The 499,422-nt window shown below is 42.2% G+C and overlaps 1 protein-coding gene across 2 annotated transcripts; it reads left to right on the top strand.

The window, feature by feature from the left end:
• Positions 1-163,939: 163,939 nt before the first annotated feature.
• On the top strand, positions 163,940-405,510 carry CALCR (calcitonin receptor). Of its 2 annotated transcripts, XM_005308549.5 has the most exons (14): positions 164,375-164,512; positions 261,156-261,284; positions 297,007-297,094; positions 308,505-308,658; positions 313,692-313,802; positions 323,890-324,002; positions 329,566-329,657; positions 340,244-340,370; positions 365,506-365,659; positions 371,416-371,476; positions 371,567-371,633; positions 376,176-376,394; positions 393,207-393,248; positions 403,420-405,510. In XM_005308549.5, exons 2-14 carry the CDS (start codon positions 261,244-261,246, stop codon positions 403,639-403,641), a joined length of 1,491 nt encoding a protein of 496 aa, XP_005308606.1. In that variant the 5' UTR covers positions 164,375-164,512; positions 261,156-261,243; the 3' UTR covers positions 403,642-405,510. The 2 variants fall into 2 exon arrangements, with proteins under 2 accessions (XP_005308607.1, XP_005308606.1); XM_005308550.5 differs by lacking the exon at positions 261,156-261,284 and having other exon boundaries at positions 163,940-164,512.
• Positions 405,511-499,422: the final 93,912 nt, after the last annotated feature.

Genomic DNA, 499,422 nt, shown 5'->3' with positions numbered 1-499,422 from the left:
ATGTTGGTTCGATCAAAACAACTCTATCCATCATTTTACCCTTTTGTCCCTGTCATTGGGATGGGTCGGCCTGTTCCATGTTACCTAGTGTATGTTTTGATATCTGGTGTCCAGTACCTTTTAGGTATGTCTCTTTTTGCCACATCAGCCCTTTTCTTGCCAGCTTCTGTGAGCAGGGCCTGCCTCTGGCTCACAGCTTAACTTTGCTTTATGTTAGCAAAGTCTTGACCATTACTTTAGTTCAGGCCTTAGGCCTCATACCAGGCCTCTGATACCAAGGTTTATATCTCAGGGCCTCCTCTTACTACACCATGCAGTGGGGCTTTGGCTTTCTATCCTGGGCCCCAGCAACTCTAATGCTGGCCCTGCTTAACGGAACCCCTGAAACCTGCTTGCAGCCCCCCAGGGGGCCCCGGACCCCTGGTTGAGAACCACTGCTCTAGTACAAAGAAGGCCTTTGTTCTCTCTGTCTTATTCAGTTTTTAACCCACAATTTATTTTCCTTAATAATTTCTCATGATGATCTTTATTAAAAACGTTGTAAAAGTTCAAAAATATTATATTAGCTGGTTCTCCTTCATCCACTGTTTTGCTGTAACACTCAGAGAATTCTAGTAGAATCTTGTAATAATGTGGAACATGTCCCAAGTGTAACAATTTCATCTTTTTCAGCTCTTATATAGAATTTTAAGTGTCAAAAGAAGAACATGCATAAGACTAAGTGTGTACATTTTCTTCAGAAATGGGCTCAATCCTGCACTGATTTCGCAAGCAAAGCTTCCATTTATTTCATTTTTGATTTCAATAGTAATTTCACCTGAGTAAGGAGCACAAGAAGAAGTCCTAAATTAGCAGTTTTTCCAGAATGAAATGGAGTATGTGTGAAATCCTTTCTATTGATTTCAGTTGGACTATGGTCATTTACACCAGCTGAGGATCTGGAAGAAATGCTCAGCATTTTCATGTAGATTACAGAGCAATAATTTGTTAGACATAAGGAACCAAATATTCTGTTGGTGCAAATGAGTGAAACATTATGGCATCAATGGAGCTGTGCTTATTTGCACTTGTAGAGCATTTGGTCCCAAAGTATGAAGCCAGGTGTAGTGCTGGCATCATGTATGTGTTATAGATACTTTTTGTCCCTAAATTCTTTATATTGGACTGAATTCAACTTTTAGTTATGCTAATGAAAGTCTGGAATAACTCCATTGTGGAGCTGTCAGTGGAGTTGTAACGGATTTACATTAGAGTAGCTGAAAGCAAAATTTGGCCCATTATCTTTCCAGAAAACTTTATTATGCATAAGTATTGCTAGTGATATTATCACAGATATATCTTAATGTATGCTGGAATGAATCTTTATTTTTCAATGCATTGTGGTCTTGTAAAGCAATGCTGTTAATCTGATAACTGAATTAATTCTTATTTTTTTAAATCACAGTATACCACTAATGAATAGCAATGACATGTTTAAAAATCATATATAAACAAAGAATGTAAATCATGCTTGTATAAGTGCTAGGTAACTGCTGTGAAAGTAAGCGGTGATTTCTAAATTAATGCAACACAAGTCAACATTCTGAATTACATGTCTGAACAAGTCGTAAAACGAGTGAGGTCAGACAAGTTTGAAAATAATTTTATGTGGTGTAAAGCATTGCTTCTAATGTGCATGAGTAAAGTATGTGAGTAAAATGAGTTCCTCTCATTGATTCCTTTTGATTAAACTATTTACCGGAAGGATTGATACTAATTTTAAGGGGACATTCATGGCAGTGACACCCTTCCAAATTAACTGTGATGGCTACTTTATTAGGCTCTATTATGGGTTTTGAATACCAACAGAAGTATAAAGTAGCCACTACCTTTTCTAACTCAATAAAACAGACTTTTTAAAACACAGGCCCAAAATTTGTACTGAGATGAACATATAAGAAAATAAGGGACAAATTATTCTCATGAAAAGGATCCCAATAAATGTCATGCAACAACTATGACCCATAGGGTAATTCTCCCACACTTAGGCATGGTGAATAGTGCCTATTAGACTCAATTAAACTTTTTGGGGAGGAAGGCACCATTCACTGGGAGTAAGGATGCAAAATATTTCCCATTATTGTCATATATCATTAAACATTTAAAGGCTTAATGTATAAAATGCCTTAATAAAACCCATAGTAAGAGGTAAAAGTATATGAACACTGTAAAAGCCACACAAACTGTTAAAAAAGTTGAGATTAAAGTGTGAAAATATCTCTCATTGTCAAACTAGACCCATGCCTTCCAGTGTCATTTTGTTCTTCACAAGGAAAATCTAACGTTTTACATATAAAATGAATGCTTTCTAATGGCATCAGTAAAAAGTTACTTCACATTTTTCTAAAAGTGGAAGGGAAATATTATGATATGGACAATATTAATAGGTAATTATTTGCCTCTATCACATGGGCATTGGATAACACTAGAGTACAAGAAGCCACAACCAGCTCCGATTGACAGTCAATGAAAATCAGTCCATTGATTTCAATGACAGCTGGATGAAGGCCAGGGTGCAGAAGTAACTTCCATTTGCATGGAGAAAAAAAAATCCTTTAAGCTTTGATATTCTTCATGTGCTGGCATGTCCTGATGTCTATCAGCTTTTTCTTAGCAAATCCTTTCTTCTGGGAAACAAACAAACAAAATAAATAAAAATGCATTAAATACTTTCCTAATTTTACTTTCCCACCTAACTATTGCCGTAGATGCCACATGGAAGATATTGGATCACTAGTGGGGGCAAGTGGCCTATGTAATCAGGAATGGAAGAGGAGCTGGTCTGTGAGTCAATAGGCCTGATTCTCCTCTTTATATTGGTATGGCTCCATTGACTTCAGAGGAGTCCCTCTTGACTTACATGGTGTATCTGAGAAAAGAATCAGATCCAATCTCCCTATTAAGATGAAGTCCATAATAAGAAAAAAAAATGGTTTCTGGTTTAACACAAAACAATTAATTTGATCACTGTTTGTCAGGGATAATTGTTCCCAGCCCAGCAAAATTGTGGTTTTAACATGATTTTTAAAATGGTCCAACATTAAATATTAGTGTTAACCAATTTATAGTGAGGGAAGAAAGTTTTTGATTCTAGTTATTTTTTCTGAAGTTAATTAGATAATTCTGATCATACCCTGAAGATATCAAAGGCTTATAGGATACCTAATAAAGTTGTCATTTCTGTGACATCAGTTAAATTAGGTTCATCTACCGTGATGCTTCCTGGGACTACCCAGGGGTGTGAGACACCTCGCTACCACCTGCCTTTAGGATAAGGAAGCCTTATCTGTGCCTATCAGGGTCAGCTCCCTAACTCCATTGTCCTTCTCTCTCTCTGCAGGTTAGCAATAGGCACATTCCAGTCCCTGAGCCCTCCTGGCATCGATCTTGAGCGTCCAGCCCCTGTTCTACTGGACACTCATAGTACTCAGATTCACTGTTCCCCAGCTTCCCAATTATACTTCAGATCTCTGCTTCACTTAACACACAGCACTGAGATAAGTTTGTAGTGAAAACAAGTAAAAGTTTATTTAAGTGATAGAGAATCGAGTGATAGCAAGTAGGAATATTGGAAACAAAGGGTTACATATAAAATACAATCAAAACATGCATTCTGGAGCCTAAACTTAATTAACAAGATACTATCATAGCTAATAAAGTATTGCTCCCCTGTGCTTTCCACTTCCAGCCAGGCAGGCTGCCATCCCTTTATAGTGACAAGACATGCAGCTAGCTTGTGTCCTAGGTGAAGGATGCTGCATGTTACCTGATATACGAGGTAATCCTTTGATCTTATTTATAAACAGGATGCCCCCTGCTGATTGTTTTTGTCCTGTTCATTTTCTCTTCTAGATTTTGAAATCTTACGTCTGGTTTCTGAGTTGATGTACAAATAGGCATGCCCAATACACACATGACCAGACCTGCCTAGAAGGAACCTGTCCAAGGCATATCACTTCCTGGTGACTTACCTTACCTTAGAACATCATTTTCAGTATGGATACATAACTTCCTAAATACTATCCTTTCATGCCATTTCACACTGATTAAGATGACCATTGGGCTGTGGGCTCTCAGCAGAGACATCACATGCTGTCCTTTGGTGAACTCTTATATATATATATCTGACCCAGGGGATCCCTGTAAAACTCCATGGACCCCCTATGCCCTCTGTCAGTTGGCACCAAGAGGTTGCAGGGTCACATCTATTTATCATGAATAGTGATTTTTATACCTTCCCTAGTTTGAGATTAATGAAGAAATTGTGAAAAAACATTATTTTTTATACAATTTAAAGAGTTAATATTTTGTCAGAACTATCTAAAGCCATCCAAGCCTCAGAAAAACATTGCTTCTGGTCTGGGCTAAAGTCACTTCATTTTTTTTTCAGCCTTTGCATTTTTCCTGCAAACTTGCTATTGGAGAATAATAATAGACTGTATCTTTTCTAGGATTAGGATGGTGATGTGCACTTGATTTCTCAAAGGGGCAATAAAGAAGCTGTTTCCAAACACTGTGGAAGTGGAGCTGATGTAGAATTATCAAACTTCTTAATGCTTTATTTTTAATGGGTACCTGTAGTTTTATTTGAAAAAGACTGAATTATACCTGTGAATGCAATATGGAGCACTTACCATATTTTAAGATTAAGCTTTATCTTTGTTAAGATCAGTATATTTGACTATTTGGAATAGATCCCTAAGGTTTCCTGAGGTCTTTGTTACTTTAAGCAAAGAGGTTTTGTGCAAGGGTATTTCACTTGGGCCCCGAGGGAAGGGCCACAGAGTGAGGCTCTGGCCCTCAGTGCAATACAGAAGCCTCAACGCCGCACTATACAGCTATTACACACACAAATTGCACTCTTTTGCTCTCGCAGCAGCTGCAGAACTTGAAATGTGTCAGGTTTTTCCTGAGAAGCTGGTGCTACTGAAGCATAATTTAGATGAGAGAGGCAACTCAAGTGACCCTCTTGCTTAAATTAAAAGAAAAAGAGTGCTATAGCTAAAACCAACAGAGCTGCCCAGGATTGAGTAAATGCAAAATGTCTTTGTGAATACTACAGGAAGATTAAGGGCCAAATTGTACCTAGCCTCTTCATAGGAGCACTGGGGCCATTCTCCATTGCATCCCCTGCACACAAGGACTAATCATAGTCCATGTATTTACCTCAGTTACTAAAGATCTGATTTTGCACCACACTGGTCAAAAGAAGCTTTGCCATTGACTTCAAAGATTTCAGGATCAGACCTCAAGCAGCTGGGGGGATAATGAAGCCAGGAAGCTATCCTCCTCCAAACAGACCAGTGGACTGGGCCTATTATGGAGGGGAGTGTGTGCTGTGCAGTCTAAAGGGTGAGCTCAGTTGTTGCATTCACAGGTGCTCTTGGAGACCTTGTGTACCGTTGAGGCACCTTTCTCCTGAGAGATCCCAGTAGGGCAATGCAGTTTAATGCCATGTGAGGGAAGCAAGAGATTGAGGGATGGGTTGTTACACTGGATGCTGTGTTACATTATTACTTTTTTCTTATATAGTGTTTTGTATGTGCTACTGTGTAGAATTAACTAGATCTTTTTACTGGTATAAACTGGGGTAACTCCTCTGAAGTCCAGGGACCTATATGCATTTACATCACCTGAGGATCTGACCCAGATGTGCAATAATTGTTTCAGCACCACACTACACACACTAAAGTGTAAAGGATATGTTGCACCAAACAGAACTAAGAAATTCAGATAATTACCCAGCCCTCTAAGATTGGCGCCTATAACCTTTTGACATGTCTTATTGTACTCAGCAGTAGGCTAACAGTCAATTAATTTTCATCCTGCACCCAATGAAGTAGAACACTGGCCACTTTGCATCCAAGGTGAAACAATAAATCACAACAGCATTGAAGCCTGCACACCAATGACGATGTAAAGGTTTTTGCAAGTGCTGAATGATTTTAATGACTCCTAGTCTATTGTATTGCATTGAAACAAAGCAGGTAAATAGGGAAATTATAAGCATTGGTACAAAATTAGAGAGATATCTAAACAAAGCTGCATGTTATTGATGGATTTTATTAATTGTGTTAATTTTTCTTTTTGAGAATTGCATGGGCTGGCTAAACTCTGAAAAATGGCTGGGATACAGCAATTCTAGGTTCATTGTCTCCCAAGTTTCCAGTGAATCAATCCTCAGTTTAGAAGTAAAATGGCTATTTTCCTAATTACCCACCTGCAATGGGTTGTCCACGCCACACAAACCCTACGTGGGTTAATATGGGCCAGGAAGGGCCAATTAACCTTCGACGCTGCACCTAGAGGGGAAGGCGGGTTTGGTAAGGCCTAATGGCAGATGAAGCTGGGCTGGCATAGGATTATAAAGCTAGGAAGTGAAGGTAGGAAAGGACTGCATGGAGGAGGTTGGCAGTTACTCCTGAGAAGGAAAGGGAGTTGGCCAGGGACAAGACAGAGGTCTAGGGGGAGAGTAAGCCCTGAGGTATTTCTCTGGACTAGGGAATTTGACAAGAGCTGAGAGGGGTGAAGTAACCACAGAGAACAGAGGATGTTCTGGCAAAACCAGAGAAGGCAAGGAGATAGAAAGTGGGGTAGGAAGAAACTTAGGGACACAGCAACAAGGTTTGTGACTAAAGACACCTACATTGCTAGTCATAGTGTCCCTGGGCTGGAAACTTGAGTAGTGGGTGGGCCTGGGTTCCTCTACCAGCCACTGGCAAATTAGCACAGAAACAGGAGTTGGAACAGAGGACTGCCTGAGATGTAATAGGGGTAGGGTGACCAGACAGCATGTGTGAAAAATCAGGATGGGGTGGGGGGTAATAGGTGCCTATATAAGAAAAAGACCCAAAAATCAGGACTGTGCCTATAAAATCAGAACATCTGGTCACCCTAAATAGGGGGGCTATAAAGTGATCTGGTTATAAGGCTGCCAAGTCATGAAGATAAAGCACTCCTGAGTCCTGGAGAGAAAGAGGGACCCTAGTAAGAGCAACTGAGGGAAGAGGGGGTCCAGACAGCGTGAAAGCTAATGACCAGGCCCAGCCACAAGGAGGTGCACCTGCAGTGAGTGAAACCCCTTTTCACCTCCCCACAAACTCAGCCTGCTCTCAGAGAGGCAAGCTGGGTTCTGCATCATCATGTTTACCAATAATAAAGATTCAGTGGTTTGATTCTGGTCCCTGTGCTTTCCACCACTGTCATTAGCGGTGGGCAGCCCAAAACTGCAGTTATGAGCTTGTTGAGGCCGGAGCTATGCCCTGCACATAGGAGAGTAAAAAACACCTAGAAGATTTAGGAGCCTCAGAGCCAGATTTTTTAAGGTATTTAGGCACCTAAATATGCACGTAGGCACCTAGTAGTTTTTTTCAAAACACCTAGGTGCCTAACTCCTATTCATTTCAAGGCAGATTTCCTAAGTGCCTAGTAGGTGCTTTTGGAAATTCCATCTGCATTGTTAGGTGCCTAAAAGGGCCATATTTGTAAAGGTACAAAGTCCCATTTTCAATAGAGACTTAGAAGGGCAAGTCCCTTTAACTTTGCTACAACAGTTTCTATGGCTACTATATTCTGTCTCTAGAGGTTGATGTTTCTGTACTGTGCTGCCCAAAGTATCTATATGGGAAATCAAAATACAATTTACAAATATAATAGAGCAGTGAATGGTTTGGAAAAATATATAAGCCCGCTCACAGTAGACTATTTGAGCTCATCAAACTAAAACTGAATGTCACAGGCTTAAGTCTGGTGGAAATGAAATTTTTATCATGGTGTTGCAACCTGATGTTTGTTTCTCAACATGGATGTTGTTGTGCCACCCCAGAGGACTTTGAACCCCAGAACCTTTCCCTGGAATGTGGATTGCAGGATAAAAACAATGGTACGGGGAAACGCCTCCTTTCCCCTGCAGCCATGGAGAATAAGATTGCCACTGTACAGGGCTTTTTGGCCAGCCATTTTGACATGTGTCTGGTTGTTTCTTGCCTCCTGCTCTCCGTCCCCAGAGCAAGGGCTCTGCTCTCTGTTGCAGTATGGGAGTTTATTAATTTCATGATACAGGACATTCCTGGGACTTACCAAATTTGGGGAGTAATTTATTTTTTTGGAGAAAAAAGACCAATTTTTCAAACTATAAACATTGGAAAGTTCAGATAAAATGTACCCAGATATGAACCACCTCTAGTTTTGATTTTTCAAACCAAAAACCTGACTACTGAGGTTTTACAAAATCAAAACCTTTTCATCTTTAATTTATTACATATCTATCTATAGGTATCTTTATTTATATCTATATATCAATATATACCTCTATATATCTCAAGTCAGAACCTCCTCTCTTGTTGTTGGCTCTATCCACAGTTTTAGACCATCGGTATTACTGTGCCTGCTAGTAATATTTATGTGTATTATCATAACATTTAGCCATGAACCAACACATTGTGCTGGGTGCAGTACAAACACACAACAACAAGACAATCCCTGCCCCAATGAGAGTGCAACCTAAGTATAAAATAAGAGAGAATAGATGGATACAGCCAGCCAGGAAAGTACACAGAAACAAGGAAACCATAGACTGGCAATGACTATTTCATCCTTTGTATTTCCTCTTTCTGCATTTTCTAGCAATGAAATACATAGAACAGGAAAAGAAAATATTCAGAATAGGTTGAGGAGCATTAAGAAACAACATCCACACACCCTATAATGCACATGTTACACCTTTCACAAGAAGATTTCTGACTTGCACAAATACACACATTAAAAATCTATGGGTGTGGGGGAAAAAACACCCTAAATTTTATTGGCAGACTGAATGTCTTAGATCAGGGGTTCTCAAACTGGGGGTCAGGACCCCTTAGGGGGTTGTGAGGTTATTACACGAGGGGTCGTGAGCTGTCAGCCTGTACCCCAAACCCACTTTGCCTCCAGTATTTATAATGGTGTTAAACATATACAAAAGTGCTTTTAATTTATAAGGGGTGGGAGTTCGCACTCAGAGGCTTGCTCTGAGAAAGGCTCACCAGTACAAAAGTTTGAGAACCACTCTTAGATTATATTGATAGGATACACAGTTTTTCATGTTCAGAAAACCAGGTCAGTAGTGAGCTAAAGTTCTTACTCTCTGAAGGCTATCAGATGGCCTGTGTGGACTGAGTGGGTGGTCTCAGTCCAGAACCTAGAGAACACATGTTTTCCCTTTAATAAACTCATAATTGCAACTGGCTCTAATTGGTATCTTTAATCACTGCTGGACAAGGACTGAATGTGCATGTAGTCTAAATTATCCTCTAATCCATAGAGCTATCAATGTAGTCCTCTTCATGAGCACTAAGATTCACTTAAGGATAGAAAACTGTGTGTGTGTGTTATAAACAGAAGAAGGTGGCAGACTGCGGTAGTGATGGAGACTGCCTGAGGCAGAGGGTGGATGAGATTGTCACGTCAATTAAAAAAGCTATAACATTGCAAGCATACACAAAACAATTTGAAGTAATAGTGTTGATTCTTTGAGCGTTCTGATCTGCAATTTCAGTTGCCTTTGCCATGCAGCTGAAAGGAAAACTTGAAAGACACATTGCCATTTCTGCTCACAACAATGCTCTTAATTTTAAATACTTTGAAAGGATCAACCAGGATGGAACGGCTGTTTTTAATTCCTTATTTTAAAATGTTTTGCTCTTGATTTAAAGACTTGTCTCTCTCACACCCCCCCTCCCCCCATGTCAGACATCATGCTGTCATACTGCTAAATCTCAGAGTTAGAGCCAAGATGAATGCATGGTATCTGTCAAGTTCTTTGTCAATGTACCCACTTTATGAATGACTTTCGTTAATGGAAGTAGTACAGATATTAAATTATCCCTCATGTCAGCCAGTAAGCAAGTTTTTCCTTGTACTGAGGCAGTTTGTATTATAACTGGGGATTATTTTTCAATTCTCTTGAAATATTCCATCCCCAAAAATGTGTTCCTTAAAGTCATCCCTGTTACGTGTAAGAAATCTCTAGAGAAAGCACATAATCATTGAGGGGTTAAATCTTCCCCTGGTCTGTAGGAGGAGAGAAAAGAGTGTAAACAACCGTTAATAAGTCAAGGAATGAGCAATGCACACAATGGGTGAAATTCACCTGTGGGGCACAAGGTTCTGTGCACCACTTCACACTCTGATAAAGACAGTGTGTGTCAGTGGGGGGCAGATCATAGGCAGAGCAGTCACATATAAATGCATGCACACCTCAGACATGCCATGTAAAGGGTCCCTGCACTGCTGCAAGGAATGTTAAGGGTACATCCAATATAATGGGACAGGGGGTTAATGTTTTTTATATCTGAGCTTTGCCAGACACTTTGGTGTATAAACTGGAATCTTTGGCAAATGAATAACTATTAGAAGCTTTCCAATTGATTCTGATGGGGTGTTACTTCTCCACTTCTTGATGCTGCAGTGCTTTTCTTTTCATTAAACTGGGTGGCATTTTGAAAAAGAAAAATGTGACCTGAGAATAATTCCTCTCAATAGAGTCACATAGAATTTCACTGGTGAGAAGGCAATTCTGTGACCTTTTTGCTTTAGTAAGCTGTAATTACAGCCCCTATTATTTTCTGTTAAAAAGCTTGAATTTTAGCTTGGGTGGGAATTAGTAGAGACTCATCCCAGAATGAAATGTTCTTCAATTCTGTTTCAAAAATCCATTTTAATCCTGACCAATGTGGCATGTATTGTTAAAGGTCAGAGGATAGATTCCATATTCATTGTTAAAAATCTTAGTTTCCTTTTCACATAAGAAATTAAAGTGTAATCCCAAAAGGACTTCCTTTCTGAAGTTTTGCCTTATTGTTAAGCCTGGTTCTGAGCACTCCCACCCCAGTTTTTGGAACCAAAGATGCAGATCCAGCTCTGAAGTAGGACTCAGCTAGTTAAGAGTGAACAGTGCAGTAAAATCTTGCAAAGCCTCACAGAGAATCTTAAGGCTGTTATCAGCAAACTGTTCCACATGGAAAGGGCTGAAGATATTTGACACTTGTCAGATGAGGGAACAGTCTAACTGTTTAAAACCAGACTGGACAAAGCACTAGGAAATACATGGCAGAAAACAACCCTGCAATGATTGGAGGATGATGTAAATAGCCTGTGGATGTATCTATCATAGTCATATGGCCCCATAGTACTATAGTATGTGACCATTTTTAATATGCTTATATTCACAACACCCCATGAGAGCTAGGGCAGTGTTTTTATCCCCATTTTACAGATGGGGAACAGAGGCACAAAGAGACTAAGTTACTTGTCCACAGTAGCACAGGAAGTCTGTGGTGGAGCAAGAATTTGAATCTGAGGCCTGGTCTACACTAGGAGGTTATGTCGAATTTAGCAGCGTTAAATCCAATTAACCCTGCACCCGTCCACACAACGAAGCTATTTAGTTTGACATAGAGGTCTCTTAAATTTGATTTCTGTACTCCTCCCCAACGAGGAGAGTAGCACTAAATTCGACATGGCCATGTCGAATTAGGTTAGGTGTGGATGGAAATCGACGCTAATAGCTCCGGGAGCTATCCCACAGTGCATCACTCTGTTGACGCTCTGGACAGCAGTCCGAGCTCAGATGCTCTGACCAGCCACACAGGAAAAGCCCCAGGAAAATTTGAATTCCTTTTCCTGTCTGGGCAGTTTGAATCTCATTTCCTGTTTGGACATCGTGGCGAGCTCAGCAGCACTGGCAATGATGCAGAGTTCTCCAGCAGAGGTGACCATGCAATCTCAGAATAGAAAGAGGGCCCCAGCATGGACTGATCGGGAAGTCTTGGATCTGATCGCTGTGTGGGGTGATGAGTCCGTGTTTTCGGAGCTGCGATCGAAAAGATGGAATGCAAAGATCTATGAGAAGATCTCAAAAGCCATGACAGAGAGAGGATACAGCCGGGATGCAACGCAGTGCCGCGTGAAAATCAAGGAGCTGAGACAAGAGTACCAGAAGACCAAAGAGTCAAACGGACGCTCCGGATCCCAGCCCCAGACATGCCGTTTCTACAAGGCACTGCATTCCATTCTAGGTGCGGCCGCCACCACTATCCCACCACTGACCGTGGACTCAGAGGATGGGATATTGTCGACAGCCGCTTCCTCGGAGATGTTAGCGGACGGGGAAGATGAGGAAGGTGATGAGGAGGACGAGGCAGTCGACAGCACTTACAACGCTGATTTCCCCGACAGCCAGGATCTCTTCATCACCCTCACAGAGATCCCCTACCAACCGTCTCCAGGCGTTAACCTGGACCCTGAATCAGGGGAAGGATCAGTCGGTAAGTGTTTTAAACATGTAAACATTTATTTTGAACAGAACAGGAATATTATCAATGGGTTTTTCATGATTAGTTTGCCCTAGGCGCTCTACTTTTTAGTCCTTGCCAGTGCAGCTATTGGAAAAGAAGGTCTATATGTCCGGGGATAGAGCTGAAATCCTCATGGGACATCTCCACGAAGCTCTCCTGGAGGTAATTGGAAAGCCTTTGCATGAGGTTCCTGGGGAGAGCGGCCTTATTGTGTCCTCCGTGGTAGGAAACTTTTCCGCGCCAGGCTATCATCAAGTACTCTGGGATCATTGCCTTGCAGAGCATGGCGGCATACGGCCCTGGTTTTTGCTGGCTTTCACGCAGCATGCGTTCTTTCTCGGTCTCAGAAATCCTCAGCAGAGTGATGTCGCTCATGGTGACCTGCTTAGAATTAGGGGAATGTTACTATTGGGACTGCTTGCCTGTTCCTTTACAGAACTGTCACCGGCAGTTTACAGGCACGCGGTGGAGGCGGGAGAGGGGCAGCATACAGGGATCTTTCCCGGGGACAGCCACGAGGGGGTGGGACAGGGGAAGAGTTCATGCTTGCCGGATTGCCGGCAGCAGGAACTGGCCAACGCTAGGAGCATTGCTTTGAATGTGAAAGGAGGGCACTGCTATAATTTAAGTTTTAAGCAGCCAAAAGTCTACGGCTTACCATGTCAGCCTGCTACCCGAATTCCGCTGTCCTGCCCCGCTTGTCTGATCTCCACTGAAAGACTCCAGGCACTGAATGCGAAGGCCGAAAATTCGACCTTGTCCTGAGTGCGCATGTGATAGGTGCTGTGCATGGTCTTGTTCACAGAGAAAGGTTTCAGAGTAGCAGCCGTGTTAGTCTGTATCCGCAAAAAGAAGAACAGGAGTACTTGTGGCAGGTGCCACAAGTACTCCTGTTCTTCTTTTCACAGAGAAAGACTATGTTCATTGTTCACAAAAAATTATCTTTGTGAGGAATTCACTCCCTTTTTCCCATCCCACAGCTGCGACTGTCTCCCGACCTACCCTGGCATCCCCCTCCCAGAGGCTGGCGCAGATTAGGTGGAGAAAGAAAAGGACACGGGACAACATGTTCTCAGAACTTATGGGCTGCTCCCGAGCCGAGGCGGCCCAGCAGACCCAGTGGAGGGAGAACATATTGCAATACCAGCGAGCACACAGCGAACGGGAGGAGAGGTGGCGGCAGGAACACCAGCAGGCGACTCAAACGCTGCTTGGACTAATGAGGGAGCAAACAGACATGCTCCGGCGCCTTGTGGATGTTCTGCAGGACCGGAGGCAGGAGGACAGAGCCCCACTGCAGTCTATCTCTAACCGCCCTCCCCCACCACAAAGTCCCATACCCCCCTCACCCAAAGTCCCAAGAAGGAGGTGCGGCAGGGGCCGTGAAAACTGTCACTCCACCCCTGCAGACTGCTCATGTACCAGAAGGTTCTCATTCCCAAAAATTTGATAAGTCCTTTCCTTCCCGCCTCACCCAAGCCCCCGTCCCAGTTTCATCCCCTAACTGTGTAGTTGCTAATAAAAGATACGTTTCTGTTAATTACTGTTTCCATCATGTTCTTTTAGGGGAGAGTGTGTTTGAAGGGGGGAAAGGGGGTTGGTAATTGGAGAGGACAGTCACCTTTACCAGGGTACAGACACGGGGGCAGGTTCAGCAGAAGGTCACACACACATTGCAGTCACTAGGCACCCTGGTCAGTCTGGGAGGTGGTTTTCATGTTCTGTGTGTGTGTGTGTGGGGGGGGGGGCATGTGACTTTGTGGCGGGGGAGGGCATTTAGAGATCTTACGCAGCGGTCCTTATCCTGGATCACAGAGCCACATAGCAGGGGATCTGTAACCGTCCCCACCCCCCACAAAGTCACATAGCCCCCACACGCAGAGTCCCGAAAAGGAGGGGTGGCAGACTCCGTTGAAACAACCAGTCCACCACTGCGGACCGCTCTAGGAGCAGGAGCCTGTCATTCCTCGAGTTTAGAAGCGTTCTTTCCATCACTACGCCCGCTCCCCACCACAGTCTGCGTCCCAGTTTCAACACTTTACCACAAAATCCGTAATAAAGAAAACGGTGTTCATTAACAAAGTTCCATTTACTTTATTTTTAAACCTGTGTTGGAAGGGGAGGGACGGGGTGAACAGGGTATGTAGCTGGAGAGGATAGTCAACATTAACTGGGTAAAGAAACGGGGGCAGGTTCAGCTTCTCTTTAAACAAACTTAATAGTCACAGGTTACCCTGCTCACTGAGGAACCTAGTTTTCAAAGCCTCCTGGATGCACAGCGCGTCCCGCTGGGCTCTTCTAATCGCACGGCTGTCTGGCTGGGCGTAATCAGCAGCCGGGCTATTCGCCTCAACCTCCCACCCTGCCAAAAAGGTCTCCCCCTTGCTCTCACAGAGATTGTGGAGCACACAGCAAGCTGCAATAACAATGGGGATATTGGTTTCGCTGAGATCAGAGCGAGTCAGTAAGCTTCTCCATCTCCCCTTGAGATGTCCAAGGGTGCACTTGCTCAGATGGTAGTTGAAGAGTTCTTTTTCAGTGTCCAGGGTGCCTGCATAGGGCTTCATGAGCCAGGGCCTTAGCGGGTAGGCTGGCTCCCCGAGGATCACTATAGGCATCTCCACATCCCCAACAGTTATTTTCTGGTCCGGGAAGTAAATACCTTCCTGCAGCCGTCTAAACAGACCAGAGTTCCTGAAAACACGAGCGTCATGAACCTTGCCCGGCCATCCGACGTTGATGTTTGTAAAACGTCCCCTATGGTCCACCAGTGCTTGCAGCACCATTGAAAAGTAGCCCCTTCGGTCAATGTACTGGCTGGCCTGGTGGTCCGGTCCCAGGATACGGATGTGAGTTCCATCTATAGCCCCACCGCAGTTTGGGAATCCCACCGCGGTGAAGCCATCTATGATGACCTGCAAGTTTCCAAGGGTCACTACCTTTGACAGCAGTAGCTCAATGATTGCGTTGGCTACTTGCATCACAACAACCCCCATGGTAGATTTGCCGACGCCAAAGTGGTTCGCGACTGACCGGTAGCTGTCTGGTGTTGCAAGCTTCCAGAGGGCTATGGCCACTCGCTTCTGGACAGTCAGGGCTGCTCGCATCTGGGTGTCCTTGCGCTTCAGGGCAGGGGACAGCAACTCACAAAGTTCCAAGGAAGTTCCCTTCCACATCCGAAAGTTTCACAGCCACTGTGATTCATCCCAGACCTGCAGCACTATGCGATCCCACCAGTCCGTGCTTGTTTCCCGGGCCCAGAATTGCCGTTCCACAGCATCAACATGACCCATTGCCACCATGATGTTCACGGCGCGGGGTCCTGTGCTTTGTGAGAGGTCTGTGCCACTCTCAGACTTCATGTCCTCACCGCGCTGCCGTAGCCTCCTTGCCCAATTTCTCAGCATCTGCCTCTGGAAAAGGTGGCTGATAAGGTGCGAGGTGTTGACAACGGCCATAACTGCAGCGATGGTCGCAGTGGGCTTCATGCTCACAGTGCTGTGGTGTCCGTGCTGTCACTCACCAGAAAAGTGCGTGAACTGATTGCCCGCCGGCACTTTCAGGGAGGGAGGGCGGGAGTGACGGTTGGATGACGACAGTTACCCAAAACCACCCTTGAAACATTTTTTTCCCCAGCAGGCATTGGGGGCTCGACCCAGAATTCCAATGGGCAGCGGGGACTGCGGGAACTGTGGGATAGCTGCCCACAGTGCACCGCTTCCAATGTCGACGCTTGCCCCGTTAGTGTGGACTCACAAAGTCGAATTACTGTCCTTAGTGTGGATACACATGTTTGACTTTGCAATATCGATTCCACATATTCGATTTAAGTAAAATCGAACTACTCTCGTAGTGTAGACATACCCTGAGTTTCTCAGATTCTAGGCTCAGATCCTAACCACTGGGCCATCCTCTCCTGGGGGAGCCCTGAGAACCCTTTTGTATGCTATGATGATTAATTTTATTTTACATACATTATGGCAGGCACTCTTCCTGTTTTGTATCAAAGCTCTAGGGTCTTTGTCAAAAGTCAAAAAGTCAAACAATTGCCTGAATTGTCAGTGGAATAGTTGGGATGATCAGATATTGTAATAGGCCCTAGCATAGGCCATACTGGGTAGGAGGCTACTTGCATGCTGCTTCTTCCCCATTAAAATAACTTCAGGGTCTGCCACAATCTACCCCTACAGGTCTTGGAAAGATTCATTCTTTTTTTTACTTTTCTAAGTAACCTCTGTTGTTGCAGAGATTTCCATGACACTTTGCAATGTTTTATCTGTCACTCATTGTATATGGCCAGCATTTTTTGTTTACCACCAGGCTCTTTGCTCAAGGCTGTACAATGCACACAAATGGAAACAGCCCTGGCCCTAAAGATCTTAGAATCTAAAAGGTAGTTGCACTGAACACAGGTCACACCGGGAAAGCCATTGTGTATAACTTAGCAGGGTTTTGTTTTTCTATGTTAAATAGCCTGGACACAATATATGAAAAGCAAAACTGAATATCTCTGTGAACGTTGTATTGTCAGGAGCAGTCATCTTACTCTGTAAGGAAGCTTCATTAATGTACTTATGTGCAGAGAGCCAGTCTCCTTTCGCACTTGTCTTTTTCACTCAAACACAAACTTGTTGAAAATATTTTTAGAAAATGTAGATGTTCATTTGCTTCCTAAGCCACATTTCTCCCAGAAGATAAAATGCATGCAGGTCTTTAAACAGCGGATTGTATTTTACTTATGTATGTGCTTTTGGTTTTGTGGTCTATTATTTTATGACCATCATAGACACCCTCCCACTGAAATGAAAAATGGGTTCCAAGTACTGACAAGAAGGCTAATACTGCAGCCCTTTCCATGCAAAATTCTTATTAAAGTCAATGGGAGTTTTAGTTGATGAAGGACTAATTTATTTAAGCATTGGAGGACTTGGCTTCAAGCCCTTTCTTAGCCAATCTGATTTTTCCATCTGCTTCAGCAGTTTAGGCTTCAGATATCTCCTACCGCAACCAAATATGACAACATCATTCATAAAAACATACCATCTTAGTCTCATTAGTCTACATCCTCTAAGTTCTTGGTTTGTACTGTTGTAACCCTGTTAACTTTTATGTTATTGCTTTTACTGTCAAAGTACATTAATATACTTCATTACTTAATTATTCCCCTCATAGAATCATAGAAGTGTAAGACTGGAAGGGACCTCAATAGGTCATCTAGCCCAGTCTCCTGCACGCAGGTCAGGACTAACCAATAACTAGACCATTCATGTTTTTTTGTAAAAATCAGACACAAGTTATCAACTTTAATTAAACCATGCAATGTGCTTTAAAACACACCCCTGCCATTAGAATTATAAGAGATGACAATTACAAGAGCTCTTTGGATTGTTCTCAAACTTTATTTTATTTGTTCATTTTTATTTTAGTGACTCAAATTATGTAAATGCATGGATTCTGAAACTTAACTTTACCACTTGGTAAACTGTTCTCTTTCAGTACAACTTTATAAAAAGCGTTGTAATGGCTCAGAAGCAGAAAATATGCACTTTCAGAAATAAATTCAGTTCAGATTTTCTCGGTTTTCTTTGTTCTAAATAACGTGAAACCCAGCTTTTTTGGTATAAATTTAATTTTTATTCCATTGACTTCTGGCAACTGACTAAGTTAAGGAAGTAACCCCTCCCCCCCCTTTATGCATTACTAGAAAATGGGTTTCAGTGATGCTGGATTGGGTTTGGCTAAACCAGTCACATGACTCTCTGGTAACCGGAACAACTGCACAGTGTGGAGTTCCAGTATGGAGCAGACCTTACCCCGTCGCTAAGATTGTTCTTCTTATTGCATCATTCCACGAATTGTGCAACATGGAGCAGGCACATCCCATCACTAGTATCATTTTGCTTATCATTGGAATGTTGTAAATCTGCTGCTCCTTGAAATTACGTGAGAATAACAGAAAAGCAGATTCTGCTCAGAAAGCTTGTTTTTTTCAAAAGGAAAAAAAATGAGTTAAATTCAATAACCCTCTCCTTTTTTTATTTTTTTTAAAGACTTTTCTCTTCACCCTCAGAGCCCAATCCTGCTGGGGGTTGAGTAACCTCTGTGAGGTACCGATCACCCTCAGCTCCCAATGGCTTTCCAATTTCCATATACTTACGCTTTATTTGGCCATTGTTGTAAAAAGGCCAGATTCTCAGCTGGTGCAGTTTGGCATAGCTCAGTTGAAGTAATTAGAGCTACACTGAATTGCATCAGCTGAAGATCTGGCCCAATGTCTTAGTGAAGCTATTAATCTTAACAAGGCTATTGAGTTAATTGCGTTCATTAATATATTAATTCCTAGTTAACAATTTGTTGATTTAGTAACATATTAAGGCAAGGAACTGGACAATCTGTTATAAACCATCTTGAACTCTCCCAAACTGGGTGGTTTAAATATTTGTAATTGTACTTGAGCTACTGTATCATGGACACAGTAAGTCTTTTTCTAAAATAGAATCTAAATTTGTGTTTTCCATGAAGTAGCCAGTCTGAGCAACTCCACCCTATATCTCAAATAAATGCCACAAGGATAGGCAGCAAACAGGATAGTTCTTCTCTCTCTCTCATGTTTGTTTCATGTGACATACACATAAATAGTGAGCCCTGCTGTAAGAAAGTAAGAGGCTCTTCTTAATCCCAGAGTAAATTGTACCAGGGGTCCTCTTGTCAGTTCTGATTTTATCCTGAAATAGTTCCCTGACAATGAAAAACCTCTGCCAGGTAACGGAATCAGTGGTAATAAGAATATATGGAGTCAACAAGAACACTGAGTGATCTCGGGGAATGTCGAGAGTGACATGCTTTTGGTTAATATCTCTTTAACTGGAGGCATTACTCTGAGCAGCCCAGATGGTAACGTGCAGCAGCTGTGTGTCTGTATAATTTATGACCTACCATGATTCATTCAATCTCCTTTTTACCTATAGCATTTAACTGGACTTTGCATAGTTATATTGAGCAGAGAAATATATGTCCAAAAAGGAGATAAACTGGTAAAAAAAAAAATCATTATTCTGAGTTGCAAAAAAAACAGAGATGGTTTGAGATGGGGCAGAGGCCCCACACTGGCAATGAGGGGATTAAGGAGACTGACAAGCTGTCCACTGGCCATGAGAGGGTTAAAGAAAGCTTGTGGACCCATTTGACCCCGCCCAGCTACAGCTGCAGCCAATGTCAGGTATGGAGAGGAGAGCTAAAACCAGTTTGGGGCTGATCAGGAAGGAGGACACAGTTCTGTTTCTCCAGGTGGGAGAGAAGCCAGGATGTAGCCCTCATATGGAACTTGCTTGCCAGCTGATCAGTCATCCTTGGAGGGCCGAAGCACCCTTACACTGGATCTCACAGAGGCAGAAATGTACCAGCAAAGAGCTGCAGCTGTGTGAATTGTGCCCTGAAGGGCTACAAGGGGTTGCTGCTGCAGTAACGTGGCTATATGCCTTTAAAAAAGTAGTGACTGGGAGGCATGATGGCAGCCTACAGCATTATCCTGTGGGAGGTCTATGTTTCAGTGCTATCTTCAGATTTCTGCTCACCAGGCTAATGAAGTTGAGGAACATTAAGATGATGATTCACATAGCCCTTGGAGAGAGGATACTAAGCATGTTACCACCACCTACCAGGCAATTAATGAAGCAATATGAATATCACACTTACAAAAAGCCCTTCATGTTCTGGCCTCCCAGTTGGAAAGCAAGTACTACAGTGGGAGTTTGGCTGGGTAGCAGTAAAAGCAGAAACACTTGAAATGAATATGAAGGGTTGAACTTTAACTAAGTTCAAATGCCTTAGCAGCCCTCACTTGTGAACATTGATTTACCAAAAGAAAAAAAAAATGTTTAGCCTACGCTATTAAGCTACTCATTCACTGATGCATATGTAACCGATGCTTCTGCCTCTGTTCCTTTTAAACAGTGGCTGTCAGGTTTGTGTGTGTATAGGTGTGCTGGCTGGTGGATTTATTTCCTGCAAGAGTGGGGGCAGTTGCCCACTGACTCCTGCTACTCTGGGACTAGCAGGTAAACAAAGGAAAAAGTTCATGAACACTTAGAGCATGTTCAGTAGGGTATCTCCAAGGGTGGGAGCCAGTTCCACTCCCAAGTATAAAGAAAAAAGGGTCCAAACTCTTCAGTTAGTTCAGAGGAAGACAGCAGAGGGGAAGTGAAGATCTCTGCCCTGAGAGCTGATGGTCACAAGCCTGCTTTTACTAATTGCAGCAAGAAGATAACCACAAGGAGAAACTCAGGACAGTGCCAAATTGGCGATGCATGTTTCAAATGCATACGATTTGTGGCCTGTGTACCTTTTGGTGCTGAAGAATTCTGTGTATCTGATACTATTTTTTTCTTGAGTGCATAGTATTTGCTGTATTGATGTAATGAAAATATTGCATTTAGATTTATGAGGAGTCTTAGTTAACCCTCAAATTGTCCTCTTATAAGCTTAAATATTTTTAAAGTCTGAATAGCCGTTACTACATTGTGGGGTCTTTATTCCAAATTGAAACAACTCAGGATATGGGCATCCATGACTATCCAGATTTACATACTATCTAATGGTGGTTATCCACAGGCAGTTCTGCTGTCAAAACTATTTCTGCCATACAAATGGAATGATAGTGGGTACTTCTGCAATCAAAGTTTAGTGGATTAGAAATACACAAGGGCCCAGATCCTCAGAGGTTTTAGTTGTCTAAATCCCACTGACATCAGAAGTAGTTAGGTGCCTAAATACATTTGAGCATCTGGTCCAAAGTATGTGTGTATTGTTTTTTATTCCGTATCCTAGGGACAAATTTGTGGACCTGAATTTGTACTCCATTCCCCCTATGAAGTCAGTGGATTTATACTGGTGCAAAAACATTCAGATAAAAGGAAGAATGAGGCTTTGTTCATACTTATGGCACATTTCAGATTCTGGTGCTTATTTTTTATTCTTTGGTGGTGTTGATGCACTACTCAGAAGGGCTCAATCTATAATGTTCCCTGGGTGCCTATATGAACCAGTACAGAACACCATCATTTCTTCTTCTGTCCCTGCCTTTCCTCCCACCTTTGTTGCTGCGTCTTGTACAAGTAAAGTCACAAAGCGAAGGCCCCAAGGTCATGTATCGCAGGAGAGCTTTCCAAAAGTGGCCACAGAGCTCTTACGAATTGGCTTTAAAAGTAAAGAAAAAAACATCACGTTTGATAATCAACTGCTTGTAAAAATGATTGAATGATTGTTCATCTTAAAGTAATTACTCTACATATAATTTGTTGGCACCATAATATTTTCTTCTAGACTGGATCTTAAATTGATTTGTCACAAAAGAACTATTTACTGACTGTAGTGTACGCTAAATCCATGGGGATGATTGATTTACCAGATAAAAGAAATAACTGATCTATGCATTCAGTCCTAAAGGCAAATGATAATGAATGTATCTAAAATTACCATCATTGTGGTGCCTAAAAAGCAAGATGAAGTTTCTCTGAGGCTGGCAAGGACTACAAAGCTGGCACCACAGGGAGAGGGAAACAATGGACATTTGGAAATATCCTGTCAGCATTTACCTACACACAAAGCATGTTTTCCAGCTTCTCCAAACCTTGCCTTAAATTCTCATAATTCTTGTAGAACTGCAAAGTCCCAGTATCAAAAGGCATGCAGAACTCTAGCTGGTGTCCTAAACTCTAGCCCTGTGTAAGAAGTAGTGCATAGCTACCACTCCACAAAGGCTATCCTTGCTCTCCATTCCTTTCTGTCCACTCCCTGTGTTATTTTGAACATGCTAGCTCAAACCTAGAACATGGTCACTTCCAGTTGCAATGTAGGTATACCCTAAGTGACTAGAGATTCAGAGAACAGAAATCTCACTGCTAAAACATCTGGTTGGTGTATGACAGGGGTTCTCAACTTTTTGCCATACTGGGACTCCCTTTTCCATGGCAGGACACTCCTTTAAACTCTCTCGTTCACTTGGGGCCCCACTCCAGTTAGCAATATGGGAGGGCTGGGTGATCAGGCTCTTGATTCCCTGATACCTCTGGGTCATGATCCTCAGTTTGAGGACCCATGTGACATATTTTGTTCATAAATGTTTAATGCTTAGAACAGTTTCTTTCTTTTTTTATTACTAACTACAGTAGAATCATAGAATATCAGGGTTGGAAGGGACCTCAGGAGGTCATCTAGTCCAACCCCCTGCTCAAAGCAGGACCAATCCCCAGACAGATTTTTGCCCCAGATCCCTAAATAGCCCCCTCAAGGATTAAACTCACAACCCTGGGTTTAGCAGGCCAATGCACAAACCACTGAGCTATCCCTCCCTCACTAGTAGAATCCCACTAATTTACACTAAGAACAACTGGGGATCCCAATGTGGCTTATCACATTTTGTGGACTATTCTGCTTGTGCTGAAGTCTCTTGTTGACTTTAAAGGGAACAGAGTTACTCTGCTTTCCTGGCCTAGAACAGCACACAGGACCCCCTTTCACCCCAGCACCAGGAAGAAAGAGCAACCTGCCTCCTTAGGGAGACAGGTGGTCACTCAAGTAGCCAGGACACAAATGATATTGGGCATTATAATACAGTTTCAAGACCTTGAATTACACCTCACCTGAGAGACTACAGAAAAATAATGAAGTCTTTCCTGTATTAGTGTAATATGTTTCCTATGGTTAACACTGCCAAGTAGTCAGGAAAGCACATTCTACATTAGTTGTAGCTATTAGGCAGTCTTCTGGATTAGCCCCATAAAGAGTACCTTACTATAATCCAGTCTAGAAGTCACATGGGTGTGGATAACTGAGGCAAACTCCACATCTGTGGAATTATTTCTTATTACTATATTATTTATATGCTTCTGTGGCTGTGTTCTCCCTCCCACCTTCATGTGAGTTGCTTTTGCAACCTCTCCTTTTTTCTTGTACTTTTGATAACAATTGCCTGCATGCAAATACAAATGGTCTAACAACTCCAAAGTATGTCCTGAAATATACATATCCAGATGATTTGTCTGAGTTCTTGTTTGTCTAGAAAATGTAACTTCCTGTCACTGAACCTCTTCCTTGCTTGTGCCATTGCTTTCTTTTTGCTTGATTTTTAAATTCAGGAGCCATCTGGAGCCAAGCAAACAGTCAGTATTATTACATCAGCAATTATATTATCTTTGGTAGTCAGAGGTGCTTACGTGTTAATAACTGCCTTGTTCGCACACATCTCCTTTCTATCTTCATTTAAATTTGGGCTCACTACATTTGATTCAATTATAGTTTCTAACTTTGTAGAACACAGAAAGTTTCGGGCAAATTGAACTAACGGCAGAGGGTGCTCAATAAATTATTTTATGATGGACTGACATGTTAGGTGATGAATCAGAAGGAAGTGGTCATATGGAGTCAAGGTGCCCAGAAAAATAGGATACTGGAAAGGGAAGAATGCTTTCATATCAAGGAGGGATGTAATGAAAGTGTCTGTTCTTCCCTTTGTGTCAAATCATACATACAGCGTGGCCAGTGCTAAAAGCATAGGCAATGACTTACTTGAGAATAAAGACACCTCAAAGCTACTGGGTCACACAACATAGTGATGCACAGCATGGGAATAATGGAATCAGACAGGAAGAAGTTTGGGTATAAATCCTGTTGTTTTTCAGGACCATGTTCAACTGCCAGATCATCTGAAGAGCTCTTCCAAAAAACTAAAGAGCAACACTTATGTCAGCAACAATTATTATGTAGAGTTCATAAAACACAACCAGCAGAGGGATGTATGCTAGCAAATGGGTGAATGATGAGAGAGAACAACACATTCAGAACTATAAATGGGGAGCTGCTGGCAGAGATGAAAGAAATATAGGCCTGCTTAGAAAGAGAGAAAAAGCACAGACATGCAAGAGCAAAAGAGGCAGTGGAATAAAATAATGCAGACTTAGCACAGAGAAATATTGGACATCAGAAACATGACATCACTTCACAAGACTTCAAAGTAGAAGTGGCTAAAAGATTTTCATCCGAAGAGTTTTCTGTCAGAAAATGTAGTCTGGCTGAAATTGAAACATGTTGCAAGAACATGTGGATTTTGATGAAACTTTCATTGGGAAACCCTCAAGGATTTTTTCTGACTTTCTCATTTTGATTTGGAACATCAAAACGTTTTGTTTAATGTTGAAACATTTCATTTTCATTTTGAATTTTCTATTACAACAATTTTAACATACTTAGTCTATTTAATGTTATATCTATATAGTTTATATTATTTCAATGTTATCAAAACAATTCAATATTATCAAAATGAAACATTTTGATGCTTCCATAAGAACATGGGACTGGACGGGCCCTCCTGGGTCATCGCTTCCAGTCCCCTACTATCACAGGCTACCAGTGGTCCACCATAGGCCACCAGTTGTAATTCTATTCATGACCTTATCAAGCTCCATCTTAAAAACATTTAGGTTTCTGAATCAACATTTTTCAGGCTGTCCGTGCTGCAGGCAGATCAACATTTTGACTTTTTGTTCAATTTGAAATGTATTTTTTTTTAAATGTCAGCATTTCCTGCAGAGTCAAAATTCCATTTTCCAACCAGCTCTGTTTAAAAGCAATAGGGATATCTATGCTCAACAACTAAATGACAATCATTTGAACTATTAGAGCAAATGGAGGTGGAGAATCAATTCTTTCATGAAAATCAGGATATAAGTCATGTGAAGAATAAGGAGTGGGACTTTCAAAGGGGCCTAAGAGTTCAGCACCCAATTCCCATGGGATTTCAGTGGGAATTGGGTGCCTAACTCCCTTACATTCCTTTGACCATCCCAGACAATATGACTAATGTAAAATCTGATCTAGGATGTAAAAGACAAAGGTATATTTTCTAGCAGGAGGCATAGACTATGAGTGAGCAATGCCACAGTCAAATTGTAAAGATTGAGATTTGTTTTAAATGGAGAGAGAGGATTTTACACATGAGATCAGATTGCTGACCAGTGAGTTAAATATGGTAGGAATAAGCTTGCAGGTAGCCTCTCAAATTAAATAGATAAAGCAAGAGAGCTCTAGAGTTCAAAAAGAAACCTGCTGGGCTTACAAAGAAATATTACAGAAATTGCCAATGCATATGCGCTTATAAGAGAGACCTTGATATCTGCAGCCATTCCATACAGTTCTTACCTTCCAGTCCTGCAGTAGCACCTTCAGTCCAAGAATAACCCACCATTTGGATAAAAAATTCATCCCTGGTGTTACTGCATAGACTTCAATAGAGTTTCAAAAAGGATCAATCCAGCCCCTGATGTTAGTAAAGGAATTTGGTGGTTGAGTCAAATTCAAATTAATTTTGACCCTCAGGATAAAGATGCCAGTATTGATTCTTGTTTCGCAGATTTGGAATGTTAGCATAGGGCCAGACCAACACCCCTTGACTTAATGGACTGAGGTGCAGGGGAATAGTGTTTCCAGATCTCAAGAAAGTGAGGTTGTCACAGTGCCTGTATTACCAACAGATTGCTGAATGGATTTTCACATTAAGCTAAGCGTCTTACATTTTAAGGCACTAAAGGCAGCTTTGTGAAAGGAGTACAGTTGCTTTACAGATCTTGGGACAAATTATTTTCTCATTTACATAGATGTAAAGCTGCAGTATCTCCACTGGACTCATTTGAATGCTTTACAGTGGGGTAACTGAGGGTAGAATCTGCCCCCCTATTTCTGCTTTGTTCCTTAGATTTGTGGTTGGAATATAGCAAGCTAATCTGAGCAGTGAAGACAAACATGCTTCTCAGGGCAAGAACCACAAAACTGAGACTTTAGATGTTGGACTTGTTCATAGACCATAGAAACCTGACGGAAACACCAAGATGAAATAACAGCAGATGCAAGGGAAGGTTGGGAAGGACTGAGCTCCAGGTGAGGTACATGCCTTTATCCACCAGACAAGTATAGCCACCATAAAGTGATGGAACTGCTACTTCAAAGAGAAATATCAAGCAAATTGTGTCTCGGATAGAAGGGAGTACCAGGATTTGAATCCAAATTGTGAAGCAACCAACCCCCATTTCTCTCTCTTCTCCAGGGCCTGTTTCATCCCCGCTTTCCTCACTCTTATCTCCTTCAGGACCCAGAGCTGTGGCTCCTTTTTTTCCTCACAACTTTTAGTGGCTTCATCTCCAGACGTGACTACAAGAAGTACTAATCAGCCAGTATTCGGTACAATGAAACAAACGGAACCTGACGGCATCGTGACCTGCTGAGTGCTGATGCAAAGGCCTACATATTTAAAAGTGATTAGAGAATTGCCCCAATTTTTGGGTGCCCAACTTGAGACTCTTGAAAGGGGCCTGATTTTCAGAAAGTGCTGAGCACACCCCTCTGCAAATCTGATCTCATTAATGTCTCTGAAAATTTAGGTCAAAATATCTATTCAATCCATGGTTGACTGGATACTGAGGCAGAATGCTATTTACTGAGCAGCCACATTTTCAATTTGATATACATCTTTAATCCTTAGCCCACAAAGGTAGAGGCAGATTTTATAAGGATTCCAGACAAAGTTATGATGGGCCACTGTTTGCATCCCTCGCTCCCTCTGTTGCTCACTCTCCCCCACCCTCATTCACTTTCACCAGGCTAGGGCAGAGGGTTGGGTTGTGGGAGGGAGTGAGGGATGTGGGATCTGGGAAGGAGTTTGGGTGCGGGCGCTAGGCTGGGGCAGGCGGTTGAGATGCAGGAGGGGGTCAAGGTGGGCATTTACCTCGAGCAGCTCCTGAAAGCGACTGGCACACTCCTCTGGCAGCGGCTCCTAGGTGGGGAGGCAGGAGATCTCTGTGTGCCACTGCCCACAGGCACCACCCCCACAGTTTCCATTGGCCGCAGTTCCCGGCCAATGGCAGCTGCGGAGTCGGCACTCGGGGCGGGGGCAGTGCATGGAGAACTCCTCCCCAGGGACCACAGGGATGTGCCCGCTGTTTCCGGGAGCGGCACAGAGCGAGGGCGGGCAGGAAGCCTGCCTTAGCCCCACTGTGCTGCTGGTGGCGGCGGTGTCCAGGGCCCCCCGGGCCATTTTAAATTGCCCGGGCCCCTGGGTAGTTGCCCCCTTTGTTGCCCCCTGTCGGCGGGCCTGCACAGAAGATTCACCTTCTGCTGCTAACTTGATGCATCATCTAGAGGATATCTTTTTATCTGTACAACAATGTGGGGGATCCGGGGGAAGTGTTTCCAAAGATCAAAATCACACCATGGTAGAAAATCAGCCCCAAATAATATCAAAGTGGAGATCAGGCATTTTGTTTTAAATATAGCAGGAAGTAGCAGGGACCCAGTAAGTCTGGAGCCTTGTATTTTTCTGGTGGTTCAAAGATTCCCGTAAAAGGATTATTGAAGTATTCCCCCAGGACAGGGTAATGCCTGAGTAGTGCAACTCTTATACCAGTCTTCCAGTGTAGGGGATGTGTCTAGGGAGAAGGTGTATGGCTGAATATGGAACTCTAGATGCCTACACATCACCTTGGTCCCCTTGGTTGGTTCAACTTATACCAGGAACCAGCCCACTTCACCATTCTGCCCATTCAACCTCCAACAGCTGTGTTTTTAAAACCATTTAAAACACATAAAAATCCAGATATTTGGTACTGCAATAAGTACCATAGCAGAGCACAGAGGAAACTGAAGCATAGAGCAGTTACATGTATCAGCCAGGGAGTGTGTGGCCAAGGAGAAATAGTGAAGAACTAGAACACATGTCTCCTGACTTTCTGTCCTGTACCTAACTCAGGAAGTTGTTAGTCTCCTCCTCCTCTCCCCTTCCCACCCGCAAACTGAAAATCAGAGAGATCGAGATCTAGCTGCAACACTTGCAATTGGGGTATCAGTCTCCAGTGTCAAATAATGATACAAGGAACAAGCCAACATTTGTTATATTAAAGTTTTAATATATCCTTGCAACAGACAGCTGCCAGTCTTTGCACTGTTTACTGCTGTTGATGACTCATGTTGTCTGTTAAGGCATCACATCGAAATAATCAAATCCAAACAGCCATGAAGTGCTATGACAGAGTTGCAGAGGTTTTCTATCTTTCCTCATTTCTTTGGCTTTTGTTTAAGCCTTCACACACATCTACTCTGCATTTTCAATGCCTGACAGAAAAATATTCTTGCAAGTGTCACTTCAAATAATCAACCAATTCATTAAAATTGACGTTAAAGGCTAAAACTTCATTTTAGGGAAAGAAGTTTTTTTTTAAAAAGCCAATACCTATAAGATTTAGTTTGATTCGTGATCAGAGTGGAAACGTTACTTTTATTGTATTAGGACTCTTATTTATAGAGAGCACCATTTTTAAAACTTGAGCCCCTAAAATTAGTCATCTGCAATCATCTTTAAACATCTAAATAAAAGTGGCCTGATTTTTCTGAGGTGTTGAGCATTTCTGGCTCCCACTGAAACAATGGGAGCTCAGCGCTTCTGATAATCAGGCCATGTATTTAGGTGCCTAAATTTGCACTTAGGAGTCTAATTTTAGACTCCCTATTTTGAAACTGTTGGTCAGAAGGGCCTGTGTGTGATTTACATTTCTGGCATTTACAACAAATACGGAAACAAAGTCTTTGTCATAAGGAACTTACAATCTCAGTGCCGTAAGAAATACTTCGGTTGAGGATGAAATCCTGGCTCTGTGGAAGGCAATGGCAAAATTCCCATTGATAGCAATAGGGACAGGATTTTACCCAAGTAAAGAGCTAGGTCCTGCACAGATGTGCAAGGCCTGGAAGGGCACCCTGCACTGAACCAGGCCAGAATCTCAGTGGGAAGTGCGGTGTTTGCTCCCTGCTAGCATCCTCATGGTGCTGTCTGTCTGCAAGGGGATAGGAAGGGGTAGGGTCAGAACAGAGCCTTGGCTGATCCTTACACTGGTCAGCAAAACTGGCCAGTCATTGAGTGCAGAGCACGCTGCAGCCTCTCCAACAATGATGAAGCCACCAGTCTGGTATGTGGCTACTGAGCCCTGAGTCAGCCAGAATTCCTCCTTGTGCTCCAGTTGCAACACAGCCCCTCTGTAACCCTCTCCCATTTTCCTGCAGCATCCCACAGGATCCTGAAGGAATCTTGCCCCAAGTTTGTCTCCCTTTTGTTCAAAGAGACCCAATGATGTGATCTTCTTCTAAGCTTGAGAACAGCTGAGTGCTGGGACATGGGGGAGGGGGAGAAGACCTGTGCAATAGGTGAGCCAATCAAAATATGAGTTTGCTTGTTGCCTCTGCCAAACCCCATGATTACATGCACAACTGACACATTTACGGTACATGACCAGCTATGTAATTTCTACTTGTAAACGTGGAGTCTAGTGGATCAGATGGGTGTACGGACAATTTGTGCTGCGCACCTGCTGTGAAATCTGAGTTTTCTTTTCAAGATTCTTAACCCAGGTCATACAAGAGAGTACCAACTTGTTTAAACAAGAATCTATTTTCAGCCTAGAGCTATACAGGCTTCCACAAAGAAGCGCCAAACTTCTAAGAAGGCTAGGTAAAGAATTTATGTCTATGCAGGGGAGCCAATCCAAATTCTTCCTATATCCTGCATACATAAAAAGCTAAAGAAAAATCCATTCCCTCTATACGCAACCCAAATCACAAATCCAAATATTCCCAAATTTTGCATGATTTTTCAAACTGAACCTGGATGAGTTGTGAATTTTGCAGATGTGTCCCGCCATTACAGTGGGCTATATTACAACCTCAGATTGACTCATCTGAGTGCTCACACTTCAGACATGGATGCAAATTTTGCAGTCCATGCTCATTCGTAATACATTCTGAGAAATCTCTAACACTACACAAAACAGTAACTTTTCATATTTTAGTTTCATGTCACTTTGAATCATTATTATCTTATTTTATTATAGTAATGTTCAGAGGGTTCATGTGAGAATAGACACCCATCATGGGGGTGCACTATACAGGCGCTGAAACTGAAATTGAGTGATTATGCATAAAACAATCAAAACCTATCAAAGTCCCTAGAGAGAGGATATTGGTTACTGTCTCTTATTTTGTCAAGCAGGCCTTGTTGGTGGGGAAGAAAGGGGTTAGTTTTATTGTTCAATTTTGAGTCAGAAATGATAGTCACTTTCCTGCTTTTGACAAAACAGACAGACACAGAAGGGAGAGAAGGGAGAGGATAGTAAAGATGGGGGAAATATGGCTTCTGTTGATGTTCTCAGGGTACCAGGCTTCTAGTCAGTTGCAAATGGATTCTTTGGGCTGGCAGGTCATCCATGATAGCTGCGGTTCTGGGCTCCTGGCTTCTCTCCCTGATTAGGGTTATCTCCTTCACTGGTCCTTCCCAGGCTGAGCAGAGCTTGATGGGCCATCTCATCATGCTGTGCTGGTGCCAGGCAGTGCAGCTGATTTCAGTAAAAGCCAAAAGAGAGTGATAGGACAGGAGTAAGATTGCAGAGGATAGAAAGGGATACACAAGGGAGGGGAAAAGAGAGCAGGATCTCCCGTGTCAAGCTGGGCTCAAACATCCCCATGGGTGAGGCAAGGTCTTGGTGTCATGATAAAAATCCTTCCACTGCAGCCACAGTAGTGGGAGCAGCCCCTTCTTCTTTCCCCATCATAGTCTCTGTTTAAGGGCCACCCATATAAGTGGTGGGCAGACTAGCCCATCCTCTCATTATTTTGTCCACCAATTAGGGCTAATTTTTGGTCCCACACTCCTTTTGTTTACCAGCTGTGCTCTTACTACAGTTCTTAGAACACCTCTTTGTTTGAATTAATACAGCCTTGCTGTTTCCTTTTTGCATCTTTTTAAAAAACAATCTTGTATCACAGGCCTTGGGATTAATTTATGAACCTTTATCCACTTGCCACCAGTTAAAAGCTCACAACTGGAGTAGATGTGCTAGCCCCCAATTATTACAACGGGTCTTACCAACTAAGTAGACAAGACAGACAAAAGGTGAAAGGGGGGAAAAGAGGCACAGAGGCACAGAGAATTGACTAGCTTGAAGTCACGCAGCAAATCAAGGGAAAAATTGAGAATAAAATCCAGGTCTTCTGAATCTCAGTCCAGATCCACTTTGCTGCCTCCGCAGGGCTTCTGCCTGAGTCTGCAGCCAGACTTCAGCAAAGGAAGGAGCAGTAGCCATTAAAGACATGGAGGAAGCCACTTGGTTCTGCCCTCATCACAAAAGTAGACCGTGCCTGGCTCCTCCTTGGTAAGGCTCTGAATCCTTTTGGGCTCCACTTCAGGGTGACCTGCCCCATCTGAGCCTTCCTCAGTACTCTCACAGGTTAAGGGTTCGGGAGTTCTCAGCAGGTTGAGCCAGTTTCCTATATTTGGGCTTGGAAGGGTGTATGTGGGTCGCTCAGGGTCACTGATTTGCTGGCTATGAGGGCTAGTTTGAGGACAGTTCTGGGCTAATTATGCTAGGTAGAACATTAGACGTACGGGACATCTCGCCTCCTCCTCTCCCCTCACATCCTTCTTTTATTTAACTGGTTCAATTGGATTAGCAAATGTGCAGACTAGGTTTAATCATAATTTTGTGTCTGTCTTATTCACCTTCTATGTCTGGGTTAAATAAAACCCAATCAAACAAAAACCCCACACCAACCAACTAGCGGCTCCTGTATTTGAGTTGCTTTGGCAGAAATGTGTATGCAATGGAAACCTGTAACATGTTTTGAAAATGAAACATCGATTCTTCTAAGCTTGGGGTCAGTCGGCTTTGCTAGCAGAACACTCTGGTGCACAGGCGCCTGTTGTGTGCTTTGAAAGGAGGGTCTCAGAATCTGAATCACAAAAGCCACTGTATTGTGCAAGAACCGTTCTCTGAACTTTTCAAACATTCAAGGTTCAAAAAGCTGTGCTGCTCAGATGCCGTGAGTAATATCCTCTCTGAAGTGATATGGGTAATTGCATTTAAGTGAACAGATACAGGAACCTTCGCAGATTAAGGCCTGTTCTACACAACAAAGTTAGGTTGAAAAATTTCATGCCCTGTGTGATGTAGTTAAACTGATTTAATCCCCGACACCACTAGGTCGATGGAAGAGTTCTTCCGTTGCCCTAGCTACCACCTCTTGGAGAGGTGTATTTACTAACATGACAGAAGAACCCCTTCTGTCACTGTGGTAAGTATCTACACCACAGTACTACAACGGCACAGTTGCGGTGCTGTTGCTGTGTCACTGTAGCATTTCTAGTATAGAAATACTCTTTGGGCTTGTCTACACTTCCAACATGGCAGGGATGCAGCTGCACCGGTGTAGCACTTCAGTGAAGATCCTACCTACTCCCATTGGCTTAGGTACTCCACCTCCCCAAGAGGCGTTAGCTAGGTCGATGAGAGAATTCTCCTGTTGACCTAGCACTGTCTACACCGGGAGTCAGGTCGGTGTAACTGCATCACTCAGGGGCATGGTGCATGGGCGAGCTAGGGAAGGAGCAAGCACACCTGAGAAACTTAAAGCAAGAAGATACACTTGTTACTGCCATATGTACAACAAAGAGCATGTAGCAAAGAATATTTGAAGAATGCTGACTGCAAAGAGCAAAAATAAAATACATAGGACCAAATCTTTGGAAGGCTGGGAAAATGGAGAACAAATACTTGCAAATGGGAGAATTTTGTGGAGATGGAGAGTGGCTGAGCCTTTGGCTGCATAGAATCCCATTTGATGAGGTTGGACTCCAGGGTTGTAATAGCAACTTGGCTAAGCATGGCTGGGGGAATGGGCATGCTATGCAACATGGCTCTCTCACACCTGCAGGGGAATGTGACCTCCTGCGAACTATCCTGAGGGGTTGTTTGAACCAGACACAAGTGATGTTTCCATGACAGCATGCTTCTGTCTGAGTTGGCTTAGCGTGGGGAAGGCCTCAACAATTAGCCTTTCTCTTTTTCTTGCCATCTCTCTTTCTATCACTTGACCCAAACAAATGCAGGGGTTGCTTATCTCCATAGTGTTCCTGAGAGTGCACACACTCTCGCTAGCTCTGCATTGGCCTTTTGATCCCACACACATGCCCACTTCACATGGGGCAAATTTTGACCTATAATGAGTAGGAAACTTACTGAGATCAAACTCACGGAATTTCTTGGCTCTGTTACAGATATTTTCCATTTCAGCTATTAGTGAAAGAACCATCCTTTACCTAACATAAGCCAGTCTCAAGCTATTATTTTTTCAACTGCAGAAAAGATGAGGAAAAACCAATTTTAGAAAGAGTAGGGAAGGGCAAGGATGAAGAATAACTAGGATTGGCATGATTAGTTTTTCTTTTTATAACTTCAGTGGATAATATCAATGTTTATTTTAAGCATTTTTTCAATTTTTAATTTAAATTTTCACAGTTGTGCAAAATGATGGGTTTTAAGCATTTATTTCAACTTTTATTGATTTAAATTTTCATAGTTGAAGGAAATTATGGGGGTGGGTCAGACAATGGGAGGGGTCAGACAGTAGATGTTGAGATTCAAAATGTTAAAGCTTTACAACTCTTAAAACACAAATTGTTAACATCACATATCAAAATATACAAAGTAAATAGATATAAATCAACCTCTGATAAGTTCTCAAGCAGAATTTTTCTTACTTTGCCTATCTCTAAATTTTGATTATTCTCAATGGAAATATATTTTTGTTGGTTTCTGGGTATACAATTTACCAAAGGTCATAGTGGATTCTCCATCACTGCCAATTTTTATATCTAGATTGGCTATTTAAAAAACAGATTTGTTCTGGTTGATACCGGAATTATTTGGGTGAAGTTTTATGGCCTGTGTGTTATACAGGAGGTCCGCCTACATGGTCCACAAAGGTGCTCAGAGCTTGTCTATGTGAACAATTAGTTCACAGCAAGCTGAGGCATGGATCTACCCTGAATAAATCTGCCGCACACTAGCTGTCTCCATGGTCCCCACTGAACATCTAGTTTGGGGCTAGCTGGAGTGGGAATCTACCTTCTGCTTGCTAGTTGCTGACTAACTGCCCATGTGGACCCTCTTGTTCATGCACTTTGATCTAGTCCTCTCTGAAATGGGACTAGATCAAAGCACATTACCAAACCGTTAATGCGCACCAGTGGGGTCCACATGGATAGCTAATATGCAGCAGGTTAGTGCATGGTAGAGCCATATCTCAGCTTACCACAAACTGACTTTATGTAGACAAGCCCTGAGTACCTTTGTGGACCTGGGCCTCAGAGTATGTTTACACTAAACACTAAGCCCGACTCTGGCTCAGGTTTGAACCCAAGTCGCTCTTCCGTCCACACACAAATCAATCTGATTTGGGTCAACAAGCACTTAGGACCCACGTCTTAGGACCCTGCTAGGGTGATGGTGTGATAATCAGGGTCCAGACATCTTATGGGAAGGATAAAAGGTTTAGAACTCAAAAAAGAGCAGTTGAAACAACTGATTGCATGCTGTATTGTTGTACTATGGGAGTATATCGAGTAAGGTCTGTAATGAAAGCTTGTAACATTCTAAACATAATAATCATTATGAGATAGGCATACAGGCTATGGTAATGAACGTAAGTATTTGTGTTTATAGAGCACTTTGCTCATAAACTTTGGTTCCACCTGACATCAGGACAGTGAGTGATCACACAGAAAAAGGCACCTCCCAAACCAGGTGTTTATACAAACCAGACTCAAGTAACGATCCATTGTACAGCCCATGAAAACACAATGATGGGTCAATAGAGTTAATAGAAAGAGATTGAGGGTATGGCTACACTTGCAGCTGTAAAGCGCTGTGAGTTAAACCTGTCTTCGTACAGCTGAGTAGGGAAATTGCAGCAGTCTGTCCACATTGGCAGCTGACAGCACACTGACGTGGCCACATTTGCGGCACTTGCAGCGGCATTGGGAGCGGTGCATTATGGGCAGCTATCCCACAGAGCACCTCTTCCCATTCTGGCGCTGTGGGTTGTGGGAAGGGGGCGGGGGGTGTGAGGCATTCTGGGTCCTGTCCCAACGCCCCGTGATGCATCGCTTTGCATCCCAGTAATCCCTGTGTTTCCATGCACATTTGGCGCCATTTGGCGCCATCTTTCAATGGTTTCTGTGCAGCGCAATCTGTGTTCCCTTTCAGTCTGCGGGAAATGGAGCCCGAACTGCTGAGGAGTATGCTGACGAGTCTCACCAGCACGTCACGTTTGGCAGTCGAGCTATTCCTTAAGATCCAAAATGACAGTGAGGAGTCCGACGATGATATCGAGGAGTCCGACGATGATATCGAGTCGCTTATTGCGTACGACATGAAGTTGCTTGTGGCATTCACGGACATGCTCAGCACCGTGGAACGCCACTTTTGGGCTCGGGAAACAAGCACTGAGTGGTGGGATCACATCGTCATGCAAGTCTGGGATGAAGAGCAGTGGCTGCAGAACTTTTGGATGAGAAAAGCCACTTTGTGAGGAGCTTGCCCCCACCCTGCGGCGCAAGGACACGAGATTGAGAGCTGCCCTGCTGGTGGAGAAGCAGGTGGCTATTGCAATCTGGAAGCTGGCAATTCCAGAAAGCTATCGATCGGTCACGAACCAGTTTGGAGTGGGAAATTCGACTGTTGGAATTGTGTTGATGCAAGTTTGCAGGGCCATTAATCGCATCCTGCTCAGAAGAACTGTGACTCCGGGTAACATGCACAACATTGTGGATGGGTTTGCACAAATGGGTTTCCCTAACTGTGGAGGGGCGATAGATGGGACGCATATTCCTATTCTGGCACCACCCCACCTAGCATCCGAATACATTAATCAGAAGGGGTATTTCTCTATGGTTCTCCAGGCGCTTGAGGATCACCGTGGGTGTTTCATTGACATTAACGCAGGCTGGCCCGGAAAGGTGCATGAAGCACGCATCTTTCGGAACACTGGCCTGTTCAGGAAGCTGCAGGCTGGGACTTTTTTCCCAGAGTGGAATATCACAGTAGGGGAAGTCGAAATGCCCATTGTGATCCTTGGAGACTCCGCTTACCCGTTAATGCCATGGCTCATGAAACCCTACACAGGGAGCCTTGACAGCAGCAAGGAATGGTTCAACTACAGGCTGAGCCAGTGTCGAATGACTGTGGAGTGTGTTTTTGGCCGTTTAAAGGGCCGTCGACAATCTCTGTATGGGAAGCTGGACTTGGCCGAAAACAGCATCCCCGTGGTTATATCCACGTGCTGTACCCTCCATAATATTTGTGAAGGGAAGGGTGAAGGATTCAGTCAGGCATGGACCTCCTAGGTTCAACACCTGGAGGCTGAATTTGCACAGCTAGAGAGCAGGGCTATTAGAGGGGCCCAGCACAGGGCTGCAAGGATTAGGGATGCCTTGAGGGAGCAATTTGAGGCTGAAAACTAGCAGTAATGTCTGGTGCCCTGCACGGGAGTGAAGTGCAGTAGTTCCAATGTTAGTAGGAATCTTTCCTGGGCTAAGGTATCTTTTACTTTATGCAATAATAAAGAATGTTTTCAAAGCCAAAAAATCCATTTATTGAAAAGAAACACAACCGCTTGGGAATCAGAAAGGGCAAGGGGGTGGGGTACAATCACAGATTTGCGTATGTCCTATCTGGAGTGCTGTGCAATGAGTGCCGCACTTCAGGATGGCTGCCTGTGTGCAGCAATGGTCCCCCCGCCCCTCGCGGCACAGTGGTGTGGACACGTTAGCCTGACTGGGACAAGGACCACGGTGGCTCTCCCAAGAAACCTGCACAAGCGCATTGCCCACGTTCTGGATGAGACTTTTGAAGAGATTACCAAGGCCGATTACCGTGATGTGATAGACCACATCGATGCGCTGTTCCGCATCTAGGCATGCATGCAGCCCTAACCCTCCTCTCCCAAAGAGCCCACACCGAAAAAATTCGTTCCCGAAAAAAAAAAGCAGCTTACCAGGAACCTGCTCTTCTGTTTGTCCTCCACCAAGTACCGGCTGCTGCGATTGGCTACCTTCCTCCTGGCTCGAGAAGAGCTCCTGGCTGCATGCATCTAGGGATTCCGGGGTGTCTCCCCCCACCCCAGCACCCTCACTCCCGCTTTCCTCCTCCTCTTCCTCCCCCTGCTCTGAAGTGTCCATGATGGTGCTCGGAGTGGAGGTGGGGTCACCCCCAAGTATCGTGTTCTGCTCTTTGTAGAATCGGCAGGTTGCGGGGAGAGCACCTGAGTGGCCGTTTGCCTCGCGGGCTTTGTGGTAGGCATTCCGCAATTCCTTCACTTTAATCCTGCACTGCAGTGCGTCCCGGTCATGGCCCCTTTCCATCATGGTCCTTGATATCTGCCCGAAGGTATCGTAATTCCTATGGCTGGAGCACGGCTGGGACTGGACAGATTCCTCCCCCCAAACACTGATGAGGTCCAGCAACTCGCCATTGCTCCATACTGGGGCTCGCTTGGTGAGTGGAGACATGGTCACCTGGAAAGATTCGCTGATAGCACTCCACACCTGGCTGAGCAAACAGGAAGGAGATTTTTAAAATTCTCGGGGAATATAAAGGGCGGGTCTGATGGTTGGTCACCTGAGGCCAGGGCAGTAGAGTTTGAACTGATGACCAGAGTGGCTAAAACAGGCATTGTGGGATACTGCTGAATAATTCTGGAGGCCAATCAGAGCGCATTGGGTGGCCACACTGGCGCCGCAGCACTGCAGCAGCAGTGCAATACTTGCTATTCTCTCGGGGAGGTGGAGTACCAGCAGCGCTGTAGCCGCGGAGATACTGCGCTGTACGTGCCTTGCCAGTGTGGACGGGGAGTGAGGTACTGCGCTGTGGGCGGCTTTATTGCGCTGTAACTTGCAAGTGTAGTCAAGGCCTGAGACAACTGGGGATTTCCTCACATTGAATATCTATAGTGACTGAAGACAAAAATAACTGCAACCCCTTTTCAAATGGAAGGGTTTGGAAGTGAAAGGCATCCAGAACTGGGGGACAGCCTCAAAGTGGGAAGTTGTCCCTCCTGTAGCTAGAGTGTACACTGGGGAATTGTTCAAAGGCAACAGGTAACTTGTATTAGAAAAGACAACAGGTAACTTGTATTAGAAAAGGGATTTTATCTAATATGGAAGTGTGAAGGCTGAGATTGCATCTTTATAGTTATTGTCTGTGTAACTTGTATGTGTTTGCTTCCTCTTACTTGTTCATCTTGGAATCAGTGCTTTTTCTACTAAAAAAACTTTTTATTTATTTTCATGCCTGTAACGATGCGGTTCTGGCGGGACCCAACTGAGAGTGCCAATTCAGGACAAATCGCTTAAAACAGGGCAGTTACAGCCCAAGTCTGGGGTTTTTCCACCTCTAAGGCAAATCAAACCAGCCAGACAAAGAGGACTTTGGTCTCACCCCACCAGCTAACCCACAAGTCACACAAGCAATTCCCTTAGACACTCCCGTTTCCCAGTATCACCACCAGTGCCACTTGTTATGGGAACAAATGGTTATGAAAATCAATACCCCAGTAAAAGAAAAAAGGTTCTCCTGATCCCAAAGGATCAAGCCCCCGACCCAGGTTAATATACAAATCAGATCTTACCCACAAATCACACTGTTTCCAATCCTTTAGAATCTAAAATCTAAAGGTTTATTCATAAAAGGAAAAAGATATAGATGAGAGCTAGAACTGGTTAAATGAAATCAATTACACACAGTAATGGCAAAGTTCTTGGTTCAGGCTTGTAGCAATGATGAAATAAACTGCAGGTTTAAAATCAAATCTCTGGAGTACATCCACAGCTGGGATGGGTCATCAGTCCTTTGTGTAGAGCTTCCATTCGTAGCAAAGTTCCTCCAGAGGTAAGAAGCAGGATTGAAGACAAGATGGAGGAGAGGCATCAGCCTTTTATAGTCATTTCCAGGTGTAAGAACACCTCTTTGTTCTTACTGTGGAAAATTACAGCAAAATGGAGTCTGGAGTCACATGGGCAAGTTCCTGCTTACTTTGCTGAGTTATAAGGCGTATCTGCCTTGTCTCCATGGGTCAATTGTATAGCTGATGGTCCTTAATGGGCCATCAAGCAGGCTAGGCAGAGCTAACACCAACTTGTCTGGGAAGTTTCCCAGAAGCATAGCATAAGTTTGAAATACAGACAGTATAGAGCCAATATTCATAACTTCAACTACAAAATTGATGCACACATATAGACAGCATAATTATAACCAGCAAACCATAACCTTGTCTTAGACACCTCATTTGACCCCCTTTATGCAAGATTTGGTGCCACTACAGGACTTTGATTGCAACCATGTTCTATATGGTCCCAGTTTAAATCAATAACGTGACAATGCCAATCAGGTCTCTGTTGTGCGGAGTGTGAGTGCCAAAGGGAATTGATAACTGGGGCTGGCGTCCCACCTTTGGGCTGACGAACCAGAGGGGAACGGTCCCAGGATCTGGTATTTAAGAACTCAGGAAGGATGGATTTGAGGAGGCTCAAGACTGGAAGGGCTGTTGGTGTCACCCTGCAAGGCTGGTGAGAGCCAGGGTGAGACCTTGTGCTTGTGGGCTGGCTCGTGGTGTCAGGGATCTGAGCCATAGCAGCACAGCATTTAGGCACACCAAAGCTACAGGGCAGGCAGTGACAGAATCCCTTACTGGTCTTGGTGAGCCCCAAAATGTCACAACTGGGCAGAGCCTGAGTCCTGCTGTGATTTGCATCCAAGCCCTGTCATTCTGCCATGCAGACACAGCTCAAGCTGCAGCCCCAAGTCAGAAGATCAGCATAGTGCAGTATGGCTCTGTTAGCTTGGCTGTGAAACCTGGGTCCAGCAACTGTAAGCTCAGATTTACAATGCAGTGTGGATGCTCAAGCGCAGGCTTGGAAACACTGAGCCCACAAGCCCAGGACCCACAGACCGGGGTTTACAATGCAGTGTCTGAACATCTGATGAAAAGCTTCTAATGGTCCTGGTTAGCTATAGCTATAGAATTCACAAAAGGTAGAAAAGGCAGAGGTCAGGTTTTTTTAAGGGTTAAAGGTCATATATACACAATACGAGTATCAGAAATGTTAGCACAAAATTCCTACCTGGCAACCTAAGAATGGGGGTTGTCAGCAAATGCCAAACACAAGTTGCCAATAGATCTACAATGACTGAATTACTGGAGTTATCTTTAGCGTTCAAATGTCACTTGTTTAACCTTGCCAGCAGCAGCAGCAGGGGTCAGACTGAATTGCAGTGATTTTTGTAGTTCCTTCACTTTTCCCGCTCATAAACTACAGCCTGCAGTGTTCTCACAGACTGAGTTTATCTTTACTAATGTGTTTCTAAGCTGGAGGTACCAACTAATTTCCATCTAGAACCAGGAAATACAAACGTGTGCAAAAACTTCCCAACACAATTCCAAGGGCCTAAGGTTTATTCTTTAAGTCCATGCTGAAAGCAAGCCTCAGGAGGCCAAAATGCAGATATATCCTGTCTACGAACAGGTGTTCTATTTCACTTTAAATCATGGGAGGCCCAGGCACATCTTAGCAGCCGTGGCAGCTTTAATACTTACAGCTGTTCAGAAAGCAGGCTCAGGCTATCCCAAAGCAACCTGTTATTGCCATACATTAGCTCAGCATGGACAAGGCACAGATATTTTTGGTGTGGGACAATAAATGATTTGGTTGTGTGATATATATTCAGTGAGTCTGCTTGCTTGTGAAATGTATTTATTCAGCCAAATATTATATATTCTTCATGGAGTTGGCATAAAAAAGCATTTGCACCCCATTACAATCTTTTCCCATAGAAATAAGTACACTAATATTTAGGAAAAGAGTTGATGTGTCTGTTTCTATGATAGTTTCATTTACACCTTGGAAGAAGACCGGAAGGAACCATTGTGATCATCTAGTATGACTTCCTGTGTATCACCGGTGAAAGAACTTCCCGCAAATGATTCTTGTTTGACCTAGAGCAGATTTTTTTTTTAAAAAGTTTCTATTTAGATTTTAAAATGGTCAGTGATGGAGAATCCACCATGACTCTTGGTAAATTGTATATACATAGTTAAAAGGTGGGAAAGAAGATACAATAATCACTAGTAGAACCATCACCTAAATTTGAAATGAACCTTTTTAGATGTTCGTAAAGTTTTTAAACTTTCTCCCATTAACTTTCTCCTGTCCTCAGTAGTTCTAAGTTTTTGCACATGTTTGTATTTCCTGGTTCTAGATGGAACTGGATGGAGAAATGCCAAATTAATGTTCTCAAGGACTGTTCTTCTGAAATTTATGGCCCATTCCACAGCAGGAAATACCAGATAACTTTCAAAAAAGCCCATGGTCACACAATTTCTGACCAAATAGTGTAGATCTATGAGATCTGGCTATTTCAGATAAACATCAAAACTTATGGGTGCTTAACATGAGGTGAACCGAATCTCATAATTTTATGAGGTTCCTCCATTACTAGAAACAAGGAGGCAGATGCTCACCTGGTGAAATTGGTCAGAGGCCCATTAACTTTACATTGAATTTACACCCTATTGAGTTTACACCATCTAAAGGTTTGTCCCCAATAGCTTTTGGCTTTGTGATTCCTATTCTTGTCTGGTACAGTAAACTCATAAATTCATTACACATAAATTACCCCCGAACTCTGCAGACTATAATCAATACCAGAACGAATAGTTTTAATATCTTTTTTGAGAGGCAAGGTTCTCTATAGAGGGCTTCAGCACATTTGTAAAGTGCATAATTTCTATATGGTTATACAGCTTGGAAGAACATAGAGTGCATGCAAATGAGCAGTGAGTATGGATTGTGCTAGCAAAATCTAAAAATTCACCAGTGCTGCAGAAAAAAACACTCCCATTATGTTCGGAGAAAAGGAGGTAATGCCTCATGTCATTCAATAGTGACTCCTCTGACAAATGAAAAAATACCATTGATATGCTCTATAAGGCATCTCAACAGGGACTATCATTTAGTATATGCCATGATGGCACTTAGCAAAATTGGGCCCCAAACATGGCTAGTCTCTATACATTACTTCAAATTACGTGTTAAATAGTCAGACTAAAACAATAATTCCATCCAGTCCCCAAGATTTCTGTTGATGGAACAATGGTGGCTGCAACACAACTATACAACAGAAAGATGAAAAGGCAGGAAAACAAAGGAATCCTTCAATGATCTAGCAGGGGTACAGAAGATTCCCCCTTTTCCCCAGTGGAGAAAATATGCATGCAAAAATAAATATTGTGCATGTTCCATTATTTAAAACTAATTACATTTTGCATACAGAAAAGTGCGACGGTGACTCTTACTAGTAAGATTTTAAAAAATCAAATGTTCTTGCTGAGCATTTAACTTTAAACAGTTCAGCCATTCACAAAACATATACTATCTCACAACCCAGAAATTAACATGTCAATTTTAGAAGACATGATTGCCAACTCTGGAGCCAGTTCTCATTTTTCTTGCAATAGCTACACTTGACTCAATATATATCTGTCTACTAATTCATCCCCATTCAGAGCAAAATGAGACGGAGAACTTAATCTTCCCCCACTGGATAAAAATCAGGTCAAATATGACAAAATATCAAGCTAACAACTTCATTGATTGGTGCCTTTCTTTATCTTTAAGTGCCTAGATACCTTTGACAATCTGTAAAATCAGCAGAGAATCCTGTGGCACCTTATAGATTAACAGATGTATTGGAGCATGAGCTCTCTTGGGTGAATACCCACTTCGTCGGATGAAGTGGGTATTCACCCACGAAAGCTCATGCTCCAATAGGTCTGTTAGTCTATAAGGTGCCACAGGACTCTTTGCTGCTTTTACAGATCCAGACTAACACGGCTACCCTTCTGATATTTGAAAATCTGGTCTTAGATGCCAAGAGTCATTTCTGAAAATGGGACTTTGACTCCAAAATCACTTAGGTGCCTTTGAAAATTTTTCCGGATGTCAGTACATCCAGCTTCATATTCCATATACTTTAGTCCTATGAAAAAAATTACTTCTTTTTGGCAGGAAGTCTGTGATCTTACCTTTCAATCCACAAACTTTCCTATCACATCATTGACCAAACTGTGCTTGGTAGGTCTATTAACCTATGGATGTTTGGACTTTTTTGTAGTTCCATCATGGTAGCAGTTAAAGCTTTCCTGGAGGTATTATATCTTCATGTGATGTCCCAGTGGACTTCAAGGAGTCTACTCCTCTTCTCCCTTTCCTGGCCATAGGAAACTGCAGGAGATGTACTTCCACAAATACATATTTTCTTTTTCTTTTCATCTCCTAAACAAAGGGTACATCTACACTACAGGGGGGAGTCGATTTAAGATACGCAAATTCAGCTACGTGAATAGCGTAGCTGAATTCGGCGTATCGCAGCCGACTTACCCCGTTGTGAGGACGGCGGCAAAATCGACTTCTGCGGCTTTCTGTCGGCGGCGCTTACTACCACCTCCGCTGGTGGAGTAAGAGCGCCGATTCGGGGATCGATTGTCGCGTCCCAACGGGACGCAATAAATCGATCCCTGAGAGGTCGATTTCTACCCGCCGATTCAGGCGGGTAGTATAGACCTAGCCAAAGACACCTTTATTCCAGTCTGTTTTAGAAATCCAACTTCTTGGAATTGGAGTCTGTTTTGCTTTTGAATGTATAAACATAGACACATGTTGAATCCTGGGGTTATGGAGGAGAAAGCATCTATTTTTTATCTTTATCCTTCTCCATGGTTCTGTGCCGCATGTGGATGATAAGGTGATAGAAATGACAGGGCAAAAGATTTGTATTTATGAGGTAGGGGAGAGATGGCACTTCAAGCATTTTATTAACTGTGAAAGCTGCTGTTAGCATATTGTCTGTCAATGCCTTCTGAGTGCCATGCAATAAACTCAGACTTGCAAAGTCTAGTGAGTGACTCAGGACATCTCATACCCAGAGGCCAAGGTTGACTTTTTGGTCCCAGCAGATTGTCAGATCCAATCACATGGGAGAAACAGAAACTGCAAAGCAACCTTACTGTGTGTCAAAAAGGGAAAACTCCAAACGCTTACTATATATAGTGCAGTGAGGCTTTTCACTAAACCACCAAGGTGGGTTGCTGGTTATATGATAAGCCATAATAGGACATCTAAATTTAAGCCTCTGAAATGGGAGCTTAAGATAAAGTGTTTAATGAACATTTTAACTGGATCTACAGTGGGGCATAGATTCTGTATTCAGGAACTGTTTTGATGACCTTGTATGCAATAGGTAACTGAAGTAATTGTGTGACTGAATCAGCATGGTGACTAATTAATCCATACAGTCCAAGGCCAGAAGGTACTGCTGAGGGAAAAATCTCCTACAACTGTGCACGAGGCTCAAACACACCTACAGTGTAATGGACATGTGCAACACATCTTGAAGGACAACATTGTGATCATCTAGTCTAACCTCCTGTATAACAGAGGCCATAAAACTTCTCCAAAATATTTCCTAGATCGTATCTCTTTCTTTCAGTTGGGCAATAAGCTGAAGGGCACGTATTTTTGTACCACAATCATACATATACAAAAGGAAAATATTTTTGTGTAACTTTCCTCTGCCAAGATTTGTAATGTCAGAGCTGTGTGAACTTTACAAAACTGAAATAATGGGGAACTTACCTGTTTGGGGTTTGAGACCAAACCTGAAATTTGGCCCAGTTTCATTTAAAATGTCACCAAGTTTGCAAGCGTCTTAAATACACCTGGCCAAAATTTGAGTGAACATAGGCAGAGTTTCCTGTGAATCTCTGGAAGAAATATATGTTTATTTTTCAAATAGGCAGCTCCAAATAGCTTTTTGAAATCAGGCAAAATTCAAGGGTTTTGGCTGACTTTTGCTTTGAGTTTTTAAACATCCAATTGAAGTAAAATTCAAGGAGCAAGTTCTTGGCTCTGCTATAGGCCCTTCGCACTACTCTGGTGGCACAATGTGGCAATAACACCAACTTAACTGCCCTTTTGAGGATTTCCCCTGTGAAGTGGGAATCTTTTAGTGGTGTATAGTGGCATAATGATTCTGCAACATGCCCTGATCCCACTCCCAAACATATGGGGCATGCTTGGAGAAAGGTGACATAGACACCTCTGGGCCATAGGCAGCCAGGAGAAATTTAGAGCAGCCCTGAGCTTGCTCTAACTGGCACCATAGGCTGAATTGGTCTCCAGCTGGTCCCAGGATTGGAGGAATGCAAAATTGGCATAAAGTCACCTTTCTCCCTGTTTATCCTGCATGGAGTATAACTTGGTCAGACTAAATATTCAGGCCCAAGAGGTTCAAACCCATGTAAAGTATAACAAACAACACTGATCACATAACCTGCAAGTTGAATTCACCAAGTTTTACAGAGTTCTAATAATTACTGTACAAGGATGCTTATTAAAATGTCCTTATTTGCATGTTTTATTAGTATTAATGATCCAGGTACTGGCCCAACAGGTGTTTACACAGTTATTTGATTTGCAAACACACTTTGGGTACTTGATTGTAAAAATTAGACATGCACAATAGTTTGTGAATGCAACTGCTTTTGTCTGTCTTTGATGCCCCTTATATTCAGACTTCTACAAAAATTCTTCCCCCCAAATTTTTGCTGACCTAGGGAGATTCATGCTGTAAGTTCCCCCCCCACTCCATGAGGCTACAAACTTATTTTTTTTGGCCCTCAGTGTAACCTGACATGTCACAGCCTACAGACATGAGTAGGGCATTTTCAGTGATTTCCTTTGTGTAGTGCATATTTTAAAACAAGAGTGGTCCTCAAACTGACCCCAGGCTATTCTTTACATCTGCGGTGGGCAAACTACGGCCCGCAGGCCAGATCTGGCCTCTCAGGACTTTGGATCCGGCCCACGAGATTGCCACCCCTGTGGCGCTGCGGGCCCCAAGCCGCTCCCAGAAGCGGCCAGCACCTTGTCCCTGCAGCCCCTGGTGGTGGTGGGGAGCAGAGGGCTCCATGCACTGCCCTTGCCTCCAGGCACTGCCCCCCACAGCTCCCATTGGCCAGGAACGGGGAACCCCGGCTTCAGAGGAGGTACCTGGAGGCGCGGCAAGGGCAGCGCACGGAATCCTCTGTCCCCCCCTCCCCCAGGGGCCGCAGGAATGTGGTACTAGCTGGTTCTGGGAGTGGCGCAGCATGGGGCCAGGGCAGTCTCAGAGCCTACCCTGGCCTGGGTGTGCACCGCTGCCACCCTGGAGCAGCTCCAGTTAAGCAGCACCGGACCGGATCCCAACCCCCTCCTGCATCCCGCACCCCAACTCCCTGCCCTGAGCCCCCTGCCACATCCCACACTCCTCCTGCACCCCAACCCCCTTCCCTGAGCCCCCTCATACATCCCGCACCCCTCCTCTGCCCCAGCCCCTTGTCCTGAGCCCCTTCCTGTACACCGCACCCCCTCCCACACCACGCACTCCCTCCAGCACCCCAACCCCCTGACCTGGCCCTGCATGCAATTTCCCCAGCCAGATGTGGCCCTTGGACCAAAAAGTTTGCCCACCCCTGCTTTATATAGAAACCTCTTCCAAACTTGAGAAGTTTATTACCCTTTGACTCCTGCTTTTCAACTAACTTTCTATCCGGCACCCTATTTTATTACTCATTCCATGATTCCTCAGACATTAATCTTTGACCTGGAACTTTGTTGAATGCTTTTTGAAAATCCACTGAAGTTTCCACATCTGTCAAGCCAGTGATATACCTACAAAGAACTCCAGCAGATTAGTTAAATCTATGTTGGCTACCTTTATTCAGTCAAGAGAAAAGATGGGAAATTCTTGGGAAGAAACTTGGTAGTAATATATATTGCTGTGAAAGGTTCAGCCACAAGCTACCCATATATGGGAAGCTACTGTACTTATATCAGTGTATATCAGAAATAAATGCAGTTGTACTGCACTATATTTGAATGCAATTAGAGTCTAATCTGTCAAGACAAACAGTGGGACACATGAAACATTTAGAGACAGCGTAGTTGCTGATCATTCACCCAATACCTCCCATGGATTCTACCCTGGAGCATCTCTTAAAATTAGCCCAATGCCCATGGTGTGCATTTACTGTGATACCCACAGGGCATGAGTCTCCACTGCCTTGCACCTTATGTTGTCTTTTTCACCTCTGTAAAGTGAGTGCAACCTGATCAGAATAGTAGCATTTTATATCCAATTTAGACAGGTGTAAACCAGAATCAGGTGCAGGAAGTCTACTTTAAAAAATAGGTAGAATCTATCATAGGGGTCAATCAGTGCATAGCTTCATTATACAAAATGACATTATTATAAGAATGCAATAAAAATGTTCAGCTAATTAAACAATGGAAGATTCTTCGGTGGAGGGGAGCAGTGGACGTGGAGAATACTAATATTTCTCCCTTTAGCTTTTGTCTTCCAGCCTGTGGTGAATTTTTAAGCCTCTGACTATAGGGATTCATAATGGAAATGCTGCTATGCCCCTAAGCACTGATGTGTAAATGGCACTGCTACGTTATTTTAGGATGCTGCACTTTAAACAGAAATGTGCCAACGAGTCTATTCCTTTGACATGCCAACTGTCAAACTGTCAAGAGTAATCACAACAGTCCATTAATGACAAAGCCCAATGGAAAATGCATACATCATTTTAGAAATCTTATGAATCAAATATAACACTGAAAACTAATTTTAAAATTATTGCATCATTCTTGTTTTAGTCCCCCAATGTATATTCAAATACTAATGTCAAAGAAAAATCTGTTCCTGCCTAGTGGGATAAAGGAGCAGAATTAGCTTTGAGGAGCTCAACAACTCAGAGCTGCCTTCGTCATGAATGAACTGCTGAGTTCTACAGGGCACATTTGATCCACAATCAAGTGCTTGTGACTTGGGAGTTGAATTTTTGAAGAAATGCAAAATGCCTGCACTTTTGTGTTAGGAGTAACAAGTCTTGTTCAAGGAGGTGATGTGTATCTTGTTCTGGGAAGATTTCCGGAGGTACTAGCAGGAGATAGTTGGGTCTTGGTTTAATTTTTTTCCAGAAAAAAATGCAGCTTGACTTTTGGGGTTTCCTTGGAACAATTGCTTCACTTTTTAATAATGATACAGGTCATGGAGGTCACACGACATTTTAATGAAAAGTTTAACAAGCCTTTTTCCTCGAGCAAGAGAGATTTGCTATCTCATTCCAGGTTTCTAAGGCAGGAGGATGAATCAGAGCTCCCAGGGACTTGAAACCACAGTGCAAGCAAGTTTGTCATAGAGATCACATTATTTTCACCTGTGAAATGCAAATTTCAGAAGTTGGCAGCAAATAACTTGGATTGTGACATCTGTGTCACGTCTCTTCAATGGACCTTTAAAAATAAAAATGCAAATTGATGTTTAAATTCAGTTGGTATCTTCTTTTTGTAATTAAATTTGGTCTTCTAGAGCAGTGATGTCCACCCCAGAGCCCTGACCAAATTCCAAACGGGAACAGACACATTCTGACTACATAAATTCTCCCTGTTTTAAATGGATAGAGTGCACTAAAATGTCGGGTATTATTGTCCTGCACTGTTCATAACAACATCAGTGGTCACTGCCACCTGTCTTTTCACAGGGGTATTAACCTTTTGTAAAAAATGGTTACCTACCTTTCCATTACTGTTGTTCTGCAAGATGTGTTGCACATGTCCATTCCACTGTAGATGTGTTTGAACCTTGTGCATAGTTGTAGGAGATTTTTCCTTTGGCAGTACCCATTGGGGCAACATGAATGCCCACTGGTGCCTCACAGCACTGCATGCAAGTATAAAGGGCAGTGCTGTCCCTGAATTCCTTCAGTTCCTTCTTGCTAGAAAGACTCCAATAGAGAAGGGAAGAAGGGCAGGTCATGGAATGGACATGTGCAGCGCATCTCAAAAAACAATAGTTATGGAAAGGAAGGCAACCATTTTTTCTTCTTTGAGTGATTGCACATGTCCGTTCCACTGTAGGTGACTCACAAGCAGTTCGAGCCAGAGGTGAGCTTGGAGTCTATTTGAACAGGGACTGTAGGACCAGCTGTCCAAATTCAGCATCAGCTCTAGACAGATAAGAGATGGCATAGCGAGAGGCAAATGTATGGACAGATGACCAGGTTGCCACCTTACAAGTGTCCAGAATGGGCACACAAGTGAGTCTATTCCTTTGACATGCCAACTGTCAAACTGTCAAGAGTAATCACAACAGTCCATTAATGACAAAGCCCAATGGAAAATGCATACATCATTTTAGAAATCTTATGAATCAAATATAACACTGAAAACTAATTTTAAAATTATTGCATCATTCTTGTTTTAGTCCCCCAATGTATATTCAAATACTAAACAGCCTGCGACCTGGTTGAGTGAGCTATCACTTTACGTGGAGATGTGATATCAGTCAATTGGTAGCATAACAAATACAGCCAGAAATCAGGAAGAGATCCTCTAGGTGGATACTGGGTGGCCCTTCACTCTGTCTGAAACCACAATGAAGAACTGAGACAAAGATCTGAATGCCTTAGTCCAAACCAGGTAAAAAGGCAAAGTTCTTCTAACATCTAGAGCATGGAGCTTTTCTTCCTATTTACTTGAATGAGGCTTTGAAAAGAATATAGGGGAATAAATTGCTCGATTAATGTGAAAAATGGAAACCACTTTAGTCAGATTGAAGGAAAATCTTGTCCTTAAAAAAATTTGTATAGGGAGGTTCTGATACTAAAGCTCACTGCTCTCTTAATCTCCCGGCCAAGGTTATAGCAACCACAAAAGCCATCTTCATAGACTGGTGTAACAGAGAACAAGTCATTAGTGGCTCAAAGGGGGAATCCATCAGCTTTGCTAGAACTAAATTTAAGCTCCATTGTAGAATTGGGCTATGTACCAGTGGGTATAATCCGTGCAAACCCTTTAGAAATCTGATGGACATTGCGCTTGAAAAAAATTGACCCCATATCCATGGGGGAGTGGAAAGCTGGGATTGCTACCAGATGGACTCTGATGGAATTAAGAGCTAACCCTTTTTGTTTCAGAAATGCATTAGGCGAGGTATATCTAGTAGGGATAAGGAGGTGCTGCTTCCATTGTATAAGGCGCTGGTGCGACCTCATTTGGAGTACTGTGTGCAGTTCTGGTCTCCCATGTTTAAAAAAGATGAACTCAAATTGGAACGGGTGCAGAGAAGGGCCACTAGGATGATCAGAGGAATGGAAAACCTGTCGTATGAAAGGAGACTAGAGGAGCTCGGGCTGTTTAGTCTGGCAAAACGAAGGCTGAGGGGGGATATGATTGCTCTCTTTAAATATATCAGAGGGATAAATACCAGGGAGGGAGAGGAATTATTCCAGCTTAGTACACTAATGTGGACACGAGAACGAATGGATATAAACTGGCAGTGGGGAAGTTTAGGCTTGAAATTAGACGAAGGTTTCTGACCGTCAGAGGGGTGAAATATTGGAACGGCCTTCCGAGGGAAACGGTGGGGGCGAGGGACCTGTCTGGTTTTAAGATTAAATTAGATAAGTTTATGGAGGGAATGGTTTAATGGTAAAACATATTAGCTGAGGAATACCGAGCAATAGCAGGTAAATAGTATAATGGCTAACAAGGGTCAGGCTGGAGACTCTTGCCTACATGCTCGGGGTCTTACTGATCGCCATATTTGGGATCGGGAAGGAATTTTCCTCCAGGGTAGATTGGCTGAGGCCCTGGAGGTTTTTCGCCTTCCTCCGCAGCATGGGGCAGGGATCGCTAGCAGGAGGGTTCTCTGCCAATTGAAGTCACCAAGACACAGGATTTGGGGACTTCATCAGCAGAGTCAAGGGAAGGGTAGGGACGGTTTTGTGGCCTGCAGCATGCAGGGGGTCAGACCAGATGATCATAATGGTCCCTTCTGACCTTAAAGTCTATGAGTCTATGAGTCTATGAGAATCTAAGATATGATAAATTGGATGAGTTGGGGAGGTGTTTTTTTGTATGGACCAAATGGAGAATCTCTTCCATTAAGCAAGATAAATAGACCTAGTTGAAGTCTTCCTACTTGTAACCTGGCCCTCGCTGGCCTAGGCCCCAAAAACACCCAGAGACCAACGGAGGTGCAGCACTGTGTCCTTTTATTATTTGTGTCCGTCCCCACCACCTACTATTTATAAGTATTTACAGAGACCAACACTCTTGGAGACTACTAGCTTCCCAGCCAGCAGGGATCTAGAGCCCACACTCCTCCCTTTCCTGTCTCCCCCTCTTTCCTGTCTCTTAGCCAGCTTTATAGGGCAGGGTGGCTACCCAGGTCTGCAGGTGGATCCTCTCTGGTAATTAGGGCGTGGCCCCTCAGCCAGCCCAACTAACCCTTTTTCCTCTGGAACAGGGCTAACAGGGACCTGGCTTGTTTCTCCTAGCCAGCACCCTGTTACACTACTATATAGCAGAACTGCCTGCACCCCCTTAGAGCAAACTCATTCTGAGGTTGTTGACCATGATGCATCCACACTGTCAGTGGGAGGGGCTGAAGGTTGGGATGAAGAAGGTGGCTGTGGTCCTGGGAGATCACATACACGTCTCTTGGGAATGACAGCAGAAGTCTGACTGGCAGGGCTAGAACATCCAAAGGAACATCCAAGGAGGCTCGCCTCCTGGCATAAACTTTATTGACTAGGTCCACCCCTTGTTTGCTTACATAGAACACAGCAGCTGTGTTGTCAGTGAGCACCAACTCATTCTGCCCCTTGATATGTGGAACGAATGCCATGCAAGCCAAATGAATGGCCTGAAACTTCCTGATATTTATATAGAGACTTAGATCCCGAGGAGACCAAAAGCTTTGAGTCTGAAGGAACCTAAGTAAGCTATCCCAACTAGATCCAATGAATCTGTGATTAGAGTGAGTGTCTGTCGTGGAGCGGCAAAGGAACTCCCTCAGAAACATTTGCAGGTTCTAGCCACCAGTACAGGGAGGGTAAGACCCTGAGTAAGTACTTGAACCACCAGGTCCATATGATGATGTGCCACTGAATACACTGAGGCTAGCCAGCCCAGTAGTTCTCTGAGATGCAGTCTGGCATGATGCATCATATATGTGCACACTGCCACGTGTCCTAAAAGTTTGAGGCAGTTTCAAACTATAGTGACAGGGTGTGCCTTCAGATGTAGAGCAATGACCCACATAGCTTGGAACCTCTACAAAGGCCAGAGTGTTCCTACTGGAGCAGGATCCAGGACAACCCAAATAAATTATATTCTTTGAACAGGAGTTCTCTGTATTTCTCTGTATTGATTAGGAGCCCCAATACATTGAAAGAGCTCTGTATAGTGGCTAAGCTGGAGAGTACCTGAAACCTCAACAGGCCTCTCCCTAGCCATTTGCCCAAGTAGCGGAACACCTGGACTCCTGATCTTCACAAGACTGCTGCTACTGCAGTCACACATTTCGTGAATGTGCAAGGGGCTGCTAACAGGCCAAAAGGCAGTACTGTGAATTGATAGTAGGATCCTTTGACCATGAATCTGAGAAATGTTCAGTGGCTCTGGTGAATTGCCATGTGCAAATAAGTGTCTTTTAAGTCAAGAGCAGCATACCAGTCCTCAGGATCTAAGGAAGGGATAATAGATGCTAGAGAGACCATCTGGAATTCTGTTTTCTTTAGGGACTTGTTTAGCTGCTTTAGATCTAAAATAGGCCTGAGCCCATCTTTGTCTTCAGGATTAGGAAGTATTGGGAATAAAATCCCTTCTCTCTGAATGACATGGGAACTTCCTGTCTGGCCCCCATGTGGAAGAGAGGCTGGATTTCCTGAAGTAGCATGCTCTCGTGAGAGTGGTTCCTCAAGAGGGATGAGGAAGTGGGGATAGAAATAAATTGAAGGATGTGTCCGAGTTCCAGTGTGCTTAGGATTCACTGATCCATGGTGATGGAGGACCAAGCATTTAGAAAGTGGGACAGGCGGTTGGCAAAAACTGATGTGGGGAAAAGTGGTACTCTGGGAAGTGGTAGCCTGCCCTCGACCAACAGGTCAAAATGATAGTTTAGAGGAACCACTTCACTAAATGCCCCACTCCCACTGTCTGGAATATATTTTCTGCCTAATCCAATCCCTAAGGTCCTGCAGTCAAACATCAGCCCCTGCTTCTGACAAGTGCACTCTATCGTCCCTAAAAAGCTCCAGCACACTGTACTCGATATCCCTGTGTGTGATTACTGAGCCACCTGCATCCAAGAAGACTCTGACAGCCTCCTGGTTCACATACTTCTGGTCCTGTCCATGCAGGCTGGCTCAATGGGTCCCTGCCAAAGTCACCTTGTGAACATTTCCCACCAAACCAATCTCGTGTTCAGCTGTGAATGTCTAATCCACCCGACATCCCTCTGAATCCTTACTCTCAAATTTACTCCAGTGCCATCCCAAGATGATTTTGCCAAGGTGAATAACCAAGACATTAGGTGGTTTTAGTTCACCCAACAACAAATACAAAAGAAGCATGAGCTGATTCCAAAACTTGCCCCTTCTGCTGAAACACTGAAGGCAGGTGGCCTCAGCCTTAAACTCAGCTGTGATCCACCTGCTGATCTGGCTTCCCACTGGGGTGCCCATAGCTTCAGACATTCTCCGACGCCTCCTGCAATCACAAACAGATGAGGTTAGTTCACATTCTTTACCTGCCCCAGTAATCCATTGGTAGGCGCAAACATATGTGCTGTAACTGTCTGATTTTCAGACCTTCATTGCTTGGAGCCTCTGGGGACCAAAAATCTCTAATGCTGCCAATGTCTTTGTCCCAGTCCTACAGGAACGAGTTTCAAAATTTGTCAGATTGAGACCTAAGTGGGACACTGTCTTTTTTCCTTACTGCAGCAAACTGGTCCCTGTTCCGATAGCTGCCATCATTGTATACAAAATAGTCAGCCTGTTTGCTGGCTTCATATGGCTAAAAAGGCTTGGACATACCTATTCCTCAGAGCATTTCCTTCACTCCACTGAGGCCCGTCTCCCTGTTTGATCAGTTTTGGAATTGCTCAGTTTCAAGGACGTTGCTCTTTGTGAAAACTGTACATCTGCCAGTGACAGCGCTCATATAGAGCTGTCCTCTCCTGCCCGAGTTCACTAATCCTGAGAGCAACAAAACAGGACACAACAAATGCTACTTTAAAAGGAACCGCCTCCATCCAACAACTGCACACCTGAGGAAAACTTCTAATAACCCTATCAAATCTACATGATTAGAGGGTGCTTCTCTCTCCTTTGTGTGTCACTCACCTTTGTGTTCTTAAGAAGAATCCTCTACAAGTCTTGGCAAATCCTGCCATCCTGAAGCAAAAATGGCAGGCCATCAAGGTAACCCAATATGGTGGATGAAGCCAATCACTAGTGCACCAGAGACACCATGTTTCTTGCCACATGAAGCTTGGGGATGAGTCAGATGCAATGGAGTCCTTCCCTAACTCTAAATTTTATTGACTTGAAAAGATCAGTTCTGTAGAGTGAACGCCCTTGTAGCAATGGAATCTCCTGCCAGTCCCAAAGCTGTCAGGAGCCATAGTTCTACAACTAGTTCTTCTCCTGTGGCTCTTGGCTGGCAAAGGATGCAAGCTCTGGGAATCTGTTGTCTTGAAATCTAGACAGAGCATCAGCAATGCCATTATCTAGGCCAGGCCTATGTACAGTACAGAAAAGAATGTTAGACAGAAGACAGTGCAGTACAAATGCCTTTACCAGCCTCATGACCTGTGCTGACTGTCAATTAATAATGTGAACCACTGGCTGATTGTCCCACGAAAAATGAACCCATTTATTTCTGAATTCCTCACCCCAAATGGTGACTGCTACCAATATTGGGAAAACAAATTAAGTAACATCCCTCATTATAGCCTGCACTGTCCACTCACCTACACAGTCGCCCTCAAAGAGGTCTATTTCCCATTTGTTCTAGCTAACATATGCAGATTAGAAATGTCAAGCTGAGATCTGTCTGCACTGAGATTTTAGCCACTGGTATAGCTATACTGATGAAAACCCCTAGTGTAGCCACAGTTTATACCAGTGCAGGGTGATTTGCATCAGCCCAGCTTACACTATCTGCATCCTGTTTCAAACTGGGATAAGTTGCACTAATGTCAAGCACAGTGCCCTGATGCAAAATGTGGCTACACTAGGGGTTTGCACCAGCTACACCCCTGGCTAAAATCCCAGTGTAGACAAGACCCTACTCCTCTTTCAGAGATACAGAGCTTTCATAAGAGGTGCTAGGTGCTCACATCTTTTGAAATTAAGGCTACTTAGGTGCCTATATATGGACTTCTGAACTTAACTTTAAATAACTAATTTTGTCCATTTTGATAGATATACACCGACAATCAGTTCATACTGTGAAGCATTTTGCTATGATTTAAGACATTTTTTAGATGATGGGCCAAATTCTCATCTCATTCCATAGAGCTACTTTGGTGTAATTGAAGATAAAATTGGGCCCAATAGCAGCACAAACCATCTATTTCAGTAAAACTATATGGTTAATATAGGAATTAGTAAATGTATGTAATCATCCCTTTTTTTCAGTCTGGGATTACTCACTATCTGCAGCTGGTCTGGATCAGGGAAGTTCAGCTTCTTTGAGAAAAGTGAGACTCTTTAAACTGTGATTCAGTGGGAACTTTCTGTTGACTGACACAACATTGCAACGTGACGTCTGAAGATGCATTTCAAATACATACTTGACAGTGAGAAGCTCATAAGCTCCAAGAGGGCATGGGCTTTCTCCTTTGGGACAGGCACACTGCACAGCTGTGCTCATCATTTCACCGCCAATGTCAATACTTAGGAGGCAAGAAGCTGGAGCTGGCAGCAATTGAAAAGCACCTTTTCTCTGGATATCTGGTATTTCATAAAATAAGTGATGTGATTGTGATTCAGCACTGCATGCCACACACCAGCGTTGATTTAGAGTCGCAGATTGTGCAGCCCTTACTCAGGGAAAAATCCCCACTCGTGTCAAAAGGAGTTTTCCTGAAGAAAGAAGGCATGTCGTCCTCAATTTTAATAACAAATGGACACAACTACTGTGATATAAATCTAGTTTTTTCAACAAGCATTCAAAGCATGAGCCAGGACCCAACAAATCATGAGATTGCCTTAAAATCACGAGAATTGTTTAAAATAATAAATGTGAGGCTCTTTTTATTTGCCGTCTGGTTTCTAAGCCATTGGGATACATTTGGATTGTGTTTGCAGGGTTTTCTCTGCAATGAAAGAAAAGGGCTAGAAACAAGGGCTAGAAAAATCCTTTTTTTTCCTTTGAAAGCTGAGATTCTCACATTCTCACATAACCAAATGTCTTCACGAGCTGGGGCTTGTTGTATTAGATGGAATATAGGGGTCCAAAGATGTTAACATAACCCAGTCACTGTCCAACATTAAACAGTTTTAAACAAGGTTTTGAGTTTGGTGAGACCTTAGCTTGCTTAGCACCATGGGAAACATACCTTTAAAATCCATTTAACCTTTGATTAAAGGCACAGAAGGGAAGGAAAAACAGTTACCACATTTGAAATGCAAAGTGTTAAGTAAGACTTTCATTTTAACAACATCCCTGGTTTCCTTTCCCTGGGGAGAGTTTTCAGAAGGAAAAACCCCCTTGTTTTACAGTCTCTTGGATAGTATTAAAGATGGTAATAACTATCCTTTTGGGGAAAAGAAAAGAAGTTAGTAGAGATGGATGGAGTTGTCATTGTTATAGTCTGGTCCTGTTTTCTAGAGGACAAAACAAGACAAACACACACAAAGGGGAGAGAAAAGAACAGCAACGATAGACAATGCAGCTCCTGTCTCTGATGTTGAACCTCACTGCTGGAGAAACACAGGCACGGCACCAGGTCTGACGAGGCACTCTCAGACCTGGCAAACTTATACCAGCATGGGGCTAAGGCATTGCTTTTAGCTACCAAAATATGCCGTTTTGGCTGGCTAAGCCAGACTCTTATTAGACAGAAAGAAAAAGGAGAGGGATAGCTGTGATGCCAGCAGACCAGGTGCCAACTCAAGCCAAGGTCCAGGGCCTCACTGAACACTGACAAATGCATAGCTGGAAACCAGTCTGGCTCACCTGTGTGTTAGTTTAGTTAAAATAGATATTAGAGTTATAAGAATGTGTTTAGACTGTATGGAATGCTTGTAGGGTGCTGCACATATTAATCCTGCTTATAATATCTGTATCCTCTGGTATAAAGTTATATTGAGTGTTTGCACTGTAAACCTCTGTAATTGTGTAACTCACCAAACAGGAAAAGAAGCATTAATTAAGGTAAAGTGCTCATCCTGCACACAAGATGGCCCATTGGAGGCAAATGTGGCATTGTGCGACATCAAAGGATGGAGACCTTGTTAATTGCATTCCTCCCTCCCTTCAAGAAGAGGAGGTCTGAGCATGAACTCATCCCATCAGCTCGGATTCTGGGTGAAGGGGATAAAAATTCTGTACAAGGAGAATCTGGGTCTCTTTGTGCTGTCTGGACTCTGAGGGGCAAAGATTCCTAAACATAAGCAAGAGATCCCAAGGTGCTTGACATGGGTCAGCCCTAAAAGGACCTACCGAGCTGCTTGTTATAGAAGCTTCTATTACTTTTTTAAATCTAACCCTGTAACTCATTTATATGTGTAGGTTTCCTGCTGTAATCTAGTAAATAACTCTCTTACTTCTTCTCTTAGTTAATAAGTCTTTTGTTAGTTTATTATCGGATTGGCTACAGATGTTGTCTTTCATTTGAGATCTGGGTACAAATGACCTGGGGCAAGTGACTGGTTCTTTGGGACTGGGAGTAACCTGAATATTGTTGTGATTTTTGGTGTAACATGACCAACTGTCATATAAGTCCAGCTTGCCTGGGTGGCAAGATAGACTGGAATGCCCAAGAGGATTGTCTGTGATTCCATAGTAAGACTGTTAAAGTGCTTTAGGAGTTCACACTTGTTACTGGGTTGGTGAAATCTAATTATGGAACATACAACCAGTTTGGGGTTTCTGCCTCATTTTTGACAGTCTCCCCTGAGGCTGGCCAGACAACACGAGACAACATGACAATAGAAAAGGTAAGAGATAAGGTATGGAAGGAAAAAGACACATGGGAGGAAAGAGAGACAAAGTCTCTCATCTCAGGTGGTATTCAGGATTCAGCCAGAGCCAGTAGAGGTGGTGATGTCATCTACATCCCCATCTCTGGCCTGGTCTGGTCAGGACATCTCTCAGGATCAGGATGATGAAGGATTGTGGTCCTAGGAGACAATGGAGGTGGCAGCCATAATGGTGAAGCTCGCTATAGTAGCCAATTGTTCCTGCCAAAGTCTCTTTCTTTAAGGACTCACAAAAGGAACGGTGGGCAGAATAGCTCATTCCCTCATTATTTTGCCCACCAAGTAGGCCTTGTTTCCAGCACACTAAATTAGGTTCACTGATTTCTTGTTCCACACTTTTTTTCTTTACCTGGCATGATCTGGTAACACAGTCCTTGAGTTATATCAGTAGGCCTTTTTGTTGAGACTAATTCAGTGTTTCTGTCTCCCTTTTGTACGCTTTCCCATCAGCAGTTGTGATAGGTTACTGTGATATTGTATGAACTTACCCTCCTTTTTCACAGTTGAGCTCACAATCAGGGGAAATTTGTAGGCCCAATTATTACAATAAACTTTAAGCAAAGCACCAAATACTGCATAAATCACAATAAAATCATGAGAGTTGGCAACACTATCATTGAAATCTATCTATCTATATAGGGAGTGATGATGTGCACATGGTATGTATTTTTAAACAGCAAGCTATAATAAAAGGCATTCAGCAATATTAACTAAAGTATTGTTATCGCTCCACCCATAATACAAATGAAAAAAGAGACTCTAGGTCTTTAAGCATTTTGGTATACATTTGAGTTTCAATGATCTTTTAGGGAAAGCAGAGTGTATCTAATGATGTAAGACCCTTCATTTTAACTCCGCTCATAGCCCTGCCTTTAGCTGGCAGGCGTCTCACATTTAAAGGTGCAGTACACAAAACCCAGGATTTTAGCTTCCTATACCACGAGACCCCACAAATATCTATTTTTACTGACTCAGTTTTCAGACTACAGCTGCACTTTAAAAGAACAGCCTGAAACATGTAATGTACGACATTGAACGAATACCAGAGCAAGGAATAAACACATTGAGGGAATACACTTCCAGCACCAAAAAGGTAATGGCTCAATAAAATAAATGAACCAAACAAAATTCCAGTGTCAAAAGCTGCAGTCTTTGTTCAAGTAAAACTCCCTTTTCACTTCAATGTTCAAAACTGCCAAGTCCTCAAACAGTTAAACGGTAACTTTGTGGCACCACAAGGTTATCCATGTATTCGGTTAGTACAATATCTCCTCTTGTCTAGACAAACTAACCACTTCCTTTCTGGGAGTGTGTTCATAGCATAGCAGCAAAATCCGCAAGGTCCAGATCATCTCATCCCTGTGGAAAAACCCACTAGAGAGGACTGGGGTGGAGAATCTCTGGTATTCTCCCCACAATCAGTTTACTGGGGATGGAGGGGCTTGCCCCTTGGAGAGTAGACTGTGGAGCTCATTCCCAAACTTGGTGGATCACTATATCAGCTCTGGCCCATGGGGACCTTCCTGGTTGCATACACTTTCCTCTCCATACTGCCCAGCCATCAACCCTCCTTCCTGTGCAGACCTGAACCAAGAGAACACTCTCTGAAGGGTCCAGGGAAGATGAGGGGAGGTGCATTGCTGTTATAAAGTGTAGATCACCATGTTATGGAATTGTGGGAAAATTTGAACAACTGTGTGGGATAGGGACTGTCTCTATCTCTGTTTGTATAGCACCTAGCACAATGGGACTGCAATCCAGACCAACACCTTGAACAGACTATACGTATTAGATAACAAAACAACACTAATACTTGCTAAGAGCTAGACTGTCCTTGTGTGTACAAGAGGTGAGCAGAGGGCACATTACAACCAGTCATGGTCTTGGTTCTTGTGCCCTCAGAAGGGGGCGTCCTGGAGTGCAGGAAAAGGAAAGAGTGCAGCAGATTCTGCTGTGCACACTCCTCTCATGGTCAGGAGGCATTGGGTACAAGACCTCACTTTCTTCATGTAATTAGCTGCCATAGTCAGGGGCATTTTGAATCCAGCCTACAACATTTTTTGGTCAAACTTGTGCATTCTGGAGCCTTTCACTTTTTCTTTCCCTCATTTAGTCCATCAGAGAAAAAAGCAAATTCACATAAAGTATCAAAAACTGCATCTTACAGTGAAACATGTGTTCTTAGCACACACGATGCCTCCTTTTATATATTTGCATTATTTTTTGGCCTTGCAATCTTTCTGGGCTCAATTCACCCCTGGGGAGTTAAAGTTGAACCCATTGGAGTTAACAGAATGACCCCAGGAATGAGTTGGGCTCTGACTGGCTTAGTCACTCACGCACTAAGGAAATGCTGTAGGCTCCACTCCCACAAATTTTTCTTTGAGAGCAGAACACTGCTCCTGTTTAATGACACATTGCCTTCAATGACACTCACTCCCAACCAGCTTTTAGGATGGGGGTTTGGGCCTAGATCCCCAAAGGGACTTAGGGGTTGCAGCACTGAGCATCATGACACCTGTCTTTTAGGGACCTAGAAAACCATGGGAACAGCACTGTGAGCATGCGTGGCAGGTGGAGCCCCCCCTTTGGGGCGGCTAGCCCCCAGCTCAGCCCCTTCTGCCTGTCCCCCTTGGACCAGAGCTCTGAGACCCCCCGCACCTTCCGCAGTTGGAGCCCCGAGATCCCCTGTCCCCCACGGCCGGAGCAATGAGCCCCCCCGCAGCTGGACTCGCCTCGAGCTGGCCAAAGCCCAAAGCCCCCATCTGCCTGGAGGAGCCCTGAGGCCCCGCCCCTTGCCTGGAGGAGCCCCAGGCCTATGGGATTTAGAACATGTGTTAATAACTCCATATTGGGGAATCTTATAGCTTCACATACAATGTTGCCACATGTATTTTACCAGGACAATACTGAACAGAAAATTATGATTTTTTTAATGATACCTCACAAGGCATGCCTTGTACAAACATCATTAAAATGGTGTGTATGACGCGAACCCAGTGGTATATTCCATCACAGGGAAGCACCTGCCTCACTCCACAGAAAATAGCAGGAGGAGGTGGTGATGCCCATCTTGTAACTTTTAGCACAGTGGTTAGTGCTCTCACCTTGGATGTGAGAGACTCAGGTTCAATACTCCTCTATGCCACAGGAGGAAGAAGGATTTGAACAGAGATTTCCTACCTACTGTTCTCGCACCTCCTGCCATCTCTCCTATGTCTGCTGACCTCTCCCTCTGTTGTCTCTCTCTTCCTTTCTGCCCCATCTCTTTCTCCTCACTCCCCATCCCATTTCCTCCTCTGACCTTCTCTCTCTTCTCCCCTATCCACACTCTCCTCCTCTATTCCTTCTTGCTCCCATCCCCTTATCCTCTTTTGGATTGTCCTCTTACTCCTGAAGCCCCTGAATGTTCTGCAGTCAAGCTCCCTTGTCCAGTTGAGCCCCCTCACCCTGACTTGTCTTAGCTCCCTATCTCATTCATCAAGTACCCCATCCCATTTCCTCCAGCCAGTTTGGTTAGTCCTCGTCAACGGTCATGTTTCCGATCGTGGAATCCTACCCACCCATGTTTTCACCCCATGTTCAGCCCTTCCCCCTCCAGCTCACAGTGTGGGCCCCCACCACTCTCCCCTGTTTCCCTCCCCCTCCTACCCCTTCCTATCCCCAGCTCCCCACCTGCTTCCTGACCCATACTCTTCCTTGTCTCCCCCTGTCTGGACAACCCTTTTCCTCACCACCTGCTCCTAATCTGGAGTTTCCCTTTCCCAGCCTCCCCTTCACCCCACTTTTCTTGGCAAGTTGGACTCACAACCCCCTCAAGCACCACCTTGAGTATGTGACCACCATGTTCAGCATTCCCCATCTCCAGGCCCCTCTGACTGCCCTGAGGCCACCCTGTTGCCCCGCATAGTCCTGGGAGATGCCCCTCCCGTCTCCTCAAGCTGGATGGGGTCTTAGAAGGCATTAGGGTACTGAGGCATTTCGAGTGTGGCATCTTAGTGCAGGCGCATGTCTCACAGGAATCAATGTATGAGTGGATCATTGTGGACATTCAAGGGCACCAGAAGCAGCAGGCAGCCAAATGGAGGGTCTTGAGGTAACCCAGATGGCCTGCTAATAGCAAATCATCACAGAGCCTTTAATTGAGGGGGTCCTGGTGTCACATACAAATGTCCTTTTACATAAAGCAAGCCATCATGGACCTGGTGTTGCCCCTGACTTGCTGCCTCAAATTCCTTAGGAGGGAGCTCCTTCCCTGCAGCTGAATGGATGAGTGACATGGGGTCTTAGGAAACTGCAGCATCCAGGAAGTTCTGGGGCTTAAGAATGTATGGGGGATTCAGCATGGGGGGGGAGGTAATCTTGACTGGCAATCAGCAAAGAGTCCTGTGGCACCTTATAGACTAACAGATGTATTGGAGCATGAGCTTTCGTGGGCGAAAACCCACTTCGTCGGATGCATGTAGTGGAAATTTCCAGAGGCAGGTATAAATATGCAAGCAAGAGTGAGTCAGGCTAGAGATAATGAGGTTCACAGTCTTTGTTTAAATCTTTAAATCTGCTATTGTGTGTCCAGGGAGATTGAAGTGTTCTCTTACAGGTTTTTGTATATTGCCATTCCTAATATCTGATTTGTGTCCATTTATCCATCTAACACTTCAATCTCCCTGGACACACAATAGCAGATTTAAAGGTACCCATCCTGCAGCAAAAAAACTTCAGGACCAGACTTCAAAGTGAAACTGCTGAGCTTCAGTTCATCTGCAAATTTGACACCATCAGCTCAGGATTAAACAAAGACTGTGAATGGCTAGCCAACTGCAAAAGCAGTTTCTCCTCCCTTGGTGTTCACACCTCAACTGCTAGAAGAGGGCCTCATCCTCCCTGATTGAACTAACCTCATTATCTCTACCTGACTCACTCTTGCTTGCATATTTATACCTGCCTCTGGACATTTCCACTACATGCATCCGACGAAGTGGGTATTCACCCACGAAAGCTTATGTTCCAATAGGTCTGTTAGTCTGTAAGGTGCCACAGGACTCTTTGCTGCTTTTACAGATCCAGACTAACACGGCTACCCCTTTGATACTTGACTGGCAAGATATTCCCCTTTTCTTGACAATGCGCCAGCAGTCTTGTTTTAGGCCTCCAGGTGGAATGGGATGGTGGAATTGAATCATGTGAAGAACAGGGGTCAGTGAAGCTGCTTCTGGTTCAGCACCTTATTTGGAAGAGGTATTTTAAATTTTTATGATTTGTGTAAATCTGTACTGGGTACTGAGCATCCTCCAGATAAGTGCAACTCTTTGGAGGCTGCTTTGATGGCTAGAAGCTCCTTGTTTAGAATTTGATACATAGGTGCTGAAACTTGGGGTGCTGGAAGTGATTTCCATCATACACAGGGTTTACAGTTTGGTTCAATGCCTCTCAGCACTCCCACTATTCAAATTGTCCCAGCACCCCTGATTTCATGTTTCAAGGGGTGCCCAGGTCCTTACTGCCTTCACCTTCTTGGGGACCATTCAGAGACCCTCACAGGGGCAGGATGTAGCCTAAAAACTCCATGCAGTGCTGATTGAAGCTGCACTTTTCCACCTTCACATACAGGTCATATTGGCAGAACTGTTCCAGGACCAATTGGACATGCTGGGTGTGTTGCTCGGGATCCTTGGAAAAGATGAGATATAATATATAGGCAGACTACAATGTAGTGGTCTAGAATGTCATGGAAGACTTTGTTCACAAAGTTCTGGAATGTTGCAGGAGTGTTAGGTCAAACAGCATTACCAGGTATTTGTAGTGGCTAGACTGGATTAAAGAAGCTATTTTTTCACTAACTCCCCAGCTCAGATCCAGACAAGATTGTGGGCCCCCTCAGGTCAAGATTTGTTACTACCTGGGCCAATTGTACACGGTCCAACAGTTCCAGGATGAGTGAAAGGAGTTATAAATTCCTGACAATAACTTAGGTTGTAGGGTTCCATCTTTCTTTTTTAATGAAAAGAACAGGGCCCCAGTGAGAGAGAAAGATGGTCTGATGAAACCCTTGGCCAGATTCTCCTGGAGATAGGAATGCAGGGCAGCCAGTTTGGGTTCTGATATCATGTAGATACGGCCAAATGGCACCTTGTCCCCTGCTTGTAGCTTGATCGGGCAATTATAATCCTGGCATGGTAGTAGGGTGTCAGCATTCTTCTTTTCAAAGATGTCAGTGTAGTTGCAAAGATGTCACCATACTTGGGAGGGGGGGCAATGTTGATGTCAGCTCTGATGGTGGTTCCACTTGAACCTTGTCCAGGGCCTGAAGGGAGGGGTGTCTTGGTTCTGGGGTTCATTAGGCAGTGTGCATAGGCAACCTTGCTTGCAGAACTCGTAGCAGAAACTGACCTGGTACTCATGCCAAAGGATGTGAGGATGATGAGCAGCCAGCCATGAAATGCCAAGGATTGTGGGGAAGTGTGGCAAGTGGACTGTCCCAAACTGAAGTACCTCCCAATGGTCCCAAATGGTAACTCCCAGAGGCACCTTTTCATTTGTTGCTGGCCTCTATGACAGGAGTGAGTCATCTACAGTTTCTACTAGTCAGGGACAGTCTTCCGTTGTACCAGAATACCCAAGGCTTGGACCACATTGGCATCTATGAAGTTGTCCGCTGCTACTGAATCCACCAGTGGACATTGTAGGGGGAATTTAATAAGGTTTCCTTGTAATACAGAGGCAGACCTGGATTTTAAGGTGCTGGAAGCACTCACCATGCCTGGGGGCATGCCTGGGAGAGGAGTGGGGAGGTGTTATCTCTGTGCTCACCCAAGCCAACCCCCGCTATTGGGCCTGGACCTGGTCGTTTCCCAAACTAGGTCATGCTAAAGCTCATGATGGCCATATCTTCCCCAATAGAAACACAGCCCATGGTGGCAACGGTGCTCTTTTTCCTCAAGGGTCACATGGCAGTGGGTGGTATCCAGCTGCATGGGTTTGGTGTCTGGGTTAGAGATGGGTAACAAAGGATGCTGTACAGGTGGTGGCCTGGACCCCTTTCTTTCCTCATTTCACTCACAGAGCCTATTGTCAATGCATTTGAGGACGTCAACAAAGGCATCTAGGTTGGTGGGGGGCTGCCACACAAGCTAGCCCATCCTTAAATTACTCACATAGTCCCCACTGGAAGCGGTAGGGCTGGGCCACTTCATTCCACTCTGTGTCAGAGGCTAGTCACTGAAAGTGGCTGGCATTGGAGGAGGCAGTTCCCTGCCCCTGCTGGAGTTTGTACAGGACTGCCTCCACTAATTGGCACAATGGGGTTAACCAAATATGGTGGAAAATGTGTGGAGGAAGGCATCCCAGTCAGCTAGCATCAGGCTAGTTCATCTGAGCTGTGGTGAGGCCCAGTACGATGCATCTCCCATCAGGAGGCTAATAATAAGTCCTACTTTTGCTTGGTTGGTGGGGTAGGACTGGGGGTGAAGCAGAAACAACAGGCATCATTGGGTAATAAATTCACTGAATTTTTGATGGTCCTCACTAAAATGTTCTGGGAGTGGGACTGGTGGCTCTGAGTCCAGATGTGTGGCTGCAGCACATGTCCAAAGTGCAGTGTTCTTGTCCCATAGCTGGGCTGCCTGCCCTCATAGCATCTAGTTATCTGTGGCATGCTGTGCCCTTTGGGCTCCCAGAGAGTCACGTTTTCATCATGGAGCTGGCTGGATTGCTTGCACAGAGCTTGGTTCTCTGTTGTGAGCTGCGATGCTTGGGCTTGCATCATGGGGAGCTTCTTCTGGGGGCAGTCAATCTGTTCAAGTGTCTCAGGTGATTGGCAGATAGTTCATGGTTCATGCTCCCCAATGCTCCTTCACTACAGGCTAAGAAGTTGGAGCAGGATCAAACCTGAGGCTGAGAGTAGCAGAGGAGTTCGTAGTCAAGTTCCATTGCAGGGTCAATACCAAGGATCAGAGTCTGAGTCAGGTTTCAGGGTGCGAGTCAGGAGGCGAGGTCCAAAGGAGTTCAAGTGCAGGAATGATCATGGCAGTTACAGGAGATCTATGCTGTTGCCTGGACAGTCCCTGGAACACTCCTTGGGATTATATAGGGCATTAAGGCAATCAGGAGTCAGGAGGCTGCTGCCTGTCAGACTCTTTGAGGTGGTACTTTCTGTGATTTGTGTCCACACTGGGTCGGGGTAGTGGAGCGGGAGCTGGTTACAGCCACTGCTGGGTGGCAGCTTTCCAGGCCTGGGTTTGAGACCTGCTGGGCTTGGGCTGAGATGCCCCTGTTCTTCCTTCTCCTGCTGCCGCAGCAGGTGCCGCAGCACAAAGATGCTATTGTTTCTCATATTGGACCTCATTCTCAGGACTCCCCACTTCCTGTCTGGTAGCAGCTCTCCCTCCCATGCACAGATGTCCCTCCCTGCTCTCTTGCCCTTTCCCAACCTGCCCTCTCCTTCCCCAAAATGCCCTGCCTTGACTATCTGTGGTTCTCCTTCCCTACCCTATCTAGCTACCCTGAGCTGTCCCTGACCTTCAATCTGTGCCCATCTATAGGCCCCCAATAACTTCCCCGCTGCTGTGCTAACCTCATCCCTGTCCCTGACCAACCACCCTACTACCTATACAGCACTTCCTAACTGCTGTCTCCCTGAATAGATCTCACATCAGCCCATAGCTCACCTTGCCCTATGCCTCCCTGGAGCTCACATGAGCATTTTATGCATGAAGTATGGAGCCCTGCACTTGTACTGAGCATTCTGCTCCCCATGTTGTGTGGGCTGGTGAGATAAGCATCTCCCTGCCTACCTTCCCCTGGCTTGTGGATCACTCTGGGGCTTAGTTGGAAGATAGGCTTCCAGAGGCCTACTGTGAGCCCGCAGTGTGTGTGCCCCAGGGTCTAAAACTTAGGTGCTTAAGGAACTTTTACTTTGTACCAAGTGAGTTTAGGCACCTACAGGATTAGGCAGCAGCTGAGTGGGAGTTTTGTGGACTTCGGTGCCTAACTCTGTAGTTTAGGCACCTAAATTGCTCTGTGGATCCCAGCCTAGATATATACAAGGTATTTTGTACCTTGTGGGGATGTAGCACAATTACAAAGAAAAATAAGATTTCACCCTGAAAAACAATGCTGTAAAATGGCATTGTGGTCCATATTCATTATACCTCACATCAAGTTTTCTCAGCTTACACATAAAAAAGACATTTGTTTACCATAACTGCTAGCCCCGTAAACTCACTCTGGGCTCTGACAATCAAGTTTGAATTGTTTTAATCTCCTGCATCATCACCAGTAACAGAGGGTCTGAAGGCCAGATTATTTCATCAGCTACACCTGTGCAAACTCACAATGGCTAATTGGGTAGCAGAGGAATGAATGGAAGAAGAATCTGAAAACAAATGGTATGCACAGGTGCAACTGATAGCATAATTTGTCTTGGAGAATCCTTATTACTGGTGCTGATGGGAGGGAAGAAAAGAACCCAGCTTAAATGTCAGAGCCCATTTTGTAGGGTTAGTAGTTAGACAAAAATCACATTTTTACTTGCAAGCTAAACTATTTTGCTATGGAAATCAGAGAAATTCAATGAATACGGAGCCTGATAATGCCAGTTTCCAAGAGTCAATTTTCAAAGTAGAATAGTACTCAGGAGTTTTTTCCTCTGTCTTCTTTAAGTACTGATACAATGACTTAAACCTAGAACAAATAACTGCTGCCTTGATATTTTAGCAGTAATGGGTCAAAACTTTTTTTTGGTTGTATCTGTGCTTTCCTCAACATTTCAGAAATAAAAAGAACACCTACAATGAGCAGTAGATTGTTAAAGAATTTACAGCTCTAAAAAACTAAGCCCAAGACTGAGGGGCAAAAGTATAAAAAGATAATGGTTAATGACTGATTGCTGTATAGACAATAGGACAAAACTCCACTAACACATAACTCAGCTGATACACAATTTAACAAGATAGAAAAATTATTAAACAGCAACTGCAAATAAAATAGACTCTGCGAGCATCACCGAGTGAGTAATTTGACCTTGACAAGCTCATCAGTCAAATAGCTCTGCTATTCATTTTGAGTAACTGGCGTACAGTGCCAAGCCTGAGTCACTAGTTACCAAATACACATATGTTTCCCAGGTGGATTTAACAGTCAGTGTGTGAGCTTTGAGGGATAACACAAATGCTGTATGCATACAACCATACGCAACTCTATGTATGGCCAGGGATTACCACTCAAGAAGACCTCACTTATGAATCTCATGGTAAAATATCCACTGACCATAACTGAATGATGCTATTCTCAGAAACCTATGTTTCAGTGCAAAGAATTCTTTGTGAGTGCACTGTATCTATTTGGTTGCATGGCAACAGAAGGAAACCTCTCCAGCACTCCCTGTTTCGCTTACTGGTTGTGAAGAAGTCTCTTATCAATGCTATACCGGCTGTCTTCTATGCGCAAGCCTTTTGAACGTCTGTCTTAGCTGTAGACTGCAATTAATGCCCAGTGCAGAGGCTGCTTGAGTTGAAGCTTCAGGATAGGCGGAGAGAGAGAATGAGAGCTGAGAAAAAGAGTTTGATAAAGAACAGCATTCCATGTCTACCTTACAGTCCTGTGTAAATGGGAAGGTCCCCCATAGAATCTAGATAGGCAGAGCTGATTTGTTTCTTTTCCTTGTGTTGCCACTTACTGTCAGAACTGCCCTTGGAGGCAATAAATATGATTATCTGTTACTATTCTAATTACAATAAAAAACAGCAGTGTGTTATCTTGAGAAGCAGAAAATAAAATATAACAAAATAATAACTACACTATTATTAATCATCATAATAGTCATTTGCATTTTTCTAGCATTGTTCTTCTTGAAGCTCTTTACAGACGTCAGTTAAATCTCATAACTAATTAGGATTTCACACATCCAGGATTATGACTTCATGTGAAAGATAAGAAAGCAGCAAAAGCAGATGAACCGCTAAACAGAGAGGATTTATTTTCATGCAAGACATCTCACAAAAATAGAGGGGGCTCAGAGATGGGTGACGGAAATTATTAGAGGCATGGATGAATGGACATTCCATATGTGAGGAGGTGAACAAGAGGGGATGTGATAAAGGTGTATACAATAATATATGGTCCAGAGAAGGTAAATATAGGACTCCTCTTTAACCTTTCTCATAATGCAAGAACAAGAAGACAGTGAAGCTGAAAGGCAGCAAATGTAAAACTGATAAAAGGAAATAATTTTTTTAAACCATGAACAATTAGTCTGTGGAACTCATTGTCACAAGATATTATTAAAGACAAGAATTTAGTAGGATTAAACATAGGACTGGACATTTATAAGGAGAATGCAGACATTCAGAGTTCTGTTGGGAAGGGATATAAACCCTCATGATAGACCAACAGAATTGTGCTATAAAGATATTTCAAAAAGTAAATTATAAAAATAGATGTGTGTAGAGTTCCATGTTCATCTCAACAATTTCCGTATCAAATTTACTTAGTGTACAAGTAAAAGGAGTATTTTCCTAACTGGTAGCACTACCAAGTCAGTCTGGGTTCTTTGCCTCTTGTGCATTGTCATCTGTAATAAAGATTCTGCAGGAAAAATTATGCCCTCAGTGACACCCCCATAGGTAAATTGCCTTCATAGGCACTGTGACAAGGCATCTCCTCTTGTCAGCCTCCGTGTGCCTCCTCTGGCAAGGGAGAGGTTGTAGTAAATCAGTCCTACTCTGGAAGTTTTTAATTCTTTGCTTTGCTTTATTTTTCAGTATTTACAAGGTGGACCTCAGGGTAGGCCTGAGTAATTCTCTTAAGCAAAAACAAACTCACCACACAAAATAAATACATTTCCTTGGCCCCTCCCCAGAGCATAGCCTTATTATGCTGTTTTCTGGTTGCCAGTCCTTCCCCAACCAGAAGTTAACTTGGGAGAGCAGCCTTCCACCTAGGAGAAGCCTTTTCTCCCTGATAAAGCTTGTTATTCATCTCTCCTGCCTAGGGTGACCAGACAGCAAATGTGAAAAATCGGGACGGGGGTGGGGCGTAATAGGAGCCTATATAAGAAAAAGACCTCAAAATCGGGACTGTTCCTATAAAATTGGGACATCTGGTCACCCTACTCCTGACTCTCTCTGACTCTCTCTCTCTCTCTTACCAGAAGAGGGGGGTTTAAAGGTCACCAGCAGCCCTTAATTGGACTCAGGTGTGTCTGGTTAATCTGAAGTAACTTCTTCTCAGTTCATAGGGAAAAGGGTTTCACTGATATGCTAATATACTTGCCTTCCACCTCTCTCCTATAGCCCACTTCCTGGATCCCAACAGGACCACTCTCCTATAGCCGTCATGACTTGTTCACAGCATTTACACAACCACACATAAGTGGTCTGATCACCACCTGCACCCACAGTGATTACATTTCCTCTAAAGTGACAGTCTCCATAGTCATTTACAGTTTTAATTGCATAGACTGGAATTTCCTCCTTAGATGAGTGGAATTCAAAGTGGTGGCTGCCAGAACTATGTTTTGGTTTTTATCACTACCCTGTGGGATTTGTGGTCTCATAGACTCATAGACTTTAAGGTCAGAAGGGACATCGTGATCATCTAGTCTGACCTCCTGCACATTGCAGGCCACAGAACCTCACCCACTCACGCCTGCAATAGACCATAACCTCTGGCTGAACCTAACCTCTGGCTGAGTTACTGAAGTCCTCAGATCATGGTTTAAAAACTTCAAGTTACAGAGAATTCACCATTTACACTAGTTCAAACCTGCGAATGACCCATGCCCCACATTGCAGAAGAAGGCAAAAGACCCTCAGTGTCTCTCCCAATCTGACCTGGGGAGAAATTCCTTCCTGACCCCATATATGGTGATCAGTTAGACCCTGAGCATGTGGCAGATACCTGGGAAAGAATCCTTTGTAGTAACTCAGAGCCCTCCCCCATCTAGTGTCCCATCTCCAGCAGTTGGGAATTTTTGCTACTGGTAGTTGTTGATGGGCCACTTGCCATTGTAGGCAGTCCTGTCATATCATCCCCTCCATAAACATATCCTTTAAAAGTAATAATATAGGGATAATTAAATACCAAATACCACTGGATGTCATCTTTTCTTCATCTATTAGCTGGGCTAAATGACTAGTGATTAAAGTGCTGTGAGCCCAAAAAGTTGATTCTTCCCCAAAAAGTGATAAATCAAGTCAAGTATGTGACATCACCAGCACAAGGAAATAGTGGGATAAGAAGTCAAAATACTAATCTAACCATATGTCGGCAGAAATCTTATAACAAGAGGTACCCAAAGCATAGCAGATAAACACTATCACATCTAGTTTGCCAAATGATTTTGTTGCAGGAAATAATAATAGTACTTTGCTCATACATGTTATTTTTCAGCCATAGGTCTCAAAGCAGTCTTACGAATGTGGGTAAGAATTTTCATTCCCATTTTATAGATGGGCAAACTGAGGTACAGAGATGTTAAGTGATTTGCCCAAAGCCAAAAACAGAACTGAGATCTCCTGACTCCTACTCAGATGGTCTACCCACAGAACTATACTCACTGACTTCTGCAATCATTTTTGGCAGGGCATTACCCTTGTTTCTTTCTGTCAGACAATGGTGCCAATACAGCATGTGCTCTGAAATATAATGCATATCATCTCCTTGGCATACTGCTTAAGCATGCTTCCAATCTTGAACAATAACTGCAGCACTAAACAATAAACAAATAGTAGAGGTGATACATAGAAACTGTGGCTACTTAAATGCTCAGTCATGATAGAAATATCCTAAAATAGATCTGAAGTGTGTTGAAACTGTTTCTATTATAATGCCAAGAAAGTCCTAGAGCTAAAGAAAGCTGGCCACACATGTATAAGCAAAGGGAACATAAATAATGGACGCATTGAATCTGAGCTCATCTGATTAGGATTTAATTGCCAGTTTGCGCATCATACACTGCCCTTCCGAGGTCACCAGTCTGCTGAAGAGACACATTTCTCTTAGGACTGTTGGAAATAACATCTTTAGTATTTTTTCTAAAATAACAAATGCAAAGATCACAGGCCTTAGAGGAAAAAAATGTGTGAGAGAGAAGAGTCTATCTCGACCAAATTTTTTGACTTACAATTATAAAAAGAACATGTACGTGTCATATTTCTGTTAGGGGAAAGCATTAATTACTGTATGCGTAGGTACGTAAAACCCAAGAAGGACCCTCTTCTCTCACCTCCAGAGACAGGTCAGTGCAGTTGATTATTGCAGAGGCTGAACACTGGGCTTGCAAAGGCAGAATCTCAGACAGTTCATAGTAAAACTAGAGAGACTAAAACAATAAAAGTTCCAAACAGATTTTTTCCAGATCAACCACAGGTAGCAGGGAGCATGGCACCAATTTAATACCTTGAAAAACAACCCTATTAGTAATATTTTAGTTAGTAATATCTTTAAGTAATATCTTAGTTAAAACAACTATTAATCAGTTAAAATAAAACTAACATTAATATGGGCCCTTTAATGTATACCCACAAAAGCAATGGAGTTTCTAGATGATACACTCTTTTATGGAATCAGTTTCAGAAAGGGACCAAAATCTGAGATCAGGAAGAATGGCTGAACATCAAAAGGTTAATAGTTCCGTTTAGGTGCAGGTAAGCATTCAAAAACTTGGATGTTTCTCCAAACTAAATGGACTTTTTGAGTCTTGTTAAAGTGGGAAGTGAGATAGAAAACTTAAAAAGCTGTTTTTTTGGATGTCATCAGAAATACTATAAGAACCATTCTTCCTGCCTGGAAGTGAACAAATATTTATCTGAATGCTTTTTTTAAATCTGAGTTCAGTTCTATAGATGGACAAAAGGCATCATGCACTAAAATAATGTTCATGCCATAATACCAAGGCACATTGGGACATACTGAAGATACAGTCCTTTTTTCTTTAGAAAAAGAAAATGATACCGAAAATTAGGCTCCTTAATCCTTGTTATGGAAGACTATAGGTAGAGTTAAAGTCGAACGTTACACATCATTTTTTAACTAATTTGGCCATAGATTCACCCCTAGTTTCACACTTTATGCTTGTAAATTTGTTATATTTCTCTCCCCCCTAACATTCTAGTTCAGGGGTGGGCAAACTTTTTGGCCTGATGGCCACATCTGGGTGGGGAAATTGCATGTAGGGCCATGAACGTAGGGCTGGGGCGGGGGTTGGGGTGCGGGAGGGAGTGTGGGGTGTGGGAGGGGGTGTGGTGTCCAGGAGGGAGCTCACGGCAGGGGGTTGAGGTGCTGGAGGGGTGCAGCAGGGGGCTCAGGGCAGGGGGTTGGGGTGTGGCAGGGGCTCAGGGCAGGGGGCTGGGGTGCAGGAGGGGTGCAGGCAGGGTGTGGCAGGGGGCTCAGGGGAGGGAGTTGGGATGCAGGGTGCAGGAGGGGTTCGGGGTGCAGGCTCCAGCCTAGCGCCGGTTACCTGGAGTGGCTCCGGGGTGGCAGCAGTGCACAGCGGGGCTAAGACAGGCTACCTGCCTGCCCTGGCCCCGGGCCGCGCTGCTCCCAGAAGCAGATGGCACCACGTCCCTGAAGCCCTTGGGGGGAGGGGAGGCACTGAGGGCTCCGTGTGCTGCCCTCGCCTGCGAGTACCTCCCTCGAAGCTCCCATTGGCCATGGTTCCCCGTTCCCGGCCAATGGGAGCTGTGGGGGGTGGTGCCTGCAGGCGTGGGCAGAGCATGGAGCCCTCAGCGCCTCCCCTCCTCCAGGGGCTGCAGGGACGTGGTGCTGGTCCACTTCTGGGAGCGGTGTGGGGCCTGCGGCCAGGGGCCGGATCCAAAGCCCTGATGGGCTAGATCCGGCCTGCGAGCCGTAGTTTGCCCACCCCTGTTTTAGTTAATGAGTGGTATATTCTATTCTATTGAAATGATCAGAAAATAAGAGTTTCAGAGTTTTGTTGAGTGTGTCAACAAATCTTAATTTGCATTAATTAAGGCCCAGTCCTCAAATAATATGGTGATGAGAGTGCTATAAATGTCTACACGTAAAGATTAAATAGGCAGGTATTATGTGCTGCTAAAATACTTCTGAAGTCAATAGGAGTTGAATATGCTCTGTAACTTGCAGAAAACATTTGGCACCTTGAAGGAATCAGCCCGTACTTAAGTGTTTGTATACAAATGCTAGAAGTCTAAATAATAAGATGGATAAACTTGAGTGCCTGGTATTAAATGCGGCTATTGATATAATAAGCATCACAGAAATTTGGTGGAACAATGATAATCAATGGAACACAGTAATAACAGGGTAGAAAATATATAGGAATAAACATAGTCCAGATTAGGTCACGTTGGTGGGGAAGTACCACTATATGTGAAAGAAAGCATAGAGTCACATATAGCAAAAATCTTAGATGAATCAAACTATACCATAGAATCTCTATGGATAGAAATTCCATACTTAAATAATAAGAGTATAGCAATAGGAATATACCAGGATGGTGATGGTGACTGTGAAATGCTCAGGAAGATTAGAAAGGCTATAAAAACATAAAACTCAATAATAATGGGGGATTTCAACTATCCCCATATTGAATGGGCACATGTCACCTGAGGGTGGGTAGCAAAGATAAAATGTCTAGATACCATTAATGACTGCTTCTTATAGCAGCTAGTCCTGGAATCCACAAGGGGAGAGACAATTCTTGATTTAGACCTAAGTGGAGCACAGGATCTGGTCCAAGAGTTGAATATAGTTGAACTGCTAAGTAATAGCAACCATATTGTAATTAAACTTAACATCCCTGCAGTGGGGGAAATACCAAAGAAACCCACCACATTTAACTTTAAAAAGGGGAACTACACAAAAATGAGGAAGCTAGTTAAATGGAAATTAGAAGAAACAGTTACAAGAGAGAAATGCCTTCAAGCTGCATGGAAACTATTTAAAAACACCATAAGAGAGGCTCAAACTAAATATATACCCCAAATAAAAAAACACAGTAGGAAGATCAAAAATGTCACCACAGCTAAACAGCAGAGTAAAAGAGGTGGTTAGAGGCAAAAAAAGCACCCTTTAAAAATTGGAAGACAAATCCTACTGAGGAAAATAGAAAGGAGCATAACCTCTGGCAAGTGAAATGTAAAAGTATAATGAGGCAGGCAAAAAAAAAAAAAAAAGAATCTGAAGAGCAACTAGCAAAAAACACAAAAACTAATAGCAAAATGTTTTTAAGTATATCAGAAGCAGGAACCTGCCAAACAATCAGTGGGGCTATTGGATGATCAAAATGTTAAAGGAGCACTCAATGAAGACAAGGCCATTACAATTCTTTGCATTTGTTTTCACTGCAGAGAATGTGAGGGAGATTCCCACACCTGAGCTATTCTTTTTAGGTGACAAATATGAGGAACTGTTCCAGACTAAGGTATCAATAGAGAAGGTTTTGGAAAAAAATATAAATTAAACAAAAATTGATAAATTAATAAATCACCAGGACCGGGTGGTATTCATTCAAGAGTTCTGAAGGAATTCAGATATGAAATTGCAGAACTACTAACTCTGGTATATAACCTATCACTTAAATCAGCCTGTGTACCAGGTGACTGGGGATAGCTGATGCAATGCCAATTTTCAAAGAAAGGCTCCAGGGGTGATTCTGGCAATTACAGGCCAGTAAGCCTAACTTTAGTACCAGGCAAATTGGTTGAAACTATAGTAAAGAACAGAATTATCAGACACATAGATAAACACAATATGATGGGGAAGAGTCAACACAGCTTTTGTAAAGAGAAATCATGCCTCGCCAATCTATTACAATTCTTTGAAGACATCAACAAGCATGTGTACAAGGATGATCCAGCTGATATAGAGTACTTGGACTTCCAGAAAGACTTTGATAAGGTCTCACACCAAAGCTGGTTAAGAAAAGTAAGCAGTGATAGAATAAAAGAGAAGGTCTTCTCATGGATCATTAACTGGCTGAAAGATAGGAAGCAAGGGGTAGGAATACACGGTCAGTTTTCACAATGGAGAAAGGTGAATAATGTGCTCCTCCAAGGATTTGTACTTTTACCTGTGCTGTTTAGAGTTTTCATAACTGATCTGGAAAAGGACATAGACAGTGAGGTTACATAGTTAAGTCCAAAACTAACTGTGAAGAGTTACAAGGGGGTCTTACAAAATTGGGTGACGGCGCGACAAAATGACAGATGAAATTCAGTGTTGATAAGTGTAAAGTAATGTACATTGGAAAATATAATGCCAACTATACATACAAAATGGTGGGGTCTAAATTAGTTGTTACCACTCAAGAAAGATCTTGGAGTCATCATGGATAGTTCTCTGAAAACATCTACTCAATGTGCAGTGGCAGCCAAAAAAGCTAACGATATTAGGAGCCATTAGGAAAGGGATAGATAATAAGAGAAAATATCTTAATAGCTCTCTATAAATTGCTGGTATGCCCATACTTTGAATACTGCATGCAGTTCTGGTCATCCCATCTCAAAAAAGATATATTAGAATTGGAAAAGTTACAGAGAAAGATAACAAAAATGATTAGAGGTATGGAATAGCTTCCATACAAGGAGAGCTTTAAAAGACTGGGACTGTTCATCTTTGAAAAGAGATGACTATGGGGAGATTGGATAGTGGTCTATAAAATCATGACTGGAATGGAGAAAGTGAATAGGGAAGTATTATTTACCTTTTCACATGACACAAGAACTAGGGGTTCTTTGAAATTAATACTCAGCAGGTTTAAAACAAACCTAAGGAGGTACTTCTTCACACAATGCACAATCTCCCTATGGAACTTGTTGCCAGGGGATGTTGTAAAGGCTAAAAGCACAAATGGTTTCAAAAAAGAATTAACTAAGTTCATGGAGGATAGGTCCAATAATAGCTATTATCCGAGATGGTCAGGGACACAACCCCATCCTCCCTAAATCTGTGACTGCCAGAAGCTGGGACTGGATGACAGGGATGGATCACTCAATAACTGCCCTGTTCTGTTCATTTTGTCTGAAGCACCTGGCACAGGCCAGTGTCGGAAGACAGGATAGTCAGCTAGATGGACCCAGGGCCGGCCCACTACATTTTGGCACCTGAGACGGGGAGCTCAAATGATGCCCCCATGTCCCCTTGCTTGGGCCAAAATTTTGAAAGGTCTCAATTCTGCCTTCTTTCTGTTCTACTCTTCTCATGGTACTGCTCTGCTACCTACCTCAATAAAGGAGAACTAGTAACTTAAAATGCTTTGTTCAAAAATTTTAAGTAACACTTAACTTTCAGACACCTGAACAGCAAATGTAACTTTTCTTGTCTGCATAGTAAACACTGGCATTTTTATCTGTTTGAATAATCAAAGTGGTGCTTTCCATGCCTTCATGGTTGCAAAGATTTGAACTGCTTCCTGCTGAAGGTCCACAGTCTGGGCCAACTCATGCTCTATTGAGATGGTTGCAAGCCCGACCAGCCTCTCCTGTGTCATTGTGGAGCGTAGATGTGTTTTTATTAACTTCAGCTTGGAGAAGCTGAATTCTCCACTGGCAACTGTTACAGGAAGTGTTAGAAGTATGCGCAGAGCAACAAAAGCATTTGGAAAGAGGGTGGTCATCTTATTTGTGCACATATATTCAGGGCCGGCTCTACTGTTTTTGCCACCCCAAGCAGCGCGCTGAATTGCCGTCACGGACGGCGGGGGCAGTCCGTGTGCCGTTAGGGCAGCACACACGTTTCAGCGGCAGCGGCAATTCGGCGGCAGCTTCTGTCTTCATCTGGAAGATGGAAGCCGCCAAATTGCTGCCGCGGACAGCTGAACATAGAAGCTACCGCCGAATTGCCGCCGCCACAGAAATGCGCGTGCCACCCTAACGGCACATGGACTGCCCCCGCCGTCCACGGTGGCAATTCGGTGCCCTGCTTGGGGCAGCAAAAACACACGCACTGCCACCCCTTGCAGATTGCCTCCACAAGCACCTGCTTGGAATGCTGGTGCCTGGAGCCGGCCCTGCATATATTCCAGAACAGCCTTTGGAGTTGATCCTGCTGAAATGTATCTTGAAAGGGCTTTCAGTTCATCACGTAAATCACTCACATCAATATCACGCATGTGATCATGTGTCAACACTGTCTCTAGTTCCCTGCATTGCTGGTGTAGGTCTTCTTCAGGTATAGTGAGGAGTTTTGGAATATCATACAACATCTCAAATATACTGCTGTGTTCCTTGAGCTGCATGAACGTTCTTCAATTGACTGTATTGCACAATCTAGCACCTGGTTAAAGAATTCAACTTTGAATTGTTGTTTGGGGTCTCTTATGGGATTATCCCGTGCCTCATAATCAAAATGTCTTCTTCTTCAGTGTCTCCTGTATTCTTGAATGGGTGGGAAAATAGCTTCAGTGTGAAGTTCTTCTGCCAACTTCTGTGCACTCTTCAGAACATTTTGAAATCCCTCATCTGAATGGTAAGACTGTAGGTATGACTTTGCTTTGTCCAGTTGTTCCATTGCTCCAGATATATCAAGGTCAATACCTTGGAGTCATAGACTCATAGACTTTAAGGTCAGAAGGGACCATTATGATCATCTAGTCTGACCTCCTGCACAATGCAGGCCACAGAATCTCACCCACCCACTCCTGTAACAACCCCCTAACCTAAGCAGAGGAAACAGAAAGCTCCCTGAGAAGCTGGTGTTAATCAGTCCAGGCTCTTGGGGGTGCTAGAGAGGTACATAAGAGGCTCCTCCTCCTTTCTCTCCCTGCAGCTCCTGCTACTTTCTGTTATTCCCTCTCACCTTTTCTCCTGCCTGCTTGTTATGTCTCTTGTGCCTTCCTTCCTCCAGCACAGCACTCCACCACCTCTGTGCATCTAGAGCAGAGAGAATACATATGCACCAACAGCAGACACAATTTTCTACACTCTGGGTCCTAATGGCGTCCCCCCTCCCCCCCACACACAGTCTGGCACCTGAGGCGGCCGCCTCAGTTCGCCTCATGGTAAGGCCAGCCCTGGATGGGCCATTGGTCTGACCCAGTATGGCCATTTGTATTTCTTATGTTCTTATCAGAAGTTGCTGAAACAATTCAGGACATTCTTGACTATTTGTTTTTATAATTATTGTCATAAAAACTATTTAAACTAGTTCATGGAAGTACTGTGTTTTAATTTCTTTGCAGAGATGGGGGGCAGGTAGTGTCTAACATTTTGTGGGCACTATTGAAAAACTACACTTTTTTGTAACAATTTCCATTGTAGTACTCATTTTCAGGACTGCCAAGAAAAATAGTCTAAATTTCTAAAAGAAGCCCAAAGATTTTTTTTTGGATCGTCCAAGAAGTTGGGTGCTCTCATATACCAGGGGCTCTTGAGGACACTCAACACTTTGGAGGATCAGTCCCTTAAAGAGAAGTGAAACAATACAGATTGTCAACTCCTGAGCCTCAAATTTGGATAATTCTATTCCAAGCAAGTTCACTAGGTGATGAAAGGAAGAATTAACTGTAGTTTGTGACCGATTCTCACTCAAATGCAAATTCTTCAATCCTCAACTTGAAAGACAATCTTCAAAATGTATCATCAGAAGACCACCATTTGGTTTAAGCAGTCTTGTTTTTAAACAACATTTATCAACAACACAATGTTTACAAGAAGTGAGATCTGTTAAATGCATTAATCATACTAAATAGAAAACAATTGGATTATTACTGCTTTTTAGAGAACATGTCCCTTTTGGTTGTGTTTTGTGGTTCCAGTAAATGGCAAAATTGCCATTATCTTCCTCTGGGTAATAAGTGTTGGTTTTATTTTACAGGTTCTCCACATAGACCAAGCCCTTTGGCTGACTTTTTATAGTTCAAACTTTATTGCTGACTGTATGCTTCTGCAGTGAAGAACTTGTTACAGTTGCTGAATAGAATAGTAAATTATAAACCACCAAGCATCAGTACAGAAGAAAACTTTAATGTAGCAGAGATCTAACAAATACGCCAGCAACTAAATCTTCTCTAAGACATCAGTGGTCTAATCTGTTTGCTCCTTTGTGAGCTGAAGGCAGATCTCAATCGGGGTTTATATATTTCAACCCTGCTGTGGCCATGCCATATCAAAGGTTCCAAAAGAAAGCCATAAAGGCTTGTGTGGATTGTAAAGTTTGCTCTAAAAGTGGCATCAGTGAGGTGGCAGCCTCTAGAAATGATTATATGATATCTGTGTTGTTCACTAGCCAGAAGTTCAGCTGTCCCTGGGGACTCCTTCTGCTAGATGTATTCAAAGCAAGGGATTCATTTGTCTGTTCATTATATTCACAGTTTATGTTGTTGGAATTCTTTCTCTTTTCTCTTTTTAAGTTTTTGTGATCATGGAAATGAATGGTTAACAACCTGGAAGTGCGGGGAGGGGGGGTGTCCACGGTTTTGCCACCTTCAGGGTTCAAACTGAGAACAAAAGTAGAAAAACTACTTTCATTTTGCAAGGCAGATCTGATCTAGGAAGAAGTCAATGTGACTACTCACATGCTCAGTGTTAAGCATGTGCTTAGGTACTTTACTGAATCATGGATATAGACCATCTCTTGTCTCTGGATCTGATTCAAGCATCATTCAACTCAACAGAAAAACTTTCACTGAACTCAATGGACTTTGAATCAAAACTCCTATCAATGCTGGTTTCCCATTTTGGGCCCAATTCAGGAAAGCATTTAAGTACCGGTATGTGCTTAATCCATCCGATTTCAGGAAGGCACATAAACACATGCTGACGTGTCCTGCCTGAATAGAGATACTTTTCCTATGTTAGAGCCAAATCCTCAATCATCAGCAGAAGTCCTCAATCATCTTCAATGAGATAGGATTTAACATCTAGTGTTTTTCAAGTCTAGCTTTAAATAATGTCCCAAGTTATGGGACTTCAGTCACTTTCAATCACTGCTTTATAGCTCTAATAGACTGCACTGTTCGGGTGTTTTTCTTGATATCTAGTTTAAATTTCCTTTCCCATCTTTGTTAGTTATTTTTGTATTATTATTAGAGACTGATAGAATGCAATAAAAATGAATGCATACGATTTTCTAGTGTGAATAATTTTTTCAGTTAATAAACACAAAGAGGCAAAATAATGAGCCACCTTTAATTCATTTATCCAGGTCCATATTTGAAATAATCTATAGACTTTTGGTTATCCATGAATATCATCAATATTATCTATCATTTGTATTATGGTACCATCTGCAGGCCCCAAGCAAGACTGGACCACATTCTGCTGGGCACTTTACAAACACATACTAAGAGACCTGTTCTGCCCTACAAAACTTACATTCTATTCATGTGACTACACTTTTAGCAGTTTTATATTTTTATAAATTGGCTCATCAAAAGCTAGTCACATTTACAACAGCATTTATGCAAGAGTAAATGTTACAGTGTCATATTTCATTAAGGAAATTATATGGATTAGCAGCAATAAAGAGATTAGCTGTTATTCAACAGTATCTATTAGTTAGCGTTTAGCATATGGTAAACCATAAGGCAATGGCACCAAAGGGGTTGTTTAAATTGAATCAAGACACTGGGGAGTCTAGGTCATTGCTTAGTTCTAATTATGCTGTTCTAAATAAAGCTTCACTATGTAAAGCACCTATTTTAATTAAGGCTTCCTAAAAAGATTATCCATTGGACAGAAATGACTGATCATTTTGTATATGATGAAAGAACATCTCTTTAGGGAGAATTCCATGTCATATTTATTCAAAGGAGAAGTAGAATTAAAGGCCTATTTGTATGAAATTCTGGTATAATTACACATACTGCAGCATTAAAGTCAGGAATAAACTTTTTGAGAACTTAGGCTGCGATTCCGTAATGAACTCTACACAAGCGTAGGGATCTTTCATGGCCTTTTTTCATTTAGGTCCCTCTCCTGCCCACAATTCACTTTAAGCATGTGAGTAGTTTCATTGATTTCATATACTAAGAAACTGCACCATCTACTCAGGACACTCGCTACACTAACACAGGAACAAATCAACACACCCTTAGAGTCCCGACAGGGGTTATTCTATTTACTACCCAAGATCCACAAACCTGGAAATCCTGGATGCCCCATCATCTCTGGAATTTGCACTCTCACTGAAGGACTATCCGGATATGTGGACTCTCGACTCAGACCCTATGCCACCAGCACTCCCAGCTATCTCCGTGACACCACTGATTTCCTGAGAAAACTACAATGCATTGGTGATCTCCCAGAAAACACCATCCTAGCCACCATGGATGTGGAGGTTCTCTACACAAACATCCCACACACAGATGGAATACAAGCTGTCAGGAACAGTATCCCTGATGATGACACAGCACAACCTGTTGCTGAGCTCTGTGACTTTATCCTCACACACAATTATTTCAATTTTGGTGACAATATATACCTCCAGACCAGTGGCACCGCCATGGCACTCGCATGGCCCCACAATATGCCAACATTTTTATGGCTGACCTGGAACAACGCTTCCTCAGCTCTTGTCTACTCACACCCCTTCTCTACCTACGCTACATTGACGACATCTTCATCATCTGGACCCATGGGAAGGAGACTCTGGAAGAATTCCACCACAATTTCAACAGCTTCCACCCCACCATCAACCTCAGCCTGGACCAATCTACATGGGAGGTCCACTTCCTAGACACCACAGTACACATAAGTGATGGTCGCGTTAACACCACCCTATACCGAAAACCCACCGACCGCTATGCCTACTTTCATGCCTCCAGCTTCCACCCTGGACACACCACACGATCCATTGTCTACAGCCAAGCGCTGAAGTACAACCGCATTTGCTCCAACCCTTCAGACAGAGACCAACACCTACAAGATCTTCACCAAGCATTCTCAAAACTATGATACCCGCATGAGGAAATAAGGAAACAAATCAACAGAGCCAGACGTGTACCCAGAAGCCTCCTGCTACAAGACAAGCCCAAGAAAGAAACCAACAGAACTCCACTTGCCATCACTTACAGCCCTCAGCTTAAACCTCTCCAACGCATCATAAGTGATCTACAACCCATCCTGGACAATGATCCCTCGCTTTCACAGACGTTGGGAGGCAGGCCAGTCCTCGCCCACAGACAACCCGCCAACCTTAAACATATTCTCACCAGCAACCACGCACCGCACCATAACAACTCTTACTCAGGAACCAACCCATGCAACAAACCTCGATGCCAACTCTGCCCACATATCTACACCAGTGACACCATCACAGGACCTAACCAGATCAGCTACAACATCACTGGTTCATTCACCTGCACGCCCACCAATGTTATATACGCCATCATGTGCCAGCGATGCCCCTCTGCTATGTACATCGGCCAAACTGGATAGTCCCTACATAAAAAGATAAATGGACACAAGTCAGATATTAGGAATGGCAATATACAAAAACTTGCAAGAGAACACTTCAACCTCCCTGGCCACACAATAGCAGATGTAAAGGTAGCCATTTTACAGCAAAAAAACTTCAGGACCAGACTTCAATGAGCTGAGCTTCAGTTCATTTGCAAATTTGACACCATCAGCTCAGGATTAAACAAAGACTGTGAATGGCTAGCCAACTACAAAAGCAGTTTCTTCTCCCTTGGTGTTCACACCTCAACTGCTAGAAGAGGGCCTCACCCTCCCTGATTGAACTAACCTCGTTATCTCCAGACTGATTCTTGCCTGCATATTTATACCTGCCTCTGGAAGTTTCCATTACATGCGTTTGACGAAGTGGGCATTCACCCACGAAAGCTTATGCTCCAATACATCTGTTAGTCTTTAAGGTGCCACAGGACTCTTTGTTGCTTTTTACAGATCCAGACTAACACGGCTACCCCTCTGAAATTGATTTAAGTGGGTCTGCTCCCGACCTTGAAGTTAAGCAAATGCATAAGTGTTTTCAGGATTGGGGCCATACTGTATATCACATACCAATGACACAATACTGCAAACATGAACCTGGGTAACTGCTACGCATAGGTGTAGTGTTGTTGTAGCCATGTTGGTCCCAGGATATTAGACAGACGAGGTGGGTGAGATAATATCTTTTATTGGACCAACTTCTGTTGGACAAAGAGACAAGCTTTCGAGCGTCACAGAAGAACACCTGAAGAAGAGCTATGTAGCTCAAAAGTTTGTCTATTTCACGAACAGAAGTTGGGCAAATAAAAGATATTACCCTCACCCACCTTGCCACTCCCAGGAGTAGTCCATTGAAGTTAGTGGGATTTCTAGCATGAGTATAATTACTCTTCTGCATAAATGTTCACAGGATTGGTCCCAAAACAGTACCAACTGCCTCAAAGGTGCAGGGATCATCACCTTCTTCCTTTTTATTAGTTTGGACTCCATCCAATATAAAAGAGTTAAGAAATAATGCTTGGTTGGGCATTGAGCCCCAAGCTAATACTATGAAAGAAATGATCACATGTATCTAGTTTTAAATCTTTATCGATGTTTCCCCATGTTCTATCCCTACTTTGGATCAGAGATGCAGAGCAGCTTTACACTAAAGAAAACAAAAAAAGAGAACAAGGAATAAATACAAAAATGTATCAACAGAGGATCTTTAATGAGCAACTACACTGAAAAAAAAACCAGATTAAAAACACGAAGATGGAAGGTTACAGGCACATACTTTCCCCAAAATTGTAATCAAATGATAACTAAATAAATAACTAAATAAAGATGACTGTGAACTTGAGGGCCATGTGTCTTCCCCCTTTCTATAATATCCTGGGGTGTTACTATCACAATATGAATTAATACAACTCTCACTTCCCAGGGAAATGAAGTCAGTAGTTGATTTCCAGAGATTTCTTTCTTTCTTTCTTTCTTTCTTTCTTTCTTTCTTTCTTTCTTTCTTTCTTTCTTTCTTTCTTTCTTTCTTTCTTTCTTTCAACAAACCCATTTCAAATTAGGTATTAGCAGCAACAAAAAGTATCTTCAGGGGCCTGATCCAAAGCCACTATCATAAGTGAACTACTCACTTTGGGTAGATCTATATTTACCTCCGGGTCCGGCGGTAAGCAATCGATCTTCTGGGATTGATTTATCGCATCTTATCTAGACGCGATAAATCGATCCTGGATCGATCCCAGAAGTGCTCGCCGTCGACGCTGGTACTCGGCGAGAGGAGTACGCGGCATCAACGGGGGAGCCTGCCTGCTGCGTCTGGACCCGCGGTAAGTTCAAACTAAGGTACTTCGACTTCAGCTACGTTATTCATGTAGCTGAAGTTGCGTATCTTAGTTCTAAGTGGGGGGTTAGTGTGGATCAGGCCTTTGACTTCAGAGGGCTTTGCATTAGTCCCTAAAATTACTAATATTTTTTGTGTCAGATGAAAGTATAATCGTGCTGATGGGAACTGAAGAGTGGCACACTTTGATAAACTTAACATCAAAACTGCAAGGAAGGAAGTTTTACCGTCTCTTGGAGTTGTAATGTGCTTGGGAAATGATGACAAGTAAGGAAATGAAAATCGGAAGGGGAAACAATTACCAGTGCAAGTCACTCACTGCACAAAGATGGAACATTAGAGGCAAATACATTCCCAAGAACTGCACAGGATGAATTTCACTCCAAAATACTGGTTAAAAACACTGCTGGGAAGATGGGACAGGAATTGTGCCTACTGAGGGAACTCCCCTAAGGCTGACAAAGTGGTGTATTGTCCACAACATGAACCTCTGTACAAAGTATATAATCTGACCCTCTGTGTACTGTCAAATATCTTGTTCTGCGCCCATCCTGGGCCTTTATCATTTTTGCCACATGGGGTGCAGTAAGTCTTTCTATTTATAGTTCACAACGTATTCTTGAATTCTCTGAATGCACAGACTGGGAGGGTGGGGGAGTATGAGTGCTAACTGAATTTTTGTCACCATTTTATTTATTTGCATGAGTAAGCTGGGCGTTTATTATTTCACCCTATATTATAAAAATAATGATAAAACATTCAAGTATGTTGCACTGCACTGTAGTATACAGATTTTAAACTAGGTAAACTGGTCTCTTCCAATATAAGGGCCAGATCAACAGCGCTTATTCACACAAGGAAGTGCACTGCAGTCAATGGGACTATTTGAGTAAATCAGGGCCACTAGTACAGGACTACATTATCAGCCTTTACAAAATATAGACTTGAAATACAACAGAATCCCCATTATCTGAGACTTGAAGGACACCAAATACATCTGGCAAATCAGGATTTCTGCTGCTCAGGGGCACAAGTAAGATTGTTAAGAAAGGGTCCATCACAACTCCCCTACCTAGACAGGTACCTGAGAATGCACCCTTCGCTGGAGCATCTGGGAAGTTCTGGTGGGAAAAGGAAGGAACAGCTGGTGGGGGAGTTAAAGTAGAGGGTCTGAGATGTTGAAGACTAATTTGTCAAGAGGATAAAGGAGGAAAGAGATAAGAAGAACTGTGCTAGGTATGGAAGAGGAAAGGTGAGTAGAAAGAGGAATAGAGAGGGGAGAAGCTGAAAAGCCACTCAGGAAGCCAGCTGTTTCCCAGCTGGCTTTGGTATTTAAAATCAAAACCGCTGCAGCACTCCAGGAGCTCTGTAACCCTCCATTTACATATAGCGCAGGAATCTGGGGAAACATCTGCCTGCTCAATCTGCTACTGCTGCCAGCGGTAAAAGGATAAAGGGCATCAAGTCTCTAGGACCCCTCACTAGCATGAAAATCATGTAATAAAAAAACCAATGTATTCAGACAGCGAGAGAAAGCAGATGAGGGTCTGAAGGATTCATTTTCTATATATGGAAAAGTTTAGGACAGAAAACTGCTGTCATGTTAGCCAGCAACCGAGGGACTCCTTAAAAATAAAAAACAACAAAAAAAACCCCAACAACCCTGAAAACAGAAGTGAAAACAGACAAGCAGCATCTACTTGTCTAAAGTTTGAAGGAAAGCAGAACAAAGATTGAATGACTAGTATTGAGAAAGGATGATCTGATCTTTTGGTGAATAATTGTATGGCAGAGATCTTAGGTCAGTGATATTACTTTATCTATGGAATCAAGGGAAGAGCATTTCCCCTTTACAACTGCTGTCTCTTTGTAAGTAAAAACATCATCCAAATTCTGCTTTAAAAATTCTCTTTAAAATAACTGTGGTGTTTATCTTTCATTTTTTAAAAACCATAGAGGTGAAACTAACATGTTAGCATCTATTACAGCTGGTCCAAAATGTTGGGGGGGGGGGGGAAGGAGAGGGGGTTCGGTAGAAAAAGTAGACCTTTCACCAGAAACAGAAAATTTTCAATTTTTTGGGTCAAAAAGCATTTGGTTTTGGCTCAAATATAAAAATGTTCCAGATTTTGTGTTTTGTTTTGTTTTTGACAAAAACTCACAATTGTCTGCAGAAAACACACACTTTTGGGGAAACCCCCATTTTCCATCCAAACATAGTTCTGACAGAAAATTTTGAACCAGCCCTGGCATTTATTGATTTGTAATATGGGACGAATCCTCCCCTCCTCCACCACCTGTGAGGGCCCAGACATAGCAGAACTTTGCAGTTCAACTGTGCAAGGGGGAAAGAAGCCAATGTAACCCTGCCAAAAGGCTGGAGAAGAGCCTAGCAGAGCCCAGGGGTGTATTTGCCCACTGAGGGAGAGTCAACCCAGCCAAGTCTGACGAGCCCAGCATGGTTTAGCAGTGCATGTAAGATTCCATTTTCAACATCGGCACAATGTACTGTGATGTCTCCTTTTGCCACCTCCTGTTGGGAGAGCAGGGCTTGAGGACAAAGATTGGCTTGTGAATGGAACTTGGAATAGTTTTTCCTCCCAATTTGATCTCCAACTGAGCCATTCTCTGTAGTGCCCCTTTCCCTTCCCTCCACTGGTGTACTCTTATGCAGCTGGATTTGGGAAGCAGAGATGAGATGTGGAGGAGGAAATGGGGCTAGCAATCCCCTGCTCTATCTAACTATCACCTATTACCTCCCATGAAACTTCTGCTCGGCAGTTCCCAGACCCTGGGGAGAAACGCTGCATCACCTCTGGTTACTATAGCTTGGCAGGGGATTGGAAAGGGACAATTTAACACTAGAAAAGGTATTTAGGGTTCTAACTTCCATTAAGTGAGGAGCCTAAATGCCTTTGTGGACCTGGGCCTATGCACTTTGTGATGAGGTACCCTGGATGACAGTGATAGGGTTATGGGGAGCAGGAGAGCCCAGTTAGCTCCTTCTGTGGCATCTGGAGGGGAAGACAGCAATTAAGGATTAGACCCAACTCATGAGAACCTGAGTGCATGGTTCCCATAAAGGAAGGACTGCAGGGCATTAGGAGAGAGGTAGTTGAAAGTATTTTCTCATTGGGAGAGAAACCACACAGAGAACTGAAGGAAGGAGCTTGAATTCTAGGGAAAGGGCAGCTGGGGAGAAGACGACTCCTAAAGCAGGTATGGAGGAGAGAGACTCCCGGAAAGAATTGCAGATGGACAGTGGCTCAGGTGGAACCAGGCCTGCAGGGAGAAAGCTTCTGGAGGCAGCACTCTGTACTAGAATGATGAAGAACTCTGCAGAGCCTAGGAAAGGGGCAAAAAGTCTTTGGCGGATTGAGGCTGGGAAGGGTGGAAGAATTTTAATTCCTCTGTGCTGGGTTATTGTTCCTCTGGTAGGAGTCTCAGTGTGACCTGGCCACAGGACAAGTCAATGCACAGACCACTGAAGTCTGGAGGTGGAGGGTCAGGCAAAGGAGTTGTGTAACCAGGCTGCATGCCTCCTGTAGACACCTCTCCTGGCCTAGAGTCGCACTACAGGCAGCCTGACTCAGTTTTTCCTCTTGAACTATTTAAATAAACTTCACTTCAGGCCTTTTTCTTGTTAAAAACTATCCCTGTTTGGGGACAGGGTTTATTAATATAAAATGAACTGTAAGTAAAATTCAACCCCCCAAAACAAAGTTCATTCATAAGTCCACACAACCCAAGGTTTCTCTTTCACCTTCCTGCCTGGAGAGCTTTCCTCACTCTCTGCAGACTCTACCACAACTTCCTAAGGTTCCCCTTCCCTTTCACTGCAAATTCCTGTTCCTTTTATAATGGAATCACCTCTCAGCTGGGCTTCATCCTGTAATTAGGGTTGGCTTAGCTCCAAGCTCTCCAGCCCATAGGGCAAGCCATCCTGTTACAGGTCGCAATGTTGGGTCTCGCTATGAGGAGTTTCTCTGGGACGGTGAGTCTACGACATATCTATTATGAGAAGATGTGATCATTTTTCTGTCCCTGCAAAGTCATCTCACTTTGGACGGAATATATCAGGACATTAGGGTGGCACTGATGTAAACTAAAAGAAAAATTCGTCCCTAATCTTTCAGTTTGCACCATTAAAATCTCACATACTGCTTTTGTCTTTTTGACATCTAATTACCATTCAAATAAATTCTGCAGAGGAATCATGAGCTGGTTGTAAATTAATGTAAAAATGGACTTTAAAAATGCTATTCTGGTTTTCAATAATTAAATGGAAGAATCTTTGCACTTATTATTGGATGTTTACATACTACTATTTTCAGATGATCATACTTAAAAGTCTGGTTTGATATAAAACTAGTACAGCTTGGGCAGTGAAAGCAGATCTGCTTATCTTGGCATAGCAAAATGTCCCCAGCTGGTGGATAGGAACAGAAATGCAGCAGCAAAGGGACAACTTGGGATCTGTATATTATAAAAAAAATGATACAAGTGGCAGTGAAATAAAGATTCTGCTAACAGTTTTCACATATCTTATTGAATGAAATGTATTGTTCTATAATTTATCAACTAGAGGGCACAGATGTGGGACTATAAATATATTATTAAAGCAAATGGATGTATTTAGAAGTAATTGCTCTGTATATTCAAGGGAAACATAGCACAAAGAGTCTGTTAGCATTGGAAAGGGAGTTAGCACTTTGAAATGTTCTCCACTACAGTTAGTCCAATTGATAGGTGTTGTTCAAGTGCCCACTGAAACTCCATAGTGGCTCAGCTGTGCAGCGCTTCTGTTGCCAGAAGGCTCGGGGAGGGAACATACCAAGAAGCTTCTTTCTCCATCTTCCACCGGTTTTAAGGTGTTTCATACCACATTATTCTGCTTTGGTCCCCCACTACAGCCTTTCAGAAAACCTGAATTCTCTGGTGCAACTGAGAACATCAGACTGCCTTAAAACATATTTTGTGTTCAAGTCCCTTAGGCTTTGCCCACTGCCAAAAAAGGTGTGTGTTTACCACGAGAGAACTAACAGGATAGTCATCTTGCTATAAAATTCTAGTGGAGACAAGCCATTGTAGTTTTTATTGTGAGGTAACGAGGCAAGGTCAACATTCTATCCTCATCCGTGACTGACCTTGTAATAAAACAACAGTGCCTAGTCTCCACTAGAATTTTACAGTGGGATAGTGCATGGATGTTAGTTATCCCACTTTAAGCTCCCCCACTTTAAGCTCTTTTTTGCAGTGAAGAAATAACCATAATCACTTACAGTTCAGAACAAATGTCAAAGATTATTTACATCTGTAGATAAGCTTGAAAAAACCCTTTGTACATTTCTGGCAGTAGCCCTGGAAAATGTTCAGCCTCACTTTGTCAGACATTGCATGCAAATGAAAGATCTGGGTGTATCCAATAGGTCTTGATGTGGAAACTCTGCAGTGCAACACTCTCTTTGCACTTGATAAAAGCAGGTTTACTTGATCTTTTTCTGAATTCTCCAGTCCCCATATAGGACAGCAGTAAGCTGTGTAGTCTTGCAGTTGGTAGACAGGCTAGTTACAGTCACAGTTCACCTGCTTTTGGATACTTTCCTCATCCACCAAAACATATAAATCCATTAGTAAATTGTTTGTTAGGCCCACCATCAAAAACAAGGAATAATTTAGTCTGCTGTTCAGTGCCTGACTACATATTGTAATAGCGTCTCCTAGACAGAAGTCCATACTTTGGCAGCACTATATTATTTCATTGTTTGGTTTCAGTGATTTTTCAAAAGCCAACCATAGAGTTTTCCTATAAACAACTAGTATAAACTTTTCAAGTTCTTTTTATAACTCCAAATGACAGACTGACCTACACTGTCTGTTAAAATGAAAGTCACATTATGAAAGTAAAATCAAGACCACAAGAAAAAAATAATTTATTATCAACTGGTGAACAAAATCCAAAGGACCAACATTGAATAGTATAATTTCCTTTTCCTTCAACCTTTGTCACTTTACATAATACAAATATTCAAATGTCAGGGAGAGTGGATACAAATTTGCATGGAGCCAGTTCTAGAAAACATCTCTCTTCATTCTTACCCATAGTTCATGGTCTAAAGTCACCAACAGATATCCAAAGACTGTATTGAAAACTTCATATTTCTGTTGCAGTGTCAAAAAATCTCTGTTGGCTTTACTAGAATAAGCAGATGGGCAAAAATCACAGTAAAGTGCACATATATTCTGGCCTGAAGTTTATGAGCTCATTAGCTTCTTGAAAATTTACTGGAGAATCAGTATAGGGAAAGTAGAAAAAAAAATAAGAGGAGTAGAAAATAGCCACTGATTCTGACTGCTTACAAAGAACACAATCCTCTAAAATAGTGTCTATGAACCTTTCCAGACTATTGTACCCCTTTTCAGGAGTCCAATTTGTCTTATGTACCCGTAAGTTCACATCACTTAAAAACTACTTGCTTACAAAATCAGACATAAAAATACAAACCTGTCACAGCACACTATTATTGAAAAATTGCTTACTTTCTCATTTTACCCTACAATTATCAAGTAAATCAATTGGAATATAAATATTGTACTTACATTTCAGTGTATAGTATATGCAGCAGTAGAAATAAGCCATTGACCGTATGAAATTTTAGTTTGTACTGACTTTGCTAGAGCTTTTTATGTAACCTGTTGTAAAACTAAGCAAATATCTAGATGAGTTGATGTACCCCTGGAAGATCTCTGCATACTCCCGGAGGTACACGTACCCCTGGTTGAGAACCGCTGCTCTAAAATGGTTCCATTCTGTTTCTGATTTTCAAACCTACTATATGTGAGTGGCGTTCATATTTGTACTAATTATGGTTGAGCTGTTCCTTACTTTTATAGAGCTTAATGTTTAATTGCTTCATCAGATTCAGTCACAACAGTTGCAAACTTGTAAAATGAATATTTGAACAAAAAAGGCAAAAGATATTTGAGTTTTTTCTTCTATCCTGTTACAGTTTCACTTACTGTGCATGTCTTGGAGTTTTAAACAACTTTCCTGACCATTTGTAAGAGCAATTCATGTAATATTAAAGCATGTATTGTATGTGACAGTTGAATTTTTTATAGAGTGATTACCAATGTTTTCTAACAAAAAATCCCTCCTATTGCATTTAAAAAAAAAGAAAAAAAACCCCAACCCCCAAAATAAAGCAAAACAAAATTAGTTGCTTCTCTTAGAATCCCAGGTTGGCTCTGTTCTGAGCAGTGCTGAACAACAGCATTGAAGTTGGAGACCTAAGTCTTAACATCCTAAAACTAAATTTTGTCCTTTCAGGTGGAAAAATTAAAAATACCATTGGCTGAAAGAGTGCTGTGTAGACTCTAAAAACTATACTTTGGCCTCCATCCCTACTGGTAATGACACCACAAACGCCAGTGCATCACTAAAGGTCCCAGTCCTGCAAAGTGGGTCACAAAAATGGACCTCTGACCTCTATGGGGCTCTATACCTGCGGAGGGGTCTGCCCACATGCTTCACACTGCAGAGCCGGAGCCTAAGAGACTTAGATATGTGAGTTTTAATAGAGCTATTGGGCTTGTGAAAATATGTACACTCAAAGCTAAATTTGTCTTCTTCTTTTGCAAACAGTTTCTTCTACTGTATTTATTTTAAATATTTATTCAAGCTGTGCATAATATTTCAGTCACTTAAAATAGATTCATCTTCCTATTTGACAATGGTGAATGAGGTTTCCTGCTGCATGCTGGAAAGATGGCCATGACTCTTAAAACTGATCTCTTTAGTGAGCTGACATGCCAGTTTGGTATTACCGCTAATCTGCATTTGCAGTCATGGAAAAAAAAATAGACTCCTAAATGAAAAAAGAAATATGTCATATTGAAAGGTTTATCCACTCATAATGATTTGTATATTTGGCTCTAAACAAGGACTGCATTAAATAGTACTCATACAAAAATCCCAGTTTCCACACAGTTGTAGCTTGTATGAGGTAATGAAAGATCCCAGATACTGATCTTTCTCTGGTGAACAGGGTGGGGAGTCTTTGGTCACCTGGTACAGACTTCCATTCTACAACACTGGATGGATTTGATTTTTAATCTAAGCCTCAGTGAGGAACAAATGGGAAACATTTCCACTGTTGTGACTGCTATTTTATTAATAAATCTGTGTTTTCATTCTGAGGGGAGTCCCCTTGGCCAGTCTTTGAAACCCACTCACTGAATAGCCAGCAGAGCTCAAAAACAAAGTGTGGATTAAAAACAGATGGGCTGACCCTTAAAGAGTGAGCACAGCCATCTTTAAAACTGAGATAATCAGTTAGTATTTGATCATCACCTAGAGCACACTTCAGACTGTAATTCCTACGTGGCATAGGGGATAAGATGCACAGATAACTCCATGATTCAGATATTCAACTGTAGTTGTCTTGTCATTTCTTCTTTCTCTCCCCTTTTACAGAAGCTGTAAGAGTGATCTTTCCTTGACAGGCAATGAGGATTTTCTAATCTGAGAACCTTGGTCACAGTACAGTACACAGTAGAGGAAAGCAAGGAACACAGTGCATGGTCAATAAGGGAGCTGTCTTCACACATGACCACACAGTTTCAGTTAAACAGCTAAGCTGAAACTGAGGCATTTTGAGATCAGGAGAGAAGCCTTAGAGGCTTCAGGAGAATGTGCTGGAAGTTTCCAAGGTAGCTAAGAAAAATTAGAGTGAATGGAAACCAGTAAGGGGCTATCACTCAGTGACAAGCCTGACGACCATGCTGCTTGGTTAATGAAGCAGGCCAAGACATTCTGAGCAATGGGGTAGTGTATAACAACCATCTTGTATTGCAGGAGTCCAGGCACTATGCTGTCAGAGAAGGCTCTGGAGTGGCTGGTTGGCCGCTGCCAAATGAAAGTGCTGAACTCTCCAAGTGTGACCAGCTCCTGCTTGGTGTAGTTCTCACTCTGCAAGTACAAGAGCATTTTCAGAGCTGAGAGCAGAGCCCCTGGGAAAAGAGTTATCAAATAATTTAATCAATGAATTTTTTTTTACATTTTTTCAAATACATTATTTTACAACTGACTTTGTTCATTATTCACCCAGCTCTTTTAGGGAAAAGAGTACAGAGGAGTCTTAAGAAATATTATTTCCTTCAAGGTTGCCCAGGTTTCACTCAGGTTTAATCGATAACAAAAGCTCTCTTGTTTATGTTTATGGTGGATGACTGTATTTTATCAGTTAATTGTGTGGTTAGTGTTCTGTGTATGAGTCTAGCTGAGCCAGGTGTCTACTTGAAACACACACAAATGAAGACAAAGGAGATGGTTAGTCAGGGTCCATAAGCATCCAAAATCAACATTATATATAATATGGGGGGCGGGGAGGTATATATATCCTAAAAGACTAAGACTTCTCATTCTCATGAAAAGAGGGGGTCAATAATAAGGAAGAACACATCATGCCTGAAAGTTACCTATGCAACCTTATCTCTAGCATGTCTGGACTTTTGAGCTCTTAACTATGACATCTTAGGGCCAGATTCTGATATGTTTCCTCACAATGACTATTCCCTGAGAAGGCCCAAGACTACATATACTATTCAACATGAGTAAGGGGATCTGAATCTGGTCCTTGGTATTCTCTTAACACTATTGTTTTAGGCTGAGTTAATGACTTGTTGATCAAGACTGAATTTGGTCCATACAGAAATTTTATATTTGTATTGCAAAAATACTAGGCCCTTTATAGGATGTGGATTAGCTCACCAAACCAGTTACGCAGCTCTGGCATACTGTATGTCCAAAATGTAGATCTTAGCACTATAATCAAAATTTCTAATACCACTCCCAGGAAGCATCCTTGCCTGGCTTCTAACTTGGGTGTATTTATATTGCGGGTCACTAGAGGGATGTCACTGTGGCACTTTTCACAAACATTTGCATTCAATTAAATAGTTTGGATACCCATCATTAAGATACAAGATCAATGCACATCCACCACAGCAACAATTATTAGAAATGGATGCAATCTGCTATTGAATCAAAGGTCTAACAATCGGTTCCAAATCAGAGTCTGAAGAATACCTAGACAAATTGGATTCAGCTTCAATTAGATTCTTCTGCATTTTCTTGAGTACACTTACACCTACATGGCTAGTGTACATTTTACTGGCGTCAAGCATTTATAACATCTCTTCAGTTTTTTACATTTACCATTTTTTACAAGTGTTCTTCTCTTGTCAGTGGAAAAATAGTTTCATAAACTCATATTTTATTTGAGGGAAAGGCATACCTGTATGTCAGTGGATGAGAAAACTGTGTCCTAAGCCCAATTCACAATTCAAATAGTCATTAACTTTCATTATGAGTGATCATTCATGTTGAGAATTCAATACATTTTTTAAAAAGAGCAGTTTACAGGGTTTATAAATGAGCGAATCAGATCAGGTGAGCTCAAAGATAAAGATCTTTGTACAAATCAAACTGAGATCCAGCCATAATTAGCTTAAAGTACTCTCATGCCTTTAGTGATAGAGGAGACAAATACACTTTCCCAAGGAACTGCTGCAGTTTAGTGGCCAAATTCCCTTGGTAATAGCAGTACCAATTGTATTTCAATAAGGTTGTACCCATTTAACTGAGAGGATAATTTTGCCTTTTATTTACAGAGGGCTAGATTATGATTAGCCCCAAGCACGGCAAAAAGTCTAGCTGTATTATCTCAGGAGGAGTTCCAAAAAGGAATCATGTCACCCCATAAGGGTGTGAGAGGAAGGGGAAGGCTGAAATGAAGACAGAGGCCTGGCTTCATCCCCTTCTATCATGGCTGTTGAACCTCGGCTAGCACCGAGGGAATGCATGCTGCACCCTTCTATAGGCTGTAGCAGCTATTGTTCCTATTTGGGCTCCCCCAATGCATTGTGCCAGCTTCTTTTCTCTGCAGATAGAATGTCTCCATCTGCCACTGGTATGGTTTCCCCTCTGCTCCCCAGAATGCAGCAGTAGTTAGAGAAGCCACAATAAATCTCTGTGTTATATAGACATGATCATTTGCATTGCATTTTAATCTTTCATAAAAATTATAATTGCACATGACCACAGGCATTCAGGGTCTCTCTCTCTCTCTCTCTCTCTTAGTCTCTCTCTTTTTTTTTTATTGACATGTTTTACACATCCAAAAGATGACAATGCCTTCAGCATAATCACAATGCCTCCCAACACCCTGCTGTGGCACTGCTTCTATACTGACTTAGAGGGAGAGTGCCACCTACTGAAACACCAACACCAAAATCAAAATACAGGCTGCCATGTGTCAGCAGAATTGTCCTCAAATGGAAAACGTTCCCAAATATTAAGTGCAATGTCAGGTGACTTGTGGGTCTTTAAGCAGCAGCAGAGTAGAGTTTGGATGAAGTTAGGAGAGCTTCAGGGTTATCTGAGCTTCTTTGGTAACTATTTATGGCAGGCTTGCAAAATTTTTATGAACAGTTATCAGCCCTGGTGCCATTTACTATGATGACGATAATGATAGTAATGGGGAAAATTAATGATATTTTATTTGTCGATCAGTAAAAGTTACTCAACCAAGGAGAGTAAAATTTTGCAAGGCTTATTCACGGTATATTAATGGATATGCATTTTCCTATAGCAGAAGATGCATCCTTTTCACAGTCAACTAAAATTGACTGAGAAATGCAACAAGTGCGAAGCAAGCTGAAAATGATATATTGACTCCAAATCACACTATGCAAAACAGCTGTGGTGATTAGTTTATAGTCCTGTGTTCAGTCACATGGAAAATGATGAAAATTATAGCATTAGTCATTATGAGATTGTGTTCATTTTTGGAGAGTTTGGGCTCAGATACACAGTAGCTTTTGAAATGAATGATTTATACAGCAGTTTAATGCTGTTTAATTTATTAATTTACATTAAATGAATCTTTGTAAGTGAATTTCTTGCAAAAAAAGAGATTACAGTAGACATGGGCAAGTTATTATCCAATGTAACAATGCTCATTTTACTAGACTTATGTAGCAGGAAATGGGAGTCTCTCAACTCTGCTTAATGTAAAAAAATAATTGAAATTTACATGGTGGCAAAAGCCATTATCGCTTCTGTGAAATGGCATAGAAAAGTACTGTGTACAACATATGAATTTATTTCTGATAAAATGTTCCATAACATGGTGTCAAGTTGAGAACATTCTGCCACAGCAATGCAAATCAAATAAAGAAATAATCTGAGCTCTCTTTTAAAATGTATTTTTATTGTAAAATAAATTCAAGGCTTGGGAAAGTCTTTTGCTTATTGACAGAATAGGTAAAACATGGTCAGCATCAGCACAAGCTTCCCAACACTGCCCCACTAACGTACCCTGATTTAAAGGAACTTTGGCCAAGTCTGCTTTCAGATACACTGGTACTAAATAAAGAGTAGAGTCAGATAACAGGCCTATGAGACTGAAAAGGAACCCATGTAGGAGTAAGCCAGAGTCTCCAAGCTACAGGTAGGCCTGTCTTCCTGCCCACCCAGTTCTCAGACAGTGACTAATGCCATTTTTGATGGTGCTATGACAAAGTGGGGATTTTCTGTAATATTGTCATGAATCCTATATGTGCCTCAGTTTCCTTCTGTACTTTGCCTTTCTACCCAGTGAGGGGAAAGGTTTAACATGACTCCTGGAACAACACAGGAGACACAGGTGTGTGTGTCACCTCGCTGTCTGGATAGAATGAATAGAGTCATTAGGGAACTGGTAGAAACAGGTCCAGATCAACAAGAGGTCCACAGAGACAATGCACGTTCTAATGACTCAACAACTGACACTTCACAGTGAATGTTCTGGCAGTGGTAGGGGAGCGGGGGGTTGGGGTTGGAACTCAGGATGGCCCTGCCTTGAGAACAAAGGATGGAGATGTGACCACCAGGGGATAGAAGCTGTCTGTGCTCTTCTGGGACTGAGGTGTCAGAGAGAGAGAGCCTTAGATAAAACAACAAGGAGTCCTTGTGGCACCTTAGAGACTAACAAATTTATTAGGGGTGGGGAGGGATAGCTCAGTGGTTTGAGCATTGGCCTGCTAAACCCAGTGTTGTGAGTTCAATCCTTGAGGGGGCCTTTTAGGGATCTGGGGCAAAAATCTGTCTGGGGATTGGTCCTGTTTTGAGCAGGGGGTTGGACTAAATGACCTCCTGAGGTCCTTTCCAACCCTGATATTCTATGATTTGGGCATAAACTTTCATGGGCTAGAACCCCCTTCCAGTCCAAAAAGGTTGAAACAAACCTTGTAGAAACTCCCTTTGCCGATTTTTCTTTCAAAACTAATTTTCATCAAAGCTGACACATTTCTATAAAGTGTTTTGCTTTCAACAAATTGGCATTTTCTGAGAGAAAATGTTCCTAGAAAAATGTCCAATCAGCTCTACCCCCTTCATCAAATGCACAGAGTGGAAAATACAGGAGCAGGTATAAATACATGAAAAGAGCCTTAGCTAGAATCCTCTACAGCTTGGCTGGTGATTTGCTCTGGCTTGACCATAGTGGACTATGTTTGAACCTTTATTTCTTATGCTAACCTAAATATTTCCAATGCTGTGCTCCAGTTGACTAATAAATCCTACCCTGTTTTGAAAAGGCTGTTTGGTACCACTGCAAATACTTGGTGAGGTGCACTGGTCCCTGAAGAGTGTACAAGTCTCTAACCAGGAGTCTGTCTCAGCTGGACTCTAGGTAGAGCTCATGGTATGAAACAGGAGTGCTAGAGCCCAGAGGCTCAGCCTAAGAGGGAGTGAGGCTACGGGGCCTACCCTAAAGGAAGAATGGGACTCCTTGGGGATCTGCCACACTCCAGGGGTTACTCCAAGAGACTGTTAACAGCTGAACCTAGCACAGATTCTGTAGATCTGTGACAGGTGCTTTATCTGATATGTACACCTGCTCACTGGAAACTGGAACTGAGACTGATAACTCATTCCATATTTGGAACCAAAAATGGTTCTCACACTCTCTCATTAATACTGACCTGATCTTGATCTAAATACAAAGCAATGACCCCCAGAACAGGCCAGGCAGGAAGGTAAGGGGAAGGAAAACTCTGAAGTTCCTCTCACAGATTTCTCCCTCTTCCAAGAGAAGGGGCTGTGTCATTTAGAGACTGCAGCACTCTCAAACTCATGATGCACAAAAATCTACAGGGAAGGGAAACCAGAATTGTCATTGTAGCTACTTTGCTAGTCACCTCCCACGTGGCAGCATGGAGCTGCACAGACAGTGGCTGCATCCCTCTATATGCTTATTGTTGGGAGACAATCCAACTCTCTTCATTTAAATACTAGCAATCACCATGAATGATTAAATATCATTATACATCTCTATACCACTCCTCAAAAACTACATTACTCCTAAAGAACTGAACTAGATTTTTGACCACTCTTAAATGAATTATATTACTTTAAGTATATGCAATTTATTTCTTTGGGTGAACAGTAAAGCTCATTTGAAGACAAGTCCTCACTGTTGCAGAAGGTGTTCCATTTGTTTATTGTTTATAAAGATGTCTCACCACTTTTTTCTTTGAAATCCCTTCAGACATGAAGATGAGGAGGAAAACTGCTGGTTTAGCTCTTAAAAGTGCTGCTCCATCACTACCTGTTTGATGCAGCAACATATAACACTCTTTGATGTAGCTCCAAATGTGGTTGGGATCATGTAAGCAAAATGGATGTAGCATCAAAGCAGAAAGCTTTCTAGCTCATTTTGTGTATAATAGATCAGCACCATTTAAAGAGAAAGAAGATAGGAAAAATCATATTTTAAAAGAGTGTAGGAGATATTTAGGGTCTGAGGGAGTATTTCATCCTGTTTACTAATGAGACAAAAAGGTTTTGTAATGATCCATTTATAGGAACGAAAACTCTTTTAGTCAGATATCACATGGATGCACGGACATTTCCTTGTGAATTTGATGTAAAGTTTGAAGAAGACAGAGCAATATTTTGCATTGTTACATAAAGCACAGTATCACGGTATTCACAGAGTTTAGTTCTCCCTCCCTAAGAAGAAAGTGTTAAGTGTTTAGAACCTGAAAGTGAGACTCAGGACTCTGGGGTTATATTCCCAGGTCTGCCACTGACTTGCTGTGTGACCTTGAATGCAAATCACTTAGGCCCAGATCATCAGAAAAATGTAGGTGCCTAACCCTTATTAAAATCAATAGAGTTAGGCACCTGAATACTTTTGTGGCTTGTGGCCTTAATGCCTCTTGGTCTCCACTTCTGTAAAACTGGAATAATAAATACATACTATTTCTACGTCAGTGGGGTGTTGTGAGGCTTAGTACCTCTACATTGGTTTGACAGCCTCAGATGGCAGTGCTATATAAGCACCAAATATTGTTGTTATAACGAGTCACTCATAATGAAACAGTCATGATTTCAACTCTTCTATAGCTGGAACATTCTCTTCAGTCAACCTAGCTAAACAAGCCTTGAAAGACCAACTCCCCTGGCTCCACAGACCTATTTGGAAGAAAGGCTGGCCTGCCATAGGAGCTCGGCATATATATCATGATTTTGGCCACAAAGTAGAGCCATGTAGAAGGAAGAGAGCTTGTATAAATGAATTCCCTGCTATTCATAAATTATAGCCTTTGATAGTTGGGAGTGTCAATCTATTAGTGCAGCTTTTGAGAGTTAATCCACCTCTAGTGGTATGAGTCATTCCTTGTGCGAAGCCAAGGATAGATATAGGGTCATGCTTACATTTCTTATAAGAATTTTTTAAGAATTTCTATAGTGGGAATGGAGCTCCTATAATCCTCCTCTGACACTGCAGTCATTCACGCCTTTGCATTACTTAAGATCAACTGAAGTAAACACAGGATGAAATTACTTTTATTGATAGATCACTTTCTGTTTGAAAGCGTGTAAGGGAAGTTTATATGCATCTCACAAGATAAGACTGGTTTTAAAGGAACAGTTAAGTTGATGCAAAATTATGCAGGCAATGAGTAGTGTGTTTCCTTCATCCAATCATGTAGAATTAAATCAAGGCAGTGTACCAACCATGTTACAATTTCCCCATATTTGAAGGCACGAACATTTGCTTTAAAAGGATAAACCTAGGGGAGAGGGAACAACCAAGAGTCAAGCCATTCATCAAATTTATCATGCATCTTCCCCAAACCACTCATTGAAGGGTTGCACTTTAAAAAATTGCACATACATTATACAGAGGTGTTTGCTGACAGCACTGGTTGTTGGTGAGTGAGTTGGTAGGTGTCCTGTGAATTCACAATGTATGAACACCCGCCCCCACCACTAAGAGATAGATGAGAGTGAGGGGATCGGGGTAGAGCTGATTGGACATTTTTCCAGGAACATTTTCTCTCAGAAAATGCCAATTTGTTGAAAGCAAAACACTTTATAGAAATGTGTCAGCTTTGATGAAAATTAGTTTTGAAAGAAAAATCGGCAAAGGGAGTTTCTATAAGGTTTGTTTCAACCTTTTTGGACTGGAATATTTTGATTTTTTTATTATTTCAAAATGACTTTTTGTTTCACTTTTTAAAAATATATACTAGAAAATAGGAAAAAGTCAGAAGTGGAACAAAACATTTTGACTTTGTTGAAACAAAACATTCTGATTGACACCAAAACTATTGCCAATATGCTGATGAAAACCCACTACTGCTGCTCTACATTTGTACTATTACATCCAGTCATTCTGCTCTAGCCAAGAGAGGATTTTAAAAAATTGAAGCAATATGCAAGATTTGTTTTCCAACAGGCACTGTGTGGGCCAGTGGCATCGTCTGCCACGTGGAGTAGTTTGCACTGTAAGTGGGGAGCCCCAGTGCTGGGTGACGGGTTTGCAACAAAAAAAGAAATCATGTGCACCCTCCTCCTTTGCAGGTGTCATTAAAAATTCCAAACTCAGCTCATTTTCATTGGGGGATTTACAGGGTGTCACTACGTTTTGGGGACAGGTCTGGACTTAGCTTTGGTCTGATTTAGGATTGGTTTATGGTTTAACAACAAAAACATTTAGGGCTCAATAATGGCTTTTAAGCCGCAGCCCTGCATAGGGTATGCTGAGGAGTCATGCACTCCAAGAAGGAGCACCATAGAGATTGTACCTCCCCATGGCCTTTGCAGAGTCCTCATGCTCCTCAGGGAGGGAGGTGGAAGAGGAGAGAGTAGTCCCACTGATCCTTAGAGTGGAGAGAGTACAGGGACATCCTCTAATGTAAGAATTTTGTTATGGGATTCTAAGCAATTAACGAGGCATTGGTGGATAGCTGACACTTGTTCTCCAGTGTCCCTCCACGCGATAACCTTCTTCCTGCCCACACTCACAGTTTCTCTTCGCTCTAAAGGTACCTGGGAGGCATCTGGGCCTGAGGACCTTGGGTGTGACTCTGGCGTAATGAACTGCAGTCTGTTGGGGTTCTTGGGGCAGTTGGCCTTCACATGCCCCAGCTCATTACATTTAAAATATCGCCCAGATGACTGGTCACTGGGGCGAGGTGGGTTGCTGGAGACAGGTGTGGTGGGACGATAAGGTGTCTGGGGTTTTTCTTGGGATGTAGGTGGGGCCTTGGGTTGCCCCCGGTGATAGGGTTTTGTTTCGGGTTGCCCTTTCTGATATTTGCCCCAACTGCTACTAGTTTTTTTCTTTTCTGCCACCTCCACCCATTTGGCTCCAATCTCCCCCGCCTCGGTTACAGTTCTGGGCTTCCCATCTAGGATGTACCTTTCTATTTCCTCAGGAACACCCTCTAAGAACTGCTCCATTTTCATTAAGAAAGACAGATCTTCCAGAGATTTAATGCTTGCTCCTGATATCCAGGCATCCCAAATTTTTTTCAGTGTGGTAGACGTGTCGGGAAAATGCCATATCCGGTTTCCACTTTAGGGCTCTGAACCACCGACGGGCATGCTCGGGTGTTAGCCCCATTCTGATTCTGGCCTTGTTTTTAAAAAGTTCATAACTGTTCATGTGTTCCTTAGGCATTTCAGCCGCCACCTCTGCTAAGGGTCCACTGAGCTGTGGCCTCAGCTCTACCATGTATTGGTCTGTAGAGATGCTGTACCCAAGGCAGGCCCTTTCAAAATTTTCTAAGAAGGCCTCAGAATCATCGCCTGCCTTGTAGGTGGGGAATTTTCGAGGATGGGAAGCGGTACCTGGAGAGGGGTTGCTAGGGTTGTCTGGTATATCCTGCTTAGCCCTTACCAACTCAAGTTCAAGCTTCCTCTCTCTTTCCCTCTCCTCCATCTCTTTTTCTTTCTGCTCCATAGCTCTCTTGTGGGCAGCCTCCTCTGCCTCCATAGCTTTCTTGTGGGCAGTTTCTTCCCTGGCTTTTTCTGCATTAATTTCTAATTGTTTTAGTTCTATCCATCTCTTATGTTCGTTTTCTTTCTCTGTTGCTTCCAGTCTAGCCAGTTCTAGTTTGTTAGCTGCTTCACTGGTAGTCATTTTCCTGCTTTCTTGTGCTGGGTCACACCCCCTCTGCAGTTCACTGAAACTGGGATGCACTCAGCTCAGGGTTGATAAGTTAACAGAGACTTTCACAGCATTCAGTGCTCAGCCTTTCTAAGCTAGCTATACACGAGAGTTAGAAAGAAAAAAAAACAATTCAGCTTGTAAATTCCTTTTGCTAGCTGCTTGTTCACAGCTTGAAACCTTCCATTAACAAAGACCCTTGTTAAAAAAACTTAACACCTCTGCCTTCAGGCAAAGGGAGATAAGATATGCATCTACCTTCAGCTCTGCTTTCTAAACAGCTACAAAGGAGAAAAAAAATCTCACTGGCTTTTGGTTTAAAATGATCCCACCACTCTGCCACCATGTCAAGGTTCCTTCCCCACTCTGAACTCTAGGGTACAGATGTGGGGACCTGCATGAAAACCAGATCTAAGCTGGTAGTTAAGGTTAGAGGTTTTCATGCAGGTCCCCACATCTGTACCCTAGAGTTCAGAGTGGGGAAGGAACCTTGACAGCTACCATATATACTGACTTGCTATTTCAGATCAGAGTACTGACGGCAATGATGAAAATGTGGCATTTGGCTGTCACCTGTTTGGAACATATTGCAGAAATGGAGACAGGGAAATTCTGAAGAACAAGACAGAAAAATTTGTGAGCACATTGTATTTCATAATATACTTAATTATCTCTGTGACTCAAGTCGTTCATACTTTTCAAGGAGATGATCTCTTGTTGCTTGAGACTTTGGAAAAATTAGAAAGTATTATTTTATTATTACTCACTTCTCCAATCTGTGTATCATTTGCAAACTTTACAAATGTAATCCTCTTCCCTTGCTTTCCTGGGTTACGCGGGAGCAAGCAATGCTCCCTGGTGAGCCTGATGTTGTTGACAATAAAGGAGATCCAGAGTCATCTATCCACTTCTCTGCTGCAGTTCTTTTACTTATAAAGGAAATTAATCTTTGTGGTGCCTCCAGCTGGCTGGGTCCTGTACACACACACACTGGCATGCTTTGGGAGCCTCCAGGCATAAACCTGTGCAATGGATATAACCCAGAAGTACCAATTATAAACAATATACAAAAAATATACTCTTAGAGTTAACACATGTTTACTTAACAACTTAGAAAAACATGATGTAACAGATTGAGATTAATTAAAATGTCACAACCACTTTAAATCAGGAGGCGCTTTGATTAATCAATTAAGAAATGCAGTTTACAGTAGTAAATGACACTTAACCAACTTGCACTTACATTGGCACCTTGTACCCCATCCCTGAGTGTGTATTGCTCTGAATTTCAGAGTTCTAGACACATGCTTGACGATCTAGAAGCTGGGGTCAGCACTCTGTTGATCCAGTGAATCTGTCCAGCCAAGGCAACAAAGGGCAGAGTGATTCTAACTTGGGATTATTCTAAAATGCACAACCCCTTTGAAGATGGGAGTTATAACTAGAGGTCAGTAACCCTGGGTCCTGGTTAGACAATAAGCCCACTTTGTCTCTTCTCAGACTCAGGGAAACCCCTTCAAGTCTCTTTGCTATTCCCCTTCCCCTGAAAGCACTTTCCCAGACAACAAAGGTGGTTACTCCCACTGCCTTCACTCCATGCCAGCCTCAGTCAGTTCTGATCAGAGCTACAGCCTCTGCCCTGGCTCCAGTGAAGCCCAGCAATAGCCTCCTCAGCTCCCTACTTGGTCCAGGCCCCAGCAGTTTCGCAGCAGCAGCTTCTGGTTTGGACAGAACTTCACAAAGCAATCTACTGTCTCCTGACCCAGATCTCAGCTTCATATGAAATATGGAGCCCACTGCATGCTGCCTCTGCCTCCATAATGAGGCTCTCCTCATCCCCGGGAGCAGAAGTCTCTCTCTTCTCCCAGGCACCATGGGAGCTGTAGTGTACAAGGCTGGATTGCAGCATTCAGGATCTTTCCAACTAGAACAGGGATCAGCAATCCCAATGGGGCCTGCAGGAAGCGGTGCGGGCTGAAGGATGTGTTGGCCGCCGCTTCCCGCAGGCCCCATTGGCCTGGAACGGTGAACCGCGGCCAGTGGGAGCTGCGATCAGCCAAACCTGCGGACACTGCAGGTAAACAAACCGTCCCGGCCTGCCAGCAGATTTCCCTGATGGGCCGCATGCCAAAGGTTGCCGATCCCTGAACTAGAACATTACCAGTTAAGTTCAGAGGCCCCTCAAATAGAGGGTGCCTACACAAGTAATGATTTTATGTTTTCTTTCATGTCATAGATAAAGATATTGAACAGCATTACATCAACAGCAGCTCTCTGCTGGACTGCACTAAAAACAATCCCCATTTCACAATGATTCTCCATTTTCAGTATTTTGACCTCTATCAGTTAGCCAGTTTTTAATCCATTTAATATGTGCTATATTGATTTTGGTTAGTGGTCTTTTTTTTTATAAGAATGCCTAAATGTTGTAAATCAAACACATTACAGAAGTCTGTCAGTTACCTTCGTCAATCAAATTTATAATCACATCAAAAGATATCTAGTTTGGCTGACAAGAACTATTTTTCATAAAACCACAAGGTAGACAAATGCATTGCAATGAACGTCTCCTCCCACAGTGGCTAGGTTGCAGGTGGGTGTGATTTGAGAGAGATGCTGGGGAAATAGAATTGAAGCAAAGTCTTCATGTGGCGGTGCCTGTTGCCAGCTCTAGGAGAGGCAGGTGCTTCTGTGAGGGCTCTGGCTGCATTAAAGTTGGTTAGATTTTTAGACAATGTGGTCTCACTTCATTCCTTCAGATACTTCTCATGCAGCAGTATTATTATTAACAATGTATTTATATTTATTAATGAGGATAATAAAGCAAAAGTAAAAATAAAGCAACAAGTTAAACAACTGTCAAATCTTACCGTGCACCCTCAATTCTCCATAAACCCCATGAAAATTATAAGGCTTACTGCTGGTTATTAGCTGAAAACCAATAGCACATGGCGAATAGAAGTGTCTTTTAAAAGTCACTGGCAGCAATATACTGCACTTTGTTACATTCTACATTTTAGACCTATATCATTCTCCTTAGCCATAAAGTATGACCAGTGAAGAGAACCCCAGGTAACTTTCATAAAACAAAGATCTGAATATTAAAAAAATAATAAAATGTATATAGTTTTCTCTGAAATTTGAAAATCCATTTAGTAAAGCCTTTTGGAGCTGAAATGAATTAATTGGTGGCTGACACATATAATTAAAATGTGTGACACACAGGAGTGCTGTTAAGAGACTTAATTTTGACATGGTCCACTATCATATTCCTATTATATGACAAGGGACACTATCAATTGACCCTAGTGACTGCTGTTATAACAAGAATCCATAGAATTCCCATTGAGTGAAGAAAGAAATACATGGCATCAAAGATGAGCTTTTCAAATATATTATACTTGCTCTTCATTGGTACACTCCTCCTATGCCCCATTCTTCCATTATCAATCCCATGTGTGCACTTATATGCACAGTATGTTACTTCTACGACATGACATCAAACCAAGATATTTTGTCCTTGCATCTTGCTAAAAAAACCCACAACCATATTGTACTCTGCTCTGGGGAAGCCTCAGCTCGAGTGCTGTGTCCAATTTTGGGCATCACACTTTAAGAAAGATGTGGACAAACTGGAGAAAGTCCAAAGGGAGCAACAGAAGTGATATGAGGTTTAGAAAACATGTCCTATGAGGAAAGATTGAAAGAACTGGGCATGTTCAATCTAAGGGGCAACATGATAACAGTATTCAAATATGTAAAAAGTTGTTATAAAGATGACGGTGATCAATTGTTCTCCCTGTCCACCAAAGGCAGGACAAGAAATAATCAGCTTAGTTTGCATTAAAGGAGATCTAGGTTAGATATTAGAAAAAAAAACCCTTTCTAACTACACCTCTACCCCAATATAGCACGACCCGATATAACACGAATTTGGATATAATGCGGTAAAGCAGTGCTCCAGGGTGTGTGTGTGTGCGCGCGCACTCCGGTGGCTCAAAGCAAGTTCGATATAACGCGGTTTCACATATAACGTGGTAAGATTTTTTGGCTCCTGAGGACAGTGTTATATTGAGGTAGAGGTGTATAAGGATAGTTAACAATGGAAAAGTTTACATAGGGAGGTTGTGGCATCCCTATAATTATAGGTTATTAAGAACAGGTTTGACAAACACCTGTCAGCATGGTCTAGGTGTACTTGATCCTGCTTCAGGACCAAGTGTACCTAGCACTGCAATAATCTGAAAAACTAAAAAGGATGAGCTGAAATCTTTGATTTTTAAATGGGTATAATTATTAAACAAGTGCTAGGACAGTACATCATCTTCTGGTGTGCTCAGACATAGGGGGCAATTCTGCCATGAGCTGGATTGTAGGAGTGAAACTCAGGACAGATCTTGGCCCATGCTGTTCTGTCAATGCCTTTTTTTTTTAAAGTGTTTTAGTCTATTGCTTACAGTACCATAAAATCTTTTGGCAAGATACTTCATCAATTTTTTTGTATTACTTTTCTCTCTTCTGTTTTATTTTCTTGCTATATAGCTTGCCTGGTATTTATAAAAGAGCAATCTGGTGTCTGCATAACATGATGAATCATGCAATTCTGCATCCTAAAAAGTGACGTACCTTGTTCCAGTCTAGTTTGCAAGATAGCAAATTAAAAATATTTACCCTATTCTGCATAAAGCACCACAATTTTAATTAAAACAACATTCTGAAGATCTTTACTCATATATAAATGATAAGAACATTTATCTGGAACTGAACTGACAATTAACACTAGCATTTTATTAGAAGTTCTGCGTGTTATAAAGCTGCCACACAGTTATATAAACAAGAACAGATGCGGTACTTTTCCAGCATATGGAAAAGGGGAGTGCCACGAATTACTGAAAGCAGAAAATCTGAATCTACTGTCATTAAAGGCTTTGATGGCCATAAATTCACAGTAAAAGAGGCAAACTTTAGATTCAGTATTCACTCCATTAACCACCCCAAATGCAGTTCTCTTCCTGTACACCAAGGAATGATGATCCAAACAACAGCTAAAATACTGTGAAATGAACAGTCTATTTTCTGAAATATGTGAAGTAGAAAATATATATTTCATTAATAGAAAGTATAGATGGTTCCAAATTGGAGCTTTGGATTCAAACACTAAAGAAGTCTGGATCTAGATCCAGATATGAATGTCATAACTCAGGCTTCTCCTTGTAATGGGCCATACTACAACATGCCCATACTTCGGGGAAGGTCAGAATCTCATCCCAAACCAAACTACTCATATGAGGCACCTCATATCCTTTAGCTGTTCCTCTAGTACATCTTGACTTTGGGGGTGGGGAGGGAGGAGAAAAGGGAACCAGACCATAGTAATGTTATATGGCACTCACCTGAATAATCAAAGCTGAAACATAAATAGCACTAAAGCTGTATCTTTATTATTATGATTATTGGTACCGTTGGTTTAAAATAAGAAGGTGAGGAATACTGATGTACCAAGTCTGGGATGTTTTACTTGTACTGCAGCTGGTTTAATGGCAAAATCAGAAATAGGCTTGACAAAAATCACCAAACACACACACAATAAACAAAGAGCAACCCATAGACATCAGGCTTACTGTTATGCCATGCTGTACCTCATTTCCTACGACTGCTACCTGAAATCCCCGCTCCTGGGGCTCTTACAGTCTTTAATAACTCTCCTATGTATCACAGCCATCTTCTACTGGAATAACTATTGGCACAGACAGCCCCACCCATTACACAGGTGCTCTAGTGCAGTGTTCATCAACCTTTTCGATACCAGGGACTGGCTTGCTGCCTTCCTAAACAGGGAGATCTCAGAGGCCTGGGCCAGTCCACAGACTGGTAATTGAGAACCACTGCTCTAGTGCTGTCTTCGGGACAATCTTTGAGCCAAGCAGCACCACGCTGAGACTGAAGCACAATTCATATTCACACAGGAGAAGGGAAAACTCATTGCTTTGGGGAAGGCTGTTCTGCACTATTCCTGCTTCAGACTGTCCCTCCGCACCAAGTAGTAACCAGTCATACAATTTGGGCACTGTGCCTTAAGGACATGCAGATACTTCCCTTTGTGTGCCAGGCTAGTTTCACTAACTGGTTTCTACGAGAGTGAGGCCATGACCCCAATTTCTCTCTGATGGAGAGCTTCCACCGAATAGACAGAGCTACCACTTACCACATAATGTGTTCCTGCCAGCCAGCATGCTGCGTTCCTCCCAGGGGTAACGGAGTGACATGGCTCTGTGTAAGTACTGTGCTAACCTGAAACAAGCCAATAACTGAATAAATGGCACTGACAAAACAAATTGTAAAAAATATGCTCTGGTGCCTCCCTGGTCATTTTAAAATAAAGTATAGTATGTTCAAAAGTCACTGTAGGATGATAGGCCTTAATCAGAGGGTGATGACAATTCTCAATTTGCAGCCTATGTTTGTCTCCAGGTGATTTCATGCGAGGAGCCTTTTCTTAGGCTTTGGCTGCACCTTCAGGAGAGGTTTGCTTCCTCTACCTCCCCAGTCGCCATTAAGATTAAATCTGCCTGATAATATTTATAGAGTTTAAGGCCAGGAGAGATCACCAGATCATCTAGTTTGATCACAGGCCGGCAACACCACCCAACATCCGCACGCTAAACCTACTAAACAAAATTAGACCAAAGTATTATAGTTTACAGAAGACTAGTCTATTATGTGCCATAGGGGTGCCTAGGGCTCCAGCCACCTCAAGGTGCCTTTCCCCCATGCTTACGTATAGACGAGAGCACAGACTAGAATCTTGAGTCTGAATCCCTTCCAAATTTGGTAGTTGGGATAAAATGGAACCCAAATTGGAGTCACCCTGGTTTTGCAAAACCAAAATCAGAATGATGAGGTTTTGCCAAAAAGAAAAACAACAGGAGCAGCAACAGCTTTCCTTTGCTCACTACAAAGATGGTCAGAACCACAACCTTTTATCCAGACTGCTTACTCAAATTTTAATAATCTCAGTAAAATTGAACTCAGATCTGAGCCATCCTACTTTTGTTTTTGCAGAACCAAACCCCAACTGATTAAGTTTTGCAAAAACAAACTTAACATCCTCTGCCTATCTCTTCTCCTAAAGTTGAAGAGAAATTCTGCTTCTCTCAACTGACTCTAGCTGAACTGTAGTGGCACGGTTTCCTTCCTCCATGCGATGTGGCTTTCAATTGATAACTCTATAATCACTTCTCATGATGAGTCTTTTTCTTTCCCTCTAGACTGGCTGAAGTGATATGATCCTCTAGCCCTCGACACTGCCTGAGTGTTATTGGATTAGTAAAGGGCAGGATGAGCTATTAGGCATTAGCTGAACTTCAGAGTGAATCAGTAGCTATTTCATGAAGTTCAAGAATGGAAAGAATGAAGATGAATCATACACTTTTTGACCTGCAAGAATCCCAAAGTAATGTGAGATCACAGAACAATAGGCGCCATCTGTAAAACTTTAATCCTCTTTATTACTCTCTGCAGAACAATTAAACTTGTTGCTTTACCCTTGCAGGGATGATTTGATTGCTGCTGCCCAGGTTGTTCCTGTTTTCTTGATGAATCAAAGCTTTCAGCCTCCAGTGCTATTAACACAGCACCTCTCACAGAATGATCAGAACAGCCATACTGGGTCAGACCATTGATCCATCTAGTCTAGTATCCTGTCTTCCGACAAGGCCAATGCCAGGTGCTTCAGAGGGAATAAACAGAATGGGCAATCATCAAGTGATCTATCCCGTCATCCACTCCCAGCTTCTGGCAAACAGAGGCTAGGGACACTCAGAGCATGGGATGGATCCCTGCCTATCCTGGCAACTAGCCATGGATGGACCTATCCTCCATGAACTTATCTAGTTCTTTTTTTGAACCCTGTTACAGTTTTGGCCTTTACAACATCCCTTTTAAACAATACAAACAGCATGATCACTTTAAATCTGAAATAGTTAAAATATTCATTTAGGCTCAATTCTGCCATCTTTATTCAACCTGAGGAGGCCAATCATTCACAAAGGTGCTACTCAGTGAAAAGAAGGGTGGCAGAAATCAGTGGTTGCTTGAGTGCCTATTGCTATAGTATGTGGGCTTATGACAGAAGTTAAATAAAATTAGGTCAAGTGCTGACAGATAATATAAAAAGCCCACTCCCTATGCCACTCCTGGCAATCATATAGCACTCATGCGGGGTCTATAGTCAAAATACTTGATTAAAAGCATGTGTTGTGTATTCCTTTACAGTTTGTCACAGGTAGGGTGAGAAAAAAAATCACAGGGCAATGTCAAATGTAGGAAATGAGACTGAAGACGACTGTGCCCTAGTATCTGCTGAAGTGTGTATGGTGACTTCTGTCTTACATTTTACAGAGAATTGAAAGAGACAGAGTTTACCTGGTCCATGTCTTGAGGATAAATGGCAGCAAGTTCTGCTGCTCATCTGCAAGCGTCATTGCATCAAACACACCCAGTTTAAACCGGGCTCCAAAATGTTCATACAGAACATTGTTCATTGTAGGCCTTCAGTTGGTGATGCAGGTTTCCAGGGAGGGCAGTAAATTAACAGGAGGACTTAGATCTAGGTCTATATTCTGCATCTGGATGTTAGTCAGTTTGAACCAATCAAGCAGAGTGTTCCAAAAATGTACCATGAAAACTGTCTCCAATTGTTTCATTTTCTTCTGAAGAGAAGCTGCATTTAAATGAGTGTCAGGAGCCTGATTTGTTTCTTTTGACAGCTCTTCCAAGGCTTGTTGAATACTGTTTTATTGTTGACACAATGCCATGATAGAATTGGCACAACTACACCAGCATGTATCTGACAGACTCTGAAAGTCAGCAATCTCTGATTAGTGTCAGTGTTTACATTGTGGAAAATAGTTTTCCAACAGTATGTTGATGCAGAGCAGAAAGTATAGTGGCAGCATAACCTCGCCGCCTCCTCCCCCCCTTCACCCTCCGAGGGACTGCATTTGAACACTGCTGACTTCAAGTAAATTCAGGGAATGTGCCTTGCAGGGATCATACTGTATTAGCGGGTTTTCCTTAGATGGGCTTGCGACCATAGCATTAACCAGACATATTGCTGTTATTATCATACAATTGTCTACAGCAGAAAGGCACATCCAAACCTAGGTTATTTATCACAGCCAGCACAAGTTCAGCCAGGTTTGCATCTATGTGGTCTTCAAGGGGTTGAAACTTGATGAATTGCTCAGCTATTTGCCCTTCTGAATTGAAACATCGGAGGATGAATATGAGCTGGTCTACAGGTGCTACCTCTGTAGTTGAATCAACAATTACAGAGTAACATTTGGCTTGCTGTAATTCTCCTGTTATGGCATTTTAAATTGACTTTCTCATCAATTCAATGAATTTGTCATATATAGTTGAGGAGAGGTAGGAGGGCTTTCCTCTTCTGCCCAAATTTAGCCAGGTGGTTAGGCAGAAATGGATCAATCTGATTTTAGCTCCAAAATCCCCAAATAATACCCTAGCATTCCATGCTGGCCGAGGAAGCCAAGTCCATGAGCACTCAGAAACTTTACCGCTGCCACCCCCTGCTGAAGAACACCTCTGCAGTACTGAAGTAAACTGGCCTGCCAGATCAGCATCAACCCTATCCCTACCACATGATTTTGGATGTGTTATACATGCAGTTTCAGTGTTCTGTGCCCCTCTCTTGCTCAGAGTCACTCACAATGTTTCCAATCACTAAATCCTTCTGTAAAAGCCCATGAACTACTGGAGAAAAGTTGACATGTAAAGGAGTAAACATTTCCAGTCGACGGAGAGAATAAATAAGCCAATCTCATGCAACTACTTCAGAACTGTGCGACAAAATAAAAATAAATTATTTAAAAATATTTTTTCCTCTTCCCTGCAACTACCTGTGCAGAAGTTGGGAAGTTTTCTACATCCGTGTTTCTATACACAGCTGAACCTTTAGCAACCCCAAACTGCCTCTCCTTTTCAATTAATTTTCTCCACCATGCAGGATGTGTAAAAACAGCGTACCTTTTCTTCTTGTGCAGCTTTCAATATAGTAATACACTGCTGTATTTCTAAGGCCTTTCCTTCTGTTTGCAAGTTTTCAACATAATCAGCTCCCACCAGGCGCGTTGCTCCCTGTCTTTTTTTTTTTTTTCCAATCTCTTGTAGATACTTTTCTGTGTTTTTTGTTTGTTTGGTTTTTTTAAAAAAAAACACACTAAGCTGCGGAGTTCTTTCAATAATAGCTACTTCGTTTAAACTTCCACCCTTCTATTTAGCATACTCGCTTGAGTAGCAGTGGTTAATACACAGATCCATGATTCACAAATTAGCATATCAGGAACAGTTAGTCTTTAGCAGTGTGAGCAACCGCACAGTGGTGTGTACATTAATTTACATAGTCACATTGTAGTTCAAGCACACTTGTGTTCATCAAAAAACATTCCAGTAATGTCAAAACCACTCAAACCATTTTCAAGGGAGGGAGTGTCAAGTGTTACTAAATAAAACTGTAGACTTGTAAACAGTATTTCCTGCTCTTACAGTGGAGCATACAGGCTACATATATGTTTTATGGCCCCATTAATAAATAAAATGACATATGTAAGATCATAATTAAGGGGCCCTGTAGGCCTGTCCATTAATATGGCCCTGTTTGTACTGCACTTGAAACACCAGAAAAACCACATGGACCATTACAGGGAGCAGGATGCAGTCCATGACAAGTCCCTGCCTCGGATCCATCCGGGCCTACTAAATCAATGGAACAGTTCACATTGATTTCAATGGGTCCAACTGAGCAAGTCTAGCAACTATCAGGAAAAGCATCTCAGATAATCTGAGGAGCTGCTCTTTTCTCTCTAAAGCTCTTCAAACCGTTGTGCTAGGAAGAAGCAGCAATTTCTTCTCTTTAGGAAGCCTTTACTGTCCCAGGAGATACTGCTGGCCCATCTCTCCACTGATGCTGTACATGCCTACCTGAGACAGGGATGTCTACCTGGGAATATTTAGAAATAGCAAAGCCTCTCCACCCCACCCCCCCACCAGGTACAATTTAAACATAGATAGATACACTGTTAAAAGAACACAAAGGTTGCAAAGTCAAGCACTCAAAAGTTAGGCAGTGCCAGAATTAAGTTAGGAAATGCACAGAATGGACAGCACTCACTTCGTGAACAGCTAGTCAATATTTTGTTTTCTCTTTCATTGAACAATGTGCAGCCCGAGGTTTTATTTATTGCACTCTATTCCAATCCTGCTCTGAAGACAGAATTATTAATTTCCACATGGGCTTGTCTATGGAGCTCATCACTATAATAGACTCATAGACTTTAAGGTCAGAAGGGACCATTATGATCATCTGGTCTGACCCCCTGCATGCCGCAGGCCACAAAACCGTCCCCACCCCTTCCCTGGACTCTGCTGCTAAAGTCCCCAATCCTGTTATTAGTGACTTCAATCGGCAGAGACCCTCCTGCTAGAGATCCCTGCCCCATGCTGCGGAGGAAGGCGAAAAACCTCCAGAGGCTCAGCCAATCTGCCCTGGAGGAAAATTCCTTCCCGACCCCAAATATGGCGATCAGTAAGACCCCGAGCATATAGGCAAGAGTCTCCATCCTGACCCCGTTAGCCATAATATCGGAGTGCTTCACAGACATGAGTGAATTTATTTTCACAAGACTCCTGTGAGAGGAGGGGCTATAATTTTTCCCATTTTACAGATGAGTTGCTGAGGCACAGTGAAATTAATGTAAAAAATACCCACTACTTATGGGTGCCCAATCTGATGAACCCTGAATTGATTTTTTGGAGTACTTTGCACTATATAGCACTTTATATGTTCAAACCACAGCTCCCATTGATTTCAGTTGCAGCACTTCTGCAAATCAGAATGCAGGGTCTCATGTCAGGTACCCAGAAAATGAGGAACATGGAAACCTTTTCACTATTCACAGGAGGTCACTAATTAAGCAACTTCTCTAGCATTACATAGGATATCTATGGCAGAGGCTGGGATAGATTCCAAATTCTCCAGGGCATCATTCAACTGTCTTAACTATGAGACCATCTTTTCTCTTCCTACAACCCCATCTTATTCATTGCACACCCTCCAACTTTTAAAACAAATGAAGCAGTCTTTCTTCAAGCCTGATTCATCCCCAGACTAGCTCAATCATGTGCACTGGATGACGTAGGGATCTTTGGAAAAAATAGTATGAGTATGTATCATAATGCATATGTGCAAGGGGGGCTGAATTAAGGTTGCATAGGCATCCTTAATATGGGTATCTTCTAAGGTTTAAGTGCTTGACTTTGAAACCTCAAGAATGTTCTTTTCACAGAGTTTGTTTTTGTGTAACTTGTTGTTTAAAAAGCAAAACTGAAAACAGAAATTCCATCATGTGGCATCATATTGACACCCACATGGGTCATCAACAGGTTTGATGCCATTGGAGCAGTGCCCAGATGTCTGCCATTTGTGCTAACTGAATAACCAATAGCAGGTTGTTATTCTCTATATGGACCAGCAGTAGAGGGTGATGAGACCCTTTGCCGGTAGTTTTGACAGATATTTGCTAACTGCAAAGAGGGGAATGTCCTTGAGTGAGTAGACTCTTTTGTCTATTCCCCCCAGCTTAACCCCTTCTGCCTTATCCCCTACAACCTGTCCCTGTCCCAATTCTGTCTCTTCCACACCTCTGGATACCCTGCCCTCCCATTGTCCTTACCTATCTAGTCAATGTCTCCATTCTTAAGGCTTCTCATCTCAGTCCCAGGCTCCTTGCCCAGCAAGTCCTAGTCTCACCCCTCTGAATTCACTGTCTCAGTCTTCTACCCACTCCCAGTCTCCTTGCCCAGCTAGCCAATTTCTCCCTTCCTGGCTCCTCATCTGATCTCTCTCTTTCTCTCTCTCTCTCACACACACATCCCCTCCTGCCCAAGATCCCCATTCCATTCCCAGTCTGCCTTCCCAGGCTCCTCATCAAATCTAAGTGTGTCGTCCCCCCCTGCTCCCCCAACTCATTGTCCCTGTTCAGTGCCCAGACACAGACCAGGTCCAGCCTGGTCTACAGCATCCCAGGGATGCAATTGCAGGGAACGTTCTTCTCAGGCTTAGGATGGAGCACATCCAGGACAGATAGAATTTAGCTGTGATGCACTAGCAAGTCTGTACTGAGCATGAAGTGCAATTTTTTAGACTTCTTCAAGTAACGTCTCCAATGTGGAGATTGTCAAGCACCACATTCCATCTTTCACCATCATGACAGTGTTGTAAAACTTCCACTCTCTTTTAGATAACAGTCCATCTGGTGGTATCTATGATGGAACTGGATCTTTTTCTTCCTCTTCCTGGTTTGCCTGTGATCTTGGCTGATAGATGATTGCTGGAAGCAAGTTGCTCTGCAATCGGCGAGCTATGTGTCTACAAAGAGGTTATTCTTTTACCTCGGCTCTCAAGTAATTGTGCTCTTTTAAAATTCATCCTTCCCCTCACCTCTTTGTTTGTAGTTTTGGTTATCCAGTTAATTGTTAACAGTCTTCTATAACTCCAAAACTTGAATGCTCCAAATATTCTTTCAGTGTCTTTTGAAGTGTCCAGCTCTCTGAAGAGCAGACCACATGTAGCACTTCAGCAATCTAGTGCTGCTGTGCAGTTTTAAACTTTTGACAACATAGAAGTCTTTGGAAGTTGTTGAACATAATTTTTGCAATCTGTATCCTTCTCTTGATTTCTTGGTCACATCTTCCATCTGATGTTTAAATTAGATTCCCTAAATAGGGGGAACCTGTTTACTTGTTCCACCACTCAGCCATCAAGGTATAGCTATTGCCTTCCTTGTGTGTAGCTGTGTTTTCTTATGACACTTTGTCTTCCTAACATTGACAGCCATTCTGTATTTCTTGCTCATTGCTGTGAACAATGTCAGCATGTTCTGAAGTTCTTCTCTAGTCAAAGTGATGCAAAATAGGTCATTGGTGTATCTTTCATTATTGATGAATAAGCCATTGATCTGCATGTTCTGGTTGGTGTCTTCTAAACCGTGCCTCATTATACTATCTACATATATGTTAAATAGTTGTAGAGATACAATGCAACTTTGATGTACACCTTCCTCGATGCTGCAATGCTCAGATAGTTCATAGTTTCTTATGATTGCTGTTTTCTGTCCCCAATGCAGGCTTTTTTAATTAATTGTGTATCTCAAGAGTCAATATTACATTTTTCAAGAACATGTATCATCATGTCATGTTGGATTTTATCCAATGCCATCTCATAATCTACAAAGCACATATAAGTTTCCCTTTGCACTTCTTTGCACTTCTATCATGTGCTTGCATACAATCCTGAGGGAAAAGATTGCCTCCCTCCTGCCTACTCAGGTCAAATTCTTGTCTCAAGATGTTGATGTATTTGTGTGCCAACAATTTTTAACAAAAACTAATCAGACTTATAGTTTCATGTTGTTCACATTCTCTAGCATGTGGCCTCCTAAAGTCCTCCAGAAGCTCTTGTGTGTATATCTGATTTAAAAATTTTAGCAGATAAGTTTTTGAATCTTTATTCAGAGTTTATAGCATTTCAATCACAATACCATCCTGCCCAGATGCTTCTCCTTGCTTTATTCTTTAGTGCTCTTTCTAGTTTCTACATTGTTATAATGTGTGCTTTTCCATCTTGTAATGTTTATATCTTCCAATGTTTCAGAATTGTCAAAAGTTCCTTCATATATTCAGGTCTATCTTTCCAGGATATTGTTTTTTCATCGTACACTCTGCCATTCTTAGTTTTCATGTAACTAATTCCTCTTCTAGTCTTCTTTATCTCATCATTCTCTGAATGGTGCAATGAACCATTATGGTTGTTTCTGGTTTCATATTCTTTGATTTCATGACATTTCTCCTAGCCATGTTTCTTTTGCCTCTTTGCATGTTTTTTGAGTTTGTGTAACTTTCAGTATTCTGCTCTTCTCCTATTTTGACTCTCTTCAAACTTATAACTTGGCCAAATATTGCGTGGATTTTCATGAGGACAGCAAAAATTACACCTCTGACACAAAGGCCTCCCATGCCAAATTTCAAGCCCCTCCTCCAAAGAAGCTTTCAGAAGATGGTGACCAGAATTTATCATGGGCTAAACAGTGCATTTTCTCTAGCCACCTTTTCTGAAAAAGACTGAACTGTTTTGGCTGAAAGTTTCCAAAAATATCCAGCCTGAGACAGATATCTATCATGAAAATCTGAGCTAGTTAAAGTTTTTCAAATTTATATGCAACTATAAACAGGGTGTTGTAATGGGAAGTATTGGGCAACCTTAATAATAAGCCTAGAATTAAGATTAGCATAAATATTGGTCACCTTGTCCTCCAGGGTTACTTAAAAAAAAATCAGAACTACATATTGGCCTCAATTCAGCAAACATTTAAACACCTGCTAAGTCTATCTCTACTCAGAAAAACACTTAAACATGTGCTTAAAATTTAGCACATACTTAATCCCCACTGCAACAGAATTTTGTGAGAGGATAACGGTCTCCTATAACTATGACATTTATTAAAATGGAAAAGAAAACGTTGAGTCAAAGCTACAGAAAGATTTATTTTCAAATAAGGAGCGAATGTACCTGTGACAATTTTCTCTTGCACCAATTTCCTTTCTATTAAAATCAAAAGAACGAGGAAGAGTTTATTATGTTATTTGAGGGATGTTGGCGCACTGGAGTGATGGATGCTCTTGGAACAATTTCTGACCTGCTGTAGTCTATCTTAGAGGAACAAGTTCCTGTCTCTTCATCCACATAGAAAGCAAACTGGTCCATGAAATATTAATAAATATGCACTTTTATTAATAAGGTCATTTCAAACAGCTTGAAGGGCTTTTGTTTTAACCTTTACCATGGAATAGGGATCAGCCATCCAGCAACTTGATTAACTAGCACAGATTCCATCTGATATAATACCATTATATTTGAAAAAACACAAAATTCAGTCCCCAAAATAAAATAGATACTAAACTACCAAAATGACAAGGCCTTATAAGCATATTACAAATGTTTTGTTTTACGTATTGCTTATTAGTGTGGGAGCACCTGAGGTTAACAGAGAAGTGGTATGTAGCCTCCACATACTCTATTCTGGGTCGATGAGGAAAGGCAAAACAATCGTAAGAGAAAAGAGGCAATTGACTTATTGTATCAATGCATTCATTAGGACAACAGTCTTTGGGCAAGCTAGGATGGGTGACCAGATGTCCTGATAATACCAAGACTGTCCAGATATTAAGGGCTTATATATACAACTATGCCCCTCCACCTCCAAAAAAGTGTCCTGAATTTTCACACTTTCTTTCTTGTTACCTAGGGCAAGCTTTTCTTTTGAAGTTTATATTTCAACTACTAACTGGTCTCCTTCAGGGAATTCTGGTTGTATTTTTCATTAATTGGCATCATCTTGCAGAAAGCATGATTGGTAAATAAATATAAAATGAACACGCACAGAACTCCCTGAAGATGACTTCTCATTCAAAATGCACTTGAAAAAAGAGAGGCTGTCATGAAAGCTTTAAAAGAAAAATTGATCCTGAATAGTGGAATGACTCCTTAGCTTTATCAGATTATTAAAATATAGGGCAATTGTGAAGCTCCTTAGCATTTTCTTGGTCAGCCTTTACTAATGCCTGGTGTTCTGTGCTTGAAAATCACAATCACATTTAAAAAACAAAACCACCTCACCTTAAAAAAGTATGGATTGTATGAATGGACTATAAGGTGGATAAAAAACTGGGTAGATTGTCGGGCTGAACAGGTAGTGATCAACAGCTCAATGTCTAGTTGGCAGCCGGTATCAAGCAGAGTGCCCCAGGGGTCGGTCCTTGGGCAGTTTTGTTCAACATCTTTATTAATGACCTGGATGAAGGGATGGATTGCACCCTCAGCAAGTTCTCAGATGACACTAAAATGGGGGGAGAGGTAGATAAGCTGGAGGGTAGGGATAGGGTCCACAGTGACCTAGACAAATTGGAGGATTGGGCCAAAAGAAGTCTGATGAGGTTCAACAAGGAAAAGTGCAGAGTCCTGCATTTAGGACGGAAGAATCCCATGCACTGCTACAGGCTGGGGGTCGACTGGCTAAGCAGCACTTCTGCAGAAAAGGACCTGGGGATTACAGTGAATGAGAAGCTGGATCTGGGTCAGCAGTGAGCCCTTGTGCCAAGAAGGCTAATGGCATATTGGGCTGCATTAGTAGAACCATTGCAAGCAGATCGAGGGAAGTGATTATTCCCCTCTAGTCGGCACTGGTGAGGCCACAGCTGGAGTATATTATCCAGAAAAGATGTGAACAAATTGGAGAGAGTCCAGCAGAGGGCAACGAAAATGATCAGAGGGCTGGGGCACATGACTTATGGGGAGAGGCTGAGGGAACTGGGATTGTTTAGTTTGCAGAAGAGAAGAGAGAGGGGGGATTTGATAGTAGCCTTCAACTACCTGAAAGGGGGTTCCAAAGAGGATGGAGCTAGGCTGTTCTCAGTGGTGGCAGATGACAGAACAAGGAGCAATGGTCTCAAGTTGCAGTGGGGGAAGTCTAGGTTGGATATTAGGAAACACTGTTTCACTAGGAGGGTGGTGAAGCACTGGAATGGGTTACCCAGGGAAGTGGTGGAATCCATAGAGGGGGGAGGGATAGCTCAGTGGTTTGAGCATTGGCCTGCTTAAACCCAGGATTGTGAGTTCAGTCCTTGAGGGGGCCACTTAGGGATCTGGGGCAAAATCAGTACTTGGTCCTGCTAGTGAAGGCAGGGGGCTGGACTCAATGACCTTTCAAGGTCCCTTCCAGTTCTAGGAGATGGGATATCTCCATTAATTTTTTAAGGCTCTGGTACAGGTCGGCCCAAGTTCTATAAACCAATAGAGGTTGCATCCATGTATACTAGGGCTTAGTTAGATATGATGTGATGCTGGGAAGCTAGATGCCTTGATGTAAACTTGATAGATAATCTTTAAAATATTTTACATGAATTGTCAAAAAGGTGACTGTGTAAAATTGCACTGTGGAGTTCCGTATCCATTGTATCTCATTCATTTCCATACCTATCAAATGTATTGAGTTTTCAACTCCCACAAACTCACCCTGGGCTCTGATTATGAAGCTGGATTCTTGCCATTTTGTACATCATTGACACTGACAGAACTACTGCAGGCCAAATTCTGTCCCCAGTTACATGTGTGCATCCCAACTGTTTTCAGATTTAGTCATCAATAATACCAGCACAAACTCATGCAAGGATAACAGGGTTTCCCAGGCATCACTGAGAAAATAATCATTACTGATTTCTAATGAGGGAGACATTGTCTGAACAATTTGAATGTGTCCAAGAGAGATATTTTTGTTTCATCTGAGGTGAGGATGTAGTTTTTATGAGGCTTGGGAAAGATACTGTACTAGTAAGTTCTCCCCACTGCCCCATAGACACTTGACTTGTAACCCTTGTAACAATACACTTCCCAACCTGCCAACACACACTGAACTCATAATGCTGTAGGATTGTGGCGGGCTTGGCACCACACCGCCCCTTTGTGGCAGGGGTGCAATGGGGTGTCAGGACCTCGCCACTCACAAGTTCATCTGTCTGCCCTTCTGCGGGCGGCCTGTTGTCTAATGGCCTCCCTCCACACCATCACCCCTTGGTCGGGGTAGTGAGGCCTAGCGACTGGAGTTCATGTAACTCGCCCCCAAGCATCAGGGTAGCGTGGCCCAATGGCCAGGGTCCATATAACTTGCCACCCATGTGGAAGCAGTGCAGCCTAATGTCCAGAGTCCATGCAATCCCCCTCACAAGCGGGGTAGTGTGGCCTAGCGGCCAGAGTCCATAGGATTCGCACAGTGTGGAGTAGTGCGGCCTAGCAGCCAGAGTTTGTGTAACTCGCCCCCAAGTGTCAGGGTAGTGTGGCCCAATGGCCAGGGTCCATATAACTTGCCACCCATGTGGAAGCAGTGCAGCCTAATGTCCAGAGTCCATGCAATCCCCCTCACAAGCGGGGTAGTGTGGCCTAGCGGCCAGAGTCCATAGGATTCGCACGGTGTGGAGTAGTGCGGCCTAGCAGCCAGAGTTTGTGTAACTCGCCCCCAAGTGTCAGGGTAGTGTGGCCCAATGGCCAGGGTCCATATAACTTGCCACCCATGTGGAAGCAGTGCAGCCTAATGTCCAGAGTCCATGCAATCCCCCTCACAAGCGGGGTAGTGTGGCCTAGCGGCCAGAGTCCATAGGATTCGCACGGTGTGGAGTAGTGCGGCCTAGCAGCCAGAGTTTGTGTAACTCGCCCCCAAGTGTCAGGGTAGTGTGGCCCAATGGCCAGGGTCCATATAACTCGCCCCCCACGTAGCCGCAGTGCGGCCCAATGTCCAGAGTCCATGTAATCCCCCTCACAAGTGGGGTAGTGTGGCCTAGCGGCCAGAGTCCATAGGATTCCCATGGTTCGGAGGGGGGAGAGGTTAGGGGGACCCAGGCCCGCCCTCTCCACCGGGTCCCGACCCAGGGCCCTGGTAGTGGCAGGCTCCCCTTGCCACCAGCTCAGCAGGGATCCACCCGCAACACGCTGAGCTCCTATGCGGTTCTCACGCCGTTTGCCTCTATAGTTCCTCTGGGTCACTTCCTACTGTAAATGCCAGGTTCTCCACTTTGGGGGGTCCTCTGGTCTGTTCCCCTCCTGTGACATCCTCCGTCTGGGTATCAGAGTGCGTCCCGGCTTGGCTGGCCTCCGGATCCTGGTGCGCAGGCTCTTCCTCTTCAGGAGCTAGCAGCGTGCCTCCTTCTCCTCCAGTGGTCAGCCCAGACTGAGCAGCTTTGCTGGCTTTTATACCTGTTCTCCCGTTGGAGCATGCACAGCAGAGCTTCCAGGGCGTGGCTCCCTCTGCTAGGAAAGAAGAGTTAACCCCTGCAGTACCTGTGCGGGGCCACTCTGCCCCGTCACAAGGATTCATTCCTTTAGGGCAAGGGTTCCCAAACTTGGTTCACAGCTTGTTCAGGGTAAGCCCCTGGCGGGCCACGAGATGCTTTGTTTACCTGAGCATCCGCAGGTATAGCCCCTCGCAGCTCCTAGTGGCTGTGGTTCACCATTCCCGGCCAATGGGAGCTGCGGGAAGCAGTGGCCCGGCCCGCACCACTTCCCTTAGCTCCCATTGGCCAGGAACAGCAAACCACGGCCACTGGGAGCTGCGAACAGCCATATCTGCGGACTTTCAGGTAAACAAAGCATCTCACAGCCTACCGGGGCTTACCCTGAACAAGCCGCAAACCAAGTTTGGGAACCCCTGGTCTAGCATAAGGACTGTTTTGACAGAACAACAAGGCATCACATACCCCTGTGAACAGAGCAGATGTTTTGAGGTGTATACAGCTCAGTCTCCCAGTCTGGTAAAAAGAAATCTTTTGCAGGTGGCTGCATCTTCTCCAGGCTGCAGCATCTGGTTTGGTGTGACCTAGTAGCCTTTCCCCTGAATCTCTCTCCTGTGGTTCTCTACCAGTGTAACCGCACTGTTTCCCTGATGCTCAGAAAGCATGATAGCTTGGAATCCCCAAAGCAGACACATTCTGACTTCAGCTCTGTGGTAGACTCTACAGAGCAAATCCCAAGGGAGCACCAAACTGCTGTTGAGACTGGAGAGCTACAGCTGTAAGGCCCTGTGAGCTAGTGCCTCAATGCAACAGCACCTCCTTTGGCCTGGTAGAGCATCACACCACAGTTCACTACATCTGACAGGGCGATCAGTTAGCAACTCTTGCCCGGGTATCTATGGTAGTCTCATTCTGGACTATGGGCTAGTCTCAGTCCCATCGGGGTGCGTGAGGTTTTTTCCTTATACTTGGCAGGATCAGCTGGTCCTAATGCTCAGGAGGTCTGGAAACCCCTTTAGTTTGTAGGTCTCTCTGGGGTCAGTAAGGGAACCCAGACCCAACCACTTCACTGGGTTGCAGCTCAGGGCCCTAAACCAGGCAGGGAAAATCAGGTCTCAACAACTCCTCCTGTTGTGCCCTGAGCTCCTTCCTACCTCCCTTGGTTTCTGAAGGCTTCTCCAGGTCATAGATCCAGTTATCCTGTCTCTGGGCGCAGTCTCTGAACGGCTTCTCAGCAGCGTGCTGGCAGGAGTTTCCTTCACCAACCTACTTGCTCTTCTGGAAGCTGCCATGCCCCTCTGCTTCCCAGCTCTTTATTTTCCCAGCTGCTGTGAGGCTACCAATCAGCACTGGCCAGAAGTACCTGCATTCCTTTGGCTGCCAGGTCAGCGTGGGGTGTAAGCACCCCATGACAAGCCCAGAACAAAGCCAGTAGCAGTAGGTTGAGAATGAGGGAAGCCAGCATCCTGGGATGATCTGGAAAGAGCAAAAGATCCCTCCAGACCTGTTGTGTGTGTTAAGCTACATGAAACATTCCCTTTTCCCATAACTCACTGCTCGAACTCATCTGCAACTCTAATTGGCAGACCAGGTTCAAGAACTGACCCCACATTCCCTACATGACGGCTAGGAGCTTCATGTGCATCTAGGCCATCAAGTCAGCTGTAAAACTACAAGCTTTAAAACTCCAATTACTGACCAGCTGTTTCTTTGAATAATACCTCTGTGCTGCTGTTTAGCTTTTGCATTTTATTTGATCAGCTTAATCTGGAGCATTCATTTCTTAATCTGAACTCTTCATTTCTCCTTTTTATAAGAAATGGCTGTTAAAATTCAGCACAGTTGTAAGTGCTTTTGGGAGCCCTGGCCATGCCAATGCTAATGGCAGGATGCAGAGCTGTAGGGTACTAGCAAGCCTGTCAAAACGGTGCTTTTACGTGTTATAAAGTTCCCAGGAATATGGGCCACATCCTCAGCTGATGTAATCCTCTGAAGTCAATGGAGCTATGCTGATTCATACAAGCTGATGATCTGGCCCTCTATGTAAAAGGTGTTAATTACATCCCAATGTTCTGGTAACATTAGTAATTCATTCAAGTATGTCTCTTGGGATTTATGATGGCACCAGAATCCCTTGATAAACTTACATTCTCATGAGTGCATAGCTGGATAAGGAATAAGATAAATTACCTACACATTTCTGGATCGTAGTGGCATGAATTTGTCAGTGTTCTAACACAGGGAGCTAAGCCTGTTTTAGTAATTTTAGCCACTTGAGAAGAGCAGTAATAACTCTGAAATATACTGAGTGGAATGTCTGAGTAACATCATCATTTTAAAGGGGAAATATTTCTAATAAAACAATATGTATATTTACATTGCACTTTAAAACACAAGTTTGAAGACAAAGCACTAGCCTGAATTATCCTCTCTTTTCATAATAATCAGTCCATGTTAAACTGGACATTTTCAAAACAATTGCTGAATTCTGCTCTTGAATCTACATGGCAAAAATTCAGAGTTAAGTGATCCACCATCTGGGTCTAAGAGTAGAATTCATCTTCAGTAACAATGTTGGTGCCCAAATATTTAAGTAAAGATCCAGATTGTTTCACAATCTGAATATTCCTTTCACCTCCATTTTATCAGAAAGTAGGAACATGATCAATTCCTACCACTTTTGTTGGATACATTAAGGTTGGCAAATACAGAAGAATCTCTGTCATATGCAGTGAGATGACAGAAAGCAGCTAGTACCTCCTAATATATGGATCGTCTACTTGCTGTAACCAGTAATTCTACTGCAATTGGATCACTGGATTTCATTTGAGGACCTCAAGACCTCTCCAGAAGGTCTGAATTGATATCTGATTGTTTTTAACTCTTTGGCCACTGCCTTTGTGTACAGGAAATTTGCCATTCAATAAACCTTGGGCCAAAGTTCTTTTTCTAACACACAAATCTTAGGAGCAGAAAGAAAAGAGATTTGCTGTGTGTTCTTAATGTCTTTTGCTATATACATTATAACATGGAAACTTGTCATATTAAAAGTTTCACTGATGTGAAAGTGGAACTCCCCACCCCCCTTCCCCTCTCTAATACATTGGTTAGTATTTTAGACCCTGGTCCTACAACAGGGTCCACATAGATCTTGAACCCATATTGGATCCAATTAAAGTCAATGAGATTCTGCATGAGCTTCCGAGCTGTTGCATGGATCCCTTGTTAAAATCAGGACCTTAATGAGCCAGTATAATAAGTCTACATTTATAGTAAAATGGAGATGGGTCTATAAGATCTACAGTTTCTCATCCTTCTCTGATTTTAAAATAAGATCGGTTAAAACTGTTTTAAGGTTTGAGCCACATCTTCTGTATGGCTTCATTATATTATGACAATACAAAGAAATAATAACAGAGATGGGCTTGTTAACTCATAACATTTCATGAGGACTTCTGAGTGATGCCCACATATTCTAAGTCGTATTAGCTTATATCAATGTGATTCTGTGTTTTAACACTTTCATAATGGGACAATCCATTTCTTTTTTCTTTTTGACATCTCATTAGGGAAATTATTTGAAAATGCACAATCCTTTCCCTATTCCCCATGTCAGAAAAAAAAATGAAAGGACTTCATATTTTTATACACACATACACAGAGCTCAAGAAAACCCAGATTTGTCTCTCCTTTTATTGAGGTCATGTTTTAAATGTTATTTCTTCCTGAGAAACCCAGTCGTCAGCTTGCTCAATAGATCACCCTTTTCATAGAATTCCCCTTTGTCTTTGTCCTCATAATTTGTGGTTGAAATTAATTCACATCTTTTGCCCTGTTCAAGTCTCCAAAGACCTTTTGTGCACTGTCAATCTTTCCCAGGGTTTTCCCTGCTTTCAGTACAGTGAGAGTTCTATGTAAGTGTCTCTGGGGCTGTGTCACCCTCAAAATGCCTTATATAATCTCCCAATATTGCAGTGCCACAAATGCAGCTGCACTCATGGTACCCATGGTGGGAGCTCTAGCATAGATTAGGACCAGGCTTTTTTAGATAACTCTTAAGCCACACTCTCCTTAAGTCACACTGAAGTAGGAGAAAACCCTGGAAATGGATGATATTATAAAAAGCTTTGTGGTGATTTGAACAAGGAAAGAAGTGAGCTTAGATCTATCAAACAGATCTTAGGAAGATGAGGACAAAGGGAAGGTCAATGGCCAGGGGGATATGTTAAACGAGCTCTTAGCTTGATTTCTTAGGAAGAAATAAACAGTCATATTTCCATCATAAGAGGTCCTACAAAAGAAACACATCCCTTCCTGCCCCCCCCCCCCCGGTACATTCAGGGAAGAACTCCTCTAGGAAATTTCCTCTGTTTAGGTCCCTTCTGTAAGTTTTACTTATTATTTACATTACTATAGTACCCAGGAAGCCCGACCAATGATTAGGGCTGTCATGGGGTGAGCCTTTCAAGCACATCCTCTTGTGGCCCTAGTGGTACACTCTCCACCCCTCCTCAGGTTCTTTCAATCAATCCCCACACTGAGGTTGGCTCTAGATTGTGCCTCCCTTCGTGGGGTCTGATTTATTACGTTTTTTTTTTTTTTTTTATGAAGGGTGACTCTGCAGTGAAAGGTAGGGAGCTGGGGATGGTAGAGTGATATTTGCTTAGAACTGTCCGGAGGCCACATTCCAATGCCAAACAGTTGGGTGAGGAAAAAAACACTTTTCAAAATATGGAAATGAAATTTTCAATAGACTTATGTTTTGTCTCCCATCCACCTACCCACAAATGAACACATGTGTGAGCACTCTGTCACCAGAAAGGTCCCAGTCCTGCAAAACACACTGTACCTCATTATGTTAATTGTGTTACACAGGAGATCAGACTAAATGAATATAATGGTCCCTTCTGGACTAAAATTATACGAATCTTAAATCTATGAATGAACTTCTTGTGAAATCCTGAATGGCCTCAATCCCATCAATTTAAGTAGGAACTGAGAGTATTCAGAACCTCTCAGAGGAGGTGCCCAGCACCCTTCTGGATTGGGATCACTGACTTCAGTGGGTGCTTTGAAAATTAGGCCAGGAATACTCAGCGCCAACTCAATTCTACGGGGAGTGCCAAGCACACTTCTGGACTGATTACTGATCAGGAAGACACACACATCTGAATATTGATTCGGACTTTGACACAATCAAATCGGGAGTTGATCAAGAAGGGTGAATGCTAGCCGATGAAACAGGGCTAATTAAGCCTCAAAAAGAACAGCGATAGTTATCAGAGAAACAAAATAGGTCTGATATGAAAAGAAGTTCACAGGTTTGTGAATTGAGGACTATTCAGGTGTAGCCATCACAGGCAGAGGTTTCAAACAAAGATGCCTAATTTGCACCCAGAAATTATACCTATGCAAATGCTGTCCATTTTACGGGTGCAGTTATCAGGATTGTTTTGCACGTAGATTACTTTGTTTCAAATATGCAAAAGTATACTCTGTGTGTACATTTACCGGTTTGTGTACAATTTAGGCCCCAGCGTTTGAAAACTTAGCCTACGTCATACGTACACGGGCCAGGAGACAGATTTTAAATGAATCTACAGGATGCGGGGGGAAATGTTATTCATCACAGCTAAGAAAATATCTTTTTTTCAGTAACTACATTACAGACCAGATACAATAAAGTCTGTGAACAGAAGCCTTCCGTTCGTTGAAAGTCCTAAACTTTGTTTTCAAAGCGTGGGATGATTTGTGTGGGCTTCTGCAGCACAGGCTCAGGACAGAGGAATTTTATTAAAGTCCCTACACTACAGTACTTATCGTTATAGTCTGTCCAGTTTCCTTTCAGTTCCACAAATGGCTGCTTGCAAAATGACCTGAAAAATGTCTATTTTCTTTGCATGACATTTAAATGGAGCAGGTTATTACTTGTGTTGCAGCTCACCAATTCCTCTTAAGAGAGAAAGCAAATGGCATGAGTTTACCTTTCCCAGTATTCTGCTAGAAACTAGCTATTACTTGCTCAGTGACTGTAACTCCCTTATCGCAAACAATAAGAGATTATTGTTGGTTTCTCCAAATGGGAGTACTTTTTAGGGTACATCTGCAAAGCTGGTTGGTTACCAAACCCAATGGCAGCTGAAAAGGAAAAAAAATATATTTCTTTTAACTGTAGACAACCAGCCACATATACTCACATTGAGATGAACACAGAACATACCCAGATTAATAATGTTGCATGCACTTTCAGTGTCTTTAATCATATTTTGACCATTGCTAATGTAATCTCTACTCAGCAATGTACCTTCCTGCTTTGTAAGTGGGTAGAGCGAAAGGTCCCCAATTAATACTCGCTAGAAGTAACACTTTTTAGTCACAAGTCACTAAAGCATTTACCTGTTTTTCAGATTTATCTTCCATGTAGGCTTTCAGTTTTAAATTAAATTAATGGAGATATCCCATCTCCTAGAACTGGAAGGGACCTTGAAAGGTCATTGAGTCCAGCCCCCTGCCTTCACTAGCAGGACCAAGTACTGATTTTGTCCCAGATCCCTAAATGGCCCCCTCAAGGATTGAACTCACAACCCTGGGTTTAGCAGGCCAATGCTCAAACCACTGAGCTATCCCTCCCCCCAATTTTAGATGTGAAACCTTTGACTGTAGATTAAGTGAGTAATAAGCATTAGAATATGTCCAGTAAATACTGAATATACATACAAGATTTTGATGTTAAAAGTTCAAAAAATTGAAACTGAACGGCAACCTGTTAACATAGAATCTTAATAATATAAAGGTTATTAAATGTTTGAAGAGATTAAAACACCTAAATGACTGCTATTGCCTTTATAGCCTTGTCTGTATATTAGTATATAGCACCACTGCCATTAAAATGTACAGACTGAGAAACTGAATTCCCTGCCCCATACAGCTTACGGTACAAATGAATACATTACCAATAATGTACAATTAGTGGCACGTGGATGCCAGTGCAGGTAGGTTTAGTGGATTTCATGGGATATTGGAAATAACCTGCAGCCTAAGAGGAAGGGTGTAAAATGCGCAGAGGGTAAAATTGATCCCCAATCAAGGAGCTTCATCCAGAATGCACAAATGCATTCTTTATTCTTTATTTCCAATAGAGATGAGCCTGAAACACAGAGTATGGATCTGGATCTGCAAAAGCAAAATAAAGCTTACATTGAAGATTTCCCGAGAGTATGACTGCAACTCATTCCTCAAGCAGAAGAATTTTGCCACTTTGTTTAATGGGTCATCTTAATCTAATAAATGTTTTGCTAAAATTATTGTATAAAGCTCTGTAATTTTTTTTTCAAGAAAACTGATTCATGGGCCAATCATTGTACCTGGAGAAATAAACCTCAGATGAGCAATGAGAAATCTACAGTTTCCAGTCAGAATTGGAGGCAGAAGTGTTCATTTTTAATCACCTTTTTGAAACAGAATTTCCATATTCACTCAATGTCCCTAACTCCATGAAACAAGAAATCAAACTGTACAACAACTTGAGCTATACACAATCTTTGTAATCACAAAGAAGCAATTCAACTCACAGCAGGACTGTAAGCTATAAAACATCACATCGCAATTATATACACACAGAGAGAATGTCTCATCACAAGAATAAGCCTTTAACATAGCATGAGAAGCATACTGTAAATTCCTCAGATATGCTCTGATTATTATAGGAGCCAGCAGCTATAAATATGCATTTTCTTCTGAAGTAAAGGCATGGGATTGAGACACTCACTGGGATATATAAATTCTTAACATATAAGAAGGTGATCCTGTTACCCAGGGTTTTCTGAACCCAAAGCAGTGGTAACTTAATCTGTTTCTCTCCAAGTGGTGTCAGGAATAAATCAATGGGGACAGAGCTCCTCTGTCTGATAAATGATTGATACAAACCAGAGTGCTTTTACCTAAAACTACTTTTTATTAGGGCTCAAGCATACACACATATCTGCTATAGCACAGTGGTTCTCAAACTTTTCTATTGGTGACCTCTTTTACACAGCAAGCCTCTGAGTGCGACCCCCCCCCTTATTAATTAAAAACACATTTTTTTATATTTAACACTATTATAAGTGCTGTAGGTGAGGCGGGGTTTGTGGGTGGAGGCTGACAGCTCACAATCCTCCATGTAATAACCTCGTGGCCCCTGAGGGGTCATGACTCCCAGTTTGAGAACCCCTGCTATAGCAATAGGTTCAGAGCACCCCAAACAGTTACCCAAAGTCTGAGATGGTTTCACGTGATCAACAGCCTTATCTTGATCCTGGATGTCTAATTCTACTTTTTTCTTGGACACAGATATAAGATTATCTTCCATAACAAAGACTAGGTGAGGTAATATCTTTTATTGGATCCACTTCTATTGGTTGAAGGGACAAGCTTTTGGCTTCACAGAGCTCTTCCTCAGGTCTGGAGAAGATAACCAGAGTGTTACAGCTAAATACAAGATGAAACAGATTATTAAGCATAAGGGGTTCACACATGTTGTAGGAGACAACTTACAATGAAGTGGACACTGAGCATGTTTGCAGTTATAGAACAAAGAAGTGTGGAGGAAAAATGGACTAAGGCCTAAACTTTGGTCAAGTGAACTGTATGTGTGGCCTGGAGGAAGGAGAAAAGGGGCGGGGGTGTAAAAGGAGAAGGGTAGACAGAAATCATAAAAGCAGAACTAACTGTAGAAATTATAAAAGTAGAATTAACTTTTGTAACAGACTATGATTAATAGATGTCAGGTGATAGAGCAAGAAACTGCAAAGGGCAAACTAAGAATAACAGGAAAGCTTGCTATGCTATATTCCCTTTTATGGATATTGTATTCCAAATATGGCAATAATGTTGATAAGAAAGTATGTATTACTAATTGTGGTTTTATCCTATATAAGCTCCCGTATTTTATCTGTCGGGGGGTTCGGCTGCCTTGGCTGACTCCCCCATGCGTGCATGTTTGATTGATCAATAAAGGAGCCTCAGGCTGTCTGATCCAAAATCAACCATGTGGTCAATTTTCCACAACAGGAGGGTTAGACGGCAGCAGGATGTGTTACAAATTGTTGTAATGGGCCATAAAACAAATCTCTCTGTTAAGTCCATGATATTTAGTGTCCAACAGAGTTATGAATTTAAGCTCCCAAACAAGTCTTTTGAAGGTGTTGTGCAGGTTTCATTTGAGGGCGAGTACTGGGAGGTCTGATATGGAGTGATCAGTTCCTGAGAAGGGTTTGCCCATGGGTGATAAAGTGATTTGTCTTTTATCTTTTTTCTAGTGAGTTAGTTCAAGAGCATAGTGATTGTCTAATTTTACCCACGTCGTTGTTGGGGCATTTGATGCACTGGATGAGGTACATCACAAATTGTGATAATATATGTTGGACCTTTGGATCTTGAAAGGTGTATTGTGGGTGGCATTTATCATCATAGCAATGGAGCTATGTCTGCAGGTTTTGTATCTGTTATTCTGCCTGAGTCTGGTGCCATTTTTAGTTGGTGTGTGCTGATCTGTGGGGAGCTTGCTTCTGACGATTAGCTTGGAGAGGTTGGAAGATTGTTGGAAGCCCACTCTGAACTTTAGGGTACTGATGTGGGGGCCTGCATGAAAACTTCTAAGCTTAACTACCAGCTTAGATCTGGTCCACTGCCACCACTCCCAATGTGCTAATTCCCTTCCCTGGGTAGCCTTGAGAGACTCTTCACCAATTCCCTGGTGAGTACAGATCCAAACCCCTTGGATCTTAAAACAAGGAGAAATTAACCGTTCCCCCTCCTTTCTCCCACCAACTCCTGGTGGATCAAGATCCAACCCCCTTGGATCTAAAAACAAGGAAAAATCAATCAGGTTCTTAAAAAGAAGGCTTTTAATTAAAGAAAAAGGTAAAAATCATCTCTGTAAAATCAGGATGGAAAATAACTTTACAGGGTAATCAAACTTAAAGAGCCCAAAGGAACCCCCTCTAGCCTTAGGTTCAAAGTTACAGCAAACAGAGGTAAACACCCTAGTAAAAGGTACATCTATAAGTTGAGAAAACAAAGATAAAACTAACACACCTTGCCTGGCTGTTTACTTACAAGTTTGAAATATGAGAGACTTGTTCAGAAAGGTTTGGAGAGCATGGATTGATGTCTGGTCCCTATCAGTCCCAAGAGCGAACAACCCCCAAAAACAAAGAGCACAAACAAAAACCTTCCCCCCCACCAAGATTTGAAAGTATCTTGTCCCCTTATTGGTCCTTTGGGTCAGGTGTCAGCCAGGTTACCTGAGCTTCTTAACCCTTTACAGGTAAAAGGATTTTGGAGTCTCTGGCCAGGAGGGATTTTATAATATTGTACACAGGAGGGCTGTTACCCTTCCCTTTATAGTTATGACAGAAGGCCCTGAAGATGGATTCAGGAAAGATTTCTCTCAGGATTGGGTCCCCCATCAAGTATGGATGGTAACTGTTGATGATACCCCATATGGCTCCAGTGTGGAGTAGTAAGTGACAACTAGGGGTGTGTGATTGGTGGGATTTTCTTTTTCCTGTTTTGAAGCAGGTTTTCTTATGGTATTTGGGTGGCCCATTCCATGATGCAATCTACTTCTCTGGTGGAGTGTCCTTGTTTGGTGAAGGCAGAGTGAAGTGTGTTATGGTATGTATCTCTGTAGACAAGCCGGAGTCAGTACCGTAGCCAGAGTCCAGGTGCAACCCAGGGGTTGAAGCAGGGTGCTCAGAGTCCAGGGACAAGCTAAGTCAGTATTGTGGCCAGAGTCCAGATACAGGCCAAAGGTCAAAGCTGGATAGTAAGAGTCTGAGTGTCCAGGGAGGGTCAGGAAGCAGAGGCAAGGCTGGAGCGGGTCAGTAACTGGTTTGGAGCAAGATCAGAGGCAGGCAAAGACAAGACTAGAATAATGCTCAGGCAAGGCAGGGTCAGGAACAGAATCAGTAGCAGGCTGGGCATCTTGAGAGTCTGATACACTGTGAGGCAGCAGAAGGGTCCCTGGACATCTAGTGCTATTGCACAGACTGATCTGCAGCTCTGGCAGGATTGGGGAAATACCTGAGCCTGTGGGGTCACCTGACACTGGCTCATCTTAGGGATAGGTTGCAGCCATATGCCTGAGGGTTGAGTCACTGCAGGCTCTGTGGGGAGGATAAGTCAGTGCAGCTGAGTTGTTGCTGCATGCCCGACTCACCTGAGCGCCATTGGAGGGGCACCAATTGAATTTATGGGATGGATGCAAGCTCTGCCCATATCTAAAGCCCCTCCCACAGCCTAAGGGGAGAAGCCAGTGGACCCAGGGCTCAGGTGAATGCGGGGGACAACAAATGAGAGAATAGGGACGAGAGTGGGGATTACAGGGTCAAAAGCAGGAGGCCGGGGGCACACCAAGCAGAGAACCCCAGACAGTGACCACTGTTCCTTGAAGGCATCCAGTGAGCCAGTGGACATGGTCCAGAAGAACTCTGCCTGGAGACATGACTTCAGGGAGGAGCAGAAATAGGCCCCACAGTCGCAGAGCACCTCCCTGTCCAGCATACTCCTGGTATGGTGGATGGCCACTTAGGCCAGTGCCAGGAGCAGGTTGAAAAGGAGATCCGTAACTTCATGGGGCCATGGATGGGATGAGTATAGATCAGAAGGTGCAGGGAAAAGTGCAGCCAGAACCTAAAAAGAAGGTTTTGGAGCAGCCAGAAAAGGGGCTGCAATCTGGCGTGCTTGATGTAAATGTGTGCCAGGGTCTCCCTCTCACCGCAAAAGGAGCAAGTATCAGGGAAGGGGTGAACCATGTCCTGGCATGTGTTCCTGGGGGAAGAGATTGTAGTTTCTCTTGAAGTTGTTTGGGGAAAGATTTGACAATATCCTTAAATTCCTGTGTGAATTGTGATATGGGTCTTCTCTGAGTTCTTTATAGTAGATGGGGTCAGAATTGTTGGTTGGTCTTGTTGACATAGTCATCACGATTGAGGACTACAATGGTGCCCCCTTTATCTGCTAGTTTGATCACTATCTTGTGGTTGAATGTCGGGGATTGTATAACTATCCTCTCAGTGGTGGACAGATTGTGGTTGATATACACGCAAAAAATTCTGTTACTCGCATACTCCAGGGGCACCCACCTTTACCCAGTTCCTAGAGCTCAAGGCATAACCTTTTTAATTTAGGCACCCACCCTTACCCTGTTCCTAGGGCTCAGGGTGTAACCTTACTCTCTAGGGCACCCACCTTTACTCCAGTTCCTAGAGCTCAAGGCATAACCCTCTTAATTTAGGCACCCACTCTTACCCTTCTGTGGGCTCAGGGCATAACCTTACACTCTGTGGGTTTGCGGAGTCTTTTACCAGTTACAGAACCTTACACAGTAATATCCTACTTAACCTCTATTTATTAACAATCACCAAAACAGAATGCACCACAAAACGTACAATGCTCACCACTCCCAATAAGGCAGATGAACTTTTCTTGATGGCCAGTCAGGATCAGGTCAGCTGGCGAACTCCAGCTTCTGCATGGTGTCATTAGCAGAGTGTTGAGGTCTGGTAGCTCTGATCTTGGGCTGAGTCCTGGAGTTGGCTCCAAAGAACTTCCTTTTTGGCCCCAGTTTATATAGTTAAACTTGAGTCCTGCTTAGCTGTACCTTAACCAATCATTTTACTAAACAATTTTCTTTTATTTTTCATAGGAAAGCATAATCCCAATCCTTTAATTTCAACAGTAAGGTCACTTTCACAAAATATCCAGGTTGCTCTCAGTCCTAAGAGACCAGTCACTTACCATAGGTCAATTTGTACCTCAGATCTCACACCAAACACAATGCTTGTAGCCAATCCCATAGTAAACTAACTAAAGATTTATTAAGTAGGAAAAAGAAATTATAAAGTTATTTACAGGTTAAGCAGGCAACATATGCAGACATATGAGTTACAGTCTATGGTTCCAAAAGGTGACAGAGATGTAGTAATCTGTCAGCACTGATTGTCTTTTAGGACTAGCCCAGATTGACCCTGGGGAGCTCTGCTTTTGTTTCCTAGATCCTGCCCTGTGAGAGCCCAAACAGCAAAGAGATGAAGAATTTTCACATCAGGTGTCTTTCCTTCCTTCCAACAGAATTCAAGTTTGTGGGATGAGCTTCCTTGCGCCTTTATGGGTGTCAGAGGGCCATTAGCCCAATCTTTGTATCATGATGCTTCACAGTTGCGCACTTAGTTTTAATCATCCTCTTGATGGATAGGGAACTGCTCCTCCTGCCTGAATTGACAAATTCAGATCAGGCATTTTTACAATTATACAGCAAAACGTACACATTACCTTATAGCATGGGATAAAGACATTACAATTAAGATTAATGCATGCAGCAACTTACAAGCATTTTATAGAGTCTAAACACTAAACACATCCTTACACATCTAACACCTATCTTGAACAATACTTACAAACAGGTGAGCTGATCTGTTTTCCAGCTATAAATTTGTCAGAGGTCAGCTGATACCTATAGCCTTGGCAAGAGCTTGCACCTGATCCAACAGCATCAATCTGCATCACTTACAATATCTAAAACTCTGAACTGACATCTGGTATATAGTAGGTGCAAAGACATTGGAATCAATGGACTTTACACCAAGAGTGGATTTAATCTAATCTTGACATATCTTACTTTTGTTGTTGTTTTGTTTGCTAGACGGTGGTGATGGTATTATATTCTTTAAATTGCAGTGTGAATAGAACAGTTGATCAGCTGTACTAGGACCTTTTTGCATAGCATTGTTAAGAATATATACAATGTTTCACACAGAAATTGCCATTATACTTGTAAGACCTACTTGACATTCTGAAGAGTAGCCTGATCATACAAGTACAACCAAGCATGCTTATGTTTCTGTGGGTCTAATATTCATGTCTCTAATCATAGTCTATCTGCATTGCATTTTTGACTGGTAATCAAATGCATTAATGAAAAAATGGGGAAATTAAGGAAACTAGTAGAAGGTTCTATGACAAAAGATAAAAAGAAGAAATGGAGTGTATGAAGAATGGAAGATCTTAAGAGATTTGGAGGCAAAGGAAGAAGCAATTTGACCCTGAAAGAAAACCATGAAGAACAGGGCCAGCTCCAGGGTTTTGGCCGCCCCAAGCTGCCAAAAAAAAAAAAAAAAAGCCACAATCGCGATCTGCGGCGGCAATTCAGCGGGAGGTCCTTCGCTCCGAGTGGGAGTGAGGGACCTTCCGCCGAATTGCCGCTGAATAGCTGGACTTGCCGCCCCTCTCCGGAGCGGCCGCCCCAAGCACCTGCTTGCCAGGCTGGTGCCTGGAGCCGGCCCTGATGAAGAACCAACAGAGTCACTGTGTTGAAGCAAAAAATACATATAGGAACTGGAAAGAGGAGTACTGCTAGGACATAAATGTAAGGGCAAAAATTTTCTAAATCACCTAAATTACTTAGAAGCCTAGGTCCCAGTGATTATCAATGGGAGAAAATGAGCCTTACTAATGATAAAAAAATTGTAAGGTCTTTGTGCCAGGAACTATAATTTAGTATGTGATTGAATGGTTCCTAGCATAAAGGCCCCAGCCTGGTCAGCCTCCAGGTGCCACAGCAATATAAATGTTAAATAATAATAATCATCATTATATATAAGAATCAGTTCATACTTTGAAAGCTATGCTATGCTAAAGGGAAGTGAAATTGTAAATTCAAAATCTGTAATCTTGGATCTTGCCACCACTATGGCAGTGAGGGAGTTAACTATTTATTTGGAAGGACATGCATAAAATATCATGTCATCACTCTATGATAAATTTTAATTTTAAAAACCTTTTCTTTGTTTTAATTTACTAGATGCATCTCATTTTGCTAGAAAAGTAAAAGAATCAAGATGTGAAAATGCTCACCCTATCAGTAAACTGCAAATTCATCTTTATTAAATCTATCAATGAGATCTCTGGTACTTTTAAAACTAATTGTAAATGACTAGGAAATAATTTGATTCTAAATAAAATGTTTATGCAGCAGCATTTGCTTAGTAAGTGGTTATTTGCAACATACTATTTAGCCCTATTACTGTCACTTCCTCTGTTCCCACTGGCTGCAGTGACACCTGCTGGAGGAGAATGTGATCTTATCAAACTTAGAGAGTCTCCCACTTTGTTGACATTAGCAACAGGCTGCAGCATATGAAGACTTTTCACAGAGATGTATCCAAAAGTTGAGCAGAAATGTTGTGATAATTGAACATGTGAACCACAGGTTGATAAAGTTTCAGTAACCATATCACTGGCCACCCACAAACAATATTTTAGACTCAAGCAAGTAGCAGATCTGAAACACAATAAATGGATTATTTAAAAAAATGTTTTTATAAAGATTGTTTATTATTTTTCATTTCACGCATTCCAGTACGACACATCTCAGCCATTTGCATTAGTCAATGAGTCATAGCTCTTACTTCCATCTCATTTTATTGATTTTCCCCAATGTACACCAGAGAAATTTGATATAATTTGAATATTGCTGCACCAAATCTCTTATATTAAAGCAAAATAAATAGTAGCAAGATACAAAATCAAAAGCAAGTGATTAAAGAAGCATTGGATAGTCAGGTAACAAAGTATTTTTAATCCATGTATACACAAATAAATGAATCCATAAAATAAATATCTAGTGATATCTGAAATTAATATTATTTTTATGGCTGGAGTAAGTGTGCACACCTAGATATATTCTCTGAAGAAGTAACTGAGGAAAATGTGAGGAAAAACACTTAAAAAGAAATGGAAAAAGATGGCCCAGCACAGATGTATCTTTACGAGAGCATATCAACCATCCAGTTTTCAAATACCAAAGCTGTAGAGTACATTACTTCCTATTTGAATGCATGACAACACAAAAATCTACTATCTAAGCAGCAGCACTAATGTCATGTATAACATTGTTTGCACCACTTTGAAGTCCAAATCCTTTTCACCTGCATCTTGTGTGAATGGTCCCATTAAGGTCAATGTGACTTCTCACATAGGGTTAGATGAATTTGTCCCTTAATGGATAGAAAGTATTCCAAGTGAATAGCCACATAATAATAGCCTACAAAAGTCATGTTGTTCTCAGCTCAGATACATCCATTTTACTCCATTGAAGCTGATGGAGCTGTTCTGATTTACACCAACTGAGGATCTGATCCTAAGAGAGAGAACAGGAAATAGTTTACATGGAGGAGGATGCTATAGACAAATCTGTGAAGAAACACACAGAATGGTTTATATATTTCAGTCTATTAATAAAATGGGACAAGAGCTGCAAAAATCAAAATCAACATGTGGCACTTGGATAGTCAATGCTACTGAGATTGCTATTTTGATATTCATTAGGCTCTGCTGCTTAAAGCGATCCCGATGCAGGACAAGTCACTGGAGAACTGACACAAAGTGAATATGGCAAACGGAAATTGAAAAATGTTTGATTGTTAAAATTAATGTGGAATGATAGGCATTTCAAATACATCAGCTTACTACTTCACCTGCTCTATCCCTTTATCAAATTTCATCACACAATAATATGAAAGACGTGCTGCTGTCATGGCACCAGTATTCATGAAAAGTATGAGAAGAACTGGGTTTGTGAAAGCCTTGATGTAATTAACCTTGAGAAGATGGATGTATCAGTGAAATGCTGTGAATCTAGATATTGCAAAATATACACATTCTGTGCTTTATATATATACCGTGATAATCCTTTTATTGGAATGAGGCCAGATGTTTACTAGCACCAGGATAGTTCTAACCAAATGAAGAAAGCCTAAGAGCTAGTTGTGTAGTGAAATGAAACCAGATGGACTAGATCTAGACATTGCCCCAATATACCTGTCTCAAACCAAGTGAGATCCCTCCAGAAATTTCATCTAGGAGTGACTTTCATTCCCAGGAAAATCCAGACCTTTACTGGGAGCAGCAACCAGCAGCTAGTTCAAGAAGGATTAGGCCAATTCAGCCACTGGGAAATGCACATTATAAGTGGCATGCTGACCCCTGATAGAAAGTAATGCATCAGTAACAGGTAACATGGGCCAGATCCTCAGCTGGTGTAAATCAGTATAGAGCTACACTGATTTACACCAGCTAAGGATTTGATTCCACGGTTGAATTTCCTTACTTACAAAATGCATCACTAAGAAAGGGACTTATATTAACAATGTTCCCAATCATTGTGATGCTTGTAAAGATATACTGAAAGTAATTTTAGGAAAATCTCATTTTGAAACAAAAATCTATAAGGATTGTTAATGTGCTCGACTAAACTAGGGTAAACACTTAACTTTATGCATGTGAACATGCCCTGATCCCACAGTGAGCTTTGCATGGGCGGATCTCTGTGCATGAGCAGATCTCTGTGCACACACAGAAACATATTGACCTTAGCTTGTAAACTTTTTAGGACAGGAACCAAGTTTTCAAATATATTTGTACAGCACCAAGCACAAACAAAGATTCTGGGTATTAGCATAATAGAAGTATTAAATAATATTGTTAAAAATGTGGTGTCTGTGCATTTTCCTTCTAAGCACTGCAGAATGAGCAATGAGATTTTTGTTTTGCTTTGTTTAAAAAAAGTAGTAAAACAAAATATTCCAGGGATCTCACTCTTATTCAGGTAACATTTTACCACCCATTTATCCCACACCCCAACTCACTTTACCTCTTCAAAGCAAAAGATGACTAATAGGCTAGAAAAATCCTACATCACTCACATGATTGGCTAGCATGCCAACAGTTTCCACACACGTTTCTTAAGTACAAACAAATTACAGCTTTCTCGAGTCCTTCCTCCAGTCACAAAGAAGAAATCTTTGCACTTAATATATATTTGTTGCTGAGGCAGGGACACCAGGGCTGGAGGCTCTATTACATTTATACGTCTCTGATCTAGCAAAGTACTTAACTGCACATTGACCTTTAAGCACGAGTAGTCCCAATGATGGATCAGGGCCAGAGAACTCAACATCTTGCAGGATCAAGCTTCAAGGGTGCGTGGTGCTTTACAGATTAATGAAAGGCAGACCCCTGCCCCTAAGAGCTCACACTAGAATAACAAAGACAGAGATGACATCAGATGAGGGTGAGGTTTGCATTGCATAAGATAGTGATGTTATATGTGTCAATTTTTAATGTTTTTGTTAGGCTTGGTTTGATACTTTATAGATTTTTTAAAATGCATTTGATTAAACTGGCAAGCTAGTTGAAAAAGTGTACTAAGATTAGGATATTTTGAAGGAGGAGAGGGAAGCTGAATGGCAGAGATTTGCTCAGTCCTGGAGGGTAGCAGCATGGAGGAAAGTGCAGAGATGCTTGTGGGAGAAGGAAACAAAAGAGATCCAGTTAGTTGATACAGAGTGGGCAGGGGAGTTTGGGGAAGTGAATGATGAGATGTAGATGGGGCAAAGGTTTCTACAGATCTGAAGGTGTGGATAAGGTGTATGAATGTATGTTGCAGTGACAGATAGCCAACCTGATATACCATGTGCTTTGAACTATTACTAGGTTGGGGAGTAGTGAAGCATCAGCATGGTGAAACACCTCAGCCAATGTGCATTTTACTATTTAACTTCTTCAGACTCAAATCTCTTTTTGAGTCAGGGAGTCCTTCTTGTAATGAAAAATAGACTTCAGCTGCAAGATCTGTCACTATTTTTACCACCCTGAACACATCTAAAAATTGTAGTGGAAAGCAAGAAATTTTGCACATTTTGTGACTTCAGGCAATTTTGCCCTATTCTGTGGATGATCTTCAGGGTTCTGCAACAGCTCAAATAATGTAGCTGTCCTGTGCAATTTACAGAGATTTGGAATTAATCAACCTGTTTCTCTGCCCTCAATTACTCAATTAATCAGTCTGTAGTCTGGGTTGGAGAAGCTTAGGAAAAGAAGAACAAGTAAAATCAAGCAAGCACTTCCATTTTTGAAGCCACCATTTATATATTATTTTAATTTAAAAAAAAAGAGCAGCTCAACATATATGCCACACATCAGACAGTGAACCATATGCAGTTGCCATCAAATATAAACTCATATCCTATCACTTATCAAGGGCAAAGCAGCAAAGGAAATTACGAATCCCAAATGTGCTAAAGAAATGCTACAGCAGGTAATATTTATGAAATCAAATAACTAGAGGAAAAGACCATGAAGAAATGGCCCGTTTTCAGCATGGAAAGAGGTTGATAGCATTCAAAATATTTTTCAACAAACTGGAAGATACAGTGACAGCAAGGTGAGAAAACTTGCTGATGGCACATAAATATGTAAGGATTAGTCAAGGTTAGGGAGGATTGGGAAGAACTCCAAAAAAACCTAACACAATTAGATGAAATGGTACCATTTGGTACAATGGTAGGTTGAATTCAACATAAATGAGTGGCAAGTTAATGATACTGGAAGGAACAATTTAAATAGTTTAAGATGCAGGCTCTTGTAAAATCACTCTTTGACTCTGTGACACTGTATTCATTTTCTCTGTTAATGCTACAAAGTATGGATCCTGCAGTTCTCATGCCAGAAGAGCTCACTTCTGTGGGATACGTATTCTGAGGACAATATGAAGTTTGCAATCTGTATTTATATAATATACATATTATTTCCTATTTTAATAATAATATCTTAAATTATTCAAACCGAGATCATTTAACACCTCCCCTCCCAAATTTACCTTTCTCCCTTTGCATTTCATTCAGCTTGGCCAAAGACAATAGTCTTGTCAGTTTCACCTTCTGGCTCTCCTATACTAGTACAACATTGATTGGGTTGCACATACATCAGGTGACTGTTTTAAACTAGGGCTGTTGATTAATCACAGTTAACTCATGCGATTAACTCAAAAAATTTAACTGCGATTAAAAAAATTAATCACAATTAATCACTCTGTTAAACAATAGAATACCAATAGACATTTATTAAATATTTTGGATGTTTTTTTACTTTTTCAAATATATTGATTTCTATTACAACATAGAATACAAAGTGTACAGTGCTCATTTCATATTATTATTTTTTATTACAAATATTTGCACTGTAAAAATTATAAACCAAAGAAATAGTATTTTTCAATTCGCTTCATACAAGTACTGTAGTTCAATCTCTTTATTGTGAAAGTGTAACTTACAAATGTAGAATTTTTTTTTACATAACTGCACTCAAAAACAAAACAATGCAAAACATTAGAGCCTACAAGTCCACTTAGTCCTACTTCTTGTTCAGCCAATCGCTAAGACAAACAAGTTTGTTTACATTTACGGGAGATACTGCTGACTGCTTCTTAGTTACAATGTCACCTGAAAGTGAGAACAGGCATTCGCTAGCACTTTTGTAGCCAGCGTTGCAAGGTATTTACGTGCCAGATATGCTAAACATTCATATGCCCCTTCATGCTTCGGCCACCATTCCAGAGGACATGCTTCCATGCTGATGATGTTTGTTAAAAAAATAATGTGTTAATTAAATTTGTGACTGAACTCCTTGGGGGAGAATTGTATGTCTCCTGTTCTGTTTTACCCACATTCTGCCATATATTTCGCAGTCTTGGGTGATGACCCCAGCACATGTTCATTTTAAGAATACTTTCACAGCAGATTTGACAAAACGCAAAGAAGATACCAATGTGAGATTTCTAAGGATAAATACAGCACTCGACCCAAGGTTTAAGAATCTGAAGTGCCTTCCAAAATCTGAGAGGGACGATGTGTGGCGAATGCTTTCAAATGTCTTAAAGGAGCAACACTCCAATGTGGAAACTACAGAACCCGACCCACCAAAAAAAGAAAATCAACCTTCTGCTGGTGGCATCTGAGTCAGATGATGAAAATGAACATGTGTTGGTCTGCTCTGCTTTGGATCATTATTGAGCAGAAACCATCATCAGCATGGACACATATCTTGAAGAGACATATGAATCTTTACCACATCTGGCACGTAAATATCTTGTGACACCGGCTACAACAATGCCATGCGAACGCCTGTTCTCACTTTCATGTGACATTGTAAACAAGATGTGGGCAGCATTATCTCCTGCAAATGTAAACAAACTTGTTTGTCTGAGCAATTGGCTGAAGTAGGACTGAGTGGACTTGTAGGTTCTAAAGTTTTACATGGTTTTATTTTTGAATGCAGTTATTTTTTGTACATAATTCTACATTTGTAAATTCAACTTTCATGATAAAGAGATTGCACTACAGTACTTTTATTAGGTTAATTGACATATACTATTTCTTTTGTTTTTTTACAGTGCAAATATTTGTAATAAAAATTAAATATAAAGTGAGCACTGTACATTTTGTATTCTGTGTTGTAATTGAAATCAATATATTTGAAAATGTAGAAAACATCCAAAAATATTTACATAAATGGTGTTCTATTATTGTTTAACAGTGCGATTAATTGCAATTACTTTTTTTAATTGTGTGATTAATCACGATTAATTTTTTTAATCGCTTGACAGCCCTATTTTAAACCACACCAAAAAAACACAAGTTTGTTTGGAATTTCAAAAAAAATAATCATGCAAATATTTTTACTGATGCTAAGTATTTTCTAACATTGCTTTTCACCATGCTTATATTTTTTGGGGTGGTTCATCACTGTGGTAGTCTATTAATTTTAGCTGAGTTACACCTGATTTACAGTGGTGTTGCCAACATCAGAAACATACTGTTAAGCTACAGTGACCTGACAGAGTCCCTTTAACTTCATCAATCTTTTCTTTTAAAACCTCTTGTTCCTGTAATAGATCCCCTTCTTAGCATTCACTTTTTAACAGCTCTTATTTCAGAAAAACCTCAGAGGGTTTCAAATTCAATAACCAACAGTAAGTGGCAAAATGACTTGCTCTCACGCAAACCATAGCTGAGTCACTGCAGGTTGTTAACAGTGGCAGCACTCCCTATGCTGAAGGTCTTTACAGTCATCAATTTTTCTGGATTATGCTGACAGTTAGGACAGTTTTTGCTTTTGTCTAACGCACGCTGTACAATAACCTAGGTGTTTACATCTTGCTGAGGGGTAACCAGGGAAAGAGGAAATGATTCTGAGTTTTCGGAGTGTTTCTTCAGTGCCTCATTTTTTAGTATATAGAGTGTTTTTGAGGACGTCTCGTGAACAGCAGGCACTTCAGCACAAGTGCTTGTTTTGAAGATAGCACCTTCCTGCTGTGACACAGTTTTTGAAGTGTTACACACAGGTTAAGTAAGGACACTATTTTAGTAACTTCAAAAGGTATATTTTGAACCCTATGCTTTAGCACCACACTTTACCATTACCACTAATGGAAGTTTCCCTGTTCATTCTCCACACACAATGGGTCCACCCGTGCCCTCCAAATGGTCAGGGTAGACATGGAGAAGATTCTCTGTGTATGGCTCTCCCACAGTCCATGTGAAAGGGAAGCTCAATTGGTCTTCACACCATAGACTCCATGAGAAGCCTCAGCGCTGGCTACCCCACTATGGACCCTTCAGAGGCCTCTTCACATTGTCTGGAGTCTATGTTGTGGAAGGGGGATGAGGCTGGGTTAGCAATGGGTAGAGGAATGGATGAGATGGGGCCAGGACTCTAAAGTCTGCACTGTTGCTTTTCACAAATTAGTCAGAAGAGATAATACATCTGAAGGCAGTGGAGGCTGGGGGAGTCCCCGACAATGTGGATCCAATGGAGCTACATGGGCTGGATAGAGGCAGAGTTCCTCTGCATGAATGGCCTTGATCTCCCACGGACCTTCAGATTTGGGGGAAGGCCCCAGAGCCTTTTCCTGTGCAAACCCTTTCTTTGTAACAGGACAATATGAGGGATTGTCCAGAAGATTTCCTCTCTCTGATTTATTTGTCTGTCTTAGGGATTTGTTTTGGTGCCCATCAAGGCAGCATCTGAGTGCCTGATCTGATCCTCCCCAGGAGATGATATAGGCCAAAGAGTTGAAGGTTACCCCAAAATCTTGACTTTTATATCACTAACAAACTAAAGTCATTCCATCACCTTACATTCCAGAAGGAGGCAATTAACATAGGCAATTAAAATCAATGGGAGTTATCTGCCATTAAGCATTTTCTATCCCTACGGTAGCATCCCCAAGGCTGTCATCCCCTTGCAGGCCATTCTGCTGTCTAGCCTTGCAAGTAGGAATGGAATGCTTTCATTCTTTTAAAATATTTGTACAAGTTATGACTGACAAGAGGAGAAGACTGTACTGCTGTATAGGATATTTCCAGTGTAAATGAGCATGACTACAGGCTGGAGAATTGGTATTGAGGTATGAAATCTTTCATGTCTTGATCACAGTTCAAATCTAACCTAGATTAGTTGAGGCAGAAGTTAGGTGAAATGTGGGAGATAAATTGGTGTTCTTAATAAACAATTGGCCGCATCATTAAAACCAGCACTGACACTCATTGTCACCCTTCCATTCAATCTGGAACAACTAAGGACTAAATGACTATGGAAACTGAACAAATCCTCTGACACCTAAAGATGGTCCCTCCAAGTGAAGGGAAGCTATGCTTACAGCTCGATGAACAGTTTTTATCAAAACTTTTTTAGATGCAAAGTTCCTTTTTGATCAAATGGAAAATTTATTGCAAACATTTCCCTTTGAATTGAGTTACTTGATGAAGTTCATTGAAAATTTGAAAACAAAAAAACATTTTTTCTCATTTGTTGACAACTGAAAGTCACATTTTTGCATTTGCTGACAACCAAAAAATTAGCTTTCCTAGTGCTCTCTCTCTTTCTTTCTGATCCCAGAGAAGCTTCACAGAATTCCAGAACACCTGTGGGGAGTTTAACAGTGGAGTGAGCAGAGGTGACTTTCAGAGAAGAATAAGATTACAATTGCAGAGAGATAATGAGGGCATAAAATTAAACTTAGAAAAACATTTAGAATGTTTGTCTGAAAGTTTAATTTCCTCAATCTTATCCCCTACACGTTTTCAGTCTTCTACACAGTGAACTCTGCAGAAAAACACCCCATTATGAAACATGCCTAAATCACTTAGTCCTCCAGCAACAGTACTTCATTCAAAAACAACTGACAGAATGTAGAAATAATGCAAAAATATTCTTGTTAATTCCACCAAATATATTCACTCTTTTTTTCCTCCCCAAACACATCCCTAAGTCAAAGCCACAGTCAAATTAATGGATGTATTTTTAGATCTGCTGAACAATGGAAGAAAATTAAGAATATTTATTTTGAAAAAAATGTGCAAAATACATATATATTCACACATATCCATAACTCTATAAGCTAGACAACTAAGTAGAGCATATTCATCCATTTTTCTTAAAACACTAAATTAATTGAATAAATCTGAGTATGATTTAGTCAAGTTTGTTATTTAAAGTTGGAGTAGGCCCTCAAGGGCCTAAGAAAGAAAAGAAAGCAACATTATATATTATATTTTTAAATTATACATGAAAAGAATGCTAAGGCTGCAAATTAAAGCCCTCTGTGGTAGAGGCAAGGAAAGACTAATGCTGGGGCCATACAATGAATGTGGAGAATAAAAAGTAATACTGAATAACCTATTGACTGGATGAGGTGGGGGGGAGGGTCCTATGGAAAAAATAATATGTGATTATGTCATTAAAGACTGTCTGATAAGGCATATGCACAAGAGGGCTGAACTTACATTGCCGCGGCAACCCTAATTCTAGCATTTCCTAACTTCTGAGTGCTTGACTTTAAAACCAAAATAATATTATTTTAATGTCATTTTTAAGGTAATTTCCAATGTTTAAAAAACTAAAACAAAATGAAATAAAACAGAAATTACATAATGTAGAACTATTTTGACCCCCAACTTGATTTACTAGCAAGGCTCAGACCTTTAGATCCACAGCACAAACCTCTATCACTCTATTCACTAAAGGAATAACTGGTAACAGTAGTAGGCTGTTATTTTTTATTTTGACCAATCAGGGCAAGGGAGGGGGAAGAAAGACATCCTTTGCCAGTGGGTTTCATAGCTATTTGCTGACAGCAGAGAAATGCAAACACTCATGACTATTGCGTTCAGTTCCAGTAGGGTAATGTGTTCTAGTGGTTCTAGCTAGCCTTCTTCCCAGAACTCACAGTCGGTCTCTGTACTCCTTTGTTTTTGTCCACCATACCCCTTGGCTTCTATCCCTACCACCCCTTTCCTCCTATCCTCCCCCTGGCTCCTGTCACCCTCCTGCTCTGTTCCCCCCAGCTCTGTGTTTCCTGCAATCCGCTCTCTCCCCGTTATACCCATGTCTCTTTTTTTACACCTCTGCATTTCTGTCAAGTTCTTCCCTCCTTTCCTCCATGCTGCCTATGTGTCAGAAGGGGGAGCATTGGAAGTTCAGGAAAGACAGTCTTCTTACTCTGGCAGAACAGACATCAGTGGCCCTCGGCAGCCAGGACCAACAACTCTAGGGAAAATCCTGCTCAGCCCTTGCAGCCTGGGATATAGCTAGCTTGCTTATTCAGAGCATGTGTGGTCTGGTTAGCACATACAAGCTGTGAGGGGCATGGAGCATTCTCAGTCCAGATGCAATCTTTGGAGAATTTAGCTCCCGAACTCTAACAAGCCTCGACAGAGCACTTGAGAACTGAGCTTTATCCAAACTTAGCATGTCCCTGACACCAGGGCAGAAACCCTGTCCAATAGCAAGTCCCTGCTCCAAAGCCTACTCAATTCAATAACTAAACTTTCCAAAATATTCATCTTAAGACAGACACCTGGCATGGAAAAATTCCCCAGAGTTTAATTTTGGCAAAGTTATACTGAAAATAGGGTCTTATAATGGGAAGTGTCAGGCAATCTTAAGGATTGTGAACGCCACCTATAACTTCCTACCTACTGGGGCAAAGTGCACTGCAGGGGTACTGGAACAATTTTTATAGAGGGGATGCTGAGAGCCAATGAATCAAACTGTAAACCCTAGATGTAATGGAAACCACTTCAAGCCAGGGGGTGCAGCAGCATGCCCCGCATCCATAGTTCCAGCACCTATGCTGCACTGAGATACCTTGAGTGAGAAATGCAAAACTAAACTCTTATCTAGCTGTTAGAATAGCAATGCAAAGTAAAATGCCAAATACACTGGCTTTTATAAATATATCACATAGTTTAGTTTGTAAAAAACACATCCGCTAAGAATACCACTAAAATTGTCCAGGCTTTTCCTTTGCTGTTTCAAAAGGAATTTTGAACATGTAACATACTTTCATCAAAGAGAAGAAAGGGGGGGAAAGCACAGAACAAAGGGCGAAATGTACTGTAAATGGACAAAGAAGAGCAATCTGCAGCTGGATATTCAACTGTGCAAAGCAAAGAAAAGCCCTGAAGTGGGTCCTTCTTTTATCTGAAACTGGTCTACTTCATAGAGCTTTTATGCAAGCCCAGTCATGTACTTGGTAATAATTGTGCACAAATACTGAACTGGTACGAAATGGCCTGCCATTCAACTCAAACAGCCAAATCCCATGCAGCAAGTCATACTTGGTAATCATTTTTTTTCTGTTAGGAATACTGGAAATAAATAATACTTTTTGTAAGTCTTCTGTGTGATAACATCTCAGGGTGATGAAGCAACAAAATAATGACTATTGGCTTGATTCTGTTCCAACTGAAGTCCATGTCCAAACTCAGGGCTTGTCTTCACTACCCACCTGGATCGGCGGGTAGAAATCGATCTCTCGGGGATCGAATTATCGCGTCTCATCGGGACGTGACAATCAATCACCGAATCGATGCGCATACTCCACCAGCCCAGGTAGGAGTAAGCGCCATCGACGGGGGAGCCGCGATGGTCGATTTGCTGCCGTCCTCACAGCAGGGTAAGTCGGATTGGATATGTCAAATTCAGCTACGTTATTCGCGTAGCTGAATTTGCGTATCTTAAATCGACCCCCCCCCATGTAGACCTAGCCTCACATTTAACTTAATCAGGATCAGGATTGGATATTGACTATACAAATTTAATTCACAGTTAACATAGGACAATCTCTAAATTCCAATGTTTGAAGAAAAAAGTTACATATTTTATTTTCATTACTAGCTCTTGACTAAGTTGGGTCAAGCTCATCAGTTATGGAATATGTACGATTAAAACAACAATACACTTCTACCCCGATATAACGCTGTCCTCGGGAGCCAAAAAATCTTACCGTGTTATGGGTGAAACCGCGTTATATCGAACTTCCTTTGATCCACCGGAGTGCTCAGCCCTGCCCCCCCAGAGCACTGCTTTACCGTGTTAAATCTGAATTCGTGTTATATATCGGGTCGCGTTGTATGAGGGTAGAGGTATATTTTGTAAAATGTGAAAATCACTCACTATCCCCACTCTTGACATTATGCCAAACATCTTAGCTCTGGCAGAGATAAATTTACAACTGTGTTGTTCTTACATTGTTCACACACACACACACACACACACACACACATACTCTCTCTCTCTCTCTAAAATACACACACGAAAACCTTTAATGTATTTCAAAGCTCTTTGTAATTAATGGTAAGAATCCCACTGTCTTGGTGATCTTTGGGTCAGGCCCCTGTGCTCATGGGAATTCTCCCCTCCTGTGCCCTTTACCACAGTTGGTTTGGTCCAACTTTGCATCCTGGATCATCATCTATTAGTAGTAATAGTTGTAGTACTGTAGAATCTCTGCACACTTAAGTCAGGAAATCAGTTATGGTTCTGTGTTTTCACCAGCTCACCAAATATTTGATAAGGCATGTCCTATCATTATAAGATTTTCCAGTCCACTTTATTGTCCATCCATTTGATGGGATAATATCAAATACACTCTTGTGCCCCAGAATATCCCGTTTAATTTTTCCACTCTCCTCAGTTTCTTCCTCTATCCAGTAGCATATGGAAAGAAAGGAATAGCAGAAATTATTATGCCTTTGGGTCAAAATTTTCAATTAGGCCCCAATATCTATTTTTAGATAGCTAAATAAAAGTCAGGGCCAGCCTTATGGGTGGGCATCATGGTCAGGGGTATGTGTGCTGTGATCAAGACACAAGGAATGGGACAGGCCGGGGGTGTGAGGCTGTAGAAGGAAGCTCAGATCAATGGGGCGGGGGATGCAATGGGGCCGGGGCGATGTGGGAATGGATGGGGGACCAGGGGAAGCAGCGGGGGGCCAGGAGAGCCAAAATACAAGTTCACCCAGGGCGCCATTTTCCCTAAGGCTGGCCCTGAGAAAGTAGCCTTATTTTCAGAGGTTCTAAAGTCCCACAAGACCCACTAGATGTCTCTGGGAGCTACAGGTGCTCAGTGGCTCAGACAGTTACAGCATTGTAGTTTGAGAATTTTTATTTCAGTCCATTGGACTGAAGGTTAAAGTATTATTATTGGACATGTCATTTTTCCTGCAAGCTTCCTGCCAGCCACAGAAATACACTCACGGTGATGGTCCAAAAGATATCCTCCCTGGCCAGAAAACATTACCTAGTGCAGTCCATGAAAGAGTACATTTCTTCCACTCCTCCTCCCAAAAGAGGTCCTAGAAAACAGACATTTGCCAATATTCTGATTTTTGTATGGTATCATCATTTGAAGTAAATAAGGTTTTACAGTAGCACAATAAAATTCAATACAACTTGCAAATTTATACAGTGGCATTCCTTCAGGCAAAAATATCTCTTTGGGCTCACGCAGCTTGATAATAGCTATTACACAAGAAACAGATAAATCATATACATTATGTCTTTAGTCCAGACTTCCAAATGTGTCTGCATTCTGAATCCCCATCTTGCAAAGAAATCCAGACCTGATAAGCATTTCAGCAAAAAGACCAGACTCACCCATTTTAAAAGAAAACCTCTCATTTTGCTTTGCTCTGTAATCTGTAAATTTAACAAAGTAAGGAGAATGTCATCAATGATTTATGGCATACATTTGACAATAAAATGAATTTAAAGTGCCAAGTTTCAGTTTATTGCAAGTCACGGACCTGTTGCCGTAGTGTGACATAAATGTGATATCCACTATGTGGGCTTTCTTTGACACATCCTACATACCACTTAGCATCAGATGCTCCTGTAGGGCTATGCAAATAGCAACAACAATAAAGTATGGGAGCCATAAATAATACATTATAAACTCATTTCCAAGCTCTTTACATTTTGGTTTAATAATTATTTATTATGTAAAATTATTTAATAGCTATCACTCACAGTGTTTTGCACAAGCTGAAATCAACACTGGGGATGTGCAAAAGATGTGGAAAAATAGTCCCTGAGCCTGCAAGGAGATGCAAGTAGGCAGTATTCAGTGGAGCTTCATGGATCATATGAGGTCTCCCTGCATGCCAGGTCAGGATTTCCATTTGATTTTTACAATTACACAAATATTAGCTTCTGCTCATGGAAAATGATGTGGTTGGAATTCACCCCTGTGCTGAGGGAACAGCACAAATACTGTGAATCACTGAAGTCATATTATGCTCTCAAAATAGGGCTGAAGTACGTCTTAAGTGGTACATAGCCTTTGCACTGGCTCTCTGAACAAAACTGAAATTCTCTCTGAATGTGTAAAATTGCAGGTGCAAACATAAAGGCACATTATAACCACTTTGAAAATCTGGTCTTTGTTAAAGTCCTGTAAGGCAGGACACAATCTGGTTTACTGTTTCTTACACTGGGTTCTACTTCCTATTCACCTAATGTCAAAAAACATGCCACTTTTTTTAATGCAACATGGCCATGACAAGCAACAAACTGAGAAATGCTTTTCATTTTAAAAACGTACTTTAAAATCCATTTCACAATAAGTACTTCTTACTTTTCTCAAATTTCAATTTGCTGAACTAAGCAAAAAAGGTGGAGTTTTCCTTTAAGTAAAAATTTCAGACTCATTAAACTTGCTGGTATCTGAAAGCATTCAACATATTTGGCACCCTCTGCTCAGAGAAAATCCAGCACTTGAATAGAAAGGATGTTGCAGCCCAAGACTGAAATGCACTGGCAGAGCTGCTTTGGGATGGGAAGTTTCCAGTGTGCTTGCTACTCAATACATGGCTATAGCTAAAAAGAATTGTTAAAAGAGCAGCAATTCTGTATCCCTTCTACGTCCAATTTGATTTTGGGAAAAAAATGTTCAAAAGTATAATACTAATGTATTTATAAGACTTGATTAACAACAAAGAGCTTCACATGGAAAGAAGTACTGGGGAGTGGATAGGGGCTCAAAGCCATGGAACACTTATACACAATAGGAATAGGAAGAATGTTAGAGTAAATGTGTTTCCATTGGCAGCTCCAGTGATATCTTAAAATCTGGAAGATGTGGGGCCAGATGCTTCACTGCATTGCAGCCCTTAAATTGCAGAAGGAGGATCAACCTTGTGTAAATGTGATTTTTCAGACCCACAGAACTGTAGCAGGCAAAAAGAGGTGTGGCTGGACAAATGTGACATGGTGGTTGCCCCTCAGATGCCCAGCTGGGATGGCCATACCCAGGGCCGGCTCCAGGGTTTTGGCCGCCCCAAGCAGCCAAACAAACAAACAAAAAACAAAAACAAAAAACAAAACAAAAAAAAAAAAAAAAAAGCTGTGATGGCAATCGCGATCTGCAGCCCCAATTCCACGGAAGGTCCTTCGCTCTGAGCAGGAGTGATGGACCGTCTGCCGAATTGCCGCCGAACAGCTGGACGTGCCGCCCCTCTCTGGAGTGGCCGCCCCAAGCACTTGTTTGGTAAGCTGGTGCCTGGAGCCGGCCCTGGCCATACCAAGAGAAGCACCATTATCAGGGGAGTGCAAAGGAGAGTTTTAGGTCATCATCATACAAACATATCCCTTGTGACTTTTGCTCTGTGCTCTTCAGCCCTAGCTGAATATCTGGCCCTAATGATTACATTTGGTTCGTGTTAACAATTTGGCTGGCAAGATTTAAATAGGCAGCTGTTATCGGAAAACAAAGGGAAAAGATATTGTGTCAGTAATGTTATTGGAATTAAGTGTACGTGTGTGTGTATGTTTGAGTGGTGTGAAGAGAGGTGGAAGGAAAATAATATACCATTGCGGGAGTGGGGGGAAGGTGAATCGTTAAGTTAATTGTATCAACATCTTCAAATGTATCTTTCTCCTGTATTGCTCATCCTCTTTTTCCCTTATCTCATCCAGTGTTTGTCCACATTCCACATGATGCCTCATGTGTCTTGTCATCTCATCTTAGATAATAAATTCTTTGGGACAAGGACATTTATTTTTGTTCTCTTTAAAATGCTATGAATGTTTATGGACCAAAAGAAATAATAGACAGCCAGGAGGAAACTTACTCCTACAAAAAAGTTAAATAAAAAAATCATAGCAGATTTCCTAATCGTAATCACTTTGCTCCCAGGAGTGATGTCTTTTTATTATGGTAGTGCCTACAGACCCCAGCTGAGATCAGCACCCCGTGTGTTACGTGCTGTACATACGCATAATAAGTGACAGTCCCTGTGCCACAGAGTTTAGAGTCTAAATAGTCAAGACAGACAAAGGATTGGAGGGGCATCAGAGGCACAGGGAGGTGAAGTGATCTGTCTGAAGTCGCACAGTTGATCAGTTGCCGACCTGGGAATAGAAACTAGATCTCCTGAGTCTCCATCTAATGCTCTTTCCACTAGACCACACTGCCTGTCAATACTGAAAAAGAGCCAAATATAAAAAAGAGAGCTGAAATATAGAAAAAATCATCTGCAGTCAGACCTGACTTAAGATGAAAAAAGAAAGTCAAAGTAAACACAGGATTACTTCCAGTTTAATTCTTGTTTAGCAATGGGTTCACCTCAGTTATTATAGATAGACCCATAACCCACAATCTGAATACCCCCAAGTTACCAGGAAATTCAGAACCTCCAGCTCTGAATGACATAGTTGGCTCAGATGAGAACACCTCTGACCTTCACTGAAGTTCCAATCCAGATACAAGCTTTGTGACTCAGACCCATCTTCATTAGCAATATTAACATGCAGTCAAAGAGGCAGTTACCAACTTGATAACAACTGAAGTGGATTCCATCAAAGTCCACCTCAGCCAAGAGTCCAAAGAAAGTCCAAAGAAAAGTCCAAAGAAAGATAATAATAGTACCTGCACAATACAATCAACAGTATCTACCAATGACCTAGTTATAAAACAATTACACTGAAAAGGGAAAATAATTACAATCCATACACGTAGATTTCTAAAGTGTATTTGGGATAACAATAACAAATCAGTGCTCTTGAATAAAGGCTGTTAAAACCTTTTCCAGCTATTCTGCATTACTATATTATTATGATGATGTATTATATGTGGACCAATGGGGTTATAGTGAAGATACCAAAGAAAGGAACTCACAGTGATTGTAATAACTGGTGTGGTATCACACTTTTATCTGTGCCAAGCAAAGTATTGTGTAAGATCATAGTCCAGTATATATCAGAAGCAGTTGATAGCATTCTCAGAAAAGAGTAAGCTGGTTTTCGGAAAGTGCGTGGATGCACAGACCAGATCTTCACTCTACGAAACATAATAGAACAGTGCTTAGAATGGCAACGGCAATGCTACATAAATTTCATAGACTTTGAGAAGGCTTTTGATAGCATTCACAGGACCAGGCTATGGTGCATTTTGCGGGCATATGGTATAATCAACGTCATCAAAAGCTTCTATTTCAACTTTACATGCAGTGTTGATCACAGTGAGCTCAGTTTTGAAGTCAGAACAGGAGTACATCAGGGGTGTGTTGTGTCTGCAATCCTCTTCCATATTGCTATCGACTGGGTAATGCAGCATACAACAGAAGACATGTCAAGAGGCATTAAATAGACACTCTTCTCATCCCTTGAAGACCTGGCCTCTGCAGATGATGTCGCTCTCCTATCACATACCCAACACCATATACAAGAAAAAACAACTGCTGGGAAATGAGAAAGTATGACATGTCCAAACTGTCTTCATTCCATACAACCTGCCTCAGAAAAATCCTCTGTATCTTTTGGCCCAGAACAATCTCAAACCAAGACCTATTGACACAGTGCAGACAAGAGGATCTGAGCATCATCATTGCCAGGAGGCATTGGAGATGGATTGGCCATGTGCTTCGGATGGAAACTGATTCCATCACCAGAGTAGCAAATAAGATGGACACATGAAGGCAAGTGAAAATGAGGCTGTCCGAAAACAACATGGCGAAGAGCTGTGGAAGCCGAGCTGAAAAACCTGGGGCACAGCTGGGGAACCACTGAAAGACTTGCCAGAAACAGGTAGGAGTGGAGGAGCTTCGTCACTGCCTTAAACACCAGAGGCATAATAGGAACATGATGATGATGATGACAACACTCTTATTTACAAAACCAGTACATAATTTCTCAATGATAACATAGACCCATGGGGCTAGGTCCACAAAAGGGACTTTAAGCCCTACCACCTAATGGAATTCCCAACCTTGAGTTAGCCCAGACTTCCTATATGATGTCTGGGGAGAGCTGAGTGCCTAAAAATGGAATTCACAGAAGCCAGCACACTGAGCAGAGAGACTCCTAAGCTAGCCAGTAGAAAATGCCAAGGCAAAGAGTGTGGCCTAAGCCCCACCTCTCAAAGGGAGTTAGGTGCCTAACTCTGGACTGGAGGGAAGCATCTATCTGCACTCAGGATTCTCAGCTGTGAATCTTGGATTGGAGTTAGGTGCTTAAACCAGGTCAGATCTTTCTCAAGAAATACTGAGGAGACAGTGCTGCTCCTGACCCCATAAACAATAGCCTAGTGGTTAGGCACTCACATGGTAGGTCGGAGACCTGGGTTGAAGTCCCTTCTCTGTCAGATTCAGAGCAGAGACTTGAACCAAGGCCTCTCACGAGTCCCCTAATCAATGGGGTGTAAAGTCATTCTCATTGGCCCAATGACTACATAAGTATTCCATACACAGTGTATGAATATCCTCCTATGACCAGGGCAGTTCAAGTCCTTGTTCTGAATCAGGTAAAGGAGGGATTTTAATCCAGATCTCCCACCTCCTAGATAAGTGTTGTTATCACTGGACTATTGAGTGTGAGAGAGAGCACTACTTCCTCTTCCTTGCTGTCTTCTGTGTGGGTTAGGTGTGCCAAGAGCATCTCTACTAGATCAGGCCCCGCTGGGGGATGGCAAGGAAGTGCCTAGTTTGTGAATCCTGCCAGGGTTAAGGAAGTGTCAAGACTTACATCTTGTCTACATGGAGCAGCAATGTGCACCTGGGGGTGTGATTTCTAAAGTGCATTAATGTGTTGCACACTAACTGGTCCATGTAGACCCTGCTGGCATGAACTAAAAGTCAAAGGGCACTACGGAGCTTTTAGTTCATGCCAGCAGGGTCTACATGGACCAGTTAGTGTGCAACACATTAATGCACTTTAGAAATCACACCCCCATAGTGCCCTTTGCTGCTCCCTGTAGATAAGCCCTTAGGTGGCTTTGCATATGCCCAGCAGCAGAAACTGAGATGCCTAGGGGACTTTACCTATGGAAATGTAAGCACTTAGGGACTGTAGGCACCTACAGGGTTAGGTGGCAGCTAAGCAATGGTTTTGTGAATGCCTTTGGTGGCTAATGTTAGTCGTAGGTAACTCATGGGGCAGTTAGGTGCCTAAATCCCCCTTGTGAATCTAGCATATAGCAGATACAGTATTATCTAAGTTATTGAAATTAAAGATTTTAGCTGAAATTCATCCTTCCTCTGAGAGCCAGTACAAAGCCAATGCACCACTTACGTCTCACCTAAACTATATTTTGAAAGTATAAATGAGATTTAAATTGTGCTCACGCCTTAAGCTGGGTCCCTATACAGGGGCAAATTTCACCCGTACAAAATTATGTCAATGTCTTTAGGTGCCACCATAGACTATTGCATTGGTTTTGGAGTCCAGGGAACTCTAACTTTCCCACATTAGAAATACATTATAAATTGAATTAACACAAAGCTTATGTTAATGTGACCTCACAAGTATATTTAGTTTATGGAATGTACCTGCCAGAAGTCTTTCTAAATTTCAACATGCTCTTGGCATAGTTTCTAAAGATGATGTGTGTAGTATATTATACTTAATGATTTATAAAATATACCTATATAAATTAAGTAATTTCTAGCAGCTGCTCATGTATTTGGTTCTGCTGAAAAGCTCAACTTTTTCTTCTTTTTATGCCTGGTTAGATTTCTGTCTGGAATTCATTCACACCCACACACAGGCTTAGAGTGGGCTTGGAGTATTAGCCTTCTGCAGCATAGCTGGAAAATACCTACTGAGCCTGAATGAATCAGAATATATCTGTTTGAAAACTTTCCCCATTGTTGGATTTTCATTATCTTGTCTACCTTCCCTTTCCTCCCCCTTAAGGAACAAGGGAAGACACCAATATTTTTAATTGTATTTTTGCCACCAATATTTTTAATTACCTAGTGCTTTTCCAATTAAAAATATATAGCTGTTTATGAAATGATAAATTATTCTAATATAGATGGAAAAATTAATAAAGCATGAATAGTCATAACAGGGAAATTCACCCTAGGGAACGCATTCATTTACTGTGTATCCTTTGAAGACATAAAGCAATTAATTTTCATATTTTTAATCATTTCCATTTCCAATTTCCTATTTATGGTATCAAAAATATTTGTCTTTAAACAAAGTATTTATCTCTGAGAACCATTTTTCTCTTTCTGCTTAGACAGCCCCAGCCCCACTCCCACCACAAATCTCTGTTGGGATCCACTAGCAAATTCCTAGATATGAAATGAAGAATGAATGTTGTATTCAATTAAAACTGCAGAGGGAATTTAGGTAAGGTGAATGTAATTACCCATGTTAGTACTACATTAAGAAACTGATTGAAATAAATCTATCATTATATGAGGCAATCTGTGCATCATTCTAATGATATAGTTGACGTTGGATGACCACATAAGCCTTGCATTTTCCATTTCTAAAGAAGAGGGTAGCATCAAATTAATCCATGAAGTTTGAAATGGGAAAACTTAAAACAAAACACAAGCTTCTTGGGAGACTTGATGACTCCTAGGATTAGTAATGAAATGCAGAGACTTTCAAGACTAGGTTGCTGCTTCAAATCCAGATCATGTTAGTAATTGATTTTACCCTGCATACCCAGGCAATCCCATTTCTTTTTCCATAGCATTTCTAAGCAATTCACCGTTTTCTTTCTGTCCAGGCAGCCATAGTACTTGTCCTGGTCTTCACCATCCTCCATGTTCCTTATTCTAACTTCTTCCTCTCAGCTTCTCTAATACCTATCTCATCTCCATTTGGTTCATACAAAACGGTGCTCCTAAGATCTTCTTTGTACATCTCTCTGATCACATCACTCCTCTCTTTAAATCCTTCCACTAGCTCTTCCTGTTTCATTGCATCAAGTTTAAGCTTCTTGCCCTTCACCACTCTGCCTGTCTGCACTTGCTTCTCTATATTTGCCTCTTATTGTGTAGCCTCCCTCCTTTTCTGTGCTCTACTAACAGTGCTAGTCTGTCTGTCCATTTGCTTCACATCCAAGCATCTCTGTGCCTTCTTCCATACTGCATTCCTTTATGCATGGAATGCACTCCCTGAATTGCCCCATCAGGTCACTACCTTCTCTTTATAACCCTGTGCACCTCTGCTGTGAAACTTAAAGAAATCATCCAATTAATGATGTCCAGGATGAATGGCTCCCATACTGGCAGAGTGGCTGAGACTGAAGTACTCTCACACCTAGGGCTCCCTCCAGGTCAGAGCTAAAACATATTTGCGGGCAGTATGAGGAAGCCTACATTACTGTTGCTTGTTCTATAACTATTCTTTTCATTACCAGAGTTTTCAGTCCAGCCACTTTTAGAGTATACATTTAATATTACAAAGGCATCAATCCCACTTTGATATAGTGCTTTTAATTCTTCACATGAAAGGCACTATGGGCCTAATCCAACTCCCATTGAAGTTAACATCAATTTTCCCATCGTTTTCAGTGGCAGCTGGATTTGGCCTCATATAAATTCCAATTGTTATAATTAACTTTAGACAAAATATCAAAAATAAATATCGTGCGATGGTGTAAAAAACAGTAGAGCTGGTAACACAACCTTATCTTTCACTAACAAGCTATAGAAAGACAATATATACCAACATTTTCTTTTAGGTATATTTTCTTGATAACAGGGGGAACTCACCAAAATCTTTCAGCTAAGATTTGACTTTTTAGATCTTCCATTTATGAAACAATGACAACAACACAAAACAACTGTGGCTCAGTTATCTATTCTGGCTCAGTTATCTATTCTGCCCAAGGGGGCAAGGTGCATTGTCAGGACCCCAGTGTTGTTAATAAAAGTGAATAAAACTAGTTATCATGCAAGAGTTAATAAATAAATCATGAAACTCTGTTATGGACCTGATTCAGCAGCATCCCTTACTCTTGCTGAGTAGTACTTATTCATGCATGTCATCCCTTAGAATTCAAGGGGTGTACATGTGTAAGTGCTAATCAATGTGAATAAGGGTTGCAGAATTGTGCTGTGTGTGAGCTAATGGCTAACTGGGATAGAAGTTTACTCAGAAAATCTTGGAAGAGGTATTTCCAGATGATGGTGTGACAGATGTATTTCAGCAGATGTACAATATTCCATGAGAAAAAAGTGAAAGATAAAATAGGATTAAAAAAGAAACATTGAAAATGCAATATAATGATATGGACCCACCAGCAAGGTCACATGTCCCTGATGAGAAACCCAGCTCTTAATCCCCAGCTACTATGAAAGCACTATGCCCAGACCCTGCATGAGGAACTATGACTAATATGTTGTCTACCTATCCCTCTCTAGCTGCTGAAAAGGAGAGAAGGCAATATTACTGTCTTTCCATCCTCCCTAGAACCTCCTGGTTACTGGGGATAGAGAGAACCCTCTACTCCCCCTATCCAGCTTTCTAGTTATTATGCAGAAAAGTGATGCCTTGCTATTCTACACATTCTTCGTCCTCTGGTATTGAGTATTTTGTGGGTTCCTCTGCCATAAATACTTCCATTGCTTGCCACTGCATCCTGTCATAGCTTTCCTAAGAGCAACAGCAGTGTGAAAGTGACAGGACTCCTGCTGTGCCAATCCGTGCGGTTCTAAACTGTAGCATTGCAACTAATGAAAGTCTTCCCAAATTTAGCTCTGCTTCTGTTTGGGGAAGGTGTGAGCAGTGATGGCGACCCTAGATGTTCTCTTTGCAGTGGCATGAAGACAGCACTTTGAAAGGTGAATCTTCAAAACCACCAGGGCTAGAAACCATTTACTTTAAAAAGTGGAAACTTTCATCCTGAAGAAACTGATGTTTTAACTCTAGCTCACTGTTCCCCATGTATCTCCCTCTCATTAGGGAAAGTTTTCTATCCCTGAATATAAAAGTTATCAAGAGGTCGATTTAAAAACAGCTATCAAAGTCCTTTAGCTCTGTCAGATGGAAGCTTCTATTTGCAGGGAGATAGAAGTGCGTTAGCGTTCTCAGCCGGCTTGCTCCTCCTCCTCTTTGTAGCAGGTTAACAAAATTTGTTTGCTTCCTTTCTTCATCCGCTGGTAGGAGGTCATAGTACCTACTGTCTGCACTGGGATATTTGGAAGTTGGAGAAAATAAGATTTTAAAAAATGATTTGATCTTATTTCAGATCAAAACATTGATTTTCCATGTCCTGGAGAGGTTGATAGGAATATTCCCTAGTACCACTAACAGCAGCAGGTTATATCATTTTTGTAACTATTCATGCACTGTACATAATGGGGACATGGCACCTTCTTTTCATTCTCTCCCACCCACCTACTGGCTTATGTAGCTGAGCCTTCAGTGTTCGGCACTCAGTCCTATGAAATCATGACGCAGAACTGGGTGAATAATGGAAAAATGTTCATTGAATAATTTTATGGTGGGGAAAAAAATCACTGAATTTGCAACCATTAGCAGATCAGCTCCAAGAAGGATACCTCATCCGATCTCCACCAGGGCTGAATTACAACTGTCCAAGGTCTTTTCAGGTGGGGCTGAGACCTTCTTCCTTCCTAGCCTACTACTTTGTCCGCAGCCAGGAGCAGGGAGGCCTGAGCCCAGCAGGGAGCCCTGTGTGTGGTCTGGGGCTCCTGCCACCGCGGCTCTGATGAGAGTGGCAGGAGGGACCTCCACAACTGACCCTCTGCTGGGGTGGTGGGCTTTTTTGGCGACTCTCTCTCTCACACACATACATAGTCGGAGCCCTCTGGTGGGGGGAGGAGGGGGTGCCAGGCAGCTCCTCCCTTCTCACCCCCCATCCCACACACCCCGGGATTTCTGTTTACGGGAAAGGGGCCACGGTTGGGACCCGGCCCCCTTTCCTTGGCCACCCCAACGGGATCCCGCTCCTGCTGCCTGCCCAGGGTGCTGGGGCCAGAGCTGGCTCCAGGCACCAGTTTACCAAGCAAGTGCTTGGGGCGGCCACTCCAGAGAGGGGCGGCACGTCCAGCTGTTCCGGGGCAATTAGGCAGACGGTCCATCACTCCTGCTCAGAGCGAAGGACCTTCCACCGAATTGCGGCTGCAGATCGCGATTGCCATCGCAGCTTTTTTTGGTTTTGTTTTTTGGTTTTGTTTTTGTTTGTTTGTTTGTTTGGCTACTTGGGGCGGCCAAAACCCTGGAGCCAGCTCTGGCTGGGGCCACCGCGGAAACCCAGCCCCAGCTGCACACCCAGAGCCGGGGCTTGGCTCGCACCCGGTCCCGGGGCTGATGCGGTTCCCCGCGCCCGCCCCTCTGCCGCCGAGCCCCCACCCCCTACGTGACGCGGATCGCTCAGCTCCTGCTCCATCCCGCCGCGCTGCACCGCCGCTCAGAGCGCGGCCTCTTTAAAGCCGGGGCTGAGCCGGTCCTGTCTTCTTCCCCGGCGGGGACCAGCTCGGAGCGGAGCCAGCAGAGGCTGCCCCTCCGCCGCCTACCATCCCCTCGGCCACCTCCTGCTCGCACGCGCTGCCGAGCCCCGGTGGCCAGCAGGCGGGAGGCGGCGGGCAGGAGCCGGGGGCAGGGCGCTGCAGCAGCAGGGGGCGGTGGTAGGCAGAGGCGCCGGATCCGAAGGGAGGGCGGCCGCTAGGTTCCCAGGCGCAGCCCCTCATGCGTGTCTCCGGGCATGCTGCCGCTGCCCCTGCAAGTCCCCGTCTATGCCTCGTCTGAGCCCCTCGGATCGGGTCTGCGCCTCTCGCAGGGCTCGCCGCGGGAACATGCCGAGCTGAGGAGCGGCTGGAGGCGGCGGCGGCAGCTGGGGCTCTCCCTGTGCCTGGGATCTAAGGGCCCGCGCCGGGCAATGACCCCCCGCTCCTCTGCCTCTGAGGACTGAAGGAGCTCGCGGGGCTCGGCACGCACCCGCCGCGGAGGGGACGCGCGGCTCCAGCGCTTCAGAGGAATGAGACTGTAAGTCCCGGGAACTTTGTTTCTCTCCGATCGCGGTGCCTTGTGATATGGTCCTGCTGCGGCGAGAGGGCTGCAGGGGAGGGTAGCGCCTGTGTACAGTACGGGGGGCAGGGGCGCCTGGACAATGTATGTAGTGGCGATGCTGAGAGCCATTGTACCAAACTGTAAACCCCATGGAAACCACTTCAAGCCAGGGGGTGTGTGAGTGTGACCAGATAGAAGTGTGGAAAATCGGGACAGGTAGGGGGTAATAGGCGCCAATATAAGAAAAGGCCCCAACTATCAGGACCGTTCCTATAAAATCGGGACATCTGGTCACCCTACCCTGCACCCCTAGTTCTGGCACCTATGCAGTGTGTGGGGGTCTTTCTAAATAAAACATCTAACCGAGAAACTATAGCTGCAGAGAGAGACCGTGTGTGTTCAGCCCAGAGAAAGGCTGGGCAGGCAGGCTGGCTGCTTGGCTTTAAACGCGATCCAGGGTCTCCATAGTCAGTTACAGGATAGCTGCAAGTGAGCAAGATTTGGTCCGCCCCACACGCTCTGCTGCAGATTAGTTATCACAGGCTGGCAGGCAAGCAACAGCCCTTCAGCACAGAAAGGGGGATCCTCTGGTGAACACCCTCGCCCACTCCCCTCTTCCCGGCCCGGGGGCTTGCATAGATGAACAGTCCCGCGCCTCCCCATGCACCCTGTAACTTTTGGGATGAATTTCTAAGCGTGCCGGGGATGGCTTGGCTGCGCTGATCCCCGCCTAAGGAGTTGTCGTTTTGACAAGACCTTGACAAGTCTGCGTAATGTTAGGTGGTTAATATGAATGTCGTGCAAGCAAGTGACCATACAGAGTTGGACTGTAAAATCTGAACATTGCAGCATGTTTGACAGTCTGCGGTTGGATTTAATGTTTCAAATAAGAAGCCATTTGAAATGCTGGCGAAGAGAATTAAGTGATTATCAGTGTAAAGCAGAGGTGGTGTTAGCTGGATGCAGAAGTGCTAATAACTTGGGGTAGGGAGAAGAGGAATATTGAATTCCAGTTTTAATTTAGCCTTTACACTGACTGGCTGATCATTTCAAATGCAAGATAAATTATAGACAGTAGCAATTATCCATCTCTGAAACACGGGCCATTTAACTGACACCTGAGTCATTACTTAATTATTCAAATTCCTGTCTGAGGATATTTCCATGCTATTTTCCAGCTACCGAACTGATATCAGTATTTTCTATAGCACTTAAAAGCTACAAATATACACTGAGATATTCGGAGCCCTACAAAATATTATTTCTATATTGGCATCTTTGATGAGAAATTAATTTCTTGTGTGCCTATTACTTTACATGCCCGAATACAATCTGAGTACCTTTTGATCTTGTCTTTGAATTGTTACATTTCTTTCTTCCTGGTGGTGTTTCAGCAGACTTCTTGACAAGATTAGGTGGGTTTTTTTAAACCTTTTATTAATAGTGAGAATATTATAGCACTTACTATTTTCCTTTATTTCAGTTACATAATTGTAGTTTTAATTCAAAGGATGAATGCAAAAATAATTGAGGGGGGGAGCACAGACAGATACATACTGAAACATATTATTTTAAATATCTTTATAATAAACTCCTTGTTGCCAATATTTTGGTAATCACTCCCAGCTATTAGCATATAGTGTATGGTATTGTCTCCAAAAATATCCATTTCCCCTGTGATTATATAGTAAGAGGAGCTGAATGAGATTCATTGAGGATGGGTTTGACAATTCAGTTTATCCAAATTAATTAATTTTTCTTCAGATATTTGATTAAATCATGCTTCTTGCTCTACTATTAAGACAGGTAATGTGTTGTAGAATCTTTTCATTTGGAACTTCCCAACTGGAAGGATCTTGTATTGTTCTACTGTTGAGAGAGTATCCATTCTGAACAGCTTAAGATTTCTCTTTTACTAACAACCCACATTGTAGGTAATGGTTAGCTGAAGGAATACTTTAATTTACTATTCAGAATTCTAGACGTATTTGCCAAGAAGGTAAATTAAATGCATGAAAGCTAATGTTTCATTTGAATCTCTTCAGATATCTGACAACCTTTAGAAGTAGGTGACCTCCAGTAAGTTATCTTTGTGATATGTACAGTTACTGTCATGCTGGTTGATAGCAAATTATTCTAGATAAACCGAAACCTGACACTTCAGTTCCTTGACTTATTTTTTAAATAGTAGCTTCATGGAAAAAGCTCTGCTTAAGATATTTGGGTTTAAATCTTGCTCCCATTGAAATCAATGGTAAAACTCCCATTAACTCCAATAGAGGCAGGATTTCACCCTTGATTTTTATCATCATTTATGGCTGAGTGCCAGCTAGCTTTGAGTTGAAATTGACACGACAAAGTCTAAATTAGATTAGTGACAGAATTTACAGCTCTCCATAGAATTGCTATTGCATACTGGGCTATGCTTAATAAATATAAAGAAGTATTCCATATTCAGTAAGTAGCATTATGTTTTTAAAAAGAATAGACTGCTCAGACTTTAAATCTCTTGTCATATAATGTAAATCAGAATTCTCTGTTGAAACTTTTTTTGTCAGAGTTCATCATAAATAAGTTATAGCAATTTGGTTTTGCCCCATATTTTTAATAGAGTAAACTAACAAAAAAGTTATGCAAAATACAATTCAGAAATTATTTATTAATATTAGACTATCTTTAGAACTGGTTGCAAATTTAGAGCTTTATTAGACTCCAGTTCTATAGGGTGGCTTTAATGATGAGGGCCCTAACACCTTCAAGAAAGGCTCAGAACCTGGCAGGTTTGAACTGTTAATGGTTAATTTATTTGCCAGATGATAATCAAAATTAGCTGATTAAACTCTTTGAAACTATGATTTGATGGATTCTGGTTTTTTTTTTTTTAGACATTTACTGATGATTACAGCTGGTCAGTTTTGATAAGGTTGAGAATTCGATGAAAAAAGAGAGAAATAGTCTGCAAAATTTATTGTTGAAATTTCCTTCCAATTTTCTACCAACACAAAACAAATAAAACCTTTCACTTAAGACCTAGTCTACTGTTCCCACTCTGCTAAATTTGTGTTACAGTCTCAATGTCTGTAATGTTCCATGTATCAGAAGCAAGATTGGTATATTGATGGATAGACCACTTTTATATAATAACTATAACAAAAAAAAAAAAAGAGACACCTCATCAGCAATGCACAAAATTAGAGGAAGTGAAAGTTTGAGATGGTTTAGATTTTCCTGAATGCTCACTGGATATGAAAGAAGATTCTGTGTTTCATTTAAAAAAAATCATGTCTATGTATTAGATTTTCAAGAAAGTGAGGGGCCAAACTGTAGTATTTGTTTCAACCATGTATAATACAGACAGGTATCATGCGCACTTCTCCTCAAGGTCTGTCAATGCACATCAGTTCTAGAGATTAAAAATGAACCCCCATAAACTTCTATGTACTTGTGACAAAATGGTTCAGTCCTGTTGCCATTGAAGTGAATGTTGAAACTCCCAGTAACTTCAATATGTAGGATTGGTTCCCTGAGGATTGATCATTCAAAGTACTGAACAATTTCAACTCACAAGTATTTGTATTATGGTAGCACCAAGAGGGTGAGTTGGAGACCCCATTGCTAGACCCTGCACAAACACAGTAAGGATCCCTGTTCTGAAGAATTTATAATCGAAATAGTCAAGACAGAAAAAGGATGACAGGGGAAATGACTTTCCTAAGGTGATCTAGCAGGTCAGTGGCAGAACCAGGACTAGAGCCCAGATATCTTGACTTAGACTAGTATCCTGGACCACATCGCATCCTGAGCACTCATTAAAGTTGATGGGAGTTGAGGCTGCTTGCACCCAAAACACCTTTGACAGCCTGAGCCCTAGATGATCATTTAATGAATGTCCAGAGGGGAATATCTAATTTACTATGTTACCTAACTCTGATCTCGTTTTTAGTTAACTTCACTATTTACTAATAATAGCCTGCCAAAGAACATCATACAATTACATATTGTTTGTTCTGTGCTGTTTTTGGTCTTCACACCCACTTTTTGTTTTGTCATTGCTTTTAATTACTTTCACACCAAGGCATGGAGTGGGTTTGACTGCTAGAAGCATGTATTTCAGGAGTGTAACAAATGCCAGGAATATCATTTCTTGGCTCTAAATGTACCTTCTTTCTTACAGACATTGTAGCAAATAATTCCAAAAATTCAGAAGTACTAGAAATAAATCTTCCTAAAATTTAATTTTTTTTCTGGTGCAGAATAAGTAGTGGTGAAAAATTATAGGGCCCAGTTGTGCCATTTATTTCAAAATGGAGTGCTGACTAAAATTCAGTATCACACTATGGTCCATGGTTCTACTAGGTTCTAGATATTTTTCTTTGTACTATAGATGAAAATCAGGCATGTATAAAGGTCCATGCAAGGCTTCTTATGGTAAGGTTCAACTAATGATAGAGAGCATGGTTGGAGCAACTATATAGGGGACCCTCTGCTCCCTTCCAGACTATATCAGGGATCTCCACCCTGCCCCCACAGAGGCTGATGGTAAAGGTTAGTCCACAGAGTGGGGGTGGAGATATTTGGGTTAGTCTACAGACTTGGGTTGGGACAGGATCTATGGTTCTGTGGATCCAGTGTAGCTAACACTGCATGCAAATGGCCCAGAGGGGAAATGGCCATTATCTCAGACAATAGACACATATCGTCGTTAGCAGTAGCTGCAGCAACATCAATAAAAAAAAGATTGATTTGATATCCACCCAGCAACTACAATTTGGAAACCTAGTCAAGAGGACAGGAGCCAAATCCACTACAGATACTGAAAAGCTTGAATTTGGACACATTGCAACTGGGCCTCCTTTTAACCAACACAGTACCCAGAAGTGTCTCAGAGGTCTTCCTGGAGATGTTCTCATAATGTATATGCCTACTGTACTGATGGGCCTGGCCCCTGGACCAGTGAACTATTCAGCTGGGACCAGTATTATGAGGATAAGCACAAGTGGCTGACAGAACCTTATGGTTGTGGATTACTAGTATGTAAAGGCAGTCATCATGGATCTTCTGGAAATAAATGATTATGTGTTGAGAGGTATGCCTTGGGACACTAGCACTCAAGGACTTTTGTTGGAGGTGGCTAAAATCAGAAATCCACTTGGTGTTGCACATGGCAGAACTGGTTGTCTTGGAATGGTTGCTGCAGATTTTTCCCTCATTGGGAAGAGAATGGGCATACAGACACTGGATAGAGTCATTGGCCAAATAAACCCCCTTTGCAGAAGGTTATGCTTTTTTGGGTTGCTGGTACAGAGAGAGTTTACAGGACCAGTGCACCTCAATGCACTCTGGAGAAGAATTGGTGGGAAAACTTTGAGAGAGACATTTCTCCATTTTCCCCAAACAGACTGCAGCAGAATGATACCAGCCGTTTTCCTTCTGAAGATAGAAGACCAATCATGGACGTGACAGAGTTCAATCTCCATGGTCTAGTTCAGGGAGCCACAACACACTAGAGAGAACCATATGCTTCCATTGTGAGACAACGGGACAAATGTACAGAGCTTGTCCTGACATGAGTGTAATTACAGCACCTCCTGGTGGACATCAAATGAGACCCAAGAGCATGTTTCTTCTTTCCCTCCTAAGTTTACAGTTCCACTATGAGTTAATGTGACCAAGGGATCTGCGGGACTTTGGCTATAGTCAAATCCTGGTGCAAGGTGACTTGGTTCAGTGACTTGTGCTGTGACTCACTACTTGGCAACAGAGGAACATACAAATATCCTGACAGGAAGAACAGCCAAAAGTTTGTGTATCCAGTCAAAGGGTGAAACTGGGATCATTTCACATAGTTGATAGGAGGTCACTGGATACAAAGGAGCAGAGGTTAAGCACCATGAGAGCTATGCTGCCATAGGCTTGTTCTCTAGCCACTGCCCCCAAAACTCCCATTCACAGGGGGTTCATATCGCAGACCGGGTCAACAGGTAAGTTACTGCTGACAGTGAGCATTAACTTGCTCACTAAAGTTCTACAGTTCTGAGAGGTAGGCATTGCTGCACATCCCAGACCTCATGGAACCTTCATGGAGAGGCTTCCTTAGGGCCAAAGGAAGGGGGACTGATGCTGCAACAGTGGTACTCTTACTTTTGCACTCTTACCCCCACACTCCATTAAACAATACTGTTCATACCAAGTGAGGCTTGCCCTTCCAACCTCTGCATTTCAGCTGCTAGTGCACTAATACCATAGACCACTGTTCTACCTGCAATCCTGTCTTCATCAATGAAGGTGATAGATGCACAGGCACATCACACATTTTAGAAATGGGGCAAAAATTTGTTGTTGGAACCTAGGACTATCATCTGAATTTGGATTATTAATCAATGAATGCAATTATATTTAATAGAAGCTACAGCAGAGATTTGGCAAGGCTGGCTATTTGCACCATACCTTGGATAATTAATCACTAATAGTCACTCTGGAAACATACATTTTGTTCTGTGTGACACAGTCCAACAAATGTTTTCCAGATTAGTCATGTACAACAGCATAAACAAGCAGCATGTCATTCCTGAGCTATGGCATTAATTAAGTCTTGGTTACTATTGCCAAGAGTTGGGTGAATAATACATTGGACAAAATTTGCAATATATTTTGAATACATTAATTAATATTTTGTTTTATTGTTCACCACCTCTAGCTTTATCTGTATCTATATGAAAAATATGTGTTTTACTCTTAGCTTTGACATGCTAAATATGCCGTGCTACGCCACTGTTAGCTTGGTGCAAAACACAGGTTAGGAAGCAGGTGTTTGAAATGCTTTTCAGTTCCTGGATGAACTAGGGAATACTGAACTGCTTCTCCAAGATTCAGTTTAGAAAATGGACACTTTGATGGGTGATGCCTAGTGAATTTACAGACATCAGTCTCAAATTACTCAAGATGAGATGTATGTCATGTCTTTAGAGTTATCAGAAGACTATAGGCACAAATCCCTTTAAAATACATCTCTACCCCGATATAACGTGACCCGATATAACAGGAATTTGGATATAACGTGGTAAAGCAGCGCTCCAGGGGGGCGGAGCTGCGCACTCCGGCGGATCAAAGCAAGTTCGATATAACGCGGTTTCACCTATAAAGTGGTAAGATTTTTTTGGCTCCTGAGGACAGCGTTATATCGGGGTACAGGTGTAGTGAGATGCATTATGTGGAATTACAGTAGGATTATTATACAGAGGTCAGTAGCAGCTCCAGAGTTAAGATTGTACTGACGTGTACGCAGTACTGCATTAGCATTTAACTTAAAAGGGGAACTACACAAAAGTGAGGAGGCTAGTTAAGCAGAAATTAAAAGGAAGACACAAGTGAAATGCATGCAAGCTACATGGAAACTTTTTTAAAAACACCATGATGGAGGCTCAAACTATATGTATACCGCAAATAAAAAAAAAATAAAAAAAAAATAGCCCACCAGGGCTAAACAGCAGAGTAAAGGAGGTAGTTAGAGATAAAGACATCTTTTAAAAATTGGAAGTCAAATCCCACTGAGGAAAATAGAAAGAAGCATATAAACTCTGGCAAGTCAAGTGTAAAAGTATAATTAGGCTGGGCAAAAAAATCAAAATAAACAAACTTGAAGAGCAACTAGCAAAAAAAATAAACTAACAGCAATTTCTTTTAAAGTATACCAGAAGCAGGAAGCCTGCCAAACTATCAGTAGGCTACTGGATGATCAAGGCGCTAACGGAGCACTCATGGAAGACTAGGTCATTGCAGAAAAATTAAATGAATTCTTTGCATTGGTCTTCGCTGCAGAGGATGTGAAGGAGATTCCCACATCTGAGCCATTTTTTAGGTGACAAATCTGAGGAACTGTCCCAGATTGAGGTATCAATAGAGGAGGTTTTGGAACAAACTGATAATTAAATAGTAATAAGTCACTAGGACCAGATGGTATTCACGCAAGAGTTCTGAAGGAACTCAAATATGAAATTGCAGATTTACTAATTGTGGTATATAACCTATCACTTAAATCAGTCTCTGTACCAGATGACTGGAGGATAGCTAACATAATGCCAATTTTAAAAAAAGGCTCCAGAGGCAATCCTGGTAATTATGGGCCAGTAAGCCTAACTTTATGACAGGCAAATTGGTGAAACTATAGTAAAGAACAGAATTATTAGACTCACAGATGAACACAATATGTTGGGGAAGAGTCAACATGGCTTTTGTAAAGGGAAATCATGCCTCACCAAATCTATTAGAATTCTTTGAAGGCATCAACAAGCATGTGGACAAGGGTGGTCCAGTGGATCTAGTGTACTTGGACTTTCAGAAAGCTTTTGACAAAGTCCCTCCCCAAAAGCTCTTAAGCAAAGTAGGAAATCATGGGATGAGAGGGAAGGTCTTCTCATCTATCAGTAATTAGTTAAAAGAGAGGAAACAAAGGGTAGGAATAAATGGTCAGTTTTCAGAATGCTAGGAGATAAATAGTAGGGTTCTCAAGGATCTCTTCTGGAAACAGTGTGGTTCAACATATTCATAAATTATCTGGAAAAAGGATAAACGGTGAGGTGGCAAAATCCACAGATGATACAAAATTACTCAGGTTAGTTAAGTCCAAAGCTGTCTGTGAAGTGTTACAAAGGGATCTTATAAAACTGAGTGACTGGCAACAAACAAAATGGCAGATGAAATTAAATGTTGATAAATACAAAGTAATGCACATTGGAAAACATAATCCCAACTATACATCCAAAATGATGGGGTCTAAATTAGCTGTTACCACTCAAGAAAGAGATCTTGAATCATTGTGGATAGCTCTTTCAAAGTATCTCCTCCATGTGCAGCAGCAGCAGTCAAAAAATTTAACAGAATGTTGGGAACCATTAGGAAAAGGATAGTAATGTCAGACAGAAAATATCACAATGCCACTATTTAAATCCATATTACTCCCACACTTAAGTACTACATGTAGTTCTGGTCACCCTATCCCAAAAAGATATTAGAATTGGAAAAAGTATGGAGAAGGGCAACAGAAATGATTAGGGGTATGGAACAGCTTCCCTAGGAGGAGAGATTAAAAAGACTGGGCTGTTCAGCTTAGAAAAGAGACTACTGATGTGGTGGTGGGGAATATGATAGAGGTCTATAGAATCATGAATGGTGTGTCGAAAGTGAATAAGGAAGTGTTATTTACCCTTCACATAACACAAGAACCAGGGGTCACCCAATGAAATGAATAGGCAATAGGTTTAAAACAAACATAAGGCAGTGCTTCTTCAAACAATGCACATTCAATCTGTGGAACTCATTGCCAGGGGATGTTGTGAAGACCAAAAGTATAACTGCATTCAAAAAGGAATAAGATAAGTTCATGTAGGATAGGCCCATCAATGGTTGTTAGCCAAGATGGTCAAGGATGCAATCCCATGCTCTGGGTGTCCCATAAACTATGATTGCCAGAAGATGGGACTGTATGCCAGAAGATGGATCACTCAATTGCTCAGTTCTGTTCATTCCCTGTGAAACACCTGGCACTGCCCACTGTTGGAAGACAGGACATTTGGCTAGATGGACCATTAGTCTGACCCCACAAGACCACTCTTATGTTTTTATGTGCTATTAAGACTAAAATCCTTCTATTTCACATTTAATTTCCAGATTTGGCACAACTCCTCTTCAAAGGATAATTTAATTTTCCATGTACATCTTTTTGAAGTGAAATATTTACTTGTGTGCAGTGTCCACAGAATAATAATTACTGTCACCAGTGGGACTAATTAACATCCTTATTGGAAGACTCGGAAGAAAGACTAAGGGTACGTCTTCACTTACCGGAGGGTCCGGCGGCAGGCAATCGATGTTCTGGGATCGATCCCGGAAGTGCTCGCCGTCGACGCCGGTACTCCAGCTCGCCGAGAGGAGTACGCGGCATCGACGGGGGAGCCTTCCTGCCACGTCTGGACTCGCGGTAAGTTCGGACTAAGGTACTTCGAATTCAGCTACGTTATTAACGTAGCTGAATTTGCGTACCTTAGTCCGAAGTGGGGGCTTAGTGGGGACCAGGCCTAAATGAGCACGAAGAGTGAATTAGCCTCTTCTTCCTAAAGGGTATGTCTCCTGAACAAGCTGAAGGTGCATTAGATGGGTAGCATGGGTAGCTTGAACTGCTACAGCCTATGCTGTAATTGTGCTATAGATAAACAAATAGCTTCATTTTCAACTGCTATCAATCTGGTTTCTTTTAATGAACACTAAATTAATTAGAAATGTGAACAAATATAATTGAAAAAGAGATTTTATTGCTGTTTGTATCCAGATCTTCCCTGCTGGACACTTTGTCAGGTACTTGTCTAAAGCTTCCTTCAAGGCTCTTAGAGATCTATCCATTTTTGTTGCTTAAGCCTGATAGCATTATTTGCTGTATATCAGTTTCCACCAGATAGTAGCCTTCTTTGGAAGGATGTGCCTTATTCCTTGCAGAAACTGAATGAATGACATTGCATAAAGCAACAGTACTTTAGGTGTCACATTTTATTCATTGGAGCACAAGGAACAACAACAAGCACTTGATGCTCTTAGGTTGATTGTGACAGTGCTTCTCCAAGTTACACTTAATGCTTGAGGCAAATAGCTAGTGAGAATATCTCAACCTCTCTTGATATTATTAAACAAGCTGTGTGCAATCTCTTGTACCATAAGTATTCTAGGGCTCTCAGTTCACCTGCATGTGGCAGGTGACACCTGCCAATTCACTACTTCACCTGATTATATAGAGAAACTTTCTAAGCACCCACAATTTTAGCACTGGGAGAAGTAGCTGGGACTGGCCACCTTATTATGCAAATCTTCTTACAAGAACTCCTGGTGCTCTCTGTGTTTTCATCAGCTAGACCAGCTCCCACTGAGGCCATGCCTTCTCTCAAACACCCAGTCTCTGCTCCTAAGAAGGGCACAAGCTCCAGGTGAGGGAAATGTGCTATTCTCAAAGTAGTGCTGTGGGGTTTGAGGGGACAAATTGTGGGAGAAGAGTAAGGATGAGTGTGTTTGCTGATGAGGGAATGGAAGGAAGGGAGAGAGAGGCAAAGTGGGATGGAAGCAATTCAGACAAGGAAAAGAGAAGAAAAAGAAAACGGATGGTAAAAACAGGGTGGGAGAATAGGAAAAATGTAGAAAAATGATTTTATAGAACTGGTCAGATGAAGTGATAATTTACTTTAATTGCAACAAGGGCATATATATTCTGTTGACTTTTATCTTCTCTGTGAAGACACATTACTAAGCACACAGTTAATTAAAAGAGAAGAAAATATGCACGTAAATATCCCAGCAAAGGAAATTTGCTTTTGAACTTCCAGAATTTCAATAGGAATATGTATGTAGATGGCATGTTATTTATATAGGGTTAGTCATTTTCTTATACAGATAAGAGTATAATAAAGTTTTCACATCTTATATTTGCAGTATTTCCTTTCACAGACAGTATTTCAAATAAATGCAAACAATAAAGAGCACTATGGGGCTCATCCAAAGACCAGTGAAGTTCATTGAAATACTCCCATTGACACTGATCGGCTTTGGAGCAGGTCTTTTGTATGTGCATTCCTCTGGGGAAACTAAAACTAAGCCCAGACTATGCTGTAAATAGCTCTTTGGACAGGTGAATTGCAATACCCAGATATTAGAAAGTCATTAAGGCCTGATTCTCCTAGCACCTGTGTAAGTGTGCAGTTATGGGGGAAGAATAGATAAACCCATTCATTGGAGCCATCCATAGCAAGAGGAATGCACTCTTAGGATAGGAAATTTGGACATTACAGGCCTCAATTTTGTTTCATTGAAGTCAGTGGCTGAATTCCCATTAATATTAATGGCAGCACAATCAAATCAGCAGCATATTGTTTTGTGTGCCATTTGTTCAGATCTGAGAAAATTATAGTATATTCAGAGATCATCACTGGAAATAACTATAGACGGCTTCTCATATAAATATATCAGGTCCTCTCCTTCAGCTGTCACCACTGTCAAGACATTCTTGGAAAGACATGACACTCTGGAAAAATGCTTAAGACCTGCCTACGCTGTATCATGATCAGTGGAACTGGAGTTAGAGGGCCCATGTTCCCTGGAGGGACTGTTATTGAGGCACTTTAGAAAAACAGAGTGTGCCAGGGAGTTATGCTTGAAGCAACTCAGCCACATGCACAGAGCACTGCACAGGGTGTCATAAAGTTCCACTTGTTCGACTTAACCTGCATTCACCTTCACTCACTGCAAATGAAAGAAACATGGTGGGACCATCTGAGCTGTGAGTTCTCTGCAGAGCAACAGCTGGCAGCATGAGCCATGGAACTGAGTCTGAAGCCCCCTGGAGTTTGCAGACACAAACATAGCCCAGTGATGGACATGGTGCATGGAGGAGTTTGAGGCATTCACAGACCTGGCCATGCAGAAGGACAACAGCAGGAAAGTAAAACTGTTATTTTACCTTATGAGGAACAAGGAAAAGAGGTTTGCAGCACTACCTCAAGCCTCACAGCAGTCCTAGGAGATTGGGGAACTATTGCTTCCCAAAGCAGAACAAAACTGTGGAAGAACATGGAATTTTACCACTAGAGGCCGGTCTGAAGGGGAGGAGATAGAACCCTGTGTTACTGCCTTATGGACGTTGGCTGCTACAGGCAATTTTGGGGACTTGACAGACTCCCTAATTAGGGACAGGACGGTTTCCATCACTTGGGATCACCACCTGCTGGAGCAACTGCTCTGGAAATGTGAACTCACATTAGACAAATACTTAGACAATGGATTATGCAGCAGAAACCTCAAAAGAAATAATGAAAGCCCCAGGAAGCATAACACCCCCAGAAGCACATGCAGTTAGACAGTACCAAAGGAGTGCAGCTGGCCAGGGTTCTATACCCATAGTGAGATGCATTTACTATGTGAGACAGCATGAGCAGGTAAAGAAGAAGTAGCCTGCACTGAAACAGCATTGCAAGGAATGTGGGAAGTTGAACAATTTTAACAGTGTGTGCAAGAGCAGAGGAAGGTCCCAGAAAGATTCAGTCAGAATTATAGGGGTGGAAGGGGCACATTAGACAACGGTGATAACAAAATGATTCTCTCCTTCAGTCTGAGAGCACATCAGGTTCAGGCTGGACAGAAAAGCAACAAAGGACAATACCAACCTCCATGCAACAATGTTAACAGGGAAACACCCTGTGCGATTTGAGCTGGACAGCAGGGCCTCCTGCGATGTGATTCCTCAGGGTAAATTGGACTCTAACATATCCATTAAAAAGAGCAGGTTCATTCTAATAATGTACAGCCCATAGGAAAATGGGACTTCATACTAAGTAAGCCAGAAAATAAGACGGTGCCAACTGAAGTTTGTGGTGGTGGATGGTAAGCATCACAAGCTCCTCTTGGGGACCATAGCCATACAAGCCATGGGTCTTATCAGCATCAGAATATTATAGTGCAAGAAGCAAAAGAGGGAGTCCCATGGACAATGAAGAAAAATTTAAAACCTATAGGAATGTTTTCAAAGATGAGTGCCTCAGAGGAAAGCAGCGTCTGGAAGTAGACCCCATAGTGGAATCTGTGTGCTTACCATGAAGGAAAATTCCATTGGCTCCAAGACAGGAGCTCAAAAGTCTGCAGAGCAGGGGTATCATAGCACATGTAGAGACCAGTACAGCCTGGGTAAACAGCATGATGGTGGTAAAGAGGTCTTCAGGCAAATTACACATCTGCATAGAGCCAAAGCCACTGCGCTGGGTATTGAAAGGATGACATTAACCACAGTTGATTACATCTTTCCAGAAGCTGCCACAGGCAGAATATTTAGGGTCTGTGATGTAAGGAATGGGTTTTGGCACATAAGCCTGGATAAAAAGAGTCCAGCATGCTGACAACCTTTCCAACACCATTTGATTACTACAGATGGCTGCTAATGCTGACTGGCATAAGCTCAAAGGACTGCCTGGGGTGAAAATAATTGCAGATGATATCCTTCTTTTAGGTGAAGGGGAACAATGACACAGAAGCTGAACAAGACTATGACAGAAAACTACAAGCTTTTCTATACAGATGCAAGGACAAGAACATAAAACTCAGCCCAGAAAAAGTGTGACTCAGACAGCATTAGGTGGCATACACTGGACATCTGCTCACAGCAGAGGGACTGGAAGCAGATCCCAACAAGATCAAGGAAGTCAGACTTGCAAGCTTCAGTGGATGTCAAAGCACTTCATAGGAATGATAAATTATCAGTACAAGTTCTGTGCACACCTGGCTACAGTAGCAAAACCCATATGTCCGCTCACAAGGCAGGATGTTGAGTGGGACTCGGCAGGGTCCCAACAGTAAGCATTTGACAGGCTGAAATAAATTATACTGGATGCCCCTGTCCTGAAGGAAAACCACTGATGCTCCAGTGTGATATATCTGAGAAAGGATTGGATGTAGTTCTTTTTTGCAAAAGCAGCCAGTTGCTTTTACTAGCAGAGCCATATCGGAGACTGAACAGGGGTACTCCCACATAGAAAAAGATTTTCTGGCTGTGGTATTTGGGGAGGAGTGATTCCATCAGTACACCTATGGCCACCCAGCAATAGTGCAATCAGACCACAAACCTGTAGAGACAATCTTGACAAAGCCCCTTCTTAGGGCTCCAAAGAGATTGCCGTGCATGCTGATGCACCTCCAGTGCTATCAGGTGGAGATCAGATATTGTCCAGGATGATTATTGGTGTTAGCTGACACCCTGAATAGGGCATATAAACCCAGCATCAGCAAGTTGGGAAAAGGGGATCAGGACATAGTGAAGCATGTTCTTGGATTCAGTCTCCCAAGTTCAAAAGTGAAGCTGGTAGAAATCAGAAGCTATGGAAAAGGACATCCAAATAGAGGCAGTCAAAAGCGCCAAATGTCCAGAAGACAAAAGCTAAGTGCATGCTTCACACCTGGGCATTGACAGCTGTCTTAGATGGGCTCAAGAATATGTTTACGGGCTGGGAATGATGACTCTGCTCCTTGATAGAAGGGTTAGATATCTACTGGTCTTTTGTTAACTGCCAGTAAAAAAGACTGTCAGCGGACTGGGAAATGGGCGGGCTAGCCTAGTGGTCAGGTGGGTGTCTGACCTAGAGGCTAGGGTCAGAGCTGTAGTCAGAAATCAGGAGCCAAAGCCCAGAGTCAGACTGGAAGGCAGGCACTGGATGCCAGAGCTGAGGGTTGAGCCAGAGGGCAGGGACTGGAACAAGCAGGTATCGGGCAAGGATGTGTTCAGAGCAGGACAGAGGCAAGGCTGGGTGCAAGGCAGAAATAAGGTGGTGCAGGAGCAGGCCCAGTGGTGGGTATGAGCAATGAGAAGCTGGCGAGCTGCTGCTGCTGGCTTAAGAGCCGGCCTGTTGGCCTCTGCTGCCAGTCAGGTGGTGTGGCTAGTCAGGCAGCCTCCTGCAGGCCAGCTGTACAGATGAGGCAGCCTGCAGAGTAGCTCTCTTCAGGCCCTGATTCCTGACAGATACCGTATGAGCTGCACACAAAACCACAGGAAAAGGTGAGAGCAGACTTATGAAAAGTAGCAGTTGATTACAGTGGACTACTATTCACATTTTTGGGAGGTCGAATTTTTGGAAGGCCAGCATGGCCCGCTGCTTCCCACAGCTCCCATGGGCTGGGAATAACAAACCGCGGCCACTGGGAGCTGCAGGGGGCTATGCCTGCGGGTTGTCAATATCAGCAAAATGTCTCGTGGCCTGCAATCAGATTACCCTGTTGGGCTGCATGTGGGCCGCAGGTTGCCCACCACTGCACTAGGGCATGGTCAGGATTGCCAATCATGCATTGATTCAGAGCATTGGGAGTTTTCACTAGTAATGATCCTATAAAGCCCTGACAGTTTACTAAAAATGCCTCCCTCCTCTGACAGAAATGCAGCAACAAAAATTTCAGCAATAACAGCAAGATATCACTAGTGATGTTAATACCGGCATAACCAACTCCTCAGCTGGTCAGTATAAAAGCCAAATGGGACAGGACATTACATTTCAATTTTACTGATAAGAAGAAGAGAATACTTCTATCCACTCACCACATGCATAACACTCACCACTTGGCCAGAGAGGTGGAATTACATTTAATTCAACTGAAGGTGATTCATCAGATGTGCTACAACCTTGACAGATTATTTGAGAAGATGATTTATTGTGATATTTGGGCTTGCTTTAGAGTTTTCCTCAAATATACAGCCAATATGAAGAAAACATAGTTGGTATGATCATTACAGCTAGTGAAAAATGCCAATTCTATTTGTGAGACAAGGTGGGTGTGGTCATATTTTTATTGGACCAACTTCTACTGGTGAGAGACACAAGCTTTCAAGCTTATACAGAGTTCTAAACTTAAAAGCTTGTTTCTCCCCGCCAGGGCCACCCTTAGGATTTATGGGGCCCTGCGCAGTATTATTAAACTGGTGCCCCTATGCCCGACTTGCTCTTAGCAACACAAACATAAGCTTACAGTATTGGAAAACTTGCCACATGCACTTTATTAAAAACAGTTTAAACAAATTAAGCACACTATAATGCTGATGGACTATACTTGCACTAAAGAAGTAGGGCTATAGAAAAAATGGATTTATTGACAGAATGATGCAAATAAAATATTTTTTTAAATTTGTCAACATTTTATTGGAAATTAATATGAAGAGGTATTGAAACAAAGGTTTGTTTTTAATTAAAAGCAATCTTTCTTGCTTTTTTTTTTTTTTTTGGCTGCAAAATCAGTAATAATGTCATTGCATGACAAACACGAAGTGATGTCTTGTTCGATTGCAAGAACAGAAAGACCAGTCAAGCGTTCTTGATTCATTATAGAGCGGAGATAGTTTTTTTTTAATGAGCTTTAGTTTTGAGAAACTCTGTTCTCTTGATGCTACTGTTACAGGAATTGTCAGTAGAATACAAGTGGCGATGTACACATTAGGATACATGTCAACAAGTTTGCTGGTATGAATAAACTGTACAATGTCCATCACCAACTTTGCATGTAGCAACATTGTCATCAATGTACTCAATTCTTCATACAGTTCAAGTCCATTTAAATCAAAACTATCACCTTGCTTCAGGAGGCTCTCTAGGTTCTTGGACTTTCTCAATAGCTGCTCTCACTTTCTTATTTAGTTGAATTTAGTTATGTCATACAAAAATCCAAACTATTCATGGTGTGCTTGTAAGGTATTAAACCTTTCATCAATGGTAGATATTGCTTTGTCCATCACAACATTAAAAAATTCAACCTCAAATTTTTTTTCTGGATCTTCTATGGGCTCATCTGCTCCTTTATATTCCGCTTGCCATTTTTTCCTCTAAACTCTTGTCACGTTCGGACATGGAAATTTTGGTTCTACATCTAGTGCGTCTGCAAATTCTCTTGCTGTAACCTGTGCTTCTTTGAATCCATTTTCTCTGTATTTCACTAAAAAGTCTTGTGTGTTGTTTAGTAAGGTACGTGTTGAATCAAGCTGCATCGTTGGACTCTGCATTATTTTGCTTACACTTGAGATTTTAACAAGAATGTCATACCAGATTACGACAGATGTTAGAAACGTGAAGCTGGGTATTACAGAGGCCAATGACTGTGCTTCACTTTTAGCTTTTGGATCTCTGGCTCATTCCAAAATAGCAACCAGGGCTTCGTAAGCTTCCTCAGATTGATATCTCAATGTTTTTACACATTCTACTCTGCTTTCCCAGCGTGTCTCAGATAGAGGATTAATGGTAATACCACTGATATGTGCTTTGAATATTTGCCATCGTTGAGTGGAAGCTGAAAAGAGCACGTAAATGTGTTGCAGCAAACCAAAAAAATAAATAGCTTCTACAGAAGATTTGGCCATATCACACAAAATCAAATTAAGGCTGTGGCATGCACATGGAATAAAAAAGGCTCGTGGATTTTCCGCCAGCAATCTAGCTAGCACGCCAGAAATGCATCCTCTCATATTGGCGCCATTATCATAGCCTTGTCCTCTAACGTTCATTACGGACAATCCCATTCATTTTAGTTCATTAAGGAGAGCTTGAAGTTCAAAACCTGTAGTGTCCTCAACTTCTAAAAATATGATAAATGATTCCTTAACTGGAATCTGTGCTGAATCACTAATGTCGACAAATCTCACTACTAACAACATCTGTTCTTCATGACTTATGTCTGGAGTGCAATCAATTACGGCAAAATATTTTGCCAGAGAAACCAATGAAACAATTTTGTCTCTCACTTTACCACTCATTAGCATGATCAGTTCATTTTTAATTCTTGGTCCCAAATAGTGATCATGTATTTCATTTTCAGTTACTCTTCGGACATGTTCATTCATCACTGTTTCAAGTATCCCCAGCAGTTGTCAAGGCCTAAAAAATTGCTATTCTTGGGCTAGTACAATTTGTCAATGCTTCCTCTAAAAGCAAGATTGTTTGTCGATGGATATTCAACAATAGATAATAGATGTTCAAGAACACAACACCAATGCTGCTTTTCTGATTCCAGCAATCTTTGATTTTGGGCATCAAGCGTTGTAAGGTTAAAAAAAATCAGACAATCAGCTCACACCATTTGTGCATACTTTCAATGTGGTGGTGTGCCTTTTCATGTTGCGATAATGTGTGACTAAGATTTTGCCAATCATTAATACCCACAGTTGCTATGTTAAAATTGCAACTGTTGAAAATCTTGCTTGGGGAAAAAAAATACAGCATCTTTACATTTAGAATACACAAGCCATTGTCTGTTGACAATTTCACTGTTAGAAACTCTTTTGTAGTAATTGTTTTCTGTGAATTTCCTACCTCTAATGTCTTTAGGATATTCGAGACCTTCTATTCTCACAGGGCCTTTCTCAAGTATAGTGTTGCGTAATTTGTTGTTTAACGATTGCGGCTATGCACCAATGTCATGTGTATTTATCCCATGCTAGTACAGTTTCAACTGTTGTAATTTCTTGTTTTGTGTCTGCATCTGTTTCAAATGATTGTTCTGTGTTTTGTTGAGTTTCTTGAACTTTGTCTGCATAAAATTTTTCTTCTGCAGTTACTTGATGATCTTGATCAACTTCGTTGTTTTATGACGTACAAACTTAAGTACAGAATTAGCTACAAAAGCACAGAAGTTCTATTTCATCTTTTCATTTTCTTTTTTATGACCCAGAAAGTTGTTTTTGATATGACATTATAACTTAGAAGGGTGTTTTGTTTTGTTTTTATTTTGAAGAAATAACTGTTTAAATTTATTGTCAGATTATCAGAAATATTATTTAAAATAACTAATATAGGATAGCCGTAAGTCTGTGACCTTGAGCTAATGTAGAGACACCTCACAAGGAACTCCACCCAGACTGAGACACAATAGAGTTGCAAACCCATATCATTTTTACAAAGTCACTTTTTAGTTTTAAAGGTGTAGTGGTTGTCAGTCTTAATGTTAGTTACAACTCTATATCAACCTTATACTGTAAAAAGATCAATAGCATTCTCCAGTTTAATAAGCTGGGTTTCCAAGCAGTGGGAAAATAGGACCATAGTTTTATTTCTAGGTTAAGCACAAAGTGACTAAAATGAAGCCAGTAGAGAATCATCTCATCTAGATTAAGGTAGGACATAAATGTTCCAGAAGTCCTATCCATTAAAATTAGTGCAGCACGGACAGCATAGACAGGCAAGCTAATTTCTTTTTCCAACTTAATGTGCCGATGTTACAGAAGGACTCTCTCCAGGTTTTGTCACTCATCCTTTCTGATAAATAATGTAAATTATGCCGCTGAACTTCATCACTAGTTCATTTTACATAGACAACTGAGTAATCCGATGATGATAACTTCTGATCTCTTGCAATCTTGACTGGATATGAACTGATTAACCTGATTCCCTTACAGTAATTTTTGCAGATGATATTCTTATTGTAATGCTATGTTTGGCTATTCATTACAATGACTGTCCAATGGTGAAGAAAGACTTTCTAGATGAAATCCCACAAAGTCTCCAACTTCAACATCAGTATCCTTTTTCACAGACTTTTTTTCCCTTCTTCACCAATATCTACTTCTCTGCTCCTTGGAAACCCAGTTTATTAAACTGGATAATGCCACTGATCTATTTACAGCAGGGGCTCTCAACCTTTCCAGACTACTGTACCCCTTTCAGGAGTCTGATTTGTCTTGTACACCCCCAAGTTACCTGAGGGGGGATATTGAGGGATTGCGGGGGGAAGGTGTGGGTTCCTAAGGGGGGATATTGAGGGAGGGGAAGGCGGGAGCTCCACTGAAAGCAGTCTCCCAGCCAGCGCTGCTGACCCCAGTGTGTCAAGGGGGCACAGCCACCACCCCTGCTTGTGGACCCCCAGAAGACCCTCCCCATTGCTAGCACACACTGAGCTTCGTACGCAGCAGACACTGTGGCAGCCCGGGCTCGCAGCCCAGCGGGGGAGGGATGAGGCTTCAAAGGATACTGAGCCACTTGGCCCACCTCATGGCGGCGGAGAGTCACAGTTCCCTGCAGAGACTCCCGTACCCTCTCTCTCATGCAGAATGCATCGTGCCAGCGCATTCAGCTTTGTGAATACGGCCCCTGCCTAAGGAGACCACAGCGCACAATGGGTGTATAGGAGCCAACCCGCTCTTACCTGCAGTCCCGGTGGTGCCCCAAATTTTCGGGTGCCCTACACAGCCGCGTATGCCTCAGCAGCAGAAGTTGGTCCAATAGAAGATATTACCACACCCACCTTGTCTCTCTAATACCCTGGGACCAACACAGCTACAGCAACAGCGCATACAATTATTTTTGTGGGCATTTTTAAAAAAGAAACATTGTTTTACCAAGTTTCTTGTGGGGGGAAGAATCAGTTTTTCAGTTGGGGAAAAAATGGAACCTACTTTCCCTCCCTTCCCCCCCCCCCCAAAATGAAAAAAAAAAATAATTTTTTGGTGGAGAAACTGGGAAAATGGGATCAAAATTAAACTTTTCACAGTTTTCATTACTTTGCGAAAAAAAAATCAACTAGCTCTAATGGTAATAACATGAGCCCTTTAACTGGTATTAGTATAAGACATTACTTAAATTAAAAATCTTGAATGCACTAGAAAGAAATTGCTTCCCTGCACCCTAGAGTGGATCTTGGAGTCCCTGAGTACAAATATCCATTGGCTAGTCCCCCTGCCCTTATGTGAATGTGTGTATCTCTGAGGGTTACAATAGTGGTGAAACATAGCCTTCGCTGTGGAAGATTCCTTTCTCTTTGATTTATATCTCTTTGAATGGAGTGCTTTCAATAATAATTTCCATAATAAGATTAATGTGCACACAATAAGCTTATGTGAACAGGACAGAAACCTGAGGTGAAATCCTGGCCCCACTGAAGGCAATGGCCTGACTCCATTGATGTCCAATGGGGGCAGAATTTCACCCTCAATGCTTAGAAAGAATTGTGCAGGTTTGTATGTCTCATACATAGGGTGTGTGTGGGTAGCTGTGCAAAGTGCTGACAGTTAAGGTGGACGAGAGACTGAGAGTGGCTGTAAAAGGAGACTGGGTCTGGGAGGGAGGGATGGAATGGATGGATTAAGATTAGACAAGGAGCTGGTGGGAGGTACTGGGACTGCTTGGGCAAAGAGAGTGGGATTGGGAACAAATGGGATGGGGGGAGGTGGGCAGGGATGGGAGAAAGCTCAGAGGAGGAGCCAGGAAAGGTGGGCTGGGTCTTCCTGAGCAGCGCGACTAGAGCTGAGGAGCAGGGGCCACTGAAGGGGCAACTGATAGTGGCTGGGAAAGGGGAGTGGAAGGTGTGGGGAGGAAAGGCTGGGAGTGGGAGTCTGGTGGTGGAGACTAGAGGTGGCTAGGTAAGGAAACTAGGACTGGGAAGAAGCCTGAGAAGGGGAGATTGGTACAGGGTAGACAAGGAAAATAAGAGGGGGACAAGACGCAAGGGGAAGAGACAGCATGGGAACAGGGACAGGATGGAGGGAATAGGGCAGAAGGGATTGAACTTGTAGAAAATGAGCAAAAGAGTCTGTGCCCACTAGAAAACACTCCCCTTCGGAGCCTGGAATGGGATTCTTGATTCTCGAGTCTCACTATTCCCCCAATGTCACCAGATATCTGTGAAACCCACTTGGAAACTGTCCCATCTCCCTCTTGTGTTGGACCACATAGAGGATGACAACCTACTACTGTTATCAGTTATGCCTAGAGCCCTACCAAATTCACAGCCATGAAAAATGTGTCACAGACCGTGAAATCTGGTCTCCCCCCCATGAAATCTGGACTTTTGTGTGCTTTTACGTTACCCTATTCTATACAGATTTCACAGGGGAGACCAGTGTTTCTCAAATTGGGGGTCTTGACCCAAAAGGGAGTTGCAGGGGGGTCACAAGGTTATTTTATGGGGGGTCGCAGTATGGCCATCCTTACTTCTGAGCTGCCTTCAGAGCTGGGCGGCTGGAGAGCAGCAGCTGCTGACTGAGGGCCCAGTTCTGTAGGCAGCAGCACATCAGTAAGGCTGGCAATACCATACAATGCCATCCTTAGTTCTGCGCTGCTGCTGGCAGTGTCTCTGCCTTCAGAGCTGGGCTCCTGGCCAGCAGCTGCTGCTCTGCAGCTGTTCTGAAGGCAGCGCTGCTGCCAGCATCAGTGCAGAAATAAGGGTAGCAGTACCACAACCCCCCCTGCAATAACTATGCGACCCCCCGCCCACATTTTTCATGCCTTTCCCCCCCTTTCCCTTTATGGGTCAAGACCACTAAAATTACAACACTGAAATTTCAGATTAAAAAAGCTGAAATCATGAAATTTACGATTTTAAAAATCCTATGATTGTGAAATTGATCAAAATGGACCATGAATTTGGTAGGGCCCTAGTTATGCCATTAGCTCAAGTAGTAGCGGTCTGCATAGTGGATCTAACGGATCCAACCTTGCTGAGCCATGAGGGTGTCAATATGAAGCCACAAGATGAAATTTTGAATTTTCAGTCAGATTCTTTAAAAAGCTAGGAAATTACACATTCACACAGAGAGAAAACTCTGTGAATAGAACGTTATTAAGTTTGCAAAGCCAAGCATTCAAAACTTAGAAAATGCCAGAATTAAGATTGCCTATACAAGTTTAATTTGGTCCCCTTAGGCATATGTATTATGATACCATCTTTAATTACATGATCCCATACTATTTTTTTCCATAGGACCTCTGCCTTCTTCAGTGCACAGAATGGACCTATTCTGTGGATGAATCAGGGTTGTGTAGTGAAGGAGACTGTTGTCCATAGGACATCTGTCTCATTTATTTCAGAAATGGAAAGTTGTGTAGTAAATGAGACAGGGTTTTGTAGGAAGAGAAAGGATAGTCTCATGGTTAAGGTAAGTCACTTAAATCAGACTTGTCACAGATGCTCACTAATTGGGTGTTCCTCATTTTCTGGTTGCCTGACTTGAGACCCTTGGATCTGATTTGCAGAAGTGCAGAGCACTCACAGCTGCTACCGTAGTCAATAGGAGCTGAACTTTAAACATAGAAAGTGCTATATAACACTAAGTAAATCAGGTCCTTGTAGCCTGATTTAGGGTGTACTAATATTTTAATTTAATGTATCAATTTAATTAATAATATTAATTATTAATATTAATTAGTATGGGTCTTAGGCTCGCCAATCTGTTTGATCAGAAGATAAAAGTTCTTGTCCCTAGTCAGGCTCCACAGAATTTACGAAGGACCCTCGGAGGTGTGACCTGAAGCTCACACTGAGATAGATATAGTCGTAAAGACTTCTTATTAAAATCAATGAACTAGTAAGTAAATGGTAAAATAATCAGAGTTACAAAGTTACAATTGCATTACTGCTATTCAAAAGATACATATGATAATATGGTATTATATGCAACAAAGCTTTGGTTAATATCTTCACAGCCTTCCTTGATAACCTGGTGGTAAGAGACACAGGACCAGCCTTGCAGTTCAGGTTTCTCAATTCTTGAGTGGGGATGCAGTGCTTAGAAAAAATGAATGCTACTTAGGGTTTACTTGACTAAATTAAACTTAAAATCAAAACCTAAGAAACAAAACTAAGAATAAAACTTACGGAAACCAAGCTTAGCCTAGTTCCCTTGAAACTTAAACTTTAAGAAGAACAAGTACAGCCTACTAATATTAGCAGTCCTCGTAGATGGATAGAATAGATAGAGAGTGGAGGAAGTAAGTGAGAATACTCTAGCGAGGTGGGTCACCTATTTTATAGGGCACAAGTGCCGGAAATTCTTCCTCCTAATCTCAAATTTCATTCCTCACTCACAAAATGTTAGGGTACACTTACTCCATAGGCTAGTATGTATGTGCATATTGATGACCTGTACATATGCAGATAAGTTTCTTTGTGGTGTACCTGTTAAGTCTGCGAGTACAACATTGGAAAAAGACCCTATGCCATTCTCCACTGTCTATTGGTCTAGATAAAAGGTCATAGACCTAGGCGTGGTAACAAGCTATAGGTCAACTTTACTTTCTGGGTAAAAGGTCTTAATACAGATATGCTAACTTTGCCTTAGCTTAACATACAGGATATGGCCTGTAGGTCTCTTGGATTACAGCAAAACTTGCTTTAAATATTTGGTTCATTGTAATAGGTTTATAGATTTATATTAAACTATAAGAAAATATATACAAGCAAGCAGGTTAGTACTATGTTCTACACCTCTATGTCTCAGTTCCCCATCTGTAAAATGGGGATAATACCAGCCTTTCACATCACTGGACTATTGTGAAGATAAATTCATTAATGATTGTGAAACACTGAGATACGATAGTTATGGCCATGGAAAAGCCCTGGAGGAAATTAGTAAGTCTGTCTTCACAGCAGGTGTGAATTATCTGCAATAAAAAGGCCTAAGGCCACACTGAACAAAAACAAAATTTGGAAAATCTGTTCATTAATTGAGCACTGTCCATCCTGTGCTCTGCATGCAGGGGTTCTGGGTAAAAACCAGTAGGTTATCATGGAATTAAAGATTACATCACGACATATACACAGAAGAGTCTGAATTAAGGTTGCACAGGCAATGTTAATGGTGGCATTTCCTAACTCTGGAGTGCTTGACTTTGCAACCTTAATAATGTAGCTTTTTTGCTGCAATTATTTGTATTTCTATAGTACTGAGAGGTCCCAGTTGGAGTCCCCATTGGGCTAGGTATTATAGAACATATAGGAAAATGTGGCCCCTGTTACAAAGAGCTTACTGTAATTGTACATAAGAGGTTGTTAAAATTTTCACCCTTTGTAAAATCAAAGGAGGAAATTAAAAAGGATGCCGTAAATATAAAAACCCCTGGAAGCTGCACTTAAGCAAATAGAAATTGCAGGAAGCTGAAGCTGAAATAGTTAGGACACTATTGTAAATAAATATTAAAGTGGTCTGAATGCTGTTGAATAGTTAAAATCCATCAGCTTGTTGGAAAGTGGCAGCATGACAATCAATCAATTATTTTGCACATGTGTAAATTAAAGAGTCCTTCAGGATCTCTCATTTCTCTGCAGAACATGATAATTCAGCTGCTACAACAGGTACATCTTTGTTGCTTATCATCATTTTCTATTGGAATATAAAATAAATAGTTATATGTATTATAATAGAAACTAGCTAGTCCTTCTGTTCTTGGACGGAAAAAGAAAAGTCTAATATAATGACCATCATGGGACCCAACCACACCAGCCACACCATCAGAGGCTCATTCACTTGCACATCTACTAATGTGATGTATGCCATCATGTGCCAGCAATGCCCCTCTGCCATGTACATTGGCCAAACCAGACAGTCTCTACCTAAAAGGATAAATGGCAACAAATCAGACATCAGGAATGGTAACATACAAAAGCCAGTAGGAGAACACTCAATCTCCCTGGACACTCAATAACAGATTTAAAAGTAGCCATTCTTCAACAAAAAAACTTCAAAAACAGACTTCAAAGAGAAACTGCTGAGCTACAATTCATTTGCAAACGTAACACCATCAATTTGGGCTTGAATAGGGACTGAGAGTGACTGGCTCACTACAAAAGCAATTTTCCCTCTCTTGGTATTGACACCTCCTTATCAATTATTGGGAGTGGATAACATCCACCCTGACTAAATTGGCCTTCAACATTGGTTCTCCACTTGTAAGGTAACTCCCTTCTCTTCATGTACCAATGTATATTTATGCCTGTATCTGTAATTTCCACTCCGTGCATCTGAAGAAGTGGGTTTTTTACCCACCAAAGATTATGCCCAAATAAATCAGTTAGTCTTAAAGGTGCCACCGGACTCCTCGTTGTTTTTCTAATATAATGAATCATTCAAGTGGGTAAGATCAGTGGTGCAAGTGGAATCAATTTCTTACCGGTACGGGAGGAGGGGCCACGGGGGGCATGTGATCTCCTTACTTGACCCTCCATGTGACTCCTCCCCCTCCCCTCCCCAGGATCCACCCCCCTTATATGGGGGGAGGAGGCTCTGTCCTCCCGCTGCACTGGAGAAGCAGAAAGCGGGGCCGCCCAGTGGCCCCACACCCGCAGCTCCTCTGGCGCGCCACGGCTGTACTGCCCCAGCCCTTCCACGCAGGGTCTCCTCCGTCTGTACAGCAGCCAGCCCCGCCAGAGGGCAGGGCTGGGGATGGTACAGCAGCCACACTGGCCCAGTGGCCCCATGTTCTGCTCCTTTCCCCGTTGCGGTTCCCGGGAGAGCCCTGTGGCTCAGGGCTCTCCCAGGAACCACACCAGGGAAAGGAGCAGAATGCCGGTAGCTCCTCAGCCGGCTGTACCGCTCTGTCCTTTGGTGGGGCTGCTGCTGGGAGCCGGAGGAGACGCAGCTCCATGGAAGGGCGGGGCTGGGGGTTCTGCTCCTTTCCCTGCTGTGGTTCCCAGGAGATCCCTGTTGTTCAGCCTGGTGATCCCCACGTTCTGCTGCTCCTCTTTCCAGTACACCAAACCAGCTATAAATATCTTGCTGGTATGCTGTACAGTACCGTACCACCCTACTTACACTGCTAGGTAAGATATATACAAACATGTGAAAACTGTTTTGAAACCAAAAACTGGATTTCCTTAATAAAATTTATTAATTCCCTAATAATAAATACAAGTAATGTACGTGCATGATGTGTTTTCTTTTTAATGGCTTGATCCAAAGCCTATTGAAATCAATAGCAAGGCTCCCATTGACTTCAATACGCTTTGGATAAGGATCCTATAACAATTTGCTTTTTCATTTTCAGAAGTGTTTTAATTTCTTTTTTTGAGCCTTGAAATTCTTTAAAATATCTAACTACAGTTATCTTCTACAATTCTGGCTTTAGAAAGGAGGCGATCTTAAGAAGTCCGAGACATTTGTTTGCCATATCTAATGTGCCTATCACCTTAATAAGAACATATTATGTATACTACAATGAATGTGTGTATGTGTGAAAGAAAGTAATGTTATGCAAATGAAATATTCTTAGTACACTATTGACTTATCCTGACCCTTTTGGATCATGATAATGTATAGTTTATCATGTAAGTGAAGACGTGACGGATGGAGATCCAAATAAATTCTTTAGTGAATGATAGCTTAACAATAAAAAACAAAAGAAATCAGGAATACCCAGTTACGTACTCATTCTTGAATGTTAGAGAAGGATAGCTAATTAAAAGCTTTCCTTCTGCTCGTTTCCCTTTTCTACGTAACTTGAACATTTTCTTACTTGACTAAATTCACATCCCTTGATATTCTCTTTAGATAAGATGCTGATGTGGATCCAAATTCTTGGGTATGACCAAAGAGTGCACAGGGTAGCAGAAAGGGATGTGACTTTGCATTCTCCCTGACCTTGGGCTGGTTGTATACTGGTCAGTAATCCTGGAGGCCGCTCAAAGTTACACTGGCTGCCAGTGGCACCACAGGGCCAGTTTGGGTCATCCTTTCCCCTCAGCCAGCCACAGAGTTAGAAGGTTCTAGTCCAGCTGTACATCACTGAAGCATCACATTATACTTAGGAGATTCTCCTGTGGTTGGTGAGCTCAACTTTAGTGCCAGAGTCCACTGTCACAAAGTTGCTGACTGTGGTGTCTAAAATCAATCTTGTTCTCGATAGAATAGTAATATGCTCCTCCGTCTATCAGCTTCTCCTACGTTCATCTTCATGCCTTCTTCCCCGTGACCCCTGTGCATGAATCTAACATCCTGAGCTTATGCACAAGGTCTGTACATTGTCCTTGTAAAGATCCACTTTTGCCATGCTGCCTACCATGAATCTGACTGACTGGTTGTACATATTGGGTTCCGGGAAGTGGGCGGGCGCTCCTGCCCTGAGGGGTTGGAAAAGCCCTGCAGAGGGCTGGGGCTGGGCAAGGTAAAACTCTGGCTGATTGGGGGAAGTGGCTGCAGCTGGGCCACACCCCAATCAGAGCCCAGCTGGCCTGTACAAAGAGGCTGGGAGCCGAGAACTCAGCAGTCTCTCTCTGCCTTCAGAGAGAGAAGGGCCTGGCTGCAGGGAGCTAGAGACAGGATACCTGGGTGGAGCAGGGCTGGGGAAAGGCTGAGGAGCTCCAGCCTGGAAAGCCCCAGGCTGTGGCATAGGAGAAGGCTAAGGGGTACTGGGGGTTGCAGAAGGCAGCCCAGGACTAGGCCAAGGCAGCAGGTCCAAACCCAACCTTGCCGATGATGAGTGGCCTATACTGCAGTCTGCCCCAGGGAGTGGGGGCTAGTTGGTGACTGGCAGTGGCCTTATCCTGTGGTGAGGTGGGGTTAGTGGGTGAGGGTTCCCTTGGGAGGAGAGACCTAGGGTGTGTGGGCATTGCCAGGGGGCAGCACCCAGAGCAAGGGGCACCGGGGTCCTGGGTGGGACATGGGGGGCCAGTGTGGATGACAAGGCGGATCACTGGCCTGCAGAGGGTGCTCCAGAGGCTGGTGAGCTAATTCCCTGGATGACCAGCAGGAGGCGCCGCAGGGGTGAGTCTGGACGTCTACACTGGTATTAAAAAAACAAACAAACAAACAAAAAAAACCCAACCCTATTTCTCATTCGCCTTCCCATAACCTCTGTCTGTCCTTAGACTGTGAGCTCTTTCTTCAATATCTGGAAAGCAGCTAGTGCATTATGGGTGCTCCTATAAGCAAACAATAAATAGTAATTCAGGTCACCAGCCTAAATCAATGAACTATTTATGTAGACTGGAATTTAGCATCTGTTCTTTTATGATGAAGACAGAATGGTAAAATACCAATAAAAACTGTGCATCTTTTACTACATGAAATAAATCTCTTTACTATGTTATAATGGCAGAGCTGCTCTAAGTTGCTTCTTGGAACTGGACTAATGTCTAGTGACCCAAGAATCCAGGAGGCACAAAGTTGACTTGTTCCTTTAGCTGTGCTAGGCGCTAACAGCCGGTCCTGAGCTTCACATCTGTGACTCACAACTGTCACCCTCACAAATAAAAACTAGTTTCCAACAGTTCTCTTAGCACATATTTAAACAGACTAAGCCTGATTTTCATTTACATTAAGGCCTTGTCTACACACAAAAGCTGTACTGCTTTAACTATACCAGCATACTGAAAGCAGTACAATTCCCATGGTGTGGACATAGTTTATATTAATGTAAATGTGCGTATAGTGGTATGATTTATTCCCAAGTAAGAAAGGTAATAAACTACTCCTTTTATATAGGGATAATTACATCCCATACTGGAGGTTGCACCAGTATAACTATATTAGTAAAAAAAAAAAAAACAAAAAAAAACCCCTGTAACCAACATAGAAATACCTGTACAAAAACTGTGCGTAGACCAGACCCCAAGGCCACTTTCCCTCATGCTAGCACTGTAAAGGGACCCTAACATGAGTGTAAATGTAATTTATGCTCCCTTCACTTCTGGAATAGTGTAATGGGACTTTAGTGTGAGTGAGTATCAGGCCATATGTGTTTGTACAGTGTCTAGCACAATGGGCCTCTCTGTGGCACTGTAATACATCTAAACAATTATAATACTTAGGACCATACTCTTTTCTGAGGCGTGTTTTTGGAGATTTTTAAAACTCCTACCACTTTTTGCAAATTTTTCAGTGCTACTTAACATACTAGATGGGAGGGAAGGCAAGCTGTATTTGTAGTAGCTTCCCATGCACTGGTACTTTCCTGCTGCAGTGCAATGCTCTAATGGAGAGATGTAATGAAGAGATGTAATGTAAGAAAGCACTGAAGCAGAATGCAGCAGTGGAGCAGTTAAACATCACCGAAGCTGAGATACACTCTCATGAAAGGCAGGAAATACAGTTATGGGTAAAATTCCATTCTTCTCATTCTGCTTAAGTGCCAAAGGGATCAGATTTTGATGAAATAGTAGTGTTATCAGTTAATTCCAGCACCTGTGTGGATGTGGGTGTGAGAGGGTGTTTGCATGCATGTGCCATGTCTTTTTAATCATTCCAGACAGAATAATATTGTGGCTTCCGTTTTCTACAATGCCTGTTAGCCTAAGACATTTGAACATATTATTTAAAAAGTAAAATGCCTCAGCAGGAACACAGAGCAAGGGGTGAAGAGTTAAAAAAGAACATCTCTTGAATAAACTCCTATCAATATCTGTTGCCAATGCTGAGGAGAAAAGAGGGATATGTGAGAGCGCTACTGTGGTAATAATGAAAGCTAACTCCAGATTTGTGGGGAAGCCCTGAGTTTAAGGAGCACAAGTGGTTTTTGTCTTTGTTTTTTTGTTCTTTTTAGTGTTAAGGAGCTTCCCTGCCAAACAGACTTACGGGTTTTGCAGTTGTACTTATTTATCCCTAGTCTTTTATTGGAGGATAAGATGTCCAGTAGGTGGCATCATATAAACATACTGTTAATGTCTCTTCAGAATTTTTCTTAAGTGTATTATCTTGCAGAATTTACACTGAAGAACATCAAAGGATCAAGCATGTATATGGATTACACATGAGCAAGGATTTACATACAAACTTGGATGCTTAAAGCATTTGACAAATTCATAGTTGGGCCAGATTTTCATCGTCTCTGAGCACTCCGTTTCTATGGGAATTCACTGGGAGCTGTGGGCACTCAGATTATTTTGGCAATTGCTTTGTTTAGGTGCCTAAATATGACTTTTACTGCTTAACTTTAAGCACCCAGGTTTGAGAATGCTATTCTTAGCACGTAATGTTCACACTTTACAGGTGAAATAGAAATTATGACATCTTAAACAAATGATTTTCACTTGAAATCTCTGTGCATTTAATTTTCCTCCATTATATTCCAATCATTCTGAAAAGTCTAGATTTTCCAAACAAGAAAGCATTTAGATAATGATAGTTGTGTAAGTGGATGTTAATTGCAAGTGGTCTGTTCTTCATATGTATGATTTTCAGCTTTATAAAAGAATGTTCCAGATTGCCTGGAAATATATTAAATAGTCAGGTGCTTCAAGCTGCTGGTCTTTGGCATGGGACACTAATATCAGGTACCTGCCTGACACACCTTGGCACCCCAATATTCACCACTGTCAAGTAATCAGGATATGTTTTGTACAAAGTATACCTTGTGAAGTGTCATTCTAAAAGTCTTGATCTGCTAGACATTAATATCTCATTGGATTGTATGTGCTATCATCATATGTGAAGTTATGAAGTTTGGCTGTGTATATGTTACTGAAAAATGAGAGGTTGAAAACACCCACAAGCAGCCTTTCAGGTACAACAGTAAAAAGGCCAAACAATGTTAATGACTTATTGAGAAAATGTACACAAGCACAAGGATTACCCCAGGAACTGTGTACAATAGAAACCTCTCAGAGATAGCAGTACACAATGGGAACTGTTTTACCTAGGTCACAATAAAAGAGCTTTCCAGCAAGTGGGAAGAAGATCTAAAAGGGTGACAGTGGCAACTTGATGGTACCTCACTCTCCCTACAACAACACACCTGGAAACACCTGAGGGGCAAGGACTTAACTGTGGGAAGTGATGGTCCCAGGCTGAAGGGATTTTTTTAGCCTGGGAAAGCCAAGGCAGCTTGTGCGTTAAGAATCTGCCAGCCTGTTTTTCACTCAGGGTGAGAATTTTCTAATTCATAACCTACTTACCTAGTGTGCTAAGCTCAATTTGCAGGTTTGCTTATTTACTAAAATAATCTGCTTTGATCTGTTTGCTATCACTTATAATCACTTAAAATCTATCTTTTGTAGTTAACAAACTTGTTTTTGCATTGTCTAAAATTAGTGTGTGGAAATTGTAACTTGGAACAGAAAGTTGTTTCAGATCTCTCTCCACGTTGAGGGAGGGGTGAATTTTATGAGCTTACACTATACAGTTCTCTGTGCAGTGCAAGATGGTATAACTCTGGGTTTATACTCTGGCTGGGGGGAGTGTGCCTTAACTGAGCCTTCCCATGCAGAGCTGATCTCAGCATCTGTGTGCAGAACTGCAGCTGGGTGTCTCCCTATCTGTGTGTATGCTGATGAAAGAGCAAGCTTGGAGAGATTGGCAGCTTATCACAGCAACACAGTGTGAAAGGGAGCCCAGGGTGGGTCAGGCAGGCTCAGTGGTACTCCAGTTCCAAGTGGCACACCGGGGGGAACCTGTCGCACTGCTGTCCATTTAATTAACTGGTATCCCATCTAAAACCCAAGTGGATAACTTGCAAAGTGACTGCAGATAGAGAGCAGATACATTTGAAATATTTGGGAATGTGTAGTGAATCAGTATAGTGAGTTGCCAGAATCTTTCTACTCTGCATGACAAAGTCCTTCCTGACATCTGTTCGCCAAATTGAACAGCCTCTTACCAGTTTGCCTTGAGGTCCACCTTCATTTTAAATGTAGCAAAAACTCTGCTCCAATTCACGATGGTTGAAGAAAAAGATCATACTGAGCAGTCTCTCTCCAGTTATTGTAGATTTGAAACCATAGAACTAGATCGCTTGATTGATGATGACTGAGCAAGTCATTTTTAGTATTAAAGTAATCTCTGGTACTAAATAGAAGTGGTAGATTCCCATGAAACAAAATTTGGAAAGATTGGGCCAGATTTATTGAGCAGCTGCATTAAAATCAGTGGAATTACACAGGGGATTAATTTGGATTATGATGTGTCATTTATCTACAATGCATCAAGTGATGCCTCAGAGTGTTACTACTGAGACAAGTCAGTGGATTCTGTTATATTACATCAAATAAATCCAGATCTTTCCAAAAGGTAAAATTGAAAAAGGACTCAGCAGAATTGCCAAACTGTTTTCACTTCCCGCAAGCAACTTTTCTCCATTTATTTAAAACCAGAGTCACTGTATACAATTGAGAATACATCTAATCTATTCTGAATGTATTTTTCATTTAAAGCCATAGCTCTTTGTTCACATCACCTCTCTGGAGCTACAGAAATAGCTTTAAATATTACACAGTCTCTGGCATTTTATATATTTTCCTGAACTTCAGTTAAAGTGACATGATCAGCTCAAATTTGGCTTGTGACTGAGAAAACACTGTGGGCCTTGGCCCAAAATACATATTGTCCTGCAATGCAATATTTCTGGCTAATATATATTGCATTATTTTGGTATCCGCAATTCCATTCCATTGAGATTTCCACCTATCCTGCTCAAAATGGTTAGTAGAACTCTGTACCCATTTTACACAGTTCAGACGTGGGAAGGTTCTAAAGATAAGAAATATTGTTAATATGTATGTGTGCTTTGGAGATTCCCATTCAGTCATCATTTTCACTTGTGCTTATTTATCTTTTCATTCCAAGGACTAAATTGTGACTTTCAGTTACAACTGGAGTTTGGAGGAGATGCATGCCACAGTTTTCTAGTCGAAGCTCCCAGAGCCATTGTGTCTAAGACATGCTCAGTTCCTTCAGAAGTGCTAGGTGAACACTTTCAACCTCTGAAGTACGCAATAGGCACAATTCGCCCCCCTCCCCCTAAATTAAAAACAGTCCCAATCTCTGGAGGGCTTCTAGTATCTATCATAGTGTTAGAGAGACCCAGTCTTTCATAGCAGGGAATGCAAAGCCCCTGTGAATAAGCACAGATACTAGGCTCTGCTGGTGCAGTTGCACAATCAGGCCTTAAAAATCTAATCAATTTTGAACACACACAAGTCAAATGTATATGAAAGTGTAGTTTTTAATGGTAAAGTCAAATGCATTTAACAGTATATTCATAATGTGAAGTGTGTTTTCTGCTTTGGTCTTTCAGATTAGTAGCGCGATCAATAAGGGTACAATATTCTTTTTTAAAAGAAGGAATTAGAATCTTTAGTATATCTGTCAGTTGAAAGTTCTATATTTTTTTTTGTCTCATTCTGGTACACCAGTTGGCTTATAGATGGAAGCCCCTTCAGGAAGTATGTCTGAATGCTAGATTTCCCATTTTCATTTAGCTGAAAGGTTGATGAAAATGTGTGTATCCAGACAATTCTCTACTAGCTGATGATCAGAGGAGGTGTAAGAGAGGGCTGGACTTAATGACTGTGCAAGGTCCCTTCCAGCCCTATATTTCTGATTCTAAATTACCCAATCTAAAGTCTGCAACAACTTTTTGTTTTTCAGGCACTAGCATATAAAGTGTGATATATATCAGGCTATGTCTACACTACAGACCTTACAGTGGCACAGCTGTGCTGCTGTAAGGTCTCCCGTATAGGCACTCTATGCCAATGGGAGAGAGCTTTCCGGTCAGCATAATTAAACCATCCACAACAAGCACTTAGCTATGTCAGAGGGAGAGCATCTCTCACTGACACCAGCGCTTTTGTTAGTGAAACATATATTGGTCAGGGGTATGTTTTTTCACATCTCAGACTGACAAAAGTGCTAGCATAGATATAGCCTCAGAATCTACTAGAATTAGAATCTATATAATCTATTGACTTTAGGTGAAATCAAGGTCCCGTTCAGGTTTTGCTGCCACAAGTATGGAAATCTGCCCTTCAGCTGGAGAATGTTGGCAGACCATTGAGTAAGGGCTGCTATCTACCTCTCAAACAAATAGAGTCAAATTCCACACTGACTTTCATCTTGTGTAGTTTCATTAACTTCATAATGGGTGCATGGGTTGTAATTTGACAGAGGGACAAATTCAATACCCATTTAAGTCATTGGGAGTCTTTCCACTGACTTCAATGGGTGTTGGCCAGGTGCCCAGTTTGGCCAGTAATGCCAATACATTAAATTTGGAGGGCAACATATTCTCACGAATCAGTGGAGAAGGATGAAATTAGCAACAGAAATTATGGTTTATCTTTGCTTTAGTTCAGAACCACGGCTTCTCCAGAGGCTTTCCTTCTCCAAGTGCGGATTTCTGCAACTTGTACGTCACGTGCATGTTGCCGCCTGTAGATCTGAAAACAGAGGAAGGATCTAGCAACAGAAGAGTAGTGTATAGCCATTGCACATCAACTACACATCCTTCTATTGCTAATGTTTTTTTTAAATGAATTCCATGTCACGCAGGAAAGATATTCAACTATTAGATAGAATAGCTGATATGCAACAGCTACCTCAGATGCAGGCCCGCTAACTTGATTGATGGACACATAAAAGCACATTGTAATGTGGTCTACAGATCCCATACTGAACATAGAGGGGAGGGGAGGAGAGGAGACTCTCTCCTGTTTACAAGCAAGCAGCTTGATCACAGCTCCACACAGCTGCCAATCATGGAAGCAGGCACCCAGAGCTGCAAGCAATAGAGGAAAAGAGCCTGCTATAAAGAGGAAAGTGCAGAAAAGAAAAAGGAGGCAGAAAGGCTTGAGATAGCAAGATGATGACAGCCTTGCACCAGGCGGCCTCCAAGAAAACAGCCAGGAGACTGAAAGAGACTGCAAGCCCAAAGGGTGAAGGGCTGACAGGCTTAATAGAAGGTGAGGATCCAGGAACTGACCTGACTGAGACCAAATTTAGGAGGGTCAGTCAGGAGAAGCTGTGGCCCCTGGAGAGACCACCTCAAGAGGTGGTGACACAGATAATGTGGCGGTCACAATAGATAAATATTAGAAATAGTCTAATACTGTTATTCTCAAATACTTTTTTTTCGTGGAAAATTGCTGAGGGTTGGCGGACCATTTAATGATCTTTCCAAATGTTGTTTGTACCGTTAGCTAACTATTGCAAAGCGCTTTGGATAAAAGCACTATATAAAAAAAAACCTTAATGATTTGTTCTACAAATAAGGGCACACAACTCATATTTTAATATCAGTAGCCTTACTTTCCTAGTGCGATGGATGTACCCTCTCTCCCTCATCGCAGCAGCCCCCAAGCTGAGCCTGGGAAGGAGGGCCATCTCTCTCTGGCAGCCGCAGCCCTGGAGCTGAAGAAGGTCACCTCTTTCTCTGGCCGTCACAGCCTTGCATGTCCCAAATTCCCCCCACCCCCTCTTCTCACCTCGCTGCCCCTCCCACCTACCCCTTATTCCCCCCAAGGCCACCACCTCACCTTACATGTGCATCTTCTCCAGGGTCCAGGCACCAAATTAGTGGAGCCACGCCTGCGCAGCTCCACTAATTAGGTGGGTGGCCCTTCATTCTCTCATGTGTGGCTGCCCAGCCATGCACCTTAGAGGGAACTATCTGCAGACCACCTGAATGGAGCTCACGGACCACTGGTGGTCTGCGGACTACAGTTTGAGAAGCTCTGGTCTAATATTTGCTTTATTCAATAAACATTTAGAGTTGCCACCTTTCCAATAGCTGGTAACCAGACCCCCGAGGCCCTGCCCCTCCTCTCCCTCGTCTCCCAAGGCCCTACCCCTGCTCCACCTCTTCCCTGGAGGCCCTGCCTTCTACTCTGCCTCTTCCCCCACAAGGCCCAGCCCTTGCTCTGCCTCCTCCCCCCCCCCCCCCCGATAAAAAAATGGACATCAGGGCTTGTGAAATGGCACCCGAATACACAAGCCAAAACCCGGACTATCCGTGTGAAAACCAGCTGGGTGGCAACCCTACAAATATTAGACACCTACAACCAGTTGATGGCAGATAGTCACTAGAGCTCATGTTTTCCATGTCCACAGGAAGTTGGCAGTTCTCGCACATCTCTAAAGCTGTGTAAAACTGAATCATGTTCCTCACACCAGCACCCAAAAATGACCAAAGACTAACCTTTAAATGTGAAGAAACTCAGTCAAACAGAATCAAATTACTGATCAGCATCTTTTAAAACACAGACCTTAGTCAGGGGCCTCTTGTACAATCCAAGAGGGAGCCACATAAGTCTAAGAGCCATCCACTACATTAATGTTTCCTTATACACTTTTAGCAAATGTGGCATATTCCTGGACCTCACTAGTGGAGCTCTTCTCCCCACTACCTTCATTTTTTTGTATCTACCTTGGGCTGATGGATTTCTGGTAAATTTGTCAAGCTCTGGTTAGTTCTAACTTTCATTAGAAGAAGAATGCTCTAGTTGCCTACTAAATGAATATTATAGACCAGTGGTGCTGGAAGAAGAAGTGCTGGGGATGCAGCCGCACCCTTTGGTTTGAAGTGATAACAACAAACACCAAATACATTGTTTCCATGGTTTCCATCATCAGCACCCCTACTATTAAAAATTGTTCCAGTACCCTGTTATAGACAGTAATCTGTCACAAGTGAAAAATGCATGAGTGGATGAATGCAATCACTACACTGGTTTATGGGCCCATAATCCCCCAGAGGGTGTCTCAAATCCACATACATCCCCACATGATGGATTTAACTCTCTGAATTTACTGAGAGATGTAAAAAGCCACAAGTAGACAGCTTCCATCTGCTGCATATTGCAGGAGCGTCATGTGCTTTGTTTATTCTAAGAAGTGCAATGCAATATTTTGTGTTAATAAAATGTGCCCCAGCCAGCTAGTTCCAGACAGCTTCTGTGAATAATGTGTGAAGGACTGAGTACCCCCCGCCCCTCATTTTAATCAATGAAACTGTTCAAGAAACACGACATCTTTTGAAGCATATCTGTTCAGAGTACAACTTTATTTGGAATAGTGTCTTTCATGTCAAATGTTACACACAGTGCTACAAAGTTAAATAATATAGTTAGAGTTAATTAACAAATTATAGTAGAAGCTGAGTGAAATTAAGAGGTATAATCAAGGAGGAAGAAATGAAAATAGGAGAATCTGATGAGGCAGAATGTTACAGGAAGGATGTTCCAGACAACAAGATATGTAAAGAAGGCTCTGGAACAGAGGCCAGAATGAGTGGAGGGACACAGTACAGGTGCAATACTAGGTGAGCAGAAGTTTTAAGAAAAGAAAATAGGAAGAGGCAAGATCCATGAGATAAATTTGGAGCAAGCCGGTAGAAGGTTGTAGAGACAGGAAACAATTTAGAAATAGATCCACAAGTTAATGGGGAGTCAATGAAGTTGAACAAGGATCAGGTGAAGTGGTTGTGCTTCTTTAAACATATGAAAAGACAGGCAGTGCCTCCTTGCACAACTACATTTTGGAGAGCTGGGATTCAGGGAAGCCATAGCAAAGGGGGTGGAAAATAGGCAGTATGTCAGAAGAAGAAAGAGGCACATAGCAGAATTTTAGCAGAGGTAGAACTGAGGCAGTGACATGCACATACATAATATTCGGAGCTTTTATGTTCTTCAAAATGCCTCTTATTTTTTGCTGTTGCCTATCATCAATCTTTTCAAAACTTTACTCCACTCAGTGCCTTTTCCAGGCTGCTCTGTGGCTGTTTAAGATGATGTTACTTCAAGTTGCATTATTGTTTTTATTTAAATACTTTAACTGATTTATCTTAGCAAATGTCTCCCATTTTAAGATAAATAACCTTTCCTTTTGTCTTATCATCTCTTCTATCCCTTAAAAGATGAGCTTCCTAAAATGAAACAGTTTTGCATGATTTTAATAGTGGCTGGTTTACCCTTCCAAAAGATGTAATATTTGATCATCAGATCTGTTAATTTAAATAATTTAAAGTAATTTATTATGTAATGGTAATTGATCTACACCTGATCAAGACATGGCAACTATTGTTGATACAGTTGAAGTAGCATATTGGTTCAAGAAAAAAGTATTAGTTCAGCTATCACTTTTGTCTTCCTTGTACTAAGTACCTCAGGCATTTCATAATTAACACTGGATAGGCTAAATTGGAAATGTCATGTTCTTTGCTTCAGGCATACTTTATCTGATTCCTGCTAACATGGCTGATTTGGTATCTGGTCATGCACTGAAGGTCCAATTCTTCTCCAGCTGAAATCAACAGCAAAACCCCCATAGACTTCAGTGGTGCAGGCAGGACCTTAAAGACTCCTGACTATCTGCAGGCAGTAGATGCTGGGCAGAGTGAGTTAATTAGTGATTGAAGTGACATGTCAGTATGTAGGCACAAAGGGCTAGATTAACAAAGCAAGTTAGACGTGCTGAAATTGAGCATCACTGTGCCTAAAGTCTAGGTGCCTAGAAAATCACTGGGATTCACAGAGCCTAAGTTCAGTGACTGGACTCCTTATACAGAGATAAGTGTCTGAGAATGGGATTCACAAAGGCCAGCACATGAAATGGCTCCTCGCCTAAAGGTAGCCAATGGGAGATGCCAAGCTGAGGGGTATGGATGTGCTAAGCCCCACCTTTCTCCCACTGATAGGTGCCTAAGTCTGGACAGCAGGGGTGGCACCTTCCTCTGCTTGGGATTCTCAACTGTAAACCTCTTTTGGTGTTAGGTGCCTACACTATTTTAGCAAGAGGCTGGGATATGCCATCTCTCAGGTGAGTGCCCTAACCACAGCTAGAGAGTCCTTGGGCCAGACAGAGCGAATGCAAAGCATAAGAATGACTTGTAGCTTTGTGGTGAGTGCATGTACCTGGGATGTGGAGGAGACCCAGGCTCCACTCTTCGTGCTGCAAGGACTTTTAAAATACTTTCTCTACAGTGGAACAGTTTCAACAGGAGAGATTGAGGGATCCTCCCTCCGCCCCTCAGAATATCCCATAGCCCACTGGCTAGGCCATTCACCTGAGAGGTGGCAGAGCCCAGTTTAAATCCCTTCTCCCTCTCAGGTAAAAGTGGAACCTGTAGTTTCCCACATCCTAGGTGAATACCCTAACAAGTGGGCTAAAATTTATCAGGGAAGCGGTGGTGATGGTACTGCTGCTAGCACAACTACCTTATTGGGCCCCACAAGTGAGTTAGGTTAAGAAATGTCTGTCTTCCCTGGGTTCATGCATCACTCTGAGCCTTATGCATCTGGATGCCTGGCGTGGGGTTGCACTGTGTATACTCAGAAATATAGTTACCTAGGGACATTTTTCAGCAAAAAATTAGGCTCTGGGAGAGTTTAGAGGCCTTCAGGTTTGGGCAACAGCTGAGCAGGGGCTTTGTGAATCCCAGTGGGGCTTGATTCTGGGATATAGACACCTAAAGGAGCAGTTAGGTGCCTATGTCCTTTTGTGAATTCAGCCTAAGTTGGTGTAATTTACCTGAAGAACGGGGAAGCAAAATAATTGTTGATCCCTCCCCCCCACACAAACTTTATCTTGCAACCACCCAGTAACGGCAGTGTCTACAATAATTTCCTTCCAGACCTTTAACATGCAAGCTAAACCCACTTACACTGTTTTCACAACAAACAACATAATGAGCCCATTTCTATGGAAATCTTTTGAATATTATTATTGTTCCTGGCTACCAGCTGATTTATAAACTACTTTTCAAAATTCTAATAGCTTCTCATTTAATCAAGAAAATACAGGTTAAAACAACAAAACACAGGCAGTGGGTAATTGGCTCACTGGTATGAATTTAAGTCTGCTCTGCCCATAAAGATAAAGGGCCATATGTTCCTCTCATTTACATAGGTGTAATTCAGAAGTAACTCCATTGAAGTTGGTGGAATTATGCCAGAGTAGAACTAGTGTAAGAGAGATAATAATCAGCCCTAACTCCTGCACTACCTTACTACCATGTTTATTTTAGTATTTCATCAATGCAAATCCCTTAATCCTTCTCAAGGTGATCTCACTGGCTTTTGACAGCAATGAGATTATGTAAACAATGATACCGCACAAAATAGCTTCGCCTTGGATATGATGCCCTAACTGGAAAAGTGCAATGCTATTTGCATTTGATTATCAATGAAAAACTAGTGGATTTTCATTATTTCTGAGTTGACATGCATATTTCAGGAAATTTGCCAAGCACACAAGGGCAGTGATGGTGATAGTAAGGTTATGTGTATTCAAAAGGGAAGGGAGAAAGTTTCAAAAGAGGAAGGAGTTTGAACAAATAGCACTCTACTCTGTTACATATTCCCCTTGATGTGGATAGTTCAGTGTGGTTCCGTTCCTTCTATCTTTCTTTGGGCAAAATTCCCATTGAAGTGTAACTCCCTGCTTGCTGGGAGTGGCACTCTGTCCCCCTCTAGTGGTGGCTAGGCCCCCTAGAGAATTATGAGCCGTGGCTAACAGACCTGTCTTTTAGCTCATGCAGTAGAAGCTCATTTGTTTAGCTCCAGAGGTCCCAGGTTTGATCCCCGTTGCTGACGCCCGTGTGTGGGTCGGCGTTACAGAAGCAAAAGTGATTTATGTCCCAGTCAGGATGCAGTAAGGACAGCAGGGTTTGGCCCAGTATTATGGCTAACAATCAGAAAGTAAGTGCTGAGTTGACACCCAGAACCTGGGATTGTGATTTCATTAGATAATATAAGGATTATCAGAGTCATGCTTGGTAAAACCATCCTGGAAAACCAACGGTGCTGCAGGAAATTGCACTGAGGATTCATTAGGTGGCAGTCTTAATTCAGAATGAGTACTGAACTCGTGCTACAGGGGTTCTGTTTTGCTGAAGATACTGTCTTTTTTGGAAGAGATGTAAAATGAGATCTGGACCACTTATGATCATTAAAGATTCCATGTAGCCTTTTACAAGAGTTAGCCACACTGCCGTGCAAGAATTCCAATTGGGAAACATGTAACAACATGCAAAAATGTTTGGTTTCCCCTCTCCCTCTCCCCACTCATTTTCTTATTAGGCTGAGAGCTGTTGGGATGGTTTTGAAATTTTATCAAAACTATAGAAAATATTGCATGAAAACTTTGGGGATTTCCCCCCATTCTCCTTTTTCCAACAAGCTCTTGTAATTACATTCCGTCTATTATTTTTATTTATTATTGTAGCACCTAAGAGCTCCAGTCATGGATCAGGAACCCATTGGCCTAGGCGCTGTAAAAACACAGAACAAAAAGACAGTCCTTGCACAAATTGGCAATGCGATTTCAGTTGGATAGGATTGAAGTCTGCTTCAATGGCTGTTTTAGGTCCCAGTCCTGCAAATAATTGTGCATGCCAGTAACTTTAATGTGTGAATAATTCCAATTGAACTCAATGGGCTATACAAAGGCAAGAGTTACTTGCATGCAAAAATACTTGCATGATTGGGCCTTAAATTGTTAAATAGTGTTGTTGTAGACTATTAAACTACTTTGTTCCATCCCAAAGATGGCTGCATTGAAAGCGAAGTGATTTCAGTATGTATAGTTTGTAAAGCATGTTGGAATCCTTTGAGATTAAATGAGCTATATAAAATGTAAGATACTGTATCTTTCCCTCATCCAGCCAGAGGATGAGCAAACCGCTTCTACATAACTGCCAATTCTTGCCACTTTGTTATCATGTGTGTTGATAATACAGCAGCTATTTTAAATACAACAAAATTAGAATATCAATTGCCTCTTTTTATCACAGCATATTAAAGTGTTTAACCAAAGTGAAACTGATTGCATTGAATTGCAAATTTCAGAAGGGAAGAACAGTTGAAAATAAAATTAAGATCACTGGAGAGAAGTTAACATGCTATTTTAGCTTTAAAGTGCAATAATATTCTATTATGAGTTTGCAACATGAATGCATATACTGTTGAAAATGATGGGTTAGATTGTCAGCCTTGTGTTGTCTACTTTGTGCTATTCCCCATGGCTTTTCTGAGCTCTGCTAAGAGCTAAGCTGGCTCATGGCTGCCCTTAGGGCAAAAAGGTGGCATAATACCAGTTCTGCCCCCTATCTTTTGGTCCTGTATAGACCATAGGAGACTATGATCTTGTATTTTCAGTTGATGTGTGATTTAAATAGTAAAATATGTTTTTACTCAAAAAAGGTGTAAGCATTATCTGCTGACTGTCCTACATAAACCGGTTAAAAGGGCCATTCCAGCACACTTGTATTTTAATTTTGTCATAGGTCTGCAAAGTGCAGTTCTTCTCTTCCCCTGCAAACTGTGGCTCCTGCTCAGTTTGACACCCTAGCACACACTCTGATGTGTTGCATGCTCTATTGCCGAAATGTTGAGAATACAGCTTAGCTATAGAGGGGTAAAGGTAAATCCTATTGTGTTTTGTTTTGTTTAAAGAGAACATGCAATATTAGGGATAAACACTAGGATCTGCAATACCAAAAAGGCAGAATCTGTTCTCCAGGGATGATCAATGGAATGTATGATCTCATCAGAATGCATTATGGGACATCAGACAGAGCATTTGTGATTGGGGGCGTTATTGTATTAATCTTTGGAATAAAGGGGCTAAAGAGTCAAATGTGTTTACATGATTCTGAGCTGTCCAACATTTAACAGTTTTGAATAAAGTTTGGGGTTTGGTAGAGAGAGACCTCAGCCTGATTAGTACCATGACAAATACACCATTAAAATTCCTTTTAACTTCTTATTAAAGATACAGAAAGGAAAGAAAAAAACAGCAAAGGAATTGGAAATGTAAAGTATTAAATAAGACTTCCAGTTTAACAGCATCCCTTGTTCCCTTTCCCTTTACCTGGAGAGAGGTTTTCATAAGGAAAAAGACCCCTTGTTTAACAGACTTTTAGATAGTACCAAAGATGGTAATAATTGTCCTTGTGGGGAAAAGAAAAGAAGTTAGTTAAGATGGACTGGGGATGTGATTAAAAACAGATCCCATTTCCTACAAGACAAACACACAAATGGGGAAAGAAAAGAAAAGATAGAAAAAGCAACTTCTGCCGCTGATGCTGACTCTCACTTGCAACCTCACGTCTGGAAAAACACAGTCTTCTCAGCCACTCCAAGTGCTCGCAAACTTGAACCAGCATGGGGCTGCATTGCTTTTATCTGCCTCTTTCTGATCAGTCTCACAGCAATGTTGTAAAATATACAATCCTGTCTGGCTAAGACAGACTCTTATTAGAGAGAAGGAAAATAGAGAGAGATAGGAAAGAAAGGAAATAAGGTGGGGAAGGAAAAGGACCCATTCAGGGAAGGGGGACAGACAGTCTCACATCGTAGGTGGTATTCGGGATTTAGCTGGAATCAGTGGTCGTGATGATGTCAACTGGGTCCCTTTCTCTGGCATAGTCTGGTCAGGACACTTTTTAGGATTAGGATGAAGTAGGTCCAGAGTCTCAGGAGATGGTGGGGGTGGCAGCCATGCTGATGAAGCTTGCTCCAGCAGTTGCTAGCAGACAGCAGCTTCTGCTTCTCTAGTCTTTCAATCAGCCAGCATTGTGGTAGCCAGCTTTCCCCCCCCCCCCCAGTCTGTTTTCTAAGGACCCCATAAGGGATTGATGGGAGGAATACCCCATCCCCTCATTATTTTGTCCACCAATTAGGCCTAATTTCTGACACAACAATATTGGTTCACAGATTTCCAATTCCATGCTATTCTTGTTTAGCAAGCATGATCGTTAAAACAGTCCTTGAGTTATACCAGGAGACCTTTTTCGTTTGGACTAATTAGTCTTTCTGTCTCAATTTTGCACCTTTTCCCATCAAAGTTTGTTCTGATGGGTTACTGTGACATCCTAGGATCTTACACTCACTTTTTATAGTTGAGCTCATAATTAGAGTAAATTTGTAGGTCCAATTGTCACAACAGTCGCTGCACATGGCTGAGCTGCACTAGAAAGAAAAGGGGTAGCTTTGAAATACTGTTGAAATGTCCCTTCAGTCATGTTTTTGGAGCATTCAGCAAATAGCACTACAGATTTGCTAGATTTAAAACAAACAGCAGCAACAAATCCTGACTATTGAAGATCATCTTTAAATGGTCAGTGTCAACGGTTTTTAGGCTCAAAATTTGAAGTACTGCTACTTAAAATTGTTAACTGATGGGAAAAGTCTTCTTTCTTCTAAACATTTTAAGTAAATATTTTGTTTCACTGAGAAATGAAGGAAGAACTCTTCTCCCCAAACCTACTCTTTTTATGATGTCTTCAGTGTTGATGTTTTCCTTGCTGACACTGCAGTATTAGTCAACCACAAGACATATGTCCCAGGTACTCAGGCCTGGTCTACACTGGCAGAGGGTTGGGGGCAGGGATCGATCTAAGTTATGCAACTTCAGCTACATGAATAATGTAGCTGAAGTTGACGTACTTAGATCTACTCACCGCGGTGTCTTCACTGCGGTGAGTCGACTGCTGACGCTCTCCCGTCGACTCTGCCTGCGCCTCCCGTCGACTCCAGTACTCCACCGTAGCAAGAGAGCGCTCTGAGGTCGATTTATCGTGTCTAGACTAGATGTGATAAATCGACCCCTGCTGGATTGATTGCTGCCTGCCGATCCGGCAGGTAGGATAGACAAGCCCTCAGAGACTCTGGTTGATGAGGAGGTATTGATATGTAAAAGTTAACCATCCCAATTGTAAATTACAGAATTTTTCCTCATGTGAACTGGTGATAGTGTATTTTTCATTTTGTCAAACAAATTGAGTCCTGTAGACTAATTATTTATCACCATTGTCAAGAAAAATAAATATTCCTCCAGCTTTTCTCATTTTATGTGGAAAGGATATGATAGCGTTTTTGAGAATTTTTACAGTAATTATTAAGGCATATCCAAAATGAGAACCTTGGACCTCAGCCCTTTATTGCTTCTCAGTTCAGAATTAACAAGAAAGAATGTGTGACTTATGGCCACAGGTGCAGAGATCAAGAACACTATAAATATATTTGAGCAAGGAAAAGGAAAGAGTATGGAAAGGTTTGTCTTAAATTAATGTTTGTCAGTATGCAAATATATTGGAATTTTATATACAAGTGTGCCATAAAATATTAGTTTAAACTAAAAACCAAAGGCTTTATTTATGTGACACAACTTGCCATGACACTTCATGAACAGCTATATAATAGAGGAATATTTCATAGCTTGCTTGAACATATTTCACAAGAACTATACATAATGTAATTGCTTGTAAAGTGAAAATGCAGAATTAGATAAGTTGAAGTGTGTGTCACTCACTGGCAAGCCATGCTGTCTGGCTGGCTTTGGTTATCCAACGCTGAAATTAGTTTTCAAATGTGGTTAACCCCTTTTAAAAAAAACATTATTTATTCTGGTTACTTTAGAGGTTACAAGACATTGTGCTTCTGTGGTTTCTAAACCAACAGCATGAATTGGCTTTGCAGTAGAATCACAAATAATAACAGCTCAATACTACTTCTATAATTCCCATACTCACTAAACACACACCGTGATTTAACATGGAAACAACCTTATTATTCATTATTAATTGTGCTAAGGAAATAACATTTAATTTTATGACCAGCATATCTAATTAACATCTTAGAATCTAATTAACATATCAAATTGATTCCAACAGAACACTATTGCACCAATGTATAATATGGATTGAGGAGGAGGAAGATGACAACTGCTGTATATACTCATTCATTAGCCCATTCTTTTATAAGCCGACCCCCCAAGATGGATAAGTAAAAATAGCAAAAACTGTATGACCCTTTCATAAGCCAAACCTAATTTTCAGGGGTTGGAAAACTTTGGCTCCCAGCCTGTCAGGGTAAGAACGGCGAACTGCGGCCACAGGGAGCTGAGGGGCTCCATGCCTGCAGATGCTCCAGGTAAACAAAATGACAATGTATTAGATATTCAATTCAATGATTCCATAGAGCAGGGATTGACAACCTTTGGCACGTGGCTTGCCGGGGTAAGCTCCCTGGTGGGCCGGGCCAGTTTGTTTACCTGCCACGTCTGCAGGTTCGGCTGATCGCGGCTCCAGGCCAATGGGGGTGGCGGGAAGTGGCGGCCAGCACATCCCTCAGCCCGCACCGTTTACTGCTGCCCCCATTGGCCTGGAGCGGCGAACCGCGGCCAATGGGAGCCGCGATCAGCCGAACCTGCAGATGTGGCAGGTAAACAAACTGGCCAGGCCCACCAGGGAGCTTACCCCGGCAAGCCACGTGCCAAAGGTTGCCGATCCCTGCCATAGAGTTTAAAATCATCAAATTTTGGTGTAGACCCGTTTATAAGCTGATCCCCAGTCTTTGATGCATCGCTTTTTTACCAAAAATATTTGGCTTATGAACGAGTATATACGGTAAGTTGCCTAACTTTGACAAAGATGGTACTGGGACCAATAGTAAACATAGAGGAATATCCGAATGGTCTTATAGTATAAGCACAGGACAGGGAATCAAATATGTGGCTTCCGTTCCTGCCTCTGGCACACACTTGAGACCTTAGTTTAACCTGGAGAAAGTCACTGTGCATAGGCGCAAAGAAGAAACACACCAGCTTGAGATGCTGCACTCCCCCACAGAGCTGCATTGCCACCTCCTCAAAAAATCCACATGGTCCATCAGCCATGTAGACAGGGTAGCTAGGGCTAAGGGGAATGGAGAAGATGCTAGATGGGAGATGCACTGAATGGCTGTGTACACCTTCAGACTTCCTGCCCCCAGAAAGTTGGAAGATCCACAGGAAAAACAAATTCTACCACAGACTTCTTCCATGAACTTGGGTTTCAGTTTTCGCATCTGAAAAATGAGAATTTTCATATTTTTATAACATTTTCACCTGTTTCATAGGGGTGCCACATGGCTAAACTCACAAACCTTTGAAAAGTACTCAGATGCAAGACATAACAGATGTTTAAACTATTATTATTTGGGCTTATCTACATGGCATGGCAAAGCACACCAGAGGGATATGATTTGTAAAGCACACTGATGCGGGGTGCTCTAAAAGGTACCTAATTCATGAAAATGTAGTCCCATGGCTATGTTATTGCAAACTGAATACCTTTTAGAGCATGCCAGCTGGGTCTACATGGGGCAGTTACATGCAACACTTTAGTGCACTTTACTATTCACATCCCTTTAATGTGCTTTGCTGGCACTTTGTAGACCAGAGGTGGGCAAACTACGGCCCGGGGGCCACATCTGGCCCTCCAGACATTTTAATCTGCCCCTTGAGTTCCCGCTGGGAAGCGGGGTCTGGGGCTTGCCCTGCTCTGGCGCTATAGCCGGGGAGTGGGGTTGGGGTCTTGCCCCACTCCGCACAGCTCCTAGAAGCAGCAGCACATCCCCACTCCAGCTCCTACATGTAGGGGTGGCCAGGGGGCTCCGCACGCTGCCCCCACCCAAAGCGCCACCCCTGCAGCTCCCATTGGCCGGGAACCACAGTCAATGGAAGCTGCAGGGGTGGCGCCTGCGCACAGGGCAGTGCGCAGAGCCACCTGGCCATGCCTCTGCATAGGAGCTGGAGGAGGGACATGCCGCTGTTTCTGGGAGCTTCTTGAGGTAAGCGCCATCAGGAGCCTGCCCCCCTGACTCCCTCCCATTCCCCAACACCTAGCCCCAGCCTTGATCCCCCTCCTGCCCTCCAAACCCCTCAGTCCCAGCCTGGAGCACCCTCCTGCACCCCCAACCCCACCCCAGAGCCTGCACTCCCAGCTGGAGCCCTCAAGCCCTTCTGCACCCCAACCCCCAATTTTGTGAGCATTCATGGCCCGCCATACAATTTCCATACCCAGAGGTGGCCCAGAGGTAGCCTTCGGGCCAAAAAATCTTCCCCCTGTATCAATAAGATAAGGCAAAATATGTATTTTTAAAATACTCTAATTGTACTGTTAACAGCCTGAGTTGAGGGAATGTTAGTATTAGCACACAGTCAGACTTGACTGTAAATCAGTTTGTGGATTTTTTTTAAATTTTATTTTCAGAATAAATAAAATCTCCAGGTTGCTCATTCAGTTACGGCGTTCACAATGAAGATTTTCACAGACAGGTTGTCAGTGAACTCTTCTGGACACTGTAATGGGCAGATAAAATGACTTTAAATAGATCTCCCCTGCATCTTGGCAGCATTTTGAATGTGCTGGTCTAAGGGCCTGTTATAGAAGACCCTGCAATGCACAGGCCATGAAAAGGGGGTAGATGACATGCTGATTCTCTACAATTTAACATTTAATTTTTAGGCTACAGCCTTTGATTGTTTCTAGAAACTATTTAAGACCAAAAAATTAATCCCTATTACACCTTCTAATACATAGCATCTTTCTTGCTAAATTATACATTTGTTGTGTGATCTTTCTGTAGCAAGGACAGCTTGAAGCATTTTTCACTGTGTCCTTACTTCTCAGTAATGCATTTCAATGACTAAACAAACATTCTACTTTGGCACAAAAGAAGATTAATGTCTAATGTGGGAGCATATTCCTACAGACAGCTGTGTGAGAGAGAATGACACTGCTCAGAAATTCTAAAACCTAAATTACGAAGAATGTGAAGCCTGATTGGATGTGTGAAGATGATAATAGTTCCTGAAAAGCACATTTGGCTTCAAAAGGTTGTTTAAAATCTACATCAGAGGTTCTCCAACTGTGGTTCATTGAGCACTTGGTGGTGTTCTCATGGTGCTATCTCTCCTCCTTGTTTAAAGCCACTAAATCACACCAAAGAACATCTGAAAATACATTAAATATGTTCCTAATATTGTTTTTCCATGTCAACAATTGCCATGGTTACTATAGGAATGTAGTGTGATAATGAGGAAAGAAATTGTGAGACTGTGTAGGAGAGGAATTTGGGTCTGTGATATAATGAATGGGAGGGGAGTTTGTCTGTCAGATTGTGAATGGGAGAGGAGATGTCTATGAGAGCCTCGTTATATTAAAATGTGGCCCTCCCCATGAAAAAAAAATTATTTGGATTAACAATAAGGACTGAGCAAGTGCAGAAGGTTGGGGACAGTTGCCAAATTAGCCTTTCTAGCCTGGTAATCTTATTAATTCCTGATTAATAAATAAATTGTGAGTTCCCAATAGGAATGACAAACTCTTCTGTATTCTCCTTCCTTTAATCCATGACTCCTCCCCTATTCTTAGGGCTCTACCAAATTCACAGTCCATTCTGGTCAATTTCATGGCCAGAGGGTTTTAAAATTGGTCAATTTTAGGATTTCAGATGTTTACATCTGAAATTTCGGGGTGTTGTAACCGTGGGGGATTGCAAAGCTGTTGTAGGGAGGGTCCCCTGATTGCCACCCTCACTTCAGAGGCTGAAGGCAGCAGCCTCCGAGCTTCCTGCAGTTAGAGGAGGTTCCTGAATGCGGAGGTGGGTAGGATCTTCCCCATGCTGCTGCAGGAGTCCTGGGGAAGAAGCCCTGAGCCTGGGAGTCCTGAGTCCCGGCTGCTGCCACGGGGCTGAAGCCTCAAGCCTGGGCAGCCCTCAAGCCCGGGCTGCCTCGAGCTCTGGCTGGAGTGGCTGGCTGTGTGTGTGCATGTGTGTGGAAGCCCCAAGCCCTGGCAGCCCCTCGCTCCGGCTGGTGTGGCAGGGGTGGAGCTGCTGGGGGAGGAAGCCCCGAGCTCAGTGTTCGGAGCCATGGCAGGAGCCCAGAGCCCAGCTCCCGGGCTGCTGCAGTGCAGAAGTGAGGGTATCCACACTCATTTCTGCGCTGCCTCTGGAAGTGGGTCTGATCTCCCCTCCACGAGCGACCATGCAGAGGAAGGACAATTCCTGTCCCTCCCCAGCATGTCCGGACTAGCAGCTAGGAGCCCCGGGCTCCCAGCAGCAGGGGAGATCAGATTTCACAGGAAAGGGCTGATTTCACGGTCCGTGACATGTTTTTCACAGCCGTGAAATTGGTAGGGCCCTACCTATTCTTGTCCATTTCTCATAGTTTCCTTCATCTATCTCTATTCTGTGGCTAAGAAATGTTACATCCACCACTGTAGTTATTAAAATAAAACAAATCCGTTTTGTTATACCATATTTTATCCAGAGATGGGTTGAAGAGAGGGTGTTAGGATCTAGATTAGATTTACGATTAGGGCCTGGGGTTGGATTAGATTGTGCTGAAACAACAAGAGCTGTGTTGTGGTCAATAAAGAAAATGTAAATTTTCTATCATTTTTATTATGCTCATTAAACTGTATGGACAGAAGGAAAGTTCTGGATGGCTTCCTATCATTTGTTTTATTACCTCAAATGACCAATGATTAAGACAAGCATTTGATTATAGGATTGATTTTCATTGTTTTGTAATTAATGATGTAAGCTCATGATCTGAATGACTTCTCACCTGCCCTCTATTGATGAACTGGGGATAAAGACCTCAGGAGCAGACTGTATTCACATAGACACACCTACTTTGTCTAGGTGATCAGCAAACAAATCTGCTTTGCCATATAGATCAATTTTGGCTGTTGTGGGTTAAAATTCACTTAAGGGGTAATGAAATTTTGTTCTCCTTATTGTATGACTAAAGGGCAGGAGAACTGTACTTAATATGCCCTAATTGAGGGGGTCACCCTAACTGTAACCTCGCTCACTGAGTGTGAGGTAGTCATGCCAAACCCAGGTGAAAAACAAAGGGGAATGGGTAAGGCTAGGTATTTCTATTTAGTAGGTTCTGTTCAAAAGGTCTTAAATGCTATTTGATCCTCTTCCTCCAGTCTTTCAAGTTAGAGCTGATTTGACTCAGCTGACAGTACTTGTTTTGTGTCCATGATCACTACAGATGATACCAGTGATAAGCTGGTTTAAGGGGCTGAACCTTAGACCTGGTCTGGGGCTAGTGTTGCAGGCAGCAGTAAGGTTCCCCGCTATCTGGTGAAATCTCTAAGAGCTGAAATCACTAAGAACTGGACTAGGTAGTAGAACCTGAGAATACAGCATTGTAGCTAAAGGCAGTGAAGCTGGCTGGTGGGCAGCAACAGTGACAAACTGTGACAGCAGCTGCAAAGGCAAAGGCATCACTCCACTCAGGAGCTGAACATGAATCCACCTGAATGCACCCTGGATTCAGGGACTTTACTGACTGGACAACAAACCGTAAGTGGGGTGCAGCAGAAAAGGGGAGTGGCGTGTTAAAAGGATGGCCATCCATTGGACTTTCGTGCTACAAGGTGAGAAATTGAGGCAAAGGACCATTGCTCAAGATACTGTGGGGGGTGCATGTTTACTTACTATTCGAATACTTTTGAATGTTGTTGCAGTGTGTTCCCAAATTAATACAGTGTTCTCTCTACTCTTAATAAAAGTTTTCTTTTATACACACTCAGTGCTTGCAAGTGGGGAAGCATTACCTGTCAGAGACATCCAGGCTTGGTGTTCAGTTTCCCAGATTTCTCGGGACAGTTCTGCTTTGTAATGTGAAGAGGAACCCCTAGATGTTGAACCCGATTTTTGTTGCTGCTGGCATCACCTGGCAGAAAGGGTACAATAACAATGTATTTCAGAGTAAAAAATTAAATGAACATCAACATAGACATTGTTATATCATTTCACAATCATGGCCAAATGGTACTCAGTTTGTTAATTGCAGTAGGAGTTCTTTTTGAAATTAACTTGATGAAAAAAATTGTGGAAATAAGTCACTCTTTTGCATATCGTAAATATCATCAGTTCAAAAAGTCTTCTAGTGAGAGATCTGCTGCCACCATTTCATAATCAAAAGGCCAGATTACCTGGTCCACGAGGACATCTTTGTACCAGGAACCAGCAAAAAACTGCCCTAAAACTGGAGGATCTAGCCAGTGGAAAATTACCCTTGCATGAGGCAATCCTCAGGTGATGTAGAGGCAGGAGAGTGGCATATATGCCAGACTCATCATGGTTTACAGTATAGTGAGGGTAACTGGGGGGAAAGAGTTGAACCCTGGCTGTCAGAATGGCCCAATCCATATCAGGAGACCAGCCCAGCACAGAATCACCTTTCTCTCCCGTACCAGGTCTTGCACAGGGTCAGTTCAAACTTTGGTCCAATATTAATAAGACTGCCTCAAGTTCAATTCAGAAAGCCATATACTATGAATAGTGGAAACAAGGCATTAATTGCATTGAAATTTATCTTAATCTTCTTGTACAGCTGATGATTAGCATCCAGTATGGCTGGATTATTAGGTTCTAGTTGCAATGTTAGATGCAGTTCTAAGAAAGAGGTTATTGTACCAAGAAGAACTGTTTGAACTTTTCAGGAGCTGCAGAATAAAATTAACTGTAAACCTTGATCCCATTCATTAAAGTGTATCAGTTAGATGCTAATTCTCACCAGAAGAAAAAAAATTATAGCTTAATAATGTGCTGCTAAATGTTTGTGATATCTGAGTTAACTGTATCACAGCAAGTGATTTTTAAGATATTTAAAAAGCATTTTGAGCATGCTGGTTTATGGAAATGCTACTGTAGGGTTATTTCCTTATCTTTCATTAGCAACATCATTATCTCATTGTAATTAGTACCAATTAATATGATTTTTGTGGTTCATTTATGAATTTTCAAGCTGGGAAAAATTGGAACTTAACAATTAATTGTTTCTCTGAGGAGTAGCAGAAGTAGACTGAAAACATATAATGACATTTGTTATTTTTTTGATTATACATTACAATTTAATATTACAATATAATTTATATAACTCCATCACCACTATGGAAAATGTTGTAAAATATTAAAATCAGAATTAGCTGGGGATCATATATTAGGCAGTATAATTAGGGGATAACATAAATTTCAGGATGCAGAACTGACCAACAGTTTACTAGCTGCATAGAAGAGGTGCATTTATGACCACTATTTTGACAGTCAATGAGTCAGAGGGAGGCAGGTGGCCATTTTATATAGGTGGGGGAGAGTACCTAAGGTCGAATATGCAGACGGCTCAATGTAGCTGGAGGAATGATATCAAAGAAGCAATATTTATAAGAAGAGATGATCAAGGGGAAGATAAAATGAGAGAAACCATTCTCCAGTAGTGGGGAGGAGAGAGGTTTTGGCCTGTACAGCTTTGCACAAAAAGATGGAAACACTCTCTGTAGTATTAGCTGTATTTATTATTTGTGCTCTGGAGGTGCCCACAATGTGCTATGTGGTATTAAACTCACACAGGTGGACACAATCTATGTACCAAATAAGTCAGTCTTACAATCCTCCATTTTACAGTCTGAGAAGAAATTGATCTTAATTGGGGCAGGGGTTGTCTCCTATGTTTTTGTGTTTGAACAGTGCCTAGCACAATGGGGCCTCATTCTTGGTAGGCCATTAGGAATTACTACTATACTAATATGATTAAGAAAAATATATGAAGGGCTATGGCTGAAATGTGTTTTGTTTTTTATGTACTTTGTGTATCCATTATTATATACACAAAAGAAACTTCATAAACATGATTAAGGTTGCAAAGTCAAACTCTGAAGAGTTGGAAAATTCCAGAATTACAATGGTCCATGCAATTTACTTTACATGCAGTTTTAAGGACCAGGCTCTTATTTAACGTTTGACTGAACTGTCCATTATTTGCAGTTCTATTTTTTTACTCTCCCCAGTCATGACAGATTAAATATATTTTGATGATGATATGGATTTCCCTACAGCACCATTCAAAGACAAGTTCAAATGTGTGGCTGGGATGGTTAAATACACATTAACTTTGGAAATTGCATTAATTTCAGACCTTAACATTAGCTTCTAAAATTCTGTTATATGGTGGAGTTGATTAAAAAAAAAAAAACTTTATAAGGAATGGCCAAGCAAGAAAGATGAAGAAAGAACAGAAACTGAACATTTGAAACTCAAATAAAAAGATACTGTAAGTTATTCATACAGTATGATTTAGAAAGATTCTCCTGGGAATAGGTTACAAAATCTTTTGACATTTTATCTTCAGTGTGGAGTTATCATTGGAGTAGAAACCCTTTATGGCTCAGATTTCTCTAATGAATGTTTCGAGTGTAAAGCTTCCTTTTCTCATCATAGTCACGGTTATTATTATTTAATTAGATATAAATTACTGTGACAAGAACACTAAAACACTCAGCAAGCATGTCAAAAGATTCTGTACAGAACACATTGGTATCTATTGGAATGAGCATATTTCAACGGTTAAAAAAATAACTGCCTGCTGAATTTGCCATGGAAGATATGTTTTCTCTCTACCTTTATCTATAGAGAACATAGAAGGCCTGGACAAAAATGCCTTTGTTTAGCTTTGTGCTTATGTCCTGTTGTAAGACTACATAGAAGAAGAACAATTTTGATAACTTTCTTATGTCACAGGGCCCACATAAAAGCTTCATTGACTTTAATGGCTGGTTAAATGTGCTGAGCTGGAAAATTTGCTTAAGATTTTCTGCTTACATGCACAGATCTTTAACAGGGCACATAAGTGAACATAATGAGAGTCCGCGTAGCCTAGTGGAACTAGAAATTGAGTGATGAGAGTTCCAGTCACAGATTCACCTGTGGTCTGATGTATGGCATTGGGCAAATCATGTAATCTGTCAGTTCCCCTGTTTGAAAAATTGTAATCTTTACCTACCTGCCTTGCTCACAGGAGTTTTTGTGGTTATATACACCTAAGATCTGGGACATTTGATCCCATTAGTCCATTCTGCTTCCCACTATATCAATTTATGTGCTCTTAGTCACACCTGTGCCACCCCAAAGAAGTAGATTGGAGATATCTGAGAGGGGATATTACTGCTCTCTATAAATACAACAGGGGGTAAATGCCAAAGAAGGGGAAGAGCTATTTAAGCTAATGGACAATGTTGGCACAAAAATAAATAACCAACTGACCATGAACAAATTTAGGCTGAAAATTAGAAGGAGATTTCTAACCATCAGAGAAGTGAGGTTCTGGAACAGCTTCCCAATAGGCATAGTGGGTCTGTGACGGGTTTGATCACAGAAACCCCCTGGAAGCTGCCACTCGATATGCCAAGACTACTTCTACCCCTGCTTTCCCTGCCAGCTCTGGACTCCAGCACCCTGTCTTGCTGAGCCAGACATACCTGTTTGCTCCAAAAAAGACCCAGGGTCTGAATTACTTGCCCCAAAGCTGCAGGTTTACCTGAAAGCAGCTAACAGAAGTGTTCCTGTCTTTAACAGATGCCCAACTCATAATGGGGTCTAAACCCAAATAAATCTGTTTTACCCTGTATAAAGCTTATACAGGATAAACTCATAAATTGTTCGCCCTCTATAACACTGATAGAGAGATATGCATAGCTGTTTGCCCCCCCCCCAGGTATTAATACATACTCTGAGTTAATTAATAAGTAAAAAGTGATTTTATTAAATACAGAAAGTAGGATTTAAGTGGTTCTAAGTAGTAACAGGCAGAACAAAGTAAGTCACCAAGCAAAATAAAATAAAATGCGCAAATCTATGTCTAATCAAACTGAATACAGATAATCTCACCCTCAGAGATGCTTCAGTAAGTTTTTTCCTCAGACTGGACACCTTCCAGGCCTGGGCACAATTCTTTCCCCTGGTACAGCTCTTGTTCCAGCTCAGGTGGTAGCTTGGGGATTCCTCATGATGGCTCCTCTCCCCTTTTGTTCTGTTCCACCCATTTATATATCTTTTGCATAAGGCAGGAATCCTTTGTTCCTCTCTGGGTTCCCACCCCCTTCTTCTCAATGGAAAGACACCAGGTTAAAGATGGATTCCAGTTCAGGTGACATGATCACGTGTCACTGCAAGACTTCATTGCCCACTTGCCCGCACACACGTATACAGGAAGACTTACAGGTAAAACACAACCATCTGCAGACAATGGTCCTGGTTAATGGGAGTCATCAAGATTCCAAACTACCATTAATGTCCACACTTTGCATAATTACAATAGGCCCTCAGAGTTATATTTCATATTTTTAGTTTCAGATACAAGAGTGGTACATTTATACAAATAGGATGATCACACTCAGTAGATTATAAGCTTTGTAATGATACCTTACAAGATACCTTTTGCATGAAGCATATTCCAGTTACTTTATAATCACTCATTAGCATATTTTTATAAAACCATATAGACTGCAACGTCACAAGGGCAAACAACTCAATTAGTTTTAAGATGGAGTTTAAGTTGTTCCTGGACAGTATTATATGATGGGGTTGTCTGCTATAGCAGGGAACTGAATTCAATGACCTAGGAAGCCCTTTCCAGTCCTACATTATATGATCCTGTTTAAGTAGAGAATCTTTGCAGATGTTTCTGCATTAATTATGGGAAAGTTTATTAACAGACAAAGTCCACTCTCATTAATACCCATACAACACCATCAACGTCTTTGGAGTGGCACAGGTATAACTGAGAGCAGATTTTATACAATAAACAAATCTTATGCTCAATCTGATAATTTTGGCAAACACGTCCCTTTCCTTTTGTGATTTCAGCACACAAATAAGGAAGATATGTGGCACAGCAGACTGAAAATCAGAATTTTCATCCTGTGGAAAATTATGATATTTCGAGATTTGTTTGTCATGAACTGGAATGAAAAGTCAATTTATCAAAACTTCTTGGAGAACCAAAAGTTCCAAAGAATTTTGATTCGGAAGTGTCAATGTTCCATTTCAAAATTTTTGAACAAAACAAAACTTTTGATATTCCCAAATCAAAATATTTTGTTTCAGTTTGTTGAATTTAATTAAAACATTTCAATTTGGTTACGTTCACCTTTGCTATCATGGTAGTTTGGGTGCCTCATGCCCTCATGCTCCTCTATGGATTGTTTCCCCTAGCCAAACTATATATCCCATGACGCACTGCCATTGCACTAGTGGCATCTAAACTCATTTGATGCCTAAGTTTTTCAAAGTAAAAATTCTCTGGGCACCTAAGTTTCTGCTTCTGAGCATGTGCACTGCTGCTTCCCTCTTGGTGTCTGGATGCCTATCTCTTATCTAAGCCCCAGAGTGATTCACAAACCAGGGGAAAACAAGTGTTCAGTTGTCCACCAATCCACTAGGTGACCTCTCAGGGACTCCTTCAGCCTCTCCTGTTGAAGCTGTTCCACTGTGGATAAATAATGAGTTATTGGGCCAGAGAGTGAGTGAGAGAGAGAGAGAGAGTTAGAATGACTCTGTAGTCCAGTGTTTACGGCACCCAGCTGGTGGGCAAGAGACCCTGGCTCAAGTTCTTCTGCTCCGCCCACTCTTTCATTATTTATCCACAGCAAAACAGTTTTAATAGGAGACCCTGAGGGAGCCCCACATCACAATATCCCATAAGTTGGTGGTTAGGGCACTCTCCTGAGAAGTGGGAGAACCCTGTTCAAATCCTTTCTCCCCCTCTGCCAAGGAGGGTCGGATTGAACCTGGGTTTCCCACATTCCAAGTGAGTTCTCTAAACATTGAGCTAAAAGTATTAAGGTGGACACTGGTGGCACCACCACCTCCACTGGCCTTTTCTGTAGGTGCAAGGCAGGTGCCTAAGTCATTCCCATAAGAAGCTATGTAGGCACCTGAGTCAGGAGAGGGGTTTCCATTCATGGCTTGCTATCAGAGCTCGGCGCCACTCCACAACCTGGACTTAGGCTCCTATTTCCAGGAAAGGGTCAGGGCTTAGCACAAGAGCATTTCCAACAGCTTAGCTTAGGCAAGGGGCTACCTAGCTTGCTGGCTTTTGTGGATCACATTCTAAGGCCACTATCTCACCCCATTAATTGTATAGGGAGCCTGGGCACCTAACTCATCTTTTTGGATCACAGTGCTGTTCCGTGTGTGTGTGGGGCCGGGGAGGTGGAGGGGGGTTAGGCATCTAAAAGTTAGACATTGTGACACTCAGCATTGCAACATCTAAATCCTTCATGGAGTCCACCCAGAGACTCCCTGTTGTGGGGGCATGCCCTGTAGCATCCCCTGCTGACCTGCTGTGGTGCTGCAGATGCTCCCTCAGTTTCCCTTTCACTCTACACAGTCCAAAAGGGTATAAGACAAAATTCCCCTGCTGGGCTTCTACTTTATTAAATACAAATAAACCTGAAATAAAGTCTCTCCCCAACACTCTTCCTTGAGGCCTGGGGTTCTCAGTTCTGGCCTCTCTGGCCTGTGGTCTCTCACCTTGGCTCAGAGGCTACACAAGTTTTCTCCTGCGGGGCTGAGAAGAGGTTCTGTCTCTGAGAGCATGTCTCTGCCACTGAGCCCTGATGGCTTTTTACCCAGCTCAGGTGCTCATTATTCAATGAACTTCCTAGATAGGTTTGTTCCCCTTAAATTAGCTCATCATGGGTAGCCTGACCCCAGACTCCCCTTCAAGGAGCCAGCAACTCCATGAGGCTCCTTTTTTTTCTTGATCTTGTCCTCCAGTTGTGTTAATTGTTTCCTGGTTGTCTAGACGGTACCATTTAAGGATATCAGCAGTGATTTGCTGTGTGTGTGTGTATAATAATATCCATCTTCTAATATGTTTCTTGCCAATATTGTAACAGTCCAGGCTCCAAAACCAAAGTCTTAGTAATACTCTGTGGAATATAAAATTCTACTATTCCAATGCTAGAACTTGGGGGGGTAATAGGCATAATTGATGAATGCCAGTGAAGACAGTATTCAAAAGCTGAGTAGATTGATTACATCTGTCAAGAACCTAGTTCCTCTGTAGCACTCCTTCAGGGCATGTCAGGCCCTGTACTCAGGCTCCAGTCATTCAGGTTGGGGCATCCCACATCACTGGCCCAAATACAGAAACTTCGTTTTTGTTTTAAATCAGTGAAATTTAGGAGCCTAAATACCTTGGAAGATCTGGGTCTGTATGCTTTGCATGTTGCAGAGCCTTGTTCCAGAGGGGGTCCCTCTGTTTTCCTATGGTGAGAATAGGATTTGTGGGTTGCCCACCAGAGGACTAAGTGTTGGTACGATTGGGTAAGAGGCTAGTGGAGCAACCTCAGGACTGTCATAGCAGTCATAGAGCATTTCACAGCCTGCTGGGGGAGTATCCTTCGTTCATTCTCAAACAGAACCTTCCTGCACATTGGCCCAGCTACTCAGTGTATGGTGTGCGGGGGCTGGGAGATACGGCCTTACGTAACTTGGCAACAGATCTTTTACAATGGCTGTCACTTTAAATCAGCTGTGTGAAGCTATTCAGTCCCTTTTCAGTGTCATTTAACAGTATGAAGTACTGTCATGAACATCATAGAGCAGGAGGGGAACATTTCTGTAGGAGTGTGGCTCGTCTGCACATGGTGCTATACTGTAGTGTTCTGCCAAAATCAGAGAGAAAAGCGTAGATTTTTAAAAATATTTAGGCATTGCTGCCTTCAGCACTGCAACACTTCACTGATATAAAAGCCTAAATCTCATTTTAAAATAATTTGTCAATGAGAGTTAGGCTCCTAAGTGCCTAAATCCCTTTTGAAAATGAGATGTAGGCTCCTAAATCAATTAGGCATTGTAACACTGACTGCAGATTAATTACAATCGACAGATGTAATCAATTTTTAAAAATCTGGGCCTTAATGTCTACACAATTTTCCAAAGAGGAACCAGCCCAAGATTTATTGTAAAGCATGTTTTTCACATGTAGGCCGGATTTTGGCTGATGGTGTTTTCCTTATTGTACTAGCAAATTCATCTTGCTCTTTCTTCATCACATATGGTATTTATACTAAATGTAGGGATCTGTTCATGCATGTGTTATGAGGAAAAATGAATCAACATCTGGATTAGAGGATCTGTTCTTTATTCCAGTAGTGTTCAGTATACTAACAAGAAACTAAGATCACAAATTGTCAATATCATTATTCATAATATGACCCAAATTCCTATGAATCCCATGTCTACACTCAGCTGGAACATCATGGAGGTCTGCTTTCATCTTGGGAAGGAAGAGAGAAGGAAGTTCTCAGTGAAAGGATCCACCTCACACCGCCTTAATCCAAATCTCACCATCTTCAATGCTCACTGCAAGACACACTTGTTTGAACACACATTGTAGTAATCACAGTAGTGCAGAAGGAATCAGCTACAGGCATCCTAGCACATTTAGGAACTGGCTTAAAAGGGAAAAGGAGGATAGTTAATTTTGAAGTAACTTTAATTAATGTGAGACATTCAAATGTTACACTGCTGAGCCCCATAGAAAGGACTAAATATAGACACAGTGTTCAAGATTCTTGGTTTTCATAAAGAAAGAAGAATTTTTGTGTCCTTCCAATGCTGTGATTGTCACTCTGCCTCTATGCCAGTGGTGGGCAACCTGAGGCCCACGGGCTGCATACAGCCTATCAGGGTAATCTGATGGTGGGCTGCAAGACATTTTGCTGACATTGACTGTCTGCAGGCATGGCCCCCCGCAGCTCCCAGTGGCCGTGGTTCTTTGTTCCCGGCCAATGGGGGCTGTGGGAAGTGGCGGCCAGCACGTCCCTGTGGCCCACTGCTTCCTGGGAACGGCAAACTGTGGCCACTGGGAGCTGCGTGGGGCCATGCCTGCGGACAGTCAACATCAATAAAATGTCTCACGGCCCGCAATCAGATTACCTTGATGGACTGCAGCTTGCCTACCACTGCTCTAAGCTCTGTACTTAGCTTCTGGAATAGGGAAACTGATGTCATATTCATGATTTGTATAAGCAAGCTAGACATTGATAGTTTTCTTAGCCCTGGTCTACACTAGAAAATTAGGTTGTTTTAACGTTGTTGGTCAGGGGTCTGAAAAATCCACATCCCTGAGCAGCACAGTTAAGCCAACCTACGTCCCCGAGTAGCTAGCACTAGGTCAACAGAAGAATTCTTTTGTCAACCTAGTTACCATCTCTTGGGGAGGTGGATTACCTACACCGACAGAAGAATACCTGCTGTTGGCGTAATTAGTGTCGACACTGAAGTGCTGCAATGGTGGTGTTGTTCCACTGAAGCACTTTAAGAGTAGACATGCCCTCAGTCACTTAGGTTGGGATGCACAAAGGTACTTAACCTCCCACTTAGGCCCCTAAGTCTTGGGTTTGGTCATTTTGGCTTCGCTGCAATCCACAAAACTCCCGCCAAACCCTGTGGCTTCTTTACTCACTCAGAGGCTAAATTTTTCAGAATAAAAGTTCCCTAGGTGCCTATGTTCCTGCCATGAGCATGTGCATGACTGCCTCCCTGTAGACATCTGGATGCCTGTCTCCTGCCTAAGCCCCAAAGTGATTCACAAACCAAGGGAAGATAGGCAGCTGAACACCCACGTCATGTGCAAGGCCCGATCTGGTACATGGCTCTGAGCACACCTACCAGATCAGGTGCCATTCAAAATCCAGCTAGAGATGGAGGAGGCAGTGGTAGAGTTGCCACTGCCCACTTTATAACTTTTAGCTCAGTGGTTAAAACACTTGCCTAGGATGTGGGAGATCCAGGCTCAGTTCCCCCTCTTTGTCAGAGAGGGAGAAAGGATTTGAATAGGGGTCACCTACCTTTCAGGAGAGTTCTCCAACTACTGAATTATGGGATAGGCTAATGTGAGGGGTTTCCTCAGTATCTCCTGTTGACTGCAGATAAATAATGAGTCACTGGAGCAGGGCGAATGGACCCAGCTGTGACCAAGGGATGTCTTGATGCCAACTAGTAGAGGCACAGGGGTAACTAAGGGCTACAGGGATTTCCTGGGTCTGGTATCTACATACTGGTTGACCAAAGAATGTCATGAGGTCTCTACTGTAAGCTTGTGTCACACAGGTTCTCATAATCATTGTGTATTATATGTATGGATAATGTGTAAGGAGTTATGTGTATATATACTGTTGTTGGCATCCTTTTGTCTGAGAGAGACGGTAGGAATTGCAACCTCTGATGTAGATGGTTTGCAATGTCTCATGTGACTGAATAGTCCAATCCGAGATTTGCATGCTCTTTGGCAGTTATTGCAAATATATTTACCTTGGTTTGGAGCTGCTTGCTTCCTATGGGCTCTTTTCTCTTCAAGCTGTAGGAGCCAGCTCCTTTCATGGACTTTGATACCTTGATGGAGACAATGGCGCCACTTGTTACGATCACTTGCCAAGATTTCCCATTGGTCAGGATCAGTTCCAAATTCATTCATATCTTGCTTGCATGTGTCTCTATAGCGAAGCTTGGGATGTCCTGTTGTTCTTGTTCCCTCTGATAGCTCCCCGTATACCATGTCCTTGGGTATACATCCATCTTCCAACCTACTCAGATGGCCCAGCCAGCGCAATCCTCTTTGCTTGAGCAGGGCTGTCACTGTTGGAAAAATTTCCCTTTGAAGAACCTTTGCATTGGTGACTTTATCTTGCCATTTGGTATTGAGCATGCTGCGTAAACATCTTAAGTAGAAACTGTTCAACCTTTTCTCCTGATGAGTATAAGTTGTCCATGTTTCCCCACCGTACTTGAGACTGCTGAGGACGCAAGCTTGGTTCACTAGCATTTTGGCCTTGATGGTAAGCTTTGAGTTGTTCCATGCTCTTTTAGTTAGTCTGATAAAGGTGGTGGCAGCCTTCCAATGTGGACATTTAGTTCTTCATCCAGTGAGAGATTAGTGGTCACTGAACCTAAATAGCTGAACTGTTGGACTACTTCTAGCTGGTTAGCATGTAAGGTAATTGAAGGATCTTGTGGAACCCCTTGTCCTAATACAACCATTTTCTTGATGCTGATGGTGAGAGCAAATGCCTGACAGGTACTTGAAAGGCAGTCCATGAGTTCTTGTAATAGATCTTCATTGTGGGCTATAAGGGCAGCATCATCAGCAAATAGAAGTTCCCTGATTAGCAGCTTTTTGATTTTGGTCTTTGACTTAAGTCAGGACAGGTTGAAGAGTTTCCCATCTGATCTTGTGTGGAGATACACTCCATCTTTCATGTCCTTAAACGCACAGTTCAAGAGTACTGAGAAGAAGATTACAAAGAGTGTTGGGACAAGAACACATTCTTGCTTCACTCCGCTTTTCATCTCAAAGCTGTCCAAAATGGACCCGTCAAACTAGACAGTTGCTCTCATGTTGTTGTGGAATGATCATATAAGACTTAACAGTTTTGGTGGACATCCTATCTTTTCTAGTATTGCAAATAGACCTGCTCTGCTGACTGTGTCAAATGCTTTGGTTAGGTCCACAAAGGCAATGTACAATGGTTGGTTTTGCTCTCTGAACTTTTCTTGGAGTTGATGCAAAGAAAATCTCATGTTTATTGTTGATCTTTCAGCCCTGAATCTGCACTGTGATTCAGGGTAGACACGATTTGCCAGGTGTTGAGGATTTCTGGGATGCTGTTGAGCATCCCAGCACTTGAGGATTTCTGCTGGGATGCCATCTTTTCCAGGAGCCTTGCAACTTGATAGCAAATCAATAGCCGTACTTGTCTCTTCTACAGTGGGCTCCACATCTAGCTCTGGCATGACCTGTAGAGTTGGTATTTGGTTCAGTGATTCGCTGGTAAGTTTCTTTCTTGTGCGTATAGCTCTGAATAGTGTTCAACCCAACAAGACAACTGCTTGCTTTTATCTGTAATGATTTTACCCTTGTGTGATTTGAGAGGGGCAACCTTGTTGTCAGTGAGACCTAGAGCTTTCTTCAGGCTGTCATACATGACTTTGAGATTTCCTGTGTCTGAGGCTGTCTGTCTTCACAGAGCTTGATCCAGTAATGATTTGCACAGCATCTGCTTGCTCGCTGTATCTCGGTTTGTGCATGTTGAAGTCTCACTTTGGTGCTTTCTGTTGGCTTTTTGTTGTGTTCCATATAGGCTGTGTTCTTAATGTTGATGAGAGGTAATAGTTCTGCTTCATTTTCTTCAAAACAGTCCTTTTTTGATGGTCTCTCCTCCTCCTCGGGGTTAGATTTGAGTGCTGGTGCACAGGCTCTAGTGATGTTCACAGAGCTGATGGTCATCTGAAGTTTAAGTGAGATGATACGCTCTGACTTCCCAATGGGTGTTTCTAGGAGCTTTACTCACTTGTTTCGCGAAGCAAAACTGACACCGTGCAGCCAGTTTTCTTTGCTGCTTTTACCTTGCCAAAAGAAGGTGTAATTGGCCTCTTGGACAGAACCAGCATCTGCAAGTCTTGTTTCCTGAAGTGCTGCAATGTCAACATAGACTGTGAGCTGTACAAACTCAATTAAAGCTGATTGCCATATGCTGCTTGTGTATTGGAGGTCATCATCATCTGTCAATCCCGGACACATGGTCCTGATATTCCAGCTTCCAAGCCGGAAAGTTCTTGGTTTCTTATTTTAGCCAGGTGCAAGGTTTCCATCTGCCATTCAACTTTTGGTCTAGCCCCATGAGGCAGGCAGACTGTGGCAGGTCATCACACAACTGTCCGGGGGCTGCCCAGCTTTGTGGAGGGTGGTGGCTGACCAGTGGAACACAGTGATTCCTCCCACTGTTGAAGGTGACCCTTTGCACACTCCTCTATGCCAATCAAGTGAGCACTTATAGCCCGTAACTACCACTTATCGTGTTGTGTCCATGTTGCCAGCAAGGATGGAATGTCCTCTCCGTGTGATGTGGCTGCAGTAGTCTGGGCAGCTGATATGGAGGCACTGCTTTGCCCATGTGTCAGTGTCCCCCCACGGAGTCGGCGCCTATGCTATAGATTTTTTTTTTTTTAGACAGGAACTATGAGGAGCCACACCCTCAGTCAGCAAGGGAACTGTATTGTCTCCTGCAGACCTTTGGGCAAGTAGATGTGTGATAAATGAAGCAGGGTGGGGAATAGCTCCCTTTTGTGGACCCAGCCACCTAGTAGCTCTAAAATCCCTCTTGGTAGCTGTTCTCTATTTGCTTTCCCTGTAAAGGGTTAAAAGACTCACTGCTATGCATAGGTAAAAGAAAGTGAGTAGCATCTGGCCGAAAGAGCCAATGAGAAGGCTAGAACTTTTTAAAATTGAAACAAGACTCCTCTTTTGTCTGTTGTTGTTCTCGGGGAGAGGCAGACAGGGAGCAACTATGCTGTAAGAAACTTGGGGCCAGGTATGAAAATCATCGGTATCATACCTAGAAAGTACTCATTTGAAATCCCAGATATGTAAGTAGATCAAAAAGTGTCTAGGAAGACACTATTAGCTTTATCTCTTTTTATTTCTTTATGGCTTGTGGACTCCTCTGTGCTAACACCAAAAGCTTTTGTTTTGCTTGTAACTTTTAAGCTGGTCCTTAAGAACGTTATTCTTGATGCTTAATCCTTGAGTGTGTTTTTTTTAAATCTAGCAATAGCCTGAGTTTCCAGATGTATTTTCTTTCTTTCTGTTTTTAATAACATTTTACCTTTTTTAAGAACAGGATTGGACTTTTGTGTCCTAAGAGGTTTGTACACATGTTGTTTAATTAGCTGGTGGCAACAGCTTTTTTTTTTCTTTCTCAGCTCTTCCCTGGAGGGGGTGTGAAAGGGCTTGAGGGTACCCTACAGGAAGGAATTCTTAAGTGTGCTTTCCTGGGTTCTCAAAGGGATTTTGCACTTGGGTGGTGGCAGCATCTACCCATCCAAGGTCAGAGTAAAGCTGTAACCTTGGGAGTTTAATACAAGCCTGGAGTGACCAGTATTAATTTTTAGAATCCTTGCTGGCCCCCACCTTCTGCACTCGAAGTGCCAGAGAGGAGAATCAGCCTTGACAAGATGTTTGGAGATTCTCTTACCCCATTGCTAGGCAGTATTCTTGCCTGAACGCTACTCCCAACCAAAGCTCGGGCTAGACTGGATCACTTTTATACTATGAAGGCCAGTGTGAATATGTTTGTTTGTGTCTTCCATGTCTCCCACTCATTTGTCTGATCATCATTCTGTCTCTGTGAGTATCTCTCTTTTCCTCTTCCTGCCTGTGATTCTGAGTAGTGGTTTAATACTGAATTATTACAGAACTTGAATTTCACCCAGATATTCACTGTGGTTTGGGAGCCTTGGTGGCAACAAAAGCCCCTGAATTGGTCCCTGAGACAGTGGTGGGATGTCAGGAAGGTCCAGATCCGACTGTCCTGAAAGCACTATTCTTAGGCTGCCACATAGTTCGTGCATCAGGCCATGTGCACCCAGGAAGGAGATGTCTTGGACCTCCATGGCAACCTTGATGTGGGGATCCTGGTTCAGATTCACCAGACTCTGAGAAGTACCAACTCCTGAGATGCTTGTTGGAAGAGAGGGTGGAGGGATCCATGGTTCAAACCAGTTTTATCCAGTTGCATGACATTGATGTTCCCATGAGGGTTTTTTCCAGGTTGGAAAAAAAGGCTGCTGACCATCGGCAGATTTCTTGCCTCTGGCTGCTGGATGACTGTTTGACGACTGACGCTGCTGAGATCTGGAAATCAGCTGTTTCCTTTTATGCTATTTTGCATTTGTTCAAAGCCTGTGACGTGTTGACAATGGCAGAGCTACATCAGGGGTTACCCCATCTAACTAGTGAAGCACAGTGTTGCCTGGACACCCACTGTCATTACAGAAGTTCTCTGTTGCAGTCCAGCAGCTGTCTACAGCCAAGACCCCAGGTATCCATTGGCTGTGGTCTGAATTCTACAAACATTCTGGCCTCTTATTGGTACTGACTTTTTTCTAGCAGTGCTGGAATGTATCCAGGAGAAAGAATCGCCCCTCAGTAACCACCCTGTTGCACAAAAAAGAAGAGCTCTGTGCTTACACAACTGGAGACCTATTTCTCTCCTCTGCTTGATTATAAGATTTTATCCAGGGCCTTAGCCAAACAGCTGAAGGACTGTCTGGACTTTGATACATCTTTATCAAACATATTGTATTTCTAGCTGCTGGGTTTTTGTTGTTGTTGTTTTGGTAATCTGTTCTTAATTCATGATGTTTTCACTGTTAGCAAACTTTGATCTAGATGTGGGGTTTATTTCACTAGATCAGGAGAAGGCTTTTGATAGAATTAGCCATAGTTATCTTAAAAAATTAGAAGCTTTTGGAATTGTGCCAGTGTTCATGACATATATTTCTTTATTGTATTATAAAGTTTTTAGTGTCTTATAGATTAATGGGAGGTCTTAGCTGCTGCTTCCCAAACTGCAGCGGCATATGTCAGGGATGCCCTCTGTCTGGGATATTGTATGTCCAGAGTCTGGAACCATTTGACTGGCCTTTCTGTGCCAGGAGTGCCAGATGGTTTCCCAGTTTCTCTGTCGGCTTATTCTGATGACCTCTCAGTTTTCATTATGTCTGAAGGTGACATGCAGGCACTTTGTAAACAGGGACAAGTATATGAACAAATTTCCTCTGCCTCCATTAACTGGACTAAGGGTAATTTGACCTTGTTGGGCTCTTGGCAATGCAGCAGTCCCCCATTGTTGCCCCAACAGTTACAGTGGGGCACCATTGGGATTAAGGTATTGGGTGTTTTCTTTGGATCTGATCAATATGTTTGAGGAACTGGGAGGAGGCTGAGGAGAAGATGCAGGGCCACTTGTAGAGACGGCGCTGGCTCCTTCCTGGACTCTCTTTTCGGGGATGGCTTTTGATTGCTAACAATCTTGTGGCCTCAGTGTTGTGGCTAGGTTTGTCAGGTGTCCTGTTTTTGACTGGAATGCCTGGTCAAAAAGGGACCCTGGTGGCTTCGGTCAGCACCACTGACCAGGCAGTTAAAAGTCCGGTTGGCAGCACAGGCAGGCTCCCTACCTGGCTCCACATGACTCCCGGGAAGCTGCCGGCATCTTTCTCTGGCTCCTAGGCAGAGGAATGGCCACGGGGGCTCTGTGCACTGCCCTCAGCGCCAGTTCAGCAGCTCCCATTGGGTGTGGTGCCTAGCCAATGGGAGCTGCTGAGCTGGCGCTGGGGGCGCAGGCAGCGTGTAGAGCCACGTGGTCACGCCTCTGCCTAAGTGCTGAAGGGAGATGTTACTGCTTCCAGGGAGCTCCCTGAGGTAAGCGCCACCCGGAGCCCACACCCCCTCACACACTCCAAACCCTGGCCCCACCCCAGAACCCGCACCCCCAACTCCTGCCTCAGCCTGGATCCACCTCACACACCCTGAACCCCTCATTTCTGACCCCAGCCTGGAGCCCACACCCCCAGCTCTGAGCCCGTACCTCCTCCCACATCCCAACCACCTGCCCCAGCCTGGAGCCCACTCCTGCACCCCAAACCTCTCATCGCTGGCCCCACCCCAGAGCCACACCTCCAGCTGGAGCCCTCCCTCCCTCCCGCACCCTAACCCCCTGTCCCTGCTCAGAGCCCTCTCCTGCACCTCAAACCTTCCATCTCCGGCCCCACCCCAAAGACTGCACCCGCAGCCAGAGCCCTCACTTCCAATCGCACCCCAAACCTCTGCTACAGCCTGGTGAAAGTGAGTGAGGATGGGGGACAGTATGAGAAGGAGGAATGGGGGATGGAATGGACGGGGAGCAAGGGGAATGGAACCTACATCTCCTACATCCCAGGTGAGTGCTGTAACCCATGGGCTAAAAAGTGGGTGTCAGTGCCATCTCCTCTTGCTGTTTTGTGGGGCATGAGGTAGGTGCCTAACTCTTCTCTTAAAATGCAGCTTTGGCATCTAAGGTACCTGACACCAGGCAGCTGGTTCCCATTCATGAATTGCTAAACTGACATCGGCATTTCCCTGCAGCCTAGATTTAAGTGCCAATCTCCACTCACTCCTCTTGTAGGCATCTCTAATCGGCTGGCTTAGGTGGTTCCCCACCTACCATGCTAGCTTTTGTGATCACATCCTTTTTCTCCCCATTCATTGTAAAGAGAGCTGAGGTGTCTGATTTGGCTTTATGGATCACATCCTGTGATTTTTTTTTTCTAGGTGCCTTAAAGTTAGGGGTTGTGACACTCCTCATTGCAACACCAAAGTCCCTTCATGGATCCCACCCTTCAGGCCTGATTCTACCAGCTTTAGTCAAATTGAGCAGTAACTCATTTTGCAAGTCCCAATGGTTTCAGTGGGTCCACTCATAGAATTAATATTCTGCCATTTAGTAAAAATTGTTTGAGATTCATTTGGTTGACAAAATTTGATGGAAAAGATTTAGTTGTCTTAAATTCGTTTGACTTGGTATATCACTTTTCTGTTATGGCCAACATCTGAACTTCTTATTGCTATTTATTGTGAAAGCCCTTTTAGAAGTCACTAGAATTAAACTGAGTGAGCTAGATGCACTGGCATCACACCTTTGGCTTATGTGGAATTATGTTGCTCAGTGCCTGCTGAGATTCTGATCCATGGACTCTGGAATGAAGACGTCTTTATGCTTTAACCTCCTGCATGCTCCCTTCCCCAGCTCTTAAATGCTGGCAAAACAATGTTTATGAACAGACCTAAAACTCTTGGATAACTGCACATGTCCATGACTCAGAAATTCTACTGTAGTTCATAGCCAAGTATATTTTAGGATCCTAGCTGTGAAACATCTAACTATTATAATCCTCATAGAGGCTCAGTAGGTATAATTAGCGTTAGTTTTTCAGCCATGAATCCAGGTCCTTCGCTGCTTATTCAGAAAAATTTCCCATTGACTTCAACAATAATTTTGCCTGACTAAGCACTGCAATGTCAAGCCCTCGAGAGTGCCAGTAGATAAATCAATTACAATTAATTCATCAAAGGAAAAATATATACTAATTCTGATTCAGTTCATATCACCCAATCTCATTCAAAATCATTAGTTATCTAATCATGAAGGAAATTAAAATATCATTCAAATTAATCATGTGTGACTAAGCAGTCCTAAAGCCAATGGGTCAATTTAAAACTTTCCATTAATGCATATATGCCAAACATAAACATTACTGTGGGTTTTGTTAGCACAAATCATCTTCTGTGCATTAGCTGCTGTGATGTAAGCCAAATGAGTATGTGCTTGATAAGAAAAGACTAGGAGAAAATGTTTGTGATAGGAGAAGAACATGGTTATCTGAACAGTATTATTAGAATCATAGAGGATTAGGATTGGAAGAGGCCTCAGGAGGTCATCTAGTCCAACCCCCTGCTCAAAGCAGGACCAACACTTTAAAAACCTCTAAGGATGGAGATTCCCATTCCAGTGCTTCACCACCCTCCTAGTGAAATAGTGTTTCCTAATATCCAACCTAGACCTCCCACACTGCAACTTGAGACCATTGCTCCTTGTTCTGTCATCTGCCACCACTGAGAACAGCCGAGCTCCATCCTCTTTGGAACCCCCCTTCAGGTAGTTGAAGGCTGCTATCATTAGCTGTTAGCATATATCAATGCTGTTAGCATTTATGATTGAAATTCTGCCCTCCAATGTGGGAACTGCATGGGGAAGACAAGCAGTGATTGCTTAGCCACGCATCTCATATCAAAGCCATTTTGCAAGTGCTGGGAAAGTTGCTTCTATGTCCTGGTGGATGATCTTTGCTTCTTTCTAAAAGGAACCACTGCATAGTTCAGACTCTAGCGTATGCATTAACCAGTGATGGGTGTGGGCATACCCATGGCTATCACGTCTTGGTTGTTTGGCAATATAGTGAATTTGTTGGTATGGTAGTCTATTTCCTACCACCACCCAAATACTCTCTAGAGAACTGGGTATGGAACCTGCCATGCTGCTGTGTGTGTGGAGAAGTTGTATCATCTTTCCTTTTTGGTGCACCTACACAAAGGGGGTAATATTTAGTCCTAGCTATTTATTTATATCAGAAGTCAAGCACATGGAAATGTGTTTCTGCTATGCAGCAGTGCAAACACTTCTTTTTCTGCCTTTGACAAATAGTGTGGAGTTCTAACATTTTCATGCCAAAACATTTTCATGCCAAAGCACAAAAATGAACTAAATAAAAACACCTTCGTCTAAAGGTTATGCATGCATCAGTACAAAATGAAGTACTACTGAATTCAAATATTGAATCATCGCATATCCTTTGTGCATTATGGGCATGTATTTTGCTACATAAACAAATACATTAAGCTACACATTTAACCAATAATATGGGAATAAAATACCACATGTGCAATGAGGTGAATAAACTTTTCTGTTAGAACCGTAACTTTTGAATTTCCTCACTCTTTGTATTTTAAGTGTTCAGCCTTTATACTACAGAGACACAGGTTTTTGCTTTTGACATACTAGGATTTTTTATTTAACTGCCTGTGCTCAATACACTTAGCATTTAAGTGCGCTGAATTAGGTTTTGCTGTTCACACGTCATTGAGGAGAATGGGGTAATTGAGTTCCCTCCTTCTGCACTGCCCTTGTAGGCTCAGATACAGTTTCCCATTAGGCTGGGTTAACAGGGTTGCATTACATTGGTTTACCACATGCTAGTTGTATCTTCACAACTAATAAGCAAGATCTATTTTTGTAATGAAAGCCTAGAATTTTCAGAATTAAATCAAAACTCTGGCAATTGTCACTCTCTACATATTCTTCCACTACAAATGGAATGACAGCACCTTGCTTGGAATGCAGAGCCTCCGAGTACATACAATTAATGTCCTAGCACAATGAGAAGGAAGATAAATAGATAATACAGCCCTGTCACATGGAACTTGGTCCCACTAAATGAAGTAGGTCCAGTGTTGCTGTGCCAGAGCAGGTGTTCCATCCGGGCAATCAAAAGGATGGGGCAGCACCTGGGAGCAATAAAGGATCGGGGAAAGAGCCTGTAGGTATGTCTACACTGCAATTAAATACCTGTGGCTGGCCCATGCCAGCTGACTAAGGCTCACAGGGGTCCAGTGGTTTAATTGTGGTGTTGATGTTCAGGCTTGGGCAGGAGCCTGGGCTCTAGGACCCCGCATGGGGGAGAGGGGGTTCTAGTGTCTATACCGCAATTAAACAGCCCCTTAACCCAAGCCCGTCTCAGCTGGCATGGGTCAGCTGCAGTTGTCTAATTGCAGTGGAGACATACCCAGAGAGTCAGAGCAGGCTGGTTCAGTCAGGGACAGTTGAAAATTACCAGCGATGTGGGATGGGAGGAGATTGTGGAAGGAAGGAGTAGATATTTCATGGGGGAAGGCTGAATGTAAGGAGAGCGGCAAGAGGTTTGCTAGTTAGCATCCCCAACCTGGAAGGCCAGAGGACTGGAGAGGGATGAAGGCAGGAGGAGCTGCAGAGAGAGCTGCCTGCCAGTTCTAACCCAAAAACCTGGATCCAAGGCCCTGAGAGGGCTGAAGGCAGGGGTGCAGCAGAGGAACTTAGCTGCTGGCATCTCCAGGGCTGGAGAGCTGGACCTAGAGGAATCACGAGAAGGCCAGGGGGAGTAAGGGATGTTCCATTGCCCTCTCCCAAGCAGAGCATCTGAGGGGGGTTCTGACTGGCAAGAGTGGGGTTGCACTGCAATTGGGAGGGTGGGGGTGGCTGTCTTGGTACAAGTACAGGGGAAGACTGACAGACCTTGGATGTGATCAAAGGTGCCAGTGTGTGGTATGTGGGACATCAAGGGATGAGCTTTATTGACTGCTTGCACTGGAGTGAGAAATGTACTATATGTCTGGGACCAGTTGCACAAGTTTTCATCATAAACCAGGGTCCAGCAGGGTGGTATTGTGTCAAGAAAGCCTGAAGTGAATGGGGACTCTGAACGGGGAAACTGAGGCAGGTGTGACTGCCATGTTGTGGCCTGCTAGAGTGAGGTGCTCCAGGCAGGAACTGCACTGTGACAAACCCTTATATGAATTTATGATTTCTGAATTCATTTCAGTTGGGTCTGACATATAGTTCTTTGATATTAATGACTTCAGAAGGTCTCCTTGCACATGCTGAAACACCTTCTGTCCACAGGAAGATGAAACGCTTACAAAAATGTTTTGAGAGCGTGTTCAATATGTAACCTGAACAGTATTTTACATTCATGATTGAACTCTACATGATCCTAAGGAGGTTTAAATACAGCTCTTTATGCTGATGAACTACTTCCTTTAATCAAAAGCAACTTAACAACCATGCACCTGAAACAGCCGTAGTCAAGGACACTTGTAATTAATAACTACCATTTGTGCACTCAATAGCTGGTGTACCAGGGAAATATTTTCAACAGTATTTCAAGTCCCAAATCCTGGTCCACAGCCCGTGTTCTTGGCTGTTCTGTTCACAGGTAAACTGCTGAGGGGAGCTCTGGGGTTTATAGACTTCCCCCACACAGGGGGAACTGGCACAACACTTTTGCAGGAGTTATGATTCCGGAAGTAGAATTCATAGCCCACTTTGTAGCCCCTGCTCCTGGTTTCAGACCAGTGGATCCATAGAGTTGTGGTGCAAGTAGCTACCTCCTACTCCTGGGCTATCTGCCATGCTTCTGAATCCCTTGCTGCAGGGGCTTCCACCACAAGCTAAAGTAGATCAAAGTAAGGGGGTGCTCACCCGTTTTGGTGGTCATTGTGATGCAGCTTTCCATCTTGTGATGACAGGGTATGCCCAAGGGAAGACACCAAAGAAGAAGTGTCTCTGAAGGGAATTATGTATCTTAGGAAACTGTTCCTATCCAGCCATTTAAAAGTACGTGTGTGTGTTCAGTAGAACTGTGTACATCCCTGGTTCTAACTACCTTCATTACGGTAAATGCCCTTATATAGACTTGACCTATATGAGGCTCCTGTATTGATGATGTAAAAACAAGAAATAAAAATGGAGACTCTGGGAGCACTTCTCAGTGAAAATTTTTAAATATCTGAAGCCATATTCTGCATTTTTTAATATCTTGAGACCAGAAAAAATATTTTTTGGAAAAGAAAGTACTTACCCTTTTCTAGGATGTAACTGTACCTTCCAAGAGAAAAGTAATGTAATATTAAAATATCAACAAACCTGTACCAAAACCGCCAAAGCCAGTAGGCACCACCACATAAAACTATGGCAGGTTATCTCTTCGCCTTTCTGAAAGAATACTGGGTTTCTGTATGCATTTCCCATCTAAACCAGCTCTCTCAAGACCCTCCTCCTTTGGGCACCAGACTTCTGTTAGAATAATTTAAAAATATCCTTTACTTGCTATGGCTCCCAGTGTTTCTGTTCTTCTTGCCTTCTTTAAGTCACTACATATTTTTCACCTCGTCGGTCTGCGTCTCGTTTCTTTAGGTGTTAAATTTTTGCCTAAGATTAGTTTTCCTACTGTTCCATTCAAATCTCCTTTCTGTCCCATTCCTCTTCCTTTCTCCCCTTTTCCATACTTCCCCATTCATACATCTCTCCTATTTCTTCCCACCTGACACCCAACAGTACAGAATGCTTGGGCAGGACAGGAAGTTGATGGGGCCATCTTGTTGTTCTCTGGAAGCTTTTCCTGTTGGAGAGAGAGAGAGAGAGAGAGAGAGAGAGAGAGAGAGAGAGAAAGAGAGTGGGAGTGGAGTCTCCTCTTCTCTTCCCCCACTCTCTCACTAGAGATGGCAATGAGAGGTCTCCTAATTCTCTCTCCAGCTGGAGAGTAGGGGGAGCCGGTGAAGGGTCAGATAGGAGACACCAGTTCTTCCATCTTGCTGCTGCTCCACCTACTAGTAGAATGCCTGGAAACCCAAGAAACTTCCCAGCCAGGCACTGGTTCCTTTTCCTGGTGAGTCATCACTTTGAGACTCACAGGACTGGAATGGACCTCAAGTTGTCATCTAGTCCATTCCCCTGCTGCACTCATGGCAGGACTAAGTATTATCAGACCATCCCTCTCAGGTGTTTGTCTAACCTGCTGTTAAAAACCTCCATTGACCAAGATTCCACAACCTCTCTAGGCAGTTTATTCCAGTGTTTACCCTAACTTTACGAGTTATAGAGGCAGTGAGGGGAGCAGGAGCTGTACGCTACCAGGGAGCTGGGGAAGACTAGCTCCTTTCATTTATTGAAGGAGAGGGAGTTACTTGAAGGGAGTTACCTCCCTTGAAGTCCCCCTTACTTAAACCTTTGGCTGGAGGATTTAACCCTAATAAACTTAAATATATATTCATTACATATTTTTAAATGTGTGTTTTATGGACTGAATTCTTTTTCATTATACATTTTCTTCTCTCTCCTTTATGTATTCTCTTTTAAGAAAAATAAAAACTGTTTTAAATAAAAAAAAAATACACACAGATATGGGACACGTTATTGGTTGAACAAGGAAGAAGTGAAGATCTGGGAATCCTTGCAGATTTAGCTGTGGGAGGACTAGTCATAATAGGGAGATTGAGAATCTCTCTTCAGTTCATCTGTTGGATTAAAAGGATTTTTTTTTTGGCTTTTAAGGAATCTGCACGTAGATCTCCCTGGCAGAAGGATACAGGGCTCGATCCAATTCCTACTGAAGTCAATGCGAGTCTTTCCATTGACTTTGGGTGCTAGATTAGTTCCTAGGATAGCAATGACATTCTTTCTTGATGTTATAATCAATTCTTCAAGCCCAATACGGGCTTGATCCAAAAACCAAAAGAAAGATTCCATTGACTTCAGTAGGCTTTAAATCAGGCCCACGAACTTTCAACATAAAGTTGAAGCCCTTTATTGGTAACAATTCATTCCAAACAGAACATAAACAATAATTTGAAAGTGGCTAAAATATTTGATAATGAATTTGACTAAAAATTATTTGTATATATTCAATCAACTTAAAAAAGCTGCTCATATATTGCATCAAAGTAAAATAAATGTTGCAAGCTAGATGTTTAGTTTTAAAAGGGTACTTAGAAGAAAGCAACAAGCTCTAGTTTGAGACTCATTAATCAGCCCAAACCGCTTACATTGGCTGAAATGGGTAATTTGACTTGCTGGCTCCAGTGAAAAATATTGTAATTTTCCAAATGCATCCACATTTGAAGAGGACCGGATTGATTCCCTGCCACAATACATGTTACAAGGTTTTATCATGCAACTTTAATTCATGTAAGCAGCCTCACTGAAAGCAAGGTTCTATGTCATGAGCAAATATTACTTGTGCAAGTGATGGTTGTAGGGTTCGGCCATCTACTGAGATCTCATTTATCTATTTTATTTTTATAGTTCCTCTCACTATGGTTTCTGTGTGTGATGATAATATTTATAATGACATAGCAACACCTTATTAATTTTGGGGGGCCAAGTCCTGGACTGGATAGTCTGACAAAACTCTCTGAAGTCTGTGGGAGTTTTGCTTCTTATTTGACTGGATGTTCCAGAGAGCAGTTTTGCTCAGCCTGATGATATGAAATCTCATAAGATAAAGAGGCACTCTTCAGTGTGACTAAACTCTGAAATGCATGTGAAAATAGTTTTTTTAATTACAGCTGGCATTTCTGAGTGAGTTCCCTGCTCCTCCCTTTCTTTTCCTGGTGGTTGGTGTAGAAATTTGTTTTACCACTTCACAAAATGTAGCTCAGCCTTTGCTACACAATAAGACCTTCATTTGTTAGTTACTGATGACAGTAACTGCTTCCACAGGCCCTAACCTCGGCTGGTGTCAATTGTCATAGCTCCATTGACTTCAATGTCTGTTTACCCTGGCTGAGGATCCAGCCCTAGATTTTTATGATAATACATACCTGCCAATTTCTGACTTAACAGAAAGAGCTAGGATATTCTCCTCTGAATTTTCTATCAAGAAAAGGAGCTGTGGCTGAACCTTTACTCTACCTATTGCAAACCCCAGTGGTAGGTATAGTTTACTTTTGGATGGAGGAAAATTCTGTAGGGTGAACTTCAGAGTTTTCCATGTATTATTCCCTCCCTGTTGGTTAGGGATTAGGATTCTGGAGGCTGTGCCCTTTCTGTCCAGTAGATCTTGGAGAACTGTGAAGAAGGGAATCCCTTTCACACAGAGATGAGCTGTCCTGCAGGGAAGGCTGCTGTTTCACTGGTATTCTTCCTCTTGGCATTGCAACTTCACCAGGAGCAGTTGGGGGCACCCTACCTGTCCGGATCTTCAGGAGATGATCTGGGCCAGAGTATGGCTAAATCTTGCAGACTTTAAGTGCCCATGGGTAGGGCCGCCGAGAGTGGGTTCGGGATCTGGTGAAAATTATTTTTCAGGCCCCACAGCAAGGGCAGACCGGCTAAACAGGGCCGACGAGAGGGGTGGGAAGCCAGGCCCCAGGCCCCCTTCCAGACCACCGGGCCCCAGTAATTTGTACCGGCTTCCCCCCCACACCATCGGCCCTGCCCATGGGAGATTTGCCTGAGTAGGGACTGTTAAGAGCTGATATAAACAGCAGCCAAATAGAGCCAATGGAGTGCATAACAACAAAAATTGAATTGGTCTTACGAAACCCTGGAAACATATTCTTAAGTTTCATCTACAAGCAGCAGTTTTCAAACTGTGGGTCAGGACCCCAAAGTGGATTTTGACCCCATTTTAATGGGGTCACCAAGGCTGGCATTAGACTTGCTGGGGATGAAGCCTAAGCTTGTACCCCACCGCCCGGGGCCAAAGCCCAAGGGCTTCAACCCTGGGTGGCAGGGCTCAGGTTACAGGCCTCCCATTTGCAGCAGAAGCCCTTGGACTTTGGGCCCCCCCCCCCCGGTCTCCCCTCTTGGGGTCATACAGTAATTTTTATTGTCAGAAGGGGGTCACGGTGCAATTAAGTTTGAGAACCCCTGATCTACAGGAATTAACTAGATAGATAGATAGATACAAAGCACTCCTATAACAGGATCTGCAGGATTTGACTTATAGTTAATACATTTATTTATTATATTTTGTGATGCAAAGCGCTATGTTGTTAACATGTTTTTTTTTTTAATTTCCTTTTCCAAAATGGGTCTATAGTGAACTACTGAATAGTATATTTAAAGAGAGTTTTCCTGTTTGGTTTTGATATTGGTTGGCCAAGTCGTAGCTTTGCAATACTGTACTACAGTGCCCATTATGCTCCTGGTCCACTTCTTGTCTGAGATATTTCTGACATATCACATAAGTAATATTACAGTTAAGATAGCATCATAGGCTTTGATCCTGCTCATGTCTCTGCCATTGAATTCAATGGATAGGATTAGGTCCATATTGAGACACTATCCTTTACTATCTACATTTTGTAATATTCTTCCACTCTTGTTTTGGGGAAATGGGTTCAACCTTATTTTTTTTTTCTAGAGGCAGATCCTCACCTGATGTAAATTGGATTAGACACATTAACTTCAATGGAGCACAGTGATTTTATACCAGCTAAGAACTTGCCCCTTCTTGCTTTTCCATTTTTTTCCCCTTTTAAAACAGGGTTGGCAACCTTTGGCACGTGGCCCATCAGAGTAATCCACTGGTGGGCCATGAGACATTTTGTTTACATTGACCGTCTGCAGGCATGGCCTTCCTACGGCTCCCAGTGGCTGCGGTTCGCCGTTCCCGGCCAATGGGAGCTGAGGGAAGCAGCAGCCAGCACATCCCTGTGGCCCACGCCACTTCCCGCAGCTCCCATTGGCTGTGAACGGCAAACTGCAGCCACTGGGAACTGCAGGGGGCCATGCCTGCAGACGGTCAATGTAAACAAAATGTCTCGGGGCCCACTAGTGGATTACTCTGATGGGCTGCGTGCCAAAGATTGCTGACCCCTGCTTTAAAACCATCTTTAAGTGTTTAAGTTTAATAAATAGGGTTCGTGTTCTAAAATTCATGTTTTGTGAGATGGGAATATAGTTCATTTTCTTAAGTAAATGAGAAAATTAAGTCTTCTCTGTGGAGAGTTTCTTTATTATTACATTTGGTGCATGGTATTCGCCCTTTAATAGTGCATATAATTTATTCACACATAGCTATGACTGTTGAAATATGCAAAGTGACAACTCATAAGGCATCTACTTAATTAGCATTTGCAGTCCTCTTTTGAAAATGAACAATTCAAGCTAGTCTTGGAACATTAGGGCAATTCTAATTCAAACTTTGTGACCCACAACAAGCTAGTAGAGTGGTGTGTTCCTTCAATAAGCCTACAGAATTAAATTTTAAATCTTTAAGCTTTGAGGCAATCAGTAATGAAATTTTATGCATGCAATGAAACTTGTAGAATGAACATTTCCCAAATGATTGCTTTGCTGTATTAACTTGGTGTACAACTCTTGTCTCATCCAATATAAGTAGTAGGGGGCTCAGCATAGATCTCTGTACATAGGACCAGATGTAATGTCCACTGAAGTTAGTGGAAAGAGTCTAACTGACCTGAATGAACTTTGGGATCAGGCCCATAATGCTTTATATCTGCTCGTGCTTTACCTTCCCCAGATGGTGCATTATTTCTGCTGTTAACGGGTCATTATGAGTTTCAGTGTGGTGAATGTGCTTCTAGGTCCCAGTAAAGACCAAACACATTTCTAAATTACCTGTCTTAGTTTCTGATATTTAAGATGTTAGCTGCTTAACATACTGATAGCATGCCCTGCTCGCCCTCCTCCCCCGTTACTGGTTAAGGTCATTATTAAGAAAAGAATGCATTCAAGCTAACTTCCACAGAATGAAAGCCTGTGCCAGCAAGGACTTTGAAAACAATGACATTCCTGAAATGTTCCCCTATTTTGGGAAATATGTTCTGTCTGTTTCTTCTAGGGTTTGGTTTTTTAGCCATGCATCTTTCTATCATAGTGCTGTAGGTTAGAGATACACACAACTGAAGAGACTAAGGGATTTGAGCAGTGTTAAAATGGAATTATTTGGGGATTGATGAAAGATGCACATTGCTAGGGTTTGAGCCACAAACACAAATTGTATTTTAATGGCTTTGCATGCCAAACATTTCATCAGGATGAAATGCAAAGATGACTTTGCCAATTAAAAAGAATGCTCCCAAAAACATATGGGCAGCAGAACATCATGCTGTGTTCCTACATTTAAACAACAACACCACCAAAAAAGCTTTGCTTTTTCCCTGTCCCTCAGAAGAAAACATGTATTGTGGGACCAAATGCATTGCTAACATCTGTCACAGCTTCAATTTGTGTAGCTAGAATTGGCAATGTAGTGATAAAGCAATGAAATATTTTTAAATCTTCAGTTGCGTGACAACTTTTAAAACTTTGCAGCTGTTATGCTGCAGCATAATCAGTTTTTTTTCCATAGAAAAAATGATTTCATGCCAAGGAGAACAAACCTTTTACTGTTTTATATTAATAGAGTCTCTCTCTCTCTCTCTCTCTTGTCATCCTCATTTGTTGCTGTTTACTGAAGTCTGATCACTGAGGAGATTTATTATTTTTTGTATTAAATAAGGTCTGCCTTGTATGCCATTCCTTTACAGATATTGCATCATCCACATCATTCATTTCATCCTAGATCTTCATGTAACACCTTTGTGCTTCAAAAATACATCTGATTGCTTAGCAAGATAACCGACTGCCATCTAGGAAGAGAGAAAGTCATTTCTAAAAATAAATGCCTGAAAAATCAGAGCTATGCAAAACTTGGTGGTTTTGCCTTTGCGGAGTTCATTTAAACATTTTGTTTGCTTCCTCTTCCATTCCATCAGGAAGAGTTTCACTTTGAAGTTGGGGTGCAAATCTTATAAACAAAACTTGCACAAAACTACTGAGTCATACATATCATAGTTGTTACCAATTTCTCATTCTTTATTTCACCATTTCAGAATTCATGGACACCCATTCTCTTCAGCTGACCTACAGGTAGTTGCTGGGAACTCCAGGATAGGTACTTGGGAGGTATTGCTAATAACTTGATTGAATGTGGAGGTGATCCAAGAGTATATATGCCAAGTGTGGATGTGCTGAATTATGGTAATTACAGTTGAATTAAGTATCAGAGGGGTAGCCGTATTAGTCTGGATCTGTAAAAAGCGACAAAGAATCCTGTGGCACCTTATAGACTAATTGGAGCATAAGCTTTCGTGGGTGAAAGCATGTCCTGATGAAGTGGGTATTCACCCACGAAAGCTTATGCTCCAATACATCTGTTAGTCTATAAGGTGCCATAGGACTCTTTGTCACAATTGAATTCGTTAACTACAATCAATGCAATGCTCTAGTGTAGAGAAACGCCACTCATCTGGCAGAGTTAGTATCATCCACCTACTGCTACCAAATGCTGCTGAGTTTATTTACCTGAATAGCTTTTCGTTGGTCTCTAGCCATGGAAAAAGGAAAAGAAAGGGCTATGACTGCACAGGCAGCCATCACAGGGTTGCTGTGCTAAGTTGGAAGCTGAGATATTGCTGTCACTGATGGAATATAATCAGGTGATATGGTTACACTGTGATGCCCTATGCCCCTGGAGGTCAGAGACACAGCAGATCCAATTTTTTCTTTAAGTGCTCTACATAAAATACTTTATTCCTCTAGTTTTGTTTTTCACAGTGCGTTCAGTAACATTCAAATACATTATTGTCTCTGTTTTTCTTTTCTTCAGTCACACAGCTTCTCTACAGCTGAGTGAATATTGTGAATATTCATAAACTTTGTGGATTTTTTTGAATGCAGCTGTACTTTTTCTTTTCCTAATGCTTTCATTTAAAATCGGCTTCTTGAATCTGTGACCAAACTCTGTCAATCAAGATGTCCATCTTTTTTATTAATTGTATAATTTGCAGGTGTTGATGTCCTCTTACTCTGCTTATTTATGGCACTTGCAACATAATACTAAAACTTCACATTTTTCAAATATAAAAAGCAGCATCATTTTTAACTAAATTAATGTAAAAATTAAATGAAAACAGAAGTTAGTATAAAACTGTCGTTCTATCAAACCATGTTCAGATATCTTTGGGCAAAAAGATATGATTGTCAATTATAGCATGCCTCAGTTGATGTTGTAATCAAATGATCAAATGGCTTATTATTCTAAGCCCCCTCTCCTGGCAGTGATAGTCTTGAAATGTACTGCATAAAGTGTTGTTTTGAACTTGAATGCATAAATAAATAAATAAATGCAACAGATCAGGAAATTGACATAGATGTAGCATTATATTTGTGTATTAGTTCTTAATTAGGCTGCAGAAATGTATCATGATGGTTTAAAAAATTAAAAAACCATAAAAGATGAAAACAAGAGGAAAAGGAGGGGGAGGAGGGAAGGACAGTAACCAAGAGAGGATTATGGTATGTCTCTAGTTTCATAGAGGAAAGAGAAAATACAAAATAGAAATAAAATGCAAAATCAAAGCAGCAGCTGTTGCAACATTATTTCCTTTTGTGTTGAGTTTTTATGACAATGTAAATATCCCTCTCCTCAAAACACATATTGAAATCTCTCCAATTTCTTCTGGCTCAAGCTAAACTATAGTTGATTGGACAAACCAAAACAGCTTCCTGACACTGTACTTCAATACTGTAAATCAGTTCAATCCAATGTGACATGCGTTTCAAAGCTTCCACGTCACTTTTTAAAATACAATTAGCTGTTGGGAATATTAATAAGTCGCAATGAAAACAGAAGTGTCCCAGAGAAATATATTTTCTCATACTCTGTCCCTGTAGTGGCTCCTCATCTCATTCTATCTCTGTAGTTCTGGTTCCAAGAATCTCTTGGAACCATTGCAATAATAACGATGATTTAAAAAATTACTCTTCTTAACAACAATCAGAGTTTGGACAGCTTCTCTATGCCTCTGTAGACAATTCCTGTTAAACATAATCTGCTACTACTGTCCTGGGTGGTCCAGATAAAATGAAAATACTGTGATCCACCATGCTAAATAACAATAGATATGCCTTTTCTTTCTTGTTTTAAAAAAAGGTAACTGTCCGTCTCCAAAAGAGAGAGAGAGTAAAAAATTATCATAGTTTTGTGTCTTTCTTTAAGTGTTGGGAAATCAGAGTAAGATATTTAATAAAATGCTGTTTTCAGTACACCTGCTTCACCTTCACCAAGAGGTCAGATTTTATATCCAATAAAGATTCTAGTAAAACTTTTATAACTATAGGTTACTCTGATTCATCCCTTCTGGGTTTAATGTTCAGCAAACTCAGATTCTTGCTATTTTGCATAGCTTCAGTTCTGCTGTGAAGCAGAGTACTTTTCTTTCTTAGGCAGGGGTGAAAGTAACTTAAAGGACTTACCGGTACTCCGGAGTCCTTAGGAGGGGCGGGTCCTCAACCAGAAGTGGCGTGGCCTCTAATGAAAGAGGCGGGGCCTTTAAATCCCCAAGCACTTTAAATCAGGATTTAAAGGGACTGGGGCTGGGGCAGAGGTGGCAGGGAGCCCTGGAGGTGATTTAAAGGGCCCGGGGCTTCAGCTGCCACTATCGAAGCGGAGCCCCGGGCACTTTAAATCACCATTGGAGGGGGCTCCCGGCTGCTGCCGCTAACCTGGGGCCTCGGCCTCTGGCAGAGCTTTAAAGGGCCCAGGGCTCTGCTGCAGTAGCAGCAGCCGGAAGCCCCATGCCCTTTAAATCAGTGCCAGAGCCCCGCTTCCGCTACCCCAGGGCTCCAGCAGCAGGGCTTGGGTCGCAATTTAAAGGGCCCCTGAGGGTAGCAGCAGTGGGAGCCCCGGGCCCTTTAAATCACCACCGGAGCCCCGGGGTAGCAGCAGCAGCCAGGGGCTTGGGTGGTGATTTAAAGGGCCCGGGGCTCTGGCTTCTGCTACCGCCCCGGGCCCTTTAAATTGTCTCTGGAGCCCTGCTGCCAGAGCCCTGGGGCCCTGCTGCCAGAGCCCTGGGGTAATGGCAGTGGGGTTCTGGCGGCAAGTTAAAGGGCCTGGGGCGGTTGCAGCTACCGGAGCCCGGGACCCTTTAAATCATCCCCGGAGCCCTGCTACCAGATCCCTGGGGAGGCAGCAGTGGGGCTCTGGCTGCTATTTTAAGGGCTCAGGCAGTAGCGGCTGCCGGAGCCCCGGATCCTTTAAATAGCCGCCGGAGCACCGCCACTGCCTCCCCAGGGCCCTGGAAGCAGGGCTCTGGCAGCAATTTAAAGGGTCCGGGGCTCCAGCCGCAGCTACCGCCTGGGCCCTTTAACTTGCCGCTGGAGCCCAGCCACCACTACCCCAGGGCTCTGGCAGCAGGGCTCTGGGGATGATTTAAAGGGCCCGGAGCGGTAGCTGCGGCTGGAGCCCCGGACCCTTTAAATCATTCCTGGAGCCCTGGGAAAGCGGGGACGATTTAAAGGGCCCGGAGTGGTAGCTGCGCCTGGAGCCCCAGGCCCTTTAAATCGCCACCTGAGCCCCGCCGCCTCTTCCCCAGGGCTCCGGCAGCAGGGCTCTGGCGGCAATTTAAAGGGCCCAGGGCTCCAGCCGCTGCTGGGAGCCCAAGGCCCTTTAAATTGCCACCAGGGGAAGCCGATCTGCCCCAATACGGCGCACTGGCTCTTGCCGGTACGCTGTACAGGGGCGTACCGGCTTACTTTCACCTCTGTTCTTCGGCCCCCTACAACTATTCTCCAGTTTTAGTCTTCAGTTTACAAGTACAGCTGGTTTTAAAAAAAAAACACATAAAATGTTTATCATCAAAAAAGCCCTTTTTTAAAAAAAAAATGAAAATTGTCATTTAAAAACCATTGGCCTTAAAAATATATTTTTTAAATGTTTCAGTTTTTCAACAATTTTAATCAAATTTAATGAAATTGTTACCAAAATTATTATTGCAATTTTTCATTTACCATTTTTTAGTTATTTAACAAATTTCACTATGGGTTCAATAATGTATTTCTGTTTCTAACTTTCTACTGTTTTCCCAGAAAATCATGAAAAATTAAAGATGAAGAAAATTGGTTCATTTTGAACCCTGCCATTTGACAATTTCAGAATTTTTCATGAGCTATTATTATTATTCAGTCATCTCTATTTACAAGCACTCTGTTTTCATCCACAATTTGTACAGATTTGAACATATGCCTGATCACCTATTTAATTTTTTGTTACAGATGCATGTATTTTGGCTGACAGTCACCTTCAATGCTTTTATTGCACTTAAAATTGCAGGGTTATCTCAAAACATTAGGTGAAGGTTGCTGTAGGGCAGCAAAAAGAGAATACAAGAGACAATAGACTTACCCATTAACCCCGCTCTCTTATCCCGTGCTGCTTAACCACTAGAAGTATGGAAATTTTCAGAGAGAGTTTTTTTTTTCCATTGGGAAATGATGATTCATCAAAACCTAAATGTTTCACAAGAATGTGGTAATTTTGATGCGATTTCATTTTTAAAAAATGAAATGCTTCATTTCAATAAGGTTGAAAAGTCTCATTATTACCTTATCAGAATGGAACAGTTTTTGTTTTGTTTTGACATTTTATGTTTATTATATTTTTGTTACAATTAATATAATATAAAGTTGAATTCAGAACAACGTTTAAAAAAAATTCATTGAATGAGACACTTCAAAATTTTCACTTTTCATTCCAATCCCAAATGAAATTTTATCTAGCAATGTCAGCATTTCCCTTGGAATGGAAATTCTGGTTCAATAACTCTAGCTGTTGGCTGGAGAGTCTCACCACCATTTTTCTTTTCTAGTAAAAATGTATTGTTGATACAAGCTTTTAGGGCTAGATTCCAATTGGATTTTTTGTCTGGCTGCTGTTAGATTCTCCTTTTTCTTTTGTTGTGGTTCTGTGTATCTGAGTGTGATTATGGATGAGAATTTCCATAGATGACCTATGCTTGAATCATTCCTATACCCCTATATGTCATTTGGGTAACTGCTAATTCTAGCTAACTAATCAAAAACAGGTTCCTACTTATTGTTTGCTAGATATGTTAGTCACAGTTATGTTATAGGTGGAATAAACCATGTTCAGCTGAAATTGCTCTCAGCTTCACATGCTTCACTTATCACACTTTTTAGAGATCTACATTTCAAAGTTAAAATGCAAAATCTGTCCAAAAGATTTTATCTGAAAAATATCTTTTGTTTTTGTGAGATTAAAATTTTGAAACTGCTATACAGAGAACAGTTACAAAAACCAATACAGAACTGCTGTCTTTGTTACAAAGTGAAAATGACATTGTTGACAAGCAATCAGACTGCACCATGTTGAGAGTTTTAAGGACACTGCACACAATCTTCCCCCTAAATTAAGTAGACAAAATAAAATTGACTGCCAATGTCTCCATTTTTTCTAGCTGTGTTGTTCAAGGCAGTTCATTATCTGTTTTAGTTAAACGTTAACAAGTTAAACTTGTTAACCATGATTTCCATTTCCTATATGTTTCTTAGATATACAGATTTCCATAAGCAACTAGTACTGATCACCTGCCCTCTGAAAATCAGGTCCCTTGTCTCCACTACCCGCCTGGATCGGCGGGTAGAAATCGATCTCTCGGGGATCGAATTATCGCGTCTCGTCGGGACGTGACAATCGATTCCCCGAATCGACGTGCGTACTCCACCAGCGAAGATAGGAGTAAGCGCTGTCGACGCAGGAGCCGCGGCAGTCAATTTTCCGCCGTCTTCACAGCGGGGTAAGTCGGCTCGGATACGTCGAATTCAGCTACACTATTTGCGTAGCTGAATTTGCGTATCTTAAATCGACCCCCCCCCCCCAGTGTAGACCTTGCCTTAGGCACTCAAAATCACTAGTCACTTTTGAAAAATTTTGGCCAATGGTTTCATTCATCCTTGTGGAAGACTGGTATTTGGACTTCTGCTGGCTTTCAGGGCTCTACCAAGGGAAGGCAGCTTTAATTTATAACCCGGGTTCTAAAGGAGCCATGCTGGTGGAGATTGCCACGGGAAGGGCTGAGTCAGTCACCAGAGTTGTTGCCATTGTCAACTCTAGGAGTCAATTGCTCTTGACACATTTCACTCCTGCTTGACCTCATTGATTTTCTTTGCTCCTGGTTCCCTGATGAAGTGGGTGGCTTGTTCTAATGTGACCCTGGGAATGGCATTTCTACCACAGGAGTGTGTTGAAACATAGGGATTGCATAAAGCCCCACATATAGCATGCAGTTCTGGAGCTGACAAACCCTTACATTTCCAAAAGATGTGGTTTCCTGATGAAAGTAAACGTGTTCCTGAGTGAAATGACCTTTCATCTGTAATCAACATTTTCTTCTTTGGTTGATAAATCCTGGTAGCCATGCCAACAGAAGTCAATCTCTGAGTTTTCTTCTTGGTATTAAAGAAAAAAGAGCAAATCAATTTTAACTTTGAGACTTCAAAAGTGTCAAATGTGTCATTTTGCTTATACCACTTCTTCAGGCAGTCAGGTCAGCCAGATTCCTTTTGATTCACAAACTCCATATAGCACTTAGGGCTGGCGATCATAATGTACCAGTCTAAAACAAGTTTTAAAAGACTTTGATTCTCAGGTTACGTTGAAAGGCATTAAACCTTTTTGGGGTGCTAAGGAACAGGACTCTTATTTTTCCTTACATAAATATACTTGGAAACACTGAAACTGCAGTTTCAAAATGTTGGTCTTCCTTCTAGGGCAGCACACTTTACAGAAAGCATGTAACAAGCCTTCTGTCTGCTCTCTCCACAGAGCATGACCATTGGTCTAGGTCTCTGAAAAAAGGGAATATTTTGGGACCTGTCTTGGTTTTGCAAACCTCTGAAGACTGATGAAAGGCTGCATATGTGTATTTCAACAAAGTCTGTCCCATGTTGACACTCTGCCCTCTCCATCCCAGAACTTCCTCCTGCCCCCAACACAAGTATGAGTCCTGGAAACAACGCTCCCCGAATGCTGAGTGAAATCAACAGCATGGTAGGCTGAGGGGACTTGTTTGGTGCCCAATTTTCTCACCCTCCCCACCCCATGCTCACATAGATTATTCCCTGTGGTCCTCCACTTGTGAATGGTGTCATGGGTGTCTTTCACTTTCAGGATCTGATTACTCCATTTCCAATGTTACAGTGTTTTGCAATGCATGTGAAAGGAATTCAACATTAGCCAGACCTGTTTTACTTGCTTCTGTCTCCCCTCCACCTTGGATTCCCACCAACTTGGACAAATCCTGCTCCAGGTGAGGTCAATCAGAATTTTTTCATTGACATCAGTGAGAGTCAATGCCTATGTTCTTTAATGTTATTTTTCTCCCGAAGTCATCAGATTAGAATTTGTCCATTCTTTTTCCACTTGCTAATGCTCTGTTATGGTAGAACAGTGTAGCATGCATGACCACTGTGACAATATGCAGTTTTTCTCTCAGCCCCCTGCAGTATTAAGCACATGTTTTTAAACTTCTTATCCATTACAACCGTTGGACCTTGAATCAAATCAGACTTTTAAGAGGATCAACATTAGAAGTCTAGTTAGAAAAAATTAGCTTCCTTCCTCATTTGAGCTTTTCCAAAATCCTCTAGTAATGGAGACCTTTCATTTTCAGTTTACATTCCTTTGTATAAATATTTGCAAATATCAGCCCATCATACAGGCCTCTGTGCACAATAGTATAAATATCCTGCCAACACAAGGCAGTGTCAGTAGACAATCTCCCACTCTTGGAGCTATCCTGGCAACAGGTAGCATTTGACAAATACCATCTCTAATATCAGCATTAGAGAAAACTCCTCTTATACCTCACTAACCCTCAAGCTAACATTTGGCTAAGATAGTACGCTTCATAATGTATGGAAGGTCACCATATTCTGGCTATGGTAGACTGACAGAGTGAATTTGAACATAATTGGCCTTTTCTGTAGGGGCTAATTAGCTCATTTTAACCAAACCTCACATCTTAATATGACAAAACTTTGGGAATTTTAAAATCTGGATTAAGATCCAGATGTGAATTTTGTGTCTTGAGCCCATTTCTATTTTAGCACAATTACAGGTGTAACTATTTCTCTGAAAAGAAAAGCAGAATGTCTATCAAATATGTCAAATTCTTAGACATAAACTAAATAAAGGGCTTACGTGTGGTATGATTGTTTATTTCATCAGAGAGTGAAGATAACCTCTCACAATTTGGGCATCAAATTGTGACCTTTTATTAAGGTCCCTGGTTCTAGGTTTATGTAAATAATTTTCTTTATTGTGCTCATTTAGTTAACTTCCACAAATGCTTTCAATCAAGCAGAAAACGCTTGGCAGTAGGAATGTCAAAAAGTGCTATGTTCTGTTCATATTACCTACATGAACAAAGCGGTAGTTTGTTACTTCAGTAGGAATCCACAAAGGGTTAGATTAAAGCGGTAGTGTAAAGTACTTCTGTCCAGCAACTGAGAACTCCTACTGACATAAAACTGTGGAAAATAAAAATAATTGTCACCAGTGTACTTTCAAGGAAGTCTTTAAGGATCAATAAAAGGCTTATTCTGAAGATGTTATTGCTGCCAGATCTAAATAACAGTTCAGTTTGACCTACTGTGCAATAGAAAGAAATATCTCACAGGGATTCAAGGCTTCTGACAGAGATGTGGGGCTTTCACAGAGATCCATATGGAAATCTTACTGTTAGCCACTCTGTTCATACAGGTTAAGTATCAACAGACATAACCAATGTAAAAGTTAGTTGACAAAAATTAGAATAATGTAGCTAAATTAAGAATAAACATGTTAAGTATTGATTAAATGTATGTGAGTCCCATTACAGTAGTAGGAAAACTGAAAAGAAATATCAGTTGAACAGAACCTGAGAATTGATAAATGTGTATTCTGAATTTGTTTCTAAATAAAGTCATCTGTAATTTCCTCTAGGTATCCAGTAATAGCTGTTTACACCTCTTCTGTTTCATACGTTAGGAATGGTCCCAGGAAAAACATGATGGGAACATAAAGTTAGCCCAACATAATGTTGAGTTTAAGAATATACAATAATTGCCTGATTCTGCACACCTTTATTTCTGTCAATAGTCCCATTAAATTTGGCTTGCATTGGTCCTAAGTCAGGAAAACATTAAACATCATGCCTACATCTGTCTCCATTGATTTCAGTGAGGCTTAAGTGCATGCTTAAATTTAAATGCAGATTTAAGTGCTTTGCTGAATAGGGACCATTAATAAGGATTTACAGGATCAGGCTCTATATCAAATCTCATAATGTCCTGGTCTTAATTATTAGTTACATTGAGTCACAAAATCATACTCATTCTTAGGGTTGTGTCAGAGGTCTCAATGTGTTTTCCCCCTCCCCCCACCCCGCTCATTAGTCAGTGAATTACTGTGCATCATCAGAACAATGGAAGAGTTTAAAATCCTCTTTTGTATGTCAGGTTGGTTTGGCTAGTGGAGGTATGTGGAGTAGTTTTCAAAATCTACTTTCACTCTGCCCAATGGTCAAAGGTTAATCAATATGGGGCTAGATTTATACATGTGTTACTGATGCACAGTGCCACACTTTGAATGACACTCTCCTCTCCTGAGGATAAATGAATTAGCATCCTGCCTGATTCAAACAGACTGTGATACAGTTTTGTGTGCATAAATACTATTCTCAAAAGGGATACTCTTACAGGGCCTAAACCAAAACCACTGAAGGCAATTGCTGGCTCACAGCTGCCTTACTTGGATGAAGACCATACATGTTGCTATGATGAATCATTAAACAGAGAATATAGCCTAATCATGTTCCTAAAAAAGCAAATATGTAGGGACAGATTTAAGATTTTTTTTTTTTGGACGTGCATCTCATTCCCAGTCTCCTTTGCCCAGGCAACTTAAACTGACTCCTTTTAAATAAAAAGTAGCTCTGAGAGATAATCTTTAGTTCCATCTTCTGTAGCAGAAGTGAAGCCCAGCCACTTTCGCTGGGGCTGGACATAGCTGTCATTTGAAACATGTTTTCAGTGGACAATTATCTAGATGAGAATGGGACCTGAGGACCTACTGGGTCTGATCTGCTGAATGTTTATTCCCTCCTAGTTATTTCATAATTTAATCCATCCTTGCCCACAATGAAAGCTTCCTCACTTTTTCCACATGTCCTTTCAGGGCTGTGTGACAGGGGACTTCTATAAAATAAAGGTGCCTACATTAAACTAAACTCACTACCCTAAAAGTTGTTGGTGCCTTTCCTTGCCTTTTCCTAAATATGGCAGAAAACTCTGCATGGTCGTGATGCTTCAGTGTTATAGAGGTCTTCAGGCCACTTTCCCTGTTTGGCTCCTCACAAAGGAGTGGTTATTTTAGTCATGGAGAGCATTAATTTTTGTCTATATTTTTGACTGTCTTTGTGTTAAAATCTCTGGCTATGTGAGCTGTGGTATGAGGGACTATATTAGATTTTCTTGTGGTTTAGAATGAGATATATGGGAGCAAAATCATTATTTTTACAAGATGCCAAGCCAATGTTTCTGGTGTGCTGGACGATTTCCTGTAGAAAATGTCCACAATCAACTTGGTGTCTTAAGTGTCAAACCTACTAACATCTATTCAAAGTGGCAGGCCTCTATCCATGCAACGCTTGATCATCCAACTGCATGGTGTGTCCATTTCTGTGAGGGTTTCAGAACAGCAAATTAAATAACCAAGAAGTAGAGGATGATCTTTGTGAGAGAGGGGCAGACCTGGTCTGGCCAAGCTCTGCTCAGCATATGTCACAAGAAGAGAAGGAAAAGGTGGCTTCAACATTTGTCCACTCCCCAAATCATGGGATCAGCTAGTGGCCATTTCCCCTAAGAACTGCTCTAAAGTTATACCAACCTCAACAGTCACCTAGGGACTGCTCCACCAGCCTGAGATCAAGGTGTCTTGGGATAGAATGGAGGCAAAGCCAGTGCACTCTTGATACCAGAGGGCCCATGAAAAGGCGGTGCTGAGCCAACTACAGTGTTCATCTGCCAGCCAGTGATTCCACTTGGACACGGAATGGCAGACTTCCAGATATTTTGCACTGCTTGAGCAGCTTGAAGCAGAAAGATTGGGAAAGTGGGGAGTAGTGGGAGGGGAAGAGATGGTCCCTGGTGTCCTTAAATTTCAGCTGAGACTGTAAAATGTGTACTGATGGGTGATTGGGTAATGGACTAAAATGCCCATTTTAACAGACTATCCTCCCTGCTGGAGATCTGTTGGGGCCAATAGGGATGAGTCATGGAAGCTGTGGACATCCCTACTTGAAGCATCTGAAGAAATCTCAATTCTGATTCCGACACAGATAAGCCAAAATTATCTGTTGTTTATCTGTCATCCACCCCATAGATATCATGGAGTTAATATCTATTGTAAAGGTGTTACATGGCTCAAATCTCAGATAAAATCATCTAAACAAGAACACGAAGCACTTGGTATTTTATCAAATCCAGGGGTAACAGGAAACAATTTATATCCCTGGTGGGTCATGAAACTTTTCCCAGCAGGTGGGAAGTGAAAGTTGCACAGATGAAAAGTGCACACATGAAACTTACCAGTTACAAGCTTTAAAACTCAGTGAAGAAGTAAAATAATTCAGAGTATCTGAGTATTTGTACTGCTGGTGAATTAAAGTTAAAAGGTAATAGACTGATGTATAAAAGGATTCGTATTTTCCATTCTGTCCTAATATATTGTACACCCCTCCCAATGAAGTTATGGGAATTATGTGTGCATATGGTAGCTAGGGGAAGAATAACAGATAAACATAAATAAAATAAAAATAAACAGATGCCAGACTTGTAAGAGATCTCAGTCTAAAATGTCATTGTACAGTATACTCCAGTAATTCAGATCCTAAAGTCTATCTATAGTATTGGGACTAAATTCTAGATTAAGTTACCTGTAACATGGAGTAGGGGAGGGGTGTGTCTGAAGTAGCTGAGTAAGGGACAGGAGAGATGATCTTGTGGTTAAGGTGCTAGCTAGCGTCTCAGCAGATCAGGGTTCAGTTCTCTGTTGTGCTGCAGGTTTTCTAAGTGATCTGTGAAAAATCACTTAAAGCCTGACACAAAGCCCATGGAACTCAATAGAAAGACTCCCATTGATTTTAGTGGGTTTTGGAGCAGGGCCTGAATTTCTCTGTACTTTAGTTTGTCACCTGTAAAATGTGGATGATAATACTTACTTTGTTTATTTAGATTATAAACTCTTCTCACCAGGGACTGTCTTTCACTATGTGTAAGTACTGCACCTAGTACAATACTATGTAAAACAAATCATAATAGTGGTAAATTTGGGCATTCAGCGGTACAAGGCAGGTACAGTCAGAAAGCCTCAGGAATATGAAAGAAGCAGCAAAATAAGCATTCCTCCTTCCATCTGTTGCAGAAAGGTAAATCTCCCTCTGGGAACTAGCGGTATACAGGGTTGATCAGGCCCACCTATAACTGATCACACCTTTTTGGTGTCCTTCAGTGGTGGTAAGTGTACCGGCAGCAGCCCAATTAGATACTATTTCACCTGACGCCTGTCAGGGCCGGCTCCAGCTTTTTTGCTGCCCCAAGCGGCAAAGGGAAAAAGGAAAAGAAAAAAAGAAAAAAAAAAGATAAAGCCGTGATTGGCGGCAGCTCTACCGCGCCGCTTCATTCTTCGGCGACAATTCGGCGGCTGGTCCTTCCCTCCGGGAGGGACAGAGGGAACCCGCCGCCGAAGACCCGGATGTGCCGCCCCTTTCCATTGGCCGCCCCAAGCACCTGCTTTTTTGCGCTGGTGCCTGGAGCCGGCCCTGACGCCTGTACAGATGCATCGATGGGTGAAGAGGTTCCTTGTCCTCTTCTCTCCTCCCTCCTTCCCCACCAATGGGTACACTTGTGTATGTAAATATAACCTTTGCTGTCTTCACTGTATGAACTGAAATAATATATGCTTAACATTGTCTTTGCAAGTTGTTTAGTTAAAATTCTACAATGGAGAAATATCTTCACAAGACAGGTTATTTAGGATTGACATTATAACTCCATTTCGAATGTGTTGGGCTAACCATCCTTCATGCAATTCCACTGACGTCAACAGAATAATATCAATAATTATCCTTGGCTGCTTATAAGAGAGTGATGACTGGTCTCTTTGTGTACAAAGGGCAATCATGACTAAAGCTGTTCATTAAATTCTGTTCAGACAAATCTGAGTTTCACTTTGAATTTTGAGCTTCATTCAAAACTGAAAGTGAAATTCAGCCAAACCATCACATTTTGCAAAACCACATAGTTTCATGACCCTGATTTTTGTCAAATCTCAGGGCCACATTGCTCAGAATGAAGCCATAGTTGGAAGTTAAAGCAGGTTCACTGAAATGTTCTTTTACCTGTTGACAAACTTGGTCCTAATTTTTGTTTCATTATGTATCTTTTGTACAACGCAGTTTTTAGCAATTAGAAAAACAGCAAAGCACCAAAACATGAGACACTATTCTTTCAGTTGACCTTAGAACTATGAATTGCTTCTAAAAGGCAATAGTGAAGAAGTAACAGAAATGTAGATTTAAAAAGTAAAAAATGATGCTCATTGTTTTGTACTTGAGTTGAATACTACATTTCCAGGTAGCTCAACTAACAAGAATGGTGCATGTGTGGTGATAACCACGAACAGTTCTGAACCTACAACTGTCACTATGATAAACAACAAATTCATACAAACGTTTTCAAAGAGAGGTCATTTGCATGGACAATCACTGATGAGCATAAATAATAATATCTGGACATCTTTGTGTGTTTGTAGGAGCAAGTAATACCTGTGCTCATAAATTGTGTAGCTAGATGTAAAAATTCTCTCACTTTGAAACAATTGGATTCAAAAGGAGATTTCAAATTTTCTGGAATTATTTTTAAAAGTCAATTGTACTTACTGGTAAACTGTCAGTGGCATTCAGACTTGTAGTCTGTGCAACAGTTTGCAGAGAGTGGAATCTTTCTTGTCATATATCTGTTTCATGTCCTGATATGATGCTTGGAAGCATATTACAAACCAATTTTAACTAGTTTTTGCTGTATTCAGTTATCACTTGCCACAGGCCACCCAGCAATAATTGCCACAGTTCATGTGCTTCAGAAATCATTGTTAAACTAAGCATCATCTTTGATCGACTTTCCAAAATCAAAATATGCCCAAAAGGATTGTTTGTTTTCTTTAAATTCCCATTTCTTTCTCATTTGGGAATGGAAGACAACACTATAAACATTTCTGTCTTCCTCAGCTTGTAGCAACAATACGGAGATCCCCTCTTTGCGCTTTCTTAGCTTCAGTGTCTTCCACCATTCCAGCTCTGTGTTTTAGGTAGTAGTATAGATATATTTTGCAAAGCTACTGAGAGCTCAATCAACTGATCCTCTTTTGAGATTTTGCCTAAATGTAAAATTCTTCTTGAAGACAATGCTTTCCTTTTCATAGCTGGGATATGAAAATTTACCCTTTTAATTTGTTTATGTCTACATTTTGATCTTTGCTTTGCTTTCCTAAAGTAGGGGGAGGGCAGCATAACTATTCCAGACAGCCCAGAAGCTTGATGCAACTCAACACCCATCAAAGCGGTGACCTATTTTTTCAACAGAACATTTAATTTAACGTACTGCAGCCTCTAGCTTTTGCAAGCCTTCACAGGCAGCACTGTAGATGCAGAGACAATGTAGATACTATAGTTTGTTTAGAGAGGCTGTGAAACTGTTCATCTCCATACCATATTACCAAGATGGACAATGAAAAACTGTAAAGAGATGTTAAAGGTGATTCATACTTACAATGGCTAGGCAGGTCCTCAGCTGAGTTGGCTAAGCTTGTTTCCCTGTTTGTTCATTTACCTGTTCTACTGTATTTGTCAGTTTCATCCACTTTTGTCTTGGTATAATTCTAGATTGTGAACTCATGGGGACAGGGAAGTATCTAGCAAAATGGGTCCTTGATCCTAGACTGGGACCCCCCGGGCACAATGGGTAATAAACAGTACTAACAGGCCTGATCCTTTCTGTGTTGAAGCCACTCGTTGCGGTGGGAGTAGAAATGAGCCAGATGTCTTTATAGTTTTTATCAGTAGCAGCACTGGTAAATTAATGTAATTAGTAGTTGTTCCAAGAAATATACCAAACTGTTTCACCTATTCTTTTTGATTGTTTTTCAGGTCCGTGAAGTGCAACCCTGCTATATCTGACTTCCTGCTCCATTGAGATGTCCCAGCATACACAGGGCTGGTGACATCAATCCCATCAATGAACAACGTTGGAGCATGGAGTCTGCCTTTGGGGATAAGGTAGATACTTTTGTTTTTGTTTTGCTTTGTTTTCAAATATTCAGAGGTTCTCTAAGGTTTACTATTTCATATTCTCATTTTACATCTCTTAGGGTATAAAATAAAAATATTGAAAAACCTTAGAAACAGCTGACTATTTGGACCTTTCCTTCCCCTGCAATTATCTACCTTATCCCAATAGACCGATTCCATTAACCAGCATTTCCAGGGTTGGAACTGCAGTCAGCAGCCTAGTGCACATTGGAACATATCATTGGAGCAGGAAGTCAGCAATTGCAGAGTACCTTTTCATGGATTTGGAGAAAAGCAATGAGATGAAGAGCTGCCCAGTTTGAGAAGAGTTCATCTAAACTGACCTTCTCCGCTCCTGAGATCCACTAATCCATTATTGAAACAGTCAGTTTAACACTCAGGATTGCACAACCATGGGTTTAGCAACTCTCCTAGTTTTCAGAGGTGGATGCATGTATGTAAAGTATCTTGTTGGTGTGCACAAATCAGGTAAATAACTAGTTAGATGCATCACCAACCATTTGTGCAAACAGTACTCGATTTACATATGCAATCATGATGTGTGTACAAAAAATTGGCAGGTGCCTGTCTTTGAATATCAAAGGCCATAGACCTTCAGTTTTCCCATTTTTAAAATGGGGATGATAACATTCATTTGCTTCACAAGCTTGTTATAACAATTAATGAATCGATATTCATAAAGTGTGTGGAAGATAAAAGCCACTATGTAAATGTTCTTATGTATGTCCCAGATATGAGTTTGCAAAATATTGCACCCCTTTGAATTCTCTTAATCCTATCACTTTTATATTTAAGATTTATTCATTATTTTTTCTAGATGAGTTCCACTGAAATACAAGAATAGTACAGCACAGTACACACAGATTCTCTACATAGAGACAGAAGCAACCATAGATTAGCCAAAAATTCAGGTTGTCATGTACAGTGACACTCCATTTTCTAGTGTCTGAATGAATTTTCTTTAGTTCGTCAAGTGTGCTGGGCCAGTCATCTGACTATTTATGTTTTGCTCATCGGAATTTAATCAGCGTAGTATATTTCAGACTATTACATTTGATCAAATCAAAATAACATTAGTGTGATAATAGGTGATATATTACAGTGTTGTCTTATAGCTATAGAGTTGAAGAAATCGATAACCCATACCATGCTTGCAGCAATTACTGTAGTGTTGTTATAAAATTGGTAATTTTAGTCAACTGTTATTCGGTGTAAATTTATGGAGCCAAATTTTCTACTGGTGCAAACTGATAAAAACCCATATCAATTTACATCCCCAGAAAATTTGGCTGATGGTGTATAGGTGACATATAGTATAGTATCTTGAGTTCAAAGTACTGTGAAAAGACAAATGGAAATATATTTCTCGTCTAAGTAATCTGCTAATACCAAGGGTAAATAGCAAGGGAAACTAAGTATGATAATATTATAGTAAAGCAAGGAGGATTTAGATTAAGCAGTGTTATCAATCCCACCTCAGCAGTACCTGGTGTTTTTTGTTAGGCAATTCATTAAAGGTAGTAAAAGGTTTTCTTTCTTTTTCTTTTACCAAGGCTTTTTGCCAAAATAAATCCAGCCAGTTGCGTTCATAAAGAAAGAAATGAAAATCCAAGTTGAGATAAGCACCTGCTGCAGGAGAGCTATTATATTTGCTATTTCAGCAATCAAAAGTACAGTCTCAGAGCACTATAAATTGATTTTTCTGGACTGATTTTTGCCATGGAGCTCCAGGAGGAATTGTTTTGAGGAGTCAAAAATATTGTCCAAATGTCATATCTTTAGTAAAAATAAAATTAATTCCTAAATATTAAGAAACATTTTACTACCCACGTGGAAATTAAAAAAAAAAAAAAGGAATTGGACTTGACACTTTCTGTAAAAAGTGCACATAATCTGTATGTTATATTAGAAAAATCCTAAAAGGACACCTTTCTGCTTGCTTTCTGACTTGAACTAATATCCATACTTCAGAGCTTTTTACTTTTCTTTCTTCTTAGTACTTCAGAGTTTGCAGGTTAAATTTATAGGTAAGTGTAGGCCATAGGCAAAAAACAAAACCACCAACAACCTCTTTGCATATCCCACCCAATGATAAGAGTGCCTCCATGTAGCTCAGCTGTTCTGTTAACTTGAATGTAAATCCCCCGCAAAATGGAAAAAAAGAAATAACATTTACTGTTCCATGCTTTGTACTTCCAACCACAGATCTCAACGTGCTTTACATACATTAATGAAGAAGTCATGTAAGTAGGTATTTTTTCTGTTTTATAAACAGAGAAACTGAGAGACAAAGAAATTAACCTGTGACTTGTCCAAGACCTGTGACTTGTTCATAGGAAGTATGCAGCAAAGCTGGGAATATAGGATCTCAGTCTACTTCAGTGGAATTCAGCCCACTGAATTCAGTGGTTTTGAACCAAGCCCATAACCCAGACAGGTCATGCTAGACCATGCTTTGTCTTTTATCCCTAAGAGTTCTACAACGTGGCCAGTCATTCCTGCTATTGAATTGCACTGTAGAGGTCTGATCCTGCAATGTTGCTCACAGGAGTAGTTCCATTGACTTCAGCAGGACTTGTGTGTAAAGTTAAATTCATGCATAGGTGCTTACAGGACTGAGGCCTAACAAGGGCTATTGGCCAAATGCTGAACACTCTATTCAGTTTTTACTCATCTCTGATTGAGATTTACTTGAATAATAACTGAGTAAGAACTTCAGGATTTGGCACATAGCACAGAAACCTCTTTGTTAGAGTACAAGTCAGTAGCAGGAATAATTTGCTGTAAGCAACCAATCGGTTGATGTGACTTATGACAGAGTCAATACTGGCATATTACTTGGTTATTACAGCTGTTCTCTTAAAAAAAAGAAGGAAAGAGATAAGCATCAGAGATACACACCAGATAGAGAACTTGGAATTCTCACCGCCCTGTATCGTCTTAGTCTCTCAATTGTGACAGGTAAATGTATATTTTCAAGTGACTAGAGGAGGCAGGTATTTTTATGAATAAAATCAATGTTGATTGCATTGCAAATAGCACTTGACACTTTGTATTTGCAAATATGTTTCTTAGTGTATTCAGCAATTTTTACATTAAACTTAATAAAAGTTAAGTCAATTTAATTTCTAATTATTCTCTTATTCTTTGTGGTAATTTAGGATCAATCTCTGCTCTTATTTATACTGCTATGTCTGTGCCAGCCATGATACCAACTCAAGTGTCCTCAATATGGGCTGGTGACTTCTGCCACAATTCAGTCCTACATGGAAGTGCAAATGAAAAATAAGAACAGGAGGACTTGTGGCACCTTAGAGACTAACAAATTTATTAGAGCATAAGCTTTCGTGGACTACAGCCCACTTCTTCGGATGCAGTGGGCTGTAGTCCACGAAAGCTTATGCTCTAATAAATTTGTTAGTCTCTAAGGTGCCACAAGTCCTCCTGTTCTTCTTTTTGCGGATACAGACTAACACGGCTGCTACTCTGAAACAAATGAAAAATAGTGTTTTTAAAAAGCAGTATGTTCAACTGGCAAGTTTTAATATTTAACACAACACATGCTCTCCTGATTACTTCAAAATAAGTATAGCCTGAGACTTGACTGAACAATGGCTTCCATGAGAACCCTTGATGGATTCATGAAATGTACAGGTTGACTCCAGAATGTACTTTGCTTTTCTCTGGAGTGCAGCTGTCTATGTAGCACTGGTTGTACTGTTATCTCTGCAACTTTTTGAAAGAATTCAGATTTCTGGAAGACAGAAGCGGGCCTTGTGGAGAACAATAAAAGATAAAATGGGTAAAAGAAGGCTAGAAAGCATAGGTAGGTCTGACCAGTTCTTGATTCTACAATTCAATTTAATGTACAATTAATAAACAAGATGAGAAATACCATATCCTAATGACCTCCTTTAAATCTCATGAGGTAGAGCCAATTACAGACCATGCTGTATTGCAGAGATTTTATATCATAGTTGGGTAATCTTATGTCTCTAAATTCTTATGGAAGAGCTCTGCTACCTGAAGACAAGAGTGGGGATTAATGTTCATGTATACTGTGCACCATTGATTTTTCTAAGACAAGATTTACAGTAGTTGGAAAGAGGTTTTGATAAGGCTACTCTATCTTGGCTACATTTGGAAATAGAAACAGCTTCTTCCTCCATATGTGATGCAGTAGTCACCGTGTCCCTCGTCCCTTAAATATCACTGTGCCCTTTGTGCCACAGTCAAAACATGTAGGTCCTCACCTGACTCCCACTGAAGTCTATGGAAAGACTCTGGTGGTTTTCAGGGTTGGAGTAGACCTATAAACAGCATCAGTAATCAGCATCTGAGAACGGTATGTTTAAAGAATTCTCCAAGGCATGGAGAAACAAATTAGGGGAGAAACATATTATTTGGAAATCAGGGTTCTACAATGTTACTGGATACATTTCTTGAGAGATTAAGTGCCCAATTCTGCAGCCCTTTGGTACTCAAGCTCATCACCCATTGAGTACAACATGTTAACATTCAAGACTCTTCAAGGCAAATTTAATATTCTGAACAGATATCTTTTAGATACATTAAAATTATGAACTGGTTTCTCACTAAATCTTACTGTTCTCCTGGGAATAGAAGAATCCAAATTTAAACCATAATCTCAAATTTAAATGGTCACTGTCTCAGACAGTGTAAGCACAGATAGGCTCAGAGAGCCACCATCAATTATCTATATAGGCATATAGAAGACCATATTCTCCCCTGTGTTTGTGCTGCTTTGTACCATGCTGTATATATAAATATTTACACATTTATAGAGCACCAGTCACAGCAGTGCCTAAGATTTCAAGCAAAACTTATGTAACATTGACAAACTCCACTCAGCAGTTGTTGAGATCAAACCTGGGATCTCTGAAGCTTAGTGTATGAGCCTCTACTGCATGAACTAAAAGCCACATGGCTCTTAGCTAAGGCTAAGACTCATCAATCTCTGGCTGGGCTAGGTGCCACTAGAGGAGGACAGAGCGCCATATCAAGCAGGCATGGGTTACACTTATTTTAGCATAAGTAACAAAATAGTCTTTAGTATCAGAGGGGTAGCCGTGTTAGTCTGAATCTGTAAAAAGCAACAGAGGGTCCTGTGGCACCTTTGAGACTAACAGAAGTACTGGGAGCATAAGCTTTCGTGGGTAAGAACCTCACTTCTTCTTCACTTGCATCTGAAGAAGTGAGGTTCTTACCCATGAAAGCTTATGCTCCCAGTACTTCTGTTAGTCTCAAAGGTGCCACAGGACCCGCTGTTGCTTAAAATAGTCTTTGTCTTCTCTGCTGATAAGACTAACAGAGTTGATAGGTGCTTGCAGGAGATTTAAATATTCACAAATGTCTCCCCTCAGATGCAACTTGACCGTGTTAAACTCAATACTATGCAGCCATTAACCATGGGATGAAAAGCAAACCTGGAACGATGCCAATATCTGGGAGGAGGGGGAAGACGTTATTTGCCTTAGTGTTACAACATGTTCAATTTTCCTGTGTCCTTTCAATCTGCAGCAAATAGACGCTGAAACTATTATTCCCATAAAAGCCAGAACAACCAGGAGTGACTGAGTACTGATTAGTCATGCTGGCCTGCTGGAGTGTGAGTGTCTTGTTTGATGTTTATTGTGAAATACAGAAAAAGACAGTTTGAACTCACACTAAAACAACAGAATTAAATGATGATTTATGTCCTGGAAATTTTATGCCTACCAAATGTCATGAGCTGGAAATATAAATAAAAACAAATATAGCTGGCTCATTTTTTTAGATTTCAGCAAGTGAAGTCCATGTCCAATGGCTGATGAGTGTATTCGGTACCAAATATATACAATGCAAACTTGGTGTTTAAATATATGTCTGTTGAATGTAAACATTGTTATGTTTTCCAAAACATGGGCTTTCAGTGTAGATGAGTTTAGTTTACGGTTAGGGGAAACAATAAAGAAAGAACTTTTGTGTGAGAGAGAATTTCACAAGAGACATATCACTCTGTAACATGCTCCATCTTGAATTCCCCCAAATCCCTGATCCCTAGCTGAGGCAAGCTTCTTATATTTGACAGTGCAGCACCCAGAAAACAGAATCACAGCTATATACACCACATATCTCAGACACGCTTTCAGTGTTGGGCACATAGGTTGTGCCTGCGAAAGTTGTCAGTCACCTGGTAAATGTACAAAACTTGTATTTGCATGGCTAAACTGCAGCATGAGAGCCAGCAACATCTAGAGGAGTGAACATGGATCCTGGAGTCAGGAACTCCTGACTGTGAATCCTGGGTTTGCTATTGATTCAGTATATGGTATTGGGCATATCACTTTCCCTCTGCCGCAACTTCCTCATTTGCAAAATGAGGCTAATAATACTTATCACACTTATCACATTGGGGTGTGATGGGGATTTATTAGTTATTCTGTGTGAAGTGCTTTCAGTACATAGAACCAGATTTCCCGGTTCTGCTAAGGCTGCTTTGCACTGCTCCATTTGGCTGACCTAGCAAGCGCAGGATTCCACTTGCCTGGGGGATTCCTCCAGTGTCACAGGCCCATTATAGAAGTTTATCCAATTCTCATGCTCAGCTTAGATGGTGTACGTAGGACAATCTGAATCCAGCCAGAATGCCCCTAGAGGGTCCTTGTAACTCTAGGACCAAGCACCAGTACTGAAAACATGTAAAGGTGTCTTGAAGCTACCTTTGATGCTGTCACCCTCACCCCCCGGAACAGGTCATCCTGTCCATAAAATATGGCCCAATATCTCTATTACCACTGTGTCACATCTGTCAATTTTGCATTTCATGTTGTATCAACCCAAGCTTTATAGTTGAAAATAAAAAATTCCATAGGAAATAAGAGCAAACAGAAATAGTAGCTGATGAAGTGTAGCTGCAATGCAATTTCTTTGTCTCTCTTGATTGGAGAATGTAAATGAAGCATGTAAAATCATCAGTTCCCTTGAATTTATCTGAAATTATTATTAAAATCTTGGTGTTAGGGATATTGTGCTTTAGCATGAAGAAACCTGGATTAGTGTTTGATAGAACTGCCTGCAAGACAAAAAATGTAATTGTAATGTAAAGTAAATTGCTGCTACTTGAAATGTATTAAGTTGGAGTTATGCCTTGAAAGATACAGAACTCTGTTCAAAGTAGCCCAAAAGGATATTGGAAATCCCTGATAGAAATCTGGTTTGTATGGAGTACAGATGAGCAGTCTGTTTTTAAAAAAATGAGTTGGACATTCTTATCATTACCAATAAACAAAGTATTGCTGGTGCCTTCAACAAAGATTCTGCTAATGAAATGTGTTAGTTCTTTTAAGCATAAACTACATGTAGCTTGTGTAGAGAGATTTGAGCTCATGAAATTAAGGGTATGGTAAATTTCTCTAATTTATTTGTTATCTCTTAGCTCTGGGTATTATAGAATGCAAATATTGGATTATTCCAGTCTGTATCAGCCATAATAGCTAATGGCAAATATTGTTGTTTTGGCATAAATTTACATATATTATCTCCTATTAGATTTAATGACAGGTATGTGCATAAATTAAGAGAAAATAATCATGCATAATATTTGAATTCTCCTTTAGAGTAGGTGTCTTTCACATATTTAGAAGTTAGCTACTGTTCAGCCTTTGTTTAGTGGTGGTGATATCTCGTTGATCCATAATCACAGATCTTTTTCTCTGTTTCTAAGGTCTTGTGAGGAATAGTTCATCATCAATTGTTTAAATATGTGAGTAAACATAACAGGTTAATGCAATGTCACTAGGGTTTTTCATCATTGTCCTGCTGAATTTAGTCCTGTGGAATCTGCTTCCTTGGCACAGTATCTATGATTAGCATAAATTCTAATTTGACGTCTTGCACGAGATCATATTTAACATCCTGACTTGTAAATTTTAAGCAGGAATGTGTTTGGAATGCAGTACAATTTCCTTGGTTTACTAATTTCCCTAAAATACTAATTAAGCTGGGGCCTACATGGCCAGTGATGAGTAAATCCTTTTGTAGGAAGGCCACAACGTCTAATATTTCTACACTTAAAATGCTGTAGGAGTGCAGCTTCACCACTGTAGCACTTCAGTGTAGACACTACCTAGGCTAATGGGAGGGCTTCTCCCATCGATGTAGGTAATCCACTTCCCTGAGAGGCGGTAGCTAGGTCAAGGAAAGAATTCTTCCATCAATCTAACATTGTCTACACCAGGGGTTAGGTTGGGATAGCTACATCTCTCAGTATTTTTCAAATCCCTGAGAGGCGTAGCTATACCAAAGTAAATTTCTAGTGTAGACCAAGCTGCAAAATAAGAAATGAAGGGCTTGATTCTGCAGGCCTCACACAAATAGTGACATTGACTTCAGTGGAAATACTTTGGGGCCAAATTCTGTTATCCTAATCTGTTTTATTCAGTGGGACTATTTGCAGAGTAAGATAGTACTCTGTGTAAGTAAGAGTGCCGAACCTCTTCCTATGCATATAAGGATGTGTCTACAAGAGATCAAACCCAAATTCATTACCATAGTAATATGAACAAATTATTATTTATACCATTTGTTTGCTCTCAGAACTTTAAAATACTTGACAGTGCTACTTTAAAAAGAATGTTGAGTAATATTCCATTGCGGGAAAATCCTGTTGGAAGAAGAGAAGCATTATTTCTTTCTCTCGTAATACTCTGAGTTTGCATTGAAAGAGATTGCCTTCAGCCTTCCTGCACTGCTGCTTAAGCATAAAGCAACACAATACAGCCCTCTTGCTTACTTATTACTATAATTTGTGCTAGTAATGACTTCATTATTTATGTCACGCCAGTTCTGGGAATAGGATTTGTGAGGGGAAATTGTGCTTCCTCTGATGACTGGATACACTGGCTATGTCTATAGTACCCGAACAAAAGAATGGTTGGCAAGATTCTGCCACCTTTACTCATGTTAAGTAATACATTACTCCTTGAATGTTCTCACTGAAATCAATGTACTTGCTTGAAGGCCAGATTCTATTGAGCATGAATCACAGTGGCAGAATTTGGCCCACTAAGGGGACTACTTATGTTAGTAAAGTTAATGTGTATAAATTATTGGATAATCAGGCCTATTACCAGGATAATCATCTTCATTAAGGACTTGATTCAGCCTTTACACTCAGCCCTATATAAGGAGAGGCTCTCAGTACCTGCCATGCTTCCCCACTTTGTTCCTGGGGGAAAATAATTTGCTGCAGCCCTGTATCACAGTGCATGTTTCTTGTATCACAGTACATCTGTCTCAGAGTCAGCTCTGTTGGCTGATTCATTGAAGAGGGTGGAGCCAGGACTCAATATCCACCTGCTCGGGAAGGAGGGTTCCAGACCCATAGCCTCCATCTCCGAGTCACAATGTAGGGGTACTAACAGCAGAGGTGGGGGTTACTCTCCTGTGCTCCCCTGGATGGCTATATTAGTCTAAATCACAGTCCGACACATGGAAAATAATCCAAGTACTAAAAAAATGGCTATAGTGTACCATCATTTTTAAGTGAAACTCGCCATTGAAATCAGTGGTACAGTCTAGCCCATATAAGTACTCATATAAGTAGGACAACGTTGTTTTAGAACATTATGAGTGATCTGTTATGTATCTAGGATGTGAGAGGTTACGGTACCTCTGGATGAAAAGTGCTAAATATGATGATTATGTTTAGTGACATGTAGCATGAATGTCAGTAAAGTGAAAGGCAGGGTACACGGTGTCTTTTTTGGCTATGGAGTGTCATTGCTGTCTGTGCAATTATTTACATTTCACTCACATGTATGTGACATGCTACAATGCTGCAGCTCTCACTGCGATTCTCAGTTGTTGAAATGGATCAGATTATTATGGGAGCCAGATGGGATGGCATTTCTGTGCCAGTATATGAATTTATGAATCTATAATATGTAGAAAATGGAAGGGAAAACTTTCTAGGGGGAAAGTGGGAGAGTTCTGCAACTGGTGTGGGACTTGTCCAGTGGTGAGCTGGAGCCGGTTTGTACCGGTTCACGAGAACCGGTTGTTAAATTTAGAAGCCAGTGTAGAACCGGTTCCTAAAGGGGCGGGCGGGTGAGCAAACTCCGGTCAGCGGGCCACATCCGGACCACGGGACCGTCCTGCCTGGCCTGCCTAAGCTCCCAGCTGGGGAGGGTCCCCCAGCCCCTCCCCTGCTTCCCTCCCCCCCTTGCAGAGCCCCAGTGCGCCGCTGGCACCAGTGCTCTGGGCAGCTCTGTAGCTCCTGCCGCTTTGAGCAGCATGGTAAGGGGGTGGGGCTGCGAGCTCCAGCGGCCGTGCGGCATCCTTACACAGCAGCATGGTAAGGGGGCCGGGCCAGGGCTGGGAGGAGGGGTTGGATAAGGGGCAGGAAGCAGTTGGAGGGGGCAGAGGCTCTGGGGGTGGGGGGGTCAGGGGACGGGGAATGGTGGGGGGATTGGGTAGGCGTGGGAGTTCCGGGGGTCTGTCAGGGTGGTGGTGGATGGGGTCGGGGCAGTCAGGGGACAGGGACTGGGGCGAGTTGGGTAGGGGGTGAGGTCCTGGGGGGCAATTGGGGTGGGGGGTCTCAGGAGGGGTAGTCAGGGGACAAGGAGCGGGGGGGTTGATGGGTTGCGGGTTCTGAGGAGGGCAGTCGGGGGCAGGACATGGGTTGGGGTTGGATGAGTGTGGCGGGGGGGAGACAGGCACGTGGGGCTTGTACTCAGCGCGCAGTTCCCTACTGGGTCTTCGGCGGCATGGGGGGTCGTCACTCACTCCGGGTGAAGTACTGCCGCTGAAATGCCGCCGAAAACCCAGAGCAAGTGAAGATCCCCCCCCCCCCCCCCCCCCCCCGCTGAACTGCCGCCGAGGACACGGTAGGTAACCGGTTCTTAAGATTTTGGGATTTTGGGAGCTCATCACTGGACTTATCTGGTGGTGGTGTAGGGAGGTTTGGCAGATGGAAGTTTGGGAATGGGAAAGGTTTCCAGGTTGAAGCCTTACAAAAGGAGATTGGGTTAGCAGATTGGGGTTGGCAAGGTTGGGACCAGTTAGTTAGGGTCTGATCCAAAGGCCATTGAAGTCAATGGGAGTCTTGATTCTGGGCACTTGTATTATAGGCATGTTTACCAGTGAATTGGGAGGGAAAGTAGTTGGGGCATTTGGAAAGTACAGTTCGCCTTAAAGTTGTAAGATTTGTAAGCTGTTTTGTGGTAATGAAGATAAAGGTGTTGTAATAACTTCCGGATTAAGTCTCTCCTCCCCCTACCCCTGAGGGTTACATTTTCACCACTCTTTTTCCTTCTTGCTTAAATAAATGCAGGTATGTAAAATCACTAATCTGAGAAACTTGGCTAAAATATTTTGGGGGTTTCAAACATTCTGCTGTAAGGTTTGTAATGTAGCATAATCTTATATTAATGGATGAGATCCAGAAAGGGAAACTGACTAGAAAGAGGAGCCGTTAGTTTTACTGCCTTAAGCCTCAATCCTTCACCGATTCCTCCAGTGGGAATAATTGTCTACCTGAATCTATTATTTATATTACCAAAGCACCTAGGTGCCCCAGTCATGGACCAGGACCTCATTGTTTTAGGTGCTGTAAACACAGAACAAAAATATGATTCCTGCCTCAAGGAGCTTACAGTCTGAACCATTGTGGGGGTTGGGCCCATAGCGGAATGTAATGCAGAGAGTAAACAAGCATGAATGGTGAAAAGTAAATTAAGTGCTCTTTTAATATCATGTTGGAATTCTTTTTGTGATTTTTAAGGGTAGTATTAACAATTGAAACAAATTAAAATAAACTAAAAAGAACTATAAATACATAAATATAAAACCTATTGATATTCTAATCTATTGATCCATTAATATTATATCCTTGCATCTCCATCAGAATTGATTATTAAGAATAGTATCAACAGGTTTTTCATCACAATGATATTGGTTTGTGCTGTGAGATTGTGATGTCCAACTTTTGACACTAATTTCTATTTTATTCTAATTATGCATTGACAGGCTCTTCTACTTCCCAAGATTTTACTTGCTATGAAAACTATGCTATTCCAGTTGCTGCTCTGTGTATGATATTTCTGATATAAAAATAATAGCAAAGGGTGGACAACATAATCGTAAAGAACCTATTATGTTCTAAATATCAGTAAGTAAATTTCCCTGGATATGGTATAAATAAGATTTAGGTTCATATTTATACTGCAGCTATAATACAGTACCTAGGATACAAACTAACATAGTTTGTATTTTTATTCTGGTAAATCCTTATTTAGCCGTTTCTCTTTTTTTGGTCTGGATAATCCTCTGGTATATAATGAACAGATTGCAACATGCTGTACATTCAAGGGAGAATGAGTTAATTAAACTGTAAAACAGCGGTCTCCATTCAGACGTCCATTTCAGAGCTAGTAATTAAACCTCATGGAAGATTTGTGTAAACTATTCAACATGCTATTCATCATGCTTTCGTTAATCTGGACACGTGTATTCTTGGATCCAAGTAGGGTTTAATTAAGCAACAGAATGATCTAGATCATGCACTTATATCTGGATATTTTTTTAAGATTAAAATGCACAGGGATGGAGATATCTCCCCACTAAGAATCAAGACAGCACTATGGCCCCCTGCACCAAACTGGACCAAGGATGAGGATCTGGCTCATAATATTTAAGATTTTTATATGTGGCCAAGACCCATACTAGTATATAAAAGATCAGTCCTAAAATTGCAGCTATTGTATTTATTAAAGATTGTGTGTTACCTTAGCATGGTTACTCCATTGTACTTCTGAATACTGCAATTTTGCTAGAGGATTTTGCTACCAGGAAGAAATTGAAGTGAAGAATCCATGACACCATAATTCACAAACCTACTGCAACATGATTTCAATGTTGATTAATTTTAGACTTCATGTAAGGAAATATAAAACACTGATTCTATAATTTTGGATTTACAAGGGTAGGGTTTTTCCCCTTTAGCTTGCAACAAACTTGTGCTGAAGACTATGACAGCTAAATTAGAAATAAATCTTTTGGTTTAACAATAATAGGAAGTGAGTGCTATGAATGGCTGAGGGACTCTGCTTTCCTCAGCTCCCTTTGATCTGCCACAAGAAAAGAAGTCCAGCTCTTTCTTCCCCCAGCCCCGCTCTCAGAATGAGAGAGTTGTCACACTCACAACACGTTGAGAAAGTGGAGTTAAAGGAAAACATTGCAATGGAAGATCAAAGGATCACTAAGGAGTGCAGATGCAGCGCAGCAGCTGCCACAGTTTCTGCTAGGGGAGCAGGAGGGATCTCGGTGAATGTACAGTTTCATTATCTGCATGCCGCTTCACCTGCATGATGATTGCTCCTACACTCCAGGCTCTGCTATAATCAGTTCCTCCTACAGTGCACCCACTCCCTGTCTGACAGTTGCTTGTGTTGCTCCACCTTCAGTCAGCTTTCCATTTATTTGAGGGACCTGTTGTGTGCTTTCCTACTGCTCCCTGCCTTGGTGGGAAGAGTACCTCTTCTCTCCCTATCCATCCACCTTTTTGGGCTGTCGCTCTGTGATACAGCAACAGCCAATTGTCTCTAGGCGAGTTCTGCTGCTAGCCCCATCTTCATCTGATAAGGTACAAAACTACCAGAGGATACAGAGCTTGCAGATGAAAGAGAGAGGGTAAATTAGTCAGGTAGTCCCCAAAGAGCTGAATTATCATTTTTACATGCTCCCCATGACATGTTCCCTCCCCACCAGCCCACACACGCAAAGCAGAAGGATAGGACCTAGCCTTGACCGTAATTCCCTCCCAACAGGAATTACTGCAGCGCTAGGATTGAAGTAACTCCAGGGTGTTCTGCCAATAGCAAACAAATGACTGGTGATCCATTTAGGATTGGGAATACAGGAACTGCCACACTGTATCAGAACCATGGTAGGTCCATCAGTGGCGGTTAGCCAAGATGGTCAGGGATTCAATGATTACGGCAACCCTAAACCTGAGGATTTGTCATAGATTGAGGTGTCAATAGAGGATGTTTTGGAACAAATTGATAAATTATACAGTAATAAGTCACCAGGACCAGATGGTATTCACACAAGAGTTCTGTAGGAACTCAAATATGAAATTGCAGAACTACTAACTGGGGTATGTAACCTATCGATTAAATCAGCTTCTGTATCAGATGGCTGGAGGATAGCTAACGTAACACTAATTTTTAAAAAAGGCTCCAGAGGCAATCCTGGTAATTACAGGCTGATAAGTTTAACTTCAGTAGCAGGCAAACTGTAGCCTACGAAAGCTTATGCTCAAATAAATTTGTTAGTCTCTAAGGTGCCACAAGTACTCCTGTTCTTTTTAGTTGAAACTGTAGTAAAAACAGAATTATCAGACACATAGATGAACATGATATGTTGGGGAAGAGTCAACACAGCTTTTGTAAAGGAAAATCGTGTCTCACCAAATCTATTAGAATTCGTTGAGGGGGGTCAACAAACATATGTACAAAGGTGATCCAATGGACATAGTGTACTTGGACTTTCAGAAAGACTTTGACAAGATCCCTCACCAAAGGATATTAAGCAAACTAAGCAGTCATGGAATAAGAGGGAAGATCCTTTCATGGATCAGTAACTGGTTAAAAGACAGGAAACAAAGGGTAGGAATAAATGGTCAGTTTTCAGAATGGAGAGAGGCAGGGCCGGCTCCAGGCACCAGCCGACCAAGCACGTGCTTGGGGCAGCACCTTATAAGGGGTGGCCAATGTTAGGGTGGTGGGGGGCGCTTGCGGTGTTTTTGTTTTTGTTCGCGGGGCGGCGCTCGAGGGTTTTTTTGTTTGTTTCGGTGGCGCGGCGCTGGGGGGGGTGTTATGGCGGGGCGGTGCTCTTCTTTTTTGCCTGGGGCGGCAAAAAAGTTAGAGCCGGCCCTGGAGAGAGGTAAATTGTGGTGTCCCCCAAGGATCTGTACTGGGATCAGTGCTCTTCACACATTCATAAATGATCTGGAAAAGGGAGTAAACAGTGATCTGGCAAAATTTGCAGATTATACAAAATTACTCAAAATAGCTAAGTCCAAAGGAGACTGCAAAGAATTACAAACGGATCTCACAAAACTGGGTGATTGGACAACAAAATAGCAGATGAAATTCAATGTTGATGAATGCAAAGTAATGCAAATTAGAAAATATCTCAACTATACATCCAAAATGATGGGGTCTAAATTAGCTGTTACCACTTAAGAAAGAGATCTTGGAATCATTGTGGATAGTTGTCTGAAAATATCTGCTCAATGTGCAGCAGCAGCCAAGAAAGCTAACAAAATGTTAGAAACCACTAGGAAAGGGATAGATAATGAGACAGAAAATATCATCATGCCACTATATAAATCCATGGTATGATCATGGAAAATGGGAGCGGAGGGGAAGATTTGATAGAGGTCTACAAAATCAAGAATGGTGTGGAGAAAGTGAATGTGGAAATGTTATGTACTCCTTCACGTAACACAAGAACCAGGAGTTACCCAATGAAATTAGTAGGCTGCAGGTTTAAAACAAACAAAAGGAAGTGCTTTTTCACACAATGCACAGTCAACCTTTGGAACTTGTTGCCAGGTGATGGTGTGAAGGCCAAAAGTGTAACTGGGTTCAAATGGCTATGATTGGTCTGACCCTATGGTCGTTCTTATGTTCTAAAACCTGTGTCTGACAGAGGCTGGGAAACCAGACGGGTAAATCACTCCAACTTCCCTTTTCTGTACACTGCCTGTGAAACTCTTGTACTGGCCACTGTTGGAGACAGGATACTGGGCTACATGCACACTTGGTCTAACCTGTATAGCAGTTCTTACCAGGGGTGGCTCTAGGCACCAGCAAAGCAACCATGTGCTTGGGGCAGCCCATTTGCAGGGGCGGCAGGGAGCCAGCATGGGAGCTGAGAACCAACAGGGGGCCCTGGGAGCTGTAGTTTCTTGGTTAGCTCCCTGCCTATAGAGCCAGCCCTGGAGCAGGGAAAGAACTACATTTCCCAGCATTCCCTTGGCCACTACCAACAGGAAAGAGGGGGAGGGAGTGAGGAAGCTGAGACCTCATGCTGCAGCCTGCTGTGAATGGAGAGCTGCACTGGGAAGGTAGGGATACCATATTTTAAGATTCAAAAAATACGACACTCCACAGGGAGGGAGGGTAGCCCCACCCTGCCACCATCCACTCCCTCCGACTGCCCCCCACAGAAACCCCAACCCACCCAACCCCCGTGCTCCCTGTCCCCTGATCACCCGCTCCCAGGACCCCACCCCCTAAGCCCCACTGGTCCTTGTCCCGAACTGCCCCCTCCTGAGACCCCCCCAACTTCCTCCCTAGGACCTCACCCCCTACCTGTCCCTTGAGAAACCCCTGGGACTCCCATGCCTATCCAACTGCTGCCTATCCCCCGACTGCCCCCCCATCCCGACCCATCTAACCCCCCCTTCTCCCTGCCCCTGACTGCCCCCTCAAACCTCCACCCCATCCAACGCCCCCTGCTCCCTGTCCCTTGACTGTCCCCCCAGAACCCCCTACCCCTTCTCCAACCCCACAACCCCCTTACCGTGCCACTCAGACCAGCATGTCTGGCTTTGCGCAGTGCCAGACACACTGCTGCATACATGCTGCCGTGCCCCCCTGCGGAGCCACAGCGCCCCCCCCCCCCACTCCCAGCACCTGCCTTCCAGATTTGAACACCTCAAAATTCAGGAGTGCTCAAGCTCAGTTTGGACAGCTGTTACTTCATTTCTCCCAAATCAAATATACTGATCCACTGTAACTTGCTGTAGAAAAAGTAGGATAAAATTGAGCAAGAAATGCTTCCCAGTGGTTATTAGGACTGGAATTGCTATTTTCAACAGCCATTGCCTTTTGGTTGTTTGTTTGTTTAAAAAGAAGACAGTGATATTACATTGGCAAATTCCCCATAGAAAGAAAGAGTGGAACAAAAGAATAATAAAGGCACCTCAACTTTTCCTCATTTATGTAGGACAGTCTTATAATATGCATCCAGATATCCTCCAATCACACAAGCTGAAAATTGTTCCACTTTACTGCAGTTCTGTAACCATGGGGGAACCAGTCCTGTCTGTGTTCTGTGCACATCTAAAATTCCTGCTGAATGACCTGCCCTGGGAGCGAGTTACCAGTGACCCAGGGCTGCGGCAGAAGGAGGGTGCAGGTGCAGTGGGAGAGCCCAGGGCTGGGGTGGCAGGAGGTGTGTGTGGGGGCAATGGTGGGGTGGTAGTGGGTAGCCCAGAGCTGGGGTGGCAGGGTGTGTGTGTGTGGGGGGGAGAGCCCAGGGCTGGGGCAGCAGGGGGGTGCGGGTGGGGTGAGAGCCCAGGGCTGGGGCAGCAGGGGGTGTGGCGAGGAGCCCATGGCTAGGACGGGGGGCAGCCAAAATTTTTTTTGCTTGGGGTGGCAAAAAACCTAGAGCCGGCCCTGGTTCTTAGCTTCTTAGGTCTGTCTATTCCTGTATCCTGTCTCTGACGGTGACCAGTACTAAATATTTCAGAGGAAAGTGTATGGTGGAAGACTATGGCACAGCCTGCCCACAGGGATAGAGATATTATTTATATCAACTCCCTGCCCAATGAGCTGCTCTGTAGCGCCTACCTGTAGGTCCTCTTCTCCCTCAGTCCTCACATTGGGACCAAACATCTTTAGGAGCAGATGGTCTGGTCCACAGCTGGTTTATGTGACCATATCCCGATTAAGTACCTCTTCCTGCTGTTTAAAACCAGGATTAGGTTTTGGCCCAGTATGAATGGATTTTAGTAAAAATCAAATCAGAGCTGGGAATTTCACATTCCTAATTGAAACCCATCTCCATCATATGAATAATATATAATTTAATCTAAAGAATGAAAGTGAAGAGATTATGTTGAAGTGACACAAGAAGCTGTTACACATTATCTCTATGCTTGGAGAAGATTATCTAAAATCTGAAAAGGGAAGGGAAAGGTATTAACATCAGTCAAGTGTAACTGAACCTCTAGATATTTGCATATAATATTGCTATCTTTGTTGAAACTTCCAAAGGCCTTGATGCAATCATCAGCAGAGAGACAGCCATGGGGATCTGGGCAAAGACTTTGGAGCGAAGAGGATTTTGTAAGGCTGAGCTATTTGTCCAGTTGGAGTTTGTTATTCTTGTTGGCTACAGCAAAGAGGGCCTGCTTCATGTAAGGGAATTGCTTTGATGAACAGTGAGGAATATCTTTATATCTGGCAACCACCCCCCTTCATGTGCTGCCCATAAAAGGTAATAAGGTGTGGAATCTAAACTTATAGGGAGCCTTCTGATATTCTTCTTTGCAAAGCACTGGTTACTGCAACATCATGATGAGCCCTAAAAGAGTAAAACATGTGCTCATCATTGTATCTTTTGGCTTGGGAAAACTCCTCTTCAGTTTAAAAAACTATATGTTCTGGCACTACTTGCTGTGAGAATTCTGCAAGTAAAATTAGATTCTTGCTGTGCTCAATTGCATGGTAATACCTTGAATCCTTTCCCACTTCACAGTTATGTCATAATAATGCTGGTATTTGGCTATTAGGAATAAGCCAAAAATAATTTTGTATAAATCAGAGAGTGAATTCCACCCATGACACTTCGTGGAAATAATTCGGACAACATTTTTATGAATAGGGTGTTAATTTGTTCTTCTTTTTAATGAATAGGACCAATATTTCATTTGGCCTCAAAATGATTACATGCTCATAGACTCATAGACTTTAAGGTCAGAAGGGACCAGTATGATCATCTAGTCTGACCTCCCGCATGATGCAGGCCACAAAAGCTGACCCTTTCCCTTGACTCTGTTGTTGAAGTCCCCAAATTCTGTGATTTAAAGACTTCAAGTCGCAGAGAATCCTCCAGCTAACGACCCCCGCCCCATGCTGCGGAGGAAGGCGAAAAACCTCCAGGGCCTCTGCCAATCTACCCTGGAGGAAAATTCCTTCCCGATCCCAAATATGGCGATCAGTAGAACCCCGAGCATGTAAGCAAGATTCTCCAGCCAGACCCTCATTGGCCATTGATACTATTTACCAGCGATGGCACGCTGTTGATTTGACTAAAATCACGTTATCCCATTAAACCATTCCCTCCATAAACTTATCTAGCTTAATCTTAAAGCCAGACAGGTCCTTCGCCCCCACTGTTTCCCTCGGAAGGCTGTTCCAATATTTCACCCCTCTGATGGTTAGAAACCTTCGTCTAATTTCAAGCCTAAACTAATTTCAAGCCTAAACTTCCCCACGGCCAGTTTATATCCATTCGTTCTCGTGTCCACATTAGTACTGAGCTGAAATAATTCCTCTCCCTCCCTGGTATTTATCCCTCTGATATATTTAAAGAGAGCAATCATATCCCCCCTCAGCCTTCTTTTGGTTAGGCTAAACAAACCGAGCTCCTCGAGTCTCCTTTCATACGACAGGTTTTCCATTCCTCTGATCATCCTAGTGGCCTTTCTCTGTACCCGTTCCAGTTTGAGTTCATCCTTTTTAAACATGGGAGACCAGAACTGCACACAGTACTCCAAATGAGGTCTCACCAGTGCCTTGTACAACAGAAGCAGCACCTTCTTATCCCTACTAGATATACCTCGCCTAATGCATTCCAAGACCGCATTGGCTTTTTTCACTGCTACGTCACATTGCCGACTCATAGTCATCCTGCGGTCTACCAGGACTCCGAGGTCTTTCTCCTCCTCCGTTACTTCCAACCGATGCGTCCCCAGTTTGTAACTAAAATTCTTGTTAGTCATCCCTAAATGCATCACCTTACACTGTTCACTATTAAATTTCATCCTATTTCTGTTACTTGCTACTTGCAAGACCACCTGTTTGTGCATACAAAACCCTCAATGGCAGGTGTGCATAGGAATGTGCCTATCAAATCTCTATTGCCATACAGGTGCTGTAACAAGATCACTTGCACATGGGGGGAGGGATAGTTCAGTGGTTTGAGCATTAGCCTCATCAAGCTAGGGTTGTGAGGGGGCCATTTGGGGCAAAAATCTGTCTGGGGATTGGTCCTGCTTTGAGCTGGGGGTTGGATGTCCTCCTGAGGTCTCTTCTAACCCTGATATTCTAAAGGCCTGGGGCTAGATAATCCTGATTGCTAAGAATGTACCTCTGAACAGGAATTACCTGGTTGCCTTATGAAGGGTAGCAGGAAGCTGCAGAGGGAGAGTTCTCAGGGAGAACCAAGGCTGCTGGTAGTGAGTAGGCCCCAACAGAGACCTGAGATTTGTGAATGAGACAACAGGCAGAAAAAGCCTGGGAATGACCTAATATGAGAGTAAAGGTAGGGATCTGAGAATTTTATTTTGAAGATTTGTTATATTTATAGATCCAGAACCCAAAAAGGGTTATAAACAGTCAAAAGTGTTTGTCAGTTCTCAAAGAAGCCTCTTGAAGGGGAAACTGAGGTGAGGGTTTCTGACAGGACCTCCCTGAGGCTACGAGGGGGTGCCCTGGAAATCGTGGGCTATTGAGAAGTGCAGATTGGTTTGAATATGAAACAGTGGGGTGTGCAAATAGATGCATAAGCAAAAATTTTTGGTGTTTTTAGACGACAGTTGAAATTGGACCCTAAGTGGATTTATTTATCAACTTTTTGAGCTTAAAGGAAAAACAGTACTTTGATCTAATTCTTTTGTTGTCTTGGTATGGGGGTGGCAGGGTGGTGTTTGAGGGCCTGTGATAGACAGGGCAGACTAGACGATCGGGTGGTCACTTCTAGTTTGAAACTCTATGGCTTCATAAGAACAATCAGAACAAGAGAAGCCAATACTAAATATTTTTGTTGTTACTCTCCTGCTTTCAGATTCACACCTGAAGTATAGAACAAGGCATGGTTTGGCTATAACTGAAAAAGTATTAGTGATTTGGATTAAATTAGTTAAATAAAAAAATAGGTCTCAGTTGTACTTGAATGAAGTGTACTAAAAATCCAGCTGTTAGTTTAATCGTATCCATTGGAGTTAAAGAAAACAAAATTGGCCTTCCATGTCTGTCATTTGGTCTCTGCTTGTTTAATCAAGAATGTCTAATCCATATCTGTTTTCCAGAAGATTGGTGTACAAGAGGCTAACGAATGTTGGTTTTTTCCCCCTCCCAGCTGTCTTACAACTGCAGGGCCGGTGCAACCTATTAGGCAACCTAGGCGGTCGCCTAGGACACTAGCATTTGGGGGGCGGCATTTTCTTCGGCGGTGACCACGGTGGCCGGATCTTCGGCCGCCCCGGTTGTTGTTGGCATTTAGGCGGAGGGAGCTGGGGCAGGGGGGTGCAGGGAGGGCCGCCTGCAGCAAGTAAGGGGGGGAGCGGCACGCAGGGGAACTCCCTGCCCCACCTCACCTCTTCTCCGCCTCCTCCCCTGAGCATGCCGTCCCGCTCTGCTTCTCTCCCTCCCAGGCTTGCGGCACCAAACAGCTGATTGGCGCCGCAAGCCTGGGAGGCGGGAGAAGTGGAGCAGCAACGGCTTGCTCGGGGAGGAGGCGGAGCAGAGGTGAGCTGGGGTGGGGAGCTGCCGCGCGGCTCCCCGGGTGGGCAGGGGAGCTGCCACAGGGGGGCGCCTCAGGGCGGGGGGGTGGGGAGCTACCGCGGGGGGGTGCCTCAGGAGGGGGAGAGCTGCCGCAGGGCTTGAGGAGGGGGCGGAGCAGAGGTGAGCTGGGGTGGGGAGCTGCCGCACGGCTCCCCAGGTGGGGGGGGAGCTGCTATGGGGGGGAGCGTCTCAGGGTGGGGGGGTGGGGAGCTGCCGCGGGGGAGGTGCCTCAGGGCAGAGGGGAGGATGGGGAGCTGCCGCAGGGCTCAGGGAGGGGGCAGAGCAGAGGTGAGCTGGGGTGGGGAGCTGCCGCAGGGGGGGCACCTCAGGGCGGGGGGTGGGGGGGAGCTGCCACAGGACTCGGGGAGTGGGGAGGGCGCAAGGTGGAAGTTTCGCCTAGGGCGCGAAACATCCTTGCACCGTCCCCGTCCAAGTGCATTTGTCAACAAAAATACAATATGTAAAGACTCTGGAATATGTATTTTTTCAGGGATGAATACAAACCAGATTTTAGAAGGTTTTTATATTGCATAAAATTTCATAGAGATGCCATATATAGGTTCAGATAGGTGATAACAGATTTTAATTACATTTTTAACATACTTTTGACTCATTTTAGCTTCCTTGCTAAAGCTCCCAGCATCCTGTCCTATGTTTTCCATTCTGAACTAATGTCCCTGTACGTGAGTTACCGAATGCACATACAGCATTTCTGCAGCACTCCCCAGGACTCAGTAAAAGATCAGAAAAATACTGCTGTTTTGCATTCAGTGAAACTTGCTGCCCAATTACCATCTCCTGGCCTAAGCCCCACTCACTTCCTGAGATAGCATACCTGTTTCATTATGCAGGGAGCTTCTAGGAAAGGGTCATCCTAAAACAACAAGCATAACAGACAACTTTATGGCACTGTAAGGGTGACACCTGATTTGCACCATCAATCCCACCCCTCTTCTTTCTGCTTAATGGCTTAGAGTAATAAAGGAGATGCTGCCCCACTTTGTGAGAAAAGCAAACTGGGTGCTGTGAGTACAGTACAGACCAATCTGTAACTCAGGGTATGTCTATACTAGAAGCACTACAGCTCCACTACTGTGGCTCTGTAGCTCTGATGCTGTAGTTAAACACTTGCTAGGGGGACAGAAGGGGTTTTTCCATCACTGTAGTAAATCCATTGGTATCATAGGACAACAGAAGGAAGAATTCTTCCACTGACCTAGCGGTGTCCACACCAGGGCTTACGCAGGCTTAACTACGTCTCTGAAGGGTGTGGATTTTTTAATTTTTTTTTTAAAGTTTTCGGTGTAGTCCAGGCCCCAGACTTTCCTCTCATGTTACAGCTCCTTCAAAGTCTTGCCTCCACCAGTCCTTGAACATTTCCTAGAGACTGTTCTGTATGCTGGCAGAGGGACCATCTCAACCTTTATGTCTGAGCATTTAGACTTCAGAAGCAGAAGACCCGAAGCATTCTCCCCTCATCCTCCCATATGACAAATGGGATTAAATGCTTAACTGCAGTGATGGTCCAGTAGGGTGACCAGATGTCCCGATTTTATAGGGACAATCCCAATTTTGGGGTATTTTTCTTATATATGCTCCTATTACCCCCCACCACCTGTCCTGATTTTTCACATTTGATGTCTGGTTACCCTATTGTCCAGGACATATATTGGCATGGACCTTGGACTTGGTTTCACTTTCCTCATGAGTATTAAGCAGATATCATCTGCTAAAATCATACCACTGCCACACATCTTCATTTCCTGAGTCTGCTAGGGGATGGGCAGACTTCTACTAAGCTTCATTCTCTTCTTCATTCTTCTATTTCCTTAAAAATTAGTATAAAGTAGAACTTCCCACTTATAAAATGGGATGTCAGCATGAACATGATTTGTGTCATATAATAGTTCTCTATAATATACTTATATAATAAAATTGGAGATAATGAGATATTGTGTATATATTATGCGTGTATAGAGAGAGAGACAGAGTGAGAGAGAGAGAGACTGTATATGTTTCAATGTTGAAGAATTACATTGCTGTAAGTAGAGATGCTGTATAAAAGCACATTCACATTTTTAAAAGGATGCAGTATGTTTAGGCCCAAGGATATTCTTGCCCAGGAAAACAATTATGATGATAATTGTATGTTATGTTGTTCAAGTCAGTCCATTCCAAAGCAAACATTTTTCTGTGGAAGTTTTAAATTGCATCTATACAGTGGTGACTTCTATGGCTTTATTCCCTAAGGGCTAGATTACACAGGTACTTAGGTTAGGCACTCACTCATCCTCAAAAACTGGCCATTCTGGTATTGCTGGGCATGGTGTGGGCCTGCCCCCACTGGTGTGCAAGGTTACACCGGTGAGTGTAGGGTGCCATGCTTCTCAAAATGGCATTGCCAGTCTGATACTAGACGCAACTACATCAGGTTTTGTTTCAATACTGGATGGAGGACAAAGCTTAGAAAAGTAGGACTGTCCAGCTTAAAACCGGATAAATGGCCTGCCTGACTTAGGTGCCTAACATCCCCCTCCCTCCCCTGACTTAGGGAACTATATCTGGGTTGAGGTGCCTGCGGTCCCAGTCTTAGGCTCTACTGCAATCCACAAAACTTCTACCAAACCTTATAGAAATCTAAACTCACTTGATGCCTACATTATAGGGTAGAAGCTCCCTTGGTGCCTTCATTTCTGCCTCTGAGTATGCACACTGTTACCTCACTCTCGGTATCCAGATGCTATTGTAATGGCGACAGACCCCTGGTCGTCAGCCGACGGGATTGAACCTGGGGCCTCTGGAGCTTAGTGCATGAGCCTCTACTGCATGAGCTAAAAGCCAACTGCCTCTTAGTGAAGGCTGTAAAGCAGACTTATTTTCTCTCTCTCTCTAAGTGGTCTCAGTGCCATTAGATGGGACAGAACACCACACCTAGAAGGTGTGTGGGTTACACTATCTCCTACCTAATCTCCAGAGTGATCCACAGGGGAATATAGGCATTCACCTGCCTAACTTGCATGTGAGGCCTGATCCAGGAGGTGTACTCAAAGGCCACTTACCAGACTGAGCCCCATTCAAAATCTGGCTCTAGCTGGTGGCAGCGGCGGTCATCTTATAACTGGGAGTTTCAGGTTCAGTTCCCTCTGCCCCACCAGAAAGGGGGAGAAAGGATTTGAACAAGAGTGTACCACTTCTCAGGAGAGTGCTCTAACCACTGAGACATGGGATATGCTGATGTAGGGCTCCATTAGTCTCCCTCGTTGAAGCTGTTCCACTGTGGATAAATAAAGAGACTGCTTGGACCAGGCGGACTGAACCCTGGGTTTTCCACTCTGAAGTGGAGCTCTAATCACCAGAATACAGAGTCCATTCTTGCTGTCTGGCCCAATGACTCTTTAAAGGGCTTGGTACATGTGCCTCTCATCAGTATCTTCCATTGGCTAGCCTTGGTGGCTCCCTGCCTATCATACTGGCTTATGTGAATTGCATTCTAACTCCGCTATCAACCCCATGCACTGTATAGGGAGCCTAGGCACGTAACTCAGGCTTTGTGAATCACAGTGTTGTTACTGTGATTATTTTTTTTTAATTATTATTATTTTATTTTTTTGTTAGGAGTTTGAAAGTTAGGTATTGTGATACTGAGTGTCGTAACACCTAAGTTCCTTTGTGACTATAGCCCTATTTGATTTGATCAGGGTAACCTGCTATGCATGAGCAAAATACATCTCTGCCTGGTTACAGCCTTCTATGGTTTGATGTAAGATGATTTAAGTGCTGTTGGGAATAACTTAAATCTAAGTGTGGAGAGTTTCCATCCCTCAGCTCAAATACAAAAATAACTTTCCCGTCCTCATTTGTAAGGTAATGCAAGAATTTTGTTTGACTTCAGTCAATTCTAGCATTAACACTTGAGTCATACTCTATATTTGACTTGAGAAAGCAATTACATAGGATCCACAAATTTAGCTTAAATTCCATATACAGATACTGTATGCTTAACATTTTCTTATGGAACTGCTTCAGTAGGCAATTAAATCAGTTTTCATAATACTGCTTCATTCCTATACCAGAGATTGTTTTCAAACAAGTTTTTTTTTCCTGACATGTCTCAAAATAAGGTGTGACATTTTGTTTCAGTCATAGGTACTAAAATGAAAGAAATTCTTAAATTGCAGCCAGAAAATCAGAAGCAGGTGCCTATCTTTCTTTGCGATATGGAGTTAGGGAATCATATCTGCTCTTATTAATATAATATTATACTATCATAATCCACAGTCCATAGGGTTTTTACATCATATCTTCTCACAGTACGAATATTTTCCATCTCTGATACCAAACTTTGGAGAGCTGCCAGCTAGCAATGTCTGAGATTGGCTCCTGGAATCAAATTTCAAGTAAGGGCAATGAAAGCATTCACCCAGAGATCAGCAGATTCTGTGCTGGAAACTCATCTCATCAATATAACTTCTGGACTTTAGCAAAAAGTGGGAAAATAAACTATTTTGGCTTTGGAGCCTCTGTTAGGCTTTCCCAGAGGCTCAGTATGATCTACAAATGGAGGGGATTTGGGTAGAGAGAATGGGTAGATGGGCTTTTGAGCTTTATGGAGTCAGGTTGATTTGAGGGTTTTTTAAGGCTATTGCAGTAAATGAGTCTAGTTAGCATTCTCAAAGTTGCCATTACTAAATGCAGTTCAGATGGAGAGATGTATTTGATTGCAGCTTCCATCCTCATCTGACACATTCAGGTTATGTTTACACTGAAGGGGGGGGGGAGGGACAAAAACCCTGTGGCAGCAAATCTCAGGGCCCAAGCCAACCGCACTAGGGGACTAGAAATAGCAGTGTAGACATCTGGGCTTTAAAAAAAAAAAATTAAAATTAATGGAGATATCCTATCTCCTAGAACTGGAAGGGACCTTGAGAGGTTATTAAGTCTAACCCCCTGCCTTCACTAGCAGGACCAAGTACTGATTTTGTCCCAGATCCCTAAGTGGCCCCCTTAAGGATTGAACTCATAACCCTGGGTTTAGCAGGCCAATGCTCAAACCACTGAGCTATCCCTCCCCCTTGGGTTCTGAGACCCACCCTCTTTGCCAGGTTTCAGAGTCTGGGCTCCAGGTTGAGTGGGAAAGTCTAAACTGCTATTTCTAGCCCTGTAGCCTGAGCCCAAGACAACTGACCTGGGTTCTGAGACTTGGTGCTCCAGGTCTTTCCCCCCCCCCCCCCCCAGTGTAGACGTACAGTTAGAGAACCTGATCCTATTCCCATTGAAGTTAATAACAAACTTCTACTTAACATGAATGGTACAGATAGCCCAGAGTGAGGACAAACATTAAATGGGCAAAACAGTCTCTATAAGCTTCCAAACTAGTGATGGTTGATAAGCTGCTATCATTCTGAGGCAGTCACCTATTGGTGATTGGTTAATGGTTCATAATATTTTTAGTGACCAGAAACCTCGGATATTATAACATACAAAAATTAAAAACAAAACTAAAATGGAACTAAAGTCATTCCCCTTATGAGTTAATCTATTTTTAAATATTTTCAGTGTTTTTTTAAATCAAATACAGTTATTTATCCCTTCTTATATATCCATTTGGAAACAAAAAGAAAAGAACTTCCCCCAAGAAATTGGACACACTTCAAGCATATTGCACACCTTTATCTTGACCTGGAATAATCAGAAGTCTTGAATGCTTCAATGCAACTGAACTGCGATCAGCCTAAGGAAGAATGTCATATTAATAATCAAGTTGCCTAACAGACAGTCTTGCGAAAGGCCATTATTCCTTTAGTTAAAATGTCATATTAAACATTGGTTTATTTAATAAAAAGCTGCTTGAAACGTGGTCTTCTATCCTGCCATAGGAACGCAGTTTCAATTCCTTTGTGGATTAATCTGACTTCTTTCAACTGCATCATTGCTTTTATTCACTAGCTCAAAAACAAGTATGGCAGTGATTTAGATTTAACAAGGTATTTTATGTAATTTCAAAGTAATATAGTATTATCATTTATCTTACCGTGCTCAAGCATAGTACTGTACAGGTAGAAAGACATAGTCCCTGCTCCCAAAGACCTTATAAGTTTGGTTGCAAATTAAAAGACTTTTACTAATTATTTGTCATCAACTCTTACGTGTCTTAAGAGCTGATGACAAATGATCCTAAAATATCCTTTTCAAATATATATTACAGCACTATGATATTATTGATGTATTTCATTTTTGCAAAAAATGGAGCAAGTCAAATATATCCAACTTTAGTTCAATTTAGGATATTACACACTTCCTTGTAGTTAATAAATTTTAGTGTGCAATATCCTAAATTGAAGTGAAGTTGGATATGTTTAATTTGCTCCATAGGGCACATCTACACTTAAAACCCTGCATCAGCGCAGCTGCATTGCTGTAGCACTTTAATGAAGATGCTCTAAACTGACAGATTAGAGCTCTCCTTTCAGTTTAGTTAATCCACCTATGCAAGAAGCAGTAGCTATGTCAGCAGGAGAAGTTCTCCTGCCAATATAGCACTGTCTACATGGAGGGTGAAATTGGTATAACTATGTCGTTCAGGGATATGGATTTTTCCCACTCCTGACTGATGTACTTATACCGATATAGGTCTGTAGTGTAGACCAGACCTTAACCCTCTCAAGTGCACCGCTTTGGGGACAGGTTTTGCTGCCTTCATTCCTCTCTAGTGGAATCATGTGGTCCTACCGCTATTAGACTAGGTCTCTTAGGTGCAGCACCTTTTTACCCCTTTCCCCATTTACCAACTGTGGTAACATGGCAGGACCAACTGGGCTTGGCACCTGTCAGTCTTTTTCATCTGAGACCCCATGACCTGCAGCTGATTGAATTGACCCTAAAACAGCTTCTTCAAAACAAAGTATTATTTATTCCCCCAAGGTACATAGCAATCAGAGACAAGAGGTAAAAACAATAAGGGCTGGATTCACAAAACTATTTTGGTGCCCAACTACCACTTTAACTGCCTAAATCCCAGAATCAGGCCCCACTGGGATTCACAACCCCCCTGCTCACCTGCTGCTGAACCCTGTAGGTGGGTTCACACACCAGAGGAAGATAGGCCTTCCTCCACCTAACTGACCTGTGGGGCCTGATCTTTTAGGTGTACTTGGAGCTTACCCACTAGATCAAGCCAGGGGTGGCTCTATGTTTTTTGCCGCCCCAAGCATGGCAGTCAGGCGGCCTTCGGCGGCATGTCTGCGGTGGTCTGTGGTCACGCTGATTCGGCAGCGTTTCTGCGGGTGATCTGCGGGTCCCACAGCTTCGACATACCCGCCGAAACCGCAGGACCGGCGGACCTCCCGCAGGCACACCGCCAAAGGCCGCTTAACTACCGCCCGCACAGCGACCAGCAGGCTGCCCCCCGCGGCTTGCCGCCCCAGGCACGTGCTTGCTGCACTGGTGCCTGGAGCTGCCCCTGGATCAAGCCCTGCATGTGAGTTCACACAAAATGGAGAAGGAATTCCTTCATAACTTTTAGCCCATTGGATTGGAGAGACTTGATCCTGGATCTCCCACATGAGTGTTATAATCACCAGGGTACTGTCCTGCTTGTTTGCACTTTCTTTATTTCTCTCTCCCTCTTTCTCTCTAAAATGTCCTGCGTACAATGACTATGCTGGAAGTCCAGTTCACAAGTCTGCAGATCCTGATTTTTGTCTCTTTCATGGATTTATCGATGTAAGCTCTTTTTGTGCCAGGATCTACGTATAAGTGCTGGACTCTAGAAAGCTAGGATCAGTGCAAAAAAGAAACAGACTTAACGTAGTATAGATTGTTTTTTCTTTACTATTTGCTGTTTGTTTTCCTGTATTAGGACAGTCAGTTTGTAATATTTTTTAATAATAACTAGTAGCACATAAGTGTTGGCCTCTAACTGCTGCTACTTTGAAACTCTGCAATATGTTTTGTTTATATGGTTTCAGAATCAATATAGTAATGAGATTACATTTCTGCTATTTAGATGAATACTCAAATACTATGTGCTTAGTTAAATATAATAAAATTTAAATCACAACCACGCTGAAACATTTTACTGTGACAACTCTTTATTTTTGTGTACTGTCAGTGACAGCTTTGAGTCCTTTTTCTTCTTTAGATATTCAGGGAATTATTTTAGCACATATTCCAGAAAAAGAAAGTGAAAGAGCAGCGTGGCTGATTATAATTATTGCTCACAACAATAATTGTGTCTTGCCTATATTAAGATCTGTTTAGTTAAAGGTAAACCTATCCCTTGCAAACAAAATTGCACAAACTGACACTAGAACATCAGAGAGGTTTGTAACTTCTACCGTATTTCTCAGCTCTGTCATATTTGAAGTCATGGTCCTGAGTTTGCATCAAAAGTCTCTCTGCCTCATTCTTTTTCAACAAGTTTTCTCCCCCTGGACATATTATTAGGGTTTACATATCAATCATGTCACCTTGTGTTTGTATGTTAGTTATACTGTAGGTTACAGAGCTGTTTATAGATAAAGGGCCAAATCCCATTTATTTTTCCTAACTGAGAAGTCCCTTTGGGCCATATTCTGGTTTTGGGTGAAATCCTGGTTCCAATAAATCAATGTGAGTTTTGCTATTGACTTTTATGGGGCTAGGATTTCACACACACCCCCATTTATATCTGGGTAAATATGGAGTAATTCCATTGACCTCAATGGAAATAATCTATATTTATACTAATATGAATGGAATCAGAACCTGGCCCACTAACTTCAGAAGAACTACTTGCCTTGAGCCCACACAACAGTAGTTATTTGTGTTGTATTTGTACATTTAATTATGTAATTCATCTATCTTTATTCCACTTTGTTTGCATGCACTATGCATACTCTTTAGCGGAATGCTCAATAAAACACACAGAAGTAAAGACTGGGTTTTTTTAAATTCTGTTTTTATTGTTGGGGAACATCCATGTATTTGACCTTGGGAAAAGCATATTTTCACATTTCTCTGTATTCTTCTTTACCTCTTTGGCTACTGACCACCATCCCAAGAGTTCTTCAGTCAGGATAACAAAACACCTTGTATTCTATAGGTCTTCTGCTAATGAGCTTGATCTTGTGAGGTTCTGAGCTCCTTCAACTCGCATTAGTGCTCAGCACTTTGCAGGATTTATCTCAATTCTGTTCAAGAAACTGACTGATGATGGAGTGGATTGCTAATGGTGGGCCAGAAGGTGGCGCTGGAACTCTCCCTCTTGCCTCTGAAGCCTATTTTAGACTGAGGGGAATCTTTTGGGTCATGGTCCATCCATTGAGATAGCCACATGAGATAATAAATGAAAAATATTGAGTTTTCAGTATATAGTGCATTCTTTATTCGTTTGCTTGTTGATATGATAGATTTACACCTTTCCAAACATCAGTAATCTTCTAAGAGATTTTCTGTGACTTTTCTGCTTGGTGTGTTATACTGATATGATATAGTGTGTTACAAATGTCACTTATGACAAGCTCTGAGTGTGGGAGCAACCTTCCCCTGTTACTGCTCAGAATTTGATATCCTGTTGGACAGCTTTGGTGGGGAGACAGGGGAACTGGAGAGAAGAGGAATATTGTGGCTCTCCTGCTTCTGCAGTTTAAGCTCAGTTAATTGTTCTGAAATATTCTATCACATAGTTACATTTATTATCTATTTCTTAACCTAACTAATAAGGGGGGGAAATCAAACTGTTATTGGTCAAATCTTATAAGTGTAAGGGTCCCCTTTCTATCTTATTGATGGGGTTTCCCCACTGAGATCACTTCAAGTTTCCCATCCCAACTGCAATGGACCTTGCAGCAGTCCCCACTGGACATGGATCCTCTAAGCATATCACTGCTGCTCTTTCAGTTGGCTAAAGGTTCAATGACTATGTTCACTGCTTGCCTTACATGCATATACCTAAAGTTGAGCACATGGTTAAGTGCTCTGCTGACGAAGGATTTACTTAAGCATATGCTGAAGCTGAGTATTTATTACAGTGCTTTGCTGACCTGCAGCCTATGCACAGGATCTGAGTTTATATTCCTTAATGTGGCATTATTGTTAGGTCCAGCACGAAATACACAATGGAACCATTTTAATGTTTTTAAGAGGCTTTCTGCCCTGTTCTGCCGTCAGGGAACAAACCCAGCTTCTTGAGGGAGGGAATGATTTTGGTCAATTAAAGGAGCAACACTGATGGGCTCCAGAGAGCCAAAGGGAAAATGATTCTAGGAACCACAGTCTGAATACAGCATATGCAGGGGAACCATGCAATGGGGGAGGGATCAGATAGCTCCAGGAGAGAGGAGGAATCTGCTGAGTACCTCTCAGAGGTAAGCTTAGTTGCAGTTTCAGAAATGTTGTCCCAAAATGTAATTATCCCAAGAGACCCTTTGGCTTTACTAAAGCCTAGGCATAGTAGAAGAAGAACTGAGTAAACTTGAATAGGGTTCGATGTCTTACAGATGCTTACAATAGCATCCTGCTAAAACTAATGTGTCTGAGACATCCCCAATACATCTAGCTTCACCAAGATGGTCTGGTGGCTATATAGCAGGTACTAATTAAATACAGACATGCCCTGACTTACACAAGCGTTCCATTCCAGAACGCCTTGCGTAACTCGAATTTTGTGTAAGTCGGAAACGTATACCTGACCATTGTGCCAAAACAAACAAACAAACAAATCATTTCTAACTTACAGAACTTTTTCCGTAAGTGCGGATTTGCGTAAATTGGGTTTGCATAACCCGGGGGGCATCTGTGCTTCAATCTCACAGCTCACAAACCTGATTATCCCTTCCTTCTGCCATGCTGGAATTGGAAATATAGTACACAATATTAACTATTTACTTCTAAGCAGTAACCTCTTGATCAGGGGTTCTCAAACTTCATTTCACCGCAACCCTCTTCTGGCAACAAAAATTACTACATGTCCCGGGAGAGGGGACTGAAGCCTGAGCCCTGCCGCCCTGCTGGGTCTCTGCTGCCCCTCAGTGCTTTGGACAGGACAGGATTAGGTTCTTGTAAAGGATTGTGATCTGTCTTATAGCCCCCTCTTCCAGCTGTATCCAGGGTTGCTCTTGCTAAGCCAGCAACCTCCCTGATGGAATTCTGCCTGAAACCTTCTCATGGAGTCCAGGGAAGGTAATTTCCAGCAAGGTCAGTTGCTGAAGGGTTTTTTATTATTATTTCAAGTCTCCTCAACAAAACAAGATCAAAATTTCCCCAAGTCTGTCCCTTCCCCCCATAAGTTCCTCAACCCAAAAGTTCCTGATTCTTACCTCAGAACCTCTGTGATAATAGAACTTCCCACAGCCTCCCTTCTGTTCATTTTGTTTCTGGGAGCCGTTCTTCCCATCAGTAGATCCAACGTCTGGCAGGCACTGCAGCTCACTCTCTCTCCATTTCTTGCTCCTCTTTTTATGAGGATCAGCCCGACAAGCAGCAGGTCTTTTTCCAAGTGCAGTATGTGGGACTAATCAGCCAGCCAACTGCTGTCCTCTGACCCCAGAGGAATGGTACCCCTTGTAGATTCATAGCCCTATATTATGTACTTCAGTACTAAACTAGTATTACTACTGATGCTCAAAAGAATAAGGTTAAAATGAGAAAGAGAGAGAGGCAATAAATCATGCTTTAATACATTTAGCAGTATCTGAAATTGTACCATTGCCAATGTCAGTGACAGTAAATCCCTCCCCAGTCCCAAGTTCTGTTGTTTTCTTTTCAGGAGTGTAATTAGCTGCCCAGTGCTCCCTTAAAAGTCTACTTAATGTGTATAATCGGTAAAGAGAAAATCACTGGGGAGTAGTAAAATGCCAGCACTAAGGACCCAATACTGCAACATCTTGTGCATCCTTAGCTCCTGTTGAAGTCAATGGGAACTGAGAACATGCAGTACTTTGCAGGAAGCACTTAGCACTTTTAGGATCAGGCATTAAGAGATTTGCAACAAGTAGAGTGTGGATGGAGAAAAATATGGCAGTCTAAAAGCTGAGAACTATTTTTCCAGTATTTCCAGCATAACCTTAAACTCTCATTCAAATATGAGAATGTTTATATTGATTTGGAACATTTCCTGCTTAGTTACCAAGCACATAAAATCTTTAAATCTAAATATTAGTCAAACATACTTCCATAGTGTTTTTAATTAAAGCATCATTTTGGTACTTTCATAATTTTAAAAATGCACAGTAATAATAAGCTTCCTATTCAGGGATTGTAATAAATGTTTAATGGTAAGTTTAGCAATGTGCTGATTTTGTCCTAATTGAAACTGTCACATTCAATCTAAGCCTTTAAAATAATAGTATCAAAATTATTGGTGGCAGAGATAACATCGGAAGCAAGGACTACAACTGTGATGTATTTCTCCAGATATAGATAATTAATCTGTAATAGGCTCTGGAGAGAGACTTGTTTAATCATCTGGCCCATATTTCCTTAATTCTGTTTAATCTCAATATTCTTCATAGATTTACAAAGTCAGTTTTAAAACTATGTATAAAAATTGGATAGCAGCTCCAAATTACTTCTTTTCCGCTTATCTTTAATTTATTTCAGTATTGGTGTGTTAACAGATGTTGTAAGCCTTTCGTGTCAGTGTTATAGCATCTTTGTCTGCACATTTTTACATTAAACTATAAGAGGCATTGCATTTCTTATTAGTGAGATTTGTGTATAAATTAGAAGTACCCTCTGGGAACAAAAATGCTACTATTTAATCTCAATGTTCCTTCATCAGGATTAGGATGAAACAACCACAGATTCATCTGCAACATTGGTTATTCCATTGCCAAATGGGAAAAAATGTACTTCAAAAATGTGTCTGGGTACTTAGTTTATAATCCAATCTAATGATTTTCACACTTTGTATGATTATATAAGAATTAGAGACAACTGGAAAGTATAATAACTTCCTTTTCCTCACAGTATTTATTTGCTTCTAATAACAACCTATAAGATTATATGTTTACAAATAAAGGACCAATAGGCATTTCCCTGAGTAAAAACAGAGTAGAAACAGAGCATGGATTTCAGGATTTAGCTGCAAATAAATATTGTATAATTTTTTTTCTTTCAATATGTAATCCTGTGAATACTGCGGGCATCTAAAACACACCATTAAAACATTGCTTAGTACTATTCAATAAGACACGATGTGTGGGGATCAAAGAATGCGTGTACATTGATCAAAGAGAACACTGTAATGAGTGATGTTACATTCAACTCTGACTTAAATAAATATTCTGTTACTGTGGTACAGAAAGATTTTGGCAGCTGGAGGGAGGAACACACTTAGTTCAAACATCCTCCCTTGGCTTTCATTGTCTTCCTTAACCTCTTTGCTGTTGGTCCTTCCTAACATTTCATTGATGCACTAATGTCCCCAATACATTCAGTAGTATGGAATGTACTGTACATTCAACCTGGGACATAAGTCAAGAACAGTAAAAAGTTAGTCGCAAAAGCAGGCATGAAAGTCGCATTCTGCATGAGGTCTTGGAATCAATGATGTTTCATGAAGAATTATGAGATTTCAAAATTTGATTTTGTTTTGAATTTGAATGAAACCTGAACATTTCAAAATTCTCCACAAAGAAAAGTTGGGGGGGGATTTGTTTCCGATCAATCAAAACATTTCATTTTGACAAAATCAAAACAATTTTCGTTTTGACTTTTTTGTCTTCTATTATAATAGTATAACATCTAAAAATTCTAAAATAAAAATCCTTTCAAAACAAAAAATTGAAATGTTTCATTCCAAAAATGTCAAAATGAAATGTTCTGACGTTAGCTCAGCTTTTTTCTCCAAACTGCAATTTGCTTTTAATCACATAATTTTTATAAAAACTAAGGTTTTAAAAGTGCAAAGAGTAAAAATGAAATTCTCTCCAGATGGAAATGAAATCTTCAGAGAGACATACATGAAAACAAACAATCCTCCTCACCATATTCAGTGCAGTCATAAACATACGTAGACACACATGCAAAACTTTTAACGGGATACCAAATGGGCAGGAAAACTGGTCATGGATAAATAAGGTCTAATATGTTCGTTGTTGTTGTTGTTGTTCAATTCCCAGAAGGGTCAGCAGAAACATATCACCGAAGAAAGAATCCACAATGGAAAAAACAACTCACAGTTGCTTCTTACTGATTATGCTTCTAATTGTAAGTAAAAGAAAAATGAACTGCTTCTGACACCTGACAAATGAAAACGAGTAGAAATGTTCTGAAATCTAATACAACTCTACACTATTACTGTTGTACACAGAGGACAAGGAATGGGTGTCCAATTGATAAAAACTTAAAACAAGAATAATAAGCTACTGACAGAAGAAATCTCTCAGAAATATGGTATGCCCTAAGATCAGTGTTTCTTGATGATACAGAGAGGAAAGAGTGAGCATAGGGTAGTACACATGCCTTTTCATTTCCACATTTTACTATCTGTGAAATACCTATGAGACAGAAAACTCATAGTTTTGGAACTGTACAATAACATCTGGGTCAGTTGTTATAAATGTAGACACTATATAATGTGTATTTTAACATTTAAAAGCTACTTCACCTTAGTTAACCTGCATTTAGAAAGACAATTGAGTCTGAAAATTTTCAGTCTAGATGCTAGTTATTCAATTTAAATTATATTTTCAACTATTTCATCTCAATGATATTGTATCACATATCTTGTCCCATTATAGTATATGGAAATGTGACTGAGTTAATGTTACTTCAGAAACTTCAACTTTTGAACGTCCTGATCTGTGTTTCCATAACATAGTTATTTGCATTTAATTATAATATGGTGCACTTGACTATGCATTCTAAACATGCAGTAAGAATGGTGTTGATGTCTGTGCTATAAAGTACCTGTGACACTGATTAAACTCCTTCTCTGGACTTCACTTAAGACTCAAATAATAAATAATTGTCCTGAACTGGAATTAATTTTAGCTAATCAGAGTACGAAGATGCTGAACAGTGATTTAATGAATGTAAGGTCAGCCTGCATTCTGAAGGCTGCTATTGGAATTAACCGTCCATCTGCCTACATGGCTGCCTCCACTACTGACCCACTCCCCGTCCTCTCACCCTAACCAGCTCCTCGTAGCTACCCTGTTTCCCCGAAAATAAGACAGTGTCTTATATTAATTTTTGCTCCCAAAGATGCGCTAGGTCTTATTTTCAGGGGATGTCTTATTTTTCAATGAAGAAGAATACGGTACACATCGGTGGATGCCTTATTATCGGGGAGGTCTTATTATCGGGGGGATGCCTTATATTACAACGAGAGGCAAAACTGTAAGTAGGCCTTATTTTCGGAGGATGTCTTATTTTCGGGGAAACAGGGTAGGCGTGGACCTCCTTGTCCCTTAAGAAGGTTTATATGTCCACCCTCCCCAATAAGCAATTTTTTAAAATTAATTTTTAGCTGCCCCTCCCCATCTCCTCTTTCAGTTTCCCCCTCTCTAGTCCTTTTAATCTTTTTTCCTAATCTCATCACTCTTCTTCCTCCCCCCGCCCCCATCTCTATGCCACTCCCTTCTCCTCTGCTCTAACAGATGACTGAGGACAGGGCCGGCTCCAGGCACCAGCTTAACAAGCAGGTGCTTGGGGCGGCCAAGGGATAGGGGCGGCATGTGCGGCAATTCAGGGGCGGCAGGTCCCTCACTCCCTCTAGGAGCGAAGGACCTGCCGCCGAACTGCCATCGCCGATCACGGCTTTTTTTTTCCCCCCCAATTGCCGCCGCCGGTCGCAATTGCGATCGCGGCTTGGGGCGGCAGAAATGCTGGAGCCGGCCCTGACTGAGGAGCACTTATATGAGATTCCCCATCAGCTCCCTTGCATTGCAGCCATGAATTGTGCAGGTAGGACCAGACCATGTGTTAAGCACAGTTTAGAGACATTGCTCAGGGACATGGCCTGATGACAGTTTCCAAAGAACCTCTTCTTCTCTGATCCATCTATGGTGTCAAGTCCCTCAGAAGCCCCTCTGGCCCTTGCTTCCTTCAAGAGTTTGAAACCGGATTGTGTGTTCCCCTCTGTGGCTGGCCAATTAGAAAGGAGGAAGGAGTCATCCCCCACCCCCTTTTGGAGTGACTTGCAAACTGATGCCAGCAGCGTGTGTACAGGCTGCAGTGTTAGCCATGCCCTCTAAAAGGGGGGACAATGAGGTAGGCTCTCTCACCTGAGCCTTCCCTGTATTCCTGTGCAGGCTCAGCTGCAAAGAGTTCAGTAATCATCAAATGATTCTGTTCCAGGTTAAGGCTACACAGTGAATTTAGATCCAATGAGACCAATATTGTATTTTACACAAATGTCTTTTGATTATTAAAATCCTTGACAAAGGGTCATTAAATCCAAACCTTTCACATAGCTGTTACGCCTCGGTGACTACACTGTACATGGAAGGTCTGAACTGTGTCAAATTCTGAAAAGTTCATGTACTCTTGAAATATTTTTCATTTTAAAAACAAGGAAAACAAATTAATCATGGGTAAAGCAGTGTGACAGAATCAAAAGCAGACTGTAATTGTATATAATTGTGTATACTGATATATTATGGAAAAATTATATAATGGTGACAAATTTCTGCAATTCTGTTAGTGAGACATTTGCCATTTTAATGAGGATACCCTTCATTTGGTAGTCTTTCATCACTACAGCCTTCACAATTTTGAATATAATTTATTTATGTCTGGTGGCAGTCAAGCCCTGGCCCCCATCAGGCTTTTGTGAGTCAACCACCTGAGCAACCGCCTCCCTAAAATTTCTAAAGCCCATGTCTGGGCATTGGGCCAGCAAGCTGCACATTGACTGCAGAACAAGGGGGTTTTAGGCCCCTTCTGCCAATCGCCCAGTCAACTGCTGTTCCAGGATCTGGGCCAGGTAGGGATTCATCCCTTTGATGGACTGGTTGGTTTGTTCAAGACAAACTCACTTAGCATCTTGTGGGTTTCTGAGTCTGAGAATAAAACTCCTTCATCTGTTCATGGGGGAGGGTGAAGTCAGAAGCCCAAACACTTCCCCTAGTTGCCTAAAAATATTTTCAACCGTGTATTTCTGGTCATCCAGCTATGTCCTATACTTACGTCCTCTAGGCAGCTCCCCACAGCTGACTGAGCAGGACCCTGGCTTTCTGTTGCTTTGGGGGGCAGTACATTTGAAATACAGATTCTAGCTACTCCTGGAAAGCCATGAAGCTGGCCTGACCATTCCCCATAAACCAGGGCAGTCAGCGGGTCACCTTAGGATATGTCATCATCATTGGAATTGGGTGGGCCACATGGGGATCCAGACTTGACATGGTCCCTAGGGTTCCTGCCTAAGCTCCCCAAATCCTGTCCATGAGGACACTCGTCAGATCGGGGACCATCTGGATTTAGTTGAGTGGATTTTAGATCTTAATCCAGATGCGAGGGACAAACCTTTTTTTCCTGGCAAGCATCAAGCCCCCACCCTTGGGGAGGAAGGAGGTAACCCCAGGAATGGACACTGCTCTGAGCAATAAAGCAATACTTTTATATAAGCAGGACAAGTCCTGAATCCATATCAGGGGCAATGGTAAGAGGAGACCCCCCTTATGGGAAGTTACACATATGCATTGCCCAGCAATAATACATCCCCCACATCTAAATATATAGATTAATGCTCTTTGACTGATTAAGAGTTCCAGTAGCCCCAGCCCAAAGTGAAGTAAGACCCAATGCTTTGCTGTAGTCACTGAAGCTACAACGTGCTGTGAACTCATTGAACAGTGAGTTCCGATTCATGTTTCCTGGACCATCCATCCCCATTGTTGATGAGTTGGTCCAGTGTTTCCAACTGAGTCCACCTTTTCTCTGGATCATACCCCTCTGCTGTGGCTCCAAGGTCCATCCAGCTGCTCTCTATTTTAGTCCAAAAATCAAACTGCCAATACAGTGGCAGCATCTTTTCCAACCCCTACCCCTGGGGCTAGCTGATTGGCCTAGAGTCACCCATGTGACCACCTGCCAATCTCCTCTCTTGGTTTTGGAGTGACACAACTTCCATCATAATGAAATTCAAGACATGGACAACCAGCTGCTTGTTTTTGTTTGAGAATGACACTCGTCACCACCAGTGAAATTCCATAGTCTGTTATCCAATCTCCTGCAGCCATCCCACCCCCACAATAGAGGAGGCAGACCCTGCAGGATCTCTGGAAGGCAGTGCCCTCCACCACCTCTAGCCAATCAGAGCTTTCTTGGGTGGCCCTATGCCACCTCACATGTAAAATATAGATAACTTTCTAAATTATTTTCTGCTGAGAGGGTTTTTCTATTTTTGTTGGTGCTGCATAGTTCTTAAAGACCAAAGCAATTTTTACTATTCATTAACTTTATTGAAAAAAGGTAAAATAATCCACTCTTGATTTTAATCATTAATTTAAAATAAAGAGGAATCTGTTGAGCACATATTGTACACAATGTATAATTTTGCAGATTCCTGAGGAAAGTATAGGACAGAATTCCACTGGCCAACCTATTCAGAAGAAAATAGATCTTCCTGGGCCGCCTCATACATTGCATGTGGAAGCTTCTCATAATAAATGCAATAAAGGGTGAATCATCATTTTAAATCTTTTTGCTATTTACTTTTTTTCCCCTAAGACCAATTCGGAAGGAGCAGTATCTGATTATCTGTGCTGTTGCCTTTGAAAAAATTGCTTTAAAATGAATATTCCACCTTGCAGCTACATACTGCCATCCAGCTGTAAGCAACTGGGGCTCAAACGTACAAGTCTTACTCGTACAAGTATCCCCCTTGAAGGCAAACAAATATTTTATAGTTTAGAGTTGGTGAGAGTGTTTCTGCATTTGCTTATTTTCAAACTGTGGTACAAACAAAATGGGTACAGTTTTCTATTAAACAAGAGCCTGCCTGCACCCAAAAAGGTAGATTCTCAAATTAAAGGATGCTCCAGGTTTTGGCTCAATCTCTACTTTTCAAATTTAAAAATTAAAATAATTAATGTCATTGTGAAGTTGATTGGTCTAAAGCAGCTCCCTATGACAAAAGGCCAAATATAGTCTTCCTTCAAGCCCATGGCTTCCATTGGACTACTCATATAAGTAAGGATTCCCCATGTGAGCCAGGCTTGCAGGACTTCCTTGCAAAAGTAGTATAATAAATATTAATGAAGAGAAAAGTTGTTTTTCACTAAAATTACAGTGTCTTTCCATTATGCTACTGGTGGTTTCTTGCTTCTTTAAAGACCTGCCAACATTAGTGATGTAAGCATCATGGGATCGCAGTATAAAAACTAGCTTCTATCCTGCTTTAATGCTAGCTAAATATTAGAAGAATTTTAATGTTCAGTGTATGAATGTGAGGAACTAACATTAAATATTTCAAAGTTCTTTTACTCATGTTAAACAAATAATAATTATTCCCCATCTTTTAATATAATGTTCTATAACATTGAGAGTACCGTACATTAATTGCCTTCCTAAAGCATGCTAAATGGATTCTATCATTATCCTGCCATTAATAGTCATGAAGAGACATGGGACCAGAGTCAAGGTTTTGGAGGGTCTGTGTAACCCATGTTGAGTTGTGCTCAGTTCCCACTGAAAGATTGGATGTACCGATGGATAGGAATTTAGTGATCCGTATAGTGGTGACTGGATATAGCCATTTAAAAAAGAATTTGGAGAGTATTTTTCAGTCACCAGAACCAATAATAATAAATTATTGGCTTGGCCAGAATTCATAAGATATTTTTTGGGCTCAACATTAGAGGTTGCCAATTTACTATACGTAGTTTAGAAAAAAGGCAGATGGAAGGAAAGAAAGTGATCCAATATATACCGCTTGGTCCTAAATGTCACTTAGAATCAATAATTTATACAGTACTTTTTATGTTTTTATCATTACTAATGATGGAGTAGGGCCTTTTTGGAAACTTGTTCATCACATGAAGCAGTTTCTGAAACAACTATATTTTATGTTTCTTTTATCTGGAGTCTGTGTTGTACAAATGAGGAAAATCTTGCATCGATAAGACAGACGGATTTACCTGTGTTTAAGAATTTATAGTAGAGTGGGACAAATAATACCTGCAAATTGCTTTCATCTGGACTGTATAAAGAGATCATCAGTATTCCCAGCACTCTACTCATAGTGATAATTCATCTTCTTATAACTGTCATATGAGTGGTGGCTTGGTGGTCGTATGTATGACGTCATTTACTTGGACTTTTAGGAGTGACATCATATGTACGGCTGCTAAACTGCTGCATGGGACATCACTTAAGCAGTTTTCTTCAGAAGAAATAATACTGATCACTTATGCCATATGCCAAATGTCCTGATTATGAAGTTGTGAATTATTTATTTCTCTTTAATAAAGAATAATTTGTAATGCACAAGGTATTCTACTTTACTGTACATATCGACATTATTTGTACTTCCATCTGAAATAATTGATGGCTGAGAAAATTTTTCAATACATAGTAATGAACTTGTGGAAAATATAAATCCACACACTATAGCAGATATTAATCAATAAAAGATTACTTAGTCTTGTTAAATACTTTTTATGGCATAACAGATGTTAGAAAAAAGCATCTTAAGGTTAATTCCAAAAACACCCAATTACAACATTCCAAATGTAAATTTCCAAATTTAGATTTCTAACCAAATGTCTTGATAATTTCTCCAAGGAACTAATAGCCTGATCCAATGTCCACTGAAGTTAATCGGAGATGGATGGGAGCCTATGTGACCTATATGTGGAGCCTATATGTGTATCTGAGCCTATAGCTGTGGAAGAGTGGACTGTAGGATGTTATGAATAAAGTCATTTCCCCTACTTGTCCCAAGGGACTTTAAAGCTTCTTTGTATGCAAATAAGGAGAAAAGATACATAACTCCTTTTTTTGCAGTCTATCATACTTAATTAAGTAACTTCATAAAGCAATAATTGAGGATGCAACGATAATATGTCACCTCATTCTAGATGTAAAAAAATTATTAAATATATTAATATTTTGATTGATTAAGCCCCAGCATGTAGGGTCTGTTCCTACACCCACTGAAGTCAGTGGAAAGACCGCCACTGACTTCAGTGGTCTTTGGATCGAGCCATTTAATACCAGACCAATGGGTGCAGTATAAGCTCCATGTAGAGGCCTGTGTCTGTCCCTCCCTGTCAGGCCTGGAGGGAGGCCACGCCTCCTTGCTTCTGTATCTCTGGAAAGGCTGGCTTAACGGGAATTAGCAGCCTCTGAGGCCCTAGCCCTCTAGGCAGAGCCAGGCTAGGCCCCTGACCCTCAGGTAGGGCAGAGCAGCAAATAGTCCAGCAGGCTGGCCCTCAGGCAGGGAAGAGCAGTACACAGTCTTGGGGGCTCAGACCCTCAGGCAGAGTGGAGCACCAAACAATCTAGGGGCTCGGGACCTCAGGCAGGGCAGAGCACCAAACTGTCTCTTGTCTGATGTCCTAATTCAGGCAGACGGCAGACAAACACAGACCTCCTGGCCTAAGGAGGGAAGGTGGCCATCCTGGGGTGGGGTTTGCTAGCAGGGGTAGAGGGACCCAGGCACATCCTACTCCACAGGGTCCCATCCCAGGGCCCTAACAGTGGTGGAGCGCTCCGCCACTGGGTCGACGGGGATCCCACTACAACATGCCAACCAGCACTACAACCAGACTACTGTCTGGTGTTCCTGGACTACTTCCTATGACCCCCTCACTGGGTACCTTCACTACGTGCGTATCCTCCGGCTCCTCAGGGTACACAGCTAGCGGCAGTCCCAACAGCTCCTCAGTGCCCCTCTCAGCTGGCAGCTCTGGCAGTTCCTTCAAGTCCTCTGTGCTATAGAGGTCCCCGTTGGGCATAAGCCCCAGCAGTGGTGGGAGGCATCTGTTTCCTTCACCGGCTCTGGCCAACTGAGCTGCAGGGCCCGCCTTTTGTACTTCCTGTCCCACTTCTCTGTTTCTGGAGGGGCAGGCGTGGCTGGCCTGGCTCTACCCACCAGGGGGTGGGCCTTGGTTCCTCCCTGTCAGGCTCAGAGGGAGGCCATGCCCTTGCTACACTCCTATATACAATAGAAAAGACTAAAGCTCCAAAAATGTATATTTCACATTCATCCTCAGATTTTTTTTACCTGATTTTAAGAGACAGTGAGAGAGAGAGAAAAAAAATACTGTTCATACTTACAAAGCATTGGTCAGATTTTCAAAAGTATGCATGCACAAATAAGTTGTGAATAAACTACCTGATGTGTGCAAATGCTTATTGTGCACTAAAAGAACAAAAGTGAGCTTATGTCAGTGACTACTGGCCAGATCCTCAAAGGTAATTATGCTTCCAACTTCCATTGAAATCAATAGAAGTTAGGAGCATAAATACCTTTGAGAATCTGGGCCTATTGTATCAAAACGTTAATGTTCTGTTTTTTATCCAAATACAGGTAAGATTTACTATATGCCATAAGGCAGTTTCTATTTATAAGACTATCTTGAGAAAGTCACCTCTGTGTTTTTAATTGACCTGGATGAAATCAAGGGCCCACTGAAGTCAGTGAGAATTTTGCCATTGACTTTAATGGGGCCACAATTTCACCTTTTACATTTTCTAATGACTAGAGAATACAGTCTCATTTGTTACATTATAGCTTAATTTAAACAATACTGTATAGATGATTTAGATACAGATAAAATGCACTGTGCTAAATACAAAATTAACAAAGCAGGGTGTGAATTCTTACTCCATTTGCATACACATCCTGCCACCAAACACACACACACACACAAGACCAACAACCACCGAGTAAGGTGTTCTCCTTTAACTATATACCCAATGAAAGTTTTGACATTAACTTCTTTGGGAACAGGCCTAGTCCCTTTGTGTGTGGCAATTTGTAAAATTGCTCTTCAAGAATAAGATGTCTTCTCTCTCAGAAATATCCTACTCACAAAAAGACTTTCCCTTTAAAAATGGCTTTACAATAGTAAATCATCATGTCCTCACCTACTACAAGATACCTTTAGTACATTTCCTTTCTGCTGGCATTTCTTGCTTTTAATTTCAAGGTACACTATGTTTCTGTCCTATGTAGCCTCTGTGAATGCACAGTCCTCTTTTATATAGAGAGAGAAAGAAAGAGAGAGATCATCTTGAAAAGGTTAAAAAAGATGGCAAGATTTTTTTTAATTACTTAACATGTGCTTACTGTTCTAACATATAGATGTATATTTTTCCCTTTTATCTCATATTTGAATTGTTCTCTAAGTTGTAAGGAAAAATCTAGTGGAACAAACATGTATAATTCAGGATCACAAACTTTTCAATCTCTTCTGGCGTTGCTAATCTTTGAATTGGTTTTAATTGTGTTTGGTCAAAAAGGGGGTCAGATCATCCCTTCTCCAGGGAAAACCTATTTAGGGGAAAGGAAACTCTGTGTCCAGAACAATCATATGGCTCTACCTCCAAAACCTGCAGATCTTTCAAAATCCCCATGCATGCCAGGGAAGCCACCAGAAGCAGAGGCCATCTATATGGAGGCCCTGTCCCTCCACTTTTTCATCCCATCCCTCTGTAGCCTTCCTCGCTCACTGAATGTTTTGTTAATTCCTCCTTGATATTTGGTTGTTGCTGATGTAGCTTTGGAAGGTCTTTTGTGAGTACCACTCCCTTTTCACTGATCTGGGGTACATTTACATATTTGTTCTTGGTTCTAGGCTTTCTATACATTTTAATTCATTTTTATCCAAGTATCCAAACAGAACCATCCAGACATATCTCACTTACTGAGTGAAGGGTGTAGTATAAGTACCTACATTTAAAAGAATAGAGTAGAACCTATCAAGAATATATCTCCCTTCTTCCTATTTCCATCTGTTTTATGTCAAACAGTTATCTCAATATAATGAAGTAAAATGCATTCTTCATCCCCCTTACACTCCAAATGGTGGTTGTTTGCTAGTGAAAATTAAAATGTTGGTAGCAAATGAGATTGTAAATTCAGTTAGATATGGGGGCATTAAAGGGCTAAAATGAAATAACTTGAAACAGAAGAATTGTGATAAAATTCAGTCTTTGCTTTCTGTATTTCAAATACACTGTCCATGTTATAGACTATATAAAAGTGATCTAGTAGTGTTAAATGAAACAACATTTGAATGCAATAGTTTGTGGTATTACTTGAGCAATATGGAACAAGTATTATTTTGGAGGAATAGGGTGGTATTAAAATAGGATTGAAAATTGTCATGTTTTCTATTTGTACAACTATAAATGCCTGTTTAAATCATCAAATGCTGCTATAAACCCCTCAGGCTTGCAGTGAGTGACCTATAAATGGAGTAGATATCATCTGAAACATACTCCTGAGATCCTTTGTGGGAAAGCCAAACACACATTTTGGTTTTGAGAAACAATGCAGCCAAAAGGAATTTTGTATTAAAGCCAACAGGCTTGCATGCCTAGTCTCTAAGGAAAACTAGGCTTGGAATAATAAAGGTTGGGCCCTACATTTTCAAACCTGGGTGCCTGAAGTTACATTCCAAAATAAAATGTATACACCTAAATAAATGTGGCCTGATGTTCAAAGGTGCCGAGCACCTACAAATCCCTATGGGCCAGAATGTGATGGTTACTGTGGAGAGGTAGGGAGTCAAACAAGAAAGGAAGCATAGGAACTGCTCGTTCCATTCACCTCCCATTGGGAGCACATTACAAAACGGGTGGAGTAGGGTGGAGAGGAACAAAAGCCCCATGCTATCTCACTTTAGACTGGCTCACAAAGCTGATCTGGTGCAATAGAGGGATCAATCAGATCTTGATGGATGGAACAAGGTGTGCACTCCCATGTGCACTGACCCATCACAGAAGAGATTTTGCCTGGCTGAGACAGTCTTTCCATGATTCTAGTAGAGTAGTGTGAGTCTGCCCTGTCCTTACATAGGGCTGTGGAATAAATGCCACAATATAGCCCACTGTAATCGAAGGGGGCTACAGGCACTCAACACTTTTGAAAATCAGGTACATTTTACTTACGTGTCCAACTAAGGATTGAAAGACCTAAACTTAGGCTCTTAGGTTTGAAATCTTTGGCCTATGCCTCTATTTGCATCAACACTTCAGTGGATTTCCAGGGTGACACCAGCTTGATCACTCAGAATATGAAACATTCAGTTGATTTATAAGATGTGGCAATAAGATACACAATGTTAGGTACAGTGGAAAAACCTACGTTGTCTAGAGAAGAGAGCTGGGAGCAGCAACTTGTGGCAGGGCAGATTTTAAAAAGTATCTGTAGGCCAATAAAACAAATGAAACGTTTCTCAGCCTTTACAAGGTCTCTAATGATTCTTTATGTTGCCTAGTCTAAGGGAAAGAATGTGGTTAAAATGCTGAATTTATAGTGGAGAAAAACTACTATATTTACAATTTGCTTTGCCAAAGATAAAAGTTCCATAAAAATACTAAGCATATGTGCAGATAAAAGGCCTTTGAAGTAAGGATAATAGAGATTTCTGAACCTCATGTTTTTGATTTTCTCCTCCTGGTTTTACTCATTTACATTAACAGATTTTCCTTTCTGCAGAGAATGGCTCCAAGTCTTACCTCTACTGTCAATTATACTGATCCTACATTAGAGCCTGTAGTAACTGAACATTCACCAGAACGACAGAAGATAATAGATTCACAGTTCAAATGCTATGAGAGAATGAACAGAGATCCACCATATAGAAAAAAAGGTAAAAAAAAATTGCACATTGATGTGTTTTCTGTATAACATTTCCTTCTGTGTACTAATATTATTATGCATAGTCTTACTGTCTGCATTTGCAAAATCATACAAATTTATCACTCATTGTATCAGTTTTAGGGAGAATAGCCCTACAGATGATCATGGAGAATGAACAATCCTCTCACCCTTAGAAATCATTCCTCCCTGACACCGTTGAGGCACACTGAATTGGCAATGTGGTGAAGCTTGAATTATTGCTGTTCATGCTTTGGGAACATCAGTCTTTAGGGCTGTCAGTCCAGCACCTTTCACAAGTATCAAACCCACACAGATACTTTAAAGAGAGAGAATATGAATAGCAATCTCTTCAGTATAGATGTCCTTCTATTTTCTTCAACCAGCGATTTCATTTTTTCATAATTTGTTTATTGACTGACACCTTTCTGGGTTCTAAATTAACACAGATGTTCTAAATAATCTGTATTCTAAGTTAAATGTAACCATCCAGTCATAGGCATTATTGTGAACAGCTCAATGAAACCTTTGCTGAAGCCAGAGTGGCTGGGCCAGCCTTAGGGGTGAGTAATGTAGGCAGCCATCCTCAGGGCACCAAATCATGGTCAATGCGGGGAATTATGTGTTTTTTTTTTTGTTTGATTTTGTGTGTGTGTGCGCGCATTTGGAGGTAAGATGAGCACATTTTCCATCCAACATCTAGGGCTGTTCTGTGGAGTAGTAGTCAAAAGAGCAAACAAAATATTGGGATGTATAAGCAATGGAATGGAAAATAATATTGGACATATCATGCTGTCATGATATAATTCTAGAAGCACCCTCACTAGGAATGCTGTGTTCAGTTCTGGTCAGTCTTATCTCAAAAAGGATACCGTGGAAATAAAAGTAAGCCAGAGAACGGTGACAAAATGATTACAGGCATTGTGAGATTTTATGTGAGAAAAAATTAAACATATCGTGACTGTTTAGTGTAGAGAGGAGACAACTAAAAGAGGACATGATAAAAATATACAAAATAAAGAATGGCATAGAGAAGGTAAATCAGATATGTTTTTCTCATAATACAAGAACAAAGAGAAATTTGATGAAACTGAAAGCTGACAAATGTATGACATCTATATTGGATTAAAGAAGGTATTTTTATACACAATGGATATGTAGACTTTGGGACTTATCACCACAAAATGTTATTGTGCTCACAGGATATTACTGAGCTCTGTGAGATTCAAAAAATGATTTGACATTTAGATGTTCAAGGTCTGATCTAAAGTGTATTGAAGTCAGTGGAAAGGCTCCTATTGACTTCAGTGGGCACAGTGTTCAGGTCCATAATGAGAACATCCATAGCTATAAGATAGGATAAACCACTCATTAAGGGATATAAGCCCTTGTATGTCAGGGGAAAAGCAAACCTCTAATTGCTAGGCTTTAGGGGAAAAAATCCTTTATGAGCAGCTTATTCTATTAGGCCCCAGTTCTGCAAACCTGTGTAGATTCACTCATGTAAACAGTTCCATTGGCTTCAGTGGGACTTGTTGTGTGAGTAAAGTTACACAAATGCTTAAGGATTTGTAGGATCAGGGACTAATTTCCACTGCAGGATTTCTTGCAATTTCCTCTACTGCAGCTCTACTGCAGACAGGAGATGGATGCTGGTCTAGTGCAGTGTGGCAACTCCTACGTGCCGCTGACTGACAGCTAGACTGAAGTTGTCATTTGATACGGCTAGGTTTGATACAAGACATGGGGGTTTTATTTCTTATGATGAGAATAACTGAGACGATTTCAACATGAATGAAATGATTTTTTTTTCAGTTTGGTTCTATGAAGAAAAATTGATACAAAAAAAGACCTTTACCCCTCACTCCAACCCGTTAAATGTCAAAAGAAGGCCTGGAGCAGCATGAAAGGGCTCTAAATACCTTGTCAGCAGATTGCCTTGGTGCAGGAATTGCAGAAGTCAGCTATAAGGCTGTCTTTTGAGGAGAGGATCCCCTGGTTTAGTGGATGTATCAGGAGCAGGGCTTCAGCATGCAAAGCTGCAGCAATTCCACGCAGCACTGCAGCCCATAGGGCAACCCAGAGAGACTGCCATAACTTAGACCCCAAGGCTGTATACTTCCGGAGCCTCTCCAGCCCTCGAAGGAGCCCAGGACTGGGTGGGCACACAAGTGGCTTAAAACCACCATACACTGTCTTCAAGTTGCAGCACAGAATTTCAATCTATGTGATTTCGAGAGAATCATTCCCCCCCCATCATTTTCAAAATTGTATTATTCCTGGGCCAGTTATTATTCATTATTCTCTTCAAATTGTCACTTTTCTATTTTATCACATAGATGTGCATTTCTGATATGTCCAGTGGAAAAAAATTGTCTTGTTGTTTTCCTTGAAGGAAAGGCTGTATGGTGTATTGAAAAACATCAGTGGTTGTTTTGTTTTTTTGTTTTTCATTTCAAGGCATGACAAATGTTTTCAAAATTAAAATCAAAGCCTCCTATACAGCCCAGACTGCAGTGCCTTTCAGAAATGTGTTTAAATTGCACTTTGCTTCTGCTATATTTCTCTGCTTTTGATTTTACCAACTAATTCCTCAAGCTCATGCAAATATATCTCAAACCCTTTGAGAAGGGCAGTCAAGTGCTTTACAGAAAGAAATATAACTAACTGAGGGTATGTAATTCTATCCCACACTGAAGTAATATCATGATTTGTTAATAACCTGAACAAGTAGTTCAGCACATCTGTTGATAATGGAGAAAAATAAACATACATGGATTCTTACGTAATGAGAAAACAAGTGGTCTTAAAAAGAAAAAATGTATAGTAAATTTCAGCTGAAAAATTAAATTTGAAAGCATCCATTTTTCGACAACAGATCTACTGACTTAAAATGTCTACTGTGGGTACAGTTTCTTCAGTAGCTCAGTCATCTATTAACATCTTTTTCCATCTGTTATAAATGCTGTCACTTTCCTTAAGAAGATTTGCTTCCATTGGGAGAGAGATTCAAATGCACAACCACAATTAGACACCCAAATCCCATTAACTTCCAGTATCAGTTAGGAGCCTGCCTGCCATTTGTGCCTTTCAAAATCTCCCCCATCAACCATCAAGGGATTTTGAAAATGCATGTAATGCCTGATCATCACAGTCAATGATTCCATGTTCATTGACTTCAGTAGGTGTTGCAGCGGGGCCATGGCAGTGATTTCTCCTGCGTAATCTGATTTTAAAATTAAAAATACCCCCAAAGCCTAGATTTTTCACTGCATTTATGTTTCTAAAACGCAGCTAGTGGCAGATTTATGCCACAGCATTCAGAACTACAGTGTCATTTGTTACGCTATCAATCTGTGAACTCAGTGTAACAGGCTGTAAACAAATTCTGATTTAACAATTAGAAGAGGGGAGTCAGGACTCAGTTGTGCCCAGCCCAGAGTGGGTAGATAAGTCTGGTGGGGAAAAGGGCTAAGGAATCTTCCCCACCCCCTTCTGCTCCATTTCAGGGGCTGGGCATAACCCCATTAGGGAGCTTGGGCAATGCTACCTCCGTATGCCCCCACAAGTGCTACTTGACCAAGACAGGATTATAGCCCAGCTCTCCCAGGACTGCATCAAGCAGTGGGGCTAACCTGGCATGGGGAGGAATGTGTAATGTACCAGATGGAAGGGTGGCAGAGCTGTAATCTGTATCCCCCAGGATCCTTCAGGAGGAAATCTGAATAAGGCCCAGAGCCGACTCCAGGGTTTTTGCTGCCCCAAGCAGGGGGAAAAAAAAAAAGCCGCAATCACGATCTGCGACATTTCGGAGGCAGCTCTACCGCTGCCGCTTCATTCTTCGGCAGCAATTTGGCAGCAGGTCCTTCGCTCCGAGAGGGAGTGAGGGACCCGCCGCCGAATTGCTGCTGAAGAGCCGGACGTGCCACCCTTCTCCGTTGGCCGCCCCAAGCACCTGCTTGCTGATAAGGCCCCACTCCTGCACTGCACACAAGTGCAGGGGTTTGCCTATATGCATCATATTGCAGGACCTGGGTCTATGTCTGTAACCTCTGCATCCTGGGTAGGGCATCTGTTTTTTCTGAGTTTATTAATTTCATTTGGGGGGGGTATTTTTAACAATTTTTGAATTATATTTTGATATAAGGGGGAGGTTCAGGACTTTCTCTTTGTTTATACTGTCATGAATAATCTCTTTAATGTTCCCGAGTGTGCTTTAAAGTACAATTGTTTCAAACAGCACTATGGTAAAGTGCACTAGGGAATCTTTAGTGTGCACCTGCAGGGTCTATATGGACAAATTCATGCACTACACATTAATGTGCTTTAGAAGTCCCACCCTGGCAGTCCACGTTACAGCTCTATGTGGACAAGCCCTTAGTTACCATTTCTGGTGTTTTTTCTGGTGTTTATTGGATAAGTACCAATTTCATTTTCTGTTTGCATTGGAGCTTTTATTTATGTTTATTGGTTAAAACCTAAGATCAGAAGCCCTAATCATGGGATGTGACTTTAAAGCCACAATTTGTCCAGTAGTGCCTTTAACTGGGCATGCCTCTAAATTTTAAGTTTCCAGCTTTACACAACCAGGACCCGATTTTCAAAGGTGCTGAGAAACTGAAGGTACATGTACTACCAATGTGACTAAATCCCCAAATCAGTTAAGCACTTTAGCATGTGCTAAAATGCTTTGCTGAATATGAATGGATTGCTGAATTGAGACTTCTGGTTTTACAGCATCAGGTCCTATATTGGAAGTTCTTTACAATTGGTGTAAAAACCATCACTTTTCAGCAAGAAGGACCCCACCCGCAACAGCTCACCAACGGCAGCCATAAATTAAAACTTACATTTGAATGCAATTCAAAGTGTAGCAATAATTTTATTTTGCTGCATGAAGAACTCCGTACTTTGCAACAAGTGGACAGCCTTTTAACTGGGGGGGGAAGGGGGGGAATAGAACAGAGTGGGTTAAGTGTGATCAATTTTTTTAAATTAATTATCACATTCTTCCTAAATGACTAGGTCTGTTTTGCAACCGAACTTGGGATGGATGGTTGTGCTGGGATGACACACCTGCTGGAAGTTTCACTGATCAGAATTGTCCAGATTATTTTCCAGACTTTGATCCAACTGGTAGAGTATTTCCTTTCATCTTTTATCTTTAGTAAGGAAGCCTTTGGAGTATTCATGTTTTGAAAAGACACATGTTTCTAATGGATTTTACAGCATTGTGAAATCTCAGAGACTCTTAAATGAAAATGTACCCAGTTGTATAATCATCTTGGGGCGTTTTCTTACTCTTAAGTTATAGCATACATTCATTTCACTTATAGAACATGTTCGTTTGACATCTCTGAAATCAATTATATGAAAGTTTTGCTGGATAATTTTGATATCTGCCTGCAGTTATAGTTATCCCATTTTACATACTCTGAGCTGAGCAGCAGATGTTAAGTCTAGCGCTGTTGTCTTCATAAAATAAATATTTTTAGGTATTCCTTTCTACCATTTTCTACTGGCAAAGGCAGTTTTCCAAAGCCCGTGGAAGAACAGAATCAGAATAAACTTTTATTATACTCCAGAGTCCTAGTACAGATTGTTTGGTGAATTATTCATAGAAATAACTTGTAGCCAAAGAGATTGAGAGAATGTGTGGCTCCAAAACATATATTTATCAATGTTTCTATTTTCTACTGAACCCTCTCAAAAATAAGTGTGGGGAGATATCTGCTCTAAGCAATGAATATGTAACTAGGACTTTAGATAAGGTTTCAAATCCACTAAATTGGCATTATTTGAAGGAAGACACAATTTTTGTTCTAAATTCTAATAATATTTAGCCAGGAGAATTACTTTATGCCTCATAGTGCTATGGAACTTTGGATAACTGTCCAGCAAAGCGTGCCATTCATGGATTAAAAAATAATGTGAACAAACATTTTATTGGTTGTATGATTCTAAACATTAACAGTCCTATATAATGAGGCTTTAGCAATATTTACTCTAGTAAATATCATTTGAATGTAAATGAATACACTAATACATACTAATAAATTAATGCCTTCAATTCCCAATGCTACTGCCTGGAGCCAGAATTAGTTCTTTACTACATGCAGTAGATTTGTTGCACATTTAGAAACATAAGAAATGCCACCCTGGATCAGACTCAAGGTCCATTGATTATTATTTATTTGTTTATTTGTATTATCATGCTGCATTGGATCCCCAGTCAGGGACCATGGCCCAACTGTGTTAGGTCCTGTACAAATACAGAAAAAAAGACAGTCCCTGCCCCAGAGAGTTTACAATCCAAGTCCAGTATTCTGTCTCTGACAGTGACCAGCATCAGATATTTTGGAGGAAGGTGTAAGAACCCTGTGCAGGCAGATCTGAGATAATCTGCCCCCCACCACCCATATTAGGTCTCATCTTGGTCTCTACTCGTTAAAGATTGGATTAAGCCCTGAAGGTCAAGGTTTAATATTTAACTCTGGATATTCTTGCTATCTGTATAACTATCAAATACCTTTTGGATTCTTGTTCTGTTTTAAGTTTCAATGACTTCCTGGGGAAATGAGTTTCACAGTTTAATCACACATTGTGTGGAAAAATATTTCCTTTTATTGGTTTTGAATTTCCCACCTTTTAATTTCAATGAAGGTCCCCTTTTTATCAAACAGTCAACAGAAGTTCCCAATCTAGCTTCTCTAGACAATTCATTATTTATATTCCTTTTATCATGTCCCCTCTTATTCATCTCCTTTCTAAGGTAAACACGCTAATTTTTTCAATCTGATTTTTAGGGACTGGAATGAAATCCAATATTTTCCTCTTGAAAAAAATCAGCATTTTGGCACAGTTGCCTTGAGAAGAATTTATTCAGAGATTAAAATATTCCAGTCAGGATAGGTGAATGCCTTCTGCTTAATTTAGAACCCCGTTGGACCTCATTGTTTAGCCAGTCAGTATACTTAAGCTCATATCCAGCTGGGCTGCAACTGACTCATTTGGAACTCCATCAGACACAGAATTCCAGAGATTTAAAGCATAGTTGCAGAATATAAACGTATCTCACATGGTTCATCGCTATTTACACAACACCCTTCACCATAATTTTAATTATAAATTTAATCTTGTGGGAGGACTGTTTTTGTTGAAGGTGCTTGTCAGAAAGAACAGTTGTCACTTGTTCTTCATTTACATTTTGATATTGCCCCTGTACATAACATTTTAATTTTGAAGTGTAGCTGATACAGTAATATTTCCATTGTAATCATCTTCAGTAAAAAAAAAATTCTTACCCCCTCCCCCCTGATTATTATATGGCCAGCAGCTGCAATTTCAATTTGTTTTCCTTTTTGTAGTTATCACATTTTCTTAAAAGAAGAACTGTCATGCATCATGAATCCCTTTGATCAAGAAGATTCGTTTTTGTGCCATTTTCTTTTGACACTTTCCACCCCCAAATATATGCTCCATTTACTAAGAGTCTGCTGCTGCCATTGCTTCCATGGTTTTTATGGTAAACCAACAAAAAACAATCCTGTTTCATCTCTATTCCATATGTTCTTGGGCTGATAGCAAAAACAGATCTTGGACAGTTCAGAATTCACAAAAGTCTCCCCATAGACATCAACAGCCTCATCACACAGTATTTGGATGGTTATAGAGAAACACTTTTTCCAGCTCTCAAGCCATCTGTTGCTAGTTTTAAAATCATGCTTTCCCACCTGGTTTGCTGTCTCCAATGTCTTGTTTTGTACTTATGGTCCCTGTTACAACAACATTATTCAATCTAACAGTTTAAACCACTCTTATAGACAAGGCTATATTCAGTCACAATGAGTAGTACCTTACTCCACAATTTGTCCCTTTGATTTCAGTGGAGTACCTTGTGGAATAAGGTACTAACCAACATGAGTAAAAGTGGCAGAATTCGGCCAACGCTATTTCAGTGCTATGAAGAAGGATGTTGATAAATTGCATTGGGCTCAAAGAAAAGCTATGAGAATGATTCAAGGATTAGAAGACACACTGTACAGTCATAGACTCAGAGCTCAATCTATTTAGCTTAACAAAGAGAAGGTTAAGGGATGATTTGATTACAGGCTATAAGTATCTATGTGGGAAACAAATATTTAATAATGGACTCGTCAGTCTAGCAGAGAAAGGTATAACACAATCCAATCTCTAGAAGCTGAAGCTTGACAAATTGAGACTGGAAATAAGGTATACATTTTTAAAGGTGAGAGTAATTCACCATTGGAAAAATTTACCAAGGATTATGGTGGATTCATCACTGACAATTTTTAAATCAAGGTGGGATGTTTTTCTAAAAGATATGCTCTCAAAATTATTTTGGGGAGTTCTATGGTCTGTGTTATACAGGAGGCCACACTAGATGATCACAATGGTCCTTTCTGGCCTAAGAATCTCTGAATTATAGTAATTTGAGCATCTGTTGTTAGCATAGTGAACAGCTTCTACTTAGTGGAATCTGTTTACAACTATAGGAGGGAAAATCCCTCTTTTGCTATTTTCCTGCTAATCTTACTGCTCTAATGTTCATGGATGACACTTATTGTCTTTCATATTCCACACTTTCCATTTAGCATCTTTCTCTGCTCCTTTGTTAGCTCATTAGTCTGCATCTTCGTCAATTGTCATTGTTTCCCTGACACAGTGACCAGCTCGTCTTCTTTTGGGTCACCTAGAGTAGCTTTCCTTCTATCAGGTACCACAAAATAGCTTACAGGTGCTGCACAAGCCAGCATGTGGTCAGAAGTTTGTTTCACAGGTGGCTGCTCTTAACATGAGGAGTTAAAGTATGAGGGAGACAGTAAGTCTTGTGGTGACTAGAATCTTGCAACTGCTAAGGGAGGAAACTGGAGAGAACAAAAGCACAGGTTACACTGTACTGATAAATTGTGTTCGGGTTTGAATGGCAAGTAATTACTTTCAACGAGGATTTGTTAATGGTCAATACAATGCAGCTAGATTTTCAGATTTTTGTTGAGGAAAAAAGAAGTCTTCCTAGTGAATAACAGTTTTATTGGGGAAAAAACAGCAACATAGTCAAATTTCCCTTTCTTTAAGTCTCCAATCCTGCAAACCACTTAAGCATATGCTTTCCTTTAAGCACATGTGGAATCCCATTGACTTAAAAAAGCATGTTCTTTAGTGCTTTGCTGGATTGGGGCTCCAGGGAGGTTTGCAATGTATCATATAATAAATCACTGTTAACTAAGTTACCTCAGCTTCCTTAATTTTCTTCTTGGCTAACATCCACGTGTAGCTTTGAATACTAGGACAAACAATCCAAGAATAAAATATGCTGTACTTTTTGGACTTTGCTACTTTCTGCATTCATAATTTGAAAAAACTGTGTAAAATGTATATAGATAATTTGTAAGCATTTTTTAAATTTTAACATTGATATTTTCTGTTGAAAATAAAAAACAAATTGGGCCAAGCCTACATTTGATGTTGACAGCTAAAGGAAACAGTGTAAAAAACAAATAAGATGGGACTGTACTCTGGAGAGAATGGCCTAGGAACGCACAAAGAGAGCACCAATGTACCTCAGCATTCAGCTGATTATTTTTCTGCCACAGTGTCAGCTGGTGTAAATTGGTGTAGTTCGATTTGTTTCAGTTTATGCCAGTTCTAGCAGCTGAGAATGTGCCTCAGAGATTTTAAATCCAGAAGGGACAATTATGATCATTTAGTCTGACCAATCACCTACAGATTTCTCTATCTCCTTTCCCATGACCCTACTCATTTCTTTTGCTCTTTACTGGACATATTTTTTAAAAAAACATCCAAGCCTCTACAAACTGTTTCAATTCTGCCCTGCTCAGTACAAAATTACTTCTTATCATTGCAATCTCTTTCTCACATGGAACATTTTGTGCAAAATTATAATCCTTGAATACTGCACGCAGTTCTGGTCGCCCTATCTCAAAAAAGATATATTAGAATTGGGAAAAGTGCAGAGAAGGGCAAAAAAATAAAAATTATTAGGGGTATGGAAAAGCTTCCATACAAGGAGAGAATAAAAAGACTGGGACTGTTCAGTTTAAAGAAAAGAGACGACTAAGGGGGGATATGATAGAGGTCTATAAAAGCAGAAAGTGAATAAGGACATGTTATTTACCCCTTTACGTAATGCAAGAACCAAGGGTCACCCAATGGAATTAATAGGCAGCAGGTTTAAAACAAACATAAGGAAGTATTTCTTCACACAATGCACAGTCAACCTGTGGAACTTGTTGCCATGGGATGTTGTGAAGGCCAAGTATAATGGGGTCCATAAAAAGAATTAGATGAGTTCATGGAGGATAGGTCCATTAATAGCCATTAGCCAAGATAGCCAGGGGTGCAACCCCATGCTCTGCATGTCCCTAAACCTCTGACTGACATTAGCTGGGTTTGGATGACAAAAGATGGATCACTGGATAATTGCCCTGTTCTCTTCATTCCCTCTGAAGCATCTGGCACTGGCCGCTATTGGAAGACAGCATACTAGGTTAGGTAGACCATTGGTATGACTCAGTATGGCCATTCTTATGTTCTTACAAAGCAGTCTGTCAGGAAAACATCTAGAGACAAATTGATCGCGGTTTCAACTCCGTTAACTATATTTTTATGTGCAAATTTTATAATCATTGGGTCAAATTAGTCCTTTGTGTAATCCTTTTCGAATCAGCGGAGTCAAAACAGGAATGAACGTGGTGTATTATGTAGATTTGTACTATTGGTAACAGAAGTGCTAATAAGGTAAAAGGCCAAATATATCATTAGCATAATGACACCGATGTCAATGGGCTTACACTAGGGAGGAATTTGGCCCAATTTTATCACATAAGTAATATAGGAAACTGCCCGTGCAAAGTACATTATGACATCTATCATTTATAACATGTTGCAAAATTAGTTTTGTGTCTTTGAAAAAGTCTTTTTTCTTGACAAGCAGAATATTTTCTCCCCATTCATCTGTAGCAAGACTGCTTCTTTATCCTTTATTAGCTTGACGGAATTGTACAGAATAGTACACGAGTTGTGTATTCATAAAGTTCATCAACTTAATGTGGCTTGGATATCTGCAGGCTGTTTCCCTGTTAAAAAATAATACGTTAAAAAAACAAAACCTGCCCTAGCGCTTAGGGAGTCTGTCTGGTTGAAGCAGGCAAGCATCTCCCAGAAACAAGTGTGCTTGCTTGTCTTTACAAGCCTGTTTGGACACAAGGTACCAGTTGATCATGCATTTTGGTGGTTTTGTTTCTGTCTTTGATTTCATTTAATAAATCAGTCATTTTTAAATACCAAGATGGGCTCTTGGAGTAAAAGTTTAAAGGAGTGCAGTAATATATCACATTTACTCGTAAGCAGTTAACTTATTAGATAACTGCATCCTCTTACATCAGGCCTCAATTTGGCTTAATGAGTAAAGTTTAAATGCCCTATCTATGTTACCAACGTCCAAATATGGAAGTACAGCCTCCGTTTATATACATTCTGAGGTGACATCATTCTGTTCATGGTTAAATTTAAAAAAAAATCTATTGTTCCAGCTTAATTCTCTGTCCGCTCACCCTCAACTCCTTCTGGGTCTTTTCTTTTCCTCCTCTCTCTTCATCTGGATTGACAGTTAGATTTTTGAATTAATTCTTTATTTCCCTAAGGTACATAATATGATTATATTATATATATTTTGGCTCAGCTTCTCATGGACTTTTCTGATATCTTTTTTTTATTATGATGACGACTTTGGAGTTGAAGCTTTATATGGGCTTCTGTGTGATATAAACATTTATCTGTTAGTTGAAATATTTTCTCTACAAATAATTTATTGGTCCTCTGTAGGGATATCAGATATTCCTCCATCTGCGGGGTGTACACAGTTAGTGATACAAAGCATGTATCACTTCTATCCAGAGAATGACAAAACAATCCAACTACTAGTATTTGCTGACATAAAAGAAAATGTTTAGTAGCAACAATCAAAAAATTTAAAAGCTCACAGATGTTTGTTATCAGTGGAGTCGATCTAATAGTGAAAAAGCTGATCACTGAATAAAACTATCAAGTTTGTTTCACGGGGACTCATGAGGCAATATATTTGTGACATGCAAATGACTTCGGGCTAACTCGTGAAAATGGTTATGAATCCTAAAAGCTTCACTAATTTTAGCATGAATGATTTTTCATACAAAACTGTTTCTGGCATTAATTGTTTATTGCTCCTTGTTTACTTGTTTAAAATGTTTCAGTGTTCCAATCCCAGAATATGAACTATGAATAGTCCAAGTGAACAGTTCACAATCAAAACATCATATTTGCAATAATTCATATCATTTGACTGCTCCAAAGGCCGCCACTTTTGTTTTCCCCCCACCCCCCGTTGATATGCAGATATAAATCTTGTCCTTCCATCAAACACTATTTTATTATTTTCAAAGCTCTCTGTTACTAGCACTTCTGTTTCTTCAAAAAAGAAAAGATTAAGTAGCCCGACCTCATAGCCCAATGCCTGCTTTACAACTGCTCCAGTCACATTGCCTTAAATCCACCCTCAGAACAACTCAATGCAAAGCCTGGGTTAAATGGCCATTACTTCATTTAAATCCAGAATAGTAGGTTTAAAACAGAAATCAAATGTTTTTACTGTGAGAGCCAATATAGTGGGCATTGGGAAAGCTCACAATGCCCCAGGATGAGGCACCTGATTTATCATATGGGGTGGGAGGCATCTCATATAAAACTACTTCAAATGCTAATCTTCCCTAACATGATCCGACTACCACATCTCAGGTTTGTCACAGACAGATGAGCTCCAAACAGCTAGCCTGTCACTAATTATTTATAACCTCCAACATCAGAACATGTTGCTAAAGAAAATTGTCCCTTGACTGATGACCTTTGCTCACTGCCTGGGAGTCAAACTTACTAAATGACTTATCGGGAAAGGAAACACACTGATCAACACACTAACATCACACACTGCACTTTCTGATGAGGGAGAGTAAATGAGAGAAATCAGGGGGCAGTAAGGGGATAGAGGAAAAAGCCACTAAACTTAAGATCAACTATGTTTTTCTGGGCTAAATGAAAGGTACTAGACAAAAGATTTCCCTCTGACCCTCAGAGCACAACCCAGACATCAGAGTACAGAGATGGATGTTAGGAATGTTATGATCCATAGCATATCAGCAAAGCTTTATACATTGTGCAGTACCATAGAATAGTAAGTAAAACTCTGTACATTGTGTTCTATAGTATAGTAACTGTTAATCTCTATTTATGACTGCATACTCATTCCAGCTTTAGATAATATCTGGCAATGAGTACAATGGGAAAGATGCTATGAATGCAGTCTAAGATCATCTAAATTAAATTGATGGAAGGCTGAGATAATGTGTACTTTTCCTCTCTGTATTGCCTGTGCACGTACTGATTTTAAACAGTAGGTCCCCAGAGCTGTTGATCTGAAACTCGCAGCTATTTCAAGAGTGCTCTTTTTTGAAGCATGTAAAATGTACTATTTCCAAGTCTTCCAACTATTTCTATATAATGCATGTGTCTGGTCAGCGAAGGATAACATACTCTATATAAATCTTTGCCTTGTCAGTGCATTCACTTGCTTTTTTTCATTAGTATGTGGGGGAGGATAAATCTTAAGAATTAAAATAAATCACACAATATCAGAATTCAAGATGAAAATAAATGCACAGAGTGAACAAAGAATGTATACGTGCAAGTTATATTAATCTGTTCTGTAAAACTATATTGATTGGAAATCTTGCCGATATGGCTATAGATCTAATACAACTACAAAGTTAGACTAGGTGAAAATTAAAATAACTTTCTAAAAACATGAACTTTAAAATGCCCCATTTTTCATAACATAAAAGAGTTTACCTCAGTCCCAGAAAACACCAGCCATTCAGCCCTATGGCCCAAATCTGCAGTCCTTGCTCAGTCAGGCTTTCCATTGAGTCCCAGGTGAGTGAGGATTGAATCAGGATGGCAGGATTTGGCCCAGATGTTGACATGTAATTGTCTGCATAGAGCAATTTTACAAAACCATGCTGGATAGGGGTGCTGGAACAATTGTTATAATTGGGATGCTGAAAGCCATTGAATCAAACTGTAAATCCTATATATAATGGAAACCACTTCAAGTCAGGGGGTGCAGTGGCACCCCCCACATCCATAGTTCCCGCACCTATGATGCTGGAGAATCAAGCTGGAGTGCTCAACACTCAGTAGTTGGGACTATGTACACATGTGGGCAGGATCCCTACACGCAGTAAATTAACTAAACAGAGACTGCTTGTCACCATTTCAAATGAAACTGAAGATATGGATTGTTTGCTATAGCGTCTGTCCATCCTAGGTTTTTATAAATCACCAGGATACCTACTTGCTGAAGTTTTCACCAGTGGTATGACCAATCTTGAAGTCTCATTGCAGGCAAAACTCCCATTGACTTCAGTGAGTTGGGGCTTATATGGAGAGAGTACAGAATTCTCTCTCTCATGCGCGCGCACACACACACACACACACACACAAACACTGCCAGCACAGTGACTGCATAGCCACTACAGTAGCTCATGGGCTGCGATAGAAGACATTGTTTGCTTTGCTCCCACTCCCCATTGCTTGCTTTGCCCGTGTTTTTAGCCATATAGTTTATCAACCTACTAGTCCCACCTGTGACCCCACTGCACTGCCTTGGAGAGAGCAACTGCAAAGTATTGATCCATAAATTGCAAGGGATAAAGATTCCCATTTATGGCCTCTCCAGGGTCAGATGCCCCTCACTCCTGTATCTTGAAGCTCTGCTAGCAAGTTCAGTCCTTTTGTGTCTGTGTAATGGTGTCAGGCTCTTCCCCTAAAGGTCAGGTTTTCAAAAACTACTTGCACCAACAAATTACATGCAATCACAGTTGGGCATGAAAACTGAGACTGTGTGAACATAGCAGGATGTGCAAAGACAAGGTATGTGTGTGTTTGTGAATGAGCATCCAGGTGTGCATGCATAGGTACTTTTTGCTGGCATTGTTCAATTAGCAGTGTTTGGCATTGCTCTCACACACGAACAATTTTCAGCTGCCTCTTCATATTGAGTTATTGCATAATTTATTGCATCTAAATTAAGCTGGGATTTTTGTAATGTTCATGCACTAAAATAGTAACACTTGCATTTTGTTGACAGAAAGGGCTTCAAAATACTGTGATGAAACAGGAAATTGGTTCCGACATCCAGAGAGCAATCGGACTTGGTCCAACTATACATTGTGTAACTCCTTCACCTCTGAGAAATTGAAGGTAGGCTCTGATTAACATTTCAATATTTTCTGAGACTGATATTGAGCTGGGCCAACAGCATATTATCTGTGATAAATTTATACGATCTAAAGTTTAGCCAGAATATCGCAGATTAGCTAGAGTCTTGACAACGTAAGAGATGATCCAATTACTTGTTTTTTGTGTACTGCCACTAAGGTATATGTTCTTATCAAGTATTTTAAATTATATATTGGCATGTGAATTCTGTGGGGAAAGGAGGTTGCTTCAGAATAAAAGCTTTTAAAGGGGGGCATCTTCTTAGATAATTATTATATTTCAGTGGACTACAGCAATCTTAGGCCCTTATCCTGGAAATCCTTGAATTTAATGTGGCTGTTCACATGAGTACATTCATTTGTGTCAGTCTTTGCTGAAAGAGCAAACCCCCTGCAAGCCATGAATCAATGTGTTACTGTTGCTCTCTCCAAGAGATCAGAGAGAAACAGTAAATTCATTGTGCTTCTATGGTATATTGTGCCATGCTGGTTAGGACTTGTTTCTGAGAGGTGCTGAACACCCACAATTCCAATTAATTTCATTAGGAGTTGTGTGTGCTCCACAACAGTCAATAACTTATATTGTAGGACAGACTAGATGTAATTTTTCTGGAAACATTTAGACCCTGATCTTGTAAAGACTTGCACATGAGTAGCTCCATTGAAGCCAGTGGGGCTACTCACAATATGTAATGGTAAGCACATGCATAAATCTGCGGGATGGGGGCACTATTTTGGAACATATCGCCACTATGAATTTGCCAAAAGAGATGGTAATCAAAATGGGTACAGAGAATGGGAAAAGTGAATATAGAAAATGGTAAAATGATACATTCAGAAAAAAATTAATTGTGTTTTATTTGTATAAAACATTGAACCCAGAATGTTGTGGTCTCTAGCAAATCTATGGGTTGAAATGAATTGTCAATATCCATCAGTACATCAATGAGTTTTGAAATGTTTTTTGCTACTCTGACACTTTTTTTTTACTTCATATATATTCATTTATGGTAGATAAATATGTATTATATGGACCCACTTCAACAGCTCATTCTATCCTTCCCATCAATGTGATCATCTGGTGATTTTTTTCCTCATTAAAAAAGCAGTTGGAAAACTAAATTACACAAAGGATTTCTAGTATGGTATAAAACCTTTTACCTATAGGGTACAGAACTAGTTCCAGTTTACTTAGGATGATAGGAACTAAACATTTTTACCATCTAAATGCAGTTTATTACCTATCTAAAATTAGTTGGTCATCTCACTCTATTTTACACTGGACAGAAATCAACATTATAGCATCTACTGTCTCCATAACTGACATAGAGTGAGCCAGATATGGAAAATATCCTATGAAATAGTGACATAACTAAGCCAAGGAAAGGATTAGAGCTGATCAAACATAAAAACTTAGGAATGGCCATACTGGGTCAGACCAAAGATCCATCTAGCCCAGTATCCTGTCTTTCGACAGTGGCCAATGCCAGGTGCCCCAGAGGGAATGAACAGAACAGGTAATCATCACGTGATCCATCCCCTGTCACTCATTTCCCAGCTTCTGGCAAACAGAGGCTAGGGACACCATCCCTGCCCATCCTGGCTAATAGCCATTAATGGACCTATCCTCTATGAATTTATCTAGTTCTTTTTTGAACCCTGTTATAATCTTATTAGCCTTCAAATATTTACTGTATAAAGTTCACGTGTTCCCCTATTTAATAGTATTTTTAAAATTATTTACCCATCCCTAGAGCTGGGCTAATAACTGGATGAAGAATTTGTGATCAATTAATATAACTAATTTTGTAATAATAATTTTAAATGACTATTATTTTTACTTATTTGCCCAATGCTAGTGAAGATGCAGTTTAATGTTTCATTTGAAGTTGCTGTGACAAGCAACTCCAGCTGTTGATGATACACCTCTACCTCGATATAACGCTGTCCTCGGGAGCCAAAAAATCGTACCGTGTTATAGGTGAAACCGCATTATATTGAACTTGCTTTGATCCACCGGAGTGCGCAGCCCCGCCCCCCCAGAGCACTGCTTTACCGCGTAATATCCGATTTCATGTTATATCGGGTCGCGTTATATCGAGGTAGCGGTGTTTTTCTCCTGGGCTAGATCTTAGCATGACTTTAAAAAAAAAAAAAAAACCTTTCACAAGTAAAAATCATTGCCCTGTGTTCCAGCCCTTTGAAAATAAGTTGATATAAAGACACTGCTTAGCCAGAAAGTCCTACAAACCTGCATACACTTAACTTTAAACATGTAACAATTCCACTGAAATCAATGGGCCTACTTATGTGAGTAAAGTTAAATATGTGCATAAATTGTTTGCAGGATTAGGATGTTAACCTTGAGGAGAGAATTAAGAATACTGAATCAAGGTGACACAGAAAGAGACAAGAACCAAAAAATGTGAGGAAAAGCTTTAAAAAAATATAAACTTAGAGGCGCTTATGAAAAGCAACACATTTCTGAAATGTGAGTGGAGCTCCAGAAAAATGTGATTACAGTAAATAATTTATGACTCCTTGGAATTCTAGAAGGAAAAGAGCCAGACCATCATTTGGTTTTGTTTTTTAAACAGCTACCTAAATGTCTGTGGTTATACTTAGTAACGGTCCATTCTACAGTGTATTGGAAAGATCTATTGGACTGATCTGAGATGATTTTTTTACCATAAAGAACCATCGGTGTAAACTGTGTTAACCTATGTGTGACAGAGAGATTAATAGTAACAACTATTATAGTAATAGTAGCAACTTGAGGTCCCAGAGGCATTGAATAAAAGAACCATGAAAATGTCATTTTTCTAGATATTGGCACAATGTCGAGAGGCAAAAATGTAGCTCTGTTGCCTGTTAAGCATGCCTTCCAGAAGAAGAATTTTAAACATAATTCAGCCGAAGTGCAGATAAAATACAAAGGAAACTTTTGCATATGTTAGTTTCTTTCTGCATTTTCCATTTTATTTTTCTGCAGCAGGATCTGATCTCTATAGTTATGCCAAGTTGGCCACTTACCTTTAATCCATGTATTCCTAAACCAAGAGTGTGCTTAATTTATAAACTTCTATCCAGTATATACTGATAATCTCATTAGTATTGGAGCAAGAGGTGTTATTTTCTAAGATTACCTTTAACAAAGTGTTCCTTCCAGTTAAGAAATGTTGAAAAAAGTGACCATCAAAAATATTTCATTTAGTAGCTTTCCATACTGAAGACAAAAACCTTATATATATAAATGGGAGATGAGATAGAACAAGGTGGAGTTTTTAGGAATACAGAGTTACTAGAACAGTTCAACATATGTCTTGATTTAATAGGAGATACCAAATATTCTATAGTTGTAGGATATAGCAGGTCACTAGTCTACACTGCAGAGGCTGTTACAGATACACCATATGATGTACTATTTTGCAGTCCAATGCATTCAGATTTGCCTTCATTTTATTTTTAGAAATCTACATTGAACAAACTCACAGTATGCTTTTATAGTGTTATCACAAATGTTATTGCTGACTTTGAGGTAATATGTTTAAAAATGCCTTCATAGCCCTAAAATGAATGTTTGACAGTTTGAACAGGTTTCAGTCTTTCAGGATAAACAAACACAAACACACTTGGTACTTTCATTTGTATGTTAATACCCATAGTTCTTTTCCATTTTATAGCTGGTTTATAGTAGTCTTGGAGTACAAGAATGACAACAAATCAAAACGTTTAGGGATGGCTTCTTTGTGAACTAAGTTCTGGCTATAAAGATGTGCTAACTAGGACATGCATAAAAGCAACAACATAACTTCAGCAAACAGTCAAGGAACAACAAGGAACATACATGAAAAAATAGTATTCTAATCAGATAGTCAAGAAAGTTGCCTTATCCTCACTACATCCTACCCTCTTCTGTCTTGAGTTTCTATCATCACCAGAGCTGCTAGCCTAGCATTTGCACTCTCCACCCATATTGTGACTGGCCACTGTGTAGGAACATAAAGAGGTGGAAGGCTCCTTGTACCCTCACCACTGTGTGCAGAAACAGTCAAACTCCAGGTTATAAATTCAAATGAGCTGATTCTTATTTACACTGTGGCCCACTATATAATACTCTGTTAGGTACCAATAATCTGGCCAATTATATTTACACCCACTTTATGCAAACTAAGATGTCCAGAACTGTGTAAAGTGACTGCAGTGTAAACAAACAAACAAACAAAAAAGACTCCCAGTCCTGCTCCCATTTAAGCCAGTGGCAGCAGGACTTGACACCATCACTGTAAAATGGCAAGAGCATTGTGTAGTTTAAAATAATACACCTGCACTATGAAGAACTAATTTTTTTGCTTTGTTTTTTTAAAAATGAAACTGCAAATTTTGTGTTTATAACTCCCACAAATTCAGAATTACATGCAGCACGACTAAAGAAAGCTGGGTAATTAGAAGCTAGCTAAATCGTAGCTGAAGATGAGTGATCTCAAAGTGTTGTTGAAACACCCCTTCTCCCTCAATTCTTCCCACATTGCCAGAAACACAGTGGAAAAGGGAGGGCGGCAGGGCAGTGATGAATAGGAAAACAATGCCTGAAATGCTGGTATGGTACTTAAGCATTTTGTGGAGGAGGACATTCCTTTAAAAAGAGTTCATTTAATTACTTAAGACGAAAAAAGAAAAAGGGAAACTTCTTGTGTGCAACAAAAGAAGAAGTAATGAAGCATCTCCAGAAAGAAAGGAAGCCTAGCAGACCTGCTAATAAATGATTTTTCAGAGTATGTTACTAAAATATCAATCCTTTCATTAAGGAAGGTAATAATGGAGCCTTCCCCAACTGCCAGTTTACAGAAATCATTCTATAGCTCAAGGACACTCACGGGCTTGGCCAAGAACAAATATGACATTTGAATAATGCAGCATTCTATAACCAATGCTGTTGCATGTGATTTTGTTTCAATAATAAATTGACAGCAAATGAAACATGAATAAGCCTATTTTATATTTTGGTGATATCAACCAGGTGTCTGTTTCTCCTGCCGCTTATAATAACTTTTGATTGGTGTAATTCCTATTGGCCAGACAGTTTCACTGGCTTTACATCAGTCTGAGAGCAGAATTTGTCCTATGGACTTACTTCTTCATACTGGTGTGAGAGGAGACTCAGAATGGGAAGTTTAATTAACACAAATTGTTTTTCCAAAGTATTTTTTGAAGAATGTGCCATTTGTTTTGAGTGGCGTTTGCAATATGGATCTGATTTTTTGTTCTAATAAACCAAATTGTTTTCCCTTAAAGTTAATTGGAATTTTGCCAGTGCGTTTATGGGGCAGAAGCAGACCCTGCATGTGAAAAAAAACACTTAATCTCATTTTTTTACTTTTGGTAATGCCTTTTAATGTCTTGTGAATGTTTCAGGAGTATCTCAAATGAGTTTCTGAATAAAAAGGAATCAAAATTGTTTAGTTGGTTTTGCAAATTCTTGCTCACAATAAGAATTAAATTGCTCCTTGCAAGTTTTTCATGTTTTTGTTGTTTTTTTATTCCAGACGGCACTCATACTTTATTATATGGCTATAGTAGGCCATGCTTTGTCTATAACTTCACTATTGATTTCCCTGGGGATTTTCTTCTATTTCAAGTAAGTGTTTCTTTCAGCTTCTGCTTTTTTTTTCTTCTTTGACATATTACCAAATGCTAGGAGTGTTTGTGGGCATATAGGGGGACTTGACAGTTATGATCACTTCTCCTTATTATTGTTCCTGATAATACAGGAAAAAAATTATTTGCCCAGTTCTTGTGCCAATTAATCTTAAAGTACCTGGTCACAGGAGGATCTCTCCAATGTACAGGGATCTTTCAGTAGTATACAGCCTGGATCGTACATCACTACGCTCTCTGTGGTTGGCATCCGGGGTGTGGCCAGTGGAAAGGTGGTGTGACTGGGGATTCATTAGGCCTCACTGATTCCCCAGTTGCCTATTGACCCTTTGAATATGCTGGTAGCTATTATAATACCAAAGGATCCTACTGGGTTATAATTTGGGGTCCACCACTCTCTGGTCTCAATTGTATAATACTCTTCATCAATTGCTGATCTGGGCCACAGACCAGAAACCCAGTGCACCTGAAACAAATTACTTAGGGTATAACCATCCTCTGAATTTCACTAGAGGATATAAAGTGAGATTCTGTGGCAAGAGTTGAAAGGGTCTGGACCACTTGATGTTCATAAAAATATTTGCAGCATCTGTATAGCAGCTTAATTAGGAAAATAAAATTGCATGCGTCAGAGTGTAAGTCTGGCAAATAGCTTTTTATGAAGTATCTCTGTCGAAGTAGCCGAGGGATCTCCCTGGATTCAATTATGCTTCAGATATATATTCACAATTTCCATTAACTTCAGTGGGCTATTCGAGGACAGAATGGAGCCTGCTGTTTTCAGTAAAGAGAAATGGTAGTCATTAGGGCTGTCAAGTGATTAAAAAAATTAATTGCGATTAATCACACTCTTAAACAATAATAGAATACCATTTATTTAAATATTATTGGATGTTTTCTACATTTTCAAATATATTGCTTTCAATTACAACACAGAATACATAGTGTACAGTGCTCACTTTATATTTTTTTTATTTCAAGTATTTGCACTGTAAAAAAACAAAAGAAATAGTATTTTTCAATTAACCAAATACAAGTACTGTAGTGCAATCTCTGAGGAAGGTGATTCCACCACCTCCCTAGGTAACCCATTCCAGTGCTTCACCACCCTCCTAGTGAAAAAGTTTTTCCTAATATCCAACCTAAACCTCCCCCACTGCAACTTGAGACCATTACTTCTTGTTCTGTCATTTTGTACCACTGAGAACAGTCTAGATCCATCCTCTTTGGAACTCCCTTCAGGTAATTGAAAGCAGCTATCAAATCCCCCCTCATTCTTCTCTTCTGTGGACTAAATAGTCCCAGTTCCCTCAGCCTCTCCTCATAAGTCATGTGCTCCAGCCCCCTAATAATTTTTGTTGCCCTCTGCTGGACTCTTTCCAATTTTTCCACATCCTTCTTGTAGTGTGGGGGCCAAAACTGGACACAGTACTCCAGATGAGGCCTCACTAATGCCGAATAGAGGGGAATGATCACGTCCCTCGATCTGCTGGCAGTGCTCCTACATATACAGGCCAAAATGCTGTTAGCCTTCTTGGCAACAAGGGCACATTGTTGACTCATATCCAGCTTCTCGTCCACTGTAACCCCCAGGTCCTTTTCTGCAGAACTGCTGTCTTGCCACTCTGTCCCTAGTCTGTAGCAGTGCATGGGATTCTTAAATCCTAAGTGCAGGACTCTGCACTCATCCTTGTTGAAACTCATCAGATTTCTCATGAAAGTTGAACTTAAAATGTAGAATTATGTACAAAAAAACCTGCATTCAAAAATAAAACAATGTAAAATTTTAGAGCCTGCAAGTCCACTCAGTCCTACTTCTTGTTCAGTCAATTGCTTAGACAAGCAAGTTTGTTTACATTTGCAGGAGATAATGCTGCCCGCTTCTTGTTTACAATGTCACCTGAAAGTGAGAACAGATGTTCGTATGGCACTGTTGTAGCCAGTGTCACAAGATATTTACATGCCAGATGTGCTAAAGATTCATATATCCCTTCATGCTTCAACCACCATTCCAGGGGACATGCGTCCATGCTGATGATGGGTTCTGCTCGATAACAATCCAAAGCAGTGCGAACCGACGCATGTTCATTTTCATCATCTGACTCAGATGCCACCAGCAGAAGGTTGATTTTCTTTTTTGGTGGTTCGGGTTCTGTAGTTTCTGCATCAGAGTGCTGCTCTTTTAAGACTTCTGAAAGCATGCTCCACACCTCGTCCTTCTCAGATTTTGAAAGGCACTTCAGATTCTTAAACGTAGGGTCAAGTGCTGTAGCTATGTTTAGAAATCTCACATTGGTACCTTCTTTGCATTTTGTCAAATCTGCAGTGAAAGTGTTCTTAAAATGAATAACATGTGTTGGGTCATCATCCAAGACTGCTATAACATGAAATATATGGCAGAATATGGGTAAAACAGAGCAGGGGACATACAATTCTCCCCCAAGGAGTTCAGTCACAAATTTAATTAACACATTATTTTTTTAATGAGTGTCATCAGCATGGAAGCATGTCCTCTGGCATGGTGGCCGAAGCATGAAGGAGAATATGAATGTTTAACATATCTGGCACGTAAATACTTTGCAATGCCAGCTACAAAAGTGCCATGCGAATGCCTGTTCTCACTTGCTGGTGACATTGTAAAATAAGAAGAGGGCAGATTTATCTCCTGTAAATGTAAACAAACTTGTTTGTCTTAATGACTGGCTGAAAAAGAAGTAGGACTGAGTGGACTTGTAGGCTCCGAAGTTTTCATTGTTTTCTTTTTGAGTGCAGTTATGTAACAAAAAAAAAATCTTACATTTGTAAGTTGCACTTTCACAACAAAGAGATTGCTCTACAGTTCTTGTATGAGGTGAATTGCAAAATACTATTTATTTTGTTTATCATTTTTGCAGTCCAAATATTTGTAATAAAACATAATATACACTTTGATTTCAATTACAACACAGAATCCAATATATATGAAAATGCAGAAAAACATCCAAAATATTTAATACATTTCAATTGGTATTCTGTTGTTTAACAGTGCAATTAAAACTGTGATTAATCACGATTCATTTTTTAAATCACGATTCATTTTTTTGAGTTAATTGCGTGAGTGAACTTCAATTAATCGACAGCCCTAGTAGTCACGCTAACTCAAAAACAGCATCTTTAACAGTTTAAGTACCCCAGTTTGTTCTTACCTAATTTTGTATTTAGAGTATCATGGATACCAATGTATGGTAACACTTGGTCAGTGATGACTTCTTAATGGCAGCTGCTGTGTGTGTGTGTGTGTGTGTGTGTGTGTGTGTGTGTGTGTGAGAGAGAGAGAGAGAGAGAGAGAGAGAGAGAGAGAGCACGCATGTGAATGCAAATTACAATGAAAATGTTCAAACATAAAGATGAATCATTGGGGAAGATCCTCATCTGGGGTAAATCGGCATTGACTTCACTGAAGCTATGCTGATTTACACCAGATGTGTTGTTCTTAAGCAACATTAGTATAGTACTTGCTTTCATCATACTATATTAAACTAAACCTGCAACATTGATAGTGTGTCTCTAAAAGTGCTGCGCTAGTGCATATTCACAAATATGTTGGTGATACAGAAGGAATGACCCAGACAAGTTTTAAAAAAGCATCTGGGGTTAGGGACCAGGTCCACAGCTGATACTATACCAGTCAACACTAGGTGAGGATCCATCCCCAGAACTCTAACTCATAAATAGGGAAATGTGCGCCATCAACACAACACAACCAAAACTAATTGCAGGACAATTGCAAATTTGAATGACTAGTTAAATATTTCCAAATCTGCGTGATAAAAAGCCACTCAGAAAAGCTTTCTCCACTCCACACCACAACAAAAGCATAGCAATTTTAAAAGTATGTCTGCATCAGAACAAATAATGCGCACAATTATATCCTACTGGAATTTCAGTTCCAAAATAAGTTTGCATCTTTCAAGAGCTGAACAGAAAGAAAGCAACATCAAAACCAATGAAGCTAATTGCAAAACATATATATATATATAGAAGACTTCAAGAGTATGAAAAACGGGAAATATGACAAACATCTTTCTCTCTAAAAAGGTTCTTATACAGTGCATAAGAAAGTGTCATTATTGTGCAATTACTATCAGTAGTAACTAAAAATCTGCCAGCTTTTTATTATAAACCCATATTTATTTGGAGACGATAATTTAGCCTGAAAAATTCACTTCAGGCTAAAACAAACCATCCGTTAGTTATGCTGGTGCACAAACCAGGATGATTTGGTGTGACAAGGTGCCATATCATTTTCAGTATTTTTAGTACTGGGAAGTGATTGAAAGCCAATCTAGAAGCAGTCAAGTAGGTTGTGTTGGGAGACTAGGTCAAAAGATGGGAAAATATCTTGCTCTCCAAATCGCTGTCAAAGAAAATCAGGCTGAAGATGAGATGGTAGTTAACCAGTGAGGAGACAGGAGTGGAGGAGGGATAGAAAGATGGAGCAGTTTTGTTTATGGGAAAGAGAGACCCACTGGGCATGGACTATTTAATGATTGATGGCAGTGCTTTGAAACACATGGTTAAGGAGGCAATAGTTCAACACAGCTAAAGATCTAATCTTAGATATGTGTCCCTTAATTTTGTTTTTGGCTTCTAGACAGTTTGATGAAGGGTAGGTACGTTAGAAGGATAGATGTTAGAGGTGTACAAGGGAGAAAGCTCTGTTTCTTTTAGATAAAATTGTGCCCAAATTTAAAATGTGTTAATTTTGCTTGTGTTTCTTTGATCCAAATTTCACCTGCATATATATTGGCAGTATCCAAAGCATATGGGTCAGCTCCTCAGCTAGTGTAAATCAACTTATCTTCTTTGACATCTTTGGAATTATGCCACTAGCTGAGACTATGGCCCTGAGTCTAATAGACATACTAATAGAATTATACATTTATATAAGAAAAAAAACACTTTTTGTTTGAATTTTCAAATTCTTATCCAATCCCAAAGTGACTAAACTTTGAATTTGTTTTACAAAATTCAGACAAGGGTACTAAAGGAGAGCTGAGAAGGAACATGGGTATGAAAACTGTATTTACTATATGAGAAATTGCTCAGTAATTTGTGAACTGTTCACTTTACTGGCATTTTTGTGATAGGGCAAGATTCCTCTCTCTCTCTCTTATAGTTATGAACAGTGGCTCATTTGAAGGCCAGTACTAGGAATTTGTCTATTCTTTAACTTCCTAATGCAGCTTCACAAAATTCTACTCTCCCACTCACCCTGGGGGACCAGTATTTTTTAAGGCCCCAATTTGATTCTGTGAACATAGAACGTAGGACTGGAAGGGATCTCCTTTATCGAAACCAATCCCCTGCTGTTGCAGACAACCCCATGTTGTGCTTTGTTTAACTTGACTATCTTTAGTTTAGTTTAGTTTACTTCAAAGGGGCTACTCACAGTAGTAAAGTTAAGCATGTGCATACGTGTTTGCAGGATCAGGACCTTAATGAACAACTAAAATATAATTAATCTTTTCATTACCATTATGCTCAGATAAGGTGGGTGATAAGATTTTGTGCCTGGTAAATTTTTGACAATTTTGCAAGGCAGCCCTAATGTATATGTGAGTTGTAGGAGTGTGGCGTTAGTGTGTTTTGTCTTAAATTGATTTGCCAGCAAAATGACTCAAAACCGAACATAGTCTCCTCACTCACCACACCACCAGGACTGTAAATTGCTTTCATTGTTGTCTTCTTTTCTTTTCTGTCCTAAAGACAACTGTAATTATCCTGTCATATGTAGGAGTGAACTTCAGTGTTCCAACCCCCGCAAGAGCATGTTCATTTATATACCATACCAAACTAAAGTCAGATACCAATATTATATGATAAGGCTTTTTCATTTTAGACTCCAGGACATGCCATTTTATATAGAAAACCCCAAATCCTATCTTTACCCAGGGGACTAGTTCCATTGACGTTCTTACTCACACAAGTAAGGTATACAGGACTTTACCTCCAACAGAAAACATCCAGCAATGTCAAATTATTTTATTACCTCAGTGAGAGGGAAAGGACATGATTTGCATACACTGCTCTCAATTACTCTGTGATTTTTATCTATCCCAGGATTTCCAGTAAAAAAAAAAAAAAAAAAAAACACCCAAAATTTGCCCATTGGAGAATCAAATCTAACCAAATCACCAACTTGTTTTTGCAAGGTCTGACTAACCACAGTAATAACCCTGTGATCTTCAAGAATTCTTTCCCTACTCTACCATGATATGTAATGCAGGATCTAGTCATTCATTTCTTATGTGCCTTGTCTTCAACAAGAGTTTACAGTTCAATAAGAAGGAATGGTTGATGAGGCCCCTGTTCTCAACAGCATTTCTATCTGAACTAAAATTTCCAATTTTGAAAACACAAAATTCCATTGATTTCCACCTGTTTCTTTATCTCACTCCAGTAACTTAAAGCAAAGCACTTTTCAATACACTAGTTCAATTACTTCATTTTGTCAGCCAGAAGGATAAGGAAAATAATGGAAAACCACACAAGGTATAGTTTCATGCCTGGATACTTGGATGTTAAAATCTTCTAAGATCTTTGTAAATAAATCATGTGAATCTTTGGTTAAAAGAATGAAAGTACTCTAGCTAAAAGGTAGTATAAAAGGTCTAGAACCAAAAAATTGACCTATTTTGAGCCTGTGCCATTGTGCCTGGGGGAAGCCTTTCAAAATTAAACTACAAATTCATCCATTTTTATTTTTAAAGCAATAGCCACTATCTCTGTGAATCCTACAAATTCTCCATACACATTTCTCCTCAGGTCTGTATCAGCAGCAGTAGTTCATATACAAACACACTGGCTCAGAGCTACAGTTTTGTGAGAGCTTTTTTAAAGCCATCTTTGTGTTCTCCTGCTCCCCAGGACTGCTAGGGGCTAGTCCAGGCACTGGTAGAAGGCAATTTTAAATTAGGCAGAGTTGCCACAGGCCTCAAGAGGCCATTCCACAGCTGGCTATAGGGAGAAAGAAGTGCACTCTGGCCATGGCAGCTCCCTCCTTGAACTCTTCCCCTATATCAGAGCCAGGAGAGTGAGCTGTGTAAAGCCAGCTATGTCACCTGGGTATTCTCCCACACCAGGGAAATTCCTAGCTGATGATATAAATCGGTTTTCTGGCCTCCTTGTGCCATTGGAGCAATGGAAAGGGGCTGAAGCCCAGACCAGATACGGCCATCTGTTCTTCATTCTGTGCGGACATAAATTGATGCAAAATCAAAGCTGATTTGGTATGACAGGACACTATATAAATGTAAGTTGTTGTTAGTATAAGTTCATTCCTCCATTCTCTCCATGTCAAAACTATTTTGAAAAATCAGTGTTTGGGGAAAAAAAAGGCAAAATTAGGTGAGGAAGAAGAAAAAGTGTTTCAAATTTACAAACAATAGAAAGTAAAACAATAAAAAATAAACTTTAAACATTGTTTAATAAGGTCTTTTAAGTACACTAAGTACTGTCCCTGAGCAAAACACCATCATTCTTTTCAACAAGCATTATCTTAATGTGCCACTTGAAATTACCTAGGGAACAAGTAATCTTTCTTTTTTTACATTAAATATTTAGTGCACTTCAGGAACATAATGTTACAACTACTTGTTAATGTCATCCTACTCCACTAATACTTCCAGAGTTGTCAGTCACCATTAAAGTCCACATTTGCTAACAGTTACCTTACAATGGTATCCACCATTGCCACAGTTTTCTCCTTCTCTTAGGGCTTGTCTACACTTACCTGTAGATCGGCGCTGCTGCAATCAATGCAGTGGGTGTCGATTTAGCGGGTCTAGTGAAGACCCACTAAATCGATGGGAGAGCACTTTCAGATGGACTCTGGTAATCCACCACTCCGAGAAGAGAAAGGGAAGTCAACAGGAGAGTGTCTCCCATCAACACAATGTGGTAATTCGACCTAAACTACATCAACTCCAGTTATGTTATTCACGTAACTGGAGTAGCGTAACTTAGGTTAACTTACCGCGGTAGTATATACAAAGCCTTAGAAAAGATAACATTTCTAGCGATTGGGTAGTTACAGTGGGCACATGTTGACATCTGTATAGTTTCTATTGCAGTTGTATTTGATTATCTGTTTTTTGTTTTTTGTGTTGGGGGTGGGGGGTTGTGATGATGTGTGCATTGGTATGATGGTAATAATACCATCAAATCCATCAAGATATTAAGGGAAGAAGCAACATTTCTAATGCCTAGGGCACAGGACTGGGAATCAGGACTCCTTGTTTCTAATGATCGCTCTTTGACTGACCCACTTTCCGACCTTGCATATGCATTTGACTTCTCTGTGGTGGTATAGCCATCTCTCAGATGTGTATTTAACTAGCTCACAGAAGTTTCCTGAGCCTTAATTAATTAGTGTTTGTGAAGTGCTTCAGGATCCTTGGATGAAGTGTACTACAGCGTAAGTACAAAGCATTAATGCCATCTGGAATCTCCATTGGTTACTTCACCATTGAGACCCAGTTTTAAGACACAGAAATGATGGTTAAAATGATCTTCATTAGAGAACAGGAAGAGGCACTTCAGAAATTCTTCAGAACTAGTGGCAGTAGAACTACAACTAGTACAGCAGGCAGCTGCCAGCCTACTGTGTAAAAAAGCTTGTGAGAGCATGTCACAAGAATCCTCTGCAAACTCTACTGGCTACATATTCCTTTTTCAAATGAAGTCCTGATATGCAAGATCTTTGGGGAATAAGGGTGTGTGGAAAAGAGAATAAAATTACTTTTTGTTCTGAAATGCTACCTTTAGTCATGTGCTTAGACTCCACACGGTAGATGCTTTGAACTGTGCTAGAGAGAGGGACAGGCAGACAAACAAAGAGTAGCAGCAGAAATTTGGATTGAAGCAATAGAGCCCTTGGCTTTAGACTCTGCGCAGAACAGCTTGCATGTGTGGCTGTTAAGTGAACATGAGCTCAAGTTCCCTCACATATCCACAGTCCCTCACTGCCAGAGACATTTTTTCCCTACTTTGGGTCTTAAGGTTCATAACTATTTGGTGTCTTGGATGTTGCCGTGGCTGCACTACTTGAAGGGGTATAGTGATTCAATAGTGACTGGTACTATATTTACCATTTACTTTCATTTCTAGGTGACCCTGTGAGCTAACAGGGAGAGCTTTCTAACCCTGGACCAAATAACAGGTGTGACACTCATTGCACACACTTGTGTGACTCGTGTGCAAACCAAATTCATTCCAATAAACTCTCACCTCTGAGAAGCCCCTGAGGACTGGCATTGTGACAATGCTTGCAAGCCATTGAAAGAAATGACGTCACACTCTGTCCCCACAGACTCGCACAGAGGAGCCCACAGCAGCGGAGTTAGTATTTTAGCACACTCTTTCTCCATGCCAACACCATGGGACTCAATGCTCTTTTTTTATTGGTGGTGTCATCTGGCCTCAGTTCACAACAGGGGCCAATGCTCCTGACAGTGGCCCTCTCAGAATCACTAGCAGGAAACTGGAGTTAGATCTATTAGAGTCAGTTTGCTTCTTTTTTTAGACAGAGCATTCTGGATGCACACACCAACCTGTAGCATGCGCGAGCATGCTCGCACACCCCCACCCACCCACCCACACACAGCAGTGGATTTTAAATGGAAGCCTGCCATCAGTTCAGACGGCTCCTTGTAGTGTGCAGGGTAAGAGTTCCCTCAGCTACAGTTAGCTGTTTACCTCGTTCACTTGTTGAGCATTCATTTACCTAGCAGTTTTGCCTGCTCCTTTTCAGTTATCATAGCGCCCCACTGAGGTTAGACCTTCTTAGTAAAGATGAGCTGAGGAGGTGATGTTATGATTCAGATGTGAATTAGCTTCTGGCTAGAGATCAGGTCTGAGGCCAAATCAAGGCTATGGTAGTGATTTGTTGGTACAGAAATATTATGAGCTGTTCTTGTGAGATTTTTTACCCTAAATGGTGGAAACCCTGAAAAAAGCAGCAAATCGTATAAGATTTCAGCCACATCTGAACGGGAAAATAGGCCTGTTCTGGTGTGTGATCTGAGCTGGAGCCATGCAGGATACAAAACCAAATCTCCCTGAAATTGAAGGGGATTCCAGTCCAAGGTTCCCACCCTGGTTCATCACTAATTCCTAAAGTATCAACTAATTTTTATCTGAATGTTTGAGATATTCAGTTTCCAGAGAGCAGTTCCTTGAAAACAGTATTCCTTCTGTTCAGAATTTGCATTCATGCACATCTGTAATAATTATTAGGGTTCTGCTTCACCACTTAACATTTCTGGTGCTGTGAAAAAACCAACCTCCAGGGTACTGAATCTAAGCTGCTAGCTCCTCACAGCATGGTCTGGAAAGCATGTGGTGCTAAACAGGTGTAAAAAAAAAAAAAAACATTGCTGTGTCCCATGGCTGCAATGCTAGGCATGTGTTTTCTGACTGCCTGTTGCCAAAGGGCATTCTTGAGAAACAGTTGCCAGTATGTGCTTCTTAAAGTGACATCAGAATAAAAGCACTGATTTGCAACTTGTGGTACATATTTTTCAGGAGCCTCAGCTGTCAAAGGATAACACTGCATAAGAATTTGTTTGTCTCCTACGTTCTTAACTCTGTGTTTACCATCGCCCACCTCATCACAGTAGTGCCTAATCCAGGCCTTGTAAAAAGGGATCCTGTAAGTATTTAATTATTCCCTTCTTTTACAGAACACAGCTAAACAAATCCACCGTGGATACATTTGTAAACGATAGCCTTGCAATGCACTAGGTCAAAAATACAGGACCAAATTCAGAGAGACTTACACAAGCATATCTCCCATTGGGAGAGACTTGCTCAATAAGAATCTCAGAATTTGTCTTGAGGAGCATAAGGATTTGAAAGTAAAGTAATTCTGTTAGCAGCATGGACTTGCTGGAATGTTGAGAGAGAATTTGCACAATTTGTTGAAGTTCCAGGACTTCATCAGTGCAGCTCAGCAGGGAGCTCAGAAGTTAAATCACTTTTCTGTCTCTCTGATCCTGGCCTGCAGTCCTATTCCCAGCACAGAGTGGCTCTACTTACATTGGCTAACAATGGCTCCTGAAGGATAGAGTGGCCCTGCCTATGCCCCCTTTCTCCCAGACATGCCCTCTATCAGAGAGTGGGGATGTGGAGTAAAGTGGCCACCATATGGCTCTATAATCCTTGAGGACTTCCCCAGGCAGGGGGACTCTTGGGTCACCAATCCACTGGGATTCTGGGAGCTTTGCACTGTTGAAGCTGGGACCAGGATCCAGTCCAGTTTTCACTGTTTACCAAACTCTTCCCAGTAGCCAATAAATCAAGGCACAAGCTCAGTTCATTTTCAGTACCATTAGTCCTCTTTAGGTAGATGAAGGAGCTCTGCATATTGTTGGACTCTGCCAGTCCATCCGCTGATAAATATTTCAGAAATTTGCATTAAACACAAATGACCTGAGTCTGACCTTACTCACATTAGGAGTAATTCACCCCAGTCCAGTGGAGCTGCATTAGTATACACTGATAAAGACTGTCAGGCCTGTGATCTCTAAAGTTATGTCATAACATTTATCAGTTTGTCTTCTAGTAGAATATTTAAATTATGGCTTAATCATTTCTCTAGTTCTAAGTTTCAAAAAGCGATTAAATGCTATCACAGTATTACCTGTCTTACATGCATCTTTCAACATGTGCTATCTGTTAATCAAGATAATTAAAGTAGTATGTGAACAGACTACAGAAAAATATGATCAGTTTCAGGGGCCATCTGGAGATTAAAAAATAGAACAGAAAAAAATATCAAACACATTTCATTCTACCTTGCTGCATATTGTCCTATGTTTCCATTTTACGCAAAGGGTATGATAAAAATACTCTTGATATTTGAAGATGAAGAGCTCGTACATGATAAGCAAAGCATTAACATCAGGCTGCTGAAATTTAAGTAGGAATAATTACCTCAAGCTCAGGTTAAAAAATGATAGTTCCTGGCAGAAGAGGTAAATTATCTAAATCAGAGTGCTTTTTAATAAATGTTGAGGTCACATCTAGAAGGTTTATGCATTGAGAGTGTACTGATTTATAAAGGAGACATGAGGCAAATATATGTAGATATTTAGGACCAGATCCTCATTTGGGATGAAATCCTGGCCCCAAAAGTCAATGGAAAAGCTCCCATTTACTATAACATGCCAGGGTTTCTTGGTGTGAGGTGGCATCGCTCTATTGAAGTTAATTGAGTTACATCAGTTTGCACTGGCGATATGGCCCTTAGTAACTATGGTGATGAATGCTATAGGAATAGCATAAATAGATACTTATGACTTCAGTGGGACTCTATATAAGTACAAAGATCTGTCCATGCAGAGCACTTTGCAAGATTGGGGCCTTAATTAGTATCTTAAATTAGAGGAAATTCTTTAGATTGGATCATGCTTGAAAAGGAAACATGTATACAAATAAATTTACCTGGCCAGTACATTTCTGGCTTTCCACTGCTGTTACTGAAGATATTCATATGACTAAGCTCCAATTCAGCAAAGTATGTAAGCACATGGTTAATTGCTTTGATGAATTAGGGCCTTATTCTGTGCCTTCTCCCTCACCATCAACTCTTCTTCTGCCGGATCCAGCAGTGAATTGCTCCCTAGTAGGTAAGACATAAAACTGGAAGTCAGAAGACCTGAGTTCTTCTACTGACTAACTGGGTGATGTTGGGTGAGTCATGTAACTGTTAAGTATCTCAATGTACATGTCTTTAAAAATAAGAAGGTAACAGAATTTATTTGCAAAGCACTTTGAAATCTGTGGTTAAAGAGCCCTCCACAGGTACTAGGCAATACATTATTTTATTATTATTCTATTCTTCTGATACCATATGGCTGGGAAGAGAAAATGAGCCATTAGGGGGGCATGTTCTCAAAAAATAATGAAAATCTTTTGAAAATGTAACGAATGTATGTTTAAATCACACCAGAAATATTCCTGTTAACTTTTCACTTTGTAGTAATTTAACAAAGCAAATAAAGGTATTATATATTGCTTTGGTTTATATTTGGTACACCTGCCATTTTTTAAAAGTCCATTTCAGATGATTGCTTCTGACTTTTTGTAGTTTGCAATGTTTGGCCTCATTTCTCCTGTGGATCTTCACAGCTTGATGGACACATGGGTTAGTACATCTCATGCATCAAAAATACGCAGGCATACATATCATAGTGTGGAGGAGGAATTGCTATACCAATGGGAATTTCAAACAGTTACAAATATCCATTATTTAATGGCCAGATATAGATGTGACGTAGGTAGTATTTATTTATTCTGCACCATGGAAAAATACTTTAAAAATAAATGTTATTCCACCTCATTCCTTGGGAATTTTTCCCTTTCGGAAGTTTCAGAGTAGATTTTAAATATGAGGTAGCAAGGAAAAGCTACTCCCAGTGAACATATATTTATGAAAATGTCAGTAACACCAATGGAAGACAACAACAAGAAGGAAGAAAGAAGCGTGTCTTATGTAATGGATGCTGAGGGGATGAGACTAGGAAACAAGTCCTTCTTTCCCTAACACCAAAGAACCATTCTCTTCCCACTGGGCCTTTTCCTATCAAGAGATCAGGTTCCAATGCATACACCTGGACCTGGAAAGAATCTATTATACCCTGCCCCTTGGATATGTTCCTTAGCACTGATTTAAACCTGTTTTGTGACAATTCCATCAATGTAAAATGGTAAGTGAAACTGCTTCTTAAATGTATTTATTATTATGCTTTTCTTTTTCTTTTGTTCTATCTTATTATTTGATTCTATTTGTATTCTTGAATTTATGTGCACCTAAACTAATGGAAGAGAAAAAGGATACAAACCCTGGCTTCCCAGGAGGAGGGGAAGAAGAAGAGCAAAGAGTCTATGGACAATCGGATAAGGAGAAATAGCAGTGTATGTGTGAGTGTGTATATATATATGTATACTGCTATGAAACTAAATTCCTTTTTTTACATTGTACCAAAGTGACAGTTGTCAGTTATCCTTGTAGCTGAAACAACCAAGAGTTTCTTTGCCACTGAGGCAAAAAATGACCAATAAAACCTTGTAAAGCGGCTGTTCCAGTATTTTCTTCAGGTTGGTGACAAATGTAAAACTGGAACATTTGCACATTGTCCGGAACAGCTAAAGTCCCTCCCCCTTATCAAGCCATTGAAAATCCTGAACACTGAGATCTGCACTTTAGCTGAAGTGCACTGGCCAGGAATGAGTGAAAAGAAAATTGAAGATGATACACTTTTTTTCTCAGGCTGCCCTAACAGGTTGCTCTAGCAACAGGCGGGCATTGTACTTTCATCCAATGCCTGATGAATGCAGGATTGGTGAGTGATTAATGAGTGACTTAGCACCATCGGATTCTGTACCAGCTGTGGGCATCTTACTATTATCGCAGTGTATGATCCAACCAAGGCCAGCAATGTAGCTGCAGATATTTTTTTACCAGCAACTGTGGTCACTCTTTAATGACACTCTGGGATGAAATGTCATCATGATACTGGGTGACTTTTCCTGCATGTAGGAAAATAAAGTTACATCAGGTCACGTTCATTCAAGAAGTTTGGTATTGGGCAGCAGAACAGGAGTGTGCAGCAACTGCTGGAATTTGCAGCTGCCAACGACATGGTGATCTCTGACTGGCTCTTCTGGCAGCCAGAGATTCACAAGCAGACCTGATACAGCCCAGATGGCTTCACTAGGACTGTTATTAATCATGTCCTCCTTAACAATCCTTGGCGATTAATATTGGATGTAAAAGTTCACAGAAGTGCTGAACCATCAGCTTTTGCTGACAAAAGTACGCCTCTGACTTCGATAACAGACAGTTAATGAGCTGAAATTAGCCTAATTCAGCCAAAAGCTCTTATTACAACCAAGCTATCAGACAGCTTTCCGTTCTGAACCACGTAAGGCTATCGAAGCATTATGGAGTGAAGTCTCACTCCCTTGTCAATGATGTTGTTTCAGGTCATCAGTGCTGATCTCTGCCAGTTTAGTGATGGGGCCCCAGCCCTTCAAATGACATCTATGGGTCAGGGAATAAATGCTCACAGTTGTTGGAGCTAAATAAAAAGCAAGGCTACCATTTGAGTCTTCAAATACACATTTGTGGAGAGCAAAAGCAAAGGCTGAGTGGGTTCAACTTTGGAATGAAGTTTACCACTGGCTGCCACCAGGCGTGATCGCCACACTCCCTATTCAACTTTGCGGTGTTTGCAAGGGAATGTGGCACCAGCTTCTCCAGTAAAGAATTGGGCTGGCAGCATCAGCCAGAGTCTGCAGAATCAGTTGCATTGATGGGAAGACCGTGTCATGATGCTCTTCAATTGTCCATCACCTGCAGTCCCTCTTCCACTTGAAGAGGGGAAGGAAGTCACAGTTGAGCCACCTTCCTTCAATCAAGAAGGTATCTGGACCACAGTCCATAAGCTGAAGTCTGGGAAGGCACTGAGGGTAACATTACCCCTGAGATGCTGAAGACAAATGACAGTATTATTGTACCACCATTCTGCTTTGGGATCTTGAATATGTGAATAACATTGTCTTGTTGACTCAGTTTGATGAATCACTGAAACTGGTGGCCGATCTGGTCAGGCAAGAAGCAGCATGCATTGAACTGGTTATTAATCCAGATAAAACGAAGTCCCTGGCCATTACCATCAAACAGCCTCAAGCTCCAGTTTACAACCAGGTCATGCTAACCTGTCCAGGTGGGACCCCATGTATGTAGCAGCCCTCAAATATTTGGGCTGTCATAGACAGTGCTGGAGGATGCTGAAAAGATGTAGATGCTCATATAACAACAGCTGCTGCTGCTGCCATGTTTCATGCCTGCTCTGGGCCTGACAGCCTCCATGGATCTGTTGTAACATCAAGCTTGCTACAAAGCTGTGGATTTATAGAACCACATTCATACCAACTCTGTTGTATGGAAGTGAGGAAGGCCAAAGAACACTGGACTAACATTTTCAATTCTCATCATATCCGTCAGCTTTTCCATATCAAGTGGCAGGACAAGACTGGAAATGAGGATATTCTAAACTGAACCCAGCAACCACCTCCATCAGCACTGGTTTGGTTTTGTCTGCTTTCTTGGTATAGACATATAAGAATGGAAGATCAACAAATTCCAAAGTGTGTGTGTCAAGGAATGCTGCCTCAGAGCCAATGATCATGTAGATGCCAAAAGCGTTGGTGGCAGGACAAGATTGCCAATGATGGACATAAATGGAAAATACAGTCAGACCATCTTAGTCACCTTACCAGAGATAGATCAGGTTGGCACTGATTTGCAAGGAGGCCACATTCTTTTGTGTTTTGTCATGATGATGACGATGTATTATAGTATCCCTAAAATTGCTTATGGAGAAAAGTGTTAAGTCTTGAAATTAAAACAAGGAGAAATACATTTATTTGTGAACAACAAATTAGATTTTTCCATTAAAAAGTCTGAAAAATATAAATAGAACTGCAGCTTTCTAATCATTTCAAGTGATCTTGTACATTCACTGGTCTTATTCTGGCAACTATATTGCTGAATATTGATTTGTGTATGTGGATAAGACACAGCTGGAGTCTGGAGGGATATTTCTGTTAATGAGAAACCGAATCATTTAACAGATACCATTTAACAGCCCTCATTACACCCCTGCAGTATCAATTGAAATCATTGGGGTTACATGTTTGTATATGAGGGCTGAATCTGGTCACAAGTAACCAATGGCTGAGTAATTTGAAGCTAGTCTGGAAAAGCTTAAAATTACCAAGAGATTTTATTTTATTTCATAGCACTTTGTTGTGAGAAGGAAGAGAATATTGGTATCTTCCTCTTTACCCAAGTTCCCCCTTGTTTCATACAATCTCTTCAACATTTGTGCACTAGCTTTCCCCTGGTTACTCAACGCTCTTGGCAAGTGTAGTCTAAAGTTTAGAGCTCTGTTACAATGTGACAGAGCCCATGCTAAAGGACAGCACAATGGCATGGTACCCCTAAGAGCACTTAGGCACTAAGAGCATTGCTCTTCAGCCAGGTACGGTATCTCAGAGTCCCCAGGAAGTACAGCCACTCTGACTCTCATAGAGGAGGGTGCAGTGTGCTTTCTTCAGGACTAGCATTACATGGTCCCCTTCCCCTTCCTGCACAGTTTGAAGAGGCTCTAGCTGGAGCAGACCTGTCTCCAGCCCAATGATTGGGCGAGAGTGTGCATTGCCGATCTGCCCTGTGTAAGGAATGGTATGGAGGTACACCATGCCAAGTGCATTGCATGAAAAGAGAAACCACATACCTCTTCCCCACTTCAGTCCAGCATTAGCATTGCCAATGGTGCATAAAAGGAAAGTGAAAGAACAGCACTAAAGCAAATATTCTCAATAGGTAAAAACTTTAACAACAAAATTGTGGTATAAATAATATACCAAAAAATCATGACCAGCAGGATGCCATAAATAGTCTCCCCATTCACTCATTAAAAGTAGAGTCGCCATCACTCAACTCAAATGAGGTTTTCCTGTATCTGTATCAAAATATGGGGAGACACAGAAAGAAATGAACAATGTATCATGATAAAGTGTGGAGAGGAAAACTGATTTATGGGACTAAAGTGCAATTGGCTTTCCCCTATTGCCTGAGGGATAAACAGGGAATGAGAGCCAGGAAAATAAAGGTGATGGGCAATATTGCAGAAGCCGAAATAATTGTAGCTCTTTTCTGAAGGTAACTATTATCTTCCTTGTTAGCACTGCAGCAGGCACCTGCTGCCTTTTGTTAGTTATGATTCTTTCTGATGTGGCCTGACGGAGTCCTGAGGAATTTTAAAAATGTAATTGTGTCAGTAACTGAGCCAAAAATGATCCCATTGAAGATAAATGGTAAAATTCCTATTAACTTCAGTATAACCACTGTTAGCCTCAAATTTCTACTTTGCTCAGTCTCTGCTGGACATGGCAAAGATTGGGGAGCCATCAAGGAGTGCAGTTCCATGTACGGGGGGTTGTTCCATGTTCTGTGTGCTGGATAATAACATGGTAGAACTCCATTCTTTTTACACTAAACTGGCTCTTTATTAAAGCAACTATTCACAGAGCTACTCTATCTGCACTTTAGCATTCCTAGCTATGACTTCCTGGTGCCTCTCCATCCTAAAATCCCTGTTCCTCTTTCTAAGTTCCATGCAGGTTGCTTACAGGGCAGCCAGAGCCATTTTAGACCCCAGCATGGTTTAGATCAAACTGAGAGCTGTTCTAAAATACAAACTGGCTCCAACAGCCCCCAAGGGGGAATCTTGCCGCTGCAGATTGCTGAAGTTCAGTGACCTGTAGCCACACCTCTTCCAGCCTCTGGCACACCCTCTACACTAGGGGCTGAGAGGTGCCTGTAGGAAGGCTATGTTGTCACCTTGCCATTTAGGCATCTCCTACTATACCAGAGAATTCCACAGCTGACCAACTATTTGGTCTCTTTGCACTGCCAGAGGTATGCAAATGGGTCATGGTGGGGCTCAGGATTCAGCCCTGTGTTTATAATTGTAGCAGTTAATTGACTTCCATGGGACTAATTGTGTGAATAAGATAACCACAAGTGTCCTTTAGCTGTTGTAAGCAAAATATTCACTAGTTTTGCGCATGTCAGTGCGGGTCAAGTTCTGTTTTCGCTTTCCCCTCATGCAAACTCCAACTGAAACCAGTGGGTTTACACAGGGTGTGAATCTGGGAAGATTGTGGTCCCTAAAGAAACACTGTCATCTGAAATTTAGCTCAAAATGTAAATGCTGTAAGGTAAAATAGAAATGGTTCTAATTTTGAAAAAGAAACCAATCTCATAAAAACATGTGTTTTAAAACAAATAAGCATTCCCCTTCTGTGTGTGAAATCTCAGTAGGGCAGAGCTAGGAACAGGAACCCAACTATGACCAAAGGTGAAGCTGACTTCAATGATTTTCACTGGCCAAGGTAAACAAAAAAGGAACAAAGGGCCAGATTTCAGGCCTCTATCGATGTAGATAAGACTAGGAAAGTCAAAGGGAGTTGGGTACCTAATTCACTTTGGCACTTTTGAAAATCCCAATAGGCACCTCTCTTCATATTTAGGTATCTAAATACCTTTGTCAATCTGCACTACCAATCCCACTTTTGCATTTCTCACAGAGACATTCGCTCAGTCGTACAACAAACTTGATCAGTCTCCCATGGTTTTCTTTAACTACTGTGACCTGTTCTATCTGTAGTGTGGGAAAAAATGGTCAGGCTGAGAATTTGGGTTCAGACTGAAAAGTTCACAGGTGAATGCCACTCTGTTTATGTTCGTGCATATAACACCACTACCCTGCACAGACTGCATGCTGGCTTGGTTTTTCGTTCATTCGGAGATGCTTTGTGTCGCTCTGTTTTACACCGCTTCAAACTCACACCAGGCTTCACAACCTCACTCCTACCAATCCTGTTCATGGGATCAGTGGCTGGGACTCCCTTTAGAGCCTATCAACACTTAAACTGAAGGAAGGAGGATTTGCTGCAGAGAAATATAAAGCCCATCCCGAAGAGGCCAACTGTGCTGTTTTCACAGCACTCAAACCACTGCTAGCAAAAGGAGCAAAGTGTTGCTCCTAGGAATTCCAGCTGAGACTCCAGCATGGCAGGGCAGAGCAATGGGCTACTCTTTTTTATGCTTTCTAATTTTGAAACCAAAATAGAAGGGCTGTGCCTTAATTTTGCAGTTGCCCAGAATAATTGCTAATGAAATGTAGAAATAAGATGTTCAAATCCAATTATTTTCCTTCTCCCAAGCTAGTTTACCAAGACAAACCTGCAAGCTGAGTTTGATGAATCAGGACTCGTAGGATGCAATCGGTCCCATATCCCCAGTGACAGCTAGCCTGCTTTTAATTAGCCTTTGTAGGTGTAGAAGAGCAGCATGTATTTGAGTGGTGCATATTTCTTTCCTGACACAACAAATGCTGGCACCATCTTTCAGAATGAGAACTAATGTTGTTGTGAACCTCATTGTAAGAATTATTTGTACACAGTTGATTCCCATTCCTAAACCAAGCAGGAAAATAAACCCACTTAAAATATTGTTGAGGGTTCAAGACAAACCAACCCAGCTAAGGAGATTTTAAGTTAAGGATACCACAGTGTCCTTACCAATCTGAGCCCTGCCCTGTGCTTCCTCATCATTATGGCTCAGGTTGGGAGTGGTATCTGTGCAACCATACAATCCAGGAAGAAGCATCCCACGTGCTTTTGTGGCTGCACAGGAACTGTTCATAGTAGGAATTCTAAGAAGGGGGCAGGGTCCTGGCCCACAAAGCAGGGCTGACACACCAAGGGGAGCAATCTATTCCACTGAACTTCCCTTTGATGGAGCATGCAGCATTCTCCCTGTGCACAAAGAGTAGCACCAAAGAGATCATTCTGCCCTAGGAGCTGTGTCTTAAAAACCACAGTCTAGCTATGTAACAGCTAAGGGCCCTTATACACTGGTGTCTCAGAACACTGGGGAATCTTTCATGCCTAGGACTACACTCTGGTCCCATGTGCAAAGCGCGAGTTAACGTGTTATGTGAAGGATACCCCATGAGAGCAGCACAGCCGCAACTACATTCCAGTAGTAATGGTAACTGCTGGCCCAGATTCCCCCGGTATGGGTTGTTTGGACAGCCACCACCTTCCAAACAGCCACAGAGGCAGGTGGTACAGAGCAGGACTCTGTGGCATGCAGTTAGAGTTCTGTTCTGCTTCTGTTCTGCTTCTCCCTTCAAGCACAACCAAACCACAATGGTTAGACTGTACTAAGGGCCTACTGTGCTCATGGAGGGAAGGCAGGATTTGGCTCCAATTGTCGTGACCCATTCTCTCCACAGCAGGCCTCAGTTATGGATTATGCGGTGGCCTGAATGTAGAATTTCTTCAAGAGCTATTAGTTTGCCTCTATTGCTTAACATTAATGGAGGGTCATTTGCAAAGGAAGTGCCTGCCAACAGTAAACTCAGGGCCTAATGCACCACTGCATTCCTCCAGTTTTTACTCTAGTGTGACTGAATTCATTGGAACTACACTCGCATAAAACTGGAGTAACTCAGCGGTGAGTCATCCTAGTCAGCCTGTCATAGTTTATCCTAGGAATGAACAATTATCCCTGTTACCTAAGACTTAATACAATTAGCGCTGATGAAGATGCAGCGTAAATACCAAATTGACATATTCAAAACAAAAAGAATGTATTTTCTCCCTCATGTCTGAATGTACTATTAAAAATGAATGCACTGTTTCCCTGGGTGGAATAATATTTTCATTCATTTTTGAAGACAGATTTGTAAAGGATTAAACAGCATAAAAAGAAATCAGTAATTCCCATTTATCCCCAAGATTTTATATTCTTGTTGATTTCTTCATAACTTTTGTATATAAAAGCAAATTTAGAGTTACATTTCACCGCATCAGTATCAAGTTCCCTTTTCAGGTAGCAATTCCATGCCAAGTAGTGACATCATGAACAGCCGTATGCAACCTGTAGGATCCAAGTATTAATGATAAAAGGCCATTTGCAGCATACTTAGATGGCACTTCAGTAAAGAGCATTAATATTCAGTGTCACGCATACAACGGTTGAATTCAGCTTGAAAACATATCATGCAGCTACCATTCATGAGCAAGATTCAGACTTTCTCAAGAAAATTATTAGGGATGCTTTTTCCATAGAGAGGCAATACTAAATTAATTAGCTGATAGCCGGGGAGAAAAAAAGAAAATAATTGGGGGGATTAAGAGCAAGGCTATTATTTTGGGCCAGATTCTACTACCTTACCACTGCAGGCCTTACTTTATGAGTATTGCTACTGAATTTTCTCCTAAGGCAGAGTCTTAGTTCAATCATCTCTGTAGATCTCAACTATCCTAGTATCACAAAGAGAGAGATTATGTTCTCTCTCATAAATTCCATGACCTGTGTTAAATTCAATGGCCTGTGTTATACAGGAGGTCAGACTAGATTATCACAATGGTCTAGGAATCTATGAATGTCTTTCAGGTAGCCAAGTCCCAAATCATTCTTTGTCAAAACAACATCTGATATTCCATCTACATCTAATGAGAAACCAGTATGGATCCAATAGCGCTGCAGTTGTAACATCCTAATCACTTTCTCCATAAATGTAACTCTAAATGATCTGATGTTGTAGCCCCATGTAAAGTGCATTGTAGTGTCTAATCATAAAGTGATAAAGGCATGGAGAACTCTAGCAACTTCTGAGAGAAAGGCTGCACCTTTCCTGCCAGATGTAGGTGAAAAAACAGCAGTCTCGACCACAGTTGCCACCTGAACATTCAGGAGCCACTGTGGCGCTAACACAATCCCCAAATTGCAAACTTGAGCAATAAAAGAGGGAACAGACCCTCAATCAACAGTGTTGATTTAATTTACCATTTTATTTGATTGCTTATCCAAACCTCTGAGCATTACCACAGTCTTCTCTGAATTGTTCCTAAACCAGCTAGCTCTCATCCATCAGCACTTGCATTCTGATAACTATACTAATCAACATGAATTACCAGACCAGGATAACCTGTTTTTAGTATCAGCTGCCTACCCGTGTCACCAGTCTTGTCATTCTTACACATTTCTGCCATCTAAGAAAGAGAACTGTTACTACAAATTTTCCATTATGTATCTTTTCTCACTTGCTCTATTTTTAACAGGTCCACTAAACTCACATAACCAGAACTTTGGCAGTGATGTGAAGTCTGTTTTCTACCTCATCCATCCTGACACTCTTATCAAACACTACAGAGACTATATTTATTTTAACCTTTGTATTGACTGAGTAGTGAGTCCCTGCCAGGCTGCAACTATTAAGTGGAGTGGAGTGATTGTTGAATGGACTCTGACACTAATCAAGTTCTCTGTGTTTTATTGAGATGTTTACTCACCTGCCCCTTTCTTTTTGATTATTCTCAAGAGATCTGAGCAATGTGGAGTTCTGTATCTCTCCCAGTAGCTAAGAGACTTGAAGGAAGCAAGTATCTTGTTTCAGATGTGTACATAAGTGACAGGAATATCTAATTATTGTTATTACAGAAGGTGACCTTGGACTTCTTTTAACTCTGCAGCCTACTTGCTATTCTAAAAAGCAGAATACCAAGTAGATTGTATATCATTTGCCCTGAACAACCCATGCATGACAAAATCAGAGTTGCCCATCACATCATGCTTAAATGTTAGATTAATTAGCACAAATACTAACAGTTGACCTGGGAGTGAAGGTGGTGCTGAGTGCATTCTATGGGTTAGGTTGCCTTTCATAAACTTTCATCTGATCTTTCAAAGCAAAGCCCTTATAGGAAGGGGGCCTTTAATGACTCTGAACTATTCTATGATTCTGCAACTACAAAAACAATACACTTAAAAATGTTACATTGAGGCATAAATGTCAAGAATCAGATAAATCACAACAAACCTGATATTCATTGATGAGCTATTTAAGCTAAAGCAGTGGTTCTCAAACTAGGGCCGCCGCTTGTTCAGGAAAAGCCCCTGGCAGGCTGGGCCACTTTGTTTACCTGCCGCGTCTGCAGGTTTGGCCGATCGCAGCTCCCAACTGCGGCCACTGGGAGCTGCGATCGGCCAAACTTGTGGACGCGGCAGGTAAACCAGCCCGGCTCGCCAGGGGCTTTCCCTGAACAAGTGGCGGCCCTAGTTTGAGAACCACTGAGCTAAAGGACAATGTTAGAACAAGATCAAAAAGGTATAAATTGGCCAAGAATAAATTTAAGCTAGAAATTAGAAGGTTTCTAACCATCAGAGGAATGAGGTTCTGGAACAGCCTTTCCACAGGAAGAGTGTGGCTCCTTTTAAAATGGAGCTTGATACATTTATTAATGGGATTATATGATGGTATAGTCATCAATAGCAGGGACTGGATTTGATGGCCCAGGATCCCCATTCCAGTCCTATGTTCCTTTCCAAGATTTCTTTCAATGAGTGTCTGTGATGGGGTGGATTAGGTTCAAAGGCCCCCTGTTCGAGGCCTTAGGGTCCTGCCACAGCTACCCCAAGAAAGGAGCAATGGTGCTAAGTCCTCCGAGCAGCCTAGAGAGGCTGTAGGGAGCAGCCAGATAGAGCCCAGGATGTCCATATAAAAGGAGCAGCAGAGCTAGAGACAGGAGATTTTTAAGAGCAGGTTAGACAAACACCTGGTCTAGATAATACGTAGTCCTGCCATGAGTGCAGGGGACTGGACTAGATGACCAGGATTAGGGCTCTCAAGGTCCCTTCCAGTCCTATGATTCTATGATGCTTTAGGAGTCATGTTAAGAAGAGCTAAATGCTAGCCTGCTAAAACTTATCAGCACAAGAAATGTTAAGCAAGGAATATTATTTTTAGCTATGTCCTAAGATGCAGGAACAGATGCTTAAGTTAGCAAAATTTGATGGACTTACCACAAAGATCTAAGTAAATAACAGATGTCTGAAATTATCAGAAAATGTGCTAAAAATATAATGTATCTGTCTGAATAAATGAGGAAATAATAGACCCAAACTGTAAAAAGGGGGGCTATAAGAATGTCAATTTGTATACCATTTTCAGAACCATGACTGGGATCATCTTGTCATCACTGGGGGGCTGGTTCTCCAGATTTTGGTAACCATGAGGCCTATATCTGTTAGGCACTGTTCTGATCTCTAACTTTCTAATACATTCAGTCACTCTGACTTAGCCAAGTTCTAATTATTTGATCATTTCAAACCATATTAAATTTTGGTTATTGATTAATTATTGATGATCAATTCTTGATCATTGATTATTGGAACCCTGGTCTTCATGGGTGAGTGCTTTAACCACTGGGCTAAAGGTTATAATGTTGGGGCACCCCCACCAGTGTTTTGTGCGAAGACCTATTAGGCAGCTTCTGAGTGCAGCACTGGATTGGGCCCCATAGGCGAGATTTGGGGGAGGGGGAATGCCTAGTATGAGGATCCCACTGGGAATTAGGCAGGAGCTAGCCACCTAGGCTTCAGGATTGAGGTGGCTTTGTGCATGCCCACTTACAGCTTTTCAGGTGCCATGGAGACTTGAACACAGAAATCTGAGTGCTTAGGGACTTCAGGCACCTAAAGGTTATGTGGTAGCTGAGTGGGGGTTTAGAGACCTAAATTTTGGATTTAGGTACCTACATGGCAGTTAGACACCTAACTCTCTTTATGGAACTAGCACCTAGTGGGATGTTCAGAAGTGTTTAGGCACCTATGGGAGTTAGGCACCTAGGTGCCTTTTGAAAACCTGCACCTTTAGGAACCTTTACACATATGTCCCTTAGGAATTTAATTCCTATTCTACTTTCAGTGAGACTTAGGGTAAGTTCCTAAGTAATTTTTGAAAATGAGGATCCTACATCATGTAGGTACTTTTGAAAATTGTACCCTTTTAAAATTGTACATGCTATATCCCTGAGCTACACAGAATGCAGTGTACCTCTGAGCTGTGTCCATTTTGTTTTTTAAATTTAAATTTTAAAAAAGTATATTAAAACATCCATCTTAGTCTGAGAGCCTGTGTGCCATATTTCTGACTGGAACATGTTTTAATGGGTGAGTCATAAACTTCTGAAAATAGGTACTGACATATGAGCAGGTATGATGTGTTCTGATAGCTGGTTTTTTCGAGTCACACTGCTTAGCATAACATTACTTTGGAAAAGTCCTTTACTGCTTATTTGTCCAAAATATGGATACTTGGAATTTAAGGATACTTTCCTAGAATAATAATCTAATAACCAGAAAAAATTATGAGGCAGCTCAGTAGTTGAAACCCAACCACACTCCCTTTTAATACTAAATAAGAATGTCTGAGAAAATATTTTATTGCCTTCAAACTGAATGCAGATAATAAATCACATACAGCTACTGCAGCAGTCAGTACAACTATGCAATGGGGCAGATTGTCAGCTAGTTTATATCAGGAGAGCTCTAGTGAAGTCAATGGAACTGCACTGACTGACCCCCGAGTGAGGATCGAGTATGTTTATTTCTCTTTAAAACAAATTGAGGCAAATTTGGCAGTTTTTGACTTAATCTGGCCCACATAGATGGCTTAATATAAAAATAATAACCTTGTCTGGCTCATTGTCACAGAGCGGTTTCTCTGAAATTGTTTGAACTTAAATTGTGTGCACACCCAGAGTGATCACAAATAAACAGAGAGGGAATTAGAAGTGAGAGGTTTTATTCTGTGCAGTTAGCACTTGCTCTAATACCCTTAGAACTAGATTATTCAAAGCTGGCTCAGGGATGTAGAAACGCCTGATCTCCAGGTCAGCCTGACCCCCTGAACACTGTAGGGAATGGCTCTCAGGGAGGGAAGGCAGGAAATCAATGAGACTTTCTTCAGGTGTGTCCAAAGCTGTGACCAAAGTTTGCCCCATTCATCCAAACTACTGAGAAGGTATGAAAAATTTGTCTAGTTTCAAATTTATTCATTTTATATGATATTTTATGGTGTTATGCTATTTGTGTGTAGTTCTCATGGATTATGAGACTAATATAGTAATAATAACTAATGGTTAGTTCTTGAATAGTGTTTTTTATTCAGAGGTGATCAGGTAGTATGGAAAGTCTTGTCTGAGAAGAGTCAAGTATATATGAGCAAGTGCCCTTGTGTTAACAGAGGAACAGATAAAATGTAACTTGCAGTTTAATGCAATATCTTCTGTCTGAGTCCTGCAAGACGATCCACATGAGCGGACCCCCACGAAATCTCTGAATGGAGCTCTGCTCTGGATCTTCTGGCAGGATCGGGGCTGTAGACCTTGAGAGCACCACAAAATCCAGCCTCTGGCTTGTCTTGCTAAAATCTGATTGTACAGATATGTGTAAGAGAAAATATATGAATTACCCATGTAGGGATGTTCTGGTCAGTTTCTGCATCCCCTGCATTATTTCTGTTATGTATCGTAGCTGGAAATGTCTCAAAGAAATGTGGGGGTTTTAGATAGCAGAATACTTTTATGATTATTATTAATATTAATAATTATGTTATCGCTGGAATTATTTTTATTGTGGTTTCACCTAGAAGCCAGGGCCCAATTGTGTTAGGCTTTTTACAGACTCATAACAAGGAGACAGTCCTTGCCCCCAAAAGCTTATACTCTAAGGGCAGGTCTACACTTAAAATGCTGCAGCAGCACAACTGCACCAGTGAAGTTGTGCCACTGTACTGAAGATGCTACTATGGAAAGGGGAGAGCTCCTCCCACCAGTGTAATGAATTCACCTCCACAAGAGGCGGTAGCTGTGTTGACAGGAGAAGATCTCCCATCAACACAGCGCTGTCTACATCAGGAGTTAGGTTGGTATAACTGCATCGCTCGGGGGTGTGGATTTTTCACACCCCTGAGTGACATAGTGATGCCGATGTCAGTTTGTAGTGTAGGCCTGGCCTAAGTAACTTGAGTGTAACATGTGACAGAGCCACATTAAATTACTTTTTTAAATTAATTATGCAAGTCAAAGTTATCAGGCATGTAAATGGTGGAAGAGTTGTTCCTTTAACTTTTTGCAGTTTCAATATAATTGTTACAGTAACGTAAGCACTTTACAGAAACCTAGTTTGGATCAGGCATGGTTTTTCATAGCTCAGACAAATCTGTGCGGATACAGTGCTTCTATATTTGTCAGCATTTTTTAATAATATGGCAAATGACTTGGTAACTGTGCCTGCCAATATAATGTAAATTCTTCTTCAGCATTCATTTTTTTTCTTTCACATTAATAGAACTGACAAGGACTAAGAAAAATGCTGCTTGTGACTGTAGCTGTTACACACAAATTCCATGACACCACTTGTACACAAATGAAAGATGCTGTACTGTTTTGTTCATCATAAGCAAAAACTGATTTGCTCCATGTTTTGAATAATGTTCATTAAACATGATCCATCTTGATGGATTGCCAGGTTTAAACCATTCAAGCCAACCTTTTTGAATTTAGTCTCAAATTAATGAGATGTGATCCACCGTAATCAAACTCATCCCTCATGCCTAGCCTGATAGTTTCCTTAAACCAATTGCATATCTAGTGACTAAGTGCCTCAAAGAAGCCATAAATTGATATGGGTGTGTGGGAATTAGCTTGTCAGATAGGTACAGAATTTAATTTAGAAAGCTACAAACTTTAATTGTTTGGGATACTGGAAATAAATATAAAGAAAATGAAGCTTGGGAAGTGTTGCATCGTGGGAAATAAATACAGTTAGTGTCCATGAAACTTGCACTGTGCTTATGTGTGAGTTACATCTTACCTGTGAAGAGAAAATTATGTCAATGACTGGTTTTGGTCAAATTACCCTACAAGTGTGGACATATACCTGGTGGAAAAATGCAACTGCAGCTGCCATTCACAGTGCAATGAACTCCAGATTCATTACTGTTTCAGATGGGAAATACAAATTTGTTGATTTGGCAGTGGCTGACCAGAAAGCATCAGGCAGCATCTGCCAATCATTTCTTCTTCTCCCAAACCCCAGCCACTGCCAATCGATTCATCAGGACTACCAAGTGGAGTGGCCTTATGAAGTCTGGTGTTTAACATGGGACAGGAGCACCCTGAAGTTCAATACTCACACAGCAGACACTGTGCCCGAAGGCGGCACTCTCAGACAATTACCATAATTTGTAATAGCTGCTAGATACAACGTGTGTCCGAAGGTGCCAAGCTGGTGCCTTCCAACACTTAAGGGAGTGCTTGGCTGTCACTGGCCAGATGTAAGATATGCTCGTCTTGATCCCTCTGTCTGCAAGATAATGACGAGTTCACCACAGAAGTTCACTGACATTTTAGACCTTGGCATAGTTACTTTATGTCAGGTAAAATGCCAACAAGATTCAACAGCAATCTTTGCAAAGCTCTGTGTGCCTGTCAGCCAAGGCAATGCTCAAGCGGATGAGCAATCAATAAGAAGTGAATGGAGAAAGGTTGGCCCCCCGGCTGACAGGCTATATTCGGCATATGCTAAGGGCTGAGGCATGGCACATATTGACCCAGACTTGTGAAAAACAATATGAGACGCAGTTAAGCACCATAAGGAGCACATTTGCCAATATAAAAAACAGGATTTTATTTTTTTCATACAAAACATTTGTATTACACCCTACTCCTCTGTCTGCGCGCTTTGTCAAAGCTACTCAGCTGCACCATGGAAAATGATGAACTGCCTCGTCTGCCTGTGTCAGGACTGGAAAAAGAAATGATAACAATAAAGTCAGCCCTGCAAGTTAATTCTGTCAGCTCTTCTTTTTCCTAAGCCTTGAAATTCACACCCAGATATTGAAACGCAAGTAAGTGTGTAACACGACTACCACTCTGAAGTAAATGTGTGTGCTTTATAGCAAGAAAAGACAGTTTCAAGGAGTGATAAAACCAGCCTTTTTAGCAAGGAGGAGTAGGCTGAGTCCTCCAGAGAGAGAGAATATGTACAGTACTCTGCTTGTGTGACAGAAAAAAATGTCTCATAAGAACTTAACATAAGAACATAAGAATGGCCGTACCGGGTCAGACCAAAGGTCCATCTAGCCCAGTATCCTGTCTACCGACAGTGGCCAATGCCAGGTGCTTCAGAGGGAGTGGACCTAACAGGCAATGATCAAGTGATCTCTCTCCTGCCATCCATCTCCATCCTCTGACAAACAGAGGCTAGGAACACCATTCCTTACCCATCCTGGAAAATAGCCATTAATGGACTTAACTTCCATGAATTTATCCATTTCTCTTTTAAACGCTGTTATAGTCCTAGCCTTCACAACCTCCTCAGGTAAGGAGTTCCACAAGTTGACTGTGCACTGCATGAAGAAGAACTTGCTTGTATTTGTTTTAAACCTGCTGCCTATTAATTTCATTTGGTGACCCATAGTTCTTGTATTATGGGAATAAGTAAATAACCTTATCCACTTTCTCCACATCACTCATGATTTTATATACCTCTATCATATCCCCCCTTAGTCTCCTCTTTTCCAAGCTGAAGAGTACTAGCCTCTTTAATCGCTCCTCATATGGGACCCGTTCCAAACCCCTAATCATTTTAATTGCCCCTCTCTGAACCTTTTCTAGTGCCAGTATATCTTTTTTGAGATGAGGAGACCACATCTATACACAGTATTCGAGATGTGGGCGTACCATTGATTTATATAAGGGCAATAATATATTCTCAGTCTTATTCTCTATCCCCTTTTTAATGATTCCTAACATCCTGTTTGCTTTTTTGACCACCTCTGCACACTGCATGGACAGCTTCAGAGAACTATCCACGATGATTCCAAGATCTTTTTCCTGACTTGTTGTAGCTAAATTAGCCCCCATCATATTGTATGTATAGTTGGGGTTATTTTTTCCAATGTGCATTACTTTACATTTATCCACATTAAATTTCATTTGCCATTTTGTTGCCCAATCACTTAGTTTTTGTGAGATCTTTTTGAAGTTCTTCACAGTCTGCTTTGGTCTTAACTATCTTGAGCAGTTTAGTATAATCTGCAAACTTGCCACCTCACTGTTTACCCCTTTCTCCAGATCATTTATGAATAAGTTGAATAGGATTGGTCCTAGGACTGACCCTTGGGGAACACCACTAGTTACCCCTCTCCATTCTGAAAATTTACCATTTGTTCCTACCCTTTTTCCCTGTCTTTTAACCAGTTCTCAATCCATGAAAGGATCTTCCCTCTTATCCCATTACAACTTAATTTACGTAAGAGCCTTTGGTGAGGGACCTTGTCAAAGGCTTTCTGGAAATCTAAGTACACTATGTCCACTGGATCCCCCTTGTCCACATGTTTGTTGACCCCTTCAAAGAACTCTAATAGATTAGTAAGACACGATTTCCCTTTACAGAAACCATGTTGACTATTGCTCAACAGTTTGTTTTTCTATGTGTCTGACAATTTTATTCTTAACTATTGTTTCAACTAATTTGCCTGGTACCGACGTTAGACTTACTGGTCTGTAATTGCCGGGATCACCTCTAGAGCCCTTTTTAAATATTGGTGTTACATTAGCTAACTTCCAGTCATTGGGTACAGAAACCAATTTAAAGGACAGGTTACAAACCTTAGTTAATAGTTCCGCAACTTCACATTTGAGTTCTTTCAGAACTCTTGGGTGAATGCCATCTGGTCCCAGTGACTTGTTAATGTTAAGTTTATCCATTAATTCCAAAACCTCCTCTAGTGACACTTCAATCTGTGACAGTTCCTCAGATATGTCACCTACAAAAGCCGGCTCAGGTTTGGGAATCTCCCTAACATCCTCAGCCGTGAAGACTGAAGCAAAGAATCCATTTAGTTTCTCCACAATGACTTTATCGTCTTTAAGCGCTCCTTTTGTATCTCAATCATCAAGGGGCCCCACTGGTTGTTTAGCAGGCTTCCTGCTTCTGATGTACTTAAAAAACATTTTATTTCCGCCTTTGGAGTTTTTGGCTAGCCGTTCTTCAAACTCCTCTTTGGCTTTTCTTATTACATTCTTGCACTTGATTTGGCAGTGTTTATGCTCCTTTCTATTTGCCTCACTAGGATTTGACTTCCACTTTTTAAAGGAAATCTTTTTATCTCTCACTGCTTCTTTTACATGGTTGTTAAGCCACGGTGGCTCTTTTTTAGTTCTTTTACTGTGTTTCTTAATTTGGGGTATACCTTGAAGTTGGGCCTCTATTATGGTGTCTTTAAAAAGCGCCCACGCAGCTTGCAGGGATTTCACTTTAGTCACTGTACTTTTTAACTTCTGTTTAACTAACCCCCTCATTTTTGCATAGTTCCCCCTTTTGAAATTAAATGCCACAGTGTTGGGCTGTTGAGATGTTCTTCCCACCACAGGGATGTTGAATACTATTGTATTATGGTCACTATTTCCAAGCGGCCTTGTTATAGTTACCTCTTGGACCAGCTCCTGCGCTCCACTCAGGACTAAATCTAGAGTTGCCTCTCCCCTTGTGGGTTCCCATACCAGCTGCTCCGTGAAGCAGTTATTTAAAGTATCGAGAAATTTTCTCTGCATTTCGTCCTGAAGTGAAATGTTCCCAGTCAATATGGGGATAATTGAAATCCCGCACTGTTATTGAGTTCTTAATTTTGATAGCCTCTCTAATTTCCCTTAGCATTTCATCATCACTATCACTGTCCTGGTCAGGTGGTCTATAATAGATCCCTAATGTTATATCCTTATTAGAGCATGAAATTTCTATCCATAGAGATTCTATGGAACATGTGGATTCACTTAAGATTTTTACTTCATTTGATTGTACATTTTCTTTCACATATAGTGCCACTCCCCCCTCCCCCCCCCCCCCCCCCCGCACGACCTGTTCTGTGCTTCCGATATATTTTGTACCCTGGAATAATTGTGTCCCATTGATTGCTCTCAGTCCACCAGGTTTTTGTGATGCCTATTCAATATCCTCCTTTATCACAAGGCACTCTATTTCACCCATCTTATTATTTAGACTTCTAGCATTTGTGTACAAGCACTTTAAAAACGTGTCACTGTTTATTTGTCTGCCCTTTTCTGATGCGTCAGATTCTTTTTTATGTGAATGTTTATCATCTGATCTGGCCCCTACTTTATCCTCTTCCATCCTCTGCTCCCGACTATAACCTGGAGATTCTCTATCATTAGACTCTCCCCTAAGAGAAGTCTCTGTCTGATCCACGTGCTCCTCTGCAGCAGTCGGCTTTCCCCCGTCTCCTAGTTTAAAAACTGCTCTGCATGTTTAGTGCCAGCAGTCTGGTTCCACTTTGGTTTAAGTGGAGCCCATCTCTCCTGTATAGGCTCCCCCCATCCCAAAAACTTCCCCAGTTCCTAATGAATGTAAACCCCTCCTCTCTACACCATCGTCTCATCCACGCATTGAGACTCTGAAGCTCTGCCTGCCTACCTGGCGCTGCGCGTGGAACTGGGAGCATTTCTGAGAGTGCCACCATAGAGGTCCTGGATTTCAGTCTCTTCCCTAGCAGCCTAAATTTGGCCTCCAGGACATCTCTCCTACCCTTCCCTATGTCATTGGTACCTACATGTACCACGACCATCGGCTCCTCCCCAGCACTACACATAAGGCTGTCTAGATGCCTCGAGAGATCCGCAACCTTCACGCCAGGCAGGCAAGTCACCATGCGGTTCTCCCGGACATCACAAACCCAGCTATCTACGTTTCTAATGATCGAATCTCCCATTACTAACACCTGCCTTTTCCTAGCAGCTGGAGTTCCCTCCCCCGGAGAGGTAACCTCAGTGTGAGAGGCAACACCAGCACCATCTGGAAGGAGGGTCCCAACTATGGGAAGGTTTCCCTCTGTTCCCATTGACTGCTCTGCTTCCCTGGGCCTTTCACCCTCCTCAACAGCACAGGGGCTGTCTGACCGGAGGTGGGACAATTCTACAGTGTCCCGGAAAGCCTCATCAACATACCTCTCTGCCTCTCTTAGCTCCTCCATTTCCGCTACCCTGGCCTCCAAAGTCCGTACGTGGTCTCTGAGGGCCAGGAGCTCCTTGCACCGAATGCACACATACGCCACCCGCCCACAGGGCAGGTAATCATACATGCTGCACTCAGTGCAATGAACTGGATAGCCCCCACTCTGCAGCTGGGCTTCTGCCTGCATTGTCTCCTAGTTAATGAAAGGGTCGTTTAAGCAAGAAGTTTTGAATGTAGTTTGGTTTATAGGTTTTAAGGGGAATAAAGGGACCCCCGCTCCCTTCCCACTCCCCTTCCAAACTCCCTTGCGAAACTCCCTGTTAGCAGCCCCTGTTCGCAAAAGCTCCCTGGTTACTTGTGCGCTGCTTTATAAATCCCTGGCCTGTGTGAATGCCCTGCCCCCTGATTAAGGCTCAGCCAATTACCAGAGGCTTCTAGCTTTCAGACCTTCCTTTGAAGCTCACAGCTTCCAACTGCCAGCCACAGCACACGGTCCTTCAAACAACCAAACAGACTGACAAACACAAACTCAGCACACAGCAAGTAACCCCCCAAACACAAACAAACACACCCCTCAGACAGTCACTTACCCCAAGGGTGCTGTATTTGCTCCTCCTTCACCTGGAGAACTCCCTTGCGAAACTCCCTGTTAGCAGCCCCTGTTCGCAAAAGCGAACTTTGATGCTAAAGAGGCAAATCAAGCCTAAACCCGCCTCACAGCCCAAGTAATCAGGCTGTGCCCTGGGGAGCTCGACAGAAGTCAATGGGAAGGAATCTGCTCCTTCAGCTACAGAATGGCAGTTGTCACTCCACAGTCACTACTGCAGCCTTGGTGTTCTGAGGCTCCTGTGCTTCCCTGCCACAAGCCAATGGATTCTGGCAGACACCGCAGCAACAGCCTAGCCTATCACATCCTCAAAACCCCCTTACATGTTGGGATGCAAGGAGCCCCTCTGTATACAGACAGAATTCTCCTCATACCCAGTGGCAATAAGATATGATTTGCAGAGAACTTGAAATCTTGACCTGTAAAGGCAACTGGCCTTGTCCTGCTCAATCCTCTCAGCTTGACTGTGCTTTATTGATTCTACCTCATTTAGGGAGAGATACAGAGTTGCTCCGCACCATTGGAACTTTGGCAGGTAGGCAGAAAATGGTAGACAACTGGACTTGTCAGGTTTCCCTCCAAAACCTGTGAGCCAATGGCCGTGGCCCCATTTCAGCTTTCTAGTAGCAATGACCTTATGCAGGGCTTGTGCGCAAGCGAGTGCAAGGATTGCAGTTATGCTTAACCTCTCCCAGAGGTCACCAAGGTGAGCGAATCCTCACACCTTCCTTTTTTGAAAAGTGGCACAGAAGCTGGGCACTGTCTGGCCCTTTGTTAACACCTCTCCTCCTTTTTTCCTCTTGTTTTTTGCTTCCGTAAGAGCAGTGGAAAGTACAGTAACGCTGCATATGCCTTTAGAGGCCCTCATCAGCATTCATGGGACATTAACCAGGAGAAATTCCCACTGACTCCAATAGCAGTTCATCCTCAGTAGCAGTGAATAAGAGCTCTAGGTGTGATTTACACTAGCAAATTAGGTCAGTTTAACTATATCAGTGAGGGATGTGAAAAATCCACACCCCTGAATGGTGTTAAGCCAACCTACATCCCCATATAGATAGCGCTAAGTTGATGGAAGAATTCTTCTTTCATCCTAACTACTGCCTCTCAGAGAGGTGGAAGATCTATGCCGACAGAAAAACCCTTCCTCTCAGAGTAGGTAGTGTCTACACTGAAGCACACAGCTGTGCCGCTGTAGCGTTCTAAGTGTAGACACACCTGTAAATATGGTCCATTCCCTGTATACATTTTTGGGGATTATTAGATATAAAATCAAACAGGAGAGCTGTTTATAGCTTGTAATGATTTGAATAAATGTAAAAGAAAACAGCTGAATTAGACATTTTGGCGGACTCAGTTGTTATCTCTTCTGCACAGAACTTGTAAACAGCTTTTTCTAAAAAGCCCAGACTTCAATTCTAAAACTCATAGACTAAAAATGTTTTGAAGTGTGGTTTTACCAGATCATGCTTTCTTGAATTTTGTTGCTGGCACCTGATTTTTATCAGTTATGAGAGACCTTGACTCCATTTTTCTGATTTATCAATATGTTATAGCCCTGCCAATGACATTCGCTGAAGAAATCTAGCAAATGCTAGGAAAGGTTGTCTTGAAGCTTAGCACTGGTATTTTGTTTGCCTGCTTGGTTACAATTTGTAAACCATTGTCTGCCCAGATCTGCAGTTTACTACTCTCCAATTTGTCTGACAGGTAAGCTGCAAGGTGCTGCAGTTTTTTCACCAGTACATGCTGGGTTGTAACTACTTCTGGATGCTCTGCGAAGGCATATATCTTCACACTCTAATTGTGGTGGCAGTATTTGCTGAAGAGCAGCGTTTGCACTGGTATTACCTCTTGGGCTGGGGTATGTATTTTATAATTCATATCTTCTCGGTCACTTCTTTCCAATGTTTATGGCACTTTTATACACTAGGGACCTGATCCTGCCACCACTTGCACACATTACTAGCTTTATTCATGGGTGTGTATTAGGACCTAAGTTTGATCTCTTGGGATTTTAAATTCGAACTGGATTTCATTTATTTGCACAGGACAATGTGTGCACTCCTTGTAATTAATACACACATGTCTGTGAAAGTTAATAGTAGTTGGTATCCTTGATGATGGTAGTCTTGGAAGAAATGGCCAAGTGTTGAACGTAAATTTCTAACCCCAAACGTATAAGGTAATTTATCTAAGTATCTCAGAGCAATGTACAGATAAGTAAGTAAACATCCACAACTCCCTGTAACTGACGTTACAAATCCATGTGCTGCAGAGAACGGATGCAACGACAGTGTAAATCACATGCACACAACCTAGGGAGCCAGGTCTAGAATTCTGCTCCTTCAGCACCAGATATGCAGAATATCTGCATATTCAGCACCAGATATCTATTGTGTCCGCAAAAGATGTCCCTTGGTTGGGAGTAATAATAGCCCAAGGGGTAGCCCTCATTCTCCTCTGTTGTTTGGCCAGTAAAAGACAACACGTGCACATACACACAGCCAGTCCCTTACAATGGGATGCAGACTCTTTCACTTTAAAATTATTTGCTATAAATCCAGCCCAGGTAAGTGGTGACAGAAGGCCCTTACCATCAATACTTTCTTTAGCGGGCTACAGATAATGAATTTCTGGTCTCATTCCAATTCCCAGTGAATGAGTGCCTAGCCCATATCACAAAACTCACGAACACATCTGGGAAGCGATCTTTGTCCTTTTTCTCATTTATATCCATTTCAGGATTCTTTGCCCATATCTATCTATTTCAAACCTAAGCTGCAGCCGACAGAATTTACCCTGTGCTGTCCAGCACCCTCTCTGCAGGTTTCATGTCTGCTGAGCTTCTTTTCATTTATGATAGGAAGAAACCAAACCTCACCAGGAAAAAAAATTGTGGGCTTAGGTATAAACTAGATGAGACAAAAATGAGAACTGGCTTGAACCTGCATCTGTTGCTTAATTCCTCCCCAACCACTTCTCCCATGACAGGTTGATTTAATTGGGGTTGGTCCTGAGGTCTCTTCCAACCCTAATCTTCTATGATTCTATGATTCCTTTATAGAAAGCAACAGCAATGCAATGCTTCGCCCCTTTCACTGGGAGGGATTGCTTCTTAAGAGTGTGGCAACCTCCTCAGCTCCTGAGCTATATGGGACTCAGTATTCCATGGATCACCACTGATCAGAGACCATAAGATTAAACAGCACTTAAAAGCTTCTCCCAGTTTAAGCCCCAGAGAACATCTCCTTCCTATAAATTCCAGATTAGATAGAAATCGTCTCTCCCTTTCTTGTGAGATTAGCAACGTTCATGGGAAGGGAGGATTTTACATACTCTAGGATTTAAAAATGCATGGATCGTTATGAGCCCTAAACAGCGGGAAGTTTTTTGTCCCTGGACAACTTCATAATTGGGGAAAGGTATGTGCAGCGTCTCTGTCAGTTGAATAGCTCAGCCTGCACCAGAGCAAGCACATCGGCCTTATGAAGGCTCCACAGTTCAGAGTTCAGATTTATTGTGGTGGATCAGGCCCAAACAGGAGAACAGTGAAACGAATACATTTATTTTGGGGTCACGTTTAAATATTTCATTTCTGCACATTAAAAGGGAGTAACCACTTAGAAAGTACAAAAGTTGGCTGGACGTTCTAGGGCATGACTGCACTATAAGACATGCCACCATGGCACTGGCCCTTAGTTTACAGAGTAAAATGTTGTGTAAATTCTCGTTTCATGGCTAGTGAATGGGACTTATCTGTGTTTGAAAACACTGTATATGTACAACACTATATAAATATAATAATAATTTAATTTCAGAGCTGTCAATTTCAGCACTAGGTGAGCTGGGTTTATTTACCAGACTCACTAAAGCAATGGTAAAACATAACTTTTAAAGAAAAGAAAATATCTGAGAAAGTTTCCCATGCTTCCCCGTGCAGAGGTAATTACAATCTTTGGATGGGTTCTGTAATATGCTGACTTTGAGGCAACTGTGTATTTCTAGCATGATTTGTTTGAGCAATATTGCCTTCTGAGGTCCCTTTCTTTACCTGATATTATTTCAGAGTTTTAGTAAATTACCCCTAAATCACTGGATAGGAGAAATAGTTTCAAATGCACTCAGTTACACTCTGTTTTCCTATTTCAAACAGCGTGAACTGCATTTAATTCAACGGGGGATCATTGGTTAGGGCTGTGCTGAAACAGATTCTTTCACAATATAACTAGAAGTGCACTCAAGCCAAACTCCATTTTGTGTCGTAGCAGGAACAGGCCTCGCTTGTAGGGATTTGTCATATTTATCACTGGTTGGCTACTTTCAGATGCTTCCTAGAGGCTATAATTTGTGATTTTTCACACAGCCCAATATAGGGGACAGCACATAGCTGCACCACTCTGAGGAATGACCAAGAGAGGTGTGCCTGGTGCCTAAGGATGCACCGTCTCCTGCAGGGCTTCTTAGTCAGCCCAAGGGGTGTACGCTCTGTTTCATCTATAAGGATGGTACAGATTGCCCCTTCTCTTTCTGGTGCACCAGCCCAGCTCCATGCCCAGGTCTGGGGAAAGAGAGATTTGAATCATGGTCTCATCTCCTTCTGTCCCTCTCTGTGTGTTTTGCTTCCTGGAAGAAGTAAAGACCAAGCAGTCTTTATTCACTGTTGCTGGTTCACCCCTCCAAACTTTGTGGAACTGCACAAGGGCAGATCACAATTAGGTCTAAATTTGGAGAGTAACATTGGAAATTAAAGCTAGATAAATATGAGCTTGCTGAACTGTAATTTACTAATGAATTTCGACTGTGACCTTAAGATGTACATTTGAATGTGTAGAGCCAAATTCTCTGTGCATATGCACCTAACAGAATAACAAAACACCACTCTCACTGTGTGTAGCACTGCACCTATAAAACCAGGGGTTTACCTGAAAATGTAAATTTTGGTATTACTAAGTGGCTCCATAGAAATGGGATCTAGAGCTATGTTCTTCCTGCTTCTTCTAGTGCATCATTGTCTTTAAAAAGATTCTGCAACTGGAACATCACTAATAATGTTGTTAGTGATGCGTGAAACAAAAAAAGATCTAGTTTGCTCTTCAGTAGCTGCATTGACTCTGCAGTCCTAACTGTAGTGAAAAATTATTTTGGCAGCTGAGTAAGTGGATATCTCTTGAAGACCCCCAGGGAGCTAATACAGTGACCAAAGTGACATCATATTCACATAGTAACTTTTCTGGCCATGAGCATTCTTTGAAGGTGAACTGAACAAAGGCCTGAGTTCAGGTCTCTGTGTTCTCCTAAAAGCACTGGTGAGGTCACTGACACCCAAAGCAAGCAATCCAAAGAGCTACATTCCTCCTACTATAGAAAGCAATAAAACTGTTTTTCAACTAGTTCACTTTGAAATGTATTAATTTTAGGGCTGTCGATTAATCGCAGTTAAATCACGTGATTAACTCTGAAAAATTAATCGTGATTAAAAAATAATCACAATTAATCGCAGTTTTAATCACACTGTTAATCAATAGAATGCCAATTGACATTTATTAACTATTTTTGGATATTTTTCTACATTTTCAAATATATTGGTTTCAATTACAATACAGAATACAAAGTGTACAGTGCTCACTTTATATTAGTTTTGATTACAAATATTTGCACGTAAAAATGACAAACAAAAGAAATAGTATTTTTCAATTCACCTCATACCAGTACTGTAGTGCAATCTCTTTATTGTGAAAGTGCAACTTACAAATGTAGATTTTTTTTTACATAACTGCACTCAATAACCAATAATGTAAAACTTTAGAGCCTACAAGTCCACTCAACCCATAATACTCTGACTGACCTAGTTAAACCCTTGATGACTGGTTCACTACTTCTAAGGTATTAGTGGGGTGCCAGTGTAACTCAGAGGCAAGCACTGATGGTGATTCAGTCACTTGCCCCCTAAGAACTAGTACAGATGGATTCCAATAACCACTCAGACACTTAGCTAAAGAGAGAATTTTCCTAGGGATGGCAAGAAAAGCAGAGGTTGCAAATACCCTCGATATGGAGGCTTAAACACTTACAACTCAAAGTAAACAATAGCAGTTCTTATTTGGGCTGCTGGGGCAGTCCAGTAGAAAGTTCAGAGTCTTCAGGCTTAGTGCCTGGGGTGCCCTCTTCAGCCCAGTCTTCTATTCAAAGCAAATAGGAACTTGCAGGTTTCCAAGCCAGGATCACTTAGTGGTATCTCTTTCATTGGGGCCCCTCTGTACTGGCTTCCTGCCCAGTCTCTGCTGCTTCCTCTCAAGTCCCACACAGACATGCACACAGCAGTCACACCTGAGCTACACAGTTCCTGGTGGTTTCTCCATGCAACCAGCTTCCTTGCTGCTCCTGGCTTGACATGCCATTGCCGTAATCCCAAGAACCAGGACACATCCCAGGTCAGGGTCTTTTCATGTTTCTGGGCTCCCTCCACACACATGGTCAAGGGAAGGGGTTGTGCAGTGTTGTTAGATAAGGTCGTTTCCTGCTTACCAGGTCCATCACAGTTTCCGAAGTAAAATAATGTATAAATTAATGCTATCATTTTAGCACAACCTCCCTTTTCATGGTTCTTAGCCTGTTGGGATGGGAAGTAACATGCAAGCAGAGGGAAAGGCTTGATTACTGAATCACCACGCTGTTAATGGTGGGGGTGGGAAACTACTGTGGCGTGGATGTCTGGAGATTCAAGGGTTTGGATGCAGGATTCTCAAGACATCCCCCCTTCCGCCCCCCCAGATCAAGCCTGCTCCTTCGGTCTAGGAGGAGAATAGAGCATGACAGGTTTCCACGCCTTCAGCCCAGGACAAATGGTTCCCTTATGCAGGATTGGCATAACAAGAAAAATGGGCCCCCTACAGCAGTCTGTCAGTGTGGTATCCTCCCCTTTCACGTCCAAAGAGGACTTACATGAGCTGATATGGAGATAGGAGGAGTCGGGATTTCTAGCATACCCTCCCTACTAATGATAGACGTGAAGTAGGGCCATCTGAATGTACTGTGGCTAGAAATCTGCAGAATTAGCAGAGTAAACACTCCAAGATCTCATCCACTTGTAAGACTCCGGCTCCACTCTATACATTTTCTAGGGCCTGAGCCTCAGCTTCAGTAAAAGCAGCCTGGTTGCTGTACTGTCATTTATTGCTCCATCACCTGGCATGCAGAATAAGTTACTGCTGTTCTGTTCAGTGGAGATTTACATACCAAGGAACCCTGCTTTCCAAGGGAATACTTCATGTAGAACTGCATGCTCCCTCTCTCTCCTCCCCAGTGTATCTGGCCATTCCCCCTTTCCCTGCAGGTATTTCAACATGCCTGGAGTGACTGACAGCAGCTTTGAGCTGAGATTGTAGCATGACACCTCTCCATGGCCGCTTTTGACAGCAGTATCACAATTATTTCCCTCTATATCTCACAACCAAGAAAGCCATATGACCCGAAGTCAGGTGGAATTATAATTCTTTTGTCAGAGCTTTGAATTCCCATTTATATGTGATTTTTAAAAAGAAGAAATGTTATTTTTAGTGTCACATGAACGGCATGCCAAAAAATATGAAGGCTGATTTATACCTTTAATCATTGTAGGGTTTCCTTTAGTGCCAGCATCTATTCATGCTGTTGCAAGAGCCAAATACTTCAATGACAAGTGAGTATTATATATATTTTAAAGGTACTTAGCACATTTTATAGCTATGTCTAAAAACGTATTTGAGTTAATGATATATTCTCCCCCCAGCTGCTGGATGAGCGTTGACACTCACTTGCTCTATATTGTTCATGGACCCGTAATGGCGGCTTTATTGGTAAGAATATTATGTTAACAGTTTAGTTACTCTTCCCGGAAATTATGCAAAATTGCATTGCATAGAAGATTCTATATCTTAAATAGGTTGGCCAAGGTTTTCAAAGGTAGCAAGTGATTTTGGATGCCCCACCTGAGACCCCTTAAAGGGACTTGATTTTCAGAGGGTGAGTGCTCAGCATTTTCTGAAAATCAACCTCCTTCTAGGTGTCTCAGGTTGGGCAATCTAAAAACAGAAGCATCCAAAATCATTAATTCCTTTTGAAAACCATGGCCAAGCTATTTAAATTACCAAATCTTCTATTCTATGCAGTTAACTTTACTTGTGCTAAATGTGCTGCATTATATGTGGTATAAATGAAATAACTAAGTTTGAGACTAGCCTAGGCAGGGTGCTGAGACCAAGTCAATAATTCAGCATTGGTTTTCATAAATTCTGAGGCAGAAGGGAACATTGTGATCATCTTGTCTAACCTCCTGCATAACACAGGCCACAGAACTTCCCCAAAATAATTCCTGTTTGAACTAGAGCTTGGCTTTTACAAAAATATCCTGTCTTGATTTTAAAATTACTTTTCCCTAGAAACATGATAGATCTTTACAAGATAGAAAATTACCAGTAATGGAGAATCCACCACTATCCTTGGTAAATTGTTCCAGTGATGAATTACCCTTTTTGTTGGATGCTGTGGTAAAAGAGAAAAGAGGTAGGGAGCTAAACTGGGAAGAGGCTGGGGGGATAAGAACCTGAATAGAATGCTTGAGTAGGGGAAGCACAGAGCACGAGATGGCAAATCAAGGACGTTGCAGCTCGGAATCCCAAGGTTGGCTTTTTTGTTTGTTTTTTTCCCCACTCACTCTGTCTTGCCGCCCTAGGCACCTACAAGTTCTGCCCATATAGTAAAACCAACCCCGTAACTTCCATTAATGTTCATAGGACATGAGTGTATGCATCAGGGAACCCATTAGTTCCACTGTCCTATTACCATAAGATACTCAAACTGGTATAACAGACCTGAACACCCTGAAATTTTGGGAAAGTTTTTATTCAAACCAAACATTAGTCCCATCACCATTTGTCAGCCAGATGCACTGTGTCAGCATCCCAACAGACTCAACATTCATTGGCTTGGGGTCTGACATCTACTTGCAGACATCCACATTATTTTTCTGAGAGATCAAATGCGATGGTGATGAGCATTGTGGAAATGTCTATAAATGAACATGGATCTGTTTCAGAGTAATTAAAAATCTTAAAATCTCGTTCTAAACCTCCTTTAAGAACTGTTATTGGATTTCAGCAATACCAAGCTGCTGTATGTGTCCTAAAAATTGTCTAGAACATAACTTACTATCTCTGTTCTAAGTTTAATTGCTCTAATCACATATGGGAAATGGAAAACTACACATGACAGTTTTGTAATATAGCATTTGTGAAAACAAGTCACCCTGCTTGATGTGGTAACAAATTTTCCTGCCTGGAATGAGAATACTCAGTGAGCATCTCCTCTTTACAATCACTCGCAGCCAATGTTCCCGCTAATTTTTTATATCCACGTGCGGAATTAATTTTGTTATGTGCACCACTATGGAGGTGACATGTGGCAGGGGTGGGGCCGAGGGATTTGGAGTGGAGGTCTCAGGGCTGGGGCAGAGGGTTAGGGTGCGGGAGGGTGAGGGCTCCAGCTGGGGCTGAGGGCTCTAGTGGGGGGCCGGAAATGAGGGGTTCAGGGTGTGGGAGGGGGCTTGGGACTGGGGTAGGGGGATGAGGGCTCCAGCTGGGGTGCGGGCTGTGGATTGGGGCCGAGGATGAGGAGTTTGGGGTGCAGGCTGACCTGGGCTGGCGCCAGAGGACTCCCCCCAGTCCTCTGCCTGCCGGCAGCAGCTCCCAGGAAGAGGCACTTCTCCCCACCGGCAGCAGCTCTGGGTCTCGGGGAGAGGTGCCTCTCCCCGCGGCAGCCCTGCATGCCCCCAACTTGCTCTCCTCCCTGCCTACCTCTCTCCTCTCCCCAGACCCCTGTGGCTGCGCGCCTGCGTGGCCCTTTTGTCATGGACACACAGTACTCGTGCTCTCTTCCGGCTTTGTATGGTCCCTGGGAGGAACCCCGTTCAGTGCGACAGCCCTTCTTGGGAGTCCACTCTCTCTCAAAGGTTAAGCCATAGGCCCCTCTGCCTTCTGGAATCGCACCTCTCTGAACTCCTGTCTCTTGCTGTGGGCCCCCTCAGGGAGTCCATTCACTCTGTATCCCCCAGGTCCTCCACCCCCAGAGGGAATAATGCAACCCTGATCTCTAGACCAGAGTGACTCTCAGACAGAGTAAAACAGAAGGGTTTATTGAGCATCTGAACGCAGCACAGGAAACTCTCCGGGCCCTCAGGCCTAGCATCCCTCAGCACAGTACATCTAGGTCTCTCCTGCATCCAGGTGAGCTCTGGCTGCTCTCTCTTGCCAGTCCAGCAGCCCCCTCCTTCCAGCTGAGGCATCCTATATCACCGTCCCCACCACTCCTCCCTGTCCTTTGTCTTCCATCCCAGGTAAACAGGTTGCTGGGCCCTTTCTCCTCCATCCTATGTCCCCCCTGTGGCTGGAATTGGTTGGTCAGGTAACCGGGGTCCTCTCTCCTCACCCCATTGTCCTTCCACTGGCCAGAGCTGGCTGACTTCCAAGCTGGGCTGGGCCTCTTGGTCACCAGGTCACCAGTCGCTAGGATCCCTCATCTCCAGGCCATTGTCCAGGATCCCAGGTGCTAGGCAAAGTCACACCTAGTCCTCTGCAACAACAAACCCTCTCCCACCTTGTTAAACATGCACCACATAGGGAAACTGAAGCACGCACACACACTATTCATGTAAAATACTAGAAAATTCCCCAACTTCGTCACACCTTTATAGCCTGCTGCACGGCCGTGCAGCTTAGAGGGAACTTAGCTCACAGCACCGGATTTATTAAAGCAGCCTAAAAAAATTTCTGCTGTCATAATGCTGAGATCTGACAGAGGGCACATAAGACTTTTCAGATTTTTAATATTCTTCTCCAGTGCTGTATATTTCAGACACCCTAAGAAAAAGGTCTGTCATGTTTCTAGGGAAAAGTTAATCTTTCTTTAAAATAGAGCTAATCCAGGCATGAGAAGGTGCTTAACCTGGAGAGACCGGGTTTAAATCCCCTCTCACGGGTGTGCAGGGGGTCAATGGTTTATGGGAGCCCCACCATCCCAGGTAATGCCTCCCCACCACCACCCCAATCCACAAGGGAGGGTGATCTTTAAGGGAGCTACTACCTTTTATTTCCTTACCCATCCAGAAAAAGCCCCTCTGCCTTTGAGGTTGTAAGGGCTGTGTTATAATAGCTGGTTTGAAACTGTGCTGAGCATAATGTGGATGTGTCATGGAAACACAATATCTGCTTTTTGCCCAGCAGAAACAGAGAGTGGCAGGCCGGTTCAAAGGAGCCACATCTTTTTATCTTGGCAGACATTTTTTTTAATCCGTTGCCTGAAGGAATTCTGAAAGTTGAAGGTTAGGTGATCTGAGTCAGCAAAGCCTGGGGGAAGCCTCGAGAATAAGTGGCAAGTGGGGACACAGAAATCATTTATTATTCCTTGTTAAGCAGAGCACAAATGTAAAACATTTGAGGTATTTCTCAGTAGTTCCAATACTGAAGCTTTTCTGATCATGGCTTTTCACGCTGGAAGGCCCAGATACGCTCTCTCATCTATTTATGGAGTTACAACTATTTTAATAGGTTTCAGAGTAGCAGCTGTGTTAGTCTGTATCCGCCAAAAGAACAGGAGTACTTGTGGCACCTTAGAGACTAACAAATTTATTAGAGCATAAGCTTTCGTGGGCTACAGCCCATATAGCTCTGAGTAATACAGCAAAATCATTTCAGTGTTTTCAACAATCTGACAAGAGCCTATTACAGTGCAGAATCTGTGTCACTGCTATGTGCGTGATATCATGCCATCAGTGTGAAAGTACATGAGCTAGCTGTACTAGAGAGATGGAAAGTCCACATTCTGCTTATACTCAGGCTGTACCATTTCCTTAGGGACCAGATGGCCTGATTTCCAGAGGCGATAAGCATGCACAGCTCCCATTGGCTTTAGCAGGAGTGCATTTGGATATCTGACCACAAATGTGAGTGCTGAGCCCTTCTGAAAATCCTGTCCTTAATGCCCCAAACCAGCAAAGTACTTAAACGCATGCTTAACTTTAAGCACATGAGTTCAGTAAAGAACTCAATGGTATTCAGTGGGCATAATTTTAGTGCTTTGCCGGATTGGAGCCAGAGAGCTCAGCACCTTACGGGATTGAGCCCTTATTGCCCAAAAAGGGATTTAGGGGGCATATCCTCCACTGATGTAAATCTGGCAGTAGGTGTGCTAAGGCACCCAAGGTTTTACATAGTTTGGTCTGTATGTCAATCGCAATGAGCTGTTGTTATGAGCTCTGACGGGGCCGTGAAGCTGTGTTTTGTTGTCATTGCTGGGTTTTGTATTTTAATTTGAGTGTTTTACCAATAAAGACTCTGTTTTTTCAGGTAAATTTTTTCTTTTTGCTTAACATCGTCCGAGTTCTGGTGACAAAGCTAAGAGATACTCATCGGGCTGAGTCCAACATGTACATGAAAGCTGTCAGAGCCACACTAATCCTGGTGCCCTTACTAGGAATTCAGTTTGTCATTATTCCATGGAGACCAGAAAACAGACTTGCTGGAGAAATATATGATTACATCATGCATATATTAATGCATTACCAGGTATGGAATATCATAGCAAGTTAAGTGTACATGTATTTGCCAGTAGGGTTAATTTTAGCAGAGGATTCATTTGCCAAATGCTTTGTCTCTGAAAGTAATTGTGACCTCTTGGGCTTTTTTTCTTTTTCTCCAACATTTTCACATCATATATTACCTTCTTCTGTGGCTCTATTATTAGTGTGCAAACAGTCATCAGTAGCTGGGGAAAATGGGGAAAATGCTTCAAGAATTACAGAATAGTGATGTTTCTGCACTGAGTAGAGAAAATTGAGATCTCGGAGGGCTTTAAATGTTGTTCAAAGCCCTGCTAATGCAAATGTGCTCAGACAGTCTTTCCGAAAACACTGCAGAGGGGATGATATTAAAATTAACTGTATGTGGAAATCACTGTGTTAAGGAAGAGATGTTTGTATACAGTGGAAGAAAGGATCAAGATGATTAAGGTTCAGTTAATTATTAAATCACAATTTTAAGCTGTTTAAATTAAAATACAACTCTAACATTTTGATTTTATAAGCATTTTGAAAGAACAGCATCAATATTTCAAAAGGGCTGCCTTCTATTTTCTTTCTTTTGTACCATAATGCATCATTTTCAATTGCTTGGCTGTCTACCCTGGCTCAATGCATGCTGTCCATCATTCACCAGGGGTGGCAGACTTCAAAAAATTGCACTTGTGATATGAATATTAGACACTTGTAAAGTGAACAAACATTCCATTGGTCTCTATTTATTTTTTTCATGCAGAGGCTCATGATGAAAAATTATTTGAAAGTTATAGATCAGTGAGCCAGTGTGCAAAACAATTCCCCCCTCCCAAGGGGAAAGTAATAACATAATAATTCAACTGATATCTGTGTATCAGTTACCTTAACATATTAGGTGATATTTTCAGCTGCATGTACAATGATTATCTACCTCTCAAAATGCCTGAAAACCAGTTTACCTGGGAAACCACAAATTTGCCTGCATATATAGCAATTGCATGAGCAAAAGTCGTGCATAACAAATGCATGTGTATTTTAGTAGGTGTTGTACCTACACTGCTGTTCTATGCCTTGCCTATCAATTATAGTTCCCAGGAAAACTACTCATTCACAACTTAAAAGTATTTGGTGGAAAATGAAATTATTTTATGTAAAATAAGCTACTTGAAAAAAACTATGTTGGATTTTTGCTAATAATGACACTCAATTCTTTGTGCAAGTAAACCACTGAATGAAAAACTAAAAATAAATTCAGGGGGCCTATATTTCCTAGGTAGAAAAGTTTACAGCAGAAGCTGTTTCCACTCATTTCTTGTAAATAAATTTTGATTAATTATTTAGGAGGTGCTTATTTCAGCATGGCCAAGTGCCTGGTTAGTAGGGACAGCCAGGTATGACTCTTAAAAGCTCCATCTTTATATCATAATTCCCATCAGACATAGTGAGAAGGTGTGTATCTTTTCCTGTCGTGGGCACCTCTGTGTATTATCACGTCTGTGGTCTCTAGGGATACAAATGTGCCTTTCCAAACATCGTAACTGGGTGTCAAGCTAATGATACAGCTATCTCCACTTACAGAGAGGCAATGTGACCATTGGGATAATCATTTTATTTATAAAGCACCTACCAGTGCCAGCAGGGCTGTCAGGAAACAACACAGAGAATTAATACAACATCTTAATAACAAACAATAGGAATTAGAACATACCACAGGCACTGGAAAAAACAAACAAAATCCTAAACAGAGGTATCACTGAAAAAAAGGGTAGTCCTTCCACATCATTAGAAGGGAAAACACAGCTGGAAGAGAAGTGCCCTCAAACACGGTTGTAAAGTGGGGAGGGATAAGCTGAGGCAGAGGTCCAAGGAAGGCAAATTCTACCTCCTATGGGCTTCCACAGCCACAGTTCAGTTCCCGAGCAAGTAAAATGGGTCTCATCTGCCTGACTCCAAGAGACGGGATCCCACTTGTGGATTACAAGCAGACATAGTCACTTCCATGCAGCCCAGACTTAGGCTTGGTCCACACTGGAGCGGGGGATCGATCTAGGAAATGCAACTTCAGCTACGAGAATAACATTTCCTAGATCGAACAAAGTTTACTTACTGCAGGTTCACATGGTGCAGGAAGTTCCCCCGTCGACAGCGCTTCCTCCTCTCAGCGAGCAGGAGTTCCGCAGTCGATGGGGGAGCGCTTCTGGGATCGATTTCTCGCGTCCAGATGAGACGCGATAAATCAATCCCAGAAGATCGATTGCTACCCGCCGAATCAGGCGGGTAGTGTGGACCTAGCCTAAGACACATATCCAAGAGCAGGGCAGACTTTGGCACACTCATCTCTGGTCATACCTCCCTGGTTAGTTTAGGCAGCTCCTCGCCTACTTTACTGGCTTTCTGTATCATATCCTAAGGCACCTGTCTCTCCCCATTCATTGTTTAGGGATCCTAAGTGCCAAACTTGGCTTTGTGGATCTCAGTGTGGTTCCTGTGATTTTCTAGGAACCTAAAAGTTAGGCACCACGATGCTCAGTGTTGCAACCCCCCGTTCACATAGGCACTTGTCGTGGAAAAACTTTTGTCTTTCAAGGGTAGGGGAGTTAACACCTCTGAAAGACAGAAGTTTTGTCCTTCAATTGCCAGTGGAGGCATAGCCTGAGTCCCTTCATGGATCCCACCCTATGTTCTCTAAACTTGTTCAGAGAAGTTCTATGTGACATGTCAGTCCATTATTCCGTATATCCCAGCATTCCTACCAACAGCCACCCCACTGACCGCAACAACAGAAAACTTTATCTAGCATCTCCTAGTGTAAACAAATCCTGGGACGTTTGGCCAGAACTCCTAAAGTTGGTTGGTACAGAGCATTGGAAATATGAGTTACCTCGTAATTATCAGTGTTTCCAATAGCAGTGGTATATGGTCATAATGTACTACATAGCAACATGTAACAACATAAGTTATTTCATGAGTGCGCTGCAGTTATCTTATTATGTGATCCTTAGCTGGGTATCAAAATTCAGATTTTTTTTTTTTGGTAGTTTTATTATGAGTTAGAGTTTTGGATCATTTTCAGAGCATTTCTTTTACAGGTATTTCTTATAACAATCACATATTCAGAATAGTCACATATGTGATCTCTGCGTGCTCATTTTCTTCTAGCACTGTTGATGTAATTAGCAGTTATTTCTTTGTATGGTTTGTAACTTTTATGTTCGGCTCTGAATTGTTTAAATACTTATTTTCCTGGCATCTTCTCATAGATAGTATGACAGATTTGGGGTTTGTTTGTTTTTCAATAACCCAGTATGTGACAATTGTGATTTGACATACTGAACAAACCTTCCACTTGCAACAAGTACAAGTACAGACTGCAATGCTGCAGTCTATTGTCAGAATAGGATGACTGAAGATCATGAATGACAGAGTATTTGTTCCCAGAATAAACTGTACTTTTTTCACAGGGTATTATTCCCAGCTGGAAAACAATACAGTGAGATGTTCCCTGCTAGGTTTCCCACACTAAAGGTCAATTTGAATAATAGGAGCCACTCTTGCTCTAAACTGTTCTTTCTTCTTTATGAAATTATCCTCCACACTCATCATTTTAAGCAGAAGAGGTCTATTTCCCCAAACATTCTACTTCACAGCAAACATATGCTATTCATTATCTGGGCTATGATAGGTTATTTGTTCATCTCTCAAATGCAGTGCCTCAGTATTCTCACATCATGTTTGTTACTATACATAGGCCAAAATCCTCCTAGCAGATCTGTGGAGTTGATCTATAAGTTATAAAAAGGAAACCTTTTTTTCCCCCCTCCCAATTGTGGCACTGAAAAATGGTGTAGGCTGGTGAACTCAATCACCAGCCTGGGAAAAATAATCAGCACTGCCCAGTTCAGTTCATGGTCTTTACCTCAGGGACCTGTTTATTCTCCAATACAAAAAAAGGAAACCTGGAGCAACAAAATAATGTAATAACCCTATTCTCAACTTTGATTGTGGGGCTCCCTGGGCTTAATGGACTAGACATCCACCCCAATAGGAAGTGGGCCACAGGGCTCCCACCCCCTCACGGTCCTCTGCTGCAGTCACAGAAGAGTTTATTCCTAGCCCTCCTGGTCACAGGCTCCCTTACGGAGCTGGGGCCTTCATGTATATTCCCTAGCTGGTAATCAGACCCAATAACCTGATGCTGCCAAGCTGTGTTAGATGATTCCTAGCACCTCCCTGCTGGTCTTCTCTCAAGAACAGGGCTGGCTGCTTCCCCAACCCCTCTGAACCTTAAATCCATGTTACAAATGGCTTCTCTGCTCCAGATATGAATATCTGCTGTTTCTGCACCACAGTGGTTCGAAGAGATCTCTCAAATGGAAATTTAGAGCCCCCCCTCACCATCACCAATACAAGTTGTGCAGTTTCAAAATATGTGGAACTGAAGATTACATAAAACAGAAGAGGTACTTCCCCCTTAAGAGGAGTATTTAAAGCATAGCAGTTATCTCAGAAGCAGAGGCTCTAGCTAGAAAGATGGACACATCTATCCAACTAAACACAGACATCCACGAATGTACGTGTCACAAAGCAAAGATTTGAATTCCAGAACATCAAGTTAATTATGGATTTTCCTTAGAGGGCATGATTTTCAAAAGCCTGTAAAATCACACTGGCAGTTTATGGAAGACATCCTGCTCCCATATATCTCATACAAAATTACAAAATGTTGTTCCTTTCACTTGCACTTAGCACTCAGAAGTCCCTTATGAGCATGAAGAAATTTCTCCACAGGACCGAAGAGATGGACTTATATGGAGAGCAAGTGGCATCCCATAAAGGAATGAAGTGGTGTTCACCAGGGAGTTCGGGTGTGAATTCTGCCCTCCCATTGTGCTTGCACTCATGCAATGCAAATCCACACTGCCCCTTACTGCAGTCTATGTGAGATCCAGCTACAGCCCCAAGGTACTTCAGCATGTGCCTAACTTTAAGCACCTGAATAATCCTGCTGCTGTCAATGGTGATATTCACAATGTCTAAAGCTACTCGTGTGCTTAAATACCTTGCTGAATCAGAGCTCCTGAAACTTGGAGTTAGCCCTTCATAAGAAATAAGATTAATTCAGCATTTTGTATCAGCTTCTGAGCAAATGCTCAGTATTTCAGCACTTGCCTTGTCAAAGGACACAGCTCACAGGAGGTCACAGGCCTCAATTACATGATGTTTGCTCTGTATTTTCTCAGAGCCTGTTTGATTTTTTTTGAGAGAGAGGCTGCCTGGAGCTTGTAAATTTAACTCCTGCTGACAAGTGGAGGAATTGCTTTATGCAGAACAAAATTAACCATTTAAAAATACCATGCTTCTTTGCTCCGTTTTACAATATATGCATTCATACACACTCAGGTTTAAAAGGACAGCACTACTGGTGTTTTGTGCCAAAGCAGACAGAAACTTTTCATCCTGCCATGGAAAGCTAGAGCTATGGGGCTACTCCCGATAGGATGAATGCTTCTTTCATTTCCTGTTCTCTTTTACTTGGGTTGCTGTTCATTTTAAACTCCCTCGGTGTATTTCAGCCACTAAAAATGGCAAAAATATGTCTTCTGCAACTTGGCTATTTCTAGAGCACTATTTTTGTACGACATATTCCTGCATAAAAGGGGCAGTCGCGGCGGCTCCAACTGTGAGAGAATGGGATAGTGAGCACCCAAGCACTCAGTGTCAGCCATTTCTGAGCAGGAGACCTACCATCTTCCCTCCTCACCCTGACCATCTCCCTCAACATGGCTGGTAGCAGAGACTTTACAGATGTTTTCTCTGCACCATGCCTCACATAAGTCTCTTATCTTTTTATGCCTCTCTATTCCATGCGAATCATAGGGCCTTCACCACTGCCCTCCATCTTTCTGCTGCAGTCTTAAGCTATGTCTTCACTCATCGTCAACTATCCCTCGATACAAAGATGATGTCTGCCAGGGAGAAAAAAGTCATTGATGAGACTTATGATGGCTGAGAAATCCAATCCATGCGCTACAGGTTTTTCCACATAGATGACAGGTGGTTGCTTGGAGAGAGCACAACTGCTGGCCAGGATGCTGTACACTTTCCTTCCTCCTCTGCTGTTTCGCAGCCTCTTGAGCAAGGCGATTCTCTTCAAAACAGGCTGAGGCTCGATGTCTGATGCAATGCCATTGCAGTCTATTGCCAGGCAGCTTTTCCCAATTCATGGGGTCAATGCCTCCCTTCTAAAGATATACTTTCAGGGTGTCCTTGTAGTGTTTTCTCTGTCCCCTGCAAGTCCTCTTACCATGACTAAGTTGAGAAGAGTAGTGCTGTCTAAACTGGGGGTTAAATCAGCTTAACTACATGACTCAGGGGTGTGGATTACCCCTCAGCTATGTAGAGGGGTCGACTTAACTTTTTAGTATAGACCTGCCCAGGGGTGGTCCTAGATCAAATGGCGCCCAGGTGAGGAGCATTTTCAATGCTCCCCTCTCCCCATTTGTTAAACTTTTGAATACATTATTTTTATTACATTTGTAGCCCATTTTATTACTTTGATGCACAATATGCATGCATGATTTATCCCTGTAATGAGACAATAAATTTGCATGCTAGGATCTGTAAATCTGTATTTTTTCATGCCATATATATAAGCAAAAAAAAATTCATTTCCTCTATGTTATAGAACCTTTTTAATTTTAAGAATAACTGAAATGTCTAACATCAAGAAATTGAACTGTGCACCAACATTGGGCAGGCCAGTATTAAATAGTGTTACAGTAAGTGACTGCCTTAGAAAGTAAACACTAGTCCTTTAGTTCAAAAGGTCGCTTTTCTTGCCTTTGCCCTTGCGAACTGAAGCACAGCATCAGAGAAATCCAAACACTGGCTAATGGCATTTTCAAGTGATGTGAGTCTCTCAATGACCATCGTCAATCGAAGATATGTTTTAACGATCCTGAGCTTCGAAAAGTTGCGCTCACCACTCACGACTGTGACCAGCAGCGTGAGCAGAATCCTCAAAGCTATCCACATGAGGAAAAGTATCCTTCAGCTCTGCATCATGGATGAATTGGAGAACTTGGAGTGGAGCGTGCTTCCTGTGATGCAAAATGTGATGGGTTGTCCAATTCAATATAGAGGTCTTTATCATTGACATCCAAACATTCCCCATATGTCACCTCCAGTGAAGGTCCATACAGTTTTTCAAAAGTGTTTTCCTGTCTGCCAGCAGCTTACTAAGGTTAGACAAAAAGAACCCAGGTCTTTTTGTGGTGCTTCATTTGTCCAAACCTTTCCTAGATGGATACTCGAGCAGTGTCAATGAGTGAGCAAAAAAACTCTTTTGAATTTTTCTTCTGAGCTTCCCATCACCTCATCTCTGCCCTTATAACCAAACTATCTCTTCTTCCAATGAATATGAGTTTTCTTGAAGACAGTCTCAACTCGTAAGTTGTCCTCCATTTCTTTGGCAGCAGTGATGGCATCTGTCGGGAGTGTAGTCCATTATTAGGGCATAGTACTTCACTTAGCCGAGCCACATCAATATGTTTTGAATTATTTTGCTGCAGTCATGGTCCATAGTTTCTTTACAAAGTACTCGATGTAGGTGCTCACGCATGACAGCATCGTATTTCCCAAGGAGCTCTACCAAACCAAGGAAATTACCGTTATGTTCAGTGAACAAATTATCCGACGAGCCCCAAAAAGTCAAATTATTCTTTGCAAGGAAGAGGGTAATTGAGATCAGATGCTCAAGCACGTTCCTCCAATGCTGGGTTTCTACATTAATAATGTGCAGGTTTTCTGTGTCTATGCATTTACTCAGCTTGATCCTGGACTCAAACTCCATTCATTTGGAATAGGCCATAAAATGGCCGGGTGACTTTCCATGTTGCTTCAGAGCATCAGCGAAGTTATGCCAGTAATTGTACCTGGAAAGCGCAAGCAAAGATTTGGCACTCTTGTCAAATATTTTGCAACAAAAACAGACAACTTTGTCAGTAAACTAGCCAACACCAATTCAGTTTCTCACTATTCTCGAGCACACTTTCGCAGTGTGAGTTTGAGTGGTCCGCTTCTGCTCATTTACTGGAAACATAATATCCTCAATTTTGCCTGACCAGTTCAAAATTGTACGATCAATATTGGCAGAGTGTAGGATGGCCAGCCATAAAGCAGGATTTGATATATCGATTTTGTGGTATGCAATTTTTCTCATTGCTGTTTCTGTCATCATGTGAGGCTGATTCTTCTTTATCATTTCCCTCCTTCTCATGTAAACTACATTTTTATCTGTCATTAGTCTCCTTTTCATGTGAGCCACATACTTCTTTATCATCACTCTCCTTTATGCTGCCAGGAAAACTGGACTATTCTCCATCACTTTCCTCACATTTCCATCCTTATCTTCAGGTAAATCTGCTAATTCCTTAGTAATAGGACTTCCATCATCTACACTTCATTCCTCAATTTCTTCGGTACTGGGACAATCACTACTACCTTAAGCAGGGATCGGCAACCTTTGGCATGTGGCACGCCAGGGTAAGCCCACTGGCAGGCCGGGCCAGTTTGTTTACCTGCCGCACCTGCAGGTTCGGACGATCGCGGCTCCCACTGGCCGCGGTTGCCGCTCCAGGTCAATGGGGGCTGCGGGAAGTGGCAGCCAGAACATCCCTCGGCCCGCGCCACTTCCCATAGCCCTCATTGGCCTTGCCATGGTGAACCGCGGCCAGTGGGAGCTGTGATCGACTGAACCTGGGGACGCAGCAGGTAAACAAACCAGCCCGGCCTGCCAGGGGGCTTACCCTGGCGGGCCACGTGCCAAAGGTTGCCAGTCCCTGACTTAAAGCCTGGTCTCTGTTGTTCTATTTCAGATATTTGCCCATCAAATTTGCCCTTTGCTGCAAATTAGATTGCAATGGAGCTTTTCACTTCCTATGCTGAGCTCCTGAAGGCTTCTTCAGGGGCATCTTTTATTTTCTACAGGGGAAAACAGACAGTATTAGGGAGGGCAAAAGTCTATGTTCCACAGTCTTAGAGAGTCATCAAACATTACGTGTTAAGCATGGCAAAAGAAGTAACAGTATTTCTTTTATATTGTTGTGTAGATATGGGTTCAATAGATATTGCTGGTGTCTCATTAAATATGTTCTTTGCTAGTCGCTACTTACATTCTTCAAGTCTTAAAACACAAGTACACTTATGCAATTACACAATAAAACAAGATTCACAATATCGTAGCTTCACTTCACTTCATTCTTATATCTCACTGACTGACTGGCGATTCCTCACCCCTTAAATACTCGCAAGGGCACAGCTGACAACATTCTAGGAGGTTCAAGAAAAATGTAGTTCTCAGAAAGTCTGGAAGGTTCCAGGAGATTCTACAAATGTCCAGAATATTCTAGAAGGTTAGTGAAAAATGAATCCACATACGGAATATCTGAAACATTTTACTTCAAATATTCTATTTTCTCTTTTGTTGCTAACAACATAAACAGCACCCCAAGCCTTGCACCCCTCAAGCCCAACGCCTCAGGCAGTTGCCTGGGTTGCCTGCCCCTAAATCTTGCCCTGAACCTGGCCTTAGCTTCTTCCTATGTCATTTTGATCTTTCATTTCTCCTTCTATTGTGTGTTTCCATGTTATCCTTGGTCTACCTCATCTTAGGGTTACCATATTTTGAGTGTCCAAAAGGAGGACACTCCACAGGCCCCCGGCCCCGCCCCGCCCCAACTCCACCCCTTCCCCAAAGTCCCCGCCCCAACTCCGCCCCCTCCCCTGCTTCCCGCGAACATTTGATTTGCGGGAAGCCTGAAGCAGGTAAGGGAGGGGTGGGGGGAGGAGAAGTGGCCCAGTCTGGCCCCCCGGCATCTCCAGCCTGGGTCGGCTCGGGCCCTGGGGTGCTGGCACCACCGGCCCGGCCCCAGCCCCCGGCCCCCAGCACCGCCGGCCCCCGGCCCCCGGCTCGGCACCGCCAGCCCGGCCCCCGGCCCCTGGCACCGCTGACCCGGCCCCCAGCACCGCCGGCCCGGCCCCCGGCCCCCGGTTCGGCACTGCCGGCCCGGCCCCCGGCACTGCCAGCCCGGCCCCCGGCGCCCGGCCCGGCCCCCGGCCCCCGGCTTAGCACTGCCGGCCCGACCGCCGGCCCGGCCCCGGCCCCCAGCACCACCGGCCCGGCCCCCGGCCCCCGGCTCGGCACCGCCGGCCCGATCCCCAGGCTCCCAGCACTGCTGGCCCGGCCCCCGGCCCCCGGCCCCCGGCCCCCGGCCCCCGGCCCCCGGCTCGACACCACCGGCCCGGCCCCCAGCCCGGCACCGCTGGCCCCGCATGTCCCGATTTTCCCAGACATGTCCGGCTTTTTGGGATTTCCCCCCGGACGGGGATTTGAAGCCCAAAAGGCCGGACATGTCCGGGAAAATCCGGACGTATGGTAACCCTACCTCATCTCCTCTTGCCCTGGATGTTCCAGTCTAATGTCAGTCTTGTTATGTTACTTGAGTCTGTCCTCTGTGTTGTCCTAGTAATCTTCATTTTCATTCCATAATTTCCTGTCCTATTGGTTTCTGATTTGTCTTCCTTCAGAGTTCTTCATTTGTGATTTTTTTTTTCTGGCCATCTGATCATGAGGATTTGTCTAAGCTGTTTATGAAAATGTAGAGTTCAGATAATAAGGTCTTATTAAGTCTCCAAGTTTCAGCACTTTCCATTTCCTTAAAGCGCAGTTCCATTCTGCATGCAGGCGCAAACTTGCTCAATTTGGTGACAAATAAATGTTTACTGCTCTTTTCTACTGTCTGCTCTGCAGGACCTGTGTGTGCGCACCAGATTCTGTTCTGGCTCATACCTGCATCCTCACCAGAATGGTTCATTGAATTTCAGTTTCAAGACCAACTATCCAACCCCCACTGTCTTTGAATGATGCCATCTCTTAAACAATACAATCCCACTGAAGGCAATAGGGTTACACAGGTGTAATTGAGGGCATGGAGGTGCACACAACACCGGACATATAATGGTGCCAATGGTGTCGAGGGGCCGGGCCCACACTCAGAAGGGGCTCCAGCACTGAGACTCTGGCCCTGCCCCTGCTCCGCCTCTTCCCCCCAAGGCTCCGCCCACCACTCACGCCTCTCCACCCTCTCACCCCCTGCTCACTCCTCTCTGCCCCCTCACCCCATGCAAGCAGTGGGCGGGGCCTCAGTCGGAAGAGGTCGAGTGCTGGAGGAATGGGGCCACGATCCGGGCACCAAGGCCAACAAAAGATTAATCCAGCCTTGGGTGAAGAGGTATAACTGAGGGCAGCATCAAACCTGCAAAATCCTGCTGGTGATGAGACACAATCCAGAAGGCAGGCAGTTTGACTGCCAAAACTCAGGCTGAGCTTGCAGGCCTAGCAGTGAGCAAGTATCTCTTTATTGGTAAAATGAGCAAATTTAATATGGAGTCATTGAGATACAATCCATGTGAAACCCCACTGAGCTATTTTTTACAAGTCATCTTTCAGAATGTAACTCCACTGTAAGACACTGTAGTGAAGTGAAAACCAAACCAAATAATTGTCAAGCAAAGAATGTGCTTAGATCAATATTGGCTTCCAAACATGGAAGAAATCTAGCCATCAATTCAAGAAGACACACAAATGTCCCAAGGCTGGTAAATTTGAACATACACTAGGGCAAGGTTCAACAGAAGGCTGTGATTCAGGTGATCTTCGTAGAGTTTCAGTAGTTAAATAAAAAAAATTCAGAAGCAGTAACTAAAGGTGTTAATCCTAAAATAACATCAGTCCTGACGTACACTTTCCACTCCAAAATCAATGTTATCACATATCTCAGACAAAATATAGCAGGAGAGCTTAATTACTCCATACTGTGGGTAGAGGAGGCAGAGGGAGGGCTGTTTGATAGAGGATGAGTGACCTCAGCTTCAACAAAGATTGCAGCAGCTCAAGCAGAAACTAATGGTATCAGCAAAGAACACGGGAGATACAGAAAAGAGAAATTTAAGGAGTAATCTGCACATTGTGGTCCTCAAGGAAGGAATCAATGGCCCCCACCAATGACATTCTTGGAAATGCAGCTCCCTGCTGTTTAAAGCTAGAGTACAAACACAGCAATCTTAAAATCAATTGTACCCTAAATCTCCTGGCTCAGAAAACACAAGGCTAATATCTAATAATACTGTGGCTCTGCAGTTTCACAGTTAAGGAGAAAGTACGTGCAGAGCTGTGAATGCTGATGGAGCAAAAATAAAAATGCAAAAGATTTTTCATATACCTTGCAGAATAAGTACAGCAGGAAAGCATGGCATCTCTTCAGGTAAAGATAAAGACATCCCAGAAAGTGAAAGTATGTCTACACAGCCCACAGGAGCAAGCCTCCCAGTCCAGGTCGGCAGACTTGGGCTAAGGGGCTCCCACTAGTGCTCTAAAAATAACTGTATAGACAGTGCTTCAAAGTCGCCGCTTAGGCTCTGAAGCCCACCCCCATCCTCAGGCTTGCTTCCACAGGCCATGTACACATCCCCTAACAGTCTTGCAGTATCAGGCAGAGCTAGTGATATATATAGGAGCTGTGATGCTCATATTTCACAATCCCAATGAAGTAGCAACTTTTATCCAACAGAAAGTATCTGAGGCCCTAATGTTGAAGAACAAGCAAGTCACTCTAATATTTACTGTCACTAAAAGCAACTAGCAGTGTCATCTATTCTTTTCAGCTTAATGTTAGGAACCTATGCTGTGCGAGTATTCTTGATCTAATCCTAGCAGTGTGCAATAGTCTAAATCTCATTAATTCACTGATTTCCTCCTATTCCGGAAAAGGAAGCTGGAAATATGTCATCTGCAGTGCCACCTCACTCCTTGTAAAACTCTCCTGGGCCATGATGCCTCTGAAAAACACAAAAATGGTTAGGCTGCTGGTGTGATGTGACCACTGCTGGCCATGCCAACCAGGAGTGTGGCACTGCTCCTTGTGTTGTCCCCATCGGCTTGTTGTATCCACTTGTTGTCTCTTGTCATATTTACATTGTAAGCTCTTTGGGGCAGGCACTATCTTTTGTTTCTGTGTTTGTGCAGAATCTATCACAATAGGGCCCTGATCCCTGCCTGCAGCCCTTAGGTGCTGCAATACATAGCAATAAATAGTCATGCTTTCAAAGAAGGTTGGCAACTGGCCCAAATTGATGCAGATAAGGCTGACCACAATTTCCATAAGGGGCAGAACAAATATTACCCTGGCCGCTTCTCCCTTAAACTCAGCTCCTAGAATTGTTTTAATAGGGGAAGGAGCAACAAGTGCTTCAGTGACGATTAAAAAGAATGTGGAAAGTGAGTAAACTTTGATACTTGCAAACTAGGGGGCTCAGGCTAGGATCTTGAGAGGATTTTGGATGGGTTTGTGCAGGGTTGCTGGAACAATTTCTATAGTGGGGGTGCTGAGAGCCATTGAACCTAACTGTAAACCCTGTATATAATGGAATCCACTTCAAGCCAGGGGCTGCAGAAGCACCCCTAATTCCAGCACCTCTGGGTTTATGAAATGTATCTTTTGGCATACATCCCAATCATAAACAGTCCTGCACACCTCTTCCCCGCTCTGTTTAGCTGCTCTTGTATCTTATCCTACTCTCACCTGGAGCCAAGAGCAGAGGAAGAGGGTGGGGATATAATAAGGGATTTGTCCACTAGATTACAGTGCCTGTCATGATATTAGGCTGTTCTTCCTTGCAAGCACAGATCACACTGGGTATGTACACACAGCACTGGGGAGTGAGTGGGTGTGAGCCTCCCAGGCCAGGTTGACAGACTTGGACTAGCGGGGCTCACACTAGTCTCTGAAAATAGTTGTACAGATAGCACTTTGAACTAGTGGGTCATGCCCACCTTCCCCACCCCCCAGGCTTCAGAGCCTGCGCTCCAGCCCAAGTTGCAATTTCAAAGCACTGTCTATACTGCAGTTTTTAGAGCACTAGCATGAGCCCCATTAACCCAATTCTGTCAATCTGGCCCAGGAGGCTCTCTCCCAAATGCTGTGTAAACATACCCATGGCTGTTCAGCAGAAGTACTGGCTCAGTCTGCAGCCAGCCAGCTGGCAGTGAGCTTGTAGCACCTTTACTACCCTTATCAGTAGCCCAAGTGGCCATCTCCTGACAGCGGTGAACTGACCTGGTCTTTCCAGAAATCAAGTTACATTTTTTCCAGATGCTGAACATCAGCCCTTATTGGCAGTGAGGGGACTGTGAATAACCTGTGATCTTTTTGTTTTTGTTATGGCCACAAGGATGGTATGTCCAAACTGTAATGCTTCATACTATGAATTCTGTTACTGTAGCTTTCACCCTGGGATCAGTCATCTCACAGTCTCCATTTCCACATTCTACATGTTTTCCATATAATATAGAGAAAACAACTTCCAAGTTGAGAACAGAGATGCTTTTTTTGAAGTGTTTTCTTTATTCCAAAACCACAGATTAACAACTTCCTGGACATTCTTTATCCCTTCAAAGAAATTGCCTCAAAGTTGCGTCTGATTTCGGCAAAGCTTGTTTCTGATTTCACTGTTGGAAGATTTGAAGTAAAAAAACAATACACAGACTAGATACCACATATATGTTCAATATCTTACTATAAGAGTGCCATGAGAATTAATCCTTAACACAGCCTCATTACAGTATTAGCATAGTTTATCTATTGTTACACCATGCATACTGTGCTACTCAGATAATGAATGTTACCAGTTCATGCTAACACAAGAGCAGAGGAATTTAAAAAGCACTTTGGCAAAGTATCTTAAAGCTAATGGAGAGAGATTCCAATGCTCTCTTCTGAAACATCTTGCGGGAGGGAAAAAATTGACAGTGCTGAAAACAGGAATGTGAAACCAATGTAGAAATCGTTTTTTTCCCCCCAGTAGGCTAAGAAATGCATCTTTGAAAAATGCTTGGTTGTATAAATGGAAAGCTATCTAAACTTTAAAGCAGGATTAAGCTTCCACTCAAAATAATGCACAGTCAGCTACAACCAAGTTTTTCAAAATCACGGGAAACTTTTGTTTCTTTAAATTACAGTAACTGAGCGTTCATTTTTATTCGTATGGATTGTATTTTCTTAAGTAGTATCTATTGTGTTTATGCCATAGAGGGGAACACATAATAAAGTGTTTTACCGCTGTAGCTGTATCTCACCTAAGGGCCAAATCCAGCAGCACAAAAGGAGCTTTAAAGCTGGTTTTACTGTCCTGTTGAGGTTGGCTGGAGAAAAGGGGATGAGGCAAAGCATAAAAGTAACTCACCAGTTCCCAGCTGCCGGGCCATAGGCAGTTGGGCAAAAATGGCCACAATTTAGAGCAACCCTGGAAGGCAGATCAACTCCCAGTCTGCTCCAGGATCAAGGCGCAGCAAAAGGAGGAGGGAGGAGGAGAATGCTAGCCACTACGTTGCAATTTCCCCCTAAAATTCTTTGCTACCTTTATTTTATTACTGTTTAAGGAATATTTTAAGTGATCTAAAATGAAGGCACTTGACATTAAATGTGGCTGTGTAATGCTATTAATAAGATCTAATATACCTTTTCGAACACAGTACAGAAATCTTTTAAGAAAAATTCTTTTCTACTTAAGTGGCTCTGCATTGCAGAACCTAAGTGTGAGAAATTGCTCTTCTTTAATTTATGCATCCTCATCACATGTTCCTGACCTGACACTGTTTCATTTTGCTGTAGCACTAATGAAATATCCCTCTTGACTCCTAGTGTGTTACTTAGATTAAATTTAAACAGCGAGGGTCAAGTTAGGACCAGTGTTTTCCCTTTTTTTATTTGTTCTCTATCCTCTTGCTCACCCCGTTCTCTCTCCTCCTTCTTTCCCATCCACTGATGCTTCCATCCACCCATGTAGGCATATGCAGTCTCCCATTCCCAGGCTCACTTTTCCAAACACACATTCCAGTTAAGAGCCCCTGGGCATAGACACCGACTTCATGGGTGCTCCAGGGCTGGAGCACTGATGGAAAAAAATTTGCGGGTGCTTAGCACCCACCAGCAGCCAGCTTCCCCCCTCCCCCTCAGCACCTTCTGCCCACCGGCAGCCCCGCCGATCAACTCCTCCCCTTCCCTCCCAGTGCCTCCCGTCCGCCATGATCAACTGTTCCACGGCATGCAGGAGACATCTCGGGGGAGGGGGCAGGAAGAAGCAAAGTGGGGTCAGGAAGAGGTGGGGTGGGAGTAGGGTCTTGGGAGAAGGGGTGGAGTGGGTGGGGCCTGGAGCGGAGCAGCAGTTGAGCACCTCGGGGGAAGGAGGAAGCCAACATCTGTGCTCCTGGGGCACTCCATTCCTGCTGAAAAAAGAACATGTGACACCTGGCCTGTACTGCTCCCCTCGCATCCCTCTTCCAAAAGAAGAGCAGTAGCATCTAGGTCACTCAACTTCCCCCCTGTCTGTCTCAAGATTCCATACCAATGAGCTGCTCTGCTCCTAAGCGTGCCCCCTTACCTCGGACTAGGATCTGCCCATTTAATGTCCCTTTTCTAGCACTCCCTGACAGGAAGCAACTGTAATGCTTAAAGGTAAAAATATGTGAACTGGAATGGCTGGTAATGACAGCAGACCATGACAACATAGGCACGAGTAAAACATGGTGGAAAGGCAAAAATCAATGGGATACTGTAATACCTGACTATAAACTATACAGAACAGTCATTTGAGATTGTGGAGGTAGGAGTGTAGCATAATCCGTTCATCTCATGACTCTGAGCCTTAAATTAGCAATAATGCACAAACATGGAAATATTCTAACCTATTTTCTTTTTGTCCTTCTTAGGGCTTACTTGTTGCAACTATATTTTGCTTCTTCAATGGAGAGGTAAGCATGTGAAGTTCATCAACTGTATTGAACCAAATTCAGCCTCTTAAAGTAGTTGAACTGTTGTTCACAATTAACATAACTGGAGCACCTTAAATCTGTATTTTAAATGCACATATGATGCAGTGCTTTACATTTTCACTGCACTGTAGAAATGCTAATTTTTCCTTGCAACATCACTGGAAGGTGCTTGAGTTAGGACTATGATTTTTACAGAGCAGATGGTGGAAAATGAGGTCCAGAGGATGAGGTTCTCACTCTTTACCCTCTCAATTTAATCTAAGTCAGAGGAAAGAAAAAAACAGGTTGCATTCTATATCAGCCTCCTTCACTTACCCAAATTCTGCCTCCAATCCAGAATAGCTGGATGATTGGCTAAAATAATCAGCAGTGAAATAGTCAATGGTGCTAATATGTGAATTATGCACCATTATCGACACCCTGTTGAGATGAATGGAAGTCATGCAAACCTCCCAGAGCTTTTATTTCTATCTATATCCATAAACCTAGAAACTATTTTTAATCATAGCTTTTATCCTGCAAAAAGTAATTGAGTTCCCAGAGAAATGCTGTCATGAAGGACCACGGTATACTGTCTCAGTCCAACCCCTGACCTTAAAAGTTAACTTGCTTGTCTAATTAAACTGAGCGATACAAACTCTTTGCATCGTATATTCAGAGAAGCAGTTCTGTGTCATTACAAAGTGCCATTTCATTCACTCATTTGAGGATCAGCATTGGCCTCTGTTAAGGTTTATGATTTGTAAGTAGTAATTGATAAATAAAAACCCTGGAGTGAAAGTTCTCTCCCACTCTCTTATAGCTGGATCAATATGTTATGTGCTTACTACTGCTTTTAGGTCTACTCCACTATAATAATGGTATTATAAATAAAAATAGCTTGGTAAGACACATCAAGAGCTGCTTTAATATCTACAACAAGCCACTTTCTGAAAGGCAGTTTAGCAGAAAAATACTTTTGAAACCTATCAGGAGCATTACCATGGAACTCTGCTGACATTAAAACAAGGTATCTCTTGTAAAAATTGGATGCACTTGAAGAGGTCAGTTTTCAGCATTGTACGCAACTTCCTTCAACAAAAATCAAGACTCAGTATGTTACCCCATAAAGCTACACACATCTGTACATACATTAATGACTAATATGGCAGGTGTAATAACATGGATCATAATTAACTGGATAATCAATGGGAATAATTACACAATATTGGCCTTGGTTTTAACCAGGCCTCCAACTGCAGGTGCAAATAACTGTGGGAATAAATTTGTGTTTGAATTTAGGGCTATCTGAACCATAGAAATGTAGGGCTCAACGGGACCTCAAGAGGTCAGTTAGTCCAGATCATTTAGACACTGCGGCAGGATTAAGTATACTAGATTATCCCTAATATAAATCCTGGATAGAGTCCCAAAATCAAAGACATAGAATCTAAACGGATTAAGGGCTAGATCCACCAAAGGACTTTGGTGCCTAACTCCAACATTTAGGCACCACTGAGATCCTCAAACTCCCTGCTGAGCCACTGCCTAAACTAGCAGGCACCCAAAGTCACTAGGGATGCAATCCACAAAGGTACTTTGGTGCCTAAGCCCTGTTTTTAGGTACCACTGTGATCCACAAAACTCCCGCTTGCCTGCTGCCTAACCCTGCGGGCATCTAAATCCACTTGGTGCATAAGATTTGCAGTAAAGATTCCCTAAGCACCTATGTTTCTGAGCATGCACACTGCTCCCTCACTCTAGAGTGATTCACAAACCAGGGAAGATAGGCATTCGTCCAACTAACTCGCATGTGGAAACTCAATCCAGTAGGCATGCTCAGAGCCTGCCTACCTGATCAGGTCCCTTAGGCAAGTTCACACAAAACAGCTGGGAGTGGGGCAAGGAGGAGGACTTCTCTTATAATCTGTAGGCTAGCAGCTAGGACAGTAACCCACAATACGGGAGTCCCCATTCCTCCTGCAGGGGAGAAGGGATTTGATCAGGGATTGGCTATATATCAAGTAAGTGCCCTAATCACTGGGCTATATAGTCATTCTACCTCTTCACTGGTCCAATTAACATTTAATTATACAATTATTTAAATAAAGTGAAACAACTTCAATAGGAGAGATGGACGGAGACCCACACCAGAACATTGCATAGACCTGTGGTTAGGGTACTCAATTCAAATCCTTTCGCCCGCTCAGGTGAAGCGGGGAGTCCCACTTCCTAGGGAGTACCCTGTCTGCTGGGTTAACGATTACAAAGGAGGTCCTACACACACACACAAACACACTGCTGTTTTGTTTTGGGCTTCACCTAACACCATGAGAGGGGTCGGGCTTAGCACACACCCCTCAGGTCAGCATCTCCAAAGGCTAGCTTAGGTGGCTCCCCACCACGCATGCTGCCTTTGTAGACCGCAATCTAAGTTGCCTGTCTCTCCCCATTGACTGTAGAGGGAGCCCAGACACCTAACTGAGAGTTTGTGGATCACATCATTGGTGATTTTCTAGGTGCTTAAAAGTTAGGTGCTGCAATGTACTGCAACACCTAAATCCCTTTGTGGCTCTCACCCAAGGTGCCTACATTTCTGCCAGTGAGCATGTAGGCAGCTGCCTCAGGCGAGGTGCAGGGGTGCCTATCTCACACTGAAGACCCAGCAGGATGCTGAAAGTAGGTGTTCCCCTGCCTATATAGCTTGCTAGGCAGGTCCAGTACGTGTACTCAGCGCACACCAAACACCCCCAAACAAACAGAGGTGGTGGTGCCCAACCCCACCCTTGCCTTTTAACCCACTGATTAGAGCTGGGCTGGATGTGGAAGACCCAGGTTCAATTTCCCCCTCGGCCTAATGTGAAGAAGGAATTTGAACTAGGTTTCCCCTTCCCCATTCCCCCAGGAAAATGACCTTACCCCCGGACTATGGGGGTACTCTGGAGCAGAGTTCTCTCAATCTCTCCTGTTGAAGCTGTTCCATTGTGTATGAATAATTAGTCACTGGAGCAGGGTGACTGTAATCTGGGTCTGCTCCCTTCCAGGTGAATGCCCTGACCAGTGGGCTATTCTCTCTCTGGGCCAATGCATATTTAATGATTTATACGCAGTGGAACTCTGGTAATCAGCTTATTCCTGGTTTCCAAGTATAACAATGAAGTTGTGTCCTGTGTGTCCTTGTAAAAAATTACAACGTGGTCATAGATAATACATTGCAAAGTGTCACTCGTAAATTAGATAAAACATTAGCTGACAGTATGAATTATTATATGGTTTACTAATTTACGCATAATGTGGTGTTAAGCAGAAAATCAAAAGCCAGGTTTCAGGAATGTTACTAACTATGAAAAATACATCTCAATTTTCTTATTTTCATACAATATGTATATAAAATTAGGAATTAGAATTAATACATTCATATTAAGGAATTATACCGTATTCATTTCACTACTCAAAATTCTTAATACTTACTCAGGTCACTCAGTTTCTCCTGCCCATTTATAATTTAGTGTTTGCAATAGGTGGTTAGTAATGTAGACTCTATTACCTTCTACAAGAGTTCCATTGCAATTCAGGTCCAGTAAAATTATCTATTATTTAAAATAAAGTGTCTTGAAAAAAGCCAAACATCCAGAATACTTACATTCTTTGGAAATGTTAAAGTTTCCCATTGGCTTCCCTGTTGCTAATTTAAGGCAAGTCAATTACTGTACCAATATTTTCATCAAATTCAGATTCTGGACACCACAAAGTTCAGTGGATGTTTGGATCTGGCATTCTGTGTTGGCCCATTCAGCCCAGTATTTTGATAGTGGCTATTGTAAAATGTGGATCCCGTCCTGGGTTCAGATTTCAATCACTGGAGAAGGGTGATGCTTCATGCATTCTTCCAGCACACAGCTAAACTGCCTGTGGTAGGAGACATCCATAACTATTAGTGAGTTCCCCAAAGGACGGAGATCTCTGTCCTCTTTGATGACTCCACACCTGACATCTCCAGGACCAGCTTCATAATACAGCTGTTATTTGAGAGTTGCTTCCTCAGTGTTCAGCCACTCTAAGAATCTTCATCATCTGACTGATTGTCACTCAGCCAGAAGATCCAAATGACTGCGAGGATATCAGGGACACAGTGAACAGTCAGAACACACACTCACTGGATCCCTAGTCACTATACTCTTATTGACGTATATGGGGGTCAGCAGAGGAGTAGTCACATACTGTCTCCTAGTGACTGAGTATCCTCCTCTGAACTGCCAGGTTGGAATGAAATAGGAGGCAGCTCCATGGCTCTAGCACATCTAGCAAACCTGGACATCACAGAGGCATGTTTGGACTAAATAAAGCCTAAAATTAGATAAGAAATAGGGCCTGAGGTTGAAAAGTGGCTTCCAATTTTGCATCTACATTGTTGCTCCCCTAAATAATTGCATGTGCATTCTATCACGCTGATGTCTAACTACATGATTGCATCTGTAGATATGACGATGGTCTAATGCAGGGGTGGCCAACCTGTGGCTCCGGAGCCACATGCGGCTCTTCAGAGGTTAATACGTGGCTCCTTACATAGGCGCTAACTCCAAGGCTGGAGCTACAGATGCTAACTTTCCAATGTGCTGTCGGGTGCTCACTGCTCTGCCCCAGGTCCTGCCACCATTCCACACCTTCCCCCAAGGCCCCTACCTCTTCCCCCCAAGCCTGCCATGCCCTCACTCCTCACTCCTCCCCACCAGAGCCTCCTATGCACTGCAAAACAGCTGATTGCGGTGGGCAGGTGGCATGGGGAGAGAGGGGGAGGTGCTGATGGGTGGGGATGCTGGTGGGTAGGAGGCACTGGGGGCTGGAGCGGGGTAGCAGATGGGGGGCTGCTGACATATTACTGTGGCTCTTCGGCAATGTTCATTGGTAAATTCTGGCTCCTTCTCAGGCTCAGGTTGGCCACCCCTGGTCTAATGAATCCATGATGAAATGGATCATATATATCAACAATGAGAGTTGTGCTTAGAAATCTTCTCATTTGCACTTACCTTTGCAAACAGCCAATCAGTGAAACTTAAAAAAATTACAGATTAATATTTAGCAATGTCACACCATGTGTGCAAACAGCAGTTGTAAAATTCATGAACCCATTTATAGATCGAGTCGTCAGTAATTTGAAAATAATTATGAGCATATTTTATAGCACATATACCCAAGGCTATCTGCTAGCACATGCAAATCAGGAAGTTGTTGGTAGATATCCAAGTAGCATAAAATGTGCTCACCGTTGTCTAGTCCGAGTAACTGGGCTAACATGTGGGTAGAGTGTAGCAGAAAAGAGGAGGCTGGAAAGGTGAAATCCAAACTCAGGGGGTCAAGGCTCCAATGCTGCCCCCATAGAGCGCCTTTCTCCCCGACGTGGATTTCACCCATAATTGGTAGTTTTTGAGTTATAAAAATAACCACCACCCATAAAAGAATGTCAGAATAGGGGCACCTATATTAAGAAAGGGACGATTTTACACTCATCCAGTCTAACTTCACAACCATTAGGACCAGCCTTCAGTGATCTAATAGACTGAGTTCAAGGCTAGGAGCCAGGAACTACAGAGCTCTCAGCCCAGTTCTGCTAAGAAATCCCTGTGCAGCATTTGGCAAGTCACCTAATTTCTCTACTTCAGTTTCCATCTGTGAAATTGGGATAATAGCAATTAGTTCCCTGCCTCACTCTGAGGATTTGTTAGCTCTGTACATGGCTGTCGAAGCACTAAGTAAACTTATTATAGCAGCAGTGGATGAAGATGATTTTCTACAAACTAGACAAAAGACAAACTCAGTGAGTAGGGTGACAGGTTTAACACCTGGAAGTGAGAGGCTGTCTCCATAGATGCCAGTGCTGCAGTCCTTCCTCTGCCAAAACTCTAATTGTTTTCAATGGGAGTTTTGCCTGAGCAGGACAGCAGCACTCAGGGCCGCTCCAGGCACCAGCGGAGGAAGCACGTGCCTGGGGTGACAAATGCTAAGGGGTGGCATTCCGTCCATTCTTGGCGCAGCACAATCTGGGCGTCTTTTTTTTTTTTTGCTTCAACAGTTCAGGCGGCAGTCCGAGCGGCTTTTTTTCTTTTCTTTTTTTTTTCTTTTTTTTCCTGGAGGCGGCAAAAATGGTAGAGCTGGCCCTGGCAGCAGTGGGCCCACAGTGTTCTATAGAGATTCAGTTAAGCGACCTTATTAATCTTCAGACATTTTCTCTTTCTAGAAAGGTGGTGTCTACACCTCACCTCCTTTTTGTCCTCGATCACTTTCTTCCAAATTCCAGTTATTCTTTCAGGTGCAAAAAGGAAGAGAGAAAGGTTGAATGCCATAATCTTGGTAAAGAGCAGAGATACTGCCCCTGGTTAGCATCAGTGGCAGCACTAGGCACCTCAAAAAAGGGGTTTGAAAGGGACAGCCTGAGATCCCCCCACACTGGTCCTTGGAGTTGGCCTGGCATTGAAAGGACAATCTGCTACCCTCTCCCAGAGGTAGGCACTCCAGTATGTGTTCCCTCCTGGGTTTCTGGAGAATTCTGGCTGAGTCAACCAGAATTCCTCCTGGGGCTCATGCTGCAGCTTGGATCGAATGCACAGCATAGATTAAAGCTATAGTCAGGTCCTCAGGCTTGGTGAGAGACCATTTCCAAACCTGTATATCCAAATACTGCCAGGTCACTAGAACGCAGAGTGATATTTCATGGAAAAACATACTATGACAGAGGTAGGGTCTTAGCATTAATGTGACAGAAGTTCTGTTCCTCAATGATTTACTTTTTACTACTGGGTCATTCACTTCAAGGCAGAAGCAGATGATGTTTGTCCAAAACCACTGCTCCCAAGACTTATTAGCCTTTCACATCAGTATTTGCAGCAAACCACACACTCACTTCCTCACTGCAAATTATTGTCCTCCATTCGATACAAGCCCAGCCTACAGCACTGTCTGCCAAGACACTGAATAAGAAGCCATTGAACATTACTGATGTCTTAACTAATAGGAAAAGAAGAAAGTGAATGTGTAAATTATGGGAATGATTTTTCTCAGTTCCCTAAGCTGAGAGCTGGCCCCACCCATGACTGCAGAATGTTATTCTTGTGAAGGGACAATGTCCAGCAGCACTGTGGTACCCCTCTCCAACAACAACACTATACAGATGGTATGAGCTTTCTGCATTAGCCTGCTCAGTAGACCATACTTCCAGTTCTGAGGTTACTTCTAGACTGGAAGGTTGGCCAAGAAAATGGAAAATCTGTTTGAAAATATAGCCATATATCTTTCTTGCCAAAGAGGTGTGAATGGCTGGCAGAGAACAGAAAACATTTTAAAGAGCTGAAGAATAAAGTGAACCCAAACTTCCTCCTTAGTTTAGATTTTGGTTTATTACATGCATCATTGTGGTGTAACACCCAGTTGATAATCTCTTTGATTATTAACATAATATAATGCACATGATTTTTAAAAGCACAGTCATGTAGCTAACACATTTCAAATCTGCATATGAATAGTTTTAATCAGCAGAAGATATGATCATTTGAGATCAGTTTACTATTCCTTGGCATTAGTACAGAAATTCAGTTTAACTCAATTTGTAAGGACAGCAGAATCTCATAAACCAAAGGTTCAGTGAAGAATTAAAAACACATATACTTTAACTTCATGCGTTCGGTACTACATGGAGCTTATTCATTTTAATTCATGGCACTTTTAACCCTGGGTTGAATTGGGAGAGGAATGCCTGCACTCTTCCAAACTCCCCACAACCAAAGCTTTACTCCTGATGAGATCAAAATGAGCTGCTACTCACAGTAGATTGTGCAGCGCTCCATACTATGATCAGGCCTCTTTTCTTTAAGCCACATTCTTCCCTAACTTGCATTTGTCCTGGTGCAACCTCAGACCACAGCACGAGCAAAAGCAGCTTGAGAGTACATGGGGGGGGGGGGGCTCACCCACCCTCTGCAGCAAAATTCCCTCTCACCCTGACCCACAGGGGCCTTTTCACTGGTCCTGGGATCCTCATGGAGAGTGGAGGGGGAAGACCAGGGGACACATCCTCCTCCTCCTTCCAGCCACATGGAGCTTACTCAGAAAGGGTAAACTCCAAATCATCTTTTCTGCAGAGCACCAACCCACACTCCAGTAGCCTCCAGGGCAGCGATGGCCAGGGGGAGTCCCTGCTCACAGTGCAGCCCCAATGGAGTTGTGTTCCAAGGTAGGTAAGGGGGGGAAAGGGGCTGCTGGTGACTAGAGCCAGTGTAGAGAAACAAGGTTTCTGCACAGGTTGCCCTGGCCTCCCTCTGATCCAACAGGTTTCAAGGACTGTCCTCCAGGCCTTTCCCCCTGGGTGGGTGGGAAACCCTATCTCCTCCTGCTCCACAGAATGATGTGGGGAAATTCTCTGAATGAATCCTTGCAAAGATTGCTTCCCCTGGTCCCTTCCTGTGGGTTTCACTGATGTGAGCCACTGCGTTTACACCCGATATGAACCACTGTAAGGGTAAAAGCTGCTCATTAAGTAACTGAAATCCATACAGGAGTTACCTACATTTCTGTACTAAAGCTTTGCCACTGTATTAGCAATGCCTTGTCACATTAGATCATACCGGAGCTCCTTTTCACTAATCGAATTTCTGCAATGGCATGATATGAAAATCTCATTAATGCAGTTCGTTCCTCTCAGTATTACCATAATAAACTTTGGTCATGCCCCTTACAAGTCAGGATGCACAGTGGTTTCCAGTATAACCTTAGGCTTTTTCTGTGCTTGGCCTATAGGACAAATACATTCAGCCATTCTTGAGTTATGGGAGAGTAAATAAAAACAACACTTCTCCAGCTGAAAACAATTCTAACCACATTGTCTTCAACTGGACTACAGCAGAGATGAGATGGCTATCATTTTTGTTACATGTTAAGGGCCCTGCAAATGCTTGCTTACTCACACGAGTAGTCCTGTTGAAGTCAGTGCAACTACTTGCATGAGGAAGGATTTTTAGGACAACTCGGGTTGGCCCTTGGCTTAAAAATACAAAGTTGCAAGCAACTGAAATATCCCTTCCTAGCATAGTGACATAACCCACTGTACGCTCTGTAAGCATCTCAGAGTTTTAGCAATGCCTAATGAAGCCTCGCCTTTATATGACATCACAGTAGCTTCCCTCCATCTCACTAGAGAGGCACAGAGGCTGCTGCTGCTGCTATTTGTGTGTGGGTGACATTTTACTGTCTATGAACTAATAAAATGCATTAGAATTCAGGCATTACCAGGGATATGAACGATACTTAAATGTTGCTACCTAAGTCAAAGGTACAGCCCATCTTAGGGCTAGTCTGTGTTTAGACACAGTCCTGAGCAAAGGGTGGTATATAATCTGTACCACCCCGGAGCACTGTGACACAGGGGCACATCCGTATGTCTCAGTTCCTCACCTTCTTGCTCCCAGCATAGTTATTTACATCACGTTGTTGCCGTAAATTACTACCCACCCCAACACTCTGGCTTTGTCTGTTCCCCTCTTATTTTCCACACACCTGCTTTGGGGAGGGAGCAAGCAGACGAGTACCCCATTCGTTCCTTCGTGCCTGGACCCCAGGCCTGGGAATGGCCAGTAAGGATGTTAAGGAGGTTTGATATTTCTCTGTATGGTTATATGGGCCGAGTCACAATTGGGCCCCCAGCTCTGAAATACATTTTACTTCAGCTGTCTGAGGAAATTGCTTTCTCCTCCTCCCTGTGATGGTGTACGTACGAAGGATGAAAACCACCGCCGAGCAGCGGGCCTGTGCATCACTTCAGTTTTACTATTCATGGCTAGTTTAGCCGGAGCAAAATGTCCTGAGTGTACACCACTTAAGCTACACTGCTGAAGTTTTACTTAAGCGCTTTGTGCTGGCTCTCTGCACTGAGGACATTTCACCCCCAATAAAACTATTCCTGAATATTTTTCAACCAGTTCTAACCTCAAAGCAAGGTGGAGACGAGATTAAAATAAACATTCGGTGAAAAGCCATGGCACTGGGTTGATATTGCAAAGTAGAATTTCCAGCATAATAAAAAAAGGGAAGGGAGCCAGCTTGTGCTTTGTGATGCCAGTTCAAATCCCAGCCAACTCCATCGACTAATTATACTGATAAAACTATTGCTTGGCTTCCCTTGCAGGTACAGGGCGCTCTAAAAAGGCAATGGATGCAGTATAAGACCCAATGGGGGCAAAGACGACGCGAGCACTGCTCTACGCGATCTACCTCCTACACAGCAACATCTATCAGCGAGGTCCCCGTTTATCTGAATCACCATGATTCCACCAACGAACAGTTAAATGGAAAATACATAGATGACTCTGAACTCATTGCATTAAAATCTGGAGAGACGTCTGCCTAGCTCGGAGGAAAACAAGACAAACAGGTCATTTTGCATTCAGTTCATGGCAGGGTGGGGCGAAGGGAAGGAGTGCAGACTTGAGAGCCACTATGAGAGAGTGCTAAACAGGACACATCATATGCAAACTATAGAAGCATCAGCTTCGGCCAGTGATGGCCCAGCGAGAGTCTGCCTGAGAGAGGTGGATCTAGTATTTGATACTACTACAGCATGCTGCTTTTAGAAACAGGACTGAGGATGGAACTATTCAATGAGACATTTGGATTTTCCACAGTTCCTGCTATTGGCCATATGGCACACAGATTCAATAGTCATAACAATTCAAGGTATCCCATAGCAGATATAGAAGAACGGATTAGTTCATAGAAAGGAGTGTTCAGTTTCCAGACTGGACTAACTACACGAAGGATTGGAATTGTTCAGTATTTGTTGCTTTAAATACCTGTCTTTCACCCTGGACTTTAAACGATCATCTTTCATTAGGTGTAACAGGCTTGGAATCTGTTGTTGTTTTCATTGTAATCAGCTGTGCTGCTTTCCTGGAAATGTTTGCACTTGGGTGGGAGGGGAGAAACCCGTCATTCCAAGGCATTCAAATTCTTAGCTCAAAAGGATCTCAGACAGAATTACCCTCCTGACACCAGGTGCATAACAGAAATGAAGGTAAACTATTTATTGTATTAAAAACATTCAGCACTAGTAGGCATAAGCATCAGTAGAGAAACAAAACACTTCTTTGGGAGCCTCATGAAAGTCCTGGAGAGATCTCAAAAATATTTTTTGTTCAAGCTGGGCTAGTTATTCGATCATATTCATTAATAGGAAAACTGTAGCCATAATACTCCGCCCAGCAATCTGATAAGTAAGGAACAATTTTGCACTATGAATAAACTGTGAAATGTATTTGGAAATTAAGATTTTTGTTAATTGCTGTTGACACTCTGAGCCTCCAGCTGGTGAACATTTGCCTGTCTAATGAAGTTGTGTGCTGGCAGGAAAGGAGGCCAGTGGAAGAGATGAGGAACTAGTTTATACCAGTGTCACAGCCGAAGAAATATTCATTATTAGAAAGTCAATATTTTATGTAATTATTAAACACTAAAGGTCTTTTTATGATTGTTAAATGAGCCTTACAGCCAAGGAGTAACTTATTTATAACTATAAGGCTCCTCTATTGCCAGTGTCAAATGACAGTTACACACCATTGGGCTGAGTAAAATAGCTACAATTTCTTTCCAAAGTTGAATGTAAAAGTCCTTAAAAAGAAGAACAGGAGGACTTGTGGTCCTTGCAAATGGATAGGACCAGTGCCTGGGCAGCTCTGCGTAGAGCTTGTTAAACATTTTTGACAAACTCTCTTATGCCAAACTTTTATTTTCTTTTATTTTTTGCAACAACAAAAAAATGCAGATTCAGTGACACCAAAACATTCCATGAATTTGTGTCAGTTTCTTTGAATTGTTTCAGTTTAAAAAAACCTAAAATATTTTAAAAATCATGTTTCATTTTGACATTTTCTAAATTAAATATTTAAATTATTTTATTCAAAAAGATTGAGTAGAAATTTCCTTTTAATTTTATTTAATTTTTTTTAAATGTTCAATTGAAATAAAAACAATAAAATGTTTCAGGTCAAGCAAAATATTTTGTTTGACCTGAATCTTACATTTTTCTCTTTTTAACTTTTGATTCAGTGAAAAAAAAAATTTAAATCTGTTTTTCCCCCCAGAATTGCAAGTGAATTGAAAAACCTATTGTTCACCCAGTTCTAGTTCTAGATGCTTGCAAGTCCAAGGACTTTTTGCCTATAGAATTTATCTTGTATATAAAGTTCCCAAGTATCTCTGAAAGAATGTCCAGTGAAATGTATCACTATTTCTCCTCTGGTTTTCATGTAGTTGGGTAATTTTAAAGCCAACAACTAGTATTTGTACAATGAGGTCTTGACTTTTTTATTAGGTTAACCAGTGATTTGACACCTTTAAAAATAGGCCAGAAAGAGGCCATCCATTCTGTTTGCCTCCATTTCTACCTATTGTGTGATCCATGTATATTTGATAGCACAATTCTACCAGCCTCAGGCACAAGGAATGAAGAACAGAAGGGAGACAGTCACATCAGTCACATACCTCTGATGCCACAGACCTACCTACTCCTGTCTTTGGTGTCACTTACTTCCCTTAGCTATCTCAATATCAGCATTCAGCCATGAGTTGTTTGAAGGTTGATTTAGCACTTGCGTCACAATCCCATCTCTGGGATTCAAGGAGGAGAAGGGATAGGGAAACAAGGGAGAACCAGGGAAGTAGGGAGTGGAAAGGAGGAGGAAATGCTGTCTCTGATGTCACAATTCCACTAACCAGTGACTTTTGCAGAGGCACCAGCTAGTTACAAATATATTTTAAACTCCCTTTCTTCTTTATTTACTTGCGGAGATTCCATCCAAGGATTTGTTTTTCCCCTGCAAGAATCAAAGACTCGGTTAAGGCATAAACAAGTAATTGTGCTCTACTCTTAACACTGCTTCGATTACCTAAAGTATAATTAGTTCTGAGAGTCCGAACCTCAGAGCTTGCCAGGTAGGTAAAGGAGGGAAAATATTTCAAATCCAGCACTTTGCTTTACAATGTCAATGCATTTGTAGCTCTTAAATCTACAAACAGAGGGCCTATTCCTGCGGGAGGAATTCTGAGGAGAAAGAACTGCAGGATCAAGTTTACATTCTGTTAGGGTGAAATTCATTCATTAAGCTCATGCAAGGCCTGTGCAACACTTAAGCACTGAGCGTCTGATCCACAGCTATTGAAGTCAATGAAGAGATTCCGATTGACTTAAATGGGCTTTGGATGAGGCCCTAAAGTATATGAATGGGACTTAAATAGTGCAGACCTTGTGTGGGCCCACTGCACAGACATGAATTTCATGCTTGCTGATATGGGAGAGATTTTAAACATTCTGTGCAGGATTAAGCCCCAAAGCTTTTCTGTGACACCCTCAAAATTGATATGGAGGACTATTGGTTGTACCTAACTGTGCTAACCTCTACATTCCAACACACGTATCGGGACCACATCTTCCTACCCAACGATCTTTCAAGAATGAGTCCACTGACAGTGGAATTCAGAGTTTATTTAATCCAGCGATGTATTTGGGGAGAAAATATAGTCGCGTCCATTCACTCAGTGAAAAACCTTGGTTGGAGACCACTGAACATGTCTGCTTTGCTGACTGTACAAAAGAAGGTATTTTTTTCAGACAAGAGTGTTTTGTGTATTGCTATTTCTACTTTTGCTAGTAAGCTATGATGGGCGATGGAGGATTTAATAGTCAAAGAAAACAAGGCAGCTTTACTATGAATTTTATATTTCTGAACATTTTTGATGCATATTGTACTTTCCAGTAGGGCTCCAGCAGGTGTACTTAATTTCTAACTACAGGAAATAGATTATTGTAATAGAAATGTACATAATACGTAAGATCTGATAAATGCTTGTGTAACTTATATGTACAAATTGTTTTTCAGAGTCTGTTATATTCATGTAAAGTACAATATTGACATATTTTTCTAAGGGAACATCACGTTTTGGCTTCTTCATTCATTGATTCATTCTACTTCATGAACTCAGCTGGAGCAACAAACTTCAGGATCTTGGTTTTCTCTTCATGTGATGGAAATCTCACATTCTGGTGTGAACCAGAGTAGCTTGAGTGATATCAGTGGAATTACAACAATTTTCATCAGCTGAGAATCTGGTTTACAGATCTATTTAATTCAATATTAGCTTCACATTGGGACTGCAGGTTAGAGCTAGTCAGAAAGTTTTCATCAAAACAAGGGGAACAGCCATGTTCATCAAAATTAAAATGTTTTGAAAAATGTATGATTTGAAAAATGTATGATTTTGATGAAATTTCATCAAAACAACAAAGGCAAAAGGAGGCATTTTGATCAGGTTGAAACATCCCATTATGACACTTGCAGAATGGAAGTTTTGATTTTTTTAATTTCCAAATGACTTTTTTCAATACTAAATTAATTGCAGGATTTTTTATATTAAAAGTTTAAAGGTCAAAATTAGAACCAAATGTTTTGCTCTTGCCACAACAAAATGTTTCAATTGACCTGAAACAAAAACATTTAGAATTTTGTAATGTGGGAAACTTAGTTTAGTTTTTTGTTCCATTTTGGAATGGAAAAAAATATTAAAATCATGGAATTTCCTGTGAAACAGAAAATCCAACTCTCCCACCCAGGTCTACTTCATATGTGTATTCTCTCCAGAGGTGTCTTCATGCTCCATGTATACATTATAACCATGCCAGCATCACCTAGGCCTGCACAGAAAGCAGCAATGGGTTCAAGCCAGGGTCCTATGTACATAGATTCTCCAATGGCCCCAGCACACCGTACAAATGGTACAGAGTGGATGCAGTTGATAATTGACTCACTAGACTGGAATAATTGCAGCAGTGTTGGAGGGGCTGTTTTTTATGTTGGGGTTTGAGGGGGAGAATTTCACCTCCTTGGTAGCTCTTCCCTGCACCTGCATACAGTCTGACTACTAAGGCGTTACAAAGGTGAAGTGAATTTCACCTCTGTGCTTTATAGACAGCATTGAAGTCTCCATGACAATGATGGTGAGAACACTTCTATGACCAAGCAATAGCAATTTCTTGGCATGGACAAAGCCAGCCTTTACAAATGTTTATTATTCTAGCACATTTCACAAGAACAGCTTCTTTTTCTCCTCCAGGGCCATGCATAACATACATATTAGAGTGTCAAAAAGCTGGAAGGAAAATTTGAGTCAATGGGTTTAAAGAGTAGTTTCGGGGAAGACAAAACGTATACCAAGAACTTTAGTAGGACCCCTCTCCTCTGAAACCCCATCCCCTCATATAACAACTCATTTCACTTAATGTTGGCCCTGGCAGAAGTATTTGTACAGCTGGTTTGTTTGAATATCTAAATCAAGCAGAAAGGTTCTCCTTGTTCTTCTTTATTAGGTACAGAAACGAAACACAAAATAAAAACATCATGGCATGGAATGCTGAGACTGTTTTTTCATTTGGTCCATTTAAATGCCTAAGAAATATATTTCAGTTAAAAAAAAATGCAGCACAAGTGGGAGAAATGGCTTGCTCCACCTTATAACAGTCAGCAGCAGCGCTGCCTTAATTAAAGGTTTGCCAGCATTTCCAGTGCAAACTCCCCATTCTCATGTGTTTATAACTAGGCAATAAAACTTTGCTCTGGGATGGAACTTTGTTCTGGGATGCAAAAATCTCAGTGCATTCCTGTTCTTAGTTTTTTTTCCCTTACAAATATTAACGAAAAACAATGTTTGGCTCTTTTCAATTATATACATTCTAAAAACTAACAAAATAAAGATGTCCTAGTTTTGAGTGCTTTGCATTTTTGTAACTCAAATATGTCTTCATGATACAGGCAAGCATATAGGTTTGGCTATTGCTGACTCAAAAGGGAATTTGTATGCATATGCACAGAACAGTAATTGACTCCAACCCAATTAAAGTTTACCAAATTTAGGGCCAGAGTTTTGCTCTCTTTTCATGGGAAGGGGCACGGAAGGCTCTCATCCTTCTAATGGACTGTTCAGGGACAGCCTGAATCCCAGTACTTGTGCTCTTTGGGCCCAATCCTAACCACCACATTGAAATCAATGGCAGTTTTGCTCCTATCTACAATCACAGCAGCACTGGAACCTTTGAGTTCCAAGGTGCAGGAGGGGCACAATTATGGCCATAGCAATATATTTACAAAATGGGGTGAGGATGTGGAGGCAAGACCTCCGAAGAAGCTGACAGTCTGAGGCCAGCACTGAGGGGAGCTCACATTCCACCTCCAAAAAAAAAAAAGACGCATACAGCCACATTCTTGTGTGTCTATACTGGCAAAATATAATTCCCTTACAGTCCTAAGTTCATATCAACTGCCAGAAACACTGTGCTGTTCTCTGACATCGCCAATTATTTGGCAGAGGTTGTAATTAAAAGTACCTTTAATATAAAAGTAAACATATAACATGTACTCCAGATATTTCTGTGCAGCATGGTATTGTACAGATACTTCTGGATGGACCATTAATCTATATATAAGCACCTCTGGGTTGAATCTTCAGCCAGCACCTCTTTGAGGTCCAGGGAAAAACCTTAAAAGGGAAAAATACCTCTCGCGGTTGAAAAATAAAGATTAGCATGTTTCCCTCAGCTTAGTACAGTGTAGCTGTGCATCAGAGTTTTAAACCACCTGTTAAATTGTGCATGAAGTCTCAGGGTGGAGGGAGGATCTCTGTTCTGCAGTAAGATGTTTGATTACCTTTGCATGTCATTTGTGGATGTAGATTAGGTGCTCAAGTTTGAGAATTTTGCCCAGAACATGAATGTTCTCTCTTATTATGAGTTGAAAGGGGTAAAAAGACACTGTCTCTAACAGGGCACAGATATATTATAATTTTGATAGATGGTTGCATTTGGTTATATTGTGTAACATCAGCCATGTGCGAGAGTGTAAGCTGAGTGTTACAAGACACCACTGGCCATGCTTTACCCAAATACCTTTTGAGAGAAAAGGTAGGTGAGGTAATATCTTTTATTGAACCAGCTTTTGCTGGTGGAAGGCACAAGTTTTGAGCTACACAGAGCTCTTCTTCAGCTCTGGGGAAGGAAGCAGCGTGTCTGAGCTAAATATAAGTTGTGACAGAAAAAGTGATAAAAGACAAAAACCCTTTTCACAAAGCTAGCACTCCATTTCTGATCTTTCAATACTTGTCCTCAAGGGAAACCAGTACAACACCTTCAAAAGGCTTGCCTGGGAACTTAAATTCATAACTCTGCTAGACACCAAAAGCCGTGGATTTAACAGGGAGACTGGTTTTCCACGGCTTTATGGCCCATTGCAATTTGTAACACTGCTGCCAGCTACCCTTAACTGCCCACTTCAGCCCTTTATGCATAACAATCTAACCCTCAATTGCCCACTTCATTTCAAGTGACCACCTCATGATGGCCCAACTTGTATTTATCTCAGGCTACTGCTGCACTAGAGAGCTTACGGCAGCACAGCTGCATTGATATACCTGTGCCACTGTAAGCTCTCTGTGTAGCTGTTCTAAGCCAACAGGAGAGAGGTCTCATGTCAGCTTAACTGCTCCAGCCCCCATGAGCGGTGGTAGCTATGTTGGCATGAGAAGCTCTATTATCTAGTGCTATCCACACCGGTGCATAAATCAGCATCAGTTATCTTGCGGAGGGAGGGGTGGCTAATTCACACCTCTGAGCAACATAATTTATGTTGACTTAAGCCAGGGGTTGGCAACCTTTCAGAAGTGGTGTGCCGAGTCTTCATTTATTCACCCTGCTTTAAGGTTTCGCGTGCCAGTAATACGTTTTAACGTTTTTAGAATGTCTCTTTTTATAAGTCTATAATATATAAACTATTGTTGTATGTAAAGTAAATAAGGTTTTTAAAATGTTTAAAGAGCTTCATTTAAAATTAAATTAAAATGCAGAGTCCCCCGGACTGGTGGCCAGGACCTGGGCAGCATGAGTGCCACTGAAAATCAGCTCGTGTGCCAACTTTGGCATGCGTGCCATAGGTTGCCTACCCCTGACTTAAGCTGTAGTGTAGCCATAGCCTCAGATATTCTGCTTCCTTCTCCAGACTGGAAGAAGAGCTCTGTGTAGCTCAAAACCTTGTACCTTCCACCAACAGAAGTTGGACCAATAAAAGATGTTACCTCACCTACATTGTCTCTCTCATATTGCACTGCAAACACACACCTTTTGTGATCTGTTCTGCATTTTTCTCTTCCTTTTCTCTTTGCTCTTTCATCTGTGCATCAGCCAGAAATCATACACCTTTTCATGGAGATCATTTCTTCTGTACAGCCAGAATTTCCACATTTTATTGCCTACTGTTAATTCCACTTGTGCACTCCTGTCTAATGTATGTCAAGAGTACAAATTCTTTGGAGATTTATTTTAACACCTACTAGATAATATTGTCCAAACAAGTTTTTCACACTAATACTTTAACAAATTACATTACAGTAGAACCTCAGAGTTACGAAGACCAGAGTTACAAACTGACCAATCAACCACACACCTCATTTGGAACCGGAAGTATGCAATCAGGCAGCAGCAGAGACAAAAAAAAAAAAAAAGCAAGTACAGTACTGTGTTAAGCATAAATTACTAAAAAAAAAAAAGTCAAAATTTTTGAAAAAAGATTTGACAAGGTAAGGAAACTATTTCTGTGCTTGTTTCATTTAAATTAAAATGGTTAAAAGCAACATTTTTCTTCTACCTAATTAAGTTTCAAAGCTGTATTAAGTCAATGTTCAGTTATAACCCTTTGAAAGAACAACCAAAACGTTTTGTTCAGAGTTATCAGCATTTCAGCGTTGCGAACAGCCTCCATTTCCTTGGTGTTTGTAACTCTGAGATTTTACTGTATATAAATTAAGGATGCACATTTTCAACAAAGTTAGGGAGAAAGTATTGAGCACGTAGTCCAAAAACATTCAGGAACAAAATTAATGATGTCTTCTATCTACCTGCAACTGACTTACTCTTTTTTAAATTAAACCAGCATCCAAAAGTGGATTTGGAAGCAATTTACACTGCAGGGCACAAGCCACAAATATCCTATAAAACCTCTAGCTAGTATATACATATGTATGTGCTCTTAATTATATAGGGCGTAATCCAGAGTTCCGCCAACATACACGCAGTGCAAGTTGAAAGTGGGGGAGAGATCAGGATGTGTAGATGGTGTAAAACTCACCTTTACACACCTCCAACTCTGGGCCTTGTGTGCACAGCTGGCCCCCCCGTTAGAACATCCAGCCTGTATGCCGGTGTCCTTTCCCCACCTGGAAAGAGCTGTGCTAATGTTTCCGGGTCCCCTAGTGGTCACTCAGCCATATTAACTCCTTCTCAGGGAACCAGGGGATCATGCTGCTAAGTTCAGCCAGTCCACTTCTCTCATTCCTGCCCCTACCTTGTAACCATGAAGAAATCGCAGGAAACCAGGCTAGAGAGCTTTGGAAGCAGAAGACATGCCCTGTTTATATGGTGAGGAATCTGCAGGATTCCCGACACATTTCCACACAAGAGGCACTCTTTCCTCCTTCCAATTCTCCCCGCCAAGAGAAAAGCCTAATAAGGCAATCATATAATCATAGAAGATTAGGGTTGGAAGAGACCTCAGGAGGTCATCTAGTCCAACCCCCTGCTCAAAGCAGGACCAACACCAACTAAATCATCCCAGCCAGGGCTTTGTCAAGCCAGGCCTTACAAACCTCTAAGGATAGAGATTCCACCACCTCTCTAGGTAACATATTCCAGTGCTTCATCACCCTGCTAGTGAAATAGTGTTTCCTAATATCCAACCTAGACCTCCCCCACAGCAAGTTGAGACCATTGCTCCTTGTTCTGTCATCTGCCACCACTGAGAACAGCCAAACTCCATCCTCTTTGGAACCCCCCTTCAGGTAGTTGAAGGCTGCTAGCAAATCCCCCTCGCTCTTCTCTTCTGCAGACTAAATAACGCCAGTTCCCTCAGCCTCTCCTCGCAAGTCATGTGCCCCAACCCCCTGATCATTTTTGTTGCCCTGCGCAGGACTCTCTCCAATTTGTCCACATCCTTTCTGTAATGGGGGGCCCAAAACAGGATGCAATACTCCATCTGTGGCCTCACCAGTGCCGACTAGAGGGAAATAATCATTTCCCTCGATCTGCTGGCAATGCTCCTACTAATGCAATGCTGCAAGTGGCTAAAAGGGTGGTGACAGTACAAAGTAGTCTCTTTCTCAATGCTCTGGCTGTTCCATGCTAGGAAACCTCATTGTCACCACCCACATAAGGTGCCATTATTATGGGAAAGGCTTCTTTAGGATCCAGTTGTGGTTCAGTGTGAAAAAACTGTAGGTTTGGTACATTTTGAGTTACACTGAGGTAATTCCCATTGATTTCAGTGGAAGAATTTGGCTCTGCCTGTTTTATATTATGAAATTAATACCTAAATAACTGGCATACATTCAAGATATATGATTAACATTGTCATCTGTTCATATTTCAAACAGGACTAAAATATAGTGATAATATGATACATATATAAAATGCTGTCAGTAATAAGATTATTTTTTATACTTCCTGCTCATTTATTGTATTACACTGTAGTAATATCTTGCCCGCCCATCAGAATATCCGTATCAGTGATGTCTTTGTATATAAAGGGACTAACATTTGTTTTATCTTGAACACTTTGCAGCATAACAACTTCTTTTTACAACATCAAAAAACCCTAGCTAAGTCCCAGATCCTGCCATGATCTCTGAGCAGGTGGACTTGGCCCCCTCGTGGAACCCCATAAATTACACTTCTTGGTACTTTTATTATCCGTCTTCACCTGCAGGATTAGTCCTGTGCATGCAAGGTGAAATTTATACTTGTACAGACAGTGGCACAAGACTGATGCACCAATTAAGTCCCACATATGCCCCATTTTGAGGGTGTAAGTGGCATGTAAGGGGATACATAGGCCTTTCTGGTGACCATGTGCACAGGGGTGGACTTCACTCATGGTGGGTGTTTGTTTTTTTAACTAATGGTCACTTTGCGGGCAGATAAGGTAATGACTCATGTTTTCTCAACAAAGTCAGTGAAACACGGGATCGTCATCATTTTGAAAGGGGGACTGCTTAATTCCTGTGAACGTAAGAAATATTATGAACATTGTGAATAGTCTGGATTACAGAAGCCATCGTCAATACAGACCGCCTCAGGGGAAAAAAAGACAGAGAAAAATCTGTCATGAATTTAGCTGTATAAAATGGAAGGGAGCCCAGCTTTGGGATGTTACAAAATGTAGAATGGGCAGGTGTAGCTGGCTCAGGCCAGTAAAATACACAAAGTCATCACAGAAAACTTTCTACTTATTAAATTATATTATTAAAAGGGCTTTTTTAGAGCATGAGCTCATATGTTATGTTACAGTACACAGCAAGCATTTAGACACCTACCTGGATTCTGCCTATGTACTTATGGTAGTTCTCAGGATTAATTAGCCATCAAGTGACGTGGGGGATTCTGGCATATTCTGTGGCTACAAACTGACTACAAGACATAACATTTACATGCATGATATAAATTAGTATGTCCAACACATATGTATGTTTCTGTTATATGGACCATATTCTAGTCTTCACTTCCACAACTGGGGAGGAGGGACACAGTTTGTTCCTCCATTATATTATTCCTCCCTGATGAAGCCCCTCTGCATGAGTTCCAAGGATGTTCAGGATCTATGATGGTGGAGGAGGATAAGGGACAGCTGCAGAGCTGCCACCATCCCTATGGGCCTATCGCCGCCACCACCAGATGGAGGAAGGTGTAAGAAATCCCAACAAGGGGACCACACTGTGTTTCCTATCCCCCGGGCAGAAGTAGCCGACCAAAGGAACAAAGTGGTACCAATTTTACTTTATAAAGAACTATTTTAAACAGAGAGCTCTGATGTTCAGCCATAATGTTTGTTTATATTGAAATATTTACTGCTCAGAAACTTTCAGGGCAAAAACTAGAATGGCACCTGAGTTAATAACAATGATTTAGACTGGGATGCAGCATTTAAATTAAAAAAAAAGTTTCATCCCATATATATTTTGTGGTTATTACACATAACCTTTGTCAAGTGAGTCCCTCAGCCTAATTTACTGTCATGGTACATTAGCAATAGACATTCACAAGTCAAGAGCATGCTGAAACATGATTTTTACATAAAGTGGATGTCCACATACCCTAATTAGGTTTCTTGAATAGGCTTTGGAACTTCAGGTTGGCTAAAATATGACAAGCTCATCAAAGAAAAATATTACATAACTGAGTTTATTGCAATATGGTCAAAATACATCATTCATAAAATGAAATAGCTTGAAAGAGTGGCACAAATTTCTTTGTTGGTAAAACTGAGTTACTGTCAATAAGCTATAAATGCATTATTTATGTCAAACATTAATGCAGATACAATGCTAAGGAAATTGTTCCTTTGATTTATGATAAGACAGAAAGTCCATAGCTATGTTTTCATGTATTAGTTGCTGTGTTTTTATACCATCAAAACCAATGATGATTTTCTATATTAGGAAATGTGTATTTCTGAATGTAATGTGTGTTGTTCTGTTGTGTTGTGCAGTGTATATAAATAATTAAATTTAGCTGAAGCTTGGAGTAAATAATTCACCAATAGATGATTATCGAGGATCACTCATTCCAAAGAAATTTTCTTTTCCTGAAGAACTTGAGGGACGTCCTGGCCCCACAGAAATCGTCAAAAGTCCCATTGACTTCAGTGGAGCCAGGATTTCACTCCTCACATCATACCTACTGTTCTACAAATATTAGCTACTAACGATGGGTCAAACGGGGGATTCTCACCACTACCCCTACCCAAACATCCAACTCACCCACAGGCACTGTTAACCAGTGGGTGCTGCTATCATGTTTTTATGATGTCCCCAAAAGTACTGCTTTCGGAGAGCGCTATGTGAGGAAATGATGCAGTAGCCAAGCCTTGCTCTGATGGTGTTATGTACAGCAGTGTGTTCAGGAAGGTTACATGCATGACAGCCAAGACAGTAACACCTGCCAATTCAGAGGTATATTCAGTATCCTGCTGCTCCAGTCCTCAGATCACCCTGGTGTGGAAAGGGGCCCATTCTAAGCTGAATGCACTCCACCTGTGTCACTCAGCTGCCCTAATGTTTCAGTTCTCATTTTATTTTAGGTGTTGCACAAGCGTGTTTTACATGTCAGTTGTTTGGTGTTGAATTCCGTACTCAGAATATTTTGGCTTTGTGAGAGGCTTCTATTTTTGCAATAAAAACCAAATATGATTCATTTTAAAATTGTTGAAATGGGTTTTTCTTTAAGTCCCCAGCAAAGCTACAAGTTTCTAGAAATCAAAACTAACACAGGCTTGAAAGAGTTCTGGTGCTTTGAGACTTGTCTACATGGCTAGTTAGCGTGCAGCAAGCCAGGGTGTGAATCTCCAGCATACTAGCCTGCCACACACTAACTGGCCTTGTGGATCCTGCTACCGAGCGTGCACTAAAAGTTCTATTGTGCAATTTGACATAAGTCAAAGTGCACTGCAGAACTTTAAGTGTGCGGTAGTAGGGTCCACACAGCCAGTTAGAGAGCAGCAAGGCAGGGTGTTGTAGATTCACAACCTGGCTTGCCATGCACTAAAACACCATGTAGACAAGCTGGTAGTTATAGAAAAATATCTTTTAGCTATAGGCCATCATATTCTTTCCTATAGTCACCCAACATGACTCCGCCACCTATAACCAATGGTGATGAAGGCCGTAGAAATGACTATAAATATATAAAATGAAAGGAAATGGTGCTTCTTACCAGTCTTTCACTTTTAACATTAGTATTTCAGACTAAGGAATTTGTTCTGCTTCTTGGGGGCGGTATTTGTTCCTAGCAGCAGAGAATTCAGAGTACTGATCATCTAGCTAGTCTTTGTCCATGCATATCAATCTTCCTAATTTTTCAGACAGCCCTGATCTGAAATGCAGTGCAATTCAATGTTAACATGATGCAGGCTATGATTTGTGGGCACGGATGGTAAGGTTATAAGTAACCAGACTTTCTCCATTTGCAAACAGTCTACTGAAATCCAAATTTTGCACAGCTTTTGCAGAGTTTTTCACTGTTCCCCTGGACCTCCTCATGGCTACGCACTCAGTCTCAATCTTCTTGTCAGTCCCTGATCTTCATATAAACATTTGCAGGCAAATGGCTCTTTAGTGTAGCTGTATTAAACATATATCAAATAAATGCCCAAGCGATAGCTTTTGCTCAAGAGATATCAAGACAGCAGGAGAGTTGCATTCTGGGACTGATTAGCAGAGATGTGTGGAAGTTTGCACAAGGCCTTTGTACACAATACAACAGGTACTAATTAAGAACCTAGTTCTGTCCCCCATACTTACATTGCATAGCATCTTACTCTGTAAGTAGTCCCATTGAACTCAGTAGCCTGATAATTTTATTTATAGTAAGCAATATCTTGTACCAGGAGTAGCCCCACCAATTTCAGTAGGACTGCTCGTGGAGTAAGATGCCATTCAGCATGAGTAAGGATATCAGAATTTGTCCCAATGTGACTATCCATGGACTAAGGAGCTATGCAGCAAGAGTGGCAGAATTGGGTCCATAATAAGCTACAACCCCTACCCTAATGGCTCCAAACCATTTTGTTTTAGTTCTCTCCACAGCCTGAGCTGCTCCATACACTGACAGGCTTGGAAAATCCCCACCACTTCATTCTGGGAAACACCGTTCTCTGACTTGTAGCTTTCTAATGTAATTTGTGACACTCTACCTCTGCCCCACAGCAGGGGCTGCAATCTCGTTTGATGCCAAAGTACGGGACAATAAAAGCACTGGCTCACATATCTGAGCACCACCCTCCTCTTCGGAGCCTGGGACACAGTGCTGAGGCCTAGGTCAGCACTCTGATCAAAGTGGCCTTGATTAGTTTCCCCAGCAACGTCGGAGTGAGGAAATAGAGAAAAATAGCTAATCAGATAGAGAGGCTGGGTGAATTAAGGAACTAATTGGCCAATTAGCTGACTAGCTTGGTAAAAGGCAGGAAAAAAGTATTAGCAGGGAGAGGGCTAGCTGTGCCTAGACTGAAGGAGAGCCTAAGGAAGGGAGATCTCTGGTCCTCCCAGTACTAGGGCCCCACTGAACAGGGGCTGAAGGCAATAGGTCATCAATAGTAGAACTGTTGTGTTGCACTGTACAGGTGTGGGTGGAGGGGCCTTGAATAAATTATATGGAGGGGACACCAAAACAAGAGCAGTTTCTGGGGTGATCAAGGGTGGTGGGGAGAGGGAAACATATGCCCCGTTACAGAGCCCAAATCCAACCCAGCGATGTTAGGCACTGGCTGAGTGATGCAGCTTAGGCAGTGACCTAGTCCATGTTAAAAAGCTATTTGTTTGCATATTCCTATGTTTTCTGCAACTCTTCTGCCCATCTGAGTTGGCAGCAACAAGGGCCGGTATCTAGGGGTTCTGTTTCAATAACGCAATGCAAAACCGGCTTGAGCCCCAACCCAGTGACCTGGGACAATTACATACCACCTCCTGGGTGCCTCTAAGACGCAATACTTCCCCTCTCGCAAGCACGGAGTCTGAGTGTAGCAGAAAATGTTTAATAACATGAGGTAAATGACATCAGCATTAAATTGGGAAAACACCAAAAACAGGATTCATAACACAAACCATGAGCAAAAGACCCACCCCCAAAGTCCAACACCCCAAAAGTCTCTGACCCTGGTCAGTGCAGCCCCAGAGTTGAAAAGTTTATCTGCAGAGTCTTACCCCGCCCCCCAGCCTGGGGAGAAATGGGAGGGTAGAAAGGGGCACACCGGGTATTAAGGGGCACCTTTTTACCAAAGGTGGTCTGAGGCTGACTGCCCCGCCTCTCCATGGGGTTCTGCTGCAGCCTTCACCATGAGCCACTCCACTCGATCAGCCGCTCCACTCCTCCAGTCGTCCTGTGAGCCACTCCAACTATCCCGCAAACTGCTCCGCTCCCCATCCCGTGGGCCACACCAACCATCCCGCAAACTGCTCAGCTCTGTTCACCGTCTAGTGCACCATTAGCCCAAAGTGAATTCAACATAGCAGCCTGTAATTAGACTCTTAATGGAATCAAAATTAGCTCTGCTATTCAACAATGGAGAGAGAAGGTGGTGCAACTGGTGTTTCAGGCCCTCAAAAAAAAAAAAAAAAAGAGGAGGAGGAGGAGGGTTACTATACCATCAGGTACAAATACCTATCCCCAACCTCTCTCAATTCATTGGGTTTTGGAACCCATGCCCCTTGTCTAGCAAGTGCTACTTAGTTAATGGTGAGTCCCTCTGTCATACAACATTTCCACTGGCCTTGATTCACATAATCAGGGTAACACTTTATTCTTCCTGCCCCAATAACAGAGAAACTGGGGATCCCACACCAGCCAAAGTAACCACTTTCGGTTGCTGTGGGCTCATGCTAGGCGGGTGGGTGTGCCTATGCAAACAAGATCAGCCCCTGAAGTTCTTTTCCACCTCGCCATAATTCACCACCAGATGTCAGGGTAGAGCTCATCCTGACTCTGCTTACATTTCCAAACTGGAAATTCCAAATTTGATCTAGCACCTGTGAAAATATGTCTGAAATCCTGAACAGTTTGCTGTTTTATTGATCTGTACTTTCAAAAAAGCTTAATGGATTCCTTGGAAAAATGCATCTGGTTTGGTAAATCGTAAGCCAAGTTTCAAAGAGAGATAATTAGGAGCAGCTAAAATATTAAACCCTGGTTTTCAGAGCGGATAATGGAAACATTAACCACAGTATACAAAAGGCAATGCTACCCTGGAATACTCAGAATCAGACTAGAATTAGAGCTGGCTATTATGGGATGCCAGATTGCCTAGCGGTAGTTCCAGGAGTGAAGCACGTGCACTGATAGATGTGCCCCTTTTAATTGATAAAGGGAAAGACTTTCTGTACCTGAGACCATAAGGGTACATCTACACAGCATTTCTGAGCGAGCCTCCCAGCCTGGGTTGATAGACTCAGATTAGCAGGGCTCCCTCTAAAAATAGTTGTACAGACAGCACTTTGAAGTTGCAGCCCAGGCTGGCGCTCTGGCTCTGAAGCCTGGGGGGGGGGGGGGGAAAAGGGCAGGTTCAGAGCCCAAGCGCCAGCCTGAACTGCAACGTCAAAGCACGGTCTATAGCCCTATTTTTAGAGTGCTAGCGTGAGCCCCACTAGCCCAAGTCTGCTGATCTGGGCCGGGAGGTTCACTCCCCCTCACGCCAAAATGCTCTACAGACATACCCCAAGATGTTGGGGTAACAGTAACTATGGCACTAATCCCATGAGATATTATGTTAACACTTAATACATAAACAGAGAGTGGATCAAGAATTCATGACCAGGCAATAACTCCGATGGAAGTGAATCGTCAGTTAGGCCACTTCGCTGCTGCTGCTGCTATTTCCCTCAGATCTTCTTCTGTTTCCAAATTATTCTACTTGGTTTGTGGGATCGTGGGGAGAGAGCAGAACTTCTGGGGTGTACATGTCACTGTCATTTCCACTGTAGGATTAGCTAGGGGAGTAGGACATATGGCCCAGACATGGGTCACTGCCAGCTTTCTCTTCTTCCAGAATATTGTGCCCCCTCTCCCCCTTGTAAAGGGTCTGATTATATTTAGGTTACATAATGTATTTCCCTATCTTCACTAAAGGGTCTGAGGCATCTTTCAGAACAGTCTCATATAGCGATCCTATACTTAGCCTCAGTTTGTCCCAGTCTAATATTTCAGACTCTTTCCTCCTTCCCATAAGTTGTATTCACACCTGTGTGAAATTCATGTGTCACAACTGAGTAATCAGGAAAGGTTCCAGCAGAGATTTATTTCCATGCTGGCAGAGAAATGCACTGACACAAAGACACAGTATGCTGTGTCTTTGCTGTAAGATGGCTGTAAAGGTAGGCATCTTACAGCAAAAAAACTTCAGGACCAGACTCCAAAGAGAAACTGCTGAGCTCTAGTTCATTTGCAAATTTGACACCATCAGATCAGGATTAAACAAAGACTGTGAATGGCTATCCAACTACAGAAGCAGTTTCTCCTCCCTTGGTGTTCACACCTCAACTGCTAGCAGAGCACCTCACCCTCCCTGATTGAACTAACCTCGTTATCTCCATAGGTTTCAGAGTAGCAGCCGTGTTAGTCTGTATCCGCAAAAAGAACAGGAGTACTTGTGGCACCTTAGAGACTAACAAATTTATTAGAGCATAAGCTTTCGTGGACTACAGCCCACTTCTTCGGATGCATACAGAGTGGAATAAATATTGAGGAGATATATATACACACATACAGAGAGCATAAACAGGTGGGAGTTGTCTGACCAACTCTGAGAGACCAATTAAGTAAGAGAAAAAAAACTTTTGAAGTGATAATCAAGATTATCTCCATACTGATTTATACCTGCCTCTGGAAATTTCCATTACTTGCATCTCAAGAAGTGAGGTTCTTACCCATGAAAGCTTATGCTCCCAATACTTCTGTTATTCTTAAAGGTGCCACAGGACCCTCTGTTGCTTTTTACAGATTCAGACTAACACGGCTACCCCTCTGATAGTATGCTGTTAGTGGTATGGCATACAAGCTTATGGCATACGAGCATGTCTCCTCTCTAACGAGTGGCCTTCAGCAGTTATAACTGCCTGCAGCTCATGTGCAGGTAAAATGTTTCTCCATTAACTCAAGTGGCCTATAGTTGTGGGGCTGAAGGTCCCAGCTTTGATGCTATTGATGACCTCACTATGTGTATGCAGCCACAGGTCATAACATTGCCATTTTTTCACTCTAAGCCACTTTCCTCTCCCCAGTGATTGGCCGGATCAGTTGTCAAACCATCCCCAGCAAAACGTAGAGTAGCTATTACTCTGGCTAAAGACTTCTCTACCAATAGAGGGTCATACTCTGGCTCCACCCTCTCCTGCCCTTTTCTCACCACCAAAACACCCCCTACGCCAGGTGGGAGTGGGTGGTGTAGTCACCTATACAGGTTTTATGCCAACGGGGGATCCTCCTTACATCAGGGAGAAGGGGATGAAATTGGGTGCCAGAGCCTCCATGATTGATTGCTAATTGCTGCCATCTGTCCCTTCTTCCTGAATATTTTAGCCTCCTTGTAAAGAGTCTAATTATTTATACTGTTGAACATGATTTACATCATCAAAAGAATAGACTTTGTTTTCTCAATATCACGTGTTCATAGTTAGCTCCTCTACATTACAGGGTCAGTCCTGCAAGGTGCTGAGAACTTTGGCTCAACCCAGTGAAGTAATTTATCACATACTTAACTTTAAGTATGTGAGTACTGCCCTTAAAGTGAATGCAACAACTCGCATGATTAAGGTTTTAGGCACAAGCATAAATACTTTTTTGGATTGGTCCAGAGTACTCAGCACCTTACAGGACTGAGCCTGCATGGCAGAATTCATTCCTGTGCTTGTTTGTTTTTAACAATACTCCAGATATCACGGTGATGGACGCCGTAGAAACATCTAAGATAGATTCTCTCTTCGTTAAATAGTTTTTTTTTCCCCTTTATTTTGCTGTCAGATTATTTATTTTCCTGAGCCATGATCGAAGGCTTCTTTTCTGTCATGAAGAATTGGCATTTCAAATTCAAGACCATTTTATTTCTCCATGAGGTTTATTTTTATGACTCCCAAAACATTCATATTTCTGTGCATGGTGCTTTGAAGCTAAATCATCTGTGCAAAACTCGCATGTGATCTGAACATTTCAGCACCTTGGTTCGTATATTGACATCTAAGTATCCAGACATCATTTAAAAGTCCTTCTTTGCGGTTAGCCAGTTCAGACTGCTGATTTATGATGCATTCAAGGGCCAGATTCAGCTTTGCCTTAGCCTTCGCAAATACCTTTGACAGAAGCTTGAGTCAGTTCCCTTCACTGTCTCTTTACCACAACTCAGCTATTATGAATTACTTATCATTTCTATTATCATAATGCTTAGGATCCCAGTCATAGACCCAGGCTCCACTGTGCTAGGTGCTGTACAAACACACAATGAAAAGGTAGGTCCCTGCCTCATGCAGTTTACAGTCTAAGCTGCGTTGTATAATTCTTTGGTCAAAGCTAGATTCTGCACATCTTGAAGCTCAAGGAAGTGCAAAGTTTCCCATTCAGCTTCTGTATATAATCACAGTAGCCTCACTGATAAATCCAATTATAATAAATACATAGAAACAAGAGGAAGTCCCCTGCTTTCAGATTATAACATTCAAACACTATGTAATGAAACTGTAGGTAGCAAACAGTTACAAGGAATACAAATTCACACAAACAACTGCATGTTAACCCTAGATGTATCTAATGAGTTTTTTAAATAAATCTCTTACTGTTCACTTGGTGAGGTATCAAATTATTGAACTGACTAGTACCTAACTGCCCCATCCTGAAAAACTGCTACAAAACTATCTAGTGTAGATTAAGCTACATAGTTTCCTTCATTCAATGCAAATTATTTAGGGCTGCCCATTTCTGTAGTCATTAAGCAATGCAATTCATGTTCACATTACCTTCATTCTTCCGGATGCTGAAAAAAAGCAGGTGCTGGTTATGCAGGGCTTGGCTTTTGTCGTTGCTGGCTCTGAGTTAATTTTCCAACAGCCTGCAAAATCGTCTTATCTGATTTCCTCTCCAGCAATTGTTCTGGTGTAATTTGGTGCTTGGAACAAATGAGAAACTAAGACAAAACAGTTACCTCATAGTCCAAACAAACCATATTTAAAGTCAGATTATGCAAAAATTACATAGCTGGAGTCAAATGTCAAATTGTTGTGAGCTGTAAATAATTTTTATTATCATTGGTCAATGCTGTTTCTGAGAGTGATGGGAGCACATGTTCTCTCTAGAAAAATTTGTCACTAAGTAAACCATTGTAAAAACTGTGGAGAAACTTTCTACTATGAGCACCAGTTCTTCAGTAACATCTGCAACTTGGGGTATTATCTGTACATTGGTGTCCATTGTCCCCATGCAGTGGGACTCAACCTAGAGGTGCTGGGGGTGCAGCAACACCCCATGGCTTGAAGTAATAATAGTAACTGAATGCATGGCTTCCATCAGACACAAGGTTACACTTTTGTTCAATGGCTTTCAGCACCCTCACTATAATAATTGTTCCAGCCCTGTTTATGTGCATGGAAATGCATTCTTTGTTCATATCCTCATGTAAGGGGATGGCTCACTCGATGATTCCCTGTTCTGTTCATTCCCTCTGCAGCACCTGGCATTGGCCATTGTCAGAAGACAGGATACCAAGCTAGACGGACCATTGGTCTGACCCAGTATGCATAGGCGCCAACTCCGTGGGTGCTCCGGGGCTGGAGCACCCACGGGGAAAAATTAGCTGGTGCTCCGCACCCACTGGCATCCAAGCTCCCCCTCCTCGCCTCCTTCTTCCTTACCCGAACGCACCGCATCGCCGCTCCTATCCCTCCCTCCCAGTGCTTCCCACCCACCAGCCGCCTAACAGCTGTTTGGCGGCACTTAGGACTTTCCAGGAGGGAGGGGAAGGAGCGGGGATGAGGTGCTCAGGGGAGGAGGCAGAGAAGAGGCGGGACGGGACGGGGACTTGGGAGAAGGGAAGGGAATGGGGGTGGGGTGAGGGTGGTGCAGGGGCGAGAAGAGGTGGGGCCAGGGGCGGGGCCGGAGCACCCACCGGGCAGAGGGGAAGCCGGCGCCTATGCCAGTATGCACATTCTTATGTTCTTAATTGTAAGGGATGCTCTTCAACACAGGTCATTTCTGAAACACCATCACCACAATACATGGTGTGACAAGGATGCGGACTTTGTTTTCCATCCCCTAGCCATGAGGCACCCTGCCCCAGTCATACACCAATGGGGAAGCCCTGTTGAGCCAGACAGCGGGGTAGGGGTTTGGGATTAATTCCAATCAGAGGTTCCAGACTGAGATTTCTGACACTGTTCTTGGAGCTGAGTGTAACATTAGGGACACCATGGACTTCCCACATGCACCTGAATTAATGCACATCAGAACTTATTTAGGCTCAAAGCTTTAAAGAGAGCCAGGCTCCAGAGAGATGGATGTTTCCTCTTTCCTGTTGAGAAATCAGCCTTGAGAGCTTTGGAAGCACAAGAACTGCCCTGTTTATATGATCTTGTGTTTAAAGACTTTTCATTAATCATAGAAATCATACAAAATCAGGGTTGGAAGGGACCTCAGGAGGTCATCTAGTCCAACCCCCTGCTCAAAGCAGGATCTAATCCCAACTAAATCATCCCAGCCAGGGCTTTGTCAAGCCTGACCTTAAAAACCTCTAAGGAAGGAGATTCCACCACCTCCCTAGGTAACCCATTCCAGTGCTTCACCACCCTCCTAGTGAAAAAGTTTTTCCTAATATCCAACCTAAACCTCCCCCACTGCAACTTGAGACCATTACTCCTTATTCTGTCATCTGCTACCACTGAGCACAGTCTAGATCCATCCTTTTTGGAACCCCCTTTCAGGTAGTTGAAAGCAGCTATCAAATCCCCCTCATTCTTCTCTTCTGCAGACTAAACAATCCCAGTTCCCTCAGACTCCCCCTAAGTCATGTGCTCCAGCCGCCTAATCATTTTTGTTGCCCTCTGCTGGACTCAATTTTTCCACATCCTTCTTGTAGTGTGGGGCCCAAAACTGGACACAGTACTCCAAATGAGGCCTCACCAATGCCGAATAGAGGGGAATGATCACGTCCCTTGATCTGCTGGCAATGCTCCTACTTATACAGCCCAAAGGCTCTTTAGCAGAGATTGTTAGTCTTCTTTTATTTTGCTTGACCCAGAGATACCCACAAATAATCCAGAAATTACCTCCTTCACTCCAACTCTATTTAACTAGAGTTACTCCTGCTGAGTGTCTGCTCAGCTGCACAGACCCTGGTCCTTCTACGGATGCGGGTCTCCAAACAGGAAGTTTTGAAATACATTGCATTTCAGAAAAGTGAGAGGCAAAGAGTCCTCCTAAAATGATATCTTAGTCCAGTATCATCCAAAACCTGTTTAGGATCTTTGAGTCATATTAATTATTATTAATGATTAATTAATTATTATTATTATTATCATCTGTATTGTGGTATCACACAGAGGCCCCTGTTGTGCAAGGCACTGTATGCACACATGACATACAGATGGTCCATGCCCCAAAAAGCATACAGTCTAATTGATAGAGAATATATGTGTTTGCTGTGTTAGATGGCAATATTGAAATGACAAATTCTACCTGCACTTTTAGAAATTTGTCATTAAAAGCTATAAATAGAACATCTCCAACATGGGATGGCAAGAGGTGCTTGTCATGTGAGAAACTAATGCGCACCATAGGAGGTATACACAATATATCAGGAACCTTGAAAAGTAAATTTAAGGCTCATGTTGACACACAGTAAACTGATGGCTTCTCTTTGGCTAAGGAGAAGTTATAACAGTGGTAGCACTGGCACTAACTTAATCCTATTGCTTCATCAATGTGCTTTATCCACCACACAGAGGGGTCATTCCTAATTTCTTCTCTATGGCTGTTCAGTTTCAGCCTCTGTGTTGAGACTCCCAACAATTGTAATCATTGCTTTGGTGATGTGACCAGCTCTCCATGAGGAGGTTGCCTGAGACCACACCATCTCATTTCATTTAGGTACCTTGAGCAGCTGGCAGAAGGTAACAATTATTGCTCATGTCCTGAGATGCTAGTAGTGACTTTGGACATGAAAGCTCCCATATATCACTGGCAATCCCCTGACTAATGATCTGATCTGCAAACTCTCTCCGTGTTCATTGCTTGAATGTCTCATGTCATTGTCCTCACCCATGTCATCTTTCTACCAGTCATTTTGAAGTTCTTTGCAAGGACAAAGAAGTACTGATGATGTGGTTGGATCGTATTTGCCTTCAGCTTTCATTCATCGAGGCAGAATAAAACATTTTGGAGTCTCTAAACCCTACAAAGATCAAAAAATCAATAAGGAAGTCTGTGTTGTGGCTGGAATCATCCTAAAATTGTCACTGTAACAATGATCATGCTTATGCTAGACTATGCAAGGGTCTTAGCAAGTGAGAGCAAGTTTTCTAGTAATGGTTGGCTCTATCAAGAAGAACACTTGGTATTTTCTAATAGCTAATGGAGTTCTGCCTTCAATTTGTGCTTTTGGGTTCAAAAGAGAACTAGGTAAGTTCATGGAAGATAGGTCCATCAATGGCTATTAGTCAGGATGGACAGGGATGGTGTCCATAGCATCTGTTTGCCAGAAGCTGGGAATGGGCAACAGGGGATAGATCACTTGATGATTACCTGTTCCATTCATTCCCTCTGGGGCAGCTGGCATTGGCCACTGTCGGTAGACAGGATACTAGGCTAGATGGACCTTTGGCCTGACCCAGTATGGCCATTCTTATGTTCTTATGTTCTAGTCAGTTCAACAAAGTGTTCAACCATTCAGTGGGACTTAAGCACATGGCTAAAGTTCTGCATGTGCTTTGCTGAATATGGATGGACTGTTGAATTGGATCCTTAGTGCTAAAAGTCGAGCTTAAGTCCCCTCTCACCAAGCGGGTGTCGGTATTAATGCAGCCACTGTTTGTTACCAGATGATGCCTTTGTGAGTGGGGGGAATCCAACAAGCACTTCTGGGAGATGCAGCCTTCTGTACTGAATAATTTGAATCAGAAACAGGAAATAAACCAGAGTTTTATCTATTCTATTGAAAATTATTGGGTTAGAAACACAGCAGTGAGGTCTTAGGAAAATTCACCTTTCTAAAGAATTGAAATATTCACTTTGATTCCTGTCTCACATTCTTTTATTCTTGCTGACTGATTTCACACTCATACACACCAACAGAGTCTCCACCTAGAAATATTATAAATGCTGGCAGCTTTGATCAGAATTCTACCGTTGACCTAGTTACCGCCTCACTAGGGGATGGATTAACGGCAGCAACAGAAAAACTCCTTCCATTGCTGCAGCAAGTGATCACATTATGGCAATACAGCAGCATTGCTGCAGTGCCATAGCTGGGCCTCTGTAACCTCTGTAGTGTAGATGAGCCCTGAGGCATCTGCTTTAAGGAAGTAGTAGCTCACTTTTATTTAGTCTGTAGTAGCATTTACCTGCTAAGTTAATTACATTATCAAATTTCATAGAAATAGTTGTAGCCCGTTCCCTGGATTTCAGAGACATCTGTCTATCTGCATTTTTAACGCACCATACCCTTAGTATTGGGGGTCAAGAAACTGCTCTCAAATGTTTAAAGGATAAAACAGCTGGGAAATACCTGCCATTGTTCTAAGCTGCATTAGGGAGAAAAGTGTGTCCTACCTCATAACAATTGCTAGTTAGTGAATGGTGTCTAAAGCATTCAGGTGGATGTCAGGTCACTGGAGATCTATGAAGTTAAAGAGGTTTACTTCATGTAAAGAGTTCCTAGACAACTGTGACTTCTTGCTTCTGGTGGTTACAAACTGCCAGACCTCCTCTCTGACTTCCTCTCTCAGACTTCCTCCTTTGTGGGCAGTTCCATAATTCCTTGAACCTGGGGTAATGGTGTTTCCCAAACTCTTCAGTTTCTCTGATTCTCAGTAGTGTTTGTCTCAACTTGCTCCCTCAGTCCAAGAATCTTTTCCTCCAGAAGAGCTACCAACTTGCACCTTATGCACAGGAAGTCCCTTCTGGCTTCAGGCAGGAAATAGAACATGGTATATCTGTGGCCAGGGCTGGCTCTAGGCACCAGCCTGGCAAGCAGGTGCTTGGGATGGCCACTCCGGAGAGGGGCGGCACGTCCAGCTATTTGACGGCAATTCGGCAGACGGTCCCTCACTCCCGCTCGGAGCGAAGGACCTCCCGCCGAATTGCCGCTGCAGATCATGATCGCGGCTTTTTGGGGGGGGGGGGGGGGGGGCTGCTTGGGGCGGCCAAAACCCTGGAGCCGGCCCTGTCTGTGGCGGGTCACCACCACTGTCCCATCACTGGCAACCTTGATATCGCATGTAGTGCTGAACCTGGAAGGCAGGCCTCTCACACTCCCTCCAAAACTATCCCATTAGCTGCCTCTATTTGTGGCTCTGGAGTCCACCTAGCAAGTGGCTTTTTATACCAAGTCTTCCCTGTTTAGCTCAGCTCCGCCCCTCCCAAGGAAAAGCCTTAACTTCTGGGCTATACAATCAATCACTCTCTCTGGCCCCATCCCTCTCCTTGGCAATTTCCACTGGAGTTCCACTAGACAACTCCCTGTTCAACATGCTGGCTTTTGTGAATCTCATTCTTAGGCACCTAATTCTCCCCCTGCAATAAATAGGGAGTCTGGGCACCTAACTCAGGAGTATGAATTCCAGAAGGAAGAAGGGCACCTAAAAGTCAGCTATTGCAATTCTGATTCTAAGTCCCCTCTGTGGATCTAGCCCCAGATGTAAATATTCTGAACACTGGGGAAATTTAGACTAGGTCCCAAATGCATCAGCAGTACTGCTGTACTCTGGGTCAGATTGAAAGTCCAAAGGTAATAGGTTCTGAGTCCAAAACTGATGAAACAAAGGAGCCAGATTCTCTGCTGTATCCCGTACACACTGGATACAGTGAGGTGAGGGAGTTGTCAGAGAAGGTTATAGCTTCCTGCTTCTTGACCCTGGCCCCAGCACAGTTTAGAGCAACCTGGCTGTGTGGGACTGCTCTCACTATCCCAGATGGCTATGGTACCTGAGCTGGGGATTTCTGGAATGCAAAGTACTTCAGCCAGCCTCCCTCTCTGCCCTTAACACTCCCGTTCCAGCTCCCAACACGCCCTGTGCTGCAAGCAGTTATAAGTGTAAGAATCAGATACACCGGTTTGTATCCCTGCTGGGTTAGAATCCCTTCCTCCATAATGGGGAAATTCCCAGCTCAGGAATTACGAGAGGTTTCCAATTGCTTACTGCCTTCTGAGCAAAAATGCTGAGTGGACCAGAGAATGTGTCCCAAGGGCTGAAGAAATAAGAACTAGAAGCTAACAGACCTCCTGTATTAACTAGAGAGAGTTATAAATAAATTCTCATTCCTGCTCATGCAGTTCACTGCAGCTTTACACCACGTGAAAGATATTTTAACAGGCTGTCAGATAAAGGCAGAAACAGAAAAAATAACTGTGAGATACAATATCCCTGTAGGATTTCTTCAAATTTCCGCAGATCCCTTGGCTACATCTAGGGCAAATATCCCTTTATAAACCTGACAGGTTATTTTTTTTAAATCATTCACATAGGCTTTCTTGATCATAATAGTCTGAATAGAATAACTGAGAGATGGAGGATAGGATCAGTTTGTAATAGCACACATAACAGAAACACCCATATGTGAATGTTTCACCAAAGTACGATTTCTTGTTTTCAACATATTTACAGTTGCTTTTATATACATTAAAATAACTTTCTATCCAAGAGAAATATCAACTCAACATCAGGGCTCTGTTGGTACTTTCAGCCTTCATTTCTTTGAATTACTCTTTGAAAATGCAGAGAAATTTTTGTCCCTCTTTATGCGTTTAAGAAAAACAAGAGTGCCCTCACTGATGACCAGTACATTCCCAGTAAAATAGGCGAGTAGGCAAAAAAAAACAAAACATTTTATATCTGCTAAGTAGTTAGTTACCAAGAGGCTGGAAGAGTTTAAGAATAATTCAATTGTAGGTTTCTTATGAAAAATGATTTCCAGTATTGCCACCCCCGGCCCTTCAAAAATTGTGAGTTAACCCCAACAAATTGATATTTTTTAAATGGTTAAATGTGGGGTTCTTTTTCTTTACTTTCTGGTTTTGAGACTCTTGGCTGCTCTCAGGTCACATTTTAAAGCTTTTTTTAAAACCATGAGGGCTAGAAATTTGCCTTTTTTTCAATTAAATGAAAGCTGGGATTCTTATGTAACCACTTGACTCTGGGAGCTGGGGCTTTAAGTAAAACACCAAATAGTGTGAACCTGTGACAAAATCATGAGAGGTGGCAAAACTAGGGTTGCCAACTTTCTACTCGTACAAAACCGAACACCCCTGCTCCACCCCTCCCCCAAGGCCCCGCCCCTGCTCACTCCATACCCCTCTCCCTCTGTCGCTCGCTCTCCCCACCCTCACTCACTCGCTCATTGTCACTGGGCTGCCTCAGGGGGATTGGGCTGTGGGTGGGGTCAGGGATGAGGTATTTGGGGTGCAGGAGGGGCTCCAGGCTGGTGGGGGTGGAACCGAGGAGTTTGGAGTATGGGAGGCGGCTCCAGGCTGAGGCAGGGGAATGGGGTGTGGGGGGTGTTACGAGCTATGAGATGGGGGTGTGGGTTCCGGGATGGGGCCAGAAACGAGGGGTTTAGGGTGCAGGAGGAGGTTCTGGATTGGGGCAGGAGGTTGGGTTGTAAGGGGGGTGAGAGGTCTGGCTGGGGGTGCAGACTCTGGGGTGGGGCAGGGGATCAAGGGTTTGGGGTGAAGGAGGGTGCTCCAGGCTGGGACCAATGGGTTCGGAGGGCGGGAGGGGGATCAAGGCTGGGGCAAGGGGTTGGGGTGCAGGAAGGGGGCGGGGTGCAGGATGGTGCTTACCTGAAGCAGCTTCCGGAAGCAGCAGGATGTCCCTGCCTCCAGCTCCTACACGGAGGTGTGGCCAGGAGGTTCTGCGCGCTACCCCATCCATAGGCGCCATCCCCGCAGCTCCCATTGGCCATGGTTCCTGGCCAATAGGAGCTGCAGAGCCGGCGCTTGGGGCAGGGGCAGCTTGCGAAGCCCCATGGCTGCCCCTTTGTGTAGGAGCTGGAGGGGGGACATGCCGCTGCTTCCAGGAGGCGCGCAGAGCCACAGCAGGCCTTAGACCTGCTGTGCCACCGATCGGACTTTTAGCGGCCCAGAGCCGTGCTGACTGGAGCCGCCAAGGTCCCTTTTCAACCAGGGATTCCAGTCAAAAACTGCACACCTGGCAACTCTAGGCAAAACTGATTCTCCTTTGGCAGCTGCCTGCAGCTCCTGCTTCTGCTCCACCTCCTGCTGCCCACAGGACAGTGGAAACAGCACTCCAAGGCTGTGCAATGAGCTTTTCACGATCTTAAAATGATACTCTCCTGGAATTGAGCTCTGTGTAGGGTGTAGGGCAGCTGCAAAGGACTGTGGGATATGGTAGGCTGCAGCATGGGCAGCAGGTGAAACTTCCCCTCAGGGAGACTAGCTCCCTGTCCCACCTCTTCTGCCTGCAACTCCACCCACACTCCACCCCAGCTCCAACCCAGGCCCTGGCCCTGCTCCACCCCAGGCCTCACCCCCTCCCCTACTCGCTCCCTCCCCGCTCACCACATGCATCCCTCTCCTTCCCCCCCATCTCCCCACTTGGTCCCCCCCCTTCACTTGGCCTTCACGCCACCGCTCACTGCATGCGTCCTGTCCCTCCTCTCCTGGAGAGCATGAACAGTGAGGGGGGGGGCGAGCGGGGAGGAGGGAGTGGCGTGGGGGGAGGGGGCCAAGCAGGGAGAAGAGGAGGAACCAGCGAGCAGTGGCAGCGACCTCCAGAGAGGGGGGTGGCAGGCTGCGGCAGATGGAGCAGGGAATGCTGCCGCTGAGCTTTTATATAGTTCAGGGAAATTACTGATGAACCCAGGAAGCTGAGTAGCAGATGCAGGTTCCGGGGCAGCTGAGGAGGCAGTATGGTGCATAATAAATAGGCAAAAACTTCCTTGGCGGAAGCCCACTCCCTTCCCCAGGAAGGGAAGAGGTGGGGCCACCACGGCCCAGGTGTCTGGTGGTGGGGAGGCGGCAGCTGAGTCAGGGGAGGCTTTGCCTCCCCTGGCCTATTATACCTGCTGGCCATAGGCTGCAGGATGATTTTTTGAGAACATAATTCCCAAACGCAGATTCTTTTGAAAGGAGAATGTGGGCATCTGGATGGTAGCCCAGAAATAACGTTCATTGTGGGCAATTTTTCCCAGTATCCATCAATCTCTGACCTATTTTTGGTGAGATGAAGTTCCCTCAGATTTCACCTGACTCTCTGGTTTTCATATTTATCTTTATTGCTTACTTGTTTTTCACCAGAGACCCAGTCATATATAGTGTGATTGCCTCCAACCTCCACTGCAATCGATGGGAGTCAAGTGTGCTCAGCACTTTGCAAGATTAAGCCCTAGGGGAGAATTAGTGTGTGTCATCAAGTATGATGGTGTTTATTTCTGTCAGTTATATCAATGGTTACAGATAATGGTTCCCTCAGTTATACCTGTCCAATCCCACTAATTTCAGTGGGTTCAACAGAGGTCAGAATTTGGTGCTGAGCCAGTAAATCATATGTTTGTTTTGAGCATATACTAATAAATCTGCCAGACTACTTTACCTTAGATATTTGAATGTTTACCTCCTTACAATCACTATTTCTGTTTCTTCAGCTTCATACTGTATCCCCTGTTTTATCCCTATTTGCCTACAACTGTGTCATAGGAAACCACAACTACTGGTGCATACAATGTACGTGAAGTGTTCACTGGATTGGCATAAACATCGTTAAATGTTCCTTCACCAGTTGGAACAGAATAAGTGAAAACCAAAGAAGGCTACTTAAGGACAAGTTATGGACTCCTTTGAAACTTGTAAACTTTGTTATATTTTCCAGTGCCTGAGAATGGGGAAAGTTTACTGTGTTAGGCTCATTTATAAATATATTTGATGACAAGGTGTAGGAGAAATGTGTCAGCTGGCTGCTGTCATATTCAACCTAGCGGAGAGGCTAGAATTTAAACCCTCAGCAACCACAGGACTGCATCACCTTTTGATTTAATATGTCCTCAGGCCATATCCATTATAAGGTTTCTCAGCAGACAACAAATCTGTTTTTCTACTGCCTTCAGAGAACATATTGACAGAGAGAATTTAGGCATTTTAATTAAATAGGGTGAAACAAGCTGTCGATTTTGTCTCCAGGACATCTTCCCATGTGCTGTGTTGCTCAACCAGTAATGCTGATTGTTTCAGACAATGATACAGAAGCAAAAGCCTGATTTATTTGCCAGCTCTGATCGAGATGGATGGCTCCAGCAACAAGACCGGGTGCTTTCTGGTCTCCTTAGCTGTTTAAACAGACACACATACCACAAGCTCATAAATACCTGACAAAAACTGGGGATGACTTTTAATACTCAGTTTAATTTCCCACAGATGCTTTAGTTTTGACATCTGCATTCAGCAACACCCCGAGGACATGACCAGAGAGGAATAGATGGCAGAGAACGGTGTTTGATATTTCTCTCACACTTTGAAAAGCTGTCATATGTAACTTCAAAATACGCACTCTTTGAGGGTGCTAAGTGTCGTCAGCTTGCATTGGAGGCCCTTTGGGCTAGAGTCACAAAGGCCTCAAACTCCAAATTTAGGCACTTAAGTCTGAGTTTAGGTCCCTAAGTCCCAGTTTTTGGCTTCAGTGCAATCCAGAAAACTCCTACTGAGCCCTGTAGGCAACTAAACTCACTCACCACCTACATTTTCAGGGTCAAAGTTCCCTAGCTGCTGAAGTTTCTGCCTCTGAGCATGCACACTGCTACCTGGCTCTAAGGAAATGCACACTGCAATTAAACACCCGCGACTGGCCTGTGCCTGCTGACTCAGGCGGTGGGGTTGTTTAATTGCACTGTAGCCATTAAAGCTCAGCCAGCAGCATGAGCTCTGGGACCCACTCACCTCGAGGGTCCTAGAGTTCAGGCTCCACCCAAGCCCAGATGTCTATGCTGCAATAAAACAGCCCTGCAGCCTGGGCCCCGCAAGCCTGAGTCGGTGACATGGGCCACTTGCGGGTGTTTAATTCCAGTATAGGCATACCCTAAGTGTCCCGATGCCTATTCTCCCACCTAAGCCCAGGAGACAGAGAGAGAAAGACTCTGTGGCCTGGTGGTTAGGGCACTTGCCTGGGAGACCCCTCTGCTCCAATGACTAGTTATTTATCCACACTGGAACTGCTTCAACAGGAGAGATTGAGGGAGCCCCACATCAAAACATCCCATAGCTTGATGCTTAGAGCACTCTCATGGGAGGCCCCCCATCCAAAGTCTTTCTCCCCCTGTGGCAGAGGGAGGAATTGAACCTGGCAAGTGCTCTGACCATTGGGTAAAAGTTATGAGGTAGGCAGCAGCAGCTCCTCCAGCCATTTTCTGTAGAGCTAGGCACCTACATAAGTCATTCTCACAAGAAACAACTAAATTGTCAGACTTCAGGAGAGCAGAGATATGGCTCCCTGCAGCCTGGACTTAGGCGCCTAGCTCTGTGAGGGAGCAGGGTGCAGGACACATCGCTCTTATCAGCATCTCCTGCTGGCTAGCTTAGGTAACTCCCCTCCTAGCATACTGGCTTTTGTGGAAGGCATTCTAAGGCACCTCTGTCTCGCGATTCATTGTATAGGGAGTCTAGGTGCCTAACTCAGGCTTTGTGGCTAGCAGTGTTGTTCCTGGGATTTTCTAGGCCCCTAAAACCCAGGTCCCTTTGTGAATGTAGTTCTTAGTACCTTGCAGAACCAGGCTGTGACACCTGACACCAAGTTCCCAGCTGCCTTTGTGAGGTATAATTCTACAGGTCTTGATCTGTTGAACATTAATGTCTCATTGTATTGTGTGTGTCGTCATTGTATGTGAAGTTGTAGAGTTTTGCTATGTATGTGTTACTGAAAGACATGAAGTTGGAGGCGACCACGGCTAGCCTTTCAGGTGCAATGGTGGAGAAGCTAGACAGTGCTAATGGCCCATCAACAAAGACAGTGGACTATGGAAGAGGCTTGTCTTCACCTGGGAATGCTTCAGACAGCCTAAGGATAATGGCTGCTATGACTCAGCAAGGCATTGAAGGGCATGTGACCAGATCACATGATACTGAACTCCATTTTGGTACCTGTATTTTTCCACAAAGGGGGCTTGGAACATGGCTTAGAACAAAGGGGTTCCCATCCTATGGAGAGACTGTAAGGGATGGGGAGTGACAGCATTTCAGGGCCTCACTCCCCACACAAGAGAACACCTGGAAACACCTGAGGAACAAAGACTGAACTGGGGGAAGTGCTGCTCCCAGGCTAAAGGGATTCCTAGCTTGTGTATGGAAGTTTGATGAATTACTTGTACTATCTAACAGCGTGAGATACTGTTTGATTCAAATCCTATCTAGTATAATTTAGTTTCCTAGGTAACCTGCTTTGATCTGTTTGCTATCACTTATAGTCACTTAAAATCTATCATTCTGTAGTTAATAAACATGTTTTATCTTAACCAGTGTGTTTTTGAGTGAAGTGTTTGGGAAAATCTCAGCTCAGTTAGCAAAGGCTTGGTACATATCTTCCCCACATCAAGGGGGTAGCAGATTAATTAGTGAGCTTCCATCATACAGCTACCTATGCAGTGCAAGACAGTATAATTCTGGGTTTATACTCCAGAAAGGGTATAAGGTTGAGAAATTGTCTGGAGCTTCCATTGTGGGTCCAGGGTGACTTAGGTAGAGCACTCAGGTGACTCAGTTGGGTGTGTGGCAGCACCAGCTGTTGTGTTGGGTGATAACAGGGGGCTGGCTGTGAGTCATCAGCAAAGCAGGGGGAGAGGCCAACCCACCTGAAGGGTTTGGGGGCACAGCGGTTCCAGTGACTTCCAGGCTTTACCCTAAGGATGACAGCTCATCACACAGGCTTTATATGTACTTTGTGGAGTGAATTAATGTACATCATCATTCAAAAATGGTCAGCACATCACTGGCTCACCCCTTAAACTCCAGCAGAAATAGGATATATATAGCTAGAAAATATTCATTCATTTTTCCATCAGTAAAATCTGTTTAATTTTATTTTTGAAAAAGTTGCACGTTCTCACCAAAAATGGTTGGGTATGTTTATGTTTTCATGGATTCCAAAAACTCTAGGGGATAAATTCTGCTATTAAATACTTGGAACTTTTATTATGTTTTTCAGGTCCAAAACCAGAGAAGAAACCTTGCTGGATAAATACTCTGCTCATTTATACTAGAGCTGTCGATTAATCACTATTAACTCATGCAATTAACTCAAAAAAATTAATCGTGATTAAAAAAAATCTCAATTAATCGCAGTTTTAATTGCACTGTTAAACAATAGAATACCAAGTGAAATTTATTAAATATTTTGGATGTTTTTCTATATTTTCATATATATTGTATTCTGTGTTGTAATTGAAATCAAAGTGTCTATTATTTTTATTATAAATATTTACACTGTAAAATGATAAACATAAGAAATCGTATTTTTCAATTCACCGCATACAAGTACTTTAGAACAATCTCTTTGTCATGAAAGTGTGACTTACACATGTAGTTTTTTGTTACATAACTGCACTCAAAAACAATACAATGTAAAACTTCAGAGCCTACACGTCCACTCAGTCCTACTTCTTGTTCAGCCAATCAATACGAGAAAAAAGTTTGGTTACATTTACAGGAGATAATGCTGCCCTCTTCTTATTTACAATGCCACCAGAAAATAAGAACAGGCATTTGCATGACACTTGTTGTAGCTGACATTGCCAGGTATATATGTGCCAGATATGCTAAACATTCGTATGCCCCTTCATAATTCAGCCACTGTTCCAGAGGACATGCTTCCATGCTGGTTTAAAAGAAATAATGCGTTAATTAAATTTGTGACTGAACTCCCTGGGGAAGAATTGTATGTCTCCTGCTCCATGGTTTTACCTGCATTCTGCCATATATTTCATGTTATAGCAGTCTTGGATGATGACCCAGCACATGTTGGTCATTTTAAGAACACTTTCACTGCAGATTTGACAAAATGCAAAGAAGGTACCAATGCGAGATTTCTAAAGATAGCTACAGCACTCAATCGAAGGTTTAAGAATCTGAAGTGCCTTTCAAAATCTGAGAGGGATGAAGCGTGGAGCATGCTTTCAGAAGTCTTAAAAGAGCAACACTCTGATGCGGAAACTACAGAACTGAAACCACCAAAAGAGTGTGGAAGCAGAGAAAGAACTGACAGGAAGGGGATTGCAATGCATGACAGTTTGTTAGCAAGAGTCAAGCTAACTGTAACCCTAATAACGCGAGATTTGTAGAAGCGAGGATTGTGTGAGGCGAGTGGGAAAGAACTGTGTGAGAAGTTGTTGCGACCTTGTGTAGATAACGTGTAGATAATATTGAATGTAGACTAGAGTCTAAATAAGGGAGAAAAATTAGATATCAGGATGACCTATGTATAAACAAAATGCAGCTGTTGCTTATTATTGTCTGTAACAAAAGGTATAAATGCTTGCTGTAACTGTTTACTTGTAGAGAGACCTGCCTAGGAGAGGGAGACCCTGTGTCCTAGTGCACTCTCTCCCTCTATGCAATTGTTTGAGAAAATAAAGTATCTGATTTTGCTGTACCCAACCAAAAGAGTGAGAACTCTGTTATTCTCCAACAAGAGAAAAATCAACCTTCTGCTGGTGGCATCTGACGCAGATGATGAAAATGAACATGCGTTGGTCCGCACTGCTTTGGATTGTTATTGAGCAGAACCTGTCAACAGCATGGACACATGTCCCTTGGAACGGTGGTTGAAGCACGAAGGGACAAATGAATCTTTAGCACATCTGGCACGTAAATATCTTGCGACGCCGGCTACAACAGTGCAATGAGAACATCTGTTCTCATTTTCAGGTGGCATTGTAAACAAGAAGTGGGCAGCATTATCTTCTGCAAATGTAAACAAACTTGTTTGTCTGAGCAATTGGATGAACAATAAGTAGGACTGAGTGAACTTGAAGGCTCAAAAATTTGACATTGTTTTATTTTTGAATGCAGGGTTTTTTGTACATAATTCTACATTTGTAAGTTCAACTTTCATGATAAAGAGATTGCACTACAGTACTTGTATTAGATTAATTGAAAAATACTATTTAGTTTGTTTTTTTACAGTGCAAATACTTGTAATCAAAATTAATATAAAGTGAGCACTGTACACTTTGTATTCTGTGTTGTAATTGAAATCAATATATTTGAAAATGTAGTAAACATCCACAAGTATTTAAATAAATGGTATTCTATTATTGTTTAATGGTGCAATTAATAGTGATTTTTTTTAATTGCTTGACAGTCCTACTAAGGGCATACGAACGGCCATACTGGGTCAGACCAAAGGTCGGTCTAGCCCAGTATCCTATCTTCCAGCAGTGGCCAATGCCAGGTGCCCAAGGGGGAATGAACAGAACAGGTAATCATCAAGTGATCCATTCCCTGTCACCCATTCCCAGCTTCTGGCAAACAGAAGCTAGGGACACCAACCCCACCCATCTTGGCTAATAGCCATTGAGGGACCTATTCTCCATGAACTTATCTAGTTCTTTTTTTAACCCTGTTATAGTCTTGGCCTTCACAACATCCTCTGGCAAGGAGTTCTACAGGTTGACCGTGTGTTGTGTGAAGAAGTACTTCCTTTTGTTTGTTTTAAACCTGCTGCCTATTAATTTCATTTGGTGACCTCTAGTTCTTTTGTTATGAGAAGGAGTATATAACACTTCCTTATTCAGTTTCTCCACACTAGTCATGATTTTATAGACCTCTATCATATCCCCCTTTAGTCGTCTCTTTTTCAAACTGAAAAGTCCCAGTCTTATTAATCTCTTCTCATATGGAAGCCGTTCCATATCCCTAATCATTTTTGTTGCCCTTTTCTGAACCAATTCCAATATATCTTTTTGAAATGGGGCAACCAGATCTGCATGCACTATTCAAGATGCGGGTGTACCATGGATGTATAGAGGCAATATGATCATTATTGGGACCTGGAACAAAAAACTCAGAAAGAGATTACTGGAAGACCCAGAATTAACCTTTGACAAAGACATTAGAATTTGCCAAGCAAAGGAAGTCACCCAGTCCAGAATTAAGCTTATGGGGTGTGGGGTGGACAGTGCTTTAACACTGTAGACATAATAGAGAATCTAAAACACTACAAGAAAAGAGGCCTGAGACAGAATTGCATGTGGTTCTCAAGGTGGGGTCCAGCAAAAATAGCACACGGAGCTGCATGTGCAGTGGCAACCGACACAACCAAGAAATGTCAGGCCTATGGGAAAGATGCACAAAATGCAGTGGATTGTCTCACCTTTCAAGAGTTTGCAAGTATCAGCAAAGTGTGCAAAACATGGACAAAGGGGATAACAACTGCACGGCTAGCTCAGAGGAATTCTTCATAGGAACCGTGGACAAAGTTGCAGCAGACGATTGGACTGTGAATCTGATAGCAGAGGGGACATTTATTCATTTTAGGTTGGGCACTGGTGCACAAGTCAATGAATTGCCAGAAACAGTGTTAACACTAAAAGAAAAGCCACAGGCATTAGAAGGTAAAATGGGCAAAATGTAGGGGTTAAAGTGGTGAGCTTATTTCCACTAAAGGCATGTATCCTATGCTTGATGTCCCAACAGGGTTCTGGAAGGTTCTGGCTTAGAAAAACAGAGCCATTTGTGCACATTCAACTCCCCCTTTGTGAGACACTGTTTCTATAGACTGCCATTTGGGTTAGGGACAGCACCTGAGGTGTTTCACCAAAAGTACAACAAATTTTTGATGATGTCGAAGGCTTATGTAGATGATGTTTTGATCTGGGGAATAGCATGACCAGAGGCATTGAGCAGCTTTGGAAAGAACCAGAAGTGCTGGGTTAAAGCTAAACAAACAATGTAAATTCCATGCAATGGAAATAACTTACCTGGGAAAACAGTTAACATTGCAAGGTGAACAGGTAGATCACAGCAAGGTTGAGGCTGTCACCATCATGCCCACCCAAACAGACATGAAAGGGGCACTGTAACAAGGTGAGACTCACCCCTGCGGCGCCTCCTGTTGGTCGTCCTGGGAATTAGCTCTTTTGACCCAAAGTGCCCTCTGCAGGCTGGTGCCTTACTGCCGCTGGCCTCCGTGTCCCTCCCAGACCCGGTACCCCTTGTCCTCAGGTGCTGCCCCCGACAGTACACCCGCTCTCTGTATCTCCCCACCCAGGGGAACCCCCACCCACTATCTCCACCTCCTCTCAGTCTTGGGCTACTGCCAGTCACTATCTAGCCCCCACTCACTGGGGAAGACTGCAGTGTAAAAGCCACTCATCATCAGCAAGAAGGGTTTGGACTGGCTGCCTCTGCCTACCCTGGGGCTGCACCTTTGCACCCTAGTACCTTTCTGGCCCTTGACAAGGCCACAGCCTGGGGCTTTTCCAGATGGGAGCTCCCCAGCTCATTGCCCTATTCCCCAGCCCTACTCCTCTCAAGTACTCTGTTCAGCAGACAGGCCCTTCTCCCTCTAGAGAGAAAGAGAGAGTGTGACTCTGCTCCTGGCCCACTGCCCTCTTATAAGGGCCAGCTGAGCCCTGATTGGGGCGTGGCCACAGCTGAGCCTGCTTCCCCCAATCAGCCTGGGAACTGCTTGCTCCCAGCCACAGCCCTTTGAGGCCAGAGTGGGTGACCACCCCGCTACAGGCACAAAGATTCCTTGGAATGGTGAACGATGTAGGGAAATTTGTACCTAATCTAGCTGCCCAAACCTGCAACCTCAGAGCGCTGCTATACAAAGAGGTCTAATGGGGATGCAAATCTTAGAGTTTGAGAAACCAAAGGAGTTAATTAAAGATGCCCCAGTCCTCTGGAACTATGAGAGTAAATGCAAAACTTTCCAAGGAAGGTATTGGCACAGTGCTCTTACAACAGTATGATCAAAATTGGTGCCCAGTGGCTTATGTGTGATGGACGCTAATAAAAACTGTGTCAATAAGCTCACATAGAAAAGGAGTCTTTGGCCTTAATAAATGGATGTATTTATTGGAGGCCTGTGTTACATGAAACTGATGATAACCCACTAATTGCCATTGCCAAAAGGGCCTGAAAATTTCCCCCCGCAAAGCTCCCAAAATAGAGAAATTATTTTTTCAGCTACAAGCATATGATCTGCAAATTTGAAATTGAATACAACCCTGAGAGCAATTTGGTGGATACAGACACTTTCTAGAGCATTGGACAAAGGAGCAGTGGACCAAAGTACATAGCTGATTTGGTGTATGTTAATCTAATTCATAACATGTGTTTAAAATGTGAACTGTGATCGTCACAGCTACTGCTCAGGAGGAGACCCTGTAGAAAGTTAATAAGATTATTAGCCCAGGGAGGTCAGGTCATATTCCCAGCCCGTTATCACTTTAAAAGGGAGCTCCTAGTGTTCAATGGGATTTTGTTTAAAGACACCAGAATGGTGAGTCCTAAGGTGTTACAGAAAAGCATGTTGAAAAGACTACATAAAGATCATTTAAAGATTGAACAATCTAAGAGAAGGGCCAGAAACATTTCAGACTGGCTTCAACTTAACAGCGACACTGAGGAAGCTGTTAAGGCTTTTCACATATGCCAAAAATACATTGTAATATCGGACTGGGCCACAGTTTAGCGCCCATGAGTGTAAGCAGCTTTCAGTGAAGTATGGGTTTAGACATATAACTGCTAGTCCCCATTATCACCAACCCATTGGGTTGGTGAAAAACAGTGTGAAAATCATAAAACAGCCTCTGAAAAAGAATGCCAAGTCAGCCTCTGATCCTTATATAGCACTAGTAAATTACAGAATGGCACCAACGAAGCATGGCCTGACACCTGCTGACATTTAGGTCAACAGAAACCCAAAACCAAGAATGCTTGCAGTGTCATTGGGGACTTGCAGATATATACAGAGACAAATAAGGAAAAACAAACATCTTAGGAGCTGCCACCACGTCAGGAAAGCGAAAATGAAAACTATGATGGGAAACAATGTTCACTAACAGAGGGGTTGTGCTATGGTCCTATGAGATGTATGTTAAAGTTGATTGTTAATTGTTACTGTTTGTCAGGAGAAGGAAGATGTGAGGGAGATATACCTTGAAGAGGCTCTGGCATGAGCCAGTCAGAATCAGACACAGAGTAAAACAGAGCCCTTCCAAGCACATTAAGCACTGATCACTGAATACCACAAAAAAATACAGATTTTGGAACAAGGGTCTGGTGTCGTGTTACTTTGTGAAATTGATAGCAAAAGAAATTTGGATTCTCTTAACCCTGGTTTACACTTGGCGGGGGGAGGGTGTCGACATAAGATACGCAAGAGAAGTCGGCATATCTTAGGTCGACTTACCTGGCTGTGAGGAAGGCAGCAAGTAGACTGCTGCCGCTCCCCCATCGACTCCGCTTCCGCATCTTGCGAGCTGGAGTTCTGGAGTCGACGGGGAGCGCGTTCGGGGATCCATTTATCCGCGTCTAGACTAGACACAATAAATCGATCCCCGATAGATCGATCTCGACCCGTGACTCAGAGTGGCCATTCTCAGAACCAATCCCAATACTAGGAAGGCCATACTCCCAACTACCTGGAGCCCAGATGTTCACTCTGTGTGTTCAGAGGTGTTGATGCCACTTAGCCTTATTCACCTTCCCATTTTCACCATCATTATGTACACTTCTTCCTCCCCATAACTAAAAGCACAGGGAATGATTTGGCCTTTGATGAAGTGCTGACAGCCTTACTCTGTTTTTACGCAGTTCTGACTGGGGCTAAGGTCTCTGACTTCAATGGTAAATTTGCCTGAACTCTTACTGAGCAAATATAGAGTAAGAATTTCAGAATTTGTTTTGTACTCAAGGAGTCAGGACAGCCATATGGTTAATCAGTGATCCAAACCCTGAAGACGTAATCCAGACAAAAACATTCCAGGAAGTTAATGGTGTAAGGACAGAGTAAACACACAGAGTGAAGACTTCAGGAGTGACCTGAGCAACTTAATGTGAAATGTGCTGCTATGTTTCTATGCAGTATGTTAAAAAAAATTTACTCCCTTATTTCAAAACCTTTCAGATGGCAATCTTACTCCTGTACAATAAACTTTTTCCATCATCTTATTGTCAAAAGCTATTCAGTGAAATGAGGGAGAAGTGAAAGTGTGTGTATCTGGTATTTGGGGAAGCAGAAATTCTATATAACAATCAGGAAGAATAAAACATGCAGCAATATTCCAGAACTGCTTAGTCCAGCAAATATTTTTCTTATAAAAATAAATCTCTCAAGGTTGAAACTGGATACAAGAGGCAATCTTTGCTAATTTCATTTTTGTGTGACATTGTGAAGGGACTAGGAACTACTAATGCATTTAAAATTCGGGGGAAATGAGACTCGGGTGGCTTTATTCCATTGTGAGAAATCTTGCACTACTTTCACCGTCTCGGTGCCAACTACTAATGCATTTTTAAGTTTTTGTATTCTGCCTTTCTGATATAAGCTTTCCATAACTGAAAATGGGAGAGTCATACAGAATATAATTACTTACATGTCATTCTTGTTTTATGAAGATGGAAATATTATCAGAGTTGCTTTCTGGGGCTTTCTTCTCTGATGATAGTGAGGCAGATATATCTCTGTCTTAGCACATGGACACAGGGGAGTCCACAAGCTCCCCCTTCCACTCCTCAGCCCCCACACACTCTGCTGGTTGCACGTCTGCTGCACAGGCCCCAGGAGGCTTTGCAAGGGTGCAGAATAGCCCCGGTGTAAGAATGCCCTGAACATGTCCCTTCCTGCCCAACCTCACTCTACTCCTGGCTGGATTGAAATGCTCCTTGCACTCAGAGCTAGTGTGGCAGTGGCCCAGAAACCCCCTGTGCCACAGGTATTTTCTCTAGGGCAGTTTATTCTTGCCCAAGGCTTAACTATCACTAAGGGACCCAGGAGCAATGTTGAATAGGGCTCACTAATTAAATTAATGTGCAAGCCTAATGAGTCTAGGGGATCACTATTTTGCCTTCAGAGCTGGGCAGCTGGAAAGCGGCAGCTGCTGGCCAGCCACCCAGCTGTGAAGGCAGCGCTGCTGCCAGCAGCAGTTAGAAGTGAGGGTGGCATGGTATGGCATTGCCACCCTCACTTTTGTGTCGGTGCCAGTAGCAGCGCAGACGTAAGGGTGGCAACACCATATCATAGCACCCTTACTACCCTTACTTCTGTGCTGCTGCTGGTGGCAGCACTGCCTTCAGAGCTGGGCTCCTGGCCAACAGCTGCAGAGCTTTCTGCAACCGGGGAGATTCCCAGAGATGGGTCTGGCCCAGCCCCGGGAGCGACCTTGCAGGGGAAGAAGTCCTATCCCTCCCCAGCCTGGCCAGGACTAGCAGCTGTAGCCTGGTGCATGGTAGGAGTCCCTGGCTGGGGCACCCCCGCCCTGCCCCTCCCCAGCTCCGGGCCCAGCACTTGGGGGTTCAAGGGGCCTTGAGCTGACTGTTTGGAGGGAGGCAAGGGGGTTACCACAGCACCCCCTGACCACAGGGTCCTGGACAGTCACCCTCCCATAAGGCTGGCCTTGCCCCGACCCCCTCCCACCACCATGCCACCCTCATTTCTGTGCTGATGCTGGTGGTGGCGCTGCCTTCAAAGTTGGGCACCTGGCCAAAGGCTGCTGCTCTCTGGCCACCCAGCTCTGAAGGCAGTGCAGAAGTAAGGATAGCAATACAGAGATCCCCTTACAATAGCCAGATTTCATGGTGACGGGAGACTAGATTTCATGGTTCATGATGCATTTTTCACACACGTGAATTTGGTAGGGCCCTACTGATTAGGGTGATGATGATTATTATTTGTATATATTACCATAGTGCCTAGGATATTAGTTTCTTTCATGGAGTCACAATCATATACCCGTATTCACACTGAGTAGTACCCTACTCAACTACTAGTCCCATTTTGTGGAGATACACATGGTGAAAGGGGTTACTCATCAGGATGGTGGTTCATATCCTGCATTCCTTATACAGGTAAGATGCCTTCCTCTTTACAGCTTGGAAGGTGCTACACTGTCCCTCCCTAATATTCTACTGCCTCAGTTTCTGGCACTAAGCACATTTCGCAGCACATAGCGATAGGCCGAGTATGTAACAATAAAACTAGGGGCAATTAAAGATACTTCTTTGTCATAATAAAGCAGTAACAATTGCTTTTCTGCGCACAAAGTTAGCCATTGTTCTCCCTCAGGAAAGAGCCCCTTCGTCTGAATCACCACATGCACATTCATGGTGGTTGCTGTTTTATTTGAACACATGTTTAATAGAAAAGTTTAAAACGTCCCTTGTTTTGATCAGCGTGCACTAGAGAAAAAGCTTTAATGAAAGAAGGTTACACAGCTTTGTGTCAACATGCTGGCCCTCGTACATCCTGTAATAAATACGGCTAGAGTGGCAGTGGGACAATGGTAGTCCATGACTTGTAGCTCTTCCTGTCACTTTGTACTCTGCTGCTTCCAAATGAGTTTGATGCTCACTTTACCACTGGTGAATTTACTACAGCAGTCAACGTGCTGCAGAGAGAGTGTAGACAGCAGCAAGTCACAAACAAGCTGTTACTGAGGTAATTTTGCTAGGTAAAAGTTTTGTTGGCCATTGGCCTCTTTTACTTTCTTTAAAGATTCATTTCCTTGTGTGTTGAAGACAGCCTGCTCATTTCACATCACTGTACATTCTCTATTAACATTTGCCTAATGGAAATCCAATGAAGTGTGTAATACAGAATGGGAAGTGCCCAGTGCTGTAGGATTTATGTTTTTCGTTTGAAACACACCAGTGAAATTTGAAAAATGTTCTGCGGAAACAAGACAAATATTCAAAGTAATGGTCACACATTAATGGTCACTTTATGACAGTCATAATAAGAGTTCATCAGGTTTGCTAGAGGCCTGATCCTGCACTAGTGACGATCATAAGTAATTGAAAAAAAAATCACATTAGATATGTTGTATGTATGTGTATAATTAGGCTTGGATTTTCAAATGTAACATGAATTCAGCCCCTCTCTTCCTTAGGTCCCTTTGTTCTATGCTTAAAGAAAGTGCTCAATTCTCCTCTATTGGGCACATCCTGCAAATCTTCAGTTGCTTGAATAATCCTTGAATAAGGCCTGCTTGTAGGATCAGGCCCTATGATTGTAAACTCATTTGTCTTTATGCACTAATTTGCATCTGTTTTAACTTTTGTAACAACCCTATTTTATTGTTAACTAGAGCTGTCAATCAATTTAAAATAATAAGCACAATTAATCGCACAATTAAAAAAATAATCATGATTAATCGTGCTGTTAAACAATAATAGAATACCATTTATATAAATATTTTTGGATGTTTTCCACATTTTCAGATATATTGATTTAAATTACAACACAGAATACAAAGTGTACAGTGCTCACTTTATATTTATTTTTTATTATAAATATTTGCACTGTAAACATTTTATTTTTCAATGCACCTAATACAAGTACGGTAGTGCAATCTCTTTATCATGAAAGTTCAACGTGCAGAGTTATGTACAAAAAAATAACTGCATTAAAAATAAAACAATTTAAAACTTTAGAACAGGGGTGGGCAAACTTTTTGGCCCGAGGGCCACATTGGGGGTTGCAAAACTGTATGGAGGGCTGGGTAGGAAGGCTGTGCCTCCCCAAACAGCCTGGCCCCCCACCCCCTATCTGCCCCCTCCCACTTCCTGCCCCCTGACTGCCCCCCTCAGAACCCGCGACCCATCCAACCCCCCCTCCTCCTTGTCCCCTAATCGCCCCCTCCCGGGACCCCCTGCCCCTAACCGCCCCTGGGACCCCATGCTTATTCAACCCCGTGTTCCCCGTCCCCTGGCTGCCCCCCCAAACCTCCGCTCCATCCAACCACCCCCTGTCCCCTGACTGCCCTCTGGGATCCCCCACCCCTTATCCAACCCCCAGGCCCTGCCCCCCCTTACTATTCCGCTCAGAGCAGCATGTCTGGCAGCCGCACCGCCGTGCCGGAGCTAGACTCGCTGCCAATCTGCTCCACAGGAGCATGCCACCTCCGCCGCCCAGAGTGCTGCCCATGCGGCGGCGTGGCTGCGGTGGATGGGAGACAGTAGGGGAGGGGCCGGGGGCTAGCCTCCCTGGCTCAAGGGCCGGGCAGGATGGTCCCATGGGCTGGATGTGGCCTGCAGGCCATAGTTTGCCCACCTCTGCTTTAGAGCCTACAAATCCACTCAGACTTACTTCTTGTTCAGCCAATCACTCAGAAAAACAAGTTTGTTTACATTTGCAGGAGATAATGCTGCCCACTTTTTGTTCACAATGTCACCTGAAAGTGAGAACAGATATTTACGAGCCAGATGTGCTAAAGATTCATATATCCCTTCATGCTTCAACCATCATTCCAGAGGACATGCGTCCATGCTGATGACAGGCTCTGCTCGATAATGCTTACAGACCAATGCATGTTCATTTTCATCATCAGCGTCAGATGCCACCAGCAGAAGGTTGATTTTCTCTTTTGGTGGGTTCGGTTCTGTAGTTTCCATATCAGAGTGTTGCTCTTTTATGGGTTGAGTGCTGTAGCTATCTTTAGAAATTTCACATTGATATCTTCTTTGGTTTTGTCAAATTTGCAGTGAAAGTGTTCTTAAAATGAACAACATGTGCTGGGTCATCATCTGAGACTGCTCTACCATGAAATATATGGCAGAATGCAGGTATAACAGAGCAAAAGACATTCTCCCCGAAGGCGTTCAGTCACAAGTTTAATTAACGTGTTATTTTTTTAATGAGTGTCATCAGCATGGAAGCATGTCCTCTGGAATGGTGGCCAAAGCATGAAGGGGCATAGGAATGTTTAGTACATCTGAAACGTAAATACCTTGCAATATCAGCTACAAAAGGGCCATGCAAATGCCGGTTCTCACTTTCAGTTGACACTGTAAATAAGAAGCAGGCAGCATTATCTCCCGTAAATGTAAACAAACTTGTTTCTTTTTGCGATTGGCTGAACAAGAAGTAGGACTGAGTGGACTTGTAGGCTCTGAAGTTTTACATTGTTTGGTTATTGAGTGCAGTTATGTAACGACAACAAAAATCTATATTTTTAAGTTGCGCTTTCACGATAAAGAGATGGCACTACGGTACTTGTATGAGGTGAATTGAAAAATACTATTTCTTTTGTTTATCATTTACAGTGCAAATATTTGTAATCAAAAATAATATAAAGTGAGCACTGTAGACATTGTATTCTGCGTTGTAATTGAAATCAATATATTTGAAAATGTAGAAAAACATCCAAAATATTTAACACATTTCAATTGGTATTCTACTGTTTAACCGTGTGATTAAAACTGTGATTAATCATGATTAATTTTTTTAAATCGTGATTAATTTTTTTGAGTTAAATTGCATGAGTTAACTGTGATTAATCAACAGCCCTATTGTTAATCCTATTGTTAAGGAGTTTACTCTGACATTATTTCCACAGAATCACTTCTCAGCAGAAAATCACATTATTTAGTGGAAAACGGCATGAAAATAGCAAATGCTGAAGACTATTGAATCTATCTGTATCTACAAGTTACAAAGCCTCAGGTGTCAAAGGACAACCTCTTTCCTGTACAGCATTCCATTCATATACAGCCAAAGGACCAGAAAAGTGGTGACTAGCAAAGGAAAAACAGGTTTGGTTTTTTTGCACACCACCTTAAATCATATTTCTCTTTTTCATTGGGTCCAATTTACCCACTCGTACAGTTAGACTTCACCCTTCTCTTTCAATGCCCCTCTCCTGATTCTTACTCCCGTCCCAGCCCTCTATTCAGTGAATGATTGTTCTTCATGTTTTCTGCTTCACAGACATAAAGAATGCATTCCAATATAAATGCATTTACAGGGCCTGAAAGAGGTGATTGCAGTGGTGCAAACAAAGGTGTCTATCCCATCATCCACAAAAAAAGGAACCTAAGGAATGTAATATTGTCCCCTCAGGGCAGATGCAGAAAGTTAAAGTTGCTAGAGCATTTGCACTGATGAGAGAATAGACCTCCAAGATTAGTTACACAACTTAGCTGCCTCAACTACCTTCTGTATTTATACTGAATTCTTATACTGAATTACCTCTTTTGAATCGGCCCTTTCTAAAAGTGTTCTTATTAAAAGAACACTTACAAAGCGAAGGAATTTTGTTGCTAACTTTTTTTTAAACTTATATTTACAAAATTTTAAAAATGCCCGTACAACATGCTCTAAGCACCTTATCATACAATGGGACTTACAATGGTAAATATGGCCACACAACTGCAAAAAAGAATCATTTCCAAATAGTGAATTAACGTAACCAGTCAACAAATCAAAGCAGCAAAACAAGATTCTTAGCATTCCCAGAATGTACCTCCAGCTTCCCCAAATAACCATGCTTCATAGATGGCTTTTGCCATTTCCAGTATCCTGATATTCATATTACAATATTCGCTGTATTACGTACGGTGGGTATTGAGATTCATTTTATCAGTATTAAGGATGCTCAGTACCTCACGGGATCAGACCAACCTAGGTAAATGTTCGCAATGATACAGGAGGAAATGCAATGAGATATCTTCTATCATGTTAACAACCAAAGCCCATGATGAAGAAAGCTAATAGGTTTTTATTTCAATTCATTCATGTTGCAGAGAGTTAAGGAACTGAAAGATTTTTCTTTCGGTTACATTGATGAACATGCTGTACAGGTCACTTATCAATGATCTATTTGGATTTATTCTTACACTGTGGAAGACAAATGCATCCTTGTTCACAGAGCAAGTCTGATAGGGAAAAAGTCAATAATAATACAGTCATGACAGATGGGTGCATTTGTATAACATCAGCCAAAGGCAGCACTGAAGTGCATATTTCAAGACCACATATACATGTATTGAAGTGTGTTATTGTTCTTCTAAATGGAGGTACAAAGTTTTTAAATACATATTTTTAAAATATTACAGAGTTATCAACACTACATGACGCACAAACATATATAAAGTAGTAGATGTGCTAGATTTGGGCATCAAGCCAAATATGATTTTGGTGGCCCTTTGCCCAGAGCAGTTACCTTTAGCACCACCACCCGCAATTACAATGACTTTTAAGTCATGCGTGGTAAGGAGAAGAATTGCACTGTATTTGGCTCCTTAATTCTTATAAGAATTCCATCTGTTGGATCTCTGGCTGAAAAGGCAGCCTGAGCCCTATGCTATCTCAGCAGTTGATCTTCCAGACCAACCCCTGCCACCAAAACACACATTCAACCTGAAAGTCTTTGTTGATAGTCTATAAATATTTATCAACTGTCTGTCCCATCTAGTTGTTGCTATGCCAAGCTATATGTCGTTAGCGCTTTAATTCTCACAGTGTCATTGCTAGATCAAGGATTTTTTTCTCTTAACGTTTATTCCATTATTTTACAAGGGGTAGAAACTGGACTTTTAAGCTGGTAATTGCCAGTATTATTCTTCCTTCCATTTTTGAGGAGCAGTACTACCTTAGAATTTTGTGGATTTGTAGCTAATTTTATATGATTTTACATTTTAGACAAAAACAAACAAACAAAAATTTCCCTTTGTCAGGGCAAAGGATACTTTTCCAATCCTTATAGTATCTTTGTCAGATCCTACCACCCTTACATAGATTAGTACCTTACTCCGCATGTAGTCCCATAGATACGGGTGGCAGAACTCACCACTCCAACCAGAGAAAAGCATAACACTGAAACACCAAACTAAGAGGCAGGTTCCAGATTCACAATGCCGACCATATATCATTGGGGAGGGGGGAAATCTTCGTTCACTAACCTATCACCTCCAAGAGCTATTTTCAAGTGGTGGAATAGAGTGTGATCCCATATTCAGTATTCACCACACAAAACTTCTTCCTACAGGCTTAACATGCTTTGAAAACTCTGTGAACACCTTCCTGAGAACTGAGTTAAAATGTTAAACAGAATTCTTGTGCAAAAGGTGCTAACACAGATTGGCACAGGTTAGCACCAGTTACAGCCCCAAACTGGATTGGCAGCATTAATAGTATTAATGCTGGCATTTTTACAAGCACTAATATTCACATCCAGTTATTTAAAAAAAATAAGTTGACCAGAACAGAGAAGAAATGTAATACAAGAGCAAGGACTACAGAATGGAACAAATTATTATAGCAGTTCCAGCAACACACAAGCCACTCATTTGTGAGATAACAGAGCACCTGAGAGCTTTCATATTATGGTGATTTCAGGGGAATGTTTTTTCAAAAGTAAATATTTTTTCATCCTTGGAGAACAGGATTGGTAACCAAGAGTTCCAGGTTTCACTTCATGACCTTGGACAAGAATTTAGCTTTTTTGTGCTTCTCTCCCTCCCCATTTGTTAAAAACTTACTTACCCAACTTACAGGCAATTATTAGATGAAAAAAGCTATATAGGTATAATTACTAATTATTAATACATAACTAATAAGCTTACCTTAGCACAAAAACTTACCTCATCATGTTAACTCACTGATTTAATAATTACCAAAAATACTGACAGTCATTTCTGCCTCTGCTGGTACTACCTTTTATAACACATTTACACACACACACAAATGTGGCAATGAAAACCACAACCTTCACATCTTTCCTTATTACGGTCCAATACTTCCATTAGAGCCAACTCCATTGTTTGAAAGTGATTCACTTTCAGCCCAAACTATTTGCCACTAATTTAACTTTGGAAGGCATTCGTCATTCTGGAAAGTCCAATAATCAGAGTGAACAGCATTGAAAAGAACAAAAACTTACATACCAACACCTACATTCCAAAACACCATCTTTCAGCTGAAATATACTGTCACCTTCTGTTAAGACACACATATGGTGATGTCCTTCTCCATTAAATGGTTGCGCACTGTGTACTCAGAGCAGAGACTCACTTCTATTTGTTCCTAGAGCAATAAAGTCACCACAGCAGACAGCTGTGTTTAAATTAGCTCCTTCTATGTCTGTCTCCTTCACTGCTGAGTCCAAATATAACAGGGGGGGTCACAACCCAAAAGGGGGTCACAAGACTATTGTAGGGTGGTCATGAGAGCAGCCCTGAAGGCAGCACCACCGCCAGCTAAGAAGTAATGGTGGCATGGTATTGGGAGGGTCATCACAGCCTGAAATATTTTCAAAGGAGATTCCCCCCCCCCAAAAAAAAGGTTTGAGAACCCCTGAAATATAACATTGGTGCCAAGGATCTTCTATCCCATGAATGTCCCAAAAGGAACACTTCAGGTGAAAGTTCAACTAGATGGATGTAAGCAGAGTCAGGATGAGCTCTACCCTGACATCTGGTGGTGAATTATGGCCAGTATGGAAAAGAACCTCGGGCTGATCTTGTTTGCATAGGCACACCCACATGCCTAGCATAAGCCCACAGCAACCAAAAGTGGTTACTTTGGCTGGTGTGGGATCCCCAGTTTCTCTGTTATTGGGGCAGGAAGAATAAAGTGTTGTTACCCTGATTATGTGAATCAAGGCCAGTGGAATTGTTGTATGACAGAAGGACTCACCATTAACTAAGTAGCACTCGCTAGACAAGGGGCATGGGTTCCAAAACCCAGTGAATTAAGAGAGGCTGGGGGTAGGTATTTGTATGTGGTGGTGTGGGCCACTTTTGTGAGCCTGAAAAACCAATTGCACCACCCCCTTTCTCCACTGTTGAATGTCAGAGCTAACTTTTATTTTATTAGGTGTCTAGTTACAGACTGCTGAGTTGAATTCACTTTGGGCCAATGGTGCACCAGCACTGGGGCTCCCCTACTACAAGCTGAAATCACTAAAGAGCTAAAATCACTAAGAGCTGAGATTGTTGAGTGCCGTGTTAAATAGTGGGGGAGCCTGAAGCTATATTGCTAAGTGGCTGGCAGAGCAGAGCAGTTTGCAGGACAGCTCGTGGAGCGGCCCACGAAACGGGGAGCGGAGCTGAGCAGTTTGCAGAAATGGCTGGTGGAGCAGCTGGCAGAGTGGAGCAATTTGTGGGACAGTTGGAGCGGCCCATGGAACGGCAAGTGGAGCAGTTTGTGGGATGGCAGGAGCAGCTCACGGGCGGCTGGTGAAGTGGAGCGGCTTGTGGTGAAGGCTGCAGTGGAACCCCATGGAGAGGCGGACAGTCGGCCTCGGACCACGTAAGGTGCCCCTTAACATCCTGCACGCCTCTCTCTCCCCCCCCCCCCACATTTCCACCCAGGTTGGGGTGGGGGGGAGTAAAACCCTGCAAATAAACTTTTGAACTCTGGGTCTGCACTGACCAGGGACAGAGACGTTTGGGTTGTTGGACTTTTGGGACTTTGGGTGATTCTTGGGTTGCTGGACTCAAGAACCAAAGGGAAAGGACATGGCCCAATTTGCTGGGGTGGGTCTTTGCTCATGGTTTGGTCCATGAACTCTAGTTGTGGTGTTTTCCCAATTTAATGCTATTTCATTTACCTCATGTTATTAAACATTTTCTGCTACACCGAGACTCTGTGCTTGCGAGAGGGGAAGTATTGCCTCTTCGAGGCGTGTGAACGATGTGTGTGTGTGTACGATTTTCCCAGGTCATGAATTGGACTAAGATCAAGGCAATCACAAAAGAACCTCGAACCCATCAAGAAATACTGGACAGACAGTCCGCAGTTTTTGAAAAAGAACATGGACAGATGAGCAACTGGTCAGTGAAGTTCAGCATTAAGTCTGACAGCCAGCCAAAATATTGTAAGTCCAGAGTTATGCCTTACGCTGGGAAGCCTCTGGTAGAAGGTGATTTTGTCTTCTTAGCAAACATTGGAGCCTTGTATCAGAGGGGTAGCCATGTTAGTCTGAATCTGTAAAAAGCAACAGAGGGTCCTGTGGCACCTTTGAGACTAACAGAAGTACTGGGAGCATAAGCTTTCGTGGGTAAGAACCTCACTTCTTCAGATGCAAGTAATGGAAATCTCCAGAGGCAGGTATATATCAGTGTGGAGATAACGAGGTTAGTTCAATCAGGGAGGGTGAGGTGCTCTGCTAGCAGTTGAGGTGTGAACACCAAGCGAGGAGAAACTGTTTCTGTAGTTGGATAGCCATTCACAGTCTTTGTTTAATCCTGATCTGATGGTGTCAAATTTGCAAATGAACTGGAGCTCAGCAGTTTCTCTTTGGAGTCTGGTCCTGAAGTTTTTTTGCTGTAAGATGGCTACCTTTACATCTGCTATTGTGTGGCCAGGGAGGTTGAAGTGTTCTCCTACAGGTTTTTGTATATTGTCATTCCTGATATCTGACTTGTGTCCATTTATCCTCTTGCGTAGTGACTGTCCAGTCTGGCCAATGTACATAGCAGAGGGGCATTGCTGGCATATGATGGCATATATGACATTGGTGGACGTGCAGGTGAATGAGCCGGTGATGTTGTAGCTGATCTGGTTAGGTCCAGTGATGGTGTTGCTGGTGTAGATATGTGAGCAGAGTTGGCATCGAGGTTTGTTGCATGGGTTGGTTCCTGAGTTAGAGTTGTTATGGTGTGGTGCGTGGTTGCTGGTGAGAATATGCTTAAGATTGGCAGGTTGTCTGTGGGCGAGGACTGGCCTGCCTCCCAAGGTCTGTGAAAGTGAGGGATCATTGTCCAAGATGGGTTGTAGATCACTGATGATGCGTTGGAGAGGTTTAAGCTGAGGACTGTAGGTGATGGCCAGTGGAGTTCTGTTGGTTTCTCTTCTGGGCCTGTCTTGTAGCAGGAGGCTTCTGGGTACACGTCTGGCTCTGTTGATTTGTTTCTTTATTTCCTTGTGTGGGTATCGTAGTTTTGAGAATGCTTGGTGAAGATCTTGTAGGTGTTGGTCTCTGTCTGAGGGGTTGGAGCAGATGCGATTGTACCTCAGTGCTTGGCTGTAGACGATGGATCGTGTGGTGTGACGGGTGGAAGCTGGAGGCATGAAGGTAGGCGTAGCGGTCGGTGGGTTTTCGGTATAGGGTGGTGTTAATGTGGCCATCGCTTATTTGTACGGTGGTGTCCAGGAAGTGGACCTCCCGTGTAGATTGGTCCAGGCTGAGGTTGATGGTGGGGTGGAAGCTGTTGAAAGCATGGTGGAATTCTTCCAGGGTCTCCTTCCCATGGGTCCAGATGATGAAGATGTCATCAATATAGCGTAGGTAGAGAAGGGGCATGAGTGGACGAGAGCTGAGGAAGCGTTGTTCCAGGTCAGCCATAAAAATGTTGGCATATTGTGGGGCCATGCGGGTGCCCATAGCGGTGCCACTGGTCTGGAGGTATATATTGTCACCAAATTTGAAATAATTGTGCGTGAGGATAAAGTCACAGAGCTCAGCAATAAGTTGTGCTGTGTCATCATCAGGGATACTGTTCCTGACAGCTTGTATTCCATCTGTATGTGGGATGTTTGTGTAGAGAGCCTCTACATCCATGGTGGCTAGGATGGTGTTTTCTGGGAGGTCACCAATGCATTGTAGTTTTCTCAGGAAATCTGTGGTGTCACGGAGATAGCTGGGAGTGCTGGTGGCGCAGGGTCTGAGTAGGGAGTCCACATATCCAGACAGTCCTTCAGTGAGAGTGCCAATGCCCGAGATGATGGGGCATCCAGGATTTCCAGGTTTGTGGATCTTAGGTAGTAGATAGAATAACCCCGGTCGGGGCTCTAAGGGAGCCTTGTTACTCATTTTGCACAGTGAGTGGGCTACACCCATCATGCCAGAGATTAAGAAGGATGGCGCAGTCCGAATGTGTGGAGATTTCTAAGTGACACTGAATCCAGCTTTATGTGCAGACCCGTATCCACTCCCTCATACTGAAGACCTAAGTTCCCTCTAAGCTGTGCGACCGTGCAGCCTCAGTGGCCTGGAGAAGAGAGAGGTAGACAGGGAGTGCACCAGTGGTGCACCTGATTTTATAAATTGTTTAATTAGTGTGTTGCTATTCTGTGGAAGAATAATCCTTAGCAATTTGAAAGTCTGTTCACTGCAACTTTTAATTAGGTTATATAGTGCTTTATGTCAGCCATGTACATGATATATATATATATATATATATATATATCTGGGACGTATTCTAAGGTAGGGTGAAGGAATGTGGTGTCCTACCCCTTTAAATGCTTGGGCACTCTGAGCAAAGCCTCATTTCTGTTTGTTCCTGTTTATTGTTCTAGCACAAAGTCATCACAGCAAAAAGCTGTGTTTAAATCAATTCCCCCTGTGTCTCTCTCTTCACTGCTGGGTCCAAATATAAAACATACCTTATTCGTCTTTTCTATTGTGTTTTACAATCCAGCTGAAGTTGACAACTTCCTATGGATGAACATTTGTCACAGCTGTCACAAGGGTAACACATTCCATGATTTTCATGGTTTCTTTTAAACATCCATGGATCTGATCCAACCTGCGTAAATCATAGCGCGCAGCTTCAGAACCAGAAAGTCCATAGCCACAAGTTTCACCCCACTGGCAAAGGACCAACAGACCGAAAGGAGGTAATGGCCAGGAAAGAGGCATGGCCTGGATGGTGGGGCGATGTATAGGTCCATCCCATTAACAGCCTCCACTGATACAACTCTTGAAATGGCCTTGGCAGAAATTAAAGCTGCCTTAAGCAACAGAGCTGCCCAAAGTACGATGGGCAACAGAAACACCATCAGGTCCTTGTGGAGGTGAATCCTCCTGGAGTACTGGGGGACTCACTGATGCATGCCAACAAGGATGAATCTGGTTCTGTGGCTTTTGAAATTTGGGAATTTGGGAGGCAGGGGGTAAGTAGATGGGCGCCTGGCACTGTAAACAGCTTTACAAACTTCACTGGGACTGTTTTAATAGAATCCGCCCTGGGTAATCAGTATTAGCTTTGCCAGCATGTAGAGGACCATGTTGTGTCTGATGTATGTCCATATCACTAACGCAACAAGATAGGTTCATAAATTCAGTGATTTTTTAGCCAAAAGAGACTGGTGTGATCTTGTAGTCTGACCTCCTAAATCACACAAGCCATAGAATTTCATGCAGTGACACCTGCATCAAGCCCAGAACTTCTGGTTGCAATATATAGAATAGTTTTTAGAAAGACTTCCAGTCTTGATTTAAAGCTTTAAGTAATGAAAATCCATCACATCCTTTTAATTCTGACAGCTCATGTACTCAGAGGACTTGTACTCATCTGTCAACAAATAGGAGCATAAATTACAGTAGGCAATAGGGAAAAGGGAAACTGTAAGGGCTAAAAGAGATTTTGCAGAGCAATTTGCTAAAGATTTTTTGTTTTGTTTTTTAATCAAGAAATGTTTTAAGTCTATCTAACATGGGGGGGGGGTTAGGGTGACCAGACAGCAAGTATGAAAAATGGGGACAGGGCATGGGGGGTAATAGGAGCCTATATAAGAAAAAGACCCCAAAATCGGGACTGTCCCTATAAAATCGTGACATCTGGTCACCTAGGCGGGGCAGGTCTGGAAAAAAATCAGTGGGTCTGCATGGTCACCATCGGTCATTCGGAGCAATTTAAGGAAGATGAAGATGAGGAACTAAATGATTTCTTTGCATCAGTCTTCACTGCAGAGACGGCTGAGGAGACACCCATCGGGAACTGCTCATTTCTGGTAACAGAGATGAAGTACTATTAGAGATCCAGGTGTCAGAGGAAAAGGTGCTGGAACAAATTGATAATTTAAAAATAATAAATTACCAGGTCCAGATGTTACATCCAGCAGTCTAAAGGAGCTTAAGTATGAGGTGACTGAGATGCTTGCAAAAAATATGCAGTCTCTCATTTAAAACAACCACTGTTCCAGAGAATTGGGAGTTAGCAAATATTGTACCTATATTTTAAAAAGGCTCTAGAGTTCATCCAGGAAATTACAGAGCAGTAAGTCTTACATCCCTACTTGGTAAATTGGTCAAAATGATACGTAGTTAAAACTAGAATAATAAAACATATGGGAAGTTCACATGATATATAATAGGGTCTAACCAGCACAGTTCTGCAAAACAAATTCTAACTTCTTAGAATGCCTTGAACAAGTCTACAAAGTAGTGGATAATGGAGAACTGGTTTACTGTTTATCTAGGTCTGAAACGTCCATGCTGCACACTAAGCCATGGCTCTGATTCAGGTTTGACCCCATGCTCCCATTCCATCCACATACAAATCAGTCCAACTTGGGTCAGCAAGTACTCAGGAGCTGGGTCCTCTGCTGGCAGTGGTGGGTCAGAGCCCGAGTCCTGCTGTGACTCAGGTCCGAGCTCTGTCATTTTGCAGGTGGATGCACCTCAAACCACAGATTTGAGTCGGAAGGTCTGCGTAGTGTAATGTGGATGCATCAGCATGGCTGCGAGACCCAGGTCCAGCAATTGTAAGCCCAGGTTTATAATGCAGCATGGATACTCAAGCACAGGCTTGGAAACACTGAGTCCACAAGCCTGAATCCCACAGACACTAGGACCAGTGTAGTTTAATATACTTATAAATGATCTGGAAATGGGGGTGAGCAAAATTTGCAGACACAAATTTTTCATTAGTCATATCCAGAGAGCACTGGGAGGAAATTCAGAGACACCTAACCAAGTTGGAGGAGTAAACAACACAGTGGCCAAGGAAGTTCAGCTTTGACAAATGCATAGTAAGATACACTGGAGTTAAACATTTGAAAAACATTTACATCATACAGGGTTCTAAATTAACATAACCAACTCAGCAAAGGGACCTAGGCATCGGTGTGGACAACTCGGTGAAAATCACAGTGTAGGAGAGTGTACTCACCACACACACACAAACACAGTGTAACAGCTCTTTGTGCGCATGTGCACACACACACACGGTGTAACAGCTCTTTACACACACACACACACACACACACGGTGTAACAGCTCTTTGCTCTCTAAGTCACCTTGCTGACTGATAGTGGTCTATCCCTGCAGCTCAGATCTCTGGACAGATCACATTTTAGTTCCACCCCTTCCGGGATAACAAAAAGTCCAACAGAAAATCCTGTGTCCTTACATCTGGTCCTTGGCCCCAGCTCTTAGCTTCATGGTCTTCCCACCCTTCTCTTAGGGTTTTAAATTGTCCTTATCCCCTTATGTCAGAGAGCTTCCCAGTAGCTGGTTGGGGAACCTATGCCCAACCTCCACACTGGATTCTATCACAGGGACACTAGGATGAGCAGCCATGGTCTGCTCTGTCAAACACCCTGCCACTGCCTCCCTGGTCTTCTTCCTACCATTAGTCTTCCTTCAAACCTTCTTCCTCACCCCTTTCTGCGCCCTTTGTAATGACAGGTTCCTCCCCAAGTTTCTCTCCAAAGGTTTGGTTCCTCTCCTTGGGTCAGGGTCAGCCACTGAAGCTTGCACCAGGCCTGTGTCTTCCATGTATCTTTCCCTCCTAGGGCTTCTACCTCATCCTGCAGGAGGCTTCCTGTTTCCCTCAGGTCTCTCCATTTCCTACTACCAAAAGAATGACCACAGAGTTCTTCCCTCTCCTCCCACAACCCCCTTTGGCTCCAGACTTCCATTTTTATAGCACCACCCAGCTCCTCCCCAGCTGGGATTCATCTTTAATTAGGCCTGACTTCCCTCCAGATGCAACTAGGTGTATTAATGGCCCTCGTAGGCCCACATGAGCCTTTTGACCAGCTGTGTGGGGTAGACATTCAGCTCAATGTGCAGCTGTAGCCAAAAAAGCAAGCAAGAAGTTAGGGTGCATAAAGAATGGGATGGTAAATAATACAGAGAATATTATAGTGCCTTTCAGCAAACAGCTAGCAGCCAAGAGTGGAGTTTCTGTGGCAATTTGTAAGTGGGTGTTTAGGAGGTGGATTTTTTCCCCTTCCCTTTCTTCTTTTTAGGCATAGGGTCTAGAAAGAAAAGACAATAATGGTTAGTGAGGCAGCACTAGAAGTGACCTGAGGAGACGAGGAGACGAAGAAGATATTTGGATGCAGAAGCTGTGGGATGTACATCATGCTTGAGTGAGTATCTGATAGAAACTACTGATGCATGGAATATCAACTGATAGAGCTCATGGCAAAGAAGATCCAAGGATTTGAGATGGAGATGATGATGGAATTCAGATGGGGCCTGGAAGGTATAATGCAGGAGAAGAGAGAGCAGGTGGTACAGACAACTCAAGATCTGTGGACGCCTGACAAACAAAAGGACCTGGAGGGGGCAGACTGTCAGAAGAAGAGGGTGATTCATGGAAGAATGTGACCACAGGGACAAATCAGAGGATGAGACTAGCTGGTGGTGGTGAAATCGAGATGATTAAAAGGTTTGCTGCACTGGGGAATGCGAAGGAGAAACAGAGAGAAGATGGGGTGACAAGGAAGAAAGGAAGGGAAGCCAGTCTCTGCAGAAGAGAGAAAGAGATGATGGAGATAGCCAGGGATCAGAGAATAAGGAAAAATGAGGATGATGTACAGGGGACTGAGGAGACAGAACATAAGATAGATTCATACAAAACGCTGGGAAGAGACAGGTGTATGTGATTGGGGACTACATACTCAGAAGAATTGAAAGGCCAGTCACCAGACGAGATCAGTGAACAGAAGAGTGTGCTGTTTGTCAGGAGCAAGGATATGAGATGTAGACATACAACTAAAAAAGATCCCTGATGGGAGTGGGAAAAAATTCACTGATAGTGCTGGATGTCAGGCTGAATGACACAGCTAGATTCCCACTGGAATAGATCTAGGATGACTACTCTAGGCTGGCTAGGATGCTTAAAGAAGTGGAAGCTCAGGTGATCTTCAGTCGTATATTCTGGTCTGGTCTGTAGAGAAGTGTGAAGGCATGACAAGATAATGAAGATCAATAGATGGCTCTAGGATTGGTGCTCTGAGGAAGTTTTTGGGTTGTTCGATTATTGGAAGGCATTCACAGAAAGAATAAAAAGAGAGAATAAGGAAGGATGCGGTTGGGAAGGAGTTTAAAGATAATCCAGATATGTCCCAAAAACTAGATGAATACTTTGCCTTGGTTTTCAGTAAGGATGATAAGATGGAACATGTGCATGAAGACAGTATGGCTGATGGAAATGAAAGTCTAGAAATGGAACTTACCGCATCGGAGATGAAAAACTTAAAGATCTTGATGTGCTTAAATTAGGGGAACCAGATACTTTCCATCCCAGAATACTGAAAGAATTGGCACACAAGACTGCTAGTCCAGTAGCATGGATTTTTAATAAATCCATTCAGGGCCGGCTCTGGCTTTTTTGCCGCCCCAGGCAAAAAAGCCTCCCCCCGCCAGGGAGCACGGCAGGGGAGGGCGCCGAGCCCGGCCGTGGCCCTGCTCTCCCCGGCCGGCCAGAGCGCCGGGGGAGGGCGGCCCCGCTCTTCCAGGCTGGCCGGAGCGCCGGGGGAGGGCAGCCCCGCTCTTCCAGGCTGGCCGGAGCGCCGGGGGAGGGCGGCGAGCCTGCCGCGGCTCCGCTCTCCCCGGCGGCCGCAGCGCCGGGAGGAGGGTGGAGAGCCCAGCCGCGGCCCCGCTCTCCCCAGCTGGCCGGAGCGCCGGGGGAGGGCGGCGAGCCCGGCCGCGGCCCCGCTGTCCCCGGGTGAGCGCCGCCCCCGCCAGGTGCCGCCCCAAGCACATGCTTGGAGGGCTGGTGCCTGGAGCTGGCCCTGAATCCATCTATTCAGAGGTAGTATCATACAACAGGAGAATAGCTAATGTCAGACCTATATTTCAGAAAGGGGAAAAAAGTGTTCTGGGCGATTACAGACCTGTTAGTCTGTTCTTAGTAGTATGCAAGATTTTAAAACAAATTGTGAAGGAAAGAATAATTAAGTTCATGGAGGTAAATGGTAAGGGGATGCAATGCAATATGGTTTATCAAAGAGAAATCATGTCAGCTTGACTTGATTTCCTTCGTTGAGAAAATAACTCATTTTTTAGGTAAGGGAAGTGCAGTAGATCTAATGTACTTGTCAGCAACCAAGTCATGGACAGTCTGGCTTAATGGTTGGAGCAAGAGTCAGCGTGGAACTCAGAAGAGGCGAGTCCTGAAGCAGGGCCAAGGGTCAGAGCTGGGAGTCAGAAGCCAAAGCCTAAGCCACAGGGTTAACTGGAGTCCCAGTCAGGACGTGTAGCCAAGGATTGAAGCCGGGAGTCAGAAGCCAGGACAGAGGTGGGGGCTGGGGCAGGAACAGGTGCAGGCTGGTACTGGCACAGGAGCAGGGCTAGAGACCGAAGAAGAAAGGACAAGCAAAGAGCAGCTGCAGGCAAGGAGCAAGTTGAGCAGCCAGTGCTCTGCTGTTGTTGCTGGGCTTATAAACCAGGCTTCTGTGGTTAATCAGGCGGTTCTAGGCCAGTGAAGCTGGGCCTATTAGTTGCCTAGCAGTGAAGTTAGCAGGGAAGCCAGCCAGTAGCTGGTCCTAGATGGCCTGTTCCTGACAATACTTAGACTTCAGTAAAGCATTTGACACAATACCAGATGGGAAATTATTAGTTACATTGGAAAAGATGGGGATCAGTACAAGCATCGTAAAGTGGATGAGGAACTGGCTAAAGGGGAGAGAGCAACAGGTTGTGCTGAAATGTAAATTATCAGCCTATTCGGAGTTCCTCAGGGATCAGTCTTGGGACCATTCTCACTCAATAGTGTCATTAATTACCTTTGCACAAAAAGGAGGAGTGTGCTAATGAAATCTGTTGATGATACAAAGTTGGGAGGCATCGTCAAAACAGCAGAGGATCAGAATATTACACAGGAAGATCTGGACCTCGAAGACGGGAGTGACAGAAATGGGATGAAATTCAGTCGTACAAAGCACAAGGCCATGTACTGGGTCGAATAAGAATTTTTGCTAGAAGCCAAGGGCTCATCAATTGGAAGTGACAGGGGAGGAGAGAGACCTGGATGTGTGGTTTGATCACAGGATGACTATGAGCCACCAGTGTGAGACAGCTGTGAAAAAGGCACAGGCAATCCTAGAAGGTATCAGGTGAGGCATTTCCAGCAGAGACAGAGAAGTATGAATGCCATTGTAGTTGGAATGCTGTGTACAATTCTGGTCCTGCAGGTTCAAGAAAGGTGAATTCAAACTGGAACAGGTGCCGAAAAGAGCTGCTAGAATGAGCAGAAGAATGGTGGCCTTATCTTATGAAGGAGCCTGGAAGACCTTGCCTTGTTTAGCCTCACAAAAAGAAGGCTGAGGGGAGATATGATTGCTGGCTATAAATACATCAGGGGAATAAATACTAGGGAGGGTGAAGCACTAAAGGACAATATTGGCACAATAAATGGATATAAACTGGTTGTGAACAAATTCAGGATGGAAATTAGAAGAAGGTTTCTGATCAGAAGTGTGAGGTTCTGGAACAGCCTCCCAATAGGAGTTGTGGGGGCAAACAACTTAATTAGTTTTAAGATGGAGGTGGACAAATTTAAGAGTGTCACTTATGGCAGGATTATTTGTCAGCAGCCCTGGAGTTCACTTTCAGTTTATGTCTTATATTCCTAAAAGCTCATGCTTCAGAGTTTCAGGTGGCCAACTGCAAGGGTCAGGAAGGGATTGCCTCCTCCTCCCCCCTCCCCCGTCCCAATGGTATTCCGTTGACTTTTTTTATCTCCTTCCTTTGAAGCATCAGGCCTGGCCACAGCTGGACATGGGATGGGATGGGATGGGATGGGATGGACCGGACCGGGGCTCTGAGGAAGCACCAAGTATTCTCTATCTCATATGCTTGGCTGGCTGGTTCTTCCTCAAATGCTCTAACAGTTAGAGTCTAACTACTCACCATGTTTCAGGGTCAGGAAGGAATTTTCTCCCTAGTCAAATTGGCAGGGATGTTGGGGATTTTTCACTTTCCTCTGCAATATGCAGGTGCAGGTCACTTGCCAGGATCATCTGGGAATATCTCACTTTATCATTTCTCTGCCCTTGTGAGGAGCATCTCAGTCCCCCCCATTCTCTCCCTGTGGAATGTAATAATCTAGTCTGCTGTGGGCTGTAATACTTTGGTTTAATATCAGTTGTTGGGTTTAGTGTGCAGGCGTCTATGGTTATGCACATAGGAACACATTTTTAAAGGTATTTAGGTGCCTGTCTGGAACTTTAGGGGTCTAAATCGCTTTGAAACTCTGGCTCATAGAGCCTGATCCTGTACCACTGACATCAATGGGAGTTTTGTCATTGATGAACCCAGTCTAGAGGGCCCATAGTTCTTTGAATCAGGCCTGTAACCCTCTCTTTTCTGTCGATTGGAGTTCCAGTACTTCGATTATGTGCTCACTATGGTTAGCGGTTTGTTTTAACACGTTTGCTTTATTCTTGTCTCACTGCTATGATGTTGGAGCAAGGCTGTAATTTGCACTTCATTGGAGGTGTTCTCTATCGGGTTTAGATAGGTTTTGTACTATTCATGGTCATGTGGTTTACCTGTATCTTAGTGTTGAATGTAGCTAGATTATTTTTAAGTTTCCAAGATGCCGGTTATTATTTAAAGAAAACTGAGAGGAATAGTTTATGGGGTAAATACATTTAATGTGTTTTAGAGTTATCTGCCAATCAAGACTTCAGCCCAAATATAAAAGGAAGATTGTTTTATAAAAGATTAAAGGCTCCACTCTGTGAGCCCAGTTCCAGCTAAAAATTGTTCCCTCTCACCATGAACTGTCATAGCTGATTCCATCTCTCCCTTGTTTCCATCCTTTTTGATAAAGCTTTTCCGCCATAACCCGAATGACCTTTACACCAGGAACAGGTTCATCTAAGGTGCATCAGTTTCCATGCTAAGTTAGCCCATGATTCCTAATTGGACACAGGTGCATCAGTTTTCTTGCTATCTGAAAAAAATATACATTGAAAGGTTTAAGAACCACTTCAAGACCCAGCTGCAAAACTAAAAACTTTCAACACGGCCTGTGCCTGGAAACTAGAAACAACAATGACCTATTAAACTCAAAGGGCTGGGCTGCTATGAGTGTGCGTTCCAGGGGTTAGAAATGGCCTTGTTTTACAGAAATTGGCTCTCTTATTTCCAGCTAAATTGGTAGAAGGTTACATCTCAATATATGAAAAGTAACCTGGGGAAATTGCTATCGAAATACTGTGTGCTAGTACATTCCCTGTGCCAAGCACTTTAATGAGAACTACCATTAATGGATATTCAAAACATTGCGAGTCTGATTCTGATCTCAATTGCTCTCATTTTACACTGGCTTAAAGTCCTTTGACTTCACTGATTTACACCCACGTGAGAACATTGTCAGGTTCTTCCTCTACACATTATTGCATTCCATTCTTCCCCCTTAAATTAGGACTCCCCCTTATAATTGTTTTTTTTCTCACAGGAAAACATTAATAACCTACCTACTCTATCAAGATACAGCTGGCTCTAACCTTGCAAACACAGGGAGGAGATTGTTCTGCCCTTTGGCAGATAATATGTTTTAATTGAACACAACCTCTATTCTGGTGCATTCTGATTTGCAAATTCACTCAGATGTATCAGCATTACTTTCCTGGATGGCATTAGTTTGTCTAACCTTATGTGCAATGTAGTCGAGCTTCGTAAATTACTGTTATGTGTTTGCAGTGAAGCAGGATTTCTGAAATCCATTAATCAGATAACATTTTCTTAGCTAAACTATACTCTGATTCAGCAAGGTTCTTAAACACATGCTTACAGTTAGGTGAGTAATCCCATTCCTACTCAGCAAAGCAGTTAAACACATGAAGTCAAAAGGATTTAAACATGTACTTAAGTGTTTTGCTGACTCAGACACCTAATCTATAGAATACAGATACACTCCACAGTGCTTCTGTGGTTGTTGTGGACACTGGAAATACTTTTTAGTCTGGGTTTTATTGTTTTGTAAAATAAAAACAAAGAAAAAGGAAAGTGTCTGCATACATACAATGGTACCTTACAATGAAGAGGAAAACATGAACTGGTACCTAAAGTATTATACAAATATATATGTCTCAAGTGGTTTCATATAATATAGCAAAATTACATTGGAATTACTTCTAACCTCTGATGTTTGCCAACCTCCTACAAGAAATTATTGTTTTCACATGAAAAAAATAAGCTGATTATACTGCCATACGAGGTCATTTTTGCAGATGTGGGGCGTTACTGGGAACATGGATTTTTACCATCATAAAAACTCTACTGCTTTGTATTTTCTGTTTGATCTCTTGACCAAATCCTAGCCACCAGGATTAACTTCTCACTGTCTGGCTTCCTGGCTCCATTCCAAAATCCAACAAGGACTGCACCCATCACAGAAATGTGAAACTCCACATTCTTTAATGGTAAATTGATTTACTCAGGGAGAGTACATTCAAAACGCATGAACAAAGTACACAAGAATTTAAATGGAATGGATACATGTCCCTGTCAATACAGGGAGCTATTTGACATGTTCCACATCAGGGACTTGGAGAGTGGAAAGGAAAAAAAGAATCAAACATCTCAACACAGTTTTCACACATACCCGAGCCTGGATCATGATTCCAACCTCATACTGGTGAGCCTCTATTAACTTCAGTGAGTTACTAGCAAGAGCCGGGCTTTTAGGGCCTGATCCAAAGTGCATTGAAAGCAATGGGAAGAATTTCACTGACATCAATAGGGGCTTTGGAAATCAATGGGCCCTTCGTTAGCAAGTCATTATCTACAACAGCACAGAGCTAGGTGGTTTAAGGTCGTGGTGTGCTCATGGACATGGTGTCATCGAAGTAAATGAAATTAAAAGTAAACAGGATCACATACAAAACCTCATCATTAGAAGGTTTGCACCATCTGGCCCACAGAATTAGACAAAATACTAAATACATCAATGGATTCTCAATATTCAGGCTGTTCTAAGAATTATAGACTCATAGACTCATAGACTCTAAGGTCAGAAGGGACCATTATGATCATCTAGTCTGACCTCCCGCATGATGCGGGCCACAAAAGCTGACCCACCCACTCCTGGAATAATTCTCCCCCTTGACTCAGCTGTTGAAGTCCCCAAATCATGATTTAAAGACTTCAAATCACTGAGAATCCTCCAGCAAGCGACCCATGCCCCATGCTGCGGAGGAAGGCGAAAAACCTCCAGGGCCTCTGCCAATCTACCCTGGAGGAAAATTCCTTCCCGAATTTGGCGATCAGCTGAACCCCGAGCATGCGAGCAAGATTCTCTAGCCAGACTATATGGAAAAAGTTCTCTGTAGTAACTTTTAATATCCCATTATTGACCATTGTTACTAATTACCAACGATGGTTATTGACCTATTGACTAAAATCACTGTATCCCATCAAACCATCCCCTCCATAAACTTATCAAGCTTAATCTTCAAGCCAGAGAAGTTTTTTGCCCCCACTGTTTCCCTCAGAAGGCTGTTCCAAAACTTCACCCCTCTGATGGTTAGAAACCTTCGTCTAATTTCAAGCCTAAACTTCCTGACGGCCAGTTTATATCCATTTGTTCTCGTATCCACATTAGTACTGAGCTGAAATAATTCCTCTGCCTCCCTGGTATTTATCCCTCTGATATATTTAAAGAGAGCAATCATATCCCCCCTCAGCCTTCTTTTGGTTAAGGTAAACAAACCAAGCTCCTCGAGTCTCCTTTCATACGACAGTTAAGGGGAGGTTAGGCAGTGTGGATCGCTGCCTGAAAGAGAAGAAAAATCTGTACTGAAATAGGTATATATTAAAAATGTGAGACAAAGGACACACTGTACAGTATAACACTCTTAAGTAAATTGCTTCATAGCAAGCCACCCTAAACCTGTACAGCTATTGCTGGAACAAAATGGAAACCTAACGTACCTGCTATAGCAACATCCCAGTTTACAATGATACTGGCAACAAACTCTCACATCTAGCAACAAAATTACACACCTTAACATTATTCCAAATCCCAAACTTGTTAATGACATATTTGCAAAGGTCTGAATATTGATAGGCTTTAATGAGTGCTTTCTTTATATAATACTAATCACTACTACAATAAAACACAATTATTATTAATTATTATTATTTATTTGTATGTCCATAGTGCCTAAGAATCCCAGTCATGGACCAGGATCCCATTGTGGTTGGTGCTGTACAAACAGAGAACAAAAAGACAGTCTGAGACCTAACAAGTTGACAATCTAACTATAAAGCAAGAGATAACAGGTGGATACAGACAGACTGCTGGGAGATTACAAGGAAACAATGAGAAGGTATTGATCAGCATGACAGGCAGTGGTCTCGGCACACCAACAGCCTACATCTACATGATAAAGATGGTTTTTTTGAAGGAGGATAATGAGTTAGTTTTGTGGATATTTACAGGGAGCTTCTCCCATGGGTGAGGGGCAGCATGGGAGAAAACACAAAGTTGCTTGTTTGAAAATTTAACAAGCAAGTGATGGAGGCTGAGACCATGGGCTGGTCAGAGGCAAGAGTCAATCTTTCAAGGGTAAATGAGGGATGATCGGTAGGGAGGGACTAGGCCATGAAGGGCCTTGAAAGTGAAGACAAGTAGTTTATGTATGAAACAATAGAGAAGAGAGAGTCAATGAAGGGATGAAGAGAGGGGTGACACGGTTAAAGCAATGGGCTAAGAAAATTACCTTTGCAGCAGCATTCTGAATGGATATGAGTAGAGCAAGACTGCATTTGTCTAGGCCAGAAAGGAGGATGTTGCTGTAATCAAGATTTGAAATGATAAGAACCTGGGCGTGAGATTTAGCTGTGTGGACAGACAGTAAAGACTGCATCTCAGAGATGTTATGTGGAAAGAATCTGCAAGACGTAGCTATAGCCAGGATGTGAGGACCTAGACAGAAGTCCAAATTGAAAGTGACACTCAAGCTATGGGCCTCAGTGACAGTCAGGATGATGGTGTTCACAGTGATTGAGAAAGAAGGCAGCAGGGAGAACTTGTAGGGGGGAATTAAGAGCTCTGTATTAACCATGTTGAGTTTGAGCTGATGGTTAGACATCCATGAGGAGATGTCAAAGAGCTAGGCTGGGATTGTAGTTGGCACGAAAGGCAACAGGTCTGGAGTAAAGTGATAGATCTATGAGCTGTCCACATAGAGATAACAGTTGAATTTGCAGATGAGATTATGCAGCGTTAAGAGGTAGACGGCAAAAAGAAGGGAACCAAAGACAGAGCCCTCCTCATATCCTTCCCCCAGCTGGAGAGGGAAGGAGGAGAATCTGAAGGACATGCTGAAGGAGCCACTAGAGAGGTAGAAGGAGAACCAGTAGAGGACAGGGTCAAGAAAAGCATAGTCACCTCTGTCAAAGGTGGCTGACAGCTCAAGGAGGATGAATTTGGAGTATTCGTTCTGCTAATTACTTTACTGTGGAAAGTCTTGGTTAAAAACTGGATCTGGAAGAAATGGCCTAAATCAGAGCAGTTTGCCATTTCTGCCACGAGACAGTTTGGATATTTTGAATGACTGTGGGGCCCTTTCATATATATGTGAGTAAAAGTTACAACAAATGCACCAGAATTTTCTATAACAGACCTAGCAGTCAGACTTTGATGATGAACAGGAAACTCACCAGTATCTGAGATCCATTTGACTGGCACGGACTCCCCACAGCTGACATAAGTATAACTCATCCATCAGTATGAAAATTATCACACACATTCTCCAGAGTATGAAATCATGTTCATTTGAGAACTGTCCTTTTTCATAATATTATATAGAACTGAAAACCCTTCTTAGCTGCAAAAGGCAGCTATTTATTGTGCAGACAATCACTCAGGTCACAATTCAGCCTGTCCAAGCCATGGCTTTCAGCAATAGCTTTGGATAGGCAAGGCTATCTGTCCTTCTCAACATATTAGACCTAAATTATGCAGCAGGTCACCTGAGATATGTTGCATCATCTTCCTAAACCCCTCTCCTCCCTACTGCCTATGCCCCCAGTCCAGCCCAATCAGAACAATGTTCTTCATTGTTCTTCAATAAGAAATGTAAATGATTTTATGTTCCCTCAAATTTTAAAAGTTCCGTGTGTTGCAGACTTCTATTTTGACAATGATTAAGTGCATTGTATGGCAGAAGTTGTCAGGGAAAGCCAAAGTGTTTTGATAGCTAGGTAGGGGACAATTTGGTCATTTGACATCCAGAAAGCAGGGGCAGATTGAAGAATTAGGGCCTAGTGGGCATATGAGCGAGGTAATGGGAGCAACGGCAGGTCCTGGCAAAGAGATCATGAGATTTGCCCAGGCTGCGGGAGGAGTAGTGCAGAGCTGGAGATCCAAAGGATTAGGGCACAGGCTAGAAGGAGGTGCTGGAGGTGGGAGCAGGGCATGGGAGTGGGAGAGGGTACAGCAAGGCTGGATCAATTGGGTGGAGCAGCCCAGACCAATCTAACATAATTTAGATAAATTGTTTTGCCTGTTTCTTAAAGAAAAGAAAAGAAAAGAAAAGAAAAGAAAAGAAAAGAAAAGAAAAGAAAGGCTTCTGATGGCTTATAGAAGATTTGAAACATATTCTATTTGGAAACACTTATGCTTCTTTGTGCTAGTTTCCTGTTTCTCATTTCTTTATTACAAAGGATATTTACATTTAACACCCCCTCCCTCCAGGATTTTTGCTGTGTTAGGAGTTCAGCTCAGCAGTGATTGTCCTTCGTTTATGGCATCATAATAATTTTTGTTGTAATCAATTAGGTCAAAAAAAAACAAAGGCAGTGGGACAGATTGGCATTTCTAGTGTACTGCTATTCTGTATGTACACCTACATACGTGAGATCAGAAGCTTGCTCATTGTCTTCAGGTAGGGGAAATGAACAGAAGCAGATGACATTCTTGAAAAGCAAATATCTTATTCTCGTGCAAATGTCCTTTGTAATAAAAGAACAAGAGAAAAGGAATTCTAAACATGATCTAAGGAGGATTGTTTCCAAATTTGAATATGGTTTTCTAATGCTAAAGCAGTGTTATGACCTGTCACCCTCAGTGAAGTGGCAGTATTTACAATTAAAACACTTGCTAATATATCAATTTGATCTGGGTGCCCTAGGGCTGCCAGATGCCCCAGAATTACTGGGAACCATAGAAATGCTTCATAACCTCCCCAGGCCTGTATACTATGCATACTTTGTTAATCAAGAGGAATTCTTATTCTGGAGTTCTTTGTGAAAACATGGGAAGGGGATTTATCATAGCCCTGCAAAGAATCCCATGGGAAACCATGTTACAGAGTTAAAAATTCCTTTATGGCTCTCAGGCTATGCTTGATACAACAAATGATTATATTCTAAAGATATCAGACACAACAGAGGTGGAACAAGACAAATGCCTTAGCCTCTGGTGTTTGTTGGTACTGTAACAAAAAGGAACCCTGATACATGCTACAGGACTGTCCAACAGTCAGGAAGCTGTGGAAAGAGGTGCACACAAGGATCAAAACAGTGCTTGGATCCAGCGCCAAACTTCAGCTGAAAATTATATCCTACATTATTTACGTGCTAAAACAGGTTTAACTCCACCACCAAGCCTTTGGTTCTGTCCTAGGTTCCAAGCCAGAAGGGACTGTTGTGATCATCTAGTCTGACCTCCTGTACAACATGGGCCATAGAACTTCTTGAGGGCTGCAATGATCACCATGCACCTGATTCACAAAAATGGAAAAATAGGCTATGCCCAGAATAGAGTAGCAGTATTCAGGCCTGAGTTATCTGCCAAAAACAATAGCTTATGGCCACACAGCGCCATTATATGAATTCAAGGAAATATGAACCCCATTTCTAGATACATTTGGTTAAAAAATATGTTGAGGTGGCTCAAAGAATGCCAGACCTCCATTCCACCTGACCCCTCCTCTTTTCTCTTCTCACCATCCGCTCCCCTTCTTTCCCTATTTGTGTACATCTTCTGTTGTATTAGTTACCCCCACCCTAACGTATTATGTCTATGTAGTGCTGTGTGGTCTTGCAGCTTTGACAAATTGTAGAATTTCATAATGCTATTGGTGGTCCCAGGAAATGTGCAGTGTTTGAAAACATACACACTCCATAAATCATTTACCTTTTTGTACTTTCCATTGAATGTTTCTTTGTGAGAATCCAATAAAAAAAATGAATCCCAACAAACTGAATATGATTAAGTATTTTCTCTTATTATCAGCAACTCTTTAACATGAACAATACGCTGCCAGCTTTTATATTTATTTGTTATTATACAAGGTATACTTATGTGAAATACTGCAAAGAGACATTCCTCTCTGCCCCATTTAGAGAGACATAAAATTAAAAAAACCAAAAAAAAAAAAAAAAAAAAAAAAAAAAACCCTCCCCCTGAGCAACAACATTGCAGGCTTCCAAATCAAGTGGTGGCTCTGTTATGTGTGTTGTTTGGAGCTATTGTATATCCATTTAGGATCCATCCTGCATTTCCTGGACACCGACAAACCTCATTGGACCTCGTCAACTGCTCTTGGGGTAGTCTCTCGAGAGGTCCCAGATTTCTCCCAATTGGTCCCCCTCTATTCATCCCCAATTAGCCCAGTCCATCAGCTCGACCTAAAATAAGTCAATCAGCCCTTAAATCTGGGGCTTGCAGTCTTCCTTTGTCTCCCTGTCACTTTCTTAGAGGCAGCCTGGTGTGGAGCTTTTGCCCCTCTACTGTCCCCAGCATTTCTGCCTGCCCTTCCCTCTCTGTTCTCCTTCCTTTACAGCTGGGTTTGTTTTGCTTATTGGTCGAAGCTGGGAGTGCCTGCTCCCTGATTGGCAGTTCTGGCAGCTGTGTTGGGGTGTCATCAGCCTGACTATCTGTAAGTGGGGAAGACTCTCTTATCCCTTTTACCTATGCTCAGTACGGGTTTTGTAAACCTACTGGAAATATTGCATGCGCAAGGGTTACAGAACTGATCCATGCATCTCTTATCTTTGCCATCACCAGGATATGGAACACTGCTTAAAGTTAACCTTGAATCAAACAGAGCTATGTTGATTTACACCAGCTGAAGATCTGACTCAAAGTCTTTTTACACTCACCCAAAGTGACTCTGCGTTGGTCTGTGTGGATATTATTTTATGCTGTAAACCAAAAATCCTGCATGGCTTAGTTTTAGAGTCCTCTTGAATCAAGAGAACAATCATTCTACATTAAAAAAGGACTTCTTTTCTTCCATTGAAGAGAGATCCTCCATGCACAAAATAATAAACAGTGCAGGCCAATGGAAATCTGTAGTTTCAATGAAGTCACTGGAGTTACACCACTGTAGATCTGAGGAGAATCAGACCCATAATCTCCCCTTGGAGACTATCTTTATTGCAGACAGTAAACTTTGCTTTAGTTTTTGCATGTCACCTTATGACCCACTTTGCTTTTTATCAGGAGACTCTATGGTCAGGTGACTACTATAGTAATATCAGATCTGCAAAAGTCAGAGTCAGAACCACACATGCAAGGTTAAAAAGGTGTTCAAATCCTGGTTTTGGGGTCAGCTCATAATAATGAAGTCAAGATAGACCACCTGGAAAGTTTTAATCCAAACACTAACTTCCCTGCTAGAAGCCAGAATTTCAGTTCAGATCCATCTCTAGGCATTATTGTGTTTGAAAGTTCGACTGTTTGGTTTAAGCATCTCCCCAATGTGCGTGTCTTAGACTATTAATGTTATCTTTTAAAAAATAAAATATAAATCTGTCTTACTAGTGTACATCTTCATAGCATCTGAGTTCTATCATCCTAATTTTCCCCCTTATTTCCCCACCTGAGGTTTTCAATAGCGGAGGACACCAGTTAAAGATGAGCAAGTCTCAAAGAGCAAAGACTCAAACAGCAAAGAATCCATAGAGAGAGAGAGAGAGAGAGAGAGAACAGGACAGTTTGTGTGGACACAATGCATCACTGCTGTTTACAGCAGTGCAATCTCACCTCTTCAACTACTACTAATTCGGTTAGCAAGACTTCACTTCTTTAGGCTTAGGAGGCGGTTCATTGCAACTGTCCTGGGATTTTTTTCTTATATCAAAACACACATTCTATCTCTATCTTGCCCGTTTCAGAAATTCTCTCCTTTTGAGTGTCTGGCTACTTAAGGACATTGGGGAAAGAAACTGAGGTGGGAGGGGATGCAGCCAGAAGTGGTGGGGAGAAATTAGAACAGGGTGGCACTGAGCAAAGAGCAATAGAGAAATAGCCCCAGGTGGGAGCCAAGATCTGATCATCTCTGGGTGGAGAGAAAATTAGTTGTAGGAGAGCATTAAAAAAAATGGGGGAGTAGCCTCATTTTCTGCTGCCCCCTCGCCCCTCTCGTCCCTCCCCACCGTTCTCTTGCTTGCTTGGCGGGGTGGGGGAGGAGGTTTAGCAAGAACGATGAAACACAAGCGGATGTTTGCAGGGCTAGGGATCAGCCCTGTTCTCCAAAATTAATTCTACAGACAGATACAGACTGCAAGTAGAATGATGAAACATTGGAAAAGCAGCAAGCGCTTAGCTCAGCTCAGCAAGAGTCTCCAGAGGAGCAGGTGGTTGCATCAATAGCTACTAGGGTCATATGACAATGATATTAACCTTTGGTAACCCTGAGCCATGGCAGATGACAAGGGTCAAAAAGTAAATGTCAGGCTTTGTGACCAGCACCTCGCAGTGTCACATATTTATTACAGCGGTGAAGTGAACGCATCCGGGATACACAAGATACCTCAAACTGGCAGTGATCAAATGCAAAACAGACATTTAGCAGAAAGGAATCATCAGAGAAGCAATTTATTGAGTTGCAATATTCTTCTGAGTTGCACTGAAAACATGGTGCCGTGTCATTTTTAATAGAACCCAAGATGCAGATGATAAATATCTATAGACACAGCAGGCTAATTTATATCTAGACATATCTCCTGCCGTGCTTCACTGTCATCTTTCAACAAATCACTGACCATGCCTGGGTTGCCAGAAACCACTATTTATTCATGCTGTTTACTCTGTTCCAACATTTAATCATTTTTTACCCCCCAGCTCTCTAGAAATAATCAGTTTTGGGCTTCCTCTAGCATTGATCAACAGAACAGGATATAATCGACTTGATAACTTATACTCTTATGTTTCATGCAAATAAAATTGCAGAGTAGCTACCACTGGCTCACTTGAGGCAGACGGATATCTTGCACAGTGCGTTCACCTAATTTTCAGCAGTCCAATTAATATCTAACCCAGGAGGACCCACTAGGGCCCTACATTCCACAAAATAAATCAGAAGTCTAACTGTCCTCAATGCAAAAGGGCAGTTGGAATTAGATCCTGACCAGGCCGGCATCTTGAGTTAAGGTAGAAAGAGGACACCTCCTCCACTCTCCTGGCTTCACCCAAAACTGTCATTTGATAGAAAGAGTCACTATTTTTAACTGGCCTGCTGGGCCCTGATTTGCTACCACCTGCTTACCAGCCCTTCTATCTAGCTGCTGGAGGACCAAGTCTTGTTGGTTTCACCAGTTGCTGATCCTGGAAGGCCTTTCTAGGCAAACTCTGGAGGTATAAACTTGCTGCCCTTCCCTTCTTAAAGGACAGTTTCCAAGGCCAGGGTGCATCAAGGCAGTGGGGTCTCCGGCAGGGGACAGCAAATGCCCGGTACACCACTACAGTACCACTGTGACTCTTACAATCTAATAAAGAAAAAAAGGTAACTCTTTGGGCCAAGGACCTTGTCTTTTTAAATAATAATAAATAATTACATCACCATAAGCTTTTTTCTAGCCCTTTTCATCCAGTGCCCTCAAAGTCCTTTGTAAAGGAAGGCACAGAGAGTTTGAAGTAACATGCTCAAGGGCATATAAAGCATGAAGTACACTTACCATATGATGCTACCTGAAATTATTTTTGTATTGGGGTAGCACCTAGAAGAGCTAGTCATAGAGCAGGACCCCATTGTGCTAGCTGCTGTACAAACAGAACAAAAAGACTGTCCCTGCTCCAAAGACCTGATAACTGATTCTTTGAATAATGCTGCAGATAATAAAGAACTGTTGTTTCTATTTTTACAGAGAAAAAAAATTGAGGCAAACTGTGCCGAGCATTAGAAATCCACGGAAGTCTGCAGGTGTTGAGTGCTTCTCTGCATCTGGCACTTTGAAACGAGCATTTTCTTCAAGTCTTTAGCCCAATCATCCAAAAATACAACGTGCGAGTGATGCAGCAGGATCAGAGCGAAGGATGGCTCAGGTTCTGAATCACGCTTCCCAAATCAAAGCTGCTGGGAATTGGAGAGAGATACAAAGAACACAGGGAGGGTGGAACAATTCTCTCTACTTAGGTTGTTATACCTGAAGACAGAAGCTTTTGCAAAATTGGGCAGAGGAAAAGCATCCATTCTTCTGCCCATTTGAATTGACACGTCTGTATGGATAAGTATCGTTGCTGAGGTGCAGCTTCAGTCAGAGCAGTGTGATGGGCAGCATTCAGCAGGGACTGAATAAGACTAAATTGGCTGAGGCAGAGGTAAAGGAGAGGTTGGAATCAGAAGCAATAGTGAGCTAAAGAGGAGAAATGAAAGGGGAAGAAAGGAATGGAGAGGAGAGGGGAAATTGGCAGTCGGGGGAATCCACATAACTGTTTCCCTCTGCCACTCAGCCCCCTTAGCAAATTCTCTAGCTTGAAATCAGCTCACTCCTGCTCAGTGCTAGCTAAGCACCTTGTGACCCTACAGCTCGATCCCACTGAAATGACTTCTTGCACTAGGATGGATTTGCAGCTCTTTCTATCTCACACAGCACAATTTTTCTCACTCAGCAAGTGTTTCCTGATGGCAGGATTTGGTTCATGGAAATTACAGAGAGGGGACAAATTTCACTGTCAGTTACACCAGTTTAAATCTGCAGTAACTCCATTGGCTTCAGTGGCTTTACTGCAGATTTGCACCAGCTTAAAGAGGAAAAAATACAGGATTGGTCCCTATGGTTTATAGTGCATTGTCCTGCCTAATTTTAAATAGCCACAGAAATAGGAACTACACCACTATCCTTAGGCCACTATTGCTCCATTCAATCATTTATGTAATTGAGGCCTGATCCAAAGCCCACTGAAGTCAACCAATAGACAGATTCCCTTTGGATTAAACCCTCAAAGCACTGAAATGACCTCAGACTTGTCTAAGGCTACATCTACACCACCCCACAGTTCAGAATATGGGGATATGAATAGCAGTGCACCCCAAAGTGCTTTGCTGTAACTTGCTCACGTGGATGCTGTGGGCATGAACAGAAGGGTTCCTAGTTTGCATTAATGTAGTTCTGTTTGAAGGAAACTACATTATCACAACTAGGAACCTTTCAGTTTGCACCCGCATTATCCGCACGGTGGAGTTACGGTGTAGCACTTTGGTGCACACTGCTATTCATACCTCTATAGTCTGAACTACGGGACAGTGTAGACAAGCCCTAAAGGAGCAATGACCTGTACAAGTATCTGGTCATACTAAAGTATCTCAGTCTGAGTGTCATTAGTAAAAATATTGTTAATTATGCTTGGCTAGAACAGCAACACGTAGTATAGAAAAGCACGCAGTGCAAACACTGCTATGTCCAAACCTTCCAACTAGTTCCTTGTGTATCAGCAGAACAGTGAACTCATCACATTCAAGATGTTTTGAAATCACAGATTTCCAATCTCATTTCTTTGGGAGGAAGAGCTGCATCCCAGGCAGGGTGCTTAATGCCTAAGGAGGTTAATTCAATGAGCCACCTGTGACTCTATGGCCATTGAGACATCATTAAATGTTAGGTAGCACATGGGTTGAAGCAAAATCAGTTGCTACTAAAATTTTTAAGCCCTTAAAATCATTTTTGCATCAAATTATTTATTTTAATTAATTTTCAAGTCAGTGAGTATTAGATGTGTGTTTATGGTAGTGCCTAGTGAGTCCAGCTGAAAGGAGGACCCCATTGTCTCTGTTCCAGACATTTCAGAATCTGAATAGATGAGGCAGACAAAAGGTGGGGGGGAAAGGTCTGTTTTTAACATTACTTTACAGATGAGAAACTGAGGCATGGGGAGATTAGATGAGTTGCCAAGGTTTCCACAGGAAGCCTACAGCAGATGATAGACCTGAGCTTGGATATGGTGAGTTGCAGTACGGCGCCTTTACCACAAGACCAAGCTACCGCTTCCTCTTTGATGTCTTTTTTTAAAACAAATTGATTAATAAAGTTTTACTAAGACTAACGAAGTACAAAATGTGTTAATTGTTTAGTCAAATGTGGAAGGTCTCAGGGAAAGAGGAAGAATCAAAGAGATTGATGTGACCAGAGTCCCAGGGGAGCCAACTGAGGTCACTCAATTAGGGCAAACTGCAAAGTATGGGGCAAACAATCCCCAAAGTTGGTGGATATTCCAATACATAGATTTACCAAGCCGGCACAAAACAGCTTCTATAATACCTCACTGGTTACCCAGAAGCCAACAACACAGTTCCCTTAAAGCAACCCAGTCTTAAGCCTGCACCCAGACAGCCAAGTCAGATATGATGAGGATTACTGAAAATCTTATTCATCATATAAAAAAGTTCTACCAATCCCAAAGGATTGGACACGTTACCTCTCAGGTTAATGAATATTCCAGATCTTACCCAAATACACGCTTATAGCCAATTTTATTAACTAAACTAAAATTTATTTAAAAAGAAAAGAGAGAGAGTATTGCTTAAAAGTTCAGTATATATACAGACATGAATATAGATTCATAGCAGAGGTGGTAAGCTTTGTAGTTGCAAAGAGTTCTTTCAGAATCAGTTCATAGGTTATAGTTGAATGTCCATTTTCAGGGTGATGTCAGATTAGGGCCGGAGATCTCAATCTTGGGTTTAAGCTTCCCCTGCATGAAGCATCAAGCAGATCTGAGATAAAAAGGATCAGGACCAGAGGCATCTTTATACAGTTCGAAGTCCTTTGGCAAACAATAGGCAACTATGGGGACTTTTGAAGTAGACCTATTTCCTAAGCATCGCTGGTAATTATCTACACAGATTAACATAAGCAATTGCCTGTTTTTCCACCATTCGCAGATGATTTGCTATACATCTCAAAGAGAGATGAATACAGCGATATCCTAGGTTTACAGTTCATTTAAATATTAAGATGTCCTTTTGATCTCTGAATTAACAGAATATAGCATAGACAGGGATTGTCTGATTATATTGTTATATATTGGTAGAGGTTATGTAAACACACCAAAACACAAACATTATCTACCACTATGTCTTTAAGGGTTGAATTTGGGTAATTTATCCTGCAGGATGCTTTAACCCTTTCTGGTCTTGCATCATATTGAGCCAAACAAGAACCTATTCAAATGTGGCTATTATACCCTGCAAATATCACTCCCCTTGAAGAAATGCATGGGGAAGATTTCAATGGAGGAGTATGTGAGGAGCACTAATGTTTGGGTTAAAGATGTTAGTGGGAGTTGGAAGGGGCTAAGTCCAGCCAATAGTATTTTGTTTCTGAAGGGACTGTAGTACTTGCTAGGTGTCCAAAACCAGGCAATAGACATCAAACTGGTCGTTCTTGTTCAAACTGGTGAACATTTCTTTGCTTCCATTTTCAGTCATCAGATTTTTTTAATATACATTTTTCAATGCCCGTTGATCAAATTGTGTGGTAGAAACGATGGATTGAATAAATGGAATTATCCCTCTCCCCAAAAAGAATTAGCTTTGTCTAGGCAGATGTATTCCTTTTTTTGAATGTGTTTTGCTGCCTTTGTCTTATGGCTCCATTATATTCCAGCTGTTCAGTAATGGTTGTGCTTAATATTTGCACAATTACTTTTAAAATGTAGACCTAATTGGTAGGATCAGTCTAATTTCCATTTTTGAAAAGCAGAATTTAATGAGCTTTTCCCCAGTATCTTAGTACCTCCTCTGCTGTCTGTGATTTTTCAAAAACAGTTGTCAGTGGTACAGTAAGTTAATTAAAATTTTTTTGTAATTGTCTTTGTACCCGAGGAGCCAGTCCTCCAGACACTTTGTCCTCCATAGAATCAGGTGTAAATACTTCTTCATTTGCTCAGGAGCCCTGTGCTGTCTGAAGTGCTGCCTTTAGGATGGGACGTGCTTCCACGGCTCAGACCAGTGGTGGTTATTAAAGCTCCAATGGCACACACTGCATTTTGCAAGAGGAAAATATTTAACCTGATACATTGGCCAGGCCAAAGACTGAAAATTTTACCTATTTAATATTGAATTATCTTTACAGTCCGAGGTAAGCTCTTCTAAAATCAAAGTTAGAGAAGTGAATTCTCTAAGAAAATATAGTAAAAATGTCTGTGAGATACTGTAGGTGTTCAGGAACCAAATCACAGGAGATTTGCCAAATTAAATACCTCTTTCGTTCTCTTCAGGTTACCCTGCTCTTGGAGAATGTAATGGGAAGACTGAAATTTAAACCGTTATTTCTGAGCAAATTCATTCTTCTCATTCACTCTAACCCTTAAAGGCAAGGTCAGATTTCTTTTCCATTACACATAATAATTTGGACTAGTACCATTTTTAGAAAAATAGACCTACTAAAAAACAGACAATCCAGCTATCCCATTCAGCAAATGATCTTTAAGGGATAGCCCTGTCGGCACGTAGCAGAGCTAACTGAATTAGTGCTGTAGTACAAAAATAAAATAAGCAACTATTTTTTCTTCAAAATGAAAGGACACCCTGAGAACTAGGAGGGGAGTTGCTTTCACAGCCCCTTGACCAGTCACACTGTGGGCCATATTCTCAGCCCCACTCTCACAGTCCAAAGCAGCCATAGGGCCAGATTAACTGGCCCCCCAGAGGATTCCCACTGTGTAAGAGGAATCCTCCAGGTGGTACAGAGCTGGTGTAGCCTCGTCACGCTCTCCCCTCAGAGCGCCCACACGCAGGCACAAGAGGTGTGTCAGGCAAACGGCCATGCAAATTGGTGATCCCTGACTGCCAAGACAGCTCTTGGGCCATTGGCAGCAGGTGAAACTTAGCCTCAGTGCTGCTCTATTCTAATTGTGTTTTGGGATTGAACTGGTGCCCTAGGAACAGGTGCTCCAAAAGATAACTGAGGCCTGGTCTATCCTACAAAGTCAGGTCAACCTAAGTTGACTTGTTTAGAACCTAGCTTTGCATGTGTCTACACCTAAATTTGTCTCCTGCCAATGTAAGCACCTGTTACCTCAACATAATAACAGCACCTCCCCAAAAGACACAGAGGCACAGTTGACTTACTTGTGTCGATGTTGGGCAAGTGTAGACACTGCATTCCCTGTGTCAACCCTAACAGTCCTCCAGCAGCTGTCCCACAATGCCCCTGTGACAGTGGTCACGCTGGTCACAATTTTGGACTGCACTGCCCAGGGGTCAAAGACACCAGAAGCCACCCTTCGTCATTTAAAAATCCCACCATGTTTTTGAAATGCCTTTTCCTGAGTGGCCACCCTAGCAAAACACCTACTAGCCCATCTTTGTGAGCTGCCAACCTTGCCAGCTTCATGCACATAGAGAGCTACCAGATACTCTCCTGCCTGGAGCAGGAAAGAGGTCAGGGATCTCCTTAACCTGTGGAGAGAAGAGGCAGCTTCCCTGGAGAAGAACAGGCGCCAACTTTGCTGGGGGATGCTCCAGGCCTGCCTCTTCCTATCCCTGCTCCACTCCAGGCCCACCTCTTCCCACCCCCACTCCACCTCCTCTCCGGAGCAGCCACATCCCACTCCTTTCTCCCCTCCCCCAAAAGTCCTAAACGTGACCAAACAGCTGTTTAGCGGAGCTTAGGACTTTCTGGGAGGGAGGGAGAGGAGTGGAGACATGGCGCTTCCCTGCTCCTCCCCCTCCCTCCCAGAAAGTCCTAAGCACCACCAAACAGCTGTTTGGTGATGGGGGAAGCGCTGGGAGTGAAGGGGAGGAAGCAGAGAAGAGCAACTTGTGCAATGATCCCTTGTAAAGTCACTGCTCTTCCACAGAATCTTACAAGCAGTGGACAGAGCAGGCAGCCAAACGACATTATAAGGGAGCATTGCACAACTTTAAATGAGCATGGCCCCTAATTGAGCAGTGACGTAACTTTGAAACAACGTTAAGCGGAAGGACGCTAAGTGAGGAGTTACTGTGGTGCTGTGTGAAAGCAAAGGAACTTCAGCAGGCATATCAGAAAGCGGGGGAGGCCAACAGCGGATCTGGGGCCATTCTGCAGACCTGGCGCTTATACAACAAACTGCATGTTATATGTGGCATGGACACCACCATCCCGCAGATGACCTCCCAGGAACCCAACACAGAGACCCCTGCAGTACGCAGTGAGGACGATGAGCTGGAAGAGGAGAGGGGTGGGAACTGGAAGGGGACATTAAACCATGTGACGAGCCAGGCGCTGTTTGAAACTCTGCCGGAGACAAGGCAATTCTGCCAGGGAAGTGCAGATGAGCCCAGTGATGAAGGGGAAAGGCGCTCAGGTAAGTGTGTTGTATATGCATTATTCCTTATAAGCATTTTTTACCTTCTCATGGCCCTAAACCGCCTCTCCCCACTGCCTCTTTCCCCATTTACAGAACAAAGACACTGACTTCTGATTGCTCACTTTATTTGTAAAATGTTAGAAAATATTTTTTTTAAATGAGTATCGGAGTGCAATTTACACAGTCTACATCAGCTCAGTGTCCTGTGTTTGGACAGAGGTAGAGGCAGTTTCCACTTTTCCATTCTTTGGCTTGTTGAGCTAGGCAGGGGCGGGGTTGGGGGCACAATTCTCCCCATGCAGAGTACTTTACCTGAACAGGGATGGCCTTTTTATTCTCTTGCGCAATCCTGATGACCTGTCCATGGAGACACCCTGGCACCAGTGCAGTAAACAGGCTAGCTGCATCCAGGTCTGGGTGGCTTCAGGACACCAGTAGCACATGGGCTCTGTGTGCCTCTGTCACTTTCAGGAGAGAAAGAGATCAGCCAACATTACCACTGCCTGTGAAAATATTGGCAATATTCACTGTACTTTCCCTATACTCATACCCAGGGGCGTCCAGTATCTAAACAGGCACCCCACAACCCCACCCCATCAAGCTGTACTCACCATGTCTTGAGCTGCAGAGCAATGATGTAACCAGGTGCTCCAAAGCCAAAGTGACAATTATCATTTCTTATTAAAGCTGCCCTTGAAAATAACGTAAGGGAGTTTTTAAGACCTTCTTTCTCTTTCCATTGTGACTGTAAATCTAATACCATATTGTCTGTTTTAATCCTCAGCCTCTGGCCAGGTGCCCTTGAGAGGTGCCTCCCATGCCCACTGAATGTTTTACCCTTATCAGGTGATGAAAGAAGCAAACCAGAGAGGATGTGGTCTGAGAGATCCTCCAGTCCTCTACAGGGAACTCAGGGATTGGAGGGGCCAAATGTCTGGGATCAGGAAGAACGGAGAAAGCAGTTGCTGCAGGAGAGGCAAAGGGACCACAAGTTGCATTGGGAAGTGCATGTCAGGAATCAGGGCCTGCCCCTGAGCCAGTCTATGGGCAACCTAATGAGCACAGCTGATTGGCTACACCATCTGAATGGTTGGAGGTCAGCAGATCGCAGTCCAGATGCTGCTCAAAGCATTCGTCAACAGCTGTAACAGCTCCTGCAGCTGCATGATCCCCACTTGCTCCTGCCTTCTTCCAGTCCTGCTCCTGCCATTTGACGCCAGCTCTAACCTGGGGCTCTGATTGCTAGCGACTGGCCCCTTCTCTAGCCACTAGGCATGACCACCCAGGTCCTGGTCTCTGACAGTGGCTCAGGACATTATGAGTTTGCTCAGGCAGCAAACACAGATGTTTCAGAGCATTATCACGCTACATGTTCAGAGACCCTAGACACAACAGCCTTCCCATTCCGTGGAAAACTCCATGGCCCCAACATAACAGGTGCAGCATGACATGAACCCACAACCCCACCAATCCCTGCCATTGGGGTGGGGGAACTAAGGAGAACCATGACTATTCCTACACTAATGTTTGAAAGCCACAGAATGAGCCACAACGTGCTAAATGTTTGGTAACATGAATGAAACATTGTCAAATGTTTTTAATACATTAACATAAATGTTGAGTGTTTACTTGGGGTTTGAACTATGGGTCGCCCGCTTACAGTGCTGCTAAAATGTTTGGCCTTACGTATTTTCACTCTCTTTCCTGTTTCTTTCCACACAATAAAGTTCTATTTTTGAAAACTCAAGACCTGGTTAAATGCCCCTAACCGCTATTCACACTGCAAACTGGGATGGGTACTGGACTACGCCACACCTAAGGCAGGTACCTTACTCACAACCCTCGGGTGTGCTAGCTTACTTACCTTGAGACACATGCCTCTGGGCCTTAAGTGTGGCCAATAGGCAGTTATGGCATATGTCTACCCATGGACACGAGCACAAGCACTAGTGTAGACATATCCTATAGAGTGCACTTAGATTTGAAACAAAAGTTTACAGTGCAGATTTGATGAGGGTTCTTATTAACTTGGTGTGCTTATATTTTCCTCCCTTCACCTGCTGCTGGCAAAGGGTGATTGACATTTCAAACTAATGGCCGAGCTTAGGCTCTGATAGTTACAAATGCCATAGCAAAGAATTGGTTGTGTTTCTAAGAACAATGACTTAACATGTAGGAGTTTTCTCTGTTAGTTTGTGGCTATAGTAGGGTAACATCTGAGTTTCATACACAGCATCCCCTGATCATTGATTATGGAGGTAGTTCCTTTTGGAAAATAAAGCAAAACAGAGGTGGGAAATATCTTTACGTTTGCAAACATGACCTTTTCCATTCATCCACCTCTGATGCCTGAGATGGTTTTGCAGTAATTTGCCTTTAAAATCTTGGTGAAATCAGACCAGGATGCAACACTTGTTCTTTCCCTTTGCTGCTGAATCCAAGAGTGTGTAAAGAGAGTCGGAGAGAAATGGACATCATCAGCTGACTTGACCTTTTACTGTTAGGCCACTGAGACAGTGTCAGGTCAAGTGTTCTCCTTGTTCCACTGAGGAGCACATAGGGATAGAAATGATGCTACTGTCAACATAGGAGGAGATAGCAGTGGCAATGATGATAATACCACAAACATGGTACATCTTAGACAGAAAAGACAAGGATCCCAAACACACTATCACTGGTAGCTGCAGAAGTACATTCACCTACTTTTATGAATGGTGTAAGAGACCTCCTAGTTTCTTTTCTATTAAGGCAAGGATGGCTTTCATGTGTCATTGTCATTGGAGGTGAGTGGAAGGCTGATCCCCCATTCATTCCAAACATGTTCTTAGGGTATTTTTTAAAAACAATGAATGGCATGGTCCAGAAAGCATTAAGGTATTGCCGTGACTTTGGCCTGGTCCCCACTAAGTCCCCACTTCGGACTAAGGTACGCAAATTCAGATACGTTAATAACATAGCTGAATTCGAAGTACCTTAGTCCGAACTTACCACGGGTCCAAACGCGGCACGGAGGCTCCCCCGGCGATGCCGCGTACTCCTCTCGCCGAGCTGGAGTACCGGCGTCGACGGCGAGCACTTCCGGGATCGATTTATCGCGTCTTAATCAGACGCGATAAATCGATCCCAGAACATCGATTGCCTGCCGCCGGACCCTCCAGTAAGTGAAGACGTACCCTGAGTTGACGCATGCATTGGGCTCACTTCTTCTCTCAGTTGCACCTATGCACCACCATTGATTTCAGTGCCGACCAATACTGTCACATGTACCCCCATCTGTCTGGTCGTGTCCACCAGCCTCATGCTTTGGGGATGTCTACGTTGCAATCATAGAGTGTGATAGCAGCATGTGTAGATGTAATCAAGCTAGCTGTAATCTATCCAGCTCAGGGACCAATAGGAGTGAAGCAGCAGCAATACCGACTTCAGCCCCTCCACACACACACACACACACACACACACAGACACACGAACCCTGGGAATTACCTGGGCAGCTAGCCTATTCATGCTGATGTTCATGCTGTCACAGCTTCACTGCTATGTGTGTCCAAGCTCACTAGATTACAGCTAGCTCAGGTATGTCTACACAGACTGCAGTTACACTCCCCGACTGTAGTGCAGACATACCCATAGATTGTACGCTTTTGGGACAGGGACTTTTGTTCTTCGTACAGTGCCTAGCACAATGGGGTCTTGGCCCATGACTGTGGCTTCTAAGCATACTGGACACAACAGTAAAACAACAATTGGGATTCACACCATAAAGTTGACTTTGACTCATTAGTAATGTGCTTCTTGTGTGACACACTGTGGGTTAGTAGAGAAAGAGAAAGGGCACAGAGAACAAACTGACTACAATAGCGTCACACAGGTGATGCTCTGGGAGTTGAGTTTTTGGTCTCTCATGAAAATTCCTTTTCCATTGACATGGTGCAGCAATACATGCTGAAAATAGTTACAAAATATTGACATGCATCTCTCAGTACTCCAGCCATTTGTTTTAGTTTGTTAGCTCAAAAATAAAGGCTTGCAAAGCTAATAAACCCAATTTCCAGGAGCCTTTATAAACCTACAATATAGTCTTCTCAGAGAAAAGAATTCATCCTGATAATCAGTCAATAACCTGGTGAAAGTAATTACCACTGAAAAGTCCATAACATATACACCCAAGGCAGAAGCCTTTCAAGTATGTGATATAGCAATGTATTGACCTTCAGCAATTTTTTGTTTATTTAAGTTCTAGCTTTTTTTTCTCATTCTTGCCAACAGATCAGCAACTCAGTAATTTCCAACATGCACAGCACTCAGCTTTGAAAACCTCATTCAATTCCCAGCCAGACCAGCTATTCATTAATGCTTGGGAGATGGCTTTTAATAATTAATACAAGTGACTTCTTTAAAATGCAGCTAAGAGAAAAATTAGCCTCAATTTCAGCAACATGAAATGAGTGCTCTTAAATGGTACCCAGCAGCTTAGTATTTGAGTGCCTATGAAGCTCATTGACTCAAATCAAATAATTTACTAAGTGCATACTCCAGTCACAAATTGCTAGGTTAGGATTACATTTTCCTTCTTGATAGGATAACCCATGACTGCCCATTATTAGGTTCCTTGTATTCCTCTAAAGCATCAAACTAACTAACTATGGTGACATCAAAAATGTTGCCAAAGCGGTGGCCATACATTTTCATTTATTCTCCTACCTACTCTCTAAAATTAATTTCCATTTAGTTATCATGAAAATAATAAAAATCAAAATAAATGCGAGTCCTTTTGTGTAAATTTCCTGCCTCGTTAAGTCCCTATGTTTCTTTGAGAAGCTCTATCATTCTGCCACCGAACTGACCATCTGTCTGTCTGTGTCTACACGGTGTCCCTAAGGCACCTATCACCTTGGTTTCTAAGCAATTCCACGATTCACCAACAGAGCATAGATATATTATTGACATACTATAGAAGAAGTCACAGCCATAAACATATGTGTGTGCTGTATATTTTAATATCCCTGGGTCCTTTAATTAAAAAAAGATAAATCACTTGAGAATCACTCACATTCTTATTTGCTTATCTTACATTCACGGATGCGGTGTTATTATTCCTGGAAGTAGCAGCTTAATGTGTTGTACTGATACTTCTAGGAATAATATCAACCATAGTTTTAGCAATGCTTGCAGCTACCTGATTGTGTTCCTGGCTGTTCAGAGAGATCTACGCTGTCTGATGCATCTCTGGTTTTAGCATAGGTTCATTAGAAAGCATGCAGAAGGCTATTTCCTATAGTCTTAATACACAGGAATCTTCATCTACAAAATTCAGAAGATAAAGGAAAGGCACTTTCTTCTTCACGTACATTTTTCTCTGACAAGTAATGTGCCCTTACATTTTGGGCACTTTGATACCTGGAAAGATACTGAAACAAATTATTATACCCTCAATTTGTAAGTACCTAGAGGATAATAGGATCATAAGGAACAGTCAGGATGAATTTGTCAAAGCAAATTATGCCAAACCAACTAATTTCCTTTTTTGACAGGGTTACTGGCTTATTTGATAGAGGAGACGCAGTAGATGTGCTATATCTTGATTTTAGTAAGGCAGTCTCACATGACAGTCTCAGAAGCAAACTAGGGAAATGTGCTCTAGAATGACATTATTATAAGGTGGGTGCAAAACCGGTTGAAAGACCAAACTCAAAGAGAACTTATCAATGGTTGCTGTTAAACTGTGGGGGTGTTTATGTAATGGGGTCCTGCAAGGGTCAGTTCTGGGTTTGGATACTATTCAATATTTTTATTAATGACTTGGATAATGGAGCAGAGAGTGTGCTTATAAAATTTCAGGTGACACCAAGCAGGGAGAGGTTGCTCGGCCTTGGGAAGATAGGACTAGAATAAAAAATAACCTTGACAAATTGGAGATTTGGTCTGAAATCAACAAGATGAAATTCAATAAAGACAAGTGCTAAGTACTATGCTTAGAAAGGATAAATCAAATGCACAAATACAACATGGGGAATAACTGGCTAGGCAGTAGCGCTGCTGAAAAAGGATCTGGGGGTCAAAGTGGATCACAAATTGAATATGGGTCAACAACATGATACAGTTGCAAAAACAACTAATATTCTGGGGTGTATTTACTGGACTGTCATACATAAGACCTGGGCGGTAATTGTCCTACTCTTCTCGGCAATGGTGAGGCCTCAGCTGGAGTACTGCTTCCAATTCTTGGTGCTCCACTTTAGGAAAGATGGACAAATTGAAAAGAGTCCAGACGACAGCAACAAAAATAATAAAAGATTTAGAACACTTGATCTATGAGGAACGATTTAAAAAAACTGGGCATGTTTAGCCTTGAGAAAAGAAGACTAAGGGGGGGACCTGATAACCATCTTCAAATACATTAAGGGCTGTTACAAGGAGGACAGGGCTCAATTCTCCATGCCAGCTGAAGGTAGGACAAGAAGTAAGGGGCTTAATCTGCAGCAAAGGAGATTTAGGTTAGGTATTAGCAATACATTTCTAAGTATAAGAGTAGTTAAGCTCTGGAATAGGCTTCCAAGGGAGGTTGTGGAATCCCCATTATTGCCAGTTTTTAAGAACAGGTTGGACAAACACCTATCAGGGATGGTGTAGGCATACTTGGTCCTGCTTCAGTGTAGAGGGCTGGACTTGATGGCCACTCAAGGTCACTTCCAGTCCCACATTTCTATGATTATGAAAGCCTTGTCTGGAGCATTAGTTGCTGATTACCATTAGAAAGAGTGGCATTAATATCCCTGCCACTGTTTGAAAAATATGTCCTGAAACAACAACTGACGATTCCAGTGCACTTTATAGAAGATGGCAAATATCACTACTCAGTTTAGAGATGGACAAACTAAAACCCAGAGAAATAAGGTGAATTTCCTAACATCACACAGCAAGTTAGTGCCAGAAACTGGAATACAACTCATGACTGGCCAGTGCCCTCTCCAATGTGACATGCTGCTTCTGTAAGTATTAATGAATGTCGCTCAGCTATAGACTTGTTCCTCTAAAGCCAGACACAGCCATTATCAGTATAAATTCTCTTAGCAGCTAGTAGGCAAAATATATACATTTCACCTAGTTTAGCATATCTGCTCAGGATATTTCAATCAGTGAATAGCAACAGCAGCAGTAACAATCTCACTAAAAACAACAAGATCATTTCTATTTCCCAGAATAAAAGTTCTGTAAATAAATTGAAACAAACACCCTATTAGACAATACCGAAGCACCAAGGAGATGCCATTTTTTAAAAAGGTAGTGGAGCTAAGAGATATTACAATTCATGGCCACAGATTTGTGTAGTTTAAAATATAAAACACCCAAGAACACTCAGCCAGTTGGATCATTTGGCTGCTTAAACATTCTAACAGCTCATAAGGAGACAGAAGTTGGCAGCTTGGAGGCATGAAGCAGCTCATGGTCAAACTCATTCACACAGTTGTATTTGTCTTTGCTTAAAGAAATCAACAAGTGTAAACACTCAAGTAGACTTTTTAACTCAAGTAGACAATTCTACCAGTGAGAGAGGGTTCACCTCCTTTTGGGCTCAGAACTGATCTAGATATCAATTTGTTCAGTGTGTGATCAGTTGATTATACTGACCTACAGTACACTTGCAGTTTTGTTCTGCCTTTCCTCTGACCCTGGTATTTCAGAGGAGGCATTTTTCCAAGCAGCAAGGAGTATGTGTTTGTGTATACGCATTAGCTAGCCCTTGGAGTGTGCGACTGTATTATGATTCATCACCAGCACTTTGTAATAATTGAACCTTTACAATATACCGTGCAACAATGGAATTCCTGTGGACTAACACACAACACTTGTACATACAGAGCCATACCGCACCTGTACACGGTGCACAAAGATAAATCCTTATTAATATCAAATGCACGTGCTTTTTAAGGGCAAGATTATGCCCCCGCTCACATGGGTGAGCAATTACTCAGAAGAGTACCCCTGTAACAGAATAGCTGGCTCTTTAAATTAAATTGAGCCCAGTTCTTTTCCCAGTCCACTTGTCCCCTAGTTTGGTGTAATGAGGGGGGTAGGGCTGCCCCATGGAATTATAAATGAGAGAACAGAGCTTGGTTGAAAGCTTCAGGGAAGGGATGCCTCTGAAGAAGGGAGTGGGTGAGTCCCTGGTTGAACAGTGGAGCCAGATCAGAAAAGACAGGAAGGCCGTTTGGGAGTCCAAGGCGGCCAGAGAGAGCTGAAGGCTCAGCGCAGCAGAGGACAATGCCTGCTAGATCTCTGAGCTGGAGGGCTGAAGCCAGAGATGGCTGAAGGCTGGGGAACAATGGAGGAATGACATCTCCAAGCAAGAACTAGAGCCAGACCTTAGAATGAAGCAGGGTAGTGAAGCACCTCAGCTAGAGGAGCTGGGGCAAGATATGGTGAGAGGCACCGTGAGAGATGCCGTATCTGAGATGAGGTTGCTGAGAGATGCCGGAGCTGTACTTGGTGTTGATGGACTACTGGGATTTGAAAGAGTGAATGTATTGTTTGCACTGTGCTGGGGAATTCTGGTTTATGATTGTAATGAATTAACCCCACAAAGGGCTATTTATACTCAAAGCCTATGTGGAATTACTAGGGACTCTGGAAGAAACAGGAGACTGAGGCAGGCACAAGGGCCATGCCATGGCCTACCACTGGAGGATACCCCAGGTGGGGCTGCATAATCACAAGCCCCATTGAAGCAATACATGGATCTTAAATGTCAGTTAACTTTGCAATCAATTCAGACAAATCAATAATTAATCATTGTTAAATGCTGCAGCAGTATTGTAATACATAGTACATAAGTAATGTGTCTGTGTAATGTACAGGCATGATTTCAATATGTAGAATTTAGAGTATATCTAAATTCTATTTCAGACTATTGAAGCTTTCTGAAAAATCAAACAGGGTAACCCTGTTTCTGTCTAATATCATTCTTAAAGATCCAATGTTGGATTTGGCCTTCAAGTGAGGTGGTAGTCAACACACATACTACATTTTGATAACTTTTTTCTTTATTCACTGTGACCACTATTAAACAATTCTCATTAAGGAAGTTCAGGGCATGAGGGTTACATCAGAAACTATTCATTTTGGATCTACTGTTTAACAGTGATGCTATATCACCTGTTACAACTAATCAGCAATTTAACATGTATTTAATGAAGACTCTCTGACCACTTCCTCAAAATTTTCCATTGGATATGCAGAGTCGGCAGCATGATCACACACTTCTTATTTTGTAAATATTAATACATGGAAGTTAGAGGTCTGGCTGCAAATACCAAATTCTGCATATTGAAATCCATGCATGTACATTATATAATACTAATGTACTATTTAATGGATTATATGTACACACACACACACACAAAATCTGGTATTTGCAACCATGTATTTATACGTACACACAGACTGTATTTTTGTTCAATTTGTTAGAGGCAGTTTCTGCTTTGCCCAACTCCAGACTATTCGCTTACCAAATATACCCATGAGTAGGGCCCTACCAAATTCACTGTCCATTTTGATTAATGTCATGGTCATAGGAATTTGAAAATTGTAAATTTCATGATTTCAGATTTTAAATTGAATTTAAATTGTAATTCTAGAGGTCCTGACCCAAATGGGACCCGCGGGGGGAGGGGTCACAAGATTATTGTAAGGGGGTTGCAGTACTACTACCCTTACTTCTGCACTGCTGCTGGCAGCAGCGTTGCCGTCAGAGCTGGGTGGTAGGAGAGCAGCAGCAGTGCAGAAGTAAGGATGGCGTGGCATGGTATTGCTACCCTTACTTCTGCAATGCTGCCTTCAGAGCTGGGCCCTTGGTCAGCAGCCACTGCTCTCCAGCCACCCAGCTCTGAAGGCAGCACAGAAGTAAGGGTGTCAATGCTGCAACACCTCTAAAATAAACTTGCAACCCCCTTGCAATTCCTTTTTGGGCCAAGACCCCCAATTAGAGAAATGCTTTTTCCCCCATGAAATCAGTACAGGATAGGGTAAAAGCACACAAAAGACCAGATTTCATGGGGAGAGACCAGATTTCACAGTCTGTGATGTGTTTTGCATGGCTGTGAATTTGGTAGGGCCCTACCCATGAAATAGTCCCAATAAACAAAAGAAGAAACTCCCAGTTTCTGAACAGATATTTACCATATTATTAGCAACTATAGAATCATTTCAACAACCAATGGTCCTTTAAAGATGATATAAACCCTGCCCCATAAAGAGGAAAAAAAAGCAACTGCTTTGGAGAATTGTTTAATGAAGAATGACGAAGTCTCCACTTGAATTTCCTTAACAATTGCTTAACTTTAAATAAACATGGGGATACAGAGATCACAAGAGCAAACTGTGTTCAGAGCTAGAAGCTTCTCTTTCTAGTAGCTTTCACACAATTGTCTCCAGACTAAAACAAATTCAGCCCAGCCACAGGTAGCTATGGAGTAGGACAAGCTGCCACTTTTTACTAGTCCTGTCCACTTTAAGCCAATAGGAAGACAACAATTCACATAGATGCTTGTTCAGCTCACCCATACATTTTCTGAGTTTAGCTCATCTGCATACATATACATAACCCTTTAGTGGCTGTGTTAAACATGGTGCAAAATACATACATAACTGTTACATATCCACCCACGGTGTGGCAATAAAGAGGAGGCTTACTTTGCATTTTTATACATTCTCTCCTATGCATATCTTACCATATAGCATGTTCACTTTTTTACCAGATAATGAAATCAGCATTGTAAATAGTTTTAACTGGATCCAAAAATGTTACTCATTGTATTTGGGGTCTTTTGGAAGTTGAATGCTCTCCTTGTATGTCTGTAAGGAGTCAGCCATAGGACATGGAAATGAATGATTTTGGCACTACAAGGACAGCATACATGGACATATCCTTATATAGTCAATATGCATAGAAACACTTCTCTTTGGACATGATGTTATTTCTGTGTTTGCACCATTATCACAACCACTTCTGAGTTAGTGGCTGCTGCAATGTTTAGTTTTCAAACTGGCTATAAGTAAAATAGATCTCGTCATCCACACGCAGTAAATCTAAGTTTTGTTGGCTGAGCCTGTTTGAATGACTTGTAATATAACAGGTGTCTGCAGACATTCAGCCCTTGGGAGATTTTTTGGGGAGAAACTGCAAAATTAACCAGTTTTGTCAGATATCTTGCAACACTGACTTATTCAGGAGGTGAGTTAGGAAAGCACAGCTTTGCAACATAAGGACTTCATCGATATTAATAACTAGGATTGCCTCAGAGTCATTTACAGTGGCAAAGACCCAAAGTTTAACACAAGCTGAAAAAGAATTGGTTTGCTTATGATATTGTGCAATTCTGAAGCAGCAGGGCAAGTTCCTTCCACAGCATATACTAACGCAATATATCAGATAGTTCCGGATGCCTGGTTCCAAAGAACTCGCAGACCATCTTTCAGGTTTGTGCACATAGGTGCGGGAACTAGGGGTGCTGCTGCCTCACCTGACTTGAAGTGGTTGCCATCATATACTGGGTTTACAGTTTGGTTCAATGGCTCTCAGCATCCCCACTGTACAAATTGTTCCAGCACCCCTGTTTGTGCAATTTAAAATGTGATGGGAAACATTCAGAGCATTTTTACACTTACTTTCGAGTCAGTCATAAACTTGGCTCTGGGAAACAATGAAGCAAAAGAGGTAAAGATTCTCTCAGAACCAATGGGATGAAATTTTTCTCTCTCCCCTTATCATTATCCACAGATAGCCCAAATCCTGGTCAACGTCTCCCTTGATGGCAGATGTGTGGGGTAACTTGCTGGCCAAAGTGGAGCCTTCATACATGGTGTGCAATGATACCCCCACCCAGTGCAGCTAGTCCAACTGCGCAGTACAACTGCTAGGCTGCCATGCTGTGGAAGGCCTTAAGCATGCGCTCTCAGGGGGTGAATTTCACCGTATGAAAATAAGGATAATCCCTCCTGAATAGTGTTAAACTTAACAGACACTCTCCACTATATACAGGACTCAATAAACATTGCATAAATGAGTGGAAAATATTTAAAATTATTGGGCTCAATTCATTCCTGCTGTAACTTCACTGACTGCAGTGGAGTTCCACCAGGAATGCATTTGACCCATTATGCTTAAAGGGAAGCAGTTGCAAATTTAGTCATCTTCTGCAACAGTTTGGGAAAGGAGTGCAATTATTCTTGGCTTTATTATTTTTATATGGCACATTGTGACAAGCTGACAACAAAGTAGCTTTAGGGTGCTTAGCAGGTACAATTCATTTTTGTTTTGGATCCATTCCAGAAGACAACACAGGAAATGATTCTCATTGACCTATTTTGATTGGAAAGTTTAGTATAACTCATTTGAAAACTTTAATGGACTGACTGTGAAGAGTTCTCTGCACAAATGGTTTCAACTGTTATACTCCAGGCATTTTCTGGAGAATATTTTTCTTTTGGGGAAAAAAGCCATTAAAAAGGTAGGTAGGTATTGTTATACCCTTTTTGACCTGAGTACTTAAACAAAATTTGGGGTCTAGCAGGTTGCTTTGGTTAGGAGGAAAAACTGATGATGCTGGAATCAGATATTTCTTGGATGCAAACCTGTTTATTTAAAAGAACATACAAAGGCCTGACTCCCTAAACACAGCAGAAGCCAGTTCCTTTGCTCACTGTTCCAAGTCCCTTTTCAGCCAGCACTTAGCCCAAATGCTCTCAAACTCTCCTGGCTTTTCTTTTCTTTTTTTTTTGTTTTTGTTTTTGTTTAAAGGGTCATGTTCACTGTGCTATTTTCTTGCTGTAGCTTTGGTTTTCTACTACTTCTCTCAGCTTCTCTGGGTTTTTCCTGCTTCTCTCTCACACACAGGCCACTGCTCCAATCCAATCAATCCCCTTCCCCAGGATTTATCAGATCAGAGAAGAACTTGCTTGGGGCACATGGTTCAGCTTCTACTCCAGCCTGGCATGTGGTGGTGTTTTGTCCAGAAGCCCCTGTTGTTTCAGCTATCTGGTTCTATAAAAGAGCTTTGTAGTGTTTACATCCACTCTGAATGGGGGAGAGCTCTTAAACCCACCAGCTTCACAGAGTTTTAACATATTCATGCTACAAAAAGCACTCTACCATTACCTAGAACTTCTAGAACACATTTTAATAACCTATTATCTGTTCAAATAGTGATTATGATCTCCCTAGTCCTGTGACCATTATATTTTTAATTTTATTAACCTGGATTACAGTTTGACACAATATCAAGTTCTGCTCAAATTGTCTCATCCTTTTTCACATCTATCCATTGACTCCTTCCCTTGCCTTTCACATCAAATTTTAATTCCTTGCATAGTTTTCAAAGCCAAAGGCAACCTTAAACCCTCACCTTTATCTCCTTTCACTCCACCCACGCTTTATCCTTTACAGCTTCCTTCTACTCTTGTTTTCAATTCAACCTTAATTTGGGCATTTCCTAATTTTTGCGTGTATGACTTTGCAACTTCAATTTTTGTAAGGTTATTTTGTGTATTCTAGGTGGAGCTGGGAACAAGACCTATTTTTAAGGTTGCTCGATGCTTCCCATTATAAGATCCTATCTTCAGCTATTTGTAACTTTGCCAAAATTTAAACATTTGGGCTGAACTTTTCCACATTGTTTGTCTGCTTTAGGCTGAAATTTTCTGGAAAGATTTATCAAAAACAGTTGAGCTTTTTCCTAGGATAGGGAAAAAGGTTAGGGAACAATACATTGTTTTTCCACATTAAAAATATTCTTACAGGTGTTATACTGAGAAGTTGCAATTCCCCGATGCTTTGGAGCAGAGACTCAATTTGTCAGGTGGTGGCCTTTTGCCAACCCTGTGACATTCTGCCCAAATTTGGCCACCTTTGAGAAAAACTCAGTTTGTAGGTGCCCATGGAGTTGGCAGAAGGGATGGCATGGGGAGGAGTGGCCACAGCATTACTGCCTACTACCGTAGGAGCCTGTCAGGGGGAGTTCTTGCCCTTTTCTCTGCCCTGGCCCTCCTTGCTGACCAAGCAGGCACCAGTGGTAGAGGTGTTTGTGGCAGTGGAATCTCTGCCCGCTCTTTCTACCATCATCCCAGTGGGGGGGAGGGTGATGGTGTTGATAGAAATATTGGTGGTAGCCATGGGGGTAGATGCGAGAGAAAGCTGCGGGGGGAGGGGGGAGGTGCGGCAGAGGAGGCATCAATGGTGGCTGGAGGTCCCTCTGCCTGTTTTCCTCCTCCCTCCCGTGGACAAAGTCTCAAGAGCAGAAGCCTCACCTGTGGCTGTGTGGGGATCCGGCCTGAAGGGCAAGTGACAGGAACAACCAGCGGGGCATGGGGGGAGGGGGAATGATAAAAACATAGGGCCAGGGGAGGAATGGAGGGTAACTGCTCACATGAGGCTGAGTGGGGGACTGCAAATATGAACTGGGGCATTAATCACATAAATGAAGGGGCGAAGGGGGATTGCAGTAATGGGGGGAATTGGTTCCTCTGGCTGGACTGGGAGTGAGAGGGCATGTAAGGGGGGAGTGCAGTGAGTGGGGGAATTAAACAAAAACAGAGGGAAATGGGGTGGAAATCACACATGTGGAGGTATATGTGGGGGCACAAGGCAAGCGGGTCTGAGGGAGGCAGGCAACAATCAGAGACAGAGAGGGGGCATACGAGAGAGGGAGAGGAAGGGAGCACATCAGAAGGAGATAACAGATGATGGGCGGTGGGGGAGGAGGTGCCAGCAAACCACGAGGGGGGGCATGAGGAAGCAGGCTACCAAGGGAAGGGAACATGCAAGTGGGGGTGGGAAATGAATGAATCATGAGGGGAAACTGGGGACAGGGCAGCAAACTGCAAGAGAGGAGGGCAGGCAGAGGAAAGGAAAAGAGGCCCAGCAGCCCGAAGCAAGCTGAGGTGGAAAGGGGAAAGAAGGTCCAAGGGGGAGCATGTACATCCACATGTGCTTTCAAAGAAGGAATACAACAATAATGCTGCTGCAGCCCCAGGGCAGGCAGGCAGACACTAAGAGAGGTGGGGGAACGGATGGGGTGGAGGGAAGATGTCCTGCCACTCCCCCCCACAAATTCCCCAGCCATAGCAACCAAGCAGGAGGACAGCAGCAGCAACAGGGTCAAATTGAGGTTGCACAGGTGTGACTTTGCAACTTTAATGTTCTTGACATGGTTTGTGTGTGTTGTATATAATTAGCTGATGCACAGATTAATTTACTATAAAAATAAAGCCCATTAGCTTGGTTGATGGTGCTGCTTCCTCCCTCCCCCTCCCATTGTCTTTTATATCTTTGGCTGGTAGCCACCAAGTTAACAGCAGCAAATTAAATTAAGCCAAAAGACATTAAATATTTGTATGCAATAGACCACAGTAAAAATATTCAAGTGCCTTATTTTAACCACAGGGATGAAATTTTACAATGATCCTTTCTGAACCAGTTCTATTTATTCCAAGAACTCCTTGTTCAAGATCTTGCTTTATGGCTGATTCATTGACACAAGAGACCACAATTTCAAAATGAACTGAACTGCAATTGTTTTTTGATGAGGGTAAAAAATGGTTTAATCTAAGTGAAAGTTTCACGTTAGAAGTTGCGAATGGAATTTTGGATGACAGGATGATGAATACTGTATGGGCTCAGCTTCGGGTGTAAATCCTATTTCTTTTGTGGTATGGAAAAGAGAGAGGAGTCAAGAGTTATTCAGTCTGTGTGAAATTTTAAAGCTCCAAAATTCTATTTAGACTATAAAATTAATTCTTCTGCTGAATTCCTACACAGATGCTCAAACTCTTTTCTTTCCAAAGCAAGGTTAACAATAAAAGTAACAATTAGCTTATATACATTTTCTGACAAAAAAAGTGTCTGACTACTACTGTGCTTCCATATC

Source organism: Chrysemys picta, chromosome 2 (assembly GCF_011386835.1).
Source record: "Chrysemys picta bellii isolate R12L10 chromosome 2, ASM1138683v2, whole genome shotgun sequence".
NCBI classification, from domain to species: Eukaryota; Metazoa; Chordata; order Testudines; family Emydidae; genus Chrysemys; species Chrysemys picta.
This window is presented reverse-complemented; position numbering and strand designations above follow the sequence as displayed.

What these genes read in the sequence shown, in the direction of transcription:
- CALCR (XM_005308549.5), top strand. Translation starts at nt 261,244, where the DNA reads ATGAACAACGTTGGAGCATGGAGTCTGCCTTTGGGGATAAG. An exon ending in TCACCTCTGAGAAATTGAAG is followed by an intron (nt 324,003 to 329,565) that starts GTAGGCTCTGAT and finishes TTTTTATTCCAG; the next exon opens with ACGGCACTCATACTTTATTA. An exon ending in GGGATTTTCTTCTATTTCAA is followed by an intron (nt 329,658 to 340,243) that starts GTAAGTGTTTCT and finishes CATATTTTTCAG; the next exon opens with GAGCCTCAGCTGTCAAAGGA.